This window comes from Erpetoichthys calabaricus, chromosome 17 (assembly GCF_900747795.2).
Source record: "Erpetoichthys calabaricus chromosome 17, fErpCal1.3, whole genome shotgun sequence".
NCBI classification, from domain to species: domain Eukaryota; kingdom Metazoa; phylum Chordata; class Cladistia; order Polypteriformes; family Polypteridae; genus Erpetoichthys; species Erpetoichthys calabaricus.
In genome coordinates this window covers 25,860,592-26,360,931 of record NC_041410.2, presented here as the reverse complement: position 1 = coordinate 26,360,931, position 500,340 = coordinate 25,860,592, and the positions used below count along the sequence as shown (strand labels likewise).

The 500,340-nt window shown below is 39.4% G+C and overlaps 8 protein-coding genes across 8 annotated transcripts; 4 read left to right on the top strand and 4 right to left on the bottom strand.

Annotated features, from left to right (window-relative positions):
• Positions 1-77,181: 77,181 nt before the first annotated feature.
• hcst (hematopoietic cell signal transducer) lies at positions 77,182-105,071 on the top strand. Its single transcript, XM_028823473.2, has 5 exons — positions 77,182-77,326; positions 83,212-83,284; positions 101,319-101,345; positions 102,116-102,247; positions 103,751-105,071. The coding sequence occupies exons 2-5, from the start codon at positions 83,233-83,235 to the stop codon at positions 103,807-103,809; spliced, it is 270 nt and encodes an 89-aa protein (XP_028679306.1). The 5' UTR covers positions 77,182-77,326; positions 83,212-83,232; the 3' UTR covers positions 103,810-105,071.
• Positions 105,072-118,045: 12,974 nt separating this feature from the next.
• On the top strand, positions 118,046-144,896 carry tyrobp (transmembrane immune signaling adaptor TYROBP). The gene is made up of 5 exons (XM_028823563.2): positions 118,046-118,226; positions 134,552-134,572; positions 138,397-138,537; positions 143,501-143,556; positions 144,172-144,896. Exons 1-5 carry the CDS (start codon positions 118,172-118,174, stop codon positions 144,226-144,228), a joined length of 330 nt encoding a protein of 109 aa, XP_028679396.1. The 5' UTR covers positions 118,046-118,171; the 3' UTR covers positions 144,229-144,896.
• A 12,692-nt stretch (positions 144,897-157,588) lies between these two features.
• On the top strand, positions 157,589-194,812 carry LOC114667236 (IgGFc-binding protein-like). Its single transcript, XM_028822456.2, has 22 exons — positions 157,589-157,651; positions 158,524-158,577; positions 160,091-160,126; positions 162,917-162,961; positions 163,601-163,932; positions 164,050-164,620; positions 164,718-165,316; positions 166,155-166,722; positions 170,347-170,942; positions 173,065-173,635; positions 174,670-174,869; positions 176,556-176,697; positions 183,899-183,940; positions 185,337-185,668; positions 187,162-187,732; positions 187,815-188,413; positions 188,628-189,195; positions 190,020-190,612; positions 190,788-191,355; positions 193,064-193,260; positions 193,368-193,739; positions 194,454-194,812. Exons 2-22 carry the CDS (start codon positions 158,526-158,528, stop codon positions 194,667-194,669), a joined length of 7,770 nt encoding a protein of 2,589 aa, XP_028678289.1. The 5' UTR covers positions 157,589-157,651; positions 158,524-158,525; the 3' UTR covers positions 194,670-194,812.
• Positions 194,813-207,600: 12,788 nt separating this feature from the next.
• LOC114667237 (IgGFc-binding protein-like) lies at positions 207,601-253,900 on the top strand. Its single transcript, XM_051920780.1, has 19 exons — positions 207,601-207,718; positions 208,366-208,419; positions 213,497-213,538; positions 215,820-215,864; positions 218,084-218,415; positions 218,889-219,459; positions 219,601-220,199; positions 237,827-238,394; positions 239,394-239,980; positions 240,779-241,349; positions 242,774-242,973; positions 243,898-244,039; positions 246,092-246,423; positions 249,397-249,967; positions 250,048-250,646; positions 250,938-251,505; positions 252,122-252,717; positions 252,884-253,156; positions 253,865-253,900. Exons 2-19 carry the CDS (start codon positions 208,368-208,370, stop codon positions 253,898-253,900), a joined length of 6,684 nt encoding a protein of 2,227 aa, XP_051776740.1. The 5' UTR covers positions 207,601-207,718; positions 208,366-208,367.
• A 6,749-nt stretch (positions 253,901-260,649) lies between these two features.
• On the bottom strand, positions 260,650-400,512 carry LOC114668132 (IgGFc-binding protein-like). Its single transcript, XM_028823762.2, has 40 exons — positions 400,456-400,512; positions 397,410-398,642; positions 394,114-394,448; positions 392,244-392,823; positions 388,079-388,677; positions 386,927-387,494; positions 386,045-386,646; positions 382,091-382,658; positions 380,675-380,874; positions 378,478-378,619; positions 374,924-375,252; positions 371,673-372,246; positions 368,045-368,640; positions 366,443-367,013; positions 364,810-365,399; positions 360,705-361,275; positions 358,307-358,503; positions 357,535-357,912; positions 356,225-356,511; positions 339,947-340,004; positions 339,217-339,220; positions 325,468-326,700; positions 323,350-323,684; positions 319,581-320,160; positions 314,729-315,327; positions 303,251-303,818; positions 302,030-302,628; positions 295,582-296,149; positions 293,672-293,871; positions 290,780-290,921; positions 286,470-286,798; positions 282,416-282,989; positions 279,992-280,587; positions 278,505-279,075; positions 276,788-277,377; positions 271,523-272,093; positions 268,125-268,321; positions 267,408-267,785; positions 264,291-264,577; positions 260,650-260,716 (listed from the first exon to the last, which is right to left on the bottom strand). The coding sequence occupies exons 1-40, from the start codon at positions 400,493-400,495 to the stop codon at positions 260,707-260,709; spliced, it is 17,949 nt and encodes a 5,982-aa protein (XP_028679595.2). The 5' UTR covers positions 400,496-400,512; the 3' UTR covers positions 260,650-260,706.
• Positions 400,513-447,248: 46,736 nt separating this feature from the next.
• Positions 447,249-474,934, bottom strand: LOC114668166 (IgGFc-binding protein-like). Its single transcript, XM_051920563.1, has 19 exons — positions 474,803-474,934; positions 474,389-474,723; positions 471,249-471,810; positions 467,819-468,417; positions 467,179-467,746; positions 466,372-466,973; positions 465,595-466,159; positions 463,515-463,714; positions 463,098-463,239; positions 462,641-462,978; positions 458,032-458,602; positions 457,260-457,855; positions 455,423-455,966; positions 453,288-453,883; positions 452,558-453,125; positions 452,152-452,351; positions 451,195-451,566; positions 448,384-448,643; positions 447,249-447,808 (listed from the first exon to the last, which is right to left on the bottom strand). Exons 1-19 carry the CDS (start codon positions 474,927-474,929, stop codon positions 447,799-447,801), a joined length of 7,755 nt encoding a protein of 2,584 aa, XP_051776523.1. The 5' UTR covers positions 474,930-474,934; the 3' UTR covers positions 447,249-447,798.
• A 1,335-nt stretch (positions 474,935-476,269) lies between these two features.
• Positions 476,270-479,202, bottom strand: LOC127526182 (IgGFc-binding protein-like). The gene is made up of 4 exons (XM_051920779.1): positions 478,682-479,202; positions 477,396-477,997; positions 476,736-477,300; positions 476,270-476,505 (listed from the first exon to the last, which is right to left on the bottom strand). The coding sequence occupies exons 1-4, from the start codon at positions 479,046-479,048 to the stop codon at positions 476,270-476,272; spliced, it is 1,770 nt and encodes a 589-aa protein (XP_051776739.1). The 5' UTR covers positions 479,049-479,202.
• A 28-nt stretch (positions 479,203-479,230) lies between these two features.
• LOC127526181 (IgGFc-binding protein-like) lies at positions 479,231-493,805 on the bottom strand. The gene is made up of 6 exons (XM_051920778.1): positions 493,456-493,805; positions 493,049-493,102; positions 482,853-484,085; positions 482,081-482,406; positions 481,209-481,779; positions 479,231-479,928 (listed from the first exon to the last, which is right to left on the bottom strand). Exons 2-6 carry the CDS (start codon positions 493,098-493,100, stop codon positions 479,285-479,287), a joined length of 2,826 nt encoding a protein of 941 aa, XP_051776738.1. The 5' UTR covers positions 493,101-493,102; positions 493,456-493,805; the 3' UTR covers positions 479,231-479,284.
• Positions 493,806-500,340: the final 6,535 nt, after the last annotated feature.

Below are 500,340 nucleotides of genomic sequence, written 5' to 3'. Positions count from 1 at the left end.
AAACAAAGACCTTAGAGATGTCTGTTTTTTGTTTTTTTTTTCTGTGACGCTGTTTTACTCTCTTCCTGTCTGCTTTTCAGCTTTTTAAAACGTGACCGCATTTAGTTGTTCCTGCCACAGAAAAATATGATATCTTTGATTAGAAATCCTAAGCCAGTGCTACACACAGGTGTCTGTTGTAAACCAAAATGACACGGGCCTCCCTGCCACAAAATGGTTACTGAGCGTTCAAATGAAACAACTTCGGCTGTTACTTAAAGAAGCATACTCATTAAAATGTTATTTTTATCTTTCAATACAGCACTTTTCTGTTTTCTTTTGTAATCTTATAAAATAATCTTTCATAGATTATTTCAGAAGTGTCCTAGATTGGATGTGTTTCTTGCCCTGGTGGAAATTCCAACACAGTAAACTAATTCCTTTACTTTTTTGGCCACATTTCTTATATATTATTTTTTAGATAAGCATTCTTTTCAACAGATTTTTTTTTACTTAGTTGGAATCGTTCATAAAATACCTTGGTAACCGTATACATTTTGTAGTAAACAACTAAAAATCTAAAGTAAAAACTGTGTTTTGCTTTTAACACAGTCCATAGGACAGTTAAATAGATAATTTTCTATGTGCACTAATACAGTGCTGCAGTGGGCTGGTGCCCTGCCCAGGGTTTATTCCTGTCTTGAGCCCTGTGTTGGCTGGGATTGGCTCCAGCAGACCCCTCGTGGCCCTGTGTTAGGATATAGCGGGTTGGAAAATGACTGGCTGACTAATACAGTGATCTTACCAACAACATCAAGAAATACAAGCAAGATTATTTACAAATATTTAAGGAGTATTAAAAAAGGAATGATTTATTCTCAACAAATGTCCTGCAAAAGGACAAAAATTAGTTCATCTGAACAGGAATATGCATAGCCTACTGACACCAGCATCTATGAAGAACATTGTTAAATCCAGTATATGTCTAAGACTATATTCTGTAATATGTTAAAGGAATAATGCTGCTATTATTTTTTTTTATTTCTCCCCTTGCCTCTACTGGTTTTCACCAGGTATTCCTCTACAGCTTTCTCCCACATACCAAAATGTGCACATTAGTCTGACTCTAAAGTGGACCAAAGGAGTGAATTTGGGTGTGTGTGTGCTCTTTGTTTGTGTGAATTTCCCCTTGGGATTAATAAAGTATCTATCTATCTATCTATCTATCTATCTATCTATCTATCTATCTATCTATCTATCTATCTATCTATCTATCTATCTATCTATCTATCTATCTATCTATCTATCTATCTATCTATGATTCACTTGATTTGATTTGACCAAGTGTCTTTAAAGGCAAGCGTCCAATGCTGCCAAAACTGGCCACAATGAACCAAAATTAGATTAAGTGAAATTGTAGTAGTAGTAATAATAAAAACAATCATCACCATTCATCTATTTATCAAACCTACTGTACATTGTCCATTTCAGACTTGCAGAGTAATTATTCTCATACTAGTAGTACTACCTCTATTATTGCTGTCATTACTATTAAAATATTTAATTTAACCTTCCATTAATTTCTCAACCAACCTATTCCTTTTGAAGTTTGGGCAGCATCAGATGCAAGGCTGGAAACAAACCTGGACTGTGTGCTGGTCCTTTGCAGGGTACACGAACACTTATACACTTTCACAACAGATCTTTTCAGACCCGCCAATGAACCCAATGTGCATGTCTTTGGGATATGAAAGTGATGTATTATCACTAGCCTAAACAAACTTGTTAATGCATACCTTCAGTGAAGTAAACTACAATCACAAGATGTCAGTTTTTGAAACACTACAAAGATACATAAAAACTACTGAATGAGGAACTTCAGGACCCACCACTCTGGAACTCCTGCCCATCTGAGACTGAAGACTCACTCGAGTGTTCACTCATTACAACAGCTTATTACACTGATAGATAGATAGATAGATAGATAGATAGATAGATAGATAGATAGATAGATAGATAGATAGATAGATAGATAGATAGATAGACAGACAGACAGACAGACAGACAGACAGACAGACAGACAGACAGACAGATAGATAGATAGATAGATAGATAGATAGATAGATAGATAGATAGATAGATAGATAGATAGATAGATAGATACTTTGGTTTAAAGAGATCAGTTTAGAAGTATATATTGTATGGACATGTATACACAGGTTTTTAATAAAGCAAGTTTCTGTGTAACCGAGTCACTCACTTTATCCCTTATCGCTTTTGTATGTGTATGTAAACGCACTCATAGTGACACAGTGGCTAATCCTCCTGCCTCACAGCCTTAGGAGAACAGGTTTAAATCCTATCCACGATGCATTATCCCCAAAGCTTATGTGGGTTATTCTTGGTTTTACTCCAATTTCCCAAACATGGGTGTACTCTACACTGTCTGAGTGTGGGGCTTGTGTGGGAGTGGTGGCTCATCCAAGTTTAGCTCCAGTACTGATGGAAAGCTGGAGTAGACAACTCCTATCTAGGTATTTAAAATGATGTTAACAGTGGGATCCTGCCTAGTGCCCACTCCAGCAGTAGCTAGATTTTGCACAGTGCCACAGCCTTGAAATGATTCACCTGATACTGGCATATATTTTTTTTCAAACCTGTTAAAATGTCAATGTGGTTTTTAAGTTGCTGATAATGGCAATCTTAATACTTTCTTCAGTGTTATATAATTTTTTTTTGTTTGTTCTTTATTACTTTAACAAAAACTCTGCTAATACTGAACTTGCATTTTATACTGCAGACTAGGCCTTGCTTATGAAGCATATAGTGAAGCAGAAAACAGCAGGCAGAGCTTTGCTCCGCTACTTCTAGACCTCTGAACCTATTAGCGTAGCTTAAACTGTGGTATAGTTGGAAGAACTCATCCATGATGTCACCCTAATCCGGGAAAACTATTAATGGGTGACGATTCATTGAAAGTGACATCTGTGTTGTCTCATACTTGAAAACTCAGCAAAAGGGGAAGTCAAGGGTCTCTTCCGAAAGGTTTTGTTTTCTGTTTTAAATATTTTCCTTTCAGTGTAAACACCTTGCAGTTGACAGAAACTGTTGGAAACACTTATTTTTGTACTTTGTCAAATATGCAGCAGGGGAATTTCAGTTTTCTGTGTTTTACTTCCTTGTTTATTTGTGTGTTGTTTTTTTTTTTGCTACGCTTATTATAATTTTGATGTGGCTTTTCTCTCTGAGGCTTCCTCCTCACAAACACACACCAAATACTTAATTTTAGTCACCCATGACCACACCTGCTAATGTGAACTAAACATAAAAGTTAGCTGGGAGTGTTAAACAAGGTCTATATATGAAATTAATCACATTTTTATACAGCATTTCATATTGGATTTTGTGAAGGCATTGTCGAAGAAGCTCACATGCAAAGGGGCAAAATTAGGACAATGGTTAAAAGGCACATTTAGGAAAGAAGACAATCCAATTTTCTTCTCATATACTGGCAATACCACACTTCCTGGTAATATTAGTTTATCTACTATATATTATATATATATATATATATATATATATATATATATATATATATATATATATATATATATATATATATATATATATATATATTTAAAAAAAATATTGCACAATATAAGTGGGGCGGATGGAAGCCTAGTAGCTAAATCCATGTGGAGTTTGTGATTTCTTCCTGTTTTAGTGTGAGTTTTGTCCTACAACTCTAAGATATGATTTTAGAGAAACTGGAGACACTAAACAGTCCAAATAGGAAAGAGTGAAGGGCATAGACTGAGATAGTGAGGGGCATGGCCTGTAATGGACTGGCATCCTATTCAGGGATGGCATCTTCTAATGTATGATACTACTGGGTTGAGTCCAGCTCTTCAGGAAAAAATAATGCAAAAAGAACCTTTAGAAGATAAATGGACAGATAGACATTAGAAGCATTAGATTTATTTATAAATCTATAGTAATTATTAACTTTAGAAGGTTAATAGTTCTTGTGTAAATACTGTCCCGCATGCGAGTGTGTGAACCACCTTCCTGGATCTGGTGAGTTAAGCAGTTCCACCTCAGCGTGAGAGGGGACGCTGACACTTAATGGCATCATCTCTTTCCCCAGTAGCATCAAAGGGCCACCAAAGGAGGACACATAACTTTCCTATGCCCCCTTTGGCGCCATCACCCTAAAAACCAGGCCAGTGGGGAGCCAACGGTCAGACCTTGACCGGTTAGAGAGGTGGAGGATAGAGTCTCCAAAGCCCAAGCCACACAAACCACAGAAGAAAGAAGGCTAACCAGAGATTATTTTTTTTTGTTTTGCTTTGCCATCATGAGGCACGTACGTGTCTCATTGAAGATTAAGCACAGTGACCCATCTAGAGCCCCAGCTTTTTGCCTGATTACAACAATTTGTTCACATAGACACACACACAATACATTATTACTTTAAAGAACTTTGTATGTGCATGTGTGGACATACATTATGAGAATAGATAGATAGATAGATAGATAGATAGATAGATAGATAGATAGATAGATAGATAGATAGATAGATAGATAGATAGATAGATAGATAGATAGATAGATAGATAGATAGATAGATAGATAGATAGATAGATAGATAGATAGATAGATAGATGCACACACATAGCTCAACAGTTAAATGATGGACAGATGTTGTTGGTTTCCATGAATGTTAATTAGATTCTATGTTATTTTCTGTGTCTTTTAACACACCCATGTCTTTATGTGTACCAATTCAGTATTAAGTAATCTGAAAGATTTATACCTGCATATTACCTGAGAATTTGTCACAGCGCTCTGTACCTGCACTCAGTGAACAGCAGTGTGCAAAATAAAATGAACTGAATGGAACAGATAAAAGTGAAAGGCACTATATGAGGTTAATAGAAAAACAGATCAACTAACATGTAAGTCGTGGCTTTCTTGTAATGATGAGCATATTACAAAGGCTGATAATACAAAGGCTCTAAGAGAGACAGAGAGATGTTGGGAGAATACACTGATACAGCATGTTGCCGTACCCACCACACACCAGATCACCTCAGGATGTTAGATTAGGACTCGAGCACAGCCATGCAATAGATGATACCTCAGCACCACACTAATTCAAATGGAGTGGAACAGTCTGATTTTTTTTTTTTTTACAGTGGCCGGAGTGCCAATCCTGCCATCAATTCTCAGGTTTCCTCTGCAAGTTGGAGGACCTACTTGCAGGGCTGATTGCAGGTTAAAGTCATACCCAGCACCTAAGTTCCACAGAAATACTAAAGCATAGAGAAAAATATAACTGCAGATATAAATAAATGTAGAGGAAGTGGAATTGCTGTAGTGTAAAAACAAACACCAGTATTATTGAAAACACAATTTCAAGGTAAATAACAGCTGACAACATCATAGAATATTACTGTATATTAGTTTCCTTGGATGAAACTAAAAACTTTTGATGTTAGGTACTCACAAAAGTGAAAGCACATAAGCAGCCCACCCAATTGACAAGAGTTATGAATGTATTAACTTTGTTTACCTGCATTTGTGCTTGCTCCATGGTGCTGTGGTTATTTTTTATTTTAGTTTAGAGTGTACAGTATCAAATGCACCGTTAAGTTTCCAGGTGCCAATGCAGTTCCTGATCTTGGTGCATGATCTTGTAGGTAAGTCCTAGTTTTATTTTTTGTTGTTGTTTGTTTTTGTTTTGTTTTTTTTTTTGTATTTTTCTACCACAATGGCTCATAGAGCACAGTTGAGAAATGTTCTCTAGTGGAAGCAATGGTCAGTCTGTTCATTTGCACTTTCAGATGAACTAGGCAACCAGGAGGAGGCCTTCCTAAGATTCACTTCCAAGGATGTTTGCTTGCACTTCCCGGGTAATTGAAATTATAGTGAAGGATGATATTGAATCATTTAATGACCCTTTTATGTATAATCTTCTTCATTGCTGGACTTTTAAGAAGTTTAGTCCTTCTTCAGTGGACAACTTGAAGTTTGAATTTTATATTTAGTTTATATTTTGGAAGTCCAGTAAAGTAAATGAAAGTACGGAATTGCTGTTTCTTTAAATAATAAAATGAATTCCACTGATTTCTTAATTTATGGATCTGACCCCTACTCTCAAATGCTGCTTATCCCTTGCCATGTCCATTTTGCCTTTTTCCTGCTGTCCATAATCACTTACAGTCACAAAACGAATGCTAGATACTTTACTAGTGTTTGTACTCCTATTTTTTACCTCTTATCTATAGACAATAAAATAACATTTTTTTGATTTTTGTTTTTTTTTTCTTTTTGTTCTTTGTGCCTAAGCTCATCGCCAAATTAACTAGCATGGAATAACAGAATGCTTCTTCATTCTCTTGAAGCAAAGAAAACACACTTTGTGAAGTCAAAATGAGTGGCAGTGTACCTGTCAGGACTGGCCATGTTATATTTCAGCAATGGTTCCTCTCCGACTTCTGTTTATATTTCTTTTTTTTTGTTCATGCTTTATCCTTTTAATTGTATTATTATTATTTGTATGAATATACATTTTTCATCAGTTTAAAATTATGAGGATCCTATGTATGAGAGTATGTTGTGCCCTGTTTCTTGTGTTTTGAGAATGGTTCCCCAAGTGGCAGGCCCACCTGTCTATCAACATTGAGGAACTGCTCCCAGTCCTATAAAGGCTGATGGGAATTGCACTTCCTCATGGTACATTGTATGTACTTGGTATTGGTGAGCTCTGCTCTTTATGATTATTGTTATTCTTTGGATTTTCTGGCTTTTTGACATTTGTAATTGACCTTTTTACTTAGAAATATACTTTGTTAGCCCTGTATATGCAAGCTGGGGGTTTTACGGTCACCTCTCTCCTTGTGAGGTTCTTGCAAGTTTGCTGGGCCTGCCAGGACTAGCCTGTAGAGAGTATAGAGGAGTGACTGGATTGAGGCAGACCTCTGTTGAGCAGCCCAGTTAGGATTTCAGCCAGCTACCTAAATTCCTTTGCAGACCTCACAATATGTTGCATCAGAAGAAATTCACAGTTACAACAACCCAGATTTAGGAATGAGATTTTTGTCAAGCTGAATTTGTAACCTATAATGCCATACACAGTATCTTGAATGTTAATGTGTATTTTGTTCCTGATTACTATTATTAATTATACCAAGTGTGACTTGCTTAATTTATTAAATGACTACGTGCTATTTAACTTGCCTGATGTCTGAAGCTAGAACCAGTGGGACATCCAAATACTGCACTGTCAGAGTCCAGACTGGAATCTGAACTAACTCTGAAAGGGTGAAGCAATGGGGCCACCTCTTATTCACCATATCATTACCAAAATGTAAGGGTCCCCATCTATGTGCTGTGTGCTCACTCCAACATTATGTGAACTGGAATATCCAATACAGGATTACACGGAGTCAACTGTAGTAGACACATGAAGCACATTTCATTGGAAAGGACAGAAGTTCATTCTGGTAATTGGTCATATTTTTACCAAACCCAATTTACTTAAAAAATGAAAAAGTAAAATTCTAATCCATTAAAATATATTGAAGAAACAATTGACCCTTAAATGAATGTTTATTAATTTGCAACAAGTTGAATTTTTATTTATGTAATAAATGGTCTTCAAAATCAGACTAACTGCAAAGTTGAATTATTTCCTACTCATATGATACAAAATACAGTAAATAAAAAGATGATGATTATTATTATTATTATTATTATTTTTACCACCTCCAATGCTCTAACAATGTTAGGCTAAAGTCTTAGCTGACAGAGCAGGAAGGATTCTGTTTTGGCCTGCATTTGTGAGAAGTTCTGAATGGAGATCCCCTTAAGGATGGTCTGTTTGTGCTGGTATACTCATTCTCACTAGAAGCAAAAACTTCTGCTATAATTCCATTCCATTCAGGAAACTCACTTATTCAGGGCAGGGTGTCTGGGAAGCCAGAGTCAAGCCTAGCAGGCAGCAGGTGCAAGACAGAACAATCCCTAGATGGGGCACCAGCCCATCACAGAGTAAGCACACACACCACTGGGAACAATTGAGCATTGCCTGCCCACCTAACCTCCACCGCCTTTGGACAGTGGGTGGAACCCCAAGCAGACATGGGGAGAACATTTAAACTCTCAACAGGGAGCACCAACATTTTGAACCCTGACCTCCTTGTTGTGAAGCAACAGCACTACCACTGCAACACTGTACCATAATTCAAATTTATAAGAAGACCTCTAACATGATATTGATTTCAGGTACTGCTGTATACAGTAACAATCTTAATACAATTACAATGCATGTAAAATTATTTGAAGCATTTTGTTTTGACTTCTACATGTGCTAAAGTTAATAATACTAGCACTAGAATGACAAATCTTTGGCAAATACTTTTCTGTTTTGTTTCTGCAACTAAAGCCGTTAAAGCAGCACAAGGCAAATGGAAAGTTTCCATAGCTGTAAAGAAAATGTATGATGTTTTCCAGTCAGGTTCTTTGTAGTCAGAAAACAAATACATATGAGGAGGTCAATGACTAAGTTGTATGAAATCAGAAACGCAGGTGAGTTTCTGTTCTTTAAAACTGCAACTACCCTCACACCATAGATAGTACAGGGAATTGACAAGGTCCCTGAGGAAATGGGTCGATGGATTTCAACTTTCGGTGTGTGTGAAAGGTCCTGGCTGTGAAAACTACAAGAAACTGTGATAGCATCATCTTGCTAGGGTTTTTGCCTTACAGCATTGAGCCTTGTTTCTTCACTGTGTGGCATGCCCTCTGTGTTGAGGTTACATGATCTTCCCATATTCAGATGAGTCTGTTTTGTCTGAATAACATTCAGGTATGTTAAATTCTAGTTCTAAGTGTATGTGGTGCACTTACAAAAACAAAAGTGCCAAAGTGGTTCTTTAGAGTGATGCCATAAGGCAGGGGTGTCGAAACTCCAGTCCTGGAGGGCCACAATGGTTGTAGGTTTTCATTGTAAGCATCTTCTTCATTAGTTACCAGTTTTTGCTGCTAATTAACTTCTTTTGCCTTTGTTTTAATTAACTTGACTCAAACCCCTTAGTTCTTTCTTTTTCATTTATGAGGAGCCAAACAATAATGAGACACAAAACAAGCTGCCACATCACCTGCTAACCACATTATTTGAACCTAAAGAAAGGTGAAGGTCTCGGTAAGGTTGATCTCCATGGTCACCAAAACGTCTCGACGTTTTGGAAATGTCTGCAGTGGCAGAATGAGAATAGCAACAAGCCGTGGAATTAAATAATTGGTTTAATTAAGAGCAAGAATTGGCTTCTCATTAAGGAACTGGTTGGAGTGAAATTGGCAGGAGTTTGAAGCCCCAGTTGTTGCATCGTTTCACATCTCATTTCTGTTTGGCTGCCATTTATTGAAGAAAAGAATCAATTCAGAGCACTGAATCCTTAAAAACAGGGCTATTAAACTGAAGGGAAAACAAGTTAATTAGCAGTGAGAACTGGTCACTGATTAGGAAAAGGGTTAGAATGAAAACCAGTAGCCACTGAGGTCCTCCAGGCCCGGAATTCGACACCAGTGCCATAAAGGAAACACTTTTGGTTCCCAACACACCAGGCCATCTTAACATGTGGGCACAATGGGCACTGGCTGGGATCCCCAGGAGCATAGGGGCCACACTGTTTCTGATGCCTATATATGTTCCTGTTTTGGTATCAAAACACGGACCTCCATGAACTACTTTGCCTGGGGGCCTATGATACTGTTAAAACTACCCTGCCAAAAGAGCCATCGACATACTGGTCCTGGAAAGAAACTTCATTTATTTTAGATATAAAATATTTTCAATAAATTATCATGAATAGATGGTCAACTGATTTGTGATACACCACTGGGTTCCTGATTTTAAAAGAACTCATACAATAACAGAGGTTCGTTTCAGGTTTTCTTGATGTCTTGCTAGGTTGCCTGCTACACATCAAAGATTTCTGTTCTGTCCATAAAACTTTTCGAAGCTCAAAGAACCAATTTCTTATCCAAAGATCCTTTCACATGATAAAATTGTTCTTTATCAGGGAATGGAACCACATGACCCAGTTAAGTGTCACTTTTTAAAACCAGTATTTTTAACAGAGTGGTGTTTTTGTGGCTATATTCCATAATGGACTGGGTTTATGCAGGGTTGGTTATTTGTCCTTTGTCCATTATTCTGCATTAAAATCAAGAATGAATGAAAGTATGTATGAATGAATGGATTCTTTATTGACTGGGAAACTTTGTCAAATTGATCTCAAACATGCTTTAATTATCAAGCACGGCATAGTATCTCTAGATCTAGATCTGATAATCTGTTGTGGAAATATTTGTTATGTTTATCGGAAACAATGCATACATAATAATTAGATTCGTTTTCATAATGTAGGCTTTTCTACTGAAGCTGCAGAGGCTGTTTCACTTCTGTATTGGCTCAGTTTATTCTTTCAATCTACGAGCATTTTTTTGCATTTGTTTGTTTATTTTCTGTGACAAAAGGGGGCATCATAACGCCCTGGGCCGAGTCAGTCGGATTTTTTGGTGACATTATCTAGGCTGTAAAGTCCAATAGCCGTTTCCCGTACAAGCAGACTCTGCGCTCAGGTTAGTCACTTCCTAGTAAGTGTGACGAGTCACCAGCCGGGATGTGACTGCACTGCACGGGCTGATCGTAACCTGAAGGTGGGCGCTTTACACGGCTTTGAACGGGACTCACGTGTAGTCCGAAATATGGGATACTCTGTGCCATCTGGGACCTCCATCATTTACCAAGGCGATGACTTCATGTTCGCGATAATTAATGAAAATTACGATTTAAAAAAAAAAAAAACTCCGAAAATGAAAAGTCATAAACGGTTTTCAAAAAAAAAAAAAAAAATCCCATCAAGATTATGAAGGCGAGACAGTGGAGTTTTTGGCTTGGGTTGTACCAGATAAATTAATACACGGCGATTTAGGATTAGGAAGAATGAAAGCGTTAAGTAGAATAGAAAAAAATATATATTTAGGCCACGCCTCAGAATTAAAAACAAAAGCAATACAACAAGCTACATGAATCATACCTCCGTCGGGGCGTCCAAATGTGCGTGCTGAAGTTGTGGTCTCTTTCCTGGCTTGAGACTCGGTAGCCCCGGCTGTGTCTAACCTCTTCCTCCGATGCAAATATCAAGTGTGGGTTGGAAATCCCTCTTATCATTGAGTCACCGTGCGTGGGTGCCACGGAGATTCCTGCGACCTTTCCAGTTACAAATGGTACGGGTCTGTAGTAAGTGAACTCGGTGAAGGAGAACAAGAATAGAGAAGCGATCGCGTTTGCAGAAGTTACAGGGGTCCCCATTTCCGTCTGTTTGGTAAAGCCTGTGATTGCCTCAGCAGACTCCCACGTAGTGATGGGGGTGGATTGGTCGTATAATAATAATAAAAAAATAAAATAAAAAGTGACCACAGGGTTTCCCCGAGATAACGCCCCTGTGTGGCTTAATCAGTGCTGAAATAGCTTTATTTCATGTCGACTTCCATAACGGACACAGTCAAGACGTTTATTTGTAAAAGTAAACAAATATGTGAATCATAGCATCTAACGGTTTTTTTTTTTTTTCATAAACGCTTGTCCCTCAACAGATTTAAATGTATAATACTTTATTAATAACAGGTGATCAAGCAGCGCCTCACAGTGCTAGGAGCATAATCCATTTACATTACAGGTGTCCATTTTCTTGGAAACTGCAAGTGCGAGTTCGCGTGGGCGTGTCTCCGGGTTTCCTCCAATAGCGCTTAGCCTGGGGGCGGTGAGCAACGCATTGCAGTCCCAGGAGATTCCCACGCTGCTCACTACCTGCCTCACCTGCTTTGGTCACCCCCTCCCAAAGACCTGCATTACAAGCTGACTGGAAGTTAAATTGATGTTCTGTTCGACAGCGAATGGACAGTGCGATGAGATGGCCTCCCGACCAGGGTTGGATCCCATCGTGAATCTCATTGCAGATTGTAATTCCGCCTCTCCAAGACCCCAGAATTTGATTGATGAGAGTCAGTAAATGCCATTTGCGCCCTTGAACACTCTCAAAACCGGCGGTTCATTAATGTCTCTTTAATGACACTTTACACGTTTGTGTGTTTCCCCGTTGAACCACTGCTTGACAAAGAACCATTTAACTCCGTGATGAGTTCTTAGCATATTAAATTTGCGGGATAATATGTGGGAAAAGCAGAAATCTACCATTCTGGAAGCTAACAGACCAAGAAAACCTGAACTTAGCCTGTTATTATTTGTTTTATAAATCTATTAACATGTATTTATGGCTAATAATTGTACCTGTTAACGGATATAAATAAAATAAAGGTCCTTTACGGAACTTTCTGAAGTTCTTTAGGGAGCCAAAAACTATATCTTATCGCATCAGTCTAAAGAACCACTTTGACAAGTTTATTTTCGGTCTGGAAGTAATATTTGTCTTATTTGTTGAAGTTTCGTGAATATTTAAACACTTTGGATTTTTACTCAGTGGTATAAACGCTAAGGAAACCGTGACTGTGCGATCATATTAGGCATCATTCATTACGTAGTGGCAAAGAGCGCCTGTGTATGTTTGCACATTCACATGCTTAGAATGCTTATTATAAATCGACTGATTTATTAGCCCTGCTATTATCAGCATGTTGTACTGTAGACCGGTTCAGTGTTTATTGTGTAGAAAACAACTAGTAAGATAAATTAACAAAAACAGTTCGTTTCTATTTACTGCTTAATTGGTTTTTAAAGTTTCTTCGTTTACAGTATGTCAGTCTGTGACATTTTTTGTAAACAGATCCTTCAAAAACGTTACTTCCAAAATATACTTGGAAAGTGATTATTAACTCTAGTTAAAGTTATAAAACACATCATTTATGGAATCACAGAATCGGGTATCGCAAGACTTACATTTCTGCCAGTGCATGTCAGGTTTTCTGCGTCAGTCGGGATCTTTAGATGTCTGCGCTGTTACAAGAAACTTCTTTTCCGTCTTGTTGAACTCTTCTTCTCAGTTACTCGTTGATAAGGACACCGTGATGCTCTGTCCTTTGGTTCTCCCCCCCTTTTCACGAGCCAGCTGGTGCACACCTCTGCTTTCTTACGCTGTCTTTTCAAATGCCGCTCTGCCGGGCGCTTCTCGAAAAGTGCTGTTTCCTCTGCTTTCCACGCCTATGAAGGCGTTTGCTCACCTCCCTCTTATATTTATTTCGATATGGATCTGAAAAGACCCCTGCTTACGATGGCAGCTTTGAAAAATTACAGTAGGATGATGAATGAAAAAGGGATATCAAATTATAAAATAATAATAATAAAAAGCAAGCGTGCATTTATATATACAGTATATGTACACAAGTGTGGTGCCGTTGATTACGCACTGGTATAAAATCTCCACAGACCACGTTACAGCCCCGGATCGCTCCATGCCCGAGTTTGCTCAGCACTTTCACTTCATGGATTTTGTCAGGATAATCATTTCTTTGATCTAGTCGGGTTACCGGAAGAACCTTAACTTACCAGTCGGTGTATCACATCCAGAGTTGGTTCTGCGCCTGGCACTCTCAGTTATGGCGTTAGAAAGATTTAGACCATTTGTGAAGTCTTATTAGTGGTCTTGTATTTTCAGGTTAAAGTTAAAAGCCATTTCACCTGCATATACATGGTAATTAAAGGCATAATAGATGGAGAGTGTTATGAAATAAACAGATTGATTCCCTGTTTATTAGGCAAAACATAACACATGTAAAACATAAATTGGAGAGCAGCAAAAGCCAAATGTGTGCTCCATTGAAAGCAGTTCTCAATAATAGTAGCAAAAAGCAGAGACAAAGCTGTATACATGAAAAGAAGTCTGTTTTAACTTTCAGTTGGAATAAGTATAATGAAAGAGAAAAAAAGGAAAAAAACAGCTTTGTGTGGTGAACAAGTGTGGAAAATATGTACAAACTGACCTTGCAGATGGGCAGAAAGTAGACACTATGAAGAACGTAATGCTTCTAATTCACAATGTTTCTAATGCTTCTCTCCAGACATTACTATCTGTACTTTGACTTATAAAATACATAAAATTATAGATAGATAGATAGATAGATAGATAGATAGATAGATAGATAGATAGATAGATAGATAGATAGATAGATAGATAGATAGATAGATAGATAGATAGAGTGAAAGGCACTATATAATAGATAGATAGAGTGAAAGGCACTATATAATACAATTAGATAGATAGATAGATAGATAGATAGATAGATAGATAGATAGATAGATAGATAGATAGATAGATAGATAGATAGAAAAGGCACTATATCATTTTAGACATATGCAAAAGATACAAAAGACACAAAATAACAACAACAACATTTATTTATATAGCACATTTTCATACAAAAAGTAGCTCAAAGTGCTTTACATAATGAAGAAAATAAAAATAAAAGACAAAATAAGAACTTAAAATAAGACAACATTAGTTAACATAGAAAAAGAGTAAGGTCCGATGGCCAGGGGGGACAGAAAAAACAAAAAAAAAACTCCAGCCGGCTGGAGAAAAAAAATAAAATCTGCAGGGGATCCAGGCCATGAGACCACCTAGTCCCCTCTGGGCATTCTACCTAACATAAATGAAATAGTCCTCTTTGTAATTAGGGTTCTCACGGAAGGACTTGATAATGATGGTCATGCAGACTTCTGGCTTTTAATCCATCACTGTGGGAACATCACGGTGCTTTGAGTAGATGGTGGTGGCGCAAACAGAAATAATGCAGAAATAGATAGATAGATAGATAGATAGATAGATAGATAGATAGATAGATAGATAGATAGATAGATAGATAGATAGATAGATAGATAGATAGATAGATAGATAGATAGATAGATAGATAGATAGATAGATAGATAGATAGATAGATAGATAGATAGATAGATAGATAGATAGGATCTCCATGTCTCTTAAAATAAATTATTCAAGCTGGATTCAACATCACACTAAAAATCAAAGCCAAAAACTGAAATGACAGGCCGATCTAATTTTTGTGAATTTCATCACTGCAACTCATAATATGACTCAGTAGTGTGTATGGCCCCTACGTGCCTGTAAGCACCCCTTACAATTTCCGGGCCTGCCCCTGATGAGATGGCAAATGGTATCCTGCGGGATTTCCTTCCACACCTGGATCAGGGCATCAGTGAGCTCCTGGACAGTCTTTGGTGCTAATTGGCCATGTCAGTTTCACCGGCACATAAGGTTCTAAAGGTTCTCAAATGGATTCAGGTATGGGGAACATGCTTGCCAGTCAATGGCATTAATGCTTTCATTATTTAGGAACTGTCTAAACACTCTGGCCACATGCACCAGGAGGAACCCAGGGTTCATTGCACCAGTGTAAGGTCTGACAATGGCTCTAAGGATATCATCCTGGTACCTAACAGCAGTCAGGATACCATTGCCTAGCACATACAGTTCAGTGTGACCCTCCAAAGATATGCCTCCCAAGACCATCGCTGACCCACCTCCAAACTAGTCATGGTGAATGATGCTGCAGGCTGCATAATGTTCACCATTGCATCTCTAGACTCTTTCACATTTGTCACATGTGCTCAGTGTGAACCTGTTCTCATTTGTGAAGAGAAAGAGGCACCCATGATGGAGCTATTGGGTTTGGGGAGCTGGCGCAATCCTTGTTGACCTCAACATTTCCCAAGTAGTGTTTCCCAGGAAAGCACTCTTTACCAGAAGCACAATAAACTGTCTCTCCTTCCACCTCTACTCCTCCCAGCAAGTTTCCTATCCCTTCCTCCCGACTTTAGGTCTCACAGTAGTGGCCGCTGGCTCATTTTATGCGATCCCTGGGAGAGCTTCCAGTGTCCTGTAAACTTGGTCTGGAAGGATTTATAGGTAAGATTGGAAAACAAGGATGAAGGGATCAGAAGACACTGCAGGACCCCATGGCAGGACCCAACGGGGCTGTACTAAACTTTAACCCCCATGAAGCTCGGTGGGAATCCATGGTGCCACAGCAACCCAGGGGGGCTGCCCTCTACTGTTCCAAGGGAGATAATGCCCTAAACACACTCTCTCTCTCTTTCTCTTTCTCTCTCTCTCTCTCTCTCTCTCTCTCTCTCTCTGTCTCTCTCTCTCTCTCTATCTATCTATCTATGTATATATAATCACGTATCATAAAGTAGTTTTTATTGCTGAGCTTTCAGCCCCAACCAGGGGCCTTCATCAGAGGGTAATGCTTAGACTTACAAGAATCAAAGGCAATATATAGGAAAAAAATACAGTTTGGTTCTTGTCTCTATGGTGGGGTCAATGTCCAGTCTCATTAATAGTGTTTCTGTGGCCAGATGAATCGGAATCATGGTATATAGCGACACAGCTTCAAACGAGACCATGACCTCGTCCTCGGTGACAGGTACATCTTTCATAGAGACAAGAACCAAACTGTCCACTAAAGACATAATGCACTTAATATCACTCTGCCAAAAAACTCACATTTATTTCAACGGCGAATACTACATTCAAAAAGAAGGCATGCCAATGGATCGCCGTTATCAGGACTTCTAGCGGAACTGGTAATACAGCGATTTAAAATTACAGCTCTATCCCAGTTCACACCAAAAATTTGGATACGCTACGTAGATAACACACAAAGTCACCAGCTGAATGAGTTCTACAACCACATCAACACAATATTCCCTGCAATCCAATTCACCATGGAAAAAGAAATGAACCGACACATCAGCTTCCTGGACATCTACATTGAAAGAAATAATGATGCCACCCTGACCACTAGTGTTTACCTTAAGGAATGCTATGCAGACAAGATATTACACTTCACCAGCAACCATCCAGTATCTCATAAACAGAGCTGTGTTAAATCTCTATTCAAAAGAGTCCACAACCATTGTAATACGAAGGAGACAAAAATGAAAGAAAGACGCTGTCTCTTCCATCTTTTCACTTTAAATGGATACGCTAAAATATTCATTGATCGTAGCTTACACAGAAGACGCCAAAAAACTCAGCAAACAATCGACTTGAACCAGAACCCCCACCCCACCTGGTACTCACTTCCTTATCACCACAAGGTGTCTGAAGGTGCAGCACGCATCCTGGCCAAGTCAGGCGTCAGAATAGCACACAAACCCACGAACAATCTGCGCACGGTCCTCTTTAATGCTAAAAACAAGAAATCGACAGCAGAAACACGAAACGCAGTTTATAGCATTCCATGCAGTTCTTGCCCAGCAGTATATATAGGACAAACATCACAAAGAATCGCAACACGAATACATGAACATCACAACGCAGTCAGAGGAAAGGACTCACGATCACTGATCTACACGCATACTAAATCAACAGGACATACATTTAACTGGGACAATGTACAAGTAAGATTTAAGGCCAGTACCAAAAGTGCCAGAGAGCTGGCGGAATCTTGGCTATCAAATGAGAACGCCATCAACACACCCTTGGACATAAATCCAGCATATGTAAACTTAAGAAGAACATGTTCATAATAAATAAAATAAAATCTTTACAACCAATAGCCCCCCCCCCCCCTTTCACACTGACTTAGCCCCCCCACCTCCACTACGTAATGTTTTGCTATACAGTATATTGCCTTTGATTCTTGTAAGTCTAAGCATTATCCTCTGATGAAGGCTCCTGGTAGGGGCTGAAAGCTCAGGAATAAAAATTACTTTATGATACGTGATTCATTTTCTCCCTTTGTGGATCTCCAGCTGCAAATATACAAACTGTATCACAGACCTTCTTTTCCATATATATATAGTGGCAGACGGCCAGGGATCTTGCCCCACTGGGACGCCTGGATCAAGGAAGCCCTGGGAGAGGGACAATGTCTCCCCTGGACGCAAGAGGGCAGCCTCCCTGATTGGAATCCCAACCCTGTGGGGGTCCGGGGTCCAACCAAGGGGCTGTCTGGATGGTTCCTGAGCCCTGGAGGACAGCACTTCTGCCACACCAGAAAGTGCTGCCGCTCCAGGAACTGTGTACGCCTGGAGTGCTTCTGGGTGCAAGGGCAACACTTCCGCCACACCAGGATGTGCTGCCGGAACACCATCATCAAGCACCTGGAGCACATCCGTGGCATTATAAAAGGGGCTGCCTCACTCTCTGATTCACTATTCCAGCTGGCTTCTTATGTGCCTTCTAGGGCCTATTTTTTACTATTATCGTTTCTCAGCTTCCTAACCTTGAGCACAGGTGCCCATGTTTTTTCCCTTCTGTTCTCGATAGTTTCTGTGTGTCATTCTTGTACTGTCCTATTCTTCCTCTCTTAACACTGGTTATTTTCCTTTTTTACTAGAAAATGCAATATGAATGATTTTTAGTTAACTATTTGCTTGACCTATCTTATTTGCTTTTCATTCTAATTTATGCTTAATTCTGAATGTTTTAGAAGCTATTAATTACTTTTATGGCTATTTATGCTAATATGCTAATTATGCCTAATGTAAAAATTTTTTCCTTCTATAATATTAAATCACTTTGTTTAATGAAAATCAAATGAAATTACTTTATTTAGTAGTGCCATGCATGGAATGACCTGGCACTGTTTTGTTGCTCTAGCGATTAGATTTATTTCTCTTTATTTGTATTGTTTTTTAAACTGTAACTCTGTCACAACTGAATGACAAAGATGTTTGAAATTTGCCATATCTTTTGAATGTTTGCTTATAATTTGTTTTTGGAGGCCTAATGCTGTTTCACCACAGGCATTTTGCAGTTTCACTGTGTGTTGGCAGTGCCATCTTTATTTATACCTGGCACAACAATTTGGAGACAAGTGCTTAGGAAACTGAATAATGTTAGTGAAGAGCTTAACTTCACACTATGATTTAAGGTTGAAAGATCTGAATCAGATCACAGTGTAGAAGCAGGGAGGTATCCTGAATGTGTGAAGTAGTGGACATGACACCTGCAGAAGATGAGAGGAGGTTTGAAGTCTGTTGTTTACAAAGACATGCAGTGACCATTCCAACAGTGAGAAAAACAAAAGTGGAATGAAACAATGAAGAGACTAAGTCTACGCATTGTTACGGTTCTTCAAATGCACAGACAGCACCAGGACAGCCTGGTGGCATTTTGTAAAATCAGTGTGTACACATTTAATTTATATTTTTTTCCCCACATCCCACAATCATTAAAGGAAGTAAGTAAACTAAATTATGCATTGCAATTTCTCATATTGCTTTGGATTGAGCTCAGTTTGTTTATTTCTTAAATAAAGATATAATAACAAGAGTATAAAGACTTAGAAAAAAATCTCACATTACTACTTATAAAGACTGCAGAAGCACATCTTCCACAAACAGCAGCTATGCCCATACTTTGTGTTCCACCACACTGTGGGTTTGCTGATGTGCTGTGTTGTAAGGCTCTTTAGCCAACACCTAAGGAGTAGTTTACAGGTGTGAACAGGCAAACACAAAGGGGGTACACACTACCACTCAGTAGCAGTTCATCAGCAAACTCATTATTTCTTACCTTAAAACACAATGTCAGATTGGTTCAGATGAACACATCATGGATACTGCAAGGCATTTTGCAATAATGTCTGTTAGATGTCCTTAGTGATTTCAAAATCATCAATGCAGAGAACATTTACAACAAGTGTGGCTGAGCTCCAAGAGGCTGGATACATGAATGGCTCTCAGTTACATCCCAATAGTTTAATTTAAATAATGTATCTAGAGCCCATCATGATGAGTTTGTGAGGTGGAGTTCGGAGACAAAGACAGAACCCAATGATATTCTTCTTAGTAGGCTTTTGTTATGACAGCCATAAAATCTCTATCAGATATATTATGCCATTCCCTTTTGTTTTGTCCCTGTTTCCATATAACCAATCGCAGCACATTATAGTACAGTCTTCAACAGAAAATAGAAATATAATCTACTTATACATTTTAAATTATTAATAATAAAAATATTGAAATGATCTTTGTCTATACAATATAATAATATAAATCCTTTAATGCATCTTATCATTAAACCTAAATAATCTCAAGTAAACAGTAAATCTGTGCAGAATTTAATATATTCTGTGTGGCAACCCCTGCCTTCAGCTATGGTCAGTGTAAGACAAAGTTTAAGAAGCACTTAGTGCTTAACGATTGGCTTGGGGAGTACGTAGATTACAGAAAGATTTAACATGCTTCTTTATTTACAATAAATTTTGAGAAATGCTCTTAAATTAACAGTCAATCTCAAAATGGAGTTTACAATGTTTTACACATTACACTGTTTTTGAGAACACACAGTTTGCATCAATTTGATATTTCTTTTGGTTGGAAAAAATGTGTCCAGAGCCAAATGAGCCTCTGCTTAAGATTTTTGGATGGTAAAGAATTATGAGAAGTGGATCAGATTTGTTCTAGGGCTGTGAACTTTTGTTCTGAACTCTTTAAGGAAGTTTCAGGAAAGCCTACTAAAGATTATTGTTTTTGTGATAGTTTGCCAGAAGTTCCTGATGGACATCAGTCTCGACTAGAGAAGGATACATCTATTCAGGATCTTATAGTTGCCATAGAGAGTTAAAGAAAGGAAATTCTTGAGATATTGAATTCCAGTTGTGTTTTATTAAGCGTAGCTGTCCATGAACTTTTGGGAAGCAGTGGTCATGCTTTTTCCCAAATCTTGTGTTGTGGAAAATACTAAATTAAGAAATGTCATGCGCCATTGTTATATATGAAATTCCAACATGACTGTCCTTCCTTTACACCTATAGGTGGAGCCTACATGTGCCTTATACAAAACATCACGGCAGACTAAACAACTAATAGAAAAGTGTCCTTTATCAGTTCATTTACATAACACATGTCAATATACAATAGAACCTCAGAACACAAAAGTCTCCAGACTCAAACCATTTAGTACACGAAAGGGTCGTTCCTTTTTTTTGTTTTTTTTGCCTCCAACCTTGAAGAAAAACTCAGAACATGAACATCCTGCTAACACTTGTTCGGATCAAGACGTTACCGTGAGGAGCAAGACAAAGTCAAACAGGCCTAAGTACACTGTATATGCTGTCACAATAAGACAGAGGAAGCATCAAAGGTTTGGGGCAGCCACCCGTATACAGTAATATCCCTGGCTGCAAAATGGGTATTTTCTTGTGAGTTGTGAATGGTACAATGTCCAAAACAGAGCTTTAAAGGCCGTGACCGGAAGTGGCGTCATCTGGACCGGAACCAGAAGTGATGTCATCAATGGCGCTGGTACCTAGCGGGATTTCCAGAGGATAGTCGGCAGAGGATGGAGAGAGAAAGTTAGTGCAGCTCGCAACACCCTGGTCTGGCATGGTACTACTATTATTTAAGCCCTCTAGCTGTCTCCCATGCGCACGTGTGTGACAATGCCTATGACTCAGCCTTGGGATCACCGCAGATCTCCTGTTGTAATGATGTGCTGAAATTGTGTTCTCTGTTAACATGTCATTTTTTTGTTTTTTTATGGGTTTTTCCAATTGAAAGTAATTACCAACTCACTTTACCTACTGGGGGGTACAGTGCCGCAGTAGTAGCGCTGCTGCCTCACAGTAAGGAGACCTGGGTTCGCTTCCCAGGTCCTCCCTGCATGGAGTTTGCATGTTCTCCCCATGTCTGCGTGGGTTTCCTCCGGGTGCTCCGGTTTCCTCCCACAGTCCAAAGACATGCAGGTTAGGTATATTGGTGATCTTAAAATTGTCCCTAGTGTGTGCTTGGTGTGTGTGTGTACCCTGCGGTGGGGATTTGTTCCTGCCTTGCACCCTGTGCTGGCTGGGATTGGCTCCAGCAAACCCCCATGACCCTGTGTTAGGATATAGCGGGTTGGAGAATGACTGACTGACTGACTGATTGACTTTACCTACTAGGCACCAAAGTGAAATGAAAAAAAAAATAAAGTTACAGTTTTTCAATGGTTTTAAAATGATTATCATTAGTTATTTACACATATAGGTATAAATAAGCAATCATTTCGGGGTCTGGAACGGATCAATCTTATTTATATTATTTCGATTCAAAACTCGACAAAATCAAAACGCGGCCAGCTTTCTGGAACAGATCGAGTTAGTGTTCCGAGGTAATACTGTATTTTAACTTTCATCTATCAGCTTTAAATAAATGGGATACTCCAGAAACTCAAATCCAAAAAAGGTATTATGTAAAGTCCCAAACTAGTTAAATATATTGAAAGTCCTAGGTATAAGAAAAAAGACTTCTCATATGTAATCACAGAACAAAGCACAGAGTTAAATGTTATGTATGATATCATTATCTAATCCACAATCTGCTGGTACAAATGGAGTCAGGATGTCTTAGCTTAACAGGCAGGCAGTTTCAAGCACTTTTTTCCCCCATACAGTTCCTCCCTTTTATTCTGTCAGAACAATTGATCAAAGATTTTACTAAGGTTTTAACATCATTATATATAGAAGGTACCAGATTTATCCCAACTCTTAGTTCAAAAAGAGATATCATTAAATATTGTTCAATCTTCTTGACAAAAAGGCAACCACAATAGCAATCATTATATGCTGTTATCAGCAAATCCTGTTACCATCTAGAAATATAATTTCATATAAAAGGTGTTACCCTAGCCTGGAATAGGCTTTATTTCGAGGTCTGATCCTTGTTGCCTTTCCCTTCTGTAATGGGGAAGCTGTGACAGTTTGGAGTTAACAGTTAACATAAGCCAATTAATAGCAAGTCCTACACCACCCTTTGGGAAAATCTGGATAAACATTTTATCTGCAGACAAGGTAAGTACCAAATAAAGAGCAACAGATCAAGAAGTAGAGAACAGTGGCACTGCTCTGCACGGAGACCAAAATCATATCCAAAAAGTGGTGAGTAGACTGACAGAAGTGATGAGCTCTGTTATCCATCCTCATTAATTTATTTCATATCAAATAGCTCAGTAAAATTTTCTATTTAGAGATGTTCATATCTCCAAGCTTCTTTGTCTGCACATAGCTCTCATTTTTCTAGACTAGGAGATAGCTTTTTATAGGTTGGACCATGACTATCTATGAAGTGTTCTTCAGTCCTTTGGTTTTCAATCTGAATTAATTTTGAAGACAACAGTGACCAATAGTGATATTCAGAGTGAAAATAAGTAGTGGTATTAGTGATACATTTAGAATATGTAGGGGTTTATACTTATCAGGGATGTTGTAGTCCAGTGGTTCTCAAACTGTGGGGGTGCCCCCCACCCCAAGATGTGAAAAAAAAGAAAACAAGAATCAAAAATATGAAAAATAAATCTATTAAAACCAAAACAAATTAATTTAAACTACATTCTGAAACTAGAAAAATAAATATAGAGTTAGATAAATGTCGATAAAAGTTAAGTAGGTATAATAAAATATGCATCTATGATATATCATTAATTAAAAAAGAACAAATTGGTATTAGTGGGCTCCTTTCAAAAAAACGTTAGGGGGGCACGAATAAAACTTATGAAAACTTGGGTCGCAAATACTTAAAGGTTGAGAAACGCTGTTGTAGATAGATAGATAGATAGATAGATAGATAGATAGATAGATAGATAGATAGATAGATAGATAGATAGATAGATAGATAGATAGATAGATAGATAGATAGATAGATAGATAGATAGATAGATAGATAGATAGATAGATAGATAGATAGATACTTTATTAATCCCAAGGGGAAATTAACAAGTATAGTATTGTAGTCTCTGGCTATTAAATCCCTTCTAGAAGAATTAAAAAGAGTAATTGGAGCGTTGTCTGTTCTGAGTTCCCCTCTGCCTTGTCAGACAGCAGCATATGCAGAAGATGCAGTTATAGAGCTTATGAGATACTATATGAAGTTTTTAGAATGGCCTTTGTTTTATAAACATTCAACAAGTGTTGTCTACAAAGATGAACTGGAATTACAGTCTAGCAGTATTGTTGAGGAAATGAAGTCATTAGGATTACAGTGGACAAAGGGATTCTCCATCTGGTATAGAGGCAGAGTGTTGAATATGCCCTGAGACATTAAATAACATGTTTGAATCTACTGTTGAACTTTTATTTGCTAACCAGAGGGAAGTGCTATTTTTTTTCTGGAATTAAAGACACCGGCTGAGGCAGTGTGTGTTCTTGTTATCTGCCTGTAGCTGAAGGACGATGAGGGCTAATCGATGTATGCAGTCGGTGGATTGGTTTCCAACCATAGGCTTTTCAAAAACCTTTGCGGAACCTGACACTCCTTTCCTGGAGGCCAATCACAATCATTTTATGAGAAGTGGTAAAACTATGTATTGACAAGGTGATTTTTTAATGGACAATGGAATTCTGTCTACCTCTGGTCTCTCATCATTTAACTGTAACTTGCTCAGAGTGTACCATGTTTTTGAGACATTGTTCTGAGTCAGGTGTTGCTAGTTTCTTTTGGTCACAACTTTAAGATGGGCCTTAAAGTTATACAATCTAACTGTGCTTAATCATTGTTAATTTAGTTCAGGATAATTCTTGTTGCTGCGGTGGGTTGGCACCCTGCCCAGGACTGGTTCCCTGCCTTGTGCCCTGTGTTGGCTGGGAGTGGCTCCAGCAGACCCCCGTGACCCTGTGTTCGGATTCAGCGGGTTGGAAAATGAATGGATGGATAATTCTTGTTGGCACTTAATTGATTTGTATAAACACTGCTGGTAAAGCAGTGTGAAAATGGCAGAGGTGTACAGTACAGTCTGCAGTCTTTGAAAAGCTCCTGCAAAAATGATATGCCAACCACAAAGTGATGTATCAGAGGCCAATGAAATGTGTGTTGTACTTGCTGCTTCAGGAACGGTCAATGCCAAAATAATGTATGCACGCTATCAGTAGCATAGAGCCATTTTCAAGAAGAGTGCAGTGGGAAAGGAGCTTTATAGAAATGTGTGATAGCACATCACCAGAAAAAACTAATGAAGGCACCTAAGACATTAGAGATGGATTGGAGGCATTGGTACCAACTCTGCAAAGTTTATAGAAAAACCACAATTGACCAAAAGGACTGGTTATTTACAATTGTGTTTGATGCATGGCATTGTGGTGGTTATCACACATCGATTCCTCAGTTAATGACAAACATCATTGTGTGGAGCGAGGTACCATACTTCAATGCACTGTCTTAGAATTCATCTACTTTTATCTGTTTTTAACTCTGTAGTATTCTTTTAAGAATGGCTTATTAATTTTTAATGTTTCCAGCATTAAGGGTAATCAGCCTGTCTGCAACACTGCCAGTTTTCTGAAAGAGCAGACAAAATTAGACATTTATGAATCAATAGAAATTCCATAAAATGCATGTTATTCTGGATACTTTTGTGAAAGGTTGGTGTGTTACTGTGGTGATATGAAAATGGCAGGACATTTAACATATCTTTCATCTTTTTAAAGTGAGTTGAGATTTATTTACTGCTATTTTGTTGTGTTCTTTCCTTCTTAAAAAATTTTTTCTTGACTTTTCTTTTGTCCAAAATACTAGATTTTCCTTCATTCATTGTAATTTCTTTCATCTTTTTTTATTCTATTTTTTTGTGTTTCCACATACCAGGCAAACAGAAGAAAGACAAAAATAGAGCAAAAAATTCCTCAAAATAAACAACTCTTGATTAGAGTAAGAAATGATATAGTGATTAAAGAGGAATTATTCATGCGAACAGGTTCTAAGAGAATTAAATCATAAAGTACATTTCTTCAGGTGTGTATTGCTCCTGATTTTTCCAGCAAGGTGCCAGGAGGATCTTAACAGGTTGTGAAGTATAAAGAACACAGAAAGAACTAAGGGTTGGGGAACTGTTCCTGTATCGTGTGTACCACTCAGGCAGTGAAAACAGCACTGAGGTACCGGTCATTGGCATGCAAATTGCACAACAGACAATGAACAGTTGACAGAGGGAGGTTTTATGGAGTCAGAACTAGAAGGATTACAGATGTAGGGGTAATGAGGGGAGCAGGACGGAGGTGACGTCATCATATGGAACCAGAAGTGAGGACATCAGTGAGGGATCAGAAATGAAGTCATCACGGGAGGACTGTAAGCTGGTATGGAAGTGTGTTGTATTTTGTTGTTGGGAGGTTGTCTTCGGAATGTGTGTTTACATCTTATCGGATCTCGGATCTTCGTGTTTTCTGGTAAGGAAGAAACAAAGGCTTCAATACACTGTCCTGTACCCCCATCCTGCATCTTTTTGCACTCTTTTGGGCCCGTTGACTGCCACTTTATCGTGCATGTGTTACAAGGTATAGAAAATAATGAAATCAACTTATTAAGAGATGACTTGATGGCAGACTTGATGTTTTCTTGGAAGAAATAAGTGGATAGTACTGGCGAGCTTTGTTGGGCTGAATGGCCTGTTCTCGTCTAGAGTGTTCTAATGTTCTAATAAGAAAGAGTACAAAGAAAAATCCAGCAGAAGACAAAGCTGCAGGGATATGAGGAATAGTAAAAAAACAGAGGTGGAAATGGAGGACCACAGAGATTTGGTGGACAGGTAGGACCAGAATGTATGAAAAAAAGAACCAGGAACTTTCAGAGAACACATATGACAAAATAAGGCCAGGGGATAAACTCATTAAATACTGTTTCATGGGGGTCATGTAAATTTTATGGGTAACATTTTAGTTTAGGTACTGCAACAATTCCTCTATTACTCATTTACTCTTACGTAATAAGACTTTGGAAAAGGCTTCTTTTGGTGTTAATAACAGGTACAAAGCATCAGTAAAGTAATTATTCATCTGTGTATTGTGAACTAGTAAAATAACTTCACTTTAGAATGGTCACAAGTGAATTAACTGAGAAATATTTCTCTTGATATTTCCTGTTTCAGTATGAGATGTGTGATTCCTTCATTTTCATAAATCATTTTACCAGGTTATCAAAGCTACTAATATTCCATGCCACACAGAGATGAATAACCTACCATTTGTACACTTTTTATGGCTGGTGTGTCTCTGTGAATCATTCAGCAGCAGTCCGCCATCATACTGACATCTCAACATCCTTGGTACCTTCTTGATCTCCTGTTGGAAACTTTCATCCTGCTCTTCATTCACCTCTTCAAGATTTTAAGGGAAAATTCCAAAAGTGATCTTTGAGACTCCAGTTACAACACATTTCCATAAATTTAATAACTTAATTTACAATTTTGCTATAATTTGGATTTTCTTGTTATCTAAAAACTTAGAAATTACTTCTTTGAATGATGCCTAAGCCTCTCGTTCCAGGTCATTAATCACACCTTCATGTTCTGCATCAGATAGTTTTCTAATACCAACCAACTCCTGCAAAAATGCCCTCCTTCAATTTAGCCTCAGACAACCCCAGAAACAGTTGGCACAAATACTTACAGTAAAACAGGCTCCATCTTTTGATAAGCTTTGACAAACTGCTTCATTAAACTAAGCTTAATATGAAGTGCTGGTAGCAGGACTATCTGGATTCACCAAACAAGTTCTGATGATGTTTTTGGCATCAAGATGTATTTTTTTTTATAGCTGGCCATTCCTTCTGAACCCAATGTCAGTTCTTGGCTCTGCTTTACCACTCACAGAGAAAACACGGGAATTATGTGAACCCTGACTGCTGATCGGACTCATCACCATTCCAGCTATTTCCTGACCTTATCATCAAATAAAATAACTGTTTTGCTTTAATCAAAGATGTTAAAATTAGAAAAAAACTATATTCAAGCAAATTATCATCAAGATAAAGTTTTGATATTCAATTAATTAATTAACAATAAAAATAATTAACATCTAATAAAATGTGTTTTGTGACAAAAATGCTAAATGATAAAGTAAAATGGTTTACATTTTTTAATTCAGTTTCAAAAATATGCAGTTATCACATGAAATAATCAAAACAATTTTTTTCATTGTATACCTACATAATGTGTTTGTATTTTTTCTCAAGGTTTTAGAGTTAGCATTATGTAAGCCTATTTTTCTAGAAGATCAGTCTTTTCACATCCAAATAAAGCAAATAGGCAGCTCATATCTAATTGATTAAGCTTCATTACTGAGGCTGCCAAGGAATATAAATTCACCAGACAAATAAACTTTTTTTTTTTTTTTTACCAATTTTTCACTTTTTGAATAAGCAAAAGTGGAAAATGTCAGACTAAAACATCAAATGCTTTTTCCACCAGATTTTATTCTATATTGGTCCTCAGCAACGTGAAGCCTGCAACATGTAAGGCAAATGATATTGATCTGGGTTTAAGATTTTGTATCTTACCATGGAAAATTCAGAGCTGCCTTTAGGGCGTCATAGATTAAATTACTTCTGTGACCCTTAACTACTTTCCATTGCCATGGCAACAGTGGGCAAAGGAAATTGTTTTGATCTTAGACAGAAGGCCACCCCCACTTTCCCACCTTCCACCAGTCGTTATGTGTTTTAAATGGATAAATCCTGAAAGAGAATGCGAGCAAACCACTGGGCAGCCGCAGCGTGCTGAGTACACCCACACACACTGCTAAGATCAGATAAAGCACAAACTCGAGTTACAAAAGGAAGTATGCTGATGTCTGGATAAAAATTAAAAAGGCCCACTGCTTCTACTCTTCCATGACTGTCATCGTTGGGGTTCCTAAGCGAAAAGTTTCCTAAGTAAGTCGGAGTCAGAGCAAGTAGAGAGCCACAGGACTAATAAGGAGAACATCCTGAGGACTTGATGCTTCAATCAGCAAGTGTGTAAAGCTGTCAATGCTTCTTTTCCATGTTGTATGGTAACTACTGATGGACATTTAAATGTTTTAGGCTGCTAATGTGTTTTTTTCTCTTTTATTATTTAAAAAAGAGAACATCTTCATTTCGCTGAAGTACATACATTCATCTATCAAAGAGGATCTGGGGTCTAACACTGAAGCTAAAAGATTAAGCCAAAAGAATTAATATTAATTATGTGAATAGGCACCTCCATACCAACCATTTAAAAACATATCTTGTAGTTTCTTTTAAACTTTGCAGGGAAGTGAAGCTTCCTAGTAAAGAAGACCTGATGAAAAAGTCTTAAGAAACGCATAGTCTGCAGATTTCTTTATTCATTCAATCAATTCTATTTATTTATTGTGAAGTATTGTTCTTTATCTGTCTTGCACTTGTCCTGTGTATATGCTGCACCACCATCCTGGGGTCATCATTTCATGCCACTGTGTGCTGTAATTCTGCGTATGGATGATATGACAATAAAGACACTTGATTTGACTTAACATCTAAATCTGTTATTTTCATTAGAGAGTCAATCATGGGATGAAACTTACAAGGCAAGATAAATAATGAGGCACACTCATGTACACACTCATATCAGAACAATTTACATTGAAGAAAAACCACAAAGATTCAGGAAACTGTGCAGATCTTCAACCACCCTACCAAAATAAATAAATAAACCCTTAAACTCAGTGGGATTCAAACCCAAGTTTCTGAAGCTGTTAGGTAAAAGTGTCACTGTACTCCCCTAATTAAATTTAAACAACTATTTATTAGGTAACCTTTTTTTAATGGAAGACATAATAGTCCTAACCCTAACTCCGGACTGACAGTGCTGACAGAGCTGACCATCTTTGCCATCTCCAGCCTTTGAATATTGGACTAATTCCAACCTCATATGGAACTAATTGGTTAATTCCCTTATTTTTGTTTTTCACTAAAGGTAAAATAAAACTATTAGGAAACGTTTACTCTGATTATTTCAGTTTTCTCATTCCTGAGAGGACAAGGGCTCTGAGGCTAGGGATCTGCACTAGCAATCGGAAGGTTGCTGGTTCGAATCCCGTAAATGCCAAATAGGGACTCTGCTCTGTTGGGCCCTTGAGTAAGGCCCTTAACCTGCAATTGCTGAGTGCTTTGAGTAGTGAGAAAAGCGCTATATAAATGCAAAGAATTAATTATTATTAAGGATGAGGTGATTGCTGTCTATAAGGAGAGGACATTGACATTCACAGTCATAATAAAGTGATTGAGGAGATGTCAATATAGCTTAAACAGACAGCATCACACACAGAAATACATTGTGAATAAATGTAGAAGTTTCTCAATGAGAATTCTAGTTAGTTTAGAAGTAAAGGTACTCATTTAGAGATGTGGATCCCGAATTATTTCGTCGTGTGGTGGGGGCAGCAATGCACAATACCAGTGCATGCTCCTCTAACCTGACTTGACTGGACAGTGATTAAGAGTTTTTTTGCAATGAAAACCTCCAAACGTTATATAGTTCATTTATAAATATTACACTGGACAATATTTTTTTTTCAAAGGTACTGCTTCCTAAAAAGGTTTCGGTGATTATGATAAAAAGCTTCAAACTTTCAAATTTACTGTATTATACACAGGAATTTGAAGAAACATGAAATTACATTTTATTATATTTAGAGCAATTGAACACATTGCATTAGTTCATTTGAGCTAAAAAAAAAGTTTTCCTGCTGATTTTCGTTTGCACCCAGCAGCTCCTACTTTTTGTTTTTGGAACCTGCAGCATTCAGCCCACATTGATGAAGTTCACTTGCCTTGATACCACTTTTCCATCATTGCAATGTTCTGGCAAATCTTACATTATGCACATCATGGACTGGACACAAAATAGCAGGGAAGAAGTGAAAGCGTGAATGCGGAAAATTAATCTTGAGCAACCTGTTTCATTTCATGGTTTTGTATGCATGAAGCTTGTTGATAACCAATCTGATGTCATTTGATGCTTTGTATTAATCAGAAAAATTCTCAGTAGCATCCTTTAATGCCATCCATATGATCTTTGAACTGCTTGCCATTGATGATGTGTCTGATTTGTGGGCCAAGAGAAATCTTAATCTGGGCATTAGTTATCTGTGGAAACATCTCTCTCAAATATCACAATTTTTCAACTTCCTCGTTTTTCATTGCTTCCCCAAAATTTTCCATCTGTCAAAGTTTTAAATTAAAGGGAGGCAAAAATATCTTTGTGCAAATTACCCAAATAATCAATCAATAATTAAACTGTATGTGATAAAAAAAAATTCAAAGGCAGTGTCAGTGATCAGCAGGTATCTCAATATACTTTATCAGGAAGAGTTTTTCCATATTAAAAAAACATGTTAATATTCAATTCATTATTTTTTCCATTAGTTTGGCAACACTTTAAAGTAAATAACTTGTCTATGTACAGTACGTCTGTAAAATAAAATCTTCAGTTGGCTTCTAAAGAAGACTGAAGAAAATTCGACTCATTCTGATAATCAAACTATTAAACACATTCATGGTAACAAATTATTAATGTAAAAATAAATTATAAATATCATTCAAAGCATGAGCAGTGTTTACAGCTAGCACTAGCCAGATTTAAGCCTTCTAATTTGAAATCTTCAATTGTAATAACAGAATTTCACCATACACTGCAGACATGACAATAATCCACCTTAATAAAAAGATATGTGTCCGTGTGTCTGTCTTTGTGTCCATCTTGTTGCTGTATCTCTGTCATTCCAAAAGATGGCACATCACAAATATTAACACTGCTTTTATGAATCCATATAACAGAAACATAGGCATTACTTCGGCATGTCAACAGAGGGTGCATCACAAACATTTTTTTTAATTGAATTTATTTACACAAGTAGCATTCCATACAAGCAAGTGAAACTTGACAAAACTAAATTCAATTTATTCCCCACTCATGATAAGGAGAGGAAGACCTACAGCCAGATTAAAACTTTAAGAGTAGACAATAGGGGTGGTAATCCTTTTCCCCAGTATAACTGCTTATTGTAAAATGTTATTGATTAGATCCTGACAGGTTTCAAAAATAAATTTGAACAGATCCTCTAAATAAAGTTCAAAAAGTATATAACATCAGTTACCCGCTGAATTAAAAGAGGTGGGCTAGGATTCTTCCAGTTGAGCAAGATAAGTCTACGTTCCAATAATTAAGTGAAGGCAATAACAGTTTGTTTGTCCTTCTCCACTTTAAACCCATCTGGAGGTACCCCAAACTCAGCTGTTAATGGGTTAGGAGGGATTGAGACACCAAGGCTGTCTGAAAGGCACTTAAAGAATTTGGTCCAGAATGATGTTAATTTGGTGCAGGCCCAAAACATGTGACCCAGTGAGGCTGGAGCTCGATTGCAACATTCACAGGTTGGATTTTGCACTGGAAACATTTTGGAGAATGTTAAACAAGACAGATGTGCTCGATAAAAGATTTTAAGTTGAATAATTGTATGCTTTGTGCATATGGAGCTCGAGTGAATTCTGTGCATGACTGCCTTCCACTCCTTTTCTGAAATGTTGTGTAAGAGATCCTTTTCCCACTGTACTCTGGGATGTTTGAATGGGAGAGAGTTTAAAATGTTTTTATATATTACGGAAATGTTGTCTGAGTCCTCAAGACTGATCGATTTTTCTTCCAGAATAGAAGTAGGTGGGAGGTGAGGAAAATTGGACAGATTTTGCTTAGCAAAGTTTCTAATTTGGAAAAATTGTGTTGATGGGTAGCTAAATTTGGAGTGTAATTGTTCGTAGGGTGTTATCTACAGTATGTACGGCCATGGCCAAAAGTTTAGAGAATGACATAAGTATTGGTTTTCGCAAAGTTTGCTGCTTCATTGTTTTTAGATCTTTTTGTCAGATGTTTCTATGGTACACTGAAGTATAATTATAAGCATTTCATAAGATTTTTTGACAATTACATTAAGTTTATGCAAAGAGTCAGTATTTGCATTGTTGGCCCTTCTTTTTCAAGACCTCTGGAATTCACCCTAGCAGGCTGTCAACCATCTTTTGGGCCAAATCCTGACAGATGGCAGCCCTTTCTTGCATAATCAATGATTGGAGTTTGTCAGATTTTGTAGGTTTTTGTTTGTCCACATGCCTATGAGGATTGACCACAAGTTCTTAATGGGATTAAGGTCTGTGGAATTTCCTGACCATAGACCCAACATTTTTATGTTTTGATCCCCAAGCCACTTTGTTATCACTTTTACCTTATGGCACGGTGCTCCATCATGATGGAAAAGGCATTGTTCATCATCAAACTCTTCTTGGAGGGTTGGGAGAAGTTGCTCTTGAAAGGATGTTTTGGTACCATTCTTTATTCATGCTAGAAGTAGCAGTACATGCCAGTTGTTCCACTATTTCAATATGAGTTGTTAATGTTTGCTTAATGTCTTCAAGCTGAGCACCAAGTGCTCTAAATTTATTCTCAAACTTACTTGCATTTTCCTGTATTTTTACCTCAATATTTCATAGAATACTTTTTAAAGTTGCTTCAAAGCAATTTCTTAAATGTTTCTCCTGGTCTTTAATGTCCTGCAGCAGCTTCTGTTTTGTTTATGTCCTTTACATCTTTCTTTATATCATTTGTAACCTTCTTTATATTACTCTTTAGCTCATTTATATCCCCACCCCAATGAGAGCGGTAGTTAGTGTGGTAATCATTGCAGTAATCATTACCTTCAGCTCGGACTGTTTGCTTTGGTCTTCTCTGTGCTCATCATGTGGAGTAGCAAGCCCATTCAGCGTCGGTGCTGCTAGTTCATGAGGGGTAGTTGACAGCGCGGATAATAAGGCCATTTTCAGTTTCAATGAGCCTTCTGGAATTGACGAGTTCTCCTGGCCCGACTCACTTTCACTTTTTCTCCCACTTTTGCTCTCGGCTGGAGGAGATGCTGCAGCATCAGGTCCCGGGAGATTTATTCTTTGGCCTATATGTTCCAGGTCAGTCTCTGGCAGGTCATACCTTGAACTTGAACTTGAGGCCTGTATAGACTTACATGAAGTTTTAATTGTCTTTTCCATTTCTTTCTGAGACCTTTTCTGCATTTTGTTACTTCAAATGTTTATGATGCAGCATCCGTTAGATTGACAAATGCAATTTATGCTGTTACTACATGATTACATAATAAATTCTGTTTGATAATGTACTGCAAATGTTAATGCTGAGGTCTATGTTGATTATTTAGATTTCAACCCAGCTTAGATGGGTAGCACAGCTAGTGACCCTATAAATCGATAAAAAGTATAAAACTTGTGCTGTCTTATAATACTTCACCAAGTTTATTAACTCATCAAGCTTTCTAACCCTGTTTATTGTTCACTAAGTTTTTTTATCAATAATACAATTTATTAGATTATGGCACTGGATTTGGCACTTGGTGCTCTACTGTCCAGCTGCTCTCTTGCATATAGAAAAGTCATTTCGGGTAAAAGAGCATTGGAATTATTGGATGTAAAAATTCTTTCATCAGAACGGATGGCCAGTACGGACTCCACTATCAAAAACCAGGAACGGTTAGGCAGACAGTTGGCCGAGGTCTCCAGAACTGTCAGTTTACCTTTTATCCACTTAATCTCCACTGTTGTTAACTGGCTATAGTTCATCAATTATTGCATGGACAGATATTGTTGGATTTTTAATCAGCCTGTACCTTTTTCATTCTGTTTTAAAAAATCTGCCTTGATATGTGTACCAGTGCTGTATTTAGTAATTAGTATAACCTATAAATTAGTATAACTTGTGTTTTAATTGTTCACAGCGCTGTGCGTCTGCCCTCAGTGATGAGTGCTATACAAAAAATAAGTTGTAGCTGTATAAATTATCACTATCAGTACAATTTCTAAATTCATTTGCCAGTAGATTTTTTATTGTAATATTTGTATCAAAAATATCACTTATGATTTTATTAAATGTCCTGAGAATTTTTTAGAAAAATGATCACAACCATCTTTTAGATTTACATTATGTCTGTTCTACAAAGAGTGTCACCAACATTTCCTTACTCATAGCATCAAGGAATTCCTAATTCCAAATGTTTATATTCCACACCAATATCCTTTATGTATGTACATTGTGACCACCAGGGCACTCCAGCCGCCCCAAACACCCAGACACAGGCAGAAGTGTGGCACAGCACACGTTTATTGAAGTGGGGAAATGCTTTTTTCTCATTCCCCACAGCAGCACAGCACAAGCACCAAGCACAATTCAACAATTCTCCTTCTGTCTCCATTGCTCCACTGGCAAGCTTTGTCCTTCTTCCTCCCTTCTCTGGCTCTCTGAGTGAAGTGAGGTGAATCCTTTTATGCTGCTTCTGGGAATGCTCCAGGTGGCTTGTTAGCTAGATCTGGAATCACTCCCAGGTGTGGTGGAAGCCCAATGTAGGGTTCTGCAGCTCCCCCTGGCAGCGCCCATGGAGCCCCCACTGCAACTCCTATGAAACCCAGCAGGAATCTGTGGAGCCACAACAGCTCAGGAGTTCTGCCCTCTAGTGCTCCAGGTGAGGCAGCATTCGGTGCATATTTGCTCCACCGGTCCTTCCAGTATATCAGCCTCCTGGCAAGAGCAACTGCCTCACGTATATATATATATATATATATATATATATATATATATATATATATATATATATATATATATATATATATATATATATATATATATATATATATATATATATATATATATATACATATATATATATATATATATATATATATTTATATATATATATATATATATATATATATATATATATATATATATAATATATATATATATATATATATATATATATATATATATATATATATATATATATATATATATATATATAAATCAATTAGATGGGGTTTGCCCACAGGTACCCCAAAACGTACTGTGTCCTGTTGTTCTTGCTAAATACCATATATATATATATATATATATATATATATATATATAATATAGTATCTTATATAGATGCATCTACTCATGGAAGTGTGTGTTTCTTTCTGGCCCGGAAGTGAGAGGTGGAGTTGGGGTAAGGGCTCCACCTCAGAGGAAACAGAAAACTCGCTCCGAGGAAACAGAAAACTCGCTTAGCCGCTAATAACAGAAGTGGGGCCAGCACGTCACCAAAACGAAACCTCAGAAGAAAGACAAAGTCGCTTACCCGCTAACATCGGCAAAACGTTATCCCTTTTACTTTTCCTCCCGCCGCTAATGCTCAAGCGAGGCGAGCACATCAGCAAGACAAATCTTCCTAGGAGAGAGACACCCAGAGTAGTTCCTTTCAATTACCTGACATCACTACATTTCAGTTTTCTTCCTGACGATTTCAATAGTTTCTAGGACCCCAGGCTTTTTATAGCACAGGCTTACACAGCTAATATATTAATATTCACTAATTTTCACTTTTTGTGACCAGGAGATTTGAGGTTTGTCAGCACAATTTTCAAAATAAATTTATATATTTTATATTTGTTTACATAAAAATAATTTCATTTTTGTCTCCTTCTAGTACCACATCCATTAGGTAGCTTCCCAGTCTCTTCACTGATTTAGTAAATTACATTACACATTCTCAGCCAATGACTGTGAAGTTCCACTCAAATCTCCAGCTTGTTTGACATTCACTTGTCTTACTCACCTAAAGTTTTCAGCAAATGAGATCTTTTTTTTTTGTTTTGTTTTGTTTTGTTTGTCTAGCCACTTCAAAGGCTACTGGGCCTCCATATTTAGTGCTATGATTTCCCCTCAGTTAACATTTTTACCCATGCGTTAATCACACTGACCTTATTCTCTGTAATCTCAAAACTTTGCTCATCAGTGTTTACTACTACAAACCTCTGCACATTTCTCATATTTTCAGCATTTGATTGATGGAGTCCATGTAGTACAACAGATGTGCAAACTATGGAGCACTGAAAAAAAGACATAAATTCAGCTACTTAACAGAGTTTCTCCTCTTTTCCCAGGTAAAAAAAGAGGAAATATCTTAAAAAGTACAATCATGTGAAAAAGCAAGTACATCCCATGATTTTTTTTTTAAGTTATGAGGACACATCAAGATTTGATGTAATTTAAACAGCATTTTCAGGTAAAGGTGATGTAATAAAAAAAGGCCGTAAAAATATGACATTGCAATAATTTATATGATGAAAAATGAACAGACATGTAATTTCCATTTGTGGCTCTGATAGCTGATGTTTCCCCCTCAAGTCAGTGCATCCTAGAACTGTCTATCGGTCTCTGACTTTGACTGGAAAAGAATTCTTCCCACTCCTCCATATAGAATTCTTTTAGTTGTGTGATGTTTGAGGGGTGTCTTGTGTACACAGTCTGTTTCAAATATTCCTATAACATCACGATGCAAATCCAGCTTTGACTTGGTCATTCCAGAATCCTCCATTAATTTCTTTTCTTACTTGTATGCCTATGCTGATTATGATGTTGCAATGTCCACTTTCAGTTGTGTTTCTGACAGATGGTCTCACATTAAGCTCTGGTACCTACTGGTACAAAGACGAATTAATACTGGATACCATAGTGGTAAGCTGCCCAGACTCTGATGCAGCAAAGCAGTCCCAAACTTTATATTTCCACCACAATGCTTTACAGTTGGCATCTGGTTCTTTTAGTTAAATCCATCCATCCATCCATTTTCCAACCCGCTGAATCCGAACACAGGGTCACGGGGGTCCGCCGGAGCCAATCCCAGCCAACACAGGGCACAAGGCAGGAACCAATCCCGGGCAGGGTGCCAACCCACCGCAGCTTTTAGTTAAATGCTGTCTTTTTTTCTGGTACTGTGGCCAAATACCTCTTTCTTTGCCTCATCTGTCCAGAAGACATTGCTGCAGAAGTCCTGCTCTTTGCCTAAGTGTTCATGGGCAAACATTATTCTTGCCCTGATGTTCTTTCTGGTCAGTAAATGATTCCTCCTGGCATACCTCCCATGTAATTTTTATTTGTGATGCCTCTTTCTAATTGAATATTCATGCACTTTGACATCAACAGTGGCAGGAGCCACCGGTAGGTCTTGTGATGAAATTCTGTGGTTCTTAGAGACGTCTTTCAGCATCTTGCATTCTGCTTTTAGCCTGAACTTTGCTTGGGTGGTCTCACCTGGACAAACCAACAGATGTATGAAGGTGGAGTGGTTGATTTCCAATTGTTTGGAGCTCTTTATACATCCCCTAGCAGACTCGTAGGCATCTAGAGCTTTCATTGTGAAGACATCAGAGAGCTCTTTCAATCTTGGTATGTTAACACACACTTCAACAACAAAGAGCAAACCAAAGTAAATGTCTGAAGTTTAAAGAAGAGGACATGTTCAGTACAAAATTCCAACCATCCATTATCCAACCCGCTATATCCTAACTACAGGATCACGGGGGTCTGCTGGAGCCAATCCCAGCCAACACAGGGCGCAAGGCAGGAAACAAACCCCGGGCAGGGTGCCAGCCCACCACAGTCAGACAAAATTATCCCTCCCTAATCATGACCTGATCTGGTGAACCTGATTCCAATATTAAATATTTGTGGTAGTGATAAATATGAAGGTATACTTATGTTTCCCACCTGCAAAATTTGCATTTTTACCATGAGCTACAAAATAATGTTTAATATATAATACCAGCTTTATCTATAGATACTGTTTAAGTGAAGATGAAATCTTGATATGTCCACATATATTAAAAAAATAATAATAATAACATTTCATAGGTTACACTTACCTTTGTGCATAATTGTATGATGCGTAGCAGATGGAGAAATATTTAGTGTCCCCTGCTGGTCAGAGTAAACAGTTATTTATAATAAAATGCATGGAAAAGACTTGAGGAAGAGTACTGACCTTAGGTGAGCTGGCCCAGTTACCTATTCACTGCCCTCCTTGTACTAGAATTTTTCCCCAAAACGTTTGCCCATCTTTCTAGGATATGTTCTTCACAACACATTTCCAGTATTTTTCTGAAAATAGACCAGAAATGGCTTTGTGGCATTCAGAGTTTTCTGCCCCCTTTTTAATGGCTTCTTCCTGTGCTCTCAATACAATGTAGCAGGACAAATGAAGAGGCAGGGTAGAAATCAAATTCTTGGGGTGCCAACCAGGCAAAACCCAGTTTAATTTCAGCAAAAATAAGAAAAATGTAAAGAAAATACACGCTGTCACGCACATACGCATGGGAGGCAGATAAAATGACCAATAGAAGGTAATTCCATGCCTGGTCCAGGAGGTGACAGGGTGCGCTAAACCTTCCTCTGCTATCTGTACAGGCCAAACACGGGAAATTCTGCTTGATTCCGGCCCCGAAGAAGTAACTTCTGGTTCTGACCCCGAAGATATCATTTCGATTCTGGTCTCATTGACATCACCTCCGCCAACCAGCCATAAAAACCACACCATATCCTGCTTTTACTCAGCTTTGTTCTGGACTCTACTCTGTACACATCTATACTTAATATTTGCCTTTTTGCAGCCTGGATTCAAGTATATGGGTGGCTGCCCCAAACCTTTTTCGTGTGTCAAGGCTATTCATTTCACAGCGCTCACAGGACTTCTTTGCTAGAGACACTTCCCATGATTCAGTGCTCTCTCTGGGTCACACTTTCCCTCTTTTCTCTGTCTTTTGAGTATTTGCTATCGTGGTCAGGTCTGAAATGACACACCACCTTCCAGGAGCCTTTCCGTGAAGGAGTGGAGCTTACTTGGCTTCTTGCCCTCAAGGGGCGGTTTCTCGAGGCTGTGAGGGAAAAAGGAGAGAAGACTGTTAGTGAGAGCACCCCCTCTCATCCCAGTGTAAAACCACAGAGCTTAAGTGAGCCTGAAAAGTGACCCTCTGGCACTCATGCATGGCTAAACCTTATACCCTAAAAGCACAAATGACACGTGTTTATTTAAATAACACTGTTAACTTTGCAGAAATTATTTGTTCAATTTGTGGGCATAAAAATGATCCCAAAAGTATGTAAGTGAGTGAACCCTTGCCACGACTAGTAAAGCAATATTAGATTTCTGATGCCGACTTGTTTTTTCTAGTTAGAACACAGGCAGGTAAAGTGATTTGCTCATGGTCATTCGTCAGTAGTGGGATTTGAACCCACAACCTCAGGTTTTAAAATCCAAAGCCTTAACCACTACACCACACAAAAAGAACTAAGCTGTTATGGTCCTTACTCATGAAAATGTAAAGTTTTTATTGTTTATTATTAACAAACAGATGTGCCATGATAACATGTTGAGTGTGCAAACTCAACATGTTAGCATGGCTGTACAAATAGCAATCCAAGGTGAAAAAATCTCAAATAATGATAAGGTAATTTAGATTCTTCCATGTATATATGATGTGTCCTTGGCCAATATGAAATGTAAGGATGCTGTTATGCAGACAGGAGCCATTGGTAGAACTAAATAAGTAGAATATAAAGTGAAACGTTCCCTTTGGCTAAAAAAGTGTTGCAAGCAACTCTCATTCCAACAAAAAGACCAAAGACTATGATAAGTCTTCTTCTTCTTCTTCTTCTTCTTCTTCTTCTTCTTCTTCTTCTTCTTCTTCTTCTTCTTCTTCTTCTTCTTCTTCTTCTTCTTCTTCTTCTTCTTCTTCTTCTTCTTTCGGCTGCTCCCATTAGGGGTTGCCACAGTGGATCATCTTCTTCAATATCTTTCAAACATCTTGTTCTGTTACACCCATCACCTGCATGTCCTCTCTCACCACATCCATAAACCTCCTCTTAGGCCTTCCTCTTTTCCTCTTCCCTGGCAGCTCTATCCTTAGTATCCTTCTCTCATTATAACCAGCATCTCTCCTCTGCACATGTCCAAACCAACCCAATCTCTCCTCTCTGACTTTGTCTCCCAACCGTCCAACTTGAGCTGACCCTCTAATGTCCTCATTTCTAATCCTATCCATCCTCGTCACACCCACTGCAAATCTTAGGATCTTTAACTCAGCTTCCTCCAGCTCTGTCTCCTGCTTTCTGGTCAGTGCCACCGTCTCCAACCCATATAACATAGCTGGTCTCACTATCGTCCTGCAGACCTTCCCTTTCATCTTTCAGAGACTAAGATAAGTAACAAAGGGAAATGCTGCACCTCTCCCAGTATGTGTAAATGTCGGAACACACCCAACAACAGTGTGTGGGCTACCAAGCGCTGAGCTGGAGTGTCACCCACTTTGTCAGGGTTTGGCTAGAACTCTGTTCCTAACTTTAGTGTTCTCCATTTAGGTTTAGTTATTTTACTGTCCTTTTTATAATTTATTTATTAATCATGTTGATGAAACTGCATTAATTAATCATCTTCTTTATTTATGTGTTTACTAATTTGACTGTTTTATTTTATAATCTTAATCTCTTGTTATTGTAAAATATCTTTTTAAATTCTCAATTATGTTAGAGGCTGTCAGATTTTTAAAAAAAAATTATTATTATTATTATTATTATTATTATTCATCTGTATCTCTTGGTGATGGAGTAAACTGGCCATTGCACAGCATTGTCCTCCATCTACTCCCGGGCAATTTTTATTTCAGTCACTCTGAAGTATATTTACAATTTTGTTTTTAATTATTTATTATTATTTCTTTAAACATGTAGGAGGCTTTTGTGCTGAGTTTGTTTTTTTTTTTTTTTAGAATTTACATTTTGCATGTCAATATTATTATCAATGCTTCATTTTATTCTATTTTTTATATGAAATAGATTATATTTTAGGATAATGCCCATTTCAGTTTTATTAAGTTTACATTCTTTAAGATTTAAATTTAGAATTTTCTTTCACGTGTTGATTTCTAAAATTTACTTTAAATGTTTTAAACACACACTAATACCATACACTCTAAAAAGAGAAAAAGGGCTCTTTTTGATTTAAGGTAATTTTAGTAGTTGTAATGAACTATATTAATATGTTTGTTCACCTAACGTAATTTTTTGCCTTACTTCAAATTGAAAAACCTTGCTGTTGCTTAATGTAACTTCTTCTATTTAGTCTAAAGCAAAAAATTGCTTTGGAGACCTTACCTGCTCCGACCCCTGTGATGTCACGTCTGGGCTCGCACCAATGGCAGAAGACCTACATGAGCCCGACCCCTTTGACTTCACTTCCTGTCTCCCCCTTTAAAAGCCTCCACCTTATCCCTATTCCCTCAGTTCTGTTTGGACTCGGTTTTGTGCACATCAGTGGTGTATTATTTTGAAAAGCAACTTTGCAGCCAGGAAACCAAATTATACAGGTGGCTGCCCCAAATCTTTATATGACTCTGTCTCGAGTTTGTGACTATATATATATATATATATATATATATATATATATATATATATATATATATATATATATATATATATATATAAAATATATATATATATATATATATATACAGTATATACATTTTATGTATACTATATAATGTTATGTAATGTTCAAAATATCAGGTGTATTTAATATATGTATACATAATTATTTCAAATAGATATTTTATGTATAATTTATAAACATTTTTTGTGAAACGCTTATAAAATATATTGTGTATTTAATATGTATATATATGTATTTTTTGTGAAATGTTTGTTCTGAATATTTACAGAAAAAACATATTCAAGGAATGACCAAAAAATTGATTTTTGTGTTGCAAATATTCAGTAATAAATCTAAAAGAGTTTTGCTATAGCTGGTTCAGTAACATTCACCACCATTAGATCAGTTTAACAACATGTTTCATGTTTGAAGGCACTGTACAAAATGTAGCACTAATTTTAAAATAAATTTGCTTCCATTGTTTAAAGCAAAACATTGTTGGGGTTTGTTTTATTAAAAACAATTTCACCCTAACAAACAGTGAATTCAACACCATATAAAGAACATATTTAGTTGAGTCCAATTAAGAATTTAAGTTGGCATTACAGTGAATACAATAATGGACAAAATTTTAATTTGAGTTCATCCATCCATTATCCAACCCGCTATATCCTAACTACAGGGTGACGGGGGTCTGTTGGAGCCAATCCCAGCCAACACAGGGCACAAGGCAGGAAACAAACCCCGGGCAGGGTGCCAGCACACCACAGTTAATTTGAGTTTTTAAAGAAATTTGGTTTGAGCTAAATACATTTTTTTTGCTTACTCAAATACTTTTTAAAATTTGAAAGAAATCAATTAAATTGCTTGTTACCTTGTGAAGTAATTTATTTGGGTTGGTCCAACAAAACATTTTTTACAGTGTACGCAGTCAGTGTTTGCGTTTCTAACTTATAAAGTGCATTTAATTTCCCTGGCAGCTCTACACAGCATCTCTCCTCTGCACTTGCATTTCTGTTACGTAACAATTGAACAAGTGAGTCGAAGAATTAAATCTACAGCTCAACTACTCCACCGTGTGGTCCTCCACAGAAAGGAAATAAAAAATCATTTTCATTAGTATGATAAAGAAATGACTAGAAGTCCTTCACACTGCTGTTTCACATTTTCAGTGTTGTAATTTTTAATTCTGGCATGGCCGTTGACTGCATGGAGTTTGCAGATATTCCCAGCCTGGTTTTTGTGGCACATCCCAAAATACGTGTGTAACGTTAGCTGCCGGCTCTGTGAGGGAGTGTGGGTGATGAACAAGAGTTTGCCCTGCAGCAAGCCAGTGCACATCCTAATGTTACTTGCCAATGCTGCTAGAAAAGACACCACCTCTCTTTTAACCCTGAACGAGGCAGACAATGGATGGATGGATGAACATTTTTAAATGAGGGAAGAGGGGCTTAGATTGGTTGTTATGTGAGGGCCACCTCTCATAATGCACAGTCGAAGAACAGATAATTTAGCAGGACAATAAAGGTGTGCTAAACCACTTCATTTGCCTGTTTTACTAATTGCATTTTTATTGAAAGCATTCGACTTCATGACTCTAATAGCATATGGTGTGTTTTAAGAGAGTGGTGATATGACGTGTGTGAGCCTGACATGAAAGTAAGAATTTCTCTGTACTCAGCGTCATGTGACAGTAAATCTGAAGCTGAACTTTAATGTTATCAAATATAAATCTGGATACTGTAATTTTTCTAGCTGTGAATAATGAATATTAATGCACCCTGCTGGTGTAAATGGGTACTTCAGTCTATGCCAGTCAGTCCTGCTATTCATATTAAAACTGAAAACAATGATAGTGAGGGGTAAACATATGCATAACATATCATTTTTTATAAAGTATTTTTGATGGTGCTGAAATGATTGGCAAAAGTAAAACTATAAATCATTTTATAATGACAAATGCGTACCAAATTACAAATAAAGAACACATAGTGAAGGGATATTGAAAATTAAACAAAAAGATTTAATGAAAAACTTCATAGATTCAACTCAATTCCATTGACAGCAGAAATGAATGAGTAAATCTACGTCGAGTTCAGCTTGCGTAAGGCCTAAAATCAACTGAAGACTGAACTGGCACTTTTCACTTTTAATGTTATCTTGTCTGCAGCAATATTGATGTAAAAAAACAAAGTGAAAGTCAAATGTTATTTGTCACATACAAGTTATACATACAGTACAATATGTAGTGAAGTGCTTAGCTGCTAAACGCCAATAAGAATACAAAAAAGACAACAATATATAAGTGAATTTATTAATATCAATAAAGATCATTGTTTTAAATGAGTGGAATAGTATGCATTATACTTTTATGTGAGTAATGATATCAATAAAGATCATTGTTTTAAATGAGTGGAATAGTATGCATTATACTTTTATGTGAGTAATGATATTCTTTGGAATTTCTACAACTATCTGGTGGCCAGTCTGATTTTCTATATAGTGGTGTGCTGGGCCGGTTACATCACTTCGGGAGATGCCCACTGAATCCATAAGCTAATTAAAAGGACAGCTCAGTTATAGGACACTCTCTGGACCCCCTGGAGGGAGAAGGGAAGTAGAGAATGAAACCAAACCTGAGAGCCATTATGAACAATGCTGCACATCATCTCTCTAATACACCAACACTGAGGACTTTCAGCCATCAAATTACTAAGCAGAAGTGTGTCAAGAAATGCAATGGGGGCTCCTTTAAACCAACAACAGTATGCCTGTGTAATGGCTCATTGGGTCTGTGACAGCCAAGTACGGAATTTTTCTTTCTGTGTAATTTTCATCCCTGTTTGTCATTCTGGTGTGTAGTCAGACCATAGTGGGTGTGTTTATTTGTTTATTTATCTATTTATTTATTTGGGGAGCTTCTGTAAAAAGCCAAATATCCCCTGGGGACAAATAATATTCTATCTATCTATCTATCTATCTATCTATCTATCTATCTATCTATCTATCTATCTATCTATCTATCTATCTATCTATCTATCTATCTATCTATCTATCTATCTATTATAATAGGATTATAAAATATGTGATAAATAATAATTAAATTAATAACTTAATAACTCAATGTTACAGAGTTAACAATAACATTATGTAGATCTAAACACTTTTCTCATTAAAGATGTAGAAGGACAGTGGTAAAAAGCTCCTCACCCGTCTCTCTGAACTTGTCTTCAAAGCAAAACACTTTCAGTCTAATAAATAAAGTCGTAAAGTAGTTCAAGAGTTTAACAAAGAGTATAGTACACAAAAAAACAAATGTCAAATAATAATAAAACAGTATACTTGAAGTGTCTAAGCAACAGCATGACAAATATTTTAGTACACAGTAAATTCTGCAAATATCTTCAGATTCAACTCTATTGTCATTGTGCTGAGTACAAGTGCAGAGTCAATGAAATGTGTTAGTATCTAATCAGAATGTTCAAATAGCAATATATTAAAGTAATTAATAATTGTTACAGCACAAAGACCTGATATAGAAGAAAGCATGTGGTTCAGTGACATTAACACATTCATGTCGATTTGAACATAGGAAAACTAGCTCTTTCTTAACCTGCTGTTGTGATAGCGGAGGACCCTATAGTGCTTTCCACATGGGGGACGAGTCAGCAGTCCATGGTTAGGCTGATTGCAAAGAGTTTGCACTGAATGTCCTCAACAGTGAGTAGCTAGACACCAGTGTATTAATTTTATAATACATGCAATAATGAAATACCAAAAAGAGATTCTTTCAATACTTTAACTGTCAAGGATGAGGTGCACTGAAAAACAACGTATATCAGGAATAGTAAGGGGGAATTAAAATACACAAACAGTGAAGCACATTCTCACATATGAAGAATAACCTCCCGGTAGTAACAGGGACTACTAAGGAGATACTAAGTGAATTGGAAATTGTAGAGGGAGAAGTGTTGTTTAGTTTAAATAGGCTGAAGTCTAATAAATCACCAGGACCAAAAACATTTATCATTGAGTCTTTAAGGCTGTTATTTAGCACTTATATAAATACTTAGCACATTTTTTTCAAAAATCTCTGCACACTAAAGGAAACTCCCAAAGACTGGAGGCTACCGAATATCATCTCATTGTATAAAAATGTATCCCCTAGTGTTTACCAGAGAAAAACCAATTGTGCAACATCTTCTCTTCTGTTTCTATCATTAATGAACTAATCAGTAGGACTGACTCATACAAACTCCTTCTTAGGGTATTGCATTGGTTCTTGGCATTCCTGCAATTTTGTGGTGCGTTTCCCTACTGATATTCAGTAAATGTCTCAGAAAGCATGTTGCTTCTTTTGTAAAGGACCAGATTTTACCTTTTGTCAATCTTCCTATAACGCATGACACTGTAGAAGGGGAGAGCTGGATGATCATCTGGAGAAGATCAGCTAGATGTTCACTTGCTGTGCCATCATTAGATTAAAAATAAAAACGCACAATTCATGCATGCCTATATTGGCTATCCAAATATTAATTTTCTGACCAGAGTATCCAGTTCAGGATTGCTGGGAGTCAGTGTCTATTCTGAAAGCATGACCTGCAAGTTAGAAATTAAACCAAAATCATGTACATCTTACTGCACATCATTCCAAAACAAAATGTATTTAGCCAGTGTTTCAAAATTTTCACACTGGCCAAGCAGTTTTGAAGTGCAAGGCAAATCTCTCTATTCCTACAACATTCAATGTGTTAGTGGAAATGCTTAATCTCAGAGATGCATGATTAGCAGGAATACCTAAATGGCATACTTCATTAATGAAAATGATTCAGTAAAAACTAAATCTGTAATTTTTTTTTTAACCAAAGAAATTTTAATTATTTGAATGATGCAAAATCAAATGTGGTGTTGTCTCCAGTTGCGACTAATTTCTCTTGTTACTTTCAATCCAGTTCAGGATTGAATTTAGTATTAATACACAGGCATAATACAAAATGGCAAAGACCATTCTCGCTCTGTGTGCCCCTAATAGGTCAGATCACTTCTAAATGTAAGATAGAGTGCCGTAGTCCATCTATAATGTGAGGTGACCCAGAGGCTCTGAACCCCACAATTAACTGTTTTACATGTATTACAGAATGGATAAACAGTCATCCACTTAAACTAATCCAGAGTGCTTAGATCAACCCTCCCTCTGATGATGTCACTTCCGTCTATCTCTGATGACGTCTTCCTTCTCAGAACTCACCTACTGAAGACATCACTTCCTCTTCTGGCCACTCTGATCCATCCCCTTCCTGTACCTACCATATAAATGTCTCTGTTTCACCCTTTGTAATCAGTTCTGCTCTGAGCTGCACTTGTAACAATGTGTTTTTTGCTTCTTTTTCAGTATATGTGGTGGCCGTCCCCAGACCATTTTGAGTCTCCTGTTCTCCTTATTACAGTATATACATCTAAAAGATAATGATCCCAAACATACTGCTATTGCAATAAAGAAGTTTTTCTAAAAAATGGAAAGTTCTTGATTGGCCAAACCAGTCACTCAATATAAATCCAAATGAGCAAGTCTTCCTTATGCTGAAAAGAAAACTTCATGGGAAAAGCAGCCTGAAACAATCAGGAGCTGAAGAAGGCTGCATTAGAGGCTTGGCAGAGCATCAACAGAGAAGATCTTCAGCTCCTGCTGAGTCTATGATTCACAGACTTCAAACAGTCATTGCATACAAGGTACATGCAACTGAGTCCTAGATATGACTAATAGACCTGCCATTGCTGTGCCCTGAAATGGGGGACCATGTATAAAATGTGTTGTCATTTCTACATTGTGTGACCAAAATGTATACAAATACCTTAAATGAAAGTCTGCAATGTGCTCTTAAATCACATCTGAATTGTTTGATTTGTAATTTTAAACTGTGGTGCTGTAGTAAATTAAGAAAAAAAATGTGTCTTTGCCCCAAACACTATGGGACTCTATACTTTACTATATATATATATATATATATACTCTATATATATAAAATCCTAAGCCTAAAAGTGCAACGATTTTGTGCAACAATTTTATGTGATGTTTTTATGTCACATTTTTTGTCATGCTTTAAATCGGATTATTTTAAAACATACATATATATATTTGGTATCTTTCTTTTCAGAATCTATCGAACTTTAAAGTGATGTTGTTACATTTTCATATTCTTATCCATTTTTAAATTCTAAACTAAAAAATATCAAGAACTCCCATCCCGCGAGAAGAGACTTAACCAAGAGATTTAACCACGCACGGGCTGGAAAAACAAGACAAAGAGTAGGACAGCTGCTGTACAAGCTTTTAAATGTTTGAAGTGCCACACGAGATGCAGATCACATGGCACGGCAGCAGCAGCAATCCAACAGCTGATCGAGCAAAGAGGAGTTAAAAAAAAACTGCATTTGTTTCCCATTGTATCACCATTTAAAAGGGGAGTGACTGCGTCTCTTTGGGATGCATTCAGCCCCACTCTTCATAATGCGAGCGGAAGACTGGCCGCAACTGGGGGTTAGGTGCCGAGGGCACCAGGGGGGCTTGCCCCCCTAGTATATATATATAGATATTGTGACAGATAGGGGTTGCTCTCGCTCCCTTGAACCCTCAGACTTGACTCCAGACACCATGTAAAAGTCCAAATATTCGACTTTATTATTAATAAACAGTGCACAAAGCACCTACACTCCACAATACTCATTATAGCCACCAATAAACAATCAATAATCAGTCCTCCACACTCCTAGATGCGTTGCCACCCTTCCACTCAGCTTAGCTCACTTGTCTGGCATTTCCCATAGTCCTTTATAATCCTTGACCCGGAAGTGTTTCTCCCTCTCTGTCCACGTGACTAGGAACACTTCCGGGTCAGATAAAAATCCTTTTTCTTCACCCCGGAAGCACGTCATTCCTCCTGTCCATGTGACTTGGACGTACTTCCGGGGCGTAGGGCAAATACTCCTTGTTCATCCCTGCAGCATCTTCTAGCGGCTCCCATGGTATCCAGCAGGGCTGGGGATAAAAACTGCATTGTCCAGGGTTCCCTGCTGGCATTCGGGGCACCTCCATGCTGCAGGGAGGGCTTCACCTGGAAGCCTGGGGGTATTGACCGGGATGAATAGCCGGCCATATATCACAATATATATAAATAAATATCTATTTATGCAGTTTATATATAATGTAAAATGCAAAGCACAGCACATGCAAGGTAATATAACACTAAAATATAAAAAATAAACAGAGCTTCTAATAGTGGTCACAGTTTATGCTGTTTACCTTTCTGTTAGCATGCAAATTGCTACCAAGCAGTAAACATGGCTGAGGTCTTTCAGTTTGATTCAAGAAGCATGAGAGAAGTGTTGTGTGATTTTTGTGGGTAGAAGGAGTCAAGGAAGTTGAAATGCACATCTCTTTATGCGCTTAGATTGTGGATAATACTTTTACCTCATCGTAGCAATAAGGGTGTGTTTAAAATGGTGTAAGTGTGAAGAGTAATGAAAGAGAAAACTTCATTATGATTGTGCAAGTCACTCATTTGCAGGGTCTGAAGGGGTGAAGGAAATATCAGGAGTAGAGAGAAAAAGAAAGAAAACATAAAAAAAAACCCTCTGGTCCAATAATGAAACTTCCTAATTACAGACTTTATTCAAAGAACAAATGTTAACGAACAACATATCAATTAATAAAACAAACAAAGAAAAAACAAAATTAACATTATGCACAGAATTATACTTAAAAAACAACCAAAAGATTAAATTAACAAGAATTAAACTTGAGGCAGGGCAGCAACCCTGGCTGAAACCTAACAAATATAAACGTTAAAATTATACAAAGTTATTGTCTGTCTGTATACCTGCATTGTTATCACTCTTTAATTTAATATTGTTCTTTATCAGTATGCTGCTGCTGGAGTATGTGAATTTCCCCTTGGGATTAATAAAGTATCTATCTATCTATCTATCTATCTATCTATCTATCTATCTATCTATCTATCTATCTATCTATCTATCTATCTATCTATCTATCTATCTATCTATCTATCTATCTATCTATCTATCTATCTATCTATCTATCTATCTATGAGCATCAATGATGATTATGAATGAATCTGTGAAACACAACACTAGGTCATCAGCGTAGACACTGTTTGTTCATCTCTGTCCCTTATGATGTGCTTCATAGCCATGGGGGCAGTATCAATAAGACCAAATCTAATGTGCATCCTATAGATTGTGTCCAGTGGACAGAAGAGTAGAGCCACATTGAATGTTGGGACACCACCCAAGTTTTCCCATTTAATAAGCAAAACAAACAAAAATGGAATGCAATGGCTAAACAGAAAAGACAATCTGAAACAGCCCACCGAATAAAGGGATCCCTAATTAGGGAGACACTGGCAACTTGTTGGAGGCTGCCCCAGATTGTGGTGCAAAGTCAGACACCATTCTCTGGAAGAGGTGGTGCCAGCTCTGGATGCTGAAGCTGGGGTTAGTTTCCCTCACTGGACAGCTTCTCAGAGCTGCAGGAGGAAAAGGAGAGAGAGTTTACGTGAGAGCCCCCTCTCATCCTGTAGTGGTACTGCTTAATTCAGCAGAGCCATGAAGTTGATCTTCAGGCATACATGCGTGACAAGACCAATCTCTCTACTAAACAATTATGTTAAAAACGTGTTGAAAGTTTTAGCTAAATAAATAAAGTCCTTTCTTTTGTAATATCACAAGTTTAAACTTGATTTATAAAAGGCATACATCTTATATCAAACCTTCAATGATTGTTTAGTGTGATCATGCAGAGGTCTTGTACTTACTTTTGATAGAGTTGAATGGGGAAATCATTTTTTTGTACTATGAACAATTGGGTTTGAGCCCAATGATTGTGCTTGGATCAAGCACTATATTCTAGCCCCAGTGTGATAAGGCAGGTCCACGGTTTGTTAATTAGGCATACAATTATCAGTTAAGACCTGTGTTTTTGGTGGGGCTTAGTAGCATGGCGGGAGTGGTTCCAGTGTGGGATGCAGGACCAGACAGCCCTGCATTTTGTGCAGGATCACCTGCAATCCTAATTGGTATTGGAGCTGTTATCACCTTCACTTTGAAAAGGGAAGCACAAGGGCTGAAAAGGAGGAGAAAAAAAAGAACAAAAGAAGAGAGAGGCTAAAGAAAGACAGGTCAAAAAGGAAAGAAAAACTAAACTAAAGACAGGCCGAGAGCTGGAGGAGCTGGTGCAAGAGAAAGAGAGTAGCTAACAGGCAGGTGTACTGTATGAGCCCCTGGAGGTAGCTGATCAGCACTTGATGTTGAGTGATTAGAGAGAGCAGGAGAGACGGTAGTGCTCTAGGTGTGCTCTCACCAGGAGAAGCCAGGAATCAACAGCGGTGGGAGAATAGAACAAGGTCTGGATTGGGCACCTCATGGCTGCACTCTGGGAACCCAGACAGGGGAAGGTGTGGCCTGTCTAGCAGCAGGAAGGATGGATGGTTGGAAAAGTGATGTACAGACTGGGAGCCCCATGAGGGACTGATGAGGACTAGGGCCTGAGAAGAAGGGTGTCTGCACCTGCTGGTAGACCTCCTCGGTCTGCAAGGTCTGAAAAGGGCAAATCGAAGAGATGTCAGTTTTAAAGGGGCACTGAGGTTTTTTAACAAGAGAATGCCCATGTTGTTGTAACCTCATTTTTGTGGAGTCTGTTTTGGATTTGGTTAATTGATTGTTTTTAACCTCCACAGAAGCACTCTTTTAAAATGGACTATGTATATGCATAGAATAGAGTACTGCACTATTTATTTAGACATTGTTTTGCTTTTGATTGTTTTTAATAAAAGCACCTGCACTTGTTCATCCATCCCTTGTTTACTGTGTATGTGTCCTCACTTGCCGTGGCCCATCCAGTTACATTATAGATGGTGGTGGGTTCAAAAAAGCTCCCAATAATGCAACTGGGAGCATGGAGCCAACCCAGACCATCACACCCAAAAGCCTCAGTTCATACTATATAAACAGTACAAATTTCAGACCTAAATGTGAAACCAAGATAGAGCCTGCCTATTACTGCCAGTGCTCTTTAGGCTTTGAATTTTCAATAGATGTACAAATTTTAGACATCCCTCAACATGATTTAATCATGCTCAAGGTGCTGTCTCTATGTCTGTGTGTCAGAATGCATATAGATAAAATAACCCAAAAATAAATCAACCAAACCACTTTTAATGAAACTTGACACACATTGTAGGATACCAGAAGAATACTGATTTTGAACAGTATGTTCAAGTGTTACAATTCAGACTTAAAGGCAATGCCAATAGGTTGAGGAAACTGATACAGCTTGGCTCAAAACACACAACTTTAATTATTAAATTACATTTATTACTAAAATAGATGGATAATGGAACAAAGCAAAAAGAAGTCAAAAATTAAAAGAATTTCTGCAAAATCAGAAATACTAATAATTGAAGAAAAAAAAAAGCAAAATACCAAAACACCCAATGCCCAAAAGGCTAAATAAATGAAAAACAGGAAAATATAAGAACTAGGGAAAGGGCAGAAAGAAGGCACTTATTTACTAAATAAAATTGGACCAAAAAGTCAAAAATGGCAAAGACACAAAATGAAATGGTCCAGAGGCCACAACACAAGGGTTGGCCATTAAAGCAAGCAGGTCAACAAAGAAAATCCCTTCTCAGTGCCACTGGAAAAGCATCTTTTAATGATGACATGGACAACAAAAAAAAAAATAAACTGCAGGATATGGGTGTTGTGTTTTACAAGGTAAAAGACACAGGAAAAGTGATAAAGGAAGCAGAAGACAACATGTAGGCATGTCCCCAAAACAAACACAAGTAAAGAAACACATACAAAGTCAATGGTAAATCCACAATCTCAGATAAGGACATGATGTTAAGGTCCTGTCACATAGATGACGTCTCACATGAGTGTTGCCATGTTGTTGAAATAATAAACACGCTGTTAAAGACGGTACAAAATAATGTTAAATAATTCCAATAACTGGCAGTTACCAAAACCAATAAAAAAATGAATGGTCATCTATTCAAACCTTCAGGCAGAAGCAGACAAAATATAGTGGTAAGACAATATTTCCTTACTAAATTCAAAGTTTGTTCTTCTTTTTTTCCAGATGAGGACATCCTGTCAGTACAGTAAGAATACGCCCCAGAAGGTCACAGGAGTTAGAACCGCCTAGTGAGAGCAGACTGGAGGTGCCGAGGCCCAGACACTTCCACCACGTGACCCAGGGACCACAATATAAAGAGGAGGAGTGGAAATGTTGACTTCAGTTTATCTCTAAAATGATAGAAGGACAGAGCTTTACCCTGCAATTGAGGTAACTACTGAATCCAAAGACATTTCTTAAGAGAAGCTGGCAGTCCAGGAGGGACTTTTGAGTCTTAATACCTGCAAAAATGAGAATAATGTAGCAGTAAGGGCCTTAGATGGCCATTTTATAGAAACAGTTTTCTGTTGTAGCTGAAACATTTAAATAAAGCCATAAGTATATGGACTATCATACAAGTAAATGCAACTTTCTTTATTCAAGATGGAATGGATGAAGTGTGAGTTTTGTTTCTGGTGAGCTACTGTGGCTTATTATTAAAAGACACTCATTACAAATTAGAAGTTTATGGCTGGTTTTTATTTCCATGTATTAGTGATATTATCTTCCATTTTTCTACCTTTTTACATTTTTATAAAGAATGGAGGGATGTACTCATACAGGATGTGGTAAAGAAGAGGTGTTGCTTTTCGAAAGAAAGACAAAACATTGTTTCAACGGCCCAGAGTAAAAGTCCCTAAACAGCTCTGCAAATAAGGTAAAAGAGCAAAAGGTGAGGTTGTGCAGCCAATCAAGAGAAAAATGACACTTAACAAGTACAAGCACAGAGTGATTAGCACTGCTAACTCTCAAATCGAGGGATCTGGGTTCAGTTCCCATACCTCTTTGCTGTGTAGAGTTTAAATGTTCTCTAATGTCCCTACACTCCAATCATTTTCGAGTTCCTATAGGCAACCGGTTAATTGGCAACACTAAGCTTACCAACTATGAGTGTGCCCTGTGAAATACCATCCAGGGTTGTTTTTTGCCTCATCCTCAGACCTGCTGGGTTATGTACAACCTGAAACTATGGACTCTGTAGATGGGATAACAGTCACTTTTTATAATAAGAAACATACAGTACATTGATTCTTCATATTAAAACTTCTATCCATGTATTTTCTGGTAGCGCTGAACATAATGCAGGAGCCAATCCTGGACAGGTCGTCACTCCATCATGGAGCAAACTTACTGACATGGTTAATTTTGAATCACCCATTAAGCCAAAAGAGGCCAATCCTAGCAGCGCTCAGCCAGTGTTCTTTTCCTGCCTCTAGATTTTTCGATTTTTCTTTTAACGTTTTTGTATATTTTGTTATAAAGTCTGTTTTTAGTTTTGGTGTTTTATTTGTTTAATATGGTGTTATTTGTTGGTTGTTTTTAAATTATTATATTAAGAATATATGTGTTATTTTTGCAACGAAACAAACGCAGGTAGGCAGCAGGCAGAAGGTGAAAATGGTAATTGTGAGCCAAGCCTAACTTCAATAACCAAAAATATGAGGGACATTCAAAAAGTTTCCGCACTTTTTTTAACTTCGTTTATTATGAATTTCAAAAACAAATTATGAGCACTTTTCTACATAGTCACCTTCGTTTGTAATGCAATTTTTCCAGCATCATACCAGCTTTTTAATGCCCAATTGTTACTCCTCCCGCCTGCACCGTTTCCAATGAAAATATAAAAGCACAGAAACTTTTTGAACATTCCTCGTACATCCTATTAAAAAGACCTAGAATCGGAATTTACAACTGAAGTCAGAAAACGAAGCAAGAATTATTTATGCCAGAATATCAAACACAAAAGCACACACCAATGTCTTTTGTTTTTATCAATAATTCAGATGTGATTTTTACTGCAATCCGAATTACTGATGGTGTAACTCACAGCATCTGCACTATCACACGACCAAGTGCCACTTTCAAATTGTGCCATTTGTTACTTTCCCACTACCTTAAATTTGATATCTGGGTTAGAAAATGGATGGGTCAATTGTCTTTTACTCATTTACCATATCTGTTGTACAAATGTAAATTACTGCAGCCCAATGTGAAGAGTGCCGATTATGATCGTGTTTGCTATCAACATTAAACATTTACAGTTCCAGTATGCATTTTAAAACCTGCACTTTCTTCATGACAGTATGGGAAATGTTTTTTCTAAATAATTGAAACAGTAGAAAATTGCATCACTACCCAAAAATGCACGTGTACAAACTACAACATTTAATTATACAAAAAGGAAAATGAATGATGTTGTAAATGTGAAGGACGTAAACACCATTGCTTTACATGTTAAATAATTTATTATGTGCTAAAAGCAAATAATAAAAATGCACATGACAAATAATGTTATGCAAGCTGTGTTGTAATGACAGCTCAAGGCTGCAGCAAGAAATTTTGAGGCGCCAACTGGGTTGTCCCGTTTATTTATGCAAAGAAGACAAAGAACTGAAATAGCACTTGATGAAACACGTCCCTCCTGCAGGATTTGAAAAAGTGGATTTTGTTAAGGTTAGTGGAGCTCTGTCTTGTGGGTCAAAAATCACACCTCCTTCCAGTGAGCCAACAGAAACCAAGGACTGTATGCTTGAAACACATACACAAAGTACATAAATCTTAAATACTAAATAGACATAATATTTTAAAAAGTACATTAAAAGGAAGAAACAAGAAAATAAACACACCCTGGATGTAATACAATTAATTATAAACACACCCTGGCTGTAATACAATTAGTTAACATAAAAAATGAATCATTAAGTATTCCAGATAAAAGAAAGCAAAACCTCTGTTATGGTGTATAAAATCTACATCTTATTCTATATTATATTTTGCTCAATCCCAACAAGATGAATTCAGATGTAGGAGGCATTATAATAAAAAAGGCATATCCTCTTCCCTTATACCTGACTTTTATAACAGTTGTTCATAGCTTAGTGCTAATTTGTTTACAGCCTGGGAAAGGAAGCCTGGATTGATACCTCAGGCTATTGATTACTTTATGGATGGACATCTGGGACATCAATTGGGTTTACGACATGGGAAATGAAGGCTGAGGCAATATCAAAGAACTTTATTACCTGGGGAGCAAAATTCATCTATCATATTGACAGCCAGCCAATCAGGTGCTTGGAACATTCATGTGCTGTGAAACCATGGCATGAACTTTATAATAAACTAGGGGGCTCCGCCCCCTGCTCGCTTCGCTCGCCAACCCCTGGTGTTGGGAATGACAAAGAGCGTGATGTATGAATGAGATATAGAATAGTGTGAAGGTGTAGATGATGCAAATAGAAAGCAAACAATAAAATGTGTGGCACAGTGTAAAGGTTTATTGGAAAATTTCTTTGTACACGCCGTTTAAGTGTAAAAGGTAATTCCAGCTCAGAACTTGTAAGGTCAATGAAGATGGTTATTGTTGTGATCAGAGTCAAGTTTGTCAGAGCTTAGAAAGAGTTGTGTCTCTCCAGGAAGTAATGGAATGACTTGGGTATTTATGTTTTCCACATTAATATTTTTTGGACATAATATAGTGCGTTGTGTTGAAAGGGGCATTTGGTCTAATGAGATTGCTGTTCCAAATCTGTCTGTAACTAAGTCGTCGCAGATAAAGGCTTGAGGAATTGTAATAATATGTGGGTGAAGTCCATCTGTATTGGTGAGTGTACCATCTCTCAGTTGTAATAAGCAATTGTTATGATCTGGTTCTGGACATCGTATCTTTTTTACTAACTATATCTTTTGAAAGCGATGCCAATTGTCTGCGTATTTTAAGGTGCACTGAACAATAGCTGAGTGCATGGCATCTGGAAGAATAGCTAATCACTGTCTAAAATCTCCTCCTCATAAAAGTACCTTTCCTCCAAACCGAATATTATTATTCATAAACGTTTGTAGAAGTTTATGAATGGTGTTGAGTAAGTGACTTCATGCCATTGAACATTCATCAATAAACAACATTTTTTCAAGACGGATGTCACGTGCAGTGCCACCGTTAATGTTCATAGTGGATACCGATTTGTAGGATCTAATGCAGTTGATAAAGATTTCACTTTCAGGTACATCGTTAGTTAGAAGGTTCTGTAGATATTCAGTATATGAATGTAAAGAAGGCAGTCTAATTTGACCCTTTTGACAACAACGTGTAAATGTATAACTTGTATTGCCAGTTGTTTCTTCAGGGAAGTGAACTGAATGACAATGATTGCAAATGACATTCATTAATCCGAATGAATTCTCCTGGTGTATGTTTTGCTTGTGCCGTTTGAGAGGCGCGTTGTTGCATGTGTAGTATTTGGGACGTGTTGTTTTGGAGCTGTAATCGATTTGCCTGTGCTGTGTGAGAAGCCCGTTGTAGCCTTTGCTGCCGTTAACATGTTTTGCTTGTGGTGTTTGAGTGCCGCGTTGTTGCATGTCCATTATTTGTGACGCGCTATTTTTGATTTTTAATTGATTCGTCTCCGCTTTGCGCAAAGTCCGTTTCACACTATGTCGTGCATTGTTTGTATCGTGCCTTGTCCGTTTTTGTATGTCGGTCAGTTGAGCTTTCTGCTTTTGGAGTCTTGCTTGCTTGTTTTCTGGCCTGTCATATGCGCGTTGCTTTGCTCCCTTTTTTGTATGTCTGAGACGCGAGCTCTTTCTTTTGAAATCGTGCTTGTTTCGATGCAGCACTTTGAGACGCACGCTGTATGCGTCTACGTTCAATGTGTCTGTTCATTTGGGCACGTCTCTGTAACGGGGTTACTTGAGCTTTGCGTTTTTTGATCCGAGACATTTTTTCTCACGTATTTTCCGAAGCGCGTTGTATGCGCCGCCGTGTATTGTTTTTGTTTCATTCGTGTTCGTGTGTTTGGTCCCGTTATCCGATCCGAATCGTTTTGTACCCGTGACCGTGTATGCATGACTTGTTTGTTCCTCAGCGTGCGAAATATGTATAAGTATTAAGGAAGATCGCACTCACTGTTAATATGGAGCCTTTTCTCCAGTTGAACGGTTAATAGTGCTTTATTTTAATGAGATCCACCTATGCTGCCTAGTGTGAAGGTTTTGAGATGACGTATGTTTAATATGGACGTTTCCTTTAAATATGTGGCTTTGGGTGTCACTTCTTATTGATTTGGGGGGGGGGGGGGTTGTTGTTGCGCGAGCGTCTTCTTTCTTTTTGTGTTCCTGTGTCTTGTTTGAATCCCCCTCTTTGTGTGTGTCCCGTCCCTTGCTTGTAGGGTCTGTGGGGCGGTTTTGTGTTCTTTTTTTTGTCTTCCATGGGCTTGTTGAATCCCCCTCTTGGTGTGTGTCCCGTCCCGTCCCGTCCCGTGCCTGTAGGGTGTGGGGGGGTGTGGTCGTGCCTTGCTGTTGTGCGCTCGTCTGTTCTTTTTTTTTGGTGTGTTTAGTTTCGTGTGCAATGTGTTTCGTGCTTTGCCCGCGTTTGACTACGTTTTTATGTGCCTTTTCCTTTCTTCGGTGCTTGTTGCGACTCATTTCTGTGACTCCTTTTTGTATGTGTTCACTCCTTTTTTCTGTGATCTTGTCCGCCTCTCGCGGCCCCTCATCCGCCTTTGTCGCCCTCTTTTGTCCGCCTTTCTCCGACTCTCGCGGACTGTTTTTGCGCCTGCGCCTCTCGCGGACCCTCATCCGCCTGTCTCGCCCTCTTTTGTCCGCCTTTCTCCTCATCCGCCTCTCTCGCCCTCTTTTGTCCACCTTTCTCGGCTCCTCAGCCGACTCTCGCGGACTATTTTTGCGCCTGCGCAGTACGTCTTTTTGCAGCTACGGCCCATTGCCGGATGTGCCTGCGTCCATCATCCGGTTTAGCATTCTCGGTTTAGCATTCTCGGTTAGTAATATGGATATGCCTCATTTTGAAAAAAACGTCGGCAGAAGAAGAAGAGAAACAGTGACGACAGAAGAGAGACGTCAGAGAACAAAACAAAGACACGTGTGACCAGTTTTCATCAGATCGTTAGTCAACAGCATTCTCATGAACATTGATTGCTAAATCAAACACCGCCCTGGGACTTCATCCTTGACATCACTGATTCCTTTCAGTAAGCTTTTTTTAAGACTATTTTATGCAGATTTTACTATCAATCTTATTTTCTATTACTTATTATTGTTCTTTAATAAATAGTAACTTGTTTTCATCTTTCTATGCTTTGTCTTAATCTCTAGAGTGATTGAAGTAATAAGGTAGATTTCTAAGAGCATCTGGCGTATCTGGAGATTTTGCCATTAGCTCTGTGCTGCAGGGTTTTAAGGCTGAGTGTGAGGCGCCACTCAATAGTTAGGGACAGTATGAGAAGAAGGTATTCTTGGCTGATAAATGGCCTATAGTCAAGGATACTGAGTCTTTGTATGTTTTAATATTTTCTTGGAGACCAAAAGTAACATTTAGGTCTGAGATCTATTTAAAACATCATATGTTGTCCGTGCCGATAATAAATAAGTCTCTTGATGTGCTGAGAGAGTGACAAGTTGTGTTATACTTAAAGCATTTGTGTGGTTTTTAAGTGCTAAAAGTTAGCCAACTGTGTGTGAGTCATTTGTAGGGCACTGTTGTGGTTAGGGTCTGAGTGTGTGTGAATCTATGTATGTGTGTGTTATTATTTAGGGTGCGGGAGTAGACCAATCCAATAACGAACTTGACAAAGAAAAGGGTAAATAGACGATAACACAACCTCTTAAACAATAGAATACCAAAAGGCAAAGTTAACAATATTTATTGGTAGAAATCAATATGCAGACAACAATTTTGGATGATCCGCTGTGGCAACCCCGAACTGGAGCAGCCGAAAGAAGAAGAAGATACACAAAGGGAAGAATTCTTAAAGCTAACTTTTAACTAAAAAATAAGGTTATCAGAAGATTCTAGAATAAAATATCAAAAAGAAAACCCAGATAAAACCTTTAAAAATATGACCTAAATAATACAACTTCACTACTATCTACTGGGGTAGGAGTTCACTCTGTTTACCGATCCTGCCTCCCCACTCCAGTGGTTAGCCTTGCCGCATCACCAGATGGTTCCTCAGCCTTCAACCTTACAAATTTGCTGTCCTACTTCAGCAGGAGGCCCCACACACCAATGCTAATGCCCTCTCCTAGATCGTTGACCTTGCAGTGAGGTTCGTCCGCCAATCTAGGGCTAGACTAAGGGGTGCCGTGTCACGCATGAGAGCCTGAGGATCACCTTCCAGGCTCACACAAGGTATGCAATACCCTGTCAGAACAAGAGCGGGAGCCAATGCTAATAATACCATCTCCTTTCTCCTCTGTAGTTCCAAGAAGCCACCCACTGAGGGCACCTCAGCTACACCCCACCACTCAGCTAAAACACGCCTCTTCTGGTTGGGATGACATAAATTCGAGAACTCCTGGAAGATGGTGTCACCATCTAAAGAACACAAACCAGACCTACTCTAGAGAGCTGATGGTTTTGAGAAGCTGCAGAGGTTAAAAAGGCGCATATAGTGCGTAAATTTTGTTGTACACAGTTTACAGTTTATTTTTGTATAGCCCAAAATCACACAGGAAGTGCCGCAATGGGCTTTAACAGGCCCTGCCTCTTGACAGCCCCCCAGCCTTGACTCTCTAAGAAGACAAGGAAAAAACTCCCAAAAAAAACCTGTTTTTTCAAAGAGAGTTCAGAGTTTCAGAGTTCAGAGAGAGACCCCTTTCCAGGTAGATTGGGCGTGCAGTGGGTGTCAAAAGAAGGGGGTCAATACAATACAGTACAGTACACAGAACAATTTCTCAATATAGTAAGAAATAAAAAAATATATATATATATAAATTTTTGAAGTACAGAGCAGAATTTAACAGTAGATGATATATCCCATAATAAGATTTGTATTTGTATAGAGTCCTGGAGACCTCATCCTTCAAGCTGCCTCCCCCATTTGGCCATTCCACAGCTGAAACAGTGCTGGGCCAGCCAATCCGATGAAAGGACCCCTCTCTCCCACGATTCCTGCGATCCTCCATCTGGGATGACTTTTCCTTAGGCAGGCAAAACAACTTGGCAGGTGGGCCGTGGCACCAAGTGCCACATTTGAGTACCGAGAAGAAAAACAGAATAAGTGAGGGTTAGTATCCAATTATAACTGTCATGTTACTTATGTTTAAGTGCTAATGACTAACAACAGAGATGCAGTCTGTACAGTTAATCAGCAGCTCTAGTCAGGATATGCTAAACTGAAGTAGTGAGTCTTCAGCCGGGATTTAAAAGCTGAGACCGAAGGGGCATCTCTTATAGTAGCAGGCAGACCATTCCACAGTTTAGGGGCCCTGTAACTAAAAGCTCGACCCCCCACTGTTATTTTATTAATCCTTGGAATCATAAGCAGACCGGCATCTTGAGATCTTAATGTGCGCTCTGGTTTGTAAGTCATGATAAGTTCAGACAAGTAAGCCGGACCTCGACCATTTAATGATTTATATGTTAAAAGAAGGATTTTGAAATCTGCCCTGAACTTAACCGGGAGCCAGTGTAAGGATTTAAGAACTGGAGTTATGTGTTCGTATTTTCTTGTTCTTGTAATAATTCTCGCAGCCGCATTTTGGATTAACTGGAGGCTGTATAAAGAACAGTTTGAACATCCAGTGAACACCGCATTGCAGTAGTCAATCCTACTAGAGATAAATGCATGAATTAGTTTCTCAGAATCCTGTTTATTTAAAAAGCGCCTTAATTTCCTAACATTTTTAAGATGGAAGAAACATGTTTTGGACAACTTTGTAATATGCGCTTTAAATGACATGCTAGAGTCAAAGATAACTCCTAAGCACTCATGTTTGTTCTTGGTTTTGGCCACTGACAGTAAACGGGGTGACTTGGTTGGCACCCCAATTTTTCTTCTCCCTCATTTGCATCCCACAATATATATATGTATATACAGTATGTATATACACCATATATATATATATATATGTATATACACTATATATATACTGTGTATATATATATATTTATATATATATATATATATATATATATATATATATATATATATATATATATATATATATATATATATATATATATATACGAGCTGTATATACCCGGCGTTGCCCGGGGCAGAAGTAACCTAATCGGTCAAACACTTACATATATACCAAAGTAAACCTAATCGTTCAAACAGCTTCATATATACAGAAGCGAACCTAATTGGTCAAACAGTTATGAATGTGCAGAATGATTTTACAAACATTATGCGCGTTAACAATCATTAAAAAGAAAAGATTGAGGAACTGTTCTTCTATATGTGATGAAGCCACTAATAAGACAGATTTTTTTCAGGACCCAGCTGTTTCATAACTAAACTACTGCCACCCCAAAGTAATGCCTAATAGTGGTTTTTGGGGTAGCTGTGGAATAAAAAGGGTGTTTTTTAGTCAGTAAGAATCTGACACTACCCTTCAGTACGGGCTGAAGGGTGCCTATGTAAGGTTTTACATCCTTCCCGTATGGAAAAAAAAACATACTAAACTTTTTTTTCATCATTACAGATAATCTCAGTCAAATCGAAGTACGCATTCTCAATTTATTTTTATCTAATTTTTACTTTTTCACAAAGCCATCCCATGCCAATTTGTATGAATAAACTTTTGCTAGAGAGTTAGCAAAAGTTTATTCATGCACATATTTTAATACGGATAATCTATCTCTAATCAAGGTTCTCATTTTCATTCTAATTTAAAATAATAATAGATACTCATTTTTTTCTTCTGTTTTAGAAAAACCAATCTATGCCACCTACGTCTTCGTCAAGTCAGCTTCATCCAGCTTCATCACATATAGAAGAAGAGTTCCTCAATCTTTTCTTTTTAATGATTGTTAACACGCATAATCTTTGTAAAATTATTCTGCACATGCATAACTGTTTGACCAATTAGGTTCGCTTCTGTATATATGAAGCTGTTTCATCGATTAGGTTTGCTTTTGTATTTATGTAACTGTTTGACCAATTAGGTTTGCTTTTGTATTTATGTAACTGTTTGACCAATTAGGTTTGCTTATGTATATAGATTAGCTGTTTGTCCGATTAGGTTCGCTTCTGTATATATGAAGCTGTTTATCCGATTAGGTTCGCTTTTTTTTATATATGTAACTGTTTGACCGATTAGGTTTACTTTAGTATATATGTAAGTGTTTGACCGATTAGGTTACTTCTGCCCCGGGCAACGCCGGGTATATACAGCTCGTATATATATATAGCAAAATACCCGCGCTTCGCAGCGGAGAAGTAGTGTGTTAAAGAGGTTATGAAAAAAAAAGGAAACATTTTAAAAATAACGTAACATGATTGTCAATGTAATTGTGTTGTCATTGTTATAACTGTTGCTGTCTTTTATATATATATATATATATATATATATATATATATATATATATATATATATATTATATATATAATATACACACACACATAAACATTTATATACATATACATATATATACATATCTACATATACACATGTACATATATATATACACACACATACATAAACACACACATAAGACTTACTGAGTGAAACTGGCTTTCATTGACAATCATGTTACGTTATTTTTAAAATGTTTCCTTTTTTTTTTCATAACCTCTTTAACACACTACTTCTCCGCTGCGAAGCGCGGGTATTTTGCTAGTATATATATATATATATATATATATATATATACATATACACACATACATGCAGTTTTAATAACACAGAAATCAATATAAACATTAACATCATTATCATATGAGAATATGAAGTAATATATAAGAAGCACATTTCATATAAATATAAATTATTAAACAGTAAAATCTTCTTCTGTAATTTGCTACCGTGGCAATTTGTGTGTCTGTCCAGGATTTTAAATGACCTGTAGCTCGCAAACCGTTGCACCTATACACTTGAAATGTGGTACACATATAGTACGTCACGTGTACTATCCGCTTTATGGGTGATGATTGTTTTAGTCTTTTTATCTTTATTTTATTTTATTGTACAATCAAGTCCTATCTGCGCACACCAGGGCGGCCCTGGGCAGATGCGTATGGTGTATTCACTCGATGTTATCGTGCATTGCGCTGTCAGTGGTATTTTGATAAAAGAATTTGAACAACATATAAGAAGCGTATAAATTATTAAACAGTAAAGCATTAACATTTAAGAAGTAAAGTTACATTAAGTACTACTGCTGTGCCTTTGGGTATACCTCATTTTTTGTTTGCCCATTACATGCTTAAATGTATACATTTTTTGGTGCACCTACCCGAGAACACGCGACATATAACCGAGCGTGGGAGAAGCATGGATTTTAAACACGCGTTGAGTTGATGTGCTGGTCTCCCTCGTGAAATAACTGGTAATGTTTGACTAAAATCTACAGCGAGTAAAACGACATTAGCTCCTATTTTTTTTTTACGATCTCTGAGATGTTGCTTTTTTCGGTTCAAGGCTTCATAAGCTCTTTTATGTTGTATGGTGTACTTATCCCAAACCATCATCTTTGAATGTTGCAAGACTTTCGCCTTGTATGTAGATCGGGGGTAATTACATTCATTGCATTCCTAGTCTGAATCACAATGTGATTGTATGGGTGGTTACCTGGCACTGTAGGGTTGCCACCCGTCCTTTAAAATACGGAATCGTGCCGCGTTTGAGAATGAAATTGCGCGTCCCGTTTTGAATCAATACTGGACGGGATTTATCCCGTATTTTTTTTATAATTTTTTTTTTAAAGCAGTGTCTCATGCAAATCATCCCACACGCATTTTATGAAGATGCCTCCTTTCCTACTTTTGATTGGGTAATACTTGATGTCATCGTTAGTTTGATTGGTGTTTTTAACTGTCCAGTGAGTAGGGCGTGTCTTTCAACCGTAAGCAGATTTTTTGCACTGGTATCACTGACCTCGACGACGGCGACGTTATACGTCAAAAATAAATTACGATAAATGACGATTTTAGCGATACTTTATTACAACGGCGGCTACATAGACACGATCAAATAAAAACAAAAAAATCAAATAATCATTCTACATTTTCAAAACGTCGAATAAACGACGGAATGAAAAAAAGGCCCACCCGACGACCCACCCATTCCATTTTTATATATATAGATATGCAGTATACATATATATGTGTGTGTGTGTGTGTGTGTGTGTGTGTATGGTGACCACTAGAGGGCACTACAGCTCCTCAAACCCAGAACACAAGTGTAGTCACACAGGCAAAAGGCTTCAATAACAGTGTTTTTATTAAATCCAGTGCCATATACAGGTCCTAATCTTCCTTCAACAGACTTTGATAACCATAACTTCTCCTTCTCTCCCCCGGGCAAGCTTTGTCCACCTCTTCCTGACTCTAGCTCACCTGGATGAGGCCGTGTGGCTCACTTTTATCCCAGCACCCGGGAGTACTTCTGGTGTCAAATGCCTATAGCATGGAAGCCCTTCTGGGTCAGGCAGAACCTCCTTCGAAGTGTGCACCTTTCTTACAACTCCCTCTGGTGGCACTCACACATCCTGACAGGGTTGTTCTCCAAGACTACATGTTTCAAAGTGCCCTACGGGAGTATGAATGAGAACTCTACTTGATGGAAGCTGTCTCCTAAGGTACTTGGGGAATAAACAGTCCCCAGAGACAGCCCTTCCCTGTCTTTCCATTTTGTCATGGCCAGGAAAGGTATTGAAACAACATCTGGCTGGGACGCCTGTCCATCTACCTGGGGCTTCCCATTTGGGTAAGGAACTTTCATCTTTCTTGGTCAGGATGCTCGTCCATCCACCTGGAGCCTCCCATCCGGGTAACGAACCTTCAACTCTCTTGGTTGGGATGGCCATCCAACCACCTAGGACATCCCATCTGGGTAAGAAACCTTCCCCTCTCCTGATTGGGATGCCTTGTCAATGTGTGTGAAATCAAATTAAAACATAAGTGCAAAAACTGTCAAGATTATTTTCAGATAGACTTATAATTCAGCAGAGGAAATTGTACATTTATAGGTTTTGTTCTTCAAGAATACCAGCTTTTTTGATCATAAAACATATTAGTTAGATAGATAGATAGATAGATAGATAGATAGATAGATAGATAGATAGATAGATAGATAGATAGATAGATAGATAGATAGATAGATAGATAGATAGATAGATAGATAGATAGATATGAAAGGCACTATATGATAGATAGATAGATAGATAGATAGATAGATAGATAGATAGATAGATAGATAGATAGATAGATAGATAGATAGATAGATAGATAGATAGATAGATAGATATGAAAGGCACTATGATGATAGATAGATAGATAGATAGATAGATAGATAGATAGATAGATAGATAGATAGATAGATAGATAGATAGATAGATAGATAGATAGATAGATAGATAGATAGATAGATAGATAGATAGATAGATAGATAGATAGACAGATACTTTATTAATCCCAAGGGGATTATTATCATTACATGATAGCATATTATTAGCCCAGTGTAGTCATAGAAATGTTTGTATGATCTTTACAAAATAAAAGCCTTATCCCTGCAGTATCACAGAAGACTATTGTCATAATTTTACTTTCTAATCTTTCCTAACATAAACTGCAGCAATCTCTTCTATTAAATCCTCCTGATTTGAACTTCTACTAGTTCCTGTTCAATTAAAATCATAGCCAATCTGCTCAGGCCGGCAGTGGCTTAGTGGTTTAGGCTTTGGCCTCAGCACTAAGGTTGTGAGTTCAAGTCCTGCTACTGACACCGTGTGACCCTCAAGACTTCACTTCACCTGTCTGTACTCTAATGGGGGAAAAAGAAAAAACAAAGGGAATGTAACCAACTGTATCTCAGATGTTGTGAGTTACCTTGAATGAAGGTGTCAGCCCAGTAATTATTCTCTTTCTTTAGAGACATAATTGTCTTTAAAAACAAAAAGCAAAACCACCAGAAGGCTCCTTTCAGTCGATGACTCAGTTTTAAATTTTGTAGTTTTTCCCATCTAGCACAGCTGATGTGAATGTGCCAGGTTTGCCTGTAAATTTGAAAAGTTTTGCCACTCTGGGTTGGAAGAAAGTCAAATGAAATTAAAATGTGGAACTCTTTTGAGTTGTTCATCAGGTTTAATGACTCATATTAGGCATATACCTTTTAAAATATTGAATCTGCATGTTGCCACATATGTGCATGAATAAGTGGCTGCAAATACCGCAGGCCACCATCTTCAACCTCACATTCGGCTGGTTGACAACAAAGGAGAAAACTAAAAAGCACCAGTTTAAAAAGCCCCTCTTCAGAACCTCATTTAGATTGACAGTGAACTAAACCCACTTTATCCATATTTTTAATGACCACTCAGTGCCAGTCTCGGCAGAATGAAATACAAGGCTGGCATGCCTGCTTTTAAGACAGTTCAGCTTGAGGTACATGAACAGCACTCGCACTGCACAAATACAGAGACCTGAGACAAGGTGGAACATCCAACAGTGAAGCAAACCCACCAGTTGAAGTCTTTAAAATTTTCTTTTATAATGGGTTATGGGAAGGAAGAATATATTGCTTGGGAAATTGTTATAGATGTAAATTTTGAAAGTGAATTTTAATGATATTCAGAAAAGAGGAGTGTAATGTAGCATGTGAAGGGCTTAGGTCAGCTAACCCAATTGCCTGCATATAGGCCAGTTTAGGATCTTCAAATGGCTTAACCTTTTCCTCTTTAGATGTAGTACTAGGGTGTTGCACCATGTTAGCCATTATGCATGTAGCGAGAAGTCAAGCAAAATGACACCTTTTATTGGCTAAATACAGTATTGCATATTGTAATCTTTTTAGTTAGCCAATAAAAGGTGTCATTTTGCTTGACTTCCCACTCATTAGATGTAAAAAGAAACCAGGGTAGACAATCCACAGAGACACCAAGAGGCACAAAGAAAGTATCCAACCCAGAAGTCGAGGACAGGTGTTTGAGCTGTGAAGCAGCTCCAGTGAAGGGCACTATATAAAGTAAAGATTTAGCAAAAAATAAAGGAAAACAGCAATCAATAATGACTCTAGATGTGTGAAGGCAGTTAAAGGTTAAGATCAGTTTAAGGTAAGAAATCTCCTGTAAGAAGATTTTTGTAACTAAATAAATACATGACTGAATCTGCCTTAAAATAAACATCACATAGCAATGTACTTAATACAGATGAATAATGACACATTTAAAATTAGAAATAAATATGTAAAGTTCACCTCTGGGCTCCATGAGCAGAGGAAATAATTTATTTATTAGATACAGATCAGTGACTCACAAAATCACCGCATGTTGGAAAAAAGGCAATGTTTAGAACACCCCCTCAGCCTCCTTTAAAACGCTTGAGAAACGGCAGCAGGCAGGCCCGTCAGTTTGGTGAAGTTTCATGTTCAAATGTCAGAAGTGCTGTCTGAATGGATCATTCTGTGACCATGGCCTTTGCAGGAAGACACCAAGTGATGACCTCCGCTTCAGCCGTTAGGGTATGTAGGCTTGTGGCTTTGTGAACTTCAGTTGACTAGCTCATCATGAGCTAAATCATAGGAAAAGAACTCACTCACACACATACAGTATACATAAAGGCAGGCTGTGTTCAGTTTATGATATTCAAAACGAAGCGCTCCTGTCACAGTATATGCTTCTTGTCCTCATGCTAATAGTCAGTCAATAATTTTCTAACCCACTTAGCCCTGAACAGCGTTGTTGGGTTCTGCTGAAGCCCACCCATGCTAGCATAGGGTGCAAGGCAGGAGCAAGTCCTGAACTGGGCAGACAGTCCATCGCATGGTGAGCACACACACACACCCACACACACTCCAATTCACATTATCTGTATAACTTTGGAAAGAAACTCATGCAGACATGGGAAGAACATCCAGCCCTGGTCTCATTACTTGCAAGGCAGTAGGGCTACCACTGCACCACCCTTCATGCTAATAGATTTTTTACAATGAAGCTGAAATCACTGTTTCTAGTTATTGTTACTGTTAATATCTATCAAAAAACAGAACAAGGCCATGAAGCATTGAATGAGGACTTGAAAAACCACCCTTTTCACAAAGTGCACCTCCTCTCCACTAGGAAGAATCTTTCCACATTATAGTGGGTCGTCGTATTCATGTCCTATTCCTGACTTCTATTTACAAGGCTAACAATAGATTTCCATTTCGCCATACTGATCTCCTTTTTCAATTAGCAGTGAGCAGAGTGGTGGAATCTACCAAAACATATAATCCTGGCCCAGGGCCGGAGTAAGACGAAATTGGGCCTGATGCTGCAGCGCAAAAAAGGCCAATTTTTTCTCACCATTGGTGCATGTGCATTCGACACTCACCGTACATGCGCACTCAGACCGACCAAGGAGCCTTAGTTGCTTGCGACGCAACCAGCCAGCCTTTATTGAACATGAATAATAATAACGACGTAGTATCGTAACAACTCGAGATTAACAAGAAGAAAGATATCACAAAGTGACGTCACGTGAAAACCTAACAATGAAATACACAAAATTTCGCAATTCTCTTACGAAACAGAGTAAGAAAAAATGAATTTACAGAGACATTGGGTCAAAGTGACTCAGTTCAGGCTCTTGTGGGTAAAAATTTGTCCACGATTTAAATTTCATAATAGACCAGAATCTTGTCGAGGATTTTAAAAATTCTAAACATCCATGCTGGGCCCGCGGGCCGGCTTTTAGTTTTACCTTTACAGATAACCATTTAAATAGTCATCGATTTTTACTGTACAACTAACTTTCAAGGTGAAAAATTTACTATGTGGCACTTACTGGACAATAATAAAGTGGCAAGAATCCCCCAGATATTGCAAAAAACACAGCTAAATTACTAAGTAAACGGTTTAACATAAAGATGATAGCATTAACTTGAAATCTTCGATTAACAATAAACACAATGACGTTATAGTTACGTCACAGCGCAAAGAACAATAGTAACTGTATAATAATGTGTCTAGGCGGACTCCAAATTTAATTCTAAGAATTATTTTTAGGTTAATATAGTAAGGTAAAACTGTTCAGCTTCCGGAAAATTCTCATCTGTTTTCATCTGGGCCTATTTCAGGAATGGCCCTAATGCTGCAGCATCAATAGCACCCACCTTAATCCGGCCATGTCCTGGCCAGGTGATATCAGCACAAAGGTGAAAACCAAAGAGAGCTTTAGAAAATGAACATCTGAAATAAACTTTAACTTCAACATAAACAAAAAGACACAAAGAAAAATAAGTATGCAGAACACATAACTGGGCAATGCAGCAGACAGAAGAAGTTTGGAGACTGCCTGAACTTAACTTGATGGTTATTTAATGAACTAGGTGGCTAGAGATTGTTGAGATGGATGGATGGGGCTAAATAACTTGTTCTCCATAAACTTGTTATTCTTAATTACATTTGAGTTTTTAGATACACACAGTAAGCCTTCTTCAGCATCCATTTATTTTGAAACCTGTTTTATACACTATATGTTTAAGGCATTGTGTTAAAGTCTGAACCCACCCTGGGTAGGATGCCAGGTTATTGTAGGTCAAGGCACATTCATACAAGTATGAGGAAGCACCAAAAGCATCCGATCAAAGAGGTGAATGATATCATTTATCTTGATTTTCTGAAAGCTTTTGATAACATCCTACATGAGAGGAGTGGGAGTTCAATGCACAGACTGCAGATGACTACAAGATTGGTTTCAATAATGGGTATGAATACTGCAGTTGTGAAGTGTGAATTAATTCTCCTGAATTACATGATTTTAATAATGGTGTCCCTTAGGAATGAGTGCTGGAACTGCTACTCTTTTTAATATACATAAATGATCTTGATAGAAATATGAAAAACAAGTTGGTTAAGTTTAAAGATGATGCCAAACTAGGTGGAATGGCAGATGACATAGAATGGAATTAATTGAATCAACACAGAATGACCTGGACAGAAGGCAGGCATGAGCAGATTTGTAAGTAAATATAAAGTATTATAAGAAGAAAGTGGACAGGAGACATTATAAGGCCTAATGGGATGTCAGGGTATCTAGCACAATGTATGGAGTACAAGTCAGAGGAGGTCATGTCTAGGGTTTATAATGCAATAGTGAGGCCACCCCTGGAGTATTGTGTGCAGGTTTGAGCTTCGGACTACAAAAAAGGCATAGCAACACAGGACTTGGAAAAAGTCCAGAGGGAAGTGACTAGGCTGATTCTACAGGCCTCATTTAAAAAGCTTGTGTATGCACAAAAAGAGGCTTGAAATCTGTGTACACAACTTCCTACGTAAACATCGGAATTCTCAAAGTAAAACTTGATGGGGAACATCTGTATATTTACCTCAGCTGTGACCCAAGTGCATGCAACATTTTGGAGAAACTGGGAAATGATGACACTCTTGATCAAATAGGTAGTATTAGGGTGTTGTGCCATGTTAGCCATTATGGAAGCAATAAGAAGTCATGCAAAATTACATCTTTTATTGGCTAACTAAAAAGATTGCAATATGGAAGCTTTCGCGGCAGTTCAGACCCCTTCTTGATTACATTTGCCTGAAGAAGGGACCTGAGCTGCCTCGAAAGCTTGTATATTGTAAATCTTTTCAGTTCACCAATAAAAGGTGTCATATTGCTTGATTTCTCATTGTTCGGTAAGTAGAGAATTGCATCCAAACCTGCTAAATGACAACTTGCATGTATAATAATACAAATCACCAAGCCATTATTATAATGTGTATTAAAGTGACAAACATATCACACCTCAGATGTGATGAATTTAATGTACACACTGCATTTTAGTTCTAGAGTGCCAGTGCTGCGTATTTGCACTGAAAGACCTTTTGGGATTCTCGCAGTTTATATCGGCTATTTATATCTCACGGAACTGGCTGACTGGTCAGGAATATCTCAGCCAAACTTCACTCCGTTATGCCCACTGTGCTGGATGGTGTGGGTGCTCTTACATAAAACATAACATGCTGTTCCTACCATAAAAAGCCAATCTGCTCCAGTATCCAGTTCCCTTAATGTAATCGTAGCACTTTAATGCACTCATATTACAATAAGGGCACCTAACGAGAATGAAGCTGCTTTTGTTGATGATAAGCAGTGATATTCCATTAATGCACAACATCTGTGATGTTAAGATGAGAATGGCAAATGTTGTGGTTCAATGTCCTGTGTCAAACCGTGATTCATTTATTTTGACAGATGTGATGGTACTATGCTATATGGTTGTGAGACAGTGACACTGCCTGGTGACCTGAGACAAAGACTGGACTCCTTCGGTACTGTGTCTCTTTGTAGAATCCTTGGGTACTGCTGGTTTGACTTTATGATGATTGAGTGGTTGGTCGAAGTTCCCAATGATGCACATTACCTGTATTGTGAGGGAGCGTCAGTTACGGCACTACAGCCATGTGGCACGATTCCCCGAGGGTGATCTGACCCGAGTGGCTGGACCAGGCCAAGGGGACATCCACGTAACACCTGGCTATGGCAGATAGATGTTCATTTCTGGAGGGTGGGACTTGACAGCGTTTCTGCTTTGAGGGTTGCCTACCAGGATCCTGAGCTGTCTTGTCGTATGGTGGGTACAGCAATGCACTGTACTGGTACATGCTCCCCAACCTGAACCTGAACCTGATAGTACTGTACGTTATGACTAACATGGAGAAAACACTATTTATTGATGAAAAGCAACTGCTTTAAAGCTTTTAACTGAGGTTATTTTTTCTCCATGTAATCAGGGTCCAGAATAAACTCTGACTTCTGATGGCTTGGAAAGGGGACGCAGCTGCACTCTGAGGAAGAGGATATGATGTCAGAGTTTGCCTAAATTGTCATCCTCCACTTTAAGGGAAACAACTTAGGGGCAGTTAGTAACAGTGCTCTTCCATTATCCTTTGTCATTTTGACCTACACAAAGTCAGGTAGCTGCTCCTGTGAATTACATGTGTGACAGCCTGAAATATTTAAAACAAAGTTACATTAAGACAACTAGGGGGCTTTGCCCCCTGCTCACTTCGCTTGCTAACCCCCAGCCTGTACTACATGCCAGCCACTTTGTGTCTCTTTTGCTCACATATGTGGATTTCACTTTCACCAGACAATAAATCTTTTAATTCTCGTGGATAGGCCTCATCATTGGGAAGAAACACAACTTTTCCCTGATGGCAACATGATTTAGACGATCTGCAAGTTTAAAGCCAAACAATATCTACATACTTCTGTCATATCACCTATGTCCATATAGTCAATCTTTTTTTGCTGTTCCGTTATTTCACCGAGTAATAATTTCCATTTGTTAGCACTAATGCGATCTTTACTATCAGTTTTTTTAGACTTTCGAATTTTAGTACTTTCATAATCTCTAACCTGCTCTGCATGTGTATTGCGCCAATGTTTTTGAACCTCTTTACAACGTTCTACTTTGTCTTCTACTCTTTGTCATTTATTTCTGACCCCGCTTGGAGTTGAGAGCGCAGGAACTGTGTCTGACAATAGCATTCACACGAATGAAAAGTGATTGGACCATGGGTGTGGTTATAAATGTTTGAGAGGAATGGCGGGACTTGGCAAAAAGTCTCGTCTTGCGGGACCTGAAATTATCTCTCGCAGGAGTTGAAATTATCTCTGAGAAAGTCTCGTCCCAGGATTTCCTTTTATAATAGACAGATATGGCAATTTTTTCATTTACCAGTTCAGGTTTATGTCTCTTCTTTTTTTTAATTTCATGTTGTATCTGACCACAGCCTGTTATTTGACATTTCCAGCGATTTTCAGTTGCAGCCATCGCAAACATAATCTTATCAAGTTGGAGGCATACAGCAGCGCCCTCCCATGACCACCACCTGTGTAGTGTGACATACTCAGAAATTCAGACCAAATAGAATGCATGGTTGATGGAATCAACTGCAGGTCCACAAAATGAAAATGCTTTTGGCTGTCACAAAGAGGGGTGAGCATGACTGTGCTGGGTGTCCACACTCAGGTGGACATAGCCAGTGATTTTCATTCATTTAAATTGACTGGCAACAAGATCAGCAAGTGTGGTCAGCAAGTCTGACGATTCTAAGCACTAGAAGTCGCATAATGTGATATTGGGTTTAAAAGACTTTTTTTTAGGTTCTCTGTAATTAATTTTCTAGATGAAACTTCCTTTTTTCCCTTCTGATCTCAGATCATAATGCCCAGGAACAAGACGCACACGTTCTGCCCAAATATAAACTGAACTTCAAGTCTTAGGTCACTGTGTCACTTACTAATACAACAAAAAAGGTTTTAGACTAAAGAGTGCAGAATTCTGAGGTTTCAGTTTCTTTGCGCAGCAAACAAGCTTTTTAAGAAACAAGCATCCGCTTCACAATATTACTGTTTTACTTGACTTAATTAATTTTTTTACACTGGAAGAAAGAAACGTTATATGAAAACATAAACAGCAAGACAACTCATCGGAAACTCTTACTCTTTCTTTCCTTTGTCTGTTGGACACTTTTAAATAATCCAGAGGCAGAGATGATAATAATAAAAAAAAAACAGTTAATGTTTTTTTTTCCTTCAATTACAGTATGCAATCCTGTGGAGATACAATGTCATTCATTCAAATTAGTGGTGCAAACTGCTGTTGAAATCAAAAGGAAAAAGAACCATTCTTTGATATGTACCATTCTTTTACAGTATATGTGGAGAATTATTATGTATCTTGGTCATTCGAAGATGACTGCCTTAGAGGCTTAGCAGAACATCACCAGAGAAGATCCTCAGAACCTGGTGATGTCTATGAATTGTAGGCTTCAAGCAGTCATTGTATGCAAGGGATATGCGGCAAAGCAGTAAATATGACTGCTCTAATTTACCCACCATTTTCATATCCCAAACATTATGGTGCCCTGAAATGGGAGTCCATGTATTAAAAGTGTTGTCATTTTTATGTGGCGTGACCAAAATGTATGCAAATACCCTTAACTGAAAGTGTGCAATGTGCAATTTAATCAGGTCTGAATTGTTTAATTTGAAATTTTAAACTGTGGAGCAGAGAGGGAAATGAAGAAAAAAAAATGTGTCTTTGTCCCAATCATTATGGAGGGCACTGTATTTACACACAGACACACACACACACAAGCACGCACACACAAGCACGCACACACACAAGTTTTCAAAAGCTTATCATCATCATCATTATCATCATCATCATCATCATCATCATCATCATCATCATCATCAATGTCAAAGAGAAAGCCATACATGAAACTTGCAAGTAAAAAGAAAACTGGGTGTGATGGACAGCACCTATGGGCTGGCTTCCTTTCTGGGATGAGCATTCATCCATTACTTGGGCAGGATACCAGGATAAAGAGTAGACAGAACAATTCCTGCCTTTGCCAGGGAGTTTGCAGAAGATACCAATAATACAAAGACTATGTTGGCATCCCAACTAGGATGGAGCAAGGACCTTTATTCGGCTGCAAGGCCAATAAAATGGAAGAACAAGAGGAGACAACTTGATGGCTACAGTCTCCCCCAGTACACTAGATGGCAGCATCCCTGGGTTTTGGTACCCATATAGACATCTGAAGGGCATGCTGGGAATTTAACGCTGTGGAACAGCCCTGTTGGGTTCTGTGGGTGCCACCAAGGGGTGTTGAGGGATCTGTAATCCCTACTTTGTGGGATTTCCATCTGTCCTGGTGATGCTTCCTATGGGCAATGCCCTGGCACCAAAAGTACTCTCGGGTCTTTCATAAAAGGAGGTGCTCTGCTTCAACCAGGTGAGTTGAAATTGGGTGTGGAGTGCAGACAAAACTCACTGGGTGGAACGGGAGGCAAAGAAAAGAAAAAGAGTGCACTGTATTGTGCTTCTGCAGTTGTTGAAGAGAAGCCTGTGTAAGGTGTTTTATTGCATTAAAGCCTGCCTTTGAACCCACAAGTTGTGATTGTGTCTGGTGTGTCTGGGTACGGGGTGCTGCAATGCCCCCTACAGGTCGCAGGGCAAAATAACGCAAATATTGGACAGACAATGATAGGAAAAGCATATTATGATCAGCATCCTGGAGTCTCTATTGCAGATTACACTAATATGTGGCGTGTGTTTAATGAAGAAGTCAAATGAGAGCTTGTGAGGTGCTGTACAATGGCTAACCCTGCACTCTGACCCCAAGGGGTATGTGAAAAATAACAAATTCCTAATACAAGAAATTGTATAAGTAAAATAAAACCAAAAAGAAACATATGCACTTTATAGTTAACATAGCTCTCAAACACATGCATCCTAAGGTCACCTTGAGCCAAACACATCCAGTTACTCCATTTTTTAATGACCACGATAGATAGCTCTCTAGTATTGGTCATATTTATAATGGACATGCTTGCTTAATCGTTTTGAATACTTGGTAGTGCAACTCTTTGGGTTGGGGATTTCATTTAAATTGATCTATTGCTCCTAGATGCAATCATTTTTGGAGAACTTCCTCCCACTAGTATCCTAGGTTCAGGTTCCACCTTCAGGTTCTCAGTTGTTTCATCCCACACATCAAAGATGTGTGTTAAGTCAATTGATGATTCCAGATTAACCCTCTGTGGGCGTGTGAATGAGTGAACCCTGCAGTTGTTTAACGTTCATGATCTTTGATGGACTGGCTCCCTTCCTAAGGCTGATACCCACATTACACCTGATAGGCATCAGCACCCTGCAACCCAGAATTGGACCAGAGGGATTGCAAATGGATGGAGTGATTTTTTTTTTTTAGTGTTTACGAAAAATGGGGCTTTGTTCAATGAATTATTTGCCAAATCTCCATTCAATAAGTAGTGTTAGAACACATCTAGATTAAGCTTCTTTTGCTCTTTCACTGGAACAGTGTGGTCAGTAGGTGGGCAGGAAACCAGCCAGCTTTTTCTATCTATTTGTGCTGAAAGGTCTATGTTGGAGAAATTCAAATTGCATCCTCTGCTCCTCTAGCAGTAGGTCTGTTGCTGCATTTCACATTGTGGTATGGTAAAAAACCTGAAGTGAGTGGTGGGTGCTTTCTGGGGGCTGAAACAATGACGTCACGGCCTTTGAAGTTCCTTTCTGAACTGTGCACACTCTTAATGATTTCAGAGAAGTGACCAGGCTTAGTAGCACAGTAACACGGTAAGTTTATTTATCTTATTGTCTATACCTGTTTATTACCAAGATAACTTATGAAACAAATCAAAATAATTGAATGGTAGATATGATCTTGCCCATTAAATGTGGGAGGAAGACCCACAGCTTATGCTTTTGAGGTTGTCTTGTCTACTTTTTCAGGAGTCCTTTTTATTTTATGGCAGTCTGTAAGAAACAAGCTGCAGAGAAAATACTGTGGGATTATACTTTATATCAGAGTGTGTGTATAGTGTCTTTAATTTGTGTGTGAATCGAAACAAAAGCACCAGAAAATGACCTAAACCTTTTATAGTGCCACGCTAGGTCATTTAAATGATCCTTCATTGTTCATCTTCAGCACTGCTGTTTGCAGGAGGAAAATTGTAACAACCAGATAAGATGTTTCTTAACAGACTCCAATTTCATATTAACATTAATTTTTCTTGGTTCCTTTATAATGATTTCCCTTACCATTCCAAATGTATGTTGCACTTTTATTTTATTCAAACCAGAGCGTCATTGTTTATTTTTTATTTTTTTGCATTCACCATAGTGTTGAAGGGGAGGACCCCATTCAATACAACATTTCTCTGATTGCATTATAGTTGTAAATAATGCTGTCATATATGCAACTCTGTTGAGACCCTCTAATCTAAAGCAACTAGACTCAGGGGCTTCCAAATTTAGAATTAGTAAGCTGCCTTGAAGGAACCTTTAGATTTGATTCTGAAGTACATTAACTAATGTTCAGAAAAGCACTTGTTGATTTGTTTCGAATGTAGTTTTGTCAAACTTGACTTGTTTGTGTGGAATGTCATTTGATTTTAATAAAAACAAAAAGATAAAAGAAAAGCATTTCTATAGTATTATGGATGATAAAGATGGCTTTCAAGGTGACATGGATGTCACTTGGAGCACTTAATATTCAGAGAAAATATCTGCTAGCAGCGTCACAAAGACTGCATGTCTTCAGTTCTTAATTATGGCTGCTGGACTTGGTTTGTTCTTTGGTGGCATGACTGTGAAGAAGGTAGCATTGCTCTATCACAGTACCTGGACCCTGCTGAGACTAATGTCTGAGGCTGAGCGGTAGGACCTCATTCTGTATTTCTAGCACAGAATGGCTGTTCATAATAATCTATTGTCATCATTCCATTTTTGTTTTTAGGTAGTTTATTTTTTTAACTCGAACTAGAAAACTCCATTATAGCATCATAAACAACTAGTTGTAAATTTCCATCCTAGAGTGTAATCATAACTTTTGAGTGGTAATTGGAACCTTCTTGAAATTCTGGCAGAAGCTTTTCATATTATTTTTCATATTATTCTACTCACATAAGGATGATTGTTCCATTTTATATTGTAATTAATTTCTTGTCATGACTGTGGAGTGCGTAGTGTTGTCATCTCGCAGTACTTGGATCTTGCTTAAACTGTTGACTGTGAAGGTCTTCTAACATATGAGGTTCCCCCAATTCTTACTGTAAAACCGTAAAGTAATAAGCCTGGTGAAAAGATGTGTGGAAGGCATGGAGGTGCAGAATCCTGTCTTTGTTGAGGGTGTATGTTCTCCCCATGTCTGCATGGATTTTCTCTTCTTTGTACATTGCTTAATTCACCCACATTCCAAAGATGGACATCCTTATATAATTTTGCTTGTGTCCCTCCATGCTCGATATAAACAACTGTTGCCATAATTACTATATCTCTCCACAACAACAGCGAGGAATATGTGTTCTTGGCAGAGTTTTGGTCTTAGGCTTATCTTCACGTCTTCAATTCTTCAATGTAACCAATTATCAACTGTGGTGTTTGACTGTTTATTCGGTACATACTTTGTTACTGACTGAAACAGTATTATGACACTACCATTTTACACCTCTTCTTTCCTTCCCTTTAAGGTAAGCCTCCTGCCTTTGTTACTCACCAAAAGACTCTCGTTAAATTGAAAAGGCGCATACAGCTTAACTGCGACCAACAGAAACGGTCTCGCCGGCCTACATACTTACACCAACACACAGAAGCAGAAACATCTACATCATGCCAGATCAACCAGCATAGGCAAGATGCCTTAGAACAACAAAGACAACGTATGAAATCACAGAGCGACATTATCCAAAGATTAGCGGCAGCAAGTCTTACGAATTACACACACAACCTTTCTGAAGACTAGCAGCAAACTGCCAGACAACAAGAAACATTACGATAGAAAAACTACAGGGATTCCATAACACTAACAACTCAAAACAAGATATTCCCTTTATATTATGAGATAGGCAATTCCCCATTAGTTTAGAATATTGTATGACTATCACCAAGTCACAATGACAAACGTTTAATAACGTCAGAGTTTATTTGCCAGGCCCAGTTTTTACCCATGGCCAATTGTACACTATATTTTCCAGAATTACATCCAATCCTGGTTAAACGTACAGGTACTTGTGGGTTATAGTTTCACTGACAATAACGTTTATGCAACAAATTGCGTTTTCCGACAATTATTATAGATGTCGGTATACTACATTACCTGACGGCCACACTTCAGACATACTGACTTACATGTGCCCTGCATTTCCCTTCTTATCCAATATGTTCTGTTAACCTGTTCATGTTACACTTTGTATTGTAAATATTCATGCTGTTGTAAGTGACTATATAACCTCCCATACTAATCACATGACTATTCTAATATTGAGTCCTCTCACAAGTCACTACTTATTAAAATAATCACCATTCTTACTGTAACGTGTGATGTTCTTCTCTCCCTCATCATCATTTCATTAACATTTGTATTCTTCTAGTACATAATTAACACAGTAGAATGAGTGAGCATGGAGAAAATGGATCTGGTTCAATCTTGTAGACAGTGCTGCTGAGATGGGACTTTTTTCAATAGTAATGTGGGTTAAAAAAATCAATGGAAGGAAGTGGAGGTGTGTGAGTGTAAATAGGCCCAGAAACGTTTTGGCATCCAGTTTGGGGCTTCTTCTTTGATTGGGCCCATTACTTTGGAGATAGGCTGCATTTCTCCACCAGATAGGCCAGTGAAAAATGGACATTGAAAATTCTTTTGTGGATTCTCTTTTTTTTTTATCTTACAGCTGCCACAGCTTGTCCACAATATGAAACAGTTTTAGAACATTTGTTTAAACGCCACACCCAGATTAAAAAGACTAAACTGAAACGCATACCTGTAGCTTTATGAGTAGGGTACAAACAAAGAAAGATCAGACTTATGTCACAGGTGTCTGGTCACACTTATAGGTAATCTAACTTAGACACTATTAAAATATCCGACTACGTCACCCAGTGTTATTAAGAGACTGGGAACTCCTGAAATTTACCAATAATAGCACACAGGTTTCTTTAAATTGGGCAGTGAGTAAACACACAATGAAAGACACAACAGTAATTTCTGAAAATGGCAACAGTAAGTTCTTGTGTACAAGACAATATAAGGTACATTAAAAAGATAAATGAACATAACAGAACATAAACATATCAGGAATTAACTTCCTTTTTTTAAAAGGAAAATACACAGTCCACACTCTAAAAGTCCGTAAAAACAAGAATTGGAGGATACAACCTTTAGTGGTGCAGAGTCCAGTTTGGGCACTGTGTTACCCCAACACTTAATTGTTCATGGATGCACTCTGTTCCCCGGCAGAAGTTGTGTCAAATTGTTGACTCCGTGTCAGCGTCTCTTCGTTGTTCCTTTTTCTTCCACTCTGGGCTCCTTGTGTTGCTGGGACCTAGGCACGCCTCATTTCTCATCTGTCAGCTTCGCTTGGTCTTCTCATGCGGCTTCCCTCTTTCGCTGGACCCACAACTGGCGTCTCCTTGTGGAGCTGTCTCTTCCTCCCTGGAAGTAAATGTTGCCGTCCTTGTGCCTCACGTCGTGCCAGCCAGGTACTTTTGTCTGCCTGCGAGCCCCTGTGCCCTGTCCGAGTGTCTTGGCAGCGTTTCCTGTGGACTCTCCCTCCTGCCTTCTGCTGGCCAGCAGTTTATATTTACTTCAGCCCCTGCTGTTGTCAGTCCTGGACAAACAGTTTAATCAATGGCACATCTAAATTGCCTGGGTTTAACAATTAATAAAAACACAAGTTAACAAAATGTATGGTTACCAAACATTAATAAGTACAGATATGCTGATTAGGAACCAATATTTCCAAGCCAGGTAAATACAGACATTCTACCAAGGCCAGACTACAAAGCAGTGACTCTCTGGCAAGACAGCAAATACCATTAATAAGTACAGACATGCTGATTAGAAACCAATATTTCCAAGCCAGATAAATACAAACATTCTCTAAGGCCAAACTTCAAAGCAGTGATTCCCTTGCAGGACAGCAAATACCATTAATAAGTACAGATAGCCTTTTAACTTCTCACCCCCCAGTCCCAACAGTGGGTGCCTAATGGAACCACCCAGTGCACAAAAAAAAATGTAAAAGTGTCCCCCTCTGACACTTAAGCTATACAACTCGCTCCCTTCAGACCGGTGGAGAGACAAGTGACAAGAATGATTCCAGGACAGTAGGATATAAGCTAAGGGGAAAGGCTGAGAGACGAAGTGTTTTCAGTTTAAACAAATGGAGGTCAAGAGTGAGCACAACAGCAGTGTTTGTAATTATGAAAGGAGTACTGAGTAGGTGCCAGCTCGTTCAAAAGTGCACAGAGGTGAAGAGAAAAGGTTTGTCAGTGAAAATTTTGCTCAAACTTTCTGATGGTATTCTTCAAACAGAACCATAGATACATAAAATATGTTAAAAGTCAGAGTAGTGGATAGTAGTACTTCATATTTCTATCTGTGGATATTATGCTAAGTTAGGTGAACAGGATTTGGGTTATGAGCTTGTTATTTTCTAAATCATCTTATGTTTTTTCCTTGTTTATTTTTCAGTGTACTGAGCAGGTACAGATAAGAAAACCAATCAAGGTGGTGTGGCTCTTATAATGTTTTTAAAATTGGAAGTGGTCTCCCCTAGACATTCTCATATACTCAGATATGGGGATGGGTATTTGAGTAAACTGCAAAACAATTATATTTTTATATTACTGTATGTACATTAAAGAACCAACAACAACAAATCAAATCAAATTAATAATATATTGAGCAATTATTATAAAAATAAAGCTGAATAAATCAGACTACATCAATAAAAAAGAATTGAGTATGTGTTCTAGTAAAGTACCACTTCCAGTGGATGGATTTGGCCCAAAAGTTACTACAGATCTATAATTATGATGTAACAACCACATTCCAAATTTCATCCATCTATCTCATTGCGTTTTTCAGTTATCATGTTTACACACACACACACACACAGACTCAGGGAGGTCTAAAACGTCAAGATTCATAAAAATCTCGAGGTTGAATTTTTTCATGATTACAATACGTTTTCTATACTTTGTATAGAAGAAAGTAAAAATGAAATCACAGAAACCTCTGAGACCTTATTATATGTCTTATATGTCCTGCTGTTGCATACACTAGACAAGAAAAAGCTGACACAATCTGGAGATAACTCCACATTCTGAAATATTGGAAAATGTATTGTCTCCATAAAAGAATGACACACATCTCCAAATACAGAGTTTTAATATGTGAAAAGAGGAAAACAAGAAATGCAAAGGAGTTCAAATGCAAATAAGAGCACCATCTTCAGACATTGTGAGCACAGAGAACCTCAAGAGGAAGTTTTACTCTTAAATTTATACAAAACTAACACTGACACTTCGTCATAAACAGGAATGTTTACATTGACTGTGTATGTGAATTCAAGTTCCATGTTAATGTTATACTGATATATAACGTCTCCTTGATTCATCTTGCCAAGTATTGCATGTCTGTCTTCTCTCTCGCAAGATAACAATCTTTTTGTTGGCAGGTGTGGATTTTAACACAGGAAATGACAAGAGACGAAGTACTATTGTGCTTTATCGTTCTACTTGGCGCCTCTGGTAAGCATGAATACATTGCTGTGGTACCTGCTTTCAAAGCTTGCAAGCATGCGGTAAGAGTGTTGTTTAACCAGCTGTCAGAGATGACATTTTATGGATTTATTTGAAAAAGCTGCTAAGGTCTGCTGTGGCTTCTGTGAACAGAAAAACAACTATGGATCTTTAGAATTTGTGTTCCAAACTGGAGGAAAACAAAGCTTTGTACTGAGGATAACATGATTTCAGACTAACGTAAGATGGACTGGAAAATGGGTACAGCACTCGTTGCAACAGAATACGTGAGCGATGGCATCCAAGTTATGACTCAAGAAGTCTTAAAACTCAGTCAATTGTGAACTTAGTCATCACACAGGGGTTACGCCATTTGTACATGACTGCGTTACTGTGTAACTTTCAGGACTGATGTTTTTGTAATTATGTGTCTGTCAGGAATGGCTTGGTCTCTGCCTGTAGCTCCTTCTTTTGCCTGCATTTTACCCAAACCTACATTTGAAATCATTTTACCAGATGCCTGTCAGTGTCTGATACCATATAGCATTCATCATACTTCAGACATGAAATGGTAGTAAACGTGGAGCCTACCTCAGGTCTTTTCTCTAATATTGTGTTTGTGTGGCTTCCAGAGCACTGGTAGTTAAAAGCTCCAACTCCTTAGATTTTGTATGTTGAAGTGTTTAGCCATAACATGTCCTTTCACTTGTTTGTGGACGCTGCCAATGTTTTGAGCATTGGATACTCCAGCTTGATACTCTGCCTCCCTTCTCGAGTTTCGATCACTGGGTATAGTATGACTTTCCTCTGGTTAAAGACAAAGTTAAAACTGCCTAATCGTTTTACTTGTTTGCCATGGCTTTTATCCTTCCTGCTTGTCCATTCTGGTCCTGTTTTGTACTGTTTTCCAAATGTATGCTTTTGTTAACTTCTTTGTAAACTGCTCTACTCTTCATTTTCACTGCTGCCTTTGAGCTATACATTCTAAATAATAATAACACCTTAAATGTGGGGTTCGATCTAGAAAATGTGGAAGATGTTAAAAAAACTCGGAAGATAATTGTGTCCTTGGTAGGGAATGGCTTTTCACGCCTGTAACCATACAGCTTCCATAACATATTGTGGGGACCGACCTGTCTATCCATTATATAGTGCCTTCTCTATCTACCTATTAAACTGGACAACAAAGATTTTGACTTTCTGAAAACTTTTGGATGTGACTTACTGATTTTGGCCTTCTGATCATAAAAATCACCTTTAAATTTTCCTATTATGTACCATTTTATTACAATTTCCTATTTTTAAGGTTTTCTCTTATATTAAAAGTATTCATATATAGTTCAACAGCTAAAACTGGAACATCGGTGCTGATCTTAAAGTAGTGGCAGTGCTGCTAGGATGACAGCTCGGACATACCAAGTGCTATTGTTTTATTTGCAATAGAGACAGCCATGTTAAAGAGTTTTGTTACGTTAAAAAGAACTGACCGCTCCATAAACAGTTGGTTCCAGGGTGACACATTAACCATTTCATGGCCCAATAAAGATATTTTGTTTTACCTTCATATAAAACTTGGATGGATGAACATTTTTTTTTAAAGCAATGAATAAGGAAGATAAAGGATATCGATATTTGAGACAGATGTTTCCATGAATAATTTTAAGTTTAAGGAAGACTTTTCTGTTTGTCTATAAATCAGACTTCAACAATGACAAGTGGCTTGAAGATCTGCTAGTGAGGCCAGAGGAAATGGCATAGTCAACATCCAAGGATGTTGTGGAGATTTTTTTTGATAACTACAGAGCAAGATAATACATCCAGCTGGTTGACAACGTACTGCAAGCATACAAAACCTTACAGTGCAACATGTCACTAAAGATTCATTTTCTGCTTTCACACTTGGATTTCTTACCTGGTTACCTTAGTGCAGTGAAAGCCTAAATGATGAAAGGTGTCACCAGGACATTGCAACAAATCTATCAATCAAAATCAACAGTAAAACATTTTAGCTCAATTAAACTAATACAATGATCCATATTACTAACCGAGAATGCTAAACCGGATGATGGACGCAGGCACATCCGGCAATGGGCCGTAGCTGCAAAAAGACGTACTGCGCAGGCGCAAAAATAGTCCGCGAGAGTCGGCTGAGGAGCCGAGAAAGGTGGACAAAAGAGGGCGAGAGAGGCGGATGAGGAGAAAGGCGGACAAAAGAGGGCGAGACAGGCGGATGAGGGTCCGCGAGAGGCGCAGGCGCAAAAACAGTCCGCGAGAGTCGGAGAAAGGCGGACAAAAGAGGGCGACAAAGGCGGATGAGGGGCCGCGAGAGGCGGACAAGACCACAGAAAAAAGGAGTGAGCACATACAAAAAGGAGTCACAGAAATGAGTCGCAACAAGCACCGAAAAAAGGAAAAGGCACATAAAAACGTAGTCAAACGCGGGCAAAGCACGAAACACATTGCACACGAAACTAAACACACCAAAAAAAAAGAACAGACGAGCGCACAACAGCAAGGCACGACCACACCCCCCCACACCCTACAGGCACGGGACGGGACGGGATGGGACACACACCAAGAGGGGGATTCAACAAGCCCATGGAAGACAAAAAAAAGAACACAAAACCGCCCCACAGACCCTACAAGCAAGGGACGGGACACACACAAAGAGGGGGATTCAAACAAGACACAGGAACACAAAAAGAAAGAAGACGCTCGCGCAACAACAACCCCCCCCCCCAAATCAATAAGAAGTGACACCCAAAGCCACATATTTAAAGGAAACGTCCATATTAAACATACGTCATCTCAAAACCTTCACACTAGGCAGCATAGGTGGATCTCATTAAAATAAAGCACTATTAACCGTTCAACTGGAGAAAAGGCTCCATATTAACAGTGAGTGCGATCTTCCTTAATACTTATACATATTTCGCACGCTGAGGAACAAACAAGTCATGCATACACGGTCACGGGTACAAAACGATTCGGATCGGATAACGGGACCAAACACACGAACACGAATGAAACAACAAAATACACGGCGGAGCATACAACGCGCTTCGGAAAATACGTGAGAAAAAATGTCTCGGATCAAAAAACGCAAAGCTCAAGTAACCCCGTTACAGAGACGTGCCCAAATGAACAGACACATTGAACGTAGACGCATACAGCGCGCGTCTCAAAGTGCTGCATCGAAACAAGCACGATTTCAAAAGAAAGAGCTCGCATCTCAGACATACAAAAAAGGGAGCAAAGCAACGCGCATATGACAGGCCAGAAAACAAGCAAGCAAGACTCCAAAAGCAGAAAGCTCAACTGACCGACATACAAAAACGGACAAGGCACGATACAAACAATGCACGACATAGAGTGAAACGGACTTTGCGCAAAGCGGAGGCGAATCAATTAAAAATCAAAAATAGCGCGTCACAAATAATGGACATGCAACAACGCGGCACTCAAACACCACAAGCAAAACATGTTAACGGCAGCAAAGGCTACAACGGGCTTCTCACACAGCACAGGCAAATCGATTACAGCTCCAAAACAACACGTCCCAAATACTACACATGCAACAACGCGCCTCTCAAACGGCACAAGCAAAACATACACCAGGAAAATTCATTCGGATTAATGAATGTCATTTGCAATCATTGTCATTCAGTTCACTTCCCTGAAGAAACAACTGGCAATACAAGTAATACATTTACACGTTGTTGTCAAAAGGGTCAAATTAGACTGCCTTCTTTACATTCATATACTGAATATGTACAGAAGCTTATAACTGACGATGTACCTGAAAGTGAAATCTTTATCAACTACATTAGATCCTACAAATCGGAATCCACTATGAACATTAACGGTGGCACTGCACGTGACATCCGTCTTGAAAAAATGTTGTTTATTGATGAATGTTCAATGGCATGAAGTCACTTACTCAACACCATTCATAAACTTCTACAAACGTTTATGAATAATAATATTCGGTTTGGAGGAAAGGTACTTTTATGAGGAGGAGATTTTAGACAGTGATTAGCTATTCTTCCAGATGCCATGCACTCAGCTATTGTTCAGTACACCTTAAAATACGCAGACAATTGGCATTGCTTTCAAAAGATACAGTTAGTAAAAAAGATACGATGTCCAGAACCAGATCATAACAATTGCTTATTACAACTGAGAGATGGTACACTCTCCAATACAGATAGACTTCAGCCACATATTATTACAATTCCTCAAGCCTTTATCTGCGACGACTTAGTTACAGACAGATTTGGAACAGCAATCTCATTAGACCAAATGCCCCTTTTAACACAACGCACTATATTATGTCCAAAAAATATTAATGTGGAAAACATAAATACCCAAGTCATTCCATTACTTCCTGGAGAGACACAACTCTTTCTAAGCTCTGACAAACTTGACTCTGATCACAACAATAACCATCTTCATTGACCTTACAAGTTCTGAGCTGGAATTACCTTTTACACTTAAACGGCGTGTACAAAGAAATTTTCCAATAAACCTTTACACTGTGCCACACATTTTATTGTTTGCTTTCTATTTGCATCATCTACACCTTCACACTATTCTATATCTCATTCATACATCACGCTCTTTGTCATTCCCAACACCAGGGGTTGGCGAGCGAAGCGAGCAGGGGGCGGAGCCCCCTAGTCCAACAGAATTAAGTGATTAAACACACTGTTATAACTAAGTGGACACAAAAATAATTAATATTTCTTCACATTTACATAGTGCTTTTCTCACTACTCAAAGCGCTCAGCAATTGCAGGTTAAGGGCCTTGCTCAAGGGCCCAAAAGAGCAGAGTCCCTATTGGCATTTATGGGATTCAAACCAGCAACCTTCCAATTGCCAGTGCAGATCCTTATCCTCAGAGCCACCACTCCGCTAACAAAAGTTGAAAAGATGTTTGTGGCAGCCACCTGTATATCGTTCCCTGGCTGCAAAAGGGTATAAGTTATGCCACTGATGTGCATAGATTTGAGTTCAGTACGGAACTGATGGTATGGAGTAAGGATGGCGGCTTTAAAGGCCAGAATAGGAAATGAGGTCATCTAGGGTGGAACCGGAAGGGTCCTACTCCATAGGCTCGGACCCGGTTGTGACGTCATCAGGGTGGAATTTCCCGTGAACAGCCTGCAGGAAAGTGAAAAAAAGAGTTAGTGCACCCCCTGGTCTGGTGTGGAATTACTTTCGTTCGGGCCATTCAGCTGTCTCCGAACACTAAATTCAAAAAAGGTGTCACAAACTCCACAAAGAGCCATAGCAAGGTTTGGGGCAGCCACCCGTATATTATTTTCCTTGCAGCAAATTGCAAATAAATGACAGCACTGATGTGCACAAACTGGAGTCCAAAACAGAACTGAGGGAATAGCGAAAAGGTGGAGGCTTTTAAAGGTCAGGATAGGAAGTGACATCAAAGGGGCCGGGAACAGAAAGGTCTTCAGCCATAGGCTCGAACCCGGAAGTGACATCAAGGGGGTCGGAGCTGGCAAGGCCTTCCTCTATAGGTCCAGACCCTGAAGTGACGTCAACAGGGCCAGGTGGAATCTCCCATGAATAGTCTGCAGGAAAGCAAGAAAAAGAGTCAGTGGACTCATCCCGGTCAGATTCGGAATTGTCCTCACTCAAGCCCTTTAGCTGCCTCCCATGCACACGTGTGTGACAAAGGTTAAATTTATGTTTCTACAAATTCCCACATGATACAGCCAATCTGATATATAGTGCCTTCCTTATCTATCTACAACAAAAACATTTATTTATATAGCGCATTATCCTAGAACAATGTAGCTCAAAGTGGTTTACAAGATGACAAAAGAATGTTATAAGAGGAGAAAATAATTAAGATTAGGCAATAGATATTAAAGAGTAAATAACAACAAAACAAGGTAAGGGATGATGGCCAGGAGGACAAAAAAAACCTCCATTTAAGCTGGAGAAAAAAGGCAAAATCTATAGGGGTTCCAAGGCCAAAAGTCCGGCCAGCCCTCACTGGCAATCCTACCTAACATAAATGTTCCTAAATCAAACCTCTTAGTCTTCATTCTTCACATGATATGATTTGATGGAGTTGGTCTTGTGGACAACTGAGACACCCGCCTTCATTCTAACTTCTTAGGGAGCTGCATGTTGCCTTGATGAGGTGGTGGTGGATGAAGATCACCACCACAAAAGAACCGGAAAGAAACAGCAGAAAATAGTGAGGATTAGTACAAATAGCAGATCCCTGAAGAATATGATAATTCTATGCCCATTTAGTCTATTAAGAATACAACTAAAAAGTAGCTACGAAAAAGCTACATCAAAATAATTTTTTAACATTTATTTAAATTTTCCAAAGTATTAGCATGATGAATTTCTACTGGTAAAGTATTCCAGATTTGAGGTGCATAACTGCAAAAGGCTGCCTCACCACTTCTTTTATGCTTGGCGCTTGGAATTATAAGTAGACCTCCATTCGAAGACCTAAGGTTACAACTTGGAGCATAGAGGGACAGGCTTTCCAAAATATAAGACATTATATTTTTATATTGGAAAGTTTCAACACCTCACTGTGCAAGCTGTATTGCTAGTGAGAAGGCCGAAAACAACTTGATCACTTTTTGTGACAGGACAAAAGGTATAACTAGAATATTCTCATTGCAGACATGTTATGCTTCTTTTTTCCAATCAGTGTATGTTGTGGTGACTACGGAGTGTCTCAAGACCCCAGCCCACCACACAAAAGCACAAACATCAGTTCCAAGTTCAAATAACCCTTTATTTATAGTAATACCTGGCGCTGAATGAGTGAGATGATATATCGAACCAGGGAGAATTTCCAGTGACATGACAATGCACGAAGGAAGCACTTCCAGGTCAGGTTGAAGCCTTCCGATGTAGAGACCATCTTTCTTTGCAGCTTACCCTGGTGCCTCTAATGTATTAAGGATTGGCGGGCTGCTTTAATCAATATGCTGACTCTTTTAATATTGTAACACGACTTAAATAGGTGTTGTAGTTGTAACTCAAGAGACCCAGATTGAGTTCTCAGCTCAGGGACAGCTCATGAGAAGTGAACTTATTCTTCCTCTTTTCATGTTGTCCCATATGTTTCCCTTTGCTGATAAGGGTAACTGACAACTCAGCATTGCAAAAGTGTAAATAAGAGAGTGCTGCAATTAACTACTGTTGAATCTCGGGTTTGGCTCCAGATTGTTTTCAGTGTTCCCTGTGTATTTGTGAAAGATAAAGACAGTGGGAAAAATTACTGGGCAAATTGGACAAATATACTGTATATATATATATATATATATATATATATATGTATTGTCACAAGAGTGACAAAGAGTCATTGGAAAGGTAAATGTTTGGGGCAGCCACTCATATAATATTACTTGGCTGCAAACTTGATTAAACAAAATAGACATGTTCACACGACTAAGTCCAAAACAGAACTGATTTGCAGCCTTAAAATGGCGACCTTTAAATGCAAGTAGAGGAAGTGATGTCATCAAGGCTGGAAGTGATGTCGCCAGAAGCACAGGAACCGGAAGTGTCGTCACAGGCTGCCCCTGGAACTGGTCGGGATGTCCCAAAAATAGTCTGTAAGGAATTGAGGGAGAGAATTAGTGCACCCTGCCCCTCCCTGGTCAGGCATGGAATTACTATTATTCAGGCCCTTTAGTTGTCTCCTAATCACACGTGTGTGACAATATCTGTATATCTTATATATAAATGTCTACGCATGGAAGTTTGTCTGTCTGTCTGTCTGTCCGGCCCAGAAGTGCGAGGCTACAGCAGGAACTCAAAGAAAGTGACTCTGTCACAGAAATTAAAGAACCTCACTTAGCTGCTAATACACAAGCAAGGTGAGCACATCGGCAAAACGAAACATTCAAGGAGACCAAAACTCACTTAGCCGCTGATAGACAACAGAGGCAAGCACGTAGGCAAAACAAAACCGCTGAGAAAGGCGCTTAACCGCTGATGCACAACCGATGCACTTGATTGATTGAAGGGCTTTTTACAGCACAGGCATACTGTAATAATATATATATACTGTAACAATAGCGCCTTCTTGCGCCCGTCCCAGCACTGACTCACACGGAGGCATGTATAAAAATCAAAATAAAGATTTATTTTTCTTCACCTGTGGGGCAAGTCTTCCCCGTGAACTCCACAGGCAATACACAGTCTCAAACAAACACTGTCCACAACCAAAATACGCCCATCTGGCACCACCACTCCTCCCTTGAAGCTTCATCCTCTCCTCCCGACTCTGGCCACTGAGTGGTGGTGGCTGGCCCCTTTTATAGCCCACCTGGAAGTGTTCCAGGTGCTTGACCATCTGGTCCCAATTGCACTTCCGGGTGGGGCTGAAGATTTGTCCAGCCGGGCTGTGGAATCCAGGCAGCACCCCCTAGCGGCCACCCTAGCTCCCAACCAGGCTGTGGAGGACTCCATCTCCCATGGAGCCCTGCGGGAGGTTGGGGAATCACCGTCGGCCAGGGAGCCTGCCATAAAGAGTCCCGGGGGAGGTATTGAGCTGCCCATGGTTGCTCCCCCAGAACATATGCAGCAGGGACGTCACGGCCGGGCATGGGACCTGGCCGCCTGTCAAAATACATAATATGTATTTTTGCCTATTTTTAATCTTGTATTTACAGTATATATATATGGTACAAATTTCATAATACTACTAAGCATCATTAATTAAATAGGCGTATATAAATAGGTTATCTCATTTTTAATTACAGGAAAATTTCATGTTTTCACCGACAGGTACTCACAGTAACCAACTAACCAGCACCCATCCCTATCCAACTTCAGCTGTCATTATTATAACCCTATCTGATGAAACTTAAATAAAAAGATTATAATAAATACAACATGAGTAGGTAGGGAATGATCGGTACAAGGGTCTAATCAATTATATTTATTAGGCTGTGTTACCGTACCAAAAAAAAAGAAAAAGACAACATGGATAGCTATTCAAAATGAGAGCCCAGTGGTGCAGCCAAAGTAAAACTTTAAGAGAGAGAGAAGTAAAAGATGCTGTTTTGCTGAAAACTTTACCTGCTATTTGCTGCTTTTAAAGCAAAAAAAGAAAACAATAACAACAAAAAAGCTAAATGATTATTTGAGAAAGTCAAAAAAATAAGTCATAAATACCGCAGTACAGGCTAATGAAACTTACTTACAGACACTCAGGAAACGGCTGATATCACTGCTTCCAGCGATGAACAACAAAGTTCGCTGATGACACTGCTATCGTGGGCTGTATCAGGAATGGGCTGGAGGAGGAGTATAGGGACCTAATCAATGACTTTGTTAAATGGTCCGACTCAAACCACCTACACCTGAACACCAGCAAAACCAAGGAGCTGGTGGTGGATTTTAGGAGGCCCAGACCCCTCATAGACCCAGTGATCATCAAAGGTGACTGTGTGCAGATGGTGCAGACCTATAAATATCTGGGAGTGCAGCTGGATGATAAATTAGACTGGACTGCCAATACTGATGCGCTGTGCAAGAAAGGACAAAGCCGGTTATACTTCCTTAGAAGGCTGGCTTACTTCAACATCTGCAATAAGATGCTGCAGATGTTCTATCAAACAGTTGTGGCAAGCGCCCTCTTCTACGCAGTGGTGTGCTGGGGAGGCAGCATTAAGAGGAAAGACGCCTCACGCCTGGACAAACTGGTGAGGAAGGCAGGCTCTATTGTTGGCATGGAGCTGGACATTTTAACATCTGTGGCAGAGCGAAGGGCGCTCAGCAGGCTCCTATCAATTATGGAGAATCCACTGCATCCACTAAATAATGTCATCTCCAGACAGAAAAGCAGCTTCAGTGACAGACTGCTGTCACTGTCCTGCTCCACAGACAGATTGAGGAGATCGTTCCTCCCCCAAACTATGCGACTCTTTAATTCCACCAGGGGGGGTAAATGTTAATATTTAACATTATACATAGTTATTGTCTGTTTTTCACCTGTATTGTTATCATTCTTTAATTTAATATTATTTATTGTATCAGTATGCTGCTGCTGAAGAATGTGAATTTCCCATTGGGATTAATAAAGTATCTATCTATCTATCTATCTATCTATCTATCTATCTATCTATCTATCTATCTATCTATCTATCTATCTATCTATCTATCTATCTATCTATCTATGTCGCAGACTATGAGACTACTGCAAATATGCAAACCCAAAGTGCTCAGCTACATATGATTACCTTTGTGCCAGAAACTGGAATAAGCATTTCAAAAAGATTTAATTGATGTTTTTTAACTGACTTCCCACAGATGATATGTTGTGCTCAATAATTTGTTTCTTACGTTCTTTGTAATACGCTAATGGACAAAGGAGGAAGGTGAAGTTGACCTGATATAAAGTTTTGGAGTTTTTTTTTTCCAATGCATGTACCTGATTTATTATTTTCATACTAGCCAAGTCGCGGCGTACCATACGCTGCATAATTATGTATTAATGGGTGAACACTTCCTGAAAGACACAGTTGTCCAAATGGGGTGGGTTTGAGGATATGACTGTGAGTGAATGAAAAGATGGAACTCTGGAGAGAGCAATATACAATTGTCCGTGACTGAAAACTGGTTTTGGCAGATACAGACATATCTTTTTGAAAGTTTGGCCCTGTGTCTTATTAATTGTCATTGCAAAGGCCAATCTAACGGGAAATTGTCTGCGTGTAAAAGTAAAAGGCAAATTTGAATCTGATGGGGTCAGGGATATCCGGGGAATTTGTGAGGTAGGAGCTGCGATAGTTTTACACTCCAGTACATTGCGGTGAATGCTGGTAACAGTCAGTCTAGTGCCATTACAGAGACTTCTTGCTGGCAGGAGGTTTCTGAGAAGCATGATGACTGAACCTATTTTAATTCTGAGTTTATGCGGAGGCATGCCAGTGGGAGTAAGACTGTTAAGAATTTCTTCAGGGAATGAAACTTGATCTGCAGGATCGTCTGTGATGATGGAGTCAACGCTGGTGAAAGTTACTTTGTTGGTAGGGATAAGTTTCAATACTTGTTCATTAAGGTGTAGCGAGTCTTCGTTGGTGACACTTAATATAGCTCGCGTACTGAGTTGTTCCAGAGTCACAGTTGAGAAGTCGATGTCGCCATATAGTTGTTGAACGGGATCAGAAATAAAAGGAAAACAATGTGAAAGTAATGGACGTGGGAGGAGGGTTAGAGTTGGCGGGCGGGGCTCTGTTGTGCGTATCCCAGGACGCGGGAGGAGGGTTAGAGTTTATGCGGAGGCATGCCAGTGGGAGTAAGACTGTTAAGAAATTCTTTGGGGAATGAAACTTAATCTGTGGGATCGTCTGTGACGATGGAGTCAACGCTGGTGAAAGTTACTTCGTTGGTAGGGATAAGTTTCAATACTTGTTCATTAAGGTGTAGTGAATCTTCGTTGGTGACGCTTAATATAGCTCACCTACTGAGTTGTTCCGGAGTCACAGTTGAGAAGTTGATGCCGCCATATAGTTGTTGAACGGGATCAGAAATAAAAGGAAAACAATGTGAAGGCAATGGATGTGGGAGGAGGGTTAGAGCTGGCGGGCGGGGCTCTGTCGTGCATATCCCATGACACGGGAGGAGAGTTAGAGTTGGTGGGCGGGGCTCTGTCTTGCGTGCGTGCGTATCCCATGGTCGGGCGACTTGGTGGATTATATATAGAAAAGCAGCCGGAACCGAAAAGAACAATGAAAAGTCAACGTGGCTCAGAGGTGCATGTGGACTGTAGCAGAGACGAAAGCGACTAAGGCGGTGTTTAGTGAGGTGTTGCGTGCGGGCACATGAGCAGGCAGTGTGCATGCCTCGAGAGCGAGGGTGAACTCAGGAGGAGGGTTAGAGTTGGTGGACGGGGCTCTGTCGTGCGTATCCCATGGTCTCTGTCTTGCGTGCCATGGTCGGCTGCTTAGTGAATTGTTGGTGGGTGGGGCTTTGTGAGTTGCCAGGTGTGGCTCTGTCTTGAGTGCGTCTTGCTTGCCATGATCTTAGTGAATTATATATATAGATGAGATGATCACAATTTATAGTTACATGAGTATGCCTGGTGGGAGGTTTTGACATCCTGGGGGTTGTGAGGGTCTTAATTCAGTCTAACTTACCAAGCTCTCTGCTGGAACTATACTCATTAATATCTGCTACATTTGTGACTTAAAAAGTGCAACTCAGTTTCTAGATAGCATGCTGAAAGTCCCACATTAATTTAAATTGATTACTTCCATCTATCTACCCATTTCTAAACACACTCAATCCAGGTCAGTGGTTTTGAGGAGAGGAACCTGTCATGGCAGCATCAGGTGCAAGGTGTGGACACATCCTTGGCAGAATGCCAGTCCTTCACTGGGCACATATACACTTACTGACTCACCAAATAATCTAACACACACATCTTTGTAATGGATAAAGAAAAATGGGTTGTACCTTGAAAAATTCACAGGCAGAACATGCAGAGCTTCCGGGATTTAGGTAATAATTTAATCCTAGGAAAAGAACGGTGAGGTAGCAGCATTGACCCCTGTGATTTGGTCACTACTGCCAATACAACAAACAGACAAATGGAAAGAGGGCTAAATACTAAAATACTGAAACATTTAGTGTGGGAAAAAAAAACAAAACAATGAAACTGCAATCACAAAAGTGTTAAAATGTCTGACGGTGTTTGATGTTGAATGAATTTCTGTCATGAACTAGAGGTGGCTAGCATTTATTGAAGAATATGCCTTTGTATAAGCAACTGTAACAATAAAAGCTTTGAGTATCAACAGTGCCCATTATAGGCTAACACAGCAAAGAGAAGTGAAACCAAAAAAAATAAAATCAGTTTTGTCTTTCATAGCAATGGATCACCCTCTGCTGGTAATGTGTGCAATCGGCATGTTAAGTTATAGCTACACTTTTTACTATTTGTATTATATAAATGTTGGTGTTGTAAACCTGTCTTTCCTTTCAGAAAGGTCTGAGTTATTGTTAAAAGTGTAAAAAAAGTTTTGTGTTCTTACACATTGGTAACATTACAGCTGGGAAGTATGTTAATGAATAAATAACTTTTAATTCTTTGACCAAAAAAACAAATGCTGGCAGAACTAATTGCACATTAAATAGAGAGTAGGTGGTGCTTATTTTACCAATATCTCTGTTATTTATTCTAATACACTATTGGTCTTCTGGCAGTAGAACAAATGCACATTATGTACGAATAGCAAAAAGCTGCCAAAGCAGGTGGCCTCTTTGTGTTAGACATGTAACTTCAGAGAATTGGCATGTATGCAATTAAAAGGGACACTGCAAGGAATGTGTATATACTGGAGGCTTAGGAAAAATACAAAAAATAAATACAAAAAAAGACTATAAAAAATATATTGAATATCAGTGATACAAAAATAACTATTATAGTGCTCTCTCTCTCCACTAGAGATAGATAGATAGATAGATAGATAGATAGATAGATAGATAGATAGATAGATAGATAGATAGATAGATAGATAGATAGATAGATAGATAGATAGATAGATAGATAGATATGTAAGGCACTATATATGATAGATAGATAGATAGATAGATAGATAGATAGATAGATAGATAGATAGATAGATAGATAGATAGATAGATAGATAGATAGATAGATAGATAGATAGATATGTAAGGCACTATATGATAGATAGATAGATAGATAGATAGATAGATAGATAGATAGATAGATAGATAGATAGATAGATAGATAGATAGATAGATAGATAGATAGATAGATAGATAGATAGATAGATATGTAAGGCACTATATGATAGATAGATAGATAGATAGATAGATAGATAGATAGATAGATAGATAGATAGATAGATAGATAGATAGATAGATAGATAGATAGATAGATAGATAGATAGATAGATAGGGCCATTACTGTCATGTGTACAGAGTACAGTAAAATTCTGACATGCATGTGGCAATCAACATACAACATGTCACCATTCTTCAGCACCCTGATTTGTGAGTAGAATAACGTTACCTCAAAACTTCTGTCTTTCTTATCTGAAAGTCCAGTTATGACAGGAATTACATTTCCTTTAGTATCTACAACTAGTAATAACATAAGATAAAAACACTTCAGGCTAACTTGTCTACTTATCTTCAACACAAGTTATGATCAGTTTATTTCTACCTGTAACATTAAGAAAACTTACCAATACATAATATAAATCGCCAATATTTTGTTTAGTTTTACATAAAATGTATTTAAGTATTGTATACTAATAAACTCCCTTCACTTAAAATGATTCTTACCTTTAATGTCAGTTGAAGTTCAGGAGATACGCGTATAAGTAATCAAAGATGATTCTGCTTGCAACATATTCAGAAAAAGTGAGTGAAATGTAGAAAGAGAAAGAACAGTAACATTATTAAGAAATGTATTTAGCAAACTAATAATTTTATTGTATTTTTCAGGGGGCACACACTCCTTATTTATTTATGTTTTTTAAAACCTATTGCCAGCCCAAAAACGTACACACCCACCCACCATAAAACAAGTATCTAAGAACACATTTCTTAAACATTACAGGAAAAATTGCACTTAGTTTGATTTTTAATGTTGGTTTAAATTTGTGAAATAAACAAATATTAAGGCAAAGGAAAGCATAAAAAACAAGAGTCCCTTGTATAACAAGCTCATGGGTAGGTTTACTTGACAATGGATGGAGACTTGGCTTTTCAGATTTGTGCAGATAGTGTGGTTCCTAGAAAATATGTAAAGGGTGGGTGTCTCACTGAAATCCAAAAAGACAGCACTCAGATGTTAAACCATTGTGGTGGACAGTCAGATAGCAAGAAGTGGGTTCTGGTAGCTGCACTTGTTATCATCTTATTACAGTGTACATAACAGTAATGACATTAAAAACTCTATAAAATATAGTCTGTAAGAATTAACCTAATACAGTTATCCTATTCTGCTGTCTCCTGTACCCCGAATGTTCTGTCAAGTACTTGGTGATATAAAAGTCCTTATGGCAGACCTTTGGCTCTGTCCTGTTGGATGGTTGGTCTCTATTCAGTTTACCTTTATTGTACTGCTGGGGTTTAAATTCTGTTTTGTTAAGTTCAATGTCATTGTATGGAACGTTTTTTTTATTTGTTGCATAAGTTTGACTTGATTGAATGGAGTGTTATTTTCTTCCAATAATATTAAAAAAAAGGGTTTACAAGAGCAAATTACTACATACAAGGCATGAAGTTAAATACAAATTAATGACACGTTTACATTTAAAAGGCACAACATCATATAGCTCACATGGTGGCTAATATTCCTAGACTAGGCCTGAACATTCTATATGTGTGCACAATTCTAAGATATCTAAATGTGAAAATATATAAATAGACAAAAATGCCACAAACTGCAAAGTAGTTCAAAGCATAAATCATATTGACATACAAATTAATATGTTTGCTGCACATTACATTTCATCAGATCATTTTTTCTGTACTGTGGTGGGCTGGTGCCCTGCCCAGGGTTTGTTTCCTGCCTTGCGCCATGTGTTGGCTGGGATTGGCTCCAGCAGACCCCCATGACCCTGTAGTTAGGATATAGCGGGTTGGATAATGGATGGATGGATTTTTTCTGTAATTAGCATCACAAAACAGGACACCAACAGAATGGTGACCCTTTATTTTTCTTCTTCTTCTTCTTCTTCATTCTGTTATATTGGTTAGCACTGCTGACTCACAGCTTCAGAGTTTTGGATTTGTATCTGGGATTTGTGTACTCCACATGTCTTTGTGAATTTATTTTGAGGTTATTTCTGTTTTCCTTTCATATCCTAAAGCTGCTAAAAATATTTTAATTGAGTGTACCTTTATGAGTCAGTGTAGATTTGGGTTAGGGTTAGGGTTTGTTGTAAGTTTGTGATGGTGTTAGGGTGCATTGATGTGCTGTGGGGCAGACTGGCATTCTGACCAGGGTTGGTTCCTGCCTTCAGGTTGACAATACCAAAAACAACCCTGAACTAGATTGGGTGGACATGAGAATTGATGAATGGATAATAATAATAATAATAATAATAATAATAATAATAATAATAATAATAATAATACACACTCTGACTACACATCCCTGTAATGGAAAAAGTGTGTTCAGAAATTAATGAAGGCATAAAAAAATGTATAATAGGAATACAGGAGAGGCTTCAGATCTCGTCATTCTTAAAACATAGGATCACGATAAACAGTAATATATTAATTTTTTAAAATAAATTAGAAGAACTCCATAAACAACAACTGGTGCTGCTGACTTTCACCTACTGGGGCCGGGGCTCCTTTTCTACCTTAGGCACTGTGTCCCTGTCTCTGAGCTCCAGCACCCTCTTACATCCCAAGGAAGTGGCAGTTAATCAACTGGTATCTGAACACTGGGCTGATGTGGGTGAATGTGCACACAAGTGTGCCCTTCAATAGCCTGGCATTGGCTCTCAGCCCTTCTAAGAATTAGGTTCCTGTAACTCAGTAGTTGAAATGGTTGGACTGAACAGATGGACAGTTCTTCAAAAAGTATCTTTGATCTCTCAAAGATTTTGTTCATTCAGTTCATTGGTAGCCAAGCTGAGGCCAATAGGATGCAACCACAGGGAGATTTCTGAAGATCTTTTTTTTATTTTCAGTTTAACCAAACAATCTTTTGTCCAAAACTGAAAATGGACTGAAAAAGCACAGTAACAATAAAACAAATAAACTATCAATTGCTTTTAAAATAATGAATAAAAGCTCTTCTCAGAACACAGAAACAAGTAAAATTCAGATATTACTTGTAATGGGAGTTTCTGAAAATGTACAGATAAATACTTATAAATATAAATGTAGCTGTGGTGTGTAAACCTTTGAACAGATTAAAGAAGACAGTGGCACAATATATGTTTTGTCTTTATATACAATCCTCACAGATTTATTCCTTCACACCTTAAACTGAGGTTGGCTCGTTCTTCAGCTCTGAGAGGACATTACTTTTGTAAGCCTGATGTATTTACTGTTAAAGTGGGTAACAAAATGGAGATGTGAGTCTTTATAAACATGACCAGCAAAAACAGCATAACCAGTATAAGCAGTGGTGGTCCAGCTGTTTTCAAAGGTCAGTGCAGTCACCACACTATAATATAACATGATATTATCAAGGACACTTCCAATTCAGGGGCTTAGGGGTCCACAGCCTATTGCAGCAGCACCAAACACAAGGCAGGAAACTGCCCTGGGCAAGTCAAAATCACATGCACATCTACAAGAGGCCATATTGGAACCTTCAATTGCCATATGCATCTTTAGGATGAAAATGAAAATACTGTATATGGAGAAAAAGCTCTCAAAGACACAAGGAGAAATCCACAAAGACCTGGCATGGCATAGATCCATGCAGTAGCAGTGCCAACCACTGTGCCACTTTCACTGTCCTCTGCAATATATATAAATTAAAGACACTACCATCTTGCGCCACCACCATCTACTCAAAGCACCGTGATGTTCCAACAGTGATGGATTAAAAGCCAGAAGTCTGCATGACCACCATCATCAAGTCCTTCTGTGAGAATCCTAAATACAAAGAGGACTATTTCATTTATGTTAGGTAGAATGCCCAGAGGGGACTGGGTGGTCTCGTGGCCTGGAACCCCTGCAGATTTTATTTTTTTCTCCAGCCATTTTTTTTCTGTCCCCCCTGGCCATCGGACCTTACTCTTACTCTGTGTTAACTAATGATGTCTTATTTTAATTTCTTATTTTGTCTTTTATTTTTCTTTTCTTCTTTATGTAAAGCACTTTGAGCTACGTTTTTGTATGAAAATGTGCTATATAAATAAATGCTGTTGTTGTTGTAGGAGAAATACTGCATTTTCTTAAGCGCACTGTTATTTTTATCACCTATAAAAGATATCAAATGTGGTAAGGTAGATAGTGGATACTTAAAATTATAGCTGACATACAGGATGATGAATGTTTCAAGTAACCTTCATTTGTATATTTTCACAGGAGCAGACACTAGCCCCAGTCAAGCAGGTAGGTGACAGTGTTCAGTCCTTAAGTTTATAGCTTCATCAAGTGGCAGATACCAGTGACATGTAGAGGTCAGTAAAAAACGAAAGTTTTTTTGTGAAGAAATATTTATAAAACATGTGACAGACATTGCACAGTTGTGTGAACAGAAATTTGTTTTAATATAGAGAGAAACTTGCCAGATATAGGCCTGAATGCTGCTTCTTGTCTTTTAGTCTTAATAAAGATACATAGTACTACAGTTTTAGTATCTCCTAACACATCTTATTAGTTTGTCTTGTATTCTTGATTGCTTTGTAAAGCTATAAATTGGATCATACTTATGATGAATTGATTGATATTTCCAAGATAACCCCAAGGTCCTAAATTCTATTGAAAGCCAAGTTTAAAAATAAAAGAAAATACTTATAAGGATTTTCGGTCAGGTTCTTTAGTTTCCTCCTACATCCCAAAGATGTGTTAAGCTAATTGTCAACCCAAAATCAGACCTGTGTGTGTGTAACCGGACCCTGTAGTTGACTTATGTACAGCCAGGGGGCAAATGCTGTCTATGATAAAGCCTGGCCCCCACTGTTAACCAGATTAAGCAAATTTAAGAAGGTTTTCATGTGTTGAATATATAGTATGCTTTATTTCTATATTATATGGTAGTATTAGAAACAGAAAACACTTTGTAGCAATGTCTCTTAACCTTTGCATACATTTTCACAAAGAGCCTCACTGATGTTTGACTTGAAACTAACCGACTTAATGTATCCTTTGTGTTTTTGTAGAATGTGGCCATTGTTACAAGATTGATCCTGGGACAATGGCAGGCATTATTATTGGAGACATTTTCATCACAATCCTCATTGTCATCTCTGTGTATTATTGTGCTAGTCAACGGAAGGCCAGAATGTTACGAGGTACATTCATTTGATTTTTCAAGTGCCAAACAGACAGAAGTTGTCACGCAAATATGACTCAAAGATTTTTGACCTTACAAATTTGGTAACTAAATAAATACAAATTATGAGGTTTTCTTCCTAGTTTTGATGAGGTTTTTCATGAGAAAATATTCCAGCATAGTTGAAAGCTAAACCATTCCCTTCTGTATTTCTTATTGGGTTTAGCTTTACTGTATTTGTGGCAGAATTAGACATCTATTACAAATGCTATACACCAAAAAACAAAAAAGTCAATGAAGGATGAGAGAGCTAACACTGCACGTGATTACAATTCACAATTTCATTGTTTCTGGGGTAGTACTGTGGCCCGGTGGTTCTAATGGATCTCAGCTCCAACAAGCTGGTCTTGAATTACAGGTCTGGACACTGTACGTCTGCTCATTTCCCGCTTGCTACATGCTGCATAATGTCATTTTCACTTCATTATATGAAAATTTAATTTAAATACATTGTTAGGTTCTAACCAGACACTGTTGGCTTACAGTCGACAACTCCAAGGGTTTTAGATTACATGACTGTATCAATGGTGGGTGTAGAAAATTCCACCTACTAGCCAGCAATGTTTTATAACCAAAAAAATTCTATCTAGTAGAATGTAATGGAAATGTCTAAGACATCAAGTGAAGAGTAAAAGAGAACATTAAAATCCCAAGCGATGATTATTACTAAATATGGTGATTGTGGGATGTGGTCAGGTGAAGAAATGATAGGCTTCCAGAAGAAAATATGGTGTGCCAACCAGGAAATTGTTAATAAACAGCAAAATCAGACAAAACAAAACACTAGATGATATTGCACTGGTCTCTAGGCTTCAAAGTATGAGCGTAAAGCTCAGCAGCTAGGTATGTATTAATGTCAATTTGATTGTCAGCCCTGTCCGATGGGTCACTTTTGCCAAAAATGACATCTCCTTCCAGGAAGCTAAGGTTCTTATGGACACGGCAGAGTCAGGTGCCCTCACTGGGCAGTTTCTCAGTGCTGCAGGGAGAGAAGGAGAAGACAGTGTTAGTGATCACATTCCCTCTCATCCTGGTGCGTTATTATTATCAGTATGTTGCTGCTGGAGTATGTAAATTTCCCCTTGGCGATTAATAAAGTATCTATCTATCTATCTATCTATCTATCTATCTATCTATCTATCTATCTATCTATCTATCTATCTATCTATCTATCTATCTATCTATCTATCTATCTATCTGTCTGTCTGTCTGTCTGTCTGTCTGTCTGTCTGTCTGTCTGTCTGTCTGTCTGTCTGTCTGTCTGTCTGTCTGTACCTTGATAGAGCCCGTAAGGAGATCCTCCGATGTTCATGCATGACGGGTGCTATTAAAAAACAGGGGATGGACAGACTGTATTCCTTTCATGAAATCGGCCCTGAAGATGATTATCTTATCTCTGTATACTTAAAGTGATTTATGAACTGCAATTGCCTTAACGACTCCTCTTCTGACTTCCTTGCAGATGAAAAGGTGTACATGAACATGCCAAACAGGGATAAGTGGCCCAATATGAAAGCATGAAGTTATTCATCATTTGACACACCTTAGCAGATCAATACAAAGAAGAAAGGGTGAAAAAAGACAGAACTAAGCATTTGTTTTTTTATTTTATTGTCATCCTGTTATAACATTCATGTGAGTCACAGTTGCATGATTTGTTTTTTCCTTTTAATCAGTGGTTAAATTGGAATGCTCAGAACTTTATCACGGCACATACACTTCCCAACATGTGAAGCTGAAGGGTAGCACATGTTCACCTAAAGAAGCCCCTAACCCCCCCATGGACAAATCATTCCATCCGTTTAATCATTCAGAATGTCACTCTGTAGGCACCTGGGGTCCCATCTGCAGATAGTTCTGATGCTTCCTGCCGCCCCTGGATATATAAATAAATTCAGACATGGATGGATGCGGGTATTTTCTAAGAGTAAGATTTTTTTTTTAATGTGTGTCTTGTTGTATATGTATGTTTTAGAAATGTTTTATCTTATTAACCTTCTGTGCATTTTTGAAAATAAAGTTCTCAAAGTGGCTCTTCAGAGCAATGTCATAGGGAAGCCATTTTCATTTCTCAAAAGAACCATCAATAAGAAGTTCCAGAAAAGAACATTTATTAATTTAGATTCATTACAAATTCCATAAATTAACCATGAACAGATGGTAACATATTTACGAAATACCAATTGTTTTGTGTTTTTATAAAGGTTCTCTCTGCAAATGATCACACAGGCTAAGTAAGTTCAGGTCCTCTTGATCTGTTGTATCCTGTAAGAGAGCCTACTGTACATTAGAAGTTCCTCTTTCGTCCACAGATTAGGAACCTTTTCAAGCCCAAAGAACCAAATTCACATGCAGAGAACACTTGCCAGAATACAATTTGTTCTTTGTCAAGCAATGGTGCTACAAGGAACCATATAAACCCAGGAAAGTGCCGTTAGAGAACCATTATTTTTAAGAGTGCATAGAAAGCAATTGAATAGAGGATAAATGGATGAGGGTTTGCTTTTAATTTACAAAAAAATCAAGTGTAAATGAGAAACTGAGATGAACCGTGCGTTATATTCTTCATGAAATTGTCATTATTTATGGTTAATAAATAAACTGTCTGACCCACTTGTAAGGATATATAATGTATAAATTTGTTTTGTAATGTTGTTTGTGATTGCCTTATAACATGCTTATCTGTGGATGTATAAAGCAAGTGTAATAAGTTACCTTATTACATTCAAAGTGCAAAAGAATACCTTACAAAGGAAATAAATGGACAAATATGCCAAATGTCATCAGAGTAATATTGAGTTTATTAAGTGTAAATGAAATAAAAATTAATGCTGCATGGATTAAGTGGGGAGAGGAATTTCTTGCTTTATTCTGTTATGAATGAACTGTACATATAAGGAACTGACAAATGTATATGGAAATAGCTTGGAAATAATAAATAATTGTGAAAGCATATCAAAAACTGTCATTGGTCCAATTAAAAACAGCTTGAGGGGTTCATGGTGAAACTGGCATAAAGATACAGTACATGCTTTTACTGCCATCATACGAACTTCAGTTCTGGACTCCTTACCTTTAAGCTGAATCACAAATTTGAATATTAAGAATTAAGACATTTGTCTTAAAAAACTAAGTGTTGACCTATACAGATTAACTGCTGTAAAATAAATAGACCTTGACACCAAAAGAGGTTTGTGGCAACCACCTTTATACTTGAATAAGGCTGCAATAATGGAGCTTTGTCAATACAGAAGTGTGCAAGTTGAGTTCCAAACAGAAAACTGAGTAACAATGTAACAATGGAAGATGACCAGATTTTAAAACAGGTGAAGTGACATCATCTGGAGCTGGAACCGGAATTTCTCCTCTTGGGCCCGGAATTGATGTCATCGGGCCGGGTGCCAGGAGTGACATCATCGGAATCAGGCAGAATCGTGTCTGGTCTACTGAGATAGAAAGAAAGGTTTATTGCACCCCACCACCCCCTGGCCTGGAGTGGAATTACCTTCTTTTCTTCTTTTTAGCTGCCTCCCATGCACACGTGTGTGACACTGCTTAGCTGCATTTTTACAATTTGAACACAGGCAGATGAAGTAACTAGGTCAGAAGTGACGATATAAAGAAGTCATTGAGCCAAAACTGCTCACGTTTACAACACAGCACCAAAAATGGATTAGCATAATTAGGGGATAATTTTAAAATATATTTTTTAACAGCTTTAAAAAATGATTAAAGTCTTCATTATAAGGAGGTAGAGGTGTGATGGTTAGAGATGTTGCCTCATTGATCACAGTGACAGGAAGAATAACCAGAGTACCAGTAGTCATAGTGGACTCATCACTATCAACTGCCCGACAGTGTTCAGAAGCCATTAAGAAGGCTAACAGAATGTCAGGGTATATAGCGCCCCTGATGTGTAGAGTACAAGTCAAAGGACATTATGTTCAAGCTTTTTAACACACTGGTTACACCTCATCTGGAGTACTGAGTACAGTTTTGGTTACCAGGTTACAAAAAGGACATTATAGCATTAAAAAAAAGCCCAGAGAAAAGTGATTTGGCTGATTCAAGGGCTACAGGGATGAGTTATGAGGAAACTGTATGGACAGTTCTTTGTTGTAATAAAACACTTTATTATGATTACAAAACTGTAGTCGTTGGTTCTGAATAATACTATTAGTTGCTCGAATTTATATTGCTGTCCTCCAATTAGGTCATACTCAAGTCTGGAAGCAAAGTGTGGCATTGCGATTAAGACTTTGGACTTAAAACCCTGAAGTTGTGTGTTCAATGCTGTGTTCCAGCTCAGGGGCTAGCCTGTGTCTGTCTGACTTCAGATCAAAATGGTGATGTAAACTGTGAATTTTAGTGAAAGCTGCAGTGTTATACTTTCTATTAGCACTTCTATATATTTGTGTCTCATTAAGTCAGTTGTACCCACAGTACTGTCCAACCTCTATCCGTGGACATGTCTCTACAATGTTTGAATGCACAAAATACTGCGTAATGCATCATTCTCAATTGCTATTTATTCCAATGGTGCAAGCACAACAAAGGTTTTCATGGATGTGTCCATATTGGTTTTCTGAATGTTTTACTACAACACGATTAACTAGGGTGTGATTTCATTCCCATCCTCGACTTTCAAGGTAAATGGACTGCAACACCTGTCCTGCTACTGACACTGTGTGACCACAAGAACGTCACTTCATCTGCCTGTATGCCAACTGGAAAAACTAAACAAATGTAACCAATCGTATCTCAAATGTTGTAAGTCAGTTTTGAAAAAGGCATCAGTCCAATAATAAGCAAAGAGATATTGCAAAGCATAACATGCTTTCAAACCAAATTCTCAGTTTTGACTCCTTGTTACCTTAGTTGTACTGTATCTCATGTCTCCATTTTGTCTAAAACTGTTTCTCCTAAGGAGTTTTAGGAGAAACATCTGTGACAAATCCGGTTCTTAAATGAGAATCTCTTTTAAGTCTCATGAGGCATTCAAGACGAACCTTTTTTTCCAATGGGTTTGAAAATGTCTGGTGTGGCTGAATACGAGCGCCATTAAGTCATGGAAATAACTAAATGGCTTCACTAATGAAAATAATTGGTTTCTAACTACAAAATTAGTTGGATTTTGAGGTCCATGTCTTAGTTGGTCATATTGGCTTTGCTTCTCATTTTTGTTTTAGCTGCAAGTTAATAAAAAATAAACAACTAGGGATTTGAGTCTTAACAAGCAATTCAGTTAAATTACCCAAAAGCAGTCTGTTCAAGCAGCAGCAGTAACTGGTGTGATGGACGGCCGTCAGCTCAACCTGTCCGACACATCCAAGACACTAGATGGAGACTTCCCTGCAGCTTAGAGGTGCCCTGCATTCCCGCAGGGCACCATGGGAGATGGAGTTCGGCTTCACAGCCCTGCTGGGTGCCGTGGGTGCTGCTGTGTGATGCTGCAGGGAGATGCAGGGATTTTTATTTCCCATATAGCCCGGAAGTACTCCCTAGTCACGGGAATGGAAGAACAGAAGTACTTCTGGGCTGAAGAAAAATGTAATTCTTCATCTGACCCAGAAGTGCTAATGAATCTCATGGACAGAAGGACAGGAACACTTCCGGGTCAAGAATTATATAAAGGATTATGGAAGACCCAGCAAGAAAGCCGGAGTTGGGAGGGAGTGTGACAGAGCTGCTGGGAGGAGAGGAGGAATATTATTGTATCATTGATTATTGATTTGTTTATTATGGTGATGGAGATGCTTGAAAAGCACATTATTCCAAGAAGAAAAGAAATTAAAATATTCCTGGTGGTTTTACTTGGTGTCCTGGACTTTTGTCTGCAGGGTTTGAGGAGCAACAGCGCCCTCTAGTGTCACACTGGTACTAATGGAGTAAGTGGAAGGAACGAAAACAGGCAGTCGCTGTGGCCTTCCAGGATCTGACTGTGGCACCCGTGATTTAGTTTGACTTTCCACACTCTTCTGTACACACATACACCTCAAAGCCGTCAGAACAGGTTTTCAGTGCCTTACCTTTCTGGAATGCCTCTGTGGGAATTTTTTTATATGTTTCCCCTATTAAAATTTCAGAGTAATTTAAATTGTTTCCATTCTTCTTTTTGTTAATTAAACTATCAATCTATGTTCAGACCCATTTATCCAGTTACTCTTTTCTGATCTGGGCAGGACCTATCTAGACAATCTTGTCAGCAAGGAAAAAACCAGACCTGGAAGAGACCCACTCTCACACAGGCCACACTAACTCCTACTAGGCCAATTCATAGTAGCCATTTACTTTAATCTGTACGTCTGCAGGATATGGAAGAAATGATAACATATCTGGAGGAAAAAAAACATTCAGACAAGAAAACCACACAGCCAGGATTCTAACTCTTCAGGTCATCAGTAGCATAAAGAGATTAAAAAAGCATATGTGGAAGCATAAAATGGTCAAAACATTACTGCACAGTATTTGGAGCAAATCTTGTACGCCATCAAATAATTCACCGTAGAAATTGCAAAAATAAATTCATAGTAAGGCTGAGAGACAAATAAATCCATACTTGCATAAAAATGAGGTTAAGCAAGTCATGAGTTAGGCTTCCTCTAAATGAGTGGTGTGAGCATTTTGGCTTAAAATAACTTGTGGAAGGAAAATATTGCGGGTTGCTATGGCAACAGCTGACCAAGTGTGTGTCACATCTAGATTCCTTTCTTTCAGAAATGTATCAGTGAAGATCAGGTCATTTTAAAGCACATAAATAGTACATCATGATTGCCTAATTAATAAGAAATCTCTCATGTCCTTCTGAACGCTCAGATGTCAGTTACATATTGGGAGGTCCTGCTTTCTACTCTTTTGTCCCTGTACAGATTTCAGGAGTCCAGTGACCCAACACAGATACCTTTTGGTTTCAACTTAAGTATGAAGAAAGACATAATCTGGACCAAGTCTGCCACTTTGCAGATTCTGTCTTAGGGGTTTACGTATAAACACCAGGCTAGGACATGGAGAACTTCATAAAGTATGGTTGGCCAGTGGCCATCTTAATGCATGGACACGCTGGGCAGTTGCCCGGGGGCCCCATGCTAATCTATGTATGTTGTGATTTGCTAAGTGGTTGTGGAGGTAGGGGCCCCAGTGCACTGCTTTGCCCGGGAACCTATAATGCTGTTAAGACAGCCCTGAGTGGCGAAAATCATACAAAAAGATTGGGTCAGTTCAGTAATTTGGAAGATGTGAGATGGAGTTACTTCTTAGCCTATGAAAGTCTACTGGTGTGCTGACTACGCATGGCAGCAGCAGAATATAGTTAGAAAAGGAATTGTAGCTGTAACTGTCCCTTTTCCAGAATCTCAAAATCAAATAGTTACTTAGTTGGCAAGGTAGGATGCAGCATGAGTCAAATGCGAAACAAAATTAATTCCTCAGTCTAAAAAAGTTTGTTTTAAAAAGGTTTAGTGAAAAGTTAAAAAAAGGAACAAATCACAAAATTCAGAAAAAATTTATTACACACAGAATAAAAGGCAAAAAGGGAAAAAAGGTTTCTTCTCTGTTTCATTACGATCTTAGCTTTTTATGTTATACTTCAGTTACTTTCTATACTTAAAAATTGTGTTACTTTTCTATGGTAAACTTGCATTGGTGTCACTTCAGTACATTCAATGCATTCAATACGTTCAGTATGGTCTGAAACTGTTTGCCCTCCACGCCATACCATTTACAAGGCTGAACTAGTCTATAGTCGGAGTGACAAGAAATAATTAGAATATTCCACTTACAAGTTAGCTTGTAGGGGTTATAATAGTACATCCCTCAGTACCGCCGCTCCCTATACGCAGAGTACGCAGCCTGCGTAGGGCACCAACTCCCAGGGGGGCACCATCCCAGCTGCTCAAAAAAATCGTTTTTATATATTATAATAATAAATTAATATTAATAATATACATATACAAATAAACAAAAATATAAACGTATATATTGCATTTTACGGTGAACGCAGAGTAGGCTAAGCACACGTGATGACGTGCGCGCCCTCACCTCTGTTACGGCTGCCTAATATTTGGGGGAGGGGGCACAAAAGTAAATTTCTGCTTAGGGCACCCATTTGGCCAGCAGCGGCCCTGACATCCCTGACAGTGACGGGCAGGTGGTCCTCTTGGGGAGCCACCCACAAGACACAAGGCACATTATACAGGCATAAAAAACAAAACAGATAATTAACAAAAGTAACAATTACATAAATAAATGACACAAAAATTAACGAAAAGGACATAAAACAAGGATTTGAACCCCAGCCATTTAGCTGTTGTGATTATTATAATGCACTCTAATCAGGAATATTTTAAAAAGATATGGAAGGTTAACTGAAACCTCTTTATATATAAATAAAACTCTTTAACATTTAGGAAATCTCTGTTTATAATGACTGACAATGGACTACAATTTTTGTTCATTTATTGAGCTACCTTTTAAATATACTATGAAATTCATGGGTAACCTATTACTAATTAAAGACAAGAGTAAGTTTATAAAACAACAACTGCATGTACCTCTGAGATACTCTTAACATGTTCTAATGAGCACTAGTTTGTACACTACGTTTACTGAAGCAATCAACTTAAAACAATTGGGTATGTTTCATTTCTTTTGAAAAATGAAGTGAAAATGGTTTTAAAAATGTACTTATTGCAACAAAAGAAGTTTAAGCAGAAAACAAAATTAAAACTGCTTACAAAGAAACCATAGCAAAAACTTATCAGATCAGATCCAGAAAACAGTCTAATTTATTTTTCATTATACAGCAGCAAACACCCACGACAATTGTCCATGAATAAGTCCCAGTGCAGCAGTAATGGAAGAAGTGGTATGGAGTAAAAGATGATGAACCCAGGAACAGCTTTCTGTAAATTCTGATGTGGCGAGGGGTGTAAATTGCGGAGTGCTCCCTTTGATGAAGCACGATGACCAATCCAACACTACTCAAATGACAGGCAGGCATGTCTGGTATTCTCTGCCTGGAGTTTACATGTTTTCCTTCTGGATTTCCACAGTGTGCTCCAGTTTCCTTCCAAAGATATGCAGATTTGGTGACACTAAAATGACGCTAATGTATGTGAGTCCTTGTATTCACCTTCCGATGAGCTGATGCCCGTCCAGGGATTGTTTCAGCCTCGTGCCCAATGCTTGCTGGAATGGACAAATCCCTGGATTGATGGATTTAATCATTAAACATCCTTTTCAGAGATATTGCAGTAAGGTGTCATCAGAATTTAGTGGGTGTTCCAGGCAATTCACAACAAAGGAAAACCTTACACTACCACCTGGTGGATTCCTCCAGAAAGTATGTGCGCAAGTCTAAACAGTAAAACTCTTGCGTAGCAGAAGCATACGCTGCAGCATGCGTCACGTGAAATATAAACCCGGCCTAATATGGGCCACTCTATGCCTTCTTAGTATACGAGATTGGATTACAAACCTTTTCTTGTTGATGTGTGTCATCATGTTGGATTATCTGGCTTAATAGAATCCTTGCTTTGTTCTCCGACTTTGATTTTTGTTAAGCAACTCTCAGTTTTGGTGAAATATAGGAGAGACTTTTGGTTAAAGAATCTGGGCTTGGCTCCTGTTCTTGCACTGATGATAAAACTCATCTGGCCTTTTAACCTTATTTTTATATGTTTAGATGGAATTAAACACTTACTGTATCTTCTCTTGTAGTAACAAACAAACATTCTATGTCTGTTCTCTTCCAATCAGTTACCATTCTCTGCTCCCCATTCTTGATTTCCCTTCTATTTACCATTTGGACATACCTATACACTACATAGTCACCTTTCGAATTATACCATAACTGATATTTTGCTAAATCACTTTCCTTTGCTGTTTCAACGTGACAGTTATACCTTGGAAGGTTTATGACAGCCTTTTTCCACCTTTAGGATGCTGGACTAATGGATCAACCACCAGGCTGCATACCACCAGGCTGCTTATACCACACGCTGCATGGAATACTGTACACTGTCTTCAGTGCAGATTTCTTGCTTTTGGCATTAAAAAGGGCAGTCTGCAGAGTGTTGGCAGGTTTATGGGCTATTTTGATGTATGCATGCCCAGCTGTATATGTATATGGGACAAACATATAAAACACTTTCAACACACACACAAGAACATTGCAATGCTGTCAGAAGGAAGGACCCCTAGTCTTTGATATACACACATACAAGTTCAACCGGACACACATTTAACTGGGACACGGTGTAAGTAAAATTCAGGGCTAATATTAGAAGTGCCAGAGAGCTGGCTGAGTCATGGTTCAAAAATGAAAACACCATTAACAAACATTTGGACCTGAACCCAGCATACGCAGGCTTAAAAAGAAGAACACCTAAATAATAAAAAGACTTTATGACCAACACCCTCTGAATCCCAACTGACTGATCTACCTTGCACCAACACCCCCTCAATTGCTATATATTGCCTAAACAATTTCTGCTGATGATAATACCTGGTAAGTTGTCAAATGCTTAGGAATAAAAAGCTAAGATACGTGATTCATTTTCACCCATTATGGATTACTATTGTAGCGGATGGCCGGGGCCCTTGCCTGGCTGAAACGCCACTATACTGCAAGGACTAGGGTGAGAAAATATATCCAGAGCTGTACCGATAGATGGCAGCCCCCCTAGGTTGCAGCGGTGCCTAGGAATCCCACAGGGCTCCATGAGAGTTGGAATTTGGAGCAGCCCTGTTGTGCTCTGTGGGCGCCACCAGGGGGTGTTGCAGGTACTGTTGAGAATTGTGTGGTAGCACTTTCACCACACCCGGAAGTGATGTCGGAAGGAGGTCGTCATACACCCGGAGCACTTCCAGTTGCCCTAAAAAAAGGAGCCAGCCACACTACAAAGCTTGCGGAAGGAGGATGAGGAGGAGGAGGAGTAGTGGAGGCAAAGAGGAAGAGAAAAAGAGAGAGAGAGAAAGAATAAGAAAAGAAAGATAGTGCTGTAGACTGTGCTACTGCGTGCTTTGTACTGTGCTGTGCAGTGGGGATTGAGACAAAAGCATTTCCCCACTGAAATAAACGTGTGTTGTGCTGAACTTGGGCTCTGCGGCTGGTGTAACTGGGTTTTGTGGAGCTGTACACCCCATGGTGGTCACACTAGCTACAAATATTCCTACTGTATTATAGACCTTCGCTTCCATATATACATTGTGAGAAGCAGCCCGGACACAGACAGACGGATATCGTTACGTCACCCAACACACGTTTATTATTTACAATATTTACAGTTCAGTGCACAAACCCAGTGCCTCCAGCAGCAATCCCCCAAAGTCCAGGCCTCTCCTTCCAGTGCCTGTTTCCTTCAGGCCGCCTCCACTCCTCGCCTCCAAGACTTACGTCCACCTCCGCCCGACTCCAGTCATCGTTTGCAGGGAGGCGGCCCCTTTTATTCACGCCCGGATGGGCTCCAGGTGCTTCCCAACTCTCCTCCGCAGACACTCCCCTGTGTGGCGGAAGTGCCGGTTGTGCTCCCGGAAGCCCTCCAGGTGTCCTCAGTCTTCTTCCCCCCAGCACTACCAGGTGTGACGGAAGTGCTGAGGTCCAGGGCTCTCCAGGCACTGGGGCGCCCCCTGGCGGTGACCACGGGCCCCTACAGGGTTGAGCTTCTCATCTCTGTACCCGTGGCCCCCAAAGGAACCAGGGCGGTCACCCCCTCGTGGTCTGGAGGAGGCATGAGCCCTCCTCCTGTCTTCCTGGGCGTGCCACAACATCTATATATACTTCAAAGATTAATTGTAACTTATGAGTGCACTATTAGGTAATTCGCCTACCACCCTCATCATCAGCTACTCTTTCACAGTATAGTTTCATTTTAAATTACTCCAGTCCTATGTTGCTTATTGTAAGTTCAGTTCTTCTTTTCTGCATAAAGCAAAATTTTGCACTCTTTTATTACTAATGACTCTGGCTCCACAAATGATTCACCGTCTGTCCACATGTACGTAAAGGCGCAATGTGTGACTTTACAATTGGGTATGCCAGCAGTTTGGCTCGTTCAAACTGGAACAATATTTTCGAACCATTATTGTGGAATAATGCTTCTAATTCTTAAAGGTGCATGGTGGACCCAAGATATGAATTATTAATTACTCAGATTATAATTAAATTCCTTGCTGTTTCAAAGGGAAAAGTTAAAGGGTCAAGGTTGTGCAGAACTTTCAAAAAAGACTATGGTGAATTTGGATTAGTGATTTGGTTTTGAATTATGATTGATTGTTCTCCGGATCAGAGACATTTATGCCTTTAGGTAGATCGACAAACTTTTATCTCCTGATGTGTTTTCCTTGCCATTGTGACCTGCCATCTTGGCAGTACAATGAGGACCTATCAATCAGGGCCTAGCACATATCTCTGAAAGAAACTCAAAGCAAATGTTGTGGGAATAGCTGAATGGTTCTGTGGTCTTGGCATTTGATACAATTAATTAGCAGGAGCTTTTAGAACCACAGACAGTTTGCACTTTCTTCCTGCGTCTTCATGGGTTTTTTGTGGGTACTCTGGCTTTCCTCTCACATCTCAAAGATACCACTAGACCTCCAAATGGTTTTTACCCTTGGCTAAATAAACTGTTATCTCCCACATAATTTATCTGCTTGATTTGTGATCGAGAATCCATTATAGTAGCACTAGCTCTACCAATAAGTCAGCATTACTGTTTCAGTTTTTCTGTAGATGAGGCACTTTGATCGGCTGCTATTACTTGGTGTGTGTCATAAATATTGTAAGGTTATATGTGATATTTGATTTTAGTTTGGTATGGTATTTATTTCTTATTAAAAGGGCACTACTTTGTTTAATAGTTTCTGTCTGCTCTATTGTCGTACAGTGTATTGTATGGGTGCTGTTTTCTCCACCAGTGAAACTATTGACTTTCATTGTACAATAAGGCATAATAGTAGGAAATTAAACTGAACTGAATCAAGATATGGAAGTTATGTTAATTGGTGACACCAAACTGAAGCTTCTATGAGTTAGGATAGGTGTATGGGACTTCCTTATGATAGTTTGGGTCCCTGTTTGGGGTTAGTTGTACTCGGTGCAGTCAGGACTGGCTATTGCTCTCCATGATTTGTAAAAAAAAAAAGATATTCAGTTATAAAATGGATGCTACAGGCTCTTACATTTTTACCACGTTTATATTAACTTCATCTATTTGTTGTCTGGTACAAATCTTGTAATCGATATTTAACCCACTTCCTATTGTCCAAATGACTTGGAATTTTGCACACTTACTCACTTCTGATGACAACACATGAATCAATAATCAGTTTCACTAACTGATCAATTAATCCATGTTAATTAAGAAATTAAATTTTCATGTGAAGAATTGTTCAAGATTTAACTAATAGATGGTGCTAGTAACGGATAGAACTAAAACAAAATTCAAGATTAAAAAGGTGAAAATAATATGTATAAAAAATACTTAATATAATAATATATATAAAAAATAAAACAAACACGCTTATATTAAGTTAAAAAGTGTATTAAAAAGTAAAAAATAAGTATCTCATACATCACTCGTAAAATAAAAGCGTGGTCGCTTTTCATCAATCAACATTCAAAAAACACTTCTTAAAATCTTAGCAAAAGTGCCCACGCTTTTATTTTTTTTACAAGTGATGTATGAGAGACTTATTTTTTACTTTTTAACTTAATTTGAACGTGGTTTTTAAAAAGTATTTATATATTTTTTTATATATATATATATATATATATATATATATATATATATATATATATATATATATATATATATATATATATATATATATATATATATATATATATATATATATATATATATATATAGTTGAAATAGTTTACTGTCAAATAAATGCAAAGAGTACGCGACACGTGTTTCGCCCTCATTATGGGCTCATCAGGCGTACAAACTCCACTGCACTCCCTCTCGGGAATCGAACCTCGGACGTCAGCGGCGATGCCCCTAACGTTGCGCCACGGCGTGTGGTTCGTTTATTTGATAGCATGTAGATCGGGGTAATTACATTCACAGCATTCGTAGTCTGTGTCACAATCTGATTGTATGGGTGGTTACCTACCAGGTAACGCTTGTGGTTGGCCAGCAATCTGCTAACATCCGCCACGGTGCCCTCAGTTTGTGAGGAGCAGATCATAGAATGGTTGAAATAGTTTACTGTCAAATAAATGCAAAGAGTACACGACACGTGTTTCGCCCTCATTATGGGCTCATCCAGCGCTGACGTCCGAGGTTCGATTCCCAAGAGGGAGTGCAGTGGAGTTTGTACGCCTGATGAGCCCAGAATGAGGGCGAAACACGTGTCGTGTACTCTTTGCATTTATCTGACAGTAAACTATTTCAACCATATATATATATATATATGTATATATATATATATATATATTATTTTTAATGATTAACATAAAAATGGCAGTGTTTCATTCATGAATATGTAAGGAACAGGAATACAAGACTTTAAGGCGAGGCAGCACGGCACGGTGGCGCAGTGGTAGTGCTGCTGCCTTGCAGTAAGGAGACCCGGTTTCACTTCCCAGGTCCTCTCTGCGTGGAGTTTGCATGTTCTCCCCGTGTCTGTGTGGGTTTCCTCCGGGTGCTCCGGTTTCCTCCTGTGGTCCAAAGACATACAAGTTAGGTGGGTTGGCGATTCTAAATTGGCCCTAGTGTGTGCTTGGTGAGTGTGTGTGTGTGTGTGTGTGTGTCCTGCAGTGGGTTGGCGCCCTGCCTGGGATTGGTTCCTGCCTTGCACCCTGTGTTGGCTGGGATTGGCTCCAGCAGTCCCCCGTGACACTGTGTTCGGATTCAGCGGGTTGGAAAATGGATGGATGGATGGACTTTAAGGCGTGTTTAGTCTTAAGTGGATGATATAATAAAGTAGAACTATATTTCTTATGTCGCATGAAATACAGGAACTGTACAATTTAACATAAAACCATTGTTATAATTATTCCTAAGAATTGTTACATCTGTCTGACTGACCCTGTCAGTCTGATTTCAGATCTAAATTGCAAGAAAAACTCATCAAAAAACTTCTAAAGACTTTGTTGGACACGTATCAAAAGATCTTGACTATACATTGTTCTCCCCTCCTGCTAAATGAATCTTAGGCTGGAGAGGTCTGTTAACCTTTGACACTCAAGATGACTCACTTAAAGATTTCCAAATGCTACTTCTTTCCTAGTGTCTATATAAACACAAGGAACTCCAGTTTCTGTAGGACGACTTGCCTGAAGAAGGGGTCTGAACTGCCTCGAAAGCTTACATATTGTAAACAGCTCACTTTGCCAATAAAAGGTGTCATTTTGCTTCACTTCTCATTGCATCCATAATGGCTAACATGGTACATCACCCTGCTATTACAAACATATTAACCTAAAAGTGTATTACGTCTATCCTCAATGGATATTTAACAATGATGATAAACATTAATTCACTCATTTTTATTTAGATTAGAGCGAACCAAAGATAGATAACAGTTCATAGTAAGTGACAGGTGATGTTCACTTTAAGATGGCACTTCCAAAAATACTCTCAACATTTCCATTGTTTGCTGTCTTTGGTGCTGTTAAATAAGGGCATACAAGCTTTGAGAATCAAATGTCTGAATTTTAATTCTACTTTTATAAGAGGAAGAAGCACTCTGTGGCCAAACTTGAGGCCAGTGATGTCAGAAATACAGTTAAAACTCGTTACTTCCTCTTTGAAGTCAGTGTGTTGACCAAGCCCTGGTGCGGCCCTTAAACAGAGGAAGTGTCTTACTTAAAGGATTTTGTTTTTTAACGTGTTTTTATCAAATTTCATGATACTCAGTGGATTTGCTCAGAAAGATGGCGCTGAAGGATATGTCAGTGGTAGCACTCTTCATATTTCTTGGGATACTGGGTGAGTAAAGCAAATATACTTTCTTAAAAAAGTCTATATAGATAAATATTGAAATCTATTTTATACATATATGATATAGGAAATATAAAAGAAAAAAAAGTGTTATTCCTAAACTAAAAAAAGAAGAGCACAACTCTAACTCTGACTTTAATGGCAGGCCTTTAATGTTATGGTCTTTTTTCAGCATGGGAATTGCCTTTACCTTTTTTTCTAGGTGCACATTGACAAAGCCTTTTACTAAATATGTGATATCTTATTTTACATAATACCAATATAATAGTACAGTAAACATTACTATGTTTATACACTTAATCAGATTATTATATTAGATGATTAAATACTGTATACAAGTTATATCAGTGTTATATAACATAGGATATCTTGTATTTACTGAATTTGGTCATTTTTCAGAGCACAGTCATTCCCAAAGAATTTGAAGTATATATGGCCATATAGTGCATCCATATTAATATTATTTACACTTTTGTTATTGTTACTTTTCAGTAATTATTTAAACATTATTTTATCATTACAAATAAAAACTTTAACACAGTGAGTGGCCATGGCATGTACAAACACTATTGAAATGGGGTAAATTTATTAAACATGTTTTTGGACCTCAAAAATTAATGAACACCACCAGCCTTTTTACCACGTTCAGCCTTTATGCCATTGATTGCATTAATATTCTGGATGATGCCTCATAACAAAGAAACCGGGGTTCAAGTTCCCAGTACTCCCAGTCTGGAGTTTCCCCCATTTCCTCCAGGTGCTCCAGTTTCCTTCCACAATCATTGCATTGGCGATCCTAAATTTTCCCTAGTGTGTGCTTGGTGTGTGTGTGTGTGTGTGTGTGTGTGTGCCCTGCGGTGGGCTGGCGCCCTGCCCGGGGTTTGTTTCCTACCTTGCGACCTGTGTTGGCTGGGATTGGCTCCAGCAGACCCCCATGACCCTGTAGTTAGGATATAGCAGGTTGGATAATGGATGGATAGATAAAGGCAATTCATGACAATTCTAAATATACAAAGGCAACTTCTGAATATGTACAGTCAGCATCTGAATATATAAAGTCAAACTTGAAGAGAGAATGTGAAATCCAATACATGTAGAGCCAAATCTGAATATACTAAATTAGTCTTGAAATATATAAAGTCAAATTCAGTTTATAAAAAGTCAGATTCAATATGTATAATGTTAGCCACTGAATATATAAACTCAGACTTGACTTAATGTACGTTATATGGAGTTGATTCCTAATATATAAAGTCTGCGTCTATATAGTAATGTTAAATTCAGTAAATATAAAGTCAGCATCAGCATATATATATATATATATATATATATATATATATATACACATACAGTCTACGGTGGGTTGGCACCCTGCCCGGGATTGGTTCCCTGCCTTGTGCCCTGTGTTGGCTGGGATTGGCTCCGGCAGACCCCCGTGACCCTGTGTTCGGATTCAGCGGGTTGGAAAATGGATGGATGGATATATATACAGTATGTATATATATACATATAATCGTGAACTTTTAGTATGTGGTGTAATTCTAAATATGTGCAGTGGAATCTGAAATATTTAAAGTGAAAACAATGTCACGCATTGGCTCTATACCAAAGCTCTGACCTATAAAAGCCACTCAGAAAAACAATAAATAAATAAATAAATACAACTGTTGTGTTATTTCACAGTTATCATTGAGTTGCAGATTTTCCTTGTTACTTAACTGTCCTGAGTGCCTATCAATAAACTCTGTACCCATTTGTTTTGCTCTTGCGGCTGTGTGAACTTTCAACTTTCCACATACAGTTACACAGATATCGCTTGCTTGCACCCTGCCCTGTTTGGGGTTGTTTCCTGCCTTGTATCCAGTGTTGCAAGGATAGGCTTTGTCCCTCATGAACCTAAATTGGAATAACGGATATGAGATATTTTTTCAGTCTGCCTTTATACTCATGAGTCTTGCAGGCAAATTCCAGAATGTGTGGAGTTTTTATGGTCTCCCCATGTCTGTGTAAGGTTTTTCTCACTCATCCCTAAAGATATACATGATAGGATAATTGGAAATCCCAAGTAAGTGAGCATGTGTCATGCAGTGGACTGACGTTCCATTTGTCACTGGAAGTGGCTCTAGCTGCCTGAGACCCTGGGCTGGATAATTGAGATCAGATGACATATCTCCTCTTGAAGCCATTTCTTCTTACATACTGAGCATTTCCATTAAGAAGCTCTAAGTGCTGCATGCATTTTCTAATACAGGAAAAAATAAAAAAGTACCAGAAAACAGCAAACATAATGGAATCAGTATAATCAAATATGCAGATATAAACAAGTATTTATAAAGTGAATGCACCCAAACAGTAACAAGTAAACAGAAAAGTATGGATGTATTAAGTTAAGGACAGGTGACAGTAAAGAAGAGAAAATCTCCATTTATTTCTTGCCTCTTTATCTTGATACTTTCATGCTAAACTACCACCCCATCATACTATGTACACTTTTCTTAAAATATATGGTTATTAATACAGCTAAAATTCATCCATTCATTTCCTGAACTTCCTCCATCCATTTCAGACTAACAGAGAGCCTGCACTGTAAGAAAGGCAGGAGTCAACCATGAACAAGCAGGAAATGTGCCAAGCAGTGCTTCTGCCATAGCAACTAAAAAGTCAGCCATTTCACAATGATAGTTTGCAGTCACTGGAGTCACAAGTCATCTGTTATTAATGTGAGCTGTGCAACATAAACTGAAAGTATCTCATGTAAGACATTGTTCCTTTTTGGTAAGAAAAGAAGTAAGAATCTGAGAAAATATGCACCATGTAGTGTTCATTGACACACACACTGAGTTAACCTAGCTTGTAGCTGAGGACTACACTCTTAAAAATAAAGGTGCCAGAGTGGTTCTTCAGAGCGATGCCATAGGGCAGGGGTCTTCAGTCACGGTCCTGGAGGGCTACGGTGGCTGCAGGTCAGACAGTCCTTGCTGATAATAAAACTTGGAATTGAACTTTTTGGCTTGTTCGTGCTTTCATTCATCCAAGAGAAATTTTAATTGCACTGTAGAGTTTCCTTCTCTGAGAACATCATCCATGTGTTTTGTGGACCAGAACAGATGTAAACTTAACGGTCCTTCCAATTCCCCTCTCATTTATTTTCAAGCATTTTTTTAACACAGATACCTGATGGTGCATATACAGCGGTTTTATAGGAGGCACGTTAGCTGGAGAGCTGCTAGTTTATTGGTTATCTGCATTTCATTATTAACTAATGTCTGGTTAAGAAAGCTTAAATGCAGCTGCTAAAAACTAAAAAAGAAAATTAAGGGTTCTGAATTGTAATAGCTGCGGTGGGCTGGCACCCTGCCAGGGGTTTGTTCCTGCCTTGCGCCCTGTGTTGGCTTGGATTGGCTCCAGCAGACCTCCGTGACCCTGTAGTTAAGATATAGCGGGTCGGATAATGGATGGTTGGATGGAATTGTATCAGGCAAGATAAATAAAATTAAACCCAAAAAAGTATTGCTTTAGTAGTTAATAAATGGGTTCTAATTATGAAATTGGTTGAAGTGAAAACCTGCAGTCACTGCGGACTTCCAGGACTGTAATTGAGGACCTCTGATCTACAGTGCAATCTAACTAACATATGTCTTTGATGAATGAAAGTGCTAACAAGGCATATAGTTAAATACCAGGATTCATTATCAGTAAGGACCAAGTTCTAATTAGGAAACTTGCTAGAAAGAAAACTTGTAGCCGCTGTGGCCCTATAGGACCCTTGCCATAGGGGAACTATAATTGGTTCCCAAAAGACCCAGCCACATGAAGGTTTCAGAAAGAACCTTGGTTTATTTAGATCAGTAACAGGCTCCATACAGTAAATAGTCATGAATAGGTGCCAAAGATTTGTGTAATACGAGAGGGTCATGATTATAGAAGGGCTCTGGCTGCATACATACAGTAATATGCACTAAGTCCAGACTTTTTTAATCTTTTAGAGTCCTGCTAGGTAGCCTACTGTAAGAAGAGTGCTATATAGCACCCAACCCGACACAGATTCACACAGAGGCACGGGTAAAATAAAATAAACTGTTTATTTTTCTTCAGCTGGAGGGCACATTTCCCCATAATCCCTCCAGCCACAACACAATCCCAAGCACAGTCCTCAAGTAAATCACACACTTTCCTTCTCTTTTCTACCACCACTCCTTCTCAGCAAGCTTTGTCCTCCTCCCACCCGACTCTGGCGGCTGAGTGGTGGTCACTGGCTCCCTTTTATTGGGTACCCAGAAGTGATCCAGGTGCTTGATTGGCAGCATCCGGCTGCACTTCTGGGTAAGGCGAAACCAGTGCCCAAAAGGGGCCATCAGCTGCTGTTGCAGCACCCCCTGGCGGCGCCTACTGAACCCCACAGAGCTGCACAGAACTCTAACCCCCATGAAACCGTGGGGAGGTCTGAGGCACCGCTGCAACCCAGGGAGGCTGCCAGCTAGCGTCCAGGGGGAGATACTGGGCTTCCCACCCTTGTCCCCCTGGCAGATGTGATGAAGGGGCATCCCAACCAAGCATGGGCCCGGGCCATCCATCACAGGGCCCTTCCCTCAGATGAGCCCCGTAGGGCTGCGGCTCTGCCCTGTGGAGATATAAGCAACAGGTCTGGGGGTATTGTCCTGACGTCCACGCCAATTGGACTTCCTCTATGGACAACACCGCCAGACATGACCACAGCAATAGTATATCACAGTATAGCAACACTGCTCCCCTTCAAATCAACCCCTGTGGGATTGGAAGCAGGATGGGAAGTCCTGCTCCCTCGTCCACTCCCAACGTTTCCGCCCCTTCACAGCGCAGCCCTCCACCGCCTTTACGCAGACAGGCTTGTGCTGTGTACCGTTAGGAGGATCCCGTTTCTTTTTCCGGGATCTCCTCTTACTTTGGGGTGCACTGATGGTCTGGGTCCCCTTATGGAAGGAAGGGAACCCCTTACCGTCTACACCCCTTTAGACGCTCGCGAGACTGATGCCGGCAGTTGCGGCAAGGCTGTTTGGCAGCTGCCTCCCTGCACACTCCTTTGCCAGTCATTGCGGCTGCATGTCTTGTAGGAGGCAGGGCTGCCTGGCAAGCAGAACTGATCACTGCTGCCACTGCACTCCGCCCTCCACTTTCTTCTATGGCACAGGCCTCACTCACCTGTACCGTTGCGTCCTGCAGGCTGGATGAACGAGCTTCTTTTTCAGTGCTTCCTTTGTCTCCTGCAGGACCTGAATAACTTGAACAAGGGACTGCAGGGGTAGGAGGAGAGCCTCCACCTCCCGTGCAGCCCGAAAAATGTTATTTTCTCGCAGGCTCCCTCGGGGGTCCCTCTGGATTGGGGTGGAGGTTCGCTATTCCCATCTCGAGGGAACAGACACACACCCTCCACCCCCTTACCTGCTTCAGGAAGGAACTCCTGGGGCCTCATGTATAAACGGTGCGTATACACAAAAATGTTGCACAAGAACGTTTCCACGTTCAAAACGTATAAAACCTAAACTTGGCATAAAGCCACGCACATTTCCACGGTAGCTCATACCCTGTCGTACGCAAGTTCTCTGCTTGGTTTTGCAGACTGGCGGTACCCAGCGTCAAAGCAGTGTTACTGTTCCTGTGTGGTTATCCTTTCTTTTTTAGATCCACATCCCTGACGCGGCTTTATAAATACACTGAAATTAACCGCATATTGTTTATTAGTTTAATGCATCTGATTGTAATTAACCTGTAACAATATAATGGTCCACAGAATGGTCAAACTATTCCAAACACCATAACTTCTTTAGCGTTGTTACTCTCACTGCACCTTCTTCTTCTTCCTTCAGCTGCTCCCGTTAGGTTTTGCCACATTGGATCATCTTTTTCCATATTATTCTCACTGTACCACTCGGAGTATTTATCCCACTGTATCTGAGTGTGAATCACAGCTGTACAGCAGCTGATCAGAAAGAGAATTATCGGTATACAGCATCAAGCACACGCTGCCTCAGCCATGCTATCTATTGAACTGCTCTCATATGACAAACACTTCAGAGCCTTTTCTGTACGGACCTCGCGGTTCAGAAACAGTTTCATCCCAAGAACTCTAAACGCACTCAATCAGTACAAGTGCTCCTTGTAGAACTGTTTGTACTTATAAGGGTGGTCTCATGGTCTGGAACCCCTGCAGATTTTATTTTTTTTCTCTCCAGCCATTTTTTTGTTTTTTCTGTCCTCCCTGGCCATCGGACCTTACTCTTATTCTATGTTAATTAATGTTGTTTTATTTTAATTCTTACTTTGTCTTTTATTTTTCTTTTCTTCATCATGTAACGCACTTTGAGCTACATTATTTGTATGAAAATGTGCTATATAAATAAATGTTGTTGTTGTTTTATAAGTACAATTACCTCACTGTAAACTTGCGATACAGTTATAACATTGCACAACCTGATCTACTTTTTAAAGCGTGTATTTACATATAATGACGATATTATTTTTAAGATGAAATGCAGCAAAATATGTTTATTATATTATACAGATAAAACTTTAACTACACGGTGCTGCAGCGCTAGCTAGTTCACGGATTGTTCCTGCCTCGTGCTGTATTCTTGCTGGTGCTGGCCTGACACTGGAAGGATAGATGGATAGAATAATGAAACATGTACTACGAAGATATTTCGATGTTCCTTAAAAGTTTTGAACAATCGGCGTTCTAAGCTTACAGATGACTTAACATCTATTACAGAGCTGATTGTGTGGCGATTGGGTATTTGGTGAAAGAAAAGTAAGGACAGAAATTGGAGGTTAGTACGTTTGAAAGAGACAATACTGCTGCAATAAATTATTTCATCAAAGGTCGCGCACGGCACAGCAAGCATCTTGCGTGAGACATAAACAATCACTGCGCCACCGTGTTCCCATGTTTATTAACATGCTTTAACTCCTATCATCATGAAAATTATATCATGTATACATCTCAGTATTTTAATTATTCAGAGAGCTGTAATATCACGAATGTAATGGGTTCTGTGTCCTGTTAGAGGAAGAGAAAGCCCGGAAGCACGTAGTGATTCACACACACAGAGCACATAGAAGATCAAATACAGAACAAAGCATTTAACGTGTTTCTTTAGTTACGATGGGATTGAGAAACTAGTAAATTAAACGATTTTAAGATGAAGTTTATGATGTTCTACTTTAATGACAAAATAAACTACATGATTAAAGTGGAAATTTAGAGTTGACATTTTATGCTTTTTCCCCACTGTGTGCCTATTTTTTTTTCTTTTCTCTGTACCCTAATAAGCTTTCATATGACACTCAGACGGTGGGCTATGACTCGTCTTTTCACAGCGACTTTGATATGTGACAACTTCTTTTTTATTTCGGGCACTGTGCGACTTTGTGAACTTGAGCTTTCGAGTTTCTCCGACACTCTATGTCATTCGATCAACTTCCTTTTGTTGTTTATATCACTGTTTAAACCAACAAATAGTAAGTTTTTCTTTGCCTCCACTTGTTATTCGCTGAAATTCTTCTATATTCCCCCATGCTTTTCCCATTGTCTTTTCACAGAAGGCTGAGCTTAAGGGCTATTTATATTGATTCGCATATTCGAAGTGGCGTAACTCTGGGAGGAGTTGGGGTGGGACAGAAGGCATGTGCACATACATTCCTTTTCACGCTGACTGGGATTTATGGAGCAGAAGAATGTGGAAGTTGGAGTTTGCACAGATTTATGCATCTGGATTTTTTTGTGCGTAAGCACATTTCCACTTTTGTGCTTACATCATGTTATAGTGTGAATTCTACGCACGGCCTTATGCATGAGGCCCATGCTCTTCTAGCGGGATCACCGCGTCAGGAAGCTCGTGCAGGCTCTTCTCCTCCAGCCGATGGACTGGGCCAAAGGGAAGACACAAGTCAGCCTCGCTCTTTCCCGAGCTCGCTCTACTGTCACGCAACGGACACACGTCCTCAGGCCACCAATGGGTGCTTCGCCCCTCTGCATCTAGGAGATAAGCAGACGCAAATGCAGAAAAACATTCCCGTGGCCCTTTACCCCTGGGCTCGTCACCTACCTTCTGCTGCATCCTGTGGTGCTGGTTAGTGTGGTGGCGTCTGGCGGCTGACTTCTAAGTCTGCCCGGCTTTTTTCTTCCCCATTATCACAGCGTCCCTAGGAGCTCCCTGGTGTTCATCCCGCGACCTCTCTGCCACATGTGCACGCTTCGGTGCACTGTCTTGGGGCGCACCTCCTGCACGACTGTGCTGTACGTGTGCCTCCGCAGCTGTGCCAGGTCCTTACACGTATTTTTAAACAGGTCCTGGCCCAAAAAGACGGAACCAGAATCCTGCCGACTATGCCAGTGTAAGAAGAGCGCTATAAAGCGCCCGACCCAACACAGATTCACAAGGAGGTATGGGTAAAATAAAACAACTATTTATTTTTCTTCCCCGTGAACCCCACAGGCAATACACAGTCCCAATCACAGTACCAACACCAAACAAAACACTCTTTCTCTTCTCCACCACTCCTCCCTGGCAACCTCGTCCTCCTCCTCCCAATTCTGGCTCCTGGAGTGGTGGTTGCTGGCCCCTTTTATAGTTCACCAGGAAGTGCTCCAGGTGCTTGATTGCCATGTTCCGGCTGCACTTCCGGGTGTGGTGAATACGTTGCCCACAGGGCCTCAGGAGTCCCAGCTGCAGCACCCCCTGGCGGTGCGTGTGGTACCCAACAGGGCTGCACCCAACTCCAACTCCCGTGGAGCCCTGCAGGAACCCAAGGCATCTCTCTAACCCAGGGAGGCGGCCATCTAGCGTCCAGGGGGAGGTATTGCAGGGCTGCTCCCCCTGAAGATACAGTGCAGGGACGTCCCGGCTGTGCATGAACCCCGGCCGCCTGCCACACTACCAACATTAAAGTTGTCAGGTTTCTTCGACATATTAGGAAGATTTTCAAAGCACAAAGAACTAACTCCATATGCAAATAACTCTTTTCAGACTTAAATGTTTATTTGTCAAGCAATGGTTCTATGAGGAACCACACAACTGAGTATAGAACCATAAAGTGCCATTAAAGAACCATTATTTTTAACAGTGTATGGTGCTCCATAAATGCTTCATGATGTGTCACTTCATTCTATTGTAGACTGTAACTGCAGACTACAGTGGCCTATAAATGCTGTATGGCAGCGCTTCCCAAACTCGGTCCTGAGCACCCCCTGTGGCTGCAGGTTTTTGTTCCAACCAGATTCTGTTTTTAATTGGACTCCTGGGCTAATTAAGTGAACTGTTATTTCCCAAGTTCTGTGTTTTGAGAACAATATAGAAATTAAAAAAACTAAGTTTGCTAAAAAAAATATATTAAAATGTACCAAGCAGTTATATGGGAATAATATTTTTTTTTTCTTTTTAACAAATATGGGGCTTTGCCCCCTGCTCGCTTCGCTCACCTACCCCAGTGCCAGCGTTACACGTCATTGCGAAGAGGGATGCTGAACACACTTCAAGGAAACGCGGTTGCTCCTCTGAAATCCCTTTTAAACGCTGATACAATGGGAATCAAATAACAGTTGTTTTTTTACCTCCTCTTTGCTCGATCAGTTTGCTGTACTGCTGTGCTACGTGATCGCCATTTTGTGCGGCACCTCAAACATTTAAAAGCTTGCACAGCACCTGTCCTTTTGTCTCACTGCCTTAACCTCTCTTCTTCCCCAGACATCCTCAAACACTATGCGATCTCTTTTTGCTGTTCTGTTATACCGAGTAATATTTTCTGTTTGTTTGTGCTAATGCTATCTTTACTTTCATTTTTTTGAGACTTTCGAATTTTCCTTCCATTATCTCTAACCTGCTCTACATGTGTATCACGGGACTTGCTTCCAAAGGTTGTAAGTATGACGTCCGTCTCGCGGGAGGTGAAAGTGTCTCTCTGTCTCTCTTCAAAAGATCTCTCTTCCAAAGATCACGTCTCATCGCAGGAAAAAAGTCTTGTATCGTCACAGGATTTTTTTTTATAATAGAGAGATATTTTAATCTTGATTTTCATTCTGCTTTTCCAGGTGTTCGAATTGTTTAATTAATCCACTATTTACTAATTAGCTGGTACGACGCTAAAGTAGTTGCAGCCTTTGATTATTCCATGTTGTTTCCCAGCGTGTCTACTCTGCTCATTTTTAATTGTCATTAATAAGATACAACGAAGGGGGAAAACTGCACAGAGAAAGAGAAAAATATAATGAAATCAACAAAAGAGAGTTAAGCATTTAAATCTATAGCAAAAGCAGAAATATTTCTAAATATCTTATAAATGTAAAAATCATGCTGCTGTGCTTTTCTGAATGTAGAATAAAAGAAAAAAAATGCCAGCTAATTAAATGAGATCAGTGTTATCAGATGTTAGGAATCAGGTCGGAACAAAAACCTGCAGCCACAGCAGGCCCCCAGGACCGAGTTTGGGAAACACTGCTGTATGGTATTCCTTTTCATTCTACTAGAGATTTGACAAAATGGTTCAGTTTTTGTTTGCTTGTTTCATTCCACTTAGTGAGAGTATTAGAGCTAACCAGACATTAGGGCTGCTTTAACGTAAAGTTGAATTGTAAGAAGAATTCAGTTGAGCATTTAGCTGAAGATGGTAAACCTAATTTATCATAACAGTATGAAACACATTTAATCCAATTCAGGGTTGCCAGGGTTGGAGTCCAATATGGCAGCACTGGGCACTAGCGACCAATTAGTCCACCAGTCCATTCGTGTACACAGACATCAAACCAGAATCACCATTTAACCTAACCAGCCTCTCTTTGTGAGGTGAGCCCTGACAGACATGACGAGAAAGTGCAGACTCTATACAGATGATGCCAAGGGGTGGGATTCAAACCTCAGGCACTTGATCTGTGAGACAACCACATTATCCACTGCGTTACTGAGGAGAGGAATTATCTGTGACAAAATGCACTTTTTCTTTTTCCTTATTTTGTTTACAGCGTGCATGCAAAGGTGGTTTTGTAAATCCAGCCCTGACCAGGAATTTTTAACACTCAATATCGAATATGCACTGTTTCCAAAAACACACTCATCTGCAATGGTCTTGTTTCTTGTCTGGATCGTTCTTTACACTTTTTGTGTGGATCTCAGGCCTCCATTAATGCCTGGGACTACATCTGGTGGTGTAGGTAGAGTGATGCATTAGCTAAGGACCTGCGCTTGAAACCACAAGCTTGTGTGTTCATTTCCCTCCTTCGCTTCATTGTGTGACCCTGGGCAGATCAACAAACCAGCATGCCATCCAAATGTGAAAAAAAAAAAAACAATAGATGAAAGCTGTTATAAAAAGTTCTTATTTTGAAAGTAGTCTTGGAAAGATATGAGAGATATATTAAGTGCAATAATAATAATCTTCAATAGGCAGATTTTTGTATTAGTTCATTTTTAGTATTCTTTCATCGATTTTCAAGCTCGCTATCTCCAATTAAGGGTCACAATGGACTGGAGTCTACCGCAGCAGCATTCGCCAACCCTACAGAGCACATCAGCCCATCACAGAGTACATTCGCACTCACACTCATACCAGGTTTAGCACTACCAATAAACTTTACTTACATGTGTGAGAGTTGATTTTTACTGGTAAATATGATTTTTCACTGTTTGATTATAGGGCGTCAAAGAGGTAGCGCTGCTGCCTCACAATAAGGGGACCAGGGTTCACATCTCGGGTCCTCCCTGCGTGGACTTTGCATGTTCTCCCTGTGTCTGCATGGGTTTCTTCCCGGTGAAAAAGTGGGTCTGTTAATAGGTATAGAGACATGCATGTTAGGTGTTTTGGAAATGCTAAATTGGCCCTGGTGTGCGTTTGAGGTGTGTGTGTTTGGCGTGCGATGGACTGGCACCCTGTCCAGGCTTTGTTCCTGCCTTACACCCTATGCTAGTGTGGTAGTAATGGCCGTCACCCCCCTGGGTAACCCAAAAACCCTAAGAGAAAACAGGCAGGAGGAAGTTTAAATTATAAACCATTTACTCTCTTTGATGAGGGAGCTCTTCTATTACAGGACGCCCTAACTAGACGCACACAGCATTCTGTAACCAAGATGCTCACCTTTTCTGTTAGATGAGGTCTTTTTCATACACAAGCAAAAGATACAGAATTAGATCACTTATGTCATATAAAGTTTATCATCATCATTGGCTGCTTCCAGTTGCTAGCCGGACATGGGGCAAAATGAACCATACTAAATTATAAGTAAACACGGTCAGCAAAAACACGTATTGTAGATCATTAATGTCCAGCATCGTGTGTTTGCTCTCCCATTTTAAGCTCCTTTCTTTATTAGCACAGAAGCTGAAGGCAGCTGCCTTTCTCATACAATAAATAAACATATAATTTCCTGCTGACTGCCTAATATAGACTGCTTGTATCCTGTCTCAGATGCCCTAGGTTATCTGAAAACGCTTTTACATTATCTTCAGTCATGGCCAAAAGTTTTGAGAATGACACAAATATTGGTTTTCACAAAGTTTGCCTGCTTCAGTGTTTTTAGATCTTTTTGTCGGATGTTTCCATAGTATACTGAAGTATAATTACAAGCATTTCATAAGTTTCAAAGGCTTTTATTGACAATTACATTAAGTTTATGCACAGAGTCAATATTTGCAGTGTTGTCCCTTCTTTCTTTTTCAAGACCTCTGCAATTCACCCTGGCAGGCTGTCAATCACCTTCTGGGACAAATCCTGACTGATGGCAGTCCATTCTTACATAATCAATGCTTGAAGTTTGTCAGAATGTGTGGGTTTTTTTTGTCCACCCTCCAAAAACAATTTACTTTTGTTATAAATGCACTAAAAAGCAAAAAAAAATTTTCTTTAACCACAATTTTCATGATTATATGTAACTAAATAAAATCGTTAGGGCGCACATGAATGAATTCATTCAATCAATTAATACAATAGCTACTTTCATCATAATATATAAAAAAATAACACCATTGTAATTCCCCACCATGCTAAACAAGTTTCCAAAATTGTTTGAATCAATTAAGCAGTAAACTAATCTGGAAGTGGTACAGAATGTGTCCCTATTTTAATTTGTCAACGCTTTCAATAACAGGTTTTGAAATTTCAAAAATTTGTACAGCATGCTTTATTATAGATATCTCCATGAAAGTTGAACTTCCATGCCAAATTTCTTTGTGCCAAGTTTCAACAAAATTGGTCCACTGGGGACATAATTGTTTCAAGTGAGCCAAGCATATGAATGACATTGTGTGCTTTTTGTATTTTATGCAAACACACCTAAAAAGATTGGATGATTGTGTGTTTTTCTATTATGTTAAATATACAAACATTCGGTGGCACAATGGTTGGCCTCATGTCATCAGAAGCCTGTGTGTGATTCGAGTAAAGGTCACCATCTGCTGTATTCACATTCTGTCTCTTTGTCTGCGTGTCTGCATTGGCTCTTCTTCACATACTCCGGTCTTCTCCTGCAACTCAAAGACACAAGCAGTAGGTTACCTGGTGACTCCGACTAGGTTGGTCAATGATAGACTGGCACCTTTGCCAGGAGTGATTCTTGCATTGTGTCCATTGCTGCAGGACTGACTCTGGGTCACTGCTTTTCTGGAATTACATTGGGTGGGTCAGAAAAGAAGCAAAAGGATGGATGGATTAAACATAAAACAAAAGAGCAACCAACTTAATACACCACTTTGCCAGTTGAATTATTACAGTACATACATTATGCAACAATGCGGTAATAATTTTATTTGGATAAAACACACAAAGAACTTAACAGCTTAGACTAATGGTAAGCAGCTGTTTAGAGCTTGTGTTGGAACTCCAACAGATTTAGCAGAAATTAAGTGAATGTGACTCCAGGTATACACAAAATGGTTGGTTCTCCTTTTTATGCTACTTTTGTGAGTGCGTGTTTCTATATGTGTGTTTATTGCTGTATTTTTGTAGCACATTCACGTTCTGTCTGGACAGAATGGAGGTTTCCTAATTGATGTCAAAATTAGTTAGTTTTGTAAATGTGCGTAAGTATGGATGATCATTCCAGCAGTGACCAACAGAGGGAATACCATACAACTTTGCAGGACCAAAATTTGAGTAAACGGAGAACAGGACCAGGTGCAAAGTGAACATAGACAGTGACTGGCTGAGTTATGAACGCAGTCATCTGGAGCTACGAGAGAGCAATCGGTGCACCGCCATGCCATCAACAGCACTGTCTCATATTTACGTGCCGTAATCAGTGAGAAAAATAATTGAACTTACTGCAAGCCACCCATGTTTGGCTGCTATTCTATTGTTAGATTCTGTGTTTTATTGATGGTTCATTTTGGTGAACTAACCAAATAGCACTGCCCAGACAACTTAGTGATTTGAAAACGGCTTTTTTACATCTCTGCTTACCGAAATATTTTTAGCTGCTGTCTGTGAGCCATTGAATGTAAATGTTGTGACTTAAATAACACAGTAGTTGCCAGAGAAGAGATGTTTCTACCTAAACATGTACAGTATGTTAAGTCTAATCCTGAAAATGACTGGTTTAACATTTTATTTTAACACTAGAATCCCTGAAATGCTGAACACACGGCTAAAATGGAAAATGTTTTCATATGTTATAGTAATAATAACAGAAAACGTTTTCATATATTATAGTATAATGTTGACATGAAGTATAGGATGTGTGAAGACTGAAGTCCAAATATTTCATAAACACCTTCACAAAAGGTATAACAAAAGAAGTATGCTTTTATTCAAGAGTAAATCTGAAGAAAAAGAAATTGCTCAATTGACATGTTGCTGAAGCTCAACTATCAGTCGATACAAAGTAAAAGACGTTTGCGTACGTCTTTGCACATCCTACACTTTACGTCAACATTATACTGTAACCTGTAACAGCGGACTGCATGATAACGTGCAGTGAATACACTTGACTTATAGTTTTCATCCTCTTTCTCTGTACGTTTAGCATTCGTTTGCTCAGACGTTGATATGCTTGCTGCTTTATGAGCAACTCTTGTTTTCTCCACTCTAGCAGGCCCAGTTCTTCTCTTCTTCCGTCAGCATCTTATCACGTTAAAACTGATTAAATCAGTTTTTGTGTTACAATTACTTTGTACGTTTTTCTTAATTTTGACTTAAGCTTGCACTTAAGTCTTCGATCTACCTCAAGAATGATTTAAAATGGAGGTAGAGCAAGTGACGGTGAAGGTGGTAGGGATGAGAACGGCGTCCGTACGCATGCACTGCACAGCCGTCCTGCTGCCCGCTGCTGAGAATTGATTCTACAATATAATAAAATAAAAATAAAAGAGTATTAAAAATCATCACCCCGAATGCGGACAGTAGACGTCACGCAGTATATGTGTACCAAATTTTAGGTCGATAGGCCAAACAATTTGCGAGCTACAGGTGATTTAAAATCCTGGACAGACAAACAGACAGTCATGGAAGCGTATTATATAAGAAGATAAATGAAAACATTTTCTGTTTTAGCCGTGTGTTCAGCATTTCTTGCCTTGCATTTCCTCTGTCATTCTGTATTTACTCAGATTGTTGTAGATCTGGAATACATATGAAATTAATTTATTTCAAATCACGATATTTCACTACCTATATAATTCCATACAAACGCATCACCAGATAAACACTTCAACACAGACTTGAACTGTGAGGATTTTAGCCTTTATCTGACTGAATTTGGGTTGTAGCAGGCTGTGTTCTGCTAAACCACACATTTGCAAAACAAAAGCGAGTTTTTAGCACAGTGACAAGGAGTCTACGAGACTCTTGTCAGAAAAATTTAAGGAGGTCAGGGGCAACAAAAAAAAATTGTAAGCTTCAGGGATTCTAGTGTTAAAACTTTGGTGTGCGATGTGCTGGGAGCAATTGAACTCCTCCAAGGCCAATTAGATTGCTGCTGTGTGTTTCAAGTCTTCCTTTGCACTATGCTATGTGTGTAAGCTTTGAACTTGTCAAATTTTTGATGACCTTCTCCCATATTAATCACCTAATTTTAATGACGAGAATGTAAAGTGTAACTTTATTATCAACATGCAGTATTGCAGAAGCCAAAAATATATCAGGCTTTCAGTTATTTTTATGCTATGTTTGACAGTACAGATTTACTAGAAAAAATATTTATACAACAATATGCTTGTTCTCATATGTTCTTTTGCTGTACAAATCTTAAGGGAGCTCACCGATTAAAATAACAGAGAGCTCTACTCATGCAGCAGTTACTGAATCCCAGTCTTGAGTGTCTGTCCGTGACTTACGTATTTTCTTTGATCTCTTTCTAGGTTCCACCAATGGACAGCAAAGTAAGTACACTTTTATACCTCTTTATAGCATATCTTTTAAAATATTACTAAAAAACTAAAAAATTAAAAAATGTATGAATAGAAATAACACTCTAGCCTGAAAATGAACCTAATCTAAGTGTTAAGTGACAGCCTGAGAGTGTTTGGGTAACTAGTGTTTTACAAAAGCTGACCCAAATCAAATCCTCATGCCAACATTTCATTTGGATGAAATTATAAGGTAAAAACTTCTAATTCCCTTTTGATGAAGTATAATTCTGGAGCAATCTGGTGCATTAGACCCCCTGTGGCTACAGGTTTTTGTCCCAAACAACTGCTTCTTTTACTTGATCTCCTGCCTTAAGCAATCTGTTAGTTCTAAATTTATCTGATTTTTTTTTGTATTAATCCAAAAATTACAAACTGGATATTATAAATAATTACAGAATGAAGCCTGAATTTGGGTGTTAAATTGTTTTAAATTATTATTCATTTTCAATGTTTGGGTTATTTAAGCCATCATTTATTAGTAATCACGCAAGTGCGTAACAGTGAAATAGCTGCTTTTTAATACTTCATGTAGACCGCTCCAGTGACTACAGTGTTTGTCACTAATTGTCAATTGTCGATTACAAATAAGAGAGGAAGTTCCACAGAATAAAGAGAATTTAAAAGAACATGACAAAACAGTGTTAAGCTTTAAAAGATATAGTTTTTATAAATATTCGCCTCACACTACTGCACTTTTCTTAGTGTAAATTACAACAGCAGACCATTCAGTCCATCAGTCTTGCTTGTTTAGCTAATAGCAAAGCTGTCCCAATATCTCATCCAGATACTTCTTAATGGTTGTCAAAGTTTTTGGCTTCAACTGCATGTCTCTGTAGTTTTCTTCAGATTCCTGCAACTTTGCTTCCTTCCTCAATGCATAAAGGATAGCTAATTAAACAATGAGATCCAAGGTAAAAACAACTTACTGACTGTGAAATTGGTTGGAATAAAAAACTGCAGCCAAAGTGGAGACTGAACTTGAGAGTCACTAATCAAGTCAAATAAGGACTATAATGATGTTTAGAGAAGAGACCTTTTACTTCACTGGTCTGATTATCCAACAGCATATTTGGGCTAATAACACATTCTGTCATCAGGGCATCTGTTCAAATTGATAATGTATTACAATTGCTCAAGTATTTTCATAGCCCTGTGTGTGTAGAAAGGTTTCCATCATAGATGCGTCTCATTTTAATTTCCAATTTAACTTCTTATGTAAACACAATAAGGGTCTTGGTGGAACAACATTAAAAACATTGGTCACAACTGCAACTCAAACCCTTCACTACATGCATGTCTCAGTGAAGTGCCATGCACATCCTCCTCCCATGGAGTCCTTATTTTAGGACAAAAGGCACCAAGTGAGTAAAACGGTGGGTGACTGTATGCAGAAAGTAAAATTCAGTCAGCCCTGGACTATTCCTGGACACCCTGTGACGCTTGATGTAAAAACAGAGTCTTGTAGGATTTCCAGGATCATTTCCTGTGTATATGAATATAGTGCCAGCAAGTAACAGGGGGAGCTTTTCTTGTGGGTAGCTGGGCCGTGTAAGCCATGTGGTAGTAAAAGACCTGTACTGGCAGACACAGTGAGGCATTAAGCCTTTTGTAATTTTTTCCATTTTGTTTGCCTTGTTCTGTGATCCCTATCTTACCTTTAATCCCTCTTTTGTTGTAATTTGGTAATTTCTGGTCTCCTTGGTCATTATTTGGATACATACTGTAAATGCATTGAATATAGTAACATATGACAACATTGGTTCACAGTTAACTATACTCTGTGTAAATAATTTGTATACATATTACAACATTTATTCTAGCTGGAAAGAGGTTGACAGGGTAATGCCAAAAGTCAGAGGTACTGCAGGGAGTGGCAATGTCCCTTTAAATCTGGGGTCGCCAAGTCCAGTCCTGGAGGACCACCGTGGCTGCAGATTTTCATTCTAACCCTTTTTTAATGAGTGCTCTACTTGCGTTGCTAATTAACTTCTCGTGAATTCATTTTAAAGGACTTCTCTTTTAAGATTTGTTCCTCTGAATTGCTTCATTTCTTTCCTTAAATGGCACCTAAACAGAAATGAAATGTGAAGTGAGGGAGCCAACAGAAGACCAACTAAGTGAGGGCCTCAAACTCCAACCAATTTCACTCCAGCAAGCTGCTTAATGAGGCGCCGATTCTTGCCATTAATTAAGCTTGTTCTTTAATTCCTTGGTTTGTTGCTGCTCTCGTCGTGCAGTGGCAGACATTTCTGAAATTAGATAGATAGATAGATAGATAGATAGATAGATAGATAGATAGATAGATAGATAGATAGATAGATAGATAGATAGATAGATAGATAGATAGATAAAGATTAATAAAGTATCTATCTATCTATCTATCTATCTATCTATTGTTTGGCTGCTAATTAAGGAAAAATAAACAATTAAGGAGTCTGGGTCTTCAAGAGCAAGTCAATTAAAATTAGTTCAAAAGCTGTTATTTAGCAGCAAAAACAGGTCACTCATTAAGAAAAGGGTTAGAATGAAAACCTGCAGCCATGGTGGTCCTCCATGACCAGAGCTGGCAACCCTTGCTTTAATAGGGTATGGGATGCCAGGTGTTTGGGGTAATTGTGGTGAGACAACCAGGGCACTTTCAGGGGACCCTCCGGACTGCCGTCTGTCCGAGTCTCATTAATCGTAGAGTTAGAGGCAAAGGCTTAGCTGGCAAGGAGTTACTGGCATGAGATCAGGGATAGTTTGGGAGGAAGTTTTGGAGGTGAGTGGGAGAGTTTTGGCATTTGTGACACTGTCATTGGGCTGGAAGGCAATGGGGAGATTCTTCCTAATATGCACATAAAGAAAGAACATAGAACTGATTTGGTTCTGTTTAATTTAATTCTATTTTGTTTGCCCTGCAATCATACCTTCATGATGTGTTTTCTCCTGCAATAAATAATCAAGGTTTAATGTAAATTGATGCTAATTTGAATTTGGCTGTTTTAATGTCTTTTTTTAAACCTATTATTCCTCATTAAATGTTGATGATGATTCCATTATGATTAATGATTCACTGATCTTTTGATCTCTCTCTCATTCATCTCCTTGCTTTCGTAAAAAGATTTAGAGAGAGTCGCCCAAGCATTAATTTCTTCTCATCTTGACTACTGTAATTCTCTTTATTTGGGTGTTAGTCAGTCTTTGCAGCTTGTCCAAAATGCAGCAGTTGTTCTCTTGACTGATACAAAGAAGACAGAACCTATTTCTCCAGTGCTGGCCTCTCTCCGTTGACTGCCAGTAAAATGTAGAATGCAGTTTAAAGGTTTATTATTTGTCTTTAAAACACTCAGTGGTTTGGCCCCACATTATATCTCCGATCTCTTTCACCCCTACTCCACCTGTAGGCCATTGAGATCATCCTGATGAAAACTTCTTTCCATCTCGTGGTCACCGTTGAAGCTTAAGGGTGATCGTTCTTTTATTTGTGGCTGCCTCGATTTTATGGATCAGTTTACCCTTTTACATTCAGTCTTTAAGCACTATTGATATTTTTAAATATCTCAATTAAAATAATTTCTTTTCTCCTTGGTTTATGGAGCTGTTTAAAGGTAGTAGTGTTATAGTTGTAATGGTTTGATATGATTTATGTTTGTGTTTTATTTCTAATTTATCACTTTTATACATTTAATATATGTATTGATTTTATTCTGAAGTTGTGTTTATTCTGAGTGTATGTACAGGGCTGTATGGTTGACATTTGTCTGTTTTTAAATGTGTTTTATTAATAAAATACTGATTGATTAACTTTACAGACTGTCAATCCTGCTACCAGCTGGACCTGAGTGCCATAGTCGGGATCATTGTCGGTGACATACTCCTCACTGTTCTCATTGCACTTTCTGTCTTCTACTTCACCAGCCGTCTGAATAAAAGTCGCTTGGAGGCTATCAAAGGTACAGTCATGTTCATCAGAGTTTTTTATGGGGACTTTTTTTAATCTGCCTAACATGTAAAATCTGACAAAAATATAAATTTACCATTTTTATGAAAGCTATCCCTGTTTTATATAGCACAATATTAAAAAGTGAGACAATTTCCCTTCCTAGAGAATTCCTTTGTGTTGACCCTGTGACAATGCTGAGGTAATGGAGTGTGTGTGTGTGTGTGTGTGTGTGTGTGTGTGTGTGTGTGTGTGAGGGTATCTGCATGAACATATTCTGTGGTGGACTGCCATACAGTCCAGGGTTGGCTTGTTCTTTTTCAAAAGAGGATACATGAAAAGCTTTAACAGACAACCCGTGGAATTATGAGAAACTGGAACATCTCCTTTAATTTAAGTATTTAACAAGAATAACAAAAACAGCAGCAAACAAGAAGTGTACGAGAAGTAAAGCTTACTAGTCTAAAAGCACCAGCTAAGAAGTGTAGCATGTGAATTACTTAAAATATTCAGTTTCAAAGCTATCTTGACCTTCATTTTCTATATCTGGTCTCTGTCAGGTTTAACTGTTGGTCACGGTAAAGACCGTGATGTGTGCCTGATACGAAGTTTCACCTTCAGCACCTCTAAAATAGCTCATTTCAGATGCTGAAACCACAAAGCACAGAAAACATTCCCTTTACAGAAACAACAACTTCATATTATATTTAACGGTCATCTTTTGCATTGATAGGATCAAATGTTAATTACTATATTATAACAAATGACATAAAGAAAATAAGCAAAAGTATTTAGCATATGAAAGCTCCCTAAAAGTTGTATTTCAATTGAAAACCACACCAATACTCTGTAAAAGCATATTTTTTAGGAGAACATTTTGCTAATTGTTTATGGGTTTTTGTCATAATCAAGTCTGGGTTTCCCAAAATGTAGCTCTTTGCTTTCATTCAAGTTTAATGTAGGATCTTGTTTTTTAAAATGTATCATTTTGCTGTCCCTATTGTGAGGCTATTTTGTATTGCATGGGGTGTTGTCTTTTTGTCTTATTTTGGTATGGGTAACCTCAGGATGTTTGCTATGGCTATGCATGATTGTCAGTCATGTGACTCACATCATGGGACGTCTGACACTGCAACGCTGTCCCTACAAAAAACGGCAGCATGCTAGACTCAGAATTCAAGTTTTGGATCTCTCTTTTTGATCTCAATTAAAGGGGCTTTCATGAAGTTGCTAGTTTCAGATGTTTTTTTTTTTTTCCACCTTATTTCTTGTTTTTATGTTTTAGATTTGATGATCCTTCCTCTTACATACATCCTGTTTTGTAACTGTGATTTATGTTCCACCTGTTAATGACATTTCCTGGTCATTTTCTTACTTTTTTCACTCAAGACATTTTCCACCCTAAATTTTGGATCTAATAAATGAAAAAATAAAAATAAGAATTGACCAATTTCCACTTACATAATACCGACAAAGAAAGTCCTTAATTATGAATAAAAGATTTTTTTTAGTTTCTAATGATAAGTTCAATTCTAAGGCCAAATGGCCAGGGAGAACAGAAAAGCAGAATCCCCAGCCAGTGAGATGCTGCAGTTTCAAGGCTAAATGGCCACTCTGTCTCCACTGGGCATACCACCCAATGTAAACATGTTAAAGTAGTTCATTATTTTTTGTTTTTGATTGGTTCTAAAAGATCTGATGCAGTTGGTCTTGTTAACCGTTGGAGAAGCCACATTTCTTCCAACATTACATGCAGCTGCAGAGTACTTTGAACACAGAGCATTTTGGACACAAGTTTCCCTTTATTACTTTTCCTCTACCCAAACTGAATACCATATATACTTGCAGATAAGTTCTCCTGCAGATAAGTCAGGCCTTGCTTTAACAGTATAATTTCTGGTATTTTATAATGTCAGTCTTATAAGTCGAATGTGGAAAACTCACGCAATTGGTACAAGAGATTATGATAAGCTAACGCCCACCTGAGAGAATAACCACGGAGCACACTGCCTTTTTTCTATGTGGGTGCGGCAATGCGCTGTATCAGGGCACTCCTAACCTTTCTCTATCTCCGTTGTGCCTATGTGACCACACAGTAATTCCCAAACTATTCCAAAGCAACGTTTGCACTTGGTAAATGCACTGCTGCAACAAAATTTGATGTGTCTGAGAAACTGATGTGAGATTGGAGGAGGCAAGAAGATGCAAAAAAAAAAAAAAAAAATTGTCACGTTTTTTTGAATGGCCGTATAAATCGAGTCTGATTTTATGATTCTTTTTTTGGGTTTCAAAACCCGACTTCTACTTGAGTATGTACGGTAATCAGGTTAGAAAATGAATGAATGGATGGAAAGTGGAAGTTGAGAATCTTAGATTAGATTAGATAAACTTTCTTAATCCCATGGGGGAGTTCAAGTGCATATAGCAACAGAAACATAATTAATCAGAATACAGACTCGCAGGACAGATAATACATCATCTATCTTAGACTGCTGTTTTGTCTTGGTAGCGCTCTAGATTACTCTACTTTCCCCTTTTGTATTATTAATGTGCAGCCTTTGTCAGAATGCCTCAAATCTCAAAGACTTACCCCAGTTTATAAGGTTTTGTAGTATATAACTTCTACCCACCTTCCCTTCTACACTTGTAATCTCAGGCAATTCGGTGTAGTAAAAGACAAGCCTGAGTTAAGTTACACTTTAATGTATTATTGATAATTTTCATAAATAATAACAATAAGCAAAGTACAAGTGAACATTGGCAACCATACGACCTGATAAATGCTGATGTGTAATTTCAGGCGGCACACAGACTTGTTTGTTACTTAAAAATGCCTCAGTTAATCCATCGCTTTTGGTCAGCTTTCTTCAGGATAGGTCACATGCCTGTCTCAATATGACTGCTGAGTTGTGCTTCTCAGTGTCGTCTTTTTCAGTTCATGATGTGTGAGATGTTCCTTCACCAGATGGTATGAGAGAATAGAGAGGGGTAAAGCAAGCAAATTAATAGACTCTCTGTCCAAACCCTACAGCCAATAGGGCGTTGTCATACTTAATGGCTTCTGATTTGGTTTCATACCTGCCCCCAATACCATTTGTTAAGCTGATGCTTGCCAGCTAGGTAGTGTGTCTTTGGGGTCTTCTTCTTCTTTCTGACATGTCACTCCATTTGCCTATCATTTTGCCCGTAAGAAGCCCATAATTGCAGATTACTCTGTCGAGTTTGGAGTCCTCTCAAATTTTCTGAATTACCAGAATGTATCAAGTCATAAGCTTTCGATTAAGACCAAGATCAAGGTTAGTGCTACTGTCTCACACCTCCAGATTCATATTCAAATCCAACCCCAGTTGCTGTCTCTTGAACCCACAGGTGCAGTGGCTGCAGGTTTTCTTTCTAACCCTTTTCCTAATCAGTGACCAGTTTTCACTCTAATTTCTTTTTCCCTTCATTTTAATAGCCCTATTTTTAAGGATTCAGTCCTCTGAATTGATGCTTTTCTTCATTAAATGGCAGCGAAACAGAAATGAGATGTGAAACGAGCCAACAGATTACAGATGACCAGCTAAACTGGGGCTTCAAACTCCAACCAAGCTTTTAATTAGAAGCCAATTCTTGCTGTTAATTAAACCAATTATTTATTTCCATAGTTTGTTGCTGCTCTCATTCTGCCACAGCAGACATTTCTAAAGCTGTTGACTTTCTGTTTTATTCTAAGAACACCGTCGATGTTTAGATGACCTGAGAGATCAACCTTACCGAGACCTTCACCTTTATTTATGCTCAAATAATGTTGTTAGCTGGTGATGTGGCAGCTTGTTGTCTGTCTCATTATTGTTTGGCTCCTCATTAAGGAAAAAGAAAGAACTAAGGGGTCTGAGTCAAGTTAATTAAAACAAAGGCAAAAAGAAGTTAATTGGCAACAAAAACAGGTCACTAATGAAGAAGATGGTTAGAATGAAAACCTGCAGCCACTGTGGCCCTCCAGGACTGGAATTCGACACTCCTGCTTTAACCTATACATTCACCTATGCATGGGTCATGTCCTCATCTACCCCATGGGATGGCTGGTCCACTTTCCCACTACCAGAGGTTCTCTCCTGCTCTTCTTCTTGCTCCTCTGGTCTTCCTTTTCCAAGCAGTTCAGCTCTCATACTCTGTGACCTCAAAACTGCCAGATCTATCCGAGTTTGGCTGGAAGGGGCATTGCACACCTAGTGCCAACCTTTCAAGAGTGCTTCTGCATTACCCAGTGGCCATTCCAAGTCATTATGGTAACTTTGAGGGGTTCCCTTAAGCAGCACCAGATGCCCCTACATGTTCTCTATATCCCAATATCACAGAGTACCAAACTAGTGGTCTTTCACAGCAGCCTTGTGGGTTTGGCACACACTGCCCTCTAGTGGTCAGAGGCAATGTTAATACAGTATTACTAACAGCATTATCTTCTATTCTTGGCTCTTTATTCATTGAAAGTCTCCACGCGTGGCACCTCCAGCAGGGTAATTAGGGAGCTGCTACCCTGAAATCTTTGATACTGTTCAACTTAATTCAGGGTTAATGGGGATGAAGTCTCACCCTGCAGAACAGGGAACATGGTGGGACAAAACTCTGGACAGGGCACCAGTCCATCACAAGGCCCAACTACACACACACGCCCACTCTCAGGGTCACACAGGATCAACATTGAATCACCTTGGCTTCACATATTTGGGAGGAAGGTTGGAGGTACCTGAAGGAAACCCCATTCAGACAGGGGAAGAGGACGACCTACAAACCCTATACAGATAATGGCTAACCTCCTGAGGCAGCAGTGCTGTCCACTTTATGACCTTCATCAATTGCTATCGCTAAAATTGTTTTGTTTTTGGTCCTGAAGGTTTAAACTCATTTCTTAGAATACTAAAACCGAACATTTTTGAGTATTCAATTTAATATTGTGTGCTTCATTTTTTAAACAAAATTGTTTCTCTCTGCAGCTCAAGGGGGCCTCAAACTTAAAGAAAAAGAGGATAAAGATGAATCACCTTACCAGGTAGGCTTATCTAGTATGAGAAACCAGAAAATACATTTTATGGCAGTGCTACAATTCATGATGTTCAAATAGAGCTGACATGTTATGTTTTTTGGTTCTTCAGCCACTGCCAAGTGTCTGTCTCATGTAAACAATGAGAAACATGGAAAAAATCAACAGAGAAGCAAGTATAAGGAAAGCAGAGGATATTAGAAAATAAAATGCTTAGAAAATGCAGATCTTGAAAGAAAGACTATTTATTAAATGGAAAAAAAATTAGACCTGCGTTCTCTCAAGTCCAGACTCCTGGGCTCAAATGTGTGCCACTCTGTGTGAGGACTTGGCATGTGTGAAGAGGTTTTTCTCCAGGTACTCTGATTTACCATCCATATTCCAACGACACAAGTGTTGGACAAGTGCTGACTTGAAACCGGGCTGGTGTCTGTGGTGGTGGGCAAGCCCATCGTGAGCCCTTCAAGTGACTGGCATCCCCTTCAGAGTTGTTCTTCTATTATTCACACTAGAGAAGGGTTACTTGTTGGCTCTCATGACGCATAACTAACTACATCAGGATGCTCTGAAATTGGATAGATGGATACATAAAGAAATGTGACTAATTATACTTTTGTTTATTAGGAACTACAAGGAGCCAGAAGTGACATATATAGTGACTTAAAGCTTGAAGCCAAATAAGCAAAAGTACAAGAACATCCAGAAAATATGTAATTCTAAAGAACATCTGTAAACTGCACATCAGAGACCACTTTTTGTAAATAGTATGTGCATTTCTAAATCTTTTTGGTTGTTTTGTATTATAGAGTGCCTTAGACAGATATGTAAATGTATAGAATCCTACTATTCATTCATTGGCAAAACTATCATACAGCCGTTGCTATGAATGTGCTTTTGTTTTATTTTTCTTTGTGTTTTTGAGTTGTTAGCTGTTGCTGTCTGCAGTTAAATTATACCTCAGGAAATATATTTTAATTAATTAACTATACAAAAATATAACAAGGGATAAGACAAAAATCACAAAAAATAGGATAAATAAAAATGTGTTTTAAATATTTTAAACAGGTGAATTTGCAAGGTAAGACATACTCCAACAGTTACATGCAATACAATAGATGTAAAGTGTTGTATAGCATTAGGAAGGTAATGCTGCATTTTTGGCACCATCCTGATTAGAACCCAAAATATTTATGAAAAGCACACTACAATATGAACTATTCTGTGTATAAGACTGAAATGTGTAAAGTCAAAGGGGTGTAGGATGGGGACTCATATGCAATAAATGTAATGAATTTCCTGTTTCATTATATGTTTATTTTGCTTCTGTTTTTTTACAACAAAGTGCATCCTTTTGCACTTGTGAAATATTAAAGTGATGTTCTTCATTCTGTTATGTAATTTTCCATATAAATAAATAGTTTGACTTTTACTTTTTTTCCTCCCAGAGTATTTAAGAAGTCAGAGCAACAAACAACTAAATAAATAAACTTTGCTGCTGGTTAATGGTGTTATCAGATCTCCTATCATGAAAGACAGCAACTAACTTCTTTGGTTCTTTTTTTTTTTAAAAGGAGGAGAAGGAAGACATGTCAAAGCCAACTATGTAACTATCATGAGAATGGTATAATAATATTATGATAAAAATATGTACTTCGAAAAGAGTAATTCATACTTTAGAAACCAATTGTTGTACCAACTACTGTTTAAAACTAGTATAGATAAAATCTTGAGGGTTTACAGGTGGCTGAGCTGAAAGGACACAAACAGTCTGGCAGCTGGACTAGAATGGGGGCTGAAGAGATCAGTTCTGAGTTCTGCTGAAGAGATGAATTGTGAACAGACGGCCACGACTCCTAGAGGCATATCAAGGACATCAAGACTGGACTTAAATGAAGGACTGAGAATGAGGAAAAACATCTCTTAGGTGCTCCATTCTTTCAGAAAGCCATTCCATCCAAGGGGCATGCCTGATCACGATGGACCAGAAACCAATCAACATATTAAAACAGAGGGCCACCAGGTAGCCTATTATCTAGAATGTAAAACGGCTACTTTAGCTTTCTGTTTTCTTTCAGAGTCAGGTCTCTCTTCCTGAAACCCTGGTAGTTTGAAGTGAACAAATTGGAGAAATGTGGAATTTTTGGAAGAAACCCTGTTGGTGTGGCCTTTTTTTGTGGCAGATTTTGATGCTATTCACTACAGACTTTTTAACAAGTTATCCCCAGGCATTTATTCTTGCTTGAGAATCATGTCTGGTCATGCGGGACTGCCTCTTACTTGTCTCAATGTTTGAATTATACCCCCCTATTCAAAACTATGGATGTCTATGATGGCCTGCATGCTAACTGGGACTATCTTTACATAAACCCTGTTTAGTATCAATTAGGGAATCCATTAGCCCGGGATTCCCGAACATTTTTCATTCACGCTTTAATTCCCGGGAAAACGGAAACGGCCAAGCTCGCGTATATAGCGTGTAAAAATCGATCAAGAAATAACAGAGTTATAGTTGTGTGGCACGCGACTGGGGGTGGCACCCAGCCGGGATGCCCAGGAAGACAGGAGGAGGGCTCATGCCTCCTCCAGACCACGAGGGGGCGACCGCCCTGGTTCCTTTGGGGACCACGGGTATAGGGCTTGGAAGCCCAACCCTGTAGGGGCCCGTGGTCTCTGCCAGGGGGCGCCCCCATGCCTGAAGAACCCGGAACCCCAACACTTCCGCCACACCAGGAAGTGCTGGGGGGAAGAAGACTGGGATGGCTTCAGGGAACACAGCCGGCACTTCCGCCACACAGGGGAGTGTCTAGGGAGTGTCGGGGATCACCTGGAAGCCCATCCGAGTACTTATAAAAGGGGCCGCCTCCCTGCAAAGAACGACTGGAGTCGGGTGAGGAGTGGACGAAGTTTGGAGGCAGGAGAGAGGAGGCGGCCTGACGAGCAGGCAGAGACTGAAAGAGAGCCTGGACTTTGGGGAGATTGGTGTTGGAGGCACTGGGTTTGTGCACTATGGACAATATAAATAGGTTTAATAAACATGTGGTGGACTTAAAAATGGTGTCCGTCTGTCTGTGTCCGGGCTACTTCTCACAGTTGAAAATAATTAAGCTGGTGCCATTGCTGCAGCTTGCACTTCATCAGACAACAGCTTTGAACAGCAACTTGATATTGCAATCTGTCAGTCTGTTGCATCCGCATTATCTGTGCCAAGAAACTTGCATCCAGTTTCTTGTCATCATTCGGTGATGGCATCAGTAAAAGCTCAAATGGCTGTGTTTCAGAGCAACGGCAAGGGCGGGCATTGTTTAGAACAAGTGTATCAGTATCTGATGATTGTGCCGCCTACTTCAGTTGAGGCAGAGCGTGCTTTCTCAGTGGCAGGCATACTTCTGCACGAAGGTGTGCTCTTGCCTGGACGACCACATGCTGGACACGTTAATAATAATTCATTACATTTATATAGCGCTTTTCTCAGTACTCAAAGTGCTATCCACACAGGGAGGAACTGGGAAGCGAACCCACAATCTTCCACAGTCTCCTTACTGCAAAGCAGCAGCACTACCACTGCGCCACCTGTGAGGACGTTGTGCTTTCTACGCTCTTATTACCGCAACTAAAGATACATGGACTTATATGACAGCATGAACTGCTTGTAGATAAGGTTAGTCTTTAATTTATTTATTTATTTTGTTCTTCATTTCGCCTTGTACAATTTCTTATATTAGGAATTTGTTAGTTTTTCGCATACCCCTTGGGGTCAGACTGCAGGGTCAGCAAATTGTACAGTGGAGCAATTACAGGTTAAGGGTCTTGCTCAAGGGCCCAGCAGAGTAGGATCTCTTTTGGCAGTGATTCGAACTGGCAACCTTCTGGATACCAGCACAGATCCTTAGTCACAGAGCCACCACTCCACCACAAATTGTGTCAACATATTGCAGTAGTTTTATTAAAAAACAAGTGTTGGTTGTTCTAAAACCGTTCACATGTGAGATGCCCGTGCACTGTGTCATCCCCAGGAGCCCGGGATTCCCGGGAATGAAATGCGGAATTCCCGGGAATGGATAAACCCATTCTGGAATGGATTCCCTAGTATCAACAGAGGACTTCTCAAAAGTGTACTTGCAAGCTCTTAGCAGACTACAGGTAGACACAAAATGGACAATTTAGCTTCTTGGCTTGCTAGTAATAATTTGACAAAGGTGTTGACTTCCAAGTTTTTACTTGAAAATTGTATTAATTGTGATGGACAGGAGCCCTGTTCAAGGATTATTACGGCCTTGCACCCTATGCTTGTTGGGATCGGCTCCAGCTTCCCACAACTCTATTTAGGGTTTGAAAAATTAATGATGTTAATTTGCATCCAAACCATTAACAGTAAATATATAATGATAGGAAGAATCATACAACCTGGATTTCTTAACTGTCCAGTCCAAGCAGTAGTAATAAGTAATAAGTAATACACTGCTATCGTGGGCTGCATCAGGAGTGGGCAGGAGGAGGAGTATAGAAACCTCATAAAAGACTTTGTTAAATGGTGCGACTTAAACCACCTACAACTGAACACCAGCAAAACCAAGGAACTGGTGGTGGATTTTAGGAGACCCAGGCCCCTCATGGACCCCGTGATCATCAGAGGTGACTGTGTGCAGAGGGTGCAGACCTATAAATACCTAGGAGTGCAGCTGGACGATAAATTAGACTGGACTGCCAATACTGATTCTCTGTGCAAGAAAGGACAGAGCCGCCTGTACTTCCTTAGAAGACTGGCATCCTTCAACATCTGCAGTAAGATGCTGCAGATGTTCTATCAGATGGTTGTGGCGAGTGCCCTCTTCTACGCAGTGGTGTGCTGGGGAGGCAGCATTAAGAAGAAGGATGCCTCACGCCTGGACAAACTGGTGAGGAAGGCAGGCTCTATTGTTGGCATAGAGCTGGATGGTCTGACATCCGTAGCAGAGCAACGGGCACTCAGCAGGCTCCTATCAATTATGGAGAATCCACTACATCCATTAAACAGTGTCATCTCCAGACAGAGGAGCAGTTTCAGTGACAGACTGCTGTCACTGTCCTGCTCCACTGACAGACTGAGAAGATCATTCCTCTCCCAAACTATGCGACTCTTCAATTCCACCAGAGGGGGTAAACGTTGAACATTATTCAAGTTATTGTCTGTTTTTTTATCTGCATTTTTTATTACTCTTTAATTTAATATTTTTGCTGCTGGAATATGTGAATTTCCCCCTGGGATTAATAAAGTATCTATCTATCTATCTATCTATCTATCTATCTATCTATCTATCTATCTATCTATCTATCTATCTATCTATCTATCTATCTATCTATCTATCTATCTATCTATCTATCTATCTATCTAAGATGCTGATGACCATTCTGTTCCCAGGGTGCTTTTATTCCACATTGTGTTCTCTCAAGCAAAATGAGAAAATAGTGAGAAAGAACTCTTTGGCAGTTTCAAAAACAGCTGCAGTGAGAGTCGCACTGAAAAAGACACTAAAAACTGTCTTCTTTAACAACTCCATCAGTTACCCCCTTCTATGCCAAAATAAAAGCAAACGCACACTGATACCATTGTATATTTACGTCATTACAGCACAAGGAAAATGTTTGGTACATTGTCAAAACATCAAAGCTAATTTTCAAACCTAAATAAGCAAAATAAAAAAAAAAAAAAAAAACTAAATCCCTGCTTCATTTTTCAGATATCCCAGCATGTGCGGTACTTCTATTCAACTTGACAAGACGTCAGGCTAGAATCAAAAGGATTCTTACCTGAACAGTTTAAAGTATCTCTTGTCCAACAAAACTTTTTTTAATGTCCTTGACTATTGTTGGGATTTTCATTTAAATCAAAAATGTCCCCGTTACCTAGAGTGCTTTCAAAATGTATTACCCCCAACCTAGAATTTTTAGCATTTTCTCTTTTTTTACATGATGACTTCCTGATATTGCCAATGGATGAGGACTTAAGCATGTTTAAGAGAATAATCCGATTTTCCAATTCAGGGACACAAAGAGCCATTACCTATCTGAATACTGCATGGGAACGCCATCTATTGCAGTGCACAATGACTTACAGACTCATATTCAGTTACAGTTCGAGCCAATTAATTTAACTCACAACTCACTTGCCAACTGGAGAACTTGCCGACTCCCCAAAGTAGGAATCAAATCTGAGACTCTGGTGCTATGGAACAGCAGTGCTGACCACCACACCAGTGTCCTGCCGTGTTGCTCTAAGTGGGGATGTTTATTATGCTGCTTGGATAGGCACCAGCTTCATAAAACCTGCAGATACACTCATTAACGATGACTCCAGAGGGATGCGACATTTTGCATGTTGATTATTACATGCAAGCATGAATTTTGCTGTACTCTGTATATGTGACAATAATGCACCATAGTAAAAGGAGAGGTGTCTGTGAGTCTGTGTCTGCCTGTCCCATTGCTATGTCTCTTGTGGCAGACGACCAGGGACCTTGCCCCACCAGGACACCTGGAACAGGGAAGGACCGGGAGAGGGGCAATATATTCCCCTGGACACAAGAAGGCAGCCCCCCTGGATACCATCAGGGCCACGGATACGGAGCCCCTCTCCCTGTTCCAGGCGTCCCGGTGGGGAAAGGTCCCTGGTCGTCTCCCACACTCTGTATTTCCAATAGATGGCACCCCACAAACATTTGTACTAATAAAATGCATTGTATTTGTCATTCCAATAGATGGCACATACCAAGTGGCATATAACAGCGACATGTGCACTGCAAATTTTGACAGAGAGGTATGTGTTAATTTCTTAGATTTCAAACCATCTTAGATGAGCAGCACAGCTAGTGACCCTATAAACCTATAAATGTAACTGACATTATGCTATAAAAGAAGCAGATAGAGGATGACCAAAAGAAGCATAATCCCTGTTTGTTTAGTAAGATAGAACCTGAAGGGATAGAAAGACATACATTCCAAATGACATTGTGGAGGAGTAATTAGTTCACCCTCTTATTATGACCACATGGTAAAGTGGAGGACTTTTAATAATGACATATCTGTGGGAGGATTTGTGGGTAGAGTCAGGTAAAGGTCTCCATCTTCCACACCATTTAGGGACAGCGTTTGCCACTCACTCTCCCTGCATTTCCTTTAAGTTAGTTCTTTGTTTTTTGATAGCGTACCACTAAAACAATACCAAATATTGTATGGTCTGCGCATCATAATTAAGGTGGCCTAAATAAAATGCAAAATCAAAAATAATACCAATTAAAATAAATAAAATCAAATCAATAGAACATAAAACTCACAAAAGGGTAAATATTTGAAATGTACCTATTTAAGGTATTTCTAAAATGCTGAGCATGAAAGGTAAAAAGAGAATATAGTAAAGAAGACTCTTGTATGCAGCTGAAATATCCCTTGTTTGAAATAATTCTTTTAACATTTTGAAAGCTATGCTTTATCATGAAAGTGCCCAAGAAAGGCACTTCAGCCTTGTAGGGTTATTGGTGGACAAGTTAATCCTGGAAATGTCTAAATGATGTCCCTGTGCTTGCTAACCTTGTTTCAGAGGTACAGTGGAATCCTTAACAAGAGATGGTGCACATTGAGGATCCATCATGTTCTCAGTTTTCCAGTACTGCAAGGACTTAACACTGAACCTCTGAGTACCTTCAAGCAGCTGGGACCAATCCAGTGTTCGACCACTAAAAGGGCTGAACTTCTGAATGCCTTAATAACAGTAGGCTTAATGCTGCTGGGACCAAGTACTGAAACTGAATACATTAACAATGGCTGAAACCAATCTTGCTCTTCGTTTCCCCAACTGCAAGCACTTGAACCATTCCTATCGGGTACTTGCTACTCTGAAAGGATACTAAATACCCTAAACAAAGGCCAGGAGTCTGCTCCTGCTGGGATCAGAGACCACCGCCTGCTCCCAGTTCAGTACCTCTGAAAGAATTTACTCTGAACAAGCACATCCTACAGAACCTCGAGAAGTATCTCCATCATGGCTACCCTAAGCCTTAGCTTTACTTCTTCTTAATGGGGTCAGGACCATGTCCTTATTTCTCATGCTGGTCTTCATGGTCTCCTGTGCTTGTAGTTTTCTTTCAATTTGAATGTGGTAGGGTGGGGTTGTGTTATGGAATGGTGGATATGGCAGGTGGTTATAAGGTTTTGGCTCATTGGTGTACATTTACAAACTAGAGCAAACCTGAAGATCTCAATATGCCACACTACTTTTGACTCCAATGATTCATAAAATAACAACGAGTGGTTGAGCTTTTAGCTACTGGACCCTGAAGCTGTAGAATGATCTGCTTGCTTATGTAAGAGATGCCCCTTCAGTGACAGCTTTAAATACCAGGGTGAAGACTCACTACTTTAGTCTAGCATACCCGGAGTAGAGCTGCTGATTAGCTGTGCATACTCTATTTCTGATTGTTAGTCATTTATACAAAAAGTAATAAAAAGTTTTAAAAAATGTTACAAATTCTCCCCGGTTCTGTTTTTCTTCTTGGTATATTGTTGTGGCACTTAGTGCCACTGCTCTACTACCAAACTGTTCTGATGCCAAGGGAAAAATCATCTGATATTGGGAGAATTGGAATATCAAATGGAAAAATTCTGTAATCAGATTGGACAGCCCAGCACAGACTCTATTATAGAATACCCAGGAGGGGGTGGGCAACTAGTTAGCCAAGGACTATAGGGCCTTGTGTATTAAGCTTTGCTTATACTCGGAAAAATATGAGTAAGCTATTTCTCAGACAAAAGTTACAATGAACATAGCATGGAAATTGGCTTAAAGTTCATATATCCGTAACGCCTGTGCAGGCATTTTATCGATTTTGGCGACAGAACAATAAAGTGAAAGAAAAGCCTAATTTCATTGTATATTTCAATGACTTATCAGTCACATTCTGATGTCTGTCCATCCATCCATTTTCTAAATCCGCTTCTTCCAAACCTGGTACAGAACCAGGATCACGTGATATTCTCTGTAATGTCGGCTCCAATCCAGCCCATGACAAAAAAAAACAAATACCATTAACAATATTTAAAATGACAGAAAACATTGTGTTTTTAAGTTTGCTTGTCTATGTGTTTTAATTGTGGCAAATAAGCACTCTTATTTTGAGAAGTTAGAAAATGTATGCATAGTGTAACATCTGGGTGGGACTTTGTTAACTGATTTGAAAGCTGGAGTGTTTCCTATTGTATATTTACTTCAACAAAGACACAGCTGTCACATTTCTGTTTCAGTATTTTGAAACAGGAGTATGTGTGATGTATGCTCAGACTGCTGTTTGTATAGGTAGGCATAAGCCACTGCCATGTGCACCACCATTTCGATTGATCACTGTTGACTATCAAGGATCTGGTGCAGACAAGAATATAGCTTGGGTGTGTAAAAGAGAGAGATAAAATATTTAGTACATTCAAGTTGAAATAAGGGCGGCACGGTGGCGCAGTGGGTAGCGCTGCTGCCTCGCAGTTGGGAGCTCTGGGGACCTGGGTTCGATTCCCAGGTCCTCCCTGCGTGGAGTTTGCATGTTCTCCCCGTGTCTGCGTGGGTTTCCTCCGGGTGCTCCGGTTTCCTCCCACATTCCAAAGACATGCAGGTTAGGTGGATTGGCGATTCTAAATTGGCCTTAGTGTGTGCTTGGTGTGTGGGTGTGTTTGTGTGTGTCCTGTGGTGGGTTGGCACTCTGCCCAGGATTGTTTCCTGCCTTGTGCCCTGTGTTGGCTGGGATTGGCTCCAGCAGACCCCCGTGACCCTGTGTTTGGATTCAGCGGGTTGGAAAATGGATGGATGGAAGTTGAAATAACCTGTCTCAAGCTAAAGCTGAAACAGTGAATTAATCCAAGATTGAAATTGTACAGAGTATTTCTCTGTGTGATTTGAAGATTGGCAACGGGCAAGTGAGAGTTGCTTTGGGCAGGACAGATTATAGTATTTATTGATCCATCCATCCTCTAAGCCTGCTTATCCAGGGCAATGGGTGGATGGAGGCTAAGTTGATCCGAGATTTATAAAGGAACTTGACAAGGGAGCTGGCATATGTGCATCTTTATAAATACACTTTTTTTGTGCATACGTGGCTGTTGCCTATAGCGTAAGCAAAATTTTATTATGGTGTCTAAGCAAGGTTTTGTGCTGGAGCCCCCAGGACTGGGATTATGTCTGACTTTATCTTTTACAATTGACTATGAAACCCTCCAGAAGATTTATTTTTCCCCAGGGATGCTGCAAACCGTCTTCTCTAATGTCAACTGGACCATTATTCAAAAAGTAATTAATAGATAATTGTTGGTTTGCATGTATATTAATAAATACATTTTATTTAAAAGCACCTTTCAAGGTACCCAAGGCCACTGTACAGCAATACACATAAAATCAAACAATCCAACGTGCAAACAAAGTTAAGAACAACAAAAGGCAATATTAAAAAGATAGGTTTTAAGTCTAGATTTAAAAATTGAAAATGAGGTACATACACTGATCTCCAGAAGGTAGGGCATTCCACAGCCATGGCCTTGATACAATAAAAGCCCTGTTGCCCATAGTGTGCAATCTGCATAAGGGAATGATTAATATCAAGGAGTCAGAAGAATGAAGTGAACATGGAGTATATGGACAGATTAAAGAAGATAAGTAAGGTGGGGCTAAACCATGAAGAGCCTTAAAAACTAAAAGGAGAAGTTCATATTGAATATGGAAGGGAACAGGTAGCCAATGCAATTTTAGAAGTGTAGGAGATGATATGCTCCAAGAGGTTTAAGTGGGTATCCACTCTAGCTGCTGAATTCTGTACATATTGTAATTTCTTTAGACTCAAAGTAGGGAAACCAAACAGCAATACATTGCAATAGTCAAGTCGCCAAGTGAATAAGCATCTCTGTTGCAGTGTTAAAGAGCAATGAATGCAGCCTTGAAATTTTCTTAAGGTGGAAAAAGGCAACCTTGGTAATATTATTCATGTGATAATTAAAGAAGGGTGTAGGATCAAGGAAAACACCACAATTTTTAACCTGTGCAAACAAGGATGTAAAAGCCAGGGATTTGTACTAAGGAATTGAATTTTTTTTTTTTTTAAAGTGTTTAGAGATGCAATAATTAAAGCCTCAGTTTTTTCACTATTTAGTCTGAGAAAGTTTTCAGAAAACCAGTGCTTGATATTGGCCAAACAGGCAACCAGTGCAGGAGGAGGTAATGTTTGCATAAGCCCTGCGTGTAGGTAAATGTGTGCATCATCAGCGTAACAGTGGAAACGTAGAACATGTAGTCTGATAATTGCACAGAGAGGAAGCATATAAATGATAAAAAGCAGAGGGTCAAGAACTGATCCCTGAGGGACACCCTGAAGCAAGTAAGATGGGCTGGACCTATTGCTGACTGTCCTTAAGATACGATTTAAGCCATGCAAGAGCTTTTCCAGCAATATTCTTAAGTCAAAAAAAAAAAGTCATGATGGACTGTATCAAAAACAGTAGTAAGGTCTAAAAAGTGTTAAAAGACCACAATCTGCTGTGATTAGGAGATCATTAGTTACCTTGCAAGTGCTGTCTCTGTAGTGTGATTGAGGAATTTCAGTCTGGTTTTAGGGCCAAACAGGTCATTAGAGGCAAGATGGCCTTTTAAATGGCCTGCAACAGCATGTTCTTGGAATTTACTAAGAAACAGAACGTTTGAAAAAGGTCTGTGGTTTTTAAAATCCTCTGGGTCAAGTCCAAGGGCCTCATGTATAAACAGTGCATACGCACAAAAATGTTGCATACGCCTGTTTCCATGCTCACATCGCGATGTATAAAAACTAAACTTGGTGTAAAGCCACGCACATTTTCACGCCAGGTCAAAACATAGCATATGCAAGTTTTCGGCTCTGTTTTTCAAACTGACGTCACACAGCATCAAAGCAGTGCCACTGTTCTTGTGTATTTTCCCTTTATTAATTTGATTCACATTCTTGACATTGCTTTATCAATTACACTGAAATTAACCGCATACCGTTTTTTAGTTTAAGACATCTGATTGTAATCAACCTCTAACAATATAATGATGCACGGAATGGTTAAACGATTCCAAATACCTTAGCTGTTTTAGCGTTGTTACTCTTGGTGCACCTGTATTTTAACCCATTGCATCGGAGTAGGGAATCACAGCTATACAGCAGCTGATCGGAAAGCTCTACGGCAGATTGTGTCAAGTACGGAGAGACTTGTCGGGGTACAGCATCTAGCACACACTGCCTCACCCATGCGCACAATCTATTTGAACTTCTCCGATTCGGCAAATGCTTCAGAGCCCTTCCTGTACGAACCTCATGGTTCAGAAACAGTTTCATCCCAAAAGTGCTTATACAAAAACTGGACACAAAAACCACAGAAAGTGCCACATATGTCTAGTATTAGTAGACTGCAAAAGAGCCAGCATCTATAGTAGGTGCCAGGAGCCATGCTGCAATTATCACAAAGATATGGCTGTGGTCTATGATTATTATTCTGAGTAGCACAATAGGATTGTGGAATTTGTTATTTAGGTTTTAGATTCAAGATTATTTATTATTATTTCATCCATATACAGTAGTACAGCATACAGTGAAACGAAACAACGTTCCTCCAGGACCATGGTGCTACATAAAACACAGGATAACAAAGAATCCATGACACGACACATACTGTATTATATAACAAGGTGCATGTGAGTCAAATGTGCAAACATGTACAACACTACAGAACAGAAGACATATATCAGATATCAGACCGGTCCATAAATGTTCAGGAGTCTGACTGCTTGGGGGAAGAAACTGTTATACATTCTGGTGGTGAGGGCCCGAATACCTCGGTACCTTTTTCCCAATGGCAGGAGTGTAAACAGTGACTGTGAAGGGTGTGTTGGATCACACACAATGCTGGTGGCTTTGCGGATGCAGCGTGTGGTGTAAATGTCCATGACGGAGGGAAGAGAGACACCGATGATCATCTCAGCTGTCTTCACGATCTGTTGTTGGGCTTTGTAATAATGTTTCCTGAAAGTCTCATGTCTACACTCTTAAATAATAAAGTGCCAGAGCAGATCTTCAAAGCAATGCCATAGGGGAACCATTTTTGTCGCCCAAAAGACCCATCCACATAAAGATTCCAGAAAGATCATTTCTAATGACTTGTGGCAGGCTTCATAAATCATGAATAGAGGATAAAAGATTTGTGAAATACCTGTGGCTCATGATTTTCAAAGGGACTCTTGCTATAAACAATAACACAGGATAAGTCAGAGTTGCTTTAATCTGTTAGTATCCTGCCAGAGAGCATACAAGACATAAAAATATCCTTTTTTTCTGCCAATTAGAAGTTTTCAAAGCACAAAGAGCTAACTTCATATGCAAAGACCTCTTCCTAAAATGAAAGGGTTCTAGGAAGGACTACACAACTCAGTAAAGAACCATAAAGGGCCATTAAAGAACCTGTATTTTGAAGAGTGTATGGCAGGGTTAAGTGGGTTTTAGAACGGCAGCTATTTGTAAAACCACTGTGGTGAAATCGGAAAGGGCAACACCTCCACTGGAAGCCACAGTACTTGAAGTCCCCCCCCCCCTTTGATTTTATCTTTAATTACTTTAAAAATTTCATTAAGCACATTGCAAATCAGCAAATCGAACAGTGATACTATGTAACAGCACATTCTAATACAATTTACAAATAAAGGTAGTAAAATCAGATTAAATACCAAATCCTCATACCTCCTCTCTCTTTAGTGTTCTCTTCTTTCCGTTTCATCAGCATAAATTGGTATTTTAGTGTTACTCGTAAAGTTTTAAGGTACAACAGTTTTATTTATTTAACGAACTGATTTAACCGTTGCATGAACGTAATTAGATTGCCTGATTATGTAGCGACTCGGGAGTCGATGTGTTAATTTGACACTGCGGAGTCCTCCGTTACATCCGCCAGACAGGAGCTCAGGTGCTAATTAACTGTAAACTGTCTGTCGTTTTAAAAGCTCCCATTAACGGGCTTACGTGTTTTGATTGCTGCCTACTCGGCGGCGTAAACTTTTTCTTCCGGTTAATATTTCGTTGTCTTGCTCATTTCGGTACGGGTTCTCACTCATGTTTACTCGCTTTTGACAGTATTTTGCTACCAAGATCTAATGCATGGTTAACCTAAAAAGTATCGTTAATGAGTGCTTGGTAATTCATCCAAATCATACTATGTGATATCATCTACTGTTGAATTCTGCTACGTACTTCTAAAATGTTTATTTTTTATACTGTATTGAGGATTTGTTCTGTGTATTGTATTGACCACCTTCTTTTTGACACCCACTGCACGGCCAGCATATCTGAAGAGGAGTCTCTCTTTGAACTGCCTTTCCCGAGTTTCTTCCATTTTTCCCTACAAGGTTTTTTTTTTTTTTAGGGGGGGGGGGGGGGGTGTCGTCTTAGAGAGTCGAGGCTGGGGGCTGTCAAGAGGCCGGGCCTGTTAAAGCCCATTGCGGCACTTGTGTGATTTTTGGGTAATACAAAAATAAATTGTATTGTATTTGAACTATACGGCGTTTCTACAAAACGAGCTGCAAATAACTCGCAGACTTTTATAGAGCTCAAATTTGATCAGGGTTAGAAAATTAAGAGTTCATTTCCGTGGAGAGGGGCAGGGAAAGGAAAAGAAGAGTAGGCAAAAATGAGGGAGTTATCTGACGATGGCATGATAGAAATTTGGAGAGTTGAGGATATGCTCAAGAACTTGAACGGGAAAAGAACAAACATTTGCGCCAAATCTGGTGGGGGGCACCAGGACCGCCGTTAAATTGCGCTAAGCATCCTTCTAGAAGTACGAAGTCTGTGAATGAAAGCTGAGCACTTTAAAGCGTGACAGTGTTCTAAAATTGGACCGTTTTGTATTACGTCACAATTCAATGTAAAGTGATTCGTTTTCATTTTTTTTTTTTTTTCTTCTTCTCAGAAATGGTGCTCCAGGCAGCTTTAGCGCTACTTGTTTTAAACACGTGGTTTTGTGGTGAGTATTCAATCATTTGAATTGCTTTTACTGGTTCTTCTCTATATATCGCAGGAAAGTGTCTCGACAAGGTCTTTGTTTGCGGGGTAAGGTGAAAATGAACTTTCCAAAACTTCGGAGCTTGCGAAACATGCATTCAAATTCTGCATTCTGCCGTTCTGTTTGTGCGCGCAATGTCAGTGAACCTGATGACTGCTTCACTCACTCCCCCGAAAAAAACAAACCTCCTAGACTTGTTTATACGGTTTTAAAATATCGTTATTAAATGTAACAGTTCCTTTAACCAGAAACCTCTTGTTGGTGTAAATCTAAAAGCATAACGGTAAAATGAACTATTTAAGGATACAATGTTAGAACATCCGGTTCAAATTTAAAGCTTTCAGTGCGTCTCAGTGCACGGACCCTATTGGGCAGACTACGTTCTTGTCTAAATTTCGTTAAACAAAACGAGGATGTTGTGGGGGCCACAGTATCGTTAACCCAATTGTATGAAGGGTGATTACTTCTGCAGCTACTGGAAATGTTTAAGTGAGCCTGCCGCATTCACAATATTCATGTATCCATTTCTTTAGCCCCTTCTCTCAATATTGCGAGCCCGATATTCCAGTACTGGCTGACCTACAGGCACGGCCGGATTTTCCTATAGGCTAACTAGGCTTCAGCCTAGAGCCTCAAGATCAAGAGGGGCCTACATTCAAATTGTTAGCAAAATTTTATTATCTCTCATGTAATTTACAAACTTAAAAATGGAAGGCCTCATAAGTGGAATAGCCTAGGGCCTCTTTTCATATAAATCCGGCCCTGCCTACAGGACATGTTAAATTGATAATACCAGGCACCTTACGCTGAGCTGTTAAAAGTAACCCCACGGAATGCACTTGCATGTAGTTTATGGGGCCACATGCAGGCGATAAGTGAATCCCAGTCCAGCAATTCGATCAGGCCAGTTTGTTGACTTGTGGGGCAGACACCCACAGTCGCTTCTAGACACCTGTCAAATCGATGTCCTGTTCTGTATCCTGCATTAAGTAAACTAGATCATCCTTTACACGGATTAGATTAAATTTAGGGACGCCTGCAAGGGAAAACGTGGAAGGGGTGCAGAATACGCTTGGTATGTCCTTGATCTTATTTGCTGTACTCTGACATTGTATGGTCAATACCATTGAACGTCTGCTTGAGAAACGTTGCTTTTATACTTGTAATCCTTTGATTCTTTGTATGGAGTAGATTTATTTACTTTTTTGGCAATGTATATGAATTAAAGGGGGACCAATTCTCCTCTTTCAACAAACTAGAAGAGAACTGAAGTAGTCCAACTAATAGGCATGAAAATTAGCCCTTTATAGATAATTTGAGTCAAATTGGCATCCAAATATAGCTGCTTATCAAATATATCTGCTTTACTTAAATGTTTTGTGGGGCAAAGCTGTGACAATTGCATATGTCAGGACATTTTAGCCACTGTGTGTGTTAATGTAACTTTTTTTTTTTTTTTTTTTTAATTCCCCAGGCTCATTTGGAGAAAATGACTCTGTAAATAAAAGTGGTAAGTGTCTACACATGTAATGATTAGATTACTGTCTGAGCTCCATGGTTCAGGTGGTTATCCCTTACACTCTAATTCTACTCCTAGGATTCCTCAAATGGATTAATTTGGTGACATTTTTGAAAAATCAATCAAACCTTTGTCTTCCTCCCTGTTTTGTCTTCTGTCATGGACTACTCAAAAGTTTATTTCTTAAGCGGATGTTTTATTTATTTATTTATTTTTTTTTTGTATAGCAACAATTGAATGTTAATCTCTAAATTGGTGTAAGATGCCAAAATGTGAGGTGTTCATAAGAAATTATTTACTTCGAGGTCAAAGTTCATTATAAACGAGCATGAAATGTTCAAAATACAATTTGTAGTTCACTTGCTGATGGAGATCAAGAACTAGAATTCCAGTAAAGGATAAATTTTTAAAAATTCTAGTCCTAATCCCTTTGTTTTTTTAAAAAAAAAAAAAAAAAAAAAAAAAAAACCACGAGGGACATTTTTCAGACCATCTTACTTTCTGGGAGTGGATTTTGGATGGCTAGGACCACTGGTAACAAATCAACTCATTCTTGATCAACAATATCAGAATAGTGTTTAAAAAGGAGAAACTTTGACCTCTTGAATCTCATTAGGGGGAGACCCCTGGGGTTCATTGATGTGGCATGCATAACTTCAAGGTCCTGATTCATTTTTGCTTCAGACACCTTTTGGGTTAACACTGTCAAGGGTGCAATTTCCCACACAGTCTTTAGGCCAAAATGGCCTACATTTCTAGTGCTTTTTTTTGTCTAGAGTGGCAGTGTGATGGTGCACTTTAACCTAAAATGGTTACATGATGCATATGAAAACTTGTACACCTCTTGGATCTTATCTATGTATTTATTTAAAAGTAATATGGCACAGGGAGGAGAGGAATTTCTAGAGAAATTGGCACTTAGTCTTCCCTGATTTTACTGAAGTTTTAATTCTGTGTAATGGGAGTCTCATCAGTTTTTAATGTTGTCCCCTGACACACACTTGCTGAATCATCTGTCTGGCCCAGTAGCTTCAACTGTTTGGTAATCTTCTGGACCTTTTTAAATTTGTTTGGGAGACTATTAAACCAAGCAATGAAGCTGAAATTAATGGCAGTTTACAGAGGAGAAATAATACAACATACTATGAAAGCAGTTTGTGGTTAATATTCCAATTAAGATTTGAGGCCACTAGGGTGCTCCAGCACATGATTTATTCACAATGGGAGTGCTTGCCCATACCATTGCCACAAGCAGCACAGTATAATATAGACATAGGACTTTTCTACTCTCCCTTGGTGTGCTTTCTCTGCCTTCTCTCTCCTCCTGTGGCAAGCTTTGTCCTATTCCTCCCAACTATGGCTCTCCAAGTGAATTGAGGAAGCTGTTTTTATGCTGCTTCTGGGAGCACTCCAGGTGGCTTATTTGCCGGATTTGGTGAAAGCCCAATGTAGCAGGGCTCTGCAACCTCCAACTCCACCTGGTGGCTTCCACAGAACCCAACAGTGCTGCTGCAAACTCCCATGAAGCCCTGTGGGAATGTGAGGTGCTGCTGCAACCCAGGGGGTTGCCATCTAGCACTCTTAGGGAGACCATGACTTGTGCACATCCACTCCCCCAGTTCTTCCAATACTTTGGCCTCCTGGCTAGGCAAGGGCCTCTGTGGTCTGCCAGTCTATAATCTAGGGTAGTTACTATTTTTATTCAGTTACTACTTTCTCTCTTTCCTGTTACAATAATGGGTGAACATGCAAATTTTTCTGTCTTTTAGTCAAGTATTTCATTGGTGGTTGATGTTCATAGCAAGAGTGTTATTACACTTCCTAGACAGTCCACTTGATTTAAATGAATTTTCTCATCTGATCGGCATATTTGAAAACCTGTACAGTTGTTCTCTGGTCACTGGTCTCCAGTGCTATTTACACTGTACACCAAACAAACCTTGAGGAGCCTCTGACTGAATAGCTTTTCAAGTTTTCATAAACTTTGACTGATTTAAAAGAAAATACAGAAATCAATGATCAGCGTTGATCATCCAGCATCATGTACCAATTACAAAATTGAACAGAAATCCAGTAATACTTTGGCATTTTTTCACTGTCCATTCTAGGTGGTCAGAGGAAATGACATTTGGGGGGCAGCAGGGCTCAGTGTAGGAGTGTCCTTTGGTTTTCAGGCCATGGAAGGAAGCTATGCTAGTAGAGGGTTGTGCAGGGAAGCCTTCAGATGTACCTCTTCTGGCAGTTGCTATAAAGGTGTTGAGATCGGATAGATGGCAGTTGGGACTAAAGCCACTTTCAGTCAGTAAGCTGTATGTGGCATAAGGACATCAACAGCAGCAATCGGATGGACGGACTCGAATGCTCTTGGCATGTCCTTTTGAACATTAAATATGGGAGCATTTGTTTGGCATATCCATCAATCTTGTGCTGTACTTTAACTTTTTATGATATTAAAACTGTTTGAGGAAAGTTTTCATGATCCTCTGAATTTTAGTGACAACTTGAACTATGGTGTAGTGTACGTGTGAATGTAAAAAGGGTTGTGAGCAGAATGCCCCTTAATTTTCAACTTGCTACAGGTTATGAAAATTGTACCATTTACAGGTTAAGTAGTCAAAATGCGGTGCAAGAGCAGAGATCATCATCTGCATTATGGTATTGCTAATTTAGCAAGGCTTAAATATTTTGAAGCATTGGTGTGACATTTTGTGCTGTCTATACAGAAACAGTGTGACTAAGATGTCCAAACTTTTTTTTTTTTTTTTTTATATATATATACAGACCAAGGCAGTTTCACCAATCAAACGTCAAAGATAGACAACAGTGGTAAGTGTCTACACGTGTACAGAATTTGAGTTCTTTGTGGAGTACAGTCTGCTTTATTCTGTTCACTCCAATCTACTTGGTGGGGGAATCCATGATCCACTTTTGTTAGAGTAAGAGTTGAGTAAGATTTATGTGGGAGATTTTTTTTTTTTTGGCTACCACTTTAAGAAATGTTAATTTTCATGAAATCTAGATTTACAAGGGATCTTCAATTTTTTTTCTGTATGTACTTTTATCGAATACTTTTGCAGGGTTTTTAAATGCTGCTATTGTCAAGTTTATAAAGGTAAAAATGGTAAAATGCTGGTGGACACAAAATAACCAGACTTGTGCTTGCTTGTTATGACTTCAGTGGCATTGGTATTTATATTGGGTTACATATTCACGCAAGTATCTTGCCAATGTTAAATGCAGCAGTCTGCTCCATAACACCAGCTGGTTAAAGCAGGCCAACATTTCTGTAGGGTTCAGAGTTCTACCAGTGGGTAGACGCTGTGTTTGAGGCAGACTACTTTTGAAAATCCGTAAAGGGAAAGCGGTGGGTAATGAAGCAAATGTCATGTGTAGAAACTGGTTTAGAATGTCTTAAGATAAACCATTCATATGTCTGATTTGGATCTGACTAATTCCTGTCCACAGGTTTAACTGCTTGCAGAATGATGTGCCGTATTGGAATGATCTGTCGTCTAATTAATGGCCAAGCCACGTGCGTCCCCTTGCCCAGAGCAGTGTGTCTTGTTTGGGGAGATCCACACTATATCTCTTTCGACGGAAGTCATTTTGACTTCCAGGGAACCTGCACTTACACCATTGCCAAGACCTGCATAGGGACCTCTGATAAACTCTCCTTTAACGTGGAGGCCAAGAATGAAAATCGTGGCAACCTTGGAGTGTCCTTCTTAAAAATGATTAAAATTGTGGTTTATGGCTACAGCATAGTGGTATCCAGAGGTGAAAATGGCAGAGTAACGGTAAGGTGTTACTATTCTATATCTAGGAGTCTTGCATGTACAAGTCTTGTAGCTTTTTTAAATGGCTCAAATATGAGCTGTGAAATGATTGCTTATGTAATGCTTTCATTTTTCCAGATCAACCAAAACATTTATTTTCTACCTGTAATGCTGGAAAATGGGAGAGTAAACATTTACCCGAGTGGAGACTATGGTGTTCTAGAGACAGACTTTGGCCTTCAGGTGACTTTTGACTGGAATCAGCTGCTCCTCATGTCTGTTCCCAGTACCTTCATGGGTCAGCTTTGTGGATTGTGTGGAAATGACAACGGTGACCAGAATGACGATCTGCAGATGACGGATGGGACTCTGGCCAGTGATGTGGTGTCCTTTGGAAGGAGTTGGATGGTACCTGATGGAGACTCCAAATGCTGGCATGACTGCAACGGAAAATGCAAGAGCTGTGATGAGGGGTCTGTTGCCAAGTACAATGGTGATAGTTATTGTGGGCTGTTGGTCAAAAAGGATGGTCCTTTCAGAGAATGCCATGTTGTCGTCAATCCTAAAGCATTTGTGGATGGCTGCATCTATGATGTGTGTCTAAATGGAGGTCTGCAGTCTTTACTTTGCCAGGCCTTGAAAACTTATGCAGATGAATGTCAGGCAGCAGGGGCTCATGTCTACAGCTGGAGAGAACAATCGCGCTGTCGTGAGTATCTGTTGGCTTGTTTTACTATAAATTTTTTTTGATCTACCCTTAACTGGACTAGTTACTGTAACTGAAACACCATGTTCTCAATTTGCAGCTCGATTCTGTCCACCCAACAGTCACTATGAATCCTGTGGTAGTGCCTGTCCAGCTACCTGCTCAAACCCCCAAGCTGGAGAAAAATGCAAACGTCCCTGCATAGAGTCTTGCCAGTGTAATGAAGGCTTTGTTCTTGGAGCTCAAGGCTGTGTGCCAACCAAGGGCTGTGGGTGCATGTACAAGGGTCTCTTTTACCCACCAGGACTGAAGCTGTGGGTTGACGACAAGTGTCAGAAGTCCTGCATTTGTGACCCTGTAACTGGTTTAGTCACATGTCGTGATACACCATGCAAGCCTACTGAAGCTTGCCAGGTGCTCAATGGTGTAAGAGGTTGTTGGCCAAAAAGTGAGGCTTCCTGCATTCGTGCTGGGGGCTCCCACTATATGTCTTTTGATGGTTTCAAGTTTGACTTCCATGGAACATGTATGTATCTGCTGGCTGGGCTGTGTGAGCAGGAGAAAGGAATGGAGCCATTCCAAGTTGAACTACAGAATGAGCATCGAGGCAGCATTGTGCTGGCCTACCCTTGGCTGGTACAGGTCACTGTGTACAATCATGTCATTGTGATGAGCCGGGACAACCCTGGCAAGATCATGGTAAGCGAATGCATAGAACTTTTTAATTTGGGGAGAAATTTACTTAGAAATGCCACTCTGGCGTATAGTTGCTAAGTGGAAATTTGTATGCAAGTGTCCCCTTGGTGCCAGTCACCATTATTGCCTTATCAATGCATGTATATGCTGGAAACAACTTTCCTTGCTTATCTGACAAAGTACAACCTGTTGCTACTTTACTGTGCCATAATTGGCAAACCAGGACCTTACCTTGAAACCCCTAGAGCAGCCTTTTCCAAAGTGCAAATTGACAGAAGTGATGTTTACAAAATGGAAGTCCACAAATAGAAACTTACATTGACACTGTTTATATTATAGCATAAGTCCTGAAATAAGCAGTGGTACACTTGGCAGCACGTAGTACAAAGGCATGCAAAGTAGGCCAAGTTTTAGGGACACAGTCCACACTTTGCACATGCCAATTAAGAAAACTGTTCTGTTTTAGGTAGCCCAAGGTTTGTTGCCCCCTCACCAAATTTCATTATCAACTACAATGTGGGATATAATTTGAGATGTTTTAATACCAGTACTAAACATTTGTTCAGAGTTTAAATTTTCCATTTTAATTAACCATTCCTTATGGTATGGCGCTTAAAGTCCTACAGTTGAGTATGAGCTTGACCTGCAGTGAACATTGAAAATTAAGTAGGGGCCAAGTCAAAGGAGTCAAGGCTGCTTGGGTTACATTTGGGTCCCCCTTAAATCCAAACTTGCTAAAGAAACAAGGCTAAGTTTTGTTTCCAAATGGAATCTATTTCCTTTAATATAGCTGGAGTGCTGTTTTTGAGTAGTGCCTTACCTTTTTCTCCCTCCCCTTTAGGTGGATGGTTTGTGGGTCAACCCCCCTCTAACTCTTGACGGTAACCAGCTCTTGGTCTTAAAGATAGGCTTCAATGGAATTGTCCAAACAAGTTTTGGTTTGAAGGTCACTTTTGACTGGTCACACTGGGTGGTGGTGACTGTACCAAACACTTATCAAGGAGCACTCTGTGGTCTGTGTGGCAACTACAATCTCCAGACCAGTGATGACTTAAAAATGAAGGGTGGGAACCCTGCTTCGACACCTGCACAATTTGGAGAAAGCTGGAAGACTGCAGTTATTCCAGGATGTGTGCATGTGTGTACTGGAAATTGTCTTGTTTGTAATGAGGCCCAGAAAAGAGAGTATGAAAGCACAAGCTACTGTGGTCCAATTATAGATCCAGCAGGCCCCTTCAGAGACTGTCACAAGTCTGTGGACCCAGCAAATTTCTTTAAGAACTGTGTCTTTGATGCCTGCCACTACAGTGGCCTGCAGGATGTACTGTGTAAGATCTTCAGTGCCTATGCGTCAGTCTGCCAGCAGAGTGGGGCCCCAGTGTATCTATGGAGGACAGAAACATTTTGCCGTAAGTTTATTTATTAGATACCCAAAAATGACCTGTGATTTGAGGAATGGGGTAATGTATTTCTGCATTCTCCCAAGTCCAATACATAAGCATAATGACATTAATCCTTTTCCATTCATGCACCCTCCTGTTGTCTGAGCACCATGTGTTATGTCTGAATTAGTTTTAATACTGTTTGTACTGTTATGGAGAAATATTCAGAAAATGAGCAGAGCCTTCAGAAAGGCATTCAATTTAGACTTTATTGCATAGGAAATCATTGCAGAGCACAGTCTGTTAGCTAATAAAAATAATTGGAGGCCATTTAATTGATCAGTCCTCATCATTAACTTAGAACCAGGGTGACCCACATGAGAAACTGAACTGCTCAAGTAATTGCTTGTTGCACCAGCATCCTGCAAGACTTAAACCATAGGCAGATGTGCAGGTAAGCGCAGCACACAGCTTCACTGATAATGACTAAGCGCTGGAGCTGAATGCAAGCCAACTATTAAGATCAACTCTTAAACTCCTCTATAGCTCAGTCTTAACTAATTCAATGCATCTTACAATTTGATCTAGAATATTTATAAGCCTTAAAATATACAATTTAAAATGCTTGTTTTAAAGTGTTTACGTAAACGTGCATGCTAGTGCATAGTTTTCTTTAAGGCCCTTGAAGGTTTGCAGAAACTTGTTTGGTCTTTAGTCAGCCAGAAGTCCCAGCAGAGCCGCCATGTCCAAAAATTTTACTTGGTTCCCTAAAGTGTCCTTGGCTCCTAGAAAATGAGGCAAGTGAAAAGCAAGCCAGAAACATTAAAAACAAAAGCCGTGGACTCCTAGTGACTGTCTAAGCGACTTGATGTCAAGCAACTGCTTTTAAATGGTCAATAGTTCTAAAACCAATAAGACCTTGATTTAAACCTCAACAGTGCTTTCTTTTTATATGAAATAGATACTTTAATCCCAAGGGGAAATTCACATACTCCAGCAGCTGCATACTGAAAGAATAATAAATTAGAGTGATAACAATGCAGGTATACAGACAATAACTTTGTATAATTTTAACATTTACCCCCTCGGTGGAACTGAAGAGTTGCATGGTGTGGGGGAGGAATGATCTCCAGTCTCAGTGGGGCAGGACTTTGACAGCAGTCTGTCGCTGAAGCTGCTCCTCTGTCTGGAGATAGTGTTTAGTGGATGCAGTGGATTCTCCATGATTGACAGGAGCCTGCTCAGCGCCCGTCGCTCTGCCGCAGATGTCAAACTGTCCAGCTCCATGCCAACAATAGAGCCTGCCTTCCTCACCAGTTTGTCTAGGCGTGAGGCGTCCCTCTTCATGCTGCTTCCCCAGCACACCACTGCGTAGAAGAGGGCGCTCGCCGCAACCGTCTGATTATGGCAAGCCAAAATGAATTTTATGATATCTGGAAATGCATTTGAGATCTCCAAATTTGGGATATCTTTAAAATGAGAAGGAAGTTATTTTAAGATATCTCAAAATATAATTTAGATATCTTAAGCATTTAAGATATCTTGAAATTCATTGTTTTCAGATATCTGAAATACATTTTTAGATATCTAAAATTTCATATCTTAAAATGGGTCTCTGCTCTTTCAGATATCTAACCATGTATTTCAAGATATCTAAAATGCATTTTAAGATATCTTTAAAAGGACACAATTTCAAGATATCTCAATAGCACTTTCAGATATCTACAATACAATTTAAGATATCTCAAAACCGCTTCCTGTCCATTTTCAGATCTCAAATACATTTTAAGATATCGTATAATAAACAAGAAGTCCCATTGAAATAATGGGCAGTTTTACAGGAAATGATTTTGAGATATCTTAAAATGCATGAAAGGTCAATTTAAGATCTGAAAATTCATTTGAGATCTGCAATACATTTCGGGATATCTTAAAATGTAAAGTATTAAGATATCTCAAAGCGAGTTTCAGATATCTTAAAGTAAATTACATTTTAAGATATCCAAAATTCATTTTGAGATCTCTAAATGTTAATTTGGCTTGCCATATCTGATAGAACATCTGCAGCATTTTATTGCAGATGGACGCCAGCCTTTTAAGGAAGTAGTCGGCTCGGTCCTTTCTTGCAGAGCATCAGTATTGGCAGTCCAGTCCAATATATCCAGCTGCACTCCCAGCCCATTCCTGATGCAGCCCACGATAGCAGTGTCATCAGCGAACTTTTGCACGTGGCAGGACTCGGTTGTATTGGAAGTCCAATGTATATAGGCTGAACAGGACTGGAGAAAGTACAGTCCCCTGCAGTGCTCCTGTGTTGCTGACCACAATGTCAGACCTGCAGTTCCCAAGACGCACATACTGAGGTCTGTCTAAGAGTCCACGATATAAAAACCTTTGTTGCATTTGTCTAGCCACATAAAACCTGGCATCTAGTGTTCCTTAGTTTACCAAAATTTCAAAAAATTTTCTTTATCTGATACTGTAGTGTAGCTGGCTTCATCCAATGGTGGACATGGGCTACCCACTGGAGCCTTCCACCTTCTTGGTGAGTGTGCTTTCTTTGGATGAAGCAGGTCAATTTTGTTAATCCCATGCTCCAGGTGCTTTTTGGTCTTTTTCCTTGAGTTCCACTCCAATACTTGGTTTGAAATGTTACTGTTCAGTTTCCTCCATGTGTAGCCTATTTTTTCTAAAGTAGAGGATCTGGGCTTTTTTTTTTGGTCCATTGTCACAGGGTGGTATTGCTGATTTGCATGTGGTCATATTGGTCCCAAGATGTTTCACAGAACATTGCGTAACGCTTGTGAAGTTTATATGGACATAGTTAATGTGTCTGATTCATGAAGTGCCAGTTTCAGAATGGAGTTGAAACTCAAACGACACTCCCAGAGCAAGCACTAAGAATCCAAAGTGATGTTAACCTTGTGTAGGCCTGCTGTGGCTTTCCCTACTGACCTTCAATGTCTTCGTCAGTGTCTCCGGTATTAACTCGCTACACTTCAACTGTGTGAGTTCTTGGACATTTTCTGCTTCTACTCTGATCTAAATCTAGTCCACCCAGTTGTAGTTTAATTTATGCTGTTTGAGAATCTGACTTGCGTGTGTTTTTTTTTTTTTGTGGGTTTTTTTATATACATTTTATGCAACTTGAAATAGTCCATGTTTACCTTTTGTGGGTCCTAGTCACTCCATAACCATCAACCGTGCATCAATTGGTCCAATTTTGTCCATTTGAGTTGGCTTTATATAAACAAATTCCTTTTTCGGTGTTACTTGCTTCAAAGATGCATCACATTCTCATTAATGCTTATAATGAACTAACACTGCTAATTTCAAATTTACCAACTCCCCGAGCAGACCCTAATGTTACACCATGAATTCTTTTTTTGACTTGTTTACTTGTGTACCAAGGTTGTAAAATTTGAAGCAAGATGTTGAGACTTAAAGCTTTTGATTCTACTGCATTGTTCCAATGGTGGTTGTGCAGTTTTACACAATTCTAATTTGAGTGTTCCTGACAAAGCAGGGCAAACCCCACTTGAGATTCTTATGCTGACTGTCTTAAATATCAAATGTTATCAGTCCTAGCTAAATTTTAAACATTTTTCTGCATTTAAAGTTTCAGTAACTTTTTTTAATGTATTCCTGCAGCTCCTCCATGCCCAGTGAACAGCCATTATGCGGACTGTGGTAGCAGCTGTCCAGCAAGTTGTGCCAGTATTACCAGTGCCCCTATATGTATTACTCTGTGTCAGGAGGGCTGTCAGTGCAATGAAGGATTCCTCCTCAGTGGTGACCAGTGTGTTCCTCTGTCCCAGTGCGGCTGCTTTTATAATGGTCGCTACTACAAATCTGGAGAGGTGTTCTTCACCAATGGCTTATGTCAAGTGCTGTGTACCTGTAACCCTGGTGGAGCCATAGAGTGCCAAGAAGTAACATGTGGGGCTAATGAACAATGTAAAGTAATCAATGGTGTCCAGAATTGCTGGCCAAATGGTGAAGGCACCTGTACTGCTGCGGGGGATCCTCACTATATTACATTTGATGGGCTAAGGTATGATTTTCAGGGTACATGCACCTACATATTGACGAAGGTGATAAAGGCCATGGACAACTTAACTCCTTTTGAAGTGCAAGTGGAAAATGAAAGCTACAGAAACAGCCAAGTGTCTGTAACTAAAAAAGTGACTGTCCTAGTAAATGGTTACAGTGTGTCCATGGATCAAGGAGTCAGCTGGAAAGTAAAGGTGAGTTGGTGCAGTGTTTTTTTTTTTTTTTTTTTTTTTGTTTCGGGGTGTAGGTTTGAAGCGTATATGCAACTTTATACAATGTTAAATGCAAAATAGTTTGCTTACTCACACTTTTTAGAGTAACTTGTTTAATGTAGAGCTGATCTCATTCCCCATGTATATTTTGCTAGAGCAATGTGAATCTAGAAGAGATGCCATCACAAGGGGTGGAGTGGGTGCATGATGGTTAAATGCTGAAGCATTTGTGAGGCCTATTCCTCTGCGTAAAGCTATTGGCCTTGGTACATGACACACACTGGAAGGATCCTAGCTTGATGTTGGTAGGAAAGGGAGGATTAAAGTGTTCTGACTGCAGTCGGGAGACAAGGCAAAAAGCTTTCGAGCCATTTTAAGACTGAAGGGGTGGCAGGGGAGGTGTCGGCCTCCAGTAAATATCACATGATGGAAGTAAGGAAATATACTGCCTTTCACAATGTTGTGGACTGCAAGTATGGGGGGGGGGGGGGAAAGAGTATTGTGACTAGTGTAAATGCCATACACCTGATCATGCAGAGTTCTTTTGACTAAACAGTGAATCATGTACATGAGCACCTGTGCAAATTAAGGGGGAAGTACATTTATGTTTGAAGCCAGGAAACTGTTTTGGGAATATGGAACAAACGGTGATGTAGTTTAAACAAACCTTGGCAACCTTTTAAGAAATAAACCTCTGGATGAGGGATTGAGACTGGTTAAACAAGCTATGTGGACTGAAAGATCTTGTGTTAATTTGCTTCTGTGCAATACGTTGCCACAAGCACCAAAGGCCGTATTAAGATACTGTGTGTTTTATGTTCATGCTAAGCCCCAAGGTGAATCTGCAAGCTTGGGGCTGTACAAGTGTACACATGAAAGGTACTGGAAAAACACCAGAAAATCCTGGGACATGCCAATTAAAAGAATATCCAGTGATAACAGATACAATTTTATGCACTCCATTATTTTAAATTCAAAATTGCAGTGAGCATACCATGGAACATTGAACCAACAACTATTTGGCAAACTCCTCCTAATTTAATTAAGCTGCAAATTAACCTACGTAGTTTGAATAGACACAATAGTGCCCTGAGGTGCAGGGAAGTGCCATTTCTGCATGTCTAGCATGTCACTAGATGGGTATGAAAGGAACACAGTTGCTTAGTTTGCATTAGAACTAATGGTTTAAAGATTTTGGAATTCTAATTATCTTGTAAATGTGGTGGTGGGGTGGGTGTTTGCATTTCCAGTATTGTAAACTGCCTTTAGTTTTTTTTTTTTTACAGGTGGATTTCATGAAGTAATGGATTATGTGGTTGCAGCAGCAGATGTACAGAGTAAAAGGGATTGTGAAACCATGCAGGCGGGGTGGAATGGGTGGAGAAGAGTGTCAGGAGTGATTTGTGACAGATGGATATCAGCAAGAGTGAAAGAGAAGGTTTACAGAACGGTAGGGAGACCAGCTATATTATATGGGTTGGAGACGGTGGCACTAACCAGAAAGCAGGAGACAGAGCTGTAAGTAGCAGTTGAAGATGCTAAGATTTGCATTGGGTGTGACGAGGATGGTAAGGATTAGAAATGAGGACATTAGAGGATCGGCTCAAGTTGGACGGTTGGGAGTCAGAGGTAAGATTGTGTTGGTTTGGACATGTGCAGAGAAGAGATGCAGAGTATACCTGTGTTGGGAGAAGGATGCTAAGGATAGAGCTGCCAGGGAAGAGGAAAAGAGGAAGGCCTAAGGTTTATGGATGTGGTGAGGACTTGCAGGGTAGTGGTAACGGAGCAAAATGCAGAGGACAAAGATATGGAAGATGATCCGCTGTGGGAACCCCTAACGGGAGCAGCCGAAAGAAGCAGCAGATGCACGGAAATGTGTGGAGTTTTCTCCAATAAATTCTCAAGTGGCTTCCCTCCCGACCCCCCCCCCCTCTACCATCTGCTGTAAAGCTATTAAAAGGTGGTGATGAAAGTAATTGACTTTCAAATCCATGCTTGGAAATGTTCTGGAGGGGTGGGGAATGAATATGCTGGGCTGAGTGGGCTGTTCCTGTTCAGTCTCTGGACATTTTTAACCATGTTTTCTCTCTTCCTCCAACCAAAGCTTGACGGAATCTCTACAAATCTGCCTCTAATCTTGAATGGCGGTTGGATGTTCGTGAACCAGCAAGGTCCTCACATCATTCTGCAGACTAACTTTGGCCTAAAAGTCCTTTATGATACAGCATTTCTTGTACAAGTGTTCATCCCTCGTACCTATCGAAACAAAGTTGGTGGTCTCTGTGGCAACTTCAATGATGATCTTGGAGATGAGTATACACTGAGAAAAGGTGGTATCACCACTGATGTTACAGTATTTGGTAACAGTTGGAGTATTGTGCAGGTGGGAGAGAAATGTAGCAACGGGTGTGTCAAAGACTGCCTGCATTGTGACGCAAAAACTGAGAAAACCTACACACAGGAGACCAGCTGTGGGCTGATTGCTGCAACCAGAGGGCCATTTGCTTCCTGCCACTCTGCCATCCAACCAGACACATTTTTCAAGAACTGTGTGTTTGACATGTGTGCAACTAATGGAAATCAAGATGTTCTTTGTAGAAATCTTGAAGCCTATGCAGCAGTCTGCCAGTTTGCTGGTATCTCCATCAAGGCCTGGAGAAAGTCCAATTTATGCCGTAAGTAAACTGACCTAAGTCTTTATGAAAATGACTTCCTAAATTTCCTGCCTTGCTGTTGAACTGTCTAGAGGCTTCTAGTTCTGTCTGAGCAGGCATGATACCTTCTTGAAGCTTAAATTTGAGTAGCCCTGGCTAAAGGTAAAATCTACTTGCTGTGTTTTATTCCTAGGTGGTACTGGGGTCCCTGGAGGTGGACCTCCATTGAAAATGTTCCCTCTAAAGTATGGGCATTCAACTTTTTTATGGTTTAATTAAACATTCGTTAATGTGTGCAAAATCAAGTCCAATTCCCTGTCATACTGTCTTGTCAAACTTTCCAGAGATTTACAATGGCAGAAGGTACAACCCATCCATTATCCAACCTGCTATATCCTAACTACAGGGTCACGGGTTGGGTTGTGGTCTGCTGGAGCCAATCCCAGCCAACACAGGGTGCAAGGCAGGAAACAAACCCCAGGCAGGGCGCCAGCCCACCGCAGAGAAGGTACAATAGCCCATAGACAATTAGTTCGGGCAGTTTGAGGAAAAAGGAAAGTGACCATCTGCAGTATGGTGGAGTCGCATGTTTTGGGGTAGCAATAAAGGAACAGTGCTATACAGCAAAGCATTTTTGATTAAGAAAAGGCACCAGGTATATAGTCTGGATAAGCATACAAAGATGGTGAATCCATTAAACTCCATGGGGATAGGTACAGCAGCCTGTGGACAAATTTGGGGGTGTGGGAGTTGACAGCAGGTTACATAGTAGTAGGCAGTGAATGACCTAATGCACAGGAATAAATTTTACTCTTTTCAGGTCTGGATTTAGACCGCATGCCAATAGAGTTGTGATTTATACAAATTGTAAATAAAATGGCTTGCATGGTTCTGAACAGTAATTTAATTATAGCTCTATGCATGCAATCTCTGGAAACCTTTTCTTGTAGGAAGCAAATACTATAAGTTGGTACACAATGGCGCATCTTAAGTGTAATGTGTTTTTGAGTTTATCCAATGTACAATTTAATAACACAGCTTTTTTTTTTTTTTAGCACTTCTTTGCCCCCAAAATAGCCACTATGAACTGTGTGTTGATACTTGCCACACCTCTTGTGCCAGCATAGTGGTTCCCCTTCATTGTGTCTCCATGTGCTTTGATGGGTGCCAATGTGACCCTGGATTCATCTTGGATGGGGGACAGTGTGTGACAGTGGACAAGTGTGGATGTATGAACAATGGAACGTACATGAAGGTGAGCATTCCTTAGATTTATCCTTGGCAGACCTTAGTTTTGTTTCAGTCTTGTCCTAAGGAATAGAAAGTTGGGACTTCAATGTCCTGACATTTAATTCAATGTTAAGGGTTTATTGAAGCAATTTAACGGAGATAGTCATTTTTTTTTTTTAGTGCTTTTCTCAGTACTCCAAGCACTCTCCACACAGGGAGGACATGGGAAGCAAACCCAGTCTTCCAGTCTCCTTACTGCAAAGCAGCAACACTACCACTGTGCCACCTGTGAGCCTTGACTAGAGGCACAAGAAGCCACCAAATTCCTAACCGTCAGTTCAGACCTTTTTTTAGTCTAGAAAATTGGCTAAGCAGTTTGAATACTATTTCTGTGCATCAACCAGGTTCATCTGTTTTGGTACAAATATATTTCCAATGTTAACACTTGCATTGCTCAGAGCAGAGTCGTTTTATAATCTGGTACTTTAGTTGCCTGCATGTTCTCCAGTGACAATTTTTAATAGTGGCATTTTACTACCATTGTAGTGGAGTCTTTGGTTATGGTCCTACATATAGAAAGGCTCTAGTCAGTTCTAGGTTTTATTTGTGACTCTTGAGTCACTGAAAATGGGTGGGTGGTATGTTTTCCTTATGAAATATTTACAATGCACTTGTGTTTAGTTTCCAAAACTCTGTCCTGGTGAAACCTGTGGCTGCAGGTTCATAATCTGAACACCTGATAGCACTGATCTTTAATTCGCTGGAATTATTTTTCTTCAGAAAAGCACAGCAGCATGATTTTCACATTAGACATTTAGAAATACTTTTGCTAGATTTAAATGCTTTTGTTTTCATTATACTTTGCCCTTTCTCTGTGCAGTTTTTCCCTTCGTTGATCTGCTCATTTTAAAATTGTCAATATTAAGATATAAACACTGACTAATCAGAGGCTGCAACTACTTAGTCAGACCCACTAATTAGTAAATTGATTAAACGACCTACAAAGGAGTGAAAATCAGGATGAAAATACTGTTAACGAGAAAAAAAAACTGCTTGGTACATTTATATATATATTTTTTTTTTTTTTTTTTTTTTTTTTTTTTAAGCAAACTTTTTACTTTTCTATATTCCCTAAACACAACTTGGGAAATTATCATTTCACTTAATTAGGCCAGGAGTTCAATAAAAAACAGAAGCTGGCTGGAACAAAAACCTGCAGCCATAGGGGTTCACCAGGACCAAGTTTGGGGAAACACTGGTTTAGTTTTGTGCACAACATACTAAAGTGGGTGAGGTGGTAAAAACCTGAAATTTCTACATGGATATTTCAAAATTTGGTCTCTCCCCCATGAACACACATCTTGGCCATCAATTTGAAGTATTCCTTTAACTTGCCATCATTCTGCCTCCATGTAGCAGTATAATGGGCTGATAGCACCACTATTTGAGTTTGTATTTGTTGTATAGGTCTGATTGGAGTTGGCAGCTGTTCCTGGGTGTCTGTTACTATGTTCCCAAATTAAGATACATTATTAATCCCCAAGGGGAACTCCCATACTCCAGCAACAGCATACTGATAAACAATATTAGTGATAAAAATGCAGTGCAAGTTAAAAAATAGCATGTTCTCCATTGCTACTGCATGGCTAGTTGACCAACTTTCAGAATGGATTGTTTGTTTTTTTGGAACACTTGTCTAATTGTACAACAGGTGGGAGAGATGATGATTTCAGCAGACTGTTCGATGAAGTGCACATGCTTCACCAAAGGCAGAATCAAGTGTGAGCCAATGAGCTGCTCTGCTGGGCAGACATGCCTTATACAGGATGGAGTCCAGATGTGCCAGCCAGTTGGTAAGTTTTTTTTTTTTTTTTTTTTTTTTTTTTTTTTTAAATGAGCATTATGATCCTAACACAACTGGCTCCGTTCATTTCTTTTAGGTTGATGCTACTCTGAAAATGTGATGGGAACACCATTTGTAAAAGTTTCTAAAAGCTGTATTTTTGGACTGACAAAGTGGAAAATCTAACTTTTGGTCCCCTCTAATTGTAGCTGTCAGTGTTACCTGAAGTCTGGGGCTTCTAGCCTGAATTGTGAACAGCAGAGAAGGAAGTACTTTAATAGTTTAAATGGGTGTTTTAATGACCTATTAGGCAAGAACTACTCAAGCAGTAGTCCTTGACCTCTGATTGGACTATTTAACTAGATCAGGGAAGCAAAGCGTTCTGTTCCTAATATGCTCCAAGCGTTTTAATAGCTTTTGGGAATATTGTAGATATTGGATATAAACTCCTTTTAATGCTGTATTTATCATTTTATTGGTAGAAAGTATCTGTAGTGTTGGCAGTCTACAATGCCAGACTTTAATTTGGCTTTTCTTTTTGGCACTGATTAGTATACACTGTCAATTTGAAAACCGATCCCTAAAGATTTGAAACTGCCAAAAAAAAAAAAAAACCTTTTGATTATCCATCCATCCATCCATTGTCTCCCGCTTATCCGAGGTCGGGTCGCGGGGGCAGCAGCTTGAGCAGAGATGCCCAGACTTCCCTCTCCCCGGCCACTTCTAGCTCTTCCGGGAGAATCCCAAGGCGTTCCCAGGCCAGTCGAGAAACATAGTCCCTCCAGCGTGTCCTGGGTCTTCCCCGGGGCCTCCTCCCGGTTGGACGTGCCCGGAACACCTCACCAGGGAGGTGTCCAGGAGGCATCCTGATCAGATGCCCGAGCCACCTCATCTGACTCCTCTCGATGCGGAGGAGCAGCGGCTCTACTCTGAGCCCCTCCCGGATGACTGAGCTTCTCACCCTATCTTTAAGGGAAAGCCCAGACACCCTGCGGAGGAAACTCATTTCAGCCGCTTGTATTCGTGATCTCGTTCTTTCGGTCACTACCCATAGCTCATGACCATAGGTGAGGGTAGGAACATAGATCGACTGGTAAATTGAGAGCTTCGCCTTGCGGCTCAGCTCCTTTTTCACCACGACAGACCGATGCAACGCCCGCATTACTGCGGATGCCGCACCGATCCGCCTGTCGATCTCACGCTCCATTCTTCCCTCACTCGTGAACAAGACCCCGAGATACTTGAACTCCTCCACTTGGGGCAGGATCTCGCTACCAACCCTGAGAGAGCACTCCACCCTTTTCCGGTTGAGGACCATGGTCTCGGATTTGGAGGTGCTGATTCTCATCCCAGCCGCTTCACACTCGGCTGCGAACCGATCCAGAGAGAGCTGAAGATCACGGCCTGATGAAGCAAACAGGACAACATCATCTGCAAAAAGCAGTGACCCAATCCTGAGCCCACCAAACCGGACCCCCTCAACACCCTGGCTGCGCCTAGAAATTCTGTCCATAAGTTATGAACAGAATCGGTGACAAAGGGCAGCCCTGGCGGAGTCCAACTCTCACTGAAAACGGGTTCGACTTACTGCCGGCAATGCGGACCAAGCTCTGGCACTGATCGTACAGGGACCGAACAGCCCTTATCAGGGGGGCCGGTACCCCATACTCTCGGAGTACCCCCCACAGGATTCCCCGAGGGACACGGTCGAATGCCTTTTCTAAGTCCACAAAACACATGTAGACTGGTTGGGCAAACTCCCATGCACCCTCCAGGACCCTGCTAAGGGTATAGAGCTGGTCCACTGTTCCGCGACCAGGACGAAAACCACACTGTTCCTCCTGAATCCGAGGCTCGACTATCCAACGGACCCTCCTCTCCAGGACCCCTGAATAGACTTTTCCAGGGAGGCTGAGGAGTGTGATCCCTCTGTAGTTGGAACACACCCTCCGATCCCCCTTCTTAAAGAGGGGGACCACCACCCCGGTCTGCCAATCCAGAGGCACTGTCCCTGATGTCCATGCGATGTTGCAGAGGCGTGTCAGCCAAGACAGTCCTACAACATCCAGAGCCTTGAGGAACTCCGGGCGTATCTCATCCACCCCCGGGGCCCTGCCACCAAGGAGTTTTTTGACCACCTCGGTGACCTCAGTCCCAGAGATGGGGGAGCCCACCTCTGAGTCCCCAGGCTCTGCTTCCTCATTGGAAGGCATGTTAATGGGATTGAGGAGGTCTTCGAAGTATTCCCCCCACCGACCCACAACGTCCCGAGTCGAGGTCAGCAGCGCACCATCCCCACCATATACAGTGTTGACACTGCACTGCTTCCCCTTCCTGAGACGCCGGATGGTGGACCAGAATCTCCTCGAAGCCGTCCGAAAGTCATTCTCCATGGCCTCCCCAAACTCCTCTCGCGCCCGAGTTTTTGCCTCGGCAACCACCAAAGCCGCATTCCGCTTGGCCTGCCGGTACCTATCAGCTGCCTCCGGGGTCCCACAGGACAAAAGGGTCCTGTAGGACTCCTTCTTCAGCTTGACGGCATCCTTCACCGCCGGTGTCCACCAAAGGGTTCGGGGATTGCCGCCACGACAGGCACCGACCACCTTACGGCCACAGCTCCGGTCAGCTGCCTCAACAATAGAGGCACGGAACATGGCCCATTCGGACTCAATGTCCCCCACCTCCCTCGGGATGTGGTCGAAGTTCTGCCGGAGGTGGGAGTTGAAGCTACTTCTGACAGGGGGCTCTGCCAGACGTTCCCAGCAGACCCTCAACACGTTTGGGCCTACCACGCCTGACCGGCATCCTCCCCCACCATCGAAGCCAACTCACCACCAGGTGGTGATCAGTTGACAGCTCCGCCCCTCTCTTCACCCGAGTGTCCAAGACATGTGGCCGCAAGTCCGACACGACCACAAAGTCGATCATCGAACTGAGGCCTAGGGTGTCCTGGTGCCAAGTGCACATATGAACACCCCTATGCTTGAACATGGTGTTCGTTATGGACAATCCGTGACGAGCACAGAAGTCCAATAACAAAACACCGCTCGGGTTCAGATCAGGGGGGCCATTCCTCCCAATCACGCCCTTCCAGGTCTCACTGTCATTGCCCATGTGAGCATTGAAGTCTCCCAGCAGAACGAGGGAGTCCCCAGAAGGTATGCCCTCTAGCACCCCCTCCAGGGACTCCAAAAAGGGTGGGTACTCCGAACTGCTGTTCGGTGCATACGCACAAACAGTTAGGACCCGTCCCCCCACCCGAAGGCGAAGGGAGGCTACCCTCTCGTCCACCGGGGTAAACCCCAATGTACAGGCTCCAAGTTGGGGGGCAATAAGTATACCCACACCTGCTCGGCGCCTCTCACCGGGGGCAACTCCAGAGTGGTAGAGAGTCCATCCCCTCTCAAGGAGATTGGTTCCAGAGTCCAAGCTGTGCGTCGAGGTGAGCCCAACTATATCTAGCCGGAACCTCTCAACTTCGCGCACTAGCTCAGGCTCCTTCCCCTTCAGAGAGGTGACATTCCACGTCCCAAGAGCCAGTTTCTGTAGCCGAGGATCGGACCGCCAAGGTCCCCGCCTTCGGCCACCACCCAACTCGCACTGCACCCGACCTCCTTGGCCCCTCCCATAGGTGGTGAGCCCATGGGAAGGGGGACCCACGTTGCCTCTTCGGGCTGTGCCCGGCCGAGCCCCATGGGTGCAGGCCCGGCCACCAGGCGCTCGCCATCGAGCCCCACCTCCAGGCCTGGCTCCAGAGTGGGGCCCCGGTGACCCACGTCCGGGCAAGGGAAAACGCCGTCCGAAATGGTTTTTCTTCATAGGAGGTTTGTTTAACCGCTCTTTGTCTCATCCCTCACCTAGGACCAGTTTGCCTTGGGTGGCCCTACCAGGGGCATAAAGCCCCGGACAACAGAGCTCCTAGGATCATTGGGACACGCAAACCCCTCCACCACGATAAGGTGGCGGTTAAAGGAGGGGACCTTTTGATTACCTATGTATTATTCCCCTTTAATATTACACACCTAAATCATGCCTGGTACAGTCAATTGGGTTTAGAAGTATTTCAATGGTGAGCACATTTCTGGGGTTTCAATTTCTCTTGCAATTTTTAAAGGGGTTTTTGCATGCGAGTCAGTACCATGGCCTAATGTACTCCATTAAGATGAGAGAACACAAAGATCTTTCAAAACCTAACTGAAAAGTACTACAGGAAATGGAAAGAGAATTTCAAAGTCATTGAATAGATGAACTTTTATTAATCCCAAGGGGAAATTCACATACTCCAGCAGCAGCATACTGATAAGGAAACAATGTTTTACCTGTACTTTATATCTCTAATTTAATAGACTAACTTTTTGTTAACGTTTACCCAAACGCAATATCAAATATCTAGAGACCAGTTAATTTCCAGATTAAGAAATGGAAAACTGGGCCGAGCAGGCTGTCCAAAAAAAAAAAAAAAAAAAAGCCTCCCTCAAATTGTATTCAATGATAACAGACCTACAGACGCTACAGTGAATTACACACTGAATACAATATCTGTTGGTAGGATGCTTCATAAGCTATAGTGTTTTGAGTGGTAAAAGGGCTATATAATATAAAAAATATAATATAGCGCTGTAAAAAGTCCAGGCTCCTAGAAAGTATAGAAAAGCAGATGTCAGATATTTGGAAGGAACTACTGTGGGCAAGGGATGAGGATCCATCTCTGATGTTGGCCCAGTTCTATCAGCAGCTAAGTGAGTTTCTCTCGCCTCAGCAGTTTCACTTTGGGGACAGAATGGCTTTCTTTTGGTTTCATGCTCTAGTCTCACACTTTTTCCAACTTGGGTGCCTTGGCATGTTTTAAATCTGTATCCTTTGGTTTTCCTGTGTCCATTTTCTTTTTCATTGTTTAATTAGAAGAGAAACTCAAATGCACATACAGTGGAGCAAAACTAAACCAAGATTAACTTCTGGAGAAAAACCTATTGGAGCAGTTTTGTTGACCTGATGCAACATGGATGAATAAGGGGTAACTTTTTTGAGACATCAGACCAGAGAGGGGGGATCTGCACTGGCAATTGGAAGGTTGTTGGTTCAAATCCCATAAATGCCAATAGGGACTCTGGCCCTTAAAGCCCTCAGCAATTGCAGGTTAAGTAGTGAGAAAGCACTATATAAATGCAAAGAATGAGATGTCACACTACATGTCAAGCAGCATGTTCATGGCAGCATAACAATGTAGGGGTGTTTCTCTACAGCAGGCCCTGGAAGGCTTGAGGTTAGATGGGGAAACTTAAAGGCTTTCCAAAAGCATTTTTCCACATTAACACCCTGTAGTGTTGGTTATTCTCAAATTGGATTGAGATCTGGTCTATGGTGGGGATTGAAAGGCTGTTCACCTGGGATCCCTCATGCAATTGAAGAGAGCTAGTCCTGCACACATGGACTTGGTTGTCATGGCTGGCAAAGAAATGTACGGACACTGATCAATTGTCTTTTAAATTGGGAATTGGGTCAATCTGCCAATGTCTTTCACTCTAACATCAAATGGCTTCAAAAAGAAATTTTGAACCAGGAGACATTGTTTTAATGGTAGATGATGCTGCACCCCACAACTCTTGGGTAATGGGCTTAATCGTCAAGACAATAGCAGATGCCAAAGGTGCAGTCAGTTTTTGTTGGCAATCCCAAACCAGCACACTATTTGGCATTAATATTGTGTCAAAAGCCAAATTTTTTTTTTTTTTTTTTTTTTAAATGGTCTCCACATACAACCCAAGTATGGCATGCAAAACTGAACAAACATTACTGTAGGTTGCACCAGTAATATGTTTAATGTCTGGTGGGGTAAAAACAAACTGAACAGAATTGATTGTCCAGTGTCCCTGCCCAGCCCAGACATTTCACTTGAACACTCCCCATAGTTTGGGTAGGCTAAGGCTGCCACAAGCCCAAAATCCTAAGCAGATATGAAAATCACTCCTTCTGTAGGATTAAAGATGTGTAAAATGTGTTGGTCTAAAATCCGACTTTTTTCTCATTAATTTTGAACAATTAGTCTAGTTTTTGTGGTGGTGACAGCATGTAGTAACAGTTCGAATGTAGATTCCTTTAAATTTGTGGACAAGTACAATAATTGGACTTCAGCAAATGTCGTCTCGCAATCCATTTTTTAAACTAAGGTTTTTAGGGTTTTCTTTTTTGACACTAGTCTTTGTGCTTCTAGTAAATCACTAGATGTGGGATACTCTGCTCTACTAGAGCACCCTCTCACATTTTATTTAACATGTATTTTAAGGGTGTAGCATTCAGCCTTTAACGGAGCTTTACTACGACAGTGTGCTGGAAGTTTAACCATAGCACAGCACAGAACTGAACACTTGCTACTGATTGGAGGGCAGACCACCTCCTTGCTTTCAGGCAAAGATCTTTTGGGCAATCAAATGAGCTTTTATGTAGCATGGTGCCTGGGGCAAGCAGTAGCCCATGAAGGTCTCAATGTGAAATTGCATTTTGTTAAATATATTTACACATAGCTAAGATGAACTGCCCTAACCCCACCCCCCAACCAAACCAAAGCTTACACATGACACAACTGCTGCAGCACCAGATTACAACATTTATGAAACTGGGTTGACTAAACTGTATTAAATCTAAAGCAAGAGGTTTGTGTTGTGTATTGTGTGCAATCAAGCAAGTTTCTGCTTGCGTGCAACATTACTGTCTTCCACAATTGCTTCCTGCCTGGCACCCAGTGCTGCTCCCTGTGACTGACTCTATCCTAGACAGAATTTTTACAACCATACATACCTGTAACACATCTTTGGTTCTCCTCTTGATTGTGGTATTTGGTTTTTTGGGGGGTGCCTGCTTTATCCTCAAGGTTTAACTTGCCAATAAGGTAATCCTGTTTAAGTAAAATTTCAGGATTTTGGCAATATATGACAATGTAGACTTTAAATTTAAATAGTTCATCTTTAATTGCCAACTTGCTGCTCTAGCCAGAGGAAGCAAATCAGTCCTGTGAATAGATTTGTATGAACATTTTAAACTTTCAGATCCTAGTGTCAACATGGGTTACAAATGTGGTACCTTGCAGTGGTCCTGCTCCCCAATTATGCCATTGCTGTCTTCATTTAAAAAAAGTCTCCATGCTTTGAGAGGCATGGGTGTGCTCCCTGCTCGGGTTCGCCATAATGCTAATGCTTCTATCTTTTTATTGCCAGCCCCAATTGGAAAGCTTGGTTTAGTCTCAATAGATGGCATTGGTAAGTTTGTGTGGTTTTTTTTTTTTTTAAAATAGTTGACTGTTGCACAGGGACAAGTCGCCTTTTTTTTATATATATATATATATATATATATATATATATATATATAATATAAAATATAGGTGACTTGTCCCTGTGCAACAGTCCACCCAAGGAATTGAGGTTATTTGTGTTAACTGTGGTGGGCTACCTCTTTAGAGCCAGACAAAAGGGGTCTCCCATACCCAGCCTTTGTTTTACTCCTCTTCACAATCTGCCCCACTTTAGCCAGGTTTGTACATTTCCATTCATTGATTACTCCAAGGAGTTTCTGGATTTCTAATCTGCTGGCTTAGAATTTCCCCTTTTTACATCACAACACGTTGTAGAAACTGTCTTGTGGACACCAATAAATTAACTGGACTTGTCTACTATGACACAGAACACAAGTTTGCAATGTCCAGAGATTGTGAGCTCTTAAATACTAGGAGAAAGTGAAAAGTGGTCAAACCCCCAAGATCAAAAAGCATGGCTACCAAGAACTAAAGGTGATACTTGATGCAAAAAAGTTGAGTGGCAAGTCCTAGTGGTTTTTATCCACCACTGGATAACATTGTGTGAAGACCACTGTATTTATACCCTCCCCCAGCAGCAGTACAGTTAGCAGTGGGACAGAAGGCCCTCAACATCAAGATTCATCTCAAAAACCAAAAATCTCAACCACTGAATGCACAGAATAAGTAATGTTCTATGCCTATGAACTTGGCTAGAATTTTTTGAATGCAAGTGTAATGAAGTATTTTTTACATGAGTGAAATGGTTTATATCTAACCAGCCACGTTACCTGTCAAAGCCTACACATTTATTCTACTAATCTCTTGCCCTACTTCTACCTTTTTTGGAGCATTTTTGTATTTGCATGTGAACGAGAAGGATCATCGATTGAGACGAGCACCTTCCCAGACTATTTCCAATACACCTTCCTCCCCACCTGTCTGTGTACTTGCATATCACACTTCACTCCTCCTGTGCATCTTGCACTTTTCTGTCACAGCACCAAAGCCAGACTGACCACTTGGATTGCTCAGATGGACTGGACACAGATCTTGGTCATTGAGCAATCTACTATAAAATGCAAACACTAATTGTCTAAAGCAGGGCTGGTTGAACGGTTTTTATATTGTTCAAATCTCTACTTGGAGGCTGTCTGGTTAAAGCAGGTGGACCATGGGATTAAAACTACCTACTTTTAAAATATACAGTATTTGAGAAAGCAGTTAATTCTGGGGTAGTGGGGATGTGTTAGAGTAAAAACCTGTAGTGTCTTGTCTTTTTTTTTTTTTTTTTTTTTTTTTTTTTTTCTCTCTCCTCACAACCCCCCCATATTGGATTTATTGATGCTCATTTTTATCTACAGGTGTAATTCCTTGCAGAATAAGATGCCCTATTGGAATGGATTGCAAAGTATTCAATGGCCAAACCATGTGTGTCCCCTTGCCCAGATCAGTGTGTCGTGTTTGGGGAGACCCACACTATATCACTTTCGACGGCAGACGTTTTGATTTTCAGGGAACCTGCACTTACACGGTTGTCAAGACCTGTAAACCGAGCAAAAGTGTGCCCATCTTTAACGTGGAAGGAAAGAATGAAAACCGTGGAAACCCTAGAGTGTCTTACCTGAAAACTATTAAAATTGAGGTCTATGGCTACAGCATTGTGGTAGTCAAAAATGAAAATGGCCGAGTGAGGGTAAGATACTGGATACATTTACCTACATAAGCTATCTAGAGCAGATTCATATATCTAAAGAATTAATTGCATGTCATGTTATGAATTGGAAGGTGTTCGTTTTTACCTTCTGATTTTAAGGCTAACTTTTTGGCAATTTTTTTTTTTTTTTTTTAGAAATTCGGGTTATTAGGTCACTCCAAAGCACTGCAGTTACCAGGGACCAACTAACTCCTATTACTAGGACTACTTGTTCATTCCAGTAGAAGCCTATTCGTTCAAACCTGCAATTTCAAATGGAGGACTATAGAATGCTTTTTTCTCCTCCCTCTTACCTAGCCAGTATCTGGTTGCAGCTTTCCATGATCTGAATAGATTAACATTTTTTGGATCTGATTTTAGATTTTATTAAATCTGCTCATGGTAGACTAATGTTTAATGTTTAGTCCCTCTAACTCTTGATCAATCCAGACTATTTAAAAAAAACTATATACACCTTCTGGTCTGTTGCCAATATCTAGCAGTGTCTGTTGGAGGCTCTGCTTAAGTGTAGATGTCCTGAATAGCCCACAAAGTATTTTGCCTGGTCTAACAGAATGGTGGCCTTTAGAATTTAGGTTAACTTCATGGGGGCAAGTCATACTGTTGGCTTTAAGGAAATAGATGTACTCTGTTCTGCTTTTGCCTTTGTTTGGTAAGATTTTGACCACTCTTCAGATTAAAATGCAAGAGGTCAATATTTGAAGGAAATTTAAGCAATTGGGAGAAAGTGAGAAGTGTCTTGACTAAAGTGACAGCTTTTTTGGTACCTTTTTTAGCTTGTAGATACCTGATGAAACAGTTTTGCTATATGGTTGATTCATGCAAAATACACATCCACCACAATTTGCATGCAGTTCTAAGTCTGTGCAGACTTCTGAGCATTTTTCAAATGTGCTACAAAAGGCACCCATCTTGCACTCTGCAAAACTGCTTGCATTGGAGTAATGTGGACTTAAAGCACAAGTCTGCTGTGAATGCATGCAGTTGTATACACTTCTTCTGAATCATGTTGGAGCACAAAGACCACTCATATTTGGAAGTGACAAAATTTTGCTCCTTGAGAGAATGTAGACTTGTTGCTTCAGCCTTTGGCAACACCAAGTGGTGAACTTATTCTAAATTTTTCACATTTGCCCATTTTGAGGAAGAATGCATTTCTACCAAGTCATTGATAACATTAAGACTTTTCAGGAAAGCTTGTTTCATATATTTATATTTAAAGGTTTGAATCTTCAGATACTCATTCCTCCTAATGTAAATTTTTAAGCTCTTATATATAAAGGTAGACTGATGTTTAAATATTTTTTGAGAAGTCTGGCAAGCCCTCTTTTGCAGACTAAAGTGTTTAACTGGATTAAAAATCTGTTAATGAATTAAAATCAATAGCCTAGTATAGTCAAACTGACAGGTGGACTTTCCTGTTAATATAGTGGTATGGTTTAAGTATTCTGTTCATGATTTCTTAAATCCAGATCAACATAAACCTGAGTTTCTTGCCCATCACACTTGAAGCTGGTAAAGTGAATCTCTACCAGAGTGGCGACAATGGAGTGCTCGAGACAGACTTTGGCCTTCAGGTGACTTTTGACTGGAATCAGCTCCTCCTCGTATCCATTCCCAGCACATTCAGGGGTTTGGTCTGTGGCCTGTGTGGAAACTACAATGGTGACCAGAATGATGACCTGCAGATGGTGGATGGGACTCAAGCCAGGGATGTGGTGTCCTTTGGTAGGAGCTGGGCGGTACCTGACGGAGACTCCAAATGCTGGCATGACTGTAATGGTGAATGCAAGAGCTGTGAGGAACTGTCTGCCACAAAATACAAAGGAGATGACTTCTGTGGCCTGTTGGTGAAAAAGGATGGTCCTTTCAGAGCATGCCATGTTGTCCTAGATCCTTCACCTTTCCTGGAAGGCTGTATTTATGATGTGTGTCTGAATGAAGGTCTACAGGCTTTACTGTGCCAGGCCCTGAAAAATTATGCAGACATGTGTCGGGAAGCTGGAGCTATAGTGTACAACTGGAGAGAACTGTCACATTGTCGTGAGTATTTATGAAATGATTTTCTATCTGCTTGTAATTTATTACAATCGTGTGCTTAAACTTTTTTTGGCTTCCCCTTCAGCTCTAATCTGTCCACCCAACAGTCACTATGAATCCTGTGGCAATGCCTGTCCAGCTACCTGCTCAAATCCCAAAGCTGGAGAAACCTGCAGATTTCTCTGCATAGAGTCCTGCCAGTGTGATGAAGGCTTTATCCTTGGTCCTCAAGGGTGTGTGCCAACCAAACTCTGTGGGTGCATCTACCAGGGTCGCTTCTTTCCACCAGGCCAAAGGCTGTGGATTGACGACCAGTGTCGGCAATCCTGCATTTGTGACCCAGTAACTGGTTCGGTGACATGTCGTGATACACCATGCAAGCCCACTGAAGCTTGCCAGGTGGTCAATGGTGTGAGAGGCTGTTGGCCAAGAAGTGAGGCTACTTGCACTGGAGTTGGAGATCCTCACTATGTCTCCTTTGATGGATTCAGATTTGACTTCCAGGGGACTTGTATGTATCTGCTTGCTGGGCTGTGTGAGCAGCAGGAAGATTTGGATCCATTCCAAGTTGAGGTTCAGAATGAGCATCGAGGTCACACTGTTGTAGCCTACACCAGGCTGGTACAGATAACCGTGTACAATCATGTTGTTGTGATGAGCCGGGACAATGCAGGCAAGATCATGGTAAGTTTTTAGGCTTTACTGCAGATTGTAAATGTGGTCTAAATTTTTATTAAACTAAATTTGTCTGCTGCCTATGCACATCTTTACTGTAGATTGGGTAGTTTTAGGATAAGTCTGAACACTTTGTCATCTACCTTGTTGTTTTTAAAGAAATCTTGCATCAATTAAACTCTGAAAGGAAACTGAAAAATGTTAAATCTGTTCCTTTTATTAGGTGGATGGCCTTTTTGTGAACCTCCCCTTGAGTCTTGAAGGAGCTAGACTTTTCATTTTCAAGATTGGATTCTATGGCACCATCCAGACCAGTTTCGGTGTAAGGGTCACTTTTGACTGGTCCAGCTCAGTGACCGTCACTGTACCAAGCATTTACCAAGGACTAATGTGTGGTCTATGTGGCAACTACAATCAAGACACCAAAGATGATTTAACAATGAAGGGGGGTAAGCCTACATCCGTGCCATCAGAATTTGGAGAAAGCTGGAAGACTCGGGATATTCCAGGATGTGGTCATGAATGCACTGGATATTGTCCCATTTGTGATGAGACTCTTAAAAGGAAATATGAGAGCTTGAGCTACTGTGGCCAAATTACAGATCCAGCAGGCCCCTTCAGAGCCTGCCAGAAACTGGTGGACCCAGCAGGTTTCTTTAATGACTGTGTGTTTGATGCCTGCTACTACAATGGATTGCAGGATGTGTTGTGTGAAATTTTCAGTGCATATTCATCCATGTGCCAGCAGAGTGGGGCCACTGTGGATCCATGGAGGTCTGACAATTTTTGCCGTAAGTCTGGTTTTACCCCACCTTTTTATGCATTTGTGACAAATGGCCTGGAGTAGCAAAAATCATTCTTGCATGTGGTCTTGGGAACCATGATTAAATCTGTATAATCGCCTGAAACTTCTGGCTTCCTTTATCGGGGGGGGGGGGGGGGGGGGGGAATGCTGGCAGCTTTATTTCTGAACTAGGCTCTTACTATCGAATTCCCTTTTTAGGGTATTGTGGGTACCCAATTCTGGTATCTATATTGTTTCCTTAGAATTTAATATGGCTTAGATTTAAAGATTAGGACAGCTAAACTATGGGCATTAGTTTTTTCTTTTTAATGGTTTCCATGCCATGACCCCTGGAGGTTGCATGATGTGAGACTTCCCAGTTTGTCCAGTATTAATAGAACTGGATACTTCTGTGTGGTCCGTTTTTTTTAACACATTTTTTTCCTTCAGGGTTTCATTATATCCAAAGTCTTGGCGTGAGTAATAAGCCGCAGAAACCCCCCCACTTTTTAGTTCTAGATTTCCTCCTTCTAAAAGGAATGTCAAAGCCAATAAGCCAATCTGCTTTCTTTTCCCTTGCCTATGTAGTGTAACCGGTTCATCCTTCTGCAACACTTACTGAATATTTGCTCATGTTTGTTCAAAGATCTGAGCAGTCCAAGCTTCATCTAAGTCACTATCAATTACCTTGCAAGTCTTTGGATTTTCTTTTACTCAGTTCTATTTTGCCAGAATGCTTTGGGGGTTTTTATATGCTTTCCATATTTCAATGCTTAACTGGTTTTTGAATTTCCTCATCCTTCAAGCATACTGTTTTTTCTTTCCCCTCAGCTCCTTCATGTCCAGTGAACAGCCATTATTCGCCTTGTGGCAGCAGCTGCCCTGCAACTTGTGCAAGCATTACTACTGCCACCCCATGCCTAACACTTTGTCAAGAGGGTTGCCAATGCAATGAAGGTTTTCTCCTCAGTGGTGACCAGTGTGTTCCTTTATCTCAATGTGGCTGTTTCTATAATGGTCACTACTACAGGGTAGGGGAGGTATTCTTCCCAACTGACTTATGTGAGAAGTGTACATGTAAGCCTGGTGGTATCATTGATTGCCTGAAAGTGACATGTGCAGCTAACGAAGAGTGTAAAGTGGTAAACGGTGTCCGACGTTGCTGGCCAAAGGGTGAAGGCACATGTACTGCTTCAGGAGATCCTCACTATATCACATTTGATGGGCTGAGGTATGATTTCCAGGGCACCTGCACCTACACATTGGCAAAGCTGGTGAAGGCCACAGATGTCCTGACTCCTTTTGAAGTACAAGTAGACAATGAGAGCTTTGGAAATGGCCAAGTGTCAGTCACCAAAAGAGTGACTGCCCTAGTGAATGGTTATGAGGTCTCTATGATGTATGGGATGAGCTGGAAAGTAAAGGTGAGAAATCTGGTGTAATGACCTTAACATTTTTGTAAGCCTTTTATATCCAGTCCAATTGTAGATTGCCAATTGACTGAAGTAAATTTGGAGATGTGCTGAAAACTACTGATCACCTTTTTGACCCTAGTTCTTAAATTGTTTCACATTTATATTTGTTCACTTACTTTCTTAGCTGGATGGAGTCTTGACAAATCTGCCTCTAGTTTTGGATGAAGGAGCCGTTTCAATTTACCAGACTGGCCTGCACATCTTGCTTGTCTCAGACTTTGGGCTGAAGGTATTGTATGATACCGTATACTTTGTCCAGGTAACAATACCCGGAACTTACTGGAACCAAGTTGGTGGTCTCTGTGGCAACTTCAATGGCCAGATGGAAGATGAATTCACACAGCGTGATGGAGGCATTGCCTTGAATGTTGCTGCTTTTGGTGCCAGCTGGAAAACTGTAAGCAGCAAGAGGTGCCTGGATGCTTGTGACAAAGATTGCCCACAATGCGACACTGCTGCCCAGGAAAAGTATAGCAAAGTAGAAAGCTGTGGGATGATCACTATTTCAACAGGGCCATTTGCCTTCTGTCATTCCGTCATTCAACCAGAGTCCTATTTCAAAAACTGTCTGTTTGATATGTGTGCCACTAATGGGGATACAGATGTACTGTGCAATAGTCTTCAAACATACGTGGCAGTGTGCCAGTCGATGGATATAACCATTAAGACTTGGAGATCTGATGCGTTCTGTCGTAAGTATCCTCTTCTTTGAAATCATAAAACTGTAAGACATGGTGGTTCAGATTTCTTGAAATTGGAATACTGGAAACTAAACTATTTTATTCGCTGGGTACATTTGGTCAGCAGGTGAGTAGTACATAGTACTTGGCAGTAGAATGAAGAGATGCAAGCTAGAGAAGCAGGCAATTTAATATTTATCTATGCTCTGTGTCAAAGTGAAAGCAAATCAAGATGTGGTGATCCACACCATACAACTAGTTGACTCCATTCTTTGTTGCGGTTTGTCTTCACTGCTGTATGTCATGGTCAAGATTGTTCTTCACAGCTCATTGCCTTAACCCTGACTATAACTCTGGGTCACTATCACCCAGAGCCTATGCATTTAGGTTCCTTTCCCTTGAGGCACTCTTCGCTCACCTTTTTTAAGAGCTCCTAAAAACTAATCTTTTTTCTAATGTCTGAGGAGAGTAGGCTTGAGTTAATGCTTGCATAAACAAACTTTGTGTGTGTAGCTCAGCTTTCTCTTTAGCAATAAAGAATAAATTATGGGCAATTTATCAAAATGCTACAAATGTGCAAATAACAGTTCAGAGCAGTAACCTAGAATAGAAACCAATATAAAGCATCAGCAAATTTTATTAAAATCTATGCACTCTCCTTTGGTCCAGATCATTCCCCTTACATAAAGCCTGTAATTTTAAGCAAAAGTGGCTTGCCTAATTTTTCTGTGTAATAGCCTGAGTTGGCACTCCTGCATCTCTACCTGGAAGAGATTGGCATCAAGGTGCTATAGGCCAGAGTTTGTAGTATGCTGTACTTCAGTACTAGCCAGGGATGGCTATGGCTTTGGTTTATTTCTTCTCTTCAAAGAAGCCTCTCAAGTAGGCAGTTGTACATTGCTGTGCAAGATTTCTTGGAGCAGCTGTGGTCATTTCTGACCACTCGCATGAAACACTCTGAATAGTAGAGGGTGCCTCAAATGGATCATCTGCTGCCGTGTAAACTTATTTTGACTATCTCACCTCCTGAAGGCCTGAAATATAACTACAAATTGAGTGAAATTGTCTTAATTTTTGAATGGTTGTTTGAATGTCAGTCTAACATTCATACAAGAATTGGGTTGGACAACTTCACTACAACTTGCAGGGGAATTTTGCCTGAAAATGGGACCTTTTGAGTCCCCTGCAGGAGACCATTGGTGAATTTAAGTTTTTTTACACTCATGCGGTTATGGCCATTGTGAGTTGCAAATATATTTTTTTAAATGGGAATCTGAAGATCGAAAATGTCTAAACTGAGCAGTTGCTGTTCTTGTAACCAAAATCCAGTTTTTTTTTTTTTTTTTTTTTTTTTTTCTCCACTATCGCAAGAAGCCTGTATTTTAGAAATTCTAAATGAGCATAAAGCAAAGCCCACTGCATGTAAAGTGTGTGGTGGGTTTAATGTGTACGTAAATCCAATCTGATAGTCGAAGTGCATAAACCTGGACTTTTAATACCCTTTATTCAGTGACATCAATGTGGCTAGCAACCATATACAAGCAAAGACCAGAATGGCATTGCAATAAGATGTTAATCCTTGAATTTTGCTGTAAGTTTTTGATGTGCCGAATTTAAAAAAAAAGTGTACAATGTATGCACATGTGGATTTTCATTTTTGATGATCCTAGAATGGGTTTCATGGAGCAATGCTAAAATCTAATTCTCTTCTATTGTCTAGCAATAAAATGTCCAGAGAATTCTCATTATGGGGTATGCACAGACACCTGCAGTAGCACCTGTGGCAGTATCCCTGAGGTCACCTGTCATTCTAAATGCTACGAAGGCTGCCAGTGTGATTCTGGCCAAATGTCTGAAGAGGGAAGATGTATTCCTCAAAGCTCTTGTGGTTGTGTTTATGAAGGAAGGTATATCCAGGTGAGTCTTTAGGTTTTATTTGGGTGGGGTTGTTTTAAATCTCTGACAATTTTCTGCTTTCTATGGAAGTAGTTATGGAGTTGATTATGGTTCTTTGCTTTGTCAAGGTTGGACAGTTGTTTGTACTGGATGACTGCAGCCAGGAATGTACCTGCACATCTGAAGGTTCTGTCAAGTGTACACCAATGAACTGTGGACCTCAAACATACTGTACGGTGCAGGATGGACAGCGGATGTGTGCTTCTCCAGAAGCCAGCTGCACTTTGCATTCCTCTGGAGCCTACACTACTTTTGATGGTTTGTCACAGATGCTGTGGCTAGATGGTGCTTACAAGATGGTGACCTTCTGCGACAGGTCTGAACAGAACTTGCAAGTGGTTGCTGACCTTACAATTAATGGCAATGTACACTCCATAAATAAGGTCATCTTTGAGTATACTGGCCTTTCCATCATTCTGAACAGAGACCTGACTGTTTTGGTAAGTTGCAGTTTTCATACCTTCAAAAACTTGTTCATGGCAGTTTTTTTAATGGTGTAGTGTTGAGTATGTCACCTCAATTTTTGTATGTATATGTAAAACTGCTGAATAACAGATTAAAATGTGATTTAATTCCTGGTGTGTGGACCATAACTTGGTGGTTATACTTTGCAATAGTTTTAAGTAGACCCTAGTATTTTCAGAAGAATTTCTGAAACCCAACATGGGGATAAAGATGGAGTGACAAACCAAAAAGTTCGGTTTTCTGAAATTCTGAGTTTTTACTTGTCCTGCTCCAAATGTCTTCACACTATAATACTGTTATGGCTGGCTGATATAACTTGGTTTGCAGTTGATAGTAGCAATTTTAACTTCTGGATAAAGGCTTCTTGTAAAGTTGCAACAGAATTTGGCAAGCCCAAAGGGAAGAGCATTGGAACAGGACATAGTGGGGAAAAAAAATCTGTCTAGGGAGTTTTGCTTATGTTTTGACTAAAATTCTGGTTCCTCTGCACCATGTTGTTCTCAAGTTTACAATTGAAACCCAAACTTCTGGAAGATTAATGGTTGAATTGTGCAATCAATGTACTGGTCTCTGTAGTTAAACAGTTTGAACAAAAGGGTTTGGCGGAGGAATTTCTAGGATGGAATTGTGCCAGTATCTCAAACTTGAGGTCTAAAGTGATGCTTTTATTAATGTAAATCTCTTTACAGGTCAATAACCAAGTGGTCAGCTTGCCAGCAAGTCCAACAGAGGAAATATCCATCTCTGTAGAAGATGGCATCCTTCACTTTAAGAACAAGTCGGGGATCAGGCTTGAGTACAACACCCTTGGAAAGCTCACAATCTCAGTAGGGGTTTATTCAAACAAACTCTGTGGCCTTTGTGGAAATCTAAATGGCTGCATCCTAAATTATGTGAAGACATAAGTATGGGAGATCCTCCCTTATTTCTTGCAATCCTTGAACTGTAACGTATACTTAAATGATCTCTGATCTGTATCTGACTGATTAAACCTTGGTGTAATACAGTCCTTGGAAAGTGAAATGAGCAAGTTGGAAGTAAAATTTAAATATCTTTACATTCAGTTTACATTATTGATGGATGGTGTCAGTCTGGGGGGGGGGGGGGGAGATTGTGAATGCTATCAATATTGGTCTTCACAGGGTGTGAAGATCACAGTATACAACGTGGTTTCTTTTTTTATTTAGACCACATCCTCATTTGGAGATGTAATGTGTTTTTGTTGACAAAATGAAGATTCTAGACGAACCACCTGCTCCGAGCTTTTTTCCCTCCCCTTAATTTAGCAGAGTAATTTAGTCTTTGCCATCTGCTGTCACAAAGTAAGACTTGTTTGTCACATGCTGTATGCAGTTGATTGGGTGTGCTACATGAGGTTAACACAGCCAAAAGAAAAACATTGAGAAGAACTGAACACTTTGCTATCGCAACATGTTACTAATAGTAGTAGACTGTTTGTGCTATTCACCAAAATCTTTACCTTTGTCCAGGCTCCAAGTAACATCCGTCATCTAATGTTGGGATACCTGGAAGCATTAAATAAATTTCAAGAATTGCAAGCTACTAAAATGAGCTAAATTTTCCATCATACTCCCTATTTGAGCACAATAAACAAATTTTAAATTTAAGCTCTGCTCAAACCTTCAGCTTTATCTGTAGCTGCAGCCTGCCAGCTGTGCATGTACACCCCACCCTGTTTACATGTCTTGTCCTACCCATTTTGTTCTGTTAGCGAATGTTATCCAGTTTGTTGCAGTCAGAATAGTTCTCACCTTAGTGAATGCTCAAGCATGGTGAATTACTTTAGATTTGAATAACTTTCCCACCATGATGTGGTGCCTTTCAGGATCGGACATCTGTTCAAGTGGGATTTTTATGGGTTTAATTTTTGACTGTAGATGTCCTTAGTTCCATCTCCTTGGTGCAAGTTGGAAGAATACACTTCTTCCAGGGAGCCTTGAAAATGACTACAATTTAATCTTGCCTACTATGCTATTGACAGCAGCAGTAGCTCTATTAAGGCCAACAGTTTGTTTTTCTGGGCTTCTATAGTTTTAATCTCTCCTTTTGGGGAGAAAGTATCAATGTTAAAATACTTTTAGATCTTTTTTTCCTCCCCCTAAACATTTGGTTGAATGTCACTCTCTATTCTGTTGTATATTCCTTTTAATATCCACCCTGTTTTAATAATTCATAATTCAGCCTGATTCTTGCCTAGGTATAGGTTTCCAATGCACCCACTGTTAAAAGTGGGCCTAGGCAGGAACAATAAATGCCTCTTCCAGAGCCTCCATTCCTTCTGTAGTGGGAAAATACTAGAGGCTTAAGTCATCACTCCATGTGGAATTCCATCCTGGCCCTTTGCATTTTTTTTTTTTTTTTTTTTTTTTTTTTTAAGATGAATTCCATGTGCCTTTTAGTCTTCAGCCTGACAGGATGCTCTGAATAACAAGATTCTTTAATCTGCTAGGTTCATTTCCAGAACACATTTGGATTTTTTTTTTCCCCCCCACCTAACCACTTTAGAAGTTATACTCCAGAAACACACTGAATTATGAAATGCCACAACTAGTTAACATTAAAAGTTCATAGGTATAAAGACTACTGATATGTAAACGGTTAATACTGAACAAAGTGCAATGTTATGAAATCCAAACTCTCTGCTAGTTCAAATCAAGTCAGGCTGGCCTCGGTTAACAGGCAGGCAGTTTAAATTTTTGTTCCCCCATTTCCTTTGTTCACAATGGAGGAATCATTGACCTAGTATTTTCAACACCCGCTTATTGTAATTCTAGGTAGATTGTGACAACTAAAGTTAAAAAATAAGTTGGATTTCACACCATTGAAAATGGAAGTGCGCAAGTATAAAGACTTAGTTTTAAATGGATTGATGGGTTTCTCTCTCCTCTTTTTTTTGAACCTAATAAAATAACTATGAACCCTTTCTTAAACCAGTTTGCATCTGAACTACTCCACTCTTAATGCAGCTTCACAAGTGGTGGTGTAACTAAAATTTGACAGGCTTTACTCCAAAACAAATTCACTCTCGGTTGGAAAAAAAAATCAATTCAAAAATCAGATACTTCAAAAAAAAAAAAAAAGTGTTTCATAAAAGGTCAATAGTTCCCATTCTCCATGAAGTCTGATAACGCTATTAACCTTTTTCATTCTGATGTCTGGTAGGTAAGAATGTAAATAAAGCCTTTCAGTTATTGTGCCCCAGGTAGGGCTTGATTTTTAATATTGGATATTATGGAAATGTTCTTGCACTAATGGTCTATTTGTAAACGGCTGAGCATTTCCTTAGCATCGGAGATAGTTGCCACTGTTCTGAATGCCTCAAACATGGACTAGTAATTCTAAAATACTTAAACAGGGGCTTAATTGTGATGTCAATGGAATGGTAATTTTCCTTTTCTATATTCATACACATTATAAACATACTGTAATATTCATGAAGTACAAAGTTTAGAGATGCCTGCTCAATTCTCTCATCTCATTTAAGTATATTAACAGTATTTTGGTGATTTACACTAATGAGCCAAAACACTATAAGCACTTACAGATGTGAAGGGTGACTATTGCATCAGTGTATGTAAAGGTCATGGGATATTGGCTGGTAAGCTGATATTACATGGTAATTGTAGAAGATGTGGAAAAGTGTAAAGAACTGAGGAACTAAGTGTCCTTGTAATGGCTACAAGAAGCTCCGCATTTCCAAAATGGCTAGGCTTGTGCTGTGCTCCCATTTGGCCAGGGTGAGTAGTAACTGGTGGTGGGCTGAGGAGGGAGAACCCATAAGCTGCCATTCGGGCAGTGGGTTGCAAAGACTCAATATGAGGTCAACAGAGACTACTGTGGAACAGATTACTCCTGTAACTGTCATTAACATAAATATAAATTGTAATCTGTCAATACACTGTTTAAAATATTATTGCTTATGAGACTGCATGGCCACAGGCTGATCAGTGACACCAGCTAAGCCCTGTCCACAGTTGAAAGTGCCTACAATGGGTATTCAAGCTTTGGAGCAGGACTTTAGATCAATGGGACAAGGTTGCCTGGTTTGATTTATCCTTTTTAGTTGCATGATTTTACCTGGGGCAGAGATGGCACCAGAAATCACTGTGGGTAGATGACAAGACAATGGAAAGTGTTTGATGTTTTGGGTAATATCCTGTTATAAAACCCTTGTTCTGCACAATCATGTTGTCATTAATTTCACATTTACCATCCTTCCTAAACATTGTTTTAGACCAGGTACTGTGAACTCCTTCATGGCAACAGTATTGCCCAATGGAAGTGGCATCTTTCAGCAGAATAAGGAACCCTGCCACAGAGCATATTGTTTGGGAATGGTTTGAAGAACAGGAGGTCAAGGGTGGTGTTTCTCACTTACTCTGCGGCCCAGTTCACAAACCAGTGTGAACATCATATGCAATACTTTAAGACAGTACTGTATATCATCCATTATCTATGAAGTCAGTGTAGCTCCAAGATTTTTTTGTTCCCCTTTTCTGCTTCATGGAATTTGCTTTTTAAAAACATCTTGTTGGTATTTCGGAATCCTAATCAAAAAGCTCTACAAATTTGCCCACTGATTACAGTATATGCCCTCACATAAATGATATTCTTGAGGATTGTCCTCTGTCCTTTTGCTTTTTTTCCCTGGACGCCTCCGATACATTTATGCATATGTTTTGGGACGGTCCTGTGTTCATCCACTCATTTATATTTATCATTGCATAGAAGTTACTTAGAGACACCCGCTTGTAAAATTGCCTTAGCCTCTCAATGTAAATTGCCCAACTTTTTTTTTTTTTTTTTTTTTTTTTCCTTCATTTGGAAGTAGTCTTCTTTAAATTTAATCCTTTTTGGAATTTTCAGTTACAAGGATTTATGACTCTTATATTGATTAATGAACTGAGACAATAGCTGGTCCGATCACATGCCTCTGGTTCTGGCTGCAGTCCTAATCATTATCTTTTCTTAATGGGGCAGGTGTACTGTTTACTTGCTTGCTGGTCTGTTTGCTTGGTTTTTCTTTGCTGTTTTCTTCACTTTGAATGTGGCAGAGTGGAGTTGGGTTCTGCTAGAGGATAGTGAGGTGGGTGCTGAACATCGGGTTTCATTTTAACCCTTGTCAAAATGGTTTACATTTTCCCTTAACGTTTTGGCTTTTGCATTTCATTAAAAATATGATAAAACTTCAGGGTGTTTTTGTACTCCAAAATCTCAATCTTAATCTAATCGAGCAGCAGTACTCTATAAGAACAATATCAACTCGTGAATCTTATTTCTTTCTTATTATGAAGTAATTTGAGAAAGCAGACTTGCAATACGCTGTAGTCGCTGTGGTGTGTTGGTTAGAACACAGGAACTAATCCAACCATTTCAGGAACACTGCTTTAATGTTGAAATGCCAAAAATTCACACGAAGTAGAACAACTGTACAGGTAGGTGAATAGGTGTATGTGTGGTATTTGGTCAACAACACACAAACTTAAACTTTCTCTAGTGGCTCCATTAGTTCTGGCTTTCACGAGGTACATCTCACAAATGCACATGCTCCCTGCACACTTCACGGTTTCCACGTGACCATGCTTCAGCGCCTTAAAGGCACACAAACCTTTTTTACAGCCGCCCCCAAATTTGGTATACCAAATTTGACCTCTTACATCATTCCGAAGGTTTGTCACTGGAAAGCTCGTCAGGTATTTTTGGAAGTTCTATAAGTTGGGTTACAGGTCTAGTGTACACTCTTCCGTTAATCCTTACTTCAGCTGTTTGAACTCGTCCGTCAGCTCCTGGTATGACGTGCAGCACTCTACCTACAGGCCATGAAGGTCTGAGTAACTGTGGATCAAGAAGCATTACTACCTTTTCAGCTGCTAGATTAGCTGCCTCTTTCTGCCACTTCTGAAGTGTCTGAAGATTTGGTAGGTAATACTTCAGAAAGCATGACCAGAAATGATCTGCCAGCACCTGGCTGTGTCTCCATCTAGTCAAGAGATCTGATTCAGAATAGACATCCTGAGGAAGAGATGAGTCAGGCTGTCCCATAAGTAGATAGTTGGGGGTCACTGGGTCAAGATCAGCTAAATTGGAAGAAACATACCCCAAAGGTTTTGCATTTAAGATCCCTTCTACTTCCACTAGAATTGTCCTCAGCACCTCTTCAGTAACTGTTTGGGACCCCAGGGTTATGTTAAGTGCAGTCTTTATCAAACGAATCTCCGGCTCCCAAGCACCACCAAAATGTGGTGCACCTGGTGGATTGAACTGGAACCTAATTTTTTGTTTGGCCAGAAGCAACTTAAGATCACTTGTTAAACTTGCAAAGGCCTCACACATCTCTCAATTACTTCCACGGAAATTTGTACCTTGATCACAAAGCAATTCATAGGGTTTTCCTCGTCGTGGAATAAAGCGTTGAAGGGTCATTAAGAAAGAGTCTGCATCCATGCTATTAAATATGTCCAAATAGACTCACCTGGTTGTAAGACATTTGAATACCACTCCCCATCTCTTTTCATTACGACGGCCAACCTTCACAATAAAAGGCTCAAAGCAATCCACTCCATTACTATAGAATGCTGGCTTAAATAAACGGAGCCGGGCTAGTGGCAGATCAGCCATCTTAGGCATTTGAGGTTTAGCTTGCCATCTTTGACACTCTCTGCAAACATGCTGTTGTTTCCTAATTGCCTCTCTTCCTCTCAGGATCCAGTATGTGAGCCTAATTTCAGCAAATAAACGTTCTGGTCAAACCTTTGAATCAGCAATTTTGTCACAGGGTGAGTAGGATCCAATATAATAGGATGCATTGCATCACATTCCAACTGCTCAGCTCGCCGCAGCCTACCACCAACTCTGACAATTTCACTGGAATGGTCAAATTCTGGAGATAAGGCTATCAGTCTGCTACTAGAAGAAACAAGTTTACCTTCTTGTAGTTATGTAGTACTAGGGTGCTGTACCGTGTTAGCCATTATGAATGTAGAGAAAAGCCAAGCAAAATGACACCTTTTATTGGCTAACTAGAAAGATTACAATATGCAAGCTTTCGAGGCAACTCAGGCCCCTTCTTCAGGCAAGATAATCTTGCCTGAAGAAGGGGCCTGAGTTGCCTCGAAAGCTTGCATATTGTAATCTTTCTAGTTAGCCAATAAAAGGTGTCATTTTGCTTGGCTTTTCTCTTCTTGTAGTTGATAGTTTTCCTGATGAATTCAATCTATTTGAGCCCTTTGTACAAGTAGCAATTCAGCCTTTTGACAATCAGAGGCACAAGGTTGATGATCTTGTAGTCCTTCAACTAATCTCACAGTGGCTTCTAACAACTCACCATAGGTGCGAAACTGACTAGTATCTGGAATACCTGGTACTGAAAGTAGGGGGACTGTACAGGGTCTAGGAGGCTTTAATTCGGCTATATCTTCAGAAATTGGGGCAAAATATTTCAGGCCAATCCCTTTGGTGCGGTAGGAGAAAGGGTGGTCCAAATCGCCAAGTGTGAGAATTTTGCTTGATTAATTTAATCAAACTCTTTGAGAATTGTGAAGACCTAGATTAGGACACACCTACACTATATTTTGTTATAAATATTTCAAAAGATCACAATCAAGTTAAGGAACTCCTGTGTATTTGTGTTGACCCACAGTACATTTTTACAATCTAAAAGTTGAAAATGAGATGGTGAACTAAGCATTTTAGACAGGTGGGCTGAAATTCAAGAAACTTCAGCACAATCATGTTCAATATTTTTCTGTTTATATGTATGTTTATTTAAGGTTAAAAATTCTGCTAAAAGGTACTAGCATACACCACCAGCAATTAAATATTTCTAACATAGTTTTGAAATCTGATTTAAAAAGCATGTCTTAAATCACTGGTACTACACACTTCACATGTACAATGTAAAATAAAAGTAGAAACAAGACTTCACAGCCTCATACCCAAATAATTTGGAGAATTGTCAGTCTTTGAAGAAGCCTAGAGACTCAACATCTAAATTTGTGGAGGACAGAAGTCCATTTGAGTCATCTGATAATCCTCACAGCCAGCCCCCTCACACCTCCCAATCCACATTCTATACGGGGTATAGTAGAACTTCACCACATTGTCACTAGTCATCTTTAAATAACCTTCAAATGCCAAATTCCTGATACAAAATTAACAGCAATCTGGCTTTTAGATAGATAGATAGATAGATAGATACTTTATTAATCCCAATGGGAAATTCACATTCTTCAGCAGCAGCATACTGATACAATAAATAATATTAAAGAATGATAATAATGCAGGTGAAAAACAGATAATAACTATGTATAATGTTAAATGGGGCGGCACGGTGACGCAGTGGGTAGCGCTGCTGCCTCGCAGTTGGGAGATCTGGGGACCTGGGTTCGATTCCCGGGCCCTCCCTGCGTGGAGTTTGCATGTTCTCCCCGTGTCTGCGTGGGTTTCCTCCGGGCGCTCCGGTTTCCTCCCACAGTCCAAAGACATGCAGGTTAGGTGGATTGGCGATTCTAAATTGGCCCTAGTGTGTGCTTGGTGTGTGGGTGTGTTTGTGTGTGTCCTGTGGTGGGTTGGCACCCTGCCCAGGATTGTTTCCTGCCTTGTGCCCTGTGTTGGCTGGGATTGGCTCCAGCAGACCCCCGTGACCCTGTGTTCGGATTCAGCGGGTTGGAAAATGGATGGATGGATGGATAATGTTAAATGTTAACGTTTACCCCAAGGGGTGGAATTAAAGAGTCGCATAGTTTGGGGGAGGAACGATCTCCTCAATCTGTCAGTGGAGCAGGACAGTGACAACAGTCTGTCGCTGAAGCTGCTCTTCTGTCTGGAGATGATACTATTAAGTGGAAGCAATGGATTCTCCATAATTGATAGGAGCCTGCTGAGCACCCTTCGCTCTGCCACAGATGTTAAACTGTCCAGCTCCATGCCAACAATAGAGCCTGCCTTCCTCACCAGTTTGTGCAGGCATGAGGCGTCTTTCCTCTTAATGCTGCCTCCCCAGCACACCACTGCGTAGAAGAGGGCGCTCGCCACAACTGTCTGATAGAACATCTACAGCATCTTATTGCAGATGTTGAAGGACGCCAGCCTTCTAAGGAAGTATAACCGGCTTTGTCCTTTCTTGCACAGCGCATCAGTATTGGCAGTCCAGTCTAATTTATCATCCAGCTGCACTCCCAGATATTTATAGGTCTGCACCATCTGTACACAGTCACCTTTGATGATCACTGGGTCTATGAGGGGTCTGGGCCTCCTAAAATCCACCACCAACTCCTTGGTTTTTCTGGTGTTCAGGTGTAGGTGGTTTGAGTCGCACCATTTAACAAAGTCCTTGATGAGGTTCCTATACTCCTCCTCCAGCCCATTCCTGATGCAGCCCATGATAGCAGTGTCATCAGTGAACTTTTGCACATGGCAGTACTCCGAGTTGTATTGGAAGTCCGATGTATATAGGCTGAACAGGACCGGAGAAAGTACAGTCCCCTGTGGCACTCCTGTGTTGCTGACCACAATGTCAGACGTGCAGTTCCCAAGACGCACATACTGAGGTCTGTCTTTAAGATAGTCCACGATCCATGCCACTAGGTATGAATCTAATCCCATCTCTGTCAACTTGTCCCTAAGGAGCAGAGGTTGGATTGTGTTGAAGGTGCTAGAGAAGTCTAGAAACATAATTCTTACAGCACCACTGCCTCTGTCCAAGTGAGAGAGGGATCGGTGTAGCATATAGATGATGGCATCCTCCGCTCCCACCTTCTCCTGATATGCAAACTGTAGAGGGTCAAGGGCATGTTGAACCTGTGGCCTAAGGTGGTGAAGCAGCAGCCTCTCCATGGTCTTCATCACATGTGATGTCAGAGCAACAGGCCGAAAGTCATTCAGCTCACTAAGACGTGATACCTTTGGGACTGGGGTGATACAAGATGTTTTCCAAAGCCTCGGGACTCTCCCCTGTTCCAGGCTCAGGTTAAAGATGCACTGTAGAGGACCCCCCAGCTCCGATGCACAGACCTTCAGCAGTCGTGGCGATACTCCATCTGGACCCGCTGCTTTGCTGGCAATCAGCAGAAGGATGTGTGGAGGGTGCAATAGTCCGAGGTGAGAGTGAGAGTGGGTTAGGGTGGTCAAACCTGTTAAAGAAGTTGTTCATTTGGTTTGCTGTCTTCCCGTCTCTCTCGATGGTGGTACCCCGCTTCGAGCTGCAGCCGGTGATGATCTTCATCCCATCCCACACTTCCTTCATGCTGTTATTCTGCAACTTCTGCTCCAGCTTTCTCCTTGACTGCTCCTTCGCCGCCCTGAGCTGGACTCGGAGTTCCTTCTGCACACGCTTGAGCTCATGCTGATCACCGTCTTTAAAAGCCCTTTTCTTCTGGTTCAAAAGGCCCTTGATGTCACTTGTAATCTTGTAAACTTGTAAACATTATGTACCCTACACAACCCACCCTGTGTACATAAGCTACAGCACATCACTCACACTTTTATGTACCAGAACAAAAAATTAGAAATATTGTAGACCAACTGATGAGAGACTCTGGACCCCTGTGACTATGGCCCGATCTACCTATTAGAATGACTGGCTTACAAAGGGTTCTTAGCATATGTCAGAGAAAAATTGCTATTAGCGGGGAAAAAAGTCCATATGTTCACTGACTGTGCAAGTCACTACACCACATCCAAAACACATTCCTTCCCAATGTTGCCGCTCATGATTCTAAACTTCTTCAATTAGAACTGCATAAAAAAACTTTCAAAAGAAGCACAGGAGTACCGATTGGTCACACTCCAAGCAGTTATGTCATAGGTTACTTTTGAGATTGTGTGCAGCGAAAAGACAAAATTAGAAAAGAGTGCCAAAAGACAATGTTTTGCTAAAACGTTATTGGCCATTAAAAAAAAAAATTAAAAAAAAAGATTTCAACAAAATGATATATTGCAGCTCAGAATGATCTCACGGTTAACTAGGAGACAGCAGGCATCTCTGCTTCCTGAGTGTATATGAGTGCACCGGCCTAGTGGGGGCATCTTGATGGAGCTGGTGAGGTAGGTCCTTTTGAGCTTCAACACTCTGTTATTGAATGTTGCTTTTAAATATGACACAAAATCCTTTTAAAATTACCTTATTATTTCATTACAATGCAGATACGGTATTCCATAGGTGTAAATCAAACTGTATTACAATTATGAAAAGATACCATCTAAAAGCTTTTCTAATAATACCTCTTCCCCTGCTTAGCACGTTACAAATAATCAGAATAAATACCCACAATACCAAACTCTCATAATCCTCCACCCTTTACTATTCTCCTCTTTCTGTTTCATTAGTAGAAATCACTAGTTTAATGTTAGTCGTCCACTTTTAAGGCAGACACGTGGTCACTAGAATGATTCAATGCAGTAGACCAGGGGTAGGCAACGTCGGTCCTGGAGTGCCACAGTATGTGCAGGTTTTTGTTCCAACCCAGTTCCTTAACGAGAACTCAATTATTGCTGATGAAGCACATATTGCTTAAGTGACATTTTAATGCTTCATTTTAGTGGTCTCGCTTGTTAAGGTTCTCCAACCTTAATTGCTTATTTCAATCTTAAACTGCTGCATTGTGTTTTAATTGCTCCTTATTAGCAATAAGATGTAAAAGACAAAGCAGCCAGCAGTTCTCCAGCTAGCTTTTTTCCAATTACATCTGTGTGTGTTCATCATGCACGGTTTGATTTAATAAAACACTTAATAGAAAAATGTGACAGACTGAAAATGATCTGTTTTAGGCTTCAAATCATTTGGATGATATCCTTGGAAAGGAAAAAAATCTACGATATAAAAGCCTTACATTGCACAGACTAACAAGCCATAAAATTAAATAAGGTCTGAGATTGGCAATGATTGGTTTCTAATTAAGCAATTGGGTTGAATGAAAACCTGTAGCCACTGCGGCTCACCAGGACCGACATTGCCTACCCCTGTTTTACATCTTATTGCTAATAAGGAGCAATTAAAACACTGAATGCAGCAGTTTAAGATTGAAATAAGCAATTAAGGTTGGAGAACCTTAACAAGCGAGACCACTAAAATGAAGCATTAAAATGTCACTTAAGCAATATGTGCTTCATCAGCAATAATTGAGTTCTCGTTAAGGAACTGGGTTGGAACAAAAACCTGCACATACTGTGGCACTCCAGGACCGACGTTGCCTACCCCTGCAGTAGACCAGTGTTTCCCAACCTCGGTCCTGGGGCCACACTGTGGCTACAGGTTTTTTTTCCAACCAGCTTCTGTTTTTAATTGGACTCCTGGGCTAATTAAGTGATGTGTTATTTCCCAATTTCTGTGTTTTGGGACTAATATAGAAATTAGAACACTAAGTTTGGTAAAAACAAAATATACAGTATATATATTAAAATGTACTAAGCAGTTATATGGGAATAGTGTATTTTTTTTTCTTTTTAACAATATTTTCATCTTGATTTTCATTCTACTTTTCTAGGTGTTCTAATTGTTTAATTAATCCGTTATTTACTAATTAGCTGGTCTGATGCTAAAGTAGTTGCAGCCTTTGATTATTCCGTGTTGTTTGCCTGCATGTCTGCTCTTTTCATTTTTAATTGTCATTAATAAAATACAACAAAGGGGAAAAACTGCACTGAAAAAGGGCAAAATATAACTAAGTCAACAGAGTTAAGCATTTAAATCTATAGCAACAGCAGAAATATTTCTAAATGTCTTCTAAATATAAAAACCCTGCTGCTGTGCTTTTCTGAATGTAGAAGAAAAGAAACAACTACCAGCTAATTAAATGAGATCAGTGCTATCAGGTTTTGTCGTTGATTAGGAATCTGGTTGGAAAAAAAAACCTGCAGCCACAGTGGGCCCCCAGGACCGAGTTTGGGAAACACTGCAGTAGACCACGGGTGTCGAACTGCGGGCCTGGAGGGCCACAGTGGCTGCAGGTTTTCATTTTAACCCTTTTTCTAATCAGTGAGCAGTTTTCACTGCTAATTAACTTGTTTTCCCTTCATTTTAATAGTCCTGTTTTCAAGGATTCAGTGCTCTGAATTGATTCTCTTCTTCATTAAATAGCAGCTAAACAGAAATGAGATGTGAAACGAGTCAACAGATGACCAGCTAAACTGGGGCTTCAAACTCCAACCAAGCTTTTAATTAGAAGCCAATTCTTGCTGTTAATTAAACCAATTTTTCAATTTCATGGCCTGTTGTTGCTTTCATTCTGACTCAGCAGACATTTCTAAAACTGTTGATTTTCTGTTTTTTCTAAGAACACTGTTGAGATGTTTTGGTGACCTCGGAGATCAGCTTTACTGAGACCCTCATCTTTCTTTATGTTCAGATAATGTGGTTAGCTGGTGATGTGGCAGCTTGTTTTACGTCTCATTGTTTGGCTCCTTATTAAGGAAAAAGAAAGAACTAAGGGGTCTATCCATCCATCCATCCATCCATTTTCTAACCCGCTGAATCTGAACATAGGGTCACGGGGGTCAATCCCAGCCAACACAGGGCACAAGGCAGGAACCAATCCCGAGCAGGGTGCCAACCCACCGCAGGACACACACAAACACACCCACACACCAAGCATGCACTACGGCCAATTTAGAATCGCCAAACTAAGGGGTCTAAGTCAAGTTAATTAAAACAAAAGCAAAAGAAGTTAATTAGCAGCAAAAACTGATCACTAATAAAGAAGATGCTTAGAATGAAAACCTGCAGCCATTGTGGCCCTCCAGCACTGGAGTTCGATACCCCTGCAATAGACCCTAGTTAACAAATTGATTTAAACCGTCAATTGCGCTAATTCAGATTGTCTGACTAACTAAGTCGATGTGTTAATTTGACTTTCCGGGTGTGCTCCGTTATCTCAGTAAGGAATTAAACGGTCAGAACGAGCTCATGTGCGGCGTACGTGTCTGTCCTAACTAAACGGTAAACCGCAACTCCTTTCAAAATCTACCATTTACGGGGTTTGCTTTTTCTGATTGCTGCCTGTTTGGCGGCATTAATTTCTTGTTCTCTCCGTTAACATTCTGTTTTGCTCATCTCGATACGGGTTCTCTCTAATGTTTACTAACTTTCGAGAGCACTTTATTATTCCTTCTTTTTCAGACGTAATACATTAATGACTGCTTGGTGCGATTGTGTACTGACCAATAAAGAGTAATGCTTCGGTATAAAATGAATTGTTATTAAGGGTAGACGCAAATAACTCACTAACGATTTATAGATCTGAAAAAAAAATCGTAAAGGATCAACGGTCAGAAAATCGAGAGTTTCTTTGGAGATAAAAAGTTGTAACCAGTTCAGTTAGTTATCCGAAGATGCTAATGGAGTCAAAGGAATTTGTAGAGTTGAGGATTTGCTCGGCTTGATCGAGAAATGAAGAGAACGAATGTTTGAGCCCAGTCTGGTGAGGGCAACACGACTGCCGTTAAATGGCTCTACGAGTCCTTAGAGCAGTAACTAGCCTACTTGTCTCGTCAGTGAATGACAGCGGGGCAGTGGTACTATTAAAATCGATCTGTTTTGTGTTTCGTCATATTAAGCTGATTCGTTTCCATTTTTTTTATTCTCAGAAATGGGGCTCCAGGCAGCTTTAGCGCTGCTTGTCTTAAACACGTGGTTTTGTGGTAAGTATGCTTTAATTTCATATGCTTTATTGACATCAAACAGTAAAAGTAATTCAAAGTGTACTTAACATGTAGTATGCTGCTTGTATTCAGGGTGAGGTGAAAATTAGCTTTCCGAGACTTCGCCGCAGATGCGCCGATTCATTTGAACTATTCTACACTTCAATGTCTTAATTTTTTGAAATTAAGTGATTGCACAGTTTTTTTTGTAACGTTTTTCCACCTAAATAAGTACATTCTGCTTTAAAAAAATGTCATTTTGTAACCGCATAATCCAAGCCAGGGTCGTTGTGGGCTTGAGCCTCACCCAGCCAGCACGTGGTGATCGCAGGCGCGCACTCTCGCCTAACAATTCCAAACGGCATGTCTTTGGAGAATGGAAGGAAACCCTCCCAGACTCGGGGAGAACATGCAAACGCCACATAGGGAGGAACCGAGGACCTGGGATGAGAACTGCGGCCTTCTGCCCCACTGTGCCGCCCACTTAATACAACATAGGTTTAAAGTCTTTTATTTTAACATGATGAAGTTAGTCGACTCGCACACTGATGACTTCAATTGCATACCCAGAAAAAAACATTTTTAAAATAATGGAGTGGAAACGCTGTTACTCGCTTATGATCCATCAACACAAACCATAAAGAATAAACACTAGTTTGTTTGTTTTGGTTCATTACAGTTTATGTGAAATTTCACATTAGGTAATGTGTTGCATTTAAAGTAAAGAAAAAGATGCTTTTATGACAGGGTAGGGTATTCTCTCTCCCTCGCACCCTGAGCCCCAAGAACTTTATACAGCCACAGAAAGAGTCAACTGCAATTTGAAAGAAAATACATTTATATATAATATAATATTAAAATAAACTAGCTTTCTTTACAATTAAGTTGTAAAGCACAGTGCAATTAAAGGGGTAGGGCTTTAAGCAAAATGTCATATTATGCATAAAAATTATTATGGTCCTGTACATAAAAATTTAATTACAAAGCTAAGTCTACTTCAACTCTGTACCAGGAAAATCAGAATATTTTTAGTAAGATTAATATAAAATAGGTGAATAATTAAGTCTCCAAGGCTGGTTACACTTTTAAAAGAAAATAATTCAAAGGGTTTGTTTCAACCTTTATTACCTGTGTTAATGTAACATCTGATAGAGTATTGTCAATGTAACGATAAGTGATGGAATACCAACAAACGCCTTTATTTGCGGTTCAATAACCTTAAATTGGATGTATAAATATCCCTCAAAGGTTTAGTGTCCTGACTGCTACATCTAAAAGCAACCTGCGTTTAAAGTCTGTGTGTTTGTTTATGCATATTTGCACAACTGATGGCAACTTCAGGGGGGGGGGGACTGTCACCATAAACTACATATTAGACTTGATAACGATATAATAATAGGATTAGTCTTTTAAGGAATGTTTGTAACCGTAAAATGACCGGATAATGTAGGATAAAATGTCAGAACAGCAGTCTCAATTTTAAAGATTTCAAAACGTCTCTTTGTGCTTTATTTAGGTAGACTTTTGTACTTACTGTTCAAACTTTTGCCAAAAACGGAGCCCTGATAAGCACAACAATGTTTTTAATCTTCTTCTATAATACGCTACTGTAGCTGTTTGTTTGTCTGTTCCGGATTTTAAATCACCTGTAGCTCGCAAACCGTTTGAACTATTGACTTGAAATTTGGTACACATATACTACGTGATGTCTACTATCCGGGTGATGATTGACCTCCAATGTTATTCCTCTTTTTTTATTTTTATTTTGTGTGGCGCATGCGTAGGGGTTCCGCTCTCATCCCTACCGCCTTCTACCACCTTTGCTGTCACTTCCTCAAGTCTTCAATCTGCCTCAAGAATGATTTAAGATAAAGTGCCAGCTTAAGTGAAAAATTTAAAGAAAACGTACTAAGTAATTGCAACACAAACACTGACTTAATCAGTTTTAACGTGAAAAGATGCTGACGGAAGAAGAGAAGAAGCGGGCTGCTAGGGTGGAGAAAAGAAGAGCTGCTCAGGAAGCAGCAAGCGCATCAACCTCTGAGCAAACGAATGCTAAATGTAATTTTCATCCTCTTTCTCTGTACAAGTCAAGTGTTATTGTGCATTGCACCGTTGCTGGTCTGTTATAAAAGCAGAAGTGTCTGCTGCAGTTATAGAAAATATTACAGTAAACCTGCCGTGCCTGCAATCCCATTAATCCAGCCCCCGAACAACAGCATCTATAGAATCGTAGGATATATTAAGATTTTTGTGATACCAGGCAAATTCTGTGGTGTGAAGTTTTTAAAATGCGCACTGAGAAAGTGTGGGTTGGGAACATTTCAGGTTTGTACGGAACTGTATTAGGACCATGGAGAAGACAAAAAAATAGACACTGTGAAGAGAAAAAAATGTCAGTCGACATGTTGACTTTATTCTCGTAGTTTATTTTGTCATTAAAGTAGAACATCTCTAACAAGTTTAACTTTGCCATGTCATAAACTTCATTTTAAAATCAATGTTTTATTAGATTTTCTCAAACCCTGTCGTAACTAATGAAGCACATTAAATGCTTTGTTTTAAGTGTTCCCCTAGCCATGTTAATCGGTACGTGCTTCCTAAACTGACTTCCTCTTGCACTTGTGAGGAGATGCAGGCAGCGATCGGCACGCAAAATTCATTAATTGCATGATATTCATGCTCTCTGAACATTTTAGAATGCTAAAATAAAGATATGATATAATTTTCATGGGTTTAAACAATAATTTCACAAGGGTTTAAAGTGAAAATGTCAACTATAATCTCGACATAAACAGCGAGAATAAAGTCGACATTACTACTTTTTTTTTTTTCCTCTGTGGCCCTAATACGCAAGTAAGTTTGATAGATATCTATCTATCCATCTGTCATATAGTGCTAGCTTTTCAGTTCTGTCTTTCCATCTGTCATATAGTGTTCGCTCTTCAGTTCTGTCTGTCTATATCTATATTTACATCAGGCATGTTAGATCTAACGGAAACAATGTGGAAGTGTAGCATTGCCTTAGCATATCCTTCGATCTTATGTGCTGTATTATGGATGTTCAATGCCATTTAATGTCATCCATCCATCCTCTGACCTCAGCTAAGCGGAAGGTCACGGGGGCAGCAGCTTGAGCAGAGATGCCCAGACTTCCCTCTCTTCTTCTAGCTCTTCTGAGAGAATCCCAAGGTGTTCCCAGGCCAGCCGTGAGACATAGTCCCTCCAGCATGTCCTGGGTCTTCCCTGGGGCCTCCTCCCGGTTGGACGTGCCTGGAACACCTCACCAGGGAGGCGTCCGGGAGGCATCCTGATCAGATGCCTGAGCCACCTCATCTGACTCCTCTCGATGCGGAGGACCAGCAGCTCTACTCTGAGCCCCTCCCAGATGATTGAGCTTCTCACCCTATCTTTAAGGGAAAGCCCAGACACCCTGTGGAGGAAACTCATTTCAGCCACTTGTATTCGCGATCTCGTTCTTTTGGTCACTACCAATAGCTCATGACCATAGGTGAGGGTAGGAACATAGATCGACTGGTAAATTGAGAGCTTTGCCTTACAGCTCCGCTCCTTTTTCACCACGACAGATCGATGCAGAGCCCGCATCACTATGGATGCCGCACTGATCCGCCTGTCGATCTCCTGCTCCATTCTTCCCTCACTCGTGAACAAGACCCCGAGATACTTGAACTCCTCCACTTGAGGCAGGATCTCGCTCCCAACCCTAAGAGGGCACTCCACCCTTTTCCGGCTGAGGAACATGGTCTCGGATTTGGAGGTGCTGATTCCCATCCCAGCAACATAACACTCAGTTGCGAACCGATCCAGAGAGGGCTGAAGATCAGTCTGATGAAGCAAACGGGACAACATCATCTGCAAAAAGCAGTGACCCAATCCTGAGCCCACCAAACCGGACCCCCTGAACACCTTGGCTGCGCCTAGAGATTCTGTCCATAAAAGTTATGAACAGAATCTGTGACAAAGGGCAGCCCTGGCGGAGTCCAACTCTCACTGGAAACGGGTTCGTCTTACTGCCGGCAATGCGAACCAAGCTCGGACACTGGTTATACAGGGACCGGACAACCTTTTTCAGGGGGTCCGGTACCCCATACTCTCGGAGCACAACCAGGATTTAATCATTTAATGTCAACTTGAGGGAAATCACTTGATAATAAACACAGTGTAAAGATTCAAATGAGGATATTTTTGGCAATGTACATAAATTTAGAAAAAAAAAAAGGTCACATTTTCCCCTTGTGGATGCTAGAGGTGCTGTTGCCCCGCTAAACCCACCAAACGGATGTCCAAGACATACTTCTAAAAAGCAATAAGAAGAATCTTTAATAATTTTTCTTCAATAAGTGCACAAAGCATCACACATTCTACAATTCTCCAATAATAATAATCACAATCCTCCACTCCTCCCAGCAGCTCTCACTTTACCATCCAACTCCGGCTCTCTTTGCTCGGTTTTGACCAGTCCTTTTAAATAGTCCATGACCCGGAAGTATTCCTTCTCCGGGTCAAATGCCACATCATCCTTCAATTAGCCCAGAAGTACTGCGGGCTTCCATCCTCGTGCCTCTGAAGTACTTCCGGGTCGTAACAACAATAGGAGTCTCCATGTTCCTTGTGAGCTCCCCCTGGCAGCACCCACGGCACCCAACAGGGCTGAGGAAATGGATTCCATGTCCCTTGATGCCCTGTGGGAATCCAGGGAACCATTTCCGTCCAGGGGATGCAGTGCACTGAAAAACCTACTCTCCCTCTTTTTTCTGTTCAGGGATGTCCTGGCCAGACTGAAACGCCAGCTGTCCACCACGCCTTTTGCTTTCTTAATTCAGCAAGTTGATAATTAAACTAATTCAAATAGTTGTTGGCATGAAAATGCAACCCTTTACAGATGCTTACTTAAAATATGGTCCAAATGCAGTGCAGTGATCCGATCATAATAATTATGGTACTGTAACGTTAGCAAAATATAAATGTTTTGAGGGGTATAGGTGTTACAGTTGTATATGTAGTCTGGACATTTCATGTGTTGGGTTTTTTTTTTTCTTTCCTTCTTCTTTCCCAGACTCGGTTGGAGAAAGTGCTCAAGTCTTCACAAATAACACTGGTAAGTGTCTACGCCTGCTTCTCCATGGTTCAGGTGATTTATCCTGGCAATCTATTTTCATTGAACAGTGCAAGCTTAAGATTTTCTTTTCTGGGCAACCACTTTAGCGAGAAACACGAGGCATCTCCTATTTTCTTCCCTATTTTCCTACATTTCATGAAACCCACTGTTTTATTTACCATTGACTACTCAAAGGTGTTTTTCTTGGCATTCTTAACATTTCCAACTTGAGCTGTACTGAACTTTTGTTGTTGGGTTGTAAGCTCCCTGTTTTATTCAATATAGCAACAATTTTAAAGGGAAAATGTGTGCATTTCCTGTGAACAGAAGTGGCCAGATTAGTGCTGGATTTAATACAAGTTGCAGTAACAACGTAAAACTCAACAAAAAATGTGCAAACTTACGAGGTTTGTAGCCCAAGTACCACGGAAGTCCAAATTGGTTTGCTGTCACTCCCTAGGTATTCTGCAGATTGAATCCTTTTATTTATTATTTATAAATGCACTCTGTCCAGTTCAGGGTTACATGGGAGTGACATGGATATGGTACAGATGGAATGAAATTGTGAGCCAGGTGGAAATGAGTCCCTTGTATTGTGCACAAGTGTTTGGGTTTTAATTGTATCAGCATGTGACTTTATGGCATGTAAAAGTAAAAAATCTTTACAATAGCAGATGCATACACTGCACACTGATCTGCAATAATGTAATTTTAATAGGCTGTAGTGTCCTAGACTCAGAAATGAGAGTAATACCTCTCATAGGTGCCAGAAATACCCGGAGAAGCTGGTGATAAAAGCTGCTCTGTGAACCGTATAAGAAGGGGAGGCACAGTCACAACACTTCAAGCACTTCATGTGTGTTGTGCCTGCTGATAAAGCCCATTATCCCAAAGTTTACTGAATGTGGATCTGGTAGACCGTGAGGCTCTGAGGCAACCTGTAAGCCGGAGTAAGTGGTGTGAAGTGGAGCTGATCGGCGTGTGTGTGTGCAGGGGCAAAGTGGCTGGGAGCACATGGCACTAAACATTTGAGAGGTGTGTTCTTCCGCGGCCTCATCACCTGCACAACATTCTTGTTCAGTGTCAGTTGCTATCCGTGTGGCGTAAAGGTGCTAACTCCTTTCAGCTGTAAGTCACACCCTGAGGCTTTCTGTCTAGGAGGACTTTCCTCTTATTAAATTGTATAGCAGATGCTGCAAGACCAATTTAGTTATTTGCCATTTGAAACCTCTATAGGTTTTCATTCCCCTGAGGGCTGATTTTAAGAAACACATCTACAATCACAACACTTTAAGCAAGCTTTGCTTGTTAAAAAAAAAAAAAAAAAATGTGAAATTGAAAAAGTACATTAGTTTGTTCATATCTTCCATTTTGCTGTATTGTTAGTTTACCTGTCCTGTAATCTTTCACTTTGTTTTGCTGAAGAAGGCACCCCTTCTGTTTTAAACAGATTAAGTTTAATGTACAGTAATCCTCTTTTTATGTCATACTGAGGTACAGATATTACTGTCATTCATTTTTAGCATTATGACAATATTTCAAAAACTTTTTTTTTTTTTTTAAGCAGTCCCTTTCTAGCATCTGAAAGGGACAAATAAAATGGAATGCTGGGGGGGGGGGTTTGCAACAAAATGCTAAAGAAGAACTAATAGTTATACATTCCCTCACCCACCTCTGATACATTCAACTATGCCTGTGTCATTGGAACATTTTTTTTCAGGTGACACAAGTCCGTGTTGTATCTAAAGACTGAGATGTGCACAGTAAACAAGTAGGGAGCAAGTACAGATCCCAGTGGAAACTTTGTAGTACTCCTGGCTCTGTCTGATTCATAGGTCTTAGGCCTCAAACTGTTGTCTTCCAGTTAAATTTTCCATTATCTAGGACACTGTGTGGCTGTTGGCCTGCATTGACTGGACCAAAGGTAAAGGTAAACCTCAACTTATTTGGCTGATGCCTTTGTCCAAGGTGATTTACATCACTTTAGATACAACTGAAGTACAGGGAGGTAAAGTGACTTGCTTAAGGGTCATATTTCCCCTTAACTGTCAATTTAGTTATAAACTAAGAAAGCAAACTAGTCCAACTAAAAGGTGGGCAAGATAATGCAACCCTTAAGACCCTCAAGAAGTTAATTCATGTTGTAAATGTGGTGCAGAGGCGTGATTATAATACTGTTATATTAGTCAAACATTTTGAGGGGCATATGTCTGTGACAATTGTATATCGTTTTTATACATTTTAGCCACCAGGCTAATGCATATAATTACTTTGTCTCCAGGTTCAGATGGAGGAATTTCTCCAGTCTCCACAGATCATAAACGTGGTAAGTGTCCAAATATGTGCCAATTAGTTCTCTGTCAAGTATAGTCTGCTTCTCCAGGGCTCTGGTAATGTACCCCCTACACTCCAATCTACCTAGAGAATCCAGAGACCACTTCAGTAAAAAAATCGACTTTAGATCTAATGTGTATGTTTTGGTCTGCCAAATTAGAGACACTCCTTCCCTTTCTTCTTTCAGGATCTCCCACCAAGGTTTTGTATATGCCCTCCATACCTCCTATACATTTCTGCATTCTAAATGGTTCTAACTGGAGTGGTACCAAGCTTCATTGTAGGGTTGTAATTACCTTTGTGGAATATAGGGGCACTGTCTTCCCCTTGAACCCTCAGACCAGACACCAGATAAAACTCCAAAATATTATTTATTATAACAATAGATGTGCACAAGCACCTCTGCCTCCACTATACTTAATAATAATAATAATCCAAAATACACAATAATCAATACAATCCTCCACACCTCCCAGCAGCTCAGTCACCCTTCCTCCCAACTTTGCTCACTGCTGGGATCTCCCATAATCCTTTTATAGTCCTTGACCTGGAAATGTTTCTGTCCCTCCGTCCATGTGACCTTATAATGCTTCTGGGTCATGTGAAAACTTCTTTTCTTCAACCCGGAAGTATGTCATTTCTTCTGTCCCTGTGACTAGGACTTACTTCTGGGTTATAGTGCAAATAGAAGTCCCTGGGCCCCTCTGCAGCGCCCCTGGTGGGCCCCATGGTATCCAGTGGGTCTGTGCATTAAAACTCCAATGTCCATGAGGCCCTGCTGGAATTCGGGGCACCTCCATGTTGCAGGGAGTGCTCCATCTGGTGGCCTGGGGGTATTCGATGGCAATATGTTGGCCATCTATCATACCTTTTTATATACATAAACTATTTGCATGTGTAAATTGATGTGGACACATACAGTATTGTAGATTTGTGATTGTTTAATAGTGGAAGAATGTGAATGTTGAACCTAATAAACTGTACCACTTATTACCAAGATTAACACGAATTACCAAAGCCTAAGAAAAAAAACTTGTAAACCCGGCCCACCTTTAAATCCCTTTGCACCTCTCCATCAGCTTCGTTTGTCTTGTAAATGTGTCTAAGTGCAAGCAGCCTGCTATCACATCCCCCACCTCACCCCACTGCTGCAAAAAGGGCAAGAAGTTCTCCCACTTCCAGCCTTGATTAACTGGGAGTGAGCTATCTAGTGTTGTATAGAGTAAATCATTTCATGTGTGTTCCATGTCTGCAACAATCTATGTAAACACGTTGTTTAAGAAAATGTTTTTTACTTGGAGAAATACCAGTTACATTGTAGATGCAAGTGGTGTTTAGAGACAACTATTCCCAGTTTCAGGTAAAAACTAACCCTGTCTGATCTGGGTCAGGGGTTGGGGGGATGTTGTATCATGTCTGAGAATAAAAGTGAAAAAACGCTAACTTTTTATAAGTACTATAAATTTTCACCAGCTTTTAGGTACAAATAAAATGTATGATTTTATTGTATAATATTTAACAGCAGCTCACTATTCAAAATGGTAAATTTGCAAGGGAGCTGGTTTCAAACTCCCTCTCAATTACAAGTCGGCAGTTCTTGCTGCTGTACCACAGAAGCTCTCTTATTACCCTTGTACCGTTTGTGAAAGTGTTTTTTTGATATTTGGACTTCAGCCATCGCTCATTATACAGTTCATGCCTACATTTTGTCATTTATTACTAAAACATGAAAAAAGTTTGTTTAAACTGTGTTTACATAGATTGTTGTAGACACAGATTGCACACACAATTTATTTACTCTATGCAACTCTAGGTAGCTCACTCCCACATAATCAAGGCTGGAACCAGGAGAACTTCTTGCCCTTTCTACTGGGGTGGGGGGATGTGATAGCAGGCTAAAAGACGCTGATGGAGGGGTGTAAACCTGGCCCCACCTTAAATCTTTTTGCAAGTTTTTTTTTTTTTTCGTAGGCTTTGGTAATTGTAGTGTGAAATGAAGCAGACAGCCCTATAACACACTGGTTGGTTAAAGCAGGTTGAGATTTGTACAGAGTCGGGTAGGCTACATGGTTTTGAAGGTGATCTGCAAATGGGAAGCCGTAGCTAATGATGCAAATGTCTTGCAGTAAAAAGCTGTACTGTGCAGAGTGTGTCTTAAGATCAACCATTTTTATGGTTGATTGGATTTGTGATGGTTATTCTTGTCTACAGGTTTAACTGTTTGCATAATGATGTGTCGTATTGGAATGCATTGCCAAATAATCAATGGTCAAGCCATGTGCGTACCCTTGCCCAAAGCAGTGTGTCGTGTTTGGGGAGACCCACACTATATCACTTTCGATGGCCAACATTTTGACTTCCAAGGAACCTGCACTTACACCATTGCCAAGACCTGCATAGGAACCTCTGATCCACTCACCTTCAATGTGGAAGCAAAGAATGAAAATCAGGGCAACCTTGGGGTGTCCTGCTTGAAAGAGATTAAAATTGCAGTTTATGGCTACAGCATCATGGTATCCAGAGGCGAAAATGGTCGAGTGAAGGTAAGCTTTTATTAATGTGTATCTAGGTGTCCTCCATTTGTAAGTTGAGTTGATGGCTTTGCTTGAACATGGCACAAATATAAAGGGAAACTGAAAATGGTCATTTATGTGACACCTAAGCTACTGGATTCTTCAGATTCATTTAAGATGAATGTGTTCTGTGATTCATTCACTTTAACTCGCAAATCCCTTCTTCCAAATAAAAGGCAAAATTAATGACACTTCTGTTGTAGCCACCTGTTATTTAGGTCCCAGAACAGCATAGGCAGTGCATTGGTGTGGTACAACTTAAGGAGTCACGGTGTGATTAGACGGTGTAATAAATCGATGACTAACTGGAATATAACTATTTGAACTTGTTAAAATCTACTGGATCACTAAAGAGCAGGAACTGACAATAAAACAATGGCCTGAAAAGATAGCTCTAATATTTATTGCAGAGTTGCCTTTTTAAAGGTGGATTTTTATTTCAGATCAACCAAAACCTGTATTTTCTGCCCGTCAAACTTGAAGATGTGAAAGTAAACATTTACGAGAGTGGTGACAATGGTGTGCTGGAGACAGATTTTGGTCTTCAGGTGACTTTCGACTGGAATCAGCTGCTCTTCATATCCATTACCAGCACATTTATGGGTCAGCTCTGCGGCTTGTGTGGAAACTACAATGGTGACCCAAGTGATGACCTGCAGATGGTGGATGGGTCTCAATCCAGGGATGTGGTGTCCTTGGCAAGAAGCTGGATGGTACCCGATGGGGACTCCAAATGCAGCCATAGCTGCAATGGAAAATGCAAGAGCTTTGATGAATTACCTGTTGCCAATTACAGTAGTGATCAGTTTTGTGGGCTGTTGGTCAAAAAGGATGGTCCTTTCAGAGAATGCCATGTTGTCCTCAACCCCAAGAGATTTATGGATGCCTGCGTCCATGATGTTTATCGGAATGGAGGTCTGCAGGCTTTACTGTGCCAGGCATTGAAGACTTATGCAGATATATGTCGTGTGGCAGGAGCTAAGGTATTCCTCTGGAGAGAACAGTCACGTTGTCGTGAGTATTTGCTGGCTTGTTTGCCTTCCCATAAATAAGATTTTTGTTGTCTTTTTTTTTTTTTTTTTTTTTAAATCTGCTGTTCACTAGAACCAAATTGTTTTGTGCCTCTAACTGAGACACCATATTCTCAATTTGCAGCTCGATTCTGTCCACCCAACAGTCACTATGAATCCTGTGGCAGTGCCTGTCCAGCTACCTGCTCAAACCCCCATGCTGGAGAAACCTGCAGACGTCCCTGCATAGAGTCTTGCCAGTGCAATGAAGGCTTTGTTGTTGGTGGTCAAGGCTGTGTACCAGCCAAGGGCTGTGGGTGCACGTACCAGGGTCGCTTCTACCCACCGGGCCAAAAACTGTGGATTGATGACAAGTGTCGGCAGTCCTGCATTTGTGACCCTGTAACTGGTTCAGTCACATGTAGTGATGCACCATGCAAGCCCACTGAAGCTTGCCAGGTGGTCAATGGTGTAAGAGGTTGTTGGCCAAAAACTGAGGCTACTTGCACTCGTGGTGGGGGCTCCCACTACATGTCCTTCGATGGACTTGGGTTCGACTTCCACGGGACATGTAAATATCTGCTGGCTGGGCTTTGTGAGCAGAAGAAAGGGCTGGATCCATTCCAAGTCACGCTACAGAACGAGCATCGAGGCAGCACTTTGCTGGCCTACCCTCGACTGGTACGGGTCACTGTGTACAATCATGCCATTGTGATGAGCCGGGACAATTCGGGCAAGATCATGGTAAGTGAATGCATGGAATTTTTCCTCTTGATCTGGAGAAGTAATTTAGTTGGCAATTTTAATTTGCTACAGTCGAGTGTTTCTAAACAGAATTTGTGTGCAAAGTGTCCCAGAATCTTTTAGTGGCCAGTGCGTCATGACTGGGCACTTTATAGGACAGGATTCATTACAGTTTCATTCCCACACACTTTATAATTTCACTTAAAGTGATGCAACATCAGGGCAATATAATGGTCACAACCTTTGCAAAGGTATATACCCATGATTATGTCAGATTGCAAGAAAATAAACTACTCGTCTACTGCATGTAAACTTCATTTTCCTAATATACACCCCTTAAGGCGAAAGGAATTTTTTTTATTTATCCTATCTAGTTAAATGAAATACAACAGCAAGAGTTCACATCACTGCACGTCACCATAATTTAAATGCTATGCATAACCATTTTCATCTTGTACTGCATATATATATAAAAGCTTGGACAAAATACACACAATGTTTTAGAACACCGTCATCATTGTACTATTTTTTTTCATTTGTGTCACTGGTCCTGTACGTCACATTTCGGAATTTCAGAACCTTACAAAATTGTGCCACTATGTTTCTATATGAACCTTGGCAAATATGTTCTTTGTGTGTCTCGTCTACATCTATATTTTAGTGCTTAATCTGGACAAGTACCTTTTTATAATTTTGTCATATTCCTGGCGTTTTTTCCATCCATTTTTTTTTTTTTTTTTTTTATCTCTCGCATCAAGAAAACTAAACACTCTTTAGTCAACAACATCCTCGTAACTCCTAAAGGACACCTATGCATGATATGAAATACCTGCCATCTCATTTACTAAAACAATGTGTGTGTTTGTTTATATCAGAACAGGCCATTCAGCCCAACAAAGCTCTCCAGTCCGATTCAAAACTTGATTTTTTTGGAAGAAATAAGTGAAAGTCCCCAAAGTCTTGAGTGTGTGTGATATCTATATACTGCATATTATACAGTACATGGATACTGTATATATGCTTTGATGTCACCCTTCATCTGCTAATGAAGCAGAAATTAAATTTTGTTTAGACTGTGATACGCCAGAATTCCAGAAACCATGGTTAATGACAAATTTGAAAATTAACCGTCTTATTAATTTTCTAAAGTTGCCCTTTATTGAAAGAGTCTCCACTCGTATTATGTCCTCTGGTCTCTCGGACACCTGGTAGCAAAGCAGTGAAGTAGCACTTATTAGACACCTTAGCAAAGTCCCCTTTCTTTCTCTTTATTTCATTGCGCTTTGCCACCTCATGTTGGACACCCTTGATATGTGCCACTCTTACACTACCAAGTATTCTCAGCAGTGTACTTGCAGTTAAATTGGGAGTTCTTTACTGTATACCTTTTTTTTGTCTTTAAAATTTCTTGTGTCGTGTCCTGGAAAATAGTGCTGGCTCAGAAAAGGAGAACTCTTTAACACTGATACAAGTGCAGTATTAAGAAAGGATTGCCCTCTTTTACTGTTGGTTTCATATGTGGCTACTTTAGCTGCACATGTTTACAGCAATCGCAATGCAACCCCTGACTGAAATGTGTCCTGAGTTTTGGTGTTTCTTTCTTGCGCAATCAAACTTCAAGCGCTCAACCCACCTTTTGACCTCGCATTCTGGGTTCATCCAATGGCATGTCACTATATCTTTTCATGGCATTGGCACCAGTGAACCAGCAGATTTATCTTTCTTTACCACAAATGAAGGACATGTTAATGTTGTTTAACTCAGGGGTAGGCAACGTCGGTCCTGGAGTGCCACAGTACGTGCAGGTTTTTGTTCCAACCCAGTTCCTTAACGAGAACTCAATTATTGCTGATGAAGCACATATTGCTTAAGTGACATTTTAATGCTTCATTTTAGTGGTCTCGCTTGTTAAGGTTCTCCAACCTTAATTGCTTATTTCAATCTTAAACTGCTGCATTCAGTGTTTTAATTGCTCCTTATTAGCAATAAGATGTAAAACAGGGGTAGGCAATGTCGGTCCTGGTGAGCCGCAGTGGCTACAGGTTTTCATTCCAACCCAATTGCTTAATTAGAAACCAATCATTGCCAATCTCAGACCTTATTTAATTTTATGGCTTGTTAGTCTGTGCAATGTAAGGCTCTTATATCGTAGATTTTTTTTTCCTTTCCAAGGATATCATCAAAATGATTTGAAGCCTAAAACAGATCATTTTCAGTCTGCCACATTTTTATATTAAGTGTTTTATTAAATCAAACCGTGCCTGATGAACACACACAGATGTAATTGGGAAAAAAGCTAGCTGGAGAACTGCTGGCTGCTTTGTCTTTTACATCTTATTGCTAACTAGCAAAATACCCGCGCTTCGCAGCGGAGAAGTAGTGTGTTAAAGAGGTTATTAAAAAGTAAAGGAAACATTTTAAAAATAACGTAACATGATTGTCAATGTAATTGTGTTGTCATTGTTATGAGTGTTGCTGTCATATATATATATATATATAATATGTATATGTGTGTATATGTATGTGTTTTATATATAATATATATACATATATTATATATATCTACACATTATATAATAATAATAAATAATTCATTACATATATATATATATATATATATATATATATATATATATTTGCAAACTGTTTCTTCTTCATTGAGGTTTTCGCTTTTTTCATTTCATTGAAAATTAAAGCAGCAGCTGCCAAATTATGTAGCTTTCTTATTAATTTTTCAACATTGTGTAAAAACTTTTTAAAGTTACATAAAACGTTTAAATACTGGTTATCCTTTTACACTAAAATATTACTAAAGAGATACAAAAAAAGTAAAATGCATATGTTCTTTTTCTTTAAGGAGATTTAATATTACTGAAGAAAGAAAAAAAAAACTAAAACAGCCAAATGGGGCAATGCATACAAACTTAAAAGGTTTAAATAAAACAGAAATATACACTTTTATTTTTACTTGCTTAACTTGTGGAGGGTGTATCCTGTAGCAAAGCCCCAACTTTTTTCGTGAAAGCCTGTTTCAGTCAAGTCTTAAAAACAGGTGTAAAGATATTGACAATAAGCTACGGAAACCCACCAAGACATGGAATCGTTTAAATCAAGTATCATTACATCTTCCTTTCTTAAAGAGAAGTAAGGCAGTACTTATATATATATATATATATATATAATCTATCTCTCTCTCTCTAATTAATATATATATATCTAAATCCCCGCGAAGTACTGCTTTTAAATTTTTATGAAGAAGAAAAGCTTTTTAAATTGAGGGAAAATATCCCAATAGAAATTTAAGGATCTGTTTTTTTGTGAAGCAGCCTTAACACAGCTTTTCCGCTGTTTTATAAACGAACGCCATATAAGGTCTTCCTTTTTCCTTGTTTCGCCAATGAAAGAGCCCTTTTATTAAATTCAAGGGTTCTTCGCTTTTTTTTTTTGTTTGTTTATTACGATTGTTATAGTTCTGTTTGTATACGACGTTGTCAGTTCAGCACTCAGGTTGTAATATGACCAAGCTGTACAAGCTTACTGTTAAGAATGCAACGTATAGTTGTACATGAGAAAAGCAATCTTGCCTCAGATCAGTGGCAACCTTTTGTAGGTCTATGAACTTAATTTAAAGTTTAGGTTTACACGGTGCTTTCTTTCCGAAGTACCTGCACTCATGAATATGTCTGTATGCGTCAGTCGCTCAAATCCCCACGCTTCGCACTGGCGAAGTACTGCTTTTAAATTTTTATTAAGAAAAGAAAACCTTTTAAAATTGACGGAAAATATACCAATAACAGTTTAAGGATCTGTTTTTTTGTGAAGCTGCGTTCACTCGAGTGATCACTTCGAGCTGACTTGCTGGCTAACCATAAGCATTACCTGGTAGGTAACCACCCACACAATCAGATTGTGAATCAGACTACGAATGCCGTGAATGTAATTACCCCGATCTACATGCTGTCAAATAAACGAACCACACGCCGTGGCGCAATTTTAGGGGCTTCGCCTGTATCGCTGACGTCCGAGGTTCGATTCCCGTATTGGAGTGAAGTGAGTGGGTGGTTACCTACCAGGTAACGCTTATGGTTGGCCAGCAAGTCAGGTAACATCAGCCACGGTGCCTTCAGTTGTGAGAAGCAGATCATAGAATGGATGAAAATAGTTTACTGTCAAATAATGCAAAGAGTACGCGACACCTGTTTCCCCCTTATTCTTGACTCATCAGGCGTACACACTCATTGCACTTGCTTGCGGTAATCGAACGTCAGACATCAGCGCTAGAGGGGCTTCGCAGCGGTGAAGTATTGCTTTTAAATTTTAATTAAGAAGAAAAGAAAACCTTTTTAAATTAAGTCTTAAAAAGAGGTGTAAAGATATTGACAATAAGCTACGCGAACCCACCAAGACATGCAATCGTTTAAATCAAGGCGCAAGTCGAAAAACACCATCCCATAATATTAGTTAACGATTAACACATTTGTATATGTATTGTAAGCATACAATACAACTGATAATATGTTGCGCTTATTTATCTGGTGTACTGACATTTTTGTGCGTTTAACGGCTGAAATCTAACGTGGTTTGTGCCCTTCAGAATGAAAAGAGTTTGCATTTACCTTTTTAATAAAAGGCGAGCTTTTAAGCCTGAGAAATCACCCCGTAAATGCACACGTTTAATTGCACATGTGTTAATATGTATGCTTACAGAGTATTAAGACACTCAACAAGTACACAGTATTAAGACAGTCAACAATTAACGTCATTTACCTTCGTTCCCGCCTCCTCTATTAGAGTATATGGACAAAAAATAGGTTCCAGTTATGACCATTACGCGTAGAATTTTGAAATAAAACCTGCCTAACTTTTGTAAGTTAGCTGTAAGGAATGAGCCTGCCAAATTTCAGACTTCTACCTACACGGGAAGTTGGAGAATTAGTGATGAGTGAGTCAGTCAAACAGGTTCCAGTTATGACCATTACGCGTAGAATTTCGAAATAAAACCTGCCTAACTTTTGTAAGTAAGCTGTAAGGAATGAGCCTGCCAAATTTCAGACTTCTACCTACACGGGAAGTTGGAGAATTAGTGATGAGTGAGTCAGTCAAACAGGTTCCAGTTATGACCATTACGCGTAGAATTTCGAAATAAAACCTGCCTAACTTTTGTAAGTAAGCTGTAAGGAATGAGCCTGCCAAATTTCAGACTTCTACCTACACGGGAAGTTGGAGAATTAGTGATCAGTCAGTCAGTCAGTCAGTCAGTGAGTCAGTGAGGGCTTTGCCTTTTATTAGTATAGATAAGGAGCAATTAAAACACTGAATGCAGCAGTTTAAGATTGAAATAAGCAATTAAGGTTGGAGAACCTTAACAAGCGAGATCACTAAAATGAAGCATTAAAATGTCACTTAAGCAATATGTGCTTCATCAGCAATAATTGAGTTCTCGTTAAGGAGCTGGGTTGGAACAAAAACCTGCACATACTGTGGCACTCCAGGACCGACGTTGCCTACCCCTGGTTTAACTTATCAACCTAATTTGTGGCATTTGGTATACTTTCCTGCTTTAAGTTTTGAAGAGAGAGGGGCAGAATATAAAGAATAGGATTTCCTGCTGACCATCGCCTACTGTAGCTCTAGACATGCGCTACATAATATGGGATTTATAAATTTCAGAATTTTATAGTTCAGTAAATTTTACAAGCAGGAGCAATATTCAATCTTGAACAATTTCAACATCTTTCTTCCTTTTAAGCAAGACATCCATTAGCATCTATGGATTCAAACAGCAATAAAACAAAACGTGAATAACTTAGGACAGAGGTCTCCAACTCCAGTCCTGGGGCCTCATGTATAACACCGTGCGTAGAACTCGCACTATAACCTGGCGTAAGCACAAGTGGGAATGTGCGTACGCACAGAAAAATCCAGATGCAGGAATCTGTATGTACGCAAACTTTCACGTTCTTCCACTAGATAAATCCGGATCAGCGTGAAAAGTAACGTACGTGCACGCGCCTTCTGTCCCGCCCCAACTCCTCCCAGAATTACGCCTCTTTGAATATGCAAATCGATTTATAAATAGCCTTCTGAGAAAAGACAATGGGAAAAGCACGGGGGGAAAATATAAGAATTTTCAGCGAATACCAAGTGGAGGCAAAGGAAAAACGTTCTATTTGTTGGTTTAAACAGTGGTATAATCAACAGAAGAAAGTTGATCGAGTGATATAGTGTCGGAGAAACTCGAAAGCTCAAGTTCACAAAGTCGCACAGTGCCCGAAATAAAAAAGAAATCGCATATCAAAGTCTGCGTGAAAAGACGAGTCATAGCCCACCGTCTGAGTGTCATATGAAACCTTATTAGGGTACAGACAAAAAAATAGGCACACAGTGGGGGGGAAAAAAGCATGAAATGTCAACTTTAATCTCGAAATTTCCACTTTAGTCACGTAGTTTATTTTGCCATTAAAATAGAACATCATAAACTTCATCTTAAAATCGTTTAATTTACTAGTTTCTCAAATCCCATTGTAACTAAAGTAGGACGTTAAATGCTTTGTTCTGTATTTGATCTTCTTTGTGCTCTGTGTGTGAATCACTACCTGCTTGTTAAACGGGCTTTCTCTTTCTCCGACAGGACACATAATCCATTACATTCGTGATATTACAGCTCTCTGAATAATTACAATACTGAGATGTATACGTGATATCTTTTTCATGATGATAGGAATGAAAGTATTTTATTAAACATGGGAACACGGTGGAGCAGTGCTTGTTCATATCTCGCGCAAGAGGCTTGCTGCGCCATGTGCGACCTTCAATGAAATTTATCACAGCAGTACTGTCTCTTTCAAACATACTATTCCTATCCCTACTTTTCATTCTCCAAATACCCAATCGCCACACAATCAGCTATGTAATAGACGTGAAGTCATTTGTAAGCTTAGAACGCCAATTCTTCAAAACTTTTAAGGAACATTGAAATATCTTCGTAGTACATGTTTAATTGTTCTATCCGTCTATCTTTTCAGTGTTGCGTCCGCGCAAGAATACAACGCAATGCAGGAACAATCCGTGAACTAGCTAGCATTGCGGCACCGTGTCCTCACATGTTTAATTATTAACAATACAGGTTATTTAAATGAAGTTAGTTTTATCTGTATAATCAACATATTTTGCTACATTTCATCTTAAAAATGAATACCGTGATCATATGTAAATACACGCTTTATAAAGTGGCGCAGGTTGTACAAGATTATAACTGTAGTGCAAGTTTACAGTGAGGTAATTGTACTTCTAAGTAAACAGTTCTACAAGGAGCACTTGATGGACTGATTGAGTGCGTTTTATAGTTCTTGGGATGAAACTTTTTCTAAACCGCAAAGTCCGTACTGGGAAGTCTCTAAAGCGTTTTGCCGTGGCTGAGTCAGCGTCTGCTTCATGCCGTTTACCAATAATTCTTTCCCATCCGCTGCTGCTGTGATTTTCCCCACTCAGATACAGTGATATAAATACTCCGAGTGGTGCAGTGAGAGTAATATGGAAAAAGATGATCTGCTGTGGCAACCCTTAACAGGAGCAGCTGAAAAGTGCAGTGAGAGTAACAACGCTAAAGCAGTTATGGTATTTGGAATACTATGGCTATTTCCTGGACCATTATATTGCTGCAGGTTAATTACAATCGGATGCATTACACTAATAAACAATATGCAGTTAATTTCAGTGTGTTTATAAAGCCACGTCAGGAATGTGGGTCTAAGAAAGAAAGGGTGATCATACAGGAACAGTAGCATTGCTGTGACGCTGGGTGCCGCCAGTCTGCAGAACCGAGCAGAGAAATTGCGTAAGCCAGGGCATGAGTTACCATGGAAATGTGCATGGCTTTACGCCAAGTTTAGGATTTATACATCGCGATTTGTGCGTGGAAACATTCATACGCAACATTTCTGTGCGTACGCACCGTTTATACATGAGGCTCCTGGAGAGCTACTGTGGCTACTGTGCTAATTAAATCTGTTATTTAAATTCCATGGCACTCATTCTGCCATGGCAGACATTTCCAAAACAGTTGATTTTCTTTTTTTTTAAGAGTGCTATCAAAATGTTTTGTGGACTTGACCGGATCAACGTTATGGAGGCCTTCACCTTTTTTTTTATTTTCAGTTATTGTATAATGGACACAGGTTGTTTTGTGTTGGTTCATTTTGTGTCTTAATATTGTTTGGTTGCTAATTAAGGAAAAAAAAAAATGATTAAGAGGCCTGAGTCTTAAGTTGTGCATCAATTACAATTAAGGCAAATACTGTAGTTTAATTAGTAGCAAAATCCGGTCACTAATTAAGAAAGGGTTAGAATGAAAACCTGCAGCCACAGTACCTCTCCAGGGGCCTCATGAATAAACGGTGCATACGCACAGAAATGTTGCGTACGAACCTTTCCACACTCAAATCGTGATATATAAAACCTAAACTTGGCATAAGCCACGCACATTTCCACGGTAACTCATACCTTGGCGTACGCAATTTCTCCGCAAACTGGCAGCACCCAACGTCAAAGCAGTGCTACTGTTCCTGTGTGGTTACCCTTTCTTAGATCCACATCCACGGCGGCTGCTTTATCAATTACACTGAAATTAACCGCATATCATTCATAAATTTAATGCATCTGATTGTAGTTAACCTGTAACAATGGCTTCCCATGGGCTCACCACCTATGGGAGGGGCCAAGGAGGTCGGGTGCAGTGTGAGTTGGGTGGTGGCCGAAGGCGGGGACCTTGGTGGTCCGATCCTCGGCTACAGAAACTGGCTCTTGGGACGTGGAATGTCACCTCTCTGAAGGGGAAGGAGCCTGAGCTAGTGCGCGAAGTTGAGAGGTTCCGGCTAGATATAGTCGGGCTCACCTCGACACATAGCTTGGACTCTGGAACCAATCTCCTTGAGAGGGGCTGGACTCTCTACCACTCTGGAGTTGCCCCCGGTGAGAGGCGCCGAGCAGGTGTGGGTATACTTATTGCCCCCGAACTTGGAGCCTGTACATTGGGGTTTACCCCGGTGGACGAGAGGGTAGCCTCCCTTCGCCTTCGGGTGGGGGGACGGGTCCTAACTGTTGTTTGTGCATATGCACCGAACAGCAGTTCGGAGTACCCACCCTTTTTGGAGTCCCTGGAGGGGGTGCTAGAGGGCATACCTTCTGGGGACTCCCTCGTTCTGCTGGGAGACTTCAATGCTCACGTGGGCAATGACAGTGAGACCTGGAAGGGCGTGATTGGGAGGAATGGCCCCCCTGATCTGAACCCGAGCGGTGTTTTGTTATTGGACTTCTGTGCTCGTCACGGATTGTCCATAACGAACACCATGTTCAAGCATAGGGGTGTTCATATGTGCACTTGGCACCAGGACACCCTAGGCCTCAGTTCGATGATCGACTTTGTGGTCGTGTCGTCGGACTTGCGGCCACATGTCTTGGACACTCGGGTGAAGAGAGGGGCGGAGCTGTCAACTGATCACCACCTGGTGGTGAGTTGGCTTCGATGGTGGGGGAGGATGCCGGTCAGGCGTGGTAGGCCCAAACGTGTTGTGAGGGTCTGCTGGGAACGTCTGGCAGAGCCCCCTGTCAGAAGTAGCTTCAACTCCCACCTCCGGCAGAACTTCGACCACATCCCGAGGGAGGTGGGGGACATTGAGTCCGAATGGGCCATGTTCCGTGCCTCTATTGTTGAGGCAGCTGACCGGAGCTGTGGCCATAAGGTGGTCGGTGCCTGTCGTGGCGGCAATCCCCGAACCCGCTGGTGGACACCGGCGGTGAAGGATGCCGTCAAGCTGAAAGAGGATTCCTACAGGACCCTTTTGTCCTGTGGGACCCCGGAGGCAGCTGATAGGTACCAGCAGGCCAAGCGGAATGCGGCTTTGGTGGTTGCTGAGGCAAAAACTCGGGCGTGGGAGGAGTTTGGGGAGGCCATGGAGAATGACTTTCGGACGGCTTCGAGGAGATTCTGGTCCACCATCCGGCGTCTCAGGAAGGGGAAGCAGTGCAGTGTCAACACTGTATATGGTGGGGATGGTGCGCTGCTGACCTCGACTCGGGACGTTGTGGGTCGGTGGGGGGAATACTTCGAAGACCTCCTCAATCCCATTAACATGCCTTCCAATGAGGAAGCAGAGCCTGGGGACTCAGAGGTGGGCTCCCCCATCTCTGGGACTGAGGTCACCGAGGTGGTCAAAAAACTCCTTGGTGGCAGGGCCCCGGGGGTGGATGAGATATGCCCGGAGTTCCTCAAGGCTCTGGATGTTGTAGGACTGTCTTGGCTGACACGCCTCTGCAACATCGCATGGACATCAGGGACAGTGCCTCTGGATTGGCAGACCGGGGTGGTGGTCCCCCTCTTTAAGAAAGGGGATCGGAGGGTGTGTTCCAACTACAGAGGTATCACACTCCTCAGCCTCCCTGGAAAAGTCTATTCAGGGGTCCTGGAGAGGAGGGTCCGTCGGATAGTCGAGCCTCGGATTCAGGAGGAACAGTGTGGTTTTCGTCCTGGTCGCGGAACAGTGGACCAGCTCTATACCCTTAGCAGGGTCCTGGAGGGTGCATGGGAGTTTGCCCAACCAGTCTACATGTGTTTTGTGGACTTAGAAAAGGCATTCGACCGTGTCCCTCAGGGAATCCTGTGGGGGGTACTCAGAGTATGGGGTACCGGCCCCCCTGATAAGGGCTGTTCAGTCCCTGTACGATCAGTGCCAGAGCTTGGTCCGCATTGCTGGCAGTAAGTCGAACCCGTTTCCAGTGAGAGTTGGACTCCGCCAGGGCTGCCCTTTGTCACCGATTCTGTTCATAACTTTTATGGACAGAATTTCTAGGCGCAGCCAGGGTGTTGAGGAGGTCCGGTTTGGTGGGCTCAGGATTGGGTCACTGCTTTTTGCAGATGATGTTGTCCTGTTTGCTTCATCAGGCCGTGATCTTCAGCTCTCTCTGGATCGGTTCGCAGCCGAGTGTGAAGCGGCTGGGATGAGAATCAGCACCTCCAAATCCGAGACCATGGTCCTCAACCGGAAAAGGGTGGAGTGCTCTCTCAGGGTTGGTAGCGAGATCCTGCCCCAAGTGGAGGAGTTCAAGTATCTCGGGGTCTTGTTCACGAGTGAGGGAAGAATGGAGCGTGAGATCGACAGGCGGATCGGTGCGGCATCCGCAGTAATGCGGGCGTTGCATCGGTCTGTCATGGTGAAATTTACCAGTCAATCTATGTTCCTACCCTCACCTATGGTCATGAGCTATGGGTAGTGACCGAAAGAACGAGATCGCGAATACAAGCGGCTGAAATGAGTTTCCTCCGCAGGGTGTCTGGGCTCTCCCCTTAAAGATAGGGTGAGAAGCTCAGTCATCCGGGAGGGGCTCAGAGTAGAGCCGCTGCTCCTCCGCATCGAGAGGAGTCGGATGAGGTGGCTCGGGCATCTGATCAGGATGCCTCCTGGACGCCTCCCTGGTGAGGTGTTCCAGGCACGTCCAACCGGGAGGAGGCCCCGGGGAAGACCCAGGACACGCTGGAGGGACTATGTCTCTCGACTGGCCTGGGAACGCCTTGGGATTCTCCCGGAAGAGCTAGAAGAAGTGGCCGGGGAGAGGGAAGTCTGGGCATCTCTGCTCAAGCTGCTGCCCCCGCGACCCGACCTCGGATAAGCGGGAGACAATGGATGGATGGATGGATGTAACAATGGTCCACAGAATGGTCCAACTACTGTTCCTGTGTGCTCATCCTTTCTTAGCTCCAAATTCCTGACGCGGCTTTATAAATACACTGAAATTAACTGCATATTGTTTATTAGTGTAATGCATCTGATCGTAATTAACCTTAACAATATAATGGGCCAGGGAATAGCCATAGTATTCCAAATACCATAACTGCTTTAGCGTTGTTACACTCACTGCATCTTCTTCTTCTTTTTGCTGCTCCCGTTAAGGGTTGCCACTGCGGATCATCTTTTTCCATATTACTCACTGCACCACTCTGGGTATTTATATCACTGTATCGGAGTGTGAATCACAGCAGCAGATGATCGGAAAGAGAATTATCGGTATACAGTTTCAAGTACATTACCTCAACCACGGCAAAAAGCATCAAAGCCTTTCCTGTACGGACCTCGCGTTTCAGAAACCGTTTCATCCCAAGAACTATAAACGCACTCAATCAGTCCATCAAGTGCTCCTTGTAGAACTGTTTGTACTTATAAGTACTATTACCTCACTGTAATCTTACACTACAGTTATAATATTGCACAACCTGCGCCACTTTATAAAGCGTGTATGATGATGATATCATTTTTAAGATGAAATGCAGCAAAATATGTTGCTTATAGTATACAGATAAAACTTCATTTAAATAATCTGTATTGCTAATAATTAAACATATGAGGACACGGTGCCGCAGCATATAGCTAGTTCAAGGATAGCTCCTGCCTTGCGCTGTATTCTTGCTGGTGCTGATGCGACACTGGAAGGATAGACGAATAGAATAATTAAACATGTGCTACGAAGATATTTCAACGTTCCTTAAAAGTTTTGAAGAATCGGCGTTCTAAGCTTACAAATGGCTTAACGTCTATTACAGAGCTGATTGTGTGGCGATTGGAGAAAGAAAAGTATGGACAGGAATTGGAGGTTAGTACGTTTGAAAGAGACAGTACTTCTGTAATAAATTATTTCATCGAAGGTCGCACATGGTGCAGCAAGCCTCTTGCGTGAGATATGAACAATCACTGCGCCACCGTGTTCCCATGTTTAATAACATGCTTTCATTCCTATCATCATGAAAATATCACGTATACATCTCAGTATTTTAATTATTCAGAGAGCTGTAATATCTCGAATGTAATGGATTCTGTGTCCTGTCGGAGAAAGGGAGAGAACGGAAGCACGTAGTGATTCACACACACAGAGCACATAGAAGATCAAACACAGAACAAAGCATTTAACATGCTACTTGAGAAATTAGTACATTAAACGATTTTAAGATGTTTATGATCTACTTTTAATGGCAAAATAAACTACGTGATTAAAGTGGAAATTTCGAGATTAAAGTTGACATTTCGTGCTTTTTTTCCCACTGTGTGCCTTTTGTTTTTTGTTTGTACCCTAATAAGCTTTCATATGACACTCAGACGGTGGGCTACGACTTGCCTTTTCACGGCGACTTTGATATGTGATTTCTTTTTTATTTCGGGCACCGTGCGACTTTGTGAATTTGATCTTTCGAGTTTTTCCGACACTCTGTCACTCGATCAACTTTCTTTTGTTAATTATACCACTGTTTAAACCAACAAATAGTACATTTTTCCTTTGCCTCCACTTGGTATTTGCTGAAATTCTTATTTTCCCCTGTGCTTTTCCCATTGTCTTTTCACAGAAGGCTATTTATATTGATTTGCATTTTCAAAGAGGCGTAATTCTGGGAGGAGTTGGGGCGGGACAGAAGGCGCTTGCACGTGCGTTACTTTTCACGCTGATCGGGATTTATGTAGTGGAAGAATGTGTGAGTATGCGTGCGCACAGATTCCTGCATCTGGATTTTTCTGTGCGTACGCACAATCCCGCTTTTGTGTTTACGCCATGTTATCTATATATATAAAAATGGAATGGGTGGGTCGTCGGGTGGGCCTTTTTTTCATTCCGTCGTTTTTTCGACGTTTTGAAAATGTAGAATGATTATTTGATTTTTTTGTTTTTATTTGATCGTGTCTATGTAGCCGCCGTCGTAATAAAGTATCGCTAAAATCGTCATTTATCGTAATTTATTTTTGACGAATAACGTCGCCGTCGTCGAGGGCAGTGATACCAGTGCAAAAAATCTGCTTATGGTTGAAAGACACGCCCTACTCAGTGGACAGTTAAAAACACCAATCAAACTAACGATGACATCAAGTATTACCCAATCAAAAGTAGGAAAGGAGGCATCTTCATAAAATGCGTGTGGGATGATTTGCATGAGACGCTGCTTTAAAAAAAAAAAATGATAAAAAAAATACGGGATAAATCCCGTCCAGTATTGATTCAAAACGGGACGCGCAATTTCATTCTCAAACGCGGCACGATTCCGTATTTTAAAGGACGGGTGGCAACCCTACAGTGCCAGGTAACCACCCATACAATCACATTGTGATTCAGACTAGGAATGTAATGAATGTAATTACGCCGATCTACATACAAGGCGAAAGTCTTGCAACATTCAAAGATGATGGTTTGGGATAAGTACACCATACAACATAAAAGAGCTTATGAAGCCTTGAACCGAAAAAAGCAACATCTCAGAGATCGTAAAAAAAAAATAGGAGGTAATGTCGTTTTACTCGCTGTAGATTTTAGTCAAACATTACCAGTTATTTCACGAGGCAGACCAGCACATCAACTCAACGCGTGTTTAAAATCCATGCTTCTCCCACGCTCGGTTATATGTCGCGTGTTCTCAGGTAGGTGCACCAAAAAATGTATACATTTAAGCATGTAATGGGCAAACAAAAAATGAGGTATACCCGAAGGCACAGCAGTAGTACTTAATGTAACTTTACTTCTTAAATGTTAATGTTTTACTGTTTAATAATTTATACGCTTCTTATATGTTGTTCAAATTCTTTTATCAAAATACCACTGACAGCACAATGCACGATAACATCAAGTGAATACACCATACGCATCCGCCCACGGCTGCCCTGCTGTGCGCAGATAGGACTTGATTGGACAATAAAATAAAATAAAGATAAAAAGACTAAAACAATCATCACCCATAAAGCGGATAGTAGACGTGACGTACTATATGTGTACCACATTTCAAGTGTATAGGTGCAACGGTTTGCGAGCTACAGGTCATTTAAAATCCTGGACAGACACACAAATTGCCACGGTAGCAAATTACAGAAGAAGATTTTACTGTTTAATAATTTATATTTATATGAAATGTGCTTCTTATATATTACTTCATATTCTCATATGATAATGATGTTAATGTTTATATTGATTTCTGTGTTATTAAAACTGCATGTATGTGTGTATATGTATATATACTAGCAAAATACCCGCGCTTCGCAGCGGAGAAGTAGTGTGTTAAAGAGGTTATGAAAAAAAAAAGGAAACATTTTCAAAATAACTTAACATGATTGTCAATGAAAGCCCGTTTCACTCAGTAAGTCTTATGTGTGTGTTTATGTATGTGTGTGTGTGTATAACAATCATTAAAAAGAAAAGATTGAGGAACTCTTCTTCTATATGTGATGAAGCTGGATGAAGCTGACTTGACGAAGACGTAGGTGGCATAGATTGGTTTTTCTAAAACAGAAGAAAAAAATGAGTATCTATTATTATTTTAAATTACAATGAAAATGAGAACCTTGATTAGAGAGAGATTATCCGTATTAAAATATGTGCATGAATAAACTTTTGCTAACTCTCTAGCAAAAGTTTATTCATACAAATTGGCATGGGATGGCTTTGTGAAAAAGTAAAAATTAGATACAAATAAATTGAGAATGCGTACTTCGATTTGACTGAGATTATCTGTAATGATAAAAAAAAAGTTTACTATGTTTTTTTTTCCATACGGGAAGGATGTAAAACCTTACATAGGCACCCTTCAGCCCGTACTGAAGGGTAGTGTCAGATTCTTACTGACTAAAAAACACCCTTTTTATTCCACAGCTACCCCAAAAACCACTATTAGGCATTACTTTGGGGTGGCAGTAGTTTAGTTATGAAACAGCTGGGTCCTGAAAAAAATCTGTCTTATTAGTGGCTTCATCACATATAGAAGAACAGTTCCTCAATCTTTTCTTTTTAATGATTGTTAACACGCATAATGTTTTTAAAATCATTCTGCACATGCATAACTGTTTCACCAATTAGGTTCGCTTCTGTATATATGAAGCTGTTTGACCGATTAGGTTTACTTTGGTATATATGTAAGTCTTTGACCGATTAGGTTACTTCTGCCCCAGGCAACGCCGGGTATATACAGCTCGTAGTGTATAGTGTTATACATGAGGCCCCAGGACTGGATTTGGACACCCCTGACTTGGGATAATGGCTATTCAGATACGTTTTAACACTAGAATTACCAGAGCCAACGAAAAAAACCCGTAAATCCGGCCCAGCTTAAATCCATTCGTCTTTTAATAAGCTTGTGCCTTCTGGTGCACGATGTCAACGCAGCACCAGCCAAAATATACAAATGTGTGACATTTTGAAGAAATCATATTATGACCTGAATAGTACCAATCAGAAAAGATTGTTGCACTAATGCAATATTATTTGAAAACGAACAGCGTCAGATCAGATGTGAATTTATACTGGTGCTGTTAGTCAGATTGGGCAGGTTGGGTGAGGGAGATCGTGGGTAACTCACTTCCAGATAATCAAGGCAAGAACTAGGAAAACTTCTTGCCCATTCTGAGGCGGTGGGGGGATATGATGGCAGGCTGCTTGGGCTTATCAACACATTTAGAAGACCAAAAGATGCTGATGGAGAGGTGCGAAGGGATTTAAGGTGTCCGGATTTACAAGTATTTTTTTTTCCCTGTTGACTTTGGTAATTCCAGTGTTTAACATCAGCTATTGGCAGTTTCCGGAAGGGAGTGATTTTAAAATGGTATATTTTAAGGGTAGTTGATGATTTTCTCCCTAGAAATCCATTGAAGCTGACATTATCCACCCTTCAACTGGCCTGTCTACAGCTGATAAGTAAGTTTCTTCATTCACTGCGGTGCATTTATTGGTAACCCAGTGTAATGACACTTCTGGTACAGAACACACTTTTTATTTGGATGGATAGTAAAGACTACCTAGCTTTAGCAATGCGTATTACTTATTTTTGCTTCTTTGTTGCTACTTGCAATGAAAATCGGGTGTATATTCCTAAAGGAAGATGGTTCTTGGGTTTAAGCCACTGCAGCCATCCCTTTTGTGCACATCCCTGGATATATGTACATGCTGGAAGAGTATAAGACTTTATGTACAGTGCAACAGACACTTGCATATCTTACAAAACTACATATTGGTACTCTATGGGGCTGTGTTCCACAAAACTAGTGGACCTTTCCTTGAAAACCTCTTTAGTCTTCCTTTACAAAAACTACAAACCTGGAAGACGCAAGTGATGTTTAGAAAATGGGAGCCCACAAATAGTTGTACATACTGTATGCAAATGTTTAGTACATTTGTCAGTTTGCAGGTCAACAGTAAAATGTATCATAACACAAACCCACAAATTTGCAGGGTTGGACTAGAAACCCACTAATAGATGCAAAAATTGGCCACCTTGGGTTTAGTCTCTGAGAGATGCATATTTTCCAAGCTCCTTGTATGTAGTGAGCTTGTTTTGGATGTGTTTTTTTTTTTTTTTTTTTAAATGTATATTTATTTATATCATAAGGCACATCCTACAATCTTGAGTATGAGAGTCTTCCTACAGTGCATATTCAAAATTTTAAAAAGCAGAGTTCTCATCAAATGGGTTACATTTGTGCCCCCTTGATTCCAAAAGAGCTAAAGAAACACAAAGCCAAGTTTGCTTCAAAATGGAATGGGTTTCCTATCATACAAATGGAGTGCCATGCTTTTTGTATAGTGCCTTACTTGTTCATTTTGTGTTTTCGCCATAGGTGGATGGTTTGTGGGTGAACCCCCCTCTAACTCTTGAGGGTAACAAGCTCTCTATCTTAAGGGTGGGCTTCAATGGAATTGTCCAAACAAGTTTTGGTTTGAAGGTCACTTTTGACTGGTCACACTGGGTGGTGGTGACTGTACCAAACACTTATCAAGGAGCACTCTGTGGTCTGTGTGGCAACTACAATCTCCACACCAGTGATGACTTAAAAATGAAGTGGGGAAAACCTGCTTCAACACCCTCACAATTTGGAGAAAGCTGGAAGACTGCAGCTACTCCAGGATGTGTGCATGTGGATACCAGAAATGGTCTCGTTTGTAATGAGACCCAGAAAAGTGATTATGAAAGCACTAGCTACTGTGGCTCAATTAAAGATCCAGCAGGCCCCTTCAGAGACTGTCACATGTCTGTGGACCCAGAAAACATCTTTAAGAACTGCGTCTTTGATGCCTGCTACTACAATGGACGACCAGATGTGTTGTGTAAATTCTTCAGTGCCTATGCATCAGTCTGCCAGCAGATTGGGGCCACTGTGTATCCTTGGAGGTCGGAGACGTTTTGCAGTAAGTCTAGTTTTTAACATCTAATTAATTTTATGACCTATGATTTGAGAAATGGGTAGTACTGTTGTGTGTATATATTGGACTTGATGAGAATGAAGCAATACATTATCTGAATCCCTTCCCTTCATGCAGCCTTTTCCTTTGCCATTAGGAGTCCTTGTATGTCCTTGCTAAGTGATATCTTTCAATGCTCTTTCTATCCATATGGAACAACGTTGCGCCTATTGAACCAATTCTGTTGAAATCTGGTAAATTTCTCCTTTAAGAAAGTTCAGGCTTTATTAATCTCAAATGGCATGTTGCAAAGTTGTAAAAAAATTTTTTGCATCATAACATGGGTAGCCTTCAACCTAGCTTTTAATTCCTCTGAAACTGAATGTTTTAAGGAATGTAAATTACAGTTTGTCATACACACTCCACAACCACCAGCAGTACTGGAATCTAGAAGCTGTTTCAGCCACCACAAACCTATTTGGGATTGGTTGGTTGCCTTTTTATGACAATCTTGTTGGGTAGCTTGTGTTAGCCGGGTGCATAAAATCCATGGCAATAACATTCTATCATTCCTTGTTTTGAATAGAGCTCATTATTCCAAAAATATTTGATCATTTCCATATGTCCCACTTTCAAAACCATTAATCCAGTCTCTGAACTTACCTTATTATGCCATGAGTATATATTTGTATTTTTGTTTGTGTACCAAGATGGAAGGTCATTTGGGGCCAGATGTGAAAATAGCATAGAGGCTTAGAGCTGTTTGCCAATCCTAAACAACAAATTCACTTCCTCTTTGGATATAGTATCTTATCTAATTTCTTGGTAGCCAAAGCTTTCAAGTACTTCGGATTCTTATAGAAATTGTGATTTGCTGATTGGTTGATATGTCATCCACTGATGCTTGAGCTTCTGTTGCCAACTCTGATATCTTGAATAAGTCGTTATTGTGGTTTTTTTTCCCCGTTTTTGTAAAATTTCTTTTTCTTAAATGTATTCCTGCAGCTCCTCAATGCCCAATGAACAGCCATTACGAGGACTGTGGCAGCAGCTGTCCAACAACTTGTGCCAGCATTACCAGTGCCCACATATGTATTACCCTGTGTCAGGAGGGCTGTCGGTGTAATGAAGGATTCCTCCTCAGTGGTGACCAGTGTGTTCCTCTGTCCCAATGTGGCTGCTTTTATAATGGTCGCTACTACAAATCTGGAGAGGTGTTCTTCACTAATGGCTTATGTCAAGTGCTGTGTACCTGCATCCCTGGTGGAGCCATAGTGTGCCAAGAAGTAACATGTGGGGCTAATGAACAATGTAAAGTAATCAATGGTGTCCAGAATTGCTGGCCGAAAGGTGAAGGCACCTGTACTGCTTCTGGGGACTCTCACTATATTACATTTGATGGGCTAAGGTATGATTTTTGGGGTACATGCACCTACACATTGACAAAGGCCATGGACAATATGACTCCTTTTGAAGTGCAAGTGGAAAACAAGAGCTATAGAAATGATAGTGTATCAGTAACTAAAAAAGTGACCATCCTGGTGAATGGCTACAGTGTGTCCGTGGATCAAGGAGTCAGCTGGAAAGTAAAGGTGAGGAAGGTCGGTGGTGCTTTAGAAAAGTGAGATGAATTTTAAAGTATTGCATCCTGGACATCCTATTTTTTTTTTTTTTTTTTTAGTAAACTTGTACGTAACATTTATAAACGATTTTTGTTTTGGAATGAGAATTTGGGTGGGGGGGGGCATGTGAACCTAGAGAGCAGCTTGGGTATATGGCTGCTGGTGCTCTTGAAGTGTGCGTTTGTACTCAAGTCAGTTGTGTGGTGGAACTGGCATAAGGAATGTGCCACAGATGAACAGTGGTATGTGTGCATTTTTTAATATTGAGGCCAGTTGCTACTTACTTTTTTGCAGAAACTCACTATCTGATGGGAGTAAGGACCCTGCCCCACATTTACTTCTTTCAGTGGGATCTCTGGATTAAAGGTTCTAGTTGGAACATTCAAATAAGTCATTTAGTTTGCATTAATACCAATGAGTTTGAATTCTAGTCCTTGCAAATGCATTTAAATTGCAATTTGTGGACATGTTCACCACATTTAATGTAGACAGCTTTGCAGCTGGATTCTGTGGATCATGTGGTTGTGGCCACAGATGTCTTCTCCCCCCTACCCACAAAATTTAAGGGGATTTTTTTTTTTTTTTTTGTTCTCGCCGTTAAGCTACTAAAAGGTGTTGCTGTGTAGTAAATAGATTTGAATGTCAAAGCTTAGCATTGGTCTGGATATGGTGGGGATGTCTATAATCTGAAAGGCCTTGTGAATATTTGCACATTCTTTTCTAATAACAATGTATTTCTTTTCCATCCACTCTTCCTGCCAACCAAAGCTTGATGGAATCTTTACAAACCTGCCTCTAATATTGAATGATGGATTGATTTCAGTGAACCAGCAAGGTCCTCACATCATCCTACAGACTAGCTTTGGCCTAAAGGTCCTTTATGATACAGCATCTCACGTACAAGTTACCATCCCTAGCAGCTATCGAAGCAAAGTGGGTGGCCTCTGTGGCAACTTCAACGGCAATCCTGAAGATGAGTATACACTTCAGGAAGGTGGTACCACCACTAATGTTTCACTATTTGGTGCCAACTGGAGGACTGCGAAAGTGGGAGTGAACTGTAGAAATGGTTGTGTCAATGACTGTCCTTGGTGTGACCCAAAAAATGAGAGGATCTACACACAGGATAAGAGCTGTGGGCAGATCCTTGCCCCCAGTGGACCGTTTGCTTCCTGTCACTCTGCCATCCGACCAGAGGCATATTTCAAGAATTGTGTGTTTGACATGTGCACAAAGAATGGAAATGTAGATATTCTATGTAGGAGTCTTGAAGCCTATGCAGCAGCCTGCCAGTTTGCCGCTATCTCTATCAAGGCCTGGAGAAAGTCCAATTTATGTCGTAAGTAAAATCTGACATGAAAAACCGCTTCACTATGGTTTCTTAGACTTCCTGCATTGTTCATTACCTTTTGTCTGTTTTTGAGGTTTTTATTCATTTTTTGTGATTTTCACCCTTCTTGAAGCCTAAACTTTTGTCATGGTGCCCCACTCTTTTTTACTCTGATTAACTGTAGGAATAAATATTTCTATAGCCAGACCCACATGACCAGTGTTCCTCTAAGATGTGGGTGTATGAGTTGTGCACATTTCTTAAAGCATAAAAAGATGTGTAAAGATTTTTCCAGTAGTACACAAAGGCAATTGTGTATATCTTAGCTTGCTATCTCCACTGAATTTGCAGCAACTCCTTAAGTCTTGGAATGGCTGATATCACAATTGCCCATAGATGAATCCATTGAAAAATGACCCGGTTTGTCTTAAGTCTACTCCTCATGAATGTTAATCTTGCACAGTGTGAGGGACTAAGCAAGTGAGTCTGTATTGGGACTGAGCAACGTGTGCTGCCAGAGCAATGACTCTGATCTGAGAGGAAATGGCGGCTAATTGACAGTCTGTAGAGGGTGAGAGCTCTGTCCCTTGGAGTTTTGAATGTGTAAATTCACAAAAAATTGCTTCAAAGAGTTTTGAGAGGGTGGAGGGGATGTCCCCTTGGATGGGCAGAGTGTGAGATGTTGGCATACAACCATTAATTTTTGGCTCCAATTTTAGCAGAACGCTGGTATAGTGAAATTTTGGAAGCTTGGTACATTTTTGGTACAGGTACACTGCACAACTGTCCAGCTACGTGAATAAATTAATTGTATGACCTTTAATAGCTTATTTAAACTTTTTTTTTTAGTAAATCTATTGTGAAGTATGTTCTACTATAAAATTCATATACAAGTATTACTTACCATTACACAATAATTGAGTATATAGATATACTGTAGAGATATATAATATATAAAAAATATATTTTTAATATGTGTATAAAATAGAGATATAGAAATAAATTATTGCGTAATTGGTAACACTTGTATCTGAATTTTTGATATTGTCTGATCTAAAGTATTTATGCACGCAAGTCCATATTATAATTAACCTTAACAAAGATGGGGTGCAAAAAACAATGGGCTAAATCACTCTGCACCTTGACCCCACATTACTGAGGCAAGTCTATTAAAGTAAGCCTCTTAGTTGTCCAGTTCTTCAGAACTAATGATTATTTGTGATGGAAATTTATAAATGAAAGTCGGTACAGAAACATGGTGCTTCTCCAAATCCTGAGTGAAAAACCCTACACCTGGGTGTTTTGTATAGTTCCTGTACTATAAACACTATAAATCTGTACACAATGGAGCATCTTAAAGTATTCATCCAATATAGAATTAAACATTAACACCTGAACTTTGTTGTGTTTTTTTTTTTTGTATGGGGGAAAAGCACTTATTTGTCCTGAAAATAGCCATTATGAGCTGTGTACTGAGACTTGCCACAACACATGTGCCAGTATGATGGTTCCCCTCCAATGTGTGGCCACATGCTTCGATGGGTGCCAGTGTAACCCAGGATTTGTCTCTGATGGGGTACAGTGTGTGACGGTGGACAAGTGTGGATGTATGAACAATGGAACATACATGAAGGTGAGCATTTATTGCATTTATCCATCTCTCTAACAGGCCTTAAGGCTTTATCTCTAATCTAGTCTTAAAGATTATTAAAGTAGGGCCTTTGCAAGCTTATGTGCAGTAGGTTGACAGGACCTGCTTTATTGAGCCTTCAGCACCTTTAAAGTGGGCTTTGTTAAATCGACTGAGACTCGGCAGGGAAAGCTATTGCATTTGGAGGCAATGGAAGAACAGATAAATCATGCTTGTACATCGGTCTCAATGTGAAGGAAATGGCTTCAAAAGAATTACCAGTGTCTTCAAATGGGTTAGAGATGCATTTGACTTGCTGGCCATTGTCGGTTACATGTTGACTACACATAAGATACAAATGCAATAAGTTACCCCCCCCAAAAAAACCAGAAGTAGTATGCTTTAGAGGACTATGTGTGATAGGTTATTCCCCTGGTTAATAAAATACATAAGCCATTTTTCTTTAGTGCCTTAATTCCTTAATACCACATGGAAAGGCTAAATGATCTGTTTTTCATTCCATCTAACTAAATTCCATTTGGTTATTTAACAAATTTGTAACACTGCAAATATAGAATTTTGTAAATTGAGACTCTGTGTAATATTACACACTTCCATTTTCCAATCATCCGTTCATTTAAGATCTGAAAGCTCTGAGCATTAGCAGGCAGCACAAGCAGCAAGGAAGGCTCTTTATCAGGACAGGACACCAATGGCAACATCAGAACTTCTTCTGAACCAACTGTTTATGCCTTCTATTGTTTCGATTGCTTAGTGTAGACAGTGTTGACAACCCACCCTGTTATTTTTAACGAAAGAGGATTTAGAGCCTCGAGCCTTAGGACTATAATGTTTGTGTGAGTCAGCATTTCACAGAAATCGAATCTAACATGATTTGATGGGTACTGTATGGCTTTTTTTGGCCAGGTGGATGAGGAGATAATTTCTGCCAACTGTTCAATGAAATGCACGTGCTCCACCAGTGGCAGAATCAAGTGTGAGCCAATGAGCTGCTCTGCTGAAGAGACGTGCCTTGTACAGAATGGAGTCCAGATGTGCCAGCCAGCAAGTAAGTCCCAAAAAGCCTTATGATTCTAACACAACTGCCACTCTTAGAGATGCCATTTCAAATTTTGAAGTCTAACTTGAATGAGGGATGACCAAAGCTTCAGCGAAGTGGAAAATGGATTAATTAAGAAGCTGTTACGGTAGTTTGTTGTGTTGGAGACCAGTGCTCTAGGTCCAAATTGGGGAGAAGTGCTGCAGAGCTTTAGAAATACTTAACATCTTCCTCTTTACTAAATAGGTAGATAATTTTATCTTAAATTTTTAAATGGGTGTATTTATCAACTTGTAGATGCTGTATTCAAACAGTTACTTTTTGATTGGAAATATTGTGATAACCATGGAGTGATACTGGCCATCTAAAGTATTCACCTCCTTAGTAATTTTTCATTTTTCTTGTTCTACATTGAAGCGCAGTGGATTTAATTTTGTTCTTGATCATCAAAGACTGTAATTTTAAATTTAGATTTCTGCAAAGTGGTTTAGATTGTGACTGCTTATGCAATCAATTAATATGCCATACCTAAATCCTCACTGGTGCAGTCATTTGGTTTTAAAAATCATATCATTAGTTCAATGGAGATCACCCATCTGTTTCAGATGAAGTGTAAATGCACCTTGTCTGGAATGGTCAACTTGTGGCGAGTCAGCATTGTGGTCTAACCTACATAATGAAGACAGAAGAACGCTTCAAGTAAATCGGTGAAAAGGGGATTGAAAAGCACAAGTCAGGAGATGGAGACAAAAAAAAAAATTCAGGTCCATGAATGTTTGAAGCATTCTTTAATCAATTTAACCAAACACCGAAGGTTGCAGTTTTATTGGAAAGTGACGAAAGGAACAGCCACTTTATTTTTTTTTATAAATAAATAGAACATCTTGGCTAGGGATTACCAGAATGTATATGGGACTTTCTAAAGTTTGCTTGAAGTTAGTTTCTATTGTCTAAGGCTTTTGCCCATTAAACTAAATGGCATGTTACACTGCACGTTAGCGGTGGTTATAGTGTGTATTTGATAAACCACAGTGCTGGCAGCAGCCGCTGGAATTCTTATGAGGTTAAAGGGTTAAAATGAATGCACCAAAAAAATCCTGGATGAAAACCTGATACTAGCCACAAAAAAACAGTACCTTGGACAGAAGATTTGTTATGCAGTAAGACATCTCCAAGCATAAAGCCAAAACTACAAAACCATGTTAATGTCCTGGAGTGGTCAAGTCAAAGTCTCTAGGCCAGGCTTTATAGATCCTTTTATAGACCTTTTGGGGTGTGCATTCTTAATATTTTTAACTTAAGTGGTAGGAAGCTTTAAAGGATTGTAAATTTTTTTTTCATATGGCAAGAATAGAACTATAGAAACTTTACTTGTGGACACAAGTAAAATAACCAGAATTGTACCTGCTCCATATTATTAAAGATGCATTATAGCGCTTGGAGATTGTGAGCACTAAAAAAATACAGGGTGATGAATGCAAAGACATCCAGCAAAGCAAGGGTCAAAACCATGAGATAAAAATGGGCTATCAAAAACAAAAGGACAAGATACTCCAGGCAAAGCAAAGTGAAGTCAAAACCAATTCACCAAACCAAAATCCTACTACTTGAGCCTACCTGAGAAATTAAACTAAACTAACCTCTAAAGATTTTTTGGAAGTTTTTCTCCACCAAGTGATAACCTGTAGTACGATTGCCCCATATTTAAGTAATTCCTTCCATAACAAAGCATCACATGACCTATTAGAAGGCAACACACAATTTACAAAAATACTCCAAATAATTAGAATCCTCATAAGTCAAAGCCACTGAATATACAGAATAACACAAATACAAATGTCTCAATACTACACACGTGCTCGGGTGGAATCACAGGTTTGCTCTGGGATTGTTAAATTCTTGTTTTTGTAGAAATCACCACTTGTAGTAACACGTGAGGCGCAAGGTGATCTACCTGTTAAAAGCAGTAGATAATGAGGTTGTGAGGAGTGTTCAAAATGTCTCCTTTAAATGAACTTATTTTTGCCCAGCAGGGTTTGTGATGCTGATTCTTCTCCACAGATTTGACTGCCTGCAGAATGAAGTGCCCTATTGGAATGTATTGCCAAGTAATTAATGGCCAAGACATATGTCTCCCCTTGCCCAGGGCAGAGTGTCGTGTATGGGGAGACCCACATTATATCACTTTCGATGGCTGGCGATTTGACTTTCAGGGAACCTGCACTTACACCATTGCCAAGACCTGCAAGGAGAATACCAGTTTGCCCATCTTTAATGTGGAGGCTAAGAATGAAAACCGTGGAAATCTTGGAGTGTCTTTCCTCAAAACAATTAAAATTGAGGTCTATGGCTGCAGCATTGTGGTAGTCAGAGATGAAAATGGCAGAGTAAGGGTAAGACTTTTTAAAAAGCAATCTTTGTTTGGAACTGACTTGCATCTGCAATATCCCTGCATGTAATATGTTAAGAGTTTGGGTTGTTTTTTTGCCCCCCTTAGAAGCATATTTCCTATTTTGAAAGAGCTAGTGTGTGTGTTGACCTGTTTCTTTGAGAAACGCCCTGCCATTTTAGAAATTCACATGTAGTTAATGCTAGGAAGCATTTCATAGTTGCTGGAGACCACCTCCCATGAGGCACCATAATTTATGTCCCAAACTTGCTTAGAAGTTGCAGTGGAGCGCCATTAATCCCTTGATTATGGACTTGAACGAAAAATCAGTATTTGGTTTTGTTCTGTTAGTTGTGATATTATTTTATTTGTTTGGTGGTTTTTTTTGGGTTTTTTTGGGATAACCACTCGTAGCTTTCCAGGACCGGAGTCAAGTCTCGATCTTAACACAAAACTTCAACCAATGCCAAAATGATAACTCCTGTATATTCTGAGACTGTGATTGCTATGAAAAACCAGAGGACTTAACTGATATCAATGTCAGTTTAGAAGCCCATTTATTCTAATATATTAAAAACCACATTTGTTTCCTAGTCCGTTTAGCGAATAATGGACAACAAAGATTTTACTTCATGAACATTTTTGCATGCATCATTTTATTGTTGTGATTAGCACACCAAAATCATCAAATTTTCCTATCACATACAGTTTTATTGCAGCCACCTGTTTTTGTGGCTTCCTCTCTCATTAGAAGTACAGTGAGAACACATTGGAACCTCTTTGGTGATCTAAGAGTAGCAACACTGGTACTAAGAAGGCAGTGTGAACATACCAAGTCAAGTTGTTTCATTTGTGAAAGGGACAGCCATGATCAAGAGTCTCCTTGCATTGGGAAAAAAAATGAAGCTGCTCTATAAGCATTTGGTTCCAGGGAAGAATAGCATGGCACATGAGCCACTTGTTGACCCAACAAAGAGATTTTTACTTACTCTTCATTAGAAAACTTGGATGAAAAATTTCATGATAGCAATTAACTTGGAATGAAGTTGTTTGAGACCGATGTTTCTATGAATAACGGATGCCAAGATTAAGGAAGGCAGTTCTGTTATGTCAATGATGAGTGATTTGTAGATTTGGAGGAAATAACCTGGAAGGCATTAAAGAATGTTGAAAATTGTTCTTGGCATGTAAAAAGCAAGCTGTAAACTGTGTCCAGATGGTTAACATGGTTTAAGCATACAAATCCATGAAGTGTAACAGGCAGGGCCGGATTTTCCTATAGGCTAACGAGGCTTCAGCCTAGGGCCTCAAGATCAAGAGGGGCCTACATTCAAATTGTTAGCAAAATTTTATCATCTTTCATGTAATTTACAAACTTAAAAATGGAAGGTGAAAGGGCCTCATAAGTGGAATAGCCTAGGGCCTCTTTTTTCATATAAATCCGGCCCTGGTAACAAGTTACTAAAGATTCACCATCTGTATTCATACTTGGGCTTCTTTCCTGCTAATCTCAGTGCAGTCAGTGTGACAGTGATGGTGAAAAGTTTCACCAAGACATTGCAAGGGTGATTTTATTGTTGGAAAATAAAATGAGAATTATCAGATGCCCAATTTAAGTAACGCAATGTATCTGCATCATTAAGCAATTAAAACTAATTGTAATAACATGTAATTTCCCATTTCTCAATATTACTGTCAATCTGAAATTATTTTTTTCTAACCATGAAGCTGTTTATCATTCCCAAAATTCAGGAAGCAAACTGGGGGGGGGGGGGGGGGAATTTGTCCATCTAGCAGTTGTTTGCTCTCCTTATGTCGGCAAGCTATTTGAAGGGAAGAGCATCTGTGCTACTATTTAGCCAAGTTGATTTGCTTATTAATGCCGGACAAATTGTTTTTTTCTAGAATATTTAGGTTAACTTATTGGGTGCCAAAAATAATTTGGTTTTAAGGAATAGATGCATACTGCTCTGGTCCCACCTTAAGTTGGTAAAGGGAGTGACCGCTCTTCTTTTTTCCAATTGCTTTACCTCAAGTAAATGTTCCCTTGACACCATTTACCACTCCCCCATATTTTGCTTTGAAGACCAAAGGCTTGAAGTGGCTGCTGTTTTGCTACATTAGTAAAGTAGTTTCATCAGGTACCTATAGGCTAATTCATATATTAAACTGATCCACGCCTGCATGCCTAAAAGTACAAGATAATTTTAATGGTAATCCAAGAAACCACATGCAAATAGCGGCAGGCTGCTGCTTTAAAATCAGTCTGTGCAAATTTATCAACATTCACTTTTCATGCCCTAGAAAAACCACCCATCATGATTTCTCCAAAACAACAAGAGCTCGTGTTGTGGTGGTGTGCCATGCACATGCAGTAAAAAAAGCACAGCAAGCTGCTTTGTGCATGCACATTGGCGAGTACACCTTTTTTAGAATTGTATTGGACCACAAATACCTCTTCTATTTGAAAATGGTACAATTGGCTCATTCAGAATCCATAGCCTTGGTGCAGCGGTCCTTCTTACTAGCTACCAAATTATTACTTTTAGTAACCATTGGTAAGATGTGAAGAACGTAAATAAGATTGCAGCTGTAAGGTGTGTATTTGGGAAAGCAAGGTGTAACATCGTCGTGATGACATTTAAATATTTGCCAATGAATGGGGAAAATGTTCTGCTTGTGTCTTAAGGATTTTAGTGTCCTTAAGTTTTTATTTCATTTCTGCTTTTTGAAGTCAGACTTTGGCGCTGTAAATTACACTGAGAAAATGGTACTTGTATGGCATATAAATGAGGACCTGTGAAATGTAAAGTTGCAATTCTGTTAGTAGTTAATAGCTATGCAAAGTGTGTGTGTGTGTGTGTGTGTGTGTATGCACACACACATGCACTGACTTTCTTGGTGATGTGACTGTAAATGTCCTAAAACCATAACACTGTATCTATGAAGTATTATGTTCATGATTTCTTAAATCCAGATCAACCTAAACCTGAGTTTCTTGCCCATCACTCTTGAAGATGGCAAAGTGAATCTCTACCAGAGTGGCGACAATGGAGTGCTCGAGACCGACTTTGGCCTTCAGGTGACTTTTGACTGGAATCAGCTGCTCCTCCTATCCATTCCCAGCACGTTCAGAGGTTTGGTCTGTGGCCTGTGTGGAAACTACAATGGTGACCAGAATGACGACCTGCAGATGGTGAATGGGACTCAGGCCAGGGATGTGGTGTCCTTTGGTGGGAGCTGGGTGGTACCTGATGGAGACTCCAAATGTTGGCATGACTGTAATGGTGAATGCAAGAGCTGTGATGAAGGGTCTGCCAGGAAATACAAAGGAGATGACTTCTGTGGCCTTCTGGTTAAACAGGATGGTCCTTTCAGAGCATGCCATTTTGTTCTAGATCCTTCAGCTTTCCTGGATGGTTGTGTTTATGATGTGTGTCTAAATGAAGGTCTGCATGCTTTGCTGTGCCAAGCTCTAAAGACTTACGCAGATGCATGTTGGGCAGCTGGAGCTGTAGTGTACAACTGGAGAGAACTGTCACATTGTTGTGAGTATTTATGAAATGGATATGTATGCCATTTATTATGAACTTGTGTTTTCAGCTTCTATTTTTTTTCTTCATTCTAGCTCTGGTCTGTCCACTGAACAGTCATTTTGAGTCCTGTGGCAATGCCTGTCCAGCTACCTGTTCAAATCCCAGAGTCAGAAAAAACTGCCGACTTCCCTGCATAGAGTCTTGCCAGTGTGATGAGGGCCTTATCCTTAGTGCTCAAGGGTGTGTGCCAACCAAAGCCTGTGAGTGCATCTACCAGGATCGCTTCTTTCCACCAGGCCAAAAGCTGTGGGTTGACGACCAGTGTCAACAGTCCTGCATTTGTGACCCTGTAGCTGGTACAGTCGCATGTCGTGATACGCCATGCAAGCCCACTGAAGCTTGCCAGGTTGTCAATGGTGTGAGGGGCTGTTGGCCAACAAGTGAGGCTACTTGCACTGGCATTGGAGATCCTCACTATGTCTCCTTTGATGGATTCAGGTTTGACTTCCAGGGTACCTGTATGTATCTGCTTGCTGGGCTGTGTGAGCAGCAGGAAGGTTTAGATCCATTTCAAGTTGAGGTTCAGAACGAGCATCGAGGTCACACTGTTGTGGCCTATACCAGGCTGGTACAGATAACTGTGTACAATCATGTCATTGTGATGAGCCGGGACAATGCAGGCAAGATCATGGTAAGTATAACCTTTTGAGGCTTTATTGCAGATTGTAAATTTTAAGCATCGCAGATAGGTTTAGTACATTTTAGGCAGGAGACAAGAATTCATGTCTAAGTGTCTTTATTGTAGATCAGGTTGTGCTTAGAATGTTTTTTCTATACACTACGTATACAACAAGTCTACAAAATTCACTTCATAGTTTCACTTATCCAGCAATGGCATTAATAGGTCTTTTATGTAGTTGTCAATTTTAAATTAATGTTAAATTACTATATCTTTTAAAGAAGGTTGTTTTTTTTAAATTAGGTGGATGGCCTTTTTGTGAACCTCCCCTTGAGTCTTGAAGGTGTCAAACTGTTCATTTTCAAGATTGGATTCAGTGGCACCATCCAGACCAGTTTTGGTTTAAGGGTCACTTTTGATTGGTCCAGCTCAGTTACTGTCACTGTACCAAGCATTTACCAAGGAGCAATGTGTGGTCTTTGTGGCAACTACAATCGAGACACCAAAGATGATTTAACAGTGAAGGGGGGTAAACCTACTTCCGTGCCATCAGAATTTGGAGAAAGCTGGAAGACTAGGGATATTCCAGGATGTGGTCATGAATGCACTGGATATTGTCCCAATTGCAATGAGACTCTTAAAAGAAAATATGAGAACTTGAGCTACTGTGGCCAAATTACAGATCCAGCAGGCCCCTTCAGATACTGCCACAAACTGGTGGACCCAACAGGTTTCTTTAATGACTGTGTGTTTGATGCCTGCTACTACAACGGATTGCAGGATGTGTTGTGTGACATCTTCAGTGCTTATGCATCTGTCTGCCAGCAGAGTGAGGCCATAGTGTATCTTTGGAGGTCGGAGAAGTTTTGCCGTAAGTTGCACATATTACAATAAATAACCCTTCGTGAAATTAGTAAGTAAATTTACCTTCTGTTTATGAAAAACCTTGGAACATCGTATAAGATGGCTGCTATATTTTCAAGAAAGCAGGTCATCTTGGCAAACTAGTGTTATGATTTGCATTCATTTAAAATATTTTTCTCCCGTTTTCTCAGGAATGGTAAAACGGTAAAATTGTGGTATCACTTTCCTCCTCCCCCACCGCCCATCCCCAACCAAAATTTTCCTTTGTTTAGGTTACCAAAAAGTTTTTCTGTCTTCCCATGGCACCATCTAGAGTTCCATGGCCGTTGCAGACTTTTTCCTTGTTAGCAGTTTCTGCAGTGTTGCCAAGGGGCAACGCCTAAAATTTTCACGATACATGACTTCAGTGCCAACATTCATACCGGACAACCTGTGAACACTTTTAGGTTTTCAGTTCTTTGGATGAATAATCTGAGGAATTTTAAATTTCTATAAATTTAAGTCTCTTTGGGTTTTCTTTTCCTCGTTGTTGTATTCTGCCAGAATGCTGTAATTTTATTTGGTATCTTGTAATATTTTTTTCATATCTGATAATTTTATATATGACTTTCCCCCCCCTTCAGCTCCTTCATGCCCAGTGAACAGCAATTATTCGCAATGTGGCAGCAGCTGTCCTTCAACTTGTGCAAGCATTACTAGTGCCACCCCGTGCCTGACCCTGTGTCAAGAGGGTTGCCAGTGCGATGAAGGCTTCCTCCTCAGTGGTGACCAGTGTGTTCCTTTATCTCAATGTGGCTGTTTCTATAATGGTTACTATTACAGAACCAGGGAGGTGTTTTCCCCTACTGACTTATGTGAGAAGAAGTGTACATGTAAGCCTGGTGGTATCATTGATTGCCTGAAAGTGATATGTGCAGCTAACGAAGAGTGTAAAGTGGTCAATGGTGTCCGAGGTTGCTGGCCAAAGGGTGAAGGCACATGTACTGCTTCAGGAGATTCTCACTATATAACATTTGATGGGCTGAGGTACGATTTCCAGGGCACCTGCACCTACACATTGGCAAAGCTGGTGAAGGCCACAGATGGTCTGACTCCTTTTGAAGTACAAGTAGACAATGAGAGCCATGGAAATGGCCAAGTGTCAGTTGCCAAAACAGTGAACATCCTTGTGAATGGTTATGAGGTCTCAATGAAGTACGAGATCAGCTGGAAAGTAAAGGTGAGAAATCTAGTGTAGTGGCTTCAAGAAGGTGGGGGGGGGGGGGGGGGTGTTTTAGATTTTAAATTTTGGAGATGTCAAAAAGTACCGATTTTTACTTTTATTGACCCTAATTCATAATTTTATTTGTAACATTTTGTTTGTATTTCTTTACTTGCTTTCTTAGCTGGATGGAGTCTTGATAAATCTGCCTCTGGTTTTGGATGCAGGAGCTATTTCAATTTACCAGACTGGCCTGCACATCCTTCTTGTCACCGGCTTTGGGCTGAAGGTATTGTATGATACAGTGTTCTTTGTCCAAGTAACAATACCTGGAAGTTACTGGAACCAAGTTGGTGGTCTCTGTGGCAACTTCAATGGCCAGACGGAAGATGAATTCACCCAGCATGATGGAGGCATTGCCTTGAATGTTGTTGCTTTTGGTGCCAGCTGGAAAACTGTAAGCAGTGAGAGGTGTCTTGATGCCTGTGAGAAAGACTGTCCACAATGCAACACTGCTGCTGAGGAAAAGTATGGCAAAGTGCAAAGCTGTGGTATGATCACCAACTCAGAAGGGCCATTTGCTGCTTGTCACTCTGTCATTTACCCAGAATCCTATTTCAAAAACTGTGTGTTTAATATGTATGTCACTAATGGAAGTACAAGCGTACTGTGCAATAGTCTTCAAACATATGTGGCAGTGTGCCAGTCGATGGGTGTAATAATTAAGACTTGGAGATCTGATGCATTCTGTTGTAAGTATCCTCTCTTATATCTTTGAATTCATAACACTGACACATTGTGGTTCCAGTTTCTTAAAATTGGAGCAATGGCAACTTTAAACCTGGCTGCTACACCTAGACCCCAGTGGTAGATTTTAGTGTTAATATTCTGAATATAATACTGAATTAATTGCCTGCATCTCTAGATTGCACAACTCTTTCATCTTTTGTGCCAAAGTGTTTGCAAATCAATATGCGACAACCAGCACCATACAACCTGGCAGTGCTTGTTGGTAAGCCTTCTAGGTGGCACAAGTCTTTCGCGTTACTGTTTGGCATCTCCTCGATGTGTGAGTCAGTATTGATGGAGATGATGCTCTGAGCAACTTATCAGCTGCTCTTAGCCGAACATAATTTGGCTGTTGTTTCCTTATTTTCCCCCATAGCTCCTGGTCACCATCACCTGGGGCATAGGCATCTAGCTTCCAGTCTCATGAGGCACTACATTAATTACTTAAGGGATTATAGAAACTAAACTTATCCAGGATGGTGGAGGCAAACAGACTTGGACTGATGCTTGTGTAACCTAGTATGTGATGTATGTGCTTGAGGCTTAGCATTCTCTAACCATAAAGACCTTCTTTGGGATTGGAAGATGAAACCAAGTCCAAACTGAGCAAACGTTTGTAACCAAAAATCAGTTCTAAGTTTTACTAAAGCCCAATCGAAACCCAAACGGCTCATTGAAAAAACTAAAGCGAGAAGCATGTATTTTGGAAAGTCAAAACTTGCATAAAACAAAGCACACCACGTGTAAAGCATTTATCCCATCTGAGAAAATCGGAGCATGAGCCCTGATCTTCATACTCTGTATTCAGTGATGACCTAGATAATGACCTATACTGCAGAACAACATGGTTAACAATTGCATAGATGCAAATCCAAAATGGTGGTACGTTCAAGAAAAATTGTCACAATAAAGACGTGTTAAAACATTAATTTTGAAAATATTTTTTAATCCGGATCAGATTCGGCACATGTCAAAAACTCTTTTTCCAGTGGAAAGAAAAGAATAAAAAAAAATCCAAAATAGGTGCCTAATAAACCAGGAAAATTTTTAGAAGAAAATCATAGCCGCTGGTATTTAAGGTTGATGCTTACAGATTTTAAACACTTTGTTCACTGTTTCCATAAGTCATTAAAATAAGGCTGCCACAAATTTAACAAACATTCTTCTAAAGCTTTAGTCCATCCTTTGACGACTAGGTAGGATATACCCATTCAACATCAGGTCATCAGAGCCAGCCCCTTCTTAAGCAAATGTAATCAACTATGTGCTATAGGACAGGTTTAATTTTATTTATTTATTTTTTTTTACTTGTGAACACAAGAATACTTCTACTGTCCAATGTATTCCTAAAATCTGTCAGATTCCAGACCAAGCATGCTGGTTCAATAAATACATGGAAAAAGAACATGGACATGAGCGTCCTAGAAACCAATTTACCCGAACTAATCTATAACATTTCCGTAATTATTTTCCTTTCTGATCATAAAATAGATCATTATGATAGCAATTGTCGAAAAATTCATAATTGCAGAATTATGGTATTTGAGGGTTCCTCTAGAGCAGAGTAATTTCGCTATTTGTAGAGAAATTTTAAACTTGTAGTGGTGTATCGGCAGCAAAAAATACAGGAATAAATTTTATTAGGGTATCAAAAAAACGTTGGGGGGGGGGCGTGATTTTAAAACTGTTATGAAAACTCGGGTCGCAAATACTTTAAAGGTTGAGAAATGCTGCTCTAGAGTGCCTCTTTCTCTTGCATGATTTGGCTCAAAAACTAATCCACACATCGTCATCTCATTTTTCTATCCAGCTGTTTTAGCTCTAGACTATCCTTCATAAACGTAGAGACACAGATGCACACCCATCATTGAGATGTTGTTTTTTTTAGGTATCGGGGGACCCTACAACATTGATATCCGTCGAAAGCTGGAAATTGGTCAAAAATTTCAATCTAAAGCTTTCGATTCCCTCAGACAATAGGTTTAACGGAGGAGGGCGTAAAGCAATAAGGTCCTAGTGTGAACTATTTTGAATGTTCTAATATGATAGGAAGGGGGCAAGGGACTTGATTTGAAAACCATTTTGCTGCAGACACATTTGATGTTCCTCCTAAACATCATGTTTTTGTTTTGCACTGTATATGCATCTATTGTAGACTTTTAAATGTGATGCCAGTCCATAGTTTAATCCTTAATTGGGTTAAATTGTGATTTGTATACTTCTGCTGTCTGACAAGTATTTGAATGAGGGTATTTTAAGGTCTATGCAGCAGCAGGTCTTTGGAGTAACATGAATGTGGGAGCACATGCAAGTCTCACAAGGAAAAGGTCCCTATCTGGTAAATTTTGGGAGATCCATGTGCAATGTGGTAGCACTATATTTTTATATTTTTAAGGACTGATTAAAAATGGAAGTACTTTTTATAGAGCGGCCTTTGAGCACACGTCACAGTCTCTTAATTGGTCACTTAACAAGAACTGAATACTTAGCCTTAAAAGTGCCAAAGGTAAGTTTGCTGTTGATTATATATGATTTGTCAAACTTGTTTTTATCAATTTATGTATGCACTTGTAGATTTATTTTAATTTTCTATGATCCTTTAATGGGTTTGTTGGAGCAAAGCCAAAATCTAATTCTTCCTTCGTTGTCTAGCAATAAAATGTCCACAGAATTCTCATTATGACGTATGCACAGACACCTGCAATAGCACCTGTGGCAGTATCCCGGAGGTTACCTGTCATTCTAAATGCTATGAAGGCTGCCAATGTGATCCTGGCTTCATGTCTGAAGAGGGAAGATGTATTCCTCAAAGCTCTTGTGGTTGTGTCTATGAAGGAAGGTATATGCAGGTGAGTCTGTGTTGGGTGGGGTTCTGTCAAATGTCTGCATATTTTTGTGCTTCAGTTTAACAAACCTTGAGTTTGATACTTTCCTGCTTTGTGTGGAAACTGTTCTGGAGCTGCCTATCTAGTACTAAATTTATATTATTATTATTACTGCTCATTTGTCTGATAAATCTTTGAGGGCTTCGAAAGGTAATACTAACAAGTTCATTTAAGCTGAAGGGGTAGTCTTCCAAATTCAGAAGTGAAGGTAGATTTTTGTACTACAAGAGCTATGATGCATGATTTCTTGCTGGTTTTTAATTTGTGCCCCTAGTAAGCCAGATACTGCATCCCCTTGATTTACTATGAATAGGTTACAGAAGTAGTAGGTGGCTTATTGTTTTGGAGGATATGTTGTGAAAGGTTAAGTGAGCAGCTAAGTAGCTGGCCACTTGGTTGGAACTGTTAACATCCTGAAGGATTTATCAGACTGTGTTTTATTGACCCAATATGGTATAATCCCTTTCAAGGAGTTCTAACCAGTAAACAACCCTTTGTTTTCTCAAGGTTGGTCAGTTGTTCTTATCAGATGGCTGCAGCCAGGAATGTACCTGCACATCTGGAGGTTCTGTCAAGTGCACTCCAATGGACTGTGGGCCCCAAAGGCAATGTACTGTGCAGGGTGGATGGCGGAGGTGTGTTTCTCCAGAAGCCAGCTGCACTGTGCATTCCACTGGAGCCTACACTACCTTTGATGGTTTGACACACAAGGTGTGGCTAGATGGTGCCTACAAGATGGTGACCTCCTGCAACAGGTCTGAACAGAACTTCCAGGTCATTACTGATCTTACAATTAACGGCAACATACTGTGTGTGAATAAGGTCATTTTTAACTATGTCAACTTTTCCATCACTCTGAACAGAGACTTGACTGTTCTGGTAAGTTGCAGTTTTCATACCATCCGTAATCAAAATTGTTTTAGTGGTTAAGGGCATTTTAATACAAGCAATTTCATTCATTTCATGTTGGGGTGTATGTGTGTATATGTATTTGGGTATTTGGATTTTTGTGTTGTGATTTAAATTTTGCCTATAACAGTCAGTTTACTTTTATTAATGTCTCGTTTTCAGTGTTCAATTTAGCTTTACCTTCAGTCGAGCTATTGATGATCTGGAATGACTCTACTAGCTGCGTGTTTTTATTTGGGACAAAAAAATAAAATAACCTGAAGACTCCCTAATAGTTTTACTATATTGGTGAACTTGCAGATGCATCAACGCAGTGGACCAGGACAGGCCGTATCTTGTCTGAGACGGACGTGTAGTCGAGTGCTGCTGTTGCACAAATTGAGCGGGACAGGCCGAATCCTGTCTCGGGCAAACGTATGGTAACTCACTGTGTGAATGTACAACGTGCATGTACCACAAAACTGAGTGTGTCTGCTTGGGTTGAATGAGAAGTGAGGTGCATGTATGTACCATCTCACAAAGTGCAAGTCACGTTTGTATAAGCTCCTACATCTTCCGTAGAATTCATACCAACTCCAATGGCTATGGTGGTGCGGCCTGTTCCCCACACACAGGTCTTTTGTTTATATATGATGGCACTCAAATCACTTGATGGATACGCTCAATGAATCTTGAAAGAATTTTATAGAAATCTGACTGTTTCTTCCGTTGAGAAAGGAAAGCCCAAAACACATATTTACATGCAACGCTAATGTCACTGATCAGTGGTATCTGCAATGGCTGTTGCAGTAATGCCTTGAAAAGGTGCACAGAATAATAAGTCCTGTTTGAGCTTGAGTGTACTAGAGATTTCAACTAGCCTTCTTTTTGTATGTATAGTATGATTGACACTTGTATAGATATTCAACAAAAGACATGTTTGGTCAACTAAAGTGAAAAGGGTTTGCAGTTTACTGTGCCTCGTGTTAGAATGTTGTATGTATTTCAGTTGCAGCACTGAGATTCCCATGGGCAGTATCTATCTATCTATCCAAATGTCTTGATGACATAGATTGATCAGAACATTTTATATCATTGTTTTTCCTATCCTTGCAGTCTGCTGCTAATTAGTGGTATCCGTGGTGCACACTACTTCATTTCTAGGCACAGCATGGACTGGGAGGCTACTTTTGGCACTAGTGATTTTCAGCGTTTCATGTCTCAGAACTTTGAATGGTTTGTGCAGTGCCTGTTTTATCAGAGTACCAGTCAACTCTCCCTGTGTTTTGTGGGAATGCACGTTATGGTTTTGCTTGTCTAGATTTGTCTTGGGTACAAAGCATATAAAACATTGCGTTATCAAAACCTTAGACTACCAGTTTATTGAGGTAGCAATTAATCCTTGAGGAGACATTAAAATGTTCGTTCAGTTCCAAGAAAACTAAAATCTCATGTCCCACATATGGCAGGTGCTCCCACCCAGTTTATATTAAAGTTCACATTTTTGTAGTCTTCCTTAAATTTCACAAGATGCTACTGGCTCTTACAGATGTTAAAAATGCTTCCACGGTTGATTCAATGAAACGAGTCAATTGTCATATTCTATGAACTGGAGTTAGAACAGGTGTTTAAATTGGTTTTCTGTACCTCATTGTGTCCCAATTACTTACACAAATTGTACCATTAACACTTTAGGTAGGATAAAGGAGACAAGTACCTCCATAGATGATACTGGGCTAAACTGGGTTACCATTTTATAGTTCCTAATTACTTGTTCCTATGCAATGAAATCTGAGTGCTCCTGACATGTTGTTATACGCACTTGGTTGGTAATTAAAAACAGTAAAGTAGCAACAATACTTCAAAAAAAGTGGCCTGTATTTTTAATCCATACCAGAAGTCCTTGATTTTTGTGCAAATGGCTAAGTAAATCATTTTTGAGTGTTGGTCTATACACTTTCCTAGTTTGATTTTAAAGGTATTATCTGCAGCAAAATTTCCAGAATGGCTTGGTGTTGAAAATCTTTGCAAGTCCTTTTTAATAATAATGTAAACCTCTTTACAGGTCAATAACCAGCTGGTCAGCCTGCCAGTAAATCCAACTGAAGAAATGTCGATCTCTGAGGAAGATGGCATCCTTCACCTTCAATACAAGTCTGGGATCAGTCTTGAATATAACATCCTTGGAAAAGTCAAACTCTCAATAAGCACAGTTTATTTAAATAAACTCTGTGGCCTTTGTAGAAATCTGAATAGCGGCATGTCAAATGATGTAAAGACATAAGTATGGCAGGTCACCCTTAAACCTCTTGTAAAACTGAAGTATTTCAATCATAATGTGCATCTGAATAATCCCTGATGTGTATTGAATCTTGTATTTTCATATGACCAAGTTGAAAGTAAAATTTAAAATCTTTATACAATTTTGTTTGCATATTCATTAATGATGCATGATGCCCTAATCTTCTGTGAGGAATTGCGGATATGATGACAGCCTGTTATCAATATTGATCTTTGTCAGAGATAAACAGCAGAATGCAACTGAAGATTGTGGCAAAAATCTGGCAAATGCAAGTGTAAATTCTGACTGCCACCTTGTGTTGAGAGTGTTGGAACATCTTTACTTCTGCATGGAATCTTACATTTCAATCTGTTCAGAGCTACCTGATTTTCTTTCTAATTAAGCCATTTGAGCAATGCAATCAGATTTGTTCTTAAGTCTTTCTTCACAAAGTAAAAGAGAAAGATGGGCTGAGTTTGTCACATGCTGCTTTACAGGATTTGTGTTGCTAGTTAAAATGGCTATATTAACACTATCCCTGATTTCGCCTAGCCAAGGGAAAGCAAAGAGAAGAATTCTACCCTTTAAAACTATTAATCGTGTTGGAAAGACAAACCAGTTAGATTTTATTTTGTAAATGTCTCGGGTAGGTATTGAGTCCATGGTACAGTATTGTGGTCGTATTTAAAACTGAATATGGGGATGTGGAGTGGGGAGAGTCATTTCAGATATTTCACTAGAAATCAGTGCCGTATAGCTGAAGTGTAAGATACAACCAAATCATTAAATCGGATACCAGGATATTGCATTGCTACCACTGTATACATTTAAATATAACTTTGTTGTTGTACTATTTTGCTGGGGCAATAAATCACTATCTTCCCAATGGTGAACATTTACACAAAAAATTATTTACACCAGACAGTGTATAATTATTTTAGCTCCAACCTAACAATGTAACACACAACTTTTTTTTTTTTTTTTTTTTTTCCCCCAATAATGCTTTTATTTTCTTTTCAGGAATAGACAAATTGTGTAGAAATATGGCAATGACTAAAAGACTGAGAAATTTTTAATTTTGACGACTACAGTGTCAAAGTAAACGTCCTTCATCTTCCATTGAATTCATTTAATTCTTCCAAATGTGAAATTTCTTGTTAATAATTACAGGCCACTGAAAATTAAAACAGAAGAAACACAAATTAATTTTCTACCACAATGTTCATTTAATCGCAACATATCAAGTTAAGACAAGCTCACCATAGACCTTCAACTTTGCTGTAGAGTGGTAGCTGTAACCTGCCAGTTGTGTTTATAGATCCCAGCATGTGCTACATGCCTCTGCTCCCACCCATTTTGTTGTTCGCAGCAGCCTTACCACAGCACTTCAGAAATGCAAAGAACGGTGCAGTTAAATCGAGCTCCTGACTCGCTGTGGTCATTTAAAAATCCCTGGGTTTCCTTTGAAATGTCCTTTCTTGATGTCCAGGCTAAATTGCTCTCCATAGGAGTATTAGTGGGCCAGAATGAATAGGCTGTGTCTCTAATTAGCTAACTGTCTCTCGCCACTTCACCACCTAATTGGTCATGTGTGGCATGTGTTCTGGGGCAAAAATGGCTGCTGTCACAACATCCAGGTGGATGCTACACATGAGTGGTGGTTGAAGTGGCTCCCCACTCACTATTTAAAGTACTTTTGAGAATGAGTGCTATATTTATTTAAAAAAAAAAAAAAAAAAAAAGGCAGATTTTACCCAGTAATTATTATGCTGCTCACGCTTTGTCATCTGATTGCAAGTACGAGAATAGCTCACATTTGGAGTGTTCAAGCATTGTACCCTCCAGTCTCTGCAAAAGTGTTTTGCATTCCTGAATATTTTGTAATATGTAAATCTTTGGCTAACATGGATTTTGTTGTTGCAGACTTCCTCTACAACTCTTCTTGATACTTTATTACTTATTTTGGCTTTTGTTTTATTCTTTGTGGATGGATGGATGGACATATGAAAGTTTTGGAACCCCTCTCACCCTGCATAATAATTACTTTCAACAAAGACAGCAGTGGTATGTCTTTCATTTCCTAGGAACATCTGAGTACTGGTGTGTTTTCCAAACAAAGATTTTTAGTGAAGTGGTATTTAGTTGTATGAAAGTAAATCAAAAGTGAAAAACTGGCTGTGCAAAAATTTGGGTCCCCTTGTAATTTTGCTGATTTGAATGCATGTAACTGCTCAGTACTGATTACTTCCACCACCACAGTGGTTGGATTAGCTCATTAAGCCTTGACCTTCATAGGTCCAATCATGAGAAAAAGGTATTTAAGGTGGTCAATTGCAAGTTGTGCTTCCCTTTGATTCTCCGCTGAAGAGTGACCGCATGGGATCCTCAAAGCAACTCTCAAAAGATCTGAAAACAGATTGTTCAGTCTCATGGTTTAGTGGAAAGTTATAAAAAGCACTCTGAGGTTTAAACTGTCAGTTTCAACTGTAAGGAATGAAATCAGGAAATGGAAGGCCATAGGGGCAGTGTTAAACCCAGCAGGTCTGGCAGGCCAGGAGCGGCATATGCGTAGGATTATGAGAATGGTTAGACACCCCACAGATCACCTCCAAAGACCTGCAAGAACATCTTACTATAGATGGTGTATCTGTACATCGTTCTACTATTCAGCGTAATTTGCACAAAGAACATCTGTACGGCAGGGTGATGAGAAAGAAGCCTTTCTGCACTCACGCCACAAACAGTCGCTTGTTGTATGCAAATGCTCATTAAGACAAGCCAGATTCATTTTGGAACAAAGTGCTTTGGACTGATGAGACAAAAATTGAGTTATTTGGTCATAATAAAAAGCACTTTGCATGGCGGAAGAATGCCACATTATAAGAAAAACGCCTGCTACCTACTGCTGTGTGGCTAGTTCAGGGACTGGGGCCCTTGTTAAAGTCAAGGGTCAGATGAATTCAACCCAATATCAACAAATCCTTCAGGATAATGTTCAAACATCAGTCACAAAGTTGAAGTTACGTAGGGGTTGGATATTCCAACAAGACAATGACGCAAAACAAAGTTCGAAATCTACAAAGGCATTCATGCAGGGGGAGAAGTACAATGTTTTGGAATGGCCGGCACAGTCCCGACTTGAATATCATCAAATCTCTGGGATGATTTGAAGCGGGATGTCCATGCTCATTCGTCATCAAATTGAACTGAACTGGAGAGATTTTGTAAGGAAGAATAGTCAAAAATGTCTCCATCCAGAATCCAGACACTCCTCAAAGGCTATAGGAGGCGTCTAGAGGCTGTTATATTTGCAAAAGGAGGCTCAACTAAGTATTGATGTAATATCTCTGTTGGAGTGCCCAAATTTATGCGCTTGTCTAATTTTGTTATGATACAGATGGCCTATTTTCTGTTAATCCAATAAACTTAATGTCACTACTGTTTCCATGAGGCGTGTCATATATTAAAAGCAAGTTGCTACTTTGAAAGCTCAGCCAATGATAAACAAAAATCCAAAGAATTAAGAGGGGTTCCCAAATTTTTTTCATATGACTGTATATGACTGTGTGTATATGTATGTGTGTGTACAGTATATATGTACAGTATGTATGTATGTACAGTATCTATGTACATAAATATAAAATAGCTCCCTTCTTCACTATGGCTTATCCAAATGTAGCATTTTTGCATAATCCATCCTGGCAGAAAAGTCTATTTTCAGGCAAGAACCTCCATTTTACTGTGAAGCATTTATTAGAATTTAAGGCTTTAAAAACTTGTTTTCATAACTTTCATTTTTAAAGTTATTTTGCTAAGAATGGTCTGATGAGCAATAAGACGAGATGCCAAAAAGCAAAACCCTAAACCACTAAAAATTGAAGTGTAAATGTAAACTAAATTCTTAGTCTCTAAATTCACTAATACACATTTTGTTCTTTTGAGGGAGTTTCCCTTAACATACACTGTTCAGGGAGTTCTCGTCAATTGTGGCAATACAATGACATCACATTATCCAAACAGCCAACCTCACTGGGAACCAGTGCCTTGCTTCTATGCAACATACAGTAGCAGTGCACCTCGCCTCCTTTTATTATCTCATTTATTTTGTGCAGCAACGAGAATGGTGTTGCAATGACATCACAAAACAATTGGAAAAAGTTTTAGAACGAAAAAAAAAAACTGGGTGACACAAATATTCCAAGGTTAACCCAAACTTCTTAAGAGCACTAATGAAAAGAGGTTTTTATGCAAATTGTCAAACTATAACGAGCCTGGGAATTTTTTAAAATTTTTTTTAAATCCATTTCATGGTACATTTAAAATAAGTTTTGGTTGTATCAAATGTGCCCAAACAAACCGGTTGAACTGCATGAATTTTGTAAAGTTTTAGATTTAAGAAACAAAATACTTTTTAAAATTTGTTAACATCCATCCATCCATCCATTTTCCAACCCGCTGAATCCGAACACAGGGTCACGGGGGTCTGCCGGAGCCAATCCCAGCCAACACAGGGCACAAGGCAGGAACCAATCCTGGGCAGGGTGCCAACCCACCACAGAATTTGTTAACATTTACTAGCTATTATGATCAGTGTCCTAACTCCCTTTTCTTTTCCCTGTATTAAACTAATTTGAGATATTTAACCCATTATTTAGATTGCATTCCAAAAGCTAAAATGGTGTTTGTGATAAGTTTTGATGCTGCTATTTTCATACTGAAATTATTCATTAAATTGAAGGCCTGCTTACCAGCTGGAGATATCTTTGGACCTCCATGAATCCACAACCTCCTTGATGTTGATTGAAATCTCGCCACCAGAAGTTGTCATGTCATCTTTACTATTGCCATTAAAGTTACCACAGGCACCACACATTTTACCAGAAAACTGTTCGCTAACTGTCACGCTGACCTCTTCAGTGATACTGTAAGTAACACGGGCCACAGATTCACGCGCGATGATCATCACTTTATCGGATATGGAAACCGAGACTTCATTCTGCAATTTGGCAGGCAGATTGATTCTCTTTCCATTGACCTGGAGAAAAATATGAAGAAACATAGACTGGTTAGCTTTTGATTTTAGTTAGATGTGTACATGATTAACTTTGATTGGTACACAGTGAAGATTTTAAAGTCAATCTTTTATATAGGGTGGTTTGTGTTCATGATTCACTGAAATAATGTGGAGTCTTAGCCTGTGCACGATGTAGAGTTTGACAATCTTAATTTCATCTAGATTTTTTTTGGTTTTTCCTCCAGGTACTCCAGTGATTCATCTACATTCCCAAGACATACAAGTTAGGTTAGCTGTTGATTCTAATTTGTCCCTATAAGTGTGGTGATGTGTGTGTGCCTTCCACTTGAAAGATGGCACTTCTAGAAGGAGTTTCGGTATTGCTTTCTGGAGTTTTTATTGACATGGGCTTCTGCTTCCGTGAAGCTATATAGTGGAAAAGACTTTAGAAACTGGATTGATGGCAACACTCCCCCCATTCTTTTCAGCGCAACCAAAGTCAGATTCATTAAAAAGTAAATCCAGGATATGGACAATCTGTTAAAGAGATTGTGAATACTTGGTCTGAAATAAAAAATATACAGCAATAAGCAAACATAGAGATCTAAACAAAACTAAGAATGGAGGGTGAGCACATGAGTCTGCATCAACACAGTAATTATAAAAACATTTTAAAAATTTAGCCTTCCGCATTTGAATTAATTTATTCTGAACAGTAAGAGTAAAAATGAGCTTTCAGATGATTCAAATTTATCATTATCAATACAGGTTCCCATGTTCTTGGAAAATCTGGAAACGTTATGGAAACTGAATATTTTTCCAGACATGGAAATGTTTTGAAAAATTATCAAATCACCATTAAGCATTCTAATTAAAGCCTCTTGATCTGTGACCCAGTCCTGCTGCTACTTGAGCATGAAGACAAGTATTGATGATCAAATCTATATAATCTAGTGTTGCAGAATGCTGTCTCCTAGGGTCTTGTTTATCAGTAACTAATCACTTCTGTAATTGACAAGTGCATTTAAGAAATGTTACCAGCATCTGTAAGTCAGTCATCTCTTTCTATGTACTGAGTGGCTCCATGTCAATAAAGGTATTCGTCTCACCCTGAACTGTCTTTGACATCAGGACTATGCTGTCTTGACCCAAGACAGATCTCAAGTCAGAAGCAGTGTTGCTCAAAAAGTGGTTGACCTGCACACTTTGTCACAGCAAATCAAGTGAATGAGTCAGTGTGTGATGATGAGCTGAGGAAGTTCAAGGACTTTTTTGAATTTTTTTTTTTGCTGTGAAATTAACCCCAAGTCAGAAAGGTTAAATGCTCTGTTGAATGGAACTATGGTTTACAAAACAGAGTTCAGAAGGCTGTGGGATGTAGTGAAGGTGACGCAGGTTATGTTTCTTGGACAGGCAAAAGTAGAAAGGAAGTTCTCTGAGAAGAAAAAGATGATAATGGAGAATGTGAAGAAGCAATCAATGGTTGTACAGAGAATCAATCATTGACCACATCAGGGCTGTTGGGTAATATGTGATGTTCAGATTACAAAAGAGCTTCTTATGTTAGCCACAGGAGATTGGCAGGATTATCGTGTACCATGATCAACAGAAAAGACAGAGGGTTAACTTAAAGTTAGAGCCTCAAAGATGAGCTTAGGTTGGGAAAAAAAAGAGAGAGCCCGAGTAAAAACTGAAGCAAAAGCACTTAAACGTGCAGCAGATGATCATGCCGTCAAAGGAGAAACTACAGGCAAACAGACTTTAATTTGCAGATTCAATCAGTCTCCACCACACTGAAAAGGAAATTTAATGAAATTATGCAGCAATCAGACAGACAGATCTGATTCACAATAAATAATATTCCACTTTCAGTTTTTCATGATGTTATTCGTACAAAAACAGTTTGTGTTTATGAAGTGGAGCATTTCCTGAATGACAAAAGTCATATAACAGTTGACCTACCTGTTTTGGCTAACCATGGAGAAATGTTGCTAATTTTCCTAGGACTGAACCTTTAATTTTGTTGTTCCTTTGTAAAAGTGACTGTGACAATAAAGATCTATCTATCTATCTATCTATCTATCTATCTATCTATCTATCTATCTATCTATCTATTGTTGAGATTAAAGAGTAACTCTGCTGAATCTTTTGGGAGCTATAGACCTTGTTATTTATTGTTTTTTCAAAGTTTGGTATATCATATATTTCAACTAACACTGTTCAAGTCTTTCTGCAATTTGTAGTTCACATCTGTAGCCAGTCCTATTGCACCCATGAACAAACTAATAATCAAATCATTAATGCCTTAGCTGAATCGGATTTGCAAGAGTAGAGCTAGAGTAAGATTTTGCAAAGCAGGGGCCTTAAGATACTATTAATTAACTAACACTGATCCCACAAACGTGTCACATCTGTATTATTACATCATTTGGCACAAAGGAAAAAATTAAGTCCTTGGATGTTTGGTTAGAAGCAATGGAAGAGTTTTGGAATTTTGCTGGTAAAAACAGGTGGGAATGCTCAATGCAGTCTGGTGGAAAGTTCATGGGTAGCAAGATGAGATGGACCCAAATTATATTTGATTCTGAAACTATAATTATATGTACAGTAATTAAATGGAGAAACTGTAAAAGTAGAAGTCAATTGAAAGACCATTTCAAACTGGCTTGCATATACTGTGTTATATGCTGGTGTCCCACCATGGGTTATGTTCTGCTTTCTCTCTGATAAAGTTGAGATGAATTAAGCAGATTCCGTGACTTATATATGGAATAACTGACAGACACTGTGATCATCCAGAAATAAGATGGGAAATGGCATAGTGACTGAGTACCTTCCTCAAAGTACTTACCCAAGTCTGATGCTGATTATTGACAGCAATATAGGTGTTTCCAAAGTACACGTACACCATGACACTGGCTGCAATGCTGTCTTTGTTGCATATTCGGACATCCACTACCACACGGAACCAGTCAACAGATTTTTCATCACAGAGATAAGCAATCTCAAATGCACCATTTCCAAACTGAACCTGCAGGCCATCAAAGGAGGTAAGGAGGCCCTTTGACTTGACTTCACATTTACCCTCTGTCAGCTGACATCCCCGTTTGCCATTTCGAGTCTCACAGACCTCTGAGGCTTGGCACACCAGTTTTTCACAGGAGACAGCACCAGAAGCTAAACATGTGCACTTCCTGGAGCAATCATTTGACACAATGAGCTCTCCAACCTATTGTAAAGTGGTAGAAAAAACTGTCATAAGTACTGCAGGAAAGGTGATAAACCTACAGTATATTACAGTATTTATAATTCTGCTTGCATATCTGTATAGAAACAATTAAGGAACAGTTAATAGTTACTGTTAAGCAAATGCCCTTTCCAACTTCCTGATCAAGTCTGTGGTTTTCTTAAAGGTTGACTGTCACAATGGCCTGATGTTTGTAACAGTACTATTAACTTCAATGCTACCAGTTTATTTCCCACATCCTTGGGTAGCCTTAAATGAGTCATTCAACTTGGCACATACCTGACTGTTGAAATATGGATCAACTGTAATAGCAGTACTCACTTGCATATAGATGTCCTCAAACATGCAGCCGCAGGACTCCATAGGTACGCATTTGCTTCCACTGGCCGCATAGCCAGCATCACACTGGCAGCCCTCAAAGCACCGATCAGTGCACATTACTGGGACATTGAGGTCGGCACATGTGGAGCAGGTATCTGTACACTGCTGATAGTGGCTGTTAGCTGGACAAGAAACCGCTGAGGAAAGAAGAAGAGTTGGATGGACTTGAGTGTAAGACAGTGTGCAGGCTTGACCTGAAACTCTAAAGCTGTAGTAGATATTGTATAACCTAGCATATTTTAGTGCATAAATGTCTGAAACCTAGGCGGCATGGTGGCACAGTGGGTAGCGCTGCTGCCTCGCAGTTGGGTGACCTGGGGACCTAGGTTCGCTTCCCGGGTCCTCCCTGCGTGGAGTTTGCATGTTCTCCCCGTGTCTGCGTGGGTTTCCTCTGGGCGCTCCGGTTTCCTCCCACAGTCCAAAGACATGCTGGTTAGGTGGATTGGTGATTCTAAATTGGCCCTAGTGTGTGCTTGGTGTGTGGGTGTGTTTGTGTGTGTCCTGCGGTGGGTTGGCACCCTGCCCGGGATTGGTTCCTGCCTTGTGCCCTGTGTTGGCTGGGATTGGCTCCAGCAGACCCCCGTGACCTGTGTTTGGATTCAGTGGGTTGGAAAATGGATGGATGGATGTCTGAAACCTATCATCCAGCACAACTTTAGGCACCATACAAAGCAGTCATTAACATTAATATTATTATACATGTCAAGTATATTATTTTAATTATAATTAATTTCTTGTTAAGATTTCACTTGGACAGAAATGAGTATCAGCTGAAATTGTGAGGAATGAAGGCAGTATTTCCAAATCTCTTGTTGGTTATAAAATCCTAAAGCAGAGCAAACTAATGATTTGACTTTTCTACTAGCTAGAAAAGTAGAAACTGGGGGACACACCCAGAATGTATGAAGAAACACATCAGGGCAATTTAAAGCACATAAGTAACAACTGGAATCAGTGTCCAATTACAGAGCATAAAGTTAATGAAGGGTAAGGTAAAAATGGTGTGCAACTTAGGGGGTTTTAAGTATGCGGAAATGTTATTTAGTTTAGTTCTCCACAATGTGTGAGTTCATATTGACAGAGTGAAACAAAGTAAGAGGTCCAATAGACGCCTTCATATAATCATATAACTAGTGGTAATCCGAGATTCTCCAAATTAAGGTGATTAGATGCTACAACTTCATGAAAAAATTAAGTCACTAAAATGGCAGTTCAGTGAGTCACTCATATCTTGTAAACTTATGTTCTGTATCATAAAAAATGTAATTTGTTTATGGCAAATTTCTATGCAGGTGAATTGCATACAGAATTCTTAAAATGCATATGTTTTTCTTTTTTATGTGTTATTTCTCTGATCTATATTAAATAAGTATTAAATTGTTTTTCTTTATATGCTATATATGAGAAAAATACAAGAAGCCACCCTGGGAATAGTCACTAGAGAGCACTACCTTAGGTTAGGGTAGGTAGAGTGTATTATCCCAGAGGGATTTTTTCTTTTTTTTGCCATGTGAAAGTATTTAGGATTAATTTAGGGTCTTAATATTTCCCATGTTATCTCTCTATTATAAAAAAAAATCCTGGGAGAGAAAGACTAGGGATACAAGACGTGATCTTCACGTTAAGATCATGGAAGACACTTAAAAGACCCGCGACACAAAAGAGATTGGCTACGGAGCGTCTCACAGGGACCTTAAACATGAGACTTTGAGCCAAGAGATTGACTCAGGACCGTCTTGCTGGGACGTAGAACATGAGATTCTTGCAAGACACGCCCTACTTACAACCAATATCAAATAAGACCACAGGCAGCAAAATACTCAGTCGTGTAAAGGATTTGAGCACACACAGATCCAGGGCTCTCAGAGCATATAAAGTGTATAAGGACAATATGTTATAGATGAAACGTCAACGACTAAGCGAAGAAGAAAGCAGCGAGGAGAAAAGAGACCCAAAAGCATTGGAGAGAAAAAAAATTCAAAAAAGAAAAAGAATAATCGAGGTATAAATCCAGAAAATAAGGAAAGAAATAATCAGCCCGGAACAAGTGGAATTGAAAAAAAAGCATGTCCAATCGGGCTCAGAATTAAAAGACAGAGTATAACTTCATAAAGACATTCAAAAATGTTGGCGCTATACTGTACACATGCAGAGCAGGTTAGAGATTATGAAAACAGTGGAATTCAAAATACTCAAAAAAAAACGTTGGCGTGAAACACATGCAGAGCAAGATACAGAATATGAAAGCAGAAAAAAAATGAAAGTGTCAAAACAAAGAAAGTAAACATCACAGCACAAACAAAGAGAAATTATTACTCGGAGAAATAACAAAAAGGCGAATAGAGATCGATTATATGGACATAGGTGATATGTCAGAGTATGTAAATATTATAAGGATTTCAAGTTTAAGTCAGAGAATTTCAAAAAACGGAGTTTACCTCACATGCATTTATTGGTTACTTTGCAAAAAAAATTAACTGCTGATGATGTAGATCGCTTTGTCTGTGCTGAAATTCCAAACAGAGAAACCTATCCTGAATTATGGTACAAAGTCATTAAACACATGTCTCACTGGCCTCATTTAAAAGATTCAGCATGCTGGGACTCGAAAGATTCCAAATATTGTTTTTACCAAAGTTCTAAAATAAAAGTGAAACTAATGAAATTGCAACAATTCAAAGAAAGCAAAATCTTAAAAGTGTGCCCCCTAGTAGTTAATAAAGATTCCAATTAATACACCAAAGATCCCTAAAATGTCTAGAAGGCAGTATGGTTGTGATATTTTTTGGGGCAGATCTGTGCTCCATGTTCTCCTTTCTTTTCAATGTATACCAGAAAGATGATCCTGTCACGGAATTAAAAGCTCTTTCTGTTGTATGTTGATCCTTTAAAATTGGGGTTTGGTAGCTAATGAGAGGTAAAGAAATCGAGAATGAAAAAGCTACATGGTGCCTTTGATAAGCAGGGAGTTTTTTGTTGGGGAAATATGTGGGTAAGTGAGCCACACCACAAACAGCAAGGGTACATAACCTGTGGGACTTTAGCTCTTTTGTTACTTTCCTCTTATTTTGTTATACTTTGTGTCATCCCTATTTATTATTTCTTCCTTTATTATACAACCCATTTTAATTTTGTTCTTTTGGCCTCCTGGTCCAAATGAATGACTGAATGAATTGAAGTCACACTTGTTTGTAATTTTCTAGTTCTAATTTTATGCCCCTTCTAAGTAATTAGTTTACATTTACCTCTAAATTTAATAATTTTGCATAATTCTACCACAGTTAACAAGCTAATAAAAACCTGGGTAATGAAAAAAAATACTGTTGGTATCCACTTACGGCAGAAGGAAGCACTTCTCCATGGTTTGATCTTCACACCAGCAGCCTGGCATGCAATGGCGTAGGCTTGAATGCTGCTACAAAGGATCGACTTGTCTCCTTCAAAGGCACACACATCATAGATACAGTTGAGGAAGAAGGGCATTGGATTCACCTTGGACTGACAGTCTTGGAATGGCCCATTGGTCAGCTTGAATATGCCACATGAGCTTTCCTCCATGTACAGGGCTCGCTTACTTTGGTCACAGACAGGACAGCTTTTACCGCATCCTCCACTACATTTCACCCAAGGGAGATCCAACTTCCAGCCTAGAGCAAAGGCTTCTGCGTCAGAGGCTATCACACCAGTAGGGAGGAGGAGCTCATCTTTTGGGTTGCCATTGAAATTACCACACAGACCACACATCTTGTTGCGATAATTTCCAGGGATTGTCACATCCACGTAGCTTTTGGTGTCATAGAGGACTTTAAGGCCAAAATCTGTTTGGATAAGAATGCCGCTGCCCAGTTGTTTGATTGTGATCCTCTTTCCATTAAGTGACAGTGGCAACTGATGCAACTCATTGTCCACCTAATAAGAAGAGAACAAGTAGATGTTTGTTTCATAAATATGTCTCTCAAATTAAAGTCTGTCTTTAGGTAATAAGTTTGTTTATAATCTGTACTGCCAAGGCAAGGGATTCATTACTATACAAGTTTATTTTTTGAATATTTAATAATTTGAACAAACAACATTCCAAATTTTGTTCTATAGAGATAGATTATATGTCTATATGCTGTGCATATATGCATGTGTGTATAAAAATATACAAATATCTATAATTGAAGTTAGTGTAGGGCTTTATCATCATGCATCTGAAAAAGGAAAACAAGGTTAAAAGGCTATTTCCATGCTAAACAGGAAAGAAGGTTAAAAATGCAACATTTTGGCATAGTCCTTCTTTATATATATATATATATATATATATATATATATATATATATATATACACACAGTGGAACCTCAGTTTGCAAGTAACTTGGTTTCCGAGTGTTTTGCAATACGAGCAAAAATTTTTAATAAATTTTCACTTGATAAACGAGCGAGGTCTTGCAGTACGAGTGGTTTGTCTGCTGAGCATCATGTGATCACAACTGAGTTGATGGTTCTTCTCTCTCTCTCGCTGTGGGATTGTGGGCAATCGTCTCCTATTCTCCGTCTGAGTCCGCGTGCCTCACTCATATTGTCAACATCCGTACGAGCGTATAGTGTTTACTACAGCATTAGCATTGTGACTGTGTGCGCCCACACGCGTGTGTGTGTGTGTGCGCTCGCGTGCGCTTGTGTGTGTGCGTGTGTGTGTGTGCACTCGCTCGCGCGCGTGCGTGTGTGCTGTGACGTGCGAGTCCCCGTCTTGCACCCTAAAACACAAAGCTGAGTCTCAGTACTTTAGCAACACAAGCTTTATTCAGCTTGAAACAGCAACAGCGCGATTATTTATACACAGACACAGCAGTCAGGCAGGGCCCTGCGCATTTATAATGTTCCTTGTATCACCCGTTGATGGCAGGCGCTTATAGCATGACCGCGATCTTTTCGGATTCTCTTTTTTACGGAGAACTGCTACAGTGCTGGGAAACTGCGATTGCTTTGGACGCTCTTCAGCATGTCATCCCGTTGGGTGCAATCCCACAAGAGTTTAGAAACTCACTCACACCAGCCATGATTCTTTTCAAAGGTAAAGTGCAAGTTAATTTGTTTTATGTATTTTTACTTTATATTTTGTATTAATCATTTTTATATGAATAGTTTTGGGTTGTGGAACAAATCATCTGAGTTTCCATTATTTCTTATGGGGAAATTCACTTTGATATACGAGTGCTTTGGACTACGAGCACATTTCTGGAACGAATTATGCTTGCAAACCGAGGTTCCACTATATATATATATATATATATATATATATATATATATATATATATATATATATATATATATATATATATATGTATATATATATATATATATATGTATATATATATATATATATATGTATATATATATATATATATATGTATATATATATATATATATATATATATGTATATATATATATATATATATATATATATATATATATATATATATATATATATATATATTTGCAGTTGGAGATCCACGAAGGGAGAAAAAAACGCATCACGTATCATAAAATAGTTTTATTCCTGAGCTTTCAACCCCTATCAGGGGTCTTCATCAGAGGATAATGCTTAGACATACAAGAATCAAAGGCAATATATAGCAACACATTCAGTGGGGTTTTGGGTGGGTGGAGGTGACTAAGTCAGTATGATACATAGGACAAACGTCAAAAAGAATTTCAACACGTGTACAGGAACATCGCAACGCCGTCAGAAGAAAGGACGCACTATCTTTGATATATGCACATACTAAATCGACAGGACACACATTCAACTGGGACAACGTAAAAGTAAAATTTAAGGCCAGTACAAAAAGTGGCAGAGAGTTGGCCGAGTCTTGGCTATCAGATGAAAACGCCATCAACAGACACGTGGACATAAATCCAGCATATGCCAACTTAAGAAGGACATGTACACAATAATTAAACTGTACAACCCCAAACTCGATCATACTTACTTAATCACCCCCCCCAAACTGAATGTGTTGCTATATATTGCCTTTGATTCTTGTAAGTCTAAGCATTATCCATGATAGGGGTTGAAAGCTCAGGAATAAAACTATTTTATGATACGTGATTCGTTTTTTCTCCCTTCGTGGATCTCCAACTGCAAATATGCAAACCGTATCACAGACCTTCTCTTCCATATATATATATATATATATACAAACGTCTACAAGTGGAAGTGTGTGTGTATATAATGTATTAATGATGATGCTCTGATAAAAGTCTGCCAATTTAAAATGTGTGAATTTCAGGCGAAGTGACTTGATCAGTTTCTCTCTGACGCATGGAGTAACCTTCATTCTGCAAAAAAATAAAAATAGTACTCTGACATGTTTCTTGAGAATGCTGTTTCATTTTGGCCCTTCTCAAACCCTGAACTGAACTTTAGAATACCATTACCTTGCAACCTAACTGAACAGGATAACAGCTTTCTGATGTGTTAGTGCAATTGCACAGGTTTTTTCTAGTACCCTTTTAGCATTTAAACATGACTGAGGATACGTTAGTTTACTATTAGGACACTGTAGGAATGACAACTGAAAATGGGCTTTGCAGTCATATGTGTCATTTTTTTGGCACTTGCATGTGCCTCACTTCTCATTCAACCCAAGCAGACAAACTCAGCTTTGTGGTACATGCACGTTGTACATTCACACAGTGAGGTACCATACATTTGCCTGAGACCGGTTTCAGCCTTTCCCACTTAATTTGTGCCACAGCTGAACTCGACTACACGTCCCTCTCGGACAAGATACAACCTGTCCTGGCCCACTTAGCTGACTTGTCTGCAAGTTCACCAATATAGTAAAACTGCTAGGGAGTGTTTGGGTTGTTTTCTGTTCCATATATATATATATAAATATTTATAATATATATATTTAACTGCCATGGAGGAAGGACAGGCAACCTGGCTGGGGTGAAAGATGATTTCTTGTCCAGCCAGAAAGCCATAATGGATGGACTAAGCAGACATGAGACTGCTAGGTGCAGTTCTTTCTTTACCATTGCGGGTGGCAGTATTACTCATGGTTGAACCCAGTTAGGACACCTGTAAGGTTTGCTGGGAATTGGAGATTGGGTGCTGCCAGAAGGCAATATCGAGAGAGGACTCTCCTGGTTACCACATGACCCGAAAGTGCATCGGATGACTTATGCATGATACCTGATGCAGTTCTTGGATGTAGTTCCAAAGGAGCCTGTGCCCTCACCTCGGGGAATCACTCTTGGGAGGCAGTGGGTGACACTCACTTGAAGGAAAGAAGGAAGTACGAAATGGATTGTGTATTCTGTTCTGGTATTGATGTTTTGTTTGATGATTGCTGGTTTTGACAAATACATACCCTTTATTTGAACCTGGAATTGTGTTGGGTGAGGTCTGGAGCTAAGTGGAGCTTTCAGGACGAAACAAATGCTGTATTTCTTCTGGAGTCCAACAGAAACAGTACATTGGAAGAAAGAACCTAACTTCTACTATTTCCCTTAGCCAAAAATGCCTTAATCATACTAGTGTTCCTCTAGCCTGTCCTTTGCTAAAAAAGAAAACCTTTTCAGAAACATTCCTTAATGGGTTAGCTTGCAGTGCTCCAACCCTTCTTAACACTTTACTTCTCTCATTTTCAAAGTTACAATATAAAATATGTATCTTTTTTCTTGGAAGTTGAATTGCATGGATATAGTGATGTTTTGAATTCTTGATCCCTGGTTTTAGAGTTGCTTGACTGTTAGATTGTACCATACCAAATCAGCACGTTTTGGTGGCTAACTTCATAAAAAGGATGAAGTAGCTTTATACCTTTATATAATTTAAATGCAAAAAACTATGAAAAGGAGTTGTAAGTGCAAACATTTTCAACATGGCATTCAGTTTGAACCCTCATGATATAGCAATGTAACTTTTAAAATTTAAACTCTGATCATCACATCTGGAATACTGTGTGCAATTCTGTACATAATTGAGGCCCAACTAGACTTTGTATGCAGAAAAGCCACCAAAGTCACCAAGAGTTAAGGGACTGCCTAGTTTTGAGAAATGAATGTTTTATATGGACCTAATTTTTACTGTAAATTTTCCAAAGGCATTGATATAGCTGAACTAGGAGAACTTGTTCAGTTAAAAAATGAATTTCATAGTCAAGGACATTGGGTCAGTTAAAGAGAAATGCATTCAAGGAAGAAATCAAGGAGGTTCTTATTGACACAAAAGTCTGCTGTAATCTTAAACAAATATCTTGACATGTTATTGAATTGAGACGTATTAGCTCTAACTTAATTTATAGAGTTTCCTTATTGAATGAAGTTGGCAGTAACTGATTTCAAGAAGAACAATGAAGAACCACATGTCTTCTGTTCAATAACACTCTTCTGCCAGGGAGGCGAAGTATATCTCTGCAGCTTATGGGTAACATTACATGAATCAATGTGGCATTTGTGAACTCAAGGGTTGATATTTTTTCTATTACCCCATCCAATCAGTTATGTTGATATCGAACATACAGTCCATGACTTAATCAAATTTGCCTAAAGTCACACAGTAGCTTTAAAAGATTGTATAATGTCCATGAAAGAAAGTCTTACTCACCATGGCCTCCCACTGCATTCCTTGTCGGATTGTGATGCTGTAGCCATAGACCATTACTGTCACTGCCTTCGTGATAGCCACAGGTCCGAACTGCTCATTCTCAACATTCAGAGAGAAATATTTCAAGCCTGCTTCCCCACTACACACTTTAGTCAAAGTGTAACTGCATGTACCCTGGAAGTCAAACCTGATGCCATCAAAGGAGATGTAGTGGATATTGCCAGAAACCACACACTTGCCCTCTCCAACAGGATGGCAGCCATGTTTGCCATTCACCACTGAGCACTTCTCATTGGCTCCACAGGAGACCTTCTTACAGACTGCCCCACCTTTCTCATTACATTTGCACTCTTCTTTACATTCTCCTTTCGGATAGAAAACGTCACATTTTTTGTGATACTCTCCTTCATAGACACAGCCACATTCAGAAATATGCACACACAGGGCTCCACTTAAGATAAAACCGCTATCACATTGGCAGCCTTCCTTACAACCTGGTTGGCATTTCTCTGGGGCAGACAAGCCAAAGCATGTGGTGGGGCATCCAGTTGTGCAGATCTCATAGTGGCTATTCTTGGGACAGGAGACAGCTGGAAGCAAAATAGAAGGAGAGGTTATTGATGCATAAAATAAAATAAAGGGGAATCGGATATTAGCTTAAAAAATAAATGTAAGCCAATGCACTAAATGGTTTGAAGCCATCAAGTGATGATGAGTGATTCATGGTAAAACAGAGAATCCTTCTATTTGTCCATCTGCCCAGATAAAAACAATAAGGAAATGATTTAAGAAAATCAAATTTAACACTTGGGTGCAGCCACTACTGGAATTTGATAATAAAGATGTGTAATCATGATAAATCGGTGAAGTGATATCTTGACTTTGTTAAGTAGAATAGAGTTAGGGAGGACGCCGGGTTTCTAGAGTAGCATGCTTAAGAATTTGTTTTTAGCTTTGTTTGTGTTTTGTGCTTATGACACTTACAATTTTGCATTAATTAATTTTACTCTACTTCTTCTTCTACTTCTTTCGGCTGCTCCCATTAGGGGTTGCCACCGCGGATCATCTTAATTCATTTTACTATACAATATTCATTTATATACTGAGTGGCCTTTAGCCTGGTATACTTTAAGAACATGACATGTACAATATTGGTCAGAACAGAGATATTCTTAATGGAAAAAGGGGGGGAAAGGGCTGCTAGGAACAGGTGTTTCCCACATCCTAAGATGGTAACACAGGTAAAATTCTATAGAAATGTGGCCTTGTGCTTTAGTAGATAGGTCTCCGGAATTCAGGGAGACTTCAGGACACCAGGGGGCATCCTTAAGGAGATCCAGAAGTGTTTCCTAGAACACCCCAGCAATTCCTCCAAAGAGAGAATTAGAGCAGCTCCTTGTCCAAATAGACTTTGACCTCAGAATGTTGAGGTTTGAAAGTGACAAGAGCTCCCTGGCATATCAATCTTACGAGACTAAAGTGATTAGGAAGATGAATATGGTGAGTTCTGGGTGCTTGTGTGCTGTATTTGTTTATCCATTTTCTGTACTTTATGTTCTCCCCTTTAACCATTCCTTTTCATCATTTTGTGTTTTGAATCTTGATAAATGCCTGTTTTTACATTCTGGAGTCTTATAGCGGCAGCAGTCCACAAGCATATATGTAAAAGTACATACCATTTATTAATCTAAAGGGAAGGGAGAGACCATAAACTTACGGCAAAAACTATTGCTCCTCCATGGGTATACAGTAAGGCCGGCATTTTGACAAGCAGAGACGTAGGCAGTCACTGCTTTGCAGAGAGTTGAGTGGTGACCCTTCTGATTGCAGGCATCATATGCACAGTTTTCCAGGAAAGGTGTGGGATCAATCTTGGGAATGCATTCACGGAAGGGTCCAGCCTTATTTGCAATGATTCCACAGTAATGTTCAGCCTTATACACGTTTTTCTCTGAGTCAGAGCAGAAATGGCAGAGTGGGTCTGAGCACTCAGATGAGCAGCCTGGAGATTCGGCCACCTTCCAGCTGTCTCCAAACTTCACAATGCTGGGTGCGGGTTTGCCTCCTGGCATCAGCATATCGTCTGCCGACTTCTGATTGTAGTTGCCACAGAGGCCACACACAGCTCCAGAATAGCTACTTGGCAGTGTGACAGTGATCTCATTGTTCCAAGTGAATGTCAACTGCAGGTTAAACCCAGTTGTGAGAGTCACTCCAAATCCACTGTAGAACATGATCAGGTTGTTGTCATTATAATAAAACGGTAGAGCGACAAACTCTCCATCAACCTAAAAGAGGAGACAATGACATTTGAGGCTGTGTGTTCAGAACTGGTGTCTCGTATATTAGATATTTAAGATTTTATGTCACTTCATTTTCATGTCAGATGCCCGTGTTTAGATGGGTTCTATGGTTTGGTGCCACTATGCTTTGGATAGCTGCTGATGACACACAACAAGGTCTTTTTTTTTTTTAACTACAGTTCAACTAGTTGCAAATTGTTGCATATGGCATATGATATTGTAGTAATCACTTGAGGGAAAGACTGTCAGCTAGACTAAAAACGGTGATGTTGTTTGTTACAATCAACTATGGACCAGAGATTTACCTTTCCCAGTAATTCCTTTAACTGCTGGTTTGTTTAATTCTCCTCTGTTGTCATCTGGCCAGGTTTCAATTGTTAATTTTTTTCCCCAAGACTTTATTCAAATTTAATCAATAATATAGATTTTTATTTGCTTCCCCAAATAAGAAACTTTAAATATGTAAATGTTATAAGGTATTTTACTGTTCTTATTTTGTAAATTTGTGCAAGCACTCTGAACTTGTATTCAGTGAAGAGTGCCATGCAACAATAAACTGAACTAAAGTGAAAGACCCAATCCGTGACCCCTCAGATGGGTGGATTACAACTCCCTGCTTGTTTTAGAGTCTGTGTCGTGATCTAGCATGCCTCCTATAGATCTCTGAAAATGAGTGTTCCTGAGTATTAAAACAAAGTGGTGACTAATATCACTATTTCAAAGGCAAAGAAAATCTAATAGACATTTTTCCAGGCTCACTGTCCATGTATGGTTCCTGGTTGCATTTGGTTCTATCAGCCTAGGATGTAATAACTGGATTTGAGAATAGGATGTGATATAAGAAGATAAAGATCAAGTGAAGCAAATAATGTTGAAATTAATATTAGAGAGATGCACCTACCATCACTTTGAAGGGATAATTCATACTGATGACAATGTCAATACCATACACTTTCATTATGAGTTCACTGGTGGAGGCCACTGCACTGTTTCCACGGTTGGAGTTTTTGACTTCAATGTCAAATGGAGTAAGGCCATCCTTTGTACACAGCCTAACAAGTTGATAGACACAGGTGCCATGGAATTCAAAGGTGTACCCATCAAAGGTTTTGTAGTGGAGTTCTCCAGTTGCTGTGCATGAGGAGTAGCCGAGTGGATAGCAGCCCTTCACTCCATCCACCACCTTGCACTGCTCATTTGACTTGCAGCCGGACTCCTTACAGATCACCATGCCTAACTTAGGATCACATGTACAGCTAACATTGCAGAAGTCGTCAGCCCAGAACTTCTCATTTGGCTCATAGTAGCGACCTTGGTAGGAACAGCCACAGCTCGTGTTGGGCACACATTTTCCTCCACTTAGAGCGTAGCCATTATTACATACGCAAGCATCCACACAGCTTTTTTCACATACTGAAACTTTTTCAGTGAACGGACAAGTAACTGGACAAGGGCTGGCACAGGATTCATAGTGGCTGTTTTCAGGACAGTCCATTGCTAAAAGAAAAGAAAATGTACATGAACTAAATTGTTATAAACAGTTAAGGACCTACTGTATGCTTTGGGCCATTTGATGCAGTGTTGTGTGGCAGAGCCTGAAGTGATGGTAGTCTAGAATTGTAAGATTTTTTTATGTGTTTGCATATGATGATGATGATGATGGTTTACGTGTCTTTAGTCAAAGCTTGTAACAAGAAGGTACACAGTAGTGCCACAGCCATGAAGGATCCTATGTTGTGCCAATTATAAGTGTGACTAAAGCCAGCAGCACACTACACAACTTTCAGTCGGAGAGTATGTCAGACTTAGCTGTGGCATTTGCTTGCTCTCTTGGCATCGAGTATGTCACATTACATGACTAGAAATCTCAGGAGATGATGGATTAAACAGATGACTGATGACTTTTCACTAGAGTTTCAAGTTTCTAAGTTATTTTGAGCTTGCTGCTTTCAACTGCAAATTTAGATACTGCCTTAGCATCAGCACATTTTTTTCTTTTTCCATGCTGTCACAATGTAACAAACATTAAACTTTGGATGGACAAGCCTCTGCGGTGGGTTGGCACCCTGCCCAGGATTGTTTCCTGCCTTGTGCCCTGTGTTGGCTGGGATTGGCTCCGGCAGACCCCCGTGACCCTGTGTTCGGATTCAGCGGGTTGGAAAATGGATGGATGGATGGATGGATGGATGGACAAGCCTCTCTCCCATTTTTCATGGTTTCCTTCTTTCTGTGCAGACACTTTCTATGCCATGTACTTCTAGCTGAGTACTCATCAATTGTCAACTCTTGTGCTGTAACCCATCGTTATGAGTTAAGACAAAATCAGACCTATTTTATTTTGTCATGGCATGTTTCCGATAGCTCTGACTGAATTGCTGAACTGCTGGTCCTAGGCATGTACGATAACTGTGCACCACTCACAATGCTCTCCAACCTCGTGTAAATGAATGCTATGGCTGAAAACTGATGGAAAAGTTATAAATATTGATGAGTGAAACAGGATGCTTCATTTCGTGAAATTGCTCCTAAAAGTTATGAAAGAGAAACACACTAACAATTTGATTTTGTGGGTTTTAAAAGTTTATGAGGGTGAAAAGTAAGAATTTTTTGCTCTGTATGCATTGTTCCAGTCAAAACCCCTTTGTCTTTCCTCAGCCACCCAACATAATCTAGCAGCTGTTAAGTGATTGTAGATTTTTGCTCTCTACGCTCTGTACCATAATAAATTGTGTTGTACTTTTGCATACGGAGAAAAAGTATGCAGATAGGATTAAAATATATGTGCTAATAGTGCGGATTTTGCTTGTGACGAAACAGAATTTTTTTCAAGATCTTTTTCGCAAAGCAAAATTCTGTTTTGCTTCAAATTCATTTTATCCTGATTGTTTTGACCATTACTCAGTCATGTAGTGTTATCCGTGCCTGGGAGGCTGAAAAAGCCAGTTGTTTTAGTGATAAAATATCAGAACTTCAAGGACTTCTCACTGATTGCAGCCAATAAATGGACAGGGAGTAATCTTTAAAACAGTGGTAAGATAATGGCACCCTAATTACATTATTCTTGTTTAATATAGTGGATGTGAAGTAGAGTCTTGAGAATACCAGTTCCTTGCAAATTATCAGGTCCAATAGCTATAATGGAGTAATTTCAAAGAAACATATATTAATTTAAAAATCAATAAAATTAACCCACTTATCAGTTACTGTGTTTAAAGCCCTGGGTTATGTCTAAAATGAAAAATAACACAAACAGCATAAAAGTGAACAGGACTCAATCTTCTCAAGTATTCTATAAGAATGTTATTATCAAGATAAGTCCACTTACGGCAATCGGCAAGTTTCCTCCAGTCCTTGATGACAATGCCCTCTTTTAAACATGCTTCAGCATAAGCACTGAAGGCTTGGCACAGAAGCTTCTTGGCACCACTGTACAGACACACGTCATAGACACAGCTGTCAAAGAACTTGTCTGGATCAACCTTGACATGGCATTGCTCAAAAATTCCCTCTGTCTTCATGGTGAGCTTCCCACAGTATTGTTCACTCTCATAGATGTTACGCATGTTTTCTTCACATACGGGGCAGTTGGTCTGGCAGTAATCCCAGCAGAAAGGATCTCGGTCATTCACCTTCCAGGACTTTGCCCAATCAATGACTGATGATACCAGCTTGCCATCCTTTCCCCTTTGCTCATCCTCGATGTTACCATTGAAGTCGCCACAGAGACCACAGACGCTGTTGTAATAGCTGCTTGGCAAATTGATTAGCAGATACCAGTTCCAGTCGTAAGAGATTCGCAGACCAAAATTGGTGAGTACAACGGCATCATTTCCACTCTGGAATAGCTTTATTTTGCCATCATCAAGGGTCACAGGCAAATTCAGAAGCTCATTGTTTACCTGAAAGTTAATATTTGATTCATTAAAAGAAGGCTCCAAAACAAATTGGACATATAGTATAATTCAGAAGGTTTGTGAAAAGGCACTTCTAAGTGCTCTTCCTTGAAGTACATTAACTTCTGATCGATCTTTAGGTTTGCCAGAATCTTATAACCAAAAGCCAGTTAGTGCCTGACTTGGGCTCATTTCTAAACTGAGATCAACCCTAGCCCTTCTGAAGTCCAAATGCCTAATTGGAAGCTTAATTAACTAATGGATACAAGATTTGCTGGAGCACCAACAGAAGGCATCCATGTGTTTTCCAAAGGAAATAACGTCAATGTCAATTTATTTATATAGCACATTTAAAACAACATAGTAATGCTGTGGCCAAAGTGCTTTACAATAATAGAATAAAAGAAAAACAAAACAAATTAACATAAAACATAAATAGAAATAAAATATATGAATGCCCTCAAAGTTTTAAGGTAAGGTGTTTAAACAACATTACAATTAAGATCAGGATCAACCTTGGTACCTGACTTGGCTTATGGGCTGTGCCACAATCCTCGCACTTACTACCTGTGATATAGCAGGTCCTTGGCTCAGAGTAACAGGCCAGTTTTTAAATAAATAATCGCGCACTCACGGCTTATAGAGGGGGTGCAGTAGTGTGGCCGGAGCAGTTCTCGGACACGATGTGGTGCAGGCGTTTCCTCGCTTGAGTGCACAGGTGAGGAATTGTCCATATCCGTAATTGATGCCGGGAGCTGTTAATCACCACACCTGTGCCACTTCCCCATTATATATAGTAGGAGCGGAGACGGGAGAGAAGAGAATAGAAAGACGCATTAAGCGGAGGTTAATGGACAGAAAGAAGACAGGAGTTGGAGTAAGCCGGCACTCATTGAGGAAGAAGCAGGCGGATGGTGTCTCAGGAGGAGGCACTAGGATCACTCCTGCTGAAAAGCCTGGAGCAGGAGTGATCACTGCGCTCTGGGATGTCTTCTTGTCGGGTGGAGCCTGGATAGACAGCGGTGGGAGGATGTCACGCTTTCGCCAGGAGGAGCCTGGATGGGGAGCGGTGGGAGCGGGAGCATGGTCCGGCAGCTCTCTTCAGAACGCCATGGATCAGGCGGTGGGGACACAGGCCTGGTGTAATGGATGTCTGCGTCTGTTGGCATATGTCTCTCCGTCCTGCAAAGCCTATGAAGTATAAGCTGGAGAGGGGAACACCCGGCGGTATTTTAATCTCGGTTTTATTGGATTATTTGAACCTCCACATTATCACTGTTGGGTGGCACGGTGGCGCAGTGGGTAGTGCTGCTACCTCGCAATTAGGAGACCCGAGTTCGCTTCCCAGGTCCTTCCTGCGTGAAGTTTGCATGTTCTCCCCATGTCTGCGTGAGTTTCCTCCGGGTACTCCGGTTTCCTCCCGCAGTCCAAAGACATGCAGGTTAGGTGCATTGGCAATTCTAAATTGTCCCGGGTGTGTATGTGTGAGCCCTGCAGTGGGCTGGCGCCCTGCCCGGGGTTTGTTTCCTGCCTTATGCCCCTAGGATTGGCTCCAGCAGACCCCCATGACCCTGTAGTTAGGATATAGCAGGTTGGATAATGGATGGATGAATGGATTTTCACTGTTTTTTAATGGATTATTTATTTAATAACGCTTTGATTGCACTGCACTATTTATTTGAACACTTTTTGGTTTTGAATGTTTTAAAATAAAAGCATTTCTGCACTTTGCATCTTTCCCCTTGCTTCATAGGTGTCCTCATTGTCCAGCTCATCTGGTTACATTTTTGACGGTGTTGGGCTCAAGGGCACCCAAAAGGGAAGTGGGAGCGTGGAGCAAGAACCCGCATCGTCACACTGCCCTATTGGAGACCACACAGATTGTGCATTTGTCGAGTGCTGCTATTTTCTGAGGATGCAGCACATTTGTGTACTGTAGAACAACAACATTAAAGCTATTTTTTGATTACTTTTCTGTTCTCAATGGAAGAATCGTCTCGATTAGAATAATTTAAATTAGATTTCCTCTCAACACCAGGCAGAGCTCATTAGTTACCTGAGTTTCAACCAAACCCTTCATAATCTTAGTTTCTCTCTAGCTTGGACATGCAAACTAACTAAATAATGATGATAAAGAAGACCACAGAACATAAAGGTTCTTGTTGAATTAAATCTTTAGGATGTCATCGTTTAATATGCATTCTGTGTAGTTTGTTTTGAAATTTGCATATTCTCTCTGTCTTACATCATGTTTTGAATAACGTCAATATTGAGAACCTTGCCAATCATAAAAATATCTTCTGTTTGAAGAACCTCCACTCATTAATGTCAGTGCAGTTTCAGGATGGAACTGAGGACTAGTTGTTGTTGTACATGACATCCACACTGTTCATGAGATAAACTTCACAGCTCATTTAAGTCATTCGCTCCTAGCTCACAAATCAACTACTGTATTTTTCATTTGTAAACTACACACACATATTACAAAAAATCATATAGCCAATAGCATAAAGTTACAGAAGCACAGCCTCCGCTTATGAGCATTGACTTTTCTATAAACAATAACAACTTAAGATCAAGGAGGCAGTTACCCCTTTGCCCCATCATAACCGGTGCCTATGCCTCTGCAGTCAGATGTTTGCTTTTTATCCGCATGTCTGTCCTAACATTTCTTCGTGAAACTGCAATGATGTTTTGTCCTAAATTTGCTGTGACATATTGCACCGGGGCTCTGGAAATAAATGCTTTTCAATTGTAGCAGTACAATTAAACATATTGGTATATACTTGCTAGGATGGAAGCTTCCTACATATAAACGATTGCTATGTGGTTCTCTTAAACAAAGAGCACTTGCTCAAATAGAAATTGTAATTTAGCTTTAAATTTCACCATTTGGTCCAGACGTACACAATCATGCTCTTTGTTATGACAAGACATGTAAGAAACAGATGACTAGAAAATAAATGGGAGTCATAACTAATGCAGAAAGCAACACCAGAAGATGGAGAACACACTCTAGCGTCGCACCCAAAACAAAATGTAACTCAAAGTCATAGCCAGAAGTAGAAAGGCCTGAGAAAAGATAAACACACAAATGCACTTTTAGAAGTTCTTTGTGGAATCCACAAACTCAGATAAGGAGGTGATCCCATGGGCCAAACTTTATTTCTCATAACGCCTGACATCACTTGGTTCTTGACTGACAACATTTCTGCTAACAGCTGCATCATAACCTTCAATCAAAACTGCCCAAATTAGTGGCTCCTGTGCCAAAACAAATTGGCATTGTGGGAGGACATGAATAAATACTAAACATTACCAAATTAACTACCAACAGAATGCATTTAGGTAACCCCAAAAATGTATAAGGAAAAGTCATTTTCAAGAACTCTTGCTGAAATAAGCACATAAAATAACTAATCAAGACATTGTCCCTCGTTGTAGCCGATAGAATTTATATTGAATACAGAAGTGTAGGTTACTCACCATTATCTTTCCTATCTGTTGTTTCTGTATGACAATGGTGTAGCCATAAACCTTGATGGTCACAGTCCTTACAAAAGAGACAGCAGTGCTGCCACGATTGTCATTCTTCTCAGTGACAGAAAATGGGACCAGGCCTTCGATATCTCCACATGTCTCAGTAATGGTGTAGGTGCAAGTACCCTGGAAATCAAAGTAGTAGCCATCGAAGCTGCGGTAGTGGGGGTCTCCCCATGCCCAGCAAGTGCCAGTGTATTGTGGCTCACACACTGCAATATCTTTCTGCACTTTGCATTTTTCTTTAGGTCGGCACTTTACATCTTTGCATGGATCTAACAGAGAAAAGCAGAGATGGATAAGTTTTGTTGGGAAGAAACAGACTGCACAGAGTAATCCTAAGAATGAAAATGTGAATCGTCTCTAAAAAGCTGCAACCAGAAACTGTTATGTCTTTACCTAGAAAACTGTCCTAAGCCCAAGCAAAGTTTCAACATTTCGGGAAACAAAAAAATACCATCACCAACATCACCCACCCACAACGCAGAGAAGAGTTATAGCTACTAATACGTAATGCTTCTATTTATTTATACAAATAATTGTTACTCAGCTCAAAGGACCTAGGCTCATAACTTACTCTAGCCACTGTCTGTGTGGAGTTTTCCCATTCTTGCAGTATCCATGTGAGTTTTTATTGTCAATCCAAACTCATCTCATATTATAAAGGAGGGAAGTCATGCTACTATTTGATACTTATTGACAAAGGATAATGTGCACTAGTGTCATGTCCAGGGTTAGCTCCTACCTCTGTTTTTCCTGCAATTCTGGGATTGAATAAAGAAATTCAGCCAATTGATGGAAGGTTAGGTGACTGTGGACTTTTGCATGCATAAGCCTTGAAGTGACATAGGATTATTTCCAGAGTTGACAAGTGTCCTACAAAGATAGGCTTTAGTTCTGAAATATTCTCTTCTGGATAAAAAAAAATTGGATAGATATATGGATTTTTGTATGGATTAAGTTCAAATGTTTAATCAAATAATAGCAATATTACTCACTGTAATTCAACTTGTGATTTAATTTAAATAATACTATTCTAAAAAAATGTCTGCTCATTATGTATTGCCTACAGTCTCATCAGCGCAAACGTTTCATTTAAGAAGGGGGGAGCAGCAGCTGTAGATAGGAAGTCTTCACAGAGGCATTCATTTCTAGAGATCACAATAAAACATATCAACCGGTTTAATGGCAGATATAGATGGGAGTTTTACTAGGGGGAAGTCAAGCTAAAGTTAGAAAATGGAACAAATCTTAACAAAACTGATGACTTCATTTCTCAATGTAGTCTCCACCCTTCTCGATGCACTTGCACCACATGCCTGGAAGTGCCGGTATTCCAGCAGAATAAAAGGTTTTGTCTTGTCCTCTCAAATGTATTTTGGATTATAGTGATTCAAGTGCATCTCCCAATTAATACGATATGTACATGTACAGTGCAGGAAAACAGCACTGCTTCATTTCTGAATATGAATCTGTAATCACTACGTTTGTTTTCTTCGTTTTGTTTTTGAGGGCAAATTCATGTTTATGAGCATTCCCCCTAAACTGTGAAGAACGTAGTAAAAGCACTTATGACTTATATATATACTGTTTTATATATATATATATATATATATATATATATATATATATATATATATGCAGCTGGAGATCCACAAAGGGAGAAAAATCACGTATCATAAAGTATTTTTTATTCCTGAGCTTTCAACCTCTGCCAGGGGTCTTCATCAGAGGATAATGCTTAGACTTACAAGAATCAAAGGCAATATATAGCAAAAAATTATGTGAGGGTGTGGGGAGGTGGCTAAGTCAGTGTGGTCGGGGGGGCGGGTATTGGGTGTAAAGTCTTGTTTATTATGAATATGTTCTTCTTAAGTTTGCATATGCTGCATTTATGTCCAAGTGTCTGTTGATGGTGTTCTCATTTGATAACCAGGATTCGGTTTATATATGGTAAAATTTTATAGCAGCCTAACTGAGGCATGTTAGAGGCCAGAAAACTGTGATGACAAACCACATCTGCCATTAACTGACCAAGATCTTTTGGAGTAAATCCTTTCTACGTCTATTTTTCATTTATGTTCAGCAATCACTACATGTGGTTTGGCTCATTAGTGTACGTGTTAGTACAAGAGTTTAGAAGTACAGTATATTCTGTGCATATTCATATGTTAAACAAGATATCCATCTGATTTTTACTTTTACCTTTAGTCAACTAAAACAGATTTACTTTTTCTAAACTAAAAATAGACTGAAACTAACAATAATGAGATGACTAAAATGTAGCTATAACTAAAATGCAATTTAGTCAGAAGACTAAAACTAAATCAAAATGTATTGTTAAAATTAACACTGCTTTACAGTCCCTGATGCCTTCTCTATTTACATTTCCCCTGACCTCACTGGAGTGTCAATGATATATATTCTTAATGTTCAGCAAGTATTCAGATTTGAATCTTTCTGGTTTGGCCATTAATAGGAAAAACGTTCTAAGGGTATTATAATATTAAACTCTACTATGGCAAGCCAAATTAACATTTAGAGATATCTCGAAATGAATTTCAGATATTTTAAAATGTAATTTACTTTTTAAGACATCTGAAACTCGCTTTGAGATATCTTAAAATAATTTCTTTCACATTTTAAGATATCTGCCATGTAGAGATATCTCAAATGCATTTCAAGATATCTCAAATACATTTTGAGATATCTCAAAATAATTGTGTGTGCATTTCAAGATATCTCAAATGAATTTTCAGATATCTTAAATTAATCTTTCATGCATTTAATGATATCCCAAAATCATTTCCTGTAAAACTGCCTATTATTTCAATGGGACTTCTTGTTTATTATAAGATATCTTAAAATGTATTTGAGAGATATTGAAATGAGCAGGAAGTGATTTTGAGATATCTGAAAATGTATTTGAGATATCTGAAAATCTCCAGCAGACCCCCGTGACCCTGTGTTTGGATTCAGCGGGTTGGAAAATGGATGGATGGATTGATATCTGAAAATGGACAGGAAGCTGTTTTGTTGATATCTGGAAATGTATTTGAGATATCTTAAATTGTATTGTCGATATCTAAAAATGCTATGGAGATATCTTGAAATAATTGAGTGTCCTTTTAAAGATATCTTTAAATGCATTTTAAATATCTTGAAATACAATTTGAGATATTTTGAAATACATTGTTAGATATCTGAAATGGAGCAGAGACCCATTTTAAGATATCATGAAATTAATTTTAGATATCTAAAAATGTATTTTAGATATCTCAAACAACAGTGAATTTTAAGTTATCTTAAATGCTTTTTGAGATATCTTAATTATATTTCGAGATATCCTAAAATAACTTCCCATTCATTTCAAGATATCTCAAATTCATTTTGAGATATCTGAAATGCATTTTCAGATATCTCAACATAACTTCCTGCAGATTTCAAGATATCTTAAATACATTTTGAAATATCTTAAAATAGACAGGAAGTCCCATTGAAATAATAGGAAATTTTACATGAAGTGATTATGAGATATCTCAAAATGTATTTGAGATATCTCAAAATGCACAGGAACCTATTTCGAGATATCTCGAACTGCATTTAAGATATCTTAAAATGCTTTTCAGATATTTCAAAATGTACAGCATATCTTAAATAGATTTCAAGATATCATAAAATGCTTTTTAGATATCTTAAAATAGATGCATTTTAGATATCTGTGATTCAATTTGAGATATCTAAAATGCATTTCCAGATATCTTAAAATTCATTTTGAGATATCTCTAAATGTTAATTCGGCTTGCCATACTCTACAGATATTATTGATTCTGATATGAACTAAAATGCTAATTAGAATTATTCAACAATTTTCTGTTTGCCTAAATTCAATTAATTTGTTTGCCTTCTCTTGCCATCCATTTTTTCAATAGACATTGACACTTAGGCAGTGATACCTTGAAGACCTCTTTACTTACTGTTCTACTGCTGTCAGAAGCTCTTACTATTATACAGAAATTAGCAATTCAATGTATTCTTTTAATTCCACAATAAAAAGCTGAAATGAAAGAAATGGGTTTAACTTTAAAACAAACAATGAATTATCTTATCCTTTGCATAAATATACAGCCAGTGGTGTGCCATCCTGGGTTTGTTGTTTCTACCAAGATGGGCACTGGCCCGACAAAATGAAAACTGGATGGAAACATGCAATATAGTACTACGAAAGTGCCCTTGGCCTCTTCTACTATTCTTACCAGTGGAGCGACAAGACATAACTCCATCTTTAATTCCACATTTGGTGCCTTCAGCACAAGTGTATGCCTCACATATCATGCCACGATGGAAGTCACAGACACATTGTTTCTGGCAGTTTTCTGTAATTACCACTTCACCAGACTGAAAAAAAAAGAAAGATATACGTGTAACTAGCTGAGACATCAAGTGCCAGATTATATTATGGAAAAAATAACTTTATGCCCCACTCCATGTTCGATCAGTTTAGTTACTTGTAACTTTAAAGGGGGACAGACCTATTTCTTTAAATGGTGAAAAAAAACTCTTGAGATTGGATCAACTCAAATTCCAGAAATCAAGTTCTCCTACCAGCTCAATATTCGCTTTTCTGCCCATCATTCTACATGACAATTTCATAAAAGTATGCACATGCAAGAGTACTTGTTGCTATTAGAAGACAGAAATGTGACTATTCACATTTAACTATTGATAAGAACATAGGTAAATAATAATAATAATCATCATCATCATCAAGTACCAGCTGATGAAGTCCAAGATCACCAAGAGTAATGTTGTTGAGTGCAACTTGCATCCAAGACAGAGCTCAGCTCTCGGAATTAGATCTCAGATACTGTATCAACAGTCTGGCTGTACCAGTTGTCCTGTACAGCTTTGGCATCATCTTGTGGTCCTCTTTGGAGCTAAAGAACATGGACTGAAAGACCAGAAAATTCCACACAATGCATGGGCTTCTACATATGAAAGGAGACATTAAGCATATTTACATCTCATAATTCCAGAAAGACCAAGAACTTTTAGCACTCGTGATAGCAAAGTAGGTTGTGATTGTTGGTCTGTGCAAAAATCTTGTGTGGACTGGTTAGAGGCTACTATGACTGATGCTCAGACACCATCAAGCTCTTCACAAGTGTAAGTCCATCATGAAGAGAGGTACGAGATAAAAAAAAAAGATATGGTTTGTCCGAGATCACTAGCGCTATTATCAAGAAAATCAAGCGGTTACTCAAGTCCAAGAGGTGAAGATGCGGTGCTACAAGGTGAAGCCAATGTACAACCAGTTATTCAACAACCTGGACAGACCGTACGTCAACAAGGACCTGACACATGCAAGGCTTCGAAGTGCAAGACACAAGGAGAAACAGAAAGCCTCATCACAGCCACTCAAGACCAGGCATTGAACACCAGGCACCACCAGAAGCATATCATAGGTGCACCAGTCAACAGCAGATGCCGTCTGTTTGGTAAAGTTGAGGAGATCATCAGCCACATAGTGTCTGGTTGCTGTCCTGCACCTGAAGGAATATCTTGAACGTCACATTAAGGTAAGTAAGGATGTGTACTTTGCCAACAGCAGGGTGTTCCGATAGTGGACAAACAGTACAAGCATACACTAGACACAGCAATGGGTACCACAGACTGTGTCATTAGGTGGGACATGAAGATTTCCACAGATCATAACATCATCGGCAACAGGCCAGAGATTGAGTTCCATGACAAGAAGTCATTGATGTGACAATCCTGGATGAAAACAACATTCTGAGTAAGGAGGCAGAGAAGATTGTCAAGTATAAAGACCTTGAGATTGAAGTCATGTGGAATATAAGGACAACAGTGGCTTCAATAGTTGTAGATACAATGAAAACCATCAAGGTTGTGTTCCAAGAGCAGCTTGACAAACTCCTGTGTAGATTCAGCATGAAACAGATCCAAAAGATTACACTCCTCAGGACGAGCCTGAATTCTTAGACAAGTTCTCAGCTGAACAACAAACTGATTTCAAAGCCTAAGAGGTCTGTTTGACCTTAGGTGAATGCAGTAGTGTATATTAATGAGCTGATAGGAGATGATAATAATAATAATAATAATAATAATAATAATAATAATAATAATAATAATAAATGACCAAAGCTCAACTCAAGGAACCCTTTAGGAGCAAATAAAATATATCATAAGATATAAGATGCCAAATTCTGAGCAGGTTCATAGGGGTCTGGAGCCTACCCCAGGAAGCATGGGGCACAAAGCAGGATCAATCCCTGGACAGGGTGCCAGCCCATCACAGGGTGAGCACAGAGACATGAGCACAGCATAGCCAATTTAGTGCCATCATTCCAATTAACCGCCATGTTTTTGGACTGCGGGAGGAAACCCATGCAGACATGGGGAGAACATTTACACTCCAAGCAGAGAAGACCTACGACATAGACCCTGGTTTTCATGCTACGAGGCAGTAAATTATCATTATTCAGATGTTGTTGGGTATTTATGTAGCAAATTAAACAATATGTTTTACCAGGCACCTTATTATTATTAAAAGCAGGCAGACTTACAAGTTGTTAAAATAGTGAACACTAAACGAAGACAAGCCTCTGAAGTGCTGTAACATTGTTTCCAAGACAAATTCATTTTAGTGACCAATAAAAATATTATATCTGAAAGAAGTCACAGAACTCATGATGCACTTTAATTTCTGAAGCAAAGTCAGATTTTCATTATGATGATCATTATTCATAATAATAGTAATATGTGTAGTGGTATAGTGAAACTCAATGTATATTACAAATATAACCTTTGTATGTTATGTAAACTGTGATGGAATGGTGCCCTGTGGCCTACTATGCTATGTCTTGTGCTGCCTAGACATGCTGCAGTGCTCCAGTACCCTGAACTGGATTAAAGTGGAAGAAGTATAAAATGTTGTGTTAAATTAAGGAAAACCAGTCTCTTTATGAAAACATTTTTGGGCTGCAAATATAAATTTTAACTCCTTGTTCCACCCATGCCCAGTATTCCCACCAGGTGTATTGCCCTCAATTTTCTGTGATGTATTCATACCCCAAGAAAGTGTGAGCTGAATACAACAGGCAAAGAAAACGAAAATGCAAACTTACCTTGAAATATTTGTCATTGTAAAAGCAGCCACAGTTTTCAATGAGCACACACTTCTCCCCATTAAAGAAGTACCCGTCATCACATGCACATCCCTCAACACAGACTGCTGGGCACCAGCTTATTCCTGAAACAGCAGCACAGGAGGTATCACAGGATTGTGCACAAAGCTCGTAATGGCTGTTTGCAGGACACTTTATTGCTGAAAGAGACGAAGAGATAAAACAAATGAAAACATCTTTATTGATATATACAGTTATAAACTGTATTTCCTTCATTTCTAGATAACAGGTGATTAGCAGTATAGCAAATGATATGAAAATCTCATCCATCCCAAGATACACTCATACAATATAATGTCAATGAATACTGAATTTCTGCAATGTAGAGCTTATATCCATGTTAAAAATTGTGCTATTTTTGTCATTTTAGTCTTCGTTTGTGCTCAGTTTCCTTTCCATTGTGAGACAATTGGTTCATATTATTGGCAGATGCTGGAGTGCTCTAGTGTGCTGGTAAGTGTTTGCATGTACAGTATGTATCTTCAAAAAAAAAGCATTGGATATCATAATCATAGTTTAAATTTTTTACAGCTCTGATCAGAGCATGTCTTATTTTATACTGTCATGATGGATTAAAGATTAGAGCAACAGAGTTAACAAAAACTGATATTTTTCTATTCAACAATGTATGTATTAGTGAATATTTGCTGATTCAAATTCAAACACACTAGATTTGCAGATGATTAGAAACAACATGTACAGCTGCAAATGTTCATTATTAAAAAATATTTAGCACCTTTTTATTAATCTAGACATTGCTTTTAGTGAATACTTGGATAGATTTCTTGTATACATTTAATACAATAATACACTGAAATGAAAAAATGTAAATGTCTTTAACTTAGAGGTTATGTTTAAATGTAATATTTTGTTTAGTTTTTTGTTTCATACTTTCTGTTAGTGTGAATTTTTTTTTATTTTAATTATTTTCCATCCATTATCCAACCCGCTGTATCCTAACTACAGGGTCACGGGGGTCTGCTGGAGCCAATCCTAGCCAACACAGGGCACAAGGCAGGTAACAAACCCCGGGCAGGGTGCCAGCCCACCTCAGGACACACACACACACCAAGCACACACTAGGGGCAATTTAGGATCGGCAATGCACCTAACCTGCATGTCTTTGGACTGTGGGAGGAAACCGGAGTGCTGGGAGGAAACCCACGCAGACACAGGGAGAACGTGCAAACTCCACGCAGGGAGGACCCGGGAAGCGAACCCAGACCTCCTAACTGCGAGGCAGCAGCGCTACTAAATAAGTAATAATAATATTATTATTTTTTTACATTTATATAGCACTTTTTCTCAGTACTCCAAGCACTTTACATAGAGAGTAGGGAGCCACTTCAACCACCACCAATGTACAGCATTCACCTAGATGATGTGACGGCAGCCATTTTGTGCCAGAACGCTCACCAAGCATTAGCTATTGGGTGGTTAAGGGGAGAAAGAGATGGCCAGTTAGAGATGGGGGGTGATTAGGGAGCCAGACTGACAAGGCCAAGGTGGGCAATTTAGCTTGGACATTAGGATACACCATGTTCTTTACGAAGGGATCTTTAATGATCACAGACATCTCATCCATAGGACAGTGTCATTTTTATAGCACAATTTCTCCATCACTACACTGGTGAATTGGGATGCACACACTTCCCACAGGGTAAGTGTACCCTTCTGATCTCTCTAACACCTCTTTCACCAGCAAGTCAAGCTTTTCCTAGTTGGTCTCCCTTCCAAGTCCTGGACGGGCCCGAACATGATTAGTTTCAGGTGGATGACCTGTTTTGAAGTGCAGGTGATATGGCAGCTGGCCATACATACATAACACATGAAACATAATAAATACATACAGCAAAAAGATGGAGTTCTCCATTTCTGAATATTCACACCGGCTTGCTGGCAGTCTGTAACGTAGGCCTGAACGCTATTGCAAACTATGTTTAGGTCTCCATTAGACATGCACATGTCAGACACACAGTCGCTGAAATAGCTTTCTGGGTTAATAACTGCAAAACAGGCATCTAGCGGTCCTGTAGAACTGATGATGAGACCGCAGTAATTAAGATCTTTGAAGATGGCTTGTTTGTCAGTGCTACACACAGGACAGTTTCCTTCACTGCAGCCATCGTCACACACTACGTCAGGAATGTTGATTTTCCATGCCCCGCCAAACACTCGAGCATTTGATGCCAGGGAGCCAGTAGGCAGCTTGAAATCATCCTTCTTCTCAATGTTGAAATTGCCACAAAGGCCACACATCTTGTCTCGATAGTTGCCAGGAACAGTAACAGTGACGTGATAAACGAGGTCATAAGTGACTATCAAGCCAAAATCTGTTTCAATGATGACGTTGACTCCATTCTGGTAGGCACGGACATTTCCCACTTTGACTGGAAGGTTAAACCAAATATCATTGATCTGTGAAAGAAAAAAATCCAGGGTTTGGTTATCAGAGTATGTAACAAATTAAATTTAAATTTTAAATTTAAATTAAATTTAAAACATTCACCTCAAAGAATGTGTAGGATTTTTATATTATAATAATGAAGTGATTTCAGCTCAAAAAAATGAAAATATAAGAAAATTATAAATTACAAAAATGTACTGGGTAATGGAATTTGCAGTGCAAGAGTTGTGTTTAAATTTATGCCTTTCTACCTGTGTTTGCATGTTTTTCTCCATGTACTGCAATTTTCCTTGCAAAAGTCAAAGATATTAAATTAATAGGAGACCCTAAACTAGGCCGTGGTTGAGTGAGTGTGAGAGTGCCCTGTGAAGGACTGGTACTTCTTTGACTGTTGGCTTCTGTCTTGAGCCCAAAACTGCTCTTGGAGGCCCTTGCTCACTTGGGACAATATGGACAATATAATGAGGATTCATTCATTTATTGATCCCTTTCAAACCAATTTCACTAAAGGAAGTGAAAGCTGTATTATATTATATTATCCATCCATTTTCCAACCCGCTGAATCCGAACACAGGGTCACGGGGGTCTGCTGGAGCCAATCCCAGCCAACACAGGGCACAAGGCAGGGAACCAATCCTGGGCAGGGTGCCAACCCACTGCAGGACACACACAAACACACCCACACACCAAGCACACACTAGGGCCAATTTAGAATCACCAATCCACCTAACCAGCATGTCTTTGGACTGTGGGAGGAAACCGGAGCGCTTGGAGGAAACCCACGCAGACACGAGGAGAACATGCAAACTCCATGCAGGGAGGACCCGGGAAGCGAACCCAGGTCCCCAGATCTCCCAACTGCGAGGCAGCAGCGCTACCCACTGCGCCACCGTGCCACCCTATATTATATTATATTATATTATATTATATTATATTATATTATATTATATTATATTATATTATATTATATTACAGTGCATTCGGAAAGTATTCACAGCACATCACTTCTTCCACATTTTGTTATGTTACAGCCTTATTCCAAAATGGATTAAATTCATTTTTTTCCTCAGAATTCTACACACAACACCCCATAATGACAAAGTGAAAAAAGTTTACTTGAGGTTTTTGCAAATTTATTAAAAATAAAAAAACTGAAAAATCCCATGTACATAAGTATTCACAGCCTTTGCTCAATACTTTGTCGATGCACCTTTGGCAGCAATTACAGCCTCAAGTCTTTTTGAATATGATGCCACAAGCTTGGCACACCTATCCTTGGCCAGTTTCGCCCATTCCTCTTTGCAGCACCTCGCAAGCTCCATCAGGTTGGATGGGAAGCGTCGGTGCACAGCCATTTTAAGATCTCTCCAGAGATGTTCAATCGGATTCAAGTCTGGGCTCTGGGTGGGCCACTCAAGGACATTCACAGAGTTGTCCTGAAGCCACTCCTTTGATATCTTGGCTGTGTGCTTAGGGTCGTTGTCCTGCTGAAAGATGAACCGTCGCCCCAGTCTGAGGTCAAGAGCGCTCTGGAGCAGGTTTTCATCCAGGATGTCTCTGTACATTGCTGGTCATCTTTCCCTTTATCCTGACTAGTCTCCCAGTCCCTGCCGCTGAAAAACATCCCCACAGCATGATGCTGCCACCACCATGCTTCACTGTAGGGATGGTATTGGCCTGGTGATGAGCAGTGCCTGGTTTCCTCCAAACGTAACGCCTGGCATTCACGCCAAAGAGTTCAATTTTTGTCTCATCAGACCAGAGAATTTTCTTTCTCATAGTCTGAGAGTCCTTCAGGTGTCTTTTGGCAAACTCCAGGCGGGCTTCCATGTGCCTTTTGCTAAGGAGTGGCTTCCGTCTGGCCACTCTACCATACAGGCCTGATTGGTGGATTGCTGCAGAGATGGTTGTCTTTCTGGAAGGTTCTCCTCTCTCCACAGAGGATCTCCGGAGCTCTGACAGAGTGACCATCGGGTTCTTGGTCACCTCCCTGACTAAGGTCCTTCTCCCCCGATTGCTCAATTTAGATGGCCAGCCAGCTCTAGGAAGACTCCTGGTGGTTTCGAACTTCTTCCACTTATGGATGATGGAGTCCACTGTGCTCATTGGGACCTTCAAAGCAGCTGAAATTTTTCTGTAACCTTCCCCAGATTTGTGCCTCGAGACAATCCTGTCTCTGAGGTTTACAGACAATTCCTTTGACTTCATGCTTGGTTTGTGCTCTGACATGAACTGTCAACTGTGGGACCTTATATAGACAGGTGTGTGCCTTTCCAAATCATGTCCAGTCAACTGAATTTACCACAGGTGGACTCCAATTAAGCTGCAGAAACATCTCAAGGATGATCAGGAGAAACAGGATGCACCTGAGCTCAATTTTGAGCTTCATGGCAAAGGCTGTGAATACTTATGTACATGTGCTTTCTCAATTTTTTTATTTTTAATAAATTTGCAAAAACCTCAAGTAAACTTTTTTCACGTTGTCATTATGGGGTGTTGTGTGTAGAACTCTGAGGAAAAAGTGAATTTAATCCATTTTGGAATAAGGCTGTAACATAACAAAATGTGGAAAAAGTGATGCGCTCTGAGTACTTTCCGGATGCACTGTATATTATATTATATTATATTATATTATATTATATTATATTATATTATATTATATTATATTATATTAGCTGTGTAAGCCCGTGCTGTAAAAAGCACAGGGTCCTAGAAACTATTGAAATTGTCAGAAAAAAATTGAAATGTAGAGATGTCAGGTAATTGAAAGGAACTACTCTGGGCGTCTCTCTCCTAGGAGGATTTGTTTTGCTGACGTGCTGGCTTTGCTTGTGTTATTAGCGGCTAAACGAGTTTTTTGTTTCCTTGGAGGCGGAGCCCTAACCCCGACTCCACCTCTAACTTCCTGGCTGGACAGACACACACACTTCCACGGGTAGACATTTATATATTATATTATATTATATTATATTATATTATATTATATTATATTATATTATATTATATTATATTATCCATCCATCCATTATCCATATTATATTATATTATATTATATTATATTATATTATATTATATTATATTATATTATATTATATTATATTATATTTTCATGAGCTTGCACTGGATACATAGGTTTGAAAACAGTTCGATAACAAATACATTCACTCTCAAACCCACTTGATCCATTTCAGGGTGCAATGCCAGGAGTCTATCCTGGCAAAATTTAGTACAATGTGAGAAGCAACCCCAATTTGGAAGTTATATAACAGCAGCATAATTTCAAGACTTCCATGACTATCCCTCATTATTGATCCTTTTATCTTCTAATGGATTTAAGAACAAAGCAAAGGTCTTGACCTGTTTTTTTTCTCTATTCAGTGTTTCTGCCGCCAAGTTAAGAACTGAAGCTGTTGTTTCCTGTGTTTAGAAATATTAGAAATATGTTTCATTCAACAATTTTAGCGTTTGTGTTCTTGTCAATGAATTCATTTTAAAGTAAGACATTGCAACTACAAGCCTAATTTTTACAAAAACACCACTGTTGTGCTACCTTGGCAACCTTTGAGTGTTTGTACTGAAAAATAATTCCCTCATTCTTTCATTATAGGTCATTTCCTGCAGACAGACTTGTAGCTCTTCTGTTGGCCAAACTAGAGTTTAAAGTTGTGGGGGCCTGCTGCCTATGCTGGCAGGTGAGAGTCAAACCTGGATGACTTGCCAATATATGCCTTATTATTCATTGGTATAATGTTCTCAATAACAGACTGTACTGTGCTAGATCATTAATGTTAATGGCTTACCATAGTTTTCCTTGCTGACGATAAATGGGTTACTTTTGTATCCAAGTAGATGCATACTTTAATTACCACAGACGGATTACAGTCCATAACATTCAATGGCCTTTTAAACACAGGTATGCAGTAAAGTGAAACTCTTACCTGTATGTGCTAATCAATATTCTACTTTCGAGTGCCATGGTTAGTGAGTGTATGTGCCGTACCTTAACATTTCTAACTTCCTTAGATGATGCACTATATGGCTACATGTGTGTGGACACCTGACCATCATACCTATCTGAACTTGTTGGCTTTCCACTCCAAAACCATGAGCTTTAATATAGAGCCAACCGTTTGCAGCTATAACAGCCTCCACTTTTCTGGGAAGGCATTCCACAAGATTTTGGAATGTGGCTATGGGAATCTATGGCCATTCAACCTAAAGTGCCTTTGTTGGGTCAGGTGTTAATGCTGGACATGACGACATCCCTAGCAATTCCAGCTCATTCCAAATATGTTCGGTAGGATAGAGATTATGGTTCTGTGTAGGCCACTAGAGTTCCTCCACTCCAAACTTGTCAAACCATGTTGTTATGGACCTGGCTTTGTGCATGGTTTACAGTCATCCTAGAACAGAACAAGGCCTTCCTGAAACTATTGCCACAAACTTGGAAGTTCACAATTACCTAAAATGGCTTTGCATTCTGTACAATTAACAATACCCTTCACTGTAACCAAGGGGCCATGCCCGCACCTGGACAAGCAGCTAAAGACCTTTGATCCCTCCTCTACCAAACTTTAGTATATGCATTATATAATGTTCTCCTTGCATCTGCGAAACCTAGATTCATCATCAGGGTGCCAGATAGTGAATAAGGATTCATCACTTCTGATAACTTGTTTCTACTGTTCCATTGTACAATAGTGGTGTCATTTGCACAACACTGACACTTTGCATTGTGTATAGTGATCTTATGTTTTGGGGTAGCTGCTCAGCCATAGAAACCCATCTCAAGAAACCTCTGATACACAGTTCTTGTGCTGATGTTACTTCCAGCGGTAACTTGGAACTCTGCTGTGACTGATTCAACAGAGTATAGGTGATATTTACGTGCTATGCACTTCACCTTTTGGCAGTACTGCCCTGTGAGTCTGCATTTTCTGCCACTTTGTGTTTGAGCTGTTGTTGCCCCTATATGCTTCGACTTCACAATAAAAACAATTAAAATCGACCGAGGCAGATCTAGCAGAGCAGAAATTGTGCATACTGAATTATGGCAAAGGTGGCATTCTATTACAGCGTCATGTTTAAAGTCACTGACCTCTTCAGTATGACCTGTTCTGCTGCCTCTGTCCCTCAAAGAGGTTGCACAACTATGTGCTTGATTTTATGTACCCGTTAGCAATGGGTGCGGCTGAAACACCTGAACTCAGTAATTTGGAGCAGTGTTTACATACTTTTGGCAAAATAGTGTACATCAGTGACTGATATTTTTATAATTTGAAAAATTTGATAAGATATTATTCTACCATTAACATTCTATAATATTACAGAACTAACCTAATACATTTGAATTGTACAGCGGTACATATGTTATGGGCCATAATTGAGTTTTTTAGTGGTTAATGAAATAGAAGTAAATTTTATATTTCCTCCGTTACTTCATAAATGATTAAATAAAATAAATGTGTTAAGTAGATTTTGACATACAAATAAATAGGCTATATGTGTTCTTGCCTTGTATGGCTCGTCATATGATGGGTGCAGAAGCACACTCTAAACAGTGCAGGCACCCAATCCCCCACTCCCCTTCTCAACCTGAGGTTATCGAAATCTACTGCTCTTTTTTCTTATAATAAGTGAAAATTATGTTAAAAGATTAAGTAATCATCAAGGATTAAAATTAATTAATACCAATAACAATAAATGTAATACCATTTTAAAAAGAAGTTTTCAAAATCTTCAAAATCTACAGTTTTCTACAAAAGAGGAATCTCAGGTATCTTAAATGACGCAGTACACTTTACATGTGGAAGGTTTTGGTTGTTTGTTCCATGCCTTTTATTTTGGAAATGAAATAAAAAAAGATTTGAAAAAATATTTTTTTTCCTCACCATAAGTCCAGGCCGATTGTTCTTCAGAATTAAGGTATTGCCAAACACCTGTACAGCGACCATCTTGGTGACCGACACTTTGCCGTTACCATACATCTCATTTTCCAAGTCAACAGAGAACGACTGTAGTGCTGGATTTCCTTCAATGTGGCAAGATTTCGTCAAGGTGTACGTGCAGGTGCCTTGGACGTCAAACTTTAAGCCATCAAAGGAGATGTAATGTGAGCCCCCAGAGACAGAGCAGACACCTTTTCCTTTTGGGTGACACTTTCTCACTCCTCCCTCCACCTTGCACTCCTCATTGGCACCACAGGAGAACTTCTTACAATCAACCTTGCCATTCTGCTGACATGTGCACTGATCCTGGCAAAGACCACTGGGGAAGAAGACTTCACCAAGCTTGTAGTACTTCTCGTTGTACAGACAACCACATTTTGATATGGGCACACAACAATCACCACTGAGAATGAAGCCATCGTTACAGGAGCAGCCTTCCTGACAAAGGGCTTTGCAGCCCACTGGTGAGTTTAGGCCATGGCAGGTTGCTGGGCAGCCATCGGCACACACCTCATAATGGCTGTTTTTAGGACATGTGAGAGCTGATAAAAGAAGAAAAATGACAATAAGTGAAAATCTCTTTTCATGGGTGGCAAGTATTTAGCAGTCATCAAGTGATTTATGAGAATTAAACCATTTTATTTTCGTAATATAACATAACATTACTAAACCCGCTTAATCTAATTAAATTAAAGGTCATATGGGTCTAGAGCCTTTTCCCACCACTACTGCATGCAAGGCAGGATCCAACCACCAGTCTGTCATAGTACCCATTCAAACATATGCTCACATTGACATACTGCCAACGTGGAATTGCCATGACATAACATGAACATGTATGGGAAAAAAAAACCTGGAATAATATAACGTCACACTTTTAAACCAACTTAATCTATTTCAGGTCTGCATGAGGGGGCAGAGCCTGCCTTGGTGCCACTGGGTGCAATGCAGTAAACAGCTTTGGAAAGGATGCCAGTCCTGCTCTGTCAGAAACCTTATGTTTATGTTCATTCTGCACAAAAAAACATGAGATTACATTTTTTTTTTTGCCTATCACTTTAAGCTGCACGGGGTGAGTCACATATAAAAAAACTATCATTTTTGAGTGGAGTTTTCCTTAAAACTTTATTTGAAATGATATGAAAGGAAAAAAAAGCAACTCACGGCAGAAGGTATCTTTCCTCCAAGGATAGATGGTAGCCCCAGCGTGTTGGCAAGCTGATGTGTAGGCAATAATCGCCTGGCACAGGACGGATTTCACTCCTTTGTAGAGGCACACATCATACACACAATTTTCAAAGTAGCCAGCAGGGTTCACCTTGGCATGGCAGTCCCGGAATGGACCACTGGGGTCTTTAATGATGCCGCAGTAGCTGTCGGTTTCATACTGAACCTTTTCAGTGATATCACAATTTGGACATGTACCCTTACAGCCTTCCACACAGCCAGGAATGTCTGCCACACGCCAGCTCTGGCCGAATTCTGTGGGGTTGCTGGCAAGACGGCCATTTTTCATGACCATGTCATCTTCGTTCTTGCTGTTGTAGTTTCCACAAAGGCCACAGACAGCTCCAGAATAACTGCTGGGTAAAGTCACTCTGACCACACTACTGAAGTCAAAGGTGACCTTTAGGTTGAAGTTGGTTTCAATGACACCAATGTTTCCGCTGAGATACATCATCACCCGATTATTACTGCGATAGACTGGCAGGTTGAGCAGCTCATCATTCACCTTTTAATAATACAAAATAAATAAATAAATGCGTGATCTAAACAGAGAAGAGAGAGAAGGAGAAAAGGAGCACCCATTGACATTTAATACTTAAAGGTGGCTTAACCTAGAGGATGGGATTGAAAATGCTTGGTAAAACTGAAGTTGGAAAAGGGATAAAAAAGATAAAGGGTCGTATTTGTACTTCTAAAATTTATATTTTTTATTTCTTACTATATTGAGAAATTGTTCTGTGTACTGTACTGTATTGTATTGACCCCCTTCTTTTGACACCCACCGCACGCCCAACCTACCTGGAAAGGGGTCTCTCTTTGAACTGCCTTTCCTAAGGTTTCTTCCATTTTTTCCCTACAAGGTTTTTTTGGGAGTTTTTCCTTGTCTTCTTAGAGAGTCAAGGCTGGGGGGCTGTCAAGAGGCAGGGCCTGTTAAAGCCCATTGCGGCACTTGTGTGATTTTGGGCTATACAAAAATAAACTGTATTGTATTGTATTGTATTGTATCCAGTGCTGCAATAGGTAAAGGATAGTGCCCAGAGCTCAAAACAGTAAATGACACTGTCTAATGCTCAAGAAGATAAAGGGCAGTCTCCACTGCTCTGTTGTCATGTTAAATTATAAAATCTTATTTCTTATTTAGTTACTAAAGAGGATGTCATAATAATGTAGCATTCAAAAAACTAATTTTAAATTGGCACACTTGTTTTAAGAAACAGAATAAGTATGATAAATGCATATATATATATATATTATATATATATATACTGTATATATATATATTATATATATATATATCCATCCATCCATCCATTTTCCAACCCGCTGAATCCAAACACAGGGTCACGGGGGTCTGCTGGAGCCAATCCCAGCCAACACAGGGCACAAGGCAGGGAACCAATCCTGGGCAGGGTGCCAACCCACCGCAGGACACACACAAACACACCCACACACCAAGCACACACTAGGGCCAATTTAGAATCACCAATCCACCTAACCTGCATGTCTTTGGACTGTGGGAGGAAACCGGAGCGCCCGGAGGAAACCCACGCAGACACGGGGAGAACATGCAAACTCCACGCAGGGAGGACCCGGGAAGTGAACCCGGGTCTCCTAACTGCGAGGCAGCAGCGCTACCACTGCGCCACCGTGCCGCCCTATATATATATATATACTAGGGGGGGTTTGTCCCCTGCTCACTTCGCTTGCCAATCCCCCTGCCTGTGCTACGCGCCAGCAACTTTGCATCTCTGCTGCTCACATATGTGGATTTCACTTTCACCAAACAATAAAACTTTTAATTCTCATTGATAGGCCTTTTCAATGGGAAGAAACACTACTTCTCCCTGATGGCAACACAAATTAGACAATCTACAAGTCTCTGAGTTAACGTTTAAAGCCAAACAATATATATATACTTCTGTCATAACACCTATGTCCATATATTCAATCTCTTTTCACTTTTACCTTTTCATCAATATCGCATTGAATTTTGATTCCATGTTTGGAATCACATCGTGATAACGCAACGTGCCCATGAGTGAATATTGTTTCTTTCTCTCTACACGAACTGTGTCTGAAAATAGCATTCACACATATGAGAAATGATTAAACCATGTGTGTGGTTGTAAATGTTTTAGATGTGGGCAGGACTTTTCCAAATCTCTTTGCATAAAGTCTTGTCTCACGAGGCTTGAAATTTTCACTCGTGGGATTTCACTTTCACCAAAAAACAAATCTTTTAATTATCGCTAATACGCCTCTTCATTGAGAAGAAACACTACTTTTCCCTGAAGGCAACATGAATTAGACGATCTACAAGTCTCTGACATAAAGTTTAAATCCGAACAATATATTCGATCTCTTTTCACTGTTCTGTCATTTCACCGAGTAATAACTTCTGTTTGTTAGCACTAATGTTATCTTTACTATCATTTTTTTGAGACTTTTGAATTTTCGTACTTCCATTATCTCTAACCTGCTCTGCATGTGTATCTCGCCAAACATTTTTGAATTCTTTACGATGTTCTACTTTGTCATCTACTCTTTGTCTTTTATTTCCGGTCCTGAGCGTGGTTAAATCTCTTGGAACAAAGTCTCGTCTCGTGGGACATGAAAGTGTCTTTCTGAGAAAGTCACGTCTCGTCTCTTTTCTCAAGATTTTTTTATTTTAATAGAGAGATATAATGACATAGAGGACTGGATGCAGACAGACTAAACAGACAAACATATAGCAAAACTGTTTAATGATATCTAGAGTTCTGCTTTATTTTGGCACAGAAAAGTAGTTTTATGATGCCAAGTCCTTACGGATGATGACCAATGTTGTGTGGAGTTGTTGCTTTGTTGTTGCTCTGGGTTAAAGTGGAGGATTCTTCATGCGTTGGAGTGCACTCTTTCTCTTTGCTGCATGACCCTTGTCAATGCTGTGCTGCTGCTTCCTCAGCCTGCCTTCTTCTGTTTTTTTTCCTACCAGTTAGGGAAAACCCATTGCTCATTCTGACCCAAGAGTTTAGATGCTGAAGTTCCCTTCTTGAACTAATGGTTTCTCAACCTTGTCAGACTATTGACACACATATTTGGCTTGACAGACTGGGTCTCAGCTTCAGGTTCAGAGTATAATCTTTTCAGCTCCGGTCGAGAGGGCTTCTCATAACCTCTTAGGATTCAGAAGGACATTTTACATAATTCCCCATCCCTGAGAGAATCCCCAAGGAGTTCAATGAGTATCCAGCAAATATCTCAGAGAGCTTCTTCAGGACAGTGCAAAGAGAGTTAAGGGAAGGTTAAACCTTCTCCCGATTGGATTAAAGTTTCTTCCAATTAGACAATCAGTGTTTTCTAATAGGCAAGTTCTTCTGTCCATCTCAGTTTTCAACCCTTGAATTATAGGTTTTCTCCTTGCTTGATTCCATTTCACACATTCTGGCTCAAAAGGTCTTCAGAGGGGATTCTGGAGAGGTGCCAGTGCAACTCTGATTTACACCTTTGTTGTCAGATGAAGTCCAAGCAGATCCTGGTACAAGCTTAGTTGGAATTCAAGAGGATGAAGACACAGCTGGATGCCTGCATCCCTGTTAAATCTGCTTTCTTGACAGGCCTGGTGTGCTACGCAAGCCTATCAGATTGGGCAATGCCCGCTTTGTTCTACATTGCTCTGAGTATGATGAACTAGCATTCCATCTCTTGTTCTGTCCAGTACTAACAGCTTATACTCTGGGCCCTGTTAGGCCCTGAACTAAATAACCTGGTTGGAGAAGGGATATATGTATGTAAGACTGCTTGCACAACACTTAAGTGATACTTGAAAGTACTAATAGTACTAGTAGTATTAATAGTGAAAGTCTTTTTTGTATGTCTAACCATCATGCAACATGTCTCCATTCTGTGATGTCATGATAACAAGAATATATTCAAATATTCATTATCATTCCCACTTAATCAATTTCAAGGCTTTTGGAAGCTGCTGTCTAACCAGAATAATCTGGTTTCAATGCTGGAATCGACCCTGGATGGGATGCTAGCCTATTGCAAGGCACATTCACACACACACACACACACTCATTCATACTTGGCCAATTTAGAGTCACCAATTAACTTAAAACAGTCATATTTAGACTGGCAGAAGAAACCAGAGAAGCATGCATAATGTCCACACAGACACATGGAGACCATGCAGATTCTTCCAAAGTTATTGGCTGGCTGGGATTCAGACCTGGGATGGTGTAGATGTGTAGCAGAGCCGTTAAGTTCTCTAAATATACTTGGGTGTGAGTTCGGGTGACGGCGTCCCGGTGTTGTGCAGGCACGTTTGCTCATTGCTGATTCTTGCCTTTTCTTCTTCTTTCGGCTGCTCCAGTTAGGGGTTGCCACAGCGGATCATTTTCTTCTATATCTTTATGTCCTCTGCATCTTGTTCTATTACACCCATCACCTGCATGTCCTATCTCACCACATCCATAAACCTTCGCTTCCTCTTTTTCTCTTGCCTGGCAGCTCTATCCTTAGCATCCTTTTTCCCAATATACTCAGCATCTCTCCTCTGCACATGTCCAAACCAACGCAATCTCGCCTCTCTGACTTTGTCTCCCAACCGTCCAACTTGAGCAGACCCTCTAATGGACTCATTTCTAATCCTATCCATCCTCATCACACCCAATGCAAATCTTGGCATATTTAACTCTGCCACCTCCAGCTCTATCTCCTGCTTTCTGATCAGTGCCGCCATCTCCAACCCATATAACATAGCTGGTCTTACTATCGTCCTGAAGAACTTCCCTTTCACTCTTGCTGATATCCGTCTGTCACAAATCACTCCTGACACTCTTCTCCACCCACTCCACCCTGCCTGGACTCTCTTGTTCACCTCTCTTCCACAATCCCCATTACTCTGTACTGTTGATCCCAAGTATTTAAACTCATCCACCTTCGCCAACTCTACTCCCTGCATCCTCACCATTCCACTGACCTCCCTCTCATTTACACATATGTATTCTGTCTTGTTCCTACTGACCTTCATTCCTCTCCTCTCTAGAGCATATCTCCACTTTTCCAGGGTCTCCTCAACCTGCTCCCTACTATCGTTACAGATCACAATGTTATCAGCAAACATCATAGTCCATGGGGACTCCTGTCTAATCTCGTCTGTCAACCTGTCCATCACCACTGCAAATAAGAAAGGGCTCAGAGTCGATCCCTGATGTAATCCCACCTCCACCTTGAATGCATCCGTCACTCCTACCACAGACCTCACCACAGTCACACTTCCCTCGTCCATATCCTGTACAACTCTTACGTACTTCTCTGCCACTCCCGACTTCCTCATACAATACCACAACTCCTCTCGAGGCACCCTGTCATATGCTTTCTCCAGGTCCACAACGACGCAATGCAACTCCTTCTGGACTTCTCTAAACTTCTCCATCAATATCCTCAGAGCAAACATCGCATCTGTGGTGCTCTTTCTTGGCATGAAACCATACTGCTGCTCACTAATCATAACCTCACTTCATAACATAGCTTCCACTGCTCTTTCCCATAACTTCATGCTGTGGCTCATCAATTTTATCCCCCTGTAATTACTACAGTCCTGCACATCCCCCTTATTCTTAAATATCAGCACCAGTACACTTCTTGGCATGGATCGTGGACTATCTTAAAGACAGACCTCAGTATGTGCGTCTTGGGAACTGCACGTCTGACATTGTGGTCAGCAACACAGGAGCGCCACAAGGGACTGTACTTTCTCCGGTCCTGTTCAGCCTATATACATCGGACTTCCAATACAACTCGGAGTCCTGCCATGTGCAAAAGTTCGCTGATGACACTGCTATCGTGGGCTGTATCAGGAATGGGCTGGAGGAGGAGTATGGGGACCTAATCAATGACTTTGTTAAATGGTCCGACTCAAACCACCTACACCTGAACACCAGCAAAACCAAGGAGCTGGTGGTGGATTTTAGGAGGCCCAGACCCCTCATAGACCCAGTGATCATCAAAGGTGACTGTGTGCAGATGGTGCAGACCTATAAATATCTGGGAGTGCAGCTGGATGATAAATTAGACTGGACTGCCAATACTGATGCGCTGTGCAAGAAAGGACAAAGCCGGTTATACTTCCTTAGAAGGCTGGCTTCCTTCAACATCTGCAATAAGATGCTGCAGATGTTCTATCAAACAGTTGTGGCGAGCGCCCTCTTCTACGCAGTGGTGTGCTGGGGAGGCAGCATTAAGAGGAAAGACGCCTCACGCCTGGACAAACTGGTGAGGAAGGCAGGCTCTATTGTTGGCATGGAGCTGGACAGTTTAACATCTGTTGCAGAGCGAAGGGCGCTCAGAAGGCTCCTATCAATTATGGAGAATCCACTGCATCCACTTAATAGTATCATCTCCAGACAGAAGAGCAGCTTCAGCGACAGACTGCTGTCACTGTCCTGCTCCACAGACAGATTGAGGAGATCGTTCCTCCCCCAAACTATGCGACTCTTTAATTCCACCAGGGGGGGTAAACGTTAATATTTAACATTATACATAGTTATTGTCTGTTTTTTTCACCTGTATTATTATCATTCTTTAATTTAATATTATTTATTGTATCAGTATGCTGCTGCTGAAGAATGTGAATTTCCCATTGGGATTAATAAAGTATCTATCTATCTATCTATCTATCTATCTATCTATCTATCTATCTATCTATCTATCTATCTATCTATCTATCTATCTATCTATCTATCTATCTATCTATCTATCTATCTATCTATCTATCTATCTATCTATCTATCTATCTATCTTCTTCTCCACTCCTCAGGCATCCTCACAATTTCCAAGATTCCATTAAGCAATTTGGTTAAAAAGTCCACTGCCATCTCTCCCAAACACCTCCCTGCTTCTACAGGTATGTCATCTGGACCAACGACTTTTCCATTCTTCATCCTTTTCATAGCTGTCGTTACTTCCTCCTTGCTAATCCGTTGCACTTCCTGATTCACTATCTCCACATCATCCAACCTCTTCTCTCTCTCGTTCCCTTCATTCATAAGCCTCTCAAAGTACTCTTTCCATCTGCTCAACCCACTCTCCTTACTTGTGAGTATGTTTCCATCTTTATCCTTTATTACCCTAACCTGCTGCACATCTTTCCCAGCTCGGTCCCTCTGTCTAGCCAATTGGTACAGGTCCTTTTCTCCCTCTTTAGTATCCAACCTCTCATACAGCTCATCATACGCTTTTTCTTTAGCCTTCACCACCTCTCTCTTCACCTTGTGCCTTATCTCCTTCTACTCTTGTCTACTTTCTGCATCTCTCTGACTATCCCACTTCTTCTTTGCCATCCTCTTCCTCTGTATACTCTCCTGTACTTCCGCATTCCACCACCAGGTTTCCTTTTCCTCCTTCCTCTGTCCAGATGTCACGCCAAACACCCTTCTTGCTGTCACCCTTACTACATCTGCTGTAGTTTCCCAACTGTCTGGTAATTCTTCACTACCATCCAGTGCCTGTCTCACCTCTTCCCTAAACTCAACCTTGCAGTCTTCCTTTTTCAACTTCCACCATTTGATGCTTGGCTCTGCCCTCACTCTCTTCCTCTTCTTGATCTCCAACGTCATCCTACAGACCACCATCCTATGCTGCTTAACTACAGTTTCCTCTGCCATTACTTTGCAGTCTTCATTCTCCTTCAGATTGACTCTTCTGCATAGGTTGTAATCTACCTGTGTGCATCTTCCTCCACTCTTGTACATCACCCTATGTTCCTCCCTCTTCTTAAAATACGTATTCACTACAGTCATGTCCATTCTATTGGCAAAATCCACTATCCTCTGACCTTCTTCATTCCTGTCCTTGACACCATACCTACTCATCACCTCCTCGTTTCCTCTGCTCCATTCACCAACATGTCCATTGAAATCTGCTCCAATCACTACTTTTTGCCCCTTGGGTACACTGTTCATCACTTCATCCAACTCACTCCAAAAATCTTCTTCCTCATCCATTGCACACCCAGCTTGCAGAGCATATGCACTTACAACATTCATCATCACACTTCCAATTTCTAGCTTCATAATCATTACTCTGTCTGACACTCTTTTCACCTCCAGAACATTCTTGACATACTGTTCCTTCAGAATAACCCCTACTCCATTTCTCCTCCTATCCACACCATGACAGAACAATTTGAATCCACCTCCGATCCACCTGGCCTTACTCCCCTTCCATTTAGTCTCTTGCACGTGCAATATATCAACCTTCCTTCTCTCCATCATATCGGTTAACTCTCTCCCCTTACCAGTCATACTACCAACATTCAAAGTTCCTACCCTCAGTTCCACTGTCTTTACCTTCCTCCTCTCCTCCTGCCTCCAGACATGTCTCCCCCCTCTTCTTCTCCTTCTTCTTCTTCGGTCAACAGTAGCCCAATTTCCGCCAGCACCCTGTTGACTAACAGTACTGGTGGTGGTCGTTGTTCAAATATTTTTAGGCCTGTGTTTCACTATATTGGTATAACTGAGACTAGAAAATGAAGGAATTAATGAGTGCACTGCAAATGTTCAGCAAAACAACGCTACATGTGAGTAAATCAATCTGTCCATTTTTGAACACACTTAATGCAGTTCACGACAATGAGGTCCTGAAACTCTTTTTGTAGAATCTGGCACAAGGCAGGAGCAGAATTTGGATGGATGCAGGGCACACTGACACACACATCTAAACTTTCTCATTCTGGGACAAATGTTATAATGTTCTTTCAACTTAGGGATGTGGGCAAAAATTACATGAGGAAAAAAACTATGAAGAAAAGGGGAGCATGTGCACACTCCACAACATGGAGTAAGTGGACCTGGATTCAGAGCCAGCCTCCTGGATTTATAAGACAGGAGTTCTAATCACTGAGGTCTCTATGCCATCTCATGCTGGAAAGAGCATTTCACAATCAGTAAACCATTTGCTGTAGAAGGCACTATATAATGAAAACCACAAGTAATCAATGAAACACTTTAAAAGTTTACAAAACAAAACATAATTTTCTAACTTGTGGCCATGCAGAACCAGCACCTGTCTTGGAGATATTGGGCAGAGAGCAGGAGACAATTTTGGTCCAAGTTGCCAGTCCATGGCAATGCCCATTTAAATAAACAAGGGGTCAGTTTAGACTCACTGATTACCCTAACATGGAGGACGAAGGTACATGGGAGGAAAACTGCAGCCTCTGGGGAAAAGCCCACAGAGACGTAACAAGAGCTCTCTGCTCTTTGCTCAAATATGCGGTGAGAAGGTAAGCAAAATGATGCCTTTTATTGGCAAACTACAAAGATTACAATATGCAAGCTTTCGAGGCAACTTTGGCCCCTTCTTCAGGCAAGATGTAATTCATACCGTGATTACATCTTACCTGAAGAAGGGGCCTGAGCTGCCTGGAAAGCTTGCATATTGTAATCTTTTTAGTTAGCCAATAAAAGGTGTCATTTTGCTTGACTTCTCAGTACCTCCATAATGGCTAACATGGTACAACACCCTACTACTTGCACTTCAAAGAGATTTGTATTTTGATCATCAGCTGTACTCTTACCTTTACCTGTAGTTTTACAGTTCTGTGTTGACTTAGGTCATTTGCTTATGCCTTGAATAGTAGAGAAGCAAGCCCAAGGTATCATTTTTCTTAACTTCTCACCACATCCATAATGGCTAACATGGTACAGCACCCTAGTAGTACTCAAATATGTGTAAAGGCATTACACATACCATATATACTCATCGGTAAGTTCTTCCACAAATAAGTTGGGACTTGATTTTACCGTTTAATTTCTGGTATTTTATAATGTCGGTCATATAAGTCGAATGCAGAAAACTCACGCTATTGGTCCAAGAGATTATGATGTGCTAACACCCACCTGAGAGAGTAACCGTGAAGCACACAGTCTTTTTTTTTCTATGTATTGTGCCGACGTGACCACACGGTAATACCCGAACTATTCTGAAGCAACGTTTGCACTGTTTTGTGTTTTTTGTATCTCACACCCTCATACACCTTTATCGTAAGAGCATCCCATATCTATGATGGAGCATTCGATTAAAAGAAAATATGAAGCTGGGTATAAATTAAACATCGTTGAAGTGGCGAAAGAGATTGGTAATTGCGCTGCTGCAACAAAATTCAATGCGTTTGAGAAACTGATGCGAGATTGGAGGAGGCAAGAAGATGTAAAAAAAAAATGTAAGTGTCGCATTTTTGAACGGGCGTACAAGTCAGGGTCTGATTTTACGATCGATTTTTCGGTTTTCAAGACTCGACTTATACGTGAGTATATACAGTAGTCAAAAAGAGGATTTTCCTAAAGCTTTTGAAATAAATGCTGTGAAGGTCCTACATTAAATAAAGACAGGATAAAACAATTTGTGGTTTTGCTCACTACAGTATAAATTATTATTTGATGGTGCTGACACTGTCAAGAGTCCTACAAAGAAATAACTAATGATGCACTACTGCACCAAACTGCTCGTAGTGTCTAAGTGATATTTTTCTAAATAATAAAGAGGTGCTTTTTATTATATTGTACAAAAAACACTTTAGACTCAAAACTGGGAATAGATGCCGGAGGAGGTAAGGCCAAAAAGTAAATTTACAAAGCAGGCTGGAGAGAGCCACTTGGGGGGCACTTCAGCATTTCCACTATTTCAAAGAAACTACTGATGAGCGAAAAAAGCAAGTTTCAATCCACATACATTTTCGTGAAACTGACACTAAAATTCATTTCATTTCACTGGTGAATTAAAAATGGGAAACCTCACTAAAAATAATTTTTCTAGGGGTTTAAAAGATGTTACTTTTCGTTCAAAAACAAAAAATATTGCTTTCTAAAGTTTTGTTCACACTTGTGTTCTTTTCTGCAGCTGTTTAAAGCATGCTACTCATTCCACACTGCTAAAACGAATTCTATTTATGCCTTTCGTTTACCATGATGGAAGGCAGTGTGTTTTTCATATGTGACATGCTTAATATTTTCTACACGAACACACTGAAATGCACAATTGTGCACATTATGGACTTTTTCTCCATAATAAAATAAAGTTAACTGAAAATTGATGCTGCTAACCTGCCCCCTCCCTGCTGTTATTTAGCAATTGCCTTCTCTTAGTTGAGGACATGCACACTTCCAGTGAGTCTGTTCTTCACTAGTGATGTTTATTTAAATAGTAAATGACATGCAGATGCGTGCAGAATTAATGCATGAAGATGCTTCCAGATAATAACTAAATTCCTTTCTCCTTGTGTGAAGGTTCAGATGTTGCTGGCAATGATTTAGCAAAATTTTCTGAGAAGTAAAACAGAGTTTTGCATGGGCCATTTCACTCATCACAAAAATAACCAAATAATAAGTCACTCTAGAAGCAAGAATTTTAGATGCACTGTTTACTTACCATGACTTGCTTGGGGTGCACCGTGCTCATCACGATAACCTCATCGTACACCTTGACTAAGACTAACTTTGTGTAGGAAACCACTGTGTGGCCTCTGTGGTCATTCTGCACATCAACCTCAAAAGGCACAAGATCTGGGTCATTACTACAGACTCCAACCAACTGATAGACACATGTGCCCATGAAATCATAGCGACGTCCATCAAAGGTAAGGTAGTGGGGGTCTCCTGATGCTGAGCATGTTTTGTAGTTAGTTGGATGACAGCCAGATACTCCGTCGACAACCTTGCACTGCTCGCCGGACTTGCAGCCTTGGTTCTTGCACTCAACCTTGTTGGTAGTGGGGTTGCAGTAGCATCTTTGTTGGCAGGTGTTATCACCCCAGAACTTCTCCCCAGTTGGGATATGCTGCCCATTGTAGTTGCAACCACAGCTTCTGACTGGCACGCATTTTTCAGCGCTAAGGACGTATCCTGCATTACATTGGCAGCCACCTATGCAGTAAGACTTGCATTTTGAAGGGGCGTCGGAGTCAAGGCAAGTCGCTGGACAGGCGTTTCCACAGTTCTCGTAGTGGCTGTTCTCGGGGCATGAGGCAGCTGCAGAAAAAAAAAAAAAGATAGAAAATGAGAGATGATGATGGAGTGAGTTATTTCTTCCAAATTGTGACATCCCTCTTGGGGAATTGGAGAGCCTTAACTAAAACAGGAATTTGGTTGAATGGGAAGGCCACCTACAGAATCAATAATAGTATTTTCTAGCAATTTTCTGTATGTGGTAAATAAGCATGTATTAAGAACTAAACCTGTTAACTAATTCTTTTCTGACTAACATCATAACTGCCAAGCCACATTGCTTACAAAAAAAAAAGTTTGCGTTCAATGAAATGGTAACATAAAATTTAACAGTATAGAAAGTTTAGAGTAGTATTGACCCTGAGTCTGTCCAGGAAGCCCTGAGAAAAACTCTGATACTAGTCCTTCATACGACTCACTAACACAGCCACATCTGGCCAATTTGGAATCCCCAGTCAACCGAATATGTATGTCTTTGGGGATGATGGGGGAAAACCCACATAGACACATGGCATGTACAAACTCCTAAAAAAACAAGGCGTAGACCAGGGAAGTGAAAGGGTTAACCACGGAGTCATTGTGCTTCCTGAAACAGTACACTGTATCAAAAGGTTTATAAACACATATATTTGGGCAATGGGGAACTCAGAGTGTTATTCAGGGTACCAAGACAATGAAATACCCGAAAAAACTTGGACGACAATAAGAGACAAATCTGTGCATTTTCGGAGCCAACGTAATCCAGTTTTAGGATTGTGTACGGTGTATCCTGGCATGATTTTGTATGGGTCAGGGTTCACTTTTGGATGGGGCTTATATACACCTCTACAAACTTACAACAGGCCATTGCCAAGGGTGTGGATAAGGTACATTGGAGTATCTTTAGAAGAATTTGCACAGGTGCAGAGAGAATGTGCACACCAGTGCTGGAAGTGGCCTGGTACTCAGTCATTTCATGTTGTATCAGGACTTCTTCTTGCGTATCAGCACTCTTCGAAACCTTTTGGTACTGTATTGTCCAGGCTGACTCAACACTCTTTCTACCAAAAGGCATAGGCCAGCAGTGTTAGCGTACCTTAGAATACTCCTTGATAAAGTTAATTACCTTGGATTCACCAAACTATGCAAGTTGGCTGTTCATTTCCCCAGGACTCTCCTATCCTGCTTTCTGTTGATGGATGTGAAGACTTTGCAAATTTCTCAAAACATTAAAACACAAGCTGGTAGTTAGCAGAAAGCCTTTAGAAAAGAATTTTCGTAACCATTCCTAGCAGTTCTATTATCAGTGCCTGTCGGTGCAGCCATTAATGATGCTGACATCAGTGTAGATGAACCACCTGACTGCAAGTCAAAGGAGTAAATGCTATATTTTTGCTCATAGAATGAGTAGCTCATCATTAAAGATAAAATGCTAGCAGCAAAGTGGCTTCATTAGCAGCTCAGGCCAAGTATAGACATATGCTGTGTAATCAGTGCAGAAAGTGTTCAAAGTGCCTCTCTGGTAATGATACAGCTAAATGGCTATATTGTTTATGGCAAATTTAAGGAACACAAAGACTCAAAATCAAACATAAAAGCACCATACAGGCATACGATTGCCTCATGTGATGAAATTCACAAAGAAATTCAAGAAATGCACATTGCTGAACATAATAACAGCTTATGAAACGGCTAAGAATGGGTGTCTATTTACAGATATAATACAGTTGTAGATATACAGTTTCAATTGTATAATTTGAATGTGTGCACTTTCATTCACAAACATATGTTATCAACATTAAAAGTAAACTCCTAGTATCTTGTATTCAAAGGATAAATTCAAAATTTAACACGATCTGCTGATACTAGCTAACAAGCATGCCGACAATGGAAGTACCAGCTCTTATTATTTTCTACTTCAGGTACTGGAGAAAACCACACATAGACTGCAATAAGTTTAGACTTTGGACCCAGATCTCCAGAGCTATAAGGCAGAAGTTCAGCTACTGGGCAACACCTTTTCCTAATGCCCTTTTTGCCATGTCAAGCAGAACATCCCAGTCTCAAACAAGATTTAGCTAACTTATCACAAAGGGCAGAAATCTGTGCTGGCAAAACTGGACACAAAGTTGGAACCAATCCAGGCCCCAAAAAGAACATCTGTCCATCATGAAGCCCACCACGCACACATCACACACGGCCAATTTGGCATTGCCAATCCACTTACTCTGACTAAATCTTTATTTTATATAGCACCTTACTTAGTTACATTAAGTGCTGTTCGTGTTTATTGATGTAGAGAAATGCTTATAAAAAAACAAGAAGTGAACCCAGACGACAGCACAACAGCTGTTATAAGCAAAGCCACAATGAATAAATGAAGTGATATAGAAGTTCTCATTTTGATGTGTGGCATAATTGGTAAATTGAGTTCTCTGCACTGAGTGGGCTACAGCTGGGCTCTATTAGGAATGAATCTGAATGTTTTGCAAGGACTCTGATGTCTTCCCACAGTCATTAGGTGAACTGGTTTGGTGTCGGTATCTTCTAAGAGGGGTTCCTGCCTCGTTGCCTTTGGTACTTGGATATGTTTTGACTAATCTTATCCTATGTTAGGATAAGCAAGCTCAGAAAATGGGTTTGTTGGAACTGATACATTAGAAAGCTGCCAAGAAATCAGCTGTGCAATACGTATGCATTTGTGTTAATCGCATAATTCACCAAAGCATTTTTTGCTGGGAATATTCTGTGTTCACCAAACTTGTTCTATGAATATTTTCCTGTAAATTCACTGTTTGTCCAGCTTAGAAAATCCTTTTTCTCTCAGCATCCCATGTTGCTTTGTGAGGCCTGTGTGACATCATAGAGATACAGCAGTCATGTGTACTGCATGATCGTTGCCTAATTTGCTTTGTGCATGCATGATGTTACAAATTGATCCTGCTGGGTTTGAACCCTACATCCATTAAAAAAAAGACTTTTATTTGATGTGTATAACAGCTGACCCTAATGAAAATATATATTACTACTATTAGTACTGCCACCAGATGTATAACACTGATCGTTGAGCACTGGCTTAATAAATGGAAGTGCTGCATGGCTAATTATTTATACATAATTAACCATGTGCTTCAGCCTTAAAGGAGCCCTCTTCTCTCTGAGTCAGAAAAAACATGTGACCCAGTGAAATAATAATAATGAAAGCTTTATTAATATATTCAAGTTGTTTCTAGTGTCTTGATGGATGAAAAAAGGTATCTACACTAATAGACTAGAAACAAATAGACATTCCAGCTGCACCCAGAGCTGCAACTTCAAAATCCCATTGCATTGTTTAGCAAATGTGTGCCTCAAGACTGGAACTCTGTAAGCACAGTGATGCATATTTTTTTACTTATTGCAGATTTGTGGACATTTGTTGACATTTTTTTATGGTTAAACTTCAGTCTGCATCTTTGGTTGTTTGATTAACAGTGGCGCAATGGTAGCACTGCTGCCTCATGGCTCAGATCACATTATTGGCTATAATAATTGGTCTAGCATAGTTGGAAGACACTTCCCAACACCTTAGAGACACTTAAAAGACACTTGCACCATTATAATCTACTCAAAACTAGTTTAGTTCTTCCTTCCTCAATGATTTCCCTTCATTTTATGGAGTTCTGCAAAGCTCTTGAACATTTCTGAGACTTTGCCGGACTCACGATGAAGCAAACTCCACTGGACTTGTTTATTACTTATATGAAAATGCTCAACCAACAGAAAGAATTCTGAGAAACTTGTATACAGGAAGAAAGGCAGCAAAGGGCTGGGGAAGATAAGTGTTGAGCCTCTTGACCTCCCATCAATCCTAATTTGGCACTTGGCATTACTTATAAAGATAGTCAAGCAAGGGCCATTCAGAGCCTAGCATTTTAAAAGTCAAGAGTATTTGTTGCAACAGTGGCACATTGGTTAACACTTCTACCTCACAAATCTTGGGTTGGAATCGTAGCCTGTTCTCTGTCTGTATGGAGCCTCCATGTATTTTTGCCAATATGCTTTCAGTCCAGTCTCCCCAGTTTTTTCACCCACATCCCAAAGACATGCTGTAAATGTGGGTTGAAAAGCATATGAGTGTGCTCTTCTGCGGACTGGAATCCCATTCAGAGTAGATATGTTCAGGGTTGGTTCTGATTCTCCCAGAACATAAGTTAACGAATACTAATGTTTCATTGCATTGCTTTATACAGATTTATACATAAGTATGAAACTATCCCATTAGTCACACCCACAACCCTAACAAACTAAACACTTACAGCAGTTGACCATGCTTCTCCAGTCGTGGACAACAATGCCTGCACGCTGGCAAACATCCGAATACACCTGTAGTGACTGGCAGAGGAAGTGTTGATAACCCCCGTGGATGCAGACATCATACACGCAGTTGTCCAGGTAGACCTTTGGGTCTACAATGGAGTGACACATGCGGAATGGTCCATCGTTGACTTTGGTGATCAGCCCACAAAAGAGCTCGCTTTCAAAGCCTTTCTTTAAGTTCTCCTCACAGCGCAGGCATTCACCATTGCAGTTGTCCCAACACAGTTCTCCGCCTACAACTCCAGTAACCTTCCAGCTGCTGGAAAAGTCAATTGCGTTTGGTGCCAGGGTGCCACTGGGGGTAGTAAAGTCATCATTTGGATTGCCATTGAAGTTGCCGCAGAGACCACACACCTTTCCTTTGTAGGTAGAGGAGAGAGTGATTACCAAGTAATGATCCCAGTCGTAGTGAACTTTCAAGCCAAAGTCTGTCTCCACAAAGACAGAGGGGCCACTTTGGTATATCTGAATCTTGCTATCATCAAGGTTCACAGGCAGGTACCGCAGCATGAAATTAATCTGCCAAAGGATACAATGAGGACAGCAAATGTTAGCATTTAGAATGTGAAACAAGCAACACCATGGTTATGTGGCATGAAGGATTCGTTGATCATACAGATCAATGTTAACATACTATATTAGGAGGCTCACACACAGCTTGATCTCAAGGAGTCCATCTTTATTATAAGAAGTGAGCAATAGCTAAAGAAAAAAACAAAATATACACAAACAGTAAACTACTGCCCTGGGGATTCTGTAGGCCTGCCTGCATGTGTTCTCTTGACTATGTGGTGTTGTGGCTCATTCACATACCGCCATTCCAGTATCAGCTAAGCACAGAATTGAGTCAAGGATTTGTCTGTAAAGTCAAAGGTGTGTACACTGTATAAAGTCAAGTGTCTCTTAAAAGGGCCCCATACTCTCAGTTCTTCTGCTTATAGACCACAAATTACCACTTTAGTGTTCGATCAGCTTATTCGCACAAATCCTGTTGCTCCCACCCTTGAAAAGGTCATCATAATCTCACTCTAGAGATGCTGTGTTCCATCTTGACCAGGAAGTTGTCTTTCCTTCTGCCAAGCTTCTGTGACCTCACCCTGAATACCTCTCTGTCTCTCTCTGTCTCTCCCTCATCACTTGAATCTGGAAGGCTTCCCGTCCTCTAGTGTCCTGAAAGGACATTGCATTTTTTTTCCCTAGGTTGCAGTTAGCACTCGCTTTTTTAGGGCCTTGTTCCTGTGCCATGGATCACTTTCTTGCTTGGCAGCCCATCAGTGACACTGCCAATGTTCCAAACACAGTGAACTCAGAGAAACAGGTAATTAGATGAAGAGGTGATTTACTAAGCAGAGGCGTAGCTAGGGGCGGGTGGAGGGAGCGGTCCGCCCCAGGCAGCACATTTTTGGGGGCGGCATTATTGGCCAAAAGACTCAGTACAATTCATATGTAAGCAGCAGGGTACAGAAAAATATCACTGATGAATGAAAAAAGTAAAATTCTCCGATTTTTATCCACAAATGCTTCAAAAATATTTTCAGACTGTCCTTCTGTGATGGCATCAGACACAGCAGTTGAAATTTATGAGGCAATAACAAAAATAAACATAAACATTACACTGATAATAATTTCTTGGAAGATAACTAATTTACAATTTATAATTTAGTTTCGTTATCAATCCGAATGTGTCCTTTCTCTGCGCAGAAAACATCCCCACCTATCATTTCTACACTACACTGGTTCTGTTTTTTGCAACGCAATGATTTTAAACTAATAATTAGAACACGGCTTATCAGTGCGTCTATACTATATTCTTGTCTAGTTGATGCTTATAAATAATTATATTTGAAAAATTATCGCTGTTTCTCTATATATGAATAAATCTATGTATTAAATGTATCTTCATTTTTCTCTATACGTCATTTTAATTTTCTATTTAAATAGATTAACATATTCAGATATGTTGGAGGGCGGCAAATTGAAGCACCGCCCCCCGCCCCGAGTGGCACGAACTTTAGCTATGCCACTGTGACTAAGGTTGTCCTAAAAGGTAAAAAATGAAAAATAAAAAAAAAGTGAGAGCATGAAATTAATAAAAAGAGAGACCATGAAATTAACAGTAAAAATGCTAATGAGTGTAAAATAAAGAGTGAGTTTAGGAAATTAACATTAAAAAGTAAGAATGTGATATTAATATGAGAAATCTAAAGCATAAAATGATCATTAAGAAGTGGCAGCCTGAAGTTAATATTAAGAAATATGGGTATAAAATGAACAAAAACCGAGAGTGAAAAATCTGATACATTACAGTTACACTGAAAAAATCTCTGTTAAGTTTACATTGTAAAACTGTTAAATAGCGAAGGTGAACAACTGTAAAATGTAAAACAGTAAAAGTGCTGTTCCAGTAACACTGATATTTGCATAAGGACACGCTCCCTTTTACCATATTGTTCCTGGTTAACCGCATACCTTTCAACAGGAGAGAAAATAACTTAACCAAAGTTAGCAGACTTATTTTCGCTGCGTGCTGAAGGTTTTTTGAGGTTATGGAAGCTGGCTTATGGTGGGTTCGATAAGCTGGCACACTTGTAGGACACCATACACCACAAAAGTAAACTTTACTTCTCCACCAGACAATGTGACATAACTTTTTTAAACACTGAATTCTTTTCAATGTATATAATTAAATGATACATATTTGCTGTTGGTTTTTGTTATTCTACTGATGCAAACTGTGTACTGGGGTTTGATCCTGACTGTATTTTCTAATGGTTTATTGATTGGCAAATTTATTATAGTGCATGGATATCAGGTTGTGGTTAAACGTTCACTTTTATTGGAATGTTTTGGAAAGAAGAAACAATTACTTACTACAAAGTTATACCGTAGACCTTTAAATATTGTCACCTTCCTTTTTACGGTAAAATTCTGGCAACCACAGCTGCCAGTATTTTACCTTCAGACCTTAACCTTTTAATTTCACACTCTGAATGTTTACTGTTGATTTCACACTCTCCCTTTTTATTGATCATTTCATGTTTTCACTTTTCAGTTTCGCACTATAGGTTTTTATTGATAATTTCACCCTCTCACTTTTTAATGTTAATATCCCACTTTCACTTGTTGTTAATTTCATGTTCTTACTTTTTCATGCTAATTTCACACTCTATTTTTTTTTTGTTCTTGAATTTTGTGTTTTGCAGCCACCATACTTTACAGACAAAAATAAGCTACATAATAAGGGTCTGTACAGTAAAAATATATGTCAGCAGTGGAACAGGCTTAGCCACTCTTAAAGTCTATGTTTGGTATGTTTGGTGACGCAGTGGCTGCTGGTTCATTCATTTTTTTTATTCACTAGATCAAATATCAAAATGTGCCCGTTTGCCAAAGTAGTTAACTTCAATTCCATTCATATTTAAAGCTAACCTACTTTATAGTAAAAACTGTGCAGAACAAAAGTTTACAGTTGTTATTCTACAATAAAACATGTTAAAAATTAGGTAAATATGTTAAAATAGTGGACTTTACACTTAACATAACATTAAATGATAGGAGGTCAACTGACCCATACAGATTTGCCCCCAATTTCATTTTCTTACATTATATTTATATGTGAGTAATATGGAAGAAGGCCACAACTTTGACTTTTCTTAATCATCCTCATAACTGTCCTACTCAGTTGCCATGCCAGCAGGCTTCTCTTACCCGAATTCTGCCTTTCTCAGACTGGACCGCAGTGATGGTGTAGTCATACACTTTAATGATGACCATTCCCACATATGACACATGCATGTTGCCTCGGTTCTCATTTTTGGCTTCAACCTGAAAGGTCGGAAGACTGGTTTCTCCATGGCAGGTTTTGGCAATGGTGTATGTACAGGTGCCCATGAAGTCAAAAGTGCGCCCATCAAAAGTGTGATAGTGGGGGTCACCCATTGCCCAGCAGGTTCCTGGCACATTATTAATGCAGCTGGGGAAGCCGTCCTTCATCACACAGATCTCATTCTTATTACATGTTGTGGTTTTGCAGTCCAGAATGACTAAATCCAAGAAAAAGAGCACCAGTAAATAACAAAAAGGAGACTGGACTAACTTAAGTAACACAATTAGAATGAAAGGAAAAACAAATAGATGGTGTGAGAAAGAGACAGTATTAGGCAGGTTAGAAATAAAGGTATGACTGATCACAAAATTGTATAATTTATTGACAAATTTTTTAGGACATTTTAGTTTAGTTGTCCATTTTAGGGCAGCACAGTGGTGGCACTGCTGCCTTGCAGTAAGGAGACCCAAGTTTGCTTCCCAGGTCCTCCCTGCGTGGAGTTTGCATGTTCTCCCCGTGTCTGCGTGGTGCTCCGGTTTCCTCCCACAGTCCAAAGACATGCAGGTTAGGTGCATTGGTGATTCTAAATTGTCCCTAGTGTGTGCTTGGTGTGTGGGTGTGTGTGTGTGTGTCCTGTGGTGGGTTGGCGCCCTGCCCAGGATTGGTTCCTGCCTTGCACCCTGTGTTGGTTGGGATTGGCTCCAGCAGACCCACGTGACCCAGTGTTCGGATTCAGCAGCTTGGAAAATGGATGGATGGATGGATTTCCATTTTAAGTTGTTATTAACAGTCTCCATACTTGTGCACATTTTACAATCTTATTACTATGGTAGAAACCTTACAAATGAAAGTAATATATTTTAAAATGTTATTTTTAAATATAATTTATTATTGTTAATAGTATATTTAACAAAATGTTTATAGACAGTTTAGAAGGGAAATCTAAAGTGCTACTTGTTATTGCAATGTCTTTCATCACCTTTATCCTAAGTTATGATCCGTATGGCTATGCCAACCACAAAAACACACACAAAGAAAGGGTATGCATAAGTAAGCAGTTTAAAATAATGGCATGGCACAGTGGTTAGCAGAAATGCCTTATAGATTTCACCTCCTGTTTTGGAATCCAGCACCCATTTACTGAGTGGAGCTTGCCTGTTCTCCCCATGTCTACCTGGGTTTTCTCTTCCTGCTCTGGTTGTCCTCCCACATTGCCAACGTGTGTGTGTTTGGTGAATTTGTGTTCTTAAATTAACTTTGTGTAGGTGTGTGTGAATAGGCAATGTGATGGACTGGCCTTCCATCCTGGGTTGATTTCTGCCCTGTGCCTGATGCTTCTGTGATATGCTGCAGCCCAGCCTGACCATGAAGTGGATTAAGCAGATTTGAGAATGCTATGTATTTTATTTTACATTATGTCATAATAATACTAATAGATGATACTAACCCATTTGGAGTTATAAGTAGGATAAAAGGGGCAAACTTTACAAAGTGAAAAAGTGATAAACAGATAAGTAGGTTTGAGGGCGATGCAGTCTGTGCTGCTATAGGCCCATACAGTTCATAGTCTTCTTATGTGGTGCTCAAGAGGAAGAAGGAAACTTCAGGTGTCAGTCAGAGCATCTCTCCAGCTACACAAACAATTTTAAAAGTCTCAAAGACAGCAATGGATGCCAATGAGACTTTTCAAAACAGCTCAAGCATAAATATAATTTCAAAAGATATCCCTCTGAATGGAAGGAAACCATTCTCAACATCACTTCTCATATAATGCTCTTCTGAAGTGCTGGACTTAAAGTACTGGATGCATATTGAGGATATAAACTAAAACAAAGAAGGAATTATCGATAGATAGATAGATAGATAGATAGATAGATAGATAGATAGATAGATAGATAGATAGATAGATAGATAGATAGATAGATAGATAGATAGATAGATAGATAGATAGATAGATAGATAGATAGATAGATAGATAGATAGACAGATGTTGCACTTACCTACAGGACCACACGGTATCACTGAGCCATAACCATTCATTTCACTGGTGCCCACTCCATAGACAATGAAATTTGAGTTTAGATGGCTGAAGGTGTGCCGACCAGGTCTATCTGAATAGTTCACCTCAGCCCAGGAGTACTCTGACCCCCCTATTGCCCTCCATGTAATGTCTGACTGCAGCAGTTTTCCATCAAGCTTAATTTCTGCCCTGGCACTCTCCCGAGCCACAATGATTGCTAAATTTCTGAACTTATCTTGTCCTTGCAATGTGAAACTGTTACAAAAACTGCCTGTGTCTACAACGTTAATGAGAAAAGGGTCAAATGAGTCATCACCTATATAGCCACCAGTTGACAAAAACATGACCTGGATGCCTTTGTTAGCTGAGATGATGATAGCATTGGGAAATTTGACATCTATCTGAATCAGTTTCTCCTGCATCAAGGTGATAGATTCACGGGTGCCACCAGACTCAATAGTGACCTTGGTAAGCTCAGATGCGAAAATGTAGGCATAATCAACCTCAGTCTGGAATGCAAGAGGAGGGATAATGAAATTGCTGCCCCACTTCGGAACAGGTAGCAGCTGTTCATACACGTGGTTGCATTTGGTGTTCTTCCATGTACACATGTGACCACTTAAGACAGCCACGGGAGAATTGGATCTAATACGGGTACCAGATAAGCTATGGACACTCTGCAGCTGGACACTTTCATATGCTTTAAGCTCAATACTTAGTCTGGATCCACCAACATATAGTTTACCTTCAAACCTCACTGTCCCCTTGAGGAAGACTTCCACCACATTAGGGACATTGTAGTTTGTAATTGCTATCTCCTTATAATACTTAGGGGGGTTTCCCTCTGGTGTAAAGGCATAGTAATCTGTGCCCCACTCACTTACTGGGTAAATAATGGAGGTATCAGCTGATACCTTCTTAGAGTTGAAGCTCAGCACTGTTATGTCTTGTGTTGCTTGAATGAGAACTGTGTTAAAATACTTTTTGGTCTGAAGCAGCTCAATGTCGTTTGGCAAGGAAACTGTTACACCCTGACCAGGTGCAACATCAAAGTTTTGTGAAAATGATGTCTCTGGTACTGTGACTTTGATTTGTGTTTTTGGGTAGTAGGCTGAGATTTGAAGTTCAAACTGTGGGTCATCTGCAGTCGGGTCTATGTTTTGCATAAAAACTGTAGCAAATTCTTTTCCTGCATATCTGGCTGAGCAGATCCCTGAATAAAAAAAAAACACAAACAGAGAAAAGGTGTAAGATACGTGATTTTTGTTGGTCTTTCGACTATACCCATTTCCTCTCTGCCTGTGTCATTTGGACAGCCTCAGTTATCCTTTGGTGTTTCACCTTCTGCTCTCCACTGCCATCTGTTGCCTACATTTGAGCGCTTTGAGTAGTGAGAAAAGCACTATATAAATGCAAAGAATTATTATTATTATTATTACATTTCTTTCCTTTATATCTTTAACATTTAACTATAAATCCCATTCTCTTCAAGATATTGAACTTTCTTTCCTGATCAAAAAAGCAAGTTCAGTTCAAAACTCCAGGAATGAAGCAATGAAGAATATTATTGTAGTCAGCAAAACAAGTAACCATTTGGGAAAGTTAAAGCAAATTTGTGACATGTAGTTGCTGAGATTAAATTTTTGACCAAAAATTAGGTTGCAAGCTACTATCCTAGGATCAAACCTTTTCTTTTGGGCTTGCCTCTCTGCTATTCAAGGGATAAGCAAATGAGCTAACTCAACACAAAACTGTAAAACTACAGGTAAGGGTAAGAGTACCATTGTTAAAATACAAATCTCTTTGAAGTGGAAGTAGTAGAGTGTTGTACCGTGTTAGCAATCATAGATGTAGTGAGAAGTGAAGCCAAATGACACCTTTTATTGGCTAACTAAAAAAATTACAATATGCAAGCTTCTGAGGCAACTCCGGACCTTTCTTCAGGCAAGGTGCAATCACGGTATGAATTACATCTTGCCTGAAGAAGGGGCCTTAGTTGCCTTGAAAGCTTGAATACTCTAATCTTTTTAGTTAGCCAATAAAAGGTCATTTTACTTGATGTCTCATTTGAAGTGGAAGGAAGTTCCTATGTGTACAGGATAAATGTGCCATTTACATCTGTTAGCCGAAACTGGGATCAAGTGAATGTTCTGATATTTGCTTTCATTACGTGTTTAAAAAATTAAACCCTCCCTGCTTCCGCCCAATCAACATTAATAATAAAAGTTATTTCAGTATTGTTTTTATATTTAACATCATTTTGTAATAATCCCAAAAGTCACTTACTGTATGGCACAAATTGGGTTGCAAGATGTTGGTATTCTTAAATTTCAAATTTGGGTAAAAAATAACCAGAATGAAACAGCTTTCTCATGAAATACATCAATCCATTGACATTTGACAAAATGAAGGTTTATCCATATTACAGATTGCTAAGAAACTGGAGATTTGATACAAAGGCTAAGAGAAAAGGAAAGGCTAAGCTGAATCTAAGCAGGACAGAATAAGAAGTAGAAGGCCCAGATGTATGAGGAACAAATGTCTTTCGGGTCCTCAGTTGGCTGCTTCTTTAAATACACACCAAATACCAGTGTCTGTTGCAAGAATGAAATGAGCCAAAATGAGGTACCACATTTCTCAAGTTCATTGCCGAGGTAGAGGCAGCTGAGGGGGTTGGTTTGGGGGGTCCTTTAATAGGCGATCCCTTGCAGTTTTCAGTTTGCAACTTGTCTTAGTGTGGTGTGCACTGTGCTTTCGCTGTCAAAACGTTCTTCAAAAACAGCAAATCCATCATCTCTTCACAATGCGCCTTCAGAACGCACTTCAGCATTCCTCCTAACAGTGACGTCCCAAATCGGAAAATAATTCTTGAATGGGTGGCTAAATTTAGACAGACGGGTACAACATTGAACAGAAACTCTCCAGGCCACCCTCGGACTATACGAAGGCCTGAAAACATACAAGCTGTAAAGGCATCAATTTTGTGGTCTCTTAGACATTGAGCGTGCAAACTGGCTTCTGCCTTAGGCATTTCCAACATGTTCTTGAGGAGGATTTTGCATGAGGACCTTCATTTCCATCCATACAAAATGATGGTAGTGCAGGAACTCACTGAGAGAGACTGGGAGAGCCGTAGAGAGTTGTCACTCGAACATTCTGCAAACCGTTCATCAGGATGCCATCGTCATGTGAAATGACAAGGTACATTTCCATTTGAATGGTTGCGTAAATAAGCAAAACTTTCACTATTGAGCTGGAACCAACCCTCGTGAATGTCATCAGAGACCCCTGCACAGTGAGCGTATTACAGTTTAGTGCACCGTTGCAGAATCTGGCATTGTAGGCCCTTACCTTTTTGAGGAAGGTGCAGAAATGGTCACTGTCACTTTAGAACATTACATTGAAATGCTAGAGAACTTTTTGCTACCCCACCTGGAAGAAATGGATGTGGTGGATGCCCGGCTTCAACAGGATGAAGCAACAGCTCATATGGTGCCGAGATCCATGCAAGTTTTGCTGGAGATGTTTCCGGGGAAGCTCATCTCCCTGAGCAGAAATGCTGGGTGGCCATCACGTTCGTCTGATCTCACTTCTTGTGGGGCTATCTCAAGTCGAATGTATACACATGCCAACCTCAAAACCTTGAAGCCCTCAAGGACGCTATTCGCCACAAAATCTCCACTATTCCCCTTGAAATGGCCAAATGAGTCATGCAAGTGTTCAGAAATCAAATCATCTGCTCTGCGCTCCAATAAATGCAAGTTATCGCAAATATACTAATAACCCAATTGTGCTTTACTCACTCAGAATATGGAACCAATTTAGAAAGCAATTTAAGATGGAAAATCTTTTATCTGTGGCACCCCTGCAGGAGAACCACCTCTTTCAACCCTCGCAAAAATATCCAGTTTTTAATACCTGGAAAAGTTTTGGGATTAAATTGCTCAGAGATCTTTATATAGACAACATATTTGCATCATTTGAACAATTATGTTCCAAATTCAACCTCCCAGCCACACATTTCTTTCACTATCTTCAAATTAGAAACTTTGCTAAACAGAAACTGCCTGATTTTCCTCATCTCCTACCCTCCACCATGCTGGAAAAAATACTGCTAATTTTCGAGGAATTAAACACCATTTCTGCATTATATAAAATCTTGTTAGAGTCCTTTCCTTTCAAAGATCCAAGAGGACAATGGGAAAAAGATCCTTTAATTAATATATCAGAAAAGGAGTGGAAGGTAGCATTGCAGAGAATTCACTCGAGCTCCATATGCACAAAGCATAGAATTATTCAACTAAAAATGATATATCGAGCTCATCTGTCTCGTTTAAAACTGTCCAAAATGTTTCCAGGGCAAGATCCAACCTGCGAACGCTGCAACTAAGCTCCTGCCTCACTGGGTCACATGTTCTGGGCCTGCACCAAACTAACATCATTTTGGACCAAAATTTTTAAGTGCCTTTCAGACAGCCTTGGTATCACAATCCCTCCTAACCCACTAACAGCTGTGTTCGGTGTTCTTCTAGATGGACTTGAAGTGGAGAAGGACAAGCAAACAGTGATTGCATTCACTACACTTTTGGCACGCAGACTTATTTTGTTAAATTGGAAGAATCCTAACTCTCCTCTGATAAGTCAGTGGGAAACCGATGTTTTATATTATTTGAAATTGGAAAAAATCAAATTCTCAGTTAGAGGATCTGTACAGAATTTTTTCAAAACCTGGCAGGATCTAATCAATAATATTTTAGAATAAGAAGAAATAATTATTTCAGCATTTCTTTCCCTTCTCCATTTTTTATTTACCTATACATATTTTTTCCTTTCTTTTGTTTATTTTTGCCCTATTATAAAGCCCTAAGCAATTCTCCTTTGGCCATGCTCTCCTACTCAAGGGTGGGGTTTGATTTGTCTTCAATCCTTTTTTGTATAAATTGATCTATTTGTATGGAATGATTACAATAAAATTAATAAATAAAAAATATATAAAAAAAAGAAATCATCTCGAAGAGTGTATCGCTAATGAAGGCCACCACGTTGAAAGACATCATTTTTAAAACACAGTGAAAAAAATCTATTGTGTATACCCTTTCTTGCATCGTAATGAAATTGATTTTATTTTGTAACGTTTTTGTAGCATAAATGCTTGACATGTGGTACTTGTGTACCATAAAACTGGACATCATCCATCCATAATGCTCTTTTCCAGTCATCCATCATCCAATGTTTGTGTTAGTTTGCCCATTTAAACCCTTTTCTTATTTGCCAGTTTCAGATTTTGCTTTTTCTTTTAAACTCTGCTTCTGAGGTCAGCATCCCAGAGTTCCTTTTTTCACCATTTACTTTTGTATGTACTGTTTAAGGAAGCAGTTAACTGAGGACCTGTAAAGTGTTTTCTTTTTTAACACTGCAGACTCTATCTGAACGTATCCTGTTGTGCAGTTGTGCACCTGGGCCTTGAGCTTCTTTGTCTGTCCTGGTTAGATTCAACTTGGCCTCCTCTCTGGTGAGCGCCATGATAAAGTGGTTTTATCTTGTCCATTTTGGAACTCAGAATTGAACTTTAAGAATACCAGTACCTTGCAAACTCAGGAAAGACAATTGACTTGCTGTATTGAACAGAATTACAGATTTTAGCAGTACTAACACAAAAACAAAGGTTTCTTTGACAACAAATTAGCATTTATACATGATTGATTAAAGATGATCTGACACTTTTTACTATTTAGATACTGAATTAATGGCTCCTGTTTATTTATAAGTGGTATATAAATAACAACAACAACAACATTTATTTCTATAGCATGTTTTCATATAATTGATGTAGCTCAAAGTGCTTTACAAGGTGAAGAAAGAAAAGTTTATAAAAATAAATAAATAAAAATATAAAAATAAGATTAGGCAATACTAAGTAAAAAAGAATAAAGTAAGTAAAAACAAAATCTGCAAGGGTTCCGAGGCCACAAGACCATCCAGCCCCTACTGGGCATTCTACCTAACATAAATGATCTAAATCGGTCCTCATAAATGATTTTTAGTCATGTCAAGCAGTAGTACCCTTTTGCAACATTTGTAAAGATTTAGTTATATTTTTAAATCAGTTCAAATGGTACCTTAATAAAAAAGTTTTAATTTCTATCTAAAATATGAACATTTATGTATGATTCCAAACTTTTGAACGCTACTCTATATGTAATCTCAAGTTCATCACCGGCCCTGTCAATGTCTTCATGTATTTTTTTTCATTCTCCAAGTGTTCCTCTTGATTTTTTTTCAAGGTTCTACAGTAAACTCTCATATCCCAAAATTAATTTCACAATTTTTTACAAAGTCTCATGAAGTTTTTTATAAAAAAATCATAAGGAGCCAAATCCATTAATTCTTTCATAAAGGGAGACTCTAGTCTCGTGTAGTATAGAGGCATACAGGCAGGAATTCAAGGTGGAATGACATGCAGTCTTTAGATACAAAAATATCATTGAAAATCAGTTTCGCCTAACTGAGAATGTGTGCCAATTCAAAGACAAGAGACAAAAGCTGGCTGAGATGTTGATTCTACTTAATTTTTTAAACATCTTTGAAGGCCAGTGTTCACCTTCTGGGTCCTCCCTACATGGAGTTTGCATGTTCTCCCTGTGCCTGTGTAGGTTTCCTCCCAGTGCTGTTGTTTCCTCCCATTATTCAAAGACATGCAGGTTAGAAAAATTAACTACGGTAAATTGGTCCTAGTGTGTGTTTGGTGTGCTTCGTATATGTGTGGTCACCCTGAGATGGACTGGCGCCCAGTCTACGGTTTGTTTCTGCCTTGCATCCTATGCTAAGTGGGATAGGCTTCATCATCCCCCCATGACCCTGGTCTGGATTAATTGGGTTAAAAATAACATGACATCTCTGGTGTGTGTAATATATCTTAAAATTTAATTAAAGCTTCCAGTCTTGCCTTAATCAAACATTTTGTTGTGCTTCACTAATGTAACGCACCACTGATTTCACAAATGTACCTCAGCAGGACATTTTTAAAATGTGGTTGTCAGGATAGGTAAAAGATCTGGAGTTCTCCACAGAACCTGCAGAAAAGTGCAACCAAATTATAAAAATTATGGCTAAAAAGAAAGTATAATTCTGAAAAAAAAACAGCGATGAATAATAAGAATTAAAAAAAAACGAGATCAAGTCTGCCTTTTGAAGAACTATAAACAGAAATAGCTAAATAAAATAATGAAAGCATTTACTTACCAAAGACTAAAGCCGCCAGCAGACACTGCAGCCACCCCATGGTTCCCATGTCTACAAGAGTAGATAGAATCCTAGTTAGATGACTTAGAGCAAGTGAAAAATCAGAACAGACTGAAGCCATATTAGCAAACAAAGGTTCCATATCTTAAAATTATTATTATTAGCAAGCAAGGGGGTTCATGGGATCCCCTCGAGGTTGCTGGATATCATGGCCGGCCTGTACACTGGTACTGTGAGTGATGTGCAGAATGGAGGCAGAACCTCTACTTTTTTCCCAGTTGATTCTGGGGTTCGTCAGGAGTGTGTTTTTGCTCCTACTCTGTTCACTGCTTGTATAGACTGGGTGTTGGGCAAGGTCGTGGGGTCCAGCGGCTGTGGGGCATCTGTTGGTGAAGAAAGATTCACGGATCTTGATTTTGCTGATGACGCTGTGATCTTCATGGACTCAATGGAGGCTCTGATCGGGATGCTCGAGAGACTGAGCGAGGAGTCTGAGTGTCTGGGCTTGCGAGTGTCCTGATAAAAATCAAGATCCAGGCCTTTAATGACCTCTTGGGCACAGCCATCAGCAGTGTGTCTGTTTGTGGAGAGAGTGTCAACCTTGTTGAGAGGTTTCCTTACCTTGGCAATGACATTCATGTCTCTGGCGACTCCTCCTATGAAGTCAGTAGATGGATTGGGAGAGCATGGGGGGTCATGAGGTTGCTGGAAAGGGGTGTGTGGCGCTCCCGATATCTATGCAAAAGGGTGAAGGTCCAAGTCTTTAGAGTCCTGGTGCTTCCTGTCTTGCTATATGGTTGCAAAACATGGACGCTATCCAGTGACCTGAAACAAAGACTGGACTCCTTTGGTACTGTGTCTCTCCGGAAAATCCTTGGGTGATTTTGTGTTGAATGAGAAGTTGCTCATGGAGTCCCATATTAGGCACATTAACTGCATTGTGAGGGAGCGTCAGTTACGGCACTACGACCATGTGGCGCATTTCCCCGAGGGTGATCCGGCTCATAAGATCCTCATTGTTGGGGACCTGAGTGACTGGACCAGGCCAAGGGGTCACCCACATAACACCCAACTGTGAGAGATAGAGGGTCATTTCCAGAGTGGTACTGGACTGTGTGTCATTCTGGGGGGTTGCCAAGCGGGATCCCAAGTTGTTTTGTCGTATAGTGGGTGCAGCAACGCACTGTACCTGTGCATGCTCCCCAACGTGACTTGACCTGACTTGATTAGCAACACCGGGGGCTGCTGCTAGTGTAAATCAAATCAAATCAAGATTTGTTGTGACCACACTTTGCCTTTAAAACTCCATTCATTCTGTATGGTTCACTGTCTGTCATGTGGTTTTTATAAGAAATCTGACTGGAATTTTGAGCTAAACATCTTGGAGCACTTGCCCTCCATACTTTTGCTGCCTTTGGCTATCTTGTTTGATTCTAACTCTCCAGGTAACCCCTGGTAGTCTCAATAATGTTAATATCAGGGCTTTTGGAGGCCATATCACCTGTTGCAGAAATGCTTGTCCTGAGTATATTTCTTTAAAATCTTCACTATGTGTTTAGGGTCATTGTCCTGCTGCAGAATGAACTTAGGACTGATAAGACACCTTCCTAATGGCACTATATGATTGATGAGAATCTACTTGGACTTCTCAACATTGGTAATTCTATTAATTCTTATTAGAACCCGTTTTCAGAAATTCAGCCCCAAACCTGTAAGGAATCTGTGCCATGCTTTACTGTTGGCTGCACACTGATTCATACAGCACTCTCCAGCTCTTCACATGATCAACTGCTACCTTTTTAAGATAACACTTCTTTAAGTTTGTCTTGTCAGTGCAGTACACTTGCTGTCATTATTCAGAACTTATGCCCTTGCGTGTTTGTGCATGGACACGTAGAAATGAAAACTTTGGCAGCAACTCTTCCATGATGAAAACTTTCAAAATGACTTTCTTGATATTTTGGACTCATACAGGAGGCACTTAGTCTGTAGAAGAGCCAGAGAATGCTAAAATATGAATGTCTTGAGACAACAGTGAAGCACAGCAGAGGTTCCTTGAGGATTTGTGGCTGCATTTCTGCACATGGACTTGGTGATCTTGTCAGAATTAATGGAATTCTCAATGCTGAGAAGCACAAGCAGATTCTCATTCAAGGAGGTGCTTGATTGGTCCCAACTTAATTCTGCACCAGGGAGAAAACCCCAAACACACAGTGGATTTCTTTATAAAACTGCACAACAAGACAGTCAACCTTAGAGAAGCGATGCAGTTTTAAAGGCAAAATTTGTCACAACCAATAATAATTTGATTTAGTTTCCTACTGATTACTGCTGTTTATAGTAATTGCTTTTAATTTGTTTGAAACTGTCATTTCATTATTTTTAAATCAGTTATATAGTGTGTTAAAGTGCCTGTCATATCTATCTCTATATAGTTTATTATATACACACATACTGTATATACGTATGTGTGTGTATAGGACAGATGTGCTAACACCAAACACACACATATGTTAACTACCACATATAGCTAAGACAGTGTTTATTTTTACAAACTTCCAAATAGCACACTAAATTATGTCTGTACAGTATAATATTTAAACACACTACCAGTCAAATGTTTGGAATCACTCAGAAATGTTCATGTTTTTGATAGATATTGATGTTTTGTTACCCTGATATCATTAAATTACTTTAAAAATGTAGCAAAGTCATTACTAGTGCTTATATCAAGGATTAAGGATCTTTTATTGTTATTACAGCATCCACATGCAGAAATGAAATTTGGTACTCAGGTGGCTATTATATTGGCGCCTACTGCGTGATGTTAATGATTTTTAATATATTATTCGCATATGACTGCAATTTCACTATTTGTAATAGCCACTCATTCAGTGTCCTAATGGTAAAGTCCTTTGGCTTATCCTTAAAAAGTCATGTTTAAATGTCAAATGGTTATTAGGGAAACCTTTATAATTGGACTAGCTGTACTCCGTGGCTGCGCCCACATAGTAATGAAACAGGACAAACTTTAAAAATCAATAGACATTGGCACTATATCTGATTATGTTCAGCTCTGACGGAAGAGCGTTCCCCGCGTGGGGAGAAAAGAACATGGCTGTGATATCTCTTCTAAAACACACGTAGCTCTGATCTCTCTCTCAAACATGCCAAACATTACTCCTTAACAATCTGTAGATGATAATGTCTGTTGAACAAACAGGTATCACTAGCTAAGCAGAGGCAAGGTACGCTCCAACATGTGGCGAGAGGTAGAGCGACTCGAATGGAGGCTGGCGAAGGCCTTGCCTCCCCCTGCTCTTGGCCCACAGCCATTCTCTTGGATTTGCATAAATACATTGGTACCGCAAGCGAGCTATAGTACTTAGTGGAATGAGAGAAGTCACAAAATCAACCGGAAAGTTCGAGCAAATAATAGAAAACAACCAGATCTAAATCCATGAAGCAATTCTCTCATGAAAAGCGGACAGACATACAGACAGAATGGGCTTTGACCACAAAATTTTTAAAACCATTTCTTAGCAAGCACCTATGGGCCAAGGGTAACCTAAATTCCAAAATTCAAATCCCAAGTCTTCATGGTTCGGGAGATTTCATGATGAATGAGTTAGTGGTATTTGGTTTTGGCTAATAATAATAATAATAATAATAATAATACATTTTTATTTATTTATAGGCACCTTTCTAAACACTGAAGGACACGGAACAATAGATGAAACACACATTATAAACAAAACTAAAACATAAAATTTAAAATCAGACAGAGCAATTGTTGTCAAAGAGAAAAGCAGTCTTAAACAAATGAGTTTCAAGTTTAGATTTGAAAAGTGAGAATGATTCAATATTTCTAAGCTCAGATGGCAGTGAGTTCCAAAGCTGGGGAGCAGAGCAACTGAATGCTCTGCTCCCCATGGTGGTAAGATAGACAAAGGGGACAGTCAAGTGGATGGATGAAGAGGATCTAAGGGTGCAGGAGATTAGCACCACTTAAACATCTTGTTTTGTTCACTTAGGTTGCAAGGTACTGCCATTCCTAAAGTTCAGTTCTGGGTTCAAAAATGGTTAAAAAATGAAACAGCTTTCTCAAGAAATATGTCAGTCTATGTTTTCTTTTTTTTTTCTGAATGAAGGTTATTCCATGCAACAAACTGCTAAGAAACTGAAGATTTCTTTCAAAGGTGTCTACTAATGTCCTGAGAGGAGAGGGCAACCTGGACCTAACCAGGGAAGAAAAAGAGGGGTAAGATCCAGAAGCCCAACTGCATAAGAGGATAAAGACTTCAGAGTGTGTTATATGGGAGGCAAATCTCTAACAGGTCCTCAGATGTCTTCTCTCTTAAATACATGCTAAAATCCAGTGTCATCTGCAACAAAGAGAAAATGACTCCACAATGCTGATCAGGCGGAGTGGTGGCTCTGAGGCTAAGGATCTGCGCTGGTATCCCGAAGGTTGCCCGTTCGAATCCCCGTCACTGCCAAAAGAGATCCTACTCTGCTGGGCCCTTGAGCAAGGCCCTTAACCTGTAATTGCTCCAGGGACGCTGTACAATGGCTGACCCTGCGCTCTGACCCCAAGGGGTATGCGAAAAACTAACAAACACTGTTGTAAGTCGCTCTGGATAAGAGCGTCTGCTAAATGATGTAAATGTAAAAAATGATCATAATGTGGTTCTCCATCCAATATCTGCATTCTTTTTCCAATTTTAATGTTTTTCTTTTATTTGCTAGTATTAGATATGTTTTTTTTTTATTTGAAACTCTACCTCCAGGACCAGCATCCCAGAATCATCCTTTCTCTGTTGCATAAGATACTGGCATTTGGCATGTATTTAAGGAAGAAGCCAACTGAGGACCTCCATGTTTTGTTTTTTTTTAAGATTACATACTCTCATACTCTAATGTCCTTAACCTTTTATAGTGTTGTCTGTCTGGAACTTCCACTGCTTTGTCTATCGTGTTTTGCCCTCTTTTCTCAAGACAGAAACAGACACCTTTGTATGAAATCTTCTATTTTTTGGAAATCCGTCACATCGAATAACCTTCATTCTGCAAAAATGAAAACAATAGGCTGACATGTTTCTTGAGAAAAGCTGCTTCATTTTGGCCATTCTTGAACCCAAAAGTGAGTTTTAAGAAATCCAGTTCCTTCCACCACAACTGAACAGAATAACAGGTTTCAGCAGTGCTAATGGAATTACAAAGGTTTCATTAATAACCACATGGCAATTAAAAATAATTAATTAAGGTTAAGCTAAGAGAGTTTACCAATAGGATACTGAAAGAATTGCTACTGAAAACTGTGCTTTGCAGTCATATGTGAATAATAAATAAAAAGCAATGCATGGGCTGTATTTCTAAATCGATTTAACAGTATCTTCATTGAAAAAAAGTATCAATTTTAACCAAATATATGATTGTATCTTGGTGATTCCAAACCTGTGTCCAATAGCATTGTGTGTATATATACCGGGCCACGGAAGTAAAGCCAAATAAGAAGTAATTTGAGACTTAAAACAAAAATGACATTAACCTAAAAATGTAGAAAGTTAATTAAGCACTGATAGCTGTATAGCGATGTTAGTCATTCTGTTCTGCATGCACATCTGATTAGTAAGATTGACTTACCTGTCTAAGAAACCAATCTAGACGAATCTTTGTGATGCCCACTTAAATACTTTAAATAGAGGATGTGCAATCCAATCAGCTGCCTCAAGAGCACCAGCCTTCCTAAATTGGCACAGCTTGAATATTGTGTGCTCACACAGTCAAGGTGTGGTCAGCTAGTTTATCACATCTGTGGAACGGGCTAGGCTAGATAATGACTCAAAACACCCAAGAAGTGGATCTAAAGATGGTATTTTATGAACAAAACTGTAGTAAAAATGTGGTTTGTGCTCTCTCATTTGCAAAGAACAAGTAGATAGATAGATAGATAGATAGATAGATAGATAGATAGATAGATAGATAGATAGATAGATAGATAGATAGATAGATAGATAGATAGATAGATAGATAGATAGATAGATAGACACAGACAGACAGACAGACAGACAGACAGACAGACAGACAGACAGACAGACAGAGATAGATAGATAGATAGATAGATAGATAGATAGATAGACAGACAGACAGACAGACAGACAGACAGACAGACAGACAGACAGACAGACAGAGAGAGACAGACAGACAGACAGACAGACAGACAGACAGACAGACAGACAGACAGACAGACAGATAGATAGATAGATAGATAGATAGATAGATAGATAGATAGATAGATAGATAGATAGATAGATAGATAGATAGATAGATAGATAGATAGATAGATAGATAGATAGATTAATCCCCTAATAGGTTAAAAATTTAATTAGTTTACTTTGAATTAGTAAGTAACAGGCAATTTTTAAGGTTTAAATTTTGATTTGTCTCTGTTTATAATAGAATAAAATTTAACTCTTTGCCATACTGACCTATAAAGTAAAAAAAAAAAATGTAAAGATACTTTGAAGCAATATTGAGTAATATGCCATGGGAGTCATATCCATTAAGAGTGTAAATGTGTCCCCATTGAGCTGAAAGTGCAGGCCCCCTTTCAACATGGACCCTTCTCCCATTCCTCTTCAATCACTGATCCCCAGAGTGAAGCTATGAGTGAGAAAATATTGAATATAACAGTCAAGTTCAAAATGGAAGATTTTGATGAAAAATTGAGTATTTTTTTAATAACAAAGGAAAAATAATCAAGTAGGAAAACACAGAATAATTGAACAAGACTATATCCGTATCTGACAGAGGTGTAGTTGTTATTGTCTTTCAGTTCTACAAGTGGGTTTTGTGCATATATTACATTCCACTGATTTTCCTATTTGATGAAAATAACATCTTTCTGCAGAATGGCAGTGCTAGGGCTCTGGGGAAGGTTCACACTGAAAAAGAGAAGCCCTCATTTATTGTAGAAGAAATTTCCCATTGGCAGGGCTTTTAGTGATAAGTAAAATATCTTACGGTGAGTTTAAATAGGAAATGGTATTTAATTCTCATCAAGCTAGTGCACCCACTCTTCTTTGGCCAGCTTGATAGTCAATCATTTTCAGTTTCCAACACTATAATTTCCTTCATTAGAGGAAAGTCTTTTTAGAGAAAAAAGGTAAAAAGGTAAAATTTTTAGAAAATTTTTGACACAGGACAGCACCTACCCCTTCATCTGATGTATCCACATCTAATCCAGCTATTATCTGGGTATCAGAATAGGTGCTAAAGTAAAAAAAAGTTTTTAAGTGCTGACAGGATTTGTGTGCTTCATTAGACCATTCCAATTTCTTCAGTCATGGGTGAAATGATTGTAGTAAATTTTATAAATCCACAGAGAGAAACTAGGCACAGAGCTTGCTGGAAGAAGGCAGATGGTTTTCTGTTCAGAACTGCTTTAATTTTAGTTTGATCGATGTTTAAACCAAAATGAGAATTTTCACACCCTAGAAAGATTCCTTTTATTTTGTGGAATTCACACTTTTCCAACTTTACACCTCAGTTGTGTTTGTGTAACTGAAGAAAAGATAATCCTACATCCTGTTGAATATAATCTGACAGACAATTGTATAAAGTGAAAATAAAAAGTCTACATACCCCTGCCATAGTCGCAGATTTTGTGTAAGTTCAGAGCCACTTTAATTGATGTCAGGTGTATACTAATTCCTATCGGTATTGATATCGGTACTATTGGTATTGTGACTGGTTGATTCTGAACGCAGCAACAGCCTTGATTATTAAACGTTGTGCACACTAATGCAACCAGATTTTTGTATGATTTTTTCCCCTATTTTCACTAAACAGTGTCTGATTTGTTTTCACCTACTTTTTATAATTTGCAATTTTGCAATTAAGGTGGAATAAGTTCTGACAGGATTTATCTTAGTTTCATTTTTGTATTACACAAAATCTGCAATTTTGGCAGGGGTGTGTAGACTTTTTATATCCACTTTATAGCATGTTCAAGAGTAAGAGGCTCCAGTGGCCTTAAAATATTATTATGTGTTATTAGGTTGACACCAAGGAAACCTATTATGGCTGAGATGCAATTGGTTACATTTCTTTTATTTTTCCAATTGGAGCACAGGCAGGCAAATTGACTTACACAGTGTTAGTAGCAAGATTTGAAACAACAACCTCACGGCTTGAAGTCCTATGTCCAAAGCCATAAGCACTACAACACACTGCCCATAATTGCCCATAGGGGAAAAAAACAAACTACAAATATTGTATACAGAAATTAACTTTGATAGTTACATAGTACTTTTGATACATCTGATTAACCGATGGCACTATAGCTGACTGCCATTGAATTATGAAATTTCCCAGGTGAAGCCAGGAAACAGAGCTAGTTGCCTATATAAATGACACCTTTTGCTGGCCATGTGACATGTGATGTCATTGTGCAGTTACTATAAAATATGTTGGCACAGTAATATTTGCATCCAGCTTTTGGACAGCAAATCAATTAATGATCTGGGGCCTCATGTATAACGCCGTGCGTAGAACTCACACTATAACATGGCGTAAGCACAAAAGCGGGATTGTGTGTACGCACAGAAAAATCCAGATGCAGGAATCTGTGCGCACGCATACTTTCACGTTCTTCTGCTACATAAATCCCGATTTGCGTGAAAAGTAACGCACGTGCACGCGTCTTCTGTCCCGCCCCAACTCCTCCCAGAATTACGCCTCTTTGAATATGCAAATCAATATAAATAGCCTTCTGTGAAAAGACAATGGGAAAAGCACGGGAGAAAATATAAGAATTTCAGCGAATACCAAGTGGAGGCAAATGAAAAACGTACTATTTGTTGGTTTAAACAGTGGTATAATCAACAAAAAGAAGCTGATCGAGTGACAGTGTGTCGGAGAAACTCGAAGGCTCAACTTCACAAAGTCGCACAGTGCCTGAAATAAAAAAGAAATCACATATCAAAGTCGCCGTGAAAAAGCGAGTCGTAGCCCACCGTCTGAGTGTCATATGAAAGCTTATTAGGGTACAGACAAAAAAAAGGCACACAGTGGGGAAAAAAGCACGAAATGTCAACTTTAATCTCGAAATTTCCACTTTAATCACGTAGTTTATTTTGCCATTAAAGTAGAACATCTTAAACTTCATCTTAAAATCGTTTAATTTACTAGTTTCTCAAATCCTATTGTAACTGAAGTGGCATGTTAAATGCTTTGTTCTGTATTTGATCTTCTATGTGCTCTATGTGTATGAATCACTACCTGCTTTTTAAACGGGCTTTCTCTTTCTCCGACGGGACACATACTCCATTACATTCTTGATATTACAGCTCTCTGAATAATTAAAATACTGAGATGTATACGTGATATCTTTTTCATGATGATAGGAATGAAAGCATGTTATTAAACATGGGAACACGGTGGCGCAGTGCTTGTTCATGTCTCACGCAAGAGGCTTGCTGCGCCATGCGCAACCTTCAGTTAAATAATTTTATCACAGCAGTACTGTCTCTTTCAAACGTACTAACCTCCAATTCCTGTCCTTACTTTTCTTTCTCCAAAAACTCAATCGCCACACAATAAGCTATGTAATAGACGTGAAGCCATCTGTAAGCTTAGAACTTCGATTCTTCAAAACTTTTAAGGAACATTGAAATATCTTAGTAGTACGTGTTTAATTATTATATCCGTCTATCTTTCCAGTGTCGCGTCAGCACCAGCAATAATACAGCGCAAGGCAGGAACAATTACTGAACTAGCTAGCGCTGCGGCACCGTGTCCTCACATGTTTAATTATTAACAATACAGATTATTTAAATGAAGTTAAAGTTTTATCTGTATAATATAATCAACATGTTTTGCTGCATTTCGTCTTAGAAATGAATACCGTCTTCACATGTAAATACGCGCTTTATAAAGTGGCGCAGGTTGTGCAATATTATAACTGTAGTGCAAGTTTACAGTGGGGTAATTGTACTTATAAGTCCAAATATTTCTACAAGGAGCACTTGATGGACTGATTTAGTGTGTTTAGAGTTCTTGGGATGAAACTGTTTCTAAACCGCGAAGTCCGTACAGGGACTAAAGCGTTTGCTGTGGCTCAGGCAGCATCTGCTTCATGCTGTGTACCGATAATTCTCTTTCCAATCAGCTGCTGCTGTGATTTCCCACTCAGATACAGTAATATAAATACTCCGAGTGGTGCAGTGAGAGTAATGTGGGAAAAGATGATCTGCTGTGGCAGCCCTTAACGGGATCAGCTGAAAGAACATGCAGTGAGAGTTACAACGCTAAAGCAGTTATGGTATTTGGAATACTATGGCTATTCCCTGGACCATTATATTGCTACAGGTTAATTACAATCAGATGCATTACACTAATAAACAATATGCAGTTAATTTCAGTGTATTTATAAAGCCGCGCCAGGAATGTGGATTTAAGAAAGAAAGAGTGATCACACAGGAACAGTAGCACTGCTTTGACACTGGGTGCCGCCAGTCTGCAAAACCGGGTGGATAAATTGCGTACGTCAAGGAATGAGTTACCGTGGAAATGTGCGTGGCTTTACGCCAAGTTTAGGTTTTATACATCGCGATTTGAGCATGGAAAGGTTCGTACGCAACATTTCTGTGCGTACGCACCGTTTATACGAGGCCCCTGATGTTTTTCAATCACTAAGACTTTACTCATTCTGTTGGTTCAGTTACTTTGACAATAATTCTGCTTTATTCCATGTCTTCCTCCAAGATGCTATTGCCTTCAAATGTGTTTTTATTGACTAACTTGAGTAGCTTAATCAGCTTTATGGAAAGGCACACCTAACGTTTTAGCACTAGTGGGCTAGTGTGAATACATGTTCTTCTTGTCCTCCCAGTGAGTAGAAGCCAGAGTAGGCAAACTCGTGCAACACGAAAATTTGCACACTCCAAAGAAACAATGGCCAAGCAAGGCAACGAACGAGAGTTACTGGAACTGTTGGTCAGCAGAACTTACCACACTACACATCCCTGATTATTACAAATTGTGAAACATAGAGGTAAACTCCCCTGGTAAGTATTACAAAACTTTGGGTGTTTAACAGAAGCTACAAGAGAAGTTCCGTTTCCTTCTAAAAGAAGATTAATATGGTTATTACTTTGTATGTGACTCTCCACCATATTGAATACATGACCTACAACACATTTGAACCTCAGCTGGGGGGAACCATGACTAAAACACAACAAGACTATTATAATTTTCTTTCCTATATTTTTAAAGTTCCTTTCATGTGTTTGCACCAATTAAACAGGAATTCCTGGGTGGGACCTCAAATCTTTTTTGTGTCTCTCTTTGCTTTGTTAAACAGTGGGTACAGAAAAGAATTGGGGCTCACGTCATTTCATGTGTCCATATTCTGTGTGTTCATGGCCCAAACACAGTACGGTCAACACAGTGACAAGTCTTCAGAAAGGCACTATATAAATAAAATGTATTATTATTTTATTAGTCATAGAAGTGGTACATGTTAGTGCAAAAGCTGGGTGACTATAGTGTACAGTAAGGCATGTTAAGGTAAAGAACATTTGATAAACTCTTATTTAACACGGTGTAGTGAGAGGGCTGTGCACTGTGAGACTGAGCGTGTGTTTGCTCAAGAGACCCCCTCAAAGATGGCAGTCTTGTCAGCAGCTGGCTGAGTGGAAGTTTTCTGTTTAGTTCAACTAGCTAATAAGGTTGCTATTTAATTCCAAGGTCCTCAAGTATGAATCCCAGCATAAAAGATACATATGGATCTGGAAGCTAGCAATGTTTTAAATGTTGCTTGGAAATGTCAATGAGAATTTTACTACACTCTGAATTTCAACTAATGTAAGATTATCAATAGCAGACAATGGGTGCTGGCAAATAGAGAGCAAGAAGGCAAAAAAGTAGCCTTGTAACAGTTAATTAAAGGGTGATAGTAGAGGAAATGGTGTGAATGAAGGATGGAAGATGGAAGACTTATGCTAGGACTATGATTTGTAATGGAAATAAGAGCTTACTAACTAAGCGAGATGTAAGGGGAAAGCAGCAACGACAATGAAGGTGCAGATGGTTTCTTGCTGTACATGTGCAGTAGATAAGAGATGAAAACAAGGAGTCTGAACATTTTGCAGCCATAGATTTGATACATAAAGAATGGACAGAAGCTTCAGTGTGTTAAGTACAGAGAATTTGGAGGTAGTGCAGTGGTCCCAAAAAGATATTTGAATTAATCTAGAGCAGTGCTTCCCAAAAGTGGTCCTGAGGACCCACTGTGGCTGTAGGGTTTTTGTTGCAACCAACTTCTGAAACTTCTCTGAGCCATTATTTGCCAGTTTCTGTGTTTTTAGGTCAATATACATGTCGGGTGTCTGCTCTGCTTTTCTTAAATTGTCATTATTAGGATACAACGAAGGGAGCAAACTACACAGAAAATTTTGGACATGAGCATCAATATGCTTTGTGCCCTAGCAACTAAGTTACCCAAACTATTCTATAACATTTCAGTAATTATTTACCCATCTGATGCTGATCTTTCTGATCATAAAATACGTAATCACTATAGCAATTGATGAGAAGAATTCATAATTAATTGCAAATTTGCAGTATTTGAGAGTTCTTCTAGAGTGTCTCTTTCTCTTGCATGATTTAGCTCACAAACTAATCAGCGCATTGTCATATCATAACGGGCATAAGTTTTGAGTTTGGTATTTTTCCATCCAGCTGTTTTAGTTCTAGGCAGACACACGCCCATCATCGAGATATTGATGTTTTTCAGTATCAGGGGAACCTAAAACGTCAAGATCCATTGAAAACTGGAGATCAAAATTTTTGATGAATCTAAAGCTTTCGCTCTTCTCTCATAGATGATAGGTTATGTTGGGGGAGGGTGCAAAGCAAAAAGGGCAAATTAATAGGAGAACAAAAAAGAGAATTAAGCATTTCAAGTGATAGAAAAAATAGAAATACAGTATTCCTAAATATCTTATAAATGTAAGTGTCATGCTTCTGAGGTTTTCTGACTGTAGAATAAGAGAAGAGAAGAAAAGACCAGCATATGTTGCATATGCTCGTTTCCACGCTCACATCACGATGTATACAAACTAAACTTGGAGTAAAGCCACGCACATTCTCACGCCAGGTCAAACCATAGCATACACAAGTTTTTGGCTCGGTTTTGCAAACTGGCGGCACCCAGCATCAAAACAGTGCTACTGTTCCTGGGTGGCTTCCCTTTATTTTTTAGATTCACATCCCTGATGTGGCTTTATCAAATACACTGACGGTGGGCTACGACACACCGTCGTATGAACTTGAATTTTCGGTCAATTTCTTTTGTTGTTTATACAACTGCTTAAACCAACAAATAGTATGTTTTTCCTTGCCTTCACTTGACATTCGCTGATATTCTTCTTTTTTCACCGTGCTTTTGCCATTGTCTTTCCACAGAACGCTGAACTTAAGGGAATTTTTATATTGATTTGCATATTCAAAGAGGCATAATTCTAGGAGGAGTCCAGGAGGGGTGGCAGGGGGCATGCACGAGCGTTACATTTCACACAGACCAGGATTTATGTAGCAGAAGTGCATGGAAGTTGGCTTATGCACGGTTTTCTGCATCTGAATTTTTTTATGCGTACGCACATTTTGACTTTTGTCCATACGCCATGTTTTAGTGTGACTTGTACACACGGCATTATGCATGAGGACCCAGGTAATTAAATGAAATTAATTATTATCAGTTAATGCCACTCATTGCAGATGGAACTAAAACCTGTAGTCATAGTGGGGATCCTGGATTGAGTTTGAGAACCACTGATTTAAAGGAACATTTTTTTTTCCTGTAGGTAGTATGATGTTAAAATTTGCTGTATATCAAAATATATTTTAAAGGCCTGAATGAAAAGGGTTTGGAGTAACCAAAGTATTTTCCTGCTAAACAGGATACACATCCATTCATCTTCTCAATATGCTTTACCTCTAGTGCTCTGAGTGGAGCTAGAACTGTGGCAACCCAGGGGGGCTGACAACTAATGGTTTGGGGGAGGCAACGCCCTTGTCCTTCCATTCGGGAGGTTCCCGGCCAGCAAGAAGCCGGCTGCCTCCTACTGTATATATATATATATATGTATTGTGGCAAGCGGCTGGGGGTGGTACCCAGCTGGGACGCCCAGAAGGACCAGAGGAGGGCTTATGCCTCCTCCAGACCACGAGGGAGCAACCGCCCCCGTGGCTTTGGTGACCATGGGAACTGAGCTTGGAAGCACAACCCTATAGGGGCCCTTGGTCACCGCCAGGGGCCGCCCCAATGCCTGAGGAGTCCTGACCCTCTGCACTTCCGTCACACCCGGAAGTGCTGGGGGCAAGAAGTGCTTCCGGGTGCGCAGCCGGTACTTCTGCCACACTTGGGAGTGCTGGCGGAAGCTCATCAGGAGGCACCTGGAGCACAACCAGGTGTGTATAAAATAGGCCGCCTCCCTCCATTTGATGGCTGGAGTCGGGTGGAAGAGGACGGAGCTCGGAGGAGAGGAGCGGAGGTGGTCAGAAGACAGAGAAAGGCATTGTGAAGAGGCCTGGATTTGGGGTTGATTGGTGCTGCGGCACTAGGTTTGTGTGTGCTTCAATATTGTAAATAGTTGTAAATAAACGTGTGTTGGGTGATAAAACCATGTCTACCTGTCTTTGTCCGGGCTGCTTCCCACAATATATATATGCACACACACATTTTATATTTCTTCTAGACAATTGTACCTCATAGCTATCTGATTTTGCAATCCTAATAATTATGAAGTGTATATCTCTACTTTGTGATTTACTTCATGTTTATATTTTCATATATAGTATACAGAAACTTATATACAGTATATACTATATGACTATACAGTAATTTTGACTTTACTTTCCCCAATACTAATGCACTATATGCATCTACTAGATGGTGTACCTCATGTTCGTCTTTACATCTTAAATATGAACACTTTGAGTACGTGTAGTGATACTGACTTTTATCGTCCCGGTATTAATGGACTGTACCGCTTATTTCTGCAGTGTGATGAATTTCAAATTCCTGTTGACATCTTAAATCTAAGTTACCTGACTATACTGTGAATAGTCATTTTAACTCTACTGCCCCAGTAATAATGCACCAACTGTTTATTGTTACTAGAACTCATATTCCTCTTTCTATCTTTAATCTGAATTGCTTGAGTATACACGTATCATGATTTTGACTTTGCTCTCCTGATACTTCTGAACTCAGGATGTTTGGCCTCATAGCCCTTTGGCCCTGCAGGTTGTAGTGTTTACATGTTGTTTTTTTTGAGTGGATTCCTGAGTATGCGAAGAAAACCCATACAACAGGAACATTTGCACACTCCAAACAAACAATGGTGAGACTAGCAAATGAACCAAGGTTTCCTGAGCTGTTGGTAAGCAGCTCTTACTACACAGCACAATGCTGATTATTACAAATTGGAAAATGCAGATGTAAACTCCCCTGACAAGTGTTACAAAACTTTGGGTGTTTAACAGAAGATACAAGGGAGGTTCAGTTCCCTCCCACTAAAGATTAATGTGCTTATCACTATGTGCATGACTCTCCACCATATTGATTATAAGACCTACAGAGCATTTGAACCTGAGCCAAAGGGGATCCCTGGCTTAAACACACAAGACTATTACTATGTTCTTTCCTATATTTTCACTAAGTGACTGTCCCATGTATGAATCAATTGAACAGGATTTCCTAGGTAGGACCCCGAGTCTTTTTTTGTATCTTTTTTTATTTTGTTCAATATTATCAGCTCATGTTCCAAACACAGTACAGCCAAAGCAATGACACCTCTTCATATGATTAGTAGCATTTGTATTGTGGTGGACCTTGGATTCCCAAACAGAATACCACAAGAACATGACAGTCATTGAGGTAATTGTTAGTGCAAAGACTGTAGTGTACAGCAAGACATCTGGAGGTAAAGGCCATTTGATACACTCTTATTTATCACAGTGTAACCAGAGGGCCATGCACTGTGAGGCTGAGAGTATTCTTGCTCAAAAGCCCCCTTCACAGTTAGCGGTCTTATCAGAAGCTGGCTGAGTGGAGGTCCTATGTTTAGCTCAGCTAGCTAACAAGATAGCTATTTAATCCCAAAATTCCTCAGTTTACATCCCCGCAGTGCCATCACGGGGAGGACAGGAGATCTGATGAGGAGCGGCACACTCAGTAAACTCATCATTAGATACATGTTTTAAATGTTGGTTGGAAGTAACTATAAGAATTTCACAATAGTCTATACACATGATGATACTACGACTAAGGAAAGATTCTCAACAGACGGAAGTTGCTGACATGGAGAAAGCAGAAAGGCAAAATAGTTGCCTTTTAAGAATTAAGCAAAAAGTAATAGTAGAGGCAATGGGTTGTGATGGAGAGAGGATTTACTGACTAAGCAAGGCAGAAGAGGAGCGATTATGAAGACAGCCACAACAGTGAAGGTGTAGATACTGTAGTTTATTGCAGTATGTGTGCAGTATATATGAGGTAAAGAGAAGAGTTTGAACATTTTATGGTCACAGATATAATACATAAGAGAACGGAGAGAAGATTCTGTGTGTTAAGCGGAGGGAATTTGAGCTGGGGCAGTGATCTCAAAAGATGTTTTTATTAATCTAGATAAGCAAGTTGTGTTTTTTTTCTTCCCAGTAGTACAGGATCAAATTTGCTGTTATTAAAAAATACTTTAAAGGCCTGAATGAAACAGTTTAATGTAACTAAATAATTTTCACCAGCAGTGAAGCTGGAGGCATTCCAGACACCACTTGGTATAATTCTACAACCAACATGTCAGCTGCCACTTTGGAGCTGGCAGTAGACAGGAGTAGTAAATAAAAAAATTCACACAAGCACAGGAAGAACATGCAAAGTCCGTGCAGAAAGTTAACGGAGTAAGGAATGAAATTTAAGTCTTTGGAAGTTTGAGGTTCAAGATATACAGTAACTTCTGTGTCCAAGTGTAAATGATCTTTAACATATTGTGCCTATAAAAAGTATTTAGCCCCCTTTAGAAGTATTCACATTTTACTGTTACACACCATTGAATCACAATGGATTTAATTTGGCTTTTACTGTATATGTTTTTTCTAACTGTTTGCTTTATTCAATTAAATGTTTACTTGAGTGTGTGCTTTTTTAAACTTGCAGATAAAGACAATACAATTTCTGTAAAGTTTCAATACTGCCAAAGTACAAATGAACACAAGCTTTGGCAATGAATGTCAATGTTATACTCTAGATTCTGAATCAATAAAAAAAACAAATAAGTAAAATGGAGTCAAATTTTCCATTAATTGTAAACGTATTAGTCAGTCAGTCTAGTCAGATGATGCAAACCAGTCAATCTAACAGATTGGTATGGACAAGCCAAAGCATCAAAGTGGGTTTCAAATGTGGTACCCTGAAGTGGTCACACTCCCCGTTATGTGAAACATTTTTAAATGAAAATAGTTCATGTTTTCAGAGACATGGGTGTGCTCCTTGTTCATTTTAGCTGTAATGAAAATGCATTCCATCATTTTTATCCCCAACCTCAGTTGGAGAGCATGTTTTGGGCTCTATAGATGCCATTAGCAAGGCATCTTTACATGTACCAATTTCATTTTCATATTAGTTAATGATGCATTAATTATGAAACAGCATATCTATTAGATTTAGTTTCTACTTGACCTAAGCTGCTATTTGAGTAATGAGTTAATGATACAGCATTGTGGTCAGATTAGAAAATGAATACAGGGGTATGGAGAGCAGGGATTTCATCTTCAGTGTTTCACTTGTGAGGTTTCTGAACTCTTTTGGGACTCCCCCCAATGGGACGACATGCTGAACAGCATCCTAAAGTGCAATCACCACGTCTATGGAAGACAGCTTATCCGTTGGGTGATGCAAGGAACATTATAAATACAGGGAACAATATTATTTGGCCACTAACCTGGCCACGGCCCTGCCTGATTGCTGTGTCTGTGTAGAGTCTGTGAGAGAGGTAAATCCCGCTACAATAAATAACCACTCTGTTCCTGTTTCAAAGTAAAGCTTTGCTAAAGTACTGAGCCTCATGTTTTGGGGTGCAAGACAGGGACTCACACACTGGAAAGCCATGCAGTAAGGCACAAAAATTATGAACAAACCTGAATGTTTCAAGAACAGGCTCATTGAGATACCAGGATGTAGCATTGCTACAACATATTACCAACAAATACTTGTCAAGTATTGCTGGGGCAATGCATTACTCCATGATGACACCACGTCTTGGGATTGCCACAGCCAAATAGGCAAACCAAACCATTGCAAATACTTGGTAATAAAAAATTGATCAGCGAAGCCACAAATTCTGCGGAGCATGTAATTCCAGGATATCAAACGTGTAGCTAAGTGATTAAATTCAGAAGTCTTCCTTTGAAAAGCATGGAGTGATGTGGACTGCTAATGTGCTGAAGCAGAAGAACCTACGCAGATGCATAGAGAGGAAGGACAAAGGTCTAGAATGGTAAGACCTAGAGGTAAAGGGGAGTTTTAACTGGCAAAATCAACAGAGTTAGCAAGAAGTTAAACATCTAAAAGCCTGGACAGCACAATAGAACCATCACAGGTTCAATGGTGGTGGTGGTGACAATACCACTAGGGGGTGTGACAACCACCCAACCTGACAAAGACAGACGCAGGAGGCATACTAATAAAACACAAAATTTTTATTTTCTTTTTCTTCACCTGTGGGCAACGTCTTCCCCGTTTCCCACAGGCACAACACAGTCCCAAAGCACCAACACCACAATACACAATACTTTTTTCTTCTCTCTTTCTCCTCCACTCCTTCTTGGCAAGCTTTGTCTCTCTCCTCCCGACTCTGGCTCACCGAGTACTGTCCGTTGGTCCCTTATATAAGGCACACGGAAGTGCTTCAGGTGCTAGTTGCCCCACTTCTCAGGAACAACTGCAGCACCCCCTGGTGGCACCTCTAGATCCCAACAGGTCTGTAGACAACTCCATCTCCCATGAAGCCCTTACAGGAGTCCGAGGCACTGCTGCAACCCATGGGGGCTTCCATCTAGCGTCCTGGGAGAGGTAATGACCTGACCATTCCAACAAAGAGGTGTCCCAGCCAGGTATGGATCCCAGCCCTCTGTGACACCAGCTAAACTTAACCTGTATTTCCCAAGGCTATGCAGGGTAGGTTGACTCACAACTCAGAATTGGCTGCCTAGAAGTATATGTGTGTGTGTGTGTGTACTTCTGGTGCTGTTTACAAGTTAAGCTCTGGCCTCCTGCTGTCCAGAGAAGCCTCAGATCCTGATGAGACCTATCATTTGAATATGTAGTGCCTTCAGAAATTTTTCAGACCCCTTCACTTATTTTCATATTTTGTTATGTTGCAGCCTTATGCTAAAATTGTTTAAATTATTTTTTCCCTCTTCAAATAAGCCTTAAACCTCTAGAATGCTGAAGCAAAAACTTTTTAATTTATTAAAAGCAAAACCATTGGAATATCACATTGACACAAGTATTGCAGACCCTTTGCTATGACTGAGCTGGAAATTTGCATTGCATTGCATTGATCATCATTGAGATGTTTCTACACCTTGTTTGGAGTTCACCTGTGATGAGTTCAATTGATTGGACAGGATTAGGAAAGGCACACTCCTGTCTATGAAATGTCCCTCAGATGACAATGTGTGTCTGAGTAAAAACCAAGACATGGGGTTGGAGGAATTGCCTTCAAGGTTTAGAGACAAAAGCTTCGAAACAAATGCAAAATTATCTGAACTGACCAAACCAAGATTTAACGGTCCGGCCTCAGTTCTAATTGCCATATTTGGAAGAAACCAAGTACTGCTAAACAACTGGCAATTTCATTCCAACAGTGAAGCATGGTGGCAGCATTGTGTTGTGGGGTTGTTTTTCATTTGCAGAGACAAAGAGACTAGTCAGGGTTGAGGGAAAGTTGGATAAAGGAAAGTGCAGAGTTACCTAAATGAAAAACTGCTCCAGAGTGCACTGGGCTGAAGGTTCAACTTACAACAGAACAACAACCTAAGCACTAAGTAAAGACAACGCAGAAATGTCTTAGGAACAACTCTGTGTAACCATCTTTGAATGTACCAGCCACAGCCTAGACTTGAACTCAACTGAATATCTCTGGAGATACCTAAAAATAGCTGCCCATTGGTGGATTTCATCCACCCTTGCAGAGCTTGAGAAGATCTGCAGAGAAGAATGGCAGGAAAAAAAATCCCAAATCCAGGTCGGCCAAGCTTGTCATGTCACAACCAATAGGACTCCAGGATGTAACTGCTGCCAAAGTTGCTTCAACCAAGTATTGAGTAAAGGGTATGAATACTTGTCTCAATGTGATATTTCAGTTCTTAATTTTTAATAACTTTGCAAAAATTTCCGAAAACCTATTTTCCGCTTGTCATTCTTGGGTATTTAGTATTTCCTGATGATGGGAAAAATGCATTTAAATTATTTTAGCAAAATGCTGCAAACTAACAAAATGTGAAGGGGTTGAATACTTTCCGAAGGCTCTGTATGAATTCAGTAAATGGAAGAATGAATGATTGCAGAAGACACCATCCTATTTTTTAAATAAACTGGCATGCAATATTCCAGTCTCACCAACTGAAATACGTGGTATAACTACTTCAACACAGCCAACGCTATCTGAACCAATACATTGAAAGTCACCTAATTTACCTCAAAGGCTCCTTAGTGTCCCCTTCAAGTGTTCCCAATGGTGGACATTTAAAAAAAAAAAAATCATTACACCAGTCGGTGTAATTCTTCATTACTTTAACACCAACTTAACAAGATGAAACACATGTTGAAATATAGAAATATTTTTATTGCAGTAATGCTTTATTTTCTTTTCAGGAATAAACAAAAAAAAAATCATGCAGAAATATGGCAATGAAACAAAGTTAAAGAGTAAGGGAAAAAAAATTGAAATTTTAATAAACGTTCAAAGTCAACATTCTTCATCTATTGTTGAATTAATTTTAATCTTTCAGATGTGATATTCCTCAGTAAGAATTACAAACCACTGAAAATGAAAAAAGAAAGATACAAAAAATTAATTTTCTATCACAATGTCTATTTAATCTCAATAAATCAAGTTATGTCAAGCTTACCTTAGACCTTCAGATTTGCTGTATATTGGTAGCTGTAACCTGTCAGGTATGTTTGCAGACCCCTCTATGTGCTACGTGCCTCTGGTCCCACCCGTTTTATTTTGCTAATGGGTACAACTGCTATTTTGCACACTCTTTATATCATGTGATTGAAAGCACCAGAATATCCTGCACTTCATTGAGTGCTCAAGCATTGCGCCGTTCAGCCTCCACAAAAGTGTTTTGGTATTTTTGCCTATTTTGTAATGTTTCAGTCTCTACATGGGTTTTGTTATTGCTGCCTTCCTAAGTGACTCTTCTTAATATTTTATTTTCTTTTATATTCTGGCTCTTAATTTCAATTTATGTTTTGACTCCCTTCTCTGTTTTGTATAAACTGTACTGTCCGAAAATTTGATGTCAAGGCAAAAAAATCTTAGTTGTCCTTCAAGCATTTATTGGTATTTAAGGTTTTAAAAGTGGAATTCATGAAAACTCCTTTCTCAAAGTTCTTTTCTTAAGTATGGTCTGATGAGCAATTAGACAAGATGTGCTAAAAAGCCAAAGTCCAAACAACCAAAAATTAATGTGTAAAGTCAAACTAAGTTCTTAATCCCTGAATTCAGTAATAAAAACAGTTGTTCTTTTGAGCAAATCTTTTGTTTAAAACACTTAACATTTGGACACCTGGAACAGTGTTGCGCCTATTCTACTCGAAGGTATGAAGAGATCCAGGAGATGAAACATTAATCAAATAAGCAAATCGAAACGATAAAAATAAACCTAACACATCAAAGCCTAATCTTAAACCAGAAGTCACGGTAAGAGAGAAAAACAGTTGAATCAGAAACCAGAAAGTCGAGAAAGAATATGCTTTTGCTTGTTAAAGTTTTGGATGCCAAAAAATTCTTTGTAACAGATTTAAAAGTTCACGTAGAAGACACAATGTGCGGAGTTGTTCTATGCGACATTCTGTACAACAAGGAGTCGTGTGCTGGTAATGGACATATTAGTGTGGTGGCCCCTGATTGTTAAACAAAATGATGTCATAGTGGCATGAATGATTAATCCTTTCATTCAGGAATCATATAATTGTGAGGAAACCACACAGAACTGTGCTAGAGAAAAAGTAGCCAAAATACCTACATTACATATTGTTCTAAAAGAAATTCTAAGAGAGACAGGAATAAAAAAACACAAAGTGCACAATTCATAATATCACCATCTTCAATTGTGGCATTGTGATTATATCACATTATGCAAACAGCCAATACCACATGACTGACAATCAGTGTCATTGTTACAAACAATATGGTGACATAAATGAAAGAAAAAAGAAACTGGGTGACAAAACATTCCAAGGTGAACCCAAACTTCTTAAGAGCATTAATGAAATAGTTTTGTGGAAATTGTGAAATTACGATGAAACTGGTGATTTTTTAACATTCAAATTCACGGTACATGTAAGTAAGTTTTGGTTGTACCAAATGCACCCAAACTAAGAGTTGAACTGAGTAAGTTTGTAAAGTTTAAGGTTTAGATTTAAGAAACAAAATTAATTTAAAATGTGTTGGCATTTACTAGCATTTTATTATGATCACTTAGTACAAGTTTGGTAACTTTCTTTTTATAGGGAAAGTATTGTAATCGTCCAAAAATTCAATGTTGAGATCTCGATGAATCTCGATGTTTAGACCTCCCTGACTTTCTCGTCTACAAAGTACAGGGAAAGTATTGGAATCCTCCAAAAATTCCATTGGAAGATTTTTGATGAATCTCCATGTTTTAGACCTCTGTGACCCCGAAAATACCATTTTTGGAATTATGTCTGTTTGTGTGTGTGTGTATATATAAACACAATAACTTGAGTACGCTTTCACTTAGGTCAACCAAGTTTTTCATACAAGCATTAGGTACAAGACGTTTGGGCTATTTTTGCTAACCGGAAGTGGTGCTTTACCTTTTGTTTATGTATCTGCAGAGTCCGATTTTTTCAATTTTACTTATATAATAATTTTTAAATACATTATTAATTTGGTTTGATTTGTTGTTAATGGTTTGTTAATGTACATAATATAAAAATATAATCATTGGCTTGCGGTTTACTCCTCAAATATCCATCCTAATATCTGAGTATACGTGAAAGTCTAGGAGAGATTACTCCTGATTTTATAGAACTGTATTAACTAATTCAAGACATTAACCAATTATTTGAATTATATCCCAAAAGCTAAAATGGTGTTTGTGTTTGATAAGATGTGTTGAAGTAACAATTTTCATGCTGAAACTGTGCATTAAATTGAAGGCCTGCTTACCAGCTGGAGATATCTTTGGACCTCCATGAATCCAAAACCTCCTTGATGTTGATTGAAATCTGGCCACCAGAAGTTGTCATGTCATCTTTGCTGTTGCCGTTAAAGTTACCACAGGCACCACACACTTTACCAGACAAGTGTGCACTCACTGACACGCTGACCTCTTGAGTGATGGTGTAAGTAACACGGGCCACAGATTTGCGCTCGATAATGATCACCTTTTCAGATATATGAACAGAGACTTCATTCTGCAGGTTAGCAGGCAGATTGGTTCTCTTTCCATTGACCTGGAGCAAAAGAGGAAAAGATGAAGAAACAGACAGGTTAGCATTTGATTTAGATAGACTTTCTAAATCTTTCTTTTATATAGGATTGTTTGTGTTCATGATTCGGGAAAATGATTTGGAATCTTGGCCTGTACATAATTTAGAGTTTGATAACCCTACTTGCATCTAGACATTTATTTCTCCAGATACTCCAGTGTTTCTCCCATATCCGAAAGACATGCAGGTTAGGTTAGTTGGTGATTGTAATTTTTTCCCTGTATCACTTTGGTGGTGTCTACATGAGGGTGCCCTCCATTTGACACTCAAGGGGGAGTTTCTGTATGGTTCCTAATGTTACTTGCGATAGGAGTCTGTTTCCTTGAGGCTATGTAGCAAAAAAAGACCAGAAAATGGATGGGTGGCACCACTCAGTGTTCTTTACAACACAAACAAAATACCAATTTCATTAAAAACTAAATCAAGTATATGGAACATCTGCTAAAAAGATCAAGTGAAGGCTTGGTTTGAAATAAGAATATATAGAACTTAGCGAACACAGAGAGATGAACAACACTAGGAATTGATTGCGAGCATAAGGGAGTCATTATTAGTACAGTATATACAAAAAGTAGCTTTAAAAATGATTAAATATAGGCATCATAAATTGAAATAACTTATTCTGAACAGTTAGAGTAACAATGAGCTTTCAAACTTGATACAAATATATTATCAATACAGCCTTCTAGAAAGTTCTAAGGTAGTAAGATGAGACAGACCCAAATTACGCTTGATTCTGAAACTGAAATTATATGTAATTAAACGCAGAAACAGTAAAATCAGAATTCAACTGAAAGAACATTTTAAATTAACTTGCAGATCATGTGTCTTGGGTTGAGTCCTAACTTTTCCAATATGCCATTAGGATGAAATAAGCAGATTCCATAACTGATTTGTGGAAGGGCTGGTAGATACTGTGCTCATCCAGAAATAACACAGGAAACACTGTTGTTATTGTTGACTGAACCCCTTGCACAAAGTACTTACCCAAGTCTGATGCTGATTATTGACAGCAATATAGGTGTTTCCAAAGTACACGTACACCATGACACTGGCCGCAATGCTGTCTTTGTTGCACATTCGGACATCCACTACCACACGGAACCAGTCAACAGATTTTTCATCACAGAGGTAAGCAATCTCAAATGCACCATTTCCAAACTGAGCCTGCAGGCCGTCAAAGGAGGTGAGGAGGCCCTTTGACTTGACTTCACATTTGCCATCTTTCGGCTGACAGCCCCGTTTTCCATTTTGAGTCCCGCAGACCTCTGAGGCTTGGCACTGCAGATTTTCACAGGAGACGCCACCAGAAGCTAAGCATGTGCACTTCCTGGAGCAGCCACTTGACACAATGGACTCTCCAACCTATTGTAAAAAAGGGGAAAACTTTCATTAAAAGTACTAAAGAAAAGGTAATAAGTCCATATTATTTATAATTAAGTTCACTCAGGTGCATAGAAAGAATTAAAGAACAAATTGATTTATTCAGATTTAGAATCTGAGTTGAAATGTTAAAAAAATGTGTTCAGTAATAGTATGGTTAAGCAAAGGCCCTTTCCAATTTCCTGATAAAGTTTGTGGTTTTCTTAAAGGTTGACTGTCACAATGGCCTGATGTGTGCAACAGTACTATTAACTTCAAGGCTACCAGTTTATTTCACACATCCTTGGGTAGCCTTAAATGAGTCACTCAACCTGGCACGTCCCTAACTGTTGAAATATCGAGGTAATTACTCAGTAACTGTAATAGCGGTACTCACTTGCATATAGATGTCCTCAAACATGCAGCCGCAGGACTCCATAGGTACGCATTTGCTTCCACTGGCCGCATAGCCGGCATCACACTGGCAGCCCTCAAAGCACAGATCATTGCACATTACTGGGACGTCGAGGTCGGCACATGTGGAGCAGGTATCTGTACACTGCTGATAGTGGCTATTAGCTGGACAAGAAACCGCTGAGGAAAGAAGAAGAGTTGGATGGAGTTGAGTGAAAGACAGTGTGCAGGCTTGACTTGAAACTCTAAAGTTGAAGAAGATATTGTTTAACCTGGCATATTTTAGTGCATAGCAAAGTTACAAAAAACTATGGCTGAAACCAATCATTCAGCACAACTTTATGCACTTTTATGCACTTTATGTATTATAATACATGTTAAGAGTACTATTTGTATTCTAATTAATTTCTAGAAAAATGAGTATCAACTGACATTTTGATAAGCAAGGCAATATTTGCTAATCTCTGGTTGCTTATAAAATCCTAAAGCAGGGCAAACTAATGGTTTGGACTTGTCTACTCTCTTTTGCTGAATAAAGAAACACCTGGATTGAGGGACAGGAACTGGCCTTAGTCAATTTTAGGGGCCTATGCATGTAGTGCAAGGCCACTTTCCTCAACTTCAGCCACACTTCTGGAACTGACATCTTCCTATTCCCAATTAGTGATGAGTGAAACAGGCAAGTTTTGATTTATGTACAGGTTTAAAAAACTGACACTAAAATAAAAAAAAAAAAACAGCAGATTTATGATGATAGCCTTGGACTTGTTTAGCAGGGATTATACCGATATAAAATATCCTCTGCTGTATAAAGGTGAAGGCAAGAGCTGAGAATCTCAGGAGAAAGAATGTGTGAAGCAGAAGTGGAATATAATAGGAGGTAGGAAGTCAGAGATTGAAAACCATAAAGCAGAAATTGGGGGGCACTCCCAAAATATATGAAGAAATGTGACAGGAAAGGTTTAGGAACAAAAGTAGTTGGTGTCTATATGCATAGCATAAAGTATGTGAGGCATAAGGTGTAGTGATTTGTAATTTAGGGGTGTTTAGAGTATGCAGAAATGTTATTAAATATAGATCTCCATAAGATGGGAAGAAAGGAGGTCACACTGCCAGACTGACATAAAGTTAGAAGTCCAGTAGACATTAAGATGTACATAAGGACATTAGTGACTTTAAGCTTGGAATACATATTATGTACTGAATAACTGGAAAAAGTGAGTGTGAGGATGTGATTGTAAATATCATATGATTAATGGTAGTCGAAGTTCTCCTAATAGGTAATTAGAAATTACCTCTTCAAGGAATAATGCAGTTACTATGATGCCAAATCAGTGAGTCACTCATTTGAACTTATGTACAGTAACAACAAACATTTTGTTTATGTTAAATTTCTGTTCAGGATTACTATTTACAAAATTCTTAAACTGCAAGTGATTTTAGGTTTATATGTTATTTTTAAGAATGTTTATATAAAATATGAAAATGTTTTGATTTATATGCATTTATGCATATACCTATGAGAAAAATACAAGTAGCCACCCTGGGAATAGTCACCAGAGAACAGTACTAGATTAGATTTGGTTAGGTTAGGGTAGGTAGACTGTATTATCCCAGAGGGAATTTTTTTTTTTTTTTTTTTTTTGCCATGTGAAAGTATTTAGGATTAATTTAGGGCCTTAATATTTCCCAAGTTATAGTTTATAAAGAATTCCAATTAATACACCAAGAATTCCCAAAATATCTGGAGGGTAGTATGGTTTTAATATTTTTGTAGCAGACAATATTTCTGGGCTCCACATTCTCCTGTCTTTGTTTAATTCCCAATATATACCAGAAAGTTGTTCCTGGCTGGGAATTAAAAGCTCATTCTGCTGTATGCCCTTTAAAGGTGTAGTTTGGTGATGAGTGTTAGCTAATGAGAAGAAGTCGACAATGGAGAAGCTGTCTGGTGTCCTACATATAGGAAGGAGACCAGGAATGTTTTTCTTGGAATATATGTAAGGAAGTTAGTCCAGCACCCCACAAATTAGGAAGTGTACATAACCCGTGGGACCTTAGGTCTTTTGTTGTTTTCCCCTTATTGTGTTGTAATTTGTGTCTTCTCTGCTTAATATTTCCTTTTTTTAGAACCTAAAAACCCTTTTCTGTTTTGTTCTTTTTGCCTTTTTGGTCATTATTTTCATTTATGTTTCATTTTTTAAACATTGACCGATAAATCGTTGTCAGACTTTTTTGCAATTTTCTGCTTTGATTTTTATGCCATTATTATATAATTAGTTCAAATTTACCTGTGAATTGAATAATTTTGAATAATTATAACACAGTTAACAAGCTAATGAAAACCTGGGGAAGAAAAAACACTGTTGGTATTCACTTACGGCAGAAGGAAGCACTTCTCCATGGTTTGATTTTCACACCAGCGGCCTGGCATGCAATAGCGTAGGCTTGGATGCTGCTACAAAGGATCGACTTGTCTCCTTCAAAGGCACACACATCATAGATACAGTTGAGGAAGAAGGGCTCAGGATTCACCTTGGACTGACAGTCTTGGAATGGCCCATTGGTCAGCTTGATTATGCCACATGAGCTTTCCTTCATGTACAGGGCTCTCTTACTTTGGTCGCAGACAGGACAGCTTTTACCGCATCCTCCACTACATTTCACCCAAGGGAGATCCAACTTCCAGCCTAGAGCAAAGGCTTCTGCGTCAGAGGCTATCACACCAGTAGGGAGGAGGAGCTCATCTTTTGGGTTGCCATTGAAATTACCACACAGACCACACATTTTGTTGCGATAATTTCCAGGGATTGTCACATCCACGTAGCTATTGGTGTCATAGAGGACTTTAAGGCCAAAATTTGTTTGGATAAGAATGCCGCTGCCCAGTTGTTTGATTGTGATCCTCTTTCCATTAAGTGACAGTGGCAACAGATACAACTCATCATCCACCTAATATGAGAAGCAAAGGTAGATGTTTAAATTCATAAATGTGTCTCTCAAATTAAGGTCTGTCTTTAGGTAATATAAAGTTTGTTTTTAATATACGCAGCCAAGGCAAGGGATTCATTACTATACAAATTCATTTTTGAACATATGATTATATGATAATTTGAAGAAACAACATTGCAAAGTATATTCTATGTGAAAAAAAATTGTGTGTATATATGTGTGGGTATAAATATATCTATACTTGTAGTTAGTGTAGGACTTTGTGATCATGCTAAACAGGAAAGGTTAAAGATGCTACATTTCTGCTGTTTAGCATTCCTCAGCTGTACCTTTTTCATTCATATATATATATATATATATATATATATATATATATACATCTATCTATCTATCTATCTATCTATCTATCTATCTATCTATCTATCTATCTATCTATCTATCTATCTATCTATCTATATGTATATATATATATAGAGAGAGAGACAGAAATTGGATAAACCTAGCATAGCCCAGGTAAACTAACCATTATCCGAACAGAATACCCAGCTAGAGTTAGAAACTCATATTTTATTCCAGCTTTACCCAGGTCTGCTGGATAATACAAGCTTTACCCGGGTAATGCTAGGTTTATCCTGTTCTCTGGCTTTACCCGTAACTCACACACACACACACACACACACACACACACACACACACACACACACACACACACAATTTAAAACATCTAACTTTCACTCCAAAAGAACTGATCAGTTTATTGGCAATCTGATGCATGGAATAACATTCATTCTGAAAAGAAAAAAAAATTATGTTTCTTGAAAAAGTTGTTTCATTTTGGCTATTTTTAAACCCTGGACTGAACTTACAAATGCCAGTACCTTGCAAGCCAAGTGAAGAGAATGTCAGGGTTCTGTAGTGCTAATGCAATTGCAAAGGTTGCTATAGTAACCATTTAGCATTTAAACATGACTAATTAAGGATAAGGGGGTTTACCATTAGGACACTGTAGAAATGGAAAATGGGGCTTTGCAGACATTATTGAATAATAATTTTAAAATTATTAATTTCATAGCCATTAGAAAAACTAGCAATGTCTTGGTTATTACATCAAATTATATATGAAAAACATGAAACCATTTGGCTGTGTCCAGTCTTTTTACTAGTGTGTGTGTGTATGACTACATACATATATATGTATGTGTATATATATATATATGTATATATATATATATATATATATATATATATAGTCACATGGGGCAGAATGGTTGCTCTGAGGTAGGGATCTGCACTGGTAATCGGAATGTCGCTGGTTCAAATCCTGTAAACTCCAGAAGTGAGTCTACTTCGTTGGGCCCTTAACCTGCAATTGCTCCGTCTTGGGTATGACGTTAATCTGCATCCAGCCCTGCATGTAGGCCCTCCAACCTGCAAGGAAAAACCTGGGGATTGGTGGCAGAATTGGCACTCCGGCCACCATAAAAAACCTCACGCTGTTCTATTCCATCTGAACTAGTGTGGTGCTGAGGTGTCACCCGTCGCATGGCTGCACTCTGGTCCTAATCTAGGATCCTGAGTTGATTTGTCATGTGGTGGGTGCGGCAATGTACTGTATCAGTGTATGCTTCTAACCTCTCTCTCTTTCTCTTAAATTAACATGGTGTATTTCTACTGGGGGTCCAACAAAAAGAGTACAGCAAAGAACCGAACTTCTACTTTTTCCCTTAGCAACGAATGCCTGGATCAAATTAGTGTCCATCTAGCCTGTTCTAATTTTGTCTAAAAAAGAAAACCTTTTCAACAGCATCATTAGATGTGGTAGCTTGTGGTGCCCCAACCCTTCATAACATTTTACTTCTCTCATTTTAAGGGTGACAATATAAAGAATATGTGATTTCCTCAAAAGTTGCTCTGCACAGATAAGGTGATGTTTTGTGTTCTTGATCCCTAGTTTTTAGGATTGCACAATATCAGCAGAATATCTAATGATTTGTTGGTTGACGTCAAACAAAAGGTGTAATAGATTGATACCTTATACCACTTTATGGCATAAACTCTGAAATGAAGATGTCAATGCAAAATTTTTCAGTATGAAAGAATGACCCTATTGACATGGCAATGTAACTTTTTAAATTTTGACTCTGGTCAGCATTTCCTGAATACAATTTTCAGTTCTGTACATGACAGTGGCAGAACTAGACCTTCTATGCCAAAGGGCCACCAAAGTCATCCAAGGGTTAAGGGACTGTTTAGTTTTGAGAAGTGAAGGTTTGATATGGACATAATTTAAACTGTACAATTGCCAAAGGCATTGCTAAAGCTGACCCAACAGAACTTGTACAGTTAAAAAGTGAATCTAATAATCATGGACAATGTGTCAATTAAAGTGAAATGTATTCAAGGTAGAAATTAGGAAGTTCTTATTGACACAAAAGTCTGTTGAAATGTGAAACAAATACCTTGCCATGTTATTGAAATGAGATGAGATATTAAGCTCTCGAAAAAACCTTGATGGACTGAATTTTGTTTATAAAATATCTTGCTTTTTCATGTGAAACACACTTTTTGAATTCCCATTATATAGTAAGAAGGACCAAAAATATTTTTAAAGGAAACTAGGGGGCTTTGCCCCCTGCTCGCTTTGCTCGCCAACCACACCGGCCAGCGCTACACGCCAGCTACTTCCCGTCTCTGCCGCTCACGTTTGTGGATTTCACTTTCACCAAACAACAAATCTTTTATTTCTCACGGATACGCCTCTTCATTGGGAAGAAACACTACTTTTCCCTGATGGCAACACGAATTAGATGATCTACAAGTATCCAACTTAAAGTTTAAATCCAAACAATATATTTGATCTATTTTCGCTGCTCCGTTATTTCACTGAGTAATAATTTCCATTTGTTAGTACTAATGCGATCTTTACTATTTACTATATATTTTGAGACTTTCGAATTTTAGTACTTTCATTATCTCTAACCTGCTCTGCATGTGTATCTCGCCAACGTTTTTTATTTCTTTATGACGTTCTACTTTGTCTTCTACGCTTTGTCTTTTATTTCCGGTTAAATCTCTTGGCACAAAGTCTTGTCTCGCGGGACATGAGAGTATCTCTGAAAAAGTCTTGTCTCGTCCCAGGATTTTTTTATTATAATAGAGAGACATCAAATGTTGCTAAACTACAAAAATCAAATTAGTTAACTTTTCTGAATCGGGATTTTCAGTGAAGTTTGCATTTTTTAAACTTAATTTATAGTTTCCTTATTGAAGTTGGCAACAACTGATTTCAAGAAGAACCAAGAAGAACCACATGTCTTCTGTTCAAGAACACTCTTCTGCCAGGTAGGCAAAATATCTCTGCAGCTTATGGGTAACATTACATGAATCAATGTGGCATTTGTGAACTCAAGGGTTGATATTTTTTTCCAATCAGTTATGTTGATATCGAACATACAGTCCAAGGTCAAATTTGCCTAAAGTCACACAGTAGCTTTAAAAGATTGCATAATGTCCATGAAAGATAATTTTACTCACCATGACCTCCCACTGCATTCCTTGTTGGATTGTGATGCTGTAGCCATAGACCATTACTGTCACTGCCTTTGTGATAGCCACAGGTCCGAACTGCTCATTCTCAACATTCACAGAGAAATATTTCAAGCCTGCATCCCCACTACACACTTTAGTCAAAGTGTAACTGCATGTACCCTGGAAGTCAAATCTGATGCCATCAAAGGAGATGTAGTGGATATTGCCAGAAACTACACACTTGCCCTCTCCGATTGGATGGCAACCACGTTTGCCATTCACCACTGAGCACTTCTCATTGGCTCCACAGGAGACCTTCTTGCAGACTGCCCCACCTTTCTCATCACATTTGCACTCTTCTTTACATTCTCCTTTCGGGTAGAAGACATCACATTTTTTGTGATACTCTCCTTCATAGACACAGCCACATTCAGAAATAGGCACACACAGGTCTCCACTTAGGATAAAACCGTTATCACATTGGCAGCCTTCCTTACAACCTGGGTGGCATTTCTCTGGGGCAGACATGCCAAAGCATGTGGTGGGGCATCCAGTTGTGCAGATCTCATAGTGGCTATTCCTGGGACAGGAGACAGCTGGAAGCAAAATACAATAGAGGTTATTTTTATTATTGATGCATAAAATAAAGGGGAGCTGGGTATTAGGTTAAAAAATAAATGTAAGCAATGCACTAAATGACTTCAAGCCATCATGTGATGATGGGCGATTCATAGTGAAACTGAAAATATTTCTTCCTGTTCATCTGCCCAGATAAAAACAATAAGGAATCAATTAGAGAAACTCAACATTAACACTTAAGTGCAGCCACTACTGGAATTTGATAATAAAGATATGTAATTATGATAACTCGGTGAAGCGAAATCTTGACTTTGTTAATTAGAATAGAGTTAGGGAGGACTCTGGAGATGATAGAATGGCATGCTTAAAATTTTGAATTAATTTCTTTTATTATATATACCATTATAATATGAATGCCCATTGGCCTGGTATACTTTAAGAAGGTGATATGGACAATATTGGTCAGAGCAGAGATGCTTAATTAATTGTTAATGGAAAAGGGACAGAAAGGGCTGCTAGGCAGAGGTGTTTCCCACATCCTGAGATGGTAACACAGGTAAAATTCTATAGAAATGTGGCCTGGTGCTTTAGTAGATAGGGCCCATGAATCCAGGGAGACTTCGGGACACCAGGGGGCATCCTTAAGGAGAGAGGACTTTCAGACGAGTAGCATTCTGACCCCAGAAGTGTTTCATGGAACACCCCAGCAATTCCTCCAAAGAGAGGATTAGAGCAGCTCCTTGTCCAGATAGACTTTGACCTCAGAATGTTGAGGTTTGAAAGTGACAAGAGCTCCCTGGCATATCAATCTTGGGAGACTGAAGTGATTAGGAAGGTGAACATGGTGAGTTTTGGGTGCTTGTGTGCTGTATTTGTTTATCCATTTTCTGTACTTTATGTTCTCCCCTTTAACCATTCCTTTTCATCATTTTGTGTTTTGCATCTTGATAAATGCCTGCTTTTACTTTCTGGAGTGGCATAGTGGCAGCAGTCTACAAGCATAGACATAAAGTACACACCATTTATTAATCTAAAGGGAAGTGAGAGACCATAAACTTACGGCAAAAACTATTGCTCCTCCATGGGTGTACAGTAATGCCAGCATTTTGACAAGCAGAGACGTAGGCAGCCACTGCTTTGCAGAGAGTTGAGTGGTGACCCTTCTGATTGCAGGCATCATATGCACAGTTTTCCAGGAAAGGTGTGGGATCAATCTTGGGAATGCATTCACGGAAGGGTCCAGCCTTATTTGCAATGATGCCACAGTAATGTTCAGCCTTATACACGTTTTTCTCTGAGTCAGAGCAGAAATGGCAGAGTGGGCCTGAGCACTCAGATGAGCAGCCTGGAGAATCGGCCACCTTCCAGCTGTCTCCAAACTTCACAATGCTGGATGCGGGTTTGCCTCCTGGCATCAGCATATCGTCTGCTGACTTCTGATTGTAGTTGCCACAGAGGCCACACACAGCTCCAGAATAGCTACTTGGCAGTGTGACAGTGATCTCATTGTTCCAAGTGAATGTCAACTGCAGGTTAAACCCAGTTGTGAGAATCACTCCAAATCCACTGTAGAACATGATCAGGTTGTAGTCATTATAATAAAATGGTAGAGCGACAAACTGTCCATCAACCTGAAAGAGGAGACAATGACATGTGAGGCTGTGTGTTCAGAACTGGTGTCTCGTATATTAGATATTTAAGATTTTATGTCAATTCATTTTCATGTCAGATGCCTGTGTTTAGATGAGTTACATGGTTTGGTGCCACTATGCTTTGGGTAGCTGCTGATGACACACCACGAGGTCTTTTTTTTTACTACGGTTCATCCAAGTTGCAGATTGTAGCATATGACATTGTAGTAGTAATTGGAACAAAGGACTGTCAGCTAGACTAATTCAAATGGAGCAGAGATTTGCTTTTTCTAGAACTGATTTTAACTGCTGGTCTGTTTTATTTTCTTCTAGCCAGATCTCAGTTGTTAATTTTATTTACCCATGACTTTTTTATATTCAATCAATAACAAAGATTATTATTTTCTCCCCTGAATATATATATCCATCCATCCATTTTCCAACCCGCTGAATCCGAACACAGGGTCACGGGGGTCTGCTGGAGCCAATCCCAGCCAACACAGGGCACAAGGCAGGAACCAATCCCGGGCAGGGTGCCAACCCACCGCAGTGAATATATATATGTTATATGTAAATGTTATAAGGCATTTTACTGTTATCATATTATTTTTGTAAATTTGTATTAGCACTCTGAACTTTTACTCAGTGAAGAGTATCATACAACAATAAACTGAACTGAACTTAAAGACCTAATCTGCAACCCCTCAAATGTGTAGATTAAAAACTCTTCTCTGCTCGCATTAGAGTCTTTTTCGTGATCTAGCCTGCTCCTACAGACCTCTGGAAAAATTAGTTTTCCAGAGTATCAAAAATAAGTGGTGGCTAGAATTACTATTTCAAAAGCAAGTACAGTAATATCTAATAGACATATTGTGATGGGCTTGCTTCTTGTCCAGGTATGGTTCCTGGCTTCCATTTTATGCTACCAAACTAAAATGAAATGACTGGAGATGAGAAAGTGATGTGATGTGGGAAGGTAAAGATCCAGTGAAAAAGATAATGTTGAAAGAGTACTCAAGAGATGCACCTACCATCACTCTGAAGGGATAATTCATACTGATGACGATGTCAATACCATACACTTTCACTATGAGCTCAGTGGTGGAGGCCACTGCACTGTTTCCACGGTTGGAGTTTTTGACTTCAATGTCAAATGGAGTGAGGCCATCCTTTGTACACAGCCCAACAAGTTGATAGACACAGGTGCCATGGAACTCAAAGGTGTGCCCATCAAAGGTTTTGTAGTGGAGGTCTCCACTTGCTGTGCATGAGGAGTAGCTGATTGGATAGCAGCCCTTCACTCCATCCACCACCTTGCACTGCTCAGTTGACTTGCAACTGGACTCCTTGCAGATCACCATGCCTAACTTAGGATCACATGTGCAGCTAACATGGCAGAAGTCATCAGCCCAGAACTTCTCATTTGGCTCATAGTAGCGTCCTTGGTAGGAACAGCCACAGCTTGTCTTGGGCACACATTTTCCTCCGCTCAGAGCGTAGCCATCATTACATACGCAAGCCTCCACACAGCCTTTCTCACAGACTGGATTTATTTCAGCAAAAGGACAAGTGACTGAACAAGGGCTGGCACAGGATTCATAGTGGCTGTTTGCAGGACAATCCATTGCTAAAAATAAACAAAAAATACATTACCTAGATTGTTATAAACAGTTAATGACCTACTGTATGCTTTGGTCCCTTTGATGCTGTGTTGTGTGGCAGAGCCTGAAGTGACATTAATACAGAATTGTAATATTTATTTTTGCATGTTGGGCGGCACGGTGGCGCAGTGGGTAGCGCTGCTGCCTCGCAGTTGGGAGACCTGGGGACCTGGGTTCACTTCCTGGGTCCTGCCTGCGTGGAGTTTGCATGTTCTCCCCGTGTCTGTGTGGGTTTCCTCCGGGTTTCCTCCCACAGTCCAAAGACATGCAGGTTAGGTGGATTGGCGATTCTAAATTGGCCCTAGTGTGTGCTTGGTGTGTGGGCGTGTTTGTGTGTGTCCTGAGGTGGGTTGGCACCTTGCCCGGGATTGGTTCCTGCCTTGTGCCCTGCGTTGGCTGGGATTGGCTCCAGCTGACCCCCGTGACCCTGTGTTCGGATTCAGCGGGTTGGAAAATGGATGGATTTTTGCATGTTATGATTATGATGATGTTGGTTTATGTGTTCTGCGGTGGGCTGGCACCCTGCCCGGTGTTTGTTTCCTGCCATGCACCCTGTGTTGGCTGAGATTGGCTCCAGCAGACCCCCGTGACCCTGTAGTTAGGATATAGCGGGTTGGATAATGGATGGATGGATGGATGGTTTATGTGTTTTAAGTAAAGGCTTTCAACAAGATGATTCACAATGGTGCCCCACCCATGAGAGACCTTATTGTGTGCTTTTTATAAGCATGAATTAGCCTAGCAGCACACTACATGACTTTCAGTTGGAGACAGTTGTGTCACTAGGGTTGGTGTCACCCAGTGCAGTAACCAAGGTTAGCTTATGACTCCCCACAGGCCCCTGGGTGACTTAATGAATAGAGTTCCTTAACAGAGAGCTGGTCATACTTTAAACAATGCACTGCGCATGCGCCCCAGATTATTTAATCCAGAGCAGTAATCCCCACTATTAATGGCACACAGGCAGTCATTTTCCTCCTGGTGATGCCAGCCCATGCACACTTGATTGTTTCATTGAAAGCTGGAGTCACCCTTAGATGGTCATTTGGGTGTCACTCCCTATGATGATAACATCTGATGTGGTCTGTACCCACCTAGTGAAGCCAGAGAGTGGCCAGAGAGCATGTCAGAAATAGCAAGAGTATTTGCTGGATATCGTTGCATTGAGGATGTCAAATTACATGACTACAAACCTCAGGGAATGATGGAGTACACAACTCCCTCATGATTTTTTGCTCCAGTTCAAATTTCCAAAGTATTGCAATTTTGCCATAATTTGTCTGAAAATGTATGTACTGCCTGATAATTCCATTGGCTTTGCAAATGTTTTCCAGGTATTGTAATTTCCTGTTCAAATATTGTGGAGAAACGCAAGGTGCGGTAGCAACAGGCGGAGCCTCACCTCGGACTGTACCCTCCCTCACACACGGGGTTGATGCATGCAATTGGTACGTGCCTGTTGTTGTCTCTCTGTATAATATTATATAATGTTTGCAGACACATTTATTATACACCCTGACTTTCCACAGTCTGGCAAGTATCTTTAATGAATGTGTGTGACATATTTAGTCTTGCTTGATCGGACATACAACCGCAGTGAAAAGGCACAAAGTGAGGCAGACAGTACCATGCTGCACTGAAAGGGGCGGATGTGAGCCCAACAGGTGCTGGCGATAATCTCCATTGAGGTCGAAGAGGCTTTTAAAACTAAAGGAAAATAAGGAGGGACTTTTACAAGAAAGTGATGGAGATTTTCATGGAGAAGGATAGGTGCATGGACTTCATTTACAAATAAAGGTAAGCATAAATGGTTTTCAATTTTATAAAAAATGGGATCAGACTAAGAAAAAAACAATCCAATATTTAAAAACTTAATTCTGACCTTTCTTGTTATCCTTTTGTCGAACAGTCTGTATTAAATTCATTAAAGCATCAGAATTAAAAGCTTTTAAAAACAAATAAATATTTCAATTAATGTCAAAATTGAAATCCGTTATTTTTTTTTGTACACCATTCTATACTTTCATTTGTATCGAATGAGTATGAGTTGTGGAATCGCAATGGCAAATTTAGAACACATGGAGGGTGCGGAGCAAAAATCGTTCTCTCTGCTCTTTTTCTCTCGCCGCTATAAATGTAACGTTCTTTCTTAGCCTTATATGTGCCTCACCTATGTGTGTGTAAAGAATGCTGATGAGATATGAAACATAACCAGTAGTCAATGTGCATGCTGGATGCCAACTGAATAGAGAATAAGCAACTCTTTTGGGTTCATATATTTGTAAATCTGACTCTGGAGCCTCACCAGCCATGAACCGCACTGCACGTCACTGCTAAATGCGCTCCCCCTTTTCCATGCACTGTACTATAATAAACTGAGCCTTGCATTTGCACATGGACAAAAAGTTTGTAGATGACTTTAAAATATATGTTCTTCTAACACATGTTTTCACTTGTGGCAAACATAGTTTATTTCAAGATATTTTTTGTGAAGTGAAACGCTTCCATTTTGCTGCGAATTCAGTTTTGTGTGATTGCTTCGATCACCACTAGTCACGTAATTTGGTGGATGCTTAAAAGGCTGGATAAGCCACCTTTTTTAACAATGAAGTATCAGTACTTCAAAGACTTCTCACTGATTGTAGCCAATGAATGGACAAAGAGTGATCTTTAAACACTGTTACAGTAACAGCACCCTAATTAAATTTTTTCTTGCTGAATATAGTGGATATGAAGTACAGTTTTGAGAAAACCAGTTATTTGCATAATTATCAAATCCAATAACTATAATGGAGTAGTAAAAAATGAAAATTACTTTCATGTAAAAAATCAACAAAATGAATCCACTTATCAGTTATCTTTAAGAGGTTTGAGTTATGTCTAAAACCAGAAATAACGCAAACAGCATTAAAAGCTTAAAAGAGAAGAGGACTGCATCTTCTTATTTTCTCTTGGAAGTATTCTGTATGAATTTTATTATCAAGATAAGTCCACTTACGGCAATCGGCAAGTTTCCTCCAGTCCTTGATGACAATACCCTCTTTCAAACATGCTTCAGCATAAGCGTTGAAGGCTTGGCACAGAAGCTTCTTGGCACCACTGTACAGACACACGTCATAGACACAGCTGTCAAAGAACTTGTCTGGATTAACCTTGAGATGGCATTGCTGGAAAATTCCCTCCACCTTCGTGGTGAGTTTGCCGCAGTATTGTTCACTCTCATAGATGTTACGCATGTTCTCATAACATACAGGGCAGTTGGTCTGGCAGAAATCCCAGCAGAAAGGATCTCGGTCATTCACCCTCCATGTCTTGGCCCATTCAATGACTGATGATACCACGTTGCCATCCTTTTCCCTTAGCTCATCTTTGAGGTTACCGTTGAAGTTGCCACAGAGGCCACAGACACTGTTGTAATAGCTGCTTGGCAAATTGATTAGCAGATACCAGTTCCAGTCGTAAGAGACTCGCAGACCAAAATCGGTGAGTACAACAGCATCACCTCCACTCTGGAACAGCTTTATTTTGCCATCATCAAGAGTGACAGGCAGATTCAGAAGCTCATTGTTTACCTAAAAGTTAAATATTTCATTCATTAGAAAAAAAGAATAGATAGCTTAGAGTTTGCTGAAGTACAAGCAGATCGCAGCCATTTGTTTTGCACAGGAAATACTGTCCCGGCACAGAAATTTGATTTTTAAGTACTGATAATCTATCTACCCTTTTTTGTATTTTGATATGAATGTGCTATATGAAGGAAATTGAAAAGGTGGAATGTAACTAAAAGATAGCTAGATTTCTGCCTCTCACATTTTCTGTTATCAGTGAGTTTATTCAATTCTGACAACACTGTAAGTAGTATCAGGATCAATCTAAGCACTTGTCACAGATTATGGGCACACTTAAAGCCCTATTGCAGACCACTCAGATGTCACATCGATGCAACTGAACCAGATGGACATTGTGCAGCGTTTGAAGTGCTGCTATTATTTGATGTTATAGGCCATTTGTGCACTGTAACACAATACAATTAAATATATTTAGAGTGTTTTAGTGTAGATTTTCCCTTACCACCTGCAAAGCTCATCAGTTATCCAAGTCAGAACCCCAGCCTTCAAAATCTTAGTTTCTCCCTAGTGTGGACATGTAAGCTAACCAGGTAATGAAGATGAAGAGGTACACAGAACAGGTAATATCTAGTTATGTTAACTTTTTGCATTTTGTGTAATTTATTTTGAAATTTGCATATTCTCTTTGTCTTATGTCATATTTTAAATAATATCACTGTTGACAACCTTTCCAATCGCATGAATATACATTGTTTGAAGAGCCATGGTGCCATAATGTCAATGCAGTTTTAGGATGAAAGTTAGGGCTAGGGGTAATTGTGAATGTATCCACATTGTTCATGCGATAAACTTCACTGTTAACAGAAAGCATTTGCTCCAACATGTATCAAGCTAACAATGTAACTGGTGTACTTTTCATTTGCAAACTGCACACGCATATTTCAAAAAACATATAACCATAACCAATGACATAAAGTTGCTAAAAAAACCTCTGTAACTGCTCATGGATGCTGAGGTATCATAAACATTAACAACAACTTTAGGATTGGGGAGGCAATTGGCCCTGTGCCCCACCATGAACGGTGCTTATACCTCTCCTATTCAATGTTTGTTTTTCTATCCATGTGTATGAAACTTCTGTCCTAAAACGTCCTCTTAATACTGCACGGATGCTTCTCAGTCATATCAATACATGTATGGCTATATACTTGCTAGGATGGAAGGCTGTTACATGTAAGTGTATGCCAAGTGATTTTCTTAGACAATGAGCATCTGCACAAATTAAAATTCTAATTCAGCTGGAAACTTCAGTGTATTGTCAAGACCTGAACAATCATTTTTTTTTAATTAAATTTATTAAGATCAAATAACATTCCATACAAGCAAGTCAAATTTTGCAAAACTAGGTTTGAAACAAATCAACCCCTACCCTTGAGAAAGAGAGCTAGGCCAACAGAATAAAACTTTAATAGTAGGAAAAATAAATAATCTAGGTCTGCATTTAAAACACAATTAAAGTCCCCAGCCATTATAATTTTATGAGTGTTCACATTGGGTATGGTTGCAAATATGTATTGGATGAAGTCTCTATTATCCAGTTTGGGGGCATAGACATTTCTCAAAATCACTTTACAGTTAAATAAATTGCCCATGACGATCATATATCTCCCTTCGGGATCTGATACTACATCTGATACGGCAAATGAGATTTTTCTATGTATAAAAATTCCCACACCTATAGTTTTCTTTGTAAAGCTGGAATGGAATATTTGGCCAGTCCAGTCTTTGTGCAGCCGAAACTGATCCTTGATTAATAAGTGGGTCTCTTGTAAAAATACTATTTTAGCATTTAGACCTGTTAGGTGAGAGAATATTTTCTTTCTCTTTAATTCGTGATTGAGACATTTAACATTCCAGCTCACAAAGTTAACTGGTCATGGAGACATTGCTTCTGAACTTTTGTTGTCATTTTGTAGCCTTAATTTAAGATAAGACAGCTTTGACCTTAATTTCCAATTTTGCCAGGAGATATTACCATGAAGCCTATACTTGCGTTGTCACTTATAATTATAAGGATTAAAAGGATAGATTAGAAATAGTTTGCTCTCTTTCTCATGTTTTTTGATATGAAAAGCAACTCAGGATAGAGAACATGAGATAAATGGGATTCCTAACCAATACAAAAGTCGAAACCAGAAGAAAAAAATATCTACCGTCATAGCCTGAAATAAAACATAACTCAAAGTCAAAACGCCGGAAGGAAAAATGTCTGAAAAACATATATATATACACAAATGCACTTTTGAAATTTTTTTGAGAAATCTGCTAACTCGGATAAAAATGTGTCCCCGAACTTTATATGTTACGAACCCTGACATCACTCAGTCCATGACCTCTGACATTGCTGCTTGAAACTGCATGGTGACCGTCAAACAAAACTGCACAAATCAGTGACTCTATGCCAAAACAAAATAGTGTTGTGGGAGGACGTGAATAAATACTAAACATTACTAGATAAATCACCATCAGAATGAGCTTAAGAAACCTCATAAATGTATAAGGAAAAGTCATTTTCAAGACCACTTGCTGAAGAAAAAGCACATCAATTAACCAGTCATGACATTTTCTCTCTTTATAGCTAATAGAATTTATATTAAATACAGAAGTGTATGTTACTCACCGTTATCTTTCCTATCTGCTGTTTCTGCATGACAATGGTGTAGTCATAAACCTTGATGGTCACAGTCCTTACAAAAGAGACAACAGTGCTGCCACGATTGTCATTCTTCTCTGTGACAGAAAATGGGACGAGTCCTTCAATATCTCCACATGTCTCAGTAATGGTATAGGTGCAAGTACCCTGGAAATCGAAGTAGTAGCCATCGAAGGTGTGGTAGTGGGGGTCTCCCCATGCCCAGCAAGTGCCAGTGTATTCTGGCTCACACACTGCAACGTCCTTCTGTACTTTGCATTTTTCTTTAGGACGGCACTTTACATCTTTGCATGGATCTAGCAGTGAAAAGCAGAGATGGATAAGTTATGTTGGGAAGAAAAAGACCACTCAGGGTAATATGTGAATTGTCTCTTGAAAGCTACAAGAACAAACCTTTATGTCTTTTCCTGGAACTATGTCATTATACCAAACAAAGTTTCAGAAACCCCACAAGTTCGTGAAACATCACCCACTCCCAATGCAGAGAAGAGTTTACAGCTACTAATAAATAATGCTTCTATTTACAGTATTAATACAAATAACTGTTCCACAACTCCATGGACCTGGGATTATATCTTACTCCAGTTACTGTCTGGGAGGAGCTTTCCTATTCTCATTGAATCCATGTGTGTTTTTACTGGCAATCCAGACTCATTTCATATCAGAATGGCAGTGGAGTCATGCTAATGTTTGGTACTTAATGAGACAGTGTAAGGTACACTAGTGTCCTGTCCATGGTTAGCTGCTACTCCTGTGCTTCCTGTCATTCTGTGACTGAAAAAAAAAACAATTCAGCCAGTTACTGTGCATGTATAAGCCCTGAAGAGACATGGGATTCTATGCACAGTTGGCTTTATTGTCCCTGCTGACACAGGCCTTAGTCCTTTAATGTTTGCTATTGGACAGAATTGATTAAAAATTGGATAGATACATGGATTTTTATTCTTTTCTAGGTGTGTTTGCATATAATGCATGGAATATTGGGAAAGTCCATATCTCTCTGTCTGTCTGTCGGCACGAACTACTCGACCCCATGGAGCAATTTTGTTGAGATGTGGCAAACATATTCTTCAAAGAAATTTGCTGAGACATTTCAATTTTCACGCAGATATCTGGAACATATTGCACTAAAATACGTTTTTAAATTACAAAAACTCCCCTTAAAAAGAATTGGTGAATTTTAGAACTTGTACATGTTCAAATAGAGAAATGTTCTTTGTGACTTTAACTAAAATTAGTTTACTATTTCAATTTTACCTTAATGGCAGTTGCTTGAACTTATATGATTTTTATATTTTCCTTTGTAACTTGTATTACAGCCAGTTGGATGCCCAATGTAAGTTAGGCAAACGTTGGGCAAAGCGCCAACACGTGTACACCACAGATACAGCAGCATCCTTCCCCTGCTTCTTTAAGCTAACTAGAAAAGTGCAAAAAATGTCACTTCTTTGGAAATAAATGGGAAGGAAAAAGCAATTGTTTAAACACATATAAGACTGAATTGATTGAACAATATTATCTGCAGATTATTATTTTCAAGAACAGAGGTTATCAACCTACAGCTAAATGTTACTTGACTTAATTAATATCATGGGTAAGATGCAACTGCCCTAATTGATATAAACTTTTAATGAGTTTAGAAATGGGCAGTGGTGTTGGGGAAATAGGAGACCTCAGTGGCTTAAGCCCCTGATCTTTCAGTCCCAGATGTGCACAAACAATTGTGGCAAACCTCTGATCTTCTGGCCCATTGTGTACCATTTGTATTCCTTGTATACAATAAATCAGATCCTTTCCATGTTCTTGCTTATTTAGATAGATAGATAGATAGATAGATAGATAGATAGATAGATAGATAGATAGATAGATAGATAGATAGATAGATAGATAGATAGATAGATAGATAGATAGATAGATACTTTATTAATTTATATAATTTTAACAAATTACTGTGTTTTAACTGATATTAATAGCTAGATAAGGAGCTTATTTTAGGTCCTTTCTTCGGTTAACATTGATACTGATTTTATGCTAGTATTGATCATTTTACATTAATAGATAATTTTCAATTGCTAATTATTGAATTCTATTCTATTAAGTGTACTTTCAAAAATGTTAAGTTAAGCAAAATTGAACAATTCGTCACAGACCCTCCCACAACTAGCACCCATCACTCAATGCCATTTTCATACCACTTTGAACTGCAATATTCTGTACATGAAATCTATTGAGCCAACGCCAGCCCATGTGTGCTCTGTTTTTAACTCCAATGTAAAATGCTGTTAAAAAGCATGGATTTAATGTAAGTAACAGTAATGTTACTTATTCAGCTGGCGTATGACTTTAAATAACACTGTACTATACTAATAAAATGCCTGCTCATTTCTTACTGCCAGCTGCCTCATCACTGCCAATGTTTCTTTTAAGAAGAAATGAGCAACAGCTGTAGATATGAAGTCTTCACACAGGTATACATGTAAAAGTATACAAAGAAACATGTAAATCAGTTTAATTGGTAGAAATGGAAGCTATGCTTTGGGGATTGCTAAAGATGTTTGGGGAGCAATTCATTCTAAAGGCCTGAATAATCACTTTAAGCACCTTATCCGGATGATGGAATGGGTTGGACTTTTACTGTTGAAATGCACCTATAGAAGTGATTTGTCTAAGCTGGATGTGCTGTATGCTTACAACAAGGATGTGAACGTTTAGAAATCATTGAATATGTCTTTTGAGACCTCATGTATGACCAAAGAGCATGAGAGTGTCTGATACACTCCTGATATTGTCTCATGTACTGACGTTACATGGGGAACAGTTGGCCTCCTTACATTTGTTGTATACTTAATACTGAGCCAGGACAACCACATAAAGCACTGGTTAAGAATAACAAAGACCATAGTCTTTGTTAACTAGAAAAAGTATGAACACATTAAAGGAGATGTGTTGAAATGGGATTTTTGGCCTCTAAAGAAAGACAGAAATTGTACAAATTAACAGGGTGAACTTTCAAAGACTAATTAGGGGAGGAATATTTTTCATTTAGATATGTTCTATATAATGTTGTCAGAAGAATCAGAATGTCTTCATGGTGTACTGATGTTCTCATATGATCTTCTCATAGTATTCTCTCGTGCTGTTGAACCGATCTGTATTTGCAGTTATTATTCCAGTGACAGTAATTTTATTATGCATTATGTATGTATTGATTAAATCAATCATCACACGGTTGCTGCCATTTTTTTAAAGTGAATTGCTGAATGTTGGACTGAAGTGACTTGCTTAAGCAGATCAATGGAGGGCAATATTGTGCTTTACAGTCCCCGATGCCTTCTCTTATTACATTTCACATTACATTACAACATGCAGTCAGTGGTTTGCCAGCCAGGGTTGGTTGGTTGCTTTGTCGACTCAGTTTTACCAGGATGGGCTCGGACCAAACACAACAAAAACAGTATGGAAACATACGATATACCATAGAACTGAGAAATGTAACCCTTGAACACTTCGACTGTTCTTACCAGTGGAGCGACAAGACATAACTCCATCTTTGATTCCACATTTGGTGCCTTCAACACAAGTGTATGCCTCACATACCATGCCAGTAAGGAAGTCACAGACACATTTTTCCTGGCAGTTTTCTGTAATTACCACTTCACCAGACTGAAACAAAAAGAAAGATATATTTGTGACTAGCTGAGACATTTAGAGCAGGATAATCTTATCGAAAAGAGGACTTATGCCACAGTACCACATTTGATTGTTTAAGTTTCTTCTAACTTTAATGGGGACAGTCACATTTTTCTGTCTTCTAACAGTGAAATTACTATTTGGGATTTGAAGAAGTTAAATTCCAAGAATTAAGTTCTTCTACCATCTTAATACTAGACCAGTGAAATCACTGCTCCACTGTTCTCTTACCATCATTCTACACCACAATCCATCAACATGAAAGAGTACTTTTGTTATTAAAAGGCAGAGAAATGTGACTGTTCCCATTTGACTACTGATAAGAGAATAGATTAATAATAATAATAATAAATGACCAAAACTGAACTCAATATAGCATACCATTGCCTAAGTCTGCTTAATCCTGAGTAAGGTCACAAGGGAGCTGAAGCCTATCCTAGGAAGCATGGAGCTCAAGGCAGGAGCAATCCCTGGGCAGGGCACTATTAGGGCAATATTATCTCTTATATATATTTCTTTTCTGGTTCGTCCTGCTTCCACTTCAAAACCGGTTCCGCCCACACGCAGCCAACATGGCATTTCTCAATTCCTATTTGTCGTCTTCCATGTCATGCATTATACTGGCCTGCTGAGCATAATATATCCAACAAGTACTCGAGGTGCTGCCACAACGATAAAGTAGCTTTACCACCTTTGCGGGAGCCACCTGTGTCTTTACAACAGCTTCTTACACAGCAAACATCCGAAGCTAAAAATTATCGTGAACACATTCGAGAATACAACTCTTCTCTAGCATTTTCTTCCATGGGTGCATAGATAACTCAACCTCCTGGCCACGGCCCATACTGTTTTAAAATACACGGGCAAATTTATCACCAAATCTCTCCACTATACGCTAACACTTCTGCCTCTCCAGGATATGGACAGTTGTATGTTTTTGACACAGCGCAAGCTACTGATACAATGCCCCGACATTGCAGTGACTTTCGTCGGAGAAGATGGCGAAACGCCTGCCGAAAGGGACATTTGCATCTATCCCATACGCAACTCCTGTAAACAGATTTCCACACTCAATATGAATTGTGATTCTATGGTTTACGCACTTTTATTCCCTTGCGGAGACATTGGCTGGCACAAAGATTTACAACATGTTCCCGATAACAGAACCGCCAAGCGAATAAGGCTTACTCAATGCCAATTTTACACGTACAGATTAGCAATGAGGAATACATTTAGTATTTTGCACTCCAGCGGCAAACTATTCCAACAGTACGTCGTAGATGTGTATGTTAAAACAGAGGGCGCGCGTCTCAACTATCTCAGATTACATCAACAAGATCTGCGCGTGGAACAATACAATGTTTGAATACAGACACACTGCAAGCAAATGCTGAAAATAACAACGTATGTGTAGGCAAAATGATCATATTACCGTCCACATTTCCAGGATGTCCAAGATACATGCAACAAAACTATCAGGATGCCATGGCCATAGTACGTAAATTCGGAAAGCCTGATTTATTTATCACTTTCACATGTAATCCTGCTTGGCCAGAAATTCTATATGCACACTGCGTCTTTCAAGAGGTATTTATTCCTACTTGATTCCTGAATTCCTTTCTCACCGTTTTCCGTTCCTATTCTTACACCGCCGTACGCTATGGCGGGCGTCAGCTAGTTATTATTATTATTATTATTATTATTATTTATAGTGGTAGTGCTGCGGTGGGTTGGCACCCTGCCCGGGATTGGTTCCTGCCTTGTGCCCTGTGTTGGCTGGGATTGGCTCCAGCAGACCCCCGTGACACCTGTGTTCGGATTCAGCGGGTTGGATAATGGATGGATAGTGGTAGTGAACCTCTTTTTGAAAGCATTTCAGTGAAGCAAATATAAATTTTAACTCCATGTTCTATCCATGCCCAGTATTTCCACCAGGTGTATTGCCTTCAATTTGCTGTGACATCTTCATACCCCAATAAAGTGTGCAGCTGAATACAACAGGCAAAGAAAACAAAATGCAAATCTTACCTTGAAATATTTGCCATTATAAAAGCAGCCACAGTTTTCAATGAGCACACACTTCTCCCCATTAAAGAAGTACCCGTCATCACATGCACATCCCTCAACACAGACTACTGGGCACCAGCTTATTCCAGAAATAGCAGCACATGAGGTGGAGCAGGATTGTGCACAAAGCTGGTAATGGCTGTTTGCAGGGCACTTCATTGCTAAAAGAGAAAAAGCATATGAAGATATTAACTGATGTACATCTCAATTGATCTATGTAATTATATACTGTGTTTACTTTGTTAATTTTCTAGATAACAGGTGATTAGCAGTATAGCAGTTTAGATGAAAATGTATTCAAATATAATATAATATTCAAATATAATGTAATGTCAAAGAAGACTGCATTTAATGTTTTTGCTATAAGAAGTCAAGCAAAATACCACTTTTTTTTGGCAAACTAAACAGATTACAATATGCAAGCTTTTGAAGCAACTCAGGCCCCTTCTTCAGGCAAGATGTAACATTTTTGCAATGTAAAGCTTATATCCGTATTCAAATCTGGGCTACTTTTATTTGTGAATTTGGTATTCATTTGTACTCCTTTTCCATCAAGAGCCGATTTGTTCATATTACTGACAGATGCTGGATTGCTTCAGTGTGCTGATAAGTGTTTGTGTGCATCTTCAAAAAGAAGCATGGCCCATTCTAAGTCTTATCAAAATCATACACCAGTTTGAAGTGTGACATGAAATGGTAGAATGAATGTGTGTGCAAAAGGCATGAATAATTCCTCAAAGGTTTTTGATTTCATAATCAAAGCCTACTTTTTATACAGTTCTGATCAGGTGGCTTACCCCTTCACAACAGGAGCTTGTTTTTTATGTACTGTCATGACTGATTAATGATTAGAACAACAGAGTGAAAGAGAATTGATTTTTTTCCTTTAACAATGTACTGTATGTATTAGTGAACATTTGCTGATTCAAATTCATCCACACCAAAATATTTTCTGCTTTCAAAGTTTCAGGAATAACAGTTTCAACTTCAAGTATCATTTTTTCTTTTAGTATATTTAGCCCGTTTTGTTTTTTGATTAAACTAGACATTACTTTTAGTGAATGCTTGCATTATTTCTTATATTCACTTTACACAATAATATATTGAAATAGTGTAAATACAGATGACTCTAATACACAGATTATGTTTAAAAATAATGCTTTGTTTAGTATTTTCTTTCAGTCTTTTCTATAGCTGTCAAGTGTTTTACTGCTGTGTGTGCTAAATATTTCCTATTTACTAATTTTGCCTCTGTTTAAAGGCAGTTGATCTCTAGTTAGCTACTGCATAGAAAATCAAAATTTCTTGTATTGCAATAATGAGATAAAATTTGACTTTCTAATAAAAAATTGTAAATAAATAAAAATAAATACATACGGCAAAAAGATGGAGTTCTCCAGTTCTGAATATTTACACCGGCTTGCTGGCAGTCTGTAACGTAGGCCTGAATGCTATTGCAAACTATGTTTAGGTCTCCATTAGACATGCAGACATCATACACACAGTCGCTGAAATAGCTTTCTGGGTTAATAACTGCAAAACAGGCAGCTAGCGGTCCTGTAGAGCTGATGATGAGACCGCAGTAATTAAGATCTTTGAAGATGGCTTGTCTGTCAGTGCTGCACACGGGACAGTTTCCTTCACTGCAGCCATTGTCACACACTACTTCAGGAATGTTGATTTTCCATGCCCCGCCAAACACTTGAGCATTTGGTGCCAGGGAGCCAGTGGGCAGCTTGAAGTCATCCTTCTTTTCACCATTGAAATTGCCACAAAGGCCACACATCTTGTCTCGATAGTTGCCAGGAACAGTAACAGTGACGTGATAAACAAGGTCATAAGTGACTATCAAGCCAAAATTTGTTTCAATGATGACGTTGACTCCATTCTGGTAGGCACGGACATTTCCCAATTCGACTGGAAGGTTAAACCAAATATCATTGATCTGTGAAAGAAAAATTCAGAGTTTGGTTATCAGTGTGTAATAAATTAAGTTTTAAACATGCACCTCAAACTGCATGTAGGATTTTCACGTTATAATAATGGAGTGAAAACAGTGCAAAAAAAAATGAAATTATAAGAAAATTATAAATTATGAAAATGTACTGTGTAATGGAATATGAAATTCAACAGTTGGGTTTATATCTAAGCCTTCCTAACTTTTCTTCTGTTTGCATGTTTTTCTCCATGTACTCCAGTTTACCTTGCACATCTCAAAGATATTACATTAATAGGAGACCCTAAACTAGGTTGTGATTGAGTGAGTGTGGATGTGAGTGTGAGAGTGCCCTGTGAAGGACTGGCACTTCTCTCTGTAATGGTTTCTGGCTTGTGCCCAAAGCTTCTCTCATAGGCACTGGCTCACTACAGCTCTGAATTGAATGAAATGATAGATAAACAATATAATGAGGATTCATTAATTTACTGATATCTTCTAATCATAATATAATATAACCCGAAATGGCGCACTGCACGATAACGTGCAGTGAATACACTTGACTTGAGCATTCCTAGTTTTCATCCTCTTTCTCTGTACGTTTAGCATTCATTTGCTCAGAGGTTGATGCGCTTGCTGCTTCCTGAGCAGCTCTTCTTTTCTCCACCCTAGTGACCCGCTTCTTCTCTTGTTTCGTCGGCATCTTTTCACATTAAAACTGATTAAGTCAGAGATTGTGTTGCAATTACTTAGTACGTTTTCTTTAATTTTTCACTTAATCTGGGACTTAAGTCTTCAATCTGCCTCAACAATGATTTAAGAAAGCGTTTCTCAACCTTTAAGTATTTGCGACCCAAGTTTTCATAACAGTTTTAATCGCGCCCCCCCTAAGGTTTTTTTGAAAGGAGCCCACTAATATCAATTTGTTCTTTTTTAATTAATGATATATCATAGATGCATATTTTATTATTGTTCCTACTTAACTTTTATCGACATTTATCTAACTCTATATTTATTTTTCTAGTATCAGAATGTAGTTTAAGTTAATTTGTTTTGGTTTCAATAGATGTATTTTTCATATTTTTGATTCTTGTTTTCTTTTTTTCACATCCTCGCGCCTCCCTAGAGGAGACCGCCCCACAGTTTGAGAACCACTGATTTAAGATATGAAGAGGTAGGGAAAGTGATGGCAAAGGGATGAGAACACCACCCATACACATGCGCCACATAGCCACCCTGCTGGCCGCTGCCAAGAGTTGATTCTACAATAAAATAAAATTAAAATAAAAAGAGGAATAACCTTGGAGGTCAATCATCACCCTGAAAGTGGATAGTAGACGTCACGTAGTATATGTGTACCAAATTTCAGGACAATAGGCGAAACGGTTTGCTAGCTACAAGTGATTTAAAATCCTGGACAGAAAAACAAAAAAGCTATGGTAGCGTATTACATATAACTAGACAAAGAGCCCGTTTCGACAACGTAAGATGAAACGGGCACGAGTTTGTGTCAGCAGTGTATGAAGAACAAATGATAAGTAACAAAGAAGTTGTTTTGTAATGATTGTAGTCCGCTTTACTCATTACTGTACAGGCTTTTACTGTTAGTTGATGAATTTTCCAGGCCTATAGTATAATATTGAGTGATGAATGTTCCAGTACAATAATAATAATAATACATTTTATTTATATAGCGCCTTTCCCATGCTCAAGGCACTAAATATGGAATAGTAATAAGTATAAGCACCACAAACCTGATATAGATGTATTGAATGAATGCATAATTGAATCAGAATGCATAATTAGGCCTCGAGCTGTAGTCGAAATCACCTTTCGGGCCTCTAAAGCTTTAATCGAAGTCGCCTTTCTCTCTGAATTTTTGCGGCCATAAATCCGCCGCCTGCCGCGATGTTGGGGTTGGATGTCGGTCTTGTAAGGTTTTTCGGGCAGCTGCGCAGAAGGCAACTGCGCATTTGGCTTCGGACGGACGTGAGTGTGTGAGTGAGGAGGCAGGCGAATTATGTATTAAGATATAATATAATATAATATAATATAATACAATACAATACAATACAATACAATACAATACAATACAATACAATACAATACAATACAATATAATATAATATAATATAATATAATATAATATAATATAATATAATATAATATAATATAATATAATATTAGACCAGAAGCTGTAATTAACCGGTAACCCTTCCAACTTTGGTTCTTACCTGCACCAATTCCTAACCCTTAGTTGGTTTATACAGGTTTAAAAGTCTTATATTATATTGCAATAATTCCCTGTGATGGCCCAAGGTTGGTTCTCATCTTATGGCCACTGCTGCCTGGATAGGTACCGGCTTTCCACAAGCTTGAACAGGATACATAGGTTAGAAAATGGATGAATAAGAAATGCATACACTTTCAAACCTACTTTATCCAATTCAGGGTATAGAGGTTATTTAGTTCATTGTGAGCTCTTCAGTATGATCTATTCTGCTGCCTGTGTTTGTCAATACAGACCACAAGGCTATGTGCTTAATTTTATACACCTGTTAACAATGGGATTGGCTAAAACTCCTGAACTCAATAATTTGGAGGGGTGTCTACATACCTTTGACCATACAGTGTACATCAGTGACTGATATTTTGATAATCTGTACATTTACATTTACATCATTTAGCAGACGCTCTTATCCAGAGCGACTTACAACAGTGTTTGTTAGTTTTTTTCGCATACCCCTTGGGGTCAGAGCGCAGGGTCAGCCATTGTACAGCGCCCCCTGGAGCAATTACAGGTTAAGGGCCTCGCTCAAGGGCCCAGCAGAGTAGGATCTCTTTTGGCACTGACGGGGATTCGAACCGGCAACCTTCGGGATACCAGCACAGATCCTTAGCCTCAGAGCCACCACTCCAATATGCTAAGTTATCAATCGACCATTAAAATTTTATATCACTGAACTAACATAATTCATTTGTATTGTACAGTGATACACATCTTATGTGCCACCAATGAGTTTTTTACTGATCAATGAAATCTAATTACTTAATTTGTAAAGCAGATTTTGAAAAACGAATAATTAGGTTATATTGGTATTGTCTCCCCTACTTGAGGTTATCAATATCTACTGCTCTTTTCTCTTGTAAGAGGAGTGAATATTCCTTTAAAAGCTTAAATAAGGATGAAAGAGTAAAACGGATTCATGCCAATAACATTTTTAAAGAAGAAGTTTTCAATAACAGAGGAAACTCAGGTATCTTAAATGCCACAATACCCTTTATAGGTGCAATGTTTTATTTGTTTGTTCTATCTATCTATCTATCTATCTATCAATGATGTTTATTTTATAAATGAAATAAAAAAAGATATGAAAAATATATTTTTTCCTCACCATGACAAGTCCAGGCTGACCGTTCTTCAGAATTAAGGTATTGCCAAACACCTTTACGGCAACCATTTTGGTGACCGACACTTTGCCGTTACCATACTTCACATTTTCTACATCAACAGAAAAGGATTGTAGTGCTGGATTTCCTTCAATTTGGCAAGATTTTGCCAAGGTGTACGTGCAGGTGCCTTGGAAGTCAAACTTTAAGCCATCAAAGGAGATGTAATGTGGGTCCCCAGAGGCAGAACAGACTCCTTTTCCTTTTGGGTGACACTTTCTCACTCCTCCCTCCACCTTGCACTCCTCATTGGCACCACAGGAGAACTTCTTACAATCAACCTTGCCATTCTGCTGACATGTGCACTGATCCTGGCAGAGACCACTTGGGAAGAAGACTTCACCAAGCTTGTAGTACCTCTCCTTGTACAGACATCCACACTCTGATATGGGCACACAACTATCACCGCTGAGAATGAAGCCGTCGTTACAAGAGCAGCCTTCCTGACAAAGGGCTTTGCAGCCCACTGGTGAGTTTAGGTCATGGCAGGTTGCTGGGCAGCCATTAACACACACCTCATAATGACTGTTTTTAGTACATGTGAGAGCTGATAAAGGAAGGAGAATGACAATAAGTGAAAATCTTTCATTCAAAAGTGATTTATGAGCATTAAACTATTTTATTTTCATTGCACTAGGTGCTAGGCACTAAATGGCTAAATCAGAAACCTTGTTATGTTCGTATTGCAAAAAAACATCAGATTTAATATAGATATTTCCTACCACTATAAGCTGCTTGGGGTGAGTCACATATAAAAAACATTTTTTGAGTGGTTTTCCTTTAAATTTTAACTGAAATAATATGAAAGAAATAAACAAGCAACTCACGGCAGAAGGTATCTTTCCTCCAAGGATAGATTTTGGCCCCAGCTTGTTGGCAAGCTGATGTGTAGGCAGTGATTGCCTGGCACAGGACGGATTTCACTCCTTTGTAGAGGCACACATCATACACACAATTTTCAAAGTAACCGGCAGGATTCACCTTGGCATGGCAGTCCCGGAATGGACCACTGGGATCTTTAATGATGCCGCAGTAGCTGTTGGTCTCATACTGAACTTTCTGAGTGATGTCACAATCGGGACATGTACCCTTACAGCCTTCCACACAGCCGGGAATTTCTGCCACACGCCAGCTCTGGCCGAATTCTGTGGGGTTGCTGGCAAGACGGCCATTTTTCATGACCATGTCATCTTCGTTCTTGCTGTTGTAGTTTCCACAGAGGCCACAGACAGCTCCAGAATAAGTGCTGGGTAAAGTCACGCTGACCACACTACTGAAATCAAAGGTGACCTTCAGGTTGAAGTTGGTTTCAATGACACCAGTGTTTCCGCTGAGATACACCACTACCTGGAAATTACTGAGATAGACTGGCAGGTTCGTCAGCTCACCATTCACCTTTTAATAAATGAGTAAATAAATAAATAAATGTGTGATGTAAACAGAGAAGATAGAGGAAGAGAAAAGGATCACATATTGCCACTTATAGCTGGCATAACTTATTGCCACCTCAGGAATACAATACAATATTAATAGCACAAGTTACAAAGCAAAATTCAAGAGTAGATTCTATCACATATGAGGATTCAGATTTGTTCAGAGTCCTGGAGATCTCAGCCAAGAAGCTGCCTCCACCCTAGTGGCCATTCCACTGCTAAGTCAATGCTGGGCCAGCTAATCTGATGAAAGGACCCTTTTACCCAATGACTCCAATGCTCCTTTATCAGAGATGACTTTTCCATAATTCTTCACTAGTGATCCTTATTTAAATACTGAACGACAGATAGATACATGCAGAATTAATACATGAAGATGCTTCCACAACTACTTTCTCCTTGTGTGCATATTGCTGGCAATGATTTAGTACATTTTCTTAAGAAATGAAACAAAGAGTTCTGCATGAATCGTTTTGCTCATCACTAAAAGTAACCAAATAATAAGCCACTCAAGAAACAAGAACTTTAGATGCACTATTCACTTACCATGACTTGCCTGGGGTGCTCTGTGCTCATCACGATAACCTCATTGTACACCTTAACTAAGACTAACTTTGTGTAGGAAACCACTTTGCTGCCTCTGTAGTCATTCTGCACTTCAACCTCAAAAGGCACAAGATCTGGGTCTTTACTACAGACTCCAACCAACTGATAGACACATGTGCCCATGAAATCATAGCGACGTCCATCAAAGGTCAGGTAGTGGGGGTCTCCTGATGCTGAGCAGGTTTTGTAGGTAATTGGATGACAGCCAGTTATGCCGTCGACGACCTTGCACTGCTCACCAGACTTGCAGCCTTGGTTCTTGCACTCCACCTTGTTGGTAGTGGGGTTGCAGTAACATCTTTGTTGGCAGGTGTTATCACCCCAGAACTTTTCCCCAGTAGGGATATGCCGCCCATTATAGTTGCAACCACAGCTGCTGGCTGGCACACATTTTCCAGCGCTAAGGACGTATCCTGCATTACACTGGCAGCCACCTACGCAGTAAGATGTGCATTTTGAGGGGGCACTGGGGTCAAGGCAAGTTGCAGGGCAGGCGTTTCCACAGTGCTCGTAGTGGCTGTTCTCAGAGCATGAAGCGGCTGAAGAAAAACAAAAAATGAGAAAAGGAGAGATGAGTAAGCTCAAACATTATTTCTTCCAAACTGTGACATCCTACTTGAGGTATTGGAGAGCAGGGCCTTAACTAAAGTGGGAAGGCCACTTACAGAAGTAATAACTGTACTTTTTTTATCAAGTTTCTATATGTGGTACACAAGCATGTGAAGTAACTTACTCTGGGTGACAGAGTGTGCCAGAATGAGGAACCAAACCTGTTAACTAATGCTTTTCTGTGTGATGTCATAACTGTTAAGCCACATTGCCTACAATATAAAATTTAACAATATAGAAGGTTTAGAATCATGGTGGTTTACTTAGTATTGTCCTTGGACCAGAGTCTATCCAAGAAGCTCTGCAAACATCCCTGACACTCGTCATTCATGCAGCTCTCTAACCACCCACATCTGGCCAATTTGGAATCACCAGTCAACCAAAAATGTATGTCTTTGGGCATAATGGAGGAAACCCCCCACAGACACAGGGGGCTTGTGCAAATCCCTCATTAGCAACAACTGAACGTGTAGACCTGGGAGGTGAAAGCGCTAACAACTGTGTCACTGTGCTCCCAGAAACAGTACCCAATCTCAAAGTGCTCATGAACACATGTATAAGGTGGTCCAGATCTAATTATGCAATTTTCATTATGCTATAACTTTTAAGTTTATTACATAGAGAATTCACAGCACCTGCCCTGCACATAGAGATTTCACTTAAAATTATTTTTGTTGCCAATAGATGGCAGCACCTGCCCTGCATTCCAAAATGGCGGGGAGATGGTTGTCAGTCAAACAGTTGCATAATTAGATCTGGACCACCCTGTATTAGGACGATGGGGCAGTCAGAGAGTCATTCAGTGTGCAAAGAAAATGAAGGGTGAAATGGTATCCTGGCATGATTGTGCATCACTCAGGGTTCACGTCATTCCACTAACTCACACCAGGCCTTTTTACATGTATAAGGTACAATGGAGCCTCTTTTAAAGCATTTACACAGTTGCAGAGAGAATGTGCACATAGGTGCTCATTAGTTGCAGTACTGGCAATTTTATATCTTGTACAGGGACCTCTGGCTTGCGTTTCTCCTGTTTATTTTTCCTGTACTCTCCTATCCTGATCTCTCAGTCTGTGTGGCAAGCAAGATAGAGATGAGGAACTTCTCAAGTCTCTCCCCACACTGAAACACATGCTGCTAGTGAACAGCTTCAACAATCCAGCACCATTCCTAGCAATTCTGTTTACAGTGCCTGTTGATGTAGGAGTTTATAATGCTTACAACAACAATAGTGTAGATGGACCACCTCACTGGTGGTCAGATAAGTAAATACTATACGTTTTCTTGCAGAATATTTGGCTCATCATCAAATACAAAATATTGGCTGAAAAATGACTTCACTAGCAGCTCAGGCCAAGAATGAACCTAATTTCAATACTGAGTGGAGCGAGTGTTTGATGTCTCCCTTTGGCAAAGATAAAGCTGCACAGCAGTATTTTTATGGAATAATTAAGGGACACAGAGATTTAAAATCACACATTAAAGCATCATACATACATACATAAGATGACCTTGTGCGAACAAATTCACAAAAATATTCAAGAACTTCACAGGGTTGAACGTGATAGTACTTATTGCTTTATCAAACAGCTTATAAAATCAGAAAGTATGGCCAACCGTTTACAAAGTTTTAGATATATTCACATTTTTATATTTTGATGTGGGCGGCATGGTGGCGCAGTGCTAGCGCAGTAAGGAGACCTGGGTTCACTTCCCGGGTCCTCCCTGCGTGGAGTTTGCATGTTCTCCCTGTGTCTGCGTGGGTTTCCTCCGGGTACTCTGGTTTCCTCCCACAGTCCAAAGACATGCAGGTTAGGTGCATTGGCGATTCTAAATTGTGCATAGTATGTGCTGTGTGTGTGTGTGTGCCCTGCGGTGAGCTGGCGTCCTGACAGGGGTTTGTTTCCTGCCTTGTGCCCTGTGTTGGCTGGGATTGGCTCCAGCAGACCCCCGTGACCCTGTAGTTAGGATATAGCTGGTTGGATAATGGATGGATGGATATTATGATGTTGCCTACTTTCCTTAATAAATATTGTGAATATTATCAGTATCTTCTAGTATCTTATAATCAAAGCCTACAGTCAAAATTAAATGTGCTCTCCTGATACTAGCTGACAAGCATGTCAACTATGGGAGTGACAGTCATATCCTACATCAAGTAGTGCTGAAAAATACACACAAGCCATGTCAAACTTTGAACCCAGAACTCCAGAGATGTAAAGTAGCAGCTTATTCACTGGGCAGCACTTTGTCTTAGAGCACTTGAGCCTTTTCCTTTTTGCCACTTCAAGGAGAACTTGCCATTCCAAAACTATGTTAATCGAACCTATGGATGCAGAGGACAAGAATCTGTACTGGCGACACTGGGCACAAGGCAGGAACCAAAGCCCAGACAGAGTGCCCGTCCATCACAGGGTCCAATTATATGCCCAACATACTCTGCCAGTTTGGTTTAGTCAATCCACCTAGCTGGAAAGAAATCTTTATTTTATTTAGTGCTGTCCTTAGTTACCTAAAATGCTCTTCATCTCTATTATCCAGTGAACACTTACTATAGAGAAGTGGTTGGGGTATAAATGAGAACTGAATCCCGAAGAGATCATAACTGCTGTTAAAAGCAAGGTGATAGTGAGCACTGTTCTTCACATTTTGCCAAACAGCATAACAGAAACTGAATAAAGTAATATCCATGTTCACCATTTTATGTGTGGCATAATTGGTGGGCTGGCTACCCCACAGTGAGTGGGCCACAATCCAACACTCAGTTGGGTTGTCTTCTGTATGAATTTGTATGTTCTCTTTGTCTGCAGGTTGGTTTCCTGCAAGGTAGTCTTTTTTGTCGGGTGTCAATAGGCCCTAAGAGGGGTTCCTGTCTTGCTCCTCATAGCACTTTGGATATGTTTTAGCTCACCTTAGCCTATGTTATGAAAAGCAGTATTAGACAATAGAATGTTGCGCTGATTGGTGTGCTGTATGTGTGTAGATGTCCAACCCCAGTAATAATAATAGAAAATACAGAAAGAAAGGCAGCAAAGGGCCAGGCAAATAGGTGGCAAGCCATTTGATCTATCAGAGATAGTTAGGCAAGGGAAGCTCAGAGTCAAGAGCTTTAAAGGCCAAGATGATTTGCTGTAACAGTGGCACGATGGTTAACTCTGGTATCTCAAAACTCTTGGGTTGGAATCTCAGCCTGCTCAATATTTTTGTGGTACCTCCATGTTTTCATCTGACAAATGCTTTTGCTCCATGTAGCCCAACTTTACACCCAGAACCCAAAGAAATGCTGTGAATGTATGTAGGAGTGCATATGAGTATGTCCTGCTGTATATTGACATCTCATTCAGAGTACATAGGTTCAGGGTGAACTCTGACCCTTCCACAACATAAGTGAATAAATACTCAATGTTTCATCGCTTTGTTAATTAATTCCAGATTTTTACTTAAAGCTAAATTCTCCCCATCAAGCACACTCAGCCCTAATCAACTCAACACTTACGGCAGTTGGCCACGATTCTCCAGTCGTAAACAACAATGCCAGCACGCTGGCAGACATCTGAATACACCTGCAGTGACTGGCACAGGAAGTGGCGGTAGCCTCCATTGATGCAGACATCATACACACAGTTGTCCAGGTAGACTTTTGGATCTATGATGGAGTGGCACATGCGGAACGGTCCATCAATGATGCGGGTGATAAGCCCACAGAAGAGCTCGCCTTCAAAGCGTTTCCAGAAGCTGTCCTCACAGCGCTGACACTCTCCATTGCAGTTGTCCCAGCACAGTTCTCCACCCACACCTCCAGAAATCTTCCAGCTGCTGCAAAAGTCAATTGCGTTTGGTGCCAGGGTGCCACTGGGGGTAGTAAAGTCGTCATTTATCTTGCCATTAAAGTTGCCACAGAGACCGCAAACCTTTCCTTCGTAGGTGGAGGAGAGAGTTATCACCAAGTAATGATCCCAGTCGTAGTGGACTTTCAAGCCAAAGTCTGTCTCCACAATGACAGAGGGGCCGCTTTGGTATATTTGAATCTTGCCACCATCAAGATACACAGGAAGGTACCAGAGCATGTAATTAATCTGTCAAAAGATACAAAAATGAGGGAAAATGTTAGCTTCTGGTGTGTGAAACAGGTGACACCATGACTATTTGCCATGAAATATTAGTCAATAACACAGATCAGCATTAACATACTGTATTAGGAGGCCCACACTCAGCATGATCTTAGAAGATGAACAAAAGAAGAAAACAATATTATAAAGTATGCAAACAGAAAACCACAGCCCTGGTCAATCTCTAGGCCTGTCCCCATGTGTTCTCTTGTCTGTGACGTGATGGGGCTCATTTACAAACCCACCATTCGAGTATCAGCTAAACACGGAAATGAATCAAGGGTTTCTATATAAAGTCTGAGGGCCAGGAAGTCAGAGTGTTCCATGGCACCTTCAGAAACCTCTAAATGACCAGACAGGGCTCTTTTCAAAGGCTCCATAATCTCACTTCTTCTTCCTCTTACAGAGCCACTTTCGAGCTGGAAAGTCATTATCAGCTTCTTCACACAAGCCTTCTTGCACACAAACTTAAAAAAGGCATCATGGTCTCACTCTAGAGATGTTCTGCCCCATTTATCCTTCTGAATAGCTTTTGTGACTTCACCCTCTCTCTCTCTCTCAATCTCTCATCTCCTGCATCTACAAGCCTGCTGGCCCTCTAGTGTCCTGAAAAAATACTGCAAATCTTTTCCCCAGGTTGTTCTTGCGCCACACCTCTCCCTTTCTTGTCTGGCAAATCGTTACAATTAAAAAAAAAAAACAATAACACCAAGAATACTCCAAACACAGCAGAAGCTCAAAGAGAACCGTAATAAGACGAGGAGGTCATTTTCAGACAAAAATGAGGTATCCAGTTAGGGATTTGGTAAGTTAAAATTGATCAATAGTGGAACAGACTTACCCATTCTCAAAGTCTATATATGGTGTTAATTATTTCAGATGCTGTGATGCAGTGGGTGCTGGTTCATTAATTCCTCTAATTGTTTGATCAGATGTAAAAATGTGTCTTCCTGACAAAGTACGATTAATTTACGTCCAACAATTGATTACATTTTACCTACATTACAATAAAATAGTTCAATAAAGATTGCAGTGATTCTTGCAAAAAGTGGACTTTATGTTAAAATGCTGGACTTTACACTTAACATAACATGAATGGAAAGGAGGCAAACTGACCCATACAGGTTTGCTGTCGAATTTTATTTTATTACTATATATTTATATATGAGTAATATGGAACAGGGCCACAAATTTGACTTTTCTGAGTCATGCTCATAATCATCCTACTCAGTTGCCATGCCAGCTGGCTTCTCTTACCCGAATTCGGCCCCTCTCAGAGTGGACCACAGTGATGGTGTAGTCATAAACTTTGATGGTGACCATTCCTACATATGACACACGCAAGTTGCCTCGGTTCTCATTTTTGGCTTCAATCTCAAAGGTTGGAAGACTGGTTTCTCCATGGCAGGTCTTGGCAATGGTGTATGTACAGGTGCCCATGAAGTCAAAAGTGCGCCCATCAAAAGTACGATAGTGGGGGTCACCCATTGCCCAGCAGGTTCCTGGGACATTACGGATGCAGCTGGGGAAGCCATCCTTCATCACACAGATCTCGTTCTTACTGCATGTTATGGTTTTGCAGTCCAGACTGACTGTATTCAAGAAAAACAGAATCAAAGTAGAAGAATATCAACAAATAACTCAATGGCAACTGGACCGACTTAAGTAACAAAATTAGAATGAAAGGGAAAAGAAATGGATGAAGTGAGAGGCAGTATTAGGCAGGATAGAAATATAACTGATCACAAAAACTATAAAGTTCACTGATTCATTTTTGGGTCAAACTTTAGTTTAGATTTTCATTACTGTATAAGCAGCTTTTAACCATCTGCATATTATTACACATATTAAAATCCTTTTTATTATTGTAGAAACCTTGAAAATGACAATAACATATTTTATTTTTATTTATTATTGCTAATCTCTCTATATATAAAATCCAATTACTGTCTGTCTGTCTCTATGTCTGTCTGCTTTTCATGACAGAACTACTTAACAGACTTAAATTGGGTTTTTTCTGTAATTTGCTGGAACATTCTGGTTGATTTTGCGACCTCTCTCATTGCGCTAAGTATCATAGTTCACATGCAGAACCGATTTACTTGTGCGAATCTGAGACAGAGTATCCGGGACAGATGCAGCGGGCCAAGGGGAGGGGGGGCAGGGCCTCCTCACTCACGAGCCAGCCTCGGGGTGTATTCTTACATCCGCTTAGCTAGCGAAGAAGAGAACTACTTAACGGATTTAAATCAGGTTTTTTTCTAGAATTTGCTTGTACATTAAAATTGATTTTGTAACTTCTCTCATCGCACTAAGAATCATAGTTTGCTTAGAGTGATATATTCACTCTAATCTGAAATAAAGGCTACGGACCGAGGGGAAGAGGAAGCGTGACGTCAGGAGTGGGGAGTCAGTCTACCTCTGCATTTTGGAGTGTATCTTGCCTCCACTTAGCTAGTGATACTTTTCTGTTTATTGGTTTTTAAAGTTTGTCCAGTTCCACTACTACACAGGCGGAGCTGTGTGTATATATATATATATATATATATATATATATATATATATATATTCACGGCATTCGAAGTCTGTGTCGGGAGTGCAGTGGAGTGTGTACACCTGATGAGCCCAGAATGAGGGCGAAACACGTGTCGTGTACTCTTTGCATTTATTTGACAGTAAACTATTTCAACCATATATATATATATATATATATATATATATATATATATATATATATATATATATATATATATATATATATATATATATATACACATATATATATATATATATATATATATATATATATATATATATATATATATATATATATATATATATATATATATATATATATATGTTTATAGACTGTTAATACTCAGTGAGGACTCAGTGTTAATACTCTATAATGAATACCTAAACCAACATGTGACCCATTATTGTCATGTTTTCATCTACATAAATCCTAAGCTACAGTCAGGGGAGCTATGTCGGCCACAAAAACACAAAACAATACGAGCATACAGCACACTGATTAGCAGTAACACTTTATAGATTTAGCCTCCTGTTTATGAATCCAGTTTGCATGTTCTGATTATGTCTGCATGGGTTTTTTTGTACTGGTTTTCCTCACACATTGCTAATGTGTCTGTGTGATTGTGTGTGTGTGTGTGTGTTTAGTGACTTGGTGATTATAAATTAACTTTGTGTAGGTATACGTGAGTAGGCCATGTGATGGACTGGCCTCTATCCTGGGTTGATTTCTGCCACGTGCCCAATGCTTCTGTGATAGGCTTCATCCCAGCTTGACCCTGAACTGAATTAAGCAGATTTAAGAATGTTATATTATCTTACATTACATTATAATACTAACAGACTACAAACCCATTTGTAGTTATAAGCAGGAGAACAGAGGCACACTTTACAAATGTAAAGAATAATAAACAGATAATGTAAGCAGCTTTGAGGGTGATGCAGTCTGTGCTACTGTGCCATACCCATACAGTTCTAAATCTCCTAATGTGGTGCTCAAGTGCAAGGAGAGAACTTCAGGTGTTAGCCAGAGTGTCTGTCCAACTATAGAAATAATATTAAAGCACATGACAGGAGTCTTGAACAGAGCAAAAGATGTCAATGGCACTTTTTAAAATGATTCAAGTAATTAGAGAAATAAATAAAGTAGATAATCTTTGATTAATTTTAGATATGTAGATATACAGTATAACCTGAAATGCACATTAATAATAATACTGCTAACACTAATACTAATACTGCTACTACTACTACTACTACTACTATTACTACTACTACTAATAATAATAATAATAATAATAGGGCAGCTCAGTGGTGCAGTAGTACTTGTAGCATTGTGGCTTTGAAACAAGGAAGCCGAGGTTCACATCGGTTCACATGGAGTTTGCATGTTCTCCCACTATCCAAATGGGTTTTCTGTTGGTGCTCCAATTTCCTGCCACGGTCCAAAGAAATACAGATTAGGTGGTCTGGTGATATTAATGTGGCCCTATTGCGTGCATCTGTGTGCGCACTTGATGGACTGCAGCTCTGTCCTGGGATTGCTCCTGCATTGTACATTATGCTTGCTCTGATAGACTCCAGCTTTCCCAAGACCCTGCTCACATTTGGAAAATGGATGGATAATAAAAGTAATAATAATAAATAGGGAAAGTACATCATTGTTGATCAGTTATTGTTAGACAGATAGAGAGACATAAAGGTGTTATATAAATAAAATATATTATTATTGTTGTATACAGTACACATTTATGTAATGTAAATGTTTTTAATTCACCTTGGATAAAGGAATCTGCCTAATAAATGAATAAATAATAATACGATGGATAAAGGTAGATAACTATCAATGTTATTATTAGATACATAGATGTGAAAGGCACATCCTTTGATTTACAGATAGATAGATAGATAGATAGATAGATAGATAGATAGATAGATAGATAGATAGATAGATAGATAGATAGATAGATAGATAGATAGATAGATAGATAGATAGATAGATAGATAGATGTTGCACTTACCTACAGGACCACACGGTATCACTGAGCCATAACCATTCATTTCACAGGTGCCCACTCCATAGACAATGAAATTTGAGTTTAGATGGCTGAAGGTGTGCCGACCAGATCTACTTGAATAGTCCACCTCAGCCCAGGAGTACTCTGACCCCCCTATTGCCCTCCATGTAATGTCTGACTGCAGCAGATTTCCATCAAGCCTAATTTCTGCCCTGGCACTCACCCGAGCCACAATGATTGCTGAATTTCTGAAGTTATTTTGTCCTTGCAATGTGAAGCTGTTACAAAAACTGCCTGTGTCTGCAATGTTCATGAGAAAAGGGTCAAATGGGACATTACCTATATAGCCACCAGATGACAAAAACATGACCTGGATGCCTCTGTTAGCTGAGATGATGACAGCATTGGGGAATTTGACATCTACCTGATACAGTCTCTCTTGCATCAAGATGATAGATTCACGGGTGCCACCGGACTCAATAGTAATCTTGGTAGGCTCAGATGCCAAAATGTAGGCATAGTCAACTTTAGTCTGGAATGCAAGAGGAGGGATAATGAAATTGCTGCCCCACTTAGGAACAGGTAGCAGCTGTTCATACACGTGGTTGCATTTGGTGTTCTTCCATGTACACATGTGACCACTTAAGACAGCCACGGGGGAATTGGATCTAATACGGGTACCAGATAAGCTATGGACACTCTGCAGCTGGACACTCTCATATGCCTTAAGTTCAATTCTTAGTCTGGATCCAGCAACATACGTTCTACCTTCAAACCTCACTGTCCCCTTGAGGAAGACTTCCACAACATTGGGGACATTGTAGTTGGTAATTGCTATTTCCTTATAATAATTAGGGGGGCTTCCCTCTGGTGTAAAGGCATAGTAATCTGTGCCCCACTCACTTACTGGGTAAATAATGGCAGTATCGGCTGATAGATGCTTAGAGTTGAAGCTCTGCACAGTTATATCTTGAGTTGATTGAACGAGTACTGTGTTAAAATACTTTTTGGTCTGAAGCAACTCAATGTTTTTTGGTAAGGAAACTATTACACCCTGACCAGGTGCGACATCAAAGTTTTGTGAAAATGATGTCCCTGGTACTGTGACTTTGATTTTGGTGCTTGGGAAGTAGGCTGAGATTTGAAGTTCAAACCGTGGGTCAGCTGCAGTTGTTTCATAGTTTTGCATAAAAACTGTGGCAAACTCTTTTCCTGCATGTCCGGCTGAGCAGAGCCCTGTGTAAAGCAAACACAAACAGAGAAGAGGTGTAAGCTATGTTGATGTTGTGAATCTTTCTGCTACACCCATTTACTCCCTGCCTATCTCATTTGAAGAACGTCAATTATCCCTTAGTATTTCCCCCAATCCTCCACAGTGCCATCTGTTGCCTACATTTCTTCTCTTTATATCCTTTACATTTAACTATGCCTCTCATCCTCTTTTAGATATTTTAGCTTATTTCCTGGGTATGAGATAGATTCAGTTCAAAAAGTCAAGAAAGAAGCACTGATGAAAACAGTAGTTAGCAAAAGAAATAATAATTTTCAAGTAATAAAGGGTGACATTATCCATATTTTAACCAGACATTATGTTGATAGTCATTGCAGGCTGCTAATCATCCCCAACCTGGGATCAAACCCTTTCTCTGGGGTTTGTCTCCCCGCTACTCTAAGGGATAAGCAAATTAGCAAACTGGCATAAGCAAAGTGAATCTCCTCCAGCCCAGGGGCACAGGGTCATTGTTATCCATCCTTGACTTAAACTGTCTACACCTTGTGGAAGGGTCTGCATTAAAATTCTGTTTATATGTGTGTTTTCATTTTCTTTTTTTGTTTTTTACAGGTATGTATTTGCTGCCATGATTCAAGTTATTATGCTAAATCAACAGAGGACTCTATTTCACAAATAAGTGTAGGAATACCATTGTTGCTCAAAATAAAAAAAATATCTTTTTGAAGTGGAAATAAATTCTCATGTGTAATTGGGATTGAATTGAAGATCCACTTCTCTCTCTCATTCATTGGTCAAGAATCCCATCTTCAATTCAAAGTCTGTGAATTACGCCTTTCCTGTTGATATTCAATGCAGAGTTTTCATTAAGTAACTCAATAATTTTTACTTTTGTGTGTTTTCACCATATGAACATATAACAGATATGGGGATTATGTGACACAAGTTATGTGAGCATTTCCTTTTTTCCATGGTGGTTTTTCATATTTCTTGCCATTGTCTAGAACTGGTCACCACAGAGTTCAGTAGAGTTCGAATCTTCAATACCTAGTTCCTCCACAAATACTTGAGATTAAAAAATGTTATCAACTATCATTACAAAGTAAATAACATATAAAAAAATATATATCATTTTTGGGTGGAGTATTCCTTTACCTATCACTTCCCAAAATGAACTCATTAAATCTTTCAAATTCTTTTTGACTTCTTCTATACTGTTACAATAAACCAAACTGATCATTCTAAGGAAAAAAATTAATGAATGCTATCATAAATTAGATGGAAGTATACAGTTAGTAATTTAAAGTTCAATGACAACTAATCCTTGGTTGCAGATTTTTGATGGGTCCAGCCATCCCAAGAACCACCTAGTTGAAAAAGCAATTCCACATAACTAATGTAGGAGAATGGGTCAAGTCAAAGACCTGAGACAGACGTTGGCTGAGATGTTGATTCTGCTTAATTTTTATGCATTTCTGGCGTGTCTAATATGTTTTTAAATTTCATTAAAGCTTCCAGTTTTGCTTTAAATGAAAAGTTTGTTATGCTTCATTGAAGAGATAAGCCACTAATATCACAAAGTATTTCAGTCGAATATTAGTAAAATGTAGTTGTCACAATAGGTGAAAGACGTGAAGCCCTCCACAAAACCTGTGGAATTGTGCTGTCAAATATTGAAACTAACAGCCAAAAAAAGTACAATTCTAAATGAAACAGGAGTGTGTAATAGGAATATTTCAAAAAAGAAACTTGAGCAAGTCTGCCTTTTGAGAAACTAAACAGAAGGAGCTACATAAGATAATGAAAGCATTCACTTACCAAACACCAATGCTGCCACCAAATATTGCAGCCACCCCATGGTTCCCATGTCTACAAAAGAAGACAAATCTTTTAATAATAATAATTCTTTGCATTTACATAGCGCTTTTCTCACTACTCAAAGCGCTCAGCAATTGCAGGTTAAGGGCCTTGCTCAAGGGCCCAACAGAACAGAGTCTCTATTGGCGTTTACGGGATTCGAACCGTCAACCTTCCAATTGCCAGTGCAGATCCCTAGCCTCAGTGCCACCACTTTTAGATCCTTCATGGTCTCTGGGATTATTCTTTTTTAATTTTAGCTTACTTGGCATTCTGAGGAGTCAATTGCTTATTTACAGTTACAGTAACTGCAACTCTGTGTAGTCACCTTATCAAGTAGAAGCTTTAAACATTATGTAGAAATGGTTACCAACAAATACGGTCAGCTGTAAACCCACCATCAGCAGCCCCTGTTGCAAAACTGAAGGCAACCCCTTGGTGGGATGTCAGTCAAAAATACTTACAATGGACAAATTCAGGTCTGCCAGTGCTTTAATTTACCTCTTATCTGATAATCTATCATTCAAAACATTTTAAAGTGCTTCTCAATGAAACTTGAAAAGGCAATCAGTCAAATGAAAGTCATATTAGCATTTTAAGAGCTGGGGTTTGGCACAGCTTGTACGACTTGCTTGAATGTGGGATGTTAGGATTGGTACTAAAATGTAAATATGTACTTTGTCTAAACTGAGAATGTAAAGAAAAACTCAGCATTAGAGCTACAAGTGGAACAGTCGTAAAGTGTCAGGATATCAAAAATGCAGTCAGGAATCTTACCATAACTTTGTGATGATCCATCATTTTATTTAGCCATCTTTGCATGGGGTGGAGAAGACCTACCTGGATGGACTACTTACCTTTTGGGCCCACTAGTTTTCCTTTTTTTTATTAATTTCACACATACACTATATATCCCTACCCTGTCTGGGTACCCTCTTTGTGGAGTATCTCTGGACAGGATCTAAATGGACCTGACCTCGTATGAGTGGGTGTGACTCCAGCATTGCCATGATTGTCTCCCACAGCCATAACTTCATAATAGAGATGCAGAACTGCACAAACATTGTAGGTGTATTTAAATAAAAAATCTGTAAAGTGAAGATACTTTCAAAAATAATGAAAAGCTTCTAAAAATCAAAGAATGTACTGTAAATAGCAGTAAACAGTACAAATAAAGTAAATCAGGACAAGATTTGTTGAGATCACACTTTGCCTTTAAAACTGCATCTGTTCTCTAATGTCTACTGTCTGGCATGCAGTTTTATAAGAAATCCGTCTGGAAGTTTGCTGCAGACATGTTGGAGCACTTGCCCCAGTTGTGCCGCTTTTGGCTGTCTCGTTTAAGGGGTATATAATTCCGATCATGGTGGGACGCAGTGGCTGCAGGTTTTCATTCTAACTCTTTTCCTAATCAGTGAGCAGTTTCCACTGCTAATTAACGCCTTTTCCCTTCATTTTAATAGCCGTGTTTTTAAGGATTCAGTTCGCTGAAATGATTTGTTTCTTCATTAAATGGCAGCCAAACAGAAATGAGACGTGAAACGAGCCAACAGATGACCAACTAAATTGGAATGTCAAACTCCAGCCAATTTTACTTCAACTAGATTCTTAATGAGAAACCAGTTCTTGCTGTTAATTAAAGCCACTATTGAATATCAGGACTTGTTGCTGCTCTCATTCTGCCACAGAAAACTGTTGATTTTCTGTTTTTTCTAAGACCACCATCAAGATGTTTTGATGACCTGAGCAGACCAACATGACCGAGACCTTCACCTTTCTTTATTTTCAGGTTAGCTGGTCATGTGGTGGCTTTGTTTTGTGTCTCATTATTGTTTGGCTGCTCAGTAAGGAAAAAGAAACAACTAAGAGGTCTGAATCATGTCAATTAAAACTAACGTAAAACAAGTTAATCAGCAGCAAAAATGGCCCACTAATTAAGAAGATGGTTGGAATGAAAAACATGCAGCCACTGCGGCCCACCAGGACCAGAGTTGGATACCCCTGCTCTAGGTAATCCCAGACAGCCTTTATGATGGTAAGATCTGGATTCTGTGGAGGCCATACCACCTGTTGCAAAACTACTTGTCCTTTATTTTTCTGAATATATTTCTTTATGACCTTGGCCATATATTTAAGATAATTGTCCTGCTGCAGAATAAAGTTGGGACCAACTGATGGTACTGTGTAATGGATAAGAATCTGCTTAATATTCTTAGCATTGATGATTGCTTTAATTATGGCCAGATTATCATCTCTATTTGGAGAAAGGCAGCCCCAAATTTGCAGGGAACCTGTACTGTGCTTCACTGTTGGCTGTAGATTCATCCATATAGCGCCTTCCAGCTCCTTCTATATACAAACTGCCTTCTAGTTGAGCCAAAAATGTCAAATTTTGACTTTGCAGTTTAGAGTACTTGCTGTCATTAGTCACCACTCGTGGCTTTGTGTTTCTGTGCATAGGCGAGTCTCTTGACTTTGTTTACACTTCAGGGAAATGACTCTTTGGCTTCCATGAAGATAATTTTCAAGAAGACTTACTTGATATTTTTGACTCCTAAAGTAGGCACTAGTCTGTAGAAGAGCTTGACAGTGCTAAGTAGATGAGTGTCTGTAGAGAAGAGTGAAGCACAGGAAAAGTTCCTTGTGGGTTTGTGTCTGCATTTCTGTACATGGATTTGTTGATTTGGTCGGAATGAATGGAATCATCAAGGCTGAAAAGAACAAGCAGGTTCTTATTCATCAAGGATACATCTCATTGGTCCCAACCTAGCAAAAGTGATCTAAAGAAGGACAACTAGTGAATGAGCAACAGTGTCATGGGCAACCAAGGCTCATTGAGGCACTGAGCAATGAAGGCTAGCCCATCTGCTCCGATCTCACAGAAGAGCTACAGTAGAACAAATTGCTGAAAAAACGTAATGCTGGCTACAAGAGAAAGGGATCAGAACACACATTTCATTGTAGCCTTCTGCGTCGCTGCAGATCAGTCAGACCCCCAGTGCTGATCCCCATCCACCGACAAAAGTGCCTACAATGGGCATGTCAGGATCAGAAATGGACAATGAAGCAATGGAAAATATGGCCTGGTCTAATGAATCACGTTTTTTTTTTTAAACATGCGGATGGTCAGGAATGTACATATCATTTACCTGGGGAAGAGATGGCAGCAGGATGCATTATGGGAAGAAGTCAAGACACCAGATGCAGCGTGATGCTCTCAGCAATGTTTTGCTGGAAAACTTTGGGTCCTGATATTCATGTGGATGTTACTTCAATACATACCACTTACCTAAAGATTGTTGCCACTTACACTCTTTCATGGCAACAGCATTTTCTGATGGCAGTGGCCTCTTTTAGCAAGACAATGGGCCTTGCCACACTGCAACAATTGTTCAGAAACAGTTAGAGGAACATGACAAAAGAAATTCCCCAGATCTCAATCCGATCGGACAACCGTGGGATGTGCTGATCCATGGAGGCTCCACTTTAAAGGATCTGCTTCTAACATCCTGGCGCCAGTTACCACAGGACACCTTCAGAGGTCTTGTGGAGTCCATGCCTTGACAGGTCAGAGCTGTTTTGGTGGCACAAGGGGGACTTACACAGTATTAGGCAGGTGGTTTTAATGTTGTGGCTGATCGGTGTGTATTTGTGTGTGTGTGTGTGTGTGTAACTGATATACCAACACCAAATGCACACATAAATGTAAATCATTGCATATTTCAAAGCCTGAGTATATTGTTACTAACTGGTATTTCTTCTGACTAGCACTCTAAATAATGTGAGTATGGTATAATATGTGGTGTGAACTCTCCCCTCCTATACTTATTTGATTTCTTCTCCTAACAACACACTGTAGAACTGCATAAGCTGCTTGTATTCAGTGGCACTGCTGTTCTTACAGTCATCTAATGAGATGCCCACAGCTGGTTCTTCTTCCTCTTTCTAGATGCCTCTGATTACACCTGACTCAAGGCTATCTAAGCAATCTCATTATTTCCTTTTTCTTTCAACCCTTCAAACAAAACATGTTTGCAAGTAGTATTTCATTTCTGATCAGATTTTACATTACAGAATACCAAAGGACCTATTGTACACAAAATTTAGGAATGTGTCTGTCTTAGCAGAGAAAAATACAATATTTGTAGTAATAAATTCCATTGCATTACAAGCAAGTACACCTTTTCTATAACAGGGAACAGCTACCACTGTTTTTATACAGCTACCTATACAGGGCCACAGACATAAATTCCGTAAAAATTATTTTAAGAAGTAAAAAATTATTCAAAAAAAATATTTAGAAAGGTAATTAAGTATTTATAGCTGTACATCACTGTTAGTCATTCTATTCTGCATGCTCATCTTATTAATCAGAGAGACTTACCTGTCAAGGAAACCGGGCTAGGAGAATCTTTAAGATGCCCTCTTAAATACTTTAAGGAGAGGTTGTGCTATCCAATCAGCTGCCGCAAGAGCACCAGCCTTCCCAAACTGGGACTGTATGAATATTGTGTGCACACATTGTCAAGGTGTGGTCAGTTAGTTTATCACTTGCTCAGTTTTCATTATGCTGTCACTCGTGTGAAAGCAGCTGGGTTAGATAAGGACTCGAAACACCCAATTAGTGAGTCTAAAGAAGGATTAAAAAAAAATGCTTTGCAAAATACTTGATTTAGGCTCTCTCAACTGCAAAGAGCAGATAAGGTTCAGATTGTTCCAGACCAACTTGTTGGTGACAATCCTAACAACACAAGTGCTTTGTAATCAGGAGTAACATTTATTGCATGGTATAACCCAAAACGCAGAGGGTAAATCCATAGATAGATAGATAGATAGATAGATAGATAGATAGATAGATAGATAGATAGATAGATAGATAGATAGATAGATAGATAGATAGATAGATAGATAGATAGATAGATAGATAGATAGATATGTAAGGCACTATATGATTGATAGATAGATAGATAGATAGATAGATAGATAGATAGATAGATAGATAGATAGATAGATAGATAGATAGATAGATAGATAGATAGATAGATAGATAGATAGATAGATAGATGAAAGGCACTACAATATATAATTTTAAAATAAATATGAAAGACACAACATAATGTGCAGGTAGATAGATAGATAAAGGGAAAAAAAACCAACGCTTCGATCTCACTGAGCTTTAAGAATGCGGGGTGATGGTTTTGGAATGCTGTGGTGTACAATTTTGTGGTACGTTTGATGAATGCCACAAATTATTTGAATAGCATTGTCAGGCACATCCTTTAATTGCAGCACTGTCCCATCTGTGAATCTGCTTTTGCAGATTCTAATAATATTCAATGTCACATGGCTAGCCAAAATTTCAGTGCCATAGCACTGAATTCAATGTAATGCACTGGCCTCATCATTTACCAGATCTTAGTTCATCTGAGGATTTGCGGGATGAAATTAAACAAGTTTATTGAATAGAGATCCCTCCATACATTTTCTGAATTTATCAGCAACTTCTAAGGGAAAGGAAACGAGAAGGGCCAAAAAACCTTTTGCTGCACTTTTGACACTTTCATAGATTGACAAACTATTTAACGGGTCTAAAATTCCATTAATTTATGGTACTTGAAACTAGTGACTGGTACATAAGGCAGTCTTTCAGTTTTCAAATTTTGATTTGTCTCTGATTATACTATAATAAGCTTCATCTATTTTCCATCCTGACCTGAAAAGTAAAAACATTTGGAAAAATAGTGTGAAGCAATATTGAGAGAATTGCCAAATCCATTAAGTGTGTAAATGTGACCGCTTTAAGGTGGAAGTCCAACTCGTTTTTCAGCTTGGTTGTTTCTTCCATTCCCTTTTGTTCACAGATTCCCCAGAGTAAGTTTATAAGTAAGGACGTTTGAAGTATACCCGACAGATTTAAAATTAAAGATTTTGATGAAAAATTAATTATTTTTTCAATGAAGAAGGAAACAGAGGATGGAGATAATCTATAACCTGAAAGAGTTGTTGTTATTAATGCCGATGGGTCCTGTGCACACTGATTTTGCTTTTTCATGAAAAGAATAGATGGTCCTGCAGAATGGAGTCTAATGGGGCACTGGAGAAAGGTCACCCAGAGGTGGAGAAGCAGTCATTCAATGAGGTCAGTAATTTTTAAATCACTTTGTCCTGAAGAGGGTCTCAGGGGATGCTGAAGCCTATCCCAGCTAGCATAGGATGCATGGCAGGAACGAACGCTAGATAGGGCAAACACACCCACACATACACACACCAGTGCCAATTTAGTACCAATCCACCTAACCTGCATGACTTTGGACTGTGGGAGGAAACTCACACATAGTCGATGTTTTCATTATCAGGGACGATTACTGGGAAGTACATATCTATATTCTATTGGTGATAAATAACAAATGGTGTTTCACTCTCTTCAAGCTAGTGCACCACTCTTCCAGGGCCAGCTTTATAGCCAATACTTCCTAACTTCTAATATCATTATTTCCTTTCTTAGGGAAGGTTATTTTTAGAGAAAAAGGCACATGGTTGAATTTTACAGAAAGTCTTTGAGTCAAGACAGCACCAAACCCAACATCTGGTGTGTCCACTTCTAATGCAGTTACTGTTTTGGTGTCTGGGTGACATTGTATAGGTGCTGAGGTAAACAAAGATTTTAAATTCCGAAAGGCTTCTTGAACTTTACTATTTAAACTTCTTAACATAAATTTTGTAAGGGATGTTATGGGCAAATGATTGTAGTAAACTTTATAAATGTAAATAAATAAAAGAAACTAAAGATTTGACTTGCTTGAAAACAGATGTGGTTTCCAGTTTAGAACTGCTGCGATTTTATGTTGATTGATGTTTAAACTTGGAAAGATTATTACTATTTTATGGAACTCGCACTCTTCCAACTTAACAAATCAGTTGGTTTTTTTTTTTTGCATAACCAAAGAAAAAACCCAGATATATTTTGAATTGTGATCTTCAACCATTGGAAAGAAGTGTAATACAGGGTGTCCATAAAGTCAGTGTGAAATTTAAAATAGTTGTAACTTTGTAAGTATATCTGATAGAAACTGTAAAAAAGATTAGAAAGAAGAAACACATTTTTTATTGTTCTTGTTCATTTTCAACATGTCCACCATCATTACTAATACAAAGGGTAATATGATTCTGTAGTTCTCGGAAAACATTTTCAAGCTGATTTTCAGTAATACCAGCAATCACATCAGTTATCCTAGCTTGCAAGTCTTCTAAAGATCGAGGTTTGGTTGAATAAACATTAGTTATCACATGTCCCCATAAAAAGAAATCCAATGGAGTCAAATCTGGTGAACGTGGAGGTCAAGAAAATGGTCCACCTCTTCCAATCCATCTATTAGGGAATTTCTCATGTAGAACATGCAAAGCAAAGTGACAAGGAGCACCATCTTGTTGAAATATTGTACAGTATTCTCTATTAGCCATAATTGTTCAAGTTGAAGAATAAAGTAATTTTGCAACATTTTAAATAGCTATCACCATTAACAACACGACCTTCAAAAAAGAATGGCCCTATGACTCGATTTCTTCCCAAAGCACACCACACATTAACTTTGGGAGAATCTCTTTCATGTTCAACAGACTCATGTGGATTTTCAGTTCCCCAAATAAATACATCAAGCTTTCTAGTCCTTTTTATGAATTCTTTCTATCACATATACTGTACTTACAAAGTTGCAACTATTTTAAATTACACATGGACTTTATGAACACCCTGTATATTGTGTATCTAAAGCTAAAAGAAAGAATCCTAGTAAATTTCAGACAATGTCATTCACAAATGACTGGAATACTGTGAAGGTTATTACATAATCAGGTAATGGCTACGGACAGTGTTGAAGGTGGTCTCCTATTAATTAAACTTTCTAATTCTAATTAAATTATATGCTCTTTAAAGGTTGAGTTTTATAAACACAGTTATTCCTGCTGTCTGGTTGAGTAATAAGAAGGTCTAAGGGTTGGAATATTTTTTTACTGTGATTTTATTTCATTTCTTATAATTGATATATGAGTATAACGATCTATCATTGTTCTCAAAAAATAAAATGAATGTTCCTATAGGACTATAGGACTCTCAGATAAATCAGTTAGATATATTTTCCTTTATTCACTCATCCATGGCTTTAACCTCTGGCTTTGGAAAGGCTTATACATTGGGAGCTTCCGGTTAAAGGTCAGTTACACAATCGTAGTGCCTAAGTGGGGTTACTTTGAGAGACTCTTCCTTTCTGAAAATATGAGAATTGCATGTCGATTCTAATAGAACATCAAACCATAGAGGAGGTTATATTGTTTTTAAACATATCATTAAACAACCTACATAAACTAACTCCTTATTTGTCTAATCTATTACCGGATTGTGTCTATGCAGCATAGGGTAGGGAAAAATTACTTGATTCAGAAGACTGAAAAATGTTTTATTTTAAAATGAAGACTTTCTACTTACCAATAGGATAGTGGAAGAAAGAAATACAATAAAAACTCAACCATGGTCAGTCCATGGTTAACAAGTGTAATTTAAGCTTTGAAAGTATTTTTTAGCAAATTGAACGTATCCAAGACCTTGTAGATAATATAATTTTCAGCTGATCCTGAAGCTACAATTACCAGGCAATCTAAGAAACTTTGAACTCAAACTGGTAATGTGGAGGAATTCTTATTTTTGTTTTGGGATTGACTAAATGTATCTACCCAACCAGCCCCTAAATGGAGGAGGCACTTTAGCTTCATTGTCCATTGTCTTCTAATTTAAGACAAGTTGCAGTCAACTGACTTGATTTGGTATCATAAAATCAGAGTCCATTAGAAATCCTTTGTTTTCTTCCTTGACATTAATTTCTGATTTTTTTCCCCAATCCATAGTAAAAGAGGTTTCTTTCACAGGGATAAGAAAATTACAACAGGGGACCTAAATATACGGTTTTCGTGCTTGCACTTCTCCAGACATGCACTTTATTTCAGTGCTAAGCCAAGTGCTTCTCCGTAAGCATCATCAACATTATAACTTTCAATCCCATCTTTCAACATTTCTGACAGCCCGTTATGAAACAATGTGACCTGTGCTGAATACTTCTAGCCAGAGTCAATGAAAACAGGTTGAGAACAAATTATTAATTCCCCAGTAGCTTTATTGCCTTATTGGCATCTTATGTTTTCCTTGATATCTCCTTTCTTCCTGAAAAATCTAATATTTTAATGAATTATTTTAAAACGTTTCACAAATTATACGTGCATGGGTAATTATTATTATATGGAGCTCATGCCCAATCCAAAAGCTGTCAGCTGTCAGCTGTCTTTGACTTTCTGTGACATGAATTTTGAATTCTCTGAATTCCAAAAAAATTGTTCAGGATGAGTAATATGGGGCTAATGAGATGCTGCTGCCTGTGTTCAAGTTTTTTTTTTTTTTGTGACAGTACATGCCAGTACACTGGCCATGGCACTGACTTCATATTAAGTTATTCTGTAGTCAATTGTGTGCCGAGTCTAAGTTGTATTCCAGATTCATCAAGTGAGTGTGAATGTTGTGTTTTTGCAAATGAATTTAAATGTCACTCCAATGAGAGTCTTGTTACTGACAAGCACTGTCTCCGCACTTCTCTTCATATCACTGGTTGGTCCTCCACTCACACACTTCAGTCCTGCGAGATACGTGAATTCGTGGCTGTGACGAGGATGACGATCAGCCATTAAAATCGAAGCAAAGAATCAATTAACAAGACTGTATCTGCATTCAAAAAGTTTTGAATTTTCTTTAAATCTCAATTAAATTAAGCATCGATTGCTTTGTGGGACTACTTAACTTTTTTTGTAGAATGTAGAGGTCGTTATTAACTTCTTCATTATTCTTCTGCATGTGTAATTTAAAACTGTCAGGCACTGCATTAAACATGTGGCACAGTGGTAACGCTTCTGCTTTGCAGTATGGAGCTCATGGGTTTGCATCCTAGGTCCTCCCTGTGTGAAGTTCGCAAAGCATTTTGAGTAGCGAAAAAAGCGGAATATAAATGTAAACTATTATTATTAATATTATGCAGTACGGAACACTTGACGTTTTTTCAATTTCAAATTGCATATGTTGACATATTAAACAAAACATTTAGCGCTACGACTCTCTGCCTCTATATACTTTCCCAGTACCTCAGACTTGATCCAAATGCAGCGCATGCGTACTGCCACTTTTTTGTTTACTATAATTCTAAAACTAAATAAGGCAGAAAAATAATTGATTTTTCCTTATCCTTCTGTAATGTTTTGATCTTGGACAAAATCCTTCTTGTTTCATTCTTGTTCATTTTCCCAGGGCTCTGACAGGAATCAGAGGGTGGGTGATTCACTGTTAATGAATGCAGATATGGGAATGGGAAAATAAGAGGCGTTTATTAAAGGAAAAAGGCAGATTCTTCATTTTTAAATCTCATAATTACATGTGGGAGAAACTAACAATGTGTGGTGTAGGTTCAAAATAGGTAGAGCAGATCTACATAACACTGTAGAAAATCGAAAGATGATACTAAGATAAAGGTCCCTAACATGTTCTTCTATTTTTGAAAAAGCAAATGTGAAGAACACAAGTTAAGCTAAATACTTTTAGAGTCTCAACTTGCTGCACATAAGGCAGCGTTTCTCAACCTTTACAACAACAACATTTATTTATATAGCACATTTTCATACAAAAAGTAGCTCAAAGTGCTTTACATAATGAAGAAAAGAAGAATAAAAGACAAATAAGAAATTAAAATAAGACAACCTTAGTTAACATAAAAAGGAGTAAGGTCCGATGGCCAGGGTGGACAGAAAAAACAAAAAAAAACTCCAGAAGGCTGGAGAAAAAAATAAAATCTGTAGGGGTTCCAGGCCACGAGACCGCCCAGTCCCCTTTGGGCATTCTACCTAACATAAATGAAATAGTCCTCTTTGTAGTTAGGGTTCTCACGGAGTCACTTTATGCTGATGGTTATACAGACTTCTGGCTTTTAATCCATCCATCATTGTTGGAACATCATGGTGCTTTGGGTAGATGGTGGTGGCACAAGCCACCACCAATAGGACACCGGAAAAGGAAACAGAAGAGAGAGTAGGGGTTAGTACAAATTTTGCAACCCAAGTATTTGCAACCCAAGTTTTCATAAGTTTTATTCGTGCCCCCCTAACGTTTTTTTGAAAGGAGCCCACTAATACCAATTTGTTCTTTTTTAATTAATGATATATCATAGATGCATATTTTATTATACCTACTTAACTTTTATCGACATTTATCTAACTCTATATTTATTTTTCTAGTATCAGAATGTAGTTTAAGTTAATTTGTTTTGGTTTTAATAGATGTATTTTTCATATTTTCGATTCTTGTTTTCTTTTTTACACATCTTCGCACCCCCCTTTTTGTTACTTTGCGCCCCCATAGGGGGGCCCTCCGCACAGTTTGAGAACCACTGATATAAGGCATCACAAAGCTGTTTAAGTCATAAAGTGTCTTTATTAGAATGGTTTTGTGACGTCAATAGCAAAATGAAAAAATAAAAAGTTCAAAATTAATAGTTGATGTGCCGAAAATGCATACATCCACGTCTGAGAGGGGTAAACAATGTGGCAACTTTGATGTCAAAAATTAGCTGTCTGCTAATTCAAAATAAATAAGTGATAATAAAAAAAAATAAGTAAATATTATAATCATTAAAGCAAAGAAATCAAAACTATGGAAACTGTGACAGCATTTGCAATGTATGTATTGTTAGAACTGTAGTACCCCTATTTTCACGTTTATTTTTAATGTTGTTGATGTCATCACAATGTCTTTTTGACAGTTTTGTTTATCATGGTCACTGCTTTTTTTATACTTGTTTTTCGTGACTGTGTCCATAGTGTTAATATAAAAAACACCTTTTGCTGGCCATGTGATCGCTGGCACTCTGACATGTGACTTCATCACGCAATCATTATAAAAGATGTCAGCACTGTAACATGTGTGTCCGTGCTTTTGATAGCAAATGAGTTAATGACAACTTTTGTGATTGTGAGGACTAAGAATGGAGATCTGATGTTTTGGCAGTTATGTTTTTGGACTACCATTTTGTTTCATGTTTCTGTTCTTAAATGATTTTATTTAACTTGACTCTTCTGTCTGTTTGCTTGTCTGGGTCAAATCAATTGATTTTAAACCCACTTTTGGTGAAGCAAATTTGTTCAAATTTTGCATACGTGTTCAGTATCGATGACAATACAATAATCTGTCAAAACCAGTTCATTTAAAAAACATATTTTACCATAGTCAATGGTTATGCGATTCCAGTTAACGTACACACAACAATGACAGAGAGATAATATAGTGACTTATAGGAGTATACAAGTGAGAGATGCATCGGATTGCCCCCACTTGCCTCTTCCAGTGAGTGGAGTGGGTAGACATGCATGCCGACTGTACTTGTTTACTTTTGCAAAGGAGTAGCTTTGATGATCACAGTGAGGAAGTATTGGCGTAAGCTTGCCGTTCGGTCGTTGATATTTTTTTTCGCAGCAGCCAGGCACTATTCCCATAAGAGCCTGAATAGAAAAATAGAGACAAAAATATAATTCTTTTTAGTATTCATGTGTTATTAGTATACTATATATTAGTTTTAGTATTTAGTATGTGTTATGTAATACTTTTAAATAAGCTTCCCGTTCATGAAAAATGATTAAAGAAAAATCATTTGCAAAATACTCAAAAACAAAAAAGTAAAAAAAATAATAAATAAATACATATATACAGTGTATATAAATATAATGATTTTATTTACTTTAGTTATAAATAAAAGTACATTTTTCTTTAACCACAATTTTTGTGGTTATATGTGACTAATAAAATCATGGGGCGCACATAAATTAATTCAATCAATTAATAGAAGAGCTACTTTCATCATAAAATACAAAAAAAAAAAAACAACATTGTAATTCCCCACCATGCTAAACAAGTTTCAAAATTTGTTTGAATCAATTAATTTATGTGCGCCCCACAATTTTATTTTATTATCACTTAAAAACATTGTTTTATATATATTTTATTCATGATTTTATTCAGAACAACACATTTTTTTGGTTTATTTTTTTACTTCCCTTTATGTAATCTCCTAGTCTTTTCTTGAACACTTTGCCTTAGTTTTGATCAGAAAATGGAAATTCCTTTTTAATCCATGACTCATAAACTCGTCCTAAACAAATTTTTAAGCAAGAACTTCAGGGTGTAACCAAATATTTAACATTATTATCTACATGGCAGAATTTCAGATAAGCCCTACAGGTAAATAAAACCTCTACATTCAGGAAACAGCCCTGGAGAATATTGTATCTCTTCCAAACTTCTTATTAAAAAAAAAAAAAACGGTGGATGATGTCTTATTAATAAAAAAGGATATGGTTTAACTTGTGATAAAGGTCATTGCCACAGAAAACAGCACACAATACAATCAAATAGGCCTTCTTACATTTCTTAGAGGGTATCAGTCTGCTGTAGCAGGTCCGCCATTAGGGTCAGGACCCTGGTTCTTTGAATTATCCATCTAACAGAGTAAATGATGCCCCATCAGGCTCAACATTTTAATCCAAAATTAAAATTAATTTCTTCTGCATATACCCTTAGTAAACCTGTAAGTTCAATTGTTTAAACTGCAAAATTCATTTTAATTATTCAAATAAAATAAGCTTTTGTCACTCATCATGGATAGTATTCATTTTGGAGTCCTACTGCTACCTTAACTTTTGAAAATGAAATTGCATATCAGGGAATTTCATTTTAATTTTCATTTTTGCGAGCAGACATTGAAAATGAAATTGCAAAAGAGAGATTGCCTTTTCATTTTATAATTTTCATTTTCATTTCCTTTTTGGCAGAAAATACCTCCCATGAGGATAATGCCACAGAAGAAATGTATTGTAGAATTAAGGTTAACAGCAAGTTCATATTCATCATATTGGTGAAACACCTTCTGTCTTAATGTCAATGTCAAGTTGTTCATTTTAAACAACATTAGTAATGTTATAGCCAAAGTGCTTTACATTAAAACATACAATGAACAGAAATCAAATAGACAGAAATAAAGTACAATAAAATGAAATACAGCCCGCAGTGAGTTAATGAAAAAAAAGAAGATGACTAAGAGTAGGGCAACCATCAGTATCACGGAAGGTTACTGAATGCTAGAGAATAGAAATGCGTCTTCAGTCTCATTTTAAACAGTTCAATTGAAGGTGACTCCTTAATGTAATGAGGTAAAGAGTTCCACAGATGAGGTGCAGCAGCTGCAAAAGCCCCATCCCCCTTAGTTTTACACTTAGTGCGAGGGAGCATAAGAGACACCTGACCGGTAGATCTAAGCTCTCTGGATGGCTGGTGTAAAACACACAATTCAGTTAAATAGGTAGGAGCACACCCATGTAATGATTTTAAAACTAGCAACAAAATTTTAAAGTCAATTCTGAAACTAACAGGCAGCCAGAGTAAAGGAGCTAATATTGGAGAAACAGAATCAAACTTTCTTGCCCCAACCAAAAAACGGGCAACAGCATTCTAAACCAACTGCAAGTTGCATATCAGGGATTTGCTGATCCCAGAATACAACGAGTTGCAGTAATCAAGCTGAGAAAAGGTAAAAGCATGAGAGGCTTTCCCAAGATCACTAGGAGATTAAAAAAAAAGGTTTGACCTATAAACATAAAATACGTTACCAAGCAGTGTGGCAGAGAGTAGGGACTTTCAAAACTTGACTTGATATTATTTTGAAAGAATTAAGTGGATAACACTGGCGAGCCTTGTTGGCTTGAATGGCCTGTTCTTGTCTAGATTGTACTAATGTTCTAATGTTCTGACTTAAAAATGCCATTATTCCTTTTCATTGATTTGTGGGCTTATTGCAATGTATACAAGCAATTTTGAAATATGTTTGGTGTTCAACCAACAGGGCTTCTTGTACAGAAGTAGTTAAATTGCAAGCACTTCATAAGTCTAGAGTAGTAAAAATTGCTCATTAATTTACGTGATCAAGCAAAAAATTGACCACTAATGCTCTTTTGTTGTTTCATGTCTTGAATTACCTGTCTGTTTGTTTTCTACCTGTGAATTATTGTTTTGTCCTGGATTAACTCCTATGTTTGTGTATGGACTTTCTGGTGTCTGCCTGCTGCGGGAGGAATGATTTGGATTCTGTGTCAATCTTCGAAGAAAGGAGCACTCCTGATCCCATATTCGTACCAGTAGGACTGTCTTTACAGTCACATACAGCGAGCTGATGTCTGGACTGTCTAACATCATCATTTCATTCCAACAGTTGCCATTTTTCATAAACTTCATTGTGTGTGGTTTACGTTAGTGGTTTGTTATTGTTGAATTCATGTTTATTGTATATTGCCGTAAAAGGAACTGGGGTGGGATTGTTGTAGTTTGTATAGATACATTTTGTGTATTATTGTTTATTATTGTTTAATACAGTCTTCTATTTCTGTTTTATTACCGGTTATTTTTTGTCTCTGTGAGGTAGCTGTGTGAGTCGTGTCAAGGCTGGGTGCGTCCCCACTGAAAAAATAAATAAATCACAGTCATATCGACTGTGTGAATCTTAGCTGGGTTTTTTAGTCCACTACACACTTGCATGGATAACAAGATTAGTGTTTCTTGTTCATATATTGAATATATCGTATAATCTGCACTCAGTGTATAATAATTAATTAATTACATGTTATATGGCACTTTTCTCACTACTCATAGGCTTAGTTACTTTATTCAAAGAGCAGCCATTTGTACTGGCCTCTCCTTCATTTACACAGTAAAAACACTTGATTTCTCTATTTTCTTACAGCTGTACTTCACTGTTTATTAACATTATAGACATTGCATTTTCTGGTGAGTCCTCACAGAATGATAATTCTCTCACACACAGGAGGCCAACACAATCAGTAGTGATATGCTAAAATAAAGTTTAAATTTGCCATAGTGAGGCACAGAGCACCATGATTGAAATGTCAGGGGTGTCACACTATGTCCATGACTTACAGTAGTATTCTTAAGATTATAGAAAAGAAGGCTAAGTCCAAAAATCATTGGAAAAGTCATATTGTGTGATGCTAGCTTTATGTGATCCGTATACTTGGTGTAGTAATCTTTAAGAAGCTGTCTGGAAGTATTCAGTTATCATTCCATTTTCTGAAAGTACTTTGTCCTTTAAAGCACTGTGGGGAGCAGAATCCTCTTCCATCTGCCATAACTGCAAGGAAGAAATCAAGACTGGTTGGCACACCTAAACACACTCACTAATACTGGGAAGGATTAACATCCTAATGGTCATGCCTTCAGAATGGAGCACCTGGATGAACATGGAGTGAACCACATACTTGTGAAAGCTGGGCCAAGATCAATCACAGTTAAAGATATCGATGCCACTTCACTACAGTACTATCCACAACATGAAACATGTAATTTTTTTATCAATTTCTGTAGATAGGAATTTTTTTTTTCATCAAAGGGAGGACAAGGGGACCAGCGTTCTTTAGTCATCGCTTATACCCTCCAAATTAAAACCATTAAGGTGAAGTTTCATTCATCATCTTCTCCAGGAAGTTGTGACCTAGGTGTGTTTTGATTAGTACATAATTTATGCAAGAGGGCAAAATCTGTTTGTTCAGCTGTGGAGAGGGTTCAGCTGCTTATAAGGTGTATAATGGAGATAACTCCTCATTATTTAGAATAATATCATGTCAGATAAAGTGGTCCAGATGACACACCTGTTGAAGCATGGAGGTCCTTAGGAGAGATGGCAGTGGAGGTTTTAACCAGATTGCTTAATGGAATCTTGGAAAGTGAGAGGATGCCTGAGGAGTGGAGAAGAAGTGTACTGGTGCCGATATTTAAAAATAAAACTGTAGTAACTACAGGGGGACAAAACTGATGAGCCACAGCATGAAGTTATGGGACAGAGAAGTGGAAGCTAGGTTAAGAAGTGAGGTGATGATTAGTGAGCAGCTGTATGGTTTCATGCCCAGAAAGAGCACCACAGATGTGGTGTTTGCTCTGAGGGTGTTGATGGAGAAGTATAGAGAAAGCCAGAAGGACTTACATTACATCTTTGTGGACCTGGAGAAAGCATATGATGGGGTGACTCAAGAGGAGTTGTGGTATTGTATGAGGAAGTCGGGAGTGGCAGAGAAGTATGTAAGAATTGTACAGGATATGTACGAGGGAAGTGACAGTGGTGAGGTCTGCAGTAGGAGTGACGGATGCATTCAAGGTGGAGGTCTCTGAGCCCTTTCTTATTTGCAATGGTGATAGACAGGTTGACAGACAAGATTAGACAGGAGTCCCTGTGGACTATGATGTTTGCTGATGACATTGTGATCTGGAGCAATAGTAGGGAGCAGGTTTGAGGAGACCCTTGTGAGGTGGAGATATGCTCTAGAGAGGAGAGGAATGAAGGTCAGTAGGAACCAGAAAGAATACATGTGTGTAAATGAGAAGGAGGTCAGTGGAACGGTGAGGATACAAGGAGTAGAGTTGGCAAAGGTGGCTGAGTTTAAATACTTGGGATCGACAGTACAGAGTAATGGGGATTGTGGAAGAGAAGTGAAAAGGTGAGTGCAGGCAGGGTGGAATGGGAGGAGAAGAGTTTTCAGGAGTAATCTGTGACAGACAGATATCAGCAAGAGTGAAAGGGAAGGTCTACAGGATGGTAGTGAGACCAGCTATGTTATATGGGTTGGCGACGGTGGCACTGACCAGAAAGCAGGAGACAGAGGTAGAGGTAACAGAGTTAAAGATGCTAAGATTTGCACTGTGTGTGATTAGGATGGATAGGATTAGAAATGAGTACATTACAGGGTCAGCAGAAGTTGGATGGTTGGGAGACAAAGTCAGAAAAGCGATATTGCGTTAGTTTGGACATGTGCAGAGGAGAGATGCTGAGTATATTGGGAGAAGGATGCTAAGGATAAAGCTGCCAGGTAAGAGAAAAAGAGGAAGGCCTAAGAGAAGGTTTATGGATGTGGTGAGAGAGGACATGCAGGTGATGGGTGTAACAGAAGAAGATGCAAAAGGCAGAACGATATGGAAGAAGATGATCGGCTGTGGCGACCCCTAATGGGAGCAGCCGAGAGAAGAAGATAGAGTGGCACTCTAGGCAGGTATGCAATACCAAGGCTCCAAACTTGAATCTTTCACTGTGTGAGTAACTCAACAGAACTTCCTCTTGATATTGTGATTGGGTACAACAGAACAGGAGAGACAGCTTTGAATGTTAAATAATCAAATGTGCCAACAAAAACAGTGCATCAGCTCAAAAGCAACAATTCACAGGACCTGGGAATAATTGGTATGACACTGGAGCTCTATCCAGGTTGGGTTCCAGGTCTAAACAGAGCCGCCACATTCCAGAGACCATCTCTTTTAAAGGTGTCCAAGTGTAGGAGGTGAAGCCTGCTTTGGAATCTGTGGGTGGGGCTAAGTATCCTCCGTGGACATCAAGTACTGTAGGTGGAAGAGAGGATACAGTCAGTGATAGCACCCAGAGTGAAATTGCTTACCTCAGCAGAGCCATAATCCACAGGTGCTGTTACAGTAGGTGACAATATCTTAATTAAATGATCAGTCAGTTTCTTCCCCAGTCATAGGAATGGGAACAACTTCTAGATAGATAGATAGATAGATAGATAGATAGATAGATAGATAGATAGATAGATAGATAGATAGATAGATAGATAGATAGATAGATAGATAGATAGATAGATAGATAGATAGATAGATAGATAGATAGATAGATAGATACTTTATTAATCCCAAGGGGAAATTCACATACTCCAGCAGCAGCATACTGATACAAAAAAAAAACAATATTAAATTAAAGAGTAATAAAAATGCAGGTAAAAACAGACAATAACTTTGAATAATGTTAACGTTTACCCCCCCGGGTGGAACTGAAGAGTCGCATAGTTTGGGGGAGGAACGATCTCCTCAGTCTGTCAGTGGAGCAGGACAGTGACAGCAGTCTGTCGCTGAAGCTGCTCCTCTGTCTGGAGATGACACTGTTTAGTGGATGCAGTGGATTCTCCATAATTGATAGGAGTTTGCTGAGCGCCCGTCACTCTGCCACGGATGTCAAACTGTCCAGCTCCATGCCTACAATACAGCCATATAATAATAATAACAATAACAATAAATAAAATGAGCATGGAGCTTATCTTGACCTGTCACCAAACCAAGGAGCATCAATGTAAAGTATTTACATTTGCACATGGGTGATGGATTCGCTAAGAAAAAAACGACAATATGATGTTACTAACATCTACCAACCCAAATGTGGCCTGCTGTGGCAGATGTCAGGTAAACAAGTAGATTCAACTCTGCCACTTTCCTTTACCGGGTTCATCTCCTTCTTATCTTTAACTGTGCCCTGTCTGGACCAGTTTTTTGTGTTCTGTCTGTTAATTAATTCTCACGTCTGATTTCTACTCTAAGCCTTGGAGATGTTATGTCTTGTAAATAACCTACTAGGATTATGAATGGGGTCAGCGTGCACCTCCTAAAGACAGTAGCTGGCCAAACAGCCTGTGAATATGTTATGGCTGCTGTCCTCTCTGATCATCCTAGTTCCAGTTTCCCCTTTAAAAGCAAGGCCAATGTCATCTGTATACTCCCAGCCCCAATGACCCTAGTGTATCCAAGTCCAGACCTCAGTTACATATAAACTGCTGTTATTCCTTGGCGTGTTGGACCGCTCAGACACTAATGATCATGCTTCAGTGTCTTGAGACCTATCACTTTTCAGAATTCAGTTCCTTACATAGACTTGGAATCTAGTCTCCAGGACATACCTACAGGGCCCGTCATCTCGTGACAGTGTGAGACCGTAAGGGATTACCTGTGCTATTCCAGACTACAGATATTTTACACATTATCTTTTTCTTTTCTTTTTATAAAGGTATAGCCTTCAGAAACCTCAGCTGAGAAGAAAAACAGAATAGATAAGGTACAAGGGACAGGCTTAGATAAGTGGACCTGACAAAGAGGAGATTAGTGGGAATGCCGAGTGTCCAGGCTGTTGGTCATGAGATTGAGGAAGCCTGAGTTTAAAGAAGGTGGGGTAATGTTTGGAGTGGGAGGGAGATTTTTTGAACATAATATCATCCAAGCAGGAGCTGAAGGGAGTGCATAGGCAGGGTGGTACACTTACAGTAGTAATGTGAATGCCAGCCACACTTTCAACCTGCCATGATAAATACACAGTGCCTATAAAAAGAATTCACCACCCTTTATTGTTATGCAACATTGAATCACTTTGAGTTAAATTTGCCTTTTGACACTCTGGTGGACGGCCAGAGCCTTTGCCTGGCCGGGACACCCAGAGCATGGAAGCACCAGGGGAGAGTGCAAAGGGCAGCCCCCTTGGCTTGCAGCGGGGCCACAGGTCATGAGCATGGGCCTTTACAGGGCCCTATTTGGCCGCACTTCCGCCACACCCGTAAGTGCAGCCAGAAGAAGCTTGTTGGACACCTGGATTCCTTCCGGGCTACCATTGTGAGAGTTGATTTTTACTGGAGCTGGAGGAAGTGGCCAGGGAGAGGGAGGTCTGGGCTTCCCTGCTTAGGCTGCTGCCCCCGCGACCCAACCTCGGATAAGCAGTGGATAATGGACGGATGGATGGATAGATGATAAATATAATTTTCACTGTTTGATTACATTTTGATTATATTGAGTGCCTTCCGTCCTTGTTACCTGTTAGCTTTTGCTTTTAGCACTGTAAAAAAGCACTTTGATTACATTGCCTTGATCTGTGACCCAGTCCTGCTGTTACTTTAGCACAATGACAAGTATTGATAAGAGAACCAGTATTCCATTTTTCCCTCCTCATCTTTTCGGACTGTTTTTTCACTAGTTTTGCATTTGGCTATGGTCAGTGTCACTACTGGTAACATGAGGAGATACCTGGACCCTACAGAGGTGGTACAGGTAGTCCAACTTGTCTAGGATGGCCCATCAATACGTGCCATCACCAGAAGGTTTGCTGTGTCTCCCAGCACAGTCTCAAGGGCATGGAAGAGATTCCAGGAGACAGGCGGTTACTCTAGGAGAGCTGGACAGGGCCCCTCGTAGAAGGTCCTTAACCCATCAGCAGGACCTTTGGGCAAGGAGGAACAGGATGAGCACTGCCAGAGTCTACAAAATGACCTCCAGCAGGCCACTGGTGTGAATGTCTCTGACCAAACAATCAGAAAAAGACTTCATAAGGGTGGTCTGAGGGCCCGACGCCCTCTAGTGGCCCCTATGCTCACTGCCCAGCTCCATGGAGCTTGATTGGCATTTGCCATAGAATACCAGAATTGGCAGGTCCACCACTGGTGCCCAATGCTTTTCACAGATGAGAGCAGGTTCACTCTGAGCACATGTGACAGACGTGAAAGGATCTGGAGAAGCCGTGGAGAACATTATGCTGCCTGTAACATCGTTCAGCATGACTGGTTTGGTGGTGGGTCAGTGATGGTCAGGGGAGTCATATCCATGGAGGGATGCACAGACCACTACAGGCTAGACAACGGCACCTTGATTCAGTTCAGTCAGTCATTATCCAACCTGCTATATCCTACCACAGGGTTATGGAGGTCTGCTGGAGCCAACACAGGGCGCAAGGCAGGAACAAATCCCAAGGCAGGGTGCCAGTCCACCGCAGGGCACACACACACACACACACCAAGCACAAACTAGGGACAATTTAGGATCGCCAGTCCACCTAACCTGCATGTCTTTGGACTGTGGGAGGAAACCGGAGCTCCTGGAGGAAACCCACGCAGACACGGGGAGAACATGCAAACGGGGAGGACCCGGGAAGCGAACCTAGGCCTCGTAACTGCGAGGCAGCAGTGCTACCACTGCGCCACTGTGCCACCCCTGCCATTAGGTATTGGGATGAAATCCTTGGACCCATTGTTAGACCCTATGCTGGTGCAGTGGGTCCTGGGTTTCTCCTGAGCCACGACAATGCCCGGCCTCATGTGACGAGAGTATGCAGGAAGTTCCTGGAGGATGAAGAAATTGACACCATTGACTGGCCCACACACTCGCCTGACCTAAATCCAATAGAACACATCTGGGACATTATGTTTCGGCCCATCCAATGCCACCAGGTTACACCTCAGACTGTCCAGGAGTTCAGTGATGCCCTGGCCCAGATCTGGGAGGAGATCCCGCAGGACACCATCCGTCGTCTAATTAGGAGCATGCCTCCCCCCCCCCCGACGTTGTCAGGCATTCATACAAGCACGTGGGGGCCATACAAACTACTGAGTACGATTTGGAGTTGCTGCAATGAAATTTCAGCAAAATGGACGAGCCTGCCGCATCATTTTTTCCCGTTGATTTTCGGGGTGTCTTTGAATTCAGCCCTTTGTAGGTTGATAATTTTCATTTCCATCAACTGATGTGACATCCTTTCATTCCTAACACATTACCCAGTCCAAATCAGTAGAGATATCCAGCAGGATTTTTTTTTCTCCATTGTGAACTGATATGTTTTCAAAGTGTTCCTTTAATTTTTTTTTTTCCTAGGGTCCTGTTTATTAGTAATTAGCAAGGGCATGAGTAATGAAACTAATCACACATTTGTGTAATTGACAAGTGTACTGTATTTAATGTAAGTCACTCACCTCCTTCAAAGGTGACAACACTTTGACAACACTCTCTCAGTATAAACTGTCCATTAGGACTCATCCGTTTTTCTGAAATACTTGCACTTGGTGGCATTAAGTTGGCCATACAATAACAACAAAGACACAGTTGCCTGAAGCTTCATATCACACTTGCATGTATTTACAGTATTTTTAACTTCATATGGTTGCTTTGTCATCACAGAGTTACTTAAAACCAACTCGGGAATAAACAGATCTTAAAGCACCCAGTATTGCCACTTTCTCACACTTCTCAGGTTAATACTGGCACATTTTCAAGTAAAGAGCAAATTACTGATAGTGTTGTTTAAAATTGTAATGGACAACAGTAATATCAGTTTAAAACTTATAAAAAAAAGTCTTGGCAACCGCAGCCCATATTTAATAAGTTAATGAGCAAATTTAAACAGAGAGACACATTTCATTTATTTGTTTAAAAGTAAAACCAAATGAATATGTTTAACTTGAGGGATCGTGGCAAACATTTACTGTAATAGGTTCTCAAATATTACTTAGCAAATTACAAAACTTACCAATGAGGCCATTGTTTTAAATGTTCCTTAAAGTGGCCTAAGTTTATAAACTCCATGCTATAAAGTAAATTCAGTGAATACACCCTTTAAATTGTATATTGAAAAAATAAATAGTAAACGTTTCCAAGAATTGAGCAATAAACCCTGAAGTATTTATAAAAAAAAAAACATATGCTATCAAACCAGGACATCCTTTTGCTCAAAGTTTAATCAAAGATAGCTTTAGAGGTGATTTACTTGATTATATTAAATCAATTTCTGGTCTCACTTTTTCATTTAAGAGTGGTGCAGTGGTAGTGCTGCTGCCTCATGGTAAGGAGACCTAGGGTTTGTGTCCCAGGTCCTCCCTGTGTGAAGTTTTCCCCCTATCTGTCCGGGCTTCCTCTGGGTGTGCTGATTTCCTCCCAAAGACATTCAAAGCTGGTGGAATGACAGTACTAAACTGGCTGTAGTGAGTCGTGGTTTGGTTGTGTATGTGTATTTGTCCCCTATGCTGGCTGGGATAGGCTCCAGCACCCCTTGCAACCCTGTTCAGGACAAAGTGGGTTAGAAATTAACTGACTGATTTCATTACAGGGTCAGGGCCTATGCTGGCAACGTTCAATGCAAATATGGAACCTAAACTATTTGGAGTTGCCATCCATTTCGGACATATTCTCATCCATACTCAGTCACACTGGCATGTCTTTGGGATGTTGTATAATGTTACATTACAGCATGTATAATGTTTGTCATGACTCTGTAAGATGAAACATCACGTTATGTACACTTGCATCACATTCAAGAACATACTGAGTATTGTAGGATAGTGCCCGGACACAGACAGGCGGACACAGATGGTTTCAAAAGCAGCACACGTTTATTATACACCAGCAAACCTGCAAAAAAGAATCGCAAATCCAAGAATGGCAATCACTTTCTGTTCCCTCCGATATTTGGAGGGAAGAAAAATCATGGAGGGTGGGTGCGTCCTGGGAAAGTTTTCATTTAATTAAATAAATATATTTGTACTAAAGCGGTTTCTTTTTGGAGCCGTGACTCATCTGGTTCTGGTGATTCAGAAGCGCATTGTAGGCGCCTACGTTCATGGTTTTTATCCATGCGGTCTCGTATTTGTTTTTTATGGCTGTGTTGTTAGCTAGAAGTCATTTGCTGATGGTGGCGGATTCGCATGCTGAAGTGACCATGGCGGCAGATCTGGGCTTGGAGGCCTACATTACTAAACGAAGGTGGTATATGCGGTGGTGTGTGCGGTCGCGTTTGGGCGGAGGTTGTACTGTGTATGGCTTGCTTGTGGCCTCTGACATCTGTGCATATATACAACCTGGCGTGCACGCTTTACCTCAAGTTTAGTTTACAGGTCGTGTTGTGTTGTTTGGGTGCCACCTACTGACTCTGGGAAGCTGCTGGGTTTGACTCGGGGGCGCTGAGGCATAGTGTGGGTGCGCTTTCGGCGCTTCTTCCTTGTATTTATGCAAACATCACTAAACGAAAGTTATATATGCGGTGGTGTTCGCGTTCGGGTGGTGGTTGTATTGTGACGTGAAGTTTAGATTACAGGTTGTGTTGTGTTGCTTGGGCACCACCTACTGACTGTGGGAAGCCGCTGGGTTCGACTCTGGGGAACTGATGCGCAGTGCCCGTGCGCTTTCGGTGGATCTGGCATCCGTGCATATATACAACCTTCGTTTAGTAATATAGATTATCTAAGTGACACAGCACACAACCCACTTTCACCCCCAAAGTCCAGGCCTCTCAATAATGCCTTTCTCTCTAGGTCCACCTCCTCTCCTCTCCTCTCGAGCTCTGTCCTTCTTCGTCCCAACTCCAGCCATTGAATGGAGGGAGACGGCCCCTTTTATATCCAGCCAGACATGCTCCAGGTGCCTTCCAATGAGCTCCTGCCGGCACTCCCTGGTGTGGAGGAATTGCCGGCTGTGCGCCAGGAAGTACTCCGGGTGTCCCTGGTCTTCTTCCCCCCAACACTTCTAGGTGTGGCGGAAGTACTGAGGGCCAGGGCTCCTCAGGCATTTGGGCACCCCCTGGCAGTGACCACGGGCCCCTATAGGGTTGACCTTCCAAGCTCCTGTCCCGTGGTCCCCATAGCCACCAGGGCAGTCGCCCCCTCGTGGCCTGGAGGAGGCGTAATTCCTCCTCCAGTCCTTCCGGGCGTCCCGGCTGGGTATCACCCCCAGCCGCTCGCCACAGTATATAGAATACACATACAAAACTGCTTTCTGTTAGACTCAAAAATGTCAAATTTCTAATCTGGAGCATACATTTTTGCCCTGCAGTCCTTGTGTTTTTGGGTTTAGGGTTTCTGAACTGATAGCACGGCTGGACATTTTTCGATTTCAAAGGGAAGTAAGTTTCATCTCTTGTTTGCTGCACTCAGGTTCCATTGAGGTTTGTTTGTGATTCTGCAGAAGAGCTTGAACAGCACATCTGGAAACTCCTGCTTGGAAGGGTCCTTGATAACGTAAGGTGAGAACTTCGTGTACTGTTGTGATGCTCACTCTTGCCATGGTGTAAGATTTGCAGGTTAAATCACCACATCTACAGCAAAATTACCTTCTAAGTGTGGTTGTCATTGCCAAGTTTATTATTTTTTTCCCCAGAAAGTGGTCTATTACTATGTTAGTTTCTTCCATTAAGAATATTCCAGTTATCTCATCATAGTATCTCAGTTTCTGCAAAATGAACATTTGAATCTGTAAAACACTATTTTTTGACACATTAATCCAAGCATTTGTCTTGGACAGTGATTTAATTTCTTTTGGATTAATGTGTCAAAGGAAAACTATATACATATACATATACACACACACACATAGTCTTACACACTTCAGATAGTTTCACAAACTATCTGAAGTGCATAAGATTATGTGTGTGTGTGTACGTATATATATATATATATATATATATATATATAGTTAGTGGACTGTAGGGAGCACTCCAGCATCCCAAACACCCAACAACAAACAGGCACAGACACAAGTCTCAAGCACAATTTTATTCTGGGAAAATCTTATAACAAGTGTTTCCCACGCCACAACCAGAATACAATTGCGACACAGCATACAGCACTCTGCAACTCTTTATCTTCTCTCAGTCACTTACTCTTCCTCTACTCCTTCACGCAAGCGTTGTCCTCCTTCCTCCCGACTCTGGACAAGGTTTGTGATGTTAATCATATTTCCATCTTAAATCTAAATTGCTACAGTATGTATGTTATATAACAATTTGTATACAGTCTGCTCCAGTACTAATGAATTATATGTCTCTACTAGGCCATGTATCTCATATTCATCTTCTCATCTTAAATATGACTAGATTGAAAATATGTAATGATTCTGACTTTTATGGTCTGGATATTAATGCATATTTCTGGTATGAGATTTGCTTCTTATCCCTTTTTACATCTTAAATCTAAATTACCTAACTATACTGTTTATAGTAATTTTGACTTTACTGCCCCATTAATAATGCACTATGCTGTTTATCTCTACTAGTTCTCATTTTCCTCTTTATATTTTTAACATGAATTGCTCGAATATATATACATATTTTAAATTTGACTTTGCCTTCCTGATACTTCTGGACTGCAGGGCATTTAGCCTCACATAACCCTTTGACCTTGCGGGTGGTGGTAGCACTTATAATGTCTTTGTATGTCCTTCTTGTCCTCCCTGTGACTGGAAACCAAGGTACACAAAGAAAACTTATGCAACAGGAAAATTTGCACACTCCAAACAAACAATGGTGAGGCTAGGAAATGAACGAGGGTGCCTGGTGCTGTGGATCAGCAGCTCTTACCACACTGCCCAAACCTGATTATTACAAATTGGGAAATGCAGATGTTAACTCCCTTTGGCAAATGTTGCAAAACTTTGGGTGTTTAACAGAAGCTACAAGAGAAGTTCAATGTCCCTCCCACCCCAAGATTAATGTGCTTATCACTTTGTGCATGAGTCACCACCATATTGATTTCAAGACCTACAAAGTGGTGCTGTCTATATGAATGATCCGTGACATGGTCTATGTCCTTGGTGTAGCTGTCTTTTAACACTTAAAACAGAGGAACACATGGGTCAGCTTTAACAAAGTCCATACTAATGTCTGACATTGTATAATTTAGCCACAGGAAGTCTGAAGCTTCACTTGAAGCTTCACTTCAAGAATCAACATTTTGCACACTCAGTTGATTCATAACCAGAGCTGGGATAGTTACTTAAAGAAAGTAATCTATAACAAATTACTAATTACATCTCAAACTGTAGTAGGATTATTTTATTCATTACTTCCTGGAAAAAGTACTCACATTACTAACTATGTCTCTGTAACTCTAAACCCGTACAAATGGGTACCAAATGGAAATTACAAGGACAACACCCATGTGCCCTTTCAGTACTGGAAGATAACATCAATAATGCTGACATCGAATTCAACAGTTAAGTAAATTTACACCGCTGTAGCACAGGGGTGTTTCAAACATGTGGGCTAAGAAGTAAAGCCTTTTAGTTCAGAAAAAAAAAATCTTAATAAAAAAAAAAATAAATTCTGATAATAATCAACCAGACTTAATGATTTGAGCACTTGGTGATCAAAAAGAAAGCGCTTACAGTTTGTAATTAGCTATTACACATTCACTAGCAGTTAAGGTAAGATTCAGTTACATACTCGACTTCTTAATTTTTGCGGGATTGGTTAAGAGATGTGAGGAAGAAAAAAAATCAGAATGTATGTCAGGATATGCTGCCACATTTTATGATATGTGATGCTTTTAATTGGATGTCACAGACTTTTTCTTGCAGGTGTAAGTCTAATTCCTTATGAACTCTTTGATGAAGAAGCAATGCAGAACAATGAACAAAAATATTAACAAAGCAAACATTTACTTATAACAATTACAGAACACTTCACTGTTTCTTTTAAAGTGGACTTGAATTCTCTTTTAATTATATTCTTTTGATATGTTTTAAAGTTGAGTTTCTTTCTGAGTAATTTTTCAGACTAAAACATTCATCCGATTTCTATCCAAAGCAGGGTTACAGGGATGCTGGAGCCTATCCTAGCAAGCATGGGGAGCAAGGCAGAACCAATCCCTGGACAGGATGACAGTCCATCGTGGGCTAAACACACACACACACACACACACACAAATGGCCAGCTCACCTAACCTACATGCCATTGAATGTTAGGAGGAAACTAAAGCACCTGGAGGAGAACAGGCAGACTTCACACAGGGAGCACCCAGAATGTGAACCCTGATCTCCTTACTGTCAGGCAGCAACACTAACATGGCACCAACAAAATTTAAACATAAAATCTGTGTTTCTTATAAAGACAAAGTCAGCCTTAATATACAGTAATGTAACATAAGACATACAGTATGTACATATCTTACAACATCATAATATTAAATATGTGTGCGTGTGCAGTATGAATTGGGCAAGAGAAGCTGTTTGGGAGGCCATATTTAACACCTCAAAATTCATGCAAGATACAGTGCCTGCCCTTCAAGATATTTATGACTTTTACATGTTATTTGCTTAGAAGTGTATATGTGTAACACAAGTAAGGAAATTCTGGCTATGTGTTTGTAAGAATTCAAATTCTTATACGTTTTACTACTTTGTTATTGGGAAATGTAATTGTATCACATTAAACTTTGTATCACATTAAACCCATCCCTTCCTATAACTAATCCTAATAGTCTCAGCTCAGAAAATTTCTCAGAAAGATGCCCCTCTTTTTTTGTTTTATTCTCCTTCACCAATTCAAGAACACAAACTTGAGGCTTTGGGATTACAGACCAACTTCTTCAGTCAGTGGAACAGAAGCTGACCTACCTTGGGTATGGTGGCCATTTTGTTAGAGCAAAGGCTCTTTTCCCTGAGGAGGTTGAAGGGCTTTGGGGTGGGAACCAAAACTCTAGTGAACTTTTCCTGCAGCACTATTAAATGTATCTTGACTGGATGCATCATGGTGTGGTTTGGATAATCTGATTCACCACCCATTACAAACTCATCCAAAGGATTGTCAATACAGCTTCTAAAATCATTGGGGCTGAATTTCCACTGCTTCACATCATCTACTCACCTAGATGTCTGAGGAGTGCAGGATCCATCATCTCAGCTATGCAGCTCATCCCATTTTCAGTTCTGCCTTTGTTGCCTCACCAAACACTCCACGTGCTTCAGGGAGAGCTTATTCCCTCAGACCATAAGGTCACTGATCCTACCTGCCCTGCACTGTGTGCTGTACCCACCTGCTGGTTTAGCTGGAATTATACTGTATGTCACTTATTTCAGCTCTTTTCTCGATCTTTTTATTTACTGTATTTATTCATACATCACCACAATTGTGACACAGGAATTTCACTATGCTCTTGTAGCATAAGACACAATAAAGGTCTCTTTTCTCTAAAAAGTGGGAGAGTGACCCTTTTTCACAATAGCGGCTCACTCTCTCTCATTCAGCCTCTCCACATTCCCCCTTCACCCACCACTTCAAGCTCTCAAGTAAATCTTGGTCCTAGCACTTTTTGTTTATGGTCAGGAATTTGCTTATTGAGTTCTCTATAAACTTAAGTCACTAAAATGGTGGCAATCTGCAATCAAAATACGATGGTCCAAGTTCATATCCAGCATCTCCAAATAAGGATGTGAAACCAAAAATGGCACTGTACAAAACAATTTCTTACCAGTGAGAGTACCTCTTCCGTTTTTCATTTTTAGGTCATCTTCAAGGTATGACCTGCCATGACTGAATTCTGCAGCTCATCTGAAACTGGCATTTAAAGGGGACTTCTGAAAATTAAACTCTAAAAGACATATTGTACCTTTATTGTAACCCCTCATAAATGTCATCAGTTAAAGATGCAAGATACACAAATAAGCAACGCTGGATTATTTGACTGCAGGCTGTTCACAGCTTGTTGAGAGCTTCATAAAGAACACTGTGGTTGGGTTGTGGTTGGTCATCTTTTAATTTTACCTAAAAATGCAAAAAAAAAAAAAAAACCACAACCCAAAGGTAATGGTCTGCTGAGAACAGGAAATAAAAGTCTCAGATGAGTCATTCTTCACATTGTCTTCACCTTGCTCTCAACATTCTGAGGAACCTACTGTATGTTGTTTTGCCTGCCTAAGGTAAAGTCATCCCTGATGGAGGATCGCAGGAATTGTGAGAAAGAGGGTTCCTTTCATCGGATTGGCTGGCCCAGCACTGTTTCACCCATGGAATGGCCAAATGGGGAGGCAGCTTGATGGATAAGGTCTCCAGGACTCTAAAAATATCCAAATCTTATTATTTGATATCATCTACTATTAAATTCTGCTCCATACTTCTAAAAGTTTTTCCTTTTTATTTTATACTGTATTGAGGATTTGTGTGTTGGTGGAATAGCAGGCTGCTTGCTGCTTGTCTTAATTGGCACATTTACAGGACAAAAGACGCTGATGGAGAGGTGCGCATGGATTTAAGGTGGGCCGGATTTACGCGTTTTCTCGTAGGCTCTGCTAATTCTAGTGTTAAACACTTCGGAAAGATCATGTTTATCTCTGTGGTACTTCTGGATGACAATACTGACCCTTGAGACCAAGCTAAAGTGCATAGTGGACATGTTAGTGATACAAACATATAAACTACATTCACTGAGCAAATTCTTAGGAAAGCCTGTACAGCTGCTTATTCATCCATCCATCCATCCATTTTCCAACCCGCTGAATCCGAACACAGGGTCACGGGGGTCTGCTGGAGCCAATCCCAGCCAACACAGGGCACAAGGCAGGGAACCAATCCTGGGCAGGGTGCCAACCCACCGCAGGACACACACAAACACACCCACACACCAAGCACACACTAGGGCCAATTTAGAATCGCCAATCCACCTAACCTGCATGTCTTTGGACTGTGGGAGGAAACCGGAGCGCCCGGAGGAAACCCACGCAGACACGGGGAGAACATGCAAACTCCACGCAGGGAGGACCCGGGAAGTGAACCCGGGTCCCCAGGTCTCCCAACTGCAAGGCAGCAGCGCTACCCACTGCGCCACCGTGCCGCCCTCGCTGCTTATTCATGCAATGATCTAATCAGACAGTCATGTGGAGGCAGTACAATGCATATAATCCTGCAGGTACAGATCAGAAGCTTCATTTAATGTTCACATCAAACAACAGACTGTTGAAAAAAGTGATTGATGTGATTTCAACTGTGGTATGATTGTCGGTGCAAGACAGGCCGGTTTGAGTATCTTTGTAACTGCTGATTTCTTGGGATTTTCACCCCTAACAATCTCTAGAGTTTTCTAAGAATATTATAAAAAGCAAAAAAAAAAAAAAAAAACATCCAGAGAGCAGCAGTTCTCTGGATGTAAATAGCTTATAGCAGTCTAGTCATTCTCCTCTGACCTCGCTCATCAACAAGCCGACAGGAAGGCTACAGCAACTCAGATAACCACTCTCTACAACTGTGGTGATTAGAAAAGCACCTCTGAATGCACATCACGTTGAACCTTGAGGCAGATGGGCTAAGACAGCAGAAGGCCACATCAAGTTCCAATCCTGTCAGCTAAGGACAGAAAGCCTGAAGCTGCAGTGGGCACAGGCTCACCAAAACTGGATAGTTGACGACTGGAAGAACATGGCCTGGTCTGATGAAACTCAACTTCTGCTGAGGCACAGAGATAGTAGGTTCAGAATCTGGCATCAACACACGCAGCCAACCGGGCTTGTGTCAACAATCCAGTGGTGGTAGTGTAATGATGTGGGAATGTTTTCACTGCACACTTTGGGCCCATTAATACAAATCAATCATCACTTGGATGCCATGGCCTATTTAAGTATTTCTGCTGACCATGGGCACTTCTTCATAGCCACAATTTACCTATCTTCTAATGGCTACTTTCAGTATGATGATGTACCATGTCACAAATCAAAATTTGTCTCAAACTGGTTTTACAAACAGGACAATGAGCTCAGTGCTCTTCAGTGGCCTTTTCAAAAGAACGTCTTTAGGATTTGGTAGAATGGGAGAATCACACAAAGAATGTGCCGCTAATTAATCTGCAGAAATCATGTGATCCAGTCATGTCAACATGGAACAGAATGTCAAAGGAACGTCTTATCTTATGGAATCCATGCCACGAAGAGTTGAGGCTGTTTTGAGAACAAAGGGAAGCCCTACCCAATATTAGTACAGTGTTCCTAAGAATTTGCTCAGTGAGTGTTTATACTGTACCATACCAAACACAACTATCTTGACTGCCATATCTTAAACATTCTGAGACATTCTGGAGCAGTTCAAGGGACTGCACTTTACATCACAATTAAAATAACATATTGCATTGAACTGGCACCCCATTGAGGTCCGTTTCCTGCCTTATACCAACTGTTATCAGGATAGACGCCGTTTCTGTGCAAAGTTGAACTGGATTAATGGGGTTTCAGAATGAGAAATTCTTATTAAATTGGCCTAAGCACACTGAAGCTGTTTTGAGTAGTTTAGACATGTCATAAACAACTGACATAGGCAATTCCTGTTTTTGTCAGTTATTTGCACAAATACCTTATGTTTTTGACAGATTTTACTGGAATTCAAGGGCATACTGCTAAGCAGTGGCCTCTCAATCCGTGATTTTCTTAGGTACTGACACATCTTAAGAGTGAATTGTACATTTTCCCTTCTTAGGTGTTGCTCTATGAAAGTTCCTCTAATAAAAGGGGAGACCTCAGCAGTTTCTAGCAGCCGAAAAGTAATTAAAAGTGAGAATCTTCATTGAAATGACAGGGGAATGGGAGCTTCTTGGCATCTGTTCCAATATTGCCTCTTGCTTTTGTTTTATTTTGTCCCATTCAATCATTTTTGGAATTGGGCAGTTTAGACAGACACACACACACACACACCAGAATGATTAAAAATGAAGAAAGTCAAAAAGAAAACTTCTGACTTGGTACTCACAGTGAGGTATTCTGCAGATGTATTCTCGTTGTTATAAAAGGAGGCCCAGTCGCATTTCTTTACACACGTGTGCTGAATAATTTGTTGGCTGAATGTCCTCAGTGTTAGTGTGTCAGAGAGAGGATGCAAGGCATCGTTCATAATGCCACTCAGTTTTGCCTTTATCCTCTCCACCCCTACTAGCTCCAGGGGGTCCAGTGTGTGTCACATAACCGAACCTGCCCTTTTAATTAGCTTGTTGATTCAGTGGGTCTCACTTGAAGTGATGTTACCAAAGCAGCACACCACAGCATAGAATATCATATTGGCCATCACAAAGGATGTCACTATTAAAGAGAGCATGCTCTGCCCAGTCTTGCAGAATTTCCCTGTGACAAAACCAGTCCAGACTGTCATTGATGTGGACCACCGTGTACATCTAGCAATGCACCACCTCTACATCCTTGCCCTGAATAGTGACTGGACATAGAGGCCATTTGGTGCAGCAGAAGTCAATAACCAGTTCCTTAGTTTTGCTGATGTTAAGTTGCAGACAATCATTTCTTCACCAAGAAAAATGTTCTCCCCCTAACTCCTTTATTTTATCCAGTTAATCAATACACTCCCTAAGGGCAGAGTTATCTGAGAGTTGCTGGAGGTAACATTACCTGGTGTTATATTTGTAGTCTGAGGTGTATAAATTGCAGATATAAAGGAGACAGGACCATTCCTTGTGGTGCTCCAGTGTTGCTCACATCCATCCCACAGACTCAGTCCTTCAGTCTCACAAACTGATCTACCGGACAGTCCATTATCCTAAGCTCATCCACGTGCTCATCTTTGAGATTACCTTTTAACAGGGATGGATGGATGAGATTGAAAGTTCTGGAGAACTCACAGACCTAACCCTCAAAGCTGTCAGCTTTGTCCAGGTGAGAATAAGCCTTGTTGAGCAAATAGGCAATTGCATTCTCCACTCTAAACTTTACCCAATATGGCAACTGTAGTTGGACCAGGTGGTCTACAAAAAGAGGACTCATATAGTCCAGGACCAGCCTCTCAAGTAGTCATACAATGAAGATGTGCCTGCCTTTCTTTTTGATGGAACAATCGAAAGAGGTTTTCCACAGCAGCAGAGTCTTCTGGAACCTTAGGGATAGACGGATAGATGACAGAGGATGCCATAGTATATGGTCAACACAGGCCTTAAGAACTTGAGGCTTTTCCTGTGTGCAGCTTCCTCAGTTGTCTCCTTACTTAGTCTTCAGGTATGGACAGCCCATACTGATGGCCACAGCTGAACTCATCATTGGCCATTCCACTTGAAGTGTTGGTAGTTTTTTCACACATCTTCTGCTGTTAGTCACTCCATACAGCTCCATCTCCATCACTAAACACTTGCCCAAGTTCTTGGTCTGCCATCGGTGTCTGGCAGATCTACACCCTTATTGTAGGTCAGACAGTAGTGCCTGTCAAGAGTGGTTTAGTATTTCAATTTGTACTTGGACTTTTTTTTTTTGCACCTTGCCATTCCTATTTGACCTTAGTGAGGTGTGAGAAAGCAGAACAAAAGACTTTGGTGTCAGTACTGGGATACACAGAGAGACAAGGAATGGTCCAGATTAAACATTTGCTGCTAATGGAATTAATAAGGATCATTTCCAGATGTGCAGTGTGCACAAGTACAGTTTTGGTTTTAATGGGACAACAGAGGAGTAAGCTAAAACAACATCTTAGATTTCAAACTACAGAACAGGTAATAAATGAAGGACTAAATGACCCTCTTAAAAGTTCAGGACGTGAACACCACCAGGACTTTGAGCTTCAGTAATTCTCCTCTAATGGTCACCACATCTATGGAATAGATGCATGCCAGTCAGCAGCTCTCAGTCTGCTTTCATGTGTGTTAAACCATTTGTGTAGAAGGAGTTTTTCTGCTGAGAGATGTCTTACTACTCACTGATGATAGGTATGCAATGAGCATACAGTTGCACAAATTATCAAACAATGTGTTAAACACCTTGGTCAAGAAAAAAAAAGGGAATACAAAAAGTATGGGAAACACTTCAGTTTAGGTATCACAAAAATGCATCTATTACTCACGTGCTCTTATCTAACAAGACCTTAACAAACAGACAAACACTTCTTTGGGTCTTCATAACAATTACAAAGCATCAGTGAAGTGTTGATTCATCTCTGTGATGTCACCCACTAACAAAACTTCACTTTGGAGTGGTCTTAGATGGCTTAACTGAGACACATTAATCTTGATATTGCAAATTTAGTATAAGAACTGGGGATCCTTTATATTAAAAAGTAATTTTAACATCATGTCAAACATGCCCTACTGCACAGAAATGAATAAACACTGTCTGCTGCAAGTTTTATAAGTGTTATGAAGACCAAAAGAAGCCTCTGGTAAGGTCTTGATACATAAGAGGAAATGAGCAATTGGTGAATTTTGCCAGTATCTGAACTAAAGTATTACCATTCTAACGGCTGTCTTCTACCAATGATTCAGCATTTAGGGGTGCTCTTGTTAATTATTATGCAGCTGACGCCGTTATCCAATACAACTTACAACATTTGAGAGATGCAATTGGTTCCATTTGTTTTAGTTTTCCAGTTAGAGTACAGGCAGGTGTAAGGAGTTGTTCATGGTCACACAGTGTCATTAGTGGGATCTGAACCCACAACCTCAAGGTCTGAAGCCCAAAGTCTTACCCACTGTATCAACCTACCTGGCCTCAGGCAGCAGAAAAATCCCTGCCATGTTCTTGGGGTAGCTTTTCAGCACTTCTTGCTTTCCACATTTAAAATGTCAATCACGGAGGATTCCTACTCATATAGCACCCAGGAAATAAGCCTAGTTTCCTACAGTAGTTATAGACTCGACGGTTTAGAGCAGGGGTCTCAAACTCTGGTCCTGGAGGGCCGCAGTGGCTGCAGGTTTTCATTCTAACCCTTTTCTTAATTAGTGCTGCAAATTAACTTCCTTTGAATTAATTTGAATTGACTTGATCTTGAAGACTCAGACCCTTTAATTCAGTGTTTCCCAAACTCGATCCTGTGGGCTACAGAACCAGCTTCTGTTTTTAACTGGACTCCTAGGCTAATTAAGTGATGTGTTATTTCCCAAGTTCTTTGTTTTGTTGAACAATATAGAAATTAGAAAACTATTTATATATATATACTGTGTCATACAATATTTGAAAATAAAGATAGGTGATGGTCTCAGGAATGTTGATCTGTTCAAGTCCACAAAAAATTTTAACAGAGCTCTTAGAAAATCAACGATTTCTGAAGCGTATGGTTTTGCACAAAGGGAGCAGCAACAAACCATGGAATTAAAGGTTTAATTAACAAGAATCAGAGTCTAATGAAGCAACTGGTTGGAGTGAAATTGGTTGGAGTTTGAGGCCTTGACTTAGCTGGTCTTCAATTGACTCACTCACTTCATATTTCATTTCTCTTTGGGTGCCATTTAAGGAAAGAAATGAAGCAATTCAGAGGAACAAATAAAAAAAATTGATTAAAATGAAAGGAAAAGGAGTTAATTACCAGCACAAACTTGTCACCAATTAAGGAAAAGGTTAGAATGGAAACCTGCAGCCACTGCAGCCCTCTAGGACTGGAGTCTGAGACCACCGATTTAACGCTTGGTCACCCCTTAGACCCAGGTGCTCAATAGAAAGCATGTTTTATAACATTTTTGATCAACACCGATCAGGCCATCTGACATGCCACTAGAAATTGAGAACAAGTAGAGTGTTGAAGAACAAAAGAGTTGATATGAATATTGGAAGTGTTACACAGAAGATGCACAGTACAGCAGTAGGTAGCAGAAATGGAACATTGGATACTGCCATCAACACATATTTTTGAAGGTTTAATTAATTTAGTATTTGTCACACATCATAACAGGATCCCAATGGATTTTACTCTAGTTGTAGCTTTTAAGTGACAGAAGTCATCAAGGACATATGAGTATGAAAGCCATATTAATTGGCAATGAGCAAATGAGAGCAATGTTGGAAATGTGCCTACTTCATGTCCAGGTTCAGCAGTCTTGTACTGATGAATCTGATGAAAAAAAGGCACAAATGCAAAAAGTAAAAGGGAGAAAAACAAGTCAAGTTAAGATTAAATGTACTACTTATTTGATGTGTCTATGGTTTTTTGAATGGGAGGAAAATCCACCAGCAGAAATTCTGGTAACCACAGAAAGCATCATGTATGAATCCTAATTTCAAACAGGATACATGCAGTAAAGTATTGATTTGCCAATCCATCTACAAAAATATGCAAAATATGGAGATAGGAGTCGCAGGCAGCAAGCACTAATTGGCTAAGATGGCCACTTATTGCATTATAGGGTGTAGAAGGCCTAGTAAAATGAACTCCAGCTGACTCAGCCCACTCCCTGGGCGTTTCTCTGTATTGCAACAGTTCCTTCAACATGCCCCCCGTTTACGATTGTTATCAGGGGTTCAAAAGGTGATGTTCATGTGTTCTAGTACATACTCTCTACTTTAAGCAATTGTAAAGATATTTAGCTTAGCTTATTTTTTATGCTCCAATATAGCATTTTTTTAAAGAGTTGAAGATACATATTTTGGTTCTCACAAAAATAGTTCAGCCCCCTGCTCCCTGCGCTCGCCCACCCCCATGTTTGGTTAACTGGATAAACAATTTAAAGAGATTGAGATTGTTTTTTTTTCATGGGAATTGTTACATTTGCATTATTTTCACTTTTACTTTAAAACTTTAGTAAAAACACTATTTGGAATTAACTTTTCTTCAAGATCGCATTGAATTTTGATTCTATGTTTGGACTTACATTGTGATAATGCAATGTATAACTGCCTGTGAGTGAACATCATTTCTTTCTCTCTAATAAATAAAATGACTTTTTCGAATGTTTGTCCATACTCTTTGTTCTTCGCTTAGTCGTTGATGTGTCATCTAGAATGTATAAAATTATTGTCCTGATAAAGTTTATAAGAGCTGAGAGCACAGGAAGTGTGTCTACCAAAAGCATTCAGATGACTGAGGTTTGATGACCGTGGTCTTGTTTGAAAATAGTTGTAAGTAGGGCGTGACTTGAAAGAATCTCATGTTAAGAGTCTCCATCGCACTGGACTTCATACTGTGCCAGAATTTTTGGAATCTTTTAATTCTCGCTGGCAACACGAATTATACGATCCACAAGTCTCCGACTTAAAGTTTAATTCCGAACAATATATTCAATCTCTTTTCGCTGTTCCGTTATTTCACCGAGTAATCATTTCCATTTATTTGCACTAATGTGATCTTTACTATCACTGTTTTGAGACTTCGAAGTTTAGTACTTTCATTATCTCTAACCTGCTCTGTATGTGTATCGCGCCAACATTTTTGATTTCTTTATGATGTTCTACTGTCATCTACTCTTTGTCTTTTATTTCCGGCCCCGGGCGTGGTTAAATCTCTTGGCACAAAGACTTGTCTTGTGGGACGTGTAAGTGTCTCTCCGAGAAAATCATGTCTCGTCTCCTTCCAAGATTTGGTTTTATAATAGGGAGAAGTTGCATGTGATAATTATTATAGTGGGCTCAAAATATGGAATTAAAGAATTCTCAAAAGATGCTATGTAGTTAATAATTTTTTTTTTCTTAACAAGTAGGAGCAGCATACTGGCCCGAGAGCTCCTCATCAATAGAGAAAGGCATGCAAATTGAATTAAATAGCACTTTACAGAAGGGTATGTGCCATTTGATGGTCTGGCAACCTGTACATAGATGCCTCTTGCTTTTGCAAAGTTGGCATGTAGGTTTTGGCTCTTTTTAGTTTTGTAGCTGAAAAACCAGTTTAGAACATGGATAGCCCTTTGTAATGAAATTGTGCTACTTCCACAGCCAATACTGGCACCTGAGGGTCCCAATATACATTGTGCTCAACCCAAATCACATGCTATCCTAGTCTTTTGGTTCAGATTTTGATGAAAACAGGCAATTCGGTCCAACAAAGCTCATCAATCCTATTCACCTCATTTTTTTTGCAATGCATTGTTTCCATTGTGTTGTTCTACACTGTGGTCTCCTGGGGAGGCAACTTGAGTACAAAAGATGCAAAATGCTTGAGCAAGTTTATCAGGAAAGCCTGCTCTGTTATAGCACTAATCCTGGACATACTAGAAGCTATTATGGAGAAAAAAGGGGACGCTGGCAAAACTGGATGCCATCATGTAAAATCCCCTTCATTGAGGGCTCTCTTGGCAAACTGTTAGCCACAGGCTCATCCACGGTATGCCAAGAAGCATCTCTGGCTGCTATCATACAATTCCATGCTTCCTCCCTATGTCCCATACTAAATTTTTAACTCTTAAGTTAACTTTGCTATTTCTGAACAATATACATTTACCTGTCTATCGACTGATTGTATTATTTTTAAGCCTATATCTTCTTTTTTGTTTCTACTGCATGATTTATCCAAATGTCCCTCCTGGGACTTTAATCTAACTAGGGGGCTTTGCCCCCTGCTCGCTTTGCTTGCCAACTCCCGGGCCTGCGATACGTGCCAGCCACTTTGTGTATGTGGATTTCACTTTCACCAAACAAATCTTTTAATTCTCATGGATAGGCCTCTTCATTGGGAAGAAACACTACTTTTTCCCTGATGGCAACAAGAATTAGATGATCTACAAGTCTCTGACTTAAAGTTTAAATCCCAACAATATATTCAATCTCTTTTCGCTGTTCTGTTATTTCACAGAGTAATAATTTCCATTTGTGCTAATGCAATCTTTACTATCATTTTTTGATACTTTCATTATCTCTAACCTGCTCTGCATGTGTATCACGCCAATGTTTTTTAACCTCTTTATGATGTTCTACTTTGCCAACTACTCTTTGTCTTTTATTTCCAGCCCCAGGCGTGGTTAAATCTCTTGGCACAAAGTCTCATCTCATCCCAGGATATTTTTATACAGTATAACAGAGAGATACCATTGAGATGAGTTTTTTCTATCACCTTACTTATTTAAATGTATTGCATGTGTCAATATTTCTGTGGTCTGGGGTAGATTTGTACAAAATCCCTTGAGCAGTTTCCTTCTGTGTTTCTGTCAAAAAATTTTAAGAAAATGGAGATCCTAATGTTAGCCATTTCTGTCATGTCACCTCTTATTCTCAGTTTGCTTAAACTAAAATACTTCAACTCTTTCAATCCTTTCTCATAGGCCATACGTCACAGTCCTGGAAGCAGACTAGACTTTATTCTCTGGATTTGCTTTTTCCTTTTGTAACATGGAGACCTAGAACACACACAGTATAGCAGAGAAGGACATGGGAATGGATTATGTAGTTGAAGAACACAGTAACCACCCTTGACTTGTTCTCCACACATCAGTCTCTTCAATCTGACCTCTTATTAGCCTTCCTTATTGTTCTGTACACCGTCTGAGTGTAATGCGAAGAGTTCACTCCACTCCTAGGTTCTTCTTATAAAAAGTATACTTTGTGTACATGGAACACTTTGTATTTACTTCCATTAAATTTTGTCTGGCACAGTTCTGAACTCTTAGCTGGTTGATTTGTGGTAAATCTGCAGATTCCAGATTATCTGCCTTTCCACCTAGTTTGGTATCAGCCTGAGACATGACCAGCTTCTTATTTATATATTCTCCTCAAGGTCATTAACCGATACTAGAAAGAGCAGCACCTCCACCACTGATCTCTCAGAGCCATTCCTTATAACATTACCTAAGCCAGAAGAAATAACCTCATACCAGAACCTCAATTTTGCACCTTTCTACACATTTTGCCTTGAAGTCTCATTTTGGTTTGATTACTGGTTTCTTATTTAAAAAAAGACCATTTCTAGCACTTTTTTGATCACGTTTGGTCCTTCCTCATAGAATTATAGTATTAGTGAAACACCATATCCCCACCTAAACACATGCCAGCTATTCACTACTACATTTTACTGACATGTGCTGCTTAGTCTTTTCCTTAATAATTGCTTTCATTAATTTATCTTCAATGTATTTTAAAGTTTATTGGCCTGTAGTGGCTTAGAGTACTTTGATCATGTTTTATGTAAAACTGGATGCGTTTGCTAGCTTCCAATCTGTAGGAATTTCCCCATGTGCAATGTACTTTGAAAAATACACTTCTTAAGCACTATAGGACACCTGGTGATTTGCTCGATTTTTTTTTATTTTTTTTTTTTTTAAACCAAATAAGAAATTCTCTATAGTTTTTAAATTACTAAGAACCACCTTGACAATCATCTAAAATGCTAAGAGACGATGATCAACTTACTCCCATGTGAAAACCTCAAAATATTGAGATTTAAAGCATTTCAGTTTACTCTGGCTGCTCCCAATAGACTTCATCTCCTTCTTGACTGCTCTTTTACTGCTAAAATGGTGAACCTTTAGGTCTTTTCTCTTGCATTTTATGCAGTATTTCTCTTCAACTGTAGCTTTCTTATGGTCTTGTGATCCTCAGTTCTCAGTAGCTGGTGTAAGGCGTACACAAACACTCTTTACTTCAGCACTTCCTCCTACACTCCCCCAGCAGAATTCAGCCAGCCCCCAAAAAGGTATGCTGCCCTCTGCCACTTTTCCCAGGCTTACTATCTCCATCAGGTACAGCTGTAAATGTAAGTAATAAATGGTTGTACGGTTAGTGATACGTAAAACCAAAATAATAACTTAAAATGACATCTTATATTGGCTATACTTTCCGTTTTGCTCTCATACGCTTATAGGCCTTATGATTAACTCCTACTCTATCTACCTCATACATGTTTTACAGTTTTTTTCACCCTGTGGCCACTTCCTGTCAAGCACCTTATTTACCCACTGCAGAGTACTCTAATAGAGATGAGTGAAATAAAACTTTGCTATTCTGCATGCAATTGCAAAATACAGAACTGACTGAAGGGTGTTTTTGGGTGTTCCCCAAAATCGAATTTACACTTCTGTCTCAATCTGCATTTCTTCAACAGCTGCATAGCACAGGTAACCTGTACCACACAAATACAAAGTTAATTTTGTATTATGGTTCTTGTTCACATCACCACAGTTCATGTGGGAAATATGCAGTAGGTCACATTTTTAAAAAATGAAGACACACTAAAGCACATCATGATGCACGCTAATGCATTTTCTCAACAGGTCAAGTCAGAACACTGAAAGCATCCCTGGAAAGTGCAAATACTTTGACTTCTGCAACTGTTTATCTGCAATTTCCCCAACATCCTACTTAGTTATCAGTTTAAATATTAGGAAAGGACAAGCATTTCAATACTCAGAAACTATCTTTTGAATCACTAACTGTATGAAAATAATTTCTCATCCCTTGACTATCACCAGGGACACAGCTAGAGAAGTATTTTGAAGTGCAGCCTATAACTGAAGCACCTTCAGCATGGTAAAGGTGCTATATAAAAAAAATATATATTATTATTAATTGTGCGGTATTTGCTATTTCCATTTGGTTTCCACCTACATCCCATGTTGGGCAGCTTGGAGACTTTAAATTGGCTCTGTAGAACTGAATAGTGGTGCACACAGCAGATGAGAATGCCTAAAGATAGGATGGCCTCCATATTGTACCTCATGATGCTAGTGGGGTTTTTTTTTTTTCTTTCCATCGGACCTTACTTTATTTCTTTGTTATTTTGTTATTGCCTAATCTTATTTTTGTTTTTTTATAAACTTCTTTGTTCATCTTGTAAAGCACTTTGAGCAACACCAGTTGTATGAAAATGTGCTATATAAATAAATGTTATTGTGCTGTCTAGTGGTGCTATTATGGGATCATTAGCAGAATGTAGAAAAGGATTTGATGTGCCACGGTTACAAGGGTTTTCATTGCAAAAAACTTATGATTACTAATTGGGCATTAGAGTGGTGTGTAGCCATTGTAGCTGTAGAGGCTGTTATCGACCTCTTGAACCCTCAGGTACCACGCCAAACACCAGGTATGTGTACAATTATTATTTATTTTATAATAATACTGTGCACTAAGCACCCTCCACTCCACACTACTCATACAATAATCAATACTCTCTCTCAATACACAATTCTCTCTATCCTCCTCTCCCAGACACTTAGCCACCCTTCCTCCCAGCTCAGCTCAGTGTCTGGGCTTTCTCACAGTCCTTTTTTACCCCCTGACCCGGAAGTGGTTCCTGTCCAACAATCCACAAGTCCTGATTACTTCTGGGTCAAAGTCAAAGTCCTTTTCTTCAACCTGGAAGAACGTCATTTCTCCTGTTCATGTGACCAGGACGTACTTCCAGGTTATAGGGCACATAACAGTCTGACAGCCTCCCTACAGCGACTCCCGGTGGCCCCCATGGTATCCAGCAGAGCTGTGCATACAAACAACAAGGTCCATGAGGCCCTGCTGGAATTCGGGGAACCTCCATGCTGTTGGGAGAGCTCCACCTGGCGGCCTGGAGGGGTGGGCCGGAATATATAGCCGGCCATCCATCACACCATGAAGATAACGGATATTAGCAGTAATGTTTGACAGCAAATTTAAGAGCTCTCCAGGACCATGGCCACCCACAACTTTTTCCGCATGTGTCTTCTTTTTGCCTACATTAAACCGGATTAATTTCTGATCAGTGTTGTTGGGGTGAGAGCTTCTTCTGATAGCACTGGGTACTAACGAAAAGTCAGTGTTGGGCAGGACATGCATGTCCAACTCCTCAGTCACAGTCCTGGTCATTTTAGAGTCATCAGATCAACCTCGCTCACATCTTTATCAAGTGTACTGTATAGAATCATGTTGGCATACTTATTAAACTTCATCAGTAAATGATCATCCGATAAGTATTAATGAATCACCACCTTATATACACACCTTAGAATATCTCCCAAAGATACAGCAGAACTTAAAACTTATTATCCAAAAAAATGTTTTCAATCTATTAAGTCTCTCTAAACCATCTGCTTTTGCTAGTTTTAGCTGTCCTACAGTATTTCAAACTAAACTGTCCCACACAAAACTAGCTTCGTTATTTAATTGCTTATGAAAAGGTATTCACGACACTAATAGAAGTTTTACCTCAAAGTGTTAACTATTAGTTCAGTATTCATTAAAATCTCTTATTAACATGAATGGCTGGATTTGTTGACTGACTGGGTGGATGGGGGAATAACACAGTGCAGTGAGTCAAAGTTGAATATATGGGAGGGAAAGGCGTGAACCAGATTTTGTATGTATTTCAGCAAAAGGCTGAAATGTTATCAGAATCCAATACAGCTTTCAGCAACTTTAGAAAGACACCCATTTTAAAAGGAAAAAAATAAAAAATAAAAGTATGTGGAATCTTCAAATATTTGCTATTCATAGATAAGATTCTGAGAGCAATGATAACAGTTGGAAATGTGGTGTTACCTCCCACTGAACAACAGCTTTTACATTGTACTTCATGTAAGGAAAATACAGACCACTAAGCACTTCTGAATTCTGCAGTTTTTTGCTTCATGATGAACTTATCTTCTACAGACGATCACAGCTACCAAGAACCCTGGAAACTTTGATCCTAAATACTTGTCATAAGAATGTTCTCTCACAGGGCTGTGCACCAAATATTTCTATTAAGGATAAAGTCTGCTTCATACATTTGTACATTCAACTTTGCATAAACATTGAAGCTATTCATATTTCAGTATACCCTTTTCCCCTTATTCTAATAATCTACCACAATGCAAACTTATATGAAAAATCAGGAGTGCACTCCCTTAGACTTTCACGTATGCTCAGATATGGGGATGGATATTTGAGGAGTAAACTGCAAGACAATGATCATATTTTTATATTAGGTACATTAAAGAACCATCAACAACAATTCAAACTAATAATATATTGAATAGTGATTATAAAAGTAAAGTTGAATAAATCAGACTCTGCAACTGCATGAATACAAACAAAACAAAAAAAAAAATGAGTATGTATTCAGGTAAAGTTCCAATTCTGGTTAGCAGAAAATAGCCCAAATGTTGATAGAAATCTACGCTTTGTACCTCATACTTGTATGAAAAATTTGGTTGACCTAAGTGAGCACACATATACATACACATAGACAGACACACAGAGACATAATTCCAAAAATGTTCAAACTCAGGGAGATCTAAAATAGACGATTACAATAATTTGTATCAAGAAAGTGAGGGAGGTCTAAAACGTAGAGATTCATCAAAATCTCGACATCAAATTTTTGGACAATTACAATATTTCCCCTATAATTCATATACTTCCTGACTGTCTTGTATACGAATTATAGGGGGAGATCTACACCATAGACATTCATCAAAATCTCGACATCAGATTTTTGGACGATTACAAAAATTCATATACGAGAAAGTCAGGGAGGTCTAAAAACGTAGAGATTCATCAAAATCTCGACATCGAATTTTTGGACAATTACAATAGTTTTCCTATACTTTGTATATGAAAAAGTAAAAATTACTCTTCATGTGAAGGGAACAGTTTGCTCATTTAAACCTGTGGCTCACTAACCTGGTTCTGGTTAACAATTCATTTAGAAGGTTAGTTCAATGCCATATTCAGGAATCCTATATTAACAAGATATCTATGAGAAGGAAGGAAATGCTTAACACTCAAATGCAATCTTCAAATCTAAAGTTAATTTATAGGATAAATGTATCATCTGGAAAAGAGGACATATTTTAGGGTTACCAGAAAGGCAAATATTAAACTGACTAATGAAAGTGGTGCATCACTCCACTGTACTCTAATGCAATGATTCTACTTTTCAATGACATATTATGAACTTAAAAATCATATTTCACGTCTATTGTTATTGTAACCTTCCCGATCTTTCTTCAAATAGTATTTTACAGCATCTTCAAAATGCAACCACCAGGGATATGGCTTGGTCTAAAAACAAAGATCACACTGGAAATTAGTGTCAAGTACGTTAAAAAAAAATTACGAAGAATAGTTGAATATGTAGGGACTGGCAAGAGCTAATGCTAGTCTCAAATATTCACTACAGTGCAGCATGTTTGTAATGTTAGATCCCCTCACCTCACCCCACTCCAGAATCCTCCTTAGTCTGCTTGTGAGATCCAGAAACTGTTTCGCGTGTTAACATTATGAATTTATAGTACTAAACTTAAAACAATTTTAATAACTTAGAAACCACATAAAGATGTCACTTTCTGTTCTCGGCACTGTAACAGATTGTTTTGACATGGAAATAATTCTTTATCCTTTATTCAAAGAGCAAATAGTATAAGTGAAAGATAGCTCCAGACTTCAATCGTCAATATAGTAGACAAAACTGTATTATTAGGAAAGAATACTATGGTACAAAAATTAATATGCAGTGCACTAAACTATGACAAGCAAAAGGCTGTATAATGTTTATTTATAAAACTGTATTATTAGGAAAGAATACTATGGTACAAAAATTAATATGCAATGCACTAAACTATGACAAGCAAAAGGCTGTATAATGTTTATTTATACCTGCTGCTTTCTTGCTTGCATTTAATAAAAATGCACTTTTGACTACTATCTGTTTAAGATGCTTCATTTTAAAGTTGTAGAAGTAAATTAGGTTTATACAAATAACTATGAAATACGTCTGTTCGTCAAAAATTAGTATCTTTATAGGAAGTCTTTTGTACAAAGTAGAATACTTACATCGTCGTATCATTTAAAAACACTTTGCAGTGAGTTTACAGGTAACAAATAGTAAATTGCCATGCAAGCCAGGTGGTTTATTACAGTAGCACTACACTGCCATCTAGTGGGCTTGAAGAATATTGTTCCATTTAAATATAAATCTGCCCCCGTTCAATGCAGTCTCAGTAACCCATTAGTGCTGAAACAAACTGCAGTGCTTTTGGAATTTTAAGCAAAATACTTCTTTTATGAGGCAGCAGGAAGTAAACTGTATCTGACAAGGGAGTTTTACCCATTAACGTATCCACCAAAAGTCTTACAAAATTGAATTATTAGTAAAAAGTGTTAAATATCTGCTTAAATTTCATTCAACTCAATTATAGAGACAGGGAGTGAGAAAACATTCATAATGACAAATTTGCTTTTAAAACCAGTGTGTCTTCAGTGGCGTCACATGCTCAAACATGGCTGAAAAGAAAAAAAAAAAAAAAAAACAGAAAAGTTAAGTCTCAAATTAAAATTTACTACTATGCAAATGTGCAAAAGCAAGTGGATTAGAGCATAGAACAACACAGCAAGAGCGAGGCAGCACAAACATTTTGATCTGAAGGAAAGCTCAGCATTTTAGAAGAGAAAGGGGTTTTGGTGAGATGTTTCAGATTACATGTACAAGAAACAAGTCATTTTTTCCTCTCTCTCTACATATGCCTACCTAAAAACCATCCATAAAGAACACAATAAATAAAATAAAAAAATGCAAATCACAAGCAAACCCACACACTACACTTGTATAACCTTAAGAGAATATTTCAGTTGGCAGACTGTCATCCATTGTCTTCATCCCAAATATGTTTAGCTTTCTACTAACAATGTGTAAGACTGTCCTTGCACCTTTTTGGACAAAAATGGAAAAAAACATGATTGGCGTTCACAATGCACCATCCTACATTTTGGGAAGGGTTGTACCACATTATTTAATTAAATTAATTAAAACTTTAATGATTAAAGTTTTCAGAGGCACTAAACAATGAAGAAGAACTCACCAAAAAGAGAAATCTTGAGCACTCCAAATTGATACTGTTCCATTGGTTTGGGTGTCATCTAAAGGATTTCCATTAAAGTTGCCACAAGCACCACACAGTTTTCCAGAAAATACAGATTTAACTTTTACTAAAACAACCCCATCGGTTCTAAAATGAATTTTAAGGTCAGAAGCCCAGGAAACCATAAGACCATCAGACACCTTGTATATGGAAATATCGAGGGGGAAGCTCTGTGGTAAAGCGGACTGTTGTCCATTAACCTGTAACATCAAAATTTGCAAAAAAATTCAACACATTTCAAGATTAAATAAATAAAATAGCCACATTTAAATAAAATACACTTTAAAAAATTCATATGAAAAACAACTTAGATATGTTGATTTTAAAAATATTAATAAATATCTAAAATAATCTTCATAAAGTCCTCTTTATTGTTTTTGAAGAAACTTTGATTATTCTGCATTATTTGGCAAATGAGCGGGGCTTTTCTAAACATCTCCTTTTATAAATCAAGTAAACTGCTCATGAAAATCGAGTTGTAATTCATCATTTCAGAAGAAAATTTAGCATCAGCATCGGAGCTGGGGGGCCCTCTACAGCGCATCTTCAACCTGAGCCTGGAACAGGGGAAAGTCCCGAGGCTTTGGAAAACATCTTGTATCACCCCAATCCCAAAGGTATCACGTCCTAGTGAGCTGAATGACTTTCGGCCTGTTGCTCTGACATCACATGTGATGAAGACCATGGAGAGGCTGCTGCTTCACCACCTTAGGCCACAGGTTCAACACGCCCTTGACCCTCTGCAGTTTGCATATCAGGAGAAGGTGGGAGCAGAGGATGCCATCATCTATATGCTACACCGATCCCTCTCTCACTTGGACAGAGGTAGTGGTGCTGTAAGAATTATGTTTCTAGACTTCTCTAGCGCCTTCAACACAATCCAGCCTCTGCTCCTTAGGGACAAGCTGACAGAGATGGGATTAGATTCATACCTGGTGATATGGATCGTGGACTATCTTAAAGACAGACCTCAGTATGTGCGTCTTGGGAACTGCACGTCTGACATTGTGGTCAGCAACACAGGAGCGCCACAGGGGACTGTACTTTCTCCGGTCCTGTTCAGCCTATATACATCGGACTTCCAATACAACTCGGAGTCCTGCCATGTGCAAAAGTTCGCTGATGACACTGCTATCATGGGCTGCATCAGGAATGGGCTGGAGGAGGAGTATAGGGACCTAATCAATGACTTTGTTAAATGGTGCGACTCAAACCACCTACACCTGAACACCAGCAAAACCAAAGAGCTGATGGTGGATTTTAGGAGGCCCAGACCCCTCATAGACCCAGTGATCATCAAAGGTGACTGTGTGCAGATGGTGCAGACCTATAAATATCTGGGAGTGCAGCTGGATGATAAATTAAACTGGACTGCCAATACTGATGCGCTGTGCAAGAAAGGACAGAGCCGGTTATACTACCTTAGAAGGCTGGCGTCCTTCAGCATCTGCAATAAGATGCTGCAGATGTTCTCAGACAGTTGTGGCGAGCGCCCTCTTCTACGCAGTGGTGTGCTGGGGAGGCAGCATTAAGAGGAAAGATGCCTCATGTCTGGACAAACTGGTGAGGAAGGCAAGCTCTATTGTTGGCATGGAGCTGGACAGTTTAACATCTGTGGCAGAGCGAAGGGCGCTCAGCAGGCTCCTATCAATTATGGAGAATCCACTGCATCCACTTAATAGTATCATCTCCAGACAGAAGAGCAGCTTCAGCGACAGACTGCTGTCACTGTCCTGCTCCACTGACAGATTGAGGAGATCGTTTCTCCCCCAAACTATGCGACTCTTTAATTTCACCCAGAGGGGTAAACATTAACATTCAACATTATACATAGTTATTGTCTGTTTTTCTGTTTTTTCACCTGCATTGTTATCATTCTTTAATTTAATATTATTTATTATATCAGTATGCTGCTGCTGAAGAATGTGAATTTCCCATTGGGATTAATAAAGTATCTATCTATCTATCTATCTATAAAGTATACATAATTCAGCACGTTTCTACGAGATTACAAGAGGAGTGCACAGACTGTATGTAAGCTGAACCCACTTTTACATTTTACATAGCAGAACGAAGTTTAAATGAGAGAACACAACTTCCAAGTCAGAATCTACCATAAAATGGTTAGGATTCATCTCTTACTGAGACACGGTCTCTTTGCAGTATAAATTTTACAGCTTTATTGACCTTTGTTTCCTTAACAGGTAAATTTAGCATACGGGATGAGACAATTTAAAACTTCCAGAACAGCCGTGTAGTGTCGCCCATGTGTCTCGAATCTTGACAGATGGACAGAAAAGGCTTAAAGTTGTGATTGATCTTTCTGTAAATGCATACGTGTTTAACAGGTTCATTGCAGGTGATGAAACAGTATTTCCAGTACAAGTGAGAAACAAAATGGCAAAGGCGGCAGTGTAAAATGGCAAGAAAACAAACAAAACAATGACACAAGCGTGGTCTTGATCTACAAGTGTGACATGGTGCTTTTATAACTTGAAACACCATGTTTCACCACCGGTAATGACTGTTAAAACTCTACATGGCTGATCTGAGAATGAAACTGTCACATCTCATATTTTCAAAACTAAAAATCCAAAGAAAACAAGGAGTATTTAAGGTCATCAAAAAAACAGTGCAAAACAAGAGCAATCAAATTGCATGCAACAGATAATCTGTATATGGCTGTGTGACATTACCTAAAGGCAACAATCCAAAACCAATGAGAATAATGAAACATGAAAAATAACTTACCCAAGCACTTTGATTTTTAAGGACAATTAATGAGTTTGGTAGGAAGACGTAGAGTGCAGAATTCAGCGGTTGCATTGAATTACAATTTCCAAAATTAATAATTATCCTGAACCATTTTTTGGATGAATGGTCACAAACGGTGACCAAGTCATAAGGTGTTCCATTTTCAACACTTATTGAAATGCCATCAAAAGTAGAGAGAGAGCCTGAATCCAATAAGCACGTTCCTTCATTGATGTAACAACCTCTTTTTCCATCTTCAATGGAGCAATATGTTGAAGGCCCGCAGGACACATCCTCACAGGAAAGGCCACCTGTTGTATTGCACCAGCACTTCTGAGTACAGTTTTCCTGGTACTGCTTTTCATTAGTCTGAGAGAAAAATCATTACCAGTTAAGAATAATGATAAAAACTTAGTAAATTAAGATTGTAGCAGAGGAATCAATTTTATCATCATTGATAACAGGAAAAAATTAACTGACTTATAACATTGAGAAAAAACTCATTTACAAGCACTCTGTACTTCGCATTGGGAAAAGATTACATTTCGTTAAACTATAAATCAGCACCACACAAATATTTACTTCAATATTTTACTTTTAGCATCATATTTATACTGAAAATGTAACAGGTTGCTGGTGGAAAAATCACTAGGTTGCGTTTATATATTCCTGTAAATTAAATTACATGTGAGAAAACTGGGGTTCATACAATGAGAACTTAAAATGCTGAATCCTATCCTGGATGAATTATGAACAAGGCAGTAACAAACTTTTGAAAGTGCACCAGTTTTTCCCAGTGTACTCTTGTAAAATACATTCATAGTTAGGAGTGCTTGCTTCTTCTCCAAAATTTGGTTAAAAATTTAACAAGACACAATGGAAGGAAATCAAGTGAATGTCAGTTACTTTAATACTAATTCACAGTGCTCTGTACTTGTGAATATCATATTATACCTTGTAGGTCCTTCCTTTGTCAAAGCAGCTACATTCATCCACGCCAACGCAGTCATCACCATTAAAAACATATCCGTCATTGCACTGACAACCTTCCTGGCATTTCCCCGGGCACCTAAGAGCTTCAGCAATCTCATCACATACCAATGAGCAAGTGTCAACACAAAGTTCATAGTGGCTAGAAGAAGAGCAAGTCATAGCTGGCCGAGGGGAGAAAAAAAATTCAAACTATTGAAAGTGTTACCAACTGGAGACAGTAATAAGTTTTAAAAACATCATAAGAATATTAAAGGCCTCCACCACAGTTTCCCATCCAACAAGTGTATTTTCATTAGATAAATGTACTATAGATTTTAGGTAAGATGCACTGTTAAATTTAGGATAAGCTCAAAAAACAAATACTTACGACAAAAGCTCGCATTCCTCCAAACCCCAATTGGCACACCAGACAACTGGCAAGCAGCAGTGTAAGCTTGTAAGCTGTTGCACAGCGAAGCGTTGGCTCCACTAGTCCTACACAACTCTGACACACAATTGTTAAAGAACCCTGTGGGATCAATGAGGGGGATGCAAGCATTAAATGGGCCATATGGTTCAGTAATCAGTCTGCAAGCACCTGTGGAGCTGGACAGGTCATCTTCATTTAAGCTACAAGGAAAACAGTCTTTGCCACAATCATCTGTGCAATTCTTAGCAGACGTGGGTTCCATCTTCCAGGATGTACCAAAAACCTGTGCATCAGTGGTTTTACTGCCATTAGGAAGTTTAAAGTCATCAGATGAATTTAGATTGAAGTTTCCACAAAGTCCACACATGTAGTTGCTGTAGTTTTGGCTTACTCTGACCTGTATATAGGATTCCAAATCATAAGAAATGCTCAGACCAGCATCAGCTTGTATAATGACAAAAATCCCTCTGCGGTACACCCAAATGTCCTGTTGATTAAAAGGGATGTTCTCCAACACTCCATTAACCTAAACATGGAGAAGGAATAAATAAATATCCAAAACAAATAAACTGGGGTCTATAACAAGTATTTATACAATTTGGCATTTAGTTCACAAAATTAATGTTCATAAGGTTCTTGTACAGGAGACACTGTCAAAATTACAGAAGCCAATAATCATGACACTTACCTTAACCTTATTCATGTTCTGCAGTAAGCTCAAATTTATATCGTAGATCTCTAAAATTAATTCTTTGACAGCGGAAGTTCCATTTTCAACTAGTTTATTCATAAGGATTAGAGAAAAGTTTGTCAAGCTGACAACAGCACCCATGGTAAAACAGGTCTTTGTGAATGTATAAGCACAGGTACCCTGAAATCTAAAGGATAATCCATCAAACGAATGGAAATGTGAATTTCCAATGGCAGAACATGTTCCTGGAGGCATGGCAGAGAAACACTTGCGTTCTCCATCTTCTACCCGGCATTCTTCCTCTGGTCTACAGGAGAAAGCCTTACAATGCACTGCACCTCCCACCTGACAGCTGCAATGCCACTTGCACAACGTATCATTGAAGAAATTATCTCCCACTTGGTAGTATGTGCCATTATAAAGACAACCACATCTGAAGGCTGGAATGCAGGATGTGCCACTGATGACAAAATCTTTTTGACATTCACAGTCTTCTCTGCATTTAGTTGTTTCAACAGCTGGGAAGTCAACACAATTGTGGAGGAATCGAGAAGAGCAGAGCTCATAAGTGCTGTTCATAGAACAAGGCCAATCTATTTAAAGACAAGAATTAATAATTTAGTTTTGTACCGTCTTGCAGTTTCCCCCAAGACTACAGACCAACTATTTTATTGCACTGATTTACCCTTTTAATTGAGTTCCTTAACTGAAATTTTTATTGTTACATTTATGTAGTTACTAAAGTCTAAACTTCAGGATGACCCACCAGTCGGGATAGGTCTACGTCGAGGTACCCACATTTCGGTAAAAACTTAGAGCTACTTATACCCTAACAGCTGGTCCTTGAAGTATTAGAAGAAAATCTAGTCTATGTCATACTGCCAGGAATAAAACAGTACAAAAGCAAAGATAGTATTTTATATATAGCAGCTGTAAAAAAATACCTTAATTGCCTCATTTCAATATGCACAATCTTGCTTATAAATTTTGTACATGTAACATTACAATTATGATAGAACTGATAATTTGAATGGACACCCCAGAAAAGGGTGTTAAAAGGTAAACTAGTGAGAAGCAATGAACATTTTCAAACTAAGCCGTTATTACAGAGTTAAATTTGAAGATCAGTCTCTGCATGTCTCACTGATAATGCAACCTAGATGAAGGAACGTCTCCAGCTCAACCTGGCATGAACCTCCTTTTTATCTCAGGTGACCATCTATTCAGCACAGCTCACTATCACTAACATCCACCTAGTCAGTACTCAGTTTTGAGGTGACCACGTGTCCTACAGGAACCACGTCGCTATGGCCTCTCAGTAGTGCAGATTCATATTACGCAACATCTACAAGAAAAGGACCGTCTTACAGAATATGCAGCACAAATCCTGATCCAGGATTTGGTCTTGTCATGTCTAGACTACTGCAACTATCTGCTGGCAGGAACACAAGCAATTCTCACCAAGCTGCTGCTGATGATTCAAAATGTAGTGCACATTAAGTGTTCAACCAGCTGGGGTGAGCACATGTCTATCTTCAGATCACAACTCTGACTTCCTGTAGTAGCACATATTAAGTTCAAATCCTTGATGTTTGCCTACAGAGTAGTCAGTGGGTCTGCGCCTATATTTATGAAGACACTTCTGAGGTCCTGGACTCCTCTCAGGTCTGCTGTTGAATGGTGTCTGGTGCTGCCACCTGTGCATGGCATCAAGTCTCACTTCAGATACTTTCATTCATCTGTAACTCCAATAGGGCCGAAGGAGGTGTCCACCTCTATTTAAAATTCTGACTCCCTGAATGTTTTTAAGAAACATTTAAACACTCTTGTATGGTGAATGTCTGTCTAACAGATTTTAGATATTTTAATCTAAGAATTGTTACTCACTTATGTTTTGTTGTGGATTCTTCACTTGTGACAATCGATTTTGTACTGTTGCCTTGTAACACTTGTTCCCAAACAATCCCCTAGACTGATGTTTACTCATTTACTGTATGTTGATCTCTTTTGTAAGCTGCTTTGGATAAAAGTGTCTTCTAAGCAAATATTAATGCAAGTGTAACTATTAGTACCTGCGATATTACTGTATATACGTTTGAACTAAGCAGTTTTCATACAGCCTTGCTACTTACCACAAAAAGCAGAGGACCTCCATGGATAAATAGTGGCTCCTGCTTCTTGACAAGCACCTACATAGTTGGAGATAGATTGGCACAATACTGAAATCAAGCCTTTATAGATACAAACATCATATACGCAGTTTAAAAAGAAACTGCGGGGGTCTATAATGTTTTTGCAGTCTCTGAATGGCCCGTTTGCATCAAGGAGTTTGCCACAAAAGTTTGCACCTGTGTAGGCCTGCTTCTCATTTTCATCACATTTATGGCAATTACCAGTACATTCATCAGCACATCCAGGAACCTGTCTAATCTTCCAGCTTCCACCAAATGTATCTGGGCTTGATGCGTCATCAGTACGATCATCGTTGTAGTTTCCACAAAGGCCACAAAGCAAGCCAGCATATGCACTGGGCACAGACACAGTTACACGCATACTCCAGTCAAATGTTAATCTGAGGCCAAAGTCTGTTGTTACAGTTATAATTAGTCCTGTTTTATATAACTGGACCGTTTTATTATTCCAGAAATAAGGAAGGTTGACCAGAAGATTATTGACCTGCATAGGAAGTTGTGGAGAGGAAAAAGTGTTATTAATTCTACATCAATTTGAAGGTAAAACACAAAAATCATATACTTTCCCCACACCTGTTCCATCCATCCATCCATTATCCAACCCACTATATCCTAATACAGGGTCAGGGGGGTCTTTATTGGAATTTTGAGATTTTGCACTGTGGGGCTTTGAGAGGTTAACTATACATTGCTCACATTAAATTTCCAGTTATTGAACAGAAAACCAACACAGTGTATGCTACACAACAGCCTATGAGATATCTGTGTAGGTAAAATTGTGACTGAGTTATTGACAGCTTTTTTTAAATGCATCAAAATTATTACTGCGTGGGACAGCTTTGGTGTTAACACTTAATTGCAAACTCAGTTTGACTTTATTATGGTCATTAATATCTGTACCAACTGGGTCAAGAGGCACCATAACCCTGAAAGTAATATGCTGATTCAAGATCATGAATGGACTTTCTTCTTCTTAAAAACTTATTGGTTATAACCAAACACAAATTTTACCAAAATCAAAACAATTCATACAGTGGATCCATTCATAAGTGAAAAGGATCAAAGTGGATAGAATTAGAAGTAAACACTTCTCTGTACATCTATGGCAGCAGATAACATCTGTGTAGCAAAAGAAATGTACAGAAATTTTCAGAGTACTTGTCCATCATTGGCTGCATTAATAATGGAGAGGAGTCAGAGTACAGGAAGGCCGTGGAGGACTTTGTCTTGCGGTGCAGAGACAATGTGAAATTCAACATCAGCAAGAAAAAAGAACTGGTGGTGGACTTCAGGTGTGCTAAGAAGCGTCTGAGACCAGTCATCATCCAGGGTGAGAGAGAGAGAGAGAAACAGATAGACAGATAGGATAGTAATGTGCCATTTGTTAAAAAATGACAGATGCAATACATGGCAAATGTCAACCTTTTTTCTTATAAAATTATATACAGTATAAATTTAAGAAGTTGCCATGTATCCATCTACTGGTATCCATGTAAGTACTGTAACTTGCTAGGTTAGCAATCTGATTCAATTAAAGTATGCCACAGTTGCAAAAACTATCCACCATTCATGTTAAGTTCATTTTTCATTGATTCTAATATACATTCCTATTAACATTTTAGTTATACTTAGAGAGGTATGCAAAAAAACAGAAAAAACAGGGAAAATAGTGTTTTTTCCCCCCAATATTCTATTTATGATAGCCTTTGAAAATATCCACTATGTCAGCGTTAAGCAGAAGCTGTACCATTTGAACTGGTAGAACCAGGCTGCTTACCTTGATCTTGCCTTTGAAATCTTTGCTGATCAGCACAGATATTCCATAAACATTCACCCAGATCATTCTGGCATATGAAGCCACATTACTATCCCTGTTTTCATTCTGCACGTGCACCTCAAAGGCGGTGAGATTGGAATCTTTAGAACACAGACCTGTCAGCAGGTACACACAAGTGCCTTGGAAGTCGAACTTCCTACCATCAAAAGTAGTATAGTGTGGATCCCCTTCTGCTAAACAAGATTTGATGGTCCGTAGATAACAGCCCAATATACCACCAACAGCCTGACAAGACTCGCCAAATTTGCAAGAACCAGGCTTACAAGATACTTCCTTGGATGCAGGATCACAGGTGCATTGCTGTTCACAGTTTTCAGTCCAAAATTTCATTTTAAGTGGGTAGTAGAAACCTTGATAAATACAGCCACAGTTTTGGGGTGGGACACACTGATTTCCACTTCTTAGAAACCCATCGTTACATTGACAGTTTTCAACACAAGGAGACAGACATGGAGATTCAGTGGGAGCATCACTACATGTTGTTGTGCACGGTGAGTCACAAATGTTATAGTGACTATTCCTGGAGCAAAGGAGTGCTGGGGAGAAGGAAAAAAATATTTTAGTATGCAGTTTTAACAAAAAAATATGCTTGCATCAGGTAGTTTTGCTTTACAAATTGATTTGTTGGAAAACTGTTGAAAGTACTTATCTAAAACCCTCTGATTTTTGCATTGTGGTTTGAGAAGATAACTTGATAAATAATGAAACTTACAGCATCCGGTCATGTTTCTCCATTCTTGAACTCGGATCCCACTTCTCTGGCAGCTGTCTGAATAAGCTTTCAGTGTCTGACAGAGGAAAGACTGGGTGCCATTATTTACGCACATACTGTTCACACAAGTCTTCTGATACACACTGGGATCAATCACAGGATGGCAAGGAGCAAATGGGCCATTTGTTTTGGTTAGTACGCCACACAAGTTAGTCGTCTCATAGATTTGGCCACTTCGCTCTTCACATTGAGGACAGAGACCACTGCAGTCTGCCCGACAAAAGGCTTCACCGTTGTCAACTTTCCAGCTCCAGCCAAAAGCCTTTGCGCTGGAAGCTTTCGTGCCATTGGAGGTCAAAAAGTCGTCACTAGAGTCATTGTTGTTATTGCCACACATCCCACACACATCTTCAGGAAATGATTTGGGAATTTTGACCTTAAGATACTGTTCCCAGTTATAGATTACCATTAGACCAGAATTCATTTCTAGGACTATAGATATTCCACTAAAGTACACCTTTACGCTTCCATCTTGTAAAGAAAAAGGAGGGATGAATTTGATATCATTTACCTGTTTGAAAAGAAAAAGTAAAATGAATGCACAAAAATAACACCGGTTTAGATTTTTCTTTGTGTACTTATTTGTCAGTGTTACAGTTTACTACAACCTCACCAGGTTAACTTCAAGGTAGAGACACATCCCGCTTGTCTAAAACACAAAAAGAAAATATGGGGTACAAAATTCAACCCAGCACAAACCTGTCAATCAAATGAAGTCTCCAAAAACAAAACATATCTCAAAATATCAGCCGATTGAAAATTCAGGTGCTGACACACATCATACTAAAGTAGACTAAGGCTCCATCCTGCTTCTGCACACACAAGACACTCAACACTAAGATATTTGTTAACATTTAGAGACTTTGAAAAGAAAAAGCTTTCAAGCTGGAGAGAAGTCTCAATGCATTACAACACAAGCTTGCGTTTTAAAGCGGGTGAGATCACAAAGCTATTCTCGTTTGAGTTGATCAAAGCCCCCTCGACATTTAAAGGGTAGTCGCGACCTTACTGTATTATCATTATCTGTTTTGCACATTTCTGCATAAATATTTGGGATAGGCAGTCATGTAACTAGAACTTAATGGGTAATAATGCAAAAAATTAAATTAGCACCCCTTATGTGAAAATAAATCCAATTACAAATGACTGCCAACAACGAGACACAGCTAATGCTTAATCTACATAAAAAAAGAAATAGCTATAATTAAGCTTTATGGAAAAGTGGGAGTAATTCGTGACAGACGGGTATCAGCAAGAGTGAAAGGAAAGGTCTACAGGACGGTAGTGAGACCAGCTATGTTATATGGGTTGGAGACAGTGGCATTGACCAGAAAGCAGGAGACAGAGCTGGAAGTAGCAGAGCTAAAGATGCTAAGATTTGCATTGGGTGTGATGAGGATGGACAGGATTAGAAATGAGGACATTAGAGGGTCATCTCAGATTGGACGGTCGGGTGACAAAGTCAGAGAGGCGAGATTGTATTGGTTTGGATATGTACAGAGGAGAGATGCTGGGTATATTGGGAGAAGGGTACTAAGGATAGAGCGGACAGGCAAGAGGAAAAGAGGAAGGCCTAAGAGAAGGTTTATGGATGTGCTGAGACAGGACATGCCGGTGGTGGGTGCAACAGAGCAAGATGCAGAAGACAGGACGATATGGAAGAAGATGATCCACTCTGGCAACCCCTAATGGGAGCACCCGAAAGAAGAAGATGGAGTCATGGGCAAGATTTAAAAAACATGTTAACAGAGTGCTATGAAATAACAACCATTCAGTCACCATGGCTTCTCCAGCCCCATGGAACCGGATGCAACTGCCCCACTTACATGGCCAAAGGTTATGTCAATACCCTATTAGAAAGAAGACATTTGGGGTTAGGAGTGCATATGGAATTTGGAAGAAAAATACGTAGTCTCAGAGTCTTACGGTCTACAAGGTGGCAGGACATGGTAGGTATCCATGTCTATACGGACCACTTAAGACTGAGGTCAGGGAGGCAAACACATTCTCACTCAACATCTTGGTTGGAAACCGAGACAAAGGCTGGAGAGTGAAGAGATACATGGATCATGAAGCAACCCATTGTCTCTATAAGCAAAAAGGGCCACATCTGGTCCAAAAAGTGAATGCAAAGACTTGCATCAGAACCCATTCTAGAAGGGGGCTTAAAGCCAATTATTGAGCTGAAGATAACTCTGACTTACATAAATGAGAGAAAGCAGAGTGACAGTGGGGGTACTTGAGATGGGTAAGCCACTTCTCTACGCATAATGTTTTCAAATCAATAGACAGGTGGCTGGGAACCAGAAGTGTGAACTGCAGTAAATCTTTATTGTGTGTTAAAATGTATAACATATGCTAAAAAACAACAAAATCTAACTTATTAACCCTTTCGGCTCTGGAGTTTGTTTTTATGGGGAGAAAATTGTTTTGTGAGATATTCTACCTTTTGGGATGTCTAGGAAGCTCAAAAATTAAACAAAACATTATCACTATTATTATACAATAGCTGCCAGATACTTGCATCTTCTTGAGGAAATAAAATTGAAAGTGGACCTACGTAGTATGTGGTGCGCACAGTCCGGAAGCATCCATTTTCACTTCCGTGTTTCGTAGACTGTATGCCTCTCCAGTCTGCGCGAATAGTAGCACGCCCGATTCCAATGGCTGCAAATGTTCCTGTGCCTTACAAAAATGGCTGTATATATATATATATATTAGTCATATGAAAAAGTTTGGGAACCCCTCTCAGCCTGCATCATAATTGACTCTCCTTTCAACAAAAAAAGATAACAGTGGTATGTCATTCATTTCCTAGGAACATCTGAGTACTGGGGTGTTTTCCAAACAAAGATTTTTAGTGAAGCAGTATTTAGTTGTATGAAATTAAATCAAATGTGAAAAACTGGCTGTGCAAAAATTTGGATCACCTTGTAATTTTGCTGATTTGAATGCATGTCACTGCTCAGTGCTGATTACTTGCAACACCACATTGGTTGGATTAGCTCATTAAGCCTTGAACTTCATAGAATGGTGTGTCCAATCATGAGATATAAAGGTATTTAAGGGGGTCAATTGCACGTTGTGCTTCCCTTTGACTCTCCTCTGAAGAGTGACAGCATGGGATCCTCAAAGCAACTCTCAAAAGATCTGAAAACAAAGATTGTTCAGTATCATGGTGTAGGGGAAGGCTACAAAAAGCTATCTCAGAGGTTTAAACTGTCAGTTTCAACTGTAAGGAATGGAATCAGGAAATGGAAGGCCACAGGCACAGTTGCTGTTAAACCCAGCAGGTCTGGCAGACCAAGAAATATACAGGAGCGGCATATGTGCAGGATTGTGAGAATGGTTACAGACAACCCACAGATCACCTCCAAAGACCTGCAAGAACATCTTGCTGCAGATGGTGTATCTGTACATCGTTTTACAATTCAGCGCAATTTGCACAAAGAACATCTGTATGGCAAGGTGATGAGAAAGAAGCCCTTTCTGCACTCACGCCACAAACAGAGTCGCTTGTTGTATGTTAATGCTCATTTAGACAAGCCAGATTCATTCTGGAACAAAGTGCTTTGGACTGATGAGACAAAAATTGAGTTTATTTGGTCATAACAAAAAGTGCTTTGCATGGCGGAAGAAGAACACCGCATTCCAAGAAAAACACCTGCTACCTACTGTCAAATTTGGTGGATGTTTCATAATGCTGTGGGGCTGTGTGGCTAGTTCAGGGACTGGGGCCCTTGTTAAAGTCGAGGGTCAGATGAATTCAACCTAGTATCAACAAATTCTTCAGGATAATGTTGAAGCATCAGTCACAAGGTTGAAGTTACGCAGGGGTTCCAACAAGACAATGACCCAAAACACAGTTGGAAATCTACAAAGGCATTCATACAGAGGGAGAAGTACAATGTTCTGCAATGGCCGTCACAGTCCCCTGACTTGAACATCATCGAAAATCTATGGGATGATTTGAAGCAGACAGTCCATGCTCAGCAGCCATCACATTTAACTGAACTGAAGAGATTTTGTATGGAAGAATGGTCAAAAATACCTCCATCCAGAATCCAGACACTCACCAAAGGCTAGAGGAGGCGTCTAGAGTGTTATATTTGCAAAAAGAGGCTCAACTAAGTATTGATGTCATATCTCTGTTGGGGTGTCCAAATTTATGCACCTGTTTAATTTTGTTATGATACATATTGCATATTTTCTGTTAATCCAATAAACTTAATGTCACTGCTGAAATACTACTGTTTCCATAAGGCGTGTCATATATTCAAAGGAAGTTGCTAAGAATTAAGAGGAGTTCCCAAACGTTTTCATATGACTGTATATATTATACTAGTAATAGGATGTCAGGACCAAAAGGGTTAAATTCTGCATCCCATTCCTTTCCATTTTAGATCACAGTGGCTGTTCCTGTAGTGCTCATTTTCTTATTGGCACATTTAAAGCAATTCTTTTTTTTTTTTTTTTTTTTTTTAAACATTCAACACAATTTGATTATTCAAAAAATATTTATATGTCATAAAATAAAGAGGCTTCTTACCATTACAGCTTCCACATATTTATGAATAATTGTAATGTTTGTGTCCTGGATCACAAAGCTGATCATTTCCATGTAGGGTTGAGAAGAATTTTTATCATGCTTAATTTGTATTTGAACAGAAAACTCAGAGGCATTACTTTGTGAAACACAGTTGTGCACCAGTTCATATGTACAATTCCCTTGAAAGGTGAAATCCTGCCCATCAAATGTGTGATACTGAGTACCCCCTAATACCCAGCAGATATTGGCATCTGGAATACAGGTTGTTCGATTATTATGAACTTCGCATTTTGCATGTTGGCTGCAATTTAACTGGGCGCATGAAGTAGTAACATTATCTGTAACAACAAAAAACAGTGTTAAAGCTCACAAACAAGGTTTTACAACATACCAAGATGTTAAGCTTAAATATGCTGGACATAAAGTATTCTATGAAAAAAAAAAAATCATAAATTACCTTTTGAGTAGCAGCCCATCACAGCATTAATAGTGGCACAGACTAATTCATTTTCACAAGATGCTTCAGTACATTGCAACATGCCCAGAGACAGACATGTGCAGTTCCTGGTGCAATTATTTTCCAAAACACTCTCTCCTTTCTGGAGTGAAGAAGGCAGATATTTAATAAAGTGCCATAGATTAAGCTTGTCTACATACAATGTCTCTTATAAATGAATATTGTATTTGCACAAAAAATAATCTAAACAGTTGTGAAGTAGTTTTATAATTGAAGTGATCAATTATACCAAAAAAAAAAAAAAGTTTATAAAAAATTTCAATACTGCTAAAGAGTTGACTATACATGATCTTCCCAGATACACTCAGATATGTATATGAATTACAGTTGTGGAACTGGGACATAATATGTTTGTACCTTATAATACCGGCCATTACTTAGGCAGCCACAAGAGTCTACTGGAACACAATGATCACCATCAGCTTGGAATCCTACATTGCATTCGCAACCCTCCACACATTTCTGAGGACAAGATAGCTCCTCCAAAACTGCCCCACAGGAGATCGCACAGGTATCTGTACACAGTTTGTACTGAGAGTTGGTAGGACAGGACATATCTTCAGAAATGGAATAAATAAAAAAAAAAAGCACAGACATTTTTAACACTCAGATCTACTTAATTTTGCTTATTTGTACTTTCTCCTGGTTGGGAGAGCACTTAGGTTTAAACAAGTAAGCATTCCAAATGGAAAAGTGAGCATCAAGGAGGTCACGATTCTGAAACTGATTCAAAGACGCATTTATTATTATAAAACAAGATTACTGTGCAAGAGGGTGCAGTATATTAGAAGATTTCTAGATAATGGAAAAAAAAAAAAACCCAAAAACTAATTATATATATTAAAAAAACTAGGGGCTCTGCCGTCTGCTCGCTTCGCTCGCCAACCCCTGGGAGGGGAACCACTTTGCAGATCTGCCAATCGCATATGGGGAAGCGGATGTATAATTTAAACCGATTGCTATTTTCATGGGAATTGTTACATATGTATAATAGAACTAATTATTTTACATTACAGCGAGTAATAAACCATAGTAAAAAAATAGTAAAACGTAATAAATTAAAAGAAAATTATGTTTAATGTTGCATTAGAGGAATTTGTTGCATTATACGTTTTTGTTCTGTTGGCTTTGAAATTAACATGCAAATACTTTTTAAACTTACTCTTTTACTGTAAAACTAGTAAAAAAACAATGTTTTGAATTAAATTATCATCAATATCGCATTGAATTTTGTCCGTGTTTGGACTTACATTGTGACAACGCAACGTATAACTGCCTGTGAGTGAATATCGTTTCTTTCTCTCTAATAAATAAACCAACTTTTTCGAATGCTTGTCCCTGTGATTTGTTAATTGTCATAGCAAACGCTATTCTAATGGGAAACTGTAAATGTTTTAATACGAATGGCATATCAAGATCTCCTTTGGTGTCTAATGTTATGCGAGGAAGATGTACTACATTACCTTTCTTGTTGTCTTAAAATTTTACATGTCAGAATTGTTCAACCAATTTTGAATACAACTAATCTTGTCCTATTGCATACCCCATCACTCAGACATAAATTACACAATAACATTACAATACATCCTTCTTTCAACAGCAATTTGGCCGGTGAAAGACCGGACGGTGTTAACAGTTGTAGATATTCTACGGGATATTGTAAATTGAGGTTTTCATCTTCTGCACCAACACCACTGTTTCAGCATAGGCTATTGATACATATTGAACCAATTTGCTGCGTAACTGATCAACAATTTTCGCATTAATTCATTTGACTTCATCGTTTCACAGTGCTAGAATCACCTGTGTACTCATTTCTTCTGTTGATAACCCTTCGGGATGAAATTCTTCAATAAGATTTGGACATAATATGTCTTCTTTTATTGGGAACTTAAAGTGAAGAAAAAGTAAAAATTTATAAAAGCTGAGAACACAGGAATTGTGTCTGACAAAAGCATTCACACGAATGAGAGGTGAGAGGACCATGTGCGTGGTTGAAAATGGTCGAGAGGAGAGTGGGACTTGAAAAAAATCTCTTGGCAATCGTCTCATCTCAAGATTTTTCTTTTATAATAGAAAGATATATATATATTTAATCATAGTTAATTGCTTTATTAATTATGTAAACTAATCAGGTTCACTGGTCACAGGGGACACTGAAGAGCATACACTTTGTAACCTACTATGTGCTTCCTCTTTAAACTGTGTGCAATACTAAATTTCCAGTCATAGTGCTGGTCACACCTTCATGTCTGCTTAATAAAATATATTAATAAATATGTTTATAAAATATACTATTCTACTGGCTTTACAAACCTAAAAACAGGTTTGACAGATAACACATACTTTATAAAATGTGCATAAGTATGACATTAACCATAATTTTATTTAAACTTTAAAGATGTGAATTATTAAAATTTTCAACAGTCATACTCACTACAAAATGTTTCATTTCTCCAAAGCTGAACCTCTCCTCCAGCCTCCTGGCAAGCAGCAGTATAAGCCTGTAGGCTGTGACACAGTTGCTCCATCCTCCAGTCCGAAAGACACATATCATAAACGCAATCATTAAAGAATGGTAAGGGATCGACTAAAGAGAAACAGGCGCTGAATGGCCCAGATGAGGCTGTGATCAATCCACAGTAGCTTGTTGACCCAAAGACTACTGCCCCATTCACGTTACAGCGAGGGCAGTCATTTCCACAACCATCTGTGCAGTTGGATTCAGAATCCGTGACCTTCCAAGAAGTGCCCAGAGTCTGAGTATCTGTGGTCATAGAACCATTTGAAAGCTGGAGATCATCAGCAGGGTTTCCATTAAAGTTACCGCACAGCCCAAATGTTTGGTTGTAGTATTCTGCCGATACAGATATCAATATGTAGTACTGCAGGTCGTACATCAGGTTTACTCCAGCTTTAGTTTGCAAAAGGACCATTACACCTTTTTGTATCACATGAATATCTGGGAGCTTAACAGGAAGATTCCAGTATACTCCATCCATCTATGTAAAAGCAAAGAAACAAAACGCATTGTACTTTTAACATGAAGTGGGCAAATCCAACCCTAATTCTCTCCTTTTATGTTTTTTAATGACATGTGAACTGTATCTGCTACAACTTATAATTCCTAAATAACAATGCAGTAAATGTTTGGGAGGAAAATATCTCAAACTTTTCTATTCTTAAAGCAGTAAGAGAAATGTCCATTTCTCACCTTAATAATGCCAATTTCCCCTTGGGTCAAAATAAAACTGCTACTGTAGATCTGTAGCTCCACTTGCCGTACAACTGACACATCACTTTTATCCATCTCAACATTTTGCACAAGCACAGAGAATGGTGCGATGCTTTCTTCAGCGGTCTCATTAGGTAGGAAAGCAGCCAAAATATATATGCAAGTACCTTGAAAATCAAATGCTTGCCCATCAAACGTTAAGTAGTGAGCATCTCCTGAAACCGAGCATTTCCCGTTGCTTTCTGCTGGATAACACCCAAGGATACCATTCACAATTTTGCACATCTGACCATCAACACAAGAAAAGGGATGGCATGAAACTAGACTGTTGGACCCACACACACACTTCAGTTGGCAATGTGGATTGGTAATAAATGTGTCCCCAGCTTGGTAGTAATTTCCATCATAGAAACAGCCACACTCGGATGTTAGAACACATTCCATTCCACTTTGAACAAAGCCAGGGAGACACTGGCAATCTTCCCGACAACGAGCATCCAAGAGTAAAGGCAGTCTAACACAAGACGGAGGGAAGGAGGGTGCGCACAGATCATAAGTGCTATTGGCAGGACAACTTACATCTGTCAAAAAAAGAGAAAAGCTGTAAAAAATAACTTCTAAAACATTGTTGGAAATTTTTTGATATACTCCGATATCACTAGAGCCATGCAAAGAATGAATGGTAAAAGCAATGGCAACCTAAAACACTTAATTCAACCTCTGAACAGAGCACCAACACACATTTTTGACAAAGTTTTACACAATTCAAGCAGATAGAAAACTCACCACAAAAACTCTTGGACCTCCAGGAGTACATATTGGCTCCTACATCCTGACATGATTGCACATAGCTGGAAATGGAATTGCAGAAGACAAACCGCAGACCATTGTAGAGACAAACATCATGAATGCAATTCTCAAAGTAACTCTTAGGGTCAATTTTACCCTGGCAGTCTCTGAAGGGTCCACTGAGGTCCAAGAGTTTACCACAAAAGTCATTTCCACTGTACATTTGCTTTTGCTGCTCATTACATTTTGGGCAATTACCCAGGCACTGATTCTGGCATCCTGGCCTGCCTCCCGTTTGCCAGCTTGCTCCAAAATAATTCAGATCTGTGGCTGGCTTGCCATTCCTATTCACTAAATCATCACTGCTATCACCGTTGAAATTTCCACACAAGCCACAAACAGTACCCAAGTATGTGTCTGGAAGTACGATTGTAACTCTGCTGTTCCAGTCAAAGGTTAGAGTGAGTCCAAAGTCAGTTTGTATAGATGCAATTAGTCCAACGCGGTAAGCAACTAACTTTCCATTACTCCAAGAATAAGGGAGATTAGTCCACATTCCATCAACCTGCAAAGAAAATCATCTTTTAGAGCGATTTCCTCCACCTCCTCACACATATTGGAGACATGATATACTTACCAGGACTTTGCCAACATTCCTTTTGCCAATCTCTATCGACCTGCCATAGGCTTTAATCTGAATCATGCGAGAGTATGAACTTGCACTAGTGCCGCGATTCTCATTCTGTACTTGCACTTCAAACTGAGCCAGACTAGAAACATTGGAACACAGTGCTGCTAGCTGGTACATGCAAGTGCCCTGGAAGTCATATCTAAGCCCATCAAATGTCATGTAGTGTGGATCCCCTTCAACTGAACACGTTTTGAAGTTCAGAGGATAGCAACCTTGTATCCCATCAACAACTTGGCAAGATTCAGTCGATTTGCAAGTCATTTGCTGACAGGTAATCAGCTTTGTAGCAGGATCACACATACATTGCTGAGTACAGTTCTTGTCAGCCCAAAACACTTCATTAAGTGGGTAATAAAAGCCTTGGTAGGTACATCCGCAGTCTTGTGCTGTAAGACATTGGCCACCACTTTTGAAGAATCCAACATTACACTGACACACCTCAACACAGGGGGACTGACAAAGTGATGATATAGAATGGTTACTGCAGGTTCCTTGGCATGCTGATCCACAAAGTTCATAGTGGCTATTCTCAGGACATGAAAGAACTATTAAGAAATAAATGAAAAAACAAAATTAAGAAACCAAACAGAACATGTCTATTTATGATGTAGAATAAATAGGATAAACACTAGTTTTTAAAGCTTCCAAAATCAAATGTCTGGTTCAGGTAACCCTCCATAGCAAGCACTTGGGATTTCATATTAAGAGTAACTGCTGTTTTTTGATTCATTAATCTTTAAACTCTGGATTGAATGAGCAACAAACAAGGTGGTTTTCTCCTTTGCTTGGTTCTTCATTATTTAAAAAACAGACTCTTAAGAAAAAAAGGAAGCAACTTTATAAACTTTGAGACAATGGTAAACCACCATTAGCTACACGTACATTTTCAAAGCATCCTGGAAACCCTTCTAAAAGGATGGGGGAAACTGCATTTCAGCGGTATACTCTCAATTAAGAATGGTATCTCATTATTTGTCATTCTACGGAGGGTGGATGTAAATGCAGATGCTGGCACCACTAACATCTCCCAAAAATGGATTGAGATTAGGTGACTGGGACAAGCCTTATATGGCTTACATTATTATCATTATTTTAACACACTTCGTGGATATGTGTGCTCCGCGACTGTGGCAGTGCCATAATAAAAGATTATTTACGTTGAATTTCCTATAATTAACTTTGTTAAGATGTGATGGGTGTTTTCCAGCCATAGTTTAGGTGCTGAGATTCTATTTAGAGAACAGAATAACACAAACTCTTTACTCTGGGTAACCAGCATTCAGGCTCTCATTTAATATGTAGCCCACGTACTCATTAGATAACTTTAAAGAAGATAAAATATGACTAGTCTGACCACGTCACTTTGCACACTGTTTAGCAGAATGCTTTGCATCACTTGTTTGGTCGGTGCCAATTTGACTTTTGTGCGTACTGTAAAGACAGTTTATGCATTTCACACAATCTTAGTATCCCTCTCTGAAGTTATGTCCATAATTACTTTTTCTGCTCCTGTCTTGAATTAACATTTAAAGTTGAATATATATAAAATTCAACATCTGTCTGTATGTCTGTCCACTTTTCACAAGAGAACTACTTAACGGATTTAGATTGGGTTTTTTTTCTATAATTTGCTTGAACATTCTGGTTGATTTTGCAACTTCTCTCACTGCACTAAGTATCATAGATTGCTTGCAAGAGCGAAATATTCACACTAATCCGAGAGACAGAGGTGGTGGGCCAAGGGGAAGGGGAAGCAAGATGTCAGGAGTGGGGAGCCGGGCAGGGCCATCCTCACTCATGCGCCAGCCTTTGAGTCGGTCTACTCCTGGCCACGTTTTGCAGCGTACCTTGCCTCCGCTTACCTAGCAATACCCGTTTGTTTATAGATTTTTAAAGTTTGTCCTCTTTCACTACTACGCAAGTGGAGCTGCAGGGGACAGATGGTCTCCAATAAATACATGACATTGGCTGAATAGCTTTAGCACAATTTGAAACAAAACACTTAAGTTTTTGTTTTTTTTTTGGATACCGAAAACAGTACTATAAAAAAATCAGGAGTGTGTTCCCCCCGACTTTCTCGTATACTGAGATAGACAAAAAGGCCATTAGAACCACTTCCATATTTCTCAAATATCACCTCTTTGTTTCTCCTCATAATTAATTGATAATATTGAGAAATATATACAATTATTTATCTCTATTTATAATCAAAGTTTATATTAAAATTATATTTTCGCACTTTTGGAAACGGTGGTGGAATTTTTTCATGATTACATATGAATTATCTAGATTATGTGCAAAGTAAAAAGAGTAATAGTCGCCTAAAAACATAGAAAAAGTGTTGGTATTATATAATATTTGTTGCAATAAATTGCTATAGGTAAAACTGCTTTTAACTACATTTAGTTTATTAAAATAAAAGAACAATCATAAAATTAAATTTATTACCAGGAACACGATGGGGGCGTAGTATCTTATTGTTCCCATTACATCTTTGTATTTACATGGCATGTTCAATGTTTACATGTTATTTTTGAGGGAATTTGCGTTATATTAAAGACAGTTTTTAAAATTTGAATCATCTACCTGTAATTATAAACATAGTTTACTTGAAACATCGTGAAAGTATTCAGTTAAAGTACCACTTCCAGATGCCAGAAGTGGTCCAAAAGTTGATAGATTTCCTTACTTTTGATATAAAGCAGGTATACAAAATCTCACTGACGTAGGTCAAAGTGTTTGAGTTATTGTGTTTACTAACAGACACATTTCCAAAAATTGTATTTTTGGACTCGGGAAGGTCTAAAATGTCAAGATTCATCAAAATCTCAAGGTTGAATTTTTTTGCGATTCCTATACTTTCTCTATTATGTATACGAGAAAGTAAAAATGCATTTATGTTTTTTGCAAAGAAAAAAAAATTGAAATCATAGACCTGTAGACAAAAGATGTACAAATGATACTAGCATCAATGATCATGCAAACCTGATGTTATAGGGGACGTGGCTCTTCCTAACTGGCAAAATGATTGGTACAAAACTTTGTTAGAGCTCCTCTAATAGCTTTTTAGAAAGCTAAACAAAATCCATTGTGCTAGTCTGAGAGACAAAGCACTATTTCACATCTTTAAATGCAACATTTAGCATTTAATTTGTTATTTTTATTTCAATACAGCATGCTGGGTCCTAAATTTTGACAATTTGCCATGTTAGTCGTATGCACAAACAATTCAGAATATAAAAAGAAGAGGTTGAAGATATTTTAAGGAATCTGAACAAACTTTGAAAGTACAGTATTTGAATCCGCTCAGTAGAAAAATCAAATGCCACAGGTGCTAACACAATAACCACTGTGTATAGATACAGTGTGTACTTACTACATTCAGTCCTCTTTCTCCAGTCTTGCACTTTGTTGCCACTTCTCTGACAGGTGTCAGAATAAGCCTGCAATGCTTGGCATAGGAAAGACTGGTTGCCATTATTGAGGCACATGCTCTCCACACATCTTTCTTGATACACAGTTGGATCAACAAGAGGGTGACAAGCTGCAAAAGGGCCATCAATAAGGCTCAGCAGACCGCATGAGTCACTCTTCTCAAATATCTGGCCATCACATTTTGGACAGGTCCCGTTGCAGTCAACTTGACAAAAGTCTTCTTTATTGTCCACCTTCCAGCTCCAGCCGAAGGCATTCTCATTCAGAACCCAAGTGCCATCTGGTGTTACAAAATCATCATTGGGGTTACCATTATTATTGCCACACATTCCACAGACTGTTGTGGCAAAGGATTTTGGAAGCTGGATCATGAGATACTGCTCCCAGTTATAGATCATCTGAAGGCCAAATTCCAATTCGATCATCACAGATGTACCACTGTAGTAGACCTTCACCTTTCCTTCATGAAATGAAAAGGGTGGGATGACCTTTACACTATTCACCTAAATTATAAAAAGTGGACTTAAAATTAGTTCACAACAGCAAAATAACAGTTTAATCTTTGCCAAAGTATTGTCAAGTCATTATTTCAGAAGTGCTCTGAACCAGAAATTTTGGAAAAGCTCTGTAATAAATATTAAAGGGGAAAGATAATTAAAGCAAATAATAATAATAATGCAGAGAGCAAATTGTGAAAGGTGGTGGTTAAACAAGTTGCTCAGAATCTTCCTAGAATGCAGCTGCCAGAATCTTAACTAGGAAAAGAAAATCCGAGCACATCTCTGCAGTTTTGATGTCACTACACTGGTTACCTGTACCATTTAGAATCGACTTTAAAATAATCCTTATGCTTTACAAAGCCTTAAATAGTCTTGCTCCATTCTATATGTTGGAATGTCTTTCACCTTACACTCCCAAATCGTAACCTTAGATCTTCAAATGGGTGTCTGCTTATAATTCCAAGAGCTAAACTTAAAAGAAGTAGTTGTGACAATGCGGGTTCTGCTTCTCCCTTTTGGGAGCCTCTTGAACCGGACACTATCGGTAATGTAACAGGGATGAGCTGGACAATGAGGAGATCAAACGAAGTAAGGAGAAGGTACAAAGTGCAAATAGTGCTTTTATTTCAACAAAACCAAAACAGTGAAACAGTGAAAGTGCATTCCTCCAAACGTCAATAAATAAATAATCCATTAAAAACAAGTGGAAATGTGGAGGTTAATAATCCAATAAATATTCCATTTAAAAAAAGAGGTTAAAAATCAATAATGGCTGGAAGCAGTCCATTAAAAACCTGGTACCTTTTTTAGCTGGCAGCTCCCCTGCTTCTCCCATCCGGGCTCTGCACCAGGGGAGTTGTCCTACCTACAGCTGACCTTCTCTTGCTGGTCTGGTAGCCTTTCGATCCCTGGCTCAGTAGGGCTCCGCCAGACTGAGACACAGGTTCCCCAGCAACCAGGACACTAACACTGGGGCTTACACCTCCCAAGCCTCCCACTCCCGCTGCAAGCAGTCCTTGATCTTGGTCACTCCTGCTCCTCAGCAAAACTCAACAGGAGTGACCCAATCCATCTGTCCCCAGATGCCGGCCAAACACCCCACTAGGGGTCGCTTCCCAGCTGTTTCTCCTTATTACAGTGAGCCTGCTCTCACTTGCTCCTGCACTGGCTTCTACACCTCCTGCATTCTTCTCTCTTAGCCGCCCGTCCTGTTCTTTTCTTTCTTTTTTCTCCTCCGCACTTGCATTTCTCCTATTTATAATGGGGACATGGCACGGGTGCTGCGATTAGCCTCTCCTGACATCAATCACGGACATGGGCGACACCTGGGCACTTCAGTGTGGAAACGCCCAAGCCCGTATCGCGCCCGGGAACTGCTCCGCCCACACTACCATACCCACTCTTTAAGAAGCGAGTGCAACGATTATTTAAAAATTGTCCGTTCATTCTGAGCCGCAGACCCGCTATATCACACTCCTTCCCCCTTAAGCCCCCAGTTGCACGGGAAAACTCCACACCACTACCATGCAGTGCAACTGAATGTCCAGGTCCGTGGCTTGGCCACATGTAGTAAGACAGCCTTCTGCTGTTATGCAACTAAAATCTCGAATAGCTTACTGACAAAAATTTGCCAGGCTAATACAATGGAGCATTTAAAAAAACTGCTAAAAACTCATTATTTTAACATGGCTTTCTCATAGCTTCATTTTATTGTAACCCTGATATTCTATATATGCATTTAATTATTTTTTTCATGGCTCCGAAATCCGTACTAACCCCTACTTTCTCCGTTCTTTTTCCGGTTTTCTGTGATGGCGATCTGCGCCACCTCCACCTGATCAAAGCACCGTGCATTCCCTACACTGACGGATTGAAGGCCAGAGGTCCACATGACCATCATCTTCTAATTCTTCCATTACAAGCCTGAAAACCATGAGGACTGATTAGGTAGAATGCCCAGAGGGGGTTTGGTGGTCTTGTGGCCTTGGAACCCTTGCAGATTTTGTTTTTTTTTTTTTTTTCTCCAGCCCTCTGGAGTTTGTTTTTTCTGTCCTCCCTTACTTTGTTAATTAGCACTGCCCTATTTTTATATTTTTTCTTTTTTCTTTCTTCATCTTGTAAAATACTGAGCTACATAATTTGTATGAAAACATGCTATATAAATAAATATGGTTGTCGTTCCCTTGCTTTCCAATAACCATAAAATACATTTATACAACAACTAGTCATGAATGCTACATTGCTTTTCCTCTGAATATCTTACAGTATATATAAATGTCTACACGTGGAATTGTGTTTGTTTGTACGGCTCGGAAGTGAGAGGTGGAGTCGGGGTAAGGGCTCCACCTCCGAGAAAACTCGCTTAGCCGCTAGTAACACAAATGAGGCCAGCACATCAGCAAAACAAATCCTCCTAGGAGAGAGATGCCCAGAGTCGTTCCTTTCAATTACCTGGCATCTCTACATTTCAATATTTTTCTGACGATTTCAATAGTTTCTAGGACCCCGGACTTTTTACAGCACAGGCTTACACAGCTATTACTGTATAATAACGAAGATAAAGCAAAGCAAAAATACTTACCATTACATAGTCTATTTGATGCCTGGCAATGGTTATATTATAATCTGTTATTTCCAAAGTAACTTCTTTTAGAAAGGCTTGAGTCACTCGTTCATCATGCTCATTCTGGATATAAATTGAAAAGCCCGAAATGCCACTTTGAGAAATGCAGTTCTTTAGCAGGGTATAGGTACAGTTCCCTTTAAAGTTAAAAGTGTGTCCATCAAATGTGTGGTACTGGCTGCCTTCTTGTACCCAGCAGGTTTTAAAATTAGGGATGCAAGTTGGCTGATTATTAAGGACTTCACAAGTGCTATTCTGTCCACATGTAATTAGGCTACAGGAGGGGACTTGATCTGAACAAAAGAAAATAAAGAGCAGTCAATAAAAGTGCCAGTAATCAGACTCATCAGCTTAAGTGATTAAGTACTTTACTTTTTTTGATACAGCCCATTGTCCCGTTTAGGTTACTACAGACGAGTCCCTCCTCGCACGCTACTTCTGTACACTTGAGTACACCTGAAGAGACACATGTACAGTTTCTGGTACAATTCCTCCCCATCAAGGTCTCTCCTTTCTGCAAGGTAAAGCATACAAGACCAAAAATATTCTTCATCTGGTAATCAGTCAAGGAAATCCTGTATCCTTGCCAATATAAATCAAAACAGTGCTGTGACAATGTGTCCCATGTACAGAAATAGCCTTACAGATATGTGACTGGTGGAATGCTCACAGCTAGCTCCATGTTATGGAAATATTTGCATCTAATGCTGCTGCTGCTTAAGAAATACGAGGGATGTTCAAAATGTTTCTGCACTTTTACATTTTTTTGGAAATGGTGAAGGTGGGAAGAGTAGTAATTGGTCCAACAGAGTGTAATTACAGACCGCAGTACCTGTGAGGTCAGTCATGTAATGCCCCAACATCCCAAAACGCTCTCAACGTCAGTCACGTAACACCCATCGCATTAGACTATGATTAACATTAGGGCCCTGTTACGCTATGGTCAAGATTACAGTTGTATGACGGTTATCTGAGTCAAAGGGCATTTTGTGACTGACGTTGTGGGCATTACCTAATCTATATCATACAGTTAGGGCCATAAATATTTGGACAGAGACAGCTTTTTTCTAATTTTGGTTCTGTACATTACCACAATGAATTTTAAATGAAACAACTCAGATGCAGTTGAAGTGCAGACTTTCAGCTTTAATTCAGTGAGGTGAACAAAATGATTGCATAAAAATATGAGGCAATTAAAGCATTTTTTAACACAATCCCTTCATTTTATTTATGGACCTAACTAAGTACTGCAAGCTGCAGCTAGACCCTTCTCAATTGGCTGTGTCTGAGAGTGTCATGTGACTAGTTCTGTCTGGCAAGCCGGCTGCTCTTGCAGTTTAGTATAAGAGTTGTCACCCTGTGGTGAAGATGGCTGCAAAACTTATAAATTAAACCAAAGAGGAACAGTGTTCTGTCATGCGCTTTTTGTGGGCAGAAGGTGGGTCGGTAGCACAAATTCATCTCCGCATGTGTGCTTTTTTATAGAGTCCTCTATGAGTGAATTAAAATGTTTGAAAATGGCCATACTAGTGTGACGGATGCAGAGCGCTCCGGACATCCAGCTACAGCCATAACCACAAGGAATGAAGAAAGAATCCTGATGTGAAAGCAGCAGTTCATCAGTGGTTATGCGCTCAACCAGAAACAATTTTTGCTGATGGCATTAAAAAGTTGGTACGACGCTGGGAAAATTGCATCGAAAAAGGAAGGTGACTATGAAGAAAAGTGATGCAATTTGTTTTTGAAATTCTAAATAGAGTTAAAAAAAATAAATAAATAAAAGTGCAGAAACTTTTTGAACGTCCCTCATACATTTTTAAATGTTGTTCCCTTTCAGCCTCAAATATGACTGCTCAGAGAAATTTTGGCTCTTACCTTGTAATAGCGTCCATTCTCAAAGCAGCCACAATTCTCTACGGTAACACAACTGTTCCCATCAGCCAGGTAGCCTGCATTGCATTCGCAACCCTCTGCACACGTCTTAGAGCACGGGAATTCTTGGAAAATAGCAGCACATGAGATGGAACAGGTATCTGCACAAAGCCGATACTGAGAGTTTGGAGGACAAAACATAGCTGAAAAGAGCACAACAGTGGGTCAAATGAAACATTCAGAAATTAAAATAAATAATAATCAGTTCAAGATTCTTAAAATGTACAAATTTTGGTGAAAGCATTCATTTTCATTATATAAAAAAAAAGTACAGTATACATTTGAGTTACATGGAAAAGATGTATTTTTATTTATTTAGGATACAACAATTTCATTACAAGAGAGAAAGCAAATGAGAAACAGAGATACTTACGACAAAAGGTTTCATTTCTCCAAGGTTGAACCTCTGCTCCAGCCTCCTGGCAGGCAACTGTATAGGCCTGCAGACTGTGACAGAGCCGTTCCATACGCCAGTCTGAGAGGCACAGGTCATACACACAATCCCGAAAGAAACCTACAGGATCTATCAGGGAAAAGCAGCCACTGAAAGAGCCTGACGGAGCTGTGATAAGCCCACAATAACTAGTGGAGCCAAACAGGACAGCACCATCTACATTGCATCGGGGACAGTCATTCCCACATCCATCTGTACAGTTGGATCCAGATTCAGTTACCTTCCATGAAGCACCCAGCATCTGAACATCTGTTGTAACAGAGCCATCTGCAAGCTTCAAGTCATCTGCAGGATTTCCATTGAAATCTCCGCAAAGGCCACATGTTTGGTTGTAATATTTAGCTGGCACAGAAATGAACAAATAATACTGCAGGTCATATACCAGCTCCACACCATCATTAGTCTGCATATTGACTAAAAAGCCATGCTGCACCACACGAACTTCAGGCAGTGATATGGGAAGGTTCCAATAAACACCATCTACCTAAGGAAATACATTCAAATTACACTCTGAGTACAATAACACGATTTCCTAAAGAAAAAACTGTTTCATTACATATTCTAACAGCAAATCTTTACCTTGATTCTACTCGTCTCCCCTTCGGTCATAATAAAGCTCCTGCCAGACACCTGTAGTTCAACCTGCCGAATAACAGATACATCTCCTGCCCCCCACTTTGCGTTTTGCACAAGCACAGAGAAAGGAGCCAGGGTTTCAGAAGCTAAGCCTCTGGGGCAAAAATGAACCATCTTATAGTTGCAAGTTCCCTGAAAATCAAAAGCTCGTCCATCAAAGGTCATGTAGTGGGGATCCCCTGAAGCTGAGCATTTCCCTTTGTTTCCAGCTGGATAACATCCAGGGATTCTGTCTTCAATAGCACAGATCTGGCCAGAACTACAGAAAAAGGAGTGACATGTAACTTGGCCATTTGTTTCACATACACATTCCTCAGTGCACAATGGATACAAAATGAATTTCTCCCCAGGATCATAATAATTTCCATTGTAGAAGCAACCACATTCTGATTCGGGGACACACATCATCCCACTTTGTACAAATCCAGAAATACACTGGCAATCTTCTCGGCATGAGGCATCCAAAATTAAAGGTATTCGAACACATGACGGAGGGAAAGAAGGTGCACAAAGCTCGTAAGTACTGTTGGCAGGGCAGGAAATATCTGTTAAAATTCAAAGAATATATATTAAAGAAATTAAAGATAAGCCAGTCAAAACACACTGCACAAACCTAGGGAGAAAAAGGAAAAGTGTCTTTCTTAAACATACAGTCAGTAAATCCACCATTAGCATGGAAGTAGCCTTAAGGAAAAAAAATAAAGAGCAATTACTGTATGTACTGTCAGCTATCCTAAGAATATTGAGGTTTGCACATTGGAAACGGGATTTTACAGTAAGTAACGGACTCGAGTATATATTTAGAAAATGCAGTACTGGCCATTTCATTTTGCTATATGGCTTTTTTATTGTAATATAGTTGAGATGATTTATTAGCCTACGATGAAAGTTAAATGTTTGATTCAAGCACTTCACAATAATTTCAGATCAGATATTGCTCAGTGATGGTTTTCAATTAAACAAATTTATTCTTATGTAGATCCATGGCTTATTCTCTAAATAATCAAAATTTATTTCTTAAGTACAATTTTCATATGTTAAATATAAGTGAAGATTCCTTACAAGATGCTGATTTAGACATTCTAGAGAACTGATCTGGTCCTACAATGCACAGGGCAAGGTAACATCCTACAGATCAATTAAGAGCAGCTTATGGGATACAACCTCCAAACTTTCATAACAGATTAAAAGTAAACTTCAATATTAATATTTTTTGTAAAGATGCTCACCACAGAAACTTGCAGATCTCCAAGAGTACACATTAGCTCCAGCATCCTGGCAGGCTGTAACATAAGTGGAAATGGACTGGCAAAGGACAGACTGCAGACCTTTGTACAGACAAACATCGTAAACACAATTCTCAAAGAAACTCTGTGGATTGACTTTGCCCATGCAATCCTTAAAGGGTCCACTGTGATCTGTGAGTTTCCCACAAAAGTCACGTCCTCCATACATTTCTTTCAGATGGTCACTACAGTCTGGGCAAGAACCCTGGCACTGATTTTGACATCCAGGGTCGCCACCAACTTGCCAGCTCGTGCCAAAATGCACTGGATCTTTTGATAACTCTCCATTCTTGCTCATTAAATCATCCATACTATCGTTGTTGAAATTACCACACAGGCCACAAACAGAGCCAAAGAATGAATCTGAAAGTGTGAGGGTAACTCTGCTACTCCAGTCAAAGGCCAATATGAGACCAAAATCAGTCTGAATGGCTGCAGCCCTTCCAATTCGGTAAGCTACCACATTTCCATTGTTCCAAGAAAAGGGTAGATTAGTTTGTATTCCATTTACCTGTTAAGGAAAAAAATGCTTTAGAAAACAATGTTTTATGTTTTTTCAGTGCTGGGAAAAAAAGAAAAGTAAGAACCTACCATGATTTTACCACTGTGACTTTTGCTAATTTCAATGGAGATTCCATAAGTGTTAAGTTGAACAATCCTTGAATAAGATGCCACACTAGTGCCCCGATTCGCATTCTGTACTTGCACATCAAACATAGAGATTCTCGAGTCATTAGAGCAAACTCCAGCTAACTGGTACATACATGTGCCCTGGAAGTTGTATCGGTATCCATCAAAGGTTGTATAGTGCGGATCTCCTTCAGCTACACAGGTTTTGAAATTCAGAGGATAGCAGTCACGTATTCCATTAACAATCTGACATTTCTCAGTAGGCTTACATGAAGCCTGTTGGCAGGTTACATCTCTTGTGGAGGGATCACAATTACAACGTTGTGAGCAGTTCTCACTAGCCCAGAATTTTTCATTTGGAGGAAAGTAGAAATTTTGATAGGTGCACCCGCAGCTCTTAAGTGAATCACAGTTGTTGCCAATTCTCAGAAAACCATCGTTACATTGACAGGATTCAATACAAGGAGACTGGCAAGTAGCTGGGGCTGTAGGATCACTACAAGTTCCTGGGCATGCAGATCCACACAGTTTGTATTGACTGTTTGCTGTACACATTAGAGCTAAAGAAAGGAAAAAAAAACAGGAACATTGAGTGGAGTTAAATGCATCTGAAATGGGGGCAGGGCAATCACGATACATGCTGATATTATTGTCATTGACATACGAGGTGTGATCAAAAAGTGCAGTGAATGTTGATGTAGAGCACCATCCAAGAGCAATGCAAAACAATACAATGCAGGTTCTGACATGTCCATCCTAGAGCCGAGTTTGTGACGAGTTTCAGCTTGTTTGATACCGTCAGTCGTTTGTGAGCCACTGTTGAGTTCAAGTGTGTTTTTCAAGTTTGTCGTTAATAATGGATATCGAGCAACACATTAACATGAAATTTTGTTTCAAATTGCAAAAAGCTCAGGAAACCCATCAGATGTTAAAATCAGTTTATGGTGACACTGAATTAAGACTGTTTACAAGTGGTTTGATCGATTTCGTAATGGATCTGACTCAGTTGAAGACTAAAAAAGATCAGTATGTCCTTCGACATCAATAAACAAGGAAAATGTTGAAATGGTTTCATTCTTCATCATGACAACACTCCTTGTTACACACCCCGGTTCACCGACAAATGCGCGCCGACAAAATCGCGCCGACAAATGCGCGATAATTAGTAGTATAAAAGCATAAAAAGTTCTACTTAAATATGGTTTGTAAAACTTAATTTAGATGTCAATATTATGAGATATGAGACATAAAACATTTTGCTATATATTACATGATACCTGGCTACATATTAGTGGGTCAGCACAGTCATTAGGCTTTCCACAGCTTGTTGATACAGAGATTTTGATTTTCGCGATTTTGTCGGCGCGCATTTGTTGAAAATCAGTTCGCGGTTTTGTCGGAGCGCATTTGTCGGTCGCGCATTTGTCGGGTCACTACACATCCCTTCTAGTACGACAATTTCTGTCAAATAAAAACATTACTCCGTGTCCGCACCCACATTATTCTCCGGATCTGTCACCATGCGACTTCTGTCTGTTCCCTAAATTGAAAATGACCATGAAAGGCAAATGATTTCAATCCATTGAGGACATCCAGGCAGCCACGACAGCCCAACTAAAGACACTCTCGAAAGAAAACTTCCAGAACTGCTTTGCAAAGTGGCAGGAGCGTTGGGATAAGTGCATTCAAAGTGGAGGAGAGTATTTTGAGGTAGACTAGTAGTTGTAAATTTTTTAAAACATTCACCGTATTTTTTTGATCACACCTTGTATATAATCAAATGTAAAACCAAGATTTAAAATTAGAAATGTGTTGACATGTACACGAGCAATACACTTACCACATTGTGTAGGCCCTCTCCAGTCATAAACTGTGAAGCCAGCTCTTTGACAAGAATCAGAATACAATTTTAGGGCCTGGCAGAGGACGCTTTGGTTACCATTAGAAGCACACATGTCAGAGATGCAGTTTTGTAAGTGAATCTCTGGGTCAATCAAGGACTGGCAGTCTCTGAAAGGTCCATCCGCTTGCATTAGTATGCCACAATAAGAGACATCCGAATAATTCCTGGCAAACTCATTGCTGCATTTTGGGCAGGACTGACCACAGTCATCCACACAGTTGAAGCTCTGATTCCATACTTTCCAGCTTTTCCCAAAATCTGTAAAATCTTTCACATTTGTGCCATTTGGCATTTGAAAGTCATCCTCGGGGTTGTTGTTGTAATTACCACACAGACCACAAACTCTTTCTGAAAAGGTCTGGGCCAGATTTATTGTCACATGGTTCTTCAAATCATATTGAACAAGCAGGCCAAAGTCCGTTTCTATGACAACAGAATCACCACTCCAGTATGTTTTAATCTGATCACTAAGAAGACTGAAGGGCACATATGTTATAACGTCATTAACCTGTAAAGACAGTACAATAAATTTTAAGCACTGGATTTATTAGTCCTTTCAAAAATGACCCAAGGAAACAGAACATTTTTTTTCTTTGTTAGGATCAGTTTTCCTTGTATTTATGTTAACACTAAACCATCAATATAAGAAAGCGAAAAAACTTCAACTACAGAAAAAGCACATGAAGCAATGTAAATGCACTGTTGAACTAAATTACGAATATCAAATCTGAAAACTGAAAATTAAGAAAACATTTACACAGCTTGTATCATGCACTTTAAAACTATTCAGAGTAGTGTATGAAACTCACCATTACAAAATTCGATTGGTCCTTCAATATGGTAATATTCACCCCAAGCACTACAGTATAGACTGTCGCCAAAAATGAAGATTTCCCTAAATTTTCATAGGCAGCCTCAACAGTGAATGATCTTGGAGAATGGGAGTTAACACATGATGTCTGAGCCAGAGTATAGGTGCAGGTTCCATAAAAGTCAAAGGTCGTCATATCAAAAGTCTGGTAATGAGGGTATGAAGACCAGCAAATCTTTGAATCGGACACACAGGTGGCTTCATTATTATGGATTTCACAGTGACTGTTATAGCCACACCGTACCACCTGGCAGGGATTGACAACTGCAGGGGAGGAAAAAAAGTTTTTATGACCCACATACGTCATAAAATTAGAAATCTAAATGCATAGATATTTCAGTCTAAAGACTAATGGATATTTAATGGTAATGTGTTTAATTTTTTTTAGTACAAATTCATTGAATTAACATAAAATTGTAAGTGTAAGCATAACACATTTGATTCAAACTGAATTAAAATGATAGGGCAGTAAAAGTCACTTCACAATACAAATAATCAAGCACTTTTATGTCACACCTTTGCCATTTATTTTCTTATTCAGAGATGAACCAATTTAATAAAACACAAAAGTGTTTACAGAGGCACTATTAAATTCCCCAGCTGAGTTAATATGTAGTCACATTTACCATTTTAAAAAGACGAATATTTAATGGGATGTGTGAAATTTGTAACAATTGGTAAATGTAAATAAAACAGAATGGTTTCTTTACCCGGTCCTGTGCAAATTGCAGGGTATGCATAGGAACTGTCGTCAGATGTTCCAACAACATAAAGGCCAAATGCACCATCCAGCTGACGCAGGCTGTGGTCCCCTGAATCAGTTATTGGCAACAATCCCCAGGAAAAATCGGTTTCTTTGATGGGCCCCCACTCTGTAGAAGAAGGAATGCTTTTTCCATCCAGCAGCAAGATGATTCCAGAATATCCTTTAGCAACTATTACTGCCTTAGTTTCAAAGGAGAACTCAGTAACAAAGCTGTAATTAAAACAATACTTACTAGTGGGTAAAATACTAAGAATAAATGGCATAATCACGGGCTTAACATCTGAGCTGGTACCTGCACAAAAGTAGACCACCTGTATACCTTTACTAGCAGTGATGTAAATAGGACTTGAAGGTTCCACCTGAAATTGCACTATATTGCCAGGAAGAATATCTTTTAAATACTGAGCAGTGTTATACTGGACATTGACTTGTGTTGTCTCGAAGGAAAGCACATACACAACATCAGCGTCTGATGTGGAGGGTAATGGTGGAACAACAAAGGAAACGCCCCAGCTAGAGGCAGGAAGGAGCTGCACAAAACCATAGCTACAGCTCTGACTTTCCTCAGGAGTACAGGTAAAGCCGCTCATAACACTTATGGCTTTCCTAGAGCGAACCGTGGAAGACGACAGGGTTTGAGAGCCCTGCAGTTGCACACTTTCAAAAACACTAAGATTTAAACTAAGTGTTGTCTCTTTCATGTACTCAATGCCCATGTACATAACTGTGCCACTCAGGAAGACCTCTACAAAATTATTATACTCATGGTTTGTAATCACTATCATGTAATAAGCATGCTTTTGAGGCAGATCAGGTGTGACAGCATAGTAATCGTTACCCCAAGATTCTAAAGGGTACAAGACTGTAGTGCCACACACTTTTGACTTGCAGCTTACAGCTAAAACAGAAACGGCTTTTGAAGCCTGAACCAAAATTGTTTTGGTGGAATTGATGCTGCCTTGGATTTCTACTTCGGGAGGCAGAGACACATTTACTCTTTGACCTGCACCAAGGGAGAACTGTTTTAGAAAGGAGGAATTGTAGATCAGGACTTTCAATGTGGTTGCCGGAGAGTAGGAAGTGATCAGCAGCTCAAGCAAAAAAAAGGAACTTGGGCCATTGTTTTGTGGGAAAACTGCAGCAAACTCCATGCCAATCTCATCCGCTGAATAGACTCCTAAGAATAAGAAGAAAAAAAAATGTAAGGATATAAAGCAAAACACCATTACATTATGTTAATCTATCTAACAAGTGCAGACTTTATTAAAATTTGACAATATATCATTTACTAGCTGTCCCCTGTGGCTCCGCCCGCATAGTAGTGAAACAGGAAAAACTTTAAAAATCTATAAGCAAACAGATATCGCTAGCTAAGGAACGGTCCAAAACATGGCCAGAGGTAGACCGATTCGAACTGATCAACCCTGGCCTGGTCACCACTTCTGTCTCCGATTAGTGCAAATATATCGCACATGCAAGCAAACTATGATACTGAGTGATGTCGCAAAATTAACCAGAATATTCAAGCAAATTCTAGAAAAAAAACCTGATCTAAATCTGTTAAGTAGTTCTCTTGTTCGCTAGCTTAGCTGGAGGCAAGGTACGTTCCGATGCTGGCACATGAGTGAGGAGGGCCTGACCCAGCTCCCCACTCCTGACGTCACACTTCCTCCTCCCCTCGGCCCTCAGCCTCTGTCTCGGATGAGCATGAGTAAATCACTCCTGTAAGTGAACTATGATACATAGTGTGATGACAGTCGCAAAATCATCCAGAACGTTCAAGCAAATTATAGAAAAAACCCGACCTAAATCCGTTAAATAATTCTTTCATGAAGAGCGGAGACCTACAGACAGACAGACAGACATTGGATTATATATATACACTAGGGGGCTCTGCCCCCCGCTTGCTTTGCTCACCAACCCCCCCGGCCTATGCTACGCGCCAGCCACTTTGCGTCACCGTCACTCGCGTATGTGGATTTCACTTTCACCAAACACATCTTTTAATTCTCATGGATACGCCTCTTCATTGGGAAGAAATACTACTTTTCCCTGATGGCAACACGAATTAGACGATCTATAAGACTCCTACTTATAAATCCAAACAATATATTTAATGTCTTTTCACTGTTCCGTTATTTTACCGAGTAATAATTTCCATTTGTTTGCGCTAATGCGATAATCATTTTTTTGAGACTTTTGAATTTTAGTACTTTCATTATCTCTAACCTGCTCTGCATGTGTATCGTGCCAACGTTTTGAAATTATTCCGACGTTCTACTCTGTCTTTTATTTCCAGCCCCGGGCGTGGTTAGGCACAAAGTCACGTCTCTACATTCGTAGAGAGTTGTTACCTCAGTCTAAAAATAAAGCAATGGCGACTCATGAAAAAACAACTGCAGGCCAATAAAAACCAAGTGCCCATTTGTTCAAACCTGCTACCTGCCTGATGAACTGAAGGAGACACAACAAAACTCAAACCATACACTTGAAGGCAAATTGGAGAAAGAAAAAAAAATCTGTTGTTTCCATTTATAAAGGAATCAATTACCAACAGCCTTATAAAGTTTCTGCTCACATCATTTTCCAGTAATGCACAAAGTAGCGATGGCAATTTGTTCTTTTGACTGAAAACAGTGAGTTGTAAGAACTGCTTCTCAGGCACAAGCATAGTGATTCAGATTAGCACAACCTTAGTGCAAGGTGTTTCTGTAACATCATCAGCAGGACCAGTGCCACCATTAAGGTGAATTAGGCATTCGCCTAGGGCACAGATCATAAGGGGTGGAAACACCTAGTCACATGGGATGGCTACCGAACAATGGGTTGGTGTACTAACAAGCTTGGCCTAGGGCAAAAAATAACCTAGCAGTGGCACTGGACATCAGCATTATTCCTTTTGCAGGTAGATGGTGAAACTGTGCACACAAGTGCTGCTGATCTGACTTACGATTATTATGACTCTCCAATCATCTATATATATAAAATCCCTATGTGCGTCCAGGTGTCCGTGTGTGGGTGTCTTCTGGTGAAGTGCGCATGCGCGGGGCACGGTGCGGCGTGCGATATTACTGTCAGAGAAAGTTAGAGGCGTTTTATGGAAATAATTACTGCGAGAGGAAATTAAAGGTACACAATACAGTGACGCATATTACAGCCACATACAAGCCAGTATTACTGTCAGAGGAGATTAAAGGCATATTACCGACGCGCACGCCTGTATTACCGCCAGAGAAAATTAAAGGTATATTACGGACGTACGAACGTATATTATGGACGTACAAGCCAGCGGACATACAAGACGGTATCCTTCAATAAGGGCGCGCACAAAAAGGCGAGCCTCAAAAGGACGACCTCAATTGGGCGCAGCGAATAAAGGCGCGGTAAATAAAGATCTGCACCTGTTGTTCTTCACATATTCCAGAGCCATTTGAACTAAATTATCTACCCGCCCTTATTGAATAGAGCCGTACAAGACAGTATTACTGTCACAGAAAATTAAAGACACACCATACACGACGGCAGCCTACGAAGAACGGTCAGCTCAGCAAGTAAACATCAACAAAAGAAAGGCTGAAAGACAAAGAAAAATACGACCAACAAAAAGAATCAGGTCAAAGTCCCTTGCCATTTAATATAGACTGTTCCTACTAATGTTTATGCACTACTGTTCTAGCGCCCGTTATTGTAACGGGCTAAATGACTAGTACTTAATAATAGAAAAAGATGGGAAGGTTGTTACAGAGTTTAAACTATACACCCAAGAAAGACTAATTTTTGATCTTTTTTAACATGGATTACCCCTTCATAGAGGTATGTGTAATAAATTTATAAACATTCAGCGTGGTTGTGAATGTCTTTATACATTTTCAAAAAGGATCTCTGCCCAGCCCCAACCTCCAATCAAAAAGACTCATTCCTGGTGCTGAATCGTAGCGGTGACTGAATTCTATTACATAAATAGTTTGAAAGCATGGAATTAGTAAAGTTAATTTTAATGCCCATCACCAGCACAAATAAGCAACTTAGGAACTCCACCCATAAAGGATTGGATGACTTAAAAGCACAATTATTAAAAAGTGGTGTTGAAATTATTATCATTATCATTCATGGTGGCTCCGAAATCCGTACTAACCCCTACTTTCTCTGCTGTTCTTTTTCTGTTTTTCTGAGGTGGTGGTTTGCGCTGCCATCACCACCTAATCAAAGCACCGTGCTGTCCTTACATCGATGAATTAAAGGCCAGAAGTCCACATGACCATCATCATCAAGTTCTTGCATGTGAAGCCTGAAAACCATGAGGACTGAGATCATTTATGTTAGGTAGAATGTCTAGAGGGGGCTGGGTGGTCTCGTGGCCTCGGAACCCCTGGCCATTGGACCTTACTTTTATTAGATGTTAATTAGTATTGCCTAATTTTATTTTTATAATTTTGTCTTTTTTCATCCTGTAAAGCACTTTGAGCTACATCATTTGTATGAAAATGTGCTATATAAATAAATATTGTTGCTGTTGTTGAAAGCCCATAGGTGAATCCATTGAAAACTTCAAATAAGTTTAAGTTACAAGTTACTTTCTCCTATATCCAGCCATGGTGTTATCATCTGCCTCTTCAAAGCAGGTGCTTATAGTGTAGTTGACACTCCTTTGGAAGGACTGCATTGAAGAGGCTAACAAACTAAAGCTGTCCAAGTACCTCGAGCTGGTGGAGCAGTGCCGAAGGAGTGGCCGGAATGCACATTGAGATGTGGTGTAGAGGCTTTGCTGGCCTCTCTTTATACAAGGTCAACACCCTGCTTAGCATCACAGGAGATGCAAAAAAGGAGAGCCATAAAGTCCACCATAGAGGCTGCAGAGAGGGCCTCCAGGTGGCTTTGGATCAGGAGGTCTGAATCGTGGGCTATTGCTGTTGGGACACAATCCAGGGCCTAATTAACCCTGGCCTGCCCGGTCACCTGAATGAGGGTGTCTGATGATGTGAGACCCAAAACACCGGATGACCTCAGGAAACATCACTGATGATGTGTTCCAGTGCATCCTTGGATGTATCTTTAAACTAATAATGTACAGTTTTGGTGGTTATTCATTTAAGCATTTATTGGTTTGTGAAATGCAGCAAAGCAGAGCAAGATGACCGAACACTTCAACAAATAACTGATTTGTACCAAAAAAAGGACCTGATCTGTGTTCAAGCCACTGACTTAGACAAGGAACCCCAGAGATGCAGTTTAGGATGAATTAGGTCCACCATGCAGTTTACAAAATTTGTGTAAATTAGAGTACTTTCTCACAGTTATGTGCGAGTTGTAACTGGTTCAAAGATAGCATAACAGGAAAAACTGCTTTATGTAAAATATGCAAACACAAACGCATGTGCAAAACATGTTAAATAATGTAAACTGTGGAGCTTGCTGTATTATGATATGGAGACCAAGTCTTTAGTACCAAGTCCCACCGAGTAGCATGTTTCACCCCCTGGACTTCGTATAATTTTTTATCCTCAGGATTTCTTGTAGGGTGGCATGGTGGGCAGTGGTAGCGCTGCTGCCTCACAGTAAGGAGACCCGGGTTCGCTTCTCAGGTCCTCCCTGCGTGGAGTTTGCATGTTCTCTCCGTGTCTGTGTGGGTTTCCTCCAGGCGCTCCGGTTACCTCCCACGGTCCAAAGACATGCAGGTTAGGTGCATTGGCGATCCTAAATTGTCCATAGTGTGTGCTTGGTGTGTGGGTGTGCCCTGCGGTGGGCTGGCGCCCTGCCCAGGGTTCGTTTCCTGCCTTGCGCCCTGTGTTGGCTGGAATTGGCTCTAGCAGACCCCTGTGACCCTGTAATTAGGAGATCAGGTTGGATAATGATTGGTTGGATTTCTTGTATTTTTTTTCCTTGCACCTTATGCTGCTGGGTTCAGCTCTGGTGGGTCAGGCTAATTTAATCAGAAATGAATGAAAGTATGCAAAATATTGTTTATTTTAAAAATAAATAAATAAATGTGTTCTAGCTAGCCGTCATTTCTGCAAGTTTAAAATGCAACTCTAATTTAGTTGTATGTAATACTCTATTTTCTTTCAGTCATGATCAACATTATCTCATTTCAGTTTCATGAATGAATAAAATTATTGGTGTCAGAATAGTTTCAATAAACATTCTACTTTAATAAATGTCTTTACAAATGTGTGATGTTATGCATAAACATTTCAGATTATTACATATGAATAGATAATTATATGTATAATAATTCAGAGATCTAAGTTAATTTTTTTTGCTCATGCCTACCCAACTCTTAGCAGGTACATTGTTATTCAAAGTTCCTCTTTTTCACTAAATGGCGGTGCACTTTAAGACTAAGTCGCCTCATGAGAGTAACGGTTGCCCACTGCCTAGCAAGAACAGGTTTTTCAACATGGATACATAACAAAGTATTGGTTGTAAATAGGAAGGTACTGTGTATGAAAATTGAATATGACACCAACAGTAACAAGAGTAAACATAATTGTAACAAGGCTATTTAGTTTGTGAAACTATGATAAAGCGGAAGTGGTCTCCCCCAGACTTTCTTATACACTCAGATATGGGGATGGATATTTGAGGAGTAAACCGCAAGACAATGATTATATTTTTCTATTATTAAAGAACCATTAACAACAAATCAAATTAATAATATATTGAACAATTATTATGAAAATTGAATAAATTGGGCTGTGCAGCTGCATTCCTGGTTATTGGAAATAGCTCAAAAGTTGATAGAAATCTACGTTTTGTACCTAATACTTTCATGCAAAATTTGGTTGACCTAACTAAAAGCGTACTCAGGTTATCGTGTTTACATATATACACACACACACACAGACATAATTCTAAAAATGGTATTTTCGGACTCAGGGAGGTCTAAAACATCAAAATTCATCAAAATCTCGAATTTGAATTTTTGGACGACTACAATACTTTCCCTACGAGAAAGTAAATCGGATTCGGGGAGGTCTAAAACGTTAAGATTCATCAAAATTTTGAATTTAATTTTTTGGACGATTGCTATACTTTCCCCATGAGAAAATAAATCGGACTCAGAGAGGTCTAAAATGTACAAATTCATCAAAATCTCGAAACTGAATTTTTGGACGATTATAATACTTTCCCTACACTTTGTATACGAGAAAGTAAAAAAAGCCTGATTTAAAAATATACTAATCATACTTAAACAGCTTTCATAAAAATAGGATGAGTACCATTACATGTTCTAGAAACACAAGCCTAACAAGGAGGATAAGGTGACAGACTATACTCGTCAACAGAATAGCTTGCCTCTACCGAAAGCTGCTGTCTGATCACTTCTGTTGACTGAACAGAAAAAGAGAGGACGTGCACTGGTATAGCTATTTATTAAAGGAAGAAAGCCTATTGCAAGGGGTATTGGAGTGGTTGGCTGTGTGAATTACCTGCCTTCCAAAGGTACCACAAAATAATTCATCTAATGTTTAAAAGGCCAAGTGCTGTCACATTATATTGCCTGCACCTTGAACAAATGGGCACTGCTAAAATCTGAGTGACAGACGTATTCAATAAAACAATCCGAAGATAACCCCCTGTATGTATGGCTAAAGCAGAAAGAGTCTTGCGGAGTCTTATGTACAGGTCTAATCCCATGTGTCTAATGTCTAATTCAGTGGGCAAACTGAAATGAATTCACTCAACTAAAAAACTGAGTAAGTCACCTAAGATAAAAGCTGAAATAGAAATGTAGCTTGTAAAGACTAAACTGAAAATGAAATGACATGTGAATATTGTAAGGAAAATAAAAACTAATCATTAAAATGGGCCTAAATTACCTTGTTGCATTCTGATGCAATTCAATCCGCTCAACGCTACCTGGCATCTCTAATACAATATGTTACCAATCAGAAGTCCTTTAAACTTGATTTTGCCATGGAAGAGCCTGAGGCAGATTGCCTTTTGAGCAATTATTCATGAAGGAAAAACAGATGCAGTCATTTGAACTTTTCTTAACGTGTTCTTTTAAAATTAACATACAAATCACAATAGTTTTATGCTGGACTGCAAAAAAGCACCCATTTCTATGAAGATACTGTAAAAGAGTGCAGTCTGAAGCAGCTGTCCCCTCTCCTGGAGCAGCAAGGCTTTATTTTACCTCCTCACTTCTCTGTAATGATGTGCAAGGCTATACTGGGCTACAATCACTTAACACTGGAATTTCTTATACATAAAAAGGTACTGGTGTACTAAACGGATGGCAGTAAAACCATGTCTTCTTCGGTTGATTACAGTGTCCAAATATTCATTTATGGGGTTGGAAAACTAGAAATACAAAGGTCGTGGCACCAAATTGGAGAGGGGAGGTTGCATAAGGTTTCCTCCTACCCATTCTAGTGTTGGGCTCCATGGGGAAGGTTTCACTGCAGTCCGTTTAGTGCACAGGTACCTTTTTATGTATAAGAAATTCCATTTTTTAAAATACTGATCTTTATTTTCTTTATAGAGCAGTAGACTTTCAAAATTTACAATATAAAGCATAAAACAAGTGTAGGAGCAGAGACAGAATAATAGACAAAGCAGGAAAAATATGAACAATTTAATTAAAGTTTCAATAAAGCTAATTAAGTGCAAATTATGTTTGACTGGGTCAAAGCCCACACTACAATGTACTTTCACTGTCAAGTACAGATGGGAGGGATTACTTCAAGAACCCCACTAAAAGGAATAGTTTTAATTAGAACATCTGGCAGGGTGCATTTCTGTAGGGGCACTGTAACCAGATTCCATCACAAGCAAATCCTTGCAGGAGACAGGAAGTCAGGACATTACAAGAATACTCTGATCTGTGCTGAACGGGAACATTTTACATTTCTCTAACTGTTCATTTCTACATTCATTTTCCCATTACATGCATAGGAGTGAAATCTAATCAAGTGGCAGAAAAAAACAAAGGCAACAAAGCTCTTTCTACACTACTACAATTTTGAATGCAATTTTAACCACAGAGGACTGCAGCTTCTGGATCATATTTCATCTGCTTTGAATACTGAAATATTCATAACCCAGCCCTACATGCATAACCCTTGACTCCATACAGTAAGTAACTCAACAGGAAGTTCCCACATCGGATCACTCCGTGAGAGGAACAGTTAAGTAAAACACATGGAAGCGTTGCTAAAGGATTAACATTTCTGGACAACAAGGAGTAAACTTTTATTCATTACTAAGAGGTGAGAAATGTTTTAATTGGTAGAAGAAAATTGTAAAAATGTGCATGTCTACTGTAGGATTGGTAAGAATTGCATGCATTTTAAGTTGTACATAGCACTTATTTACAGTGTGCCATGTAATCTAAAGCTGAATTAGTGCATGACATCCAATATTTAGGTGCTTTATCCAGCTGGGCTCTTGAAGCACACACCTGTCAATCCTTTATTACTACACAAAGCCGCAATTGTAAAACGATTCAAGGACATAACACCATTCTTACTGCTCTTTGTTACAGGCAAAGTATTTTATTTTTCTGGATATTCATGTATGACGAGTAAACTAAAGTGTTAAACTTTTTTTTTCCTGTTTGAACCCAGTATAAGTTAAGTAAATATCGATAAACTGGAAATCGATAAACTGGATTTTAACAATCAGGCAGCTGATCAAACTAATTTAACTTTCAAGTACATTAGGCTATGAGCAAAACTGCATCGGTTAAGTAATGTAAAAGGATACTACCTGAACAATTTCTCCTCAGGCATGGCTCACTGTATATAAACAAAACGTTATTATAGAAGCACAGAACATGCTAGTACAGGCAGAAAGCCAGACAAATAATTCCTAATATTGCATTTTTAAAGTCTGCTGTATCTTACACACACCAAAAATATGATACAATTCTTTATAATGGGTATCCAAGGGAAAACTTCATTTCACGGTTTTGAAGTCATTTATTATATATTTTTTCCAGATCTTTACCACTTCAAAAGCTAACATGAAATGAAATCTGCAGCTACAGACCTACCCTTAAAAACTGCAAATAACCACCCTGCATTAAGTTCTATTTAAAACAACTTCACTCTGTCATTTTGGTGGTGCAGTGTATAAAGCAGACTTTTTAACTCCAATTTTTGGGGATTCGTTTTTTACCAGGAATTCACTTACCATTAATAAGCAGAAGGCAGCAGCAGCAAATTAGGAGGGGTCTGGTCAACATTGCTGAAAAAGAATAAAGTTATACTCTTCATTCAAGTTTATGGATATGTTAGTTACATTATTAGTGTCTAAAATACAGTTAGCATATAAGGACACGCAAATGAACTGAACTTTTGAGTTAATTTTTTTTTTTTTGACTTTTAAAAAGTTTTATGTTAAATGACGCGATTTAAAGGCAAAAGCTCAGATAATACAGTTTAGGAAGTGCTAACTGTGAATAATGTATCAGTAAGAAGTATAGTTATCTGAAACAAACCCAAGATGCGACGCCTTAATGAACTTTTCTTGACTTGAAATGACAGTGTATTACTACTATCGGAATTTTTTTTTTAGAAATCCATGAAACGGTCTTTTACCCTTCTTTGGGCTGTAACGAATGATTAACTAAGCCTCGGGTTTTAAATGACAGGTCTGGTGTCTTCAATTCCCAATTGTTCCACCACAGAACTGAACAAAAAAAAAATTGCGCCCACCTCAAAGCAACACGTTAAATCAGTTTAACGCCGCTAAAGCCCCCTCAGGTGCGCACCTGTCAATTGCGCGCGCGCTAATGCGCATGTGTAAAATGCAAGCGCTCGCTTTCCCCAAAGTGTGCAATGGAAGTTTAACTAACCTTCTGTGTCTCCCTTCCCGCATCGTTTAATTCGTCTCTTATTCATTTGCTACCTTGGCCGAAATAAATGTGCTTTTGTGTTACGTTAAACTGGAATGTATACTTTAAATGATTAAATTGTAGGTGTACTTGAAAGTTAGGGCAGTGGTGAATATACAGAAATGAAGGTTTGCTTATAATAAGTGAAAAGGTGCACGCTCGGATTGACACGCATACATTTTGGGTATTATACACGCACAATCATTTTTTTTTTTTATTTTTCCGTTAATTTTGATTTCCATTGGTATGTTTTCAAACAGTATTATCCAATTCAGTGTTAAGGGATTCAAAGTCTACAACAGCAGCATCGGTGGCAAGGCAAAGACGGCAGTGGAAAAAAAACAACAACAACGTGTTAATAAATGTACTGCTGCCTTACAAGTACATTTTATGCATAAAATAAAATCTAAAATCACAAAAATACACATAAACCTGGGAATATCTCATAAATCTTAAAAATGTAAAGTGGTGTTTTTTATTTGTATTAATAATCTTGTGGGGCGGCACGGTGGCGCAGTGGGTAGCGCTGCTGCCTCGCAGTTGGGAGACCTGGGAACCCGGGTTCGCTTGCTGGGTCCTCCCTGCGTGGAGTTTGCATGTTCTCCCCGTGTCTGCGTGGGTTTCCTCCGGGCACTCCGGTTTCCTCCCACAGTCCAAAGACATGCAGCTTAGGTGGATTGGCCCTAGTGTGTGCTTGGTGTGTTTGTGTGTGTCCTGCGGTGGGTCGGCACCCTGCCCGGGATTGGTTCCTGCCTTGTGCCCTGTGTTGGCTGGGATTGGCTCCAGCAGACCCCCGTGACCCTGTGTTCAGATTCAACGGGTTGGACAATGGATGAATGGATTAATCTTGTGGTGGTGCAGTGGTTATTGTGCTATTTTTCAGTAACAAAGGACTCGTTTAGAGTTTGGACTATGTTTTATCCCTGTGCCTACCCTAACCTGAATATTTGATTTACTGGTGAGTCTAAGTTGTCTCCACATGAATAAGTGTGGATGTATGCGTGTAAATGTGCTCAGTGATGGTCTGGTTCTCCACTGAGGGCTGATCACTGCCCAGAGGTCAATGCTGCTCACTCCAACCCTAAACATGAATTGAGCAGGTTCAGAAATTAGATGGGTTCATTAAACTGAATAATGCGTTTTCACTTTGATATTTTGCGGGCAGTCAATTGCTTTTGAAATTTATCATCTTTTGTTTGATTCCACCCACACAATTTAAAGCTGTCTATTATGAAAAACTTGCAGGTTTTGGGATTTAAGACTGGAATTCATATAGTCCTTAGGTGGGTTCACAAAAGTCCACACTGACGGTATCCAGATCAGCATTTGAACCCTGGACTCAAGCTGTGAAGCAGAAAGCTTCACATTTGCTGCCTTTTATTTGTGAAAGTGCTAGTTTGAAAGTGTTCATTTGTACGCTTTTCTATATCTGCCAACTGAGGTTAATTTTAGATATAGAAAAAAGTACTGTGGTACAAAGAGTAATGCTTTAAATATCTGCTTGCAGACAGTGTATCTGAGGTATCTTGTGTTTCTGATGTAACTTATTATTTTAAAAAAAAGGAAATACTGAAATCCACAACTCAAAAAACCTCGACTAGTATTTCCTTTATGTAGCACTATTAACAGCATGCACCCTAACGATGCGTTTTATATCAAATACACAAACACAAGTATAAAAAATGTGAAAAGGAAGAAACAAAGATGACTCCAAAAAGAAATGTAAAATACTATCAAACTCAATAAGTTAACTAGCTGATGGTGCAATAGCTGGTTCTGTCACTCTGGAAATTAAGAGTTTGAGCTTCCACCACCATCTGTCAGTATTTGTGTCAGGTTTTTCAAGATTCTCATCATAAGGTTGATTAGCAGTTCCAAACTGACTCAGCTTTTGATATTTGTGCACAATCATCAACGGTAATCGGCTCTTTGTTACCCTATAAGGGATAAATGGATTCAGAAAATGTTTGGATGGAAGTCCAAGCTTGGTTCACAGAGATCACAATTGTTTTGGGAGGAGGAAGAGGTAAAATATGTTGTCTAGTCACCATTGTTGATTGTAACATGTTATGTGCATATCTGAACAAAATTGTTACCGACTACCACAGTCCATACTGTATGTGCTTATGTATACACTTTTTGTTTTGTTTGCCAAGATATATTTTAATCAAACTCAAAAGTGTTGTGTTTTTAAAATCTCACTCATAATAAGCGTGGCTTATTACTGTCCATATTTTCTTTAATGCTTCTTGTTGGCAACTCATAAAAAAACAAGTTCACAAATGTATCATCTGTCTTGTCTTATTGCTAAAAGAGTATTTATATTTTCCCATTGAATAAATTTAGGTGAGGTATCATTGGATGTGAGCTTTCATTATTTTTCTTTTGCTTGTTTGGTTACTCTTTTGCAGAAGGGGGTATACCCTGGTAGGAATTAAAAGTTAGGGGACTAGTTAATAATAAATAAATGCAGAACTGCTTTAAAAAAAGTCACTGCCTCAGGGCCACCACAGTGCTCAAAATTCAGATGCTTAGCCAAGTAGCAGCTCCATTTCTAAAGTGAAAACAGCCTATGTAATGTATTCTTTCAGCAGCTTCAATTATATTTTTTATCCAATAAAATCCATTATAATTTATTTCACAAAATTCCTTCTTGCCAAAAAAATGAATGTAACATCATAGTATTCTCTTAAACACAAATCCTTCTGAAATCTGCCTAATTAAAATGGCTTTTTCTTTATGATTACAGTGGCTTTGTTTGGTTTTAACGTTTTATATTTTCTGTATTTTCCGATGGTTTAAGTTTTATTTATAATGTGCTTTTTTATTTATTGTTTGTTCAGTGTCCTTGAGTGCTTAGAAAGGTGCCTTGTATGAATAAAATCTATTATGATTAGTTAATTATAAGATTTTGGGGAACCTTTCTCAGCAGCATCAGGTGCTAAGCAGAAATCAACCCTGGACAAACAAAAGACACAAGAGTGGTCCATCACAAAGCTCACTGCTATACAAACACCTGCGTGTACATTTACTTTGACAATTTCGATATACCACTTAACCTAGATTACCCACCTTAGTCATTTGAGAGAAACAAAATGCTTGAAGAAAATCCACATCACGTAAATGAGCAGAACGTTCAGACCACACAAAGTAGTAGCCAAGTTTGATTGAAGACATCTAACCTTTGTCTTACCTAACATTTTAAAATGCTGGAAAAACTGCAGCAGTGATGATAGCAAGCTCTACACAGTTCTTCATATATTCTATATCCTGGTTTGAATGTTAGAAATGTTGCAGAGGATGATTCTGTTTTATCAACTGTAGCTTACTTTAAAAAGCACTTCTGTTGTTTTTTAAATCTTCTTCTCAATATGTATTCTTCATTTTATATAACCATTATGGTTCATTTCAATCATAAAGCAGCCAAAGCAGGATGAATGCTCATGATTGTCTGACATTCGATGTGATGGAGACACAGAAGAAATTTGAACACTCTGTTGATGAATCTCCAAATCCTAATGCAGAAAAGAACAAGCTCAAAAAATGAAGCAGTGCATACTAGTATATATATATATATATATATATATATTGTGGCGGGCAGCCGGGTTCCGGGCCTGGCCGGGACACCCCTTCTAGATATGTTCCAGGGGAGCAACCATGGGCCATACTCAGTACCTCCCCTGGGATGCTTGGTGGCAGCCTGGCTGACAATGGTGCCTCAGTTTCCCGCAGGGATCCATGGGAGATGGAGTTCTCCGCAGCCCTGTTGGGATCTGAGATGGCCACCAGGGGGTGCTGCATGGGTCCCTGAGCCTGAGTGGACGACTCTGCAGCCCCACCCGGAAGTGCAATCGGAAACAGGTGGTCAAGCACCTGGAGCACTTCCGGGTGGGCTATAAAAGGGGCCAGCAACCACCACTCAGCAGCCAGAGTCGGGAGGAGGAGGACGAAGCTAGACGGGAGGAGTGGTGGTTCCAGAAGGAAGTGTTGTGATACTTGTGTTTATTTGGACTGTGTTGTGCCTGTGGGGTTCACGGGGAAGATGTGCCGCACAGGTGAAGAAAAAATAAAGTCTTTTACACGTGCCTCAGTGTGAGTCTGCGCTGGGTCGGGCACAATATAGCACCTTATATAACAATATATATTATCTATTATATAAAAAAATCTTGAGTCGAGATGTGATCATCTTGGAGAGACACTTTGAAGTCCTGTGAGACTTCTTGCCCTTCACGCCCTACTTACAAGCAATTTCTTGGAAACACTTTAACGTCTCACAAGACAAGGAAGTGAGAGAAAAGGACAGCTGCTGTACAGGCCTTTAAATGATCGACGCTCAGTGCAACATGCAGATCCCGCAGCTTGGTAGCAGCTAGTAGACAGCCAGCAGCTGATCCGTCCGCCTCTTCTTAGCGTGTGTTCTACCCCCCCACATCACAACGCGAGTGGCAGAGACACGAAATGGCTAGTGTGAAGTACACCCCCAGTGTTGGGGGTTGTGGGGTGGGTGAGCAAAGTGAGTAGGAGGCACAGCCCCCTAGTATTGATACATATATATACATATACTAGCCATCCCCCGCGGCTGTGCCCGCATATTAGTGAAAGAGGACAAACTTCAATAAACAAACAGTTACCACTAGCTAAGCGGAGGCAAGCTACGCTCCAAAATGCAGAGGTAGACCGACTCAAACAGAGGCTGGCATGTGAGTGAGGAGGGCCCTGCCCGGCTCCCCACTCCCGAGGTCTCATTTCCCCCTCCCCTCGGCCAGCAGCCTCTGTCTCAGATTAGCACAAATATATTGCTCCTGCAAGTGAAGTATGATTCTTAGCGTGATGAAGGAAGTCACAAAATCAATCGGAATGTTCAAGCAAATTATAGAAAAAAACCCGATCTAAATCTGTTAAGTAGGTCTCTCGTTTGCTAGCTTAGTGGAGGTAAGGTACGCCCAGAGGCTGGCACATGAGTGAGGAGGGCCCTGCCTGGTTCCCCACTCCTGAGGTCTCACTTCCCCCTCCCCTCGGCTCACAGCCTCTGTCTCAGATTAGCGCAAATATATTGCTCCTGCAAGTGAAGTATGATACTTAGAGCGATGAGAGAAGTCTCAAAATCAACCGGAATTTTCAAGCAAATTATACAAAAAAAACCCGAATTTAATCCATCAAGTATTAAGTACCTCTCATTTGCTAGCTAAGTGGAGGCGATGTATGCCCCGAGGCTGGTGCGTGAGTGAATAACAGAATAAATGTTAATACGTGTTCAATAAAAAGTAACAAGAATCCTCTGTTTTTAAAACAAGTCAGTTTTTTGTGTAGTCTGCCTTGGAATCCAAAACTAAAATGATTTTTTCAGTGTGATTTTTAAATATAGCCTTAAGGTAAGTTCTTCCAAGTTTTCCTGCAGGATTTTTTTTAACTCTACTAGTTCAATAAATCATACCGTACTGTAGTTCTATATGTATACACCATATACATTATCCTCCAGATAGATTGATTGGAGGGACTCTTGTTTTATTTATAACCTGACAGGAATGATCTGAAAATAATAACAATAAAGAATACAGAAGGAAATCCAAAATGGAAATCCGCCAGTACGCCTGAAGTAAAGCAAAAGTCTTATAAATTGAAAAAAAAAGTGGAAATGACTTGATAAAGGAAGTCAGTGATAGGAAATAATCATAGTTTTTTTGTTTTTTTTTTATTAAAACTGTGCACAGCTGCATTAGCCATTGGAATATAAAGGAGTGTTTATTTCAGATGTGTTTTAATATTTTGGAACCTCTTATGATGCTGTCAGAAATGTTTAAGTATATTTGTTTTTCAGTTATGCCTGTTTACATAAGACATTCAGTTTCCATTGCCACAGTTGAGTATGCCTGGATTTGTCTCAATCTTGCTTGCCGTCTAAGTGGCATACTTGACCATACCAGTGACTCCATATTTTATTTCAGACTGAGCCCAACATGGCAAACTCAAACACCGGGTCCCAATATTCTTGTTTTGTGGAGGTTTTCTTGCGTTGGATGGTTTGGGTCCATCCATCTGGGTGAGGTGATTAAAAAAGCTCTGTGGTAGCAAAGCATCAGAGTTAGATGAGATTTTCTAAGAAATTCTGTAAGCACTGGATATTTAGGCTATTCTTAGCTAATGGTCTCTTGAGTTTTGAGTAGGAGAAGGCTAACAGTGCTTTGGGAATGAGAGACTGCAGTTTTTGGTCTGTATTTTGAAACTGAGAAAGGAGAGGTTGGAAGCATGTGCTGATGACGTTTGGTGAATCCACTACATGACGAACCACTTAGATTGGCACCCGAGTGCACCAGGTGACACCTCAGCACCACACTGGAACAAAAATTGTATAATGTTATTTCTATGGTTATGATGTTTACTATAAATTTGCAATCATTCATAACCTATGTAAGAATTTTAATAAGAGCAAATTATGCTGTGATGGTCTAATCAATGAGAAGGAGGGTGTTTTTCTGAACCAAGATCTATGAAGAAAATGTTTCTTGTTGCATTTGTACCATGTTTATCATCTTTGCATCAGACTGTTACCAGTACCGGCATTAATTCATGTCTCTATTTATTTACTGAA

Excerpts from the sequence above, each read along its gene's own strand:
- hcst (XM_028823473.2), top strand. The coding sequence starts at position 83,233 with ATGACAAGAGACGAAGTACTATTGTGCTTTATCGTTCTACTTGGCGCC. Across the intron at positions 101,346-102,115 it reads CACTAGCCCCAGTCAAGCAG|AATGTGGCCATTGTTACAAG; the intron begins GTAGGTGACAGT and ends GTGTTTTTGTAG. Across the intron at positions 102,248-103,750 it reads GAAGGCCAGAATGTTACGAG|ATGAAAAGGTGTACATGAAC; the intron begins GTACATTCATTT and ends ACTTCCTTGCAG.
- tyrobp (XM_028823563.2), top strand. The coding sequence starts at position 118,172 with ATGGCGCTGAAGGATATGTCAGTGGTAGCACTCTTCATATTTCTTGGG. Across the intron at positions 138,538-143,500 it reads TCGCTTGGAGGCTATCAAAG|CTCAAGGGGGCCTCAAACTT; the intron begins GTACAGTCATGT and ends TTCTCTCTGCAG. Across the intron at positions 143,557-144,171 it reads AAGATGAATCACCTTACCAG|GAACTACAAGGAGCCAGAAG; the intron begins GTAGGCTTATCT and ends TTTGTTTATTAG.
- LOC114667236 (XM_028822456.2), top strand. The coding sequence starts at position 158,526 with ATGGTGCTCCAGGCAGCTTTAGCGCTACTTGTTTTAAACACGTGGTTT. Across the intron at positions 174,870-176,555 it reads ACAATGGAACGTACATGAAG|GTGGGAGAGATGATGATTTC; the intron begins GTGAGCATTCCT and ends ATTGTACAACAG. Across the intron at positions 193,261-193,367 it reads ATGAAGGAAGGTATATCCAG|GTTGGACAGTTGTTTGTACT; the intron begins GTGAGTCTTTAG and ends TGCTTTGTCAAG.
- LOC114667237 (XM_051920780.1), top strand. The coding sequence starts at position 208,368 with ATGGGGCTCCAGGCAGCTTTAGCGCTGCTTGTCTTAAACACGTGGTTT. Across the intron at positions 208,420-213,496 it reads CTTAAACACGTGGTTTTGTG|ACTCGGTTGGAGAAAGTGCT; the intron begins GTAAGTATGCTT and ends CTTCTTTCCCAG. Across the intron at positions 249,968-250,047 it reads GAGAGAACTGTCACATTGTT|CTCTGGTCTGTCCACTGAAC; the intron begins GTGAGTATTTAT and ends TCTTCATTCTAG.
- LOC114668132 (XM_028823762.2), bottom strand. The coding sequence starts at position 400,495 with ATGGGGTGGCTGCAATATTTGGTGGCAGCATTGGTGTTTG. Across the intron at positions 323,685-325,467 it reads GATACCGTGTGGTCCTGTAG|TCATTCTGGACTGCAAAACC; the intron begins GTAAGTGCAACA and ends TCTTGGATTTAG. Across the intron at positions 267,786-268,124 it reads TTGAGGACATCTATATGCAA|GTTGGAGAGCTCATTGTGTC; the intron begins GTGAGTACTGCT and ends ACTTTACAATAG.
- LOC114668166 (XM_051920563.1), bottom strand. The coding sequence starts at position 474,929 with ATGGGGAGGAATTGTACCAGAAACTGTACATGTGTCTCTTCAGGTGTA. Across the intron at positions 451,567-452,151 it reads ACAAAGGAAGGACCTACAAG|ACTAATGAAAAGCAGTACCA; the intron begins GTATAATATGAT and ends TTTTTCTCTCAG. Across the intron at positions 448,644-451,194 it reads TTAAAAATCAAAGTGCTTGG|GTTAATGGACAACAGTCCGC; the intron begins GTAAGTTATTTT and ends TTGATGTTACAG.
- LOC127526182 (XM_051920779.1), bottom strand. The coding sequence starts at position 479,048 with ATGGATGATTTAATGAGCAAGAATGGAGAGTTATCAAAAGATCCAGTG. Across the intron at positions 477,301-477,395 it reads GGGAGACGAGTAGAATCAAG|GTAGATGGTGTTTATTGGAA; the intron begins GTAAAGATTTGC and ends GTATTTCCTTAG. Across the intron at positions 476,506-476,735 it reads GAGAAATGAAACCTTTTGTC|CTATGTTTTGTCCTCCAAAC; the intron begins GTAAGTATCTCT and ends TGCTCTTTTCAG.
- LOC127526181 (XM_051920778.1), bottom strand. The coding sequence starts at position 493,100 with ATGTTGACCAGACCCCTCCTAATTTGCTGCTGCTGCCTTCTGCTTATT. Across the intron at positions 484,086-493,048 it reads CTGCCTTCTGCTTATTAATG|GAGTCTATTCAGCGGATGAG; the intron begins GTAAGTGAATTC and ends TCTTATTCTTAG. Across the intron at positions 482,407-482,852 it reads TGCAATTTGCACAGGACCGG|TTGTCAATCCCTGCCAGGTG; the intron begins GTAAAGAAACCA and ends CCTCCCCTGCAG.